Genomic DNA, 576716 nt, shown 5'->3' with positions numbered 1-576716 from the left:
TTACAACTTTTTCTAGCTCACTAAAGTAATTTTTTTGGAATTTTGATTGGTAGGGTGCTAAACAAGTAGTTTAGTTTTGTCCTTTTCATTATATTAGCCCAACCTATCCATGAACAGTTGATGTTTGCCCAGGTATTTAAATCTGATTTTATCTGTGTGAGAAGAGTTTTGTAATTGTTTTCAAAAAGTTTTTGAGTCTGCCTTGGCAGGTAGACTCCCAGGTATTTTATTTTGTCTGAGGTTACTTTAATGCCTATCTTTATTGACAATATTTGCCATAAATGAAATCAAAAGAAAAAAATGTAACTAGGTTGGATGGATGGATCAGAAAGGTTACTAAAGGATTTGCTTTTATTTCATAGCCAGCAGAAACAAGAAACCTCACTTGCTGAGAGCCTTACTTATCTTGCATTGTGACACTCATAATGCATACAATCAAACAAACTACAATGAAGATTATTGCAGCTTATAAAGGAATTTATGTTACAGAGAACAAAGTTAAGAAATTCTATGAATAATTTAAAAGGTTAATCTATGCTTTCATATTCAGTGATTTCAATGTATGGGTAGACACAGGGAAAATGGCAAAAAATATATTGGAAAATATGGATTTAGATGAACAAATTAAGTTAAAAGTTTGTAAGCCACAAATGAGCCTCATGTCCATTTATCATATAATACTTTCCTAAAGAATGGAGTTGGAAGATCTTTGAAAGACATTGAATAATGTATGAAAATGAAATTTGACTGCTCTTTGGACAGAATACTATTGGCTAGTAATTTTGGAGTCATTTCTGAATCCATTCGTGAATGGCATGGAATCATTGTCATTAAATAAATAGAGCAAAGATAAAAATCATTGCCAAATTAGAAATATAAAAATGAGAAGGTATTCTTTGTAATCCTAGCTGTTTTAATTTGATTTATTATTCATTCAACATTTATTGATTGAGAGAAAACTGAACAAACTAAAGACATTGATTTGAGTTATCACTATTTTTAAGATGTATAATTGATATTAGCAAAACTGATTAGGTTAAATGATCCTGTTATCTGCATCAACCTGCATATAATATCTCTGTAACAAAGAGAGACATGGCAATGAAGGGCAGCATTGTTTCGAGTCTAAACTCAAAATATTATAAAAGCATATGATGAAAAGTTAAGTGAAAGATTAGAAAGCAGTGAAATTCACTTGACAAGAAATCTGACTAAAATAGATCATTTTAAGACAATTTATAAGATAGCTTATCATGTACAAGAAGGTAAAACATATTTTTTGGACTTTGTTTTTGACTGAGGGTAAAGCAGTTTAAGAAATTCAATAAATTTATGAAGTCATTTTTGAGTTCTGTCTAGAAAGATGAGTTTTAGACACATAAAATGTTATACCTATATCAAATGTCTTTGATTCTCAGCAACTTGGAAATCTGCTTATAGAATACGAGCTTTCAGATGAGGAAACAAAGCAATAATGAATTTGCTGACATTTGAATTTGTCCTTCTGGGCTCTTTGTGAGAGTAGGGAGGGCTTGGAAAGCATTCACTTTCCCAAAGGCAGAATTTTCTTCAAACAATCTGCTCCTTCAGGAGCATAAAAAAACAGTCATATAAACCTAGTTGCATGCCAACTAATGTTGTTGGCCTTGTCAAGGTACTGGGTTCTCTTGGTCAGTGATTCTTAATTATTTTTGTGTGTCCTGGAACCCTTTGACAGTCTGGTGAATGAAGCCTTTGGATCTCTTTTCAGAATAATATCATTAACTAATTGAAGCAAATGCTACATTTCAGTTAGTAATTAGTGAAAACAAAGATATCATTTTTTTTCTCCTCCAAATTCAACCATGCTTCCAAATTCATGTTATGGATTTCAAATCCATCACTCCAGAGAGAAGGAGTCCTGGGGATTTATACAGGTAAAGTGAAGTGTTTGATCCAGGAGATTTGGGCTAGGAGAGGCAGTCATGTTCTGAGTTGGCCTCTAAGGGAGAGATTCCATCTGTTTCTCTTCTTCCATCCCTTGACCAAAAATATCATTGTTGTAGTGCCAAGGCCTAGAATGGTACATTTGAACATAGTAGCTATTTCATAAATATTTGTTAAATTTAACTGAATTGAAGTTTTCACTGACTCATAGAGACCTTGCTAGGAGTCACTTTGGGTCTGCTCTGTTTTTTGAAATAGGTAGTTTTCTGGATAACAGAAACTGTTGTCCTCATACTCAGTTTTGCCTGACATCAACTTCTTAGTTTCACCGTTCAATGACCAAGGGGAAAAAACCAACGGAGCATATGAGATCACAGGTGTGAAGTGCTCTGAATTCACCTCTTTCATTGAGAGGTTTTGTGCCTGTGATCTTATTTATTTTTACAACACCCCAAAGAGGTAAGGGTTCAGGTAGATGATGTATACATTTCCCTTCTTTGACAGATGGAAAAACTGAAGTACACGAAGATCAAATGTCTTGAATAAATCCATAAATCTATAGAAATGGAGAAAAAAATATGTCTCCTGTTTCCTAGGCTTTTGTTCACTGAACTCAGAGATTTGGAACTGGATGATACCTTAGTTCAAAGTCTTCATTTTATGTGTAAAGAAAAGGAAGCCCAGAGAAGTAGTGGCTTGCCCAAAGTCACACAAGAGTAAAAAACGGAGTGGGTATGCCAGCTCAAGTCTTCTGCTTCTAAATCCAGCATTTTCTCTCTGGGGGAGTCACACTGCTCCCCAATTAAATTGAGTTATACTCATGAGACTTACTCTGGATCTTTTTAATTGAATATAAATTTTCTGTATTTTCCATCATGTTCTTTTTCAAATATCACTAAAAAGGATCATTCTTCACATTCCGGGATAGCATAGGTTACCCCCAAAATCATGTGAAATCCTTTCCCTGGAGATCTTTTGAAATTGGGTTATTTTTAGCCCAAATCCTCAATGGTTTCTTTATTGACCTCTACATGCATAAAGCTCAATACCACCTTCATGATTTTGCTATGGTTGACTCTCACACATAGAATGTCTTTTTCCTTCATTTCTGCTTATCTTCATTTTCCCCCATCCTCCCAAGCCCAGCTCTTTTTAAAAAAATCATCCCTGGGAATACCAGCACACATAGTTCTCTTCTTAGGTAGAATATCATTGTTTATCGTATTCCTTGCACCCAGCTCATATTTGTTTTTCAGTTTATGTGGATCTTGTCAACCTAATAAGATTATAAAATCATTGAGGACAGAGATTAGTCTTGTACTTCTTGAATAATATCTAAATTGTTCTAATCATATTGTTGTTCAGTCATTCAGTCATGTCCAACTCTTCAAGACCCTATGGGTAATCCATTTTGCTTTCTTGACATACATATTTAAATTGATTTATTATTTCTTTCTTCAGTGGATGAAGGTAAACAGAAGTTAAGTGACCTGCCCTGGATCACACTGCTACAGTGTATCTGAGGCCAAATTTGAACTCAGATCTTATTGATGTCCAGCCCAGTGCTCTATCCACTTGGTCTCTTATAAATCTCACTCAGTGAATACTTTTCTTGTAAGTTTCTCTATTTTCTACTTTCTAGTGATGATTTATGTTAGACTGCCAACAGATAGGGGATGGGGTTATAATTTCTCAGATTTCCCTGAATTTCCTTCATTTGCTGTGCTTACGAGTGAGCTATTTATAGACATTTCCAATTCGTTGAACGTGCCTAATCCATTCATATTTAGGTGTATTTCAGTCACTAAGTGACATTTAGTTTCAAGAAGAGACCAGCCTACCTTTGTGCCCCCCATGGCACTTAAGAGAAAACATCTCAGGAAAAGGATAAGTAGTCTGAATGATAGCGTGGGGAACAATGCTGGGTTGGAGGAGGGAATGAGAAAGAAGAAAGTGGAGGGGGTAGCAGACCCATCTGACTGAAAAAAATAATTTATTTACACATCTAAATGAAAACAAAGGAGACTTCTATAATGGACTATACCTGGAAAAATTAGCTTATGAGAATGTACCTGATTTGCTTCATAGAGTAATTCAATTCTTCGCTGTTAGATTATGGAACTGAAATAGTGTTACTTATAGTAGCCTCAACAAGGGAAAGTGAAAAAGTGGTTACCTAGCATAATCACTTGGTGAAAATTACCTGATATTATCTGGTTAAAATCATCTCTGGCTGAGAAGATAAAAACTAGGATTAGCTCATTATTATTATTTGATAGGAATGGGACAAAGAATGGGAGAAATTGCTGTCATCTTTTTTTTTTTTAAATTGAAGGTGTGTGGGGTGGATAGATGGCACAGTGGATGGAGCACTGGTCCTGGAGTCAGGAGTACCTGGGTTCAAATCCAGTCTCAGACTGGATAATAATTACCTAACTGTGTGGCCTTGGGCAAGCCACTTAACCCCATTTGCCTCACAAAAACCTAAAAAAAAATGAATAGAGGAGGATTACTCTGAGAGTAATCTATTAAAAATTCAATTCAAAAGAGCCTACTGTGACATATAAAAAATTCAAGAGACATCACCACTAAGTAATTAATTATTTTATTGAGATCATTGACAATTAATAAAAGGGGTTAGTGGCACTCTTAAATGTCAAAGATAGGACCATAGTGATGTCTTAACACTTATGTGCCTTTGGAAGAGTGGGTGCAATCAATTCTGGTAAAAAATCATTGGAAAGGATGAATATTATAATGAGAAGTAGACCTCTAATAGTGGGCTAGGGCTTATGACTTTGATTATGTCACAAAGAAAGGCTATGTCAAATCAGATCACCCCCAGCCCTGGGGAAATCTGGACAAAGGATCTATCCCTCAACTTTGATCATTAATATCTGATGAATTATATAACAAGGAAACACACTTGTCAAAATATGTTTGCCACTGTCATGGAGAAGATTCAGGGAGAAGTCCAAGTTAAAAAGGAATTCACTTTTGATGGTGAGGTTCTTATGCTCTTGTTTTCCCATTACATTGTGCTGGTTGTCTCAAGCCTCAGAACACTTCAGAGTCCCCTGGATAAGATTCAAAATCAATCAAGAAGTTTTGGCTCAACCATACAAATAAGAAAAAGCATGTGGATGAAGAATGTTTTTTCCCAAGCTATAAATATGCAGTTGAACTAGACAGTTTATCAGTCCATGTGTGTTTATGCTACATGTACACATATGCCTGTGTTTGTATTTGTGATCTATAGTTCTATTTCTCTATCATCTAAATCTTTTTCCTCTATTATCCCTGTCACTATCATCTCTGCTTCTACTTTAATCTCATGTTTCATAAATTTCAATGAGGTTTTAAACTATTAAAGCTTTAACACTGCAGAGCAGCAGCCCTGGAGTCAGGAGGACCTGAATTCAAATATGACCTCAGATAATTAATAATTGCCTAGCTCTGTGACCTTGGGCAAGTCACTCTTAACCCCATTGACTTATATTAATTTTTTAAAGAATTTTAAAAACTTAAAAAGGAAGAGGTGTGTGTAGGGATGGGGAAGTTATCACAGATATGGAATGTTGCATATATTTTCAGAAGAGAACACTGTATTTTTAGTTTTGATTAACTGTTTTCTTTGTTCCAAGAGACCTCTCACAAAGTGGAGGTAATTTGTAAATATTTGTAATGTAAAAACAAAACACATCAATACAACTTCAAAAAAAAACAAGGAGTAGGGGAAGTGGGTGAGTGAGTGACAGGGGTTCTAGATAGAGGGAGTCAAGTGACTTTAGTAGATTAAAACTAGTTTAATAATAAAAATTATACTTAGCCTTTTGGAACACTGTATATTTATATATTTGCACACATATGTGCAAATTCATACATATCTATAGCTATTATCCATCTAACACCCGACTATGAACCTATCATCTATCTGTCTCATCTCTCATCTATCATCTCTCGCAATCTCTCAATCGTCTCTCAATCATCTATCGATCTCTTATCCGTCTATCAACTACATACCTATCATCCATCTGTCTAGTAGACTTCTAGCCATCTAGTTCAGAAAGTATGACTAGACAATAAATTAGACAGAATTAAATAGGAGGAAGGAAGAGCAGGCTGATTGACTTTTGAGACATTATAAAGTTCCTTTAATGACCTCAAACTTCTTCCTGAAAAGTGACCCATTTTTTTGAATACTTATAGGTTATCATTGTTGTTTTATGACTGAACCATAGGACACATCTAAAGCCTGAAAAATTAGTATAATTTAGAGGGCAATTCAAAGGCACAATAGGTGTGAGCAGGTCACAACAGAACAAATATGAAAGTAAAAGATATATTACATAAAGTTAATTATAATTTGGGGGTGAGTTTGGCAAGAACACTAACAAGGGTAGAGAGTGGTCACAGCAATGCCACACATGGAGAGGCCAAGTGGTATAGTGGCTAGAGGAATGGACCTGGAAACTTCCATATGAGTCTAGCTTTCCCAGGAAATTTACTTCATGTCTCTGAAAATCAGGTTTCTCATTAGTAAAATAGTGATTATAAAATTAATAACTAGCATTTACATCACACTTTAAGGTTTGCAAAGCCCTTTATAAATGTTAATTCATTTGATGCTCATATGAAGTAAATATAATTATCATCCCCGTTTTACAGATGAGGAGACAGAGAAAAGTCAAGTATTAAATCAAGGGAGAGAAGTTAAGTGACTTTCTCAGAGACATATAGGTAAGAGTCTGAGATAGGATTTGGACTCTTTCCAAGTCCTGGTTTTCCTCTCTGTACATCCAACTCTATTCATTTCCTCACTTACCTCATAGGACTGATCTATGGATTAAATGATATAATAGATATCAAATGTTTTGCAAACTTTAAGATGCTATTACTAGGGGCGGCTAGGTGGCAAAGTGGATAAAGCACCAGCCCTGGAGTCAGGAGTACCTGGGTTCAAATCCGGTCTCAGACACTGAATAATTACCTAGTTGTGTGGCCTTGGGCAAGCCATTTAACCCCATTTGCCTTGCAAAAAATAACTAAAAAAAAGATGCTATTACTTTACTATAAAATTACATTATTATAAGGATGAATTAATGAAATTCTGAATTTCTTTGGTCCAGAAAAACACTTTAGAGAAGAGTACCCCAAACCCTCCTCATCAGTTATACTTATATAAGCATTATATCAATCTTCTACTTCTTTTGCCCACAAGTGACTGGTTTTCTTTTAGTTAAAACATGGAAAGGGATTTATGGGGGGGAAAACATATTAGAAGGCTTGTGAACTCTGGAAAAATCAAGCAAGCAAGTAAGAACTCCATTTAGAGTTGCACTCAGCAATGTAAAACCTCCCACTTTCCAATATATCACTGACCTTAGCTTCAGAATGCTCAGAATAAGCATCTTATTTCTGTCTCTCTCAGTAGGCACTATATAGAGCTGGGGGTTTGAGTACAAGACCAACTTAACACTATGTAGTAGGTATGGTACTTCCTTATTATTGTGGTGGTTGTTGCCTTTTCCTTATTGGGACCACTTTGAATGAAAGGTTGCACTTTTAGTAGGGCAGGACTGCTGCTGTGTATCCTCTCCAGATTTCATTCTCTTGTCTGAATGGTCAATCCATATAGACAGCTTTGACCCAGGGAAGCACCTGGAAACTAGGATAGACAATTAGCAGCATCTTCTGCTGTAGATCATATCACATATGATTATTAACACAGTGAAGATTGTAGTCAAGGAAAGAAAAAACACCCTTCAGTTCATTCATTCCTTTCTTTACAAAAAAATAAATTATTAATAGTTTTCATTTTGTAGTGGGGGCCAAGAACCTGGAGAGAATATTGCCTTGGGATTGTGATTGAATTGGAGTACCATAGCTTGGCTTGGGTTTAGTCTAATTTGGCACATGCATACTCTTTCTTGCCTCCCTACCTTCTTCTAAGAAGAATGATGACAGTAATGTGGCACCTAGGGGTGGGGGGAATTAATCATATCCCAGATCAAAGCTCTGCTGATGGAAGGAGGCCCTTGGAAACCTGCTCTGATACATGAGAATTAGACTTCAGGGATAGGAACTAAAGGAGACTTACTCCAAGCATATTAGAAATAAATGGTAGATTATTGTCATTGCTGTAATTAGAACCCATAAATGGATTTTTTTCAGTCCTGGAAACAAATTAGCCTGAGGTCTCGAGAAAAGAAAAAACAACAACTCCAATTTATAAACAGAGAACAATTGAATTAGTAAAAACAGGGTAGAGCTCCAGCATAAATCTAAGCATGAATTTTGCAGGCATGAGAACAGACAGAATATTGGCTTCTTCTTCTTCTTTTTTTTAAAACCATCTCCCACACAACTCTGAACTCTTTAGTCTTTGAAATGCAGCTGAAGAACAGGGAAAATCACAACTGAAGGAATCATTGAAGGAAGAGAAATACAGCATTCAGATTTTAGTAGATGGAATTCTCCTCCTGTGGCTAAGGAAATGAGAATAGGTTCAGTGAGCTGACACTGTAGTGGACAGAAGAAATTAGGACCTTACCCTTCTTGCCTCCAGGAAAACCTTTTAGGGTTTACTCATGAGGAGCAATCAGTCTTTGTGATCATCCTTCTAGTGACAAAGATATTTCCCTTCCTACTCCTTCAGATTCTGTCCCTGAAGGAGGTGGGGGAGAACAAAAGAGAACATGGAGCATGAGAGAGAGGGGAAAGATTTCAAACAGACCACAAAGCACCCAGAAAGATTAATGTCCTCCAAGAAGTTTTGACACTTCCAAATAAGTCCCAGAAGCTGAAGTGAAATTTATGATTTTAAGTAGGAAAGGAGATGATGCTAAAAGCCTTATTTTAAAGTACTTTCAGGGGGTAGAAAGATTCTGATATCTATTTATGAAATATGTTGGACACCTATGGCTGGGTTTTGATGGATATTTTATGAGATAAGTTGCATACTTGTGAATGGGCTCTGATAGATATTTATGAAATAAGGTGGATACCTTTGGACTGATTCTGATGGATAGTTATGAGATAAGGTGGATACTTCTGAATAGGTTCTGATGGCTATCCATAAGATAATGTGTATACCTATGGATGGGTACTAATGGACATTTATGAGATAAGGTAGATGCTAATGAATTGATTACAAAGGATACTTATGAGATATGGTAAATATATTTACTAGATACTTATGAGGTAAATTGGATACTTATGAATACTTTTAAGATAATAAAAAATACCTCACACTTAAAAGGAATTATTAAAGGTTTATGTTGCACTCTCCCCTACAACACCCCTAGGAGTCATATAACGAAAAGTATTTTTATGCAGGCCATTTTGCAGTTTCAGAAACTAATGCTCAAAAACATTCTGTGATTTGGCCATAGTCAGATGCTGAGTCAACATAATGCTATGGAAAGAATGCTTAAGGAGGAGTCAAAGCACCTGGTTTTAGACTGGACTCTGTTACCACTTTTGTGGACTTAAGTTGGTTAACTTCCCTGAGCCTCAGTTTCTTTCTTTGCAAAATTAAACATGATGGTCTAACTCCAAATCTATAGTCCTTTGATCAGTGTCAAAGCTAGGACACAAAGCCAGGACTCCTGACTCCAAGTCTGGTGACATTTCTGCTGAATCTCTCAAAGATAATAAGGAACTTTCCAGTTCCTTAGGAGGATGTGGCAAACTGTTTCTGTGCGCAGAGATGGAGTAGCTAGAGTTAGAGTGGAAAGAGAACCCTGAATCTCAGTTCAAAAGCTGGCTCTGACATGTACTGACTTAGTGATCATAGGCAAACTGCTTAACCTCTCTGAGATCCAATTTATTCACTTGGAAAATGGGAATAATTATATTTACAAGTAACACTTGCACCTTGCTTAGGGAAATCGTAAGCCTACTGTTTCACAGATTTCATGAGAGAATAGAATAGGAAGAGATCTTAGAAGTTATTTTATGGGATTACATTCTGCCATAGATAAGGAAACTGAGTCCCTAGAAGGTGGGATAACTTCACAGTGTGACTCAAAGTCACACAGATGGGACTGTGGTCTCCTGACTCTTAGGCTAATGTTCTCTCTATTATTACAAACTGATGATTTTTCATTGTTTAGATCATGCAGCATGGATCTTCTCTCCAATTCACATAATATCCTACAGGAGTGGAGTGTATTCATTGTCCTACTCTCCATTCTCCTAAAGAGTCTACATGTGCTCCTAGAGGATTCATGATGGATATTTCTGGACCTTTTTGTCTAGAGTCTATGTGGTATGGCCACGAAGTAAGGAGTCTGATTTTTATGTGTGACTGAGGAAACATTGACAAACTGGAAAACATACAGAAAAGGGTGACTAAGGTGGTGAAGGGCCTCAAGATCAAGCCATATGTGAATCAGTTGAAGAATCTGGGAATGTTTAGCCCAGAGAATAGATGACACTGGGTGGGAGCTCAAAGAAAGAGACATAGTAGCTGTCTTCAAATGTTTTAAGGACTATCTTGTGAGAAAGGGACTTAATCCTCTTGGCCCCAGAGAGGAATGAATTTAATTTCTCCCCTCCTCTCCCTTCCCTTTCCCTCTGGCTCCATTTCCATCCTTGTACAGTACACAGCTCTCCCTCATTCCCTAGATCTCACCATATTGGTGTTGAACTTAATAGTAAAACTGCGGTCTGGAAAATACCTACCTTTAAAAGGCCAAGGTCACCCACTATATTCAGGGCCATCTCCAGTTGTCCTGATCCATATCTGGCCACTGGACTTGGATGGCTCCGGAGGAGAAAGTGAGGTTGGTGACTTTGCACAGTTCCCCCTTATGGCATCACTTCCCTGATTCTATGGTCTTCTTTCAGAATGGAAAGACAAGCAACACAATGTAGATGACTTATTGACTTTACCTCTGCTACCATTCAGAAATTCCTGAGCTCAAGTAACCCACCAGCCTCAGTTTCCCTAAATATGGAGGATGATATACATGAGCTACCAGGACTGGCAAATTTAGGAAAAATCTACATTGTTGAGTCATTTTTTAATCATGTCTGACTCTTCATGATACCATTTGGAGTTTTCTTGACAAAGATACTAAAGTAATTTGGCATTTCCTTCTCCAAAGAAAAATCTTACCAGCAATTAAAATTGGAATATGTTGCTTTGTTAATAATAGAACACCACTTTGCCTCATTAGAAGTCTTCAAGCAAAGACTAGGTGACCAATTTGAGATTATGTTATTGAAGAGACTTTTTTTACACTGGCATAGATTAGATTAGGTCACTGATGAGGTTCTTTCACACCATGAAATTGGTTTTTTAATGTCCTATATCTAGACATAGATGGAATCTCAAGGCCAATCAACTTCTTTATTTTTATCAATTAGGAAACTGAGGTGGTCTTTTATTCTATCTCATCATATATAGGATCATTTGGGGGTATTAGTGTTGGTATTTTGCAGAACTGGCTCAATCCAGTTCAAATTTGTCTTCTCTGCCCAATTACCACTCCCCATTGGCCAGACCCCACCCCTACCCCCAGCTATGCCCCTGGCCACACCCTGAGCCACTTATTTTAAAAGTTTTTATTCCTATGTAAGATGGCTCCATGTGTGGTCTTATTTTCAACTTTTAAATTTACTAGAAGCATATGGGGCAACACTGTCTGAAATTCATTGCTCTCTCCACAAGCCTCCCTCCTCTCTTGACTCTGTTCTCATGTGTCTGCTCCCTTTTTTCTCTTTTTTTCCCCCTGTGTTGTTGTTCCCTCTTTCCTCAGCTTCTTGGAATGGGCATAATGATCACTTCATCTAGGCTACAGAAGTGTGGTTGACCTTAAAACCCCTTTTACATAGAGACCAGGGTTGTCAATTCTTACACAGGCATTTAGTATCACTTTAGTATATTGAGTATGGGACAATTTTACTTTGCTTCACAAGAACAAAAACAAAAACAAAAGATGTTAAGAACCCAGAGGAGCTCATGAATCAGTTCCTGAAACAAAACACTCAACCTATCAACTTACTCCTGACTAGTCAAATCTCAGGGAGTTTCCCTTATGCTTTTTTTTAAATTGAGAGGGAGAGGAGAGAGCTGATTTGATCTAAATTTTACCACAATAAGCAGTTAGGTGGTGAAGTGTATAGAGTGCTGCCTTGGAGTCAGCAGGATAGGAGTTTGAATCCTGCATCAGATGCTTGGCACTTACTAGCTTTAAGTCCTTGGGCAAGTCACTTCCATCCTGATTGCCTCACATCCAGGACCATCTCCAATTGTCCTGATTCTGGCCACTGGACCCAGATGACTATGGAGGAGAATGTGAGGCCAGTGACTTAGCATAGCACCCCCTCACTCAAATCTAATTCATATGATTGTCCTGGCATCACTTACCTGATGTTATGATTTCTTCAAAAAATGAAGGATAGACATCTAGTACAATTTCCTTATTTTGTGGATGAGGAAATCAAGAGCCAGAAATGTTAAAGGTCTTGTTCAGTCACATTGGAAGTAAATGGCAGGGTCAGGTCTTCTGACTCCAATTCAGCATTCATTCCTTGAACCACTGAACCTCTCAAACTATATAATCCCAGAATACTTTCACAAGGTACCTGACAAGTGATCACCTAGCCTCCATTTGAAGTTATTCAATGAGTCATTAACTTTTGAGGTAGTCCCATTCCATTTTGGACAGAAAGGAATCTTTCCTTATAAAACCTCAAAATCATACCTGTTGTTCCCAAATTGGCCTTTTAGAACCAAAACAAGTTAATTTCTTTTCCACATGACAGTTCTTTAAATACTTAAAGATAACTACCATGATTTCCTTAAGTCTTCTCTTCTCTAGGTTTCTAAGTCTTTTCTTCACATCTTGAACTAGAAAGAAAGGAGTAGAGTTGCTCAGAGTTAGGTGATACAGGTTTGGAATTCTAAGAAAAGAAAGTAGAGACGTAGAGTTCAAAGTCACAGGCATAAATGTGATAATGATAACAAGCTAGAGAAGTAGAACAGAAGAGCAAAGGAGAGATTATAAAAAAGGAAGGAAATGTGTGTCTGGCATAATGCTAAATGTTTTACATATAATATCTTATTTGATCCTAACAACAATCCTTAGAGGGAGGTACTATTATTACCCTCATTCTACAGTTGAGGAAACTGAGTCAAACAACGATTAAGCGATTAGTCCAGAGTCAACTAGCTAGTGAGTATCTAAGCCAGTATTTGTATTCAGGTCTTGACTCTAGATCCTATTCTCTATCTAGTGTGTCACAAAAGAAAGGAAGTAAAAAGGCTTCAAGAACAAAATCACCATGGGCACTCATACCTATAAGATAGGAGAGGGAATATGAAACAATAAAGGAAAGCAAAAAGGAACAGAGAGAGATAGGAGGAGGACCCAAAGAAAACAGCATTATGAAATCTAAGCTATCAAGAAATTGGATGGGAGCAGTAGAGTCAAATGCTGCAGAGAATTTAATTTTAATTTAATATTTATTCTCATTTTGTACAAATAATGTTTTTATACATGAATAAAATATTCTTGTTTAAGAGTAAACAAAATACCCCCTCCCCCCAAAAATATAGACTCGCTTGAGAGATAAAGTAAAAGGGAGAGAAAAAAAGTAAAATTAAAATTAAAAAAATAATAGTAATAATTGTAGGCATGGCCAGGTGGTGCAGTGGATGGAGCACCAGCCCTGGAGCCAGGAGCACCTGAGCCCACATCTGGCCCCGTACACCCAATAATCTCTCAGCAGTGTGACATGTAAGCCACCCAAATCCCACTGCCCTGCAAAAACCAAAATAAGGGGAAAAAAAGACCCAAAATAAAATAAAATAAAATAAAATAGTAATAATAGTAGAGGCAGCTAGGTGGTGGACAGAGCACTGGCCCTTGAGCCAGGATCACCCCGAGCCCCCATACCACTCCTTAGGCCCCCCATCCACCTGGCCCTATGGTTCCAGACAGGCCATCCAATCCTAGCCCCTTGCAAGAAGTAAAAAAGAAAATGTGTTATATCTAACCACTCTCCCCCCCATGGTCCATCCTCTCCTCCATCACTCACATCCCCCACCTTCTCCCTGTCCCCCTTCTCTCCTTCTTACTCCAGATGTCTATACCCCATTGAGTATATATGTTGTTTCCTCTCCTAGCCACCTCTGATGAGAGCAAAGATTCCCTCATTCCCCCCTCGCCTTCCCCCCTTCCATATCATTGCAATAGGTCATTGTAATAAAGAAAAATCTTATTATATGAAATATCTTGGCCTATTCCTCCTCTCCTTTTTCTTTCTCCCATTATATTTCCCTTTTTTTCTATTGACTTCATTTTTACACCATATTTTATCTTCAAATTCAGCTTTCTCCTGTGCTTCAACTATAAAAGCTCCTTCTACCTGCTCTATTAACTGAGAAGGTTCATATGAGTATTATCAGTGTCATTTTTCTATACAGGAATACATATAGTTCATCATCATTAAGTCCTTCATATTTTCCCCTTCCCCTCCAATCTCTATGCTTCATCTGAGTCCTGTATTTGAAGATCAAACCTTCTGTTCATCTCTGGCCATTCCAACAGGATCATTTGAAATTTCCCTGATTCATTGAAAGTCCATCTTTTTCCCTGGAAGAGGATGTTCAGTTTTGCTGGGTAGTTGATTCTAGGTTGCATTCTAAGCTCTTTTTGCCTTCTGGTATATATTATATTCCAAGCCCTACAAGCTTTTAATGTAGTTGCTGCTAAGTCCTGTGGGATCCTGATTGCAGCTCCAAGGTATTTGAATTGTGTCCTTCTGGCTGCTTGCAATATTTTCTCTTTAACTTGGGAGTTCTGGAACTTAGCTATAATATTCCTGGGGGTTGTTATTTTTGGATCTCTTTCTTGGGGAGACCGGTGGATTCTCTCTATTTCTATTTTCCCCTCTGCTTCTAGGATATCAGGGCAATTTGCCTGTAGTAATTCTTTGAAAATGATGTCAAGGCTCTTTTCCTGATCATGACTTTCAGGTATTCCAATAATTTTTAAATTATGTCTCCTAAATCTGTTTTCCATATCAGTTGTTTTTTCAGTGAGATGTTTCACATTTTCTTCTAATTTTTCATTCTTTTGGTTTTGAAGTATTGAGTCCTGATTTCTTGTAAATTCAGCAATTTCCCTGAGTTCTATTCTTTATCTGAAGGATTTGTTTTCCTCAGAGAGATTTCTTATCTCTTTTTCCATCTGGCCAATTCTGCTTTTTAAAGCATTCTTCTCCTCAATAACTTTTTGAACTGTTTTATCCATTTGATCTAAGCTGGTGTTTAGCATGTTATTTTCTTCAGCATTTTTTTTTGCATTTCCTTGACTAAGCTGCTGACTTCATTTTCATGTTTTTCCTGCATCTCTCTCATTTCTTTTCCCAGTTTTTCTTCTATCTCCCTCATTTGATTTTCAAAGTCTTTTTTGAGCTCTGTCATAGCCTGAGACCAATTTCTGTTTTTATTGGAGTCTTTATATGCAGGATCTTGTGCTTCCTCATCTTCAGACTGTTTTGATCCTTCTTGGGCTCATATGTGAAGTATTTCTCAGTGGTGTTCCTCTTGTTTCTCTGCTTGCTCATTTTCCCAGCCTAAGCCTGTTTTGGGGGTGCTTCCTGAGCTTTTGGGACACCCCCACAAGGATCTCAGTGTGTGAGGCTCTGTCCTCCCTCCTGGTCTGTGAATGACTATAAACACCCCCCCTCTGCCACAGGGCTGAGGTGGGGGGGAGCCTGCTGTTCTATGCGGGGGGACTATACTGAGATCAGGATCTGAATGTGGTCAGAACCCCAGAGTCCTGTTCCAGGGACAGAGGACAGAGCTTGGCAGTCTCTCTTCACTCCCCTCCCTGGGCTCAGCTCATGCCCTGGGTGCTCCTGCTTACCAGCTCTGCCTGCTTCTGTTTCCTGGATCTGGACTGCCTTGGCCATGCTAATTGCTGTGTGCCCTGGGGGCTGGGCTTCACGTTCTCCCTCTGGCAGAGGTCCCCTGCTGTTCTCCCCAGTTGTGCCCAGTGCTCCTTGGGGTATAGGTCAGGAAACTCGCCCACTGCTGTGAGCCGGGCTCCCAGTGCCCCTGGGGCTGCCTCTGGGAGGCCGAAGCTCTTTCGCTCTGGTGGGCCACCCCTCTGGTGGGCTGTCCCTCCAACCACAGGGGAGTAGAGCCTTTCTGCTCTTTTCCAGGTTACCTTGAGTAGGAGAACTGCCTCATTGGGTCCCTCTGTTGGTTCTGTCTCTCAAAAATTTAGAGTTCTTAGTTTATTAGTTTTATGACAGCGCCTAAGAGAAGATCCTCTTTTGTCCCCATCTTGGCTCCACCCCTCCCGCAGAGAATTTAAGCTGGATAGAAACTTAAAAAGGAAAAAAAGTATTAGATTTGATCATAAGGAAGTTCTTAGTGATCTCAGAGAGAGAATATATTAAAAGAGTAATGGAGACTGAAGATAAGTTACAAGGATTTTCTGAAGAATAAATAGGTAATCAGAAAGTGGAAGAAAAATTATAGTGTAGATCATTCTGTCTAAATGTTTGCATTTGGCAACTGGTTGGCACTTGGAAAAAGTGATTTATCAGTTGTTTCTTCAGGAGGAGGGAACTCCCTATAGCCAGAGAGAATAATAATGTTTGTACTTCATTTTGAAGAAGACCACAGCATTAAGGAGGTAATACCATAACAAGCACATGAATTAGATTTGAGTGAGGGAGTGCTGTGCTAAGTCACTAGCCTGTCTCCTCCAGAGTCATCTGGGTCCAGTGGCCAGATATGAATCAGGACAATTGGAGATGGTTTTGGCTGCAAGGCAATCAGGCTTAAGTGACTTGCCCAAAGTCACACAGCTAGTACATGTCAAGTGTGTGCTGTCATATTTGAACTCAAGTCCTCATGTCTCCAAGGTCAGTATTCTATCCACTGTGCCAGCAAAAGAATACAAAATTTAGAAGGAATGTCCTAGAACATTTCCTGAGTCATATAAAATCTTTTAATTTCCAAATCCATTAACTTTTCCTCAATTTTCCTTCTTGATCTCTCTATCAATTATCCTTTTCTCCTTGATACTCTTTTCTCTCTATTTTCAGGATATCACCTTTTATTGATTCTCTTGCTACCCTTTAGATCACTCCTTCTCTGTCTCCTAGGCTGAATCCAGGTTATGATCTCTAATTATAGATGTCTCACAGCATTCTGTCTTGGAGTGCTTTTCTTCTCTTCTCCCTCTATACTCCTTGGTGATTTCATCAATTTCTATGAATTTAATTATCATTTCTCTGCTAATTATTCTCAAATTTACCTATCCTTGGTATTATTTATTTGCTTGTCTTCTACATTAGAATGTGAACTCCTTGAGATCTTTTTGGTTTGTTTGTTTTTGGTATTCCCAGAATTTAGCATAGTGCATACTGTAGATGCTTAATAAATGTTTATTGACTACCTAACATAGAAGTTAAGTGCCTTTACATGCCAGAGGCAGGGTTTGAGCTCCAGTCTTCCCAACTCCAAGCCTATCATTCTAATCATTATTCTGGTCTATTTCTCTTTATGTGTTTATTATTGCACATCATTTTTATACATTACTTGTTTATATATGTCATCCTAATAGACTGTAGGACTCAAGAGGGCAGAGACTATATTAATGTTTTTAACTAAGCATCAACCTCAATCGCCCAGATCTTCTATTTCCAAAATGACTGCTCTTTCTACCATACTGCATATTGCATATACTAGACTTTCTACTATACTCTTCTGTATAAAATATGGCCTAAATAGACATTTAATGAAGTTTGATTCCCAAGTCTCTCTTTAAATTTTGTATTTTCTTTTTATAGTTTGTGCTAAGCCTAGTTAGTGTTTATGTTTCTGTGTTCCAATAAGAATGATTTCTTTTTCCAATAGAAAAGGTGCTCTTCAGTAGAAAAATCATATTCTTTTTCTCAGCTAATGTTTGTCCTTCATTCTTTTTTTTAGGTTTTTTTGCAAGGCAAATGGGGTTAAGTGGCTTGCCCAAGGCCACACAGCTTGGTAATTATTAAGTGTCTGAGACCAGATTTGAACCCAGGTACTCCTGACTCCAAGGCCGGTGCTTTATCCACTATGCCACCTAGCCACCCCATCCTTCATTCTTGAAGAAGAGCATGACATCAGGGAGATGATGCCATGACAAGCATATGAATTAACCACACCTAAGAACAATGTTAGGACCACTCAGAGCACAAGGAAGATGTCACCAAGATCCTTGTCCCCAGAGCCTAAGGAAGCTCTCAAAGGCCACTGGAAAATGCCAGTATCAGGTTCAGAACAAGAAAAGGTCATTCACAGAGATGTGTGAAGGAGATTAACCAAAGTGGCAACAAAGTCCAAAGGGAAAGGAAGGATCAAAGGGTAATGGATGCTCTAAAGTCTTTGACACTAATATGTGAAGTAGAGCCAGCAGGTCAGGGTCAAGAAAACATCTGATTAAGGTACAAGCAAACAGAATCCAGGCCAGAACACAATGAACTTACACTCTGGGTTTGGTGTTTTTTTTTAATCAAGATGCTCCCATCCCTTTGGAATATGGGCTTGACCTATCTCCCAACCCAAAACACGAGGAATCACTATTCACCTAATGGTAGTCTGCCTCCACTGCAGACAAAGAAGCCTTGAAGAAATTACACCTCTAGAGGGCTAGTTTTATGAACTGAAGGAAGGGGAAAGGGAGGTAGGAAGGAAGGAAGGAAGGAAGGAAGGAAGGAAGGAAGGAAGGAAGGAAGGAAGGAAGGAAGGAAGGGAGGGAGGGAGGAAGGAAGGAAGGAAGGAGGAAGGGAAGAAGAAAGGGAGAGAAGGGAAGAAGAGAGGGAAGGAAACAGGGAGGGAGGAATGAGAGAAGAAAGGAAGACAAGTAATGGGGGAAGGGAGGAAACAAAGAAATAAAATTTTATATCAGCAAAATATTCTGAAAAGTCACCTAAACAATAATAAGAAAATCAGTTTTCCTCCATGATAGAGCTAGTTGATCTCACAAGTCTATACTGTAGGCTTAATTCATTTCACATAGTAGCACCTGAAGGATATTTAGAGAGCTACAAATTAGAAAACATTCAATTTTCTATGCATTAACATATTAATAAGCAATTATTAAACACTGGACTTGGAATCAGGAAGACAAGTTAAAATTCAGCCTTAGTTGGACATTTATTATCTGTGTGACCTTAGTTGGGCTTTTCCTATCCCCATTTACTTTATCTGTATAAATGGTAGATATTATTGCTGCTATGTCCTCAGAGAGGGAGGAGAAAGGAACAAGCATTTATTTAGTGCCTACTATTTGTGAAGTATGGTGCTGAGCATTTTACAAATATCTCATTTGATTCTCACAACAATCCTGTGAGGTAGGTAATATAATTATGCCCACTTCACAACTGAGGAAACTAAAATAACTAGAAGTTAAATGATTTGCCCAAGGTCACACACACACACACCTAAGAGGCTAAGATGTGGTCTCTGGTTCTCTTAACTCCAGGCTCTACCCTCTATCTAGGGTACTCTCTCTAAGGCATGGCTCTAGCATTTCAAGAGACTAAATCCAGTTCCTGAAAAAGAAATTAGAATGGAGAACTGAGATACAAAAGTCATCAAAAAATCAATTGTTTGCCTGTGCTCAATCAGACATTTTCCTTAACATATAGCTTAGGTCAAATATTCTCCTTATTTGTGTGTGGGGGTTGTTCATTCCTTTACCAAGTTTTTATAGAGATTTGGGGATTTGGATTAGGCAATTTTTTTTCTCTTCAACCTCCTTAAACATCATCAGATTTCTATTGGCCAGATTGTTTTCATGATCCAATTCAAAATTCTTCTATTATGATTCCAACTGATTTATTGAATTATTAGAGACTACTGACAAAAGTCATATTGATAAAGTGTAGGATGGATGCTGCCAAATTCACCAAACCAATATCAAATACCTTTCATTTTCCCTAAACCCTCAAAGCTCTTAGTTTTGATGGATCAAGACATTTACCATTTTAAGAGTAATTTGGAATAACCCATGAGAATTGGAATCCCAGACAGACCTAGAATGCTGCCAGAAGGTTATTTCTGATAGGCGGTGTCCAGTCAAAGGATTGCATTGGGAGACCACATGCTCCCCACTAAAAGGCTCATAAAATGCAGAAGAGAAAACTTTATAATAAAATTTATAAAGAACTTGTTACACAGCCTCTTTTCATGTTAACCTTGGCAGTAAATCCAAGGCTATTGGCACATTTGTGCATAGCAGGTTATTGAAAAGGATGTGTATATTTGCATGGATTCTGTGGAATAATGTTCACTGCTTCTCTGGGGAGATTTAGTCTTCTGAAAGAATTCAGTCTTACTGGTCCAATAAATGCCTCGCATTGGGAAACTAGTAGGAGAAGGCAAAAAAGGACTAAGGAAGTATTAGATGAATACTAAAGGGTTTTAGAGAAAGTGAAGAGGTTTTCATTTTTCATCAAGCATTTGCTGTCTATTACGCATTATAATATTGTATTAGGTCTCAAGTGACAGAGGAATTTGAGGAATGGGGATAAATAAAAGAAACTTTTCATCTCCTGGTACTCACACTTGGAAACTCCTCAAGATGGTTACTTGTTACAGATGTATTTCCTGATTCCCAAAAGTCTTTGATTTATAACTCTATGAAGCACTCATCCTATAATATTATGTAGTATTGGAACCTTGTTCAAGAATGGATGGCTCAAATGAGAAATGATAAGGCAAATTTCAGAAAACTCTAGAAAGACTTGCATGAACTGACAGAAAGTGAAATGAGCAGAACCAGGAAAACATATGCAATAACAACAGCATTTTGTGACAATCAGCTACAATGACTAATCTCTTCTCAGCAATACAATGATCCAAAGCAATGCAAAGGCTTCATGATGGAAAAATATCATCCACATCTAGATAAAGTACTCATAGATTCTGAATGCATATTAAAGCATAGTATTTTCATTTTATTTCCTCTTTTCACAATTCTAATATGGAAATATGTTTTGCATGTTTGCACATAAATTACCTATTTTGCTTAGAAAAGAGGGAAGGGGAAGGAGGGAGAAAAATTTGAAACTCTAATCTTGTAAAAATGAATGATAAAAATATCTATATATAATATTATATAATAAAAAGACATACTATAAAAAAAGAATTGATAACTTAGAGGACTAAAGGTTCAGACTATGTGTTCACATCACCATCACTTTATCACTGCCAGCAAGGAAAGTGGGAAGTTGGAGAGAGAAAGAAAGGATACTAATATAATTCCATGTATTTACCCCCCTTAAATTTTGATAGTTTAGGGGAAAGAATTTTAGGTTCAAACTGAGATCTTCTTTTCTATATATTTTTTATTTTTTAAATTTTATTTTATTTTTTGTAATTTTCAACAATCATGTTTTGCAGTGATTTTCAGTTTTATATTTTTCTCCCTCCTTCCTTTTCCTCCTCCCTCCCCCTGACAGAAAGTGTTTACTATATCTTAATGGGGAAGGATTGCCCCAAGCAATCTCTCTCTCTCTCTCTCTCTCTCTCTCTCTCTCCATATATATTTGCGTGTGTGTGTATGTATATATACATCTAGATATAGCTATCTATATGTCTATATATCTCCAAAGAATTTTCTTTGAAAGCCAGTTCCACATGGAACACATATAGAAAATAGCAAATTAAACCATTTATCCAAATTAATAGCAAATCAGAAATCAGAGAAGGAATATATATGAGAATATACCAGCTAAAATAGAATATAAAGAACTCTCCAACTGGGAGCAAGATAGTTCAACCTAGAGAGAAAATCCAAGATCTCAACCAAGAGGAAATTCTCCAAACTATAAAGTAATAAGCTGTGGATAGGGATATGATTGAAGCACCAATTTCTCTACATGTTGGCTTCCTCTGAGAGCCTTTTTCTCTCATCAGGGACTTGAAAAGAATTGTAATCCTGCATCTACTCCCTCAAAGCAAGAAGCCACAAGAACTAGGATCTCCCTTTTTCCCAAACTTTGCCTACTTCACTCTTCAGAAAAATGTGCAGCAGTGAGTATTCAATTTCTACCAGTGAAGGGAGTCTTTATGCAAATAGACTTTGAGTCACAGATTGTACTTTATTGGTGGGAAACATGTATACTGCTAAACAAATATACATATATATATATGTATAAAATAAATAATTTTGGAGTACAGAAGACATTAGCAAAACAAGGGACCATATCCCAAAGACTGAGCCTCCAAGGAACCTAGGCTACCTAAGAGAAGATGAAGAATAAATACATAAGTGGAATCCAATAAAATGGATATCTTAGCTCCAGTTCTAGTGCCCTTATTAATATGCCAATCTGATCATAGATTTAGAACTGAAACAGACTCTAGAGGTTGTCCAGGCAATGAGACTGATCCCCAAAAGGCAAAAGAACTTTGCTAAAACCACAGAGTCAGGATCCAAATCACATTCTAATACTCAGCCACTACTTCAGTAAAAAGTGTCAGTAGCCACAGTTTCCTCATCTGTAAAAATTTCAGGGATTGGACTAGGTGACCTCTATAATTCCTTCCTATTCCAAATCTATAATCCAAGGAAAAGGACAATAAAAGTTTTGAATTCAGTTATCATTAGGTAAAAACCATCACATCAAATCTCTAATTATCTTCATTGTTAGTTATGTCTCTTTCCCTGATATTTTCCTTCTTAACTCTTCCAATATTGCTGGATAAGCCTTATTAAGCATTCAGCAAAGCTAGTGCTATGACTTGCTTCCATTTTCAAGTCAATCATCTTTTAAAATTTTCTGTCCCAAAGAGCAATCACTTCAGGAATTCCAGACTGTATACTTTTAGCTTCCATTCTGAGACAGTATGTCATAGAATGGCCTATTTTTTTTCACCAGTCAGTCCAAGTATGGCATAAAGCTGGAGCCAGGGTGGTTGTTACATTAAGACACACCTCATTACCATGCCATTGCCTCCTCTGTCTGGTTTTGGTTCAGAAATAAGGTAATATATAATACTAAGCCAGGACCGGATTTTCAAATGACTAAGGAAGAAAATAATTTAAAAACTCATTTCCAATATTTTCAGTTTAGTAGTGGGGATGCCAACTAAGGATTTTCTAAAGCATCTAATATCTATGAGGTCAGGGAGCACATTATAGCTAAATTGGGTATCTCCTCAAGTGTTAGCTTGATGTGAGCCAGACTAGACATGCTCAAAAGACCCACCCTGTTACACAGGCAAAAGATGGGAAGTGTGGTTGAAGTGATGAGAGAGAAGGTAATCATGTGGAGTAACATGACCATTTCTTCCTCTAACCCTAGTCATGTCTGGACCATGATGACTCTAAAGTCAAGTTGAGGACTTTCAACTACTCTCTTGTCTCCTACAAAGTTATAGGAATGACAACATAAACACTGTTCCCTTCTACTAATCTAAAAAGTCCAAAGGATTGAAGGGAAATTTGATTATAAATCAAAATTATACCTCTGTGTAGGGTGCAGTGGATATTTTATTACTTAATTCTCTTTCTTCTTCCTTTATACTGTTTCATCTTTTAATTAAATGTTTTTACTACTAGATTTATGTATTTCAGGTGTGGCCTGGAAAGAGTAATATACCAGTGTTTAAACATTTACCAGCAAACCTCTCTTTGTAGAATTATCTAGAGTTGAGTAACTACAGTGGCGAGGAAGCTCTCAACCATGTTAGAATTGTTTGAAAGACATGGGAATATTTATACATTGACAACTATCTTCAAGTCTTTGATGAGTTGGCAAATGGGAAATCAACCAATCAATAACCATTTATTAAGTGCCCTCTCTGTGTTTTAAGGGGCAGCTAGATGACACAGTGGATAGAGTGCTGGCCCTGTAGTCCGAAGAACCTGTGGAACCCTGTGGGACCCTGTTTGCCTCAGTTTCTCATCTATGAAATGAACTGGAGAAGGAAATGGCAAACCACTTCAGTACCTTTACCAAGAAAACCTGAAATGGAATCATGAAGAGTCAAACATGAAGTCAAACATAATTGACTAAACAACCACAAAAATATCTTTAATATGTACCAGGCATTTTGCAATATCATGGTAATACAAAGTCAAATTTGAAACAGTCCCATTTACTCAAATCCTTTTCTCTGTTCTTTAAGTTGTTCCTAATACCTGCTTATGTTCTACCAAAGGAGATGTATGTGTGTGTGTATATATATATATATATATATATATATATATGTATGTATGTATGTATATGAATATCATCTTAATTCATGCATTTTATCCCTGAATTCTACCCATCATTATTGCTTGCTTGTTTGACTGGGGGCCCTCTCCAGTCATTCTGATTCGTATCTGAGCACTGAACCCAGAAGGATCCAAAGGAGAAAGTGAGGCTAATGACTTTGACCATCTTACCTCACTTAAATACAATTCACTTGCATGTCATGGCTTCACCTTCAAGAACAGAGGACAAACAGTCTCTCTGGCTGCTTGGAGATCTTCAGTGTTTGTTTTAACTTGTATATGACAACCAGGAACTAGCTTCATTTCATTGCTTGTCTTTGTGTAAAAGTTTAAGCTTTATTGAGCATATAGTGTCAATCAGTCTCCCAAAATACTTATTCATTTTACTGTCAGGAAAATGTTTTTCTTCCTTCTATTGTTGGTAAGTACAGTGGAAAGAGATCTGGATTCTGGTCCTGGGTTCAAATCCTCTTTCTGATACTTACTACTTATGTGACCCAACCATAATCTTCCTGCTCCTCTCCATTCCAATGTAGGAGGAAGGATTGGCCTTGAGATCAATGACAAGCTCTTGGAAATCCTTTATCTCCTTTCTCCTCTGCTTGCAGTAAGTAAGGAGGCATTTACTCAAATCCGGTTCTTTGTTCTTTCAGCTATTCCTAATACCTGCTTACTGATGTTTAGAAAAGTCCCACCCTTGATATAAAACCATGACTGGCCATAATTTCTTTGTGACTTGTGTTTGTTCTTAATTTTAAACAGTGAGGCTACAATAGAACCAGCCAGTGAATGGTTTGTGGCACCAAGATTAAACAGGACAGACTTTTGACTCTCAGTCCAAAACACTTGGGTTTGCTTTTCCCTAGCTTGGAGGCAAAGCTAATGATTAAGAGAGAAACTTATGGCTTTGATTTCATTAATAACTCCTATAAGTTTTTCAATAGCAGAGGAGATTAACCACAGAACTATGAACCATTTACCCCTGACTTTTTCTGAAAGCTTGAATGAACAACCTTTGGGACCATTAGCAGGTATGGTAAAAGTTGAATTTTTCTCTGTGTCTAGTAACAGTTTATTCCCATCGTTCCTTTTTCTTGAGAAGCTGGTCAGTGCTTGATGAGGAATAGGCGATCGGAGAGCATCCTTTCCCATTGTTTTCTCTCTAGGAGGGGAGGTTGACTAGGAAATAGATAGGAGGAAAAAGGTGTGATTTGAGGAATGGCCACCCACCACTACATTCCAAAGGTGGGAGCTAGAGGAGAAAATGAGAGGCTGGCTCTCTTTCACTTTCATTTCCTAACTTAAACCTCAAAATGTGCCACCATACTGGTTATATGGATAGGAAACTTGGACACCAAAGAAATCCAGTAAACTGTGGGTGGCTCCTTTAGGTTGTTAATTATCTTAATATTTCTAGCACCAATAGTGGATTTTAAGAGCTGAGGACTGGGAGAGCAAGGATTCCAAGGCTTCATAGCCTTGCTTATCTTTTAGCTTTTTTGAGCATCAGTTACCAATTCATCTCTCAAGAATCTTATTCCTCTCTTGAGAATGCTTTTCTTCCTTCTGTTGTTAGCAGGTACTATGGAAAGGGCTCTGTATTCTAGTCCTGGGAACTGAGAAATAAGATGAAGCAATGAGAGCAGATTCAGTTTTCAGTCAACATTTTTGAAGTACTCAGTGAACAACATTCTAAGAAAAGGAAAGATATAAATTCAATTTACATTCAAAATATAATGTCTAAACATACTTCATTTTCTATACCTATGATCTTGGGAAACAAGCCTAGAAATATAACCTTGTTCTTTAAGTTGTTCCTAATATCCGCTTACTGATGTTTGGAAAAAAAGTCTAACCCTTGATAATAAAGCCATGCTTGCTGATGTTTGGAAAAAGGAATGTTGAGGGAATCATCTGCATTTTTCTTTCTCTTTTTCATCAACTATCTTAATCATTGTTCTATATTCAGGGATGGACTGTAATCATTAGAGAGAAGCTCTAAATTTCTTGTTTTTAACTAGAGCAGAAAGATGAATTTAACTGTGTCTATATAGGCACATCTCAATTATTTGTGTGTCTTAATTACTTTGCAGATGAGCTGTGGCAATTTATCATCCCATTCTGAATTTCCTTTCATATCCAGTATATTTTTTGACTTCCTGCCTTCCATTAGTTTTATGGGCTTTTGAGAAATAAAAGTAATTTTAATATCTGTCTGAGTAAAACATAATTAGGAAACTCTATCTTCTATCTCATATTGTAATGAACACATAATTGAATTTTCATTACTTGTGACTTTAATTGCTTGTGCCATTAATATAGGTTCTTAGCACTGGTCTTAGATCCTGCTGAATCAGGATCAAGGAAAGGCAAAAAGTATAGAGGAAGGTCCCTAGGGCCCTGGATGGATATCCTATGGAGCATTTGCGGGGGGGGGGGGGGAATTACACATCCTGAGAATGCACAGATAGGTTCCAAGCTGATTCTTTGGAGGAAATACTCATACCATAAAGACTGTCAACTATGAAAGAGAAATGCATAGGTGTTGATGTTCTGATAGAAAGGCATATTATGGGATGTTCCTTACCATGTAGAGTTTATTTGTATTTATCTATAAAAGCTTTATGAGTGTTATACTGAAACATGTGACCACCTCTTATGACAATATGTATTTCCTACATAGAGTTTCCAATTTTATCTGGTGGTTTTGTAAATATTTACTCAATGTATTTATATAACATATGTTTTCCATTTGTTTGAAGGATATGACCTCCTATGCTTATGGTGACAAGGCATTCCATTTTGATATCATCATCAGATTATTTTATTCTTTTTGCATTTCTTCCTGGTCTCCCAAGGAGATGCAGGAAACACTCCCAAGGAGATACTCCCAAGGTAGAGTGAACAGAGGATTTGAACCTATATTCAAATCCTGCCTCTTATACTAGCTATTGTGGTCATAGGTAGCTAGATGTGAGCATAGATAATATCATTTAACAAATAATAAATAAATAAGTCATTTAATAAGTCACTTAACCTCCCCTGGCCCAAGTTAGGATATTCAAAACAGTGAAGTGACCCAAGAATGAGCTGACAAAATGTCAAATGCAAAGCAATCAGTACTCATCTAATGGATTTCAAGTAGATACTAAATAATTTGTATATGTTATTCACACACATCCACCACACATTTGCACATAGAGAATGAAAAAGAAAGTCAAATTTGAACTCATATACTCTGAAGACAATTTACTTTATATAACATGCTGACTAAAGAGAGAATAAATGCCTTTTGAACACTTCCACTCATGTGTCAGTCACAAATTGAAGACATCCACCTCTTCACCTCTGACTTTATTCCAGGGTTTTCTCTAGTACTCTGAGCACCATTTCAAGACTAGACTCACCAGGATTTTTTTGAATGTTTTATTTTATTTTTTCAATTACAAGAAAAGCTAGTTTTCAACATTAATTTTTATAGGATTTTGAATTCCACATTTTTCTGCCTCCCTTTCTTGCCTCCTCTTTCTCATGACAATGGATAATCTGATACAAGTTATATATTTTGAATCATGTTCAACATTTTTCCATTTTATAGACTCACCTTGAATTGCCAGCTTCTTTTTCCTCACACCCTGTACCACCCTTTCAAGCTATATTTTCTTTTGTTTCTCCTTGCAATGTGATGGATCTCCTGAATCTTGCAAGGTACCATATCACCACCTTCCACTTCTAGGTGGAATTAATCACCTGCTTCCCTCAATGGACCTTTCTCCAATCACCAATTTGCTATCTGTACTCTTTCTACAATCATTAGGATACTTGGACCCCCTTATGCTTCCCTATTCTAGTGATTCTGAACCATTGATTGTCTGTACACAAGGATTCTCTTACTCCATCTCTTCAATCCTAACCCTTCTCCAGGCAGTTTAGATCTACTCACCCTTTCCTTTGTTCTCTATAGAATGGCAGTTCTATAAATAGCAAACTTATTTTCATTGTAAGTTTTTCTTTATCAGTCCTTCCATCTTCTAGCTTTGTTGATTTTATGCTCTTTCTTAATAATTTTTCATTCTGGGAGCAGCTAGGTGGCGTAGTGGATAAAGCACTGGCCCTGGAGTCAGCAGTACCTGGGTTCAAATCCGGTCTTAGACACTTAATAATTACCTAGTGGTGTGGCCTTGGGCAAGCCACTTAACCCTGTTTGCCTTACAAAAACCTAAAAAAAATTTTTTTTCATTCCTGGTCATACTTCCCAGTGCTAGTTGTATGATTCCACGTCACTGGGCATAATGAGGAAGTCAAAATACTCCTTTTTCACCACTGTCATTCTCAAATGATCCTTTCCCCCCAGGAACTCCTTTTCCTCTGAGATTCATTAAATCCAAATTCATCCTCCATTCAAGATCAACTTTATCTACTAATCCCCTTCTTCAATAAGTTTAGTACTTGACTCACAGACTTTTTTTTCCCATCCCAACTCCTGCCCGTGTACTAGGTATAGTTCTTATGACCTTATTCTTCTGTCTATTTTAATGAAACACAGAGATGTTCATATTTTTAATTTTGCCATTACACTGAAGAGTTCCACTTCCATGACTATAAACTCTGAAATTCCTTTGTCTGATTATGATCTTTTCTCCTTCCATCTTTCATTCTGCCTTATAACCCACACTCCTGTTCTTTATCTTCATTGTGCCCTCAAATCTTTACAGATCTCCATTCTTATACAAGTCATCACTCCTGTGCTGGCTACTCTCTTCTCTTCCCTATTTCAACCTCTTGGTGAACCAGTTCACCTTTATCTTAGCCTTTATACTTGGACTTCATCCCCTTGACTTATCACCAAATGTGTTTAGTTCAACCCTAATTTTGATCTACTTCTAGTAGCTGCCACCTTTGCTCCTATTTATATTTTACTAAAAGGAGCTAAAAGGAGAGAAAATGACAAGATCGAATCTGATATAAATGTATATGATCTCAACTGGGCCCCTCGCTGTGGTAAAGTCATCCTTTTCCACTCCTCCCTTTTCCATGGTGACCATGGCAACTCTTCCAAATCTCCAATCCTCCTCAAACCTCCCATGGCAACCCTCTCCCTACCTTTTTCACTAAGAACTCTTTCGCTGAAAATAATGAGCCCATTTGTTAACAGCTCCCTTTTTTGCATCCTCCTCACCTCATATTACTCAAATGTCTTTTCCCACTCTCATTCTCTCACACCAAGAGGTGACCCTTCCACAGGAATCTTCAGTCTCATTCCATCCCATCTTCTCTGATATATTCCCCCTTATATTATCCCCATCCTCCCAGTAGTCTTTTGACTACTTCCTATCTGTTAACAAGCTCACTCATATCTCTCCCATCCTTAAAAACTTTTACTTGATCTGACCCTCCTTGGTGGTTATCCTATTACTTTACTCTCATTGGGGCTAAAGTCCTTGGGAAAACCATCTACAAATGATACCTTCACTTCCTCTCCTCTCTTTCAATGGTAAACCCTTTGCAATAGGCTTCTGACCTTTCCATTTATCTGATATGGCTCTTTCCAAAGTTACCAAGATCTCTTAACTACTAAATCTATTAGCTTTTTCTCAGTCCTCATCCTCATTAATCCCTCTGCAGCCTTCAATATTGTTAACCAGTCTCCTCTCCTTCATAATTTCTTTATATTATTTTTCTTTCATTACCTGCTTTCTCTTGTTTTTTTTTTCCCTACGTCTGACAACTCCATAGTACTCTTTGCTGCTTCTTTTTCTATGTCATATCTTTCATTGTGGGTACATTCTCTCTTGTCCTTCTATCCTGTCTCTCTTGGGGATCTTATCCTTTGCACAATGAGCCTCTGATCTAGTTTTATTATTGTTCAGTTATTTAAATTGTGTCTAACTCTTTGTGACCTATTAGGGGTTTTCTTGACAACGATTTAAGAAGAAATTCATTTTGAAGACTTTCTCTTAATCTTTGGTCTTCACATACTCCTTTGTTAATCTTAAAAATTATTCACCATTTTTCTTAGGCAGAAGTACTTTTGAAAAGTAAAAAAAAAAAGAAGGGAGACCTTAAAGGATTCTTTCTTTAATCATGGCCATATAGCATCCAAATATTTCCAGTGGCTTCCCTGATAGGGTGTTCCACTTATGGGCAGAACCTTCTTGCTTACAAAGATACTGGAATGGTTTGCTGTTTCTTGATCTATTTATTCCTCTCTCCTAAACCAAACTTTCACTTCACCAACTACCTCTCTTGGACATTTAGAATGGGATCCTGTAAATATTTCCATTTCAATCTAATTTATCTTTTCTTCAAATCATCCCTGCTTTCCAACCTTTCTTACTGTTGAAGGCACCATCATCTTTCCAGTCACCTACGCTTCCAACCTGGTTCACTGTCTGTTCCCAATTCTCAGTCACTATCCATGTTCCAACATATTGCTTGATCTTACCATTTTTATCTTCAGAACATCTCTCCCACATGTTCCCTTCTCCTCATTTACAAAATTGACCACACTATTGCAGACCCCTCCCTCCCCCTCACATCCCTCCGGGAATACAATAGCTTTCTGATTGTTCTCCCTGACTTCAACCCTTCTTACTATTGAAGGCACACCCTACTGAAAACACCCCAGCAGAAGAAGTCTAGGAGATGCAAGTCAGCCAAATGGCCTGACGTAGAGAGGGAACTGAAAAGATGGATTGAAGAGCAAAGGGAAGTTGGTATACCTATGTCCACAAAGAAAGTTCAGCATGAGGCAAGAAGAATTGCTGATGAAAAAGAAGTTACTGATTTCGAAGGACATGATTGGTGCTTCAGGTTCATGAAAAGGAATGGACTAAGCATGCATCCACCCACCAGACTTGCCAAAAAAATTCCTTAAAGCTGAGCAGGTCTTTGAATTTCATGATGAATAAAACTTGAGTTCAATAATTTTATGTAATACATTTTTTTAAAATTTCAGGCCCTCAGATTAAGACACATATTATAATGGGGTAATACAGTAACTGAGTGCTTCTAGAAGTTAGGAAATGAAGGAAATCATTATTAGGTGGCATACTACTGGACATCATGCTCCAACCACTGCCCTACCAGTTACCTTACTTGATGTATTCTGGAATAATAGTATAAACAGGGGTCTCTTTTAGAGCCATAATTAGGGTGGGGTGACAGCAGGTTGCAACTACTATGCTTAGCACCTAGTTAAGAATAGTTAAAGTCAGAATCCCCACCAGATGGCACATTCCTACCCTGACAGCTGCACCCCAGGCAAACACTATGCCTAGACCTGTCTCATCTCCTATAGTGATCTCTACCTATACAGACCAATATCCCTCATTCTTTGTCTTCCCCTATGAGGGTGCTGTAAGTAAATAAATAAGTTGTCCTTTGATTTCAAAGAAGACTGTGACAAGAAAGTGATGTCATGATAAACATGTAATTTGGATTAAAGTGAAGGGGGTATTGTGCAAAGACGTCATTCTCGTTATAATGAATCCGATTCCCCAAATGAATTTGTTTTTAAAGTCTGATTTTAGGAAATATTTCATGGTTCTTACCCCACAGGGACCAAAATCCCCAATTACAGATCTCCTATAGGATCCTATATAAAAGGGATGGCTTAGAATATCATTATAATACTCATCACTTTATAATACAGTTTAAGGACAGTATTAGGTGAGGTTCCATGGATTTGTACCCTTGAAGAATTTGCCATAACATTTTAAGCTAGAGGTTTAACTAATCAGTGTATCTATGCAATGGCTTTCAAATCCTGTTGCCATGAGTCTTGAGACAGATAAAGGGAAATCAGCAGCTGAGATTTATTTATTTATTATGATAATCTTTTTATTATAATTATATTATTTATTTGTTATAATATATTATATATTTTATTATATTATAATAAATGTCCACTATTGCTTACACCCAATTCTTTTAAAATTATTTTTATTGTTATCTTTTATTTCTGAATATATTCATCTCCACTCATTTCTTCAGCAAATTATCCCCTGAAACAATTTTTTAAAAGGAAAAAAAAAAGCAATTCCTTAAAATACACCCATCAGAACAAATGCTGCTCCTGAAAGTGTGCTTTGTTCAGGGGTGAGCTGAAGCCAGTTTAGATCAGCTTGTGGGGGGTCAGTTTTTAAATTCCCAGTGTCAATGTTTATTATACCTGGGAAATGGTCACATGCTACAAGTCATAGGTTGATTTATAGTTTTTATTGTTTGTCTAGACTTAAGAAAATGATAAGGAAGCATAAATAATTCAGATTAATTTGAAGTGTCTTGTGAGTACATTCCCTCCCCCTTCCCCCCACCCAGATCTGATTGTTAACTATTTTCCAGAACACTATTGGCTATATTCCACATCCTCAGTGTCCAACTTCTATAAGAAAAGAGAGCAGCTGTACTCTTAAGTTTTAGCCATGAGACTGATTACACCATATAAAGACCACATCATTCAACCTTTGAGAAAATTAAAGCCTCACCTTTATTTTATACAGTCAGTATACAGTTTATTACACAAGAGTTTGTGCTTTGTTTACAATATATTATATTGCTCCAAGCCAATGCAAAAAGTTCATACATTATATTTCTACTTTACTGTATACAATATATTATATTGTATAAATGCTACTTAGCAGAGTGTTTTTATAATACTAAGATTCAGGAAAAACAGGAAAATCAAAACATTGTGCTGAGAGTAAAAAAATTAGGATGCATTCATTTTTCTTCAAATGTCTAATGTTTCCATCTAAATACCTCATATTTAGACTTAAATAATTGATATTTAGATCTAGATTTAAATAATAAAGGGATTTTTAAAAGGGCAAATCATAGGAGGCAATCATAGCAATCATTGCCTTTCTCTGTGATTTTTTCTTTTTTGTCAAGGTTGCTCCCCATATAATGTATCACAATCTCCTACCTTATCATTGCATTTTCAGTTTTGGAAAATTATCTGCAGCAAAGTTTAACTTGATCAATGGACTTTCTAACAGAAATGTCATTAAAAAGAACCAAAATGAGACCTATGCCACCATGCTATAGAAGCTTGTAGAAGACTTAAAAGGAAAATCAGCTCAGTGATTTATAATGAAGCTAATAAAATTCAGGCCAGTATTCTTCCCTGTAATGAACAGCATTTTAACATTCAACACATGAAAGGTTAACAAAGGCTATGAACTTGGTGTAACTTAAAACGTTTCAGATGCTGGGGGTTCACCAGATGTAATTGGATTCAGGTGGAACATGCCTCTCTTCGGCCTTTTTAAGTAAAGGCGTGTGCTGTCTGTGTTTGGTAACTGGTGGCTTTAGGGCATGCATAAGGCTGGCTCCATACCCTGAAAAATTAACCACAGTTTAAGAGAAAAGAAACTACAAAAACAGACGCTTCAGGTTCATGGTTAACCATTTCTATAGAATCCATTTTCCCTTTCTGGCCCAACAGACCTGGCCACAGAAACCACAGATTGTAACTACCTGAATGAGGATTGTGGGAAGACAGATTCTGACTTAGAAAATGTCAGAGGTCATCTGGTAAATGGGTTCTTAGCCTGGGGTCCATGTACTTAAAAAATATACAGATAGATAGATAACTGTATTTCAATAATTAGTTTCATTTGTAAACTTACTATTTTCTTTTAGGCATTTAAAAACATTCATCTGAGGATAGATGGCATCAGAGTTCCAAAGGGTTCCAGGAGAAAAGATTAAGAATTTATGATCTAGGGGCAGCTAGGTGGTGCAGTGGATAAAGCACCGGCCTTGGAGTCAGGAGTACCTGGGTTCAAATCCAGTCTCAGACACTTAATAATGACCTAGCTGTGTGGCCTTGGGCAATCCACTTAACCCCATTTGCCTTACAAAAAAAAAACCTAAAAAAAAAAGAATTTATGATCTAGTCTAACTCCTTCATCATACAGAAACTGAGACTGCAGAAGTGACCTGCCCAAGGTGACATAGGTAGGAAATACTAAAGGTATAAGTTCACAGAAGTTCTGTGATTTGATTTGAGATATGATTTGATCACATCATCAAATCAGGCATCTTTATACAAAGTCCCTGTCATAGTAACACAGTCATAACTGAGGTGGTGACCTGGATCTTCTAGAAACTTTTGTCAATGTCAAGGGCCATTATGAGATTAAAAAAAATAAGGCATAAGGCATGTTCTTTAGTCAATGGCTATTAAATCTATAATGTTGATTCATGAATGATAACCTCTGCATAGAACCTGATCATAGTTCTTTCTTTTGCTACCTTTCAAAATCAACTGGAGCTACAGTGTTAGGAATTAATTTCATACTCCTTCCTCCCCTCCCCGCCCCCTGCTCCCAAATGATCAGATCTGTATTGCTGTTCACTTGTGTCTGACTCCTCATGACTTCATTTGGGGGTTTTCTTGGCAAAGATACTGAGTGGTTTGCCATTTCCTTCTCTATTGCAGATGAGGAAACTGAGGCAAATAGAATATAGTGACTTCCCATGGTTCCACAGTTAGTAATTGTCTGAGGTCACATTTGAATTCAAGTCTTCCTGATAGTTGCCCCTAGATCTATCTACCAGAGCTTTATCAATAACCAAACTCTGAATGGATCTATTTCCCATTCACCATTAGAGTTAAAGAGATCATTTTAAAGAGTTCATTCTCAATGATAACTTGTAAGCTCATGAAAATGGATATGGGGATGGGGCAGGGACTGTATCCATTTGGGGACTCACTTCCCATAAGCCCAGGCCAGGAGTGCACTGATAACAATATAGTAAGAGACAAGATGGTTTCATGGAAAATTTGCTAGATGAGGAATAATTGCCTCCTATCTCTGACATTCACTACTTGTATTACTATAGGCCCACTTACTCTCTCTAAGTCTCAATTTCTCTATTTTTAATATGGAGATGATAATGTCATCTACTTCACAGTGTTCTTGTGAAGCTCAACCAAGTTCATCTATCAGAAGTGCTTTGCAAACCTCATTCTCTTATTGTCAATGATTATTTCAAATAGATTGACTTGCTTTAATTCTGTCTGTGAGCTCTCATGGGGGGGTTCTCTCAGTATGGGGAGGGGCAAGGTGTTTCAATTGAGAGATTGCCCTGGTATTGTGTGACCTTGGACAAGTCATGACTTCTCTGGGTTTCAGTTTTATCATATGTAAAATAAGACATTGAACTAGATGTCTTATGAGGTCTCTTTCAACTGTAAATCTATGATCTTATGGCTTTTGCTTTGTTCTCTACTAGTTCTTGATCTTAATTCAAGTGATCAAATACATTTCTCCCAAATCTGGAAAATGGGGTCATACTGACAACACCTTCCTGCATAGTTGCCATTTTTGTTTTGTTTTAATGAAGTTTCTTTTGCAAGCAGTGAAATAGGATTTTTAAAAGTTTATAAATATTTTTGTTTAAAAATAGACAAGAGTAAGCCTATACCACTGATCAAATAAGAAAATAAGAAATGGCAATTTATTTTGCAATAATCTAGAGCTGAAAACAATATTACATAGGTCTTTGTACATATTTAATTGTTAGGGTATATCCCCATGATGACTAAAACATAAGCTAATAATGCACCAGCAAAATAAAATGTCTGACACCTGTGTTCCCAGCACTTCCCTTTGAGACAAGGATGGTTCTGGGGAAAATGATGAAGTAGGTAGATATCTTCTGCAGTCTTCACCCAATGGTGCTCCCTATGCCCACTCAGGGGCCCAGGGTTCCCATGATGCTAGTCAGGACCTTTTAGGGTTTTGCTTTACTAAAGTCTTTCCCAGATAGTACTGCACACTCCAGAACTTTTCTGTCACTTCTGTCCCCAAATCCAAATTTGCCTATGTCCTGTTTCCTCAGGGTCTGAGGGAGTATTGATGGACTGATGTGGTAACATAGTTGATTTAAGCAGTACTCTGGCAAGACAATGGCTCATCGCCAAAGAATGATTCTAATGATGGGAACTTCAGGCACTTTGTCACAACAGTGAGTAGAGGGGTGAGATGGGCCTATTTGGAAGTAGACTTTTCAACCCTAATAAAATCAAACTGTATAGATGATGGCCTCTTGTATTTCTTTTTTTCCCTTCTAGTTGGACTAGGCAAACTATCCTCTGACATGGGAATTAAGTTGTGAAAGTACTAATGACATCACAACATTTCTTGTTGTCCCCTTCATTGATCATAGAGTCATGTTTTCTTAAACATAAGTGGAATATGGGTCCAGAGCACTGGGACCAGCGGATCAGAGAGGCTGGATGACACAGAACAGATAGTGTTGGAGGAAGATGTATGTTAAATCTATGTCTTACTCTGTCACTCTAGAGGAGTCAGGCTCTGTTAGTTTTTAAATCTATAAAATATGGATAATAATAGCAGCTACTTCACAGTCATGAGGATAAAATTAACAAGAGCATGTCAAGTGCTTTGCAAACCATAAAGTAGACTAGACTGTGAGCTCCTCCACGGCAGGGATTATTTTTGCCTTTCTTTGTATTTCCAGCATTTTAGAACAGTGGTTGATATACAGTCAGTGCTTAATTAATGCCAGTGGATAGAGTGCCAGGCCTGTAGTCAGAAAGATCTGAGTTCAAATCTAAGCTCAGACACTTACTAATTGTGTGATTTTTGGGCAAGTCACTCAACCCTGTCTGCTTCAGTTTCCTCATCTGCTAAATAAACTGGAAAAAGAAAGTGGAAAACCACTCCTGTATCTTTGCTAAGAAAACCCATTTGAGGTCATGGAGAGTCAGACATGAACAAACAAAAGCTATAGGAATATGAATTCTAGTTAGAAGAAGTGTGATGGAATGGGAAAAAACCACAGAACTGAGAGACAGAGGATCTCAGTTAAAAACCCAAGTCAATAGACGTGGTTTAAATTTATTTAAAGTCTACCAATTATTTGTTGAATAAATTGCTATAATTGGCACAATTCTTTTAGGTTTTATCTTGATCTAAAAGGGATTCAGCTGGTGTGGTGGCTCACATCTGCAACTGCTAAGTCTAGGAGGCAATCTCTTGAGGTTGAGATTTCAAAGATACATCAGGTAAACTGATTGGGTGTGGGAAGAATATGCCTAATTGGATATGAAGCAACTCAAAGCTCCTATGAAGATAGAACTGGCCAGTGAGTGGTCACTGTGCTTCCAGTATAATTGAGGTAGGGACTTTCAATATGTATGGGTGTGAATCATTTTTTGAAATTTTATTTTTATTTTCTATTTGTCCAGTTTATTCTTTTTAATAATATTTTCCTCAAGTTACATGTAAAAACAATTTTGAACATTTTTTTGAAGTTCTGGAGTTCCAAATTCTATCATTTCCTCTCTCTCCCACTCTCCTCTCTGAGGTGGTAAGTGATTTGAAATAGGTTATTATATATGTTTTAAAAGGGGATAAGGGATTTGAGGGAAAGTATTTGAGTTGCAGGATCTGAGTTAGAATTCAAGTTTTGCCACTTACTGCTACCTGTGTGAGTTTGGGCAAATCATTTAACTTTTCTGGGTCTTACTATCTTCAACTGTAAAGCAGACAGAATTGTCAGACATGGACCCCAAAACACTTCTGATTGCAGATTAAAATGTAATTGGGAAATATTGAACAAAATAAATAAAAGTACAACGTAAAAAGCAAAGATAATATCACATTTTAAACTATCAATATGGGATCCACAGGGATTCTTGTGTACAGACAGGTGGCCTCTATTTGCACTTGATGATCTCTAAAATACCTTCCAACACACCCTTAGATCCACAGTCTTAAGAGTTAATGACTTCTGAGGTTACCTTCTAATCTAAATCTATGATTATCCCAGACTGAATCTAAGATGTCCAGGCTTGCTAGCCCTTGGTAATCCCTTGCCCAAACGATGCCTGGGAGATCCTTTTGATTTTGAGACTACTTAAATTACCTGTATAGACTTTCCCACTCTTTATATTTCCCTCAATAGGTTTACCCAAGCACCACCACAGTTACCCCTTATACACCTTGGTGCATAGGGGTGTGGTGCCCTCCCCTTGCCCCCACCCCCACCCTAGTCTCATATCTTGAAAATTGGCATAAAAATTTTGACCTCCCTTTGTACCAGAGAAGAAACTTGTATTTTTTCTTTTTCTTTTATGGGGTGTTTATAATGCATAATTGTAAATTTGGGTTTGATATCCTATAATACTATGCAGGTTTTTATGCATTTCTGAGTTTCTAAACTTTTTCTGTGTCTTCTACTGGCCTTTGCATATCATCTGTGGCTTCTTCAAAACTCTCCCCAAATTCCCATTTTTATTTCTTATGCCAACCCACCATATATTGAAACCAAGATGGAGAAAGTTGAGATGGGGAAGGAATAATTGTATATATGGTCCTAACTACAGTTTTTACCAAATCCTTTGTTAAAGTTGCTAATTCCATTGTACATTATCTCAATGTTCCTTGGGCACAGTGCCATTTTAAAATTCCTTAATGCTAAAAAGAATCAAGGCCAATAAAATAAATTTCAAATCTGATATAAATAGATCCAAATTCTCATTCAGGTACATCATCAATTTGCAATCTGCTGCATCAATGAGTTAAAAGTTACTATTCACAGAAGACAGCTTTTAGTTATAAGATGTCCTTACTTCTGAAATCAGTGGGATGTGACTGACAGAAAATTAGGGACAATTCTGGGGCTAAGATATCAGTTCCCACTTACTTTTATTGCAATGTCGTCCATGCCAGCCTTCCCTGCACTGGCATTTATTGGGTTCCTGGCAGGTCCCATGGACTCCACAACCAGGCTCGCAGACAGCTAGAATCAGAGGATATCACAAAGAAAGTTTTCTGAATTTTTGTTTTCAGACCAAATTACATAGTTACTTTTTCTTTTGCTCTGTAGAATGTGTTTGGCCTCATCCTTTTCACTTGTGTGGGGAAAGGTGTTTTTTGTTTTTTTGATTTTTTAAGCCATTTTCCAGTAGGAAGTTGATTTTGCACCCAGTTTTCTCAGTTACCTAAGAGATTAAACTATGCATGATGCCTTATGTCCACAAAAGGTGGATCAGCCAGCCATCTGTAGGGCTTTGGTAGTGCAGTATAATGACCTTTGATTATCTTTTAGGAGGTTTATAATATTTAGAGAGCTCAATTTATCTCTTTTCTACCTCTCTTTTTCTCTTCTTTCCCTTCCCTCCCTTTCTCCTTTTCCTATTTTCAGCCCCTCTCTTCTTTCTCTCCCATTCCTTTCCCTCCATCTCTCCCTTCTTTACCTTTCTTCTTCCCTACTCTCTCTCCTTTCCCTCCTTCTCTTCTCTCTTTCCTTCTCTACCTCTCTTTTTCTCTTCTTTCCCTTCCCTCCCTCCCTCTCTTCTTTCACTCTCTCTCTCTCCTCCATGTCTTCCTTTCCTCCCTTTCCCTCTTTCTTCTGTCCTATCCTCTCTCCTTTCTCTCCCTCTCTTATTTTCTTCCCTCTCTCCTTTTTATCTCCCTCTCAGTTGCCCTTTCCCCCTTATCGCCTTTCCTGCTGCTTCCTTAGTCCCCTTTCCTTTCCTCTCTCCCATTCTTCTTTCATCTCTTTTCTTCTTTATAAACTTGGAATTTATCTATCTCTCAGAACCCACATAAATAAAACCTACAATTAGCAAAATCAAGCTAAAATGTTGTCAGTATAGTAATAATGTATAGTAGATAAAGAAGTGATGTCCTAGGATGCATGCTTTATCTAACCCATAATCAAGTAAATTAGGTATACTAGGAACTTACGCTTGGAACAGAGATCTCCTTGGTAGCCTTTGGAACATTTGCATTTATTCTTACCAATACATTTACCACCATTTCTGCAGGCTTGGTGACATTTGCCTAAAAGAGAAAATCATGTACATTAAAGGGTATTTAGGGGCAGCTAGTTGGTGTAGTGAATAGAGCAGTGGCCCTGGAGTCAAGAGGCCCTGAGTTCAAATCCTCATACACTTACTAATTACTTAGCTGTGTGACCTTGGGCAAGTCACGTAACCCCATTGCCTAACCCCACCCCCCAAAAAAAATCCTAAAAAGTATTTAGTACAGTTAGGTGCCAAGACCTGAGATCAAATCCTGCCCAGGTACTAACTTGCTGTATGACTCTAGACAAATTACTTAATCTTTCTTAATCTCAGTTTCCCCATCTAGAAAACAGAGATAATAATAGCATCCAACTTATGATGAGAACCTAAGGAGTTAACATATATAAAGTACTCAGCAAAGTTTAACATGCTATATAAATACTTTTTATCATTCCAGTGATTTAGAAATAATTACATATTTTTAGTTGAAACATGGAACATAGAAAAGAAATGTTTCAAAATAGGGATTTTTTGCTGTTCATTTTGAGATGTTTGATTTGATATCATAAAGATGAAGGATGTTTCGGTTGTCATCTAACCCGACTCCATATATTAGTTATGGGAAAGTGAGAAATCAAGTGATTTGCCCTAAATCACATAGGAAACAAACAACAGAGCCAGGATTTGAACTCAGGATCTTCTGTCCATATCTAGCTCTCTTTCCACTGAATTATGATCTTTAGTATGACTTTCTTTTCAGGAACATACTAGTTATTTCCTTTTCCCATGGATATAGTTAGGTGTGGCCACTAGGTGGTGCCATAGTTCAGTGCCTAGAGTACTGGACCTGGAGTCATGGAGACATCTGAGTTCAAATCCAGTTTCAGTTACTAGTTGTGTGATCCTGGATAAGTCACTTTACCCTGTTTACTTCAGTTTCCTCATCTGTAAAATGAACTGGAGAAGGAAGTGGCAAACCATCCCAGAATCTCTGTCAAGAAAACCCCAAATGGGATCACAAAGAGTTGGACACAACTGAGCAACATCATAGTTAGGTATTCCTTTTATTTTACAAAAGGAGTTTTCCAAAAAATAATTTGTCTATCAAAGTTTTGCAAATTGAATCAAAGAAGTTCAGAGTTGGAAGGGACCTCAATGACTCAACAATCCAATCCATACATAAAAAAGAATCTTTTCTTTATTATACTAACCAATAGTTCTCCAACCTTTGCTTTAAGTTATGTGACATCTCTTGAGTCAACTCATGATCATTAGGAAATCTGTTTCTGACATAACATTGAAATTTGCTCCTTTGCAATATCCAGTCACCATTCCTAGCTTCACCTCAGGATTAAACAGAACAAATTTGATCTCAATTCCGTCAAAAAGTTTTTCCTGTATATAAGACAGCTCTTACATCCCCTTGAGCTTTCTCTTCTCTAGATTAAATATCCATAGTTCTTTTTGTTGTTATAGGCTCTACTCAGTGGGCATATCTCCACCCTAGTTGCTCTCTAGCCTATAAATGTCTTTTATAAACTGTGGTACCCAGTACAGAAGACAATACGCCAGATATAGACTGACCAAGACTTAATATAATCACCTCCTTACTCCTGAAAGCTAAATTCTCTTTGTGCAGTGCATCATTTTTTGTCTGTTTTATCACTCTGCTAATTCATATTAAACCTGCAATCCACCAAAACCACTACATCTTTTTCATTCAGGCTGATTTAAAATATCTTCACTTTTTTTTACTTTTGAAGTTGATCTTTCTTTTTTTGAGGAGAAAACTCTTAAAATAGATTTCTTGAACATAAACATAAAAACATAAGCATTTGTCCCTAATAAATTTCATTTTAGTAGATTTTGGTCAATCTTCTTACCTGTCAAAATGTTGTTGGATCCTGATTCTGTCAATCTAAGCATTAATTTTCCCTAGAGTAGTGTGTGCTTGTATGGGGGGGGGGGATGGGGGATGGTAGAACTGACTTTAATTTTCTCTAGACACTCATTTCCTGGACTGAGGCTGGCTCAGTTATCCTACCTGAACTGATGGCTATGCCACTAAATTTCACTCTCAGGGTTAACTCTGATGTACAATTCCTGAACCCCCTTCTCAATTAAACAAATCAGTCAAGATGATTAGCTCTTAATCATGAAACATTTACTACTACTACCACTACTACTACTAATACTAGTACTACTACTACTACCACTACTACTACTACTACTACCACTACTACTACTACCACTACTACTACTATTACTACTACTACCACTACCACTACTACTACTACTACTACTACTACTACTACTACTACCACTACCACTATTGCTGACCATCAGGGATAGTGAGCACAAAATTATAGAAATCCAAAAGTGAGGCACATGAGTAGGGAAATACAGATGCCTGAAGCAACTCAAAACTCAGGAATACGATGTAAATGACCTTGGTCTCTTTGGAGAACAGGGGACACCAAAAATGACCTCTGGGTGGGACAGCTCCCCTTTTGGACCTCTCCTTTTTCCTGCTGGATGATGATGATGATGCTTTCCTGCTGTTCTCTGACTGCTTAATCAGTGTCACCTTCTTTTCTCAGCTGGCATACTTAGCCTGGGAACTATTTAGATTTCCATGTCCACTTTCTTGTTTGAACATTTAGTCATCTTTTGACTCTTTCAGTGAAAATAATCTCTTAAGTGTTAATCTGAAAAATTATACTGGACAACTCTATGACCAATGAGATCTCTTCCACCTTTAGACAGTTTTGATTTCTTGAGTTTTCTCCTCTTAAACCAAACAAAGAGTACAATGGTCAATATAGGAAAGTATTTCCCCTATCAAGTTGGTGCTCCTCAGCAGGAGATTCTGCTTTCTCCAATCAGCTCTCAGCATAAGAGCTTTTCTCCAATCAAATTAGCTCCCCAGAATGAATTTCTTTATTGATTTGTTGCAGCTGAGTTTAGATCAAAGCAGCTGCTGTTGTCTTTGCTACTATCATTTCCTCTGACTTCTCTCACCATCCTGGTGACTTTCCACCTATTAGAATATATATTTCCTGAGAACAGAATTTGCCTTACTTTCTTAGTTACCCAGATAATCTCGTACTTGATCTCCTTGTTGATCTCTGCATTTGATTATGATTGCTAATATTATATGACTTGTTGCTGTTCTTCCTTCATTATCAATGACATCATGAGGATATAAGTGAGGTAAAATTGTACAAAGTCATCAGCTGCAAGACAGAAATCAAAATGATTGGAAATGGCCCAGGATACCTGGGAGAACCTTAGTGGCGTCTTCTATATCTGACCAAGCTCTAAGTTCTTCTTAGTATCTGTTTCAGCCGCCTTCACCGTAACTGGAACAAAATTGTTCTCATCTGCCCATTCCACTGGTGGTAGTGTTCACATGCTTAGAGTAGACATAGCTCTAACTCAGTGATGGATCTGAGAGCTGCATATTATCTTTGATTATTATTTCAACTATGACTCCTTCTTCTCCCACCTCCCCACCCCTGGACAAATTCTTTGTCACAAATTGACTTTAAAAATTATTTTGAGCCCTAGCACAATTTTTATCGCACAGTAAAAGGTTAGCAAATATCTTCATTTATTCAGTCATTCATTCCACTGAAGGCTTAATTCCAATTAGCATCAAATAATGATAATTTTTTTTATTTGGCCACTACATTTTTTTTACACCAGGGAACTTCTTTTCTGCCAAGGTCGATTTGAATATTTAAAGCATCATTATATCTGGTTAAACATTTAATTAATTTACCCCTAAAAACCTGCTAGATATTATTGAATTTCAAATCCCTGCCTCTAGTTGCCTTGGCAGCAGCTCAGCAATATAGTCCTCAATTCAGAGGATCCTTGCCCCTGATTTACAGGATCCATGTAGCCAACCTTTTTTTTAAGCTGAAGGGTTACTTTTTAGAAAATAAATAATTTAAAATTTCTAAATTTCAATGGGTTTATATCAAATTTTCTTAAAGTAGGACACATGTATTTGAAGAGATCTCTATAATTTAATGATCCAGGCTTCTCATCACACTCCTATATCAACAAATGCGTTTTTCTGTAGTCCTTGTAAACTGTTGCCTCATAGAATTTTGAATTGAGAAGTCATCTTTACAAGTCATAACTATGCACTATTTTTTCTCTCTCTGGAGTATACCTTTAAACAACCTATGGCAGAGATATTTTTAAGAGCAAAGAGAGCAGTATTATCTATGCAGATTGGAAACCACATCAAGGAACTTGCAGGAAAAAAATTTCAGAAAAACTTGCCTATTATTAGCTTTTGAAGCTCAGGGCTTCAAATATGTTATTCTTCCCCACCCCTTTTTTGTTTAATATTCATTACAAAAGTCTTTGATATACACACAGAGAAGGCATGAAATGCTCCTTCCAAACAATTCCCCTCCTTTATATACTTTGATTGTCTACTCCTCCATTCCATTCTTCCTAGCTAGCTATTACCTTAGGAAGGTAGAGTCACCTGGAACATTTTGTCCTGGGGACATGTAGAAAGGAAGCACACTACAGCATCTAGAACTGTGAACTCCTCCCTACTCTCACTATTCAATAATTAGTCAGATTTCTGGAACAACAGCAACACCAAAAATATCTAAATGATACCAGGGGCCTAGTTCACTTTCACAAGTCCTGTTAAATAAAGTGACTATGGCTATTGTAACTTTTGCCCTCAATTAACCTGAGAAATTTCTTGAAAGGGATTTGCAACTACCTACCTTCTAAACCTCCCTCATATAACCACTAAGTATGAAAGAGAGATTTTGCTAGTTTTGCTAGATCCATTCTCCATGTACTTCTGGTTTAATTGAAGCCTTCCAACTTGTATCCAAAGCACTAATAGCCCTGGTGATGCATTAGAAAACCCCCTAAACCAAGGGTTGTAAGTTAAAATTCTATCTGGACCAGGTAATCTTATGTCTTATTTCCCCTCCTACACCCCCCCACACACATTCTCAATCCTTACTCCTCAGAAAATAAAAACAAAAACAAAAACATACTGAAGCAAAAACCTACCCCATCACCAATCGATATCATTATGAAAAAATATATGATTTTCAGAAACTGATTCTGGAGTCAAATACCTAGATTCAAATCCTAGCTCTTATTCCCATGTGGTCTTAGGCAAATCATTTAATCTCTCAGTTTTCTCTTCTATAAAATCAAGAGTTTAGTCTAAAAGTCCTTTCCAGCCTTAAATCCTTTGAATATCTGAGAATTTCTCTTTAATTCTTAATAAATACTAGGTGACACATTAGATAGAGCACCAGGCCTGGAGTCAGGAAGATTCATCATCCTGAGTTCAAATCTAAGTTCGTACACTTGCTAGTTGTGTGATCCTGGGCCCATCACTTTATTCCATTTCCCTCAGTTCCCTCATCAGTAAAATGAGCTGGAAAAAGCAAAGCCATTTCTTTTGGTATCTCTGCCAAGAAAACCCCAAATGAGGTCACAAAGGCTACTACCAAATGACGTCATGAGACTCTACTGAACAGCGATAAAGACTTGATCCTTCCAGCACAAAAAACTGAATCACTTCACATGTGGTGGCAAAGATATTTATTCTGTAATCTATTATTTACTACAAGTAAGCCATGAGCTGATTATTACAGTTTTGAGCAGACGAGTATTTTAAAAGTTCCATTTGCTTCTCCCTCACATTCTGTGAGGTGAGAAAGAAGGAGCATAAAGTTCAATGGGGTTGAAAGAATTCTTTTTGTGATGATTCTTTGGGAGCAAATTTGTGTCTCTAGCTCGTCTAAGAGCAATAATAATGAAAGAGGCTTCCCAGTTTTGATTATTGCACAGAACAGGACTAGATATGGTGGCATATTCCTATAATTTGTAATACTAGGTAGGCTGAAGATGGTGGATCACTTGAGCTCAGGAATTTGAAGACGCATTGGCTAAGTCAATTAGGTATCTGTAATGAGTCTGATACCGATATGGTGCCACCTTCAGGAAGGGGAGTGGGTGGTATGGGAGCAGACTGTGCCTAAGGAAAGACACACAGATTCAGGTCAGAAACAAGAAGTCAGTAGCAGGTCAAAACTCCCATGACAATCAGTAGTGGGATTTGGCCCCTAAGTGGTAGTGGCTGCACTTTCAGCCAAGACAAGATAGGGAGACAGTTTCAAAAATACACACACAAAACCACAAGTAAAACATACATATGTATATATGTATGTATATGTTACACAGGAAGAATTTACATAATAGAACTTCTATCTTTTGAACATAATTTCAGTTGGGTTAGAAAAATGGTTCAAGGAGAGCTCCCTTTCTTGGTATCCCAGGGAAAATTTGAGACAATGTTCAAAGTTATAGTTAATACTGACTTTGCCTTTGTGAAAGAAATTTCTGACCCACAAAAGTATCCCCTATACTTGGGAAATGACTTTCAAAAAAAGAGAGCCTGATAATTAAGGGAATAGTTTATTATCATCTTATTCTTCAAAAAGAACATGCTGATACTCCCTGAAGGTTGGATGAAAAATTTATTCCTTAGGAAAAAATTATTTTAAAATTCATGAATAGTTATTAGGAAGAAAATGTGGCACCTCTTATTTTCCCACCTTCTTAGCTGGTGAGTGTTGGCTCTAACTGAAGTCAGTCTAACTTCTAAAGGTCTTTATTTTCAGAAATTCAGCAAAGTTAAAATAGTCAATGTTTTACTGAGTGTCAGAACAAGACTTCAAACACAGCTTTCTCTTGACTCTGGTCCCAGCAGTCTATTTACTGTACCATATAAGGGTAATTTTCTTACCTTCACACCTCACTCCTTCTAATTGGCATTCCATGATCTAACCTCTTTAGATTAGAGTGAGCAAAATGTAAGGCAGAGATGAAGGACATTCAACTAGCATATTAATATATTGCTAGCCTTCACAATTCTTGACTCCTTTTCACCCATGTTACATTGTTGTTCAGTCATTTTGTGACCCCATTTGGAATTTTCTTGGCAAAGACAATGGAGCTGTTAGATATTTCCTTCTCTAGTTTTATAGATGAAGAAATTGAAGCAAAGATCTGCCCAGAGTCACCCAACTACTAAATATCAGAAGTCATATTTTAATTCAGGAAGATGAGTCTTCCTGACTTCAGACAGCACATTTAATCCATTGTACCATCTTGCTGCCTGTTTCAAAGTTCTTACCAGAAGAAATGGTCCCCTTTTTCCCAAAAAGCTATTTTGTGATGATAGGATAAATGCAAATTAGTATTACAGGATCATAAATGTGGAGCTAGAAAAGATCCCAGAGGAATCTAGGATGTCTTTTCTTCATTTTACAGATGAGAAAACTGAGATCTAGGAAAGTTAAATGGTTTGTACAAGGTAAATACCAAAGATGGAATTTGAACTGCAGTCTTCTAACGCTGTTCTGGAGGGTAAGACTATTAATGCTATTCTATCAGCCTAGCTTGGTGAGAAGAGCATTAGATTTGAAGTCATACCTCCCCTGGGTTAGAATTCTGTTTCTGCTATATAATCTCAAGCATCTGGAATTCAATTTCCTCATTTGTCAAATGAGGGAGTTGGAAAAATAATGTCTAGATATTTTGATTCTCTATTTGAGCAGAGAAGAAAGGGAATAAGCATTATGTGCCAGGCCCTCCAATAAGTGTTTTTAAAATATTATTTCATATGAGACTTTATAACAAACCCTATCAAAAAAGGTTCCTGGGGCAGCTAGGTGGTGTAGTGAATAGAATACTGGTCCTGGAATCAGGAGGACTTGAGTTCAAATCCAACTTCAAACATTTAATAATTGCCTAGCTGTGTGACCTTGGGCAAGTCACTTAATCCCATTGCCTTAAATTTTAAAAAAAATTAAGTTAAAAAATAAAGGGTTCCCCTTTTTTAGAGTTAAGAAAACAGAGGTAAATAGAAGTGCCCAAATTCAATCTATGAGTGTCTAAGGTCAGATTTTAACTTTGTTTTTCCCTGATTCAGGTATATTATTCTATTCAATGCTGTTTCTGCTTCAGAGGGAAAGAATTGGGGAGATTTCTGATGTACAAAAACATTACTTGATAAGGCAGTTTAAAAAATCTTTGAATTTAAATTGAGTTTAAATAATTTGAGTGGTTTTGCCACCGAAGAGTCATTAAAGGTTTCTTGAGAAGTTTGCTAACTTCAATTCTAATCCCAGTGCCCACCTCACCCAGCTATATCTTTGTTCTTGGTCACAGGATATTTCTAACTAGTATCTTAGTTGTTAATAGCTATAAGATTAATGGCAGAATCCGGTCAGATTTAAATTTGGGGAGTCATTCTGCTTTAATGGACTCCAGATGAAAAGAGATAAAATACAAATTAGGAGTGCAAACTTTCCTATCTTTATATTTCCTCCCCTCTTGGGGAAAGAAAGTGATGATGCCAGTGAATAGTACTTCCTAAACCAGACTATTTCTACAATCTTTCTCTGTGTTGTAAGGCCTATTAAATTGTGACTGCCCTGTTCCATCTAATAAGGTGTAGTTGAAGTTTCTTTGGATGTTCTTGCTATGTGTAGACATATCTGTTTACTTCTTAGGACTTTGTAATTTCAAGTCCTAGCCTTCCTCTTGGGCATGTGACAGAACTGATATTGCAACTAGATGGTTCAGTGGATAGAAAATTATACCTGGAGCCAGAAAGTTCAAATTCGGTTTTAGACACTTCCTAACCATAGATTTCTCTGCCTCAGTTTCCTCAATTGTAAAACAAAGATAATAATAGGACCTACTTCATGGGTCATTGTAAGATTCAATGTTCCTGACATATAAGTAAGTGATTAATAAATGTTTGTTCCCTTCTTCTTCCATAGAGAAAAAATATACAAAGAGGTTTTATATTGGTACACTGAGGGTTTTTTTAACATTCAAATCTTTGTAAAAGTTTCCTCCTTTCCCAATAGAATGTGAATTAGCATTTCTTATGCAAAATCTTGAAGGAAGAGCCATAAACTCCTACCCTCCCTCCAAAAGTTTACTCTGAGAGAACAATATAATACCATTTTTGTTGCCAGATAGGCAATTTGTGTCAATATACCCTGTAAAGACTCATGAACATTGAATGGTATATAGTGTTAATTATTTCTTGCTGCCTTTTGGTTTCATTTCTAGAACCAGTCAAGAAGGTCTTCCCAATAAAAATTCTATAGGTAACTTGTATAACTAGGCTCAAATAGCATTCTAGCATCAAGCATCATAGATAAGACCCTCCAATAAGACCCCTGGGCAGCTAACATTGAAGAGATCAAGAAACTTCCCACTCTCATCCTCTCATTCACTTCAATTAGTTACCAAGATCAAAGATCTCAGAGTATATCTAATGAAGCAAAGGTAGCAACTAATCCCTTGCTCCTCATCAAACACCAAACTGGAATTCCTGAAAATCATTTCCCCAGCTACATGTCAGAGATAGGATTTTTTTCTATTAAAAAAAAAAGAAAATTGGGAAGTCATCTCTGGAGATACTATACCATCACTCCAATCTAGGGAAATGCCAAGCTATTACCCAAATCTGGACCCAGATCTAAAGGCTTGCAGCATCCAACTCCCATCTCCAGTCAGCTGTAAATAATATTCTTTAATAAATCTGTTTTGGACACACAAGTCTTATGTATGACCTTCCTTTTTCCCTTCTCTAGTGTTGATGCTAAGCTAGCACATAATCATTCATTTGGAGAGGCACTTGCAGCCAAAATGAAGGATTTGAAATAGGGTCAGAAAAATTGATGAGGACCCCACTCTCATTTTAAACTCTCAAACCCAGAGAGTTTTTATTTTAATTGATGCAGCGAGTGACCTTAATTTATCCTGTCATGTGTTCCCAGTGGTAGAAACCAGAATTTCTCTACAAGATCCTAGAAGTGGTCAATTAGCAATACCAGGACCCCATCTGATGCAAAATGTCCATGTGGGGACACATAAAATAAAAACTCCATCCCTACCCACAGAAAGTTGGAAGTTGAAATGGGGAGAGAAAACAAAGAGATACCAGAAAGAACCCCAGAACTAAGTGCCAACTCTGTGTGTGAGTTCTATAAGGGACCAAAAGTGATGAGAGTTAAGTGGGATTAACTAATAGGGAAGCTTCATCAAAGAAGAGTAATTAATAATATAAAACCACATCCTGACAATTAAAGATCCATGTCCTGTGCAAACCATTGGTGTAGCACGTTAACGCTATTAAAGAAAAAAAAGATCTCTTTCAAATCATCTCATCTTCCACTGCAAGTACAAAACAAATAAATTAGGGGTTGAAAGTTGAAGAAAAAAAAGGAAGTCAATGCTTTGGGGCTTTGAACTTTATGAAGTCCCTGGAACTGTGACTGTACCAAGACACAGTGGTGTTTGCAATAGCTATAACACAGCTGGGACAAATAAGGACCTGCAAGTTTCCATTAACACATGTACCAAAAAGGAGGGGAGGAAGACAACTTCCTAGGCAGACATAAGACCAGGGGAGGAGGAGACAAGCAATAAGTTCTCTCTGCTCACTAGGCTGTAGTTGTGGTCCAATTGTTGGACTCTGACTGTTCTGTGAATATAAAAATAACATAAATATCATACACAGTGAACTGGATTAGATACTTCTGTCTACAAAACTTAGAGAGGAAAAAAAGATTGAAATGATTCTTTCTACACTGAGACCAGAGGAATGGATCTTTTACCTAAGCAATGTAGAATGTTGATCTCTCTTAAATGAATTACAAACAAAAATTCAAAGAATAGTTAGCAAACTAATCCAATTTGTCGTTGGTTGATAAATCCAGTTAAACTTCTACGATAATGAGACTGTGGAGTCAAGGGTTCCAGATCTTTATGAGAGATAGGATTCTCTGTATTAATAAGGATCACAAGCTACCCATTGAATTTGCGCCATTTATCTAAGAAATGCCTACATAAGGGACACTTGGTAAGAGAATGGGAAGGGATCTGGGCAACAGTGTTATTTCACTTCATATATAAAGGTCAATAGGGGCAACTAGGTGGCACAGTGGATAGAGCATGGGTCCTGGAATCAGGAGGATATGAGTTCAAATCCAACCTCAGACACTTTAATCTTGTGCAAGTCACTTAACCCCATTGCCTTGCAAAAACAAACAAATAAATAAAGGTTATAACAATTCAATTTAAAAAGCATTTGTGAATTCCATAGTTGAGGGAGCAGGGAGCAAATCTCACATATTTCTCAATGTCCCTAAGCTATTAACTTCACCATGATGAATGTAGGGTAAGAGAAAAATAAGCATTCCTAAAGAAGGACACTGTCCCACAGGGACAATAGTTATGGGAAGAAGACAGATGCCAATGAAGAACAACATGGGTGGCCAGGCTCCCCTCCCATTATTCCCAAGACCACAGGCAGGCTAGGGGTTTTGCATTTAGCAGAATAAATGCTATGACTACAGGCCTCAAAGTTACTCAGGCTTGAACTATATAGAGAATATCCTAAAAGTCTTACTGAAGTTTAAAACTTTTAATAGTTTAAAACTACACAAAGTGTTTTGGGACCAAATAGGAGGCTGCCTCTCACCTGTGCGGCAAGGCAGTAGAATAGTCTGGACCTTGAAATCAAAGTACCTAATGAATTACTTAAGAAGGAAAAAGGAATGAGGGGCAGAAACCCAGGAAACTGAAATCTAACTGTGCCATTGCATTGCAAGCAAGTGGTTGGGGAGGGGGACAATATCCAATCTCTGGTCAGTATAGCCTTAGTATTCAAGCATCCTGGGGAATGAGGACACATCAGTTTAATTGGTTTTCATTAGATGACAAAGAGTTGCTGATCAGCTCTGGTGAAAGGAGTTTACATCCCAAAGAGGATATTATATCAATAAATGTCTAAACTAGAAAATAAACATATTTACTAAGTTCATACTATGTGTAATATACTGTACTAGGGTACTGGAATACCAAATAAAAATATAATCATTTCTTGTCTCCAGGAAATGATATTCTACCTGTTATAGGTACAGAAACAAATATAATACAATGTTGGGGATGATGAGGCAAAGCAAAGATTGCTGGGGTGGAGGGTGATAAAAGCTAGAGGGATTCAAAGAAGGACTTCACAAAGAAGGTGGAAGCTAAGATTAAGAAAGAAAAGTTTTTCTAAAGAAAATAATAATTCCAGTGGACAAGTGATCCATTAAGCTGGTCTAGAATTTGAGTAATAAATATACATGCACTACAGTTTTTCTGTTATCAAGTCATACAAGAGATCCTTTACCTAGATACCAATATAGGAGAGCAAGATGACTCCTGATCTTGTACATGGCCTTAATTTATGTGTAAGGATTTTTCTGATTTAAGAGAGTTTAATGACTGTTCCTCTATGGATTGCCTTTTTAATTTGTCGTTAGGTTGATATTGATAAATTCTTTTTTCTTTGAACCCAAATCAAGCTTTCTTGGAAAGTGATCCACTTCTCAGAGTTTTTATAATTACTTGCAACCTGAGATTTCCCAGGCAAGCCCATTTCTAACTTGGAAACACCTATGAGAGGCCATTTGAGCATGTCCAATTTACTCTGGTAAAACATAGAGTTATTCTTTCCCTATTCCATAGGTGGTGGTGGCCCCCCTTTAATTAACTGCTATCTTTAAAACTAGAAGTTATGATCCTTTGCTCCTTGTGGTCATTGTTTGACCCTATTTGACTCAGAGTAAAGGATAAATTTTGGTAATAGTCACTAATGATGGGTATCTACAAGTCCCATGACATAGAAGAGTGATTTAGCTATGTGAACACTAACAGGAATGGAGTGGCAAAGGTCCCAAGGGCATGGAAGAGGGCAGAGAGAAGTCTAGTTCAGTAGTAACATAAAGTATATGAGGGGACAATCATGTGAGAAGGTTAGAAAGGTAAATTGAAATCAGGATGTTTGGGACCTCAAGTGCCATGCTAAGGCATTTCTACTTTATTTTCTAGGTTAGTGTTCTCCAAAGTGGGGACTGTGAACCCCTAGAGGATGCTGGCAAGATCCTAAGGGATATGTGCTTAATCAATTACTAAGTTGCAAAGAAGGGCTTGCATCTCTATGATAGCCAATTGTACATTTGTGTCCAAAACAACCACACCATCTTCTTCACCCATGATTATCCATTACTTTTGAACTTTGTCCCTTCCACTGCCAGTATGCTGAGGCCTTGAAGGACAGTGACCCCTTAGGAACATTATAGCATGACTATGACCCAGACACCTGAGATAGCCTGGAAGGCTGAATTTTGATTCCTCATGGTTGTACCAGGTATCCCTCAGTAGATGGCTCAGGGCTTCTGGGCAATGGACAATGATTCATAGCTCTTTGAGTTAGTGGCCATCTTATTTCATTGTTGCACCCCCTGAGTCTAGCACAATGCCCTGGCCTACATAACTCAATGCTTCTAGTTTTTATGATTTCATCTACATGGGTACATTTTTTACCATCACAGACTGTAATCTCTGGCTACTTTAGTAGGAAGTCTTTGTGAGTTATCATAGCCTATATCATATCATATCCATCAACTTAGGATCAACCTCCTTATGATAACCCTTTGATTCTTGATTGAGACACATACTATCTATCACAATAGATTTTTAAATGATATCTTTCTCTCTTGGTAGGTATGACCAGAGTTTGGGTTCATTGACAGAGCATTCAAGAACCCAGGGTCATCTCCATGCTACTATGGTCAGTGAATTTTGAGTCATGTCCACTTTTTTTGCGACTACATTTGGGGTTTTCTTGGCAAAGACGGTGGAATGATTTGCCATTTTCTTCTCCAGATCATTTTACATATGAGGAAACTAAGGCAAGCAGGATTAAGTGACTTGACTAAGGTCACCCACCTTATTTGAATTTAGCCAGATGAGTCTTCCTGATTCCAGACCTGGCACTCTACCCACTACATCACCTAGCAGCCCAAGCCACTATGAGGCAAGGTCAATTTGAGATGCAGTGTGGCACGTTGTACACAGCAGACAATAAATATTTTTAGAATGAAATGCAATGTCATCCCCATGGATCCTCCCAATGCTGAAATTCTATGGTTGTATGAAATAATGGAACCAAGAAGGTCAAGTACTCACTTATCTCACATTGGTCTCCTTCAAGTCCTGGAGGGCAAATACACTTTCCTAAGTAAAAGCAAGTTCCTCCATTGAAGCAGGTTGTTGAACAGTTAGCTGAAAAATAACAAGAGGGTGCTGCATTATCCAGTGACCTTAAATCAGAGGCTTCAGACTCAATTAGAAACTGATCCCTACTGGCCACATGTTGACTTAGAAAACAACTAATTAGCATTAACTATGTTGAATTGTATTTTTGTTTATTTTCTTCACCATTTCCTAATTACATTTTTTTTATCTGATTCAGTTGCACAATTGAGTGCCTCTAGCCGCTCAAATTTAGGAGAAACAGGATTTTGGAAGGTATTGTTCATTCTTGAGATGTCTTTTCTGAACAGCTGAAACTTACTATTTTCAGATGGAAAAATCTTTTTTTGGAGGGTCAGTATTGATGTTAGCAGCTGCATCCATTAAAACATTTATTCATTTTTGTTGATTAGCTGTAACCAATGGAATATTTGTTGGCCAGAGAGTGATACAGGAGAATGTGAGCAAAAGATTTGGAATTGGGAATCTGAGTTTAAATCATTGATGGTCTACTAAACTATGAGCAAGGTCCTTGGCATGTCATTCACCTACTCTAAGCTTCTGCTTTATCATCTGTGAAATGAATCACAGAGTGAAGCCATAGGAGTCAGAGGACCTGGATTCAAATTCTGGTACCTATCTTATGGCGTATATACACACGTTACACAATACATATACTATCTGTGTGACCCTGAATCAGGAATTTGGCCTCAATTACTCATCTATAAAATGAGGGAACTGGATGTTAAAATTGGAGCCAGAGGTTCCAGTTTAAAGTGGCTCCTCTATTAGTTATTTCCTTTATGAACTGAGGTTGTTGATTAACTTCTGAACTTCAGTTCATCATCACCTGGAAAATATAGATGTTAGAGTAAATGGGTTTTAAGGTACCTTGTGGCTCTTAATCTAAGATCCTAGACCAAATGATTGATCTCTGAAACCCCAGGACCTATTCATAGAAAGTATGAAGTCATTTACTAGTTGTTAAACTAACTGAAAAAAAAACTGTGGCCCTGCATCGGGGATCTCTTTATGACATGTGAACAAATCCCTAGAGTGAATTAGAAAGAGAACAATGATATTGGTCAAAGAAAGTCTAGCCTTGGCCCCAAGCCACCTTAAAAGCAGCGGAACAATTTGTGATGAAGGCAGTTGTAGAAAATTCAGGAGAATACAGTTTCTTTTGAGTTTCATAGATTCATGGAGCATGCATGGACCTGAATGGGGCTGAGAGGATACGTGGAGTTGGGATGACAAAAATGTGCAAAGAGGTAGAAAAAGGCTGGCTGGGCCTCGGAGAATGGAGGCTGTATGGATATTGGGTACAAGGATGTTGGAACAGTTGCTGTGTCACTGTAACCACCACAGACCCCGAAGTAGTAATTCTGTATTTCCTTTCTAGCTCTGAAGGATTTACTTTTCGGAAATGGAGAAAATCTGTTTACTTTTCTTTGTTTTAAATGTTTACTTTGTTTCACAAACTGTGTGAACTAGAGACATTTGTTAGCTTTTATGCTTATTGGGAATTTGATTGGAAGGCAACAGTTAAGGGGGAGCATTCTCAGGGAAAGGGGAGATAGAGATGTTTTGCTATCATGTCCCCTTTGACTGGGGGGGTGGGGCTCAGAGCTAAAAACAAAAACCAACATTTTCTCCTTCTGGATTTTAGATTATTTTCAACATTCAGGTGAATGTAATTAATCAACATCTTTTCATTGCATGAATTGAGAACCCCAAAATCCACTCACCTTCTCCCAATACTGGTTAATTTTTAAAAAATAATTAATTGGACTTTGGGAATTTATTTTATTTTGAGGGAGGGTATAAACAGATTTTACTTTCTGTAATCCATCCCCAGAGAAAGAACTGATGGTTTCTTAATACATATTAAAATATACTTTTATTTTTTATTTTTAATCCAAAGACCCTGAATAGAGAAGGTAAAATATGTATATATACCCTCCCCCAAAATCAAAATGAGTCTTGGTATGAGGAAAAATAGAAATATATCATTTAATTTAAAAAAAATTCTAATTATTTATTTGACTATTATGACAATTCTAAATTATTTCTACAAAGAAGGGAAGAAGATATAGTCATAAGTTTCCCTTTTAGAGTAAGCTTAATTGTTTTAATTTTACTGCATTCTTATGAAGTTCTTTTCATTTACATAGTATCCATTATGTATATTTTTTAGTTCTTCTTAAGAAGTTTCACTTTCCTTTGAGTCATGTAAGTTTTTCCATATTTCTCTGTTTTCATTTTTTTAAAAAATGATTTTTCAGTTGATGATTTATTTATTTTTAACATTCTTTTCTTTTTAAATTTTGAGTTCCAGGTTCTTTCCCTCCCTTCTATTTCTTCTCCTTACCATTGAAAAGCCAAGCAATATGATAGCTATTTCTGATGACTCAAAAGTTAAAGAGTTATTTATTAACATTTCTTCAAATATGTAGAAGGCACTAAATTCATGCCAAGTTCAAAATGAAATAACTTTTCAGGAGCTGTTCCCCCCCCTTTTGAATAACAAAAGTCCCTTTTGTTTGAGGAGATGAAGAACACCATTTTTAACATTCCCAGCCTCTCTAGAGGGGCCAAGTGGAATTTCACAAGATTTTCCAAAGAATAGTCTAAAATGAGCTTTTCTAAAAGCAAAGTAGAAAAAATTTTCTATCCAAGAGGTGAGATATTCCGAAAAATTAAATGTACTGGGTTTCTATGGTAGATATTCTTTCAACAATGCATGAGCATCATGGATGACTGAAAAATAGCAGAAGGAAAACCACATATACAAAATATTCAGTTGATTGTCTTTTGGGCTAATCAAATCAATAAAATCACATTTATGAAAACAAGTTACCAAGGAGTATGGTTTTTAATAATGTAGATTAGGAAAATAGATGAACTAACCTTTGAAAGCATTAGTCCTAATTTTAATATACCACTGAAAAACATAATACTGAAAAGATCTTTTTTCTCTTACACAAGACTGCAAAAACATTAATGGCAGAATTCCCTATTTAAGAAATACCAAGCTGCAATTATCCAGGTGTGAGATGATGTGGGACCCTGACAAGGTGACACATCTGTGTGAATGGAAAGAAAGGAACATATGCAAGAAAAGTTATGAAGATAAAAATGACAAGATTTGGTTTAAAAAAATTGTCTATTTGAAGTGAATGAGAGAAAAGAGTCCAGGAAAATGAATCGTTAAGATTTTGAATGACTGGAAAGATTACTTTCCACAATAATAGGAAAATTTAGAAGAAGGATAGGTTGGAGGTCAGGAGAGGAAAGGAGAATGAATTCTATTTTGGACATGTTGATTTTGAGATGCATATGAGTCACTCAATTTGAGATGTCTAAATGGCATTTGGTGTTATAGAATCAGAGCTCATGATAAAGGGCTCGATAATTAGATATGAGAAATTCATAAAGTGAATTTATTATGATAATGAATCCCATGGGAACTGATGAGATCAGTATAGGATAAAGGGAGAAAAGAAAAAGGATACCCTTATTTTTGGGGGGGAGGGACACTTTTATTTAGTAAAAATGACATAGATGGGAAAAAAGGAACCCAAGAAGGAGACAAGTTTCTCCTTGTGCCCAAGATGTAAATATCTTCCAAGATAAAAATCTGATCCAAAATCTACCTCTCAATGTGAGGATCAAAAGAAAGATGTCTTTCAAATATGCTAAATTTTAATAATCACTAAATATATACTACCATAAATAATACCAAATAAATACTATAATAAATAAGAGCTCCTATTCTAAAACAATAATTTGTGTTACCTTTTTCACAATTTACACCATAGAATCCAGGTGGACAGATACACAAGCCAGGAGTCACACAGAGCCCACCATTCATGCATCGTGGAGTGCAGAGTGCTGATTGAAAGAAAGGATCATGATTAAAGACGATTTTCAATATCATTTTATAGCATTAGTAGCATAGCCCTATTCATTTTTATGGCCCTACAAGTTTAGGTGTCAAGTAGGTTGCAATCAAATGGAGTTTTTTGGGGAGGAAAATTACATTATCAATACTTTCTCCCTCAGTTTCAAGGAACCTAACATATGCTAGGAACTTAATCAATTCTTACTGTCATAAGTTGGATGCATATCTTTTTGCCCGTATTATTTCTATAATCTTTACAGTAAATATCCAGGTTATTCTTCCCAAATAAAAATATCAGGAAAAAGAATAAAAAAATTTTCTTAATGTTTTAATGATGAAAAAATTTCTTTTGATCAAATGAGTTCTTAATGGTTAAACATTTGTAAGGATTAGTTATTTTCTTGTTTGTGTTTTTCTTTTTTTTTGGACCATACTTGCGATTTCATTAGCTTTTCTGGAAAGTCAAATGTGAGAGCATTACCTCTATCAAAAAAAATGGGATAGGTAGAGATAGAACACAAGCCCTGGAGTTAGGTAGCCCTAAGTTCAAATCCAGTCTCAGATACTTCCTAGCCATGTCACCATGGGTAAGTCACAACCTCAATTGCCTGCATCAAAGAAAATAAAAGACAAAAAAGACTCTTTCTCTGCAACTGAAAGTCTTAGAAAATTTTCTGAGGTGCTAGGAAGTTAAATGACTTGCCCAAAGTCATACAGTGTCAGAGGTAGGATTTATAAAGACATCTTTTTGATTCTGAAGAGGGTTTTCTATTCTCTATAGCATGTTACCTCTATGTGTGTGGTTTTTTTCCCTTAGAAGAACCTTTAACAGATCATTTTTTCCTCAAAGGTGGAATTCTCATTAAACAATGAATGATTTTTATCAGCTAGCAAACTCATAATCTTTCTAAGATTTATGGTTAGATTTGGTTGCTAGAGCTGCATGTGAAAAATCTGGAAATGAGCATTTTCAAATACTTTTAACTTGAAGCTAAATAGGTTTTTTTTCACTTCACAGGATGGAGACATATTATGTGGCCGTATCAGCTTATCCTGAAGTAGTTAGATGTTTTAATGTTGGCATGTAGGACCAAGAAGGGTTAGGATTATCCAGTTTCACCTCTACATAAATGATGAAAGAAATCAGCAGTCATAACTTTGTGAGTGAAGAATTTCTCTTTTGTGAATTGTCTTTTTGAAATTTTCTAAGATTTCAATAATGCACATTGATCTGATTACATTCCATGTCCTTGTCACAGACTCACCTCCCTTAATATTTGTCCTTAATTCTTTTCTTGTGAATTGTGTAAGGCAATGGTGTTGTGACTTGCCTGAGGTCATATAGCTAGGTATTATGTGTCTGAGGTTATATTTGCACTCCTGACTCCAGGGTTGATGCTCTGTCCACTGCTCCACCTAGCTGCCCCATCCTTAATTCTTGCTGAAGATCATGACATCAATGCATGACAAGCACATGAACAGGATGTAAGTGAGAGGGATGCTATGCTACATCACCAGCTTCACTTTTTTCTCCAGAGTCATCTGTGTTCAGTGGCCAGCTATGAATCAGGATAACTGGAGATGGCACTGGATGCAAGGCAATCAGGATTAAGTGACTTGCTCAAGGTCACACAGCTTATACATGTCAAGTGTCTGAGGGCAGATTTGAAGTTCAGTCTTCCTGACTCTAAGATCAGTGCCACCTTGCTCCTCTGGTTAAAATAAAGTGAGTATTTCTGGGTTTCTGTTTACATATAACTAAGTCATGGGCAAGTTACATGAAGGAAAGAAAATAAGTAAGATCAATCCATAAAACTTCATTAAGTGCCTACTCAGGGCTAGGAATTGTACTGGTATTCCAGGAGTACCAAGGCAAGAACAAAATAGGGGAGATGTTAATCTTTCCTACCTTTCTCACAATGAGGCCCGTAGAATCCATCGGTACATTTGCAAACACGTCTCTCATTACAGAATCCTCCATTTCTGCATCCTCCTGGACATTCAGCTTAAGCAAACAGAAATTATTCTATTATTAAGGTTCTGGATACATTAAAAAGTTTGGTGAGTCATACTCAAATGAAAACAATCTGAGACTATGATTTTTTTATTGGTATCAATAGTTGTAATTCATTTGACAATGATGTATCTTTGTTTCCCTGAATCTTTGCTTGGATCTTCCCACCCACTTTCCTTTTCCATCTCACACAGGCTTCTCTTTCAATATATGAAATTTTCCCCATTCTATTCTATGAAAGAGAACAGGAAAAAGGAAGGAAGGAATAGGATGAGCCTTTTAGCATCCAAAACAGTGCTCCCTTTAAAAAGGCTGGACTGAATTATATACTTTCAAAATATAAATATTCACATTTGGAGGCTGAAATGACATTTCAATTTCAAATTCCATTCATTACTTTGTACAAATATTAACAGAAATATGCATTCACTTTCCCCTTTATTTAACCAAAATTTTTTATATTTTCATAACACAGTTGACATTTTATTTTTTTCCATTATGCAGTCTATTTGATAGCAAGGAGGAAACCAAATGATATGAGAAGAATTCATGTCAACTTTCCGTCTCTCCCATGCAATATAATCAATTAATCAGCATTTATTAAATCACCTCGAATATTCCAGCCATTTTCCTAAGAATTAGGAATACAAATATACACAAGAGAAAAATGAGATATTCTCTGTCTTCAGGGAATTTACTTTACTAGTGGACTATGAGAAGCATAGCACTAAAGCTCCTCTCATAGAGATTCTCGTCACTTTTACTGTAAGTTGAAGAAAGAATAGAATTGAGACAGGTGTTGCTGTGACCTTGGAGTCTGGAGGACCTGAGTTCAAATTCAGCTTCATATAATTGACACTAGCTGTGTGACCCTGGACAAGTCACTTAACCCCATTGCCTTACCCCCCAAAAAATGATGTATTGAATTATTTTTTAACTATCTTCTGTGAGGACTGAGTTCACTGTGATTCATAGTCTGTTTCAGTTATAGTGACTGGAGAGAGACAAGTGAGAGGCACAGACATAAAGAACCAAGAGAACTTCTTTCCTGGGAGACTTATCTTATGAAGATACCTTATAAAGAGAATTTTTAAATCATTTTGGCTGCTATCCTGAGATAAATGAATGGGAAAACTGTGTTTTCATAATTAAAAAGTTGGCAGAAGTAATAAAGGTTAGAGTTGACTCTATGATTTTACTCATAAATGCTATATTGTAAACAAATATTTCTGTTTGATATATCTTTGTGTAATTACTAACTTTAACATTTGTTTAAAATATAGAAATGGGAGGGTTGCTATATATACATACATGAATATATACATATATACATACATAAACACATACACTTGTATATATGTAAATGGATAGATACAGAGATGGATAAAAGCTTATGGGAAAAGTTTCTTCAATTTATTTAAAAAGTCATTTAATATACTGGCTTAAGCAACTTAGATAATTGATCAATTAATGATGGATATTTTGTCATTTTAGTAATTCATGAAGACATATCTGAATATGCTCCTAGATTTTCTTAGAACCTGCATTAAAATGAATAAAAAGAATAAGTCAAATAGTAGATAGAGAGGGTAATTGTCCTATAGGCTATATATGTATTATCAGTTTAAAAAACCTACTGCACTTGGTTTTCTAGCCTCTGTTTCATTTATAATTTGTAAAAATAATGACCATTACAATATCATTAAAGTGGGGTTTTTTCAAAATGTGGTATCATAGTGATACACTTATTCATTCTTTTTCAACCATTAATCAATCAACATTTTTATAATTACTACACAACACTCTATTTCACATAAATAAGTTATAAACAGTAGCTACGGGTGAACAATTTTGTTTGATAAAACAAAGAGCTCTTCAATCATCTATAGTTAAAATATCCAAAGATTTTCTGTTTCTCATATTTGTTTCAAGGAACCATCCCAAAACAAGGCTACAGACTACTTTTCTTTTAGATAAATGTAGATTAGTTGAAGGAAATGGGAATGTTTATGTTCAGAAGATTAGGAGAGACATAGCTACCTTCTTGTTTGAAGGAATAATCCTTCACATGCAGTGCAGGAAGGATCAGATGTTTTATTTGCTCCTAAAGAGCAGAAATAGTCTAATTTAATTTAAGCTTAATGTCAGAGAAAGTTGCCTGATAATTAAAGTTGTTCCAATGAGGATTGGACTACTGTAAGGGATGACAGCTGATTGATGATTCATTGATGTTTGTCCTTCCTTCTTGAAGAAGATCATGATATCAGGGAAGTGATGCCATAACATGTACGTTTGTTGGCAAAGTCACCAACCTCACTTTCTCCTCTAGAGCATCTGCATCCAGGGGTTAGATGTGACTGGAGATGGCCCTGGAAGGTAGGCCTTGGTCTTTTAAAACCAGGTCTTTCCCGGGCTAGTAAGACTTGAAGCAGAGACCAGATCACTACTTTTCAGGTAGAGTGGAGGAACATTCTTTTTTTTTTCCTTATTTTTTTTTTAGGGTTTTGCAAGGCAAACGGGGTTAAGTGTCTTGCCCAGGGCCACAGAGCTAGGTAATTATTAAGTGTCTGAGACCGGATTTGAACCCAGGTACTCCTGACTCCAGGGCCCGTGTTTTATCCACTACGCCACCTAGCCTCCCCAAGGAGCATTCTTTATATTAGACTTGAGATCCCTTGTAACTCTCAAATTTTGTGTGATTCTGTTTGTTTCTGTCAATGTTTCATTATTTTACATGGAAAATATAATCCATTATCCATTCATATTTAGAAATATTAGACAAAAATAAAAGTATAAAATTACTTCTGAAGTGATTGATAAACCTTTATTTTCTTCTATTTCATTTTCTACCTATTTAAAAATTAAAAAAAACATAGGAAAATATTATTTTGCAAAATTATTAGCCACAGCTCTAATTTGTTCCATAAAGACTGTTGTTTTATCTTTCTGGAATAGAGTATCAGTTTGAGGAAGTTATTGATTTATTTATATCACTCAGCTTGGAAAAGAAAAAGGTTCAACAAATCTACAACTTTGAGAATGAAATTTCTGATATAGAAGGAATATAATTCATTATCACAAATACCTCTAAGAACCTTCAAAATCTTTTGGCTCAAGTTAGCCAGCATGTTTGGTAATTAAATAGAAATGTGTTGTCCCCTAGCTAGCTCTATATTGTCGCACAATTTTGTAAAGTCTTTTTTTTTTAAGGGTTTTGCAAGCCAAATGGCGTTAAGTGACTTGCCCAAGGCCACACACAGCTAGGTAATTATTAAGTGTCTGAGGCCAGTTTTGAACTCAGGTACTCCTGACTTCAGGGCTGGTGCTCCATCCACTGTGCCACCTAGCTGCCCCAAGAGTCTTCTTTTTAATAGTCTCTTTGTAAAAAAAAAAGTTGATTATCCTTATAACACCTTGAAAACTGTATGGCTTTTGGACTGTACTTATCAATATAAATGTAAAGGACACATGTCCCAACTGCATAAAGGACCAAATTTTAACCAGTGTTTATAAAGCTGCATTTTACTTTGACATTAATCAAACTCCATCAGTGAAAAGTCCTGTTACAAGTTTTCCACAAAATATAATTTTCATTTAAAAAATTGATCAATTACATTGAAAATGTATCTTTATTTGCCATCAGTTTCAATAATATATCATACCTAAATAACCAAATAAGCATCTCCTAATTACATCTGCAAAATGTAAAATAAGAATATTTTAGTTTCTCAATTAATTGATCCGAAATGTCTTCAGGTCTATAGGCAATTCTCCTTCCCACCATATACATAGAGTCATTCAAAGCTGCTTTGCACTTGTTTTGAGAAATGTTTTAATTATATCAATAAATGCAGATAGTACTACTATGTTTCTCCTATTAAAAATGAGGGTTTTTATACTTAATGATGCTATAAACAACTTTTATCTTGAAAGCAATCCTTTGGAGATTACAGACATAGATTTTGTAAAGGTTTGCTTTTACAAATGAAGAAGTGTTTTTTCTAGGAAGATTATAGTTTCTTGTTAACATATTCTTTGTACATACTTTCAAAACATCATTTGATTTTATTCTGTGCTATCTGTATCAAAAGAATTCATACAAAGAAAAAATAGTTTTTCTTCTCCAATTTAACAGTATTTTCAAATTCCATTAATAAATGTAATAATTCACAATTTTTTTGGATTTTGGGTTTTTTACTTCAAGTTTATTTTTGTTACTTAAGCTAACTTTCTTAGCTTTTTATTAGTTGCAAAAACTTTAGTGAAGTTTTCCTTCAAAAAAGGGTATTTATTCATGATGAAGATATTTTATTTCACTTTTTGAAAACTGAGAGATCATGCAGTATTTGACAATTGAATTTAAATTTGATTGGTAAGAATTTCAAACAATTATAAGTACTCATTTTCCAGTCATCTCATTTTTTAAAATTTATTGATATTTTTAAAAAGGTTGTCATATTGTACTCAAAAACATAAATGATCTTAAGAAAAAGCAAATATTGTATTATTTTTTACTTACACAGAAAGATTGTTTAATACTGAAATTTTACATCTACTGCCAAAATACAACAAGGAATTCAATACCACAAATTCATTTGGATCATGAGCTCCCTAGACTCTCAAGGACACTTGAAACTTGTCGTATTATGACTCAAATTTAATTTCATTTCCACCTACCAAATTTAAGACGAGTCACAATCAGCTGGAGCAAATTTGCCATATTAATCTTACTAATGTTGATTTTGGATTAAACTTTGCTTTTATTTTTTTTAAATGGCTGTTATTTATTATTATTATTACTATTATTATTATTATTATTTTAGTTCTAGCACCATACTGTCTAAAGTAAACACATATAATATGATTTGAGTATTCTTTTGTATTTCAAGAGACTTTATTCATGATAAAAAAAAATGGAAGAAGGCAAGCTTCTCTATAACTAGACTGCTATCCTTTAATAGGGGAAAACTAGATTTCTCTGTATTTTCTGTGCTATAGATATTTTAAAGGTTGTCAGAAAACAATTGGAAAAGAAGAAAGTGGAAGAAGAACACATAAAACATCATGTTTAAAACTATTTAAAATATCTTTTTTGGAATTTTCCACTAAAAAAATCCGTTCAGTCTTATTAAGTTGTTTTTAATCCTGACACCCCTTTCCAAGTAAGAATTCAGATTCTTAAATGCAGAAAAATAAGCTCTCAATTCAAAATTGAAAAAAGCTAAACTAAAGTTAAAAACATCATAAAAATTGCTAGAATAATAAACACTGATTCAGTGGGAAAAGTACTGAATTGGAGGACAGGGAACCTCATTTGAAATCCTGATTCTGCCACTCAAATACGTTTGTAACTTGGGCAAGTCATTTGTCCACCAAGGACCTCAGATTTTCCATCTGTGAAATGAAAGGTTTGAGATAAATGATGTCTTAGATTCCTTCAAATTTGGCCGATGAACTTCATGGAGTACCCATTTTCTGGGCATTTCCCCCCTTAACCTTTGATTTCTACAATGAAAATAATGGAGTAGGAAAACTGAAGGACTCTAAGGTGGAATAATGTTATGGACCACTTCAGTCACTGTCTGGTGAAGTCTGTAAACCTCTTCTCAAAAATGTTTTTAAATTCATAAAATAAAATATTTAGTATTATAAAGAAAACTAGTTATGGTAAAAGGAAGTTATCTATATATCTACATATACATCTCTATATATTTTTGTTGTTGTTCAGTTGATCACATGCACACACACACACACACACACACACACACACATACACACATATCTAGGATATCTACCTATCTTTCTATCTAGCTAGCTAGCTAGCTATCCATATCTATCTCAATATCTATCTATCTAAATAGATAGATCCCTGCAGCAGGGGATATGTAGAGTGTTCCTGAACCATATACATCTCCATGCTTCTCTACCCATTCTCATGGCTCCAGACCTGTATTCCTACACTGCCTTTGGGCATCTACTACTTCCATTTCCTTTTCTTCATTTCTTAAGATCTGAGATATGCAAAATGCTGGTTACTCTCATAAGACAATGTTCTTCTAACTTTTCTCTTTTATTTGGTCAGCCCCTTCCTACCACACACACACACACAGACACACACACACAGACACACACACGAAATATTTTCCTCCTTTAGGATATTGCTTGAGAGAGGTGTGGGGAGTGAATTTTTATTTATAATCTTATAGCTTCCATCATGGGAAGACGGAAGTGAGATAGAGAGAAAAAGCTGCCGGATTTGGAGTCAGAGAACCTGACTCTAGGTCTTCCTCTTCTCATCTGCTAAATGGGGGCATTGGATTAGATGACATCTCAAATTTCTTTTGTGTACAGATCTTTAGGAAAGGAATTTCTCTTTTGGTTTCTCTACCTGAAGACAGAACTCTGATCTTTTAGCATTATAGGAAAAGTTTCTGTTCATTGGTCAGTACTGAAAGCAAGTAGGATCTCAATGCTATTTTTTAAAAAAATGACAACTAAAACAAAAATCTTGCTTGGTAAGATGAACTGGAATTAGTCCAGGGTTACATAAGTGTCACATATGTAATCAGAGCAAAAATTTGAACTTAGGTTTTCCTGATTCTAGGTCTACAACTGGAAGGGCTCTACAACATGTTGCTTCTAATATCCTTGCACTTTTTAGCTAGTATATTGTAGAACTTCATGACAACTTTTAAAAAAAGAACTTTTTTAAGGAAAAAAAAAGGACCCAATAGATACCATTATAGTAGTTAGCTAGATTATCCTCTAAATTAAAGCAAAATGTCTTAGATTCAGTGTAAATTCCCCTTAACTCAGATTATATTCTTGAACCCAGTAGTATTTTCTCAATCCATAAGTGATTACCTTGTTGGCATGTTTTAAAGAAGATGGCATTCTGGGGAGTTTGGAGGATGATATTGCCTGCAGAGTTCATTATGATCACATTCACTTCAAATGCTGCCACTCCATCTTGTTTTCCAAGGCATGGGAATCCTACTTGAACAACTGAAAGAAAAACCAAGAAAAATTATGATCATACTAAAAAAGCATCAGTCTTATTCTAGTTCTCTTGAAATTTTGGGATGGGAAATGCAGGCTAAAACAAGAAAATACTCACATTACATTGAAATCCCATTCATTTGAGTGCCGCTTATTTGAAATCTGTGATAATCTTGTGATAGGTAGAAGAGAGGGAAGATTGAGAGATGTGGCACTTAGAAGCAAAATATTGGTGAGGAGGGATAAGGGAAAGGCGAGAGAAAAGTACAAAGAGGGGAAAGACAGGATAGAGGGAAATTACAGAATCAGTGATCTTAACTGTGAATGTGAAGGGGATGAACTCTCCCAGAAGATAGAAGTGGAAAGAGTAGATTTGAAACCAAAATCCTACTATATGTTGTTTGCAAGAAACACATTTGAAACAAAGAGATACAGAGAGTAAAGGTAAAAATCTAGAGCAGAATATATTAAGCTTCAGTTGAAGTTAAAAAAAAACAAAACAAAACAGAGGTGGCAATCCTGATGTCAGCAAAACAAAAGCAAAAAGACACCTAATTAAAAGGGATAAGGAAGGAGAAAGACATTGTAAAGCTAAGCCTAACTAATAGAAGTATTGTGAAATTTTGTGAAATACTCATAATGCTCATCAATTGAGGAATGACTGAACAAGCTAAGGTATATGAATGTTATGGAGTACTATTGTTTGTAAGAAATCATGAGCTGCCTGACTTCAGAAAAGCCTGGAAAGACTTGTATGAACTGAGGCTAAATGAAATGAGCAGAACCAGGAGAACACTGTACACATTAACAACAACATTGTGAGATGATAGGCTATGATGGAAACAACTTCTCTCAGCACTTCAGGGATCAAGAACAAACCTGAGAGACTTGTTAAGGAAAATGCCATTCAGAGCAAAGCATACTAAGTTCATTTTTTTTTTTTGCAAGGCAATGGGGTTAAGTGGCTTGCCCAAGGTCACACAGCTAGGTAATTATTAAGTGTCTGAGGCAGGATTTGAACTCAGGTACTCCTGACTGCAGGGCCAGTGCTCTATCCACTGCGCCACCTAGCCACCCCTAAGTTCACTTTTTAAAACTTCTTTTAAGGTTTTTCTAGGATTTTTCCCCTTAGCTCTAATTCTTCTTTTATAGCATGACTAATATGGAAATATGTTTTAAAAAAACCTGTTGTACATGAACAACCTAAAAATAATAATGTAGTGATAGGTTGAGTTGGTTTTGCTCAGAAAATCAATAGTGGTTGCAGAGTGAATGATTCTTTGCAATTTCATACTTTGCTTTGAGTTCTCTATCACTAAACCAATGGGATCAAACTCAAATAAAAATTGTACAATAAATTGTACATAATGATTTTTATAAGACATATATGAATTAGAAAATTACATAATAATGTTATCTATGGTCTAGCATATTTTTAGGAGGATAGATAAAACCTCATCATAACTGTGAGTTTGATGGAATAGAAAAAATGATTAATATTGGAAAGCTTGATAAGAGGTGTTTTGTGTCATTCTGAGATGGCCAACTTTTAGTGAGCACCAAGAGATGGAGTGATGTGCGAGGTAGAGCGACTGATAATAGAACTGGCTTCCCAGAAGACACATGAAAAGGAGCAGTCAGGGGAAAACCAGAGACAGCTATAGATATCCAGTCTTCTATTAGATCATACTGTCTTCCAAATGCAGTGAAAACATTAATGAGGTTTAAAATTCAGAACTTGTTAAATTGTTTCTCCATCTTGAATTCTTTGTGACCTGATTTGGGGTTTTCTTTGTGAAAACACTGAAATGGCTTCCCATTTTCTTCTCCAACTCATTTTACAGATGAAGAAATGGAGGCAAACAGGGTTAAGTGACTTAAGAGGGTCACATAGTCTAAGGACAGATTTGAACTCCAGGTCTGATGCTCTATTCACTGTGACACTTGGTGAGCTCTTTGGGACTACATGATACACATGGAAAAGAGTGTGAATGATACAAAGAAAATAAATAAGTCATTGCATAATAATTGTATATAAATCAACAAGTATTTATTAAGCACCTACCATGTGACTGGAACTATACTAAATGCTAGGAACACAAGTATAAAGAAAAAAACAACCTTAACTGACCAGTTTACATTTTTTTAAGGTTTTTGCAAGGCATATGGGGTTAAGTGGCTTGCCCAAGGCCACACAACTAAGCAATTATTAAGTGTTTGAGACCAGATTTGAACTCAGGTACTCCTGACTCCAGGGCTGGTGCTCTATCCACTGAGCTACCTAGCTGCACCCAATTTACTTTTTAATGGGAGAAACTAATATGTGTGTATACAAACATATGTGTGTGTGTGTATTGCTTATACAGAACATAAATAGAAATGTCAATCTATCAATAAACATTTATTAAGTGCCTATTGATGTGTTAGTCACTGTCATGAGTGTTAACTACAGGGCAGGGGGATCAAGTAGTGAGAATTTCAAACTTAACTGTTCTCAAGTTTCTAATTAAGCTAATTGTTAATGAAGGTCCATTTGTCAATGGTACATTGGCAGGTCTTCCTGATCATTGCTACTTCCAGAATGATAGAATTGGAAAGGACCTTTGTTTCACATCTAGTCCTAGCTCCTGAAAATTTCAACCATCATACAAAGTCATACAATAAAGAGACAGGATGTTCTGGGCCCAGAATTGAGAAGACTCATTTTCCTGAGTTCAAATCTGACCTCAGACATTTACTAGCTGTAGGACCCTAGGCAAGTCACTTAACTTGGTTTGCCTCAGATCCTCATCTGTAAAATGAACAAAATACCCCAGTATCTTTGCCAAGAAAACTCCAAAATGGTATCATGAAGAGTTGGATATATCTGAAAGACCACTGAATAAAGTGGCAAAATGGATGGAAGGCTAGACCTAGAATCAGGAAGAACCAAATTCAAATCCAGCTTCAGACACTTACTATCTGACCATGGGCAAACCATGCAACTTTTGCTTGCCTCAGCTTCCTCATCTGAACAATAGCAAAAGACATAGCACCTACCTTGCAAGGCAACAGATTTAGATGGGACCTTTGACATCACTTAGTCCTAACAATTAATTTTTCAGATAAGGAAACTGAAGTTTTGTGACTGGCCTAATGCGATGAAAATCCTAAGTTCCAGAGCCATTTTTGAACCGTCTTCTAACTCTGAAATCCATATCTTTTTCATTTTTAACTCCTAGGTCAGATTTTTCATTCAGTCAGTTTGACTTTCTTAATGTTCATTTATGAAATTTCACTGAATTCATTGGCAAAAGATACGTATGACACTGTTCTAGCCTGGTTTACCTCTCTATGTGATAGTTCCATTTAAGACTCCTTTGCTGATTCTTCATTCACTGTACATTTACTAATTGGCAATATCCCCCAGTGCTCTGTTCTGGGTAATCATCTCTTTTTTTTCGGTATTATTTCACCTGGTGATCTTATCAGCTACCATGAATTCAATGATCATCACTGTAGATAGATCCTGATATCCATTCCCTAGCCTTTCTCTTGAGCTACATATAATCCTATATCATCATCATCTTTAGTTGGGTGTTTCATAGGTATTTCAACCTCAACATGTCCAAAAGAGAACTCATCATCTTTCCCCCCAAATCTCCCCCCCCCTTCCAAAATTCCCTATTACGATGGAGGTCAGCCAGTTACCCAAGTTCAACATCATTCTTGACCCCTCACTTTCATTCACCTTCCTTTATCCCATGGTTTCCAAATCACATCATTTCATTCTTCACAATATCTTTCATATATGTCTTCTGCTCTTTATTCAAAAGATGAAATTCTGGTTCAGGTCCTCATTACCTTTGACCTAGACTATTATAATATGGCATTCTAATTGGCTTCCCTGCCTCAAGTATACCTACACTCTAATCCATGTTTCAAACTCAAATGTCAAAGTGATTTTAAACTTAACTCTATCCACCTCACCTCTCTCCCAAAAAACTCCAGTGGCTCTCTGCTACAGTTAATATTAATATAAAGTCTTCAGTTTGATATCTAAAGCAGAGCATTGCAGACATGCAGGGATGGCCCATGCAAAAGAACAGAAATAGGAAATGGAGTATGTGGAACTGCACGTACAGCGTTTATCAATGAGTGAATAGATGGAAGTCAAAAAATACTTTTTTGAACTCTGGCACTTACTAACTTATGTCACTTTGGATTAGTCACTTAACAACTCCCCCCTTTCTCTTATTTTCCACATAGCTTGGAATTGATTATCTTTAAGAGTTCTTTCCAGTTCTGAAACTATAAAATAAATCAGCTGAAAGAAACCCATTCCCTTTACAAAAATGTGATCTTTGGAGATATTTCCCAGAAAATAACATACTATAGGATCATAGATCTTGATCAGAAAGATACCTTATTTGTCTCCTATGCCACTTTCCAGATGAAGAAACTGACACCAGAGAAGTCAAATGACTTTCCTAATTCATTTGGTCCTGGAGTCAGGAGAACCTGTTCAAATCTGACCTCAGATACTTACTAGTGATCATGGGCAAGTCACCTGATTGCCTCTAAATGGAAAAAAAGAATGATAATATAATTCAAGAAGAGAACACCAGTGATTAGGGGAATCAACAAGAGCTATAGGAGGTGGTGGTTTTATTTGAAGTCAGATCTTTTGACTCCAAGTTCAGCCCTTTGAGAATTTCTCTTTGTTTTAGTTTCTATCTACCTGACTTGTCACTGCCAAGTCCAGGGAAATTATGTCAGAGAAGGTAAGTCCTTTCCCTTTAGGGTTTTCATAAAACTCTTTCTTTCATTTATAAAAAGAATTGTGTTGGAAAGTAGGCTGTGCTTTTCTGCAAAGGACTGCCTGCAAGGCAGTGCCAAGGCTTTCCCAATGCATTTAGCAACCCAAAGAACAACTTGGGTCTTTGGTATTTTCAGCATTCATTAGAATTTAGTTCTCAGAATACCAGGGAATTTTAGTTTCCTTGAGTCTTTCAGACTGATTAAATAACTGATTAAATGAAAGACAAAAATAAAGAAACAGCAACAATTTAAAAAGAAAATATAAAACCAAAACTGGTCTTAGGGATTCAAGGATGGAATTTATCCCAATAGAACTATGCTTTGTTTTTTTTAAAAAATGATATATGAAAACCTCTACTTATAAAGTAGTAAAACAAATAGGAGGAGGCAGGGAATTATTTGAATTACTGAAGCATTTTTTGCATTTTACCAATAGACTTAACCACTATGCATTCCCTTGTAGTTAACATCCTTCCTTTCTTCCCCAATCCCAATCAATTGACATGCCTTTCAAATTTATTTCCATAATTTCTTTCCCATTCATCCCCTTCTCTTCTCTCACAAGACCATTCATTTGTGTGATCATAGATCTAACTACTGTCATCCCTAGCTTCCTTTAAGACCCAACTATAATCCCACCTTCTACAGAAGCCTTCACCAATCCCTCTTAATTTCAATGCTTTCCTTCTATTAATTATTTCCTGTTTATCCTATATATAGCTTACCTTGCATACATTTGCTTGAATATTGTGTCCCCCCCATTAGACTGTAGGCTCCTTGAGGGCAGAGACTGTTTTTTGCTTCTTTTTAGATCTAGTTCAGTCCTTCATTGTCTTTAATTTAAATCAGTGTAATAGTCTGATTGGCCTTCTTGTTTCCAGTTTCTCCCCTTCAGTAGCTACATGGCTGTTAAATTAACCTTCTTAGGTGCTGTGAATAGAGCACAGATCCTGAAGTCTGGAGGACCTAAGTTCCAATCCAGCCTCAGATATTTATTAGCTATGTGACTCTGGGAAAGACACTTAATCTTGCTTGTCAACAAAACAATTCAATAACTAAAATAACCTTCCTAAAACATGTTAATGATCATCCCCTCTTCAAGAAGTTTCAATGGCTCTTAGGATAAAATGAAATGCCCTAGCCTTACTTCTAATCCTCCTTGCAGTCTGGGTCTAGCCTACATTTCCATATTTAATTTGTCTTTTTGCTCCCATTAACACACTTTTCTTTATAGCCAGTCAAAAACTTGCCATTCTCCAAGTTGGTATTCCCACTCTTGCCATCCCCCATCCCTGGGAGGTGCTTCCTCCTCTCCTCTGCCTCTTAGGATCCAGAACTTCCTTCAAGGCTCAACACAAAACCACCACCTCCTAAAGCTCTTTTTGATTCCCCTAATTACTGGTGTTCTCTTGAATTAGATTCTCATTCTTTTTTTTTCACTTAGAGGCAATCAGGTGACTTGCTCTTGATTACTAATAAGTGTCTAAGATCAGATTTGAACAGGTTCTCCTGACTCCAGGATTGGTGCTCTGTCCATTATGCCACCTATTTAACCCTATATTCTTATTCTTTAAATATTCTCTCCCCAAAGAAAACATTAGGGCAGCCCTTGAGGGCAGTGGACAGTCCTCTTTGAATGTAGCATAGTACCTTATTAAATCATTGAAGCACCCAATCTCAGAGCAGGAAGGATCATCAGAAAGCATCTAATTCACTTCATCCTTTGAGAAAAATCCTTTGCCCCATCTGACTGACTGATGTGATCATCTGGTCCTTTTCTGAAAACATTCAGTGAGGGGGAGCAAGTGCCCTCTCTAGGCAGCCCTTCTTCCTTTTAGATAAATCTAAGGCTTAGTTATTTTTTCCTACCACCATGCCTAAAGTTGTCTCTTCTCTCTATCTGTTGGCCCTTCAAATGCTTTTAAATTGCCATCATATTAATCATATTAATGTTGAGTAGTTTTTTTCAGTTGTGTCTAACTTTTCTGACCCCATTTGGGGTTTTCCATGGCAAAGATACTGGAATTTTCACTAAATTTTCACTAAAATTTTTTACTGCATGGACATTCATTGACAAAAGTTATTACCTTAGCAAAAGTTGCTCCTGAATACAATGTCTGGAATGCTAACATCTTCATTGTGATGTCTCTGGGAATCTCTTACCTCCTTCAAAAATTCTTCAAGGTAACCCAAGATCTGGGAACCATCTCTCAGTGCTTTAGTCATTATCGTATTGCTCCTCCTCGAGTTATACTTTACAGGTCCTATACTTCTATTCCTATTCCATTTACATATTGTATTTTCCAACAGAATGTCCCTTGGATGAGGAGTTTTTCATCTTAGTTATTGCAGTTCCAGCAACCAGCACTGTGCCTTGCTATATCAAAAGAACCACCCATTATCTCTTGCAACTCTGCAGCTTTTGTCACCATTCTTTCTCTAATGTGATCCCCAAAATGGAACAGAACATCACTAAAGCAGTGATCGGGAGGTATACTATAGAATCAATGACTCTAGACATAGAAACTCTGGCTCTCTCAGTGTAGCCTAAGATTTCTGGACAGTCTCAGAATACTCTGAGCATTGCCAAATTGAATTAGGTTGAGTTGTGCTAAGTTGAACTGAAATTTCCCCTAATGTTTGTGTGTAGGGAGATGTAACAAAGAATCCATTAAAGGAGAATGCAATTATTGTCAAACAGGATTAAGGACTCTGCTGGGTTTTGAAGCATGGATTTCATTATTTTGTTTTTCAGAAAATTATTGTTCTTATTGTTGATGTTGAGTGGTTTTTCAGTTGTGTCTAACACTTTGGGACCCCATTTGGGGTTTTTCATGACAAAGCTACTGGATTGGTTTGCCATTTCCTTCTCGAGCTCATTAGACAGTTGAGGAAACTGAGACAAGCAGTTAATAAATATCTGAGGTGAGATTTGAATTCCTGACTCCAGGCCTGGAATTCTATCCACTGTACCATCCAGCTTCTGTACTTTTCCATATGTCAACATAAAGTCGTGTCTAGTTTTGTAATTTTTTCAACATTTTTATCAATGACTTGAATAAAAATTTGTGTTAATCAAATGTGTGGATAACAAAATCCTTGGTAGGAGATGTGTTGATGGTAGCAGTGATAATTATTAAAGTTAAAGGAGAGAATGAGGGTTTCAAGAATCTCAGGAGACTAGAATAATGGACTGACAGGAAGATTTTGTTTACTAGGAATAAAGTGACTTAAAATGTAATTCATTTTTTGAAAATTTCTTTCAGTTTTTCATGAACACATCAGCTGGATAAGGTAGTATTGAAACATTAGAAGGTAGGCTGTATCTTATAGGATTCTTTAAAATAGAAATTTTAGAATCTTTCCCTACTTCATCTCATTGCTGAAATTACATCACTTTCTTTCTAAGTAATCTTTTTTCCCCTTTGGACTTTATTTGACTCCCCCTTTCCAGCTCATCTGGCACAATTAAAATGTTGTAGCATCAGTTTCTTGGAGTTTTTAGATCCTCCCTTAGTGAAGGGACACAAGATCCAAGAAAACTCTTCATCTCATTTCTCTATTTACCAACTTGTCAAATTCCAAGAATAGCCTGGCTGCTTTTGAGCAAAAAGATCTGGTAAGACATGAGGACAAATCTGTTTGTAATATCAATTAATTCACTCATCTTTAGAGATGTGTTCAAAAGCAGATGAGGTAAACAGACAGTTGAATGATTACTAGGGAAGGAACATGTTCCAGGACTCACTCTCCTATCCATCTTCCAGGGGTTGTAAGTGAATTGCATATGCTTGCAGAACAGTGTGCTGCTGTGATTTGCATGTCCTTTAAGCCACTAAAATTAAGCCATGCTCTCTTTTTCTGAACTCATGGAATTTCCACTAAATCTCTTCTCTGTTAACCCCCTTCATGGACATTCATTAACAAAAGTTACTACCTTTGCAAGAGTTGCTCTTGAACAATATCTGGAAGGCTAACATCTTTACTGTGGTGTCACTGGGAATCTCTTACCTCCTTCAAAAATTCTTCAAGGTAACCCAAGACCTGGGAACTGTCTATTAGTGCCTTAGTCATTACAGTAATTCTCCTCCTCAAGTTACATTTTCCAGGTCCCCTTCTCTTATCCCTATCCCATTTACATACATATATTTTCCAACAGAATGTCCCTTGAATGAGGGAGTTTTTCATCTTAGTTATTGCAGATCCAGCAACCAGCACCGTGCCTTGCACATTATAATCCCTTAATAAATATTTGTTGAATAGAATGAAGGTGATCGAGGTTCTTGAAAACTCTGCTAGCATAGCAAAATTCTTGACCCTACCAAACAGAAAAGGCTTGAAGGATTAGCCTAGTATTGAATTATGTATCTTTTCTCCAGGTATGAGCTTTAGGATAAGTGTAGAGTTTATTGGGGGTAATATTTATTCAGTCACTTCATGAGGTAAGGGATAGAGTGGGGAGGTAGATTGTTACCACTCCCTTCATCTGAGGGAGTACTGATCACAAAATTGTAAAGTATTAAAGTAGGCTGAAGCAATATTTGTCATCACCTGGCTGATGTTATTATGGCCTTTGCTATGAGTATAATTAATGTCTATTGTGCATTATTCTGGTAAGCATTTTCACATTGATTTATCTTCTATGAGGTAAAATTATAAGCAGGGTATGGGCATGGAATCAGAAAGCTGTTGTTGGTTAGTTTTTTCATTGCATCTTGATTCTTTGTGAACTCCATTTGGGTTCCTCTTGGCAAAGATACTAAAGTTATTTGCCATTTCCTTTCTCCAGCTCATTTTATAGATGAAGAAACTGAGGCAAACAGGGTTAAATAACTTGCCCAGGGTCACATAGCTAGTAAGCATTTGAAACTACATTTGAACTCAAGGAGATGAGTCTTCCTGATTCCAATTCCAGTACCCTATCCACTGCACCTAACCACCCTATCTAATCTAAACCTCTTGGCTTATCTACAACCAGGCTCTGATTTTGCTACTTCAACCTATGTGTCATTTTTTACCTTTTGCAGAGTCCTTCATTTGTCTTGCAGTTTCACAGAGAGGTTTTATATATATTTCTTTCAACTGTGGGGTCATCAAAAGCTTCTACTCTCTATTTGTTTTATTAAGGACTTAGTATGTAAAAGTGACTATCATTCTAAGTATCATTGAAAAGGTTCTCATGAGCCTTGTACTCTGTTGCTTTCCCAGGATGACAGGGATGGTGTCCAAAGAGGGACTGCCACATTTTTGCATAAATCTTTTTTTTTCTTTATACAATGGAATGATTTTACTGAAACTGCACTTCAGGTTGTAATTCCTGTTTTTGTTCTTTTCAGATGCCAGAATGCAGACCCTTCAGGAACTGTTAAAGATCAAGAGATTCTGTCATGCAGGGTTTTAGGCTTTTGGGGGTCTGTGGGACTTTTTTTTAAGGACTGAGGCCCTTTGAGGGTATAAAAGTACACACATGCTTTGTTCTGAGCAGAATAATGAAAGCTACCTGGCTGTTTAAGAGTGCAGACACACTTACTTGGTTACTTTTTAATAATTCAGTATACCTACATATGCTTCCACTGTGGAGTCTGTGCAAATTAGACTAATGAATAACTGCCCTGCAACAATTATGGTCTCTGGGGAATGGAATTAGGTCCCAATAAAACCCTTGCACCTGCATTTCTATGAAGGACTCCTAAAATCTGACCAAGAAACTCTCCAAACCTGTTCCTAGACATCACTTCAAAGGGAACTAGAATGAGTTTCTCAATCAATCATTCTGTCCCCCTTCCCCCTCTGATATGCTTGGGTGTCTACCTTCATCTCATTCAAAAAAGAATACATTCTTTTCATTATAAAGACCCTGGAATTTATGTCCGATTCAAATGTATCTTATTCAAAGAGTCTCAACTATTCTACAAATTTTTATCCCTAGTAGGCAGAGGACTATCTTTGGAGTTCAGAATATTTGGGTTCCAGACCACCTCTTGATACAGTGATAGGACTGTATAGGACTGTATGGATAGATCACTTAATAGCTCTGTACCTCAGTCAACTCTAGAACTATAAGTGATATAATTCATAACTCTGGGACTTCAAGTGACATAAGACATAACTCTTAGACTGCAAGTGATATAATTCATTCATAACTCAGACTGCAAGTGATATAATTCATAACTCTAAGACTTCAAGTGACATAAGACATAACTGTAAGACTGCAAGTGATATAATTCATAACTCTAAGACTTAAAGGGACATAAGACATAACTCTTCGACTGCAAGTGATATAATTCATTTATAACTCAGACTGCAAGTATATAATTCATAACTCTAAGACTACAAGTGACATAAGACATAACTCTAAGACTGCAAGTGATATAATTCATAACTAAGAGTGCAAGTGATATAGTTCACAGCTCTAAGATTTCAAGTGACATAAGACATAACTGTAAAAACTCTAAGTGATATAATTCATAACTCTAAGACTGCAAATGACATAGTTCATAACTCTGTGACTGGGCCATAATTCATAACTCTAAGACAGTAAGTGACTATAAGTTGTTGATATGTTCTGGAGGAAGAAGGATATGCTTACTTACTTAGAATTTTCCCACTCTGATTAAAATGACAGAATCCTCTTCCACAGCCCCCCCCCCCCAAAATCCCAAACAACTGTGGATACAAAATTAAAAATAAAGCCATTCCCTTACCCAAACTTAAATTCCACTGCCTCTTTTGCTTTTTGATCTTGGGAAATTTATTTAACATTTTTGCCTCAGTTTCCCAATATAGGGGGATAATTAAATGACTAGTTCTAAATCTATGATCCTGTAACTGCTCAAAAGCTGAGAGTAGTAATATTCTTCTTCCTTAAAAAATCCAGCATGTATAAGGAGTCATGTATCATAACTGCCTGCGAATTTACAGTCTCTCTCTGGAAATCTCTGGATAACTGGCAGTGGAAAAAAGTTTACCATGTTATTTCACAGAGGTTCCAGTATTACAAATTATCCCACTTTGGGATGCTTGTTATCTTGTATGTGTTGCATTGGGACATCTAGAAATTAGAGAAATCAGATTATTGTTTTGTTCTGATGATGATGAATGCTTAAAGCAGCCACTTGTAAAATCTGGAAATATAAAAGCTGTGCTTGGACTTAGACAGAAAAGGCTAGTCTGTAGCAATGGGACCCTTCATGATCATCAAGTAGACTTCATGACCTTTTCAGGATCTGGAAGAAGTAAAGAAAAACAGACCTTGATGTCTCCAGAAGAAACCATCCTAGCTTTTGCTGAGGTTCAAGGAATGCAAAATGCTTTGCTTGGCAGAACTCTGATTAGCAATATTGTTATCTGGAATTTAAAAACTGGTCAGCTTCTGAGAAAGATGCAAATTGGTAATTCCTATCAAGCTTCCATCTGTTACAAAGCCTATTCTGATAAGGGGCTCCTGTTTGTTGTTTTAAGTCATCCTCATGGCAAAGAAATGGAATCCATGGGAAGTCCTGTTTTTTCGGTTGATTGTAATTAATCCCAAAAGGGACCTAAGTGTCGATGTAAACCCTTATTCCCTTCCCCAAGGCCATACTGGAAGGTTTCTGGATGGCAAGGTGAAGGATAATTTAGCAGCTGTTGTACCAACTTCTGGAACAGTAGCTGTTTGGGACTTGTTTCTAGGACATTGTACGACTCTGCTTCTCCATAATTCTGATGGAAATTGGTCTTTTGTTAAATGGTTGGGTACAGATTCTTGTCTACTAGCTGGACAGAAAAATGGAAGTGTGTTTGTTTATAGCTACATATGACTTAGGTCAAGAGGAAAGCAAATGGAGTCATAAACATAATATGCATGCCTTCAATATCTCTGGGATTGTAATTCAAAAAGAAAGTTACTCTCATCATTTTGAAGCAAATCAAATATTTCTCTATCTGATAAATTTTCCCACTCAAAAATCTGAGGCAGTTTCATTTTAATCTTGTTTATTCAGAAGTTTATTTTTGGTTCTGGGGAGTATGCTGACTTTGAATGTTTCATTAATACTTGATTTTTTTTTTATGGTATAGTTTGGTTGATCTTTTTTTCTTGGTTCCACATTTGTACTGAAATGAACAATATAATTGATACTTAAACTTGAAGTACTAATAAATTTTAGTTTTAAAAAATAAAAAGAAATTAAAAAAAGGAATTCAGCATGTGTAATTTAGCTACCTTAACTGTAAAACTGATGGATATACAGAGAAATAGAAGAAATTTGAACCTAGGACACTTGAGTATAAGTTTTTTCCACAATCTACAGCACTGCCTCAATTTTCTTTGAAAATTGTCCCAGTAAGTAAAGAATGAGTTCCATATAAATGAGGGGTTTTAGGAGAAGATTGAATGACTGCTGGTCAGGGACAATCAAAAGGGACTCCTCCTCAAGTATAGATTCCCTGAAGCTCTTTAAAATTCCTTTTAACATGAATATTCTATGTTCCTCATTTTGTCTTGCTTGAGTCATATTCTTATAATACAAAAGAGTTATAAAGTATATATCACTTGCAGTCTTAGAGTTAAATCTATGTCATTTGAAGTCTTAGAGTTAAACTGGTCAGTAATAATTATACTGACAATAACAGCTAGAGTTAATATAGCACTTTAGGTCTGGAAAAGCAATATTACAATATTATCTCACACAATCCTCACAATAATCCAGGAAATATTATTCCTGGAAATATAAATGAGGAAATTAATATTTAATGAATTGTTAAGTCATTTCAGTCATGACTTCATGACCCAATATTGGATTTTCTTGGCAAAGACACTAGATTTGCCATTTCTTTCTCCAGTTCATTTTACGTGTGAGGAAACTAAAGCAAACAGGGTTAGGTGTCTTGCCCAGGGTCACATTACTAGTAAATTTCTCCGGCTGGATTTGAACACAGGTCTGCCTGACTCCAAGTCTCATGTTTTGTCCACTTTACTACTTAGCCACAATACTGCACCTGAAAGCATAAAATCTGAATCTGGAGGGGACATAGACTCCCCGAGACCACTTCTGAGGTGTAGCTCCTGTTGGATTAGTTGGATTAGGAAGAAACTCCCCAGGTGTATTCTTGCCAACTAGCTACTAACCCCAGTCAACTCTATAGCCAAAAGTACAAGTGCTATTTCAATTTTCTTCATGGGTCAGAAAATGACTAGTAAGACAGCCAAGGAACTCAGCATGGGTTCATGGAACCATGCTTCCCAGGAAATGATTCTCAGTCAACTTGATCTACTTTTTCCTATCTCTAAAAAACTGGGTGGAATAAAAAAAAAGACAGTTTCATAGTATTTTCAAGATGTGGCCAGGAAAAAGTATGTTTCTGCTTAAGATCCTCTTGAAACTTAAATAGTTTAGCCTGGAATTAACTAGGATAGAAAATGTTGGTCCTTTAGAAAGCATGGGAAGTTCATTATATGAAGAATGTAGCCCTCTCTTTTTCACTATTCTATATGTCTGTCTTCTTTCAAAGGCTTATTTAAAACTCTCCTCAGGAAATACTTTGATGATCCCAAGAGCTCCTTTATTTCATATCTCTCTTATGAAGTTACCTCCCAGCATATTAATCTGCATCCAACAGTTGTGTGTGTGTATACATATGTATATACACACAGTATTCCAAAAGCCTTCTTACCATTTTAATAACTTAGCTTAAGACTGCATAAAGACTTTTGGGACACTTTGGGTAATAACTTAATGGCCAAAGAGAGCCAAAAACTTTAAGAAGCTCAAAATCATTTACTTTATACATGTGCTTAGTCATCTTAAATTTCTAAGATGCTATAAGACTTTAGCTTCTTCACTTCTTTCATGCTCTTTTTGCCTAACGGGCTTGAGATAAAATGAGAAGCAAGATGTATACATTTCCACTCAGCAGTTCTGAGATAAAAGATAACCCTGAGAGACCTGCTATGGACAATGCCATCCACATCTAGAGGAAAAAAAAAACAAGAAATCTGAAAACACACTATGTTCACTTTGTTAGAACTTTTCTCATGTTTTTTCTTCCTTTCTCATGGTTTTAAATGACTAATATGTAAATATGCTAAACACAAATGTACATGTGCATCTTTTACCAGACTGTTAGCCACCATTATGGTAGGGAGGGAAGGGATGATGGTAGAGGAATGTAATAAATTTGCAAATGTATGACTGTTGAAAAACTACCATAGCATGTAATTGGGAAAATTAAATTAAATTTCAATTTTAAAAAAAGATGGCATAGTTGATAAAATGCTAGTCCTTGAATTAGGAAAAGTTGGCTTCAAATTCTCTCTGCCCTCCTCCTACTATTTAGCTGTGTGCCTGACAGCAAATCATTTTCTCTGGAACTTAGTTTCCGCATCTGTAAAACAAAAACTTTGTACTGATGGCATGAAAATTTTCTCCAGTTCTATATCTCTGATCCATTTTACCTAGGCCAAGTAGCCCACAACTCTTAGATCCTAAATCTTCCAGCCATTACAAAGCAATTACATTTAAAATAAATTTTAACACATGAAACCACACTTCATTATTTTCCCAATTGCTTTTCCTAAGTTGAAAACTACCAACCTGATGCCTTGTGGGGAACTGTCCCAAGCAATGGGATGTTGATGGTGGGATCATCCATGATGCCTTTATCCAGAGACCGTAAGGATAAAAATTCATAGAAATATTCAGCCTGCAATAGAATGCATTAAAAATCAGTATTTTTTTTAAAATCAGCATCCAATGAAATAACTACTCAATATCTATTCATCAGAAACTTATCATATTTCATTAAATGGTCACTGCACTAAGCAAAGACTGTTGTATTATATACCTCTCCAAGATGAGGATTCTTATTGAAATTCTTCATTTTGAGATGAGTTCTGAAATACCAGAAGCAGACTGTGTGTTCCAAAGGAAGTACCTTATTCAGGTATACTTTGACTTGTGTGGTCCAGAAGAATCTCTTTAAAAAAGATAGATTTGGGGATATGGGCCAAGATGGCAACAAGAGAGGTTTGTCTCTTAGGTGCTCTTGATCAAAACTTATAAACTAAGGACCATAACTAAATTTTCGAGAGACAGAATTCATAGAGGGATGCAGTAAGGCAGTTCTCCAACCCAAGGTAACCTGGAAAAGAATGGAAAGGCTCAGCTCCACAGGGTTAGAGGGGTGGCCTACCAGAGGGGTGACTTGTCAGAGCAAAGGAACTTCAGCCTTCTGGAGGCAGCCCCAGGGTGCTGGGAGCCATGGCTCAATGAAGCAGGGGCAGTTTCCTGACCTACAACCCGGGGAGCCCCAGACACAACTTGGGGGATCAGCAGGAAGACCTCTGCCAGAGCAAGCATGTGAAACCCAGCCGAGCAGTGTGACCACAGCAGCCCAGATCCAGAAACTGGAAGCAGAAGCAGAAGCCGGTAAGCAGGAGCCCCTAGGCATGAGTGCTGAGCCTAGTGAGGGGGAGTGAAGAGAGACTTCTGAGCTCTGTCTTCTGTCCCTGAACAGGACTCTGGGGTTCTGACCACATTCAGATCCTGATCACAGTCTAGGCCCCGCCATAGAACTGCAGCCCCCCCCACCTCATCGCCATGACAGAGGGGTGCACTTGTGATCATACACAGACCAGGAAGGAAGACAGAGCCTCACACACTCAAAAGCTCAGGAAGCACCCCATAACCAGGAACAATCTAGAGAAATGAGTAATCAGAGAAAAAAGAGGAATACCATTGAGAAATACTTTGGCTGTGATCCCAAGAAGGATCAAAATACTCAATCTGAAGATAAGGAAGTCCAAGTTCCTGCATCTAAAGACTCCAAGAAAAACAGAAATTGTGCTTGACAAAGCTCAAAAAAGACTTTGAAAATCAGGTGAAGGAGATAGAAGAAAAATTGGGAAAAGAAAGGAGAGAGATGCAGGAAAAACATGAAAATGAAGTCAGCAGCTTAGTCAAGGAAATCCAAAAAAATGCTGAAGAAAATAGCATGCTAAAAACCAGCTTAGGTCAAATGGATAAAACAGTTCAAAAAGTTATTGAGGAGAAGAATGCTTTAAAAAGCAAAATTGGCCAGATGGAAAAAGAGATAAGCAAACTCTCTTAGGAAAACAAATCCTTCAGACAAAGAATAGAACTGAGGGAGGTTGCTGATTTTATGAGAAATCAGGACACAATACTTCAAAACCAAAAGAATGAAAAATTAGAAGAAAAATGTGAAACATCTCATTGAAAAAACAACTGATGTGGAAAACAGATTTAGAAAAGATAACTTAAACATTATTGGAATACCTGAAAGTCATGACCAGGAAAAGAGCATAGACATCATTTTCAAAGAATTACTACTACAGGAAAATTGCCCTGAGGCAGAGGGCAAAATAGTTATGGAGAGAATCCACCTATCTCCCTGAGAAAGAGATCCAAAAATAACAACCCCCAGTAATATTATAGCCAAGTTGAAGAACTCCCAAGTCAAAGAGAAAATATTACAAGCAGCCAGAAAGACACAATTCATATATTGTGGAGCTGCAGTCAGGATCACACAAGACTTAGCAGCAACTACATTAAAAGCTCATAGGGCTTGGAATATAATATTCCAGAAGGCAAAAAGGTTCATAATGCAACTGAGAATCAACTACCCAGCAAAACTAAATGTCCTCTTCCAGGGAAAACATGGACTTTCAATGAATCAGGGGAATTTAAAATGTTCTTATTGGAATGGCCAGAGCTGAACAGAAGGTTTGATCTTCAGATACAGGACTCAGGTGAAGCATAGAGAGTGAAGGAGAAGGGGTAAATATGAGGGACTCAATGATCATGAACTACATGTGTTCCTGTATAGAAAAATGATACTGATAATACTCATATGTACCTTCTCATTTAATAGATCAGGTAGAAGGAGCTTTTATAGATGAAGCACAGTAGAAAGGTGAATTTGAAGATATATTGTGGTGTAAAAATGGAGTCAGTAGATAAAAAGGAAATGTAATGGGAGAAAGAAAAAGAAAAGGAAGACTAGGATAAGATATTTCATATAATAAGATTTTCCTTTATTACAATGAGCTATTGCAATAATACAGAAGGGGGAAGGCAAGGGGGAATGAGGGAATCTTTGCTCTCATCAGAGGTGGCTAGGAGAGGAAACAGCATATATACTCAATGGGGTATAGACATCTGGAGTAAGAAGGAGAGAAGGAGGACAGGGGGAAGGGAGTATGTGGGTGATGGAAGGGAGGGTGGATCATGGTGAAGAGTAGCCAGATATAACACATTTTCTTTATTACTTCTTGCAAGGGGCTAGGATTGGATGGCCTGTCTGGGACCATAGGGCCAGGTGGATAGTGGGCCTAAGGAGTGGTATGGGGGCTCGGGGCCTTTTGGCCCCAGGGCCAGGGATCTGTCTGCTGCACCACTCAACTACCCTACAGCAGAGATAGAGTGAAAGGAGAGAGGATATATAATACATGGTAGTGGAGAAGTACAAATGGAGGGAGTTGCGATCAGCAATGGCAACGGTGGAAAAATATGGAAGTAACTTTTGTGATGGACTTATCATAAAGAATGTGATCTACCTGCAACAGAGCTGGTGGAGTCAGAACACAGACTGAAGCACATTTTTTATTATTATTATTTTGGAGTGGGGGTTGCAAGGCAAATGGGGCTGGGTGGCCTGCCAGGGGTCGCCCAGCTGGGTGATTGTTGGGTATCTGAGGCCAGATTTGGACCTGGGTGCTCCTGGCCCAAGGGCCAGTGCTCTGTCCACCACCCAGCTGCCCTCTATTGTTATTATTATTATTATTGTTATTATTATTATTATTATTGCTATTTTATTTTATTTTGGGATTTTTTTTGTTTTTTTTTGCAGGGCAATGGGTTTGGAGTGGCTTGCATGGGGTCACACAGCTGGGTGATTGTTGCGTGTGTGGGGCCAGATCTGGGTGCAGGTTCTCCTGGTTCCAGGACCAGTGCTCTGTCCACTGTGCCACCTGGCCATTCCTACAATTATTATTATTTTTTGTTTTATTTTAATTTTTTTCTCTCCCCTTTACTTTATCACCTATGCAGGTCTATATTTTGGGGGGGGTTATGTTTACTCTTAAACAAGAACATTTTAGTAATGTATAAAAACATTATTTGTACAAAATAAGAATAAATAAATAAATGAGGAGTCAAAAAATAAAAAATAGAAAAAATAGAAAAAATAGATTTGGATCTGGAAGGAACCTTCAGAATCATCTTGTACAGATCCTCTCATTTTTATAGTTAAAGCTATTGAAAGTGAGAAAAGTTAAGTAATTTGCCCAAGGTTACATAGCTGACAGCAGGAGTAACTAAAACCCAGCTTTTCTAATTTTAAATTCCCTAGTCTTTCTATCTCTCTATGGTCATTCTCATAGATAAATGACTTTAAAGTTCTATGACTAACTGTTAGAAGGGCTTTTGCAAGGGAATAAGTCTAAGGACTCTCTCAGTCATCCTTGAATCCCTTCAAACCTTAAGTGAATGAATTTGTCCCACAGTGGAAAGCCATAATCAACAACTGTAATGAATAGAAATAGTGAACTATTAGAAATATTTTGGTAACACATATGTAAATAAAACCAGAATGTCGGAGATTTTTCTATTGCAAATTTTTTCTTGTCTCTTTGCCTTTGGTGATAATATATTTAATGCCAAATTTCAAACAAAGGGAGGAAAAATAACAAATCAATAATCAGTAAAAATGTGAAAATAAAGGCCACTCTCCCTTCTTGAGCGGTTTAGAGTAGTAAGCCAAATAAAAATATGATGAGGCAAGTCTCTGCTAGAACAGCCTTCAAATTTAGGATTCTAAGTGACTCTGGGGATTCATATGCATCTTTTGGACTAATGGTTTCTCATTCAAGAGTCTGTAATGCCTACCTCAAACAGTTAAAATTGTGGGACCTTGGGCAAGTCATTTAAGCTTTCTGGATCCCACATTCTTCTCTTGGAAAATTAAATGGTTGGATTCAGTGACTTCTAAGTTGCTTTCAAGTTCAATATCTATGTTTCTTTGTACATACTTTTCTTTATTGCTTCTTTCAATAAACTTTTATATATTGGTGATATTGTGCACAGCTTGCTTGATATGTAGTCAGTCTTGGTATATTTGATAGCAGGAGGATGTCAGGGGCCTGTGTGAGTTTAAGAAACCATTTCTTCATTTTTCCTGAGTGTGGGGAAGGTGAGGCTTTCTCAAGATATAACTAGATCAAGGGAGGCCAGGTGGGGCAGTGGATAGAGCACTGGCCCTGGAGTCAGTAGTACTTGAGTTCAAATCTGACCTCAGACACTTAATAATTATCTAGCTGTGTGGCCTTGGGCAAGCCACTTAACCCCATTGCCTTGCAAAAACCTAAAAAATATATATATTTATAGCAGTCCTGCTTGTGGTGGCAAAAAAAATGGAAATCAAGTTAATGTCCTTCAATTGGAAATGACTTAACAAACTGTGGTATATGTGTTTCATGGAACACTATTGTTCTATTTAGAAACCAGGAGGGATGGGAATTCAGGGAAGCCTGGAGATATTTGCATGGATGCTGAGTGAGATGAGCAGAACCAGGAAAACATTGTATACCCTAACAGCAACACTGATCTACCACTACAGCATCAATAAACTCCTAGTGTGAACAGTTTTATGTGTATGTACAAACTAAAATTAGAGTAAAAAAAATTCCTTGCTTGCTAGATATCTGAACATCTGATCTCTCTTCTCTGTGTTCTTATTTTAGAATGCTCTGTTTTCTTTTGTTCCCTTTTTTGGGCATAATTATTACTACAAACCAATTCCCCTTCTATGGCCCCATCCCTCTATTAGAAGCTTTCCCTTGGTACCAATGAATATCATCCAATAAAACAAATTCATACATTGGCCATATCTGGAAATCCATGTGCTATTTTGCACTCCTAATCTATCACTTTCCTGATGGGAGTGAAAACAAGTTTCATTGTCTGACACATCTGGATATTACAGTGTTTTGAGTTGACTTTCAAAATTGTTTTCCTTTAAGCAATGTTAATCGTGTTATACATTATTTTCATGGTTTTGTTCAATTATCTTCTGTAATTTCATACAAGTCTTTAGAGGATCCTCTGAATATTTTTTTCATGATTTCTCACAGTAGGGTAATATTCAATTTCATTCTTTTACCATGATGTATCTAACCATTCCCCATGTATGAGTGTTCATTTAGTTTCATATCTTTATCATAGCAAATGATAATAAAAATATTTTATGCATATGGGTCCTTTTACTCTGTCTTTGAACTCTTGAAAGTTTGTACCTAACACATAGGGATGATGATCAACATAGGGATGATGATCAACCTTAATGGACTTGCTCATTCTATCAATGCAATAATCAAGGACAATTTTAGAGTACCTGACATCTGTATCCAGAAAAAGAACTGTGGAGTTTAAACAAAGACCAAAGTCTATTATCTTCATTTTTTAAGTATCTTACATACTACATAATTTTGCTATCTCTAATATTTTATTTTCTCCTCAAGGATATGATTTCTCTCTCAACACATTGAATTTCAATCAATGTATAGCACGGAAACAATATATAGATCATCATACTACCTTCTGTGGGGGGTGGGGAAGGGAAGGAGGCTAGGGCAAAATTGTAAAATTAAAAACCTCACATAAAATTATATGTAGAAACCACTATTGTATATAATTGTAAAACAAATAAAAAATTTTAAAAAAGAAGGTTTGTACCTAAAAGGGTATCTCTAAGTTGAAGTCTGGCATCATTTTAAGTACAATTCAAAAGACCTTTCAAAAATGTCAACAGTACATCAGTGGGCTCTTTCTCATTGTACTTCCAAAAAAATATTTTTCTCTTTTTCTTTTGGGACAAACTAATGAGGGAGGGCTGCATTTCAGAGTTTTAATTTGTATTTTACTTACTAGTTATTTAGAGAACTTTATATCATTTTATTGTTATTACATAAGTCATATGTAATTTATATAATAGCTTACAATTCTGAATTTGGAAACTTCTGTTAATATTCTTCAATCATTTGTCTATTGGGGAATGGCTCTTTTTCCCTATCTAAATTTATATCAATCTATTCTATATATTAAAAAATCAAAGCTTACCAATTATTTGTTTCCTTATAATCTAAATATTCTACTCCTAATATGTTTTTCAGAAACTTTCCAATTTTATATAATTAAAATTATCCTTTTTAATAATTATCTTTATCCTTTGTTTAAGAATTTTCCCTTATAAAAGTTGTCAAAGGTATCTCCTTCCCTTGCCCTTTAATTGTCTAGGATATGACCCTTTCATTTAGTTCATTTGGAGAAAATTATGGTATATGATGAGAGATTTTGATCCAAGTCTAATTTTTGCCAGTTTTCCCAGCATTTTTTTTGTGAGTCCTTAAAGCAGTAGCTGGACACCTTGAGTTTATTTAGTATTATGCTAATATGTTTAATGGATCCAGATCCCATCAGCTTCCTTGGCTAAATTAACCTTCACATGAGCACTGGCAAGATTGCTTCTAAGAGAGTCATGATGGAGTAGAAGGGAAGAGAATGTGAAACATGTGTGGACATGCTGAAATTTGGTTCCAGTTAGCTAACCACGTGATTGGGAAGAATGTTCTACAATTGACTGAGAAGGTAATATTGTCAGTATCTTCAAAAAAAAGCTTCTAATGGGGGTGGAGTCTTAGAAGGGGAATTGGTTTGTAGTGATAATGAGGCCCAAAGAGGGAAGAGATCAGATGTTCAGATGTATGTCACTAACTAAGTGACATAGCTTCAGTCACCTCTTTTATTCATTCTCATATGAGGAAGGTTGGTGGCTTCCAAGGAATGATTCTTCTGTAAGGAGAAAGATCTCAGGACTTTCTTCCCTTTTGAGTCTACACAGACTCCCGAAATAGGCTTAGGTCCTTGACCTTTATGTTCAGTCATTCTTTCCTGTTTTAGGTACAAAGAGTGAAGTCCTTGATTTTGCTTGGGAAATGAGCCACAGAAATCCAGGAATCAGACATCAGATGGGCTGTTGGAGGGACATCACAGCAATAATGTTTGAGGCAAAGGGAACAATCTTCAGAGATAACATTTGGGATGGCAGTGGAAAGATTCTTCCAGCAGTCATGCCACATTTGGAAATGAATTTGGTAGAACCAAGGTTATATAAGAACTGAAATAAGTTTTTCTTTTACTGCCTTAGAGTCTGAGGTGGTACAGAAGAGAGTATGTCCTGGAGGAATTGGTGAGTAATGGTTATAATTTGTTCTTGCTGTAACTTTGGATAGTGCTATACAAGTAGTTTTGTTGAGCAAAAAAAAAAAAGGAACTGGAAGGGGGTACAAGTCACAGGTCTTTAACAGAATGGGTGAGGGAGAAACACAGTCAGTGGGGGATCAGATCAATGGCGGGGGGGAAGACAATGCATAAAACTCTTGGGGTATCCTGGAATAACTTTGATAATTAGTGTTTATAATATAATTTAATTTCTAAAACTGGTAGACCTCGCCCTTCTTTCTTATATTTTCTCATAATTTCCAATAAGATTCTTGATTTTTTCCCTCCAGATGAATTTTATTATTATTTTACAAGTACAAGTTGATGTAGTCTCAGTACTCATTGCTTTGCCTTGTATCTGCTTGTTTGGACTCACCCGAGGCACAATAAATACTGCCCTAGACCCTCATTTTATCTCTGTGAATCTTTACATTTCAAGTATGTTTTTAGTCCACAGCATATAGTTGGATTCTGTTTTCAAATCCATCTGTTACTTTTCTCCATTTCATAAGTGAATTTATTCTATTCCTATCCATTAATATGATTGTTAACTGTCTTTCTTCCTCCAATGTATCTCTTTATAATTTTTCCTTTCTCTTCCTGTCATCCCCTTCTTTACTAAGAAAAAGATAGCATGTGTGTGGGGATGGAGGTGGAGAATGGGATCAACATTCAAAAATTATAGAGTTCTGATCTTACTTCTCTATCCTTTTTTCATTCAACCCTGACACAAATCACTATTTCTTATACTTTCTTTTTATCATTTTAATTCCATCTCTTCCCCACCCTCATGTCAATTCTGAATCAGTAAAGATCCCTGAGGGAGTTGGTCAAAAAAAGCAGTATTTAGCAAGCAAGTTGAAACACTTGCTTGTTCTTGACCACCATATTCCCTTGTGCTTTGATGGAGGCAACTCAGGACCCTTGTTCTAAGAGCCTTGGAATGTGGGTGTTTCCAGTCCAGTTCCCTCAGCCATTATCCTGGGAAGTAGTCTCTGTGGAGATGCATCCTGGCAACTGCTCCTGCAAGTGTTATAGCCATAGCTACTGAAGACTCAGAAGAGAAAGTTTAAGTCACCATCCTTGGGATTATCAAATGATTTAACATCAGAAAATAATATTAATTGAGAGAAATGACATTAAAGAAGAGGCACTACCATCTGTTAAGGGCCATAGGGGCTTTTCATCTGATTTGCAATCAAAACCTTTCATATGTACTGTCTCCCTTATCAGAGTATGAGTTCCTTGAAAGCAAAGAATATCTTATTTTTCTTCAAAAATATCTATATGCATATATCTTTGTATATATATTATGCTTAGCATAGTGCTTTATGCATAGTAAACTCTTAATAAATGTTTTAATCATTTATTCATTCATTTATAATAAGACTTTTGTGAAAGAAAGATGATTCTGTCAGTGATATATAAAAGATAGTTTAGAGTAGAGAGAGAGAGAATGGAGAGGAGAGAACACATCAATAGTCCAAGAGGGTAAAAATGAGACCTTGTTAATAGTGATACAGAAAAAAATCGGGAATGGATATGATAATCACTGTTGAGTCAGACTCATCAAACCTCAGTAATTGATTGGAAATGAAAAGTGAGGGGCAAGAATCAGAGATAACCCCCAAGATTAAGAATATTGGCAAAAGGACAAATGATGATTAATAGTTTCCCTGTCCCCTACCAAAAGACAAGTTGAAAAGAAGAGCAAATTGGAAAGTGAGATAATAAACAAAGGTTGTGATCTGTTAAGTTGGGATATTCAGATGAAGAGTTCTTAGATTTATGTAAATGTGGATCTGGAACTCAGAAAAGAAGTCAGGAGTAGAGATAATTAGAAATGATCAGCATAGGTAAAGGAAGTTCTTGAAGATGAAATTGATACGTCTTCACAATTGCATAGCACTTCCTTGGAATTCCATTCCAAAAATTCTATGTGGATATTCACACAATCCTATTTACATGCACTTAAAAAATGCATGGCACATTGTCCCCTCAGTCTAAGAGATTTCCTATTCTTTATAGTCCAAGTACTTACATTGACTTCCTTAATAGTTGACCATAGTTTTCATAAAAAAAAAAATTTTAAAGATTAAAAATAACATATCATATTGGAGTCTTCCTGGTTTTTAGCTTAGTGTCTGGCACACAGAAGAGACTTAATAATAATATTCATTGATAAATTGATTGATGTGATCCATGACTTGAATTACAGGAAGGAAATACCTAAATAAATATTACAATATGCCTGAAGAAGGAAGCAACTATTAGCCTTATTTTACTGTAAAAGCATAAATCCTTCTCCCAGGGTCACAGGAAATAGGTGATGAAACCAGGAACATTAATAGTTTAGTCCCTAGACAGGGCTTCCTGTTCTTATCTTACTTAAAATGTCATAAATACTCAACTCAAAATCTCTGCATCAGAAAAACTTGCTTTGAGATAGGTAAGATCAATGCCAAAAAGAGAGCTAACTTTGGGATTTAAAAACACAGCTTTACAAAGTGAGTATTTTTTTTAGATTAAAAGGAAGGCAAAAAATAAAATCTGTAAATCGGTGTTTTAGAAAGGATCAAAAAACCTTTTGAGAAAAATAGCATTTTTCCTTGTAAGAGATATGACTGGAAACTTGTAAAAGAGCAGGTAAGATGCCTAAACTGGAAAAATATTTTTAAAAAAATCATTGCCATATAGTTGAAAAAGAATGGAACTAGGCTCATATAAGAGTCTAAAATAATTTCTCTTGTCTGTTTTTATGCAAAGTGATTTTTCTTCCAATTAGTGTAAAGGGTTACCCATCTAAGGAGTGTTGAGAAAGTAGACTCCAAGAGATTTCAGTTAGTATCAGGATGGTTCCCTCTAGCGGAGTTCTGAACAGGACTTTTATCATAATGGGACAACTTACTGAATCTTAGCATTGGCACTCTTTTTGGATAGTGTGGGGAAAAGAAATGGAAGACAGAACTTTAACAATTAAAGCTTTGAACCCTAATATAGTCTCAATATTTATGTATTTATGTTCAACAGCTGCAGACAGATTTGATGTTTTAGAATTAGAGCAAGAAACCTTTAAGAAGAGACCACCTCAGGTGGCTAGGTGGTATAGTGGATAAAGCACCGGCCTTGGAGTCAGGAGTACCTGGGTTCAAATCCGGTCTCAGACACTTAATAATTACCTAGCTGTGTGGCCTTGGACAAGCCACTTAACCCCATTTGCCTTGCAAAAAAACCTAATTAAAAAAAAAGAAGAGACCACCTCCAAATTCCCAATTTTTTTTCTGATGTATTATCATGACAGACAAGTCACTTACCTCATATATTAATCTTCAGGAAGGAGACTGTTCTTTATTCTAGGTATTACAGAAAAAAATTCTTGTTCAGGTATAAGTTGACTAGCTAACTTCCAAAGTATCTTCCAATTTCTATGATTCTCTTTAACTTCCAAAATGCTTAGCATAAGTGGACACTTATGCACCTTATGCACTTATTCAATAAATATTTCTTGACTGAATGATAGCTAAAGAACATATCAATGCCTAGATCTGATATTTTCCAGAATCCTAACTGGAACACTGAAATAGTTTCAGTCTCTGATTTTTCAGAGGCAGATTTTTTCCCGCAAAGCACAATGGTCAAATTACCTTCAGGGTCAGACAATTCTCTCTTACCTTGATGTATAGCCAGACACCCAAACAACCAGTCAGTCAAACCAAAAGGACAAGTATGTGCAGTGGTTAAAACTTTTTTAAGGTAATCAACAAAAGAAATGAGCACGGTCATTTGATATCCTGCCAACCAGCTCATAGTTTGTGATGATTACTTGTTCTTTCCAGGACAAACGCTTGGCAACAAGGTTCTCAGAAAGAATGTGAGAAGATAATGTGAATGAAGTCCAGATCTGAAACAAGATTTTCTATAAATCTATCCCATTTCCTATAAGACTCTCTAGGCATCTTGTCTTGTGTAACCATAAACAATTGAGACTTTACTGAGCAGCTATGTATAGAGACTGCTTGTTTTTTCTATCTCTGTATATCCAATGTCTAAAGGGCCAGCACTCTATGGAATCTAGGTGATTCAATAATTTTTGAGCATCTGGTCTGGAGTCAGGAAGACCTAAGTTCAAATCTGACTTCAGACACAACAGTTTTGTGACCCTAAGCAAGTCACTTAACCCAGTTGCCTTAGTTTCATCATCTGAAAATGAGCAGGAGAAGGAATTGGAAAGCCACTCCAGTGTCTTTGCCAAAAAAAACCCAAAAGAGGTCAGAAAAAGTTGGATAGAACTGAAAATGACTAAAAGACAATAAAAAATGTTAACTATTCTTTAATCAGTGAGGAAATGCTCTCTACCAACGTAGATTGGCACTTGTTCTACAATTTAACGTTTTAGAAAGTTGTCTAGGGCATTGGGAGGTTAAATGCCTTTCCAAGGGTCATATAGTCAATATCTATAATAAGTAGAAGTCAAACTCAGATCTTCACTGAATGGCTCTCTATCATGTCATCTTCCTGACAAACTTCTTACTTAGTTAAAAACTGACTCTACTAAATGAGGTCTTCATTTTTTTGTTTAAAGAAACTGAGGCTCAATAACAGCAACATGGGAGTGATGATCAATCTTGATGGACTTGCTCATTTGGTCAGTGCAACAACCAGGGACAGTTTTGGGCTATCTGCAATGGAGAATGCCATCTGTATCCAAAGAAAGAACTGTGGAGTTTACCTTTAATTTAGAAAAAGCTGATATCTTATTGTCTGATCTTGCTATCTCTTTTATGTTTCTTCTTAAGGATATGATTTTTCTCTCTCATCACATTCAATTTGGATCAATGTATACCATGGAAACAATGTAAAAGACTGGCAAATTGCCTTCTGTGGGGGGTGGGTGGGGGGGAGGGAAGTAAGATTAGGGGAAAAATTGTAAAACTCACAATAATAAAATATTTAAGGTGAAAAAAAGAAAAAAGAAACTGAGGCTCAGAGAGAAAGTGATTTGTCTAACAAGAAGTAGCTGATGAGAAATCCAAACCCAGGTCTTCTGCCTCCAAACCCAAGGCTCTTTCCACTGTACTAGGCAACTTCTTCTTTGAACATTTCATTTTAAAAATTTGGTCTAAATGCACACTGAAATGTTGGCTGTAAGAGAGAGTAGACTGCGATCAGTCAGCCCTTCCTTTCTCTGCATTAATCCTGTGTCTACACAAAGAGTCATTGTGTCAAATAGAGAGATTATAACTACTGCTGTGTAAATATAATATTAAAGCTTAAGGGTCACGTAAATGCCATTAAATCTATAAGGATTTTGTAAACCAAGGCTGGCAGGGGTTCACAGGGCTCATTTTCACATGAATCTGAAATGGTCAAGGCTTTCATTCCCCCTTTTCCCTTTTAGGATTCAGGATTGTCTTTGCCCTGTACAAACCAAAACCAGACCTGGGTATCTGAGGAGAATTGGCTTTCCACATTCCCTCAAGTATTCCTGAGCAGCTGAAGACAGTTTCTTAAGTTTTAGATTATTTGCTTTTCTCATACTAAGCTGAAAGAAAAGCTAAGATATTTTGGAACAAAACAAGGAATAGGGAGGCAAGGTTTGGGGGTGACTAAAGGAATTTTCTTTGACTTACACAAACAAATTGACAGCGTGATATGGACATGTAAGACAGTGAATCCAAAAGTCCATGTTGTAAAAATCATCACCATGTAATCAATCAACCAACCAAGCTATCCACAAGCATTAATTAAGTTGGAAATAAAAAAGACAAAAGAGAGCTAGACTCTATTCACTGAGAACTTACATATGGAAAGGAGAGAGGAGTTAACACATATTTATAGTAACCAAGTTATCTAGAAACCTAACCTGGGTAATCTCCAAGCTAGTTGCTGCTCCCATGCCTCAATTTCCTTAAAAACTTTTCTGAGGGGGCAGCTAGGTGATGCAGTGGATAGAGCCCTGGCCCTGGAGTCAGGAGTACCTAGGTTCAAATCTGGCCTCAGACACTTAAGAATTACCTAGCTGTGTGGCCTTGGGCAAGCCACTTAACCCCAATGAGCATTTATTAACCTCCTAGTATATGTCATACCTTGTGGTAAGCTCAAAGAGTATATATATATATATATATATATATATATATATATATATATATATGCAAACATTAAATAGCACCTTATATTTTACTAGAGAAATATAAGATTTAAATGAATAAGTAAATATAAGACATAGACCTCTAATTCATTGTTGAGGACTCCCTAAGTCCTTTGGGTTCACACAAAAAATAAGTTCTCTCTTTGGTTCTTTGCCACCATCTGAGGTTAAAAATAGGAAAATCTCCCCAAAATCTTAGGCTTTGCTTGTGTCTAGTTTTCCCCAAATGTGAATAATAGGGTCCCCTATTCCGGCACAGGGAGTCAACATAAAATATGAATATAAGTATTGGGTTTGGAACAGCCTTTTTTTTTAATCTCAAAGAGAAATGGGCAAAACTCTAAGGATCCATAGGAGTCTGTAAGCAAATAAAGAAATATAAAACTCCTTCTCTAAGGGAAGGAAATTTGGGATTTCCATCAAAGCAATCTACTTTTATTTTAGTTACTCCCTCTTTCCCACAGGGTCTTACACAGTCTTCCAAAGGCTCATAATACCACCCAATGGTTTAAACTCCCCCAGAAGATCAATATCCTTGGAGTTTGCTGGATAATCTAACTTAGCTCTACTCATTAGACCCATACTTTATGATAACTCCCTGGTTTTGCTTTTCAAGTAAGATTCCATGAAGGAATCGTGTGAACTACTTTTTCTTCTCTGCAAAAAGCTTTCTTCATTGAGAAATCTCTCTTTAGAAAATCTGGTATCTGTACACAAGCATTTAAAGAACTCTTGAACAGGGATTATTTATGAGACAATTTCCAAAGCTGAGGTTGCCCAGAAAATCTTGCTTCTTTGGCTAGGGGACAAGATTGTGGGATCACACTGCCTATGGAATTCAAAATTACCCTTCCTCTTCAGGAAATTACAGTTTAGTAACAGTGAACTTCGCTTTCACATTTGACTTCAAAGAATTAAAACAAAAAAAAAACAAAAAAAGCATTTCAGCAAAGTCAATAAACCACATAAACGAAGTTTAACAATATATTCAGTGTCCCATACCCTTAGTCCTCCCACCACTACAAAGAAAGGAGGGAAGTTTCTTTCTAGGTAAATAGTATTGTTTTTGTAGGATCACAAGATCATAGGTTTTAGAGTTGAAAGGGGGCAAAGATCCTCAAGCCCAACTCTTTCTTTTTATAGTTGAGAAAGTCAGATAGCTATTCAGTTCTTAGGAACCAGAAAAAATTAGACTTTTGCTATTTATTTAAATGACTCAAAGAAGTCATATACTTCCCTTTTAGTAAAAATTATTGGTTACTTTTTGGTTTGATTTCTTGTTCATGTAATTTGCCCAGGGTTATCAGAGTTCTTTGGGGAAAAAAGGAAAAAAAAGGAGGGAGGAAGGAAGGAAGGAAGGAAACATGAAAGGATGAAGAGGGAAAAAAAGAAAAGAGAGGAGGGAGGAATCTGCAAGCAGAGTCACATAGCTATTATTTGCTTCCCAAACTTATTTGCCCAGCGTACAGTTAGATTTTTTTTTTTTTATTTGTGACTGCTTCTCTCTGCCTTGGATCTATAGCCTAGACCTGGATAGTAGATAATAAAGCCACCAGATGGCACCCATTTGTAAGTACTATGATTGTGTCCATTTTACAGATGAAGAGGTTTAGGCAAAGAGAGGTTAAGTAACTTTCCTAGAGTTACACAGTTAAGAAGCATCTGAAGGTAAATTTGAATAAAAGTCTTGATTCTTATTATCCACTGCACCACCTGGCTGGATAGTCTAATCTGTTCTTACATATTAGTCAAACAGCAAGATGGCTATAATGAGAGAGATTGAAGTTGCATTATATCACGACTCTTCAAAGTTTAAAATCTGGGTCTCAAAAGAGAATGTGTGAAGAGAAGGAATAGGATATTAGATTGGAGAGATCAATGATAGTTAGATGGAAATTTTGCATTCTGAAGATTTTGTACTTTATTCTGAAGCTGATAGGGAGACACAGAAGATTTTTAAGCAGAGAGAAATGCTACTGTGCTTAAGTCTGTATTTTTGGAATGTCAATTTGGAAGCACTGAGAAGGATGAATTGGAAAGGGGAATAGGAAGACCAGTGAAGAGATTATTCCAAAAACTGAAGCAAAAGGAAATGAGAGCATGATCCAAGGTAATTTTGGAGAAAGCAATTTTAGTTTAGTGATAATGTCAAAAGTCTGATGGAAAAGGGTTTGAGAATTGGGAAAAGATGAAACAAAAAGAGTAGAAAGTTTTTTCTAAGAATTTGTATATTGTCTAAGAGATAAAGGATGATACTATGAGGGGTTGATAAGGACAAGAAAAGGGTTGTTTTATTTTTATGAATGGGGAAGATCTGGTTATACTTATAGGAAGCAGAGGGAAATTTGTAGAAGAGATTAAAGACAAAAGAGGTAAGAAAGATGATTATAAGAGTGATTTCCTGGAGGAGATGGGGGGGGTATCATCAAGAGTATAAGTAAAAGAATTGGCCTTGGTAAGAAAAGGGCCACATTATCATCAGAGACTGGAATAAAGGAGGAGGGAATGGAAGATGTGTAAACAGGTTGTGAGATACAGAAAGGAGAAGAGGGAGTTTACCTTGAATAATCTATTTTCTCATAGTCCTCTGCGGAGAGGAGAATTGGGACAAGGGGATGTTGACAGAGGCTGGAGGAGAGAAGAAAGGTTTACAGTGGGTACAAAATCAAGGACAAAGGAGTGAAAGGACTTTTCTAGCTGTGGAGAAGGCCCAACTGAGATCAGATAGCATGAATATCATTGTATCACAGATTTTAAACTATAAGGGATCTTGTACGTATTGTCAGATTTTTCTTTTAATGCATTGATCAATTTTGCTGCCCTTTCCCCTCTTTTCTTCTCTTTCTCTTCATTTAATTAAAAAAGGATGCTTCTCTGGAAAGAGGAGGAGAGATCCAGGGTAAAATTTTGGTGATAAGAAAACATGATAGTAATAAAAATGTGTTGAAATTTTAAAAATCCTGTTCCACAGGATGCATTATTCAGTGCACTCTTCAGATAAAGATAGTGATGTGGAGCAGTATTGCACCTGAAATTAGGAAGATCTGAGTTCAAATCCAGTCTCAGATCTTTCTTAGTTTAATTACCTTGTAACACTTAACAGCTGTCTGCTTTACCTTTTTATCACAAGAAATTGGACCTATAACTCAGGATTGCTGTGATAATGCATGTTGGAAACCTCAAAGTGATGCATAAATGTGAGTTATCTTTATTATGTAGCATATCATGTACAGCAATAGCACAAGAGTGAGAGCTAGTCCACTAAAAGTTATAGAACTTTCAAATATAAACAATATTCCATATATCTCTGCTAATATATATTTATGTATATATATGTGTGTATATATATATATATATATATATATATATATGTATGTATGTATGTATGTATACAGAAAACCTGAAGGGTTAGAAAAGGATCGTATGAGTCAGGCACATAAAGGAATAATCCTGCACTAATTGCAATACTGAGATACCAAGAATAGTATTTGAAATATGAAGACATTTTCCTACTAGCTTAGCTTTTCAGTGACTCAACTAAAGTCCCCCTCCTTCAGTAGTCCATTGTATTATGGAAGTGATATGAGGTTCTTAAAAGTTAAGCCAATGAAGAACATGCTCTGACAAGTCTTACCCAGCTCACAAGACTTGGAGAGTGTCTCAATGATCGACTATGCTTATTACTCCAAAAGCCAAGTTGGCCATGTTATGAAATACTCATCACCACAACTGCCAAACAATGATGAATTTTTCACACACTTCTTCTTGTTCATTCATATTCAGTTGTGTCTGACTCTTCATGATTCATTTAGGGTTTTCTTGGCAAAGGTACTGGAGTGTTCCCCATTCCCTTCTCTGGCTCATTGTATAGATGAGGAGGCAAATGGGGTTAAGTGACTTGCCTAGAAGAGTTACAAAGTCAGTAACTGTCTGAGACCAGACTTGAACTCATGAAAAAGACTTTTCCTTATTCCAGGAACCACTAGATTTTTCAGTCACAATGGTTGTCAAAGATCTATTTATATCATAGAAAAAATGGCGACCTGTGCTTTGACTCATCTCAATGAAATCCCAGGTTATGGAAGTGTTTGGAATAATATAGGAAATGGACCCATGATTTCACTGATGCAAGGAACTTCCAGACATGGAAACTCTGCTACAGCATCTTACAAAGACACAATGCTGTGTGGGGAAAAAAAATGAAAAGAAAAGAAAAGAAAAGAAAAGAAAAGAAAAGAAAAGAAAAGAAAAGAAAAGAAAAGAAAAGAAAAGAAAAGAAAAGAAAGGAAAGGAAAAGAAAAGAAAAGAAAAGAAAAGAAAAGAAAAGAAAAGAAAAGAAAAGAAAAGAAAAGAAAAGAAAAGAAAAGAAAGGAAAAGAAAAGAAAGGAAAAGAAAAGAAAAGAAAAGAAAAGAAAAGAAAAGAAAAGAAAAGAAAAGAAAAGAAAAGAAAAGAAAAGAAAAGAAAAGAAAAGAAAGACTAGAGAATAGTAAGGAAGACCTGGGTTCAAGTACTGGCCCTGACACTTTTCAATTGAATGACATTCAGCAAGTCTCTTAGTGCCCAAGTCCTTGATCTATCCTGGTGGAAGGAATTTCCATATCAGAAGCACCATTGCTTTTCTAGATTGCTCCCTTCAACCCCACCTAAATATCTGATTCAACCTGAATACTTGTATTAATAAGAGAAACATGCTGGATAAGTGCCAGCCATGAATTAGAAAGATTTGGATTCAAGTCTCACCTCTAACATGTACCAGCTCTTTGACTCTGGGCAAGTCACATGCTCCTCATTAGACCCAAAGAACTGTCTAAGACTAAAAGTTTCAGATGAATTGCTAATATGCATCACTGAATGGATTTTCCATGCAAGGATTTCCCCAAAACAATAATATTTTCTCCCAATTCCTCCAAACTATTACATATTAATTAGTATAACAAAAGCCATACCAATCTTCCCGTTTTAAATATTTCTTTGTTTATATTCTACAGTGTTGACTTTCTACTTATATCTAATTAATCACAATTAGGTAGTTAATTATCTGAAGTAGCTAGGTGGCTCACTGAGTAAGAGTACTGGAGTTAGGAAGACCTGAATTCAAATATGGCCTCAGACACTTAATTCATTGTGTAATCTGGCAAGTCATTTACCTCTGCTTCCTATCCACTAAAGAAGGAAATGGCAAACAGCTTCAGTATCTTTGCCAAGAAAACCCCATGGATAGTGTTGGTGCACTAGAGTTCATTAGGTCACAAAGTGTTGGATAGACTAAACAACAGCAATTACAATTACTTAGTTTAGAGATCACAATGAAATGTAATAATTTTAGAGTAAAATGCCCTTTAAAAACAATTAGGAAACTGATACTGACACTGGAGTTAGTTAAGTCAGTTCAGATAAAACAACTGACAAATTAAAGTTTTCTTATCTGCCATCTTTTAGCTCTAATGGTTGATCTGATGTGATGAGAGAATGATCCCAGGAGGCAAATAGGTGGCTTCAGTTACTGCATAGTAAATTAGGCCATAGTTAAGTCATATAGACTGGCTTTGGCCATGTTTCAAAATCCTGATCCTTTGTTCTTGAGGCTCAGGGATTAGCTTTGAAGTTTAGGATAAAACACTTCTGACACACCATTACTAACGAATAACCTTCTGATTGTGCTCTCAAGAAAGTATAATCAATAATGTATAGTATGTAAGTTAAAATTGGGGTAAACGGTGATGGGCTGGTAATTGGACCTTTATAGACTCCATATGTTCTGATGTCTGCATTAAGCAAGAAATCCTGTGTAATAAATATCTATTCCCCAAACATGGCAATTGTACTTTCTCAAAAGGTTGCAAACTTGTCTTAGTTATAGTGAATCTTAGAGTTTTTCAGTTTCCCATGATGAAATCTGAACCTAAAATGATAAGAAGAAAGCTCTTTTAAAAAATGGAATCATAACATCTCAGTCAATTCGAAGGTCATGGCACTTAAACCCCCAAATAGATAGAAATCTCCAGCAGTGGGCAAGTAATCAAAGAATCCTTGTTAGCATCTCATTCTATCTTCTTTATATTTGTTTCTCTTCAAAGAGCAAAAGTCTCATTCAAAATAAGTCCCTAATAAATGTTTGTTAGATGAATAAATTACAGACCTATCAATTTAAAAGTCAATAATGGTGCAAATAATGAACTCATCCAACCTTATCATTACCACTTTTTTTACATCTCGAATATCTTAATTGTTTATTTTAAACATTTATTTATTTATTATTTTTCTATTTTAGTTATTTTTGTTGTATTATATGCTCCTTACTATTAGACAGTAATCTTCTTAGTTATGTAACCTACCTAATTTATTCTTCACAAAATAGCATTGAAATGTGCATAAAATGGAATATAATTCCAGAGGAGACAAAAACTCAGAGATTCATCTCTGAGAGTCAAATAGAAAAAGATGATTACCTTGCCAGCTTAGTTTGATCAGCTTAACCCACCCTGAAAAAGAGTGAAGGGATGTTCAGGGTCAGTATAAGTTGTTCTGACATAAGATTCTTCTTCTGTAGGCAGTGGATAAAAGAAGAAAATCAAAAACTAAGGGAAAAAAACTTTTGGAAATAAGCCATTATGGAGAGAGGCCAGCTTTCAGAAATGAACTCTTCAGGCAAAAAAAATGCATGCCATTTGACATCTATTAAATATTTGCTAGTTTGAATAATTGAGTTAAATAATCCATATCTTCATGCTTTTTGATGTCATCTTCAGCCAAATTCCTACCATTGTGGACCTCAATGAACTTTACAAAGCATATAAGTTCTCACAATGATCCTTAAGGGTAAAATAATAGAATATAGAATTTCAGAGCTGGACGTTACCTTAGAGAATAGCCAATCTAACTGCATCATTTTATAAACAGTAAAACTATGCCCAGAGACACTAAAAGATTTTCCCACTACCATACAACTGGCTAGTGGAAGAGTGGGGAACAGGTCCCATATCTCCAGGATTCTATTTTCATTATATCATGCTCCTAACCCATATACTATTTCCATTCTACAGATGTTTAAATTAAAGTCATGTAAATATGAATGCTGTAGCTATTTGATCAGAATTGCTAAGTTATAAGTCCAAGGCTATACTGTTTATTGCCGGCAATAGAAAAGACAGAGAGGTGTTATGGAATGCGTCTTGGGTTTGCAGCAGGAGACCTGAGTGTGAGTCTTGATTCCACCAGCCAATATTGGGGAGACAGTCACTGAGCTTCATTTCTCTTATCTTTCAAATGGGATTACTGACCCTGCCATCAGAAAGGGCTGTTGTGAGAACTAGGGGAAAATAATGTGTGCAAAGTGTTTTATAATGGCAAATTACATAAATGTGAACATGTTATTAATCAGAAAAAACTAATTATAACAATAATAATATATATCACAAAGTTCTGGATGTTTCTTCCAATTGGGCAATACAACACAGCTAGACATCAAGAAAAATAAGAAAATATCATACCATTAAAATTTAGAAGATATCTTTCATAAGCTTGACTGGGGGGAGAATTCTTAAAGTAGAATTGAATAAATTCAATTGAATTTCAAATTCAAAATATGCAACCTTAATTTTGTAAAATGTAAAATCCATTGCATGAATAAAATTAATAAATGCAGAATAAAAAGATATTTTAGAGAAGGGAAAATATTTACATCAAATATCACCAGTAAAAGTCTGATAACCAAGACATGGAGGGGAAAGGACATAAATATATAACACCAAGAGCTACTACGGTTATCCCTTTCACATTGTGATTTTCCCCATCCAGATTTCCATATATCATGGGTCCCCATAAGAAATTAAATGGAAATTTGGAGGGAATTTTGTGAAAGCCAGACTACATGCAAAGACCAACAGACAATACAGAGCTTATGAATAAACACTTAATTCAAATTTTATAATAAAGTACTGTGAACACCCCTTAAAAGAAAAATATTTTAAGTGAATTTTCCAGGTTGGGGAGCATAAGGGGGAGGGAGGACACTGCACCCCTGACTCCTGCAATGTAAAAGGGATAAATGTACTTAGTTCTATCTCTAAAGGGTGTAAAAGGTTTTTTAAATGAAAAATGGCAAACTACAAATAAACTATTTGAAAACATGCTTCAAACCACTAATATTAAAAGAAATGGGAGTATTCCTTAGGATAATGACATGGAGGATCATCAGCTCTACCTCAAAACCACATGGTCCTCGGAGATTAATGATAAAGTAAAACATGGGGTGTGGTGGGAATATGTGTCTCTATGTAGTCCAGAACTTCACAAAAATTGGTAGAGGTGAGAAGATGGAGAGAATAACATCACCAAGAAAGTCAGTTTAAGTCCAGCTGGATGCAGAAGCAGGTAGAGATGAGAAGGGGAATCTGTGTGTTGGAATCCAGTAGTTGGCTCTTAAAAATGAATTTTATAGTCAGTTGGTGCTCTGAACAGAGTTGCAAGAAAGTTCGAATTTCAAGAATATGATACCTAAAGTTATTCTCAGCCTTGGACTATCAGAACAGAATCAGGAAACAGAGTCAGTCTCAAAAGGTTACTGTCCAGTGAGTGATATGGAATCTAATTGGACACTCCCTAAAGCATAATAAGCCGAAGCAATTTGGAAACCGAACCCCGGTACTGACAATAGGAGGGTTTTATAAGAGATTTGAGAACAGTATCATCTCCAGAATCCTAGTGAGGTCTGTCAATGACACAGCAGAAGCCAGAATCAACTCTCCATCATTGATGTACAAGAAGAAAATAATAACTGGATACAGTCAGAATCCATAGTGAATCAATTATCTGGACACTAAGATGAAAGTCAGAGATTTTGGCAAAGTAAGACCTATTGCCAATCATCATCCAGGTTGGCCAAGGCAACAACATTCCTACTGGAGCTCAAGTTACCCACCTCCGAGTAGCTGCTTTGTCCACTTCTGGTTCGATCTACCCTGTCTACTCGCTGAATGGTGAGTCCCTACTGAGGGTTGCCATTTCTTGAGGAACCCCATTCATGCTTCTCACATCATTTCTGGATCAACTCTGATCTGTTCCCATCTTGCCCCATGTTCATGTACTTTTCTCACTACTGACCCTCCTTCCAGCTTCCTTTTCTGTTTTTAATCTTGCTCTTTAAGAATGAAAGCTTTTTCCCTCCAACAGGTAAAAAGAGTGCTTTATTCCATAAAGCAAACTCACTTTTTTTAAGTTAATGAACTGGGGCGGCTAGGTGGTGCAGTGGATAGAGCAACAGCCCTGGAGTCAGGAGTACCTGAGTTCAAATCCAGCCTGAGACACTTAATAATTGCCTAGTTGTGTGGCCTTGGGCAAGCCACTTAACTCCATTGCAAAAACCTAAAAAATAAGTTAATGAACTAGAACTAGGCTCTAAATTTTATGTAGTAAAACAAAATATTCTTTTTTGTTAGGCTTTATCTGCATGTCAGTAGAAACATATGTATTTCCATTTTATCTCAAAATGAACAATCTATGAAAAATTCAAATTTATTTTCTTGCCATAGAACATCACCTGGAAAGAATTGTCTGACTTATAATATAGTTATACTTAAATTCAAGTTTTCTTACCATTAAAGTTATCTTATAAAAAGTTAGTCTATTTAAACTTATTTAGCTTCTTTTAACCCTGAATTTTCTATGTTATTTTATTTTTTCCTTTTAAAGATTTTATTTATTTTGAGTTCCCCCTAATCTTGCTTCCCTCCCCCCACCCCCACCCCCACCGAAGGCAATTTGACAATCTTTACATTGTTTCCATGGTATACACATTGATCCAAATTGAATGTGATGAGAGAGAAATCATATCCTTAAGGAAGAAATATAAAGTATAAGAGATAGCAAGATCAGACAATTAAGATATCAGTTTTTTTCCTAAATTAAAGGTAATAGTCCTTGGTCTTTGTCCAAACTGCACAATTCTTTCTCTGGATACAGATGGTATTCTCCATCACAGACAGTCCCAAATTGTCCTGGGTTGTTGCACTGTTGGAATGAGCAAGTCCATCAAGGTTGATCATTACCCCCATGTTGCTGTTACTGTGTAGAATGTTTTTCTAGTTCTGCTCATCTCACTCAGCATCAGTTCATGCAAATCTCTCCAGGCTTCCCTGAATTCCCATTCCTCCTGGTTTCTAATAGAACAATAGTGTTCCATGACATACATATACCACAATTTATTAAGCCATTCTCCAATTGGAGGACATTTACTTGATTTCCAATTCTTTGCCACCACAAACAGGGCTACTATGAATATTTTTGTACAAGTGATGTTTTTACCCTTTTTCATCATCTCTTCATCCTCTTCATCGTATAGACCCAGTAGTGGTATTGCTGGATCAAAGGGTATGCACATTTTTGTTGCCCTTTGGTCATAATTCCAAATTGCTCTCCAGAAAGGTTGGATGAGTTCACAGCTCCACCAACAATGTATTAGTGTCCCAGATTCCCCACATCCTTTCCAACATTGATCATTGTCCTTTATGGTCATATTGGCTAGTCTGAGAGGTGTGAGGTAGTACCTCAGAGATAATTTGCATTTGTCTAAGAAGTAAAGATTTAGAGCAATTTATCATATGACTATGGATTGCTTTGATTTCATCATCTATAAATTGCCTTTGCATATCCTTTGACCATTTGACAATTGGGGAATGATTTGGTTCTTTTAAGAATTTGACTCAGTTCTCTGTATATTTTAGAAATGAGTCCTTTGTCAGAAATACTAGTTGTAAAGATTTTTTCCCAGTTTACTACATTTCTTTTGATCTTGGTTACAGTGGTTTTGTCTGTGCAAAAGCTTTTTAGTTTAATGTAATCAAAATTATCTAGTTTATTTTTAAAGGTGTTCTCCATCTCTTCCTTGGTCATAAATTACTTCCCTCTCCATAGATCTGACAGGCAATCTATTCCTTGATCATTTAGCTTGCTTATGATATTGTTTTTTATGTCTAGATCCTGTATCCATTTTGATCTTATCTTGGTAAAGAGTATGAGGTGTTGGTCTAATCTAAGTTTCTTCAATACTAACTTCCAATTTTCCCAGCAGTTTTTATCAAAGAAAGAGTTTTTATACCAATACCTGGACTCCTTGGGTTTATCAAACAGCAAATTACTATAATCATATCCTGCTATTGCACCTAAGTCAATTCCACTGGTCCACCACTCTATTTTTTAGCCAATACCAGAAAGTTTTTGATGACTGATGCTTTATAATATAATTTTAGATCTGGCAGGGCTAAGCCACCTTCTTTTGCACTTTTTTTCATTGAATCCCTGGAAATTCTTGATTTTTTATTTCTCCATATGAATTACTTAAAACTTTTTCTAACTCATTAAGGTAATTTTTTTGGAATTTTGATTGGCAGAGCACTAAATAGGTAGTTTAATTTTGATGGAATTGCCATTTTTATTATATTAGCAAGAATAAAAGATTTTTGAGAGCAGAGATCATCTTCTAACTTCCAAAATACAGAATTGGTAAGTCAAGTTAAAAAAATCATAGGCAATAAAACTCAAAGACTATGTAGTTAAAGTCATGTAAGACTCAAAAGCAATCACAATAAAGGAAAGAAAAATGGAATGTGATATTCCAAAAGAAAAGAGTCTTGCAACTAGGGATAAAATCCTACAAAACTTAATACAATCCTACAAGGGGAAAAAATAGATTAGCTTTCAAGCATTCTTGATGAAAATATAGAGCCAAGTAGAAAAAAAATGAAATGCAAACTCAGGCATCAAGAGAAACCTAGAAAGATAAGTATATTTGAGCAACTGGAAAAAACTAAATGATGATAAAGGGCTTAAACTCTAATGACTGATGACAATTAATTTTAATGTTTTCAAAAGATACAAGGGGGCCATGGAGTATGGCTTTGTGGATTATAATAGAGAAAAGAACAGGAGGGAAAAAAACCACTAGGGAACAAATGAGGAAGGGATGGAATTAATCATTTTGCATAAATAGAGTCTTTGAAAAGAAGAGTATACAAACATGGAGAAATGGAAAGAAGAAAAGGTATCTAATGACCTCACTTCTATGTAAAATAAATAAAGGATGATTGAATATACAGAGTCATATGCAATTGCACATGTACAAACACATACACAAACAGAATTTAGTATAGAAATATATTCAACTGAGGGAAAGAAAAAAGACAAAGAGAGTAGATCAGAGAAAGAATAAGCACGAAGTAAACAAATTTTAGCTTCAGAGAACAAATCATAAAAAAGAAAATTTTAAATGGAGAAGAAAAGTGCAAGAACTGTAACAAAGGTCTGGGCTTAGTGAGGAAAGGAAAGGAAAGAAAGAGAAATATGAACAGAAAACTTTAATCATTATTTAATGTTGAGAAGCTTCTTTCTCTTTCTTCATCTGACAGTCTTTTATAAAAGCCTCAAACTTAAATGGAAACTAAACAATTCAATTTTAAAGAATCCCTAAGTCAAGGAACAAATTATAGGAACAATAAATAACTTCATTAAAGAAAATGACAGCAATGTGACAACATGCCAGAATTTGGGAACTCTGCCAAAGCAGTTCATAGGGAAATTTTATATTCTTAAGCACTTTCATCATCAAAAGAGAGAAAGAACAAATAAATTAATTGTATGCCCAACTGAAAAGTTAGAAAAGTAAACTTTTTAAAAATTAAATTAAAAACCCTCAAAATAGGAATTCTGAAAATTGAGAAATAAGTAATTGTGAAAACAAAATTTGAATTAATTAAACTAGGGGCTGGTTTTAATAGAACAAAAACAAAGGAGATAATTTAAACAACCAGTTTATCAAAAAGAAATGAAACAATCAATAAAAGGTAGGATGAAAGAAGAAAATAGGACCAGTTGGATTTCCAAGTGAAATCTATTAAAAAATTAATTAATTCCAATATTATATAAATTATCTGCAAAGACAGGGAAAGAACCACCCAAACTCCTTAAATAAGACAATAAATAGAACAAAGATAGAAATCTAAAGTCTAAAATCTCAAATGAGTATAAATGCAAAAAAGTAAAATAAAATATTAACAAAGAAGCTATGGCAACATAATGAAGTTATTTGCACCATGACCAGGTTGGATTTATACCAGATAAGGAGTTTAGAGTTGGTTCAATGTTAAGAAAATTTTGTGTCATTTTTGTTTTTGTTCCATTATTTCAGTCATATCTGACTTTCCATGATCCAATTTTGGATTTTCTTGACCAAGATACTGGTGTGGTTTGTCATGTCCTTCTCCAGCTCATTTTACAAATGAGAAAATTGAGACAGATGAGGTTAAGTGACTTGCACAGAGTCACATAGATAGTAAGTGTCTGAGGTTAGATTTGAACAGGTCTTTCTGACTCCAGATCTAGTGTTCTGTTCACTCTACCACTTTGCTGTCCAATAATTATAATAATTCACATTAATAACATATACATAAATTATATAATTATGCCAAAATTTCCAGAAGGCATTTTAACAAAAATCTTTCAAAAGAGTTCAGTTGAAGATTGAGGTCTAGGGAGGTTTTTATTTTTCAGAAATTACAGCTATAAAAAGCAAGTAGCAAATATGTATATATATATACATATATATAAATGTAGATATAGGTATATCTTAGATAGATTGATAATAGCTAAAGATATATTTTTAAAGAAAGGACCATATTGGCTGATGGGGTTACATGTTACAGTTAGAGATGAAATGATTTGCCTAAGAATGTGATTGATTGTCTTTGTGATTGAATGAATAGAAGATTGATAGTAGAAAAAAACTGGATTGGCCCTATTTTAATATAGTTATAATTTTAACCTTGATATCTTAACTAGGTAAGAAACAGTCTCAATAAAACAATCACCTCTTAGCTACCTTCAAATAAGGAATGATGTTGCACAAGAAGCATTATCAAGCAAATTGTGAAAGGATTATAAAAACTGGAGCAAGCATAGAGTTCTGTTTCAATTGCTCTGAGAAGGCAATGCTTTGAGAAGAGTGCTTCAGTCTTGGTGATCTCCTATTCCCTACCCTCTTGACCAGATGTGGATTTGCTGAACTTAATAGTGTCCGGAAGATTTGGGACTTCCTATCTTCCCATCAGTATCATAGTAATGTCCCCAGATCACTAGCAACAGTAGCTGCAGTAGGAACCAAGGACAAATTGAGAACTTTTTGAGCACCCTACAGATGAGTAACCAGGAACCAGGAACTGGGAAATATCCCTTTGTTATCTAATCCTGAACCTACTTTCCCCTATCAGTACCTGTGGGAGAGTGTCACAGATTTTGGGGAGAAGGTTTTACAGCAATTGTTCTTACTGCAGTACCTAAGTAAATACTCCTTTCTAAAACCTACTTATGGTTAGTTGAGTCTCAATTGATAACCTTGAAGGGTGTGGGCTCAAGACAACAAGCAGTAGAGCTTTATCCTTCATCTCTTGGAGGCACCCTAGAAGAGTGAAGAGAAAATTTAGTTCTGGGAACCCTACTCCCCAGTGAGGGTGGGAATTGGTCTTTTTGAATTGTATCTCTTTACCATAATAAGGTGTTTCTAGCAAAATAGCTCACTGGTGCCTAATCAGAAAAATTAAATTATATACCTAAAAGGCATAAAAGATATCTAATCTATTCCACTTAATTTTAAAGATACAGGTAAAAGTCATACAGGTAGGAAGCTTCAAAGACATAATTTGAACTCAGGTCATCTCTAGAGGAAGGAAGGAAGAAAGGAAAGAAATAGCTGTTTATAAATATTGTCTCATTTGATCCTCACAACATTATTTATGTGAAGGAAGTAATTTAATTATCTCTATTTTTCAGTTAGGGAAACTTAAGACAGTCAGAAGTTAAGTAACTTGTCCTGAGGGACGGCTAGGTGGTGCAGTGGATAGAGCACCAGCCCTGGAGTCAGGAGGACCTGAGTTCAAATTTGATCTCAGATATTTAATAATTACCTAGCCCTGTGACCTTGAGCATGTCACTTAGCTCCATTGCCTTGCAAAAAACCCAAACAAAACAACAACAACAAAAAGAGTTGGTAAACAATTTAAACATATCACCATTTTATCTATTTTGTACATATTCTATTTAAGGCAACTAGGTGATGCAATGTGTAGAAAGGGCTGGGTCTGGAGTCAGAAAGGCTTATTTTTGTGAGTTCAAATCTGGCCTCAGATATTTATTAGCTATGGGATCTTGGGCTAATCACTTAATTCTATTTGCTTCATTTTCCTCCTCTGTAAAATAAGCTAGGAAAAAGAAATGGCAAACCACTTACTTCAGTATCTTTGTCAAGAAAATCTCCCAAAATGGGATCACAAAGAATCAGACACAACTGAAAATTCTGAAAATCCCTTAACAAAAAAAAATTATATGTATTCTTCTATCTGTACATGTTATCTCCCTGATAGAATAAAAACTATTTATGAACAGGAAATTTTGTCAATTGTTTAATAAGTCATAAGGAAAAGAACTACCAGTAATTATGAATAAAGTGACATGAATTAAATACTGTTTGGAGAATGACATACTCTTAATTTTCTGTTAGTATCTATTTTTCTGGCAAGTTAACCTCAAAGTTTGATGACATTATTCTTGCAAATGCTAAAGTAAAATAGTGAGTTGGTACAATTCAGTCTTAACCTCTCTTGCCATTAACTTTGCTAAGGAAGATCCTATAACACCTTATGTTATCTTTACTGAGTTTCCTTAAAATCATGCTACATCTTTTCCACTCTCTGAACTTGAGATTCAGATTTAATTAGTGTTGTAGGCTAGACCTGAGTCAAGTTGTTCCACAGGAAGTTTAAGCTCAATGTGGGAATGAAATGAGGTTCTCATAGGCCATTCAACAGTTGAAAAAAAGTTTGCTTAACCATTGCAAAGAAAGGATATGCAACAAGGGACAATACTCAGGTCTTATTATGCTCTTAAGTGGCCAGGTAATCATGCTAAAGGGACCAAAAGGCACTGGGAATCTGTATCAAGAGTCACTTGGCTTGATCTGCTTGCTTTCTTTATGTTTTAGGGAAGAAGAAAAGAAGGAAGGAAAGGAGGAAAGAAGGGAGGAAGGAAGGAAGGAAGGAAGGAAGGAAGGAAGGGAGGGAGGAGGAAGAATAAAGGGTGAGAGAGGGAGAAAGGAAAGAAAGAAGTAGAAGAAGAAAGGTAGGGAAGAAGGGAGGAGAGAAAAAAGGAAAAGAGGAAAGAAGAGGAAAAGGAAGGAAAGAAAGAAGATGGAGTAGAAGAGAGGAAGGAAGGAAGGAAGGAAGGAAGGAAGGAAGGAAGGAAGGAAGGAAGGAAGGAAGGAAGGAAGGAAGGAAGGAAGGAAGGAAAAAAGAAAGGATGGAGGACAAGAGGGAAGAAGGGAGTAAGAATGAAGGAAGACAAGAGGGGGAAGAGAGGAGGAAGGAGTAAATATGAGAGCTCTTTAATGAGTACCTCCAATGAGATCATTAAAAGTTCTACGATGCTCTAAAAACTGCTGTTTTCCCTTCTGTTTCCCATGGGTACCCAGCAGGAGAGGTCATGGAGAAGCCCCCATCTTTGGCTGAAGTAGCCACAAAAGATGCTCCTCAGTAAATTGGAACCAGCACTTTATCCACACTGGTGTTTGCGTCTACCTGCCAGACTGTTTCTTTTCCACTGTTTCACTCCACAAAGATCAGTTTCAGCCACGACCAAAGGATACTTCAAAGGCTGAAAGGCAAGGGATTTACTCAGCTCTGAGAACTATTACTTCAAGGAAAACTGAGTGATTTGAATGCCAAAGAAGTTCTGCTTAGTAGTTTATCTCTGTTCTTTTTTTCTCATCTCAACTCCTTTCCTTTGAATACTTAGCTTTAGAAGTTCTCATAAGCAAATAAATTGCTTCATCTCAGCACCAATGAAAATATTTGTAGGTCACTGAGAGTTCTCTTCCCTTTAGATAAAATTTAGCAAGCCAAGCCATTTCAGCTTTTAGGAAGAGATAGGATCTGGTGTTCTGTCTTAAGTCCCCAGGAACAACTTAGACCCTGAAACTGATTCCTTTGATGCTCCTGACCAAGACTCTAAATTATGGCTCTGGCTTCTTTCTATGGAAACAAATGAGAAGAAATAATGTGACACTGGGGAAGTAAAATTACTTAATATCTTGAAAACATCATGAGTTGTAGGTGCAGAGAAACATTTAAAATATTTAGGAAAAAATACTGACCTATATTCGTATGAAATTGGCAGAGTAACAGAAAAATAACATTCTGCTTCTCTCTCTCTCTCTCTCTCACACACACACACACACACACACACACACACACACACACACACACACACACACACACACACACACAAAGACTCATTCTCTATCTGTCTCTATCTCTCTGTCTGTCTCTTTGTTTCTCTTTCTAGCTCTGTCTCTGTATCTATCTGTCTCTCTCTCTCTGTCTCTTTCTCTCTTTCTCTGTCTCTCCCTCCAGGATACTCCTAGAAAGGAAATTTCTTCAATTAAAACAGATCAGCAATGATGTAACTGATAGTCTTAGTTGAAGTACATAGAACCTGGAGCACAAAAGTCTTGTCCACAGACACTCAAGTTTATAGCATGTTGAGAAACAGTACTTGAACTCAGATCTTTCTGATTCTGAACTGACCCTCTGCCTACTACAGTCTTTGCTTCTTAGTAACATGCATGTAAAATTTAATGTAGTTCAGTAGGATAATTAACAGAAAATTATTTGTTTCTTTCACAATATATACATATATAAGCATACAAAAATTCACTACTCTTTTCTTTTTTACTCTATTTTAACAAACTTTTACTCTCTTTCTCCCTCTCACTCCTCCACCCTTTCTGAATTTAATGGAAGAGTCAGACAGAGACAGAGACAGAGACAGAGAGACAGAGAGAACAGCTGAAACAAATATGCATTCAAGCAAAACAGATTTCCTCATTGGCCTAATCTCAAAATGTATATATCATTCTGCATCTTAAGTCCAATGCCACCATCCAGGTGGCATTGAGTCCTCTAGAATCATGGTTTGGCATCTCTTGAATCAAAATTCTAAAGTATTTTAAAGTTATTTTTCTTTATAATAAATATTATTGTATAAATTGTTCTACTGGGAATTTATTTGAAATGATCTGATTCACTATTTCTTATGGAATCATAATATTCCATTATATGTGTAAGTCATATTTGGTCTAGGCATTTCCCAATAAGTTGTCACCCCTTTAATTTCTAGGGGTTTGCTCCTACAAAAATAGTTTCCATAAATATTTTTGTATATTTGGGTCCTTTTCTACTTTCTTTAATTTCTTTGGGGGGATGTGTGTATGACAAGAAGAAATGTCTCTGGATCAATGTTAGACACATTTTAATACTATTGGAAGGTTAGTTGCAAACTGCCTTCCAGAATGGTTGAACCAATGCATTGCTCCACAGGTAATATGAATATACTTACTTTTCCCCAGGCTATGCAATATTTGTTATTCTTCCTTTTTGGAGGAGATCAACTGTGCCAATCTGATGAGCATGAGAAGGAGTCTTGGGGTACTTTTAATATGCATCTTTCAAATTATTAATGATTTAGGTAATTCTTTCATATAGTTATATCTTGTGATTCTTTTTTTAAATGACTTTTTCCTCTTCTTTTGACTTTTTGGAAAATGGCATTTATTCCATACAAATTTTAATTAGTCCCTTTTTTTACTTTGGATATTAGAGTTTTGTTAGAGAAACTCGCCAAAAAGGTTTTCCACCTAGCTACTTTTTTCCTCTTCTAATTTTAAAAACATTGATTGCATTTATGTAAACACTTTTAAATCCTTATATGATTTAATATAATACATAATTTTAAAAAATTATATAATTTAATGTCCATTTTCCCCTCTCTTTTCCTTGTTTGGTTATGAACTTTTGCCCTGTCCCTAGATTAAAAAGATAATTTCTTGCTCCTCTAATTTGCTTATGATATCACCTTTAATGTGCAGCTATACCTTTTATGCATCCATTTAGAATTTATTTTGGTATATAAGATGTCCATCTATACCTAATTCCTGTAAGACTACTTTCCAGTTTTCCCAGAAGTTTGTTCAAACGATAAATCATTATTCCACATAAATTCCACCATATTAATTTTGTTATTATTTTCTTAGTCTAAAAATAATTCTTTTGTAGTTTGGGGTACTAAATAAGTCAATTAATTGAGGTAGTGGTGCCATCTTTATTACATTGACTCAACCTATTCATGAGTATTTAATATTTTACCAATTATAAATGTCTATTTTTCTATAAAAAAGTGTTTTACAGTTGCAGTCATAAAATCTTTGGGTGTGTCTTGGTCGATCAATTCCTATTTAATAGATTCTCTAGTTATTTTAGATGAATTTATCTTTCTAAATTTTTTTACTGAGTTTTTTGTCTGAGGTAATATATGGGAATATTGATGGTTTGTATAGATTTATTCTATATTCATTCAGCTCCTTGACTGAATTCTTTGTTTCATTTCCTTCTTTTAGTGGATTCTTTAGGGCTCTCTAGCTTGACCATCATTATCATCTGTGTTAAGTGATAGCTTTAGTTCCTTATTTGCCTGTGTTTATTCTTCTATGATTTTCTTTTTTTTTCCTTTTGTCTTATTGCTCAAATCCACATTTCTAGCATTTTTTAATAATAAATGGAGATAATGGACATCTGTGATTTTCATTTATATAACTCATATCACATATTTTTAAAAAATTATATGATTTATCCTTTAATTTTTCAACTGCATTATGCTAATTGTAACTATCCAAAAATATTGTTTATTTTTTGATATATTTTTAGATATGTTAACAATTAATAATCATAATTATGTACATCTTTTATACAGATGGTCTTTTGTAAACTTATGCAGTATATATCACTCACTTACCAATAACTGATCATCCACTTCCACTTGATGGAGTTCAGTTTCGAAAAAGATGGACTTTCAAAAAACTTCCAGAACAGATACAATTGCAAATCAGTAATAATAACTGACACTTAAATAGAGATTTAAGACTTGCAAAACACTTTGCATAAATCACCTCATTTGGCCCTCCTGACAATAGGTGTGATTAATAGGTGCCATTAACCCCATTGATTGATGAGGAAACATAAACACAGAAATGACTCTATCACTTGACAGAGACAAGATTCAAACCCATGTCTATCTGACTCCAAACCCACAAGCCATACTGTCTTTTATAATAAATATTAAGGCAATGTGCCTAATAAGTCCTCACATTCAAAATCCTTTTCCATGGTAATAAAAAAGCTAACCTCAAATAATTAAAAATTTTTGCAAATAAGTAAAAGACTTTGTGAATCTGTAAAGAGTACATGAATCGTTGGATTTCAATTTGTAGCAGAAAATGAACTGAGTTTTTTCCCTCCTCCATTAATTTTAATAACAAGTTGAGGTATGTGAACAAATATGGTATAGGAATGGAATATTACTATGCTATAAGAAATGGTGAGCAGAAAGAACTCATGCAAAGTGAAGTGAGCAGAACCAGAAAAACTTTGTATGGATCTGATCAGTTGGGAATAACTTAGCTATTCTTAGTAATACAATGATCTTAAATAATTCCAAAAGATTCATGTTGAAAAAATGCTAACCACCTCCAGAAAAAAGAACTGATGGAATCTGAATGCAGATCAAATACTTTTTGCATTTTTCTCATGGCTTTTTTAAGGGGGGGGGTGCTATATCTTCTTTCACAACTTGACTAATATGTTTTGTATGAATGGACATATGTAACATGACAAATTGCTTAGTCTCATGAAGTGAAAAGGTGCAGCGGGGAGAGAGAAAGTTTGGAACTCAAAATTTTTTTAAAATGAATGCTAAAATTGTTTTTATATGAAACTTAAGGTAATAAAGTATCATTTTAAAAAGAAAATAAAAAATAGAGCTGATCAGCATTATGTAGATAATCATTCAAATTTGCTCAACATTTTACTTAGTTTTTGCCCTGATATATGATTTCTTATTTTCTTTAATAATCTTATTTCAAGCACAAAATTTTTAATAGTGCACAAGTGCCACTGGATATTTAAATAGACTCCCAGAGCTCCAACATTGTAAAGGGATTTTGAGAACATATGCAACATACAGTAGATCAAAAAAATGATGCTCCAGAGAAATTAATCAGTGGTAAAATCCAGACAACATAGTCCAGATCTCTTTTTTCCTGTGCCATGCAGCTTGAAAAGCATAAAATTGTCTTTTGATTTCCAATTGCTTTTGTATAAACAACCTATTATAAGCATGTGGGTTTCAATCATGGAAAACTTAAAAGGCATTCTCTTGCACAATGTACATCCCGATTTCTTGAAAATGAAACTAAAATCTTATGAATGGAAGATTGATTTTTTTTTTACTTTTTTCATCTCATTTTAAAGACACCTATCATATTGAGTAGAGTTGGAAAATAAAGTTTTAATAAATGTGAAATATTAATATGTTGGGTGTAATAAGTAGATATGCCAGAATGTTAACTTTTCCAAAGAAAATGTTTCAATACCATTCAACAAGTAATTGTTGAATGCCTATTATAAAATTCCTAATAATGCACAAGCCCAGTTCCAATAAAGAACAGGTGCATGGCTTTTGTAAGGATTCAGGTCAGAATTTTATTGCTTTTGGTCAAAGGTTGTTTTGAGTAGTTGTATGCAATCTTATATTCATTGCTACCTTATTAAAGGTGTTAACGTAGAAAAGATGTTAAGCTATGAAGCTCAGAACATACAGTATTTACTTTAAAAAAAAACTAGCCAAGAAGCTGAAGTTTCATATCACAAATTTTGGGCTCAAAAGGCTATTAATACAAACTTCTCACTCTGGATCCAAGTGACTTTGCCTTAACTGTTAAGTACTGTCTAAGTGTCAAAGAACTTGATTTTCTGACCAGGAAACAAAGTGATAAAACTATTTATGAGCATAGTAAAGTTTTAAACTTTTGCCTTACATTGCTTTTGTTTGTTTTTCAGTTGTCGGACTTTTTGTGACCCCATTTGTGATTTTTCTAGGCAAAATCCTGGAGTGTTTCGTCATTTCTTTCTCTAGCTTATTTAAAGTTTGAGGGAAATGAGGCAAACAGGGTTAAATGATCTACCAGGAGGTCAGATTTGAACTTAGAAAGATGAGTCTTACTGACTCCAGGTCCAGCATCCATCCAACTACACCACCGAACTACCTTTTGTCTCGCAATGCACTTTCTAATGAAACTTGTCAGTTAAAAATTGAGTTGCATTTATTAGCTAGTTGACTTAGCCTAAAAACTAGTGATGTTTTATTGTGACTCTGCTGTGACCAAATGATTACTTTCTCCTCTTAGACTGAAAGCTTCTGGGGGTCAGGAAGCTCATCATATACAATACCTAATATAGTAGTACCATGTGCTTTTGGTGAATCAACAAATATTTATCTATACCTAAGACTCACTTTCAAATATCACTTTAAAGTTTGCAACAATCTTTTTATAAAAATGTTTTGATTTATGGCAACATGGTTAAGTGATTTGCCAAAGGTCAAGCAGCTAGGTAATTATTAAGTGTGCAGCTAGGTAATTATTAAGTGTCTGAGGCTGGATTTGAACTCAGGTCCTCCTAACTCCAGGGGTGGTGCTCTATCCACTGTGCCACCTAATATCCTCTTGCAACAATCTTTACATACTTGGTCTTATTTGATAATCAGAACAACCCTATGAGATAAGTGTAATCTCTTTTCCAAAGGCAGTGATGCTGGAAGATTATAGGTAAGAATGAATTCAATCATATAGGAGAGCCTACATTGCTGTTGTTTTCCAGGATTTCTGTCATTGAAGGAACTGGCTTCTAAGGAGAAACTTTGAAGAGAATGTATAGTCACACTTAGGTACATATTTCTATCATGTTGGCAGAGAGTTTGGGAAAGCAAGGAACAATAGAATCAAGCCTGAAAGCAAAAACAAGGTTCTGACCAGACCATAGGGAAATCAGGAATGGAAATGATGTATTGACCAGATGAAAGGAAGAGAAACCAGGAACCAGGAATTATGACATGGGAAGAGAGCGAAGTCTAGCCCACAGCTCATTTCTCCTTCCCTCTTCAACCCTACCCCTACTTTTTTCAATGACTTCCTAGGGAAATTCCAGTCTAGACACATTTTCCCCTCCATCTGATGGGGGAGGATCAGGGAGAAAAGATTAGTCCTGGTAGTCACCAACCACAAGTCATGTTGTAGCCTGCTATAAACCATCTTTAATGACTATGGGTATTTGTGATGTTTGAATAGTGCTATTAAAATACATGGAGGCAGCTAGTTGGCACAACTGGTTTGAGATCCAGGTCTGTAGTCAGAAAACCTGAGTTTAAATCTGACCTCAGATACTTACTAGTTGTGTGACCGTGTTTGCCTCGTTTCCTTGCCTGGAGAAGGAAATGGCAAACAGCAATAGTATTTTTGCTAAATGGGGTCCCAAAGGTTCAAACAGTATGGAACAACAGCAATGATGCACAAAGTACATGGCTATTAACTTTGATTTGTATTATAAATAAATGCAGGTGAGAGAGAGGAAGATCTCCCAAGAGAAGAGGAGATTCTCCCTAATTCAGGCTGGATGAACTCAGTGAAGAAAAGTGATTAGAGATAAGGTGTCTGAGTCCTTGGGATGAATTTGAGAATATTCCTTCTGCTTAAGAATCTGAAGAAAAATCAAGGAAATGAGCCTGTAAACAGAGAGTTGTGGGATGTTGGTGAAGTTGCATCCAAGGGTAACCAAATAAAGGGTGCTTGTAGCTTACCTTTCTCAGCATAAGAGACTACTTAATGCTACAACTTATGACCCTGCAATAGATGGGAATCCAATATTAACATAAGTATTATAACAATCCCCATTTTACAGAAGAGGAAACTAAAGCTCCTGATTATGTCAGGGATATTAAATATTTGAAGTGGAATTTGAATGTCAGTCTTCTTGACTCCAAATCCAACATTGTGTCTGTTATAGCATGTCACCTCTCCACAACAAAATACTTTGATGATTAGGTATTCAGGATAAACTGAAATTTCTCTAAAAATTTATCTTCATGTAAATATTATTTTGTATTCTAGGTAATATTATTTATAAATTCAGGGAAGATAATTCACATTTCTATAGCATATTAAGAAACAATAATTTTCTCACAATATCCCCATCACAGAAGTAGCATAAATATTACTACCTCCCATCTCACAGATTAAAATAATTGCAATCTGTTAGCATAATTTCAGTGATCTAAATGTTACCTATAAATTATGAGAATACTACCAAACAAGATTTTAGAGGATTGGATGTAGAAATCAGACAAGAAGCAACTTTCATATTGCCATCTGCTGGATACTGAGATAAATGACTTAAACTCAGCTAAAGTAAATATTCCCAACAATCACAAAAAATTTCTGAAACACATGAAAGGATGAGGAGAAAATTGGTTGGATTTTCAAATAAATAAAACAGCATTGCTTTGTAAAGTGCTTAAATGAAACTTTCAAAAGCATATCTGTAGAGTCCCTGAGTCATATAGGAGAGAATTAATCACAAAAGGACAACCTTTCAAGTACAACCTCAACATAGACTGTGTGACTCTGGGGAAGTCACATCTCTTGATGCCCAAGGCAGAGCTCTTAGATCAAGAGACAGAAAATTATGACCTGTCTGCCAAATTTAGCCTGCTTGTTTTTTCCTTCTAGTCAGCCAAGAGTGGTAAATGGAATAAAAATGAGCAGAAGACTGAATTTGATCATAGTTTATAATTGCTGTTCCTTTGTTGTTGCTGTTCAGTCGCTCAGTAATGTCCGACTCTTTGTGACCCTTAGACCTTCTATTCTCCACAATCCTTAGAAGTCTGTCCAAGCTCTTGTTTATTGTTTCCACGACATTTTCTATCCATGACATCCTCTGCCATCTCCTTTTCTTTTGCCTTCAATCTTTCCCAACATCAGAGTCCTTTCCAATAAGTCCCACCTTCTCATTAATTAACCAGTATTTGACTGTCCATTGAATCACCTGAATTAATTCCTTTAGGTATTAACTGATTTGATCTTCTTGTTGTTCAAGAGACTCTCAAACGTCTTCTCCAGGACCACATCTCAAAAGTGTTTACTCTGTGGCTCTTGGGTTTCCTTATATCCCAACTCTCATGGTCATTGATAAGGGAAAAACCATAGCTTTGACTAAATGGGACTTTTATTGGCAAGGTCTGCTTTTTTAGTATACTGTCCAGATTTGTCATAGTTTTCCTTCTGTGGAGCAAGTATCTTTTACTTGCATGGCTGCAGTTATTGCCTATATCGATCTTTGAACCCCAGAACATAAAATCTGGCACTGCTTTAATTACTTCTCCCTCTGTTTGCTAGGAAGTGATAGGACTAGTTGCCAAGATCTTAGTTTTCTTTTTGTTTTTGACTCAGAATATTAACTATGAACAGTCCATCTCCACTGGTAGAAGTAGTTCCTCACCCCCTCCACCAAAAAAAAATCCCTACTCTTGCAAAAATTAAAGGTTTGATTTAAAAAACAAATCCTTTTTGGAAATATATTTGCCACTGCCTAATGAAGACATTTCCTATCTACTAAGTCAATAAAAATTACTGAAAGTAAAACTAGAACTCATAAATAAATCCTCTTGATATTTGCTGTTGTTGATTAGTTGATTCGGTCATGTCCAACTTTTCATGACCCCATGGACTATACTATTCATGGAATTTTCTTGAAAAAATACAGAAGCAGTTTGTCATTTCCTTCTCCAATGGTTTGAGGCAAACAGAGGTTAAATGTTTTGCCCAGGGAAGTCTGAGGTGGGAATTGAACTCAGGTATTCCTGATCCTAGGCTCACCATTCTATCCACCAACCATCCAGCTGTCCATAAAGCCTTGATGATAAACTTTCTCACTGAGGCAGCAAGGTAGCACAGGATATAGAGCTCCAACCCTAGAGTCAGGAAGACCTAAGTTCAAATTCAGCCCCAAACACTTAATACTTACTAGTTGTGTGACCTTGGGCAAGACACAACTCCATTGCCCCATCAAAAAAAAAAAGAAAGATGTACATTCTCATTATTGCTATTGGCATGGTTCTTTGAAACAAAATGGTCTAGAATTTCTGAGAAACTAAATTCATTCAGGTTGACCCTCATCATCCATAAACTTATTTCCAATGGTTCCAAACCTACCTATACTTTACAACTACATTCTAGACCCTTCTGACATCTAACTTAACCCAGATCAAGACCAAGAAGAACTTGGTATCTCAAACAAAATCCTTACAAAATGCTCCTCAGGGCTGTTATTTATTACCTATTCAACTTTGAGCAGGTCTCCTCATTTGGAAAATGAATGGTCTGGATGAAAAACTTTTAAGATCCCTTCTAATTCTATGATTGTGCTTTCAAACCCAAGGTCATATTGCCACTTGACCTATTCTAGAAGAAGACCAAGGTTCTTCTGAAAATGTATAGAGAGATGCATGAAACATCCACTAACCCTCCCATCACTAAACAAAGAGGAACATATATAAAAGTGTCAAGGAATGACCAATGGATTGCTCACTGAGCTCTATAAGGGACAAGATTATTTTCTTTTTCATTTACATGGGGAGAGCACAACTTGCTTTTTATTCCTTCAGATGATGGAAGACCTACTTGGCAAATCTCATCAGTTTCTGATCTATGGATGATAATAATAATAATAATAATAATAATAATCAACTGATATCTACATAGTTCTTTGGATGGACAGCTATATGGTGCAGTGGAGAGAGTGCTGAGTCTGGAAAACTCATCTTCCTAGTTCAAATCTGGGATCCTAGGCAAGTCACTTTACCTTGTTTGCCTCAGTTTCCTCATTTACAAAATGAGTTGGAGAAAGAAATGGCAAACCACTCCAGCATGTGTACCAAGAAAACCCCAAATTGGTTCATGTAGAGTTGGACACAACTGAAACAACCAAACAAAAGCCCTTCACACATCTAAGATTCTATTCAAGGTTTTACTCAACAGGATATACCATTTCCCATTTCCATGTCTTTCAGAGGCTACCCTGTGTGCCAGAAATGCTCTCTCTCCTCCCTTCTAAGGTCCCTTTAAGCAGTAAGTTCATACTCTCCAAATGTCTACTCAAGTGCCCCCAAATATTTGTTATTGTTATACCCCTCATTGGTAAATCTTATCATCCTTAGTACTCATAACTCATTAGTATCATCTCCCTATAATTGGAGAGTAGAGTCAAGAACTCCAGAATCTCCATTAAAAGTGCATCAACCTTGGTACCTATAACTCAAGAGTATCCTCTCCCTCTAATTGAAGAGTGGAGCCAAGAACTCCAGAATCTCCATTAAAAGTAGATGAAGCTGGGAGGCAGATCCAAGATGGCGACAAGAGAGGACCGTCTCTAAGGTGCTCTCACTCAAAACTTGTAAGCTAAGGTCTCTAACTAAATTTTTGAGAGATAGAACCAACAGAGGGATCCAGTGAGGCAGTTTTCCAACCCAAGGTAACCTGGAAAAGAGCAGAAAGGCTCTGTTCCAAGGGGTTGGAGGGGTGGCCCACCAGAACAAAGGAACTTCAGCCACCGGGAGGCAGCCCCAAAGAGCTGGCAGCCACGGCTCACAGCAGCAAGGGCAGTTTTCGGATCTACACCCCGGGGAGCACCAGGCACAACTTGGGGGATCAGCAGGGCACCTCTGCCAGAGTGAGCGCGTGAAGCCCAGCCCTCAGGGTACACAGCAAGCAGCATGGTGTGGCAGGCCAGATCCAGGAACCGGAAGCAGGCAGAGCTTGTAAGCAGGAGCCCCCAGGGCATTAGTGCTGAGCCTAGGGAGGGGAGTGAAGAGAGATTACCAAGCTCTGTCCTCTGTCTCTGGAACAGGACTCTGGGGTAATGACCACATTCAGATCCTGATCTCAGTCTAGGCCCCCCCCCCCATAGAACAGCAGGTTCCCCCCCATCTCAGCCCCATGGCAGAGGGGTGCACTCATGGTCATTCACAGACCAGGAGGGAAGACAGAGCCTCACACATGGAGATCCTTGTGGGGGTGTCCCACTAATACTTAAAAGCACAGAAAGCACACCAATACCAGGCACAGGCTGGAGAAATGAGTAAGCAGAGAAAAAAGAGGAACACCATTGAGAAATACTTTGCCTGTAATCCCAAGAAGGCTCAAAACACTCAATCTGAAGATGAGGAAGTATACAAGCTCCTTCATCTAAAGACTCCAAGAAAATCAGAAATTGGGCTCAGGCTATGAAAGAGCTCAAAAAAGACTTTGAAAATCAAGTGAGGGAGACAGAAGAAAAATTGGGAAAAGAAATGAGAGAGATGCAGAAAAAACATGAAAAAGAAGTCAACAGCTTAGTCAAGGAGATCCAAAAAATTGCTGAAGAAAATAACATGTTAAAAATTAGCATAGGTCAAATGGATAAAACAGTTCAAAAAGTTAATGAGGAGAAGAATGCTTTAAAAAGCAGAATTGGATAGATGGAAAAAGAGTTAAGAAAGTTCTCTGAGGAAAACAAATCCTTCAGACAAAGAATGGAACTGAAGGAGGTTGCTGATTTTATGAGAAATCAGGACACAATACTTCAAAACCAAAAGAATGAAAAATTAGAAGAAAATGTGAAATATCTCATTGAAAAAACAACTGATATGGAAAACAGATTTAAGAAAAATAACTTAAAAATTATTGGAATACCTGAATGTCATGACCAGGAAAAGAGCCTAGACATCATTTTCAAAGAATTATTACTACAGGAAAATTGCCCTGAAGCAGAGGGCAAAATAGAAATTGGGAGAATCTACCAATCTCCCCGAGAAAAGATCCAAAAATAACAACCCCCAGGAATATTATAGCCAAGTTCCAGAACTCCCAAGTCAAAGAGAAAATATTACAAGCAGCCAGAAGGACACAATTCATATATTGTGGAGCTGCAGTCAGGATCACACAGGACTTAGCAGCAACTACATTAAAAGATCACAGGGCTTGGAATATAATATTTCAGAAGGCAAAAGAGCTCATAATGCAACCGAGAATCAACTACCCAGTAAAGCTGAACATCTTCTTCCAGGGAAAAAGATGGACTTTCAGTGAACCAGGGGAATTTCAAATGTTCCTTTTGGAATGGCCAGAGCTGAACAGAAGGTTTGATCTTCAAATACAGGACTCAGGTGAAGCATAGGCAGTGGAGGAGAAGGGGAAGATATGAGGGACTTAATGATGATGAACTACATGTATTCCTGTATAGAAAAACAATACTGAGAATAGTTATATGAACCTTCTCATTTAATAGATCAGGTAGAAGGAGCTTTTATAAATGAAGCACAGGAGAAAGATGAATTTGACGTTATATTGTGGTATAAAAATGGAGTCAATAGATAAAAGGGAAATGTTATAGGAGAAAGAAAAAGGAGAGGAGGAATAGGCTAAGATATTTCATATAATAAGATTTTTCTTTATTACAATGAGCTATTGCAATGATATGGAAGGGGGGAGGCAAGGGGGGAATGAGGCAATTTTCACTCTCATCAGAGGTCGCTAGGAGAAGAAACAGAATATATACATATATATATATATATATATATATATATATATATATACTCAATGGGGTATAGACATCTGGAGTTAGAAGGAGAGAAGGGGGATGGGAGAAGGGGGGGGATGTGAGTGATGGAGGAGAGGATGGACCATGGGGGGAGAGTGGTCAGATATAACACATTTTCTTTTCTACTTCTTGCAAGGGGCTGGGATTGTATGGCCATTCCAGGACCACAGGGCCAGGTGGATGCTGGGCCTAAGGGGTGGTATGTGGGCTTGGGGCCTCTTGGCCCCAGGGCTGGGGATCTGTCTGCTACACCACTAAGCTACCCTACAGCAGAGACAGAGTGAGAGAGAAAAGATAGTACATGGTAGTGGAGAAGTAGGAATGGAAGGAGTTGCGATCAGCAATGGCAACGGTGGAAAAATATGGAAGTAACTTTTGTGATGGACTTATCATAAAGAATGTGATCCACCCACGGCAGAGCTGTTGGTGTTGGAACACAGACTGAAGCACATTTTTATTATTATTATTGAGGGGGGGGGTTGGGTGGCTCACCTGGGGCCACACAGCTGGTTGATTGTTGGGTGTCTGAGGCCAAGTTTGGACCCGGGTGCTCCTGGCTCAAAGGCCAGTGCCCTGTCTGCCACCCGCCACCCCTACTATTGTTATTTATTACTATTTTATTTTATTTTGGGTCTTTTATTATTTTTGCAGGGCAATGGGGTTGGGGTGGCTTGTGCGGGGTCACACAGCTGGGTGATTGTTGGGTTTCTGGGGCCGGATGTGGGCTCAGGTGCTCCTGGCTCCAGGGCCAGTGCTCTGTCCACTGTGCCACCTGGCCATACTTATTATTATTATTATTATTATTATTTCATTTTAATTTTTTCTCTCCCCTTTATCGATCATGTGGGTCTATTATTTTTTGGGGGAGGGGTATTATGTTTACTCTTAAACAAGAATATTTTAGTAATGTATAAAAACATTTGTACAAAATAAGAATAAATAAATAAATAAATGATAAAAGTAGATCAATCTTAGCACTCAAAACTCATAAGTATTCTCTCCCTCTAATTGGAGAATGGAGTCAAAAACTCCAGGACCTCCATTAAAAGTGGATCAACCTTAGTACTCATAACTTATCAGTCTCCTCTGCCTCTGATTGGAAAGTGGAGCCAAGAACTCCAGAACCTCCATTAAAAGAGAGGTCAGTCTCCTCATTTGCCACTAATTGAACTCTTTTAGGAGTTCTTCATCACTGAAATCCAAGTATACAGAATATTCTCCAACCTATTCTCTTTAGATAGAGCTAAAACAATCATCATCTCTCTATACTTCCTTCCCACTGATATTCATTGGCTTGTTTTTCTTTTTAAAAATTGTCTATGATCATGTAACCAGAATTTTAGAGGTAATCCTGAAGGGTATCTTATGTTTCCCAGAGAATTTAAGATCCAATTATGCATGGAAGTTAAAGCTACATGATTTCCCCTCTTATCTCTCTCCAACTCCCCATCCCTGAGAGGAGTTAATGAACTGTGGTTTAATTTTATGAATGATTTTACAGCTCTCCCAATAATCAGAACTCAAACTTGGGGTTGGTTAACTTGCCCCTTAGAAGAATGAACTGGTTGTGATTGGAGGTATGTCTTACCTGAAGAGTATGGCATTGAGGGCTGTTGAGAGGTAAATGTTCCTTTGTCTCCCCAGGAGGAAAGCACCAGCATAGGAGTTTTGAATATGAAGGGGAAAGGGACAATGATATATGAGGGAAAGGGTATAGTAATATATGAATAAACAATATTTACATATAAATATGAGGGAAAATGGAGATAGTAATATAGGAATATGTATTCCCAAACTTCTATGTTAGTAGGGTAGTTAAGTAGTTGAGCCCAATGAAGACAAGTAAAAAACTCAAATAAGATATGAATAGAAGCAGCATAATTTTGTCAAAGGGAAAACATAGATAGGAAAGGATAAATAATTATGCAATTACAAATTGGATGGATTTTTTAAAAGTTCCGGAGAATTGTGGCAAGTTCTGAGGAAAACGCTGAGTTTAGCTAATCCATGATTCTGATCTCAAAGATCTTATAGGAAGATAAGGTACCAACACAGATATCTATAAACAATATTATGTGACAGGTGAAAGTACAGAATTTCAAACCAAGGTACTATCTAAGGTCTGAAATTATGGAAGATTTTCTGGAAGAACTGATATTTGAGTTGGGTTTTAAAGAAAAGGAGGAATTTAGGGAGTGAAAAGGAGAGAAAGCATTCAACAACATGGAGGCAAGTGAGTATAGTCCATACTGAGGGAGATTAAGTTATTTGCTCTTAATATTAACAGTGGATAGGTGTTAGACTTGGAGCTTTAGGTTCAAATCCTTACTCTGACCCTAACTACTTGTGTTATCAATAGGCAAATCATTACCTGTCTGGATCTCAGTTTTCTCATTAATAAAATTCATTGGATTGTACTAGATGATCATTAAGGTTCCTCCCAGCTCCAAATCTATGGTCTGATGAGGCTTATTAGAACTAGATAATATTAGACTCTCATCACAAGTCACTAGGGAAAGTCTTGTTTTGTTCTAGGGAGACAAGAAGACCACCAGAGTTAACTAGTCAGTGCAGTGGTTAGAGAATTGGACCTGGAGTCAGGAAGATCTGAGTTCACATCCAAACTCAGACACTTAAAAGCTATGTGACCTCCAAGAAAGTCAAGGAATATATCTAACTCAATTTCTTCAACTTTAAAGTGGTAATTATAATTTTAAAAAATCCTATCTGCCAGAGTTGTTGTAAGGATCAAATAAGAGAAGTATTTGTAAAGTGCTTAAATGGTTCCTGGCTCATAGTGTTAAATACATATTTCCTTCCAACCAACCAAACCTATGTCTACTCATATTGTCAACCCATAATAATAAAGGTGGTTAAAATCAAGACATGACAAAGAACAAATAGCCTTCATTCTTAGATTAACAGTAATATCCTGTTTGTGTTGTTATGTGTACTTACCCATTTGAACTTGGCCCTGTTGGTCCAGGTCCAGACTCTTTCTTCATACTCAACTTCAACTCCTGGATGCTGATTCCTTACCCTGATGCTTGGACTGTGCTTCTGACCTTATCTTTTTGTTGTTTTTGGATATTCAGACAAAAGCCCTACCTTCTGAATAAACTGCATGTTACCTGATCCTTTCATAATGTACCTTGGACATAATTTCTAATCTTTCTACCTTTATTTTGTGTCTTGTCTGTTCTTTGACTTTATTGTGAAATGCTAAACTCTGACTTAGTCCTTGTCCTCTGTATTCTTAGAACTCACAAGTCCTCTCTTTAACCAATGACCATGATCTCTTGCCTGTACGCCTCCTTAATGTACCAAGAACAATGCCCAGTCTTGCATTAGATCCTAATCTCTCTTAGATTTGGATTATTCTACTGTCTGACTCTCAGGAATTAAGGTAGATAATTCTTCCAAAGTTGAGTATTTCTTCCAGTCATGCTTGTCCCCTCCAAGCTATAAGCTAGCATTGATAGATAGATAGATAGATAGATAGATAGATAGATAGATAGATAGATAGACAGACAGACAGATAGATATTTGTCCTTGGTTCTTTTTTTGTTTGTTCATTTGTTTTTTTAGGTTTTGCAAGGCAATAGGGTTAAGTGACTTGCCCAAGGCCACACAGCTAGGTAATTATTAGGTGTCTGAGGCCGGATTTGAACTCAGGTACTCCTGACTCCAGGGCTGGTGCTCTATCCACTGTGCCACCTAGCCACCCCTTGTCCTTGGTTCTTGAAGAGGACCATGACATCTGGGAGGTAATGCTAATCAATTGAATTTGAGTGAAGAGGTGCTGAGCTAAGTCACCAGCCTCACTTTCTCCTCCAAAGTCATCTGAATCCAATGACCAGATATGGACCAGAACAACTGAAGATAACCTTGATAATCAGAGTTAAATGATTAACCCGAGAATACATACCTGAGGCTAGATTGAATTCAGGTCCTCCTGACTTTAGGACTGGTGCTCTACCCACTGTACCATCTAGTTCAGTGGTGGAATTTAGCTGGTTGGCACTGGTTCAGCAGAACCCACACCTAATCTAATGTTGAATTTGGTGAACCAGTTGTTAAAATGGCACTTGTAATTAGGGTTCTCTCTAAGGTGGGTGCCTGGGCAGCCGCCCAATATGAAAATCACAAATTTGCAATCCTTACTCTTTATTAACATTTATCTGCACAAAACCATTTTCTAAGCTCCCATTGTAATGTTCATTCTAACTTTGGGTGAAAAAAATTGACTGTAATATAGACTTATAATATTTATTAATTCATTTCTTAAAATTCATTATATCTTTGATGAAATACTACATTTTAATTCCCTCATTTTGTTACTTCAGTAAACAAACATATAATGTAAAGAGAAAAATGCCAAACAACCAGGAGATGAAAAGCTGTCATTTGTTTCCACTTTGTTTTTGTGCTCAAAATTCCCCCAAATATAATATGAGTATGCTGGAGTTCCCTGAACAGTGAAATCAACAGGAAGCTGGGACACAATGAACCAACAGAAATATAGATTTCAAAAGCCATGGAAGTAGAAGAAAAAGAAGAGAATAGATAAAAATGAGTTTTGGTTCCACATAACATAATCTAGTTTTGTGTACCTCTTTTATTGTTCTTATTAGACTATTAAATGCATGAAATATTAAACTACCTTTCAGTATTTCTTTTAGTTTACTTAAATCAGTCATTAGGGCAGAGAACCAGTTATTAATTGATTTGAATCCCACCCCTGATCTAGCTGTCCCTGGAAAGATAGATTGATTGATATATGGATTGACATACATACATACATATACACATATATCAGTTCTCAAATTTTTTAGACTCCAAATCCCTTTGTACACTTGAAAAGAGGACCCCTTCAAAATGCTGCTGAAATAAAGGAAAAGGGGATTGGGAAAGAGGACCGCTATTGTGATCAGCTTTTCTGTCTAATGATAACATCCTATCATAGAATAGACTATGGCACATAAATTCTGTTATCAGTTACGTCCATAGATAAATGGATATTAGCTCTTATACTCTCAAGCAACTGGTGGAAGCATGTGGTCTACAAAATGTTATAGTTAGGGATTAATAGAAGTTATTAAATGTTCATTTTACTTCCTTTTCTCTTATTTGTTGTGATTCAGAGAACTTCAACTCTCATCTTCCTTCCCTAAGTCTATAAAAATTTTTCCAAAGGATATTATGTTGTGTAGACTTTGTTTCTTTAAGATGCATTATTTCAGTGAGTCTAGGCAAAACTGCTCTACAATGCAATATAACAATTCTGCTAACAAACTTTGAAATGCTTCTTTCTTAAAGTATGAGAAAATATCTAAATTACAATGTATAAATTAAGTTAGACAAACCATTCCTAAACTTAAGCCTGTAATCTGGAAATGTGATGGATGGATTTATCTAAAATATACTTTCAAGATAAAAATCAACTCTTCAAGCTTTTTCTTAATGAAAATACTTTGTAGTCATCTCTTTCCCCCTCTTTCTTCTGTTTTTCATGGGCCATGGGCATCTGACTGAGCTGTAAATTTCATTCTCTCCTCTTGGACTCATTAAAATCCTCAGATTTCCTTTTAGATTCATTTCTTGATCTCTATGAGGGGTCCTTCAGTAATCATTGGGCAAATTTCTCAGGGCATCTTTAGTTGTGGATCTGGAGAAGGGATTGGAGAATGGGATTCAAACATGTTCACCCTACTGCCTTTAAGGTCAAAGAGATTAAGTACTTAATTTGGCAGCATTTCTCAGTTTCACTAAATTCATCATATCCATTCTCAGCATGTCAGGGAATATGCTTTCTCTGGTCATGCAGGAAAGTATATCTCCTCTTTGCCCTGCAACGTAATTAGAAATTCTTGCATCTTGGACAGATTTAGTTGAATTTGGTAGGGGAGGTAATGGTGGAAAAGACAATCTGTACCTGGTGGTATAGTTATTCTGAGAGGGTAAATGGCCTGCTCTGAGAGACACAGGTCTATACCCCCTTGATTTGGTGGAAGATTATAGACTTCAGCAAATGAGACCTGGGGTTGATGGTTTTTTGGGGTGATCATGCCAGGAGACCAGAACCATGTGACAAGGAGAGGATACAGCAGTGCCTGTGAGAAGGAAACACATCACCTTCCCATTTTTGGTATGTCAAAAATTTATGGTCCTTTTCCCTAAACCTTCATATTTTAGATTTGTACTGTAAATATTCAAACTTCTTGACCTCAAGGAGTCTGATAAAATACATTCTTAATTACAATGATAGAAGGGAGAGCAAAAGAGAGGCTGAGAGTATAATAAGAAAAGTGATTAGGGGGAAGGATAGGGAAGAAAAGAGAATAAGTTTTTACATATGGATAGCAACCAACCCTGTTAGGTAGGTTCTAGTATTATTCCTATTTTACTGTTGTGAAAACTGAGGCAGACAGGGACTAAATAATCTGCTCAAGGTCACAGAGCTATTAAGTGTCTGAGGCAGAATTACAACTCACGTCTTCTTGATTCCAGGGCCAAAGTTCTATCCAACCTAACTGTCTTTTCACCCAAGAGAATTGGGAAAGATTAAGTTGTGGCAAGTGCATCAGGACTTCAAGAAAGGGAAATTACAATGAAATCAGATTGAAATTGTAGATTAGTATAGAGTTTGTGGTTTTTTCTATGAGCTACAGGTAGTTTCTTATGATTTTATGCATAAAGGAACAATGTAGCCACCTTTCCTGTGCATTAGGTTATTACAGTTATAAATACTAGGAAGTGATCAATAGTGTCACATACCACAGAAAAAATAGGAGAAAACATAGAGAGAAATGCTGTTGTATAAAGAGATAAGGACCCAAATTGGATTGAAGTGCCTGAATGGATGGTGAACAGCAATGATTACAATGAAAAAAAAGACTATTCTTTCTAGAAGGGTCATTTGTCAGGAAGAAGAATTTGAAAGGGTAGCAGGGTCAACAGAAGGTTTGCTTTTAGGATACAAGAGATCTGAGCATGTTTGCAGGTGGACAAGAAAGAGATAGAATAATGAGAGGTTAAATTTGGACAAGAAAAGAAAGGATGAGAGATTGTTGAATGATGTATTAAGGCTCAGAGACAAGGTAAAGGAGTGGGATCAAGGACAGAAATGGAAGGAAAAACTCCACAACAGCATTCAGGGGAAGTTGTCATTTAACAACAGTCTATTCCTTCTCATAGGTTAGGAAGATTAAATTTTACTAATTGTTAAACCACCTAAGAGATTCAATTATAGAACATATTTCTTTATTTCCTCCCTCTATATTTTCAGAAGGATCCCTTAATCCCAGATGTTTTCAAATCTCCACACCTCTCCTTTTTAATGTGGATACTAATGTATCAAACACAAATTCTCCTGTAAGATATTATCAGTATAATACACAACAGTTCTCTGTTTCAATTCTGCAAGCAACAGGAAAAAAAATACAAGAACAAACACCCGTAGATGCCAATGAAGGATTTATTTACCATAACTTTACACCACTAGTTAAAAAAGCAATAATGTAGTTTACATTTATCCCATGTAAATTACTGTGGAACCAGATGTAGCTCACAAGGTGCCTTGTAACTCATCTCCTCTAAGCAATAAAGTCTTTTCTTTTTTTTCCTCTGGCAAAGGTTCTAGAAACTGTTTTCTATCAGCAGATACAAACAGATGGCTGGCACATGCCTGCTTTCCTCAATGAAGTGGGATCTCCACAGCAATACTCTTTGATCCCTAGTGGCATGTCTACAACACCATGATGCAAAATACCACAGCAGAACAGAATCTAAATATTAAGGGTTTTAGGCTGTGCTTTTGATATGAGAACCTCCTTTAAAAAAATCATGCCCACAGTATGTAAACATATTCGCATTCCCCCTTTGAAACTGTGGTACAGAGGTCAGAAAATGAGGTATTTCCTCTGTTTGGTGACAGAAAACTACAGTAAAGATACTACTGTAAATCCCAGGGGTACAAAGGTATGCAGTTTGGTCTGGAACTTCCAAAACAATCATAACTCCATTAGGAAAATATGGAGCAGTCCCCATTATGTGACTTAAAAAATCATAAGTGTTACCATAACTTCAGAGATGGAATGAGGTGTTTAATAGTGGCAGGCATTTCCTTTGAAGATTAAGGGGAAGTAAACTTAAATTAAAATTCATTCTCAGTGCCTTTGATTTGATTTTGTCAAAGGCATGGGGGGCAAGGAAGAAGAAAATATTTCAATATAAATCTCACCAGCTCAGCCAGATCAATAAGGACCTCTTGGTGTGACTGAAGGTAGCAAATCTGAGTGAGCTGAAGTGGTGTTATACAATCCAGAGCAGTTGCTTGGCGGGGGGGGGGGGGGGGGGGGTAAAAAGGTGCTTATGTTTAGAAGGCTACTTTAATGAATGAATGTTGGTGGTAAATGATTATATAGTTATCATTTAGAAGAGTTTTAGATCAAAATAAAATGAGCCTAGATTTTAGTGAGGGTGTGATTCAAACTTTTTTGTTGTTTGTTTATTTTACTTTGTAATGAAGTTTAATTTGAAAGTTAAGGAGTAGATTTATTCTGTAAGATTATTATTAACTACTCCTTTTTTTCTTCTCATACTGGACATTACCTTATTTCTGATAATAATGAAAAAAGTTCAAAAAGTCTTACAGTTATATTTATTTAGAAGTGGAAAGGATCTTAAAGTTCAACATCCTTATTTTACAGATGAGTAAACTGAGTTTCAGTGGGACTAAATGGCTTTTCCAAAATCACACAAAACTAGCAAATAAGTGGCAGAGCCAAGATTTAGAATCTTATCCTTTGACTCTAGCAAGAGCCCATTTTCCACCACCCAACACTTTGAAATTGTCAATCAAATTTATTTTATTTACTAGAAGCAGATGTGAAAAGCTGATGGGTGAATCACTAGAAATGTTAGAGAAGAACTGCCCAACTAACAAATTGGTTCCACAGGAAAACAAACAATTGAACTGTAAAAGAAACCAAAAATGTCATGGAGTCAGCCTCGTATTAGCTATTTGAACAAAAAAAATGGAAAGAGTAGTTACAAGATCAATTCTGGGGTCAGTGGCTCCAATCTTCCCTATTGGTAAGTGATCAGAATATGATTGAAGATTTTCTCATTTTGTTGGGAACATAAAATATATTCACAACCCTTCCAATATTGCTACGTTGATATTAATAATGCCGAAGAGCTGTAGGTGAGAAACAGTTTGGTTCATGAAGAGAGAGCTGGCTTTGGAATCAGTAAGACTTGGGTTCAAGTTTTACCTTTTACATATACTAGTTAATATGACATTGGGTAGTTAAGTGGTACAGTGAATAGAACCTCACACAGTTATTAGCTGTGTGATTCTGGGTCATTTAGTTAACCCTATTTGCCTCAGTTTCCTCATCTATAAAATAAGTTGAAGAAAGAAATGGCACACCATTCCAATACCTCTGCCAAGAAAACTCCAAATGGGGTCACAAAGAATCAAACGTAACAGAAACAAATGAACAACACCACCAAATCACTTAACCCCACCCCCAAGTACTCCAGACAACTGAACAAGAATGTAAGTTGCAAAGCAGGTGCCCATCTCACACCAATGAAAGCAGGTGTCAGTTTTTTAAAAAGGATTCTAGGATGGATTAATGTACAGATGTGCTGGAGCCAGCTTGGGCCATTTCTGGAGAACCAATGATTAAATATTTGGTGTAAGCACTTAAATCTCAGAAAAAAAGGCAAACACTGCAAATCAGGGCTTGGTTTATTGTTTTGTTAGTTGTTTAGATTTGAGAAAACAATGGAGAAAATAATAATATAGATTAAATTAAAAAATGTGTCCTGTATTTCTAGAGGGCTGGTTGTTAAACATTTAACAGCACAAGCTTGGACTTAATGAGCACATGTTTATGTGTCTGTTCTACACTCAGAATACAAGGTCCTACTCATAAAGTTCCTTAGGCAGAAACAAAGTTATCTTTCTCAGAGGAGAATCCCATATCCCTTGCAAAATTTACCAATTTTGACTTTGGAACATTTAACAGTTTAGTAGATAAAACCCCAATGATTAAACCACTTCTGGTGGCTGTCAAGATTTATGAACAATACATAAATGTCACAAAGACTTATACTAAGCTCTAGATGATTTATTTTAGTTGTCCAAAGAGAGGACAGGGCAAAACACAGATTATAGGTTTGATCCCAACATGAGCTAATTAATATCCATACTGAAGGGAAAAAATCACAAATACAAATTCATTCTTAAGTATTGTCTATTACCTCAATAATAAAAGTTTGCTCTTATTTTGAAAGGGGATTATTTTAAATTCTATATGAACTATAGTCAGTGGAGTATTTTTTAGTTATTTTTAAAAAACTGACCATAGTCATATTTTTTTAGGTTTTGTTTTTTTTTTGGTAAGGCAAACAGGGCTAAGTGGCTTACCCAAGGCCACACAGCTAGGTAATTATTAAGTGTCTGAGCATAGCAACCCAGAATGGGGTATAGAAGCTAGAGAACTGACTCCAAAGTGGTCTCCATACCTTTGAAGTATGCTGAATATATACTTATTATGTGTCAGTCACTACATGTGTGCTGTGAAAGCTGTTTAGTCATTGCAGTCATGTCCAATTTTTCGTGATTCCATTTGGAGTTTTTTGGGTTTGCCATTTCCTTTACCATCTCATTTTTTGGCAAGGCAATGGGGTTAAGTGACTTGCCCAAGGTCACACAGCTAGGTGTGTCTGAGGCCAGATTTGAGCTCAGGTATTCCTGGCTCCAGGGCCGGTGCTCTATCCACTGGACCACCTAGCCACCCCGTTCTTCATTCTTGAAGAAGACCATGACATCAGAGAGATGATATCATGACAAGCATTTAAATTGGATTTGATTGAGGGGTGCTGTGCTAAGTCACCAACCTCATTTTCTCCTCCAGAGCTACCTGGATCCAGTGGCCAGATATAAATCAGGATGACTGGAAATGACCCTGAATTTCAGGCAATCAAGTTTAAGTGGCTTACCCAAAGTCAATCAGTTAGTAAGTATCAAGTGTTTGAGGCTAGATTTGAATTCCTGTCCTCCTGGCTCCAAGGTCAGTGCACTATTCACTGTACCACCTAGCTACCCTCACTTTACATATGAGGAAATTGAGGTCAACCAAGTTAAGTGACTTGCCCAGGGTCACTCAGCTCTAACTAGTATATCTGAGGTTAAATTTGAACTCACGAAGATGTGTCTTCCTGACTCCAGAACCAGAGCCATCTAGTTGCTCAAGGTGCTGTGGATACAAATTAAATAAATGAAACAACCTGTATTAGCAAAAAGTTCACCTTCTCAGTGACCCAATTAATTCAAGTCTAAGACTATTAGTTCTAGGGGATGTACTGATAAAAAAGAATTACCTCACTGGGAATTCCTTATATTAATGAAACAACAGACCTAGTTCAAAATAAAGACGATATCTACATCATGGTAAATTAATATTTTATCATGTAATAAATAAATGTAGAAACAGGCAGCAATGTCCCCATGTTGATATTAGGGCAATCTGTCTTACAAAAGCTTTCACAAAAACCTTTCTTGGAAGTTAGTATGCACATAGTAGGTTTTTTCAAGTTAATATGGTTCGCTACTTTTAGTGAAGGCATCCAAGAGAGATGACCTGATAAAGTGGATAGAAGACTGACCTTGTAGTCAGGGAAGGTCTGATTCAATTCCTATGTACAAGTTGTGTGACCTTGTTCATTCACTACCCTTAAACTACTCTGAGACTCTTAAATTGCAAATGAGCCTGTATTGGTGAAGAAAGTTTCCATACTGATGGAAGTTCCCCTTTACTGATGAAATCATAAGTTCATCAGAGGTCTAGAGAAAGGGGAAAAAAAATAACAAATGAGGGCCTAGTAGGCATCCAAATGGGTCTCCTAGCTTAAGATACAACCCTGCCTTGGTGCATGTCTAAGAATTAGTAGAGGCAAAGCAAGTTGAAGTAGCAATGAATAGAGTGTTGAACTGAGTCAGGAAGACCTGAGTTCGATTCCTGCCTTATCTATTTGCTAACTGGGAGATCCTAGCGAAGTCATTAAAACTCTCTGTGCTTTAGTTTTTTCATCTATAAAATAAAGGGATTAGATTAGTGTCTTCTGACTTTATATCTATGGTCCTAAATTATTTCTTTTTTTTATTTTTAAAAATTTTATTTATTGAGGCGGCTAGGTGGCACAGTGGATAGAACATCGGCCCTGGAGTCAGGAGTACCTGAGTTCAAATCCGGCCTCAGACACTTAATAATTACCTAGCTGTGTGGCCTTGGCCAAGCCACTTAACCTCATTTGCCTTTCAAAAAAAAACCTTAAAATATTTTATTTATTTAAGGCAATGGGGTTAAGTAACTTGCCCAAGGTCACACAGCCAGACAATTATTAAGTGTCTAAGGTGGGGTTTGAATTTAGGGACTCTTGAGTCCAAGGCAGGTGCTCTATCCACTGCACCACCTAGCTGCCTATCCTAAGTTGTTTCTGATAAACACTTACAAGCTGCTAAAGGCATTGTTTCTTTTTTTATAAAGACGAGACCTGTGATTTCATTGGTTTACATAGAAACTAGCAAAGAATCTCCCTCTACCAATTCGGATACACTTTTATTTTGAAAGGTCTAGCTTTGGGGCAGCTAGGTGCTGCAGTAGATAGAGCACCGACCTTGGATTTAAACTCAGATCCTTCTGATTCAAGAGCCAGAACCCAATCCATGGCTCCACTTAGTTACCCAGGGTTACATAACTAGTTTTTGTCAGAAGCAGGTTTTGAATCCAGGTCTCTGACTCAGCAGTCCTTTATGCACCACTCCATGAAGTCTCTCATTAAAGGGCTAGAGATAAACCATCTGTAAAAAATGCTCCTCCAAATAAAAATCTTTTGGGAGAGGGAATTACAGTGAAGAGAGAAGAGTTCTTAAGTTTTCAGAGATAAAGGTGGGAGGTTTTCTGGTAGAGAAGGTATTTAAGAGTTTTCAGGAGGCCTAGAGAGAATTAGCAAGCCATAGGCACATATTTATTAGTGAACGCTTTGCAGACTATTTAAACTCACCCACAAAAGTTATTTACTTGCTTATTTTCTTTAGTTTGTTAATTGGATTATAGCATCACATGTAATGAAAAGGAAATTTTTGTTGTTGCTGTTCAGAAGTGACTAACTCTTCATGACCTCATAGACCATAATATACCAAACCCTTCTATCCTAAACTCTCTCCTGAAGTTTGGTCAAAGTCATTCAAATTTACTTATCCCTTAATCCAACCCCTTCATTTTACAGATAAAGCATCTGAGGCTCAGAAGAGCTAAGTTACTTGTCCAAAGTCAAACGGATAGAAAGTGGGAGAATTGGCATTCAAAACCAGGTGCTCTGATTCCATATATAGATAAGTAATGTGCAGTGAGGAAAAATAAATTAATACCAAAATATTTATTCAAATACAAATTTGCAACGTACTTAATACCCTTTGAAAATCAATCAATGAAGAGAGGATATTACAGAACCATTAACTCTAAAATCTGTATTTTTTCCTCCAAATATAGTTTAAAAATTACTTGAGTAAACTTGAATAAAAAAAAGAAAATGATAACTTTCTCCATTAGATGTTCTTAAAGTTTCCTGTGATTTTGTCCATGTGATACCAAAACATCTGGAAAAAAATTAACAAATCATCCAATCTCCCAGTCTTTTTGTTGATACACTAGAAATATCTTAAAATTCAGTATCATTTGAACAAAGCACCTGCATAATTTTGGATATTTTTTTAGTTTTTTGCAAGGCAATGGGGTTAAGTGGCTTGCCCAAGGCCACACAGCTAGGTAATTATTAAGTGTCTGAGGCCAGATTTGAACTCAGGTACTCCTGACTCCAGGTCCAGTGCTCTATCCACTGCGCCACCTAGATGCCCCAATTTTGGATTTTTTAAAAAACTTTTAGCTTATCTCAATGAAAATTAATACTATGTCATACTTCTATTCACTTGTCCTGCTACACTGAGCATAATTCTTTGTTCATGTCATATCTAATAAATTGTTGTTTACTAAATGGGTGATTTGATATCATAAAAGTTCACTCACAGATGATTTGTGAATATCCAATCAATATTCAATATGCTATTTTCTTTCATTAAAGTGTTATTCCTCTATGATTTGCATCACATTATGATCAATTCAAGATTGCTTGCCTTCACAAGTAATTAGGAAATATCAAAATGAATAAAAATGTATTGAAAAAATGAGTAATTCCAGTGGATCTTTTGAAGAAAAAGACATTATTCTTTCCTGATACTGAAATTATGTGATTTCATTGAAATTTAATTGGTACAATTTCATATTTGAGATATTTAAAAATGTTTAAAAATATTTGGTCATTTGACATCTAGATGATAGATGAAGCATTTGTTCTGTGGTAGGCAAAGTTGGATTTTTTTTAAAGATAGTCTTAGGTTTGAATCCTACCTTTACTACTTAATAGTTGTGTGATTTGGGGCAAGTTCCTTAAACTTTTGGGGGCCTTAGTTTCCTCATCTGTAAAATGCTAGACTAACCTTCTGGTTCTAATTCATATTATCCTGTTAATCTGTTCTTATCAGATTGCTGTGACATGATATAGAAAGAAAACTTCAATCCACCCATCCATAGAAGCAATGATAGTGAGGTGATTTAATATCAGAGCAAAAAAATCCCTGAAGATTGAAATGAAAACCCATCTAAACATTTTAGACAAGTAAACAAAAGGATGAAGAAAAAACAAAATTCTGATTCAAATGCTACTCTGAACTTTTCTATTTCATTCTAGCTTCAAGGATTAACAAAAAGTACCAGTTCTGAAATCAAATGATATCTTAACTTATTTATTTTCAGCTACTTCCCTAAAGTCTGCAAACCCTTGCAATGCCTAAAACACAAGAAGGAGAGAAAAGGTAGCAGTTCAGTTTTTTGTACTGAAATTCCATACTTAGAAGGTTGGATCTCAAACAAAAATGTGATTGGTTATTTTTGCCTGCTTCTTCAAAATTCTCATCCATTCCTAAACAGAGGTGTTATTTAAGTTAACTTTTAATGCAAATGTGAAACAATAGCATGATAGATCAAATTTATTTTTAAAGTAAACTATATTATTAACATTAGGGATTTAACCAGTTCTCTAAAAGGTTTCAGGAAGAAGAATTAGAACAAAAAGGAGGGGAAATTGGCTATTGTGTTTCCATGACTCAGATTTCCATCGGTAGACAGTTCCCATGCTTATATTTCTCCTACCTCAATGAAATAGCAAGTCTTTACTTTTTTCCCCAATAATCCAATAAAATAATTTTTCCCTTAAAAATGATGAAGAAGTAACCAAAATACTAGGGAGAAAAGGGTCCAATAGATCAAAAGGAAAAACAATTACATTGCAATGAAAATGTGTTATTTGTAGATTGAATACAATAGAAAATGAATGGTAATATAATTTAAGTAGTTTTTTAAAAGGACAAAGTTGAAGAGGACAAAACCAAAATAATTGTGTCTGTGCTCACATAAAGCAATTAAATTGGAAATGTTTCTCATTATATAAGAGGTGTCATGTTAGGAAATACTAGACAACACAAAAATGATCATTTTTTTTTACTTTAGAATTTAAGCTGAAAAGTGTTAATCATTACTGTGAATAATAAACTAAATTTTATGAATACATGGATGAAGCATTATTTATTCCACATTTCTGTCAATTTCTTGATTACATAAAGATTTCTCACCCCTGGCTCCTTTCCTAACATTAGAAGTCATTCATGAAGCAGATAGAGATGGATAAACACAATGCTGAAAATAAAATACTATGCATCCTCATGAGAATAATCCATACTTTATTTTCCATTATGATTTAAAATCATTTTAAGTGATAACTTTTAAAACTAATTGCCCCTCTTCCAATATTCATACTTTTCAGTATGGATTCCCATCTTATATTTTTGGCAAGTTTGCTTTCTGGTGCATTGTAGTCTGTTAAAATGTAATAGGATGTCATGTCCATGTGAACTTCCATTCATGTAGTTTAAATTATATATGTTAGAATTGGCTTAAAGTTTAAATAATGCAGCATTATTTAGTTCACATTAAAAGCGAGTGGCTTTTTAACTGTTCTGTTAATATTAAGAAATCTGCAACAATACCAAGGTCATATTAGCAACCAAATGGTAATGCAGCTTACTTAGACAATATAGGATGTTCTTGGGCATAGTTTCCATTATTTTTGGTAGAATTCTGACTTTATCTGGTTAATAATTCTAAAAACAAAGAGCCTTGTCTTCTAAACCTTTACAGGAAAATCATATGAGAAATAATTTCCTAATTACAGTATTCTAAAATGAACTTACTATGTACTTTACAGTTTTATTCCTACTTCATTGCAGGCAATGGGACTACTAAGCGACAGCATTCCCCGCCCTTTAGAAATGATCAGAACTTACTTTCCCTGTGGCTTGCCAGGTAAAATTCATGGAATGAATATTAACAGGAATAGCTGGCATTCTTTGTTGAGCTTTTCTGAAATCATGAGTGAATGGGGCCATTTTCCCCTCTGAAACAATCAGAATATCCTCTTCAAAACCTGTTTTAGAAAACAAATCAAAATGTATGAAGGTGATAAGTTTCTAGAAACACCTGCCTTTCTTATCCAACTTTTATGAATCAGTCAGACTACAGAGATGACCATTCAACTATATAAGACAAGAATGATGCTTGGGACTGAGGTTTGCTAAGGGAAAAAAATGTACAAAAAAGTGATGAATGAAAATAAAGCCTATATGTGCAACCACATTTAAGGGTACCTAGAAAAAGGAGCTGGGAGAAATCAATGTGTTCAATGGAGTTCCTTGGGGTTAAAAAAAAAAAACTGAAATTTAGAGAGTTTGTCAAAGAGAAAAATATGGCATGATTTTGAAAGTCTTTGTTTCAAGCCATCGTTGCTATAAAGGTATGTCAATTGTCCAAGCCCCTCCCTGCTTAAGTGCGAAAGGGAAAGGTGATCTTACCTATGAGGACTCGTGCTTGGTGAGCATCAATCCACATGTACAAGCTGTCTTCTTGCTGGGGCCCGGCTTCAGTTTGCAGGACAAAAAGCCACGGGAGGATGCTGCAGAGCCGCACTAGAAGAGAAGAGGGGAAGCTTTGCCTGGCCATGCTGGGCAGCGCAATTTATTTTGGGTACTTCACTGAAACTCTGGCCTCGCGGAAACTCTCGCTTCTGCCCCACCCGCTCCAACGGGTTGTTGCCGCTCTCTCCTCCCTCCACCCTGGCTGTTCCTCCTTGCACCGCTGGGTCTGTCTTTTGGTCTCTCCTGGTCGCTGCAAAAGCAAGGCTATGAGCTAGCGGGAGAGGGAGGGGGATGAGGGAAGAGGAGGGGGCGAGAGGAAGAAAGGGGGAAAGAGAGGAGGAGGGACTGGAAAAAGGCGAGGGGGGAAAAAACAAAAACAAAACAAAACTGGACAGAAAATCCAAAAGCAAGACAGTAAGGGGAGGGGAAAGGAGAGAGGGAGGGGATAAGAAGGAGAGAGAAGAAAATGGGAGCAGAGAGGGAAGGGAGAAAGAGACAGAGACAGAAAGAGGGAGAAAGTTAAAAAAGAGAGAGAACTAGATTAAAACGAGAAGACAGAGATAGAAAAAAGACTAAAAATGACATAGAGATCAAATCAGAGTCAGAGAGATACAGAGCCAGAAAAGAGATACAGACAGAAACAAAGAGAGAACAGGGATAGAAAAAGACAGAAACAAACAAAACAAGAAGAGAAAGAGAGACAAAAGTCAGAAGGAAAGGAACAGAGCTCGACAGACACACACTGGCAAGTGAGCATGATGCTGGGAAACTAGAGCTAGGGATGAACTAGAAGGAGAGGGCAGGGCTCCGACTGCCTTTCAGCACCTTATCAAGTGGTTCACGAGAGCCCTAAAGCTTGGCACAAACCAAGTCTGGCAGAGTACCTAGTGCCAACTTGGCTCCCTAAAACCTTAGCTGATGGAGAGAAAGAAGAGTCTTCAGTCCCCCTAAGAAGTCAGAATTGTGATGGTGGAAACTGGGGGCACTAATGCTAAGAAACAAGTGTCCTTGATGGTCCCCCTCTCATTGAGTAAGATGGTCCCACCCCCTTATCCTAGAGTGCTCGGATCTAGGGACTTGTTCCATTCCTAGAGAAAGGGGAGAAGCAAATGAAGAAAGTGAATTAATGAGGCCCAAAGCTTGTGGGATGCAAAAATTGACAAGAAACAAAAATGACTGATCTCTTCCATTCACACTCAAAGCCACATTCATTATCCCCACACCTTCTCCCTGCTCATCTTTCTTCCTATACAACTATTTTTCCTCTAAAACAGCAGCAAAAGGCTTTAACCTCTTTGCAATGATTCCAAGCACAACTACTCCTCATCCCCACCCCAGTCTGATTTCTTTTGCTCTACTGGAGGCAGGTCCCTCTCAACTCTAGCTAGGAGGAATATTCCAGGGCTAAATGGGTTTCCTCCTCTGTGAGGAAATTGCTTGTAAAGACCCTTTCCAGAGAAAACTCTAGGAATCATGGTTAAAAGTTGGGACTCTGCACCATAGGACAAGCAGTCCTCCCTGTATGGAGTGAACCAGAGCTTTATTCTAACTCCATAGAGATAGATCCAGGGCTGGAAGGTATCTCAAAGACCAGAAAGCTCAGGATTTCTTAACCTTTATGTGTGTCCTGGATCTCTTTGGAAGTCTGGAAGGCCCCTTTTCACAACAATGTTTTTAAATGCAGAAAAATAAATACAATCATCAAAATATTTTAAACCAAGTTTTAAGGGAATCAAGGGAAGAAAACGTGATCTAGTCCAAATGTTTTATTTTACAGTTGAGAAAAGATGAGACTGACTTGCCCAATGTCATACAACTCTTAAATAAGGCAGTTTGAGTTTGACTCCAAAGCCAATACTCTATCAGTAAGCTAGACAACAAGCATTTAAGTGTCCATTAAACACAAAACTCTGATCTAAGCAATGTAGTTCCTTGGTTATTGATCATTTTTTCTGTAAATGTTTCATACGTAGTGGAATTGCCTGAAAATATTTCTCTGAACTCAGAACAGTATCTCTGAGCCCTATTATGAAGTATGGTCTTCAGCAATCCTGAGAAGCTTTCAATTTGCTTGTACTTTAATAGACTTGGTGAGACAGACAGACAGACAGATAGACAGACAGAAACAGACACAGAGATAGACACACCCAGAGAGACAGAGACAGAAACAGAGACAGAGATAGAGACAAAGACACAGAAACAGAAACAGAGAGAAACAGACAGAGATGCAGACAGAGACAGAGAAACAGAGAGCCACACACAAACACACACACACACACACACAGAGAGAGAGAGAGAGAGAGAGAGAGAGAGAGAGAGAGAGAGAGAGAATAATTCAACACCATTGACGCCTTAATGTTTAGGACAAAAACTACATCCAAACCACAGGTGTTTTCAGGCCTGTGGGGTATGCAGGGCCCCAGGAGAAGTAACCTCCTTCTTGATTCCCTCCTACTTCCCTGGACCTCCTCCTTTCCCCATAGCAAAAGGAGGCTAAAGAGTTTTTTTTTTAAATGTCAGAAAGTTATAGTACTGAGAAAAACCTTGTTTACTTCTCTTTGTTCTTTAGCACCCTAACTCCCCCTGGGGACAAATGCCACAGATTGAGTGTCTGGGGTAGGGGTTTTTGTTTCACTTAGTTCTTTGTGGGAGAGTGGATCCCTAAAGAAGAAAAAACAAACAAATCCTAAAAACACAGAAACAGGAAGCATACATTAAATAAAATAAAGGACACTGGGCCCTTGGATCCCAGAAGTCATTAAACACCCCCCAAAACGGGAGGTTTTCCAATTAAGAAAAACTATTGGTCCAGGGGGAAGTTGACTTAAAGCATGTCCTTGAAACATTTCCCATTTGACTACACATGCACAAATGTTGTCATAGGGTATTTTTAGAAGGAATAAAATACCATACAACCTCTATTTAAGTTAACCATGAACAAACGCAAGTTTTTTGAAAATAAAGAAAATTTGTATATTTACAATGTTTTGCAACTATTCTTCCTATAAAACAACAAAACAGTTTTAAACTATCTTCAAATATTTTCCTTTATAAGGTGTAATGCTTTTTTAAAAAAAACTTCAAAGAACATATTTTCACTTACATGATGGATTAAAAACATGTTCGTATTTTTTAAAGGATTTTTTAAAAGTATATTTGCTGTCAGAGCAAGCACTTTGAAAGGATTTTTAATGACAAGGCTCAGTTGCATTTGGTTATATATCTTAATATCACAAAATAACAGATTCCCCATTCAACCCTTACAGGTGCGATTTTAACTGAAAATTTTTCAGTTAGCTGTGATGCTGCCTAAGGCTCTATGGCTCTCAATGCAAGGAGGCCCTCTACAGGTTGTTTTCATCAACTACAAGTTGATAAATTAGCAAAAAATGCCTCTTCTTTTTTTATAGAAAATGGGGCTAAATTCTCTCCCCCCAAAAAGCCTCCTTTGGGCATGATTCTTTTCCAGCTCTAGAATTTAATGTTACTGATTATTCACCTTAATTCAGTATAGCGGAAAGAATGTTTTATTTGAACCTAGGTTCAAATTCCAACTCTGTCCTTTATTGCCTATGGCCTTGAACAATTCACAAATTTCTACCTGTTTAAGTTCTGCCCTTTGGAACCAAGCAGAACAAGATTTCTTCCTCTTCCTTTCAAATATGTAAAAGATTGTCTATGATCCTAGATTTGATATTAGCTGGAATGAATCTCAGAGAATACCTAGTACAAAAGTGAGGGGTCACTTTTCATGTGAGGAAACCCCATAGGGATTGTGATTTGCATGAGATAAGTAACAGTTTGGATTCAATCAAGGTCCTATGATGCCAAATATCATACCATTTCTATTACATGTCATCTTCCATGAAAATAAATATCATGGGCATCTCCAAGGCCTCTCTTTCCCAGGCTAAATATTTCCAATTTCTTCAATTGAGTCTCAAGTGATATGAACTCAAGGTCCTTCACTATCCTCAGAGCACCTCTGGATTCTCTTCAAATTGTCATTGTCTTTTCTAAAATGTGGCACTTGCAACTGAATATCCCACTCCATGGTTAGGTGATGCCATATTATACCTGGAATGAGGAAGTTTTTCAGTCATTTTCCAGTTATGTCTTACTTTTTGTGACCCCCATTTATGTTTTGTTTTGTTTTGTTTTTTTGTAAAGATACTGGAGTGGTTTTCTATTTCCTTCTCTAGTTCATTTAATAGATGAGAAAACTGAAGGAAATAAGGTTAAGTGACTTGCAAGGTTAAGTGACTTACTTGCCTAGTGTCACATAGGTATTGCAGGAGGTCAAATTTTAAGTCAGGTTTTCCCAGCTCTAGACACTAGAAGACTTTAACTCAATTCCAGTCTGACAGTTACTAGTTTTTACTAGTTGTGTGACTTTAGGTAAGTCATTTTTGCCTTAGTTTCCTTTACTGCAAAAATGGAATAATAGCAGCACTTACCTTACAGTATTTTAGTGAGAAACCAATGAAATATTTGTGAAATGCTTTGCACAGTTCTGGGCATATGGTAGGTGCTATTTAAATTCTTATTCCTCTCTTCTTGTCATCTAAGAAGCATAGAATATGGTAAAACTCTTACCTCCCTAATCCTAGTGACCATCTCTTACTGTGACTTGAGTGCATTGCTTTGATTTGTTTTTTTGAGCCAGTTAAGTCAGAGTGAGATTGTTGCCCACTAAAACCATTGGATTTTTTTTCAGATTAATTATTATCTAGTCATGCCTCCCCTTCTTGTGTATAAAAAGCTCATTTTCAGAACTTCCCATTTAGTCTTATTCAAGTTTACTCAGGCTTATCAAGACAACCAATATTTGGGGGCAGTTAGCTGGCCCAGTGGATAAAGCACTGGCCCTGGACCAGTGCTCAGAAGGACCTGAGTTCAAATCTGACTTTACTTTTACTTTTACTTAATAATTACCTAGTTGTAGGTGTAAAAGCAGGAGATGATTATAGTAATCTGCTGTTTGATAAACCCAAAGAGTCCAGCCATTGGGATAAAAACTCCCTCTTTGATAAAAACTGGTGGGATAGTTGGAAGTTAGTATGGAAAAAACTTAGATTAGATCAACACCTCACACCCTTTACCAAGATAAGATTCAAATGGTTACAGGACTTAGACACAAAAAACAATACTATAAGCAAATTAGAAGATCAAGGACTAGTTTACCTGTCAGATCTATGGAAAGGGGAGCAGTTTATGACTAAGGAAGAGTTGGAGAACATCACTCACCAAAAACCAATTAGATGTTTCAATTACATTAAATTAAAAAGCTTTTGCACAGATAAAACCACTGTGACCAAGATCAAAAGAAATGTAGTAAATTGGGAAACAATCTTTACAACTAATGATTCTGACAAAGTACTCATTTCTAAAATATACAGAGAACTGAGTCATATTTTTAAAACAAAAAGCCATTCCCCAAATGACAAATGGTCAAAGGATATGCAAAGGCAATTCACAGATGAGGAGATCAAAGCAATCAATTGCCATATGAAAAAATGCTCTAAATCATTAATTAGAGAAATGCAAATTAAAGCTTCTCTGAGGTACCACCTCACACCTCTCAGATTGGCCAATATGACCAGAAAGGATAACGATCATTGTTGGAAGGGATGTGGGAAATCTGGGACACTATTACGCTGTTGGTGGAGCTGTGAGCTCATCCAACCCTTCTGGAGAGCTATTTGGAACTATGCCCAAAGGGCAACAAAAATGTGCATACCCTTTGACCCAGCAATACCACTACTGGGTCTATCTATATCCTGAAGAGAAGAAGAAAAAGGGTAAAAACATTACTTGTACAAAATATTCATAGCAGCCCTGTTTGTGGTGGCAAAGAATTGGAAATCAAGTAAATGTCCTTCAATTGGGGAATGGCTTAGCAAACTGTGGTATATGTATGTCATGGAATACTATTGTTCTATTAGAAACCAGGAGGGATGGGATTTCAGGGAAGCCTGGAAGGATTTGCATGAACTGATGCTGAGTGAGATGAGCAGAACCAGAAAAACACTGCATACCCTAACAGCAACATGGGAGTGATGATCAACCTTGAAGGACTTACTCATGCCATCAGTGCAACAATCGGGAGCAATTTTGGGCTATCTGCAAAAGAGAGTGCCATCTGTATCCAGTTAAGGAGCTGTGGAGTTTGAACAAAGTTCAAGGACTATTTCCTTTAATTTAGAAAAAAACAGATATTTTATTGTCTGATTTTGTTACCTCTTAGAATTCTTGTCTCTTCTCTAAGGATATGATTTATCTCTCATCACACCCAATTTGGATCAAGGTACAACATGGAAACAAAGTAAAGACTGACAGATTGCTTTCTGTGGAGGGGTGGGGGAGGGAAGTAAGATTGGGGGGAAAATTATAAAACTCAAATAATATTTTTAATAAAAATTAATTTAAAATTAAAAAAATAAAGTGGATTTCCTGATGAGAAGCCTGGTACAAAGGGACCCATCAGGAAGGAGGGTGTGTTTTGTGAGAACTTTGATGGTTTCTGCTAAGGTTGTAGATATTTGCACTGGGATATCATCATCTGAATAGGTATCGGCTTTAGCAAGGATGAACCTTTTGTCCTGAGATAACTAGTATAATTATTATGGCAGTCAAAAGTAGGATAGAAATCAAAGGGAATTGTATCATAATAGTTTTTAAGAGATGGGTACTCTTGTAGGGGTCCAGCCTCCTCGGGGTCCTTGGAACCTGACAGGAGGGATAGAGTTAATGAAATGAGTTGAGTCAACAAGTGGGTAAAGGCAGGAGCAGGTTGACTGACTGTCAGCTGCTTAGATTTATTTTTATAGTCTCAGAATCATATGAAACAAGCAAATTAAAATCATTTCCTTGGTTACAAAAGTGTACAATTTTCATCATTAATCATATAGTTCATATGGTTACAAGTTTGATCATGTAGTGGTTACAAGTGTGATTATCAATCATGTAGTTAATTTTCTTGTCCCTGCTCAGACTGTGATGACCTCAACCTGCCTGTTGCCTAGTTTGTTGCTGCATAGTAAAGTTATTAATTAAACAGAACTTTCCTTAAAAAAAATAATTACACAGTTGTGTGACCTTGGGCAAGCCACTCAAATCCCATTGCCTTAAATAAATAAAAAAAATTTTAAAGACAACCAATATTCTAACTTATCAAGATGGACTCTGACTCCATTATCTAATACATTAATTACTTCTTCCAACTAAGCATGTGCCATATGACATGTGACAAGCATTCTCATTAAATCTTTACCCAAGTCAGTGATAAAAATGTGAAGCAGCTGAAGATCCTTGAGGTGTTCTACTTGAGGCTTACTTCCAGGGTAACATCAAATAAGCAGATATCACTTGGGTAAATATTTCTATGTCTTTGGACTAAAAACAATAACAATAATAACAGCTAAAATTTATATAATGCTTTAACTTTTGCAAAGCTCTTTGCATGCATCATCTCATTTGATTAAACACACAAACATACATACATACATGCATATATGAGCAACCAGGTAATATAGTGGAGAGAGCTTGGAGACTGGAAGACTCATCAATCTCAGAGACTTACCAGCTATAGGACCCTGGGCAAGTCAGTTAACTGTTTGCCTCAGATTTGTCATTTGTAAGATGAACTGGAAAAGAAAACAACTCCAGCATTTTTGCAAAGAATACTCCAAATGGGGACACAAAGAATTGAATGTGACTTAAATATGACTGAACAACATATGTATATATCTACCCATATATATGTATATATATATATATATATACATATATATATATATATATAAAATGTGTGCTTTTTTCAATTTACTTGCTTTTCCAACTACATGCAATGGTAGTTTTTACCAATCTTTTGTTGTAAGGTTTTGAGTTTCATATCTTTTCCCTCCCTCCTTCCCTTTCTTCCTCCCTCCTCCCCCTGACTGAAAGCAATCTGATATAGGCTCTACATTTATAACCATGCCAAACATATTGATCATATTATGAGAGAAGAATTGATCTAAATGAAAGAAACTGAGAAAAAAGACATAATAAATAAGACAACTTTTAAAAATTGAAGATAATAAGCTTTGATTTTCATTTAAACTCCACAGTTCCTTCTCTGGATATGGATGGTATTTTTTTTATCATAATTTTAAAAATTGTCTTTGATTATTGTACTATTGACATGAACAAGTCTATCATAGCTGATCATTACCCCTTGTTGTTGGTGGTGTGTATAATGTTCTTCTGATTCTCTTCATCTCACTCCACATCAATTCATGTAAATCTTTCTAGGTTTTTCTGAAATCCCATCTCTCATTATTTCTTATAGAACAATAGTACTCTATCACATACATATAACACAATTTGTTCAGCCATTCCTCATTTGATGGACATCCCCTCAATTTTCAATTCTTTGCCAACACAAAAGGAGCTGCTATAAATATTTTTCTACATGTGAAATTTTTATTCTTTTTTCAATATATATGTTTTCAAACAGATTTTATTGAACCAGTCTTGACCTGGACAAAACAAATCAGATTACAGATTATCAGTAATCAAGTAGTCGTTTAATTATTTAGTTTCTGGATGAGAAATGCAAGAATTCTTTCTGATTAGCACTCCTGAGAATTCACTGATATGCTGTAGTGAAGAAAGAGATTATATACATAAATCACAAGTGGGAAAGGAGGGGGAACATGGATTACAGCACAATTGTTTCTAAGACTTGAGCCATTTCTCATGCAAGCCCAGGAGTTCAGGACAATCAAGAAGCAACAGTTCCTGGGGAACAATTCTCAAATCTTCAGAGTCATTATTTTTCTTGGGTACACAATAGGTTATACAGTTCTTGATTCATTTCACCTAACACAATCAGGAGGCATTGTATAGGCTGATTAATTACCTCAAATTGCTTTCTAAGACTGACTGGGAAAGTAGAGTGTGCTGGGAAAATGCATCTCTAGAAACTAAATTATTAGTAAATTCATTATATACATATCATTTTGATCAATAGGAAGATCATACTATCCTGTGACAATTATATATAATATATATGGATGGATATGTTACATAATTTATAATATGCATATACAGCTATATGATGTAGGAAGTGTTCAAGGAAGACAAGTACCTCTGGTGTAAGGGCTGCTGAGCCCTTTTCAGGACTACTCATTAACCTTTGGTGTTCATTTGTCTGTCAACTCTTATCTATGGCTCCAAAAAGCTGTAGTATTTTCCATAACCTGGTAAAAGTGTCTAGGCAAAGAGGTTACAATAAATGAGCCTCAAATACATCAGTGAGTTAGGAAAATATCTATGCCAAACACATGAAGATTTCTCCTAATTGAGTGGACAAATGAGAATAATTTGTCCCACAGTCCAAGAAGGTGGTTGAAGCAATTGCTGTGGAATGCTTAGAGCTTGGTCAGACATCAAAGTCATGAAGGTCATCCAATGCATCTTTGGTCATCACCAGATTTTTGTCCTGCCACGGGTCTTTGATGACTTTGGAGAAGAAAGTGAGGCTGATGACTGTAGCTCTGCATCATTTAAATCCAATTCACAAGCAAAGGTCAGACATCACCTCCATGATATCATTTGTCCTCTTCAAAAATAAAACGTGAACAACATATGCATGTATAAGTAATACACAAATGTTTATATAACATGTGTATGTATGTGTAACACAACATGTGTGTATATGTGGGTAATATACATAATTTCATAAGCTCATCCCTATGCATTTAATGCTCTCCTTTACTGTGTCCTACTCTCATATTTCTTATCTGTAGTTAACACTGCTTCTAAGTAGCCCTCCTTGATTTTCCAAGTCATTAATAGTCTCTTCTTCTTCAATTACCTTTTTGAGAAGGGAAATGGAATAAGCATTTATAATACTGACAATTTGTCAGCAAGTCTGTGAAGTGTTTTTGTAAATACTGTCTCATTTATTTACAAGAATCATTTAACAGATGAAAAAAACTGGGGCACACCAAAGTTAAGCGATTTACCCAGGGTCACACAGCTAGTATGATTCTAAGGCCAAATTTTAAAACTGGTCTTCCTGATGCAAGGGTCAGTGCTTTCTTTATCCACTGTGTCACCAGCTGCCAGGTATTAACTTATATATGTACACATGCTGCCTACCAGGACTTTGACAACTAAAATGACTTTCTTTTTGTTTTGTCTTTGTCTTTCCAGTGCCAAGCATATAGTGGACATTCAATAAATGGTCTTTAATTCTTGAATGGTTTACTCCCTTGATGTAAATGCAGAAACCTCATTTCCCCCCTACAATGGACAATCACTTGTAAGGACTTGATAAAATGCCCAAAGATTGGAGAATGACTTTTAAAATTGTAATATATAAATGTACTGAAATATTATCATGTATCTCCAGCTTCCTCAGGTGAGAAAAGGAACTGAAAGTTCCTCTGATTATGTGTCTTTTGCTTTTTAATATCCTACTGAACACAACATGTCCCCTGAGGAATGGTAGTGAAGGGCTGAGTTGGGTATCTTCCCTCTACCACCAAGAAATGACTTGTTTATTACTCCAAATTTACCTGGAGAACCTCGTGTGCAAAAAAGGAAACAACCTTCCCTTTGACATCAGGTCTCCCATCTCTTATGATGGAAGAGGAAGAGGAATTTGATTCTATTTCTACCATCTGCTCTGCTCTTTCATGCCTACTCTCCATTCTTTGGAGGAAAAGGGAGTTGCGACATGAGACCTCCTCTCTGAACATCTAAAAACTACATTTGTCTCCAGTCCAATCCTCAGTCTCCTTTGAGAAGAGAAATAATACCCTCAACTCACTGGTGAGCATCTGACCAAATACTATCCAACCCTTCCATTGTACTCTCTGGAATACCTATTTCATAGGCAACACACTTTCCTTTAACTTAAAACTTTTCCTCTCTCACTCCTTCCATTTACTAGCTTTCACTGAAACTTGAATCTTCCTTGATGACATAGCCTTCCTGACCACCCTTTCCAATATTGGCCACAATTTCATTCATTTCCCTCTGCTTACTGGTTGAAGTTGGAGAATTGCCACTTTTAGGTTCTCCCTTTGTCTCCATCACTCAGTAAATTCTCTTCCTTTGAGCTTCATGTTACAAATATCTACCAACCAATCAAAATTCTGATAGTTCTAATCTATAGACCTCCAGTTCACTCCCTTTTTTCCTCAATGACTTTTATAAGTGGTTCATAATTTTTTCTCCTTCCCAACTCATGCCCTCATACAGGGGAACTTCAACATACATACTGACTCTCACTCAAACACCCCAGCTACCTAGTTCTTCAACTTACTCCCTTCATATTATCTACTGTTTCAAGTCCCTCAGCCTCACATAAAGATGGTAAAACCCTATGTCTTGCTGTCATCCACAAATGTATTACCTTCACATTCAGGAAGTCTGAAATTTTTTCGTATTCAATTACAATCTCTTGACTCCCCCCCCCCCTTTACAAAACCCTATTCTTTTTCTAATTTCTTGTTTCCTCAGATTTAATCCCAGTTCCATTTTCCCTACACTAGTCACTCTTTCATCTTTTCCTCTTATTGATCCCTTGGTGAACCAATTCACCTTTGCACTGTCCCCCTCTCTTGATTCCCTGGCTTTTCTATCATTTCAACAATTCTGCTTTGCCTAGACTCAGTCTTAGATCAATCTCCCCATTTCCCATTTTCATTCCTACATGAATGCTGCTGAACAGAGTTAGAAAAGGTCACATAACTGTTCTCAGTAAGTCCATTATAAATGTATGTTACACAATCTCATCTAGATCCTCACCACTGCTACATCTATATCTACCCTATCAACTCACTTTTCACTCTTCACACCAACTCTTCCAAATCTTTTTATCTCTCTTCAAACCTCCCATGCTCTACCTCCCACCACTCTCTCAACTGAAAATCTTGTCTCATATTTTATAGGGAAAAAAAATACCCTTTCAGTAAGCTCCTCCTTCTTCCGTCTTCCTCCTTTCCTGTTATTCAGATGTCTTCTGCCACTATATGTCTTCCTTTATCTCTGTCTCGCATGATGGGGGTAGTCTTACTCATTACTGATTCTTCCACCTGCTCAACTGAGCCCATTGCTTTTCATCTCCTCTGACAGAGGATTCCTATTGCAGAATCTTATATACACAATCAAAAGCAGTCATGATAATGGGGGGTTTCTGTTAACTTCTCTTCATTACAAAGAACTCTAATGTTTTAAAATTCAAAAAGCATATTTTTTATTAAATTATATAAATGAAACATTTGGATTGAAAAGAGTTTCATGATGTTTTCAGAGACTGGAAAAAATATATTTGACTATACCATTTAGTCATTTTCTTTTTCAAAATATAAATTTTATTACACTTGCATGAAATAATGAAGAGTGAAATGAGTAGAACAAAGAAAATGTATACAATAATAGCAAAATTATTTTAAGAACAACTTTGAGTGAATAAGTCATTTTGACTGTTATAATCACCTAAATTTACTACAAAGGACAAAGGAAGACATCTGCATCCAGAGGAAAAAATACCTATAATAGTATTAGAATAATAAATTTAAAGTTGGAAAGAAACATAGTGGCCTGCAGGTATGGGGTGGAAAAGAAATGGAATCTGCTACCCAAGGCATGTTACCCCTCTGGGCCTCAGTTTCCTTACTTGTGAAAATGAAAGGGGTTGAATTTGATGCCTTTAAATCTTATTCAATTTTAAATCCACAATCCTGTGATCCCAGTCCAATTTCCTTATTTTACACTTGAGGAAACTGAAACCCAGGGAGGTTGTGACTTTCCTAAAAATCATAGTTAATATAAGAATCTGAATTTGAAATGAGAGCCTGTGATTACAAAGTGTATCTCCTTTTCAGTATGGCACACTGTCTCTCATTTATATGATAGGAAAATGCAAAAGAGAATTAAACTTTGGAGTTATGTAGCTACAAAGTCCAGAATTAAAAAGGATGCATAGAAATTGCAAGGAAGGACTTTGACACAGTGTTTAAAAAACCCCAACACAACTCTGTAGTGATTAGAGTGATAAAAAATAATTATAATAAGAACCTATCTGCATATAAATATTTATCATAACATTATTTACATATGGAATCTGCAATATATTTTTACCCTTGTGGGATATATGATGTTCTGATGAATCTGTCTAGATGTGATTTTCACAGAATCATAAATAGATATCTTTAGAATGTTCCATCTTTCTCCGAGGCAGACTTCAATTCCTGGCAGGAGGGGGGAAATATTTGTGCCAGAGATTGGCTACTCTTGCTTGTTCAGAGAAAATTTGTTTATCCAGTCCCAAATTTCTGTTAGTTTAGGGAAATTAATTTTTAGATTCAAGTTGAGATCATATTTACTATCCTTTAATGGTGAAGGAGTGTCCTAGTCTATATATCCAAGGCTTGACTCTTTGCCCATCATATGCCACATGCATAATAAATATTTGTAGCAAATAGAAAATAAACCCAATGATGTGAGTCTATAACAAAAAGAAATAAAAAAGTCTACAGATGAGAATGCATACCAGACAATACATAGAGTGAGTGAGCCCTCCCATTGGACATAATCATTGGAATGCAACTTGTTCTGCCATTCTCCAATTCATGGGCATCCTTCAATTTTCAGTTCTTTGCCATCACAAAAAGAGTTGGGATAAATATTTTTGTACAAATTGGTTCTTTTACCTTTTGTCATAGACTCTTTTTTTAGGTTTTGTCCAAGGTAATGGGGTTAAGTGGCTTGCCCAAGGCCACACAGCTAGGTAATTATTAAGTGTCTGAGACCGGATTTGCACCCAGGTACTCCTGACTCCAGGGCCGGTGCTTTATCCACTATGCCACCTAGCCACCCCATGTCATAGACTCTTAAAGGAGAATCTTAGCTCAATCAAGAGCTAAGTGCCCATATCTCACCCAAGGGGAAACTCCCCTATGTCTAATTTAACAAATTAGAATAAGGAAATGATCAAGGTATTGGTTTCTCTTTATGTCCTCTTCCCAGAATCTTTCTCTTCAGTTATCCAAAGACAGTCTGGAACCATGTGTGTGTCTTTTCTGTCTCAAAACTGGTAACTAGAAGACCACACTATATCCTCTCTCTCAAAGCTCTTTCCAACTCTGCCTCTCACTCAGGCCTAGAACATTTAAATAATCAATCCTCACCAATAAGGAGATATCTATGCAAATTGGCTTTGAGCTGCAGTTTATTCTTGTAATAGCAAAGAGCTATAGATAGCCCAATATGGTCCAATATCTGGGATCTGGTATGTCATATGAATATCATAAAATATTATTGGGCCATAAAAAGACTAAATATGAAGAAGTAAAAGAAATAAAGGAAAAATATGAAGTATTGTAGAAGAATCGGGTCAACAGATGTATAATAATAATAATAATAATAATAATAATAATAATAGCAACAAGTTTTCACAAATATACACAAAAATAGGATTAAGAATAGAAAATGGGAACAAATAATGTTGTTTATTACCCTTGATAAATTTAATATGTATATCTTGTAACAAACAATAGTATAGATTACAGTTTAATATACCATCTTTATTCATTTGAAAATTGTTTTATTTACCATAAATTAAAATATTAAAAATGAATATTTTAAAAATAAAATATATTGTTTATAAGGTAGGAGTCTCATTTCTAGACTTCAATACATGCTAACAGTCTGCCACGTACAAAGCAGTTGTAAGAAAACCGAGCCCAGTCTGCCAGAGAAGCACAAAGAAATGATTGGGACCCATTCCTATAGTTTGTTTATTCTAGAGTTAAGATGCTGGGTGTTATAAAAAACTCATCCATCAGATATATCTGAGATAATTTCTTTGTAACAAATACTCTAAGGTTGGACTCCATGTACACTTGTAGGAAAGTATATGATACATTTGTAGAATGCCTACACTTGTTCTTGCCTAGCTTCTTACTAAATATTACTTTGTAACATTTAACTTATGTTAAGTGGTTAAAATCAAACTATGGTGCTAATCACTAGTGATTGCTATTGGAGAGAACACATCAGAACAAGAGCTCAAGCTTATAGCATTAGAAAAATAACCCCCAAAACACAGGCAATCACTAGAACCCTGAGGGGAAGATATGGTCTAGCTTTGGAGTACCCAATTCTTCTTCGGTGTGAGTGTGAATTGGGAGAGTCCTCCCTTCTCAGAGAATGTGCTATATTTTTATTTTAAAATCATTATTTTGTTAATAGACAACTTTCCAGTTTCTTCTTCAGATGAGATATCTTGCATCTATACTTTTTGAACTGATCATTAAGTCCCTCCATTATTGCCTAAATACCACAATTCTTCAGTAAAAAATTGGTCACTTTTCTTAAATTCTTGATAACAAACAGGTTTCATGACATCACTTCTTTCTCAATATTGATTCATTAGATTAATTTCTCTTAAATAAATGGCAATTATCCTCTTGAATATATTTGGCATATCTGTTGCCACTGAATCTACATTTATAATCAAGGATTACTTAATCCTCTGTTGTATTTTGACAATACTATTCTTTTATTAAATTATTATGATCTAACAGTTATGAGTTCTTTCTTCTAACTGATAGGAGGACTTTCTCATGTTTTCAGTAACATACATTTGTACCTCTGACCTATATCTCTGGAATAACCTGTATCTCTAACCCATATGTGTTTCTTAATGCTTAATTCTTTGGAAATCAGCCATTTGAAAATATTTCACATTCTTCTTTTGAATATATTTAATCCCTCCTTGTGTCTATCTAGGTTTCAGTTTTAACAGAAGATGAACAAGCTCCTCTACATATAAATACTGTGCTGCTGATAATTTTGCAAAATACTGTTGTAACTTTTGTTCCCTTTGTCTTTCATTTTCATAAATAAAATGATTAGTGTCTATAATTTCAACAGATTCCTTATTAACATTTGTCTTCAAATCTAAAGCATCAACGTGACTCTCTTTGCTGGACTTTTTGAGTCCATATATGAGAAAATGCTTGAGAGTGAGGGAACATTGACCTGCCAAGGAACTCCGAACAGTTTTGTACTCATACCACCATCCTTTATATTATAAATATCAGTTCTCAAAATTTGATGGAAGCAGGTACAGACCAATATCAAGTAGGAACTATCTTATTCCTGGTTCATGTCAGTCAGCTTTCATTCATTCCAGCCTAACTTTACTGTCTTCCTCAGAATTTATTACTCCCTTCTATCTTGTTAACTGATCATCTTTACCTCTCTTCCATAATATACCTAGTTCCAGCATTGCCCATAGGAATTATGTGTCTGTTCAATTTAGGGGATGTAGTCTATGCCTTAACAACAAGTAATCTCTTTCTGTCATTGGACACCTAAACTACACCTTTTATTTATGTTGTCTCACCCATAGAATGCAAATTTCTTGAGAATAAGAATTCTTTTTTTGGCTGTGTAGCCTCAGTGCTCAATTCACTGCTTCACACATAGTAGGCTTTTTAATACTTATTGATTCAGTCTCAATCACCTTTCTCTCCACCATACTCATCATAGACCATAGTGATAAGAATTTGGGGCTTCAGGCCCAATGTGGAAAATGTTTGGAGGCAGACTGACTTTTTCATTTTCCTAAAATTAAATTCCGGTAGGCATTCTAAAACTCCAGAAAGTATAAAAGTGAATTCAATTATGTCCTACCTTTAAGATATGAAATATCTTGTTAGAAATTGATTGATGGAAATATGGCAATGGGGATTTTATTAAGCAGCTAAGTTGGACTTTTAAGAATTTATTTTCATTCTAAATAATATGTACCAGAGAAATACTAATGGCCATATCTTTGCTAAAGAATTTCTCCCAAATGTTTTCCACTTAACCAGATTTCTTTTCCTATCTTATTAAATCACATGACTTGGGCAGGATGGCAACTTGTTATTTCTGTACCTCTTCCTCACAGTATCTTTCTGGTACTCAGATCCTGACACTGCCTATCCAACTGATGAGCCTGAAAATATTTCATAACTCATTACTTTCTAATCTTGGAGTATTTCACATGCACTGAAGTTTTCTTTGGATTATTAAGCATAGTTTAACCTTAGACTGACTAGTGCATATTCTATTTATTTAACCTCTCATTCTTGGAATTAAATAATTTCAAAGCTGGAAAAAAGCATCAAAAAATCTTCTGTTCCAAACCATACCTGAAGCAGATCACTCTTCTTGATGTTTAACAAATTCAATAAATTTGGACCTACTAGGTGCAATTCACAGCTCTTGAATGACAAAGGGCAATTTAGCTTCTGTATATTTCTGGGGAACCCATTACCTCAACTTTAATTTTGAGCTCTAATTTTTCCAAAGTTTTTCCCTAAATTGAACCAAAGGCTTTCTCAGTTTTTTCCCATTATTTCTAGTTCTGCCCTTAGAAACCAAGGAAAATATATATTCAATGTCTCTTTGGTTTGTTACTGTTTAGTCCTTGTTCAGTCATGTTTGATTCTTCTTGACCCTATTTGGGGTAATTTCTTGCCAAAGATACTGGAGTGGTTTGCCATTTTCTTCTCTAAGTTCATTTTATAGCTGAGGAACCTGAGGCAAATAAAAAGCTTCAGATTCTTGAAGACTGATATGATGTCCCTTCTAAATTTTCTTTAATGACAATATCTTCAATACATTTCCTATTCTAATTGTTCTCCTCTAAAAATAATCCAGTTTGTTAATGTCCTAAAGAACTGCTCAGAACTAAATGTTGTCAGACTTGGGAAGGATATAGAACCTCCTTCCTCCAGGACACTAGATGGTATAGCAGATAGAACTATAGCCCCAGAATTTGGAGGACCCAAGTTCAAAGTTGGCCTCATATATTTGACACTTACTGGCTCTGTGATCTTGGGTTTTCCTTATTATATATTAAGAGACCATTAGCCTTTTTGAGCTGCCACATCAACACATATCATCAACTCAAAGTGAACCTGACAACCACTAACATTTTTCAATCCTTTTATCTACAACTGCTATCTAGTCATGGCTTCTCTCTATGAACTTGTAAAGTTTTTTTAATTGAAATATATGAATTTACATTTATCTCTATGTGACCCTGGGCAAATGACTTAATTCTCTTTACCTAAGTTCCTCATCTGTAAAATGAACTGGAGAAGAAAATGGCAACATCTCCAGTTTCTGATAACTCATATGAACCTTCTCATTCATTAGGGCAGTTAGAAAGAGCATATATAGACAAGGCACAGGAGGGAGCTGAATATGAAGGTATATTATATTATAAAGATGAAGTTAATGGGCAAGAAAGGAATGTACTGGGAGAAAAGGGAAAGGAGAGGCAAGAAAAGGCAAGAAAAGAGGCAAGAAAAAGCTTTTGCAACAGAGTAGAAGGGGGGGAAAGGTGGTGGTGGGGAAAAGGTAGCTTTCACTCTCATTGGAAATGACTCAGAGATATAAACTCAATTTACTATAGAAATCTCTCTTACCCTAGAGGAAAATAGGAAAGGAAAGGGTAAGGGGGGATATAGGTGATAGAAGAGAAGGAAGACCATGGGAGAGGTTGTCAAATACAACATACTTTTGAGCAGGGACAGGATGAAAGGAGAGAGAGAGAGTAGAATAAATGGTGGTGGGAAGGAATTGGATGGAAGGAAATACAGCTAGTAAAGGCAACTCTGGGGGCAAAATGTTGAAGCAATCTCTCTAATGGACTTAGGATAAAGAATACTAAAGACAGAGCTGATGGTGTCTGAATACAGACTGAGGCATGCTTTTTTTTTCTCTCTCACAATTTTTCTTGAGGTTTCTCTTTCTTTGTGGGGTAGAGGTGGAATTATATTTACTTTTACAATTATATTTACTTTTTTAAATTAAAAAAGACTCCCCAGTATCTTTTTTAAGAAAACCCCAAATGGGGTCTCAGAGTTGGACTTGATTGAAATGACTAAATAACATTTATCCCTATCAGGAATCATAATAGATTCAATTCTATTAAGCAGGTTATTTATTAGGTGCTTGCTATGGGCTAGATATGGTTAGGTTCTAGAAGTACAAATACAAAAATGAAATAGTTCTTCCCTCAAGAAACTTATATTTTACAAGATTCAGCCTATTGCTCTAACTCCTTTGTTTCTTAATATTATTATTCAGCATAGTAGATCCTTTCCTCAAATTTGACCGTATTTGTTTTGTCCTAGGTCTTCCTTCAAGTGACTAAAAATTGCTAAGGAGATCAGGGCCAAGAATATATCATCTTTCTAGGGTAATATATATATATATATATATGTATGTATATATATTCTTTTTTAAATTTAACATTTTATTTTTCCCAATTACATGTAAGATAATTTTAACATTATTTTTTCAAATTTTGAGTTCCAAATTCTCTCCCTTTCTCTTCTCTATTGAGAAGGCAAGAAATGTGATATAGGTTAAACATCTGTAGTCATACAAAACACATTTCCTGCTGAGAAAGAGAACACAGACAAAAAAATCCAATAAAAATAAAGAAATTAAAATAAAAAGGATCTTTGAACTATATTCAGATTATACCAATTCTTCCTCTGGAATTGGATGGTACTTTTCATCATACATCCTATAGAATTGTCTTGGATTATTGCATAACAAAGTTATGCACATTAGTTCATCATACAATATTGCTGTTACTGTGTACAATTTTCTCCTCTCCTGCTCAATGCACTTTGCAGCAGTTCAAGTAAATCTCTTCAGGTTTTTCTGACAGCATCCTGCTCATCATTTCTTATAGCACAATAGTATGCTATTACAATCATATGCATCTTGTTCAGCCATTCCCCAATTGATGGACATCCCCTTAATTTTCAATTCTTTGCCACCTCTAAAAGAGCTGCTATAAATATTTTTGCACGTATAAATCTTTGCCCTTTTTGTTTTTGATCTCTTTGGCATACAGACCTACCAGTGGCATTGCTTAGTCAAAGGGTATGCATGGTTTAGAGACCGTTGGGCAGACTTCCATATTGCTCACCAGAATGATTGAATCAGTATACAACTTCACAAACAGTGCATTAGTATTTTAATTTTCCCATGTCCCTCCCAACATTTGTCATTTTCCTTTTCTGTCATACTAGCCAATTTGATGTGTCTGGTGGTAGTTTAGAATTATTTTAATTTGCATTGCTCTAGTCAATAATTATTTACATTTTTATATGACTATAAACAGTTTTAATTACTTTGAAATGGTAACATTATTTTGACTATTTATCAGTTGAGGAATGGCTAATATTTCTATGAATTTGACTTCATATATTTTTTGAGAAATGAGGTTTTAATCAGAGAAACTTCCTGTAAAATTCTTTTCCCAGCAATGATTACCAACTATGTATTTCCCTCTATCCTATTGCCCCCAGTTTATACCATTCTCTTTCTCCTTTCACCCTATCCATTCTCAAAAATGTTTTGCTTCTGCTGTCTACAATGGAGATACCATCATGGGGGAAAAAACATTCTCAAAATCTTGAGAATTGTAACTCTAACAGAGAGAATATACCTAGCCAGAAATGATGGACATTCATGACCTATTCATGAGACTGCTATCTAATGGGACGTAACTGGCATTAACCCCACTTGGGAGAAAGACTCTAATACCTCTCAGGAATTTTTACTCTATTTGATAGAATATATACTGAAATAGAAGGGATAGACACTCAGAATTTTCTATGACTTAGATAGAATGATCTAAAAAACACTACCTCCTTAAAAAGGGGGACAAGAAAGAGAAAGGAGGAGGGAGGGGATTGAATAGGGTAAATGTCATTACACTAAGAGGTACAAAAAACCTATGGTAATAGAGGGGAAGAAGGGAGCAGATGAGAAACACCTGAATCTTCTCATCAGACTTGGCTAAAAGTCAACCTACACATACTCAGTTAACGTATAAAACATCCAAACTTTCAAGTATTAAAAGGGGAAAGGGGGACAGGGGATGGAGAAAGGGAAGGGGAGGGGGGGGAAAGGGGAAATAACAAAAGGAAGGGAAGGGAAAAGGGAAAAAGGGAAAGGGGAAAGAAAGGGGAGGGTATGACATAGGAGGGCAAACACACTGAAGGGGTGGTATTGAGAAACAAAATACTGGGGAATATGGATAAAGGGGGAGGAAAGGGGGAAAAATACAAACAGAGGGAAGATAGCATGGAAGGGAATAAAAAATTAGTAATCATAACCTTGAATGTGAATGGGATGAACTCTCCCTTAAAACATAAGGAAATAGCAGAGTGGGTTAAAAACAAGAATCCTACAATATGCTGCTTACAAGAATCTCATATGAAGCAGAGAGATACATATAAAGGTAAAAGGTTGGAGCAAAATATATTTTGCTTCAGCTGAAGTAAAAAAAGCAGGGGTAGCAATCCTTATCTCAGACAAAGCAGCAGCAAAAATAGATAGCATTAAAAGAGATAAGGAAGGAAATTTTATCCTCCTAAAAGGTACCATAGACAATAAAATCATTTCAATACTGAATATGTATGCACCCAGTGGGACAGCACCCAAATTCTTAGAGGAGAAGATGAAAGAACTACAGGAAGACATAGACAGCAAAACTCTACTATTGGGAGACCTCAACCTTCCACTCTCAGATCTAGATAAATCTAATCATAAAATAAATAAGAAATAAGTTAAGGAGGTAAATAGATTGTTAGAAAAATTAGATATGGTGGACTTATGGAGGAAACTGAATGGGGATAGAAAGGAATATACCTTTTTCCTCTGCAGTACATGGAACTAATACAAAAATTGACTATGTACTAGGACATGAAAACCTAATGATCAACTGCAGAAAGGCAGAAATAGTGAATACATCTTTCTCAGATCACAATGCAATAAAAGTCATATGCAATAGTGAGTCAAGGAGATATAGACCCAGAACAAATTGGAAACTGAATAACCTCATTTTAAAAAATGAGTGGACCAAAAAACAAATTATAGAAAGAATTAACCATTTTATCCTAGATAATGATAATAATGAAACAACATACCAAAACCTATGGGACTGACTCAAAGCAACTCTCAGGGGATATATTATAGCTCTAAATGCTTACATGAATAAGTTGGAGAAAGAGGAAATCAATGAACTAAACATGCAACTAAAAAAATTAGAGAAAGAACAAATCAAAAATCCCCAATTAAATACCAAATTAGAAATTCTAAAAATTAAAGGAGAAATTAATAAAATTGAAAGTAAAAAAATTATTGAATTAAAAAATAAAACCAAAAGTTGGTATTATGAAAAAAAATAAAATCGATAAACCTTTGGTCAATTTGATTAAAAAAAAAGAAAGAAGAAAACCAAATTGCTAGTATCATAAATGAAAAAGATGAACTCACCACCAATGAGGAGGAAATTAAAGTAAGAATTCAACATTATTTTGCCCAACTCTATGCCAATAAATTTGATAATCTAAGTGAAATGGATGAATATTTACAAAAATATAAGTTGCCCAGGTTAAATGAAGAAGAGATTAAATACCTAAACAACCCTATCTCAGAAAAAGAAATTCAACAAGCCATCAATGAACTCCCTAAAAATAAATCTCCAGGGCCTGATGGATTCACAAGTGAATTCTACCAAACATTTAAGAAACAATTGGTTCCAATTCTATATAAACTCTTTGGAAAAATAGGGAAAGATGGAACTCTACCTAACTCTTTCTACGAAACCAATATTGTGTTGTTACCTAAACCAGGAAGAGTTGAAACAGAGAAAGCAAATTATAGACCTATTTCTCTGATGAATATAGATGCAAAAATCTTAAATAAAATATTAGCAAAATGATTACAACAAGTTATCACCAGGATAATACATTATGATCAAGTAGGATTTATTGCAGGAATGCAGGGTTGGTTCAATATTAGGAAAACTGATAGTATACTCAATTATATCAACAACAAATCTATCACAAATGATAGGATCATATCAATAGATGCTGAAAAAGCTTTTGACAAAATACAGCATCCATTCCTATTAAAAACACAAGAGAGTGTAGGAATAAATGGACTGTTCCTTAAAATAATTAGCAGTATCTATCTGAAACCATCAACAAGCATCATACTCAATGGGGAGAGGCTAGAGGCATTCCCAATAAGATCAGGGGTGAAACAAGGGTGCCCATTATCACCACTACTATTCAATATTGTATTAGAAATGTTAGCATCAGCAATTAGAGAAGAAAAAGAAACTGAATGAATTAGAATTGGGAAGGAAGAGAAAAAACTCTCACTCTTTGAAGATGACATGATAGTCTACCTAGAGAATCCCAAGAAATCATCCAAAAAACTACTGGAAACAATTAGCAATTTTAGCAAAGTTGCAGGTTATAAAATAAACCCTCATAAATCCTCAACTTTTCTATATATGTCTAGCAAGATACAGCAGGAAGAGCTAGAAAGAGAAATCCCATTCAAAGTAACCTCAGACAATATAAAACACTTGGGAGTCTATTTGCCAAGACAGACTCAGAATCTTTTTGAAAACAATTATAAAACACTTCTCACACAAATTAAATCAGATTTAAATAACTGGGCAAATATCAACTGCTCATGGATAGGTAGAGCTAATATAATAAAAATGACAATTCTACCAAAACTAAACTATCTGTTTAGTGCCCTACCAATCAAAATTCAAAAAAAATTACTTTAACTAGCTAGAAAAAATTGTAAGTAAATTCATATGGGGAAATGAAAAGTCAAGAATTGCCAGGAGCTTAATGGAAAAAAAAGGACAAAAAAGAAGGTGGCTTAGCCCTACCTGATCTAAAATTATATTATAAAGCATCAGTCATCAAAACTGTTTGGTATTGGCTATGAAATAGAGTGGTGGACCAGTGGAATAGACTAGGTGTAAAAGCAGGAGAGGATTATAGTAATCTGCTGTTTGATAAACCTAAAGAGTCCGACCACTGGGATAAAAACTCCCTCTTTGATAAAAACTGCTGGGATAATTGGAAGGTAGTATGGAAGAAACTTAGATTAGACCAACACCTAACACCCTTTACCAAGATAAGATCCATGCTTACAGGACTTAGAAATGGAAAACAATACTATAAGCAAATTAGATGATCAAGGACTAGTTTACCTGTCAGATCTATGGAAAGGGGAGCAGTTTATGACTAAGGAAGAGTTGAAGAACATCACTAAAAACCAATTAGATATTTCAATTACATTAAATTAAAAAGCTTTTGCACAGATAAAACCACTGTAACCAAGATCAAAAGAAATGTAGTAAATTGGGAAACAATCTTTAAAACTAATGATTCTGACAAAGGACTCATTTCTAAAATATAAAGAGAACTGAGTCATACTTTTTAAAACAAAAAGCCATTCCCCAAATGACAAATGGTCAAAGGATATGCAAAGGCAATTCACAGATGAGGAGATCAAAGCAATTCATAGCCATATGAAAAAATGCTCTAAATCATTAATTGAGAAATGCAAATTAAAGCTTCTCTGAGGTACCACCTCCCACCTCTCAGATTGGCCAATATGACCAGAAAGGATAATGATCATTGTTGGAAGGGATGTGGGAAATCTGGGACACTATTACACTGTTGGTGGAGCTGTGAACTCATCCAACCTTTCTGGAGAGCTATTTGGAACTATGCCCAAAGGGCATCAAAAATGTGCATACCCTTTGACCCAGCAATACCACTACTGGGTCTATATCCTGAAGAGATGAAGAAAAAGGGTAAAAACATTACTTGTACAAAATATTTATAGCAGCCCTGTTTGTGGTGGCAAAGAATTGGAAATCAAGTAAATGTCCTTCAATTGGGGAATAGTTTAGCAAACTGTGGTATATGTGTGTCATGGAATACTATTGTTATATTAGAAACCAGGAGGGACAGGATTTCAGGGAAGCCTGGAGGGATTTGCATGAACTGATGCTGAGTGAGATGAGCAGAACCAGAAAAACACTGTATACCCCAACAGCAACATGGGAGTGATGATCAACCTTGAAGGACTTGCTCATTCCTTCAGGGCAACAATTGGGAGCAATCTGGGGCTGTCTGCAAAGGAGAGTGCCATCTGTATCCAGTTAAGGAGCTGTGGAGTTTGAACAAAGTTCAAGGACTATTTCCCTTTAATTTAGAAAAAACAGTATCTTATTGTCTGATCTTGTTACCTCTTAGACTTCTCTTCTCTTCTTTAAGGATATGATTTCTCTCTCATCTTACCCAATTTGGATCAAGGTACAACATGGAAACAAAGTAAAGACTGACAGATTGCTTTCTGTGGGGGGTGGGGGGAGGGAAGTAAGATGGGGGGAATTGTAAAACTCAATATCTTTAATAAAAATTAATTTAAAAAAGAATTATTGGACTATCTGATAGTCATGATTAAAATAAAGGGGTCCTAAACAACATCTTTCTAGGAATCATCAAGGAAAACTTCCCTGATATCCTAGAACCAGAGGGTAAAATAGTCATTGAAAGAATTCCCCAATCACTACCTAACAGAGATCCCAAAATGAAAATGTCAAGGAATACTGCACAAGGTAAAAAATACTACAGGCAGCCAGAAAGAAACAATTCAAATACCAAAGAGCCATAGTCAAGGTAACACAGAACTTGGAAGTTTCAACATTAAAGGATCATGGGGCCTGAAATATTATGTTCTGGAAGGTAACTTGGATTAAAACCAATAATCAACTTCCCTGCAAAACTAAGCATATTCTTTCAGAAAAAAAGTTAAACATTCAACGAAATGGGGCACTTTCAAATTCTCCTGATGAAAAGACCAGAGCTGAACAGAAAATTCAATCTTCAATTGAAAGACTCAAGAGATGCATAAACAGGTAAATAGAAAACGAAAAAAAGTTATCCAATAAGACAACTGTTTATATCCCTACACAAGAAGATGATACTCAAAACTCTTGTGAACTACATCTCTATTAAAATGAGTATAATTAATTAGATGATGTGAATATAAGTTGATTTTGATATGATAACATAAAAAAATTAATTAAGGTATGTAAAATCCTGCACTGGGAAAAGAGAAAAGGGGGAGACAGAATAGGGTAAATTCCAGCACATGAAGAGGCATAAAGGACCTATTACAATAGAGTGAAAGAAGGGAGGGAGGGAGAATTACTTGAATCTTATTCTCATGAGATTTGGCTCAAAGAGGGAATAATATATAGATTTAGTTAGATTTAGAAATTTATCTTACCCTATAGGTGATTAGGAGGGGAAAATGGGGAAAAGGGAATCAGGGACTGACAGAAGGGAAGAGTTGAAGGAAAGGAAAAAAATAGAAAGGGGAAAAGAGAAAGAAAAGGAAAAGGGGTGGAGAACAGATTGAGGGAGGTAGAAGTCAGAAGCAAAACATTGGTAAAGAAGGAAATAGAGCAAAAGGATAGAGAAAAGTAGAAACAGGGAGAAAACAGGATGGAGGGTAATACAGAGTTAATTAGTATGAACTCTTCCATCAAACAGAAGTGGATAGCAAAGTGGATTAAAAATCAGACCTTAAAATATGTTTTACAAGAAAATTATTTGAAGCAAAGAGATATCCACAAAATAAAGGTAAAAGGCGGGGGCAGAATATGCTTCAGCTGAAGTAAAGGAAAAAACAGAGGTAGCAATTCTGATTTCAGGCAAAGCAAAAACAAAAATAGTACTAATTAAAAGAGATAAGAGGGAGCCAAGATGGCGACAAGAAGGGATCCAGTCTTAGGTGCTCTCTGATAAAACTTGAAACTAAGGACTCTAACTAAACTTTCCAGAGACAGAACCCACAAAGGGACCCAGTGAGGCAGTTCTCCTACTCAAGGTAACCTGGAAAAGAGCAGAAAGGCTCTGTTCCCCAGGGTCGGAGGGGCAGCCCGCCAGAGGGGTGGCCCACCAAAGCGAAAGAACTTTAGCCTCCCGGAGGCAGCCCAGGGTGCTGGGAGCCGCGGCTCCTGGGGATTCTCCAAAGCTGCACCCCGGGGAGCACCGGGCACAAAGTGGGGGAACAGCGGGGACCTCTGCCAGAGCAAGCACTTGGAGCCCAGCCCTCAGGGCACACAGCTAGCAGCTTGGTCTTTCAGCATCCTATATCCAGAAAAAGAATCAGGCGGAACTGGTAAGCAGGAGCCTCCAGGGCATGAGCCCATTGAGCTGAGGGAGGGGAGTGAAGAGAGACTGCAGAGCTCTGTCCTCTGCCTCTGGAACAGGACTGTGGGGCTCTGAACACATTCAGATCCTGATTGCAGTCTAGGCCCCCCATAGAACAGCAGGGCGCCCCCACCTCAGCCCCATGGCAGAGGGGTCGCATATGTTCATTCACAGACCAGGAGGGAGAACAGAACCTCACATACTGAGACCCTTCTGGGAGTGTCCCAAAAGCTCAGGAAGCACCCCAAAACCAGGCTCAGGCTGGGAAAATGAGCAAGCAGAGAAATAAGAGGAAGACCATTGAGAAATATTTTGCATATGAGCCCAAGAAGGATCAAAATACTCAGTATGAAGATGAGGAAGCACAAGCTCCTGCATCTAAAGACTCCAAGAAAAACAGATATTGGGCTCAGGCTATGACAGAGCTCAAAAAAGACTTTGAAAATCAAATGAGGGTGTTGGAAGAAAAACTGCGAAAAGAAAGGAGAGAGATGCAGGAAAAACATGAAAATGAAGTCAGCAGCTTAGTCAAGGAAATCCAAAAAATGCTGAAGAAAATAGCATGCTAAAAACCAGCTTAGATCAAATGGATAAAACAGTTCAAAAAGTTATTGAGGAGAAGAATGCCTTAAAAAGCAAAATTGGCCAGATGGAAAAAGAGATAAGAAAACTCTCTGAGGAGAACAAATCCTTCAGACAAAGAATAGAATTCAGGGAGATTGATGAATTTACCAGAAATCAGGAATCAATTCTTCAAAACCAAAAAAAATGAAAAATTAGAAGAAAATGTGAACTATCTCATTGAAAAACAACTGATATGGAAAACAGACTTAGGAAAGATAATTTAAAAATTATTGGAATACCTGAAAGTCATGATCAGGAAAAGAGTCTTGACATCATTTTCAAAGAACTACTGCAGGAAAATTGCCCTGATATTCTAGAAGCAGAGGGCAAAATAGAAATGGAGAGAATCCAAAGATCCCCCCCGAGGAAGAGATCCCAAAAAACCAACCCCTAGGAATATTATAGCCAAGTTCCAGAACCCCCAAGTCAAAGAGAAAATATTGCAAGCAGCCAGAAGGACACAGTTCAAATATCATGGAGCTGCAGTCAGGATCACACAGGACTTAGCAGCAACTACATTGGAAGCTCATAGGGCTTGGAATATAATATACCTGAAGGCAAAAGAGCTTAGAATGCAGCTAAGAATGAACTACCCAGCAAGGCTGAATGTCCTCTTCCAGGGAAAAAGATGGACTTTCAATGAACCAGGGGAATTTCAAATGTTCCTGTAACAAAAGGTTTGATCTTCAGATACAGGACTCAGGTGAAGCATAGAGATTGGAGGAGAGGGGGGGAAATATGAGGGACTTAATGATGATGAACTGCATGTATTCCTGCATAGAAAAATGACACTGATAATACTCATATGAACCTTCTCAGTAAATAGAGCAGGTAGAGGGAGCTTTTATAGTTGAAGCACAGGAGAAAGCTGAATTTGAAGATAAAATATGGTGTAAAAATGGAGTCAATAGAAAAACAAGGGAAATGTAATAGGAGAAAGAAAAAGGAGAGGGGGAATAGGCCAAGATATTTCATATAATAAGATTTTTTTGTATTACAATGAGCTATTGCAATGATATGGAAGGGTGGAGGCAAAGGGGAATGAGGGAACCTTTGCTCTCATCAGAGGTGACTAGGACAGGAAACAGCTTATATATTCAATGGGGTATAGGCATCTAGAGTAAGAAGGAGGGGGGGAGCAGGGGGAAGGGGTAGGGATGTGAATAAAGGAGGAGAGGATGGACCATGGGAGGAGAGTGGTCAGATATAACACATTTTCTTTTTTACTTCTTGCAAGGGGCTGGGATTGGAAGGCCTGTCCAGGACCATAGGGCCAGGTGGATTCTGGGCCTAAGGGGTGGTATGGGGGCTCAGGGCTTCTTGGCCCCAGGACCAGGGATCTGTCTGCTGCACCACTCACCGACCCTACAGCAGTCAGAGTGAAAGGAGAGAGAAAATATAGTACAGGGTAGTGGAGAAATAAGAAAGGAGGGAGTTGAGATCAGCAATGGCAATGTTGGAATCGACTTATGATAAAGAATGCAATCCACCCATGACAGAGTTGTTGGTGTTGGAACAAAGACTGAAGCACATTTTTTATTATTATTATTTGGGGGAGGGTGCAGGTCAAATGGGGCTGGGTGGCCTGCCTGGGGCCACATATCAGGGTGATCTTTGGGTGTCTGAGGCTGGATTTGGACCCAGGTGCTCCTGGCTCAAGGGCCAATGCTCTGTCTGCCACCCAGCCATCCCTACTATGACTACTATTTTACTTTATTTTGGGTCTTTTTTTTCTACTTTTTGGTTTTTGCAGGGCAGTGGGGATCGGGTGGCTTGCATGTCCCACAGCTGGGTGATTGTTGGGTGTACGGGGCTGGATGTGGGCTTGGGTGCTCATGGCTCCAGGGCTGGTGCTTCGTCCATTGCTCCACCTGGCCATACCTACAATTATTACTATTATTTTTTTTAATTTTAATTCTTTTTCTCTCCCCTTTACTTTATCGCCCAAACAAGTCTATATTCATGGGGGGGAGGGGTATTTTGTTTACTCTTAAACAAGAATATTTTATTAATGTAAAAAAAAACCATTTGTACAAAATGAGAATAAAAAAAATCAAGTAAAGATAAAAAAGAGATAAGATACAATTTTCTAGAAGGAGCCATAGATAATGAAGTAATATCTGTATTAAACACATATGCAGCAAGTGGTATAGCATCCAAATTCTTAGAGAAGTTAAATGGAAGACATAGAGAGCAAAACTATACTGGTAGGAGGACTTCAACGTCCCTCTCCCAGAATGTTAGAAAGATAGAAAAATTAGATATGATAAATCACTGGGGACAAAAATTGATCATGTATGAGGGCATAAAAACCTTACAGTTGAATGCAGAAAGGTAGAAATATTAAATGCATCCTTTTTGATCATGATACAATAAAAATTACATGTTATAAAGGGAAATGGTAAGATAGATTTAAAATTAATCAGATACTAAACAACCTAATTTTAAAGAATGGATGGATTCTTTATTTAAAGATTTAAAGAATAAGTAGAAAGAATCAGTAATTTCATCCAAGACAATGACAATGATGAGACATACCAAAACTTGTGGGATGCAGCCAAAGTATTTCTTTTTTTTTTTTGAAGTGGAATCTTACTGCATTGTTAATAGTAAGAATGAAGATTTCAGAGCAACATCTGAAGATCTATATGTGGCAATAGAGAATATACAAAGTAGAACCAAAAGAAAAACATTTACAGTGATTTTGGGGTTTTGTCCAGACTTGTAGCTACCTGGAGGTACTGACAGGTGGGATGTGTCAGAGGCCGGACCTCAATCCAGGTTTTCCTGTTCACTTGACTGTGGCCTCTCACACACAATGACCACGACAATGTCACTGACAACCAAATTTGGATCAGATTCAAAGGACAATGTTGGTTTTATGCTGTTTCAGTAGAAGCACAAGTTCTTTATTTTTGTTCTTTTGGTTATTGGTGTGCTTCCCCCATGGGCTTCATCTGGAATATTGTATTTGGTTCAGAACTGTCTCTTTTATTTTTTTTATTGCTTTTTGAATTTTATAGTTCCCCCCTATCTTGCTTCCCTCCCCCCACCACCCCCCCAGAAAGCAGTCTGATAGTCTTTACATTGTTTCCATGCTATACATTGATCTAAATTGAATGTGATGAGAGAAAAATTATATCTTTAAGAAAAAAATATAAGAGATAGCAAAATTACACAATAAGATACCCTTTTTTGAGCAGAAGATCAGTTTATTTTTTCTTTTTTTAATAGTATATACTTTAATTCTATTTTTTAATTCTTATTTTGTACAAAGGTTTTTTTTTTACGTTAATAAAATATTCTTGTTTAAGAGTAAACAAAATACCCCTCCGCCCATGCATATCGACTTGCTTGGGTGATAAAGTAAAGGGGAGAGAAAAAAATTAAAATAAAAAAAAATAATAGTAATAATTGTAGGTATGGCCAGGTGGAGCAATGGACGAAGCACCAGCCCTGGAGCCATGAGCATTCGAGCCCACATCCAGCCCCGTAGACCCAACAATCACCCAGCTGTGTGACATGCAAGCCACCCAATACCCACTGCCCTGCAAAAACCTAAAAGAAGAAAAAAAAAAGACCCAAAATAAAATAAAATAGTAGTCATAGTAGGGATGGCTGGGTGGCAGACAGAGCATTGGCCCTTGAGCCAGGAGCACCTGGGTCCAAATCCGGCCTCAGACACCCAAAAATCACCCTGCTATGTGGCCCCAGGCAGGCCACCCAGCCCCATTTGCCCTGCACCCTCCCCCAGATAATAAAAATAAAAAATGTGCTTCAGTCTTTGTTCCCGCACCAACTCTGTCATGGGTGGATCGCATTCTTTATGGTAAGTCCATCGCAAAAGTTACTTCCATATTTTTCCAACATTGCCATTGCTGATCGCAACTCCCTCCTTTCTTATTTCTCCACTACCCTGTACTATATTTTCTCTCTCCTTTCACTCTGACTCTGCTGTAGGGTAGCTGAGTGGCACAGCAGACAGATGCCTGGTCCTGGGGCCAAGAAGCCCTGAGCCCCCCCTACCACCCCTTAGGCCCAGAATCCACCTGGCCCCATGGTGCTGGACAGGCCTTCCAATCCCAGCCTCTTGCAAGAAGTAAAAAAAAAATGTGTTATATATCTGATCACTCTCCCCCCATGGTCCATCCTCTCCTCCTTTATTCACATCCCCACCCCTTCCCCCTGCTCCCCCCCCTTCTTACTCCAGATGCCTATAACCCATTGAGTATATATGCTGTTTCCTCTCCTAGCCACCTCTGATGAGAGCAAAGGTTCCCTCATTCCCCCTTGCCTCCCCCCTTCCATATCATTGCAATAGCTCATTATAATAAAAAAAATCTTATTATATGAAATATCTTGGCCTATTCCCCCTCTCCTTTTTCTTTCTCCCATTCCATTTCCCTTGTTTTTCTATTGACTCCATTTTTACACCATATTTTGTCTTCGAATTCAGCTTTCTCCTGTGTTTCAACTATAAAAGCTCCCTCTACCTGCTCTATTAACTCCCACAAGGGTCTCAGTGTGTGAGGCTCTGTCCTCCCTCCAGGTCTGTGAATGACCATAAGCGCCCCCCTCTGCCACGGGGCTGAGGTGGGGGGGGGGCTGCTATTCTATGGGGAGCTTAGACTGCTATCAGGATCTGAATGTGGTCAGAGCCCCAGAGTCCTGTTCCAGAGGCAGAGGACAGTGCTGGGCAGTCTCTCTCCTCACTCCCCTCCCTCAGCTCAATGGGCTCATGCCCTGGAGGCTCCTGCTTACCGGCTCCGCCTGCTTCTGTTTCCTGATCTGGGCTGTGGAAAGAACAAGCTGCTCCCTGTGTGCCTTGAGGACTGGGCTCCATGTGCTTGCTCTGGCAGAGGTCCCCCGCTGTTCCCCCACTTTGGGCCCGGTGCTCCCTGGGGTGCAGCTCAGGAGACTCCCCCACTGCTGTGAGCCGTGGCTCCCAGCACCCTGGGGCTGCCTCCGGGAGGCTGAAGTTCTTTCACTCTGGCAAGCCACCCCTCTGGCGGCTGCCTCTCCAAACCCAGGGAGCAGAGCCTTTCTGCTCTTTTCCAGGTTACCTTGAGTAGGGGAACTGCCTCACTGGGTCCCTTTGTGGGTTCTGTCTCTTGAAAGTTTAGTTAGAGTCCTTAGTTTCACATTTTATCAGAGAGCACCTAAGACTTGATCCCTTCTTGTTGCTATCTTGGCTCCGCCTCCCAAAGTAGTTCTTAGGGGAAATTTTATATGTCTAATTTCTTAGATGAATAAAATAGAGAAAGAGAAGTTCAATGATTGGGCAAACAGTTAAAAAGTTAGAAAAAGAGCAAATTAAAAAATCTCCAATTAAATTCCAAATTAGAAATTCTGAAAAATCAAAGAAGACATTGATAAAACTGAAAGTAGGAAACCATTGAACTAATAAATAAAACTAAAAGTTGATTTTATGAAAAACCAATAAAATAAGTAAGCCTTTAGATAAATAAAAAGAAAGGGAAAACCTAATTACCACTATTGAAATTGAAAAGGGTGAATTTACCACCAATGAGGAGGAAATTAAGGTAATAATTTGTGACTATTTTGCTCAACTGTATACCAGTAAATCTGGCAATCTAAGTAATATGGATAAATAGCTACAAAAAATATAAATTGCCCAGATTAACAAAAGAGAAAATAAAATACTTACATTTCAGAAAAAGAAATTGAACGAGCCAGCAATGAACTCCATAAGAAAAAAATCTCCAGGGGCAGAGCCAGGATGATGACAAGAACTGATCATGTCTTAGGTGCTCTCTCATAAAACTCATAAGCTAAGGACTAAATAAATTTTCGAGAGACAGAGCACACAGAGGGACCCAATGAGGCAGTTCTCCTAATCAAGGTAACCAGGAAAAGAGCAGAAAGGCTCTGCTCCCCGGGGTTGGAGGGGTGGCCCGCCAGAGGGGTGGCCCACTAGAGCAAAAGAACTTCAGCCTCCAGGAGGCAGCCCCAGGGCACTGGGAGCCCTGGCTCACAGCAACGGGGCAGTTTCTTGAGCGCCCGGGGAGTACTAGGCACAAATTGGGGAACAGTTGGGGGACCTCTGCCAGAGTGAGCAAGTGAAGCCCAGCCCCCAGGGCACACAGAGAGCAGCTCAGCCTAGTTCCAGGAAACAGAAGCAGGCAAAACCAATAAACAGGAGCCCCCAGGGCATGAGCCCATTGAACCCAGGGAGGGGAGTGAAGAGAGAGACTACCCAGCTCTGCCCCTGGAACAGGATCCTGGGGCTTTGACCACATTCAGATCCTGATCTCAGTCTAGGCCCCCCATAGAACAGCAGGGGCCCCCTCCACTTCAACCCTGTGGCAGAGGGGGGGTGCATATGGTCATTCACAGACCAGGAGGGAGGACAGAGCCTCATTCACTGAGACCATTGTGGGAGTGTCCCAAAAGCTCAGGAAGCACTCCAAAACCAGGCTCAGGCTGGGAAAATGAGCAAACAGAGAAATAAGAGGAACACCATTGAGAAATATTTTGCATGTGAGCCCAAGAAGGATCAAAATACTCAGTCTGAAGAAGAGGAAGCACAAGATCCGGCATCTAAAGACTCCAAGAAAAACAGATATTGGGCTCAGGCTATGACAGAGCTCAAAAAAGACTTTGAAAATCAAATGAGGGAGTTAGAAGAAAAACTGGGAAAAGAAATGAGAGAAATACGGGAAAAACATGAAAATGAAGTCAGCAGCCTAGTCAAGGAAATCCAAAAAAATGCTGAAGAAAATAGCATGCTAAAAACCAGCTTAGGTCAAATGGATAAAACAGTTCAAAAAGTTATTGAGGAGAAGAATGCTTTAAAAAAGCAAAATTGGACAGATGGAAAAGAGATAAGAAAACTCTCTGAGGAGAACAAATCCTTCAGACAAAGAATAGAATTCAGGGAGATTGATGAATTTACCAGAAATCAGGAATCAATACTTCAAAACCAAAAAAATGAAAAATTAGAAGAAAATGTGAAACATCTCATTGAAAAACAACTGATATGGAAAACAGACTTAGGAAAGATAATTTAAAAATTATTGGAATACCTGAAAGTCATGATCAGGAAAAGAGCCTTGACATCATTTTCAAATAATTACTGCAGGAAAATTGCCCTGATATTCTAGAAGCAGAGGGCAAAATAGAAATGGAGAGAATCCAAAGATTCCCCCCGAGGAAGAGATCCCCAAAAAACAACCCCTAGGAATATTATAGTCAAATTCCAGAACTCCCAAGTCAAAGAGAAAATATTACAAGCAGCCAGAAGGACACAGTTCAAATATCATGGAGCTCCAGTCAGGATCACACAGGACCTAGCAGCAGCTACATTGGAAGCTCGTAGGGCTTGGAATACAATATACCAGAAGGCAAAAGAGCTTAGAATGCTGCCAAGAATGAACTATCTACCCAGCAAGGCTGAATGTCCTCTTCCAGGGAAAAAGATGGACTTTGAATGAACCAGGGGAATTTCAAATGTTCCTGTTGGAATGGCCAGAGCTAAACAGAAGGTTTGATCTTCAGGTACAGGACTCAGGTGAAGCATGGAGATTGAAGGAGGGGGGAAAATATGAGGGACTTAATGATGATGAACTGAATGTATTCCTGCATAGAAAAATGACACTGATAATACTCATGTGAACCTTCTCAGTTAATAGAACAGGTAGAGGGAGCTTTTATAGTTGAAGCACAGGAGAAAGCTGAATTTGAAGATAAAATATGGTGTAAAAATGGAGTCAGTAGGAAAAAAAGGGAAATGTAATGGGAGAAAGAAAAAGGAGAGGGGGAATAGGCCAAGATATCTCATATAATAAGTTTTTTCTTTATTACAATGAGCTATTGCAATGATATGGAAGGGGGGAAGGCAAGGGGGAATGAAGGAATCTTTGCTCTCATCAGAGGTAGCTAGGAGAGGAAACAGCATATATACTCAATGGGGTATAGGCATCTGGAGTAAGAAGGGGGGGCAGGGGGAAGGGGGGGTGATGTGAGTGATGGCAGAGAGGATGGACCATGGGGGAAGAGTGGTCAGATATAACACATTTTCTTTTTTTACTTATTGCAAGGGGCTGGGATTGGAAGGCCTGTCCGGGACCATAGGGCCAGGTGTATGCTGGGCCTAAGGGGTGGTATGGGGGCTTGGGGCCTCTTGGCCCCAGGACCAGACAGCAGAGTCAGAGTGAAAGGAGAGAGAAAATATACGAAAGGAGGGAGTTGAGATCAGCAATGGCAATGGCAGAAAAAAAATATGGAAGTAACTTTTGCGATGGACTTATCATAAAGAATGTGATCCACCCACGACAGAGTTGTTGGTGTTGGAACAAAGACTCAAGCACATTTTTTTATTATTATTATTGGGGAGGGGTTGTGCAAGGCAAATGGGGCTGGGTGGCCTGCCCGGGGCTGCATAGCAGGGTGATCGTTGGGTTTCTGAGCCCGGATTTGGACCCGGGTGCTCCTGGCTCAAGGGCCAATGCCCTGTCTGCCACCCAGCCACCCCTACTATTATTACTATTTTATTTTATTTTGGGTCTTTTTTTTTCTTTTTTTGGTTTTTGCAGGGCAGTGGGGTTGGGATGGCTTGCATGTCACATGACTGGGTGATTGTTGGATGTACAGGGCCGGATGTGGGCTTGGGTGCTCATGGCTCCAGGGCTGGTACTCCATCCATTGTGCCACCTGGGCATACCTACATTTATTACTATTATTTTTTTAATTTAATTTTTTTTCTCTCTCCCCTTTATCACTCAAGCGAGTCTATATTTATGGAGGGGGGGAAGAGGTATTTCATTTACTCTTAAACAAGAATATTTTATTAATGTATAAAAACATTTGTACAAAATGAGAATAAATATTAAATAAAAAAAATTTTGATAAAATCTCCAGATTCAGATGGATTCACAAGTGAACTCTACTAAACATTTAAAGAACTAATTCCAATCCTATATAAACTATTTGAAAAAATAAGTGAAGAAGGAATTTTACCAAATTACTTCTTTGACAACAATATAGTGCTGATACCTAAAATGGGAACAGCCAAAGAGACAAAGAAAATTATAGACCAATTTTCGTAATGAATATTGATGCAAAAACAAATAAAATATTAACAAAGAGATTACAGCAAGTGATCACAAGGATAATACACAATGATCAGGTAGTATTTCTAGCAGGAATGCAAGGATGGTTCAATATTAAGAAAATAATCAGTATAATTGACCATATCATCATCAAAACTAATGGAAATCATATGATTATATCAATAAAGGTGAAAAAACTTTTGACAAAAAACCAAACCCATTCCTATTACAAACACTAGAGAGCATAAGAATAAACACTTTTCCTTAAAATGTATCTATCAGGGCGGCTAGGTCATACAGTGGATAGAGCACCAATGCTGGAGTCAGGAGTATCTGAGTTCAAATCCGACCTCAGACACTTAATAATTAACTAGCTGTGTGGCCTTGGCCAAGCCACTTAACCTAATTTGCCTTGCAAAAAACAAACAAACAAACAAATGAATGAATGAATAAATAAATAAATAAAATATATCCATCTAAAAACCATTAGCCAGATCTATATATAATGGGGAGATAAGCTAAAAGCATTCCCAATAAGATTGGGGTGAAAAAACAATGACACTATAATTCAATATTGTATTGGAAATGTTTTAGCTTTAGCAATGAGAAAAGAAAAAGAAATTGAAGAAATAGAATAGTTGATGAGGAAACAAAACACTCTTTGCAGATGATAAAAAGGTATGCTTAGAGAATTCTAGAAAATCAATTGCAAACTACTTGAAACAATTAACAACTTTAGCAAAGTTTGCAGTATATAAAATAAATCTACATAAATCATCAATATTTCTATATATTACCAACAAATTCCAGCAACAAGAGATAGAAAGAGAAATTCCATTCAAAGTAAAATACTTGGGAATCTATCTCCCAAGACAAACCTAGAAATTAAATGAACACAATTACAAAACATTTTTCACATAAATAGAAACTGGAAAAAAATCTCAATTGCTCATGGGTAGAGCAAGCTAATATGATAAAAATGGTAATATACCCAAATTAATCAGCTCATTCAGTGCCTTATCAATCAAATTAACAAAAAATATTTTATAGAGCTAGAAAAAATAGTGACAAAAATTCATCTGGATGTATAAAAGGTCAAGAAAATCAAGGGATTTAATGGAAAAAAATGCAGAGGAAGGTGTTCTAGCCATACTAATCTAAACCATATTATCTAGAGGCAGGCATCAAAAATTCTGGTTAAGAAATAGAGTGGTTCATCAGTGAAATAAAATAAACAGTAGTAAATGATAATAGTAATCTGTTTTATTAAAACCAAAGACTTCAGATTCTTAGATAAGAACATACTCTTTGGGAAAAACTGGAAAATAATATGGCAGAAACTAGGCACAGATGCATATCTCACATTCTAAACCAGGATAAAGTCAAAATGGGTAGAGGACTTAGAAATAAAGGGTGATACCGCATGTCAATTAGGACAATAAGGAATAGTTTATCAGATCTATGGAGAGAGGGCAGTTTATGACAAACAAGACATAGAATTATAAGATGAAAAATGGATAATTTTGATTATATTAAATTAAAAAGGTTTTGCACATATAATCCCAGTGCAACCAAGATTAGAAGAAATGCAGAAAGCTGAGAAACAGTTCTCACAGCTATGTTTCTGATCAGAGTCAAACTTACAAGCATGCAATTCATTACCCAATCGAAACAGGCAGTTTTAGATGAAGAAATTAAAGATATCTGGAGTCAAATAAAAAAATGTTCTAAATTATTGTTAGAGAAATGAAAATTAAAACCAATCAGAGGTAGTACCTCACTCCTATTAGAGTGACTAAAATGACAAAAAAGGAAAATGATTGGAGTGGATGTGGGAAAACTGGGACAGTAATGCTCTGTTGGTGGAGTTAGGAACTGATCCAACCATTCTGGAGAACAATGTCCTATTATGCCCAAAGGTCAATAAAACTGTGTATACCCTTTGAACCAGCAATACCACTATTAGGTTTGTATACCAAAGAGATCACAAAAAGGGGGGGGGGAGACCTACATATACAAAAATATTAATAGCAGCTCATTGTAGTAGAAAAGAATTAGAAATTGAAGGGATATTCATCAATTGGGGAGTAGCTGAACAAATTATGCTATATGAAGAAATCATGAGTGGGGTAGACTTCACTGATGCTGAGAGCATCAGAACAATGTTCTTTTAAAAACTTATTTTATGGATTTTTTTCTTTCTCATGTTTTTTTCCCTTTTAGTTCTGATTCACATCATGACTATATGGAAATATGTTTAACGTAGTTGTATCATCTATATCAGATTACTCACTGTCAAAGAGAGGTGATGGACGGAAGCAAAAAATGTGGAACTTATAAGCTTACAAAAAGATGAATGTTGAAAACCATTTTTACATGTAACTGGAAAAATAAAATAACATTTAAAAAGAAAAAAACATTCTGTAGGGTTAAGCAGATAAATAAAGATTTGATTTAGAACATTGGTGTGACATAGTTAGCTTATCTTTGATCTACCATTCCACAGATAAAACTCTCCTCTTGATCTTTGGGTGGCCTTTCTGCAGTGGAGTTAGCAGAGCTAGCAGGAAGAAGGGGAGGGAATTAGAACTTAGGAAGCATCTACTATTTGCCAGACATTGTTGTTAAGCACTTCACATATATCTTATTTGAAATAATAAAATAATAATAAAAAAGAACCTAGAGGTAGGTGCTATTGTTATGCTTATTTTATGGACAAGGAAACTGAGGCAGACAAAAATTAAATGACTTGACAAATCTAAAACTGAATTTGAACTCACATCTTCCTAAACCCAGGCCCAGTGCTCTATCCACTGTGTGTTACCTACCTGTCCTTTAGGGGAAAGAGGGTATCTTCCACAGACTCTTCTCTCAGATTGTTTTATAACTTTTTTCTTTTTAATGTTATTTTTTCAAGTGTATTGCTGAGTGTTAAAAGATCTAGTGCTTTAGAATGACAAAGCAAAACCCTCATTGATCTCTTGACCCTCCTAGAATTGGTTGCCCTGAGAGAAGGGCCAGTCTTGGAAAGTATTAAGTTAAGATGGATGAACTCAAATCCAGGAGAGAGTATATGCATAGCTGAGCAGTTATAGAACTCTGAGTGACAGGTTGGCTTTGTCCTACTGCCAAAAGCTTGTTGCCAAATTGTAACATACTTATGAGTAGTCCATCAAGAGACAGAGGGAGTTTTACAATATTGTCAAAAGTTTGTTGCCAAAAAATAACCATACTGTTGTTATGCCCAGTGTTGTCTTTCTCAGTAACATGGGAAAGACTTCCTCCAAAAGGCCAAGGTCTCCCACTGTATTCAAACCATCACCAGAAGTCCTGCTTCCTATTAGATCAGTCCACTGGCATAGGGTGAAGATGGTTTTGGAAGAAGCAGTGAAAAGGATACCTTTGCACAACATTCACCTCACTATAATCAACATAATGTGCAAGTCATGCCATCATTCATATAATGTCATGGTCTTTTTCCATTATGAAGGACAACAATTAATCAATAAACCCTCAACCCCTCCCATAGCTGAAGGAGATGAAAGATTGCTTCATCCGAGATTTGGCCAGGAAGAGTAGCTTATTTAATGGACCTAAAAGAGTTTTCTGGTTCTTTCTCTTTCCATCTTTGAATTATGTCAAGTCTTTTAGACTCACCTATAGGATCAGGGAGGAGGAATATTTGCATCATCTTGAGAATAAGCAATTAATAGATGATTTGATTGGCTCTGGCTATTATGATACTATCATCATAGAGCACTCTGTAGTATGAGAATTAGAGATATCCAGAGATAGTATAAGGATGAACCAAGTGGTAGCATTAATATCCTTCCCCCATGCATGTGATGTTAGTTTTTCCTTAATGGCACTGAAACCATCTTGATTAAAATCTGAATGGTTCAAGGGGGCTAAAAACTGGCTGTTGGACATTGTTTCTTGGTTAATTAAGTAAAAAAATAGCCAGAACTTCAATCCCTTTCTGATATTTGGCTGGCAGACAAATTACAACAGACAAGTCAAAAAAGGCGGTTTTGCAACAACAGATAGCCCATGTTACTGAGGATGACTTTTTTTTAGTACAAATCTTTGTTGAATAGCTTTCTGCCTTGGCTAAGTAAATCTTTTGTTAAAGGTTCAATGTTCTAACAGTGTTTCATTTTACTGCATTATTGAATCTTTGCTATCTTTATTGGCTGAAGTACAACAGAGTCAAAAGTGATTCCTTGGCCTGGGTGTAATTGGACATTTTCATAACCTTCTCTAGGATATAATAGAAACCTTGGCGAGATGGAGATGAAGGAATGTTGCTTTTGCCTATGGTCTAACATCCCAAATTGGTTAAAATGGTGTGGAAAGTCATTGGTATAACCTCTCAACCTCATGGAGACAACAGAACTGCCCAATTCAGCCTCCTGCAGAGGGGAGGATGGATTTCTGGAACAACAGAGCTCCTGGACATGGAGGGGTAATGGAGGAAACATTCTAGTGATGCCAACAGGGGTAAAGTGGGAGCTCCTCTATTCCATCCTTCTGGAGGAGAACCAAAAGTTCCTGAGACTGACTTTTGGAAGGAGTGCTGAGAGTTTCTGGAACCCTAACCTTCTAGATAAGTTCCAAAAGTGCCTAGTCCAGAGTTAAAAGAGCAATAACTGAGTCCCTTAAGGAAGACAAAATGTGAACTCTGCCCTACATTATTGGAATGAATTATTCAGATGATACTGGGTTATTGAAAAGGAGGTTGTCTCTTTAGCTACTGAAAAGTTGTTTTTGTTGGGGAGTTTTGGTGGGGGAGTAATAGGAAGGAGGCCAAGCTCTTACTGTACTGCTGGATCCTGGCATAGGTCTCTGGAACTTAAGTTGAACTTACCAGAAAATCCAGGAGAGGTGAATTGACTGTTTATGTGCTACTGTGAGTCCTTTATGTTCCTTTACTTTTTATGGGGTTGTGTTAGAGCCTGTTCTCGCTCTGGGCAATTGCCTACTAACCCATCTCATAGATGCAAGTCATGCTAGTATGTAAAGGAACAAAGGTCCTAAGTGAATGTTAAATGATTTACTGCATGTTTTAGGGTCTAGGAACTGGCTCCAGAGATTAGAGTTAAATTGAGGCTATGAAAAAACTTTGGCACCTTTGTTCTTTGTACAAACTGAAGACAACCTTCACAAGGGAGAGTTTTTCAGAGTCCGAGGTTGTGGGAGACTTTATGAGAATATACCCACAGTCATCTAAGGTTGAGCCAGACTCTTTACCTACTTTCCTTTCTCCTTCCACCTGTCAACCAACTGTATTGCGCAAAGATCCCAAATCAGCTCTCTGGGAGAAGGAGTAACCAATAACATCTAATTTCCCCACAAGAAGCAAGAAGCTTCCTTGGAATATACAGGAAATCAAGATGGGATCTGAAAGATACCTGGAAAGCAATTTCTGAAACTACTTCCCTCACAACTCCCCTGCCTCTTTTGCCCATTCCCCATCTTCCTTCCTGACTATAGAATCAAACTTGGAGATTTACAGCACTTCTCTATCTCCATCCTGTCTAAGACCTAAATTGGTAGTAAAGAATATCCTTCAATAAAGCTAACTTGGAAATGCAAGTTTTTTTGGTTTTGATTTTGTAACTGTGGGGACACTCTTTTTTCTTCCTAGCATGGATAACAACAACAATAATAGCTGGCATTTACATAACAATTTAAGATTTTCAAAATACTTTAGAAATATTCTCTCATTTGATCCTCACAACAATTCTGGAAGGTAGAATTTTACAAGTGAGGAAACTAGGACAGACAGAAGTCAAGTGATTTGCTCAAAGTCATACACTAACTGTCTGAGACTGATTTAAATTCAAGTCTTCCTGAATCCAGGTCCAATGCTCTATCCACTGTGCCACAAGCTGTCTGCTTTATCTTAGAATCACTCATTTTGCAACAAATATAGGTATTAAAATGGGTAGAAAAACATCATTAATTCTTCTTGATTAATAATTTTAATTTTAAGAAAAAATATCTTTGGAACCTAGAGTAATAGCACCAATTCAAGACTGAAATAATGTTGAATGTTTGCACAAGAATTAGGGCCCTTTTACCCACCTCTGAGTAGACACAGATTTGTACTATGTTCTTTGATTCCCAGAGTAAACTCGGGGCGGGGGGAGGCCAAAGAGATGTGAATTTTTGAGAACTCCCTCCTATCCCCTCCCCTGATTAAACTTGCTTTATATAAACCCAAAGTTAGGGGATACTGAGCCACAGGTTAGTTACTAAGAGTTTGGAATTCAAAGGAAGGAAAGATTAATGTGGCCTAGAGAAATTTGTGAAAATAAGATTTTAAACTCTTCTGATCAAAAATCTCCAGGAAAAGGGTGGCTAGGTGGTGCAGTGGATAAAGCACCAGCCCTGGAGTCAGGAGTACCTGAGTTCAAATCCGGTCTCAGACACTTAATAATTACCTAGCTGTGTGGCCTTGGGCAAGCCACTTAACTCCATTTGCCTTGCAAAAACCTAAAAAAAAAAATCTCCAGGAATTCCCCCAATGCATTTGGGATAAACTACACAATTATTCACCTACCATGTATGGTCCTCCACAATCTGGTTCTTACTTCCCTTTCATTGTTTAACCTATATTGTAGTTATAGCTGATCTCTGAAGTTGATGCAGTCTTTGCCTATTATAGATCAGTCATCATCACAGGCCCATCCCAGGATCTTCAATCTTGCCTTTCCTCTACCTCAGGTGATTCTTAGCTTTAAGTGCTGGGTATTCTTGAAACTGTATGATTTTTACGTTCTTCAAGTGTCAAATATTCTTGAAACTGGAGTGGTTAGCAATTTTTTTCAAGATAATTTTACAATTGAAGAAACTAAGGCGAACAGGGTTGGGTTTGCTGTTTGGGTTTTTTTTTTTTTTGATGTAACTGGGAACAAATGACTTGCCAAGGGTCACACAGCTAGTAAGTGTCAGAGGCCAAATTCTAACTCAGATCTCCCTGACTCCAGGTCCATAGCTCTATCGACTGGGCCACCAAGCTGCCATTTCCTAATCAAAAACTCTCAATCTCTCCAATTACTAGTGCCTCAAATTACTGCTCTTTTTTTATGTTTGCCTGTATCTCCCTTAGTAAAATGTAAATTCCTTGAGAATCAGGACTGTCTTATTTTTGCCTTTTATTCTAGGTCATTTGATTCTTCTACATACAAAGTCCTTTAAAAGATCTTTGTTGAGGAGGCAGCTAAGTGCCACAGTGGATAGAACACCGGCCCTGGAGTCAGGAGTACCTGGGTTCAAATCTGACCTCAGACACTTAATAATTACTTACCTGTGTGGCCTTGGGCAAGCCGCTTTAACTCCACTGCCATGCAAAAAATAAAATCATTGTTGAATTAAATAGAGTTAGGCCTTCAAGGTTAAATAGAAAAGTAGAATAAGAACAGAGCACACATGCAGAAAAGTAAGAATTCAATTCTTGCATAGCCATACCATTTAGTGTTTTCAAACTATGTAATTTTTCTTTTCTTTTTAATTTTCTCACGTAATAGAATTTTATTTTTTTCCAATTACATGTAAAGATAGTTTTCAACATTCATTTCATAAGATTTAGAGTTCCAAATTTTTCTCTTTCCTACCCAAGACAGCAAGCAATCTGATAAAGGTTATACATTTCAAATAATATTTTTCAAATTATAAACTAAAGAAAATAATTGTTTATTAGTTTTATTTTATTGTCAAATAGAACACCTTCTATATTTCCTTTATTCTCTTTTTGAAACCTGAAACCAATATAATCAGATTTCTTTACAATAGTAACACTATCTGGCATTGTTGTTGTAGTTGTTTGTCCTTCATTCTCCAAAAGGACTACGACATCAGGGAGGTGAAGCCATGACATTCAAGTGAATTGGATTTAAGTGAGGTGGCTTGGCACTCTAAAAGAAGCATGGAATAATGGGGAATGATAGCAAGTCTGTTTTTCAAGCCCTGGATTCAAGACCTTGAATATACTGACTTTGTAATTCTGGGCAAATCACTTTACCTTTCAGGGTTCTGGACAACTGTAAGGTGGCAGAGAAGATGTCAGTCTACTCATCTGGGAGTTTCTTATAACAATGCAATAATATTTCCAGTCCCTATCTTCTCTAAGTTTATAGAATGCTTTCCTCACAATTTGTACAAGTAGCATTTCTTCATTTTACATATGAGTAAACTGAGGCTGAGTAGTTGATTAGATAATTCAAGATTACAAAACTAGTATTAGAGCTTAAACCTGAAATCCTAAACTCAAGAAGAGCTATCTTTCATTGGTACATAAAAGTACCAACCTATCTACTTTATATCTACCAATGTAAAATCATATATATATCTGTGTGTGTGTGTGTGTGTGTGTGTGTGCATGTGTGTGCATTACAAATATGTATATTATATGTATATATTTCTTAGTCATTGTAAATACATCTCTTCCAGGTGGTTTCTTAATTTTTGATTATTATATAGTCATTTTTCCTTTTATTCCTCTACAAGTCACATTAATAGCAAATATAGTGATACTGTAACATTGACATTTAATGGCAAATGTTCTAACAATTATAATATAACATTGAAACATTGACATACCAAGTTATTTAAACATTTCCCTACCATAGCACACATAGATTATCTCCAGCTTTTTCCATCACAAATAAAGAAATTATAATTCATTTTGTGAATGTAGGTCTTCTTTTCTTTCTAAATGCATTATTTTCATGCATTTGAGAATTAGAAGAGGCCCATAGATCATGAAGTTAAACTGGTTTTTGAAGAATTCCCTCTAAAACATATTTTAATAAGGGGTCATTCACCCTCAGTTTGAGAATTTCCAGTAAGGGATGACTCAATATTTCCCAAGACAGTCTATTCTTTGAATAGCTTGATAATTAACGTGAGTCCCCAAACCCATAGGCATGAGGTTTCTCCTCATTGGTTAAGATCAATGCCTCTAGCCTGAGTGAGGGCAGGCTGATTTGTTGAAAGACTAGAAGAATCAAGAACAAAAATAACAACTCTTTCTTAATATAGCCTTTCAATTATTTAAGGTAGTCAATATGCCTTCCACCCCACCCCCACCCTCACCCTCACTACTTTTCTTCTCCAGTCTAAACATTGCCAAATCATTCAGCTCCTCGCTGTCCTTATTGCCTCACTCCAGAAGATTGTTCAGGCAATTATATTTCACCAGCATTTATTATGCACCCATCCCCATATGTTCAAGGCACTATGCTAAGTGATCAAGGCAACATGCTGAGTGTTGAGAGAGAGACAAAAAAAATGTGACATTCAGAATCAAACAGGTAAACATGCACTCAAAAACCTTGCTGAGAGTTCATCAGAAATTACTTTGATTTGGTTTCCAGTGACTGGGAAAGCTTTCAAGATGATTGGTGACTGATACTGACTTGTTGAAAAAGGCAAGAGAGCTATGAAACAGTGACTTTATTAGAGGTATTCTCTTCCTTAAACTTCTAGATTAATTTAGGGGTGACCAGAAGGAAACTTTCTTCACTTACTATTTCTTTTTCCTAAGCACAGGAGTTAGAGTTCTTGAAAAATGAACTGTTTCAGCATTAGGAAAGTTAACTGTAATCTTGAGAGAATAAAAGTTTCTGAGTTTGATGATCTGGACAGCAGACTCCCGGATATCTTCTGGTGGATAGATTTTAGGGGGTCTGTGAATCTGGTGATGAGGAGGAAATTGTTTTTATTTTCACTCACTTCTAACTTAAATTTAGCATTTTCTTCAATTATTTAAAAAATATGATTCTGAAAGGAGGTCCATTGACTTCATCAGACTGACTGAGAAAGGGGTCCATGATAAAGAAATGATGAAGTATCCTTTTCCTAGAAGGAATTTTTCTTTAAAAGTATACTCCTTTTTGCAAATCACTTTAACTCTCTGGAGCTCAATTTTCTCATCTGTAGAAAGAGGGAGGGCTGAATTGATAACTTCTAAAGTCTCTTCTAGCTCAAAAAAAATCTATGATTCTAAAGAAAAGATTATTAATATATCCTCTTCAGCGGGAGGAAGTAATAGAGACGAGAATGTTGGACATTTAAGTTGCTTAGACAGTACAGGTGGAAGGGGAATGGGGCTGTTTGTTAGCCCCAAAGTGTCAAATAGTATAATAGGCTATTTCGGAAATTTCTGTTTATGTTTTTCCCCCATGGGCTTTTGTGAGTCCTTCATATTTTATGCATTTTCATTAATGTGTTAAATAAAAGTCACCCCACACCTAATTTCTATATTATATACTAATTTACAATTTCAATAGCAATGTAATGGTGCATCTGATTTCAAAAGTTGCTTTTAGATTATTTTTCCCAATTTGGTAATTGTTTTTTTTTAAATTTTCTTTTATTTGATTAGACAGACTGAACAATTTCCCATGGTTATTTAAGATTCATTTTTTTCTTCAACTGTAAATATTCAGAGTTTTTTGTTATTTATTTCCAAGTAGTAACATGACATATGGCTCTTATAAGCCTAGATCAGTTTTTTATATATTCTGGAAATCAGACTTATATCAAACCTATTCACAAAAAAAATAAAAATGTTCTCTACTTGATTACTTTTGGGGGGGATTACATTGTTTCTTTTACTATATGGGGGTTTCTAATATTTTTTATTATAATTTGGGGGGGTGACTTCTCCATTATGCCAGCAAGAACCTCATCAATGGGAAATCTCATCATCCTTCAAGATCTAGTCTTGGTACTTAAATATCATTTGTACACTCTGTCCCACTTTGATTGATTGGAGGTTGGAGTCATTGACTCCCAAACCTCAATTTAAAGTCTCCATTTCCTAATGGCTGTCCTCTTTTGGACTCTCCCATCATGCCCCTTTGCTGGGCATCGTCTTCTCTCTCTCTCCCCTTCTCCTTTTCCATTTTTTTTTGTATCATCTTTCTCCCATTAGATTATAAACCTCTTGAAGTCAGTCTCTATTTTGTGCTTAATACACTTAGTAGGCACTTAACATATATATATATATATATATATATATACACATATATATATATATTAACTGACTGAACTAACTTCAACCTCAGCATTTTCTACATTTGCTCAGTTAATAATATACATTTATTTGGTGTTGAAATAAATATCTTTTTTGTTTCTCTTTTGAATATCTTTTATATTTATTCATTGGTTCAATTGGAATGATAAAGTGTGAGGTATGGAATTTTTTTGCCATAGTGCTCTCTACTTTTTTCGAAAATATTATTAAATATCACTGAGTTTATAAAATATTACTCTTTTATATAAATTTAGCTCTTTTTCTGGAATCTCTATGTCATCCTATGGCTCTATTTTTCCAGTATTATTTTTTTGGCCACTACTAAATAGTTCTGGTAATTTCAGCTTTATAATATATTCTGATAATTGACAAAGCAAGTCCCCTTTCACTACTTTTTTATTCTAATATTTATTTACTCTCTTTTTGTACAAATGTTTTTTATACATTAATAAAATATTCTTGTTTAAGAGTAAACAGAATACCCCTCCCCTCACAAAATATAGACTTGCTTGAGTGATAAAGTAAAGGGGAGAGAAAAAAATTAAAATTAAAAAAAATAGTAATAATTGTAGGTATGGCCAGGTTGCACAATGGACGGAGCCCCAGCCCTGGAGCCAGGAGCACCCGAGCCCATATCTGGCCCCCATACACCCAACAATCAACCAGCCTTATGACATGCAAGCCACCCCAACCCCACTGCCTTGCAAAAACCAAAAAAAGAAAAAAAGGCCCCAAATAAAATAAAATAGTAATAATAGTAGGGGTGGCTGGGTGTTAGACAGAGCATTGGCCCTTGAGCCAGGAGCACCTGGGGCCAAATCCGGCCTCAGACACCCAACAATCACCCTGCTATGCGGTCCCAGGCAGGCCACCCAGCTCCATTTGCTCTGCACCCCCCCAAATAATAATAATAATAATAATAATAATAATAATAATAATAATAATAATAATAATAAATGTGCTTCAGTCTTTGTTCCAACACCAACAACTCTGTTGCAGGTGGATCACATTCTTTATGGTAAGTCCATCACAAAAGTTACTTCCATATTTTTCCAACGTTGCCATTGCTGATCGTAATTCCCTCCTTTCGTATTTCTCCACTACCATGTACTATATTTTCTCTCTCCTTTCACTCTGACTCTGCTGTAGGGTAGCTGAGTGGTGCAGCAGGCAGATCCCTGGTCCTGGTGCCAAGAGGCCCCGAGCCCCACTACCACCCCTTAGGGCCAGCATCCACCTGGCCCTATGGTCCCGGACAGGCCATCCAATCCCAGCCTCTTGCAAGAAATAAAAAAAGAAAATGTGTTATATGTGACCACTCTCCCCCCGGGGTCCATCCTCTCCTCCTTCATGCACATCCCCACCCCTTCCTCCTGTCCCCCACTTTTCTTCTTACTCCAGATGCCTATACCTCATTGAGTATATATGCTGTTTCCTCTCCTAGCCACCTCTGATGACAGCGAAAATTCCCTCATTCCCCCTTGCCTTACCCACCTTCCATATCATTGCAATAGCTCATTGTAATAAAGAAAAAACTTATTATATGAGATATCTTGGCCTATTCCCCCTCTCCTTTTTCTTTCTCCCATTACATTTCCCTTTTTTTCCTGACTCCATTTTTATACCATATTTTATCTTCAAATTCAGCTTTTTCCTGTGCTTCAACTATAAAAGCTCCCTCTACCTGCTCTATTAACCTGCTCTATTAACATATGAGTATTATCAGTGTCATTTTTCTATGCAGGAATACATGCAGTTCATCATCATTAAGTCCCTAATATTTTCCCCCTCTCCTCCAATCTCTATGCTTCACCTGAGTCCTGTATTTGAAGATCAAACCTGTTCAGCTCTGGCCATTCCAACAGGAACATTTGAAATTCCCCTGGTTCACTGAAAGTCCATCTTTTTCCCTGGAAGAGGACATTCATTTTTGCTGGGTAGTTGATTCTTGGTTGCATTCTAAGCTCTTTTGCCTTCCAGTATATTATATTCCAAGCCCTATGAACTTCCAGTGTAGTTGCTGCTAAGTCCTGTGTGATCCTGATTGCAGCTCCATGATATTTGAACTGTGTCCTTCTGGCTGCTTGTAATATTTTCTCTTTGACTTAGGAGTTCTGGAATTTTGGCTATAATATTCCTAGGGGTTGGTTCTTTGGGATCTCTTTCTTCGGGAGATTGGTGGATTTTCTACATTTCTATTTTGCCCTCTGCTTCTAGAATATCAGGGTAATTTTCCTGTAGTAATTATTTGAAAATGATGTCAAGGCTCTTTTCCTGATCATGACTTTCAGGTATTCCAATAATTTTTAAATTATCTTTCCTAAGTCTGTTTTCCATATCAGTTGTTTTTTCAATGTGATGTTTCACATTTTCTTCTAATTTTTCATTTTTTTTGGTTTTGAAGTAATGAATCCTGGTTTCTCATAAATTCATCAATCTCCCTGAGTTCTATTCTTTGTCTGAAGGATTTGTTTTCCTCAGTGAGTTTTCTTTTCTCTTTTTCCATCTGGCCAATTTTGCTTTTTAAAGCATTCTTCTCCTCAATAACTTTTTGAACTGTTTTATCCATTTGACCTAAGCTGGTTTTTAGCATGCTATTTTCTTCAGCATTTTTTTGAATTTCCTTGACTAGGCTGCTGACTTCATTTTTATGTTTTTCCTGCATCTCTCTCACTTCTTTTCCCAGTTTTCCTTCTAACTCCCTCATTTGATTTTCAAAGTCTTTTTTTGAGCTCTGTCGTAGCCTGAGTCCAATTTCTGTTTTTCTTGGACTCTTTAGATGCAGGAGCCTGTGCTTCCCCATCTTCAGTCTGAGTGTTTTGATCCTTCTTGGGCTCATATGCAAAATATTTCTCAATGCTGTTCCTGTTATTTCTCTGCTTGCTCATTTTCCCAGCCTGAGCCTGATTTTGGGGTGCTTCTTGAGCTTTTGTGACATTCCCACAAGGGTCTCAGTGTGTGAGGCTCTGTCCTTCCTCCTGGTCTGTGAATGACCATATGCACCCCCCTCTGCCATGGGGCTGAGGTGGAAGGGGCCCTGCTGTTCTATGGGGGGCCTAGACTGCGATCAGGAACTGAATGTGGTCAGAGCCCCAGAGTCCTGTTCCAGGGGCAGAGGACAGAGCTAGGCCGTCTCTTTCTTCACTCCCCCTGCCTAGGTTCAATGGGCTCATGCCCTGGGGGCTCCTGCTTACTGGCTCCCCCTGCTTCTGGTTCCTGGATTTGGGCTGCTGAAAGACCATGTTTCTTTTAGCTGTGTGCCCTGAGGGCTGGGTTTCAGTGCTTGTTCTGGAAGAGGTCCCCTGCTGTTCCCCTACTTTGTGCCCAGTGTTCCCCAGGGTGTAGCTCAGGAGACTCTCCCGCTGCTGTGAGCTGGGGCTCCCAGTACCCTCCCAGCCTCTGGGAGGCTGAAGTTCTTTCACTCTGGGGACAATCCCTCTGGCCGGCAGCCCCTCCAACCCCGGGGAGCAGAGCCTTTCTGCTCTTTTCCAGGTTACCTTGAGTAGGAGAACTGCCTCATTGGGTCCCTCTGTGGATTCTATCTCTTGAAAGTTTAGTTACAGTCCTTAGATTATAAGTTTTATGAGAGAGAGCCTAAGACATGATCAGTTCTTGTCACCATCTTGGCTCCGCCCCCTCACTATTTTTTTTTTCAAATAATTTCAGTGCCATTTTATCTAATCCTATAAAATAGTCTATTGGTAGGTTTATCAGCATTTTATTAAATCTATAAATAAATATGAAAAACATTGGTTTTTTTTTTTTTTATATTGGTAGAGAGTAGAGAAAGGAGCCAAGATGGTTTATAATCAGGTTTTGGGTATGGTAAACACAGACTTGTTCAACAATTGAAAACTATTATAATAGAACTCAGTGTGTTAGTTTTAAAAGGTTTTCATCTATCTAATCTTTCCCTCCTCCAATTTAACCTCAATAAAGCTACCAGATTGATCTTCCTTTTTGCATATATCTGGTCACATATCTCATTCCTCTGCTGAAAATTTTTTGGTGGTTTCATATTGCCTAACAAAATTTTCAACTCCTTTGCTTGTAAAGTATTCCATAAACAGCAGTTACTACCTTTCTAGATTTATCTAATACTATCCCCTCCCCTCTCATGCACTCTTATTACTGCCAACATTTTTGTTTGAATAGTAATACTATTCCTGATTTTTTAAAAATTCTTTTGACATTAACGCTTTCTGACATATTTTGCCAAATTCTCAGCCAATATTTTAAAGATAATGTTGCCTCCAGTATTTAGAATTTCCTCAGTATTTAGAATTAATCTTGACAAGGCAGCTATATGACACAGTGGATAGAGCACTGGCCTTGGAGTCAGGAGGATGAGAGTTCGAATTCAGCCTCAGACACATGATACTTACTAGTGTATGTGACCTTGGAGAAGTCACTTCACCCTGATTGCCCCAGATCCAGAGTTATCTTCAGTTGTCCTGATTTCTATCTGGCCACTGGACCCAAATGGCTCCAGAGGAGAAAGTGAGGCTGGTGACCTAGGCACAGCAAGCATTCCCCTACTCAAAGCCAATTCATGTGCTTGTCTTGCTATCATCACTTCCCTCATATCGCGGTCTTCTTTGAAAATGAAGGACAAAAAAACATCACTTGTACAAAAATATTCATAGCAGCCCTGTTTGTGCTGGCAAAGAATTGGAAATCAAGTAAATGTCCTTCAGTTGGGGAATGGATTAGCAAACTGTGGTATATGTATGTCATGGAACACTATTGTTCTATTAGAAACCAGGAGGGATGGGAATTCAGGGAAGCCTGGAGGGATTTGCATGAACTGATGCTGAGTGAGATGAGCAGAACTAGAAAAACACTGTACACCCTAACAGCAACATGGGGGTGATGTTCAACTTTGATGCACTTGCTCATTCCATCAGTGCAACAATCAGAGATAATTTTGGGCTGTCTGCAATGGAGAATACCATCTCTATCAGATAAAGAGCCATAGAGTTTGAACAAAGTTCAAGGACTATTCCCCGTAATTTAGAAAAAAAAAAACCAGATATCTTATTGTCTGATATTGTTATCTCATAGATTTTTTGTTTCTTCCCTAAGGATATGATTTCTCTCTTATCACACTCAATTTGGATCAATGTACAACATGGAAACAAAGTAAAGACTGAAAGATTGCTTTCCATGGGGGCTTGGGGGGTGGGAAGTAAGCTTGGGGGAAAAATTGTAAAACTCAAAAATCTTTAATAAAAAAAAAAAAGAAAATGAAGGACAGACATTATTATCATCATCTTGGTAATTTTGTCTTATCAAGTGTAATTTTGATTTCCTAATGCAGAACACTGGGGACTGAGGTATCAAAAGTCATAGATCCATTGTTATTGATAACAAATCTCTTTTCCACATATTTGTTGTCTTCCAGCTAATTTCATCTTTGAAGTCCTTAATAGTGGTATTCCTAGTTTTCTGCAAAATTGTTTTTTCTATCACTTTTCACCATTTTGAGAGGTTATTACTATTTCTATCACTCATATGCAAATGAGTTTGCTTTTTAAACTGGTTTCGATCCCTGTGTGATGCTAGAAGAGTTTTTAGTAACTACTTCATAATGAAGCTCATTCCATTTTCAGGTCACTCTACTTATTTAAATAGTTCTTTATCACGAGCCCAAATCTTCTTTCTAACTTCTATTCATGGGTCCAAGATCTATTCTTTGGAGTAATTTAGAATAAATGTAATTTGTCTTCTGCATCTTAATCCTTTTTAATATTTGAAAAGATCGATAGTGCTCCTTTCTACACTAAATTATACTTCATTCTTCCAACCTATTCTTAACTGATTTTTTTTTCAGATTCCAAATAAAATTCTTTCTTCCACAGAAACCTTTCCAATATTCTTTCAATTGTAATGCTTTCCCTCTTTTAATTATTGCTTATTTATCCTGAAATAGCATTTTGGTAAATATTTGTTTGTTTTTCTCTCCCATTGGGTTGTGAGCTCAAGGTTTAGGGATTGTCTTTTACCTCTTTTAGGCAAAGACTTAGTAGGTGCTTAATAAATGTTTATTGATTGACTTGGTCACTTTTTTTAAAATTTTTATTAAAGATATTGAGTTTTACAGTTTTCCCCCAATCTTGCTTCCCTACCCCACCCCCACCCCACAGATAGCACTCCGTCAGTCTTTACTTTGTTTCCATGTTGTACCTCGATCCAAATTGGGTGTGATGAGAGAGAAATCATATCCTTAAAGAGAACAGAATTCTCAGAGGTAACCAGATCAAACCATAAGACATCTGGGTTTTTTTTTCCGAATTAAAGGGAATAGTCCTTGTACTTTGTTCAAACTCCACAGCTCCTTATCTGGATACAGATGGTACTCTCCTTTGCAGACAGCCAAAAATTGTTCCCAATTGTTGCGCTGATGGAATGAGCAAGTCCTTCAAGGTTGAACATCACTCCCATGTTGCTGTTAGGGTGTACAGTGTTTTTCTGGTTCTGCTCATCTCACTCAGCATCAGTTCATGCAAATCCCTCCAGGTTTCCCTGAAATCCTGTCCCTCCTGGTTTCTAATAGAACAATAGTATTCCATGACATACATATACCAGTTTGCTAAACCATTCCCCAATTGAAGGACATTTACTAGATTTCCAATTCTTTGCCACCACAAACAGGGCTGCTATAAATATTTTTGTACAAGTAATGTTTTTACCCTTTTTCCTCATCTCTTCAGGGTATAGACCCAGTAGTGGTATTGCTGGGTCAAAGGGTATGCACATTTTTGTTGTCCTTTGGGCATAGTTCCAAATAGCTCTCCAGAAGGGTTGGATGAGTTCACAGCTCCACCAACAGTTTAATAGTGTCCCAGATTTCCCACATCTCTTCCAACAATGATCATTATCCTTCCTGGTCATACTGGCCAATCTGAGAGGTGTGAGGTGGTACCTCAGAGAAGCTTTAATTTGCATTTCTCTAATAATTAATGATTTAGAGCATTTTTTCATATGGCTATGGATTGCTTTGATCTCCTCATCTGTAAATTGCCTTTGCATATCCTTTGACCATTTGTCAATTGGGGAATGGCTTTTTGTTTTAAAAATATGACTCAGTTCTCTGTATATTTTAGAAATGAGTCCTTTGTCAGAATCATTAGTTGTAAAGATTGTTTCCCAATTTAGTACTTTTCTTTTGATTTTGATTACATTGGTTTTACCTGTGCAAAAACTTTTTAATTTAATGTAATCGAAATCATCTAATTGGTTTTTTGTGATGTTCTCCAACTCTTCCTTAGTCATAAACTGTTCCCCTTTCCATAGATCTGACAGGTAGACTAGTCCTTGATCTTCTAATTTGCTTATAGTATTGTTTTTTATGTCTATGTCCTGTAACCATTTGGATCTTATCTTGGTAAAGGGTGTGAGGTGTTGGTCTAATCTAAGTTTCTTCCATATTAACTTCCAATTATCCCAGCAGTTTTTATCAAAGAGGGAGTTTTTATCCTGGTGGCCTGACTCTTTGGGTTTATCAAACAGCAGATTACTATAATCCTCTCCTGCTTTTACACCTAGTCTATTCCACTGGTCCACCACTCTATTTCTTAGCCAATACCAAACAGTTTTGATGACTGATGCTTTATAATATAATTTTAGATCTGGTAGTGCTAAGCCACCTTCGTTTGCATTTTTTTTCATTAAGCTCCTGGCAATTCTTGACTTTTTATTTCTCCATATGAATTTAGTTACAATTTTTTCTAGCTCATTAAAGTAATTTTTTGGAATTTTGATTGGTAGGGCACTAAACAGATAGTTTAGTTTTGGTAGAATTGTCATTTTTATTATATTAGCTCTACCTATCCATGAGCAGTTGATATTTGCCCAGTTATTTAAATCTGATTTAATTTGTGTGAGAAGTGTTTTATAATTGTTTTCAAAAAGATTCTGAGTCTGTCTTGACAAATAGACTCCCAAGTATTTTATACTGTCTGAGGTTACTTTGAATGGAATTTCTCTTTCTAGCTCTTCCTGCTGTTTCTTGCTAGTCATATATAGGAAAGTTGAGGATTTATGGGGGTTTATTTTATAACCTGCAACTTTGCTAAAATTGCTAATTGTTTCCAGTAGTTTTTTAGATGATTTCTTGGGATTCTCTAGGTAGACCATCATGTCATCTGCGAATAGTGAGAGTTTTGTCTCTTCCTTCCCAATTCTAATTCCTTTAATTTCTTTTTCTTCGACTTGGTCACTTTCTTCTGGGAATGCTCCAGATTTAGTATTCTTAAAATGTTATCCTAGAAATGAAAACAATACTTGAGAAGTAGTTGGACCATTTAATATAACCTAGGCTTGTATTAGCTTTGGGGACAGGCAACTCTTTTGAATGACAATGACAGCAGAGAGCTGGAGAAGTAGATTTCCCCCATCCTAGTGCTGTTGATTTAAAAAATAAACAAACAAATATATATATATATATATATATATATAATTTCATTAAATATTTCCCAAGTACATGTAAAACAAGCTAACACTCATTTAAAAAATTTTGAGTTCTAAATTCTTCCTTTTCCTCCATCCCTCCACACCCATTGAAAAGACAGGCAATAAATCAATTATACAAGTGAAGTCATTCACAAGACATTACCATATAGCCACACTGCAAAAAGAAAATGTACACACAGATAAGATAAACACAGAAAGTTTTAGAAAGCATACTTCAATTGTGCAGTTATTGTAAAAATCTAATTGAAAGTTTCAATTTTCATTCATTCTACAAACACTCATTAAATTGAATACTGCCTGGTCCTGGGCAAAGATGAGTTAGATGTGAACGCAAAGTGGCTACATATGTCCTGCAGTTGTGGACAGTAGCCTTCACTGTGCTTTTCTGAAAATCAAATCCTACAAAGTAGCCAGTCCTTCCCCTGTCCCATAGGTTTCCTAGTCTTAGTCCATATATAGAATTAGCTGAAGAGAGATAATAGTTGAAGTCAGTATGGATAATGTCACTTAGGAGGTTTAGGCATGAAGACAGAATCTTGATGATAACAATAAGGGTATGGGATGAGGAGTCAATAGAGAAGTAGAGAAAGGTCAAAAAGGTAGAACTGGAAAGGCAGTCACAAAAAACAAGGTAAAAAAAGAACCTTAACTGTTTCAAAAATAGCATTCAGTATGAGGACTGATAAAAAAAGAGTCAGTGCTTGGTAATTAATTGGTAATTACTGATCTTTGAGAGCATAATTTCATTAGGGCAGTAGGAAGCAAGGCCAAATTACATTAAGTTGAAGAGTGAATGATAAAATCACTAAGGAGGGTTGGACATGAAGATATAGTTTTGATGATGACATTAAGGGTATAGGAAGCAGAGTCAATAGAGAAGTAGAGAAAGGTAGGTCAAAAAGGTAGAACTAGAGAGGGCAGTCCCATAAGACAAAGTATAAAAGAACTTTAAATGTTTCAAAATAGTTATCCATTGCTTGGCAGTTGATTGGTAATTAGTGACCTTTTGAGAGGGTAATTTCAATAGGATGAGAGGAACCAAGGCCAAATTACATTAAGTTGAAGAGGGAGTAGGTTAGGAGGTATGGTGGCAGGGAAGGTGGACTATTCTTTTCAAAGGTCTGGAACAGAGGGAGAAATGTCTTCTCCGAGTGGATGAAAGCAAAATACAGGTTAATCAAATTTGTCTTAGTATTAATATTATACTATGGGGATGATAACAAGGTATTAAATTAACTGTTCAGGTCATGCCAGTGGTTCATTTATGAGGTACAAATAAATACCTGAGTGAATCAGAAAGGAGCAACTATACGGGAGAATTATGAACTACACCCCAGGGTGACTCTTAAAAGACACAGTTCAGTTAGTTTGAGGCACTCCAGGCATCCTATTGGCTGCAGTAGATAGAACATGGCTTGGAGTCACAAAGATTTGAGTTCAAATGTGACCTCAGATATTTATTAGCTGTGTGACCCTTGGCTGTCCGCCTCAATATTCTCAACTGTAAAATTAGGATAATAGTATTTACCTCATAAGATTGTTCCTGAGGAGTAAGTGAGATGCTATTTGTAAAGTACCCAGCAAGGAGCCTTAGTCATTCTTTTTTTTTTGCAAGTCAAATGGGGCTAAGTGGCTTGCCCAAGGCCACACAGCTAAGTAATTATTAAGTGTCTGAGGATGGATTTGAACTCAGGTACTCCTGACTCCAGGGCAGGAGCTCCATCCACTGGGCCACCTAGCTGCCCCACCTTACTCATTCTTAATAAAGACTTGTTCCCTTCTCATTTTCCTTCCTGATAGCAAGACTGCTTGGGCAGATCACATAAGGAGTATAAGGACAGAAGCCATGCTACTGATCCATAAGGAACACATAGTTAGGGACACTCACTCATCCAACCCAGGGTAAACTGAGTGCTCAGTCTTTTACTTCCTGAAGATCAGGTTCACTCTTAGTAGGATTAAAATTTCCTTGAGTCCCTGCAGTACAGAGGCCATCTTACACTTCTCCAAAGAATTTCTGAGCCAGGCCAATGTCTGTATTCACCCTCTCTCTAGGCCAAGCGGGTCAACTCTAACTATGTCCTTCCCAAAGCCTTCAACACAGATTGTAATTCTGTACCTCCTTTTCCCCTTGGGCTCCCTAATAGAAGTCCAAAGCCTTTCCACAGGAAAGTCTGCTTATCTTTCTAGATTTTAAATATTAAAAAAAAAAAAAAGGAAAAGAGAGATCTAACATTGAGATGAGTACAGTCTCCTCAGGCTGGTGACAAAAAATGTCAGGGAGTTAGATCCTTACATACAATTTCCCAGAACAGATAAGTAATGTTTGTATTAGGAAATCCGTCCACACAAGGTGAAGAGTAGGATAAAGGAGGCAAATAGGAGTGGTTGAACAATCTTAACTCATCACTGCCACAGTGATTTCTACGCTTTCTTTGTTCTTGTAGTTCTGAATAAATCTTAAGTTTTAAAATTTGTTTTTCTTAAGTATATATTTTTTATAAACCTCAGCTCACTTGAGGTTTTTAGCCTTCTAGATGCTAATCTTAAACTGCTGCTACTTTCTAGTAGATCTTTTGTTATGTATGTGTCCCCATCTAGCTAATTTCTGAGGAAACAAAAGCAACAGGATCTCCTGAGAAAGGAATGGTGGGATTAATTTCCACAACTTCAACACAGTGAAAACTGTCTATCACTCATATGCTTTTTCTTTGAACTTAAGAGTTGGGAGCTTCTGGGCCAAATAGTTATCAGAAACTACCCCCTTGTATAACACAGAGAATCCTAGTCTTTTAGTTCAAAAGCAGTTTATCTTACAACTTCAGGTTCAGTTTACCTTTTATAATGGTGGAAGGTTTGACTTAGTTCTTCCTGACCAAGGTCAGCTTTCTATACATTAATATCATTACACTGAATCACATCTTTGTAAAGAAGAAATGGTCTTACCCATTAATCAATACTTGCTCCACCCTCACACACTATCAGGAAAAAGAAGCAGGCAACAATTAAAGAGATAGGAAATGAGTAGTAAGTAGTGACTAAAGTCCCCATCTCCTCTGCTTTTGGATTGATGAAGAAATTTCTGGATACTAATAACATCTAGATCTAGTCCTATGGCTTCTAAGGTTTACAAAACACTTTTCCTCACAACTATCCTATGAAATAGATTTGTGCAAGTATTAAAACAACCCGTTTTGTTGTGGTTCAATTGTGTCTGACTCTTTGTTACCTCATTTGATGTATTCTTAGCTGTAATACTGGAGTGGTTTCTCATTTCCTTCTCCAGTTCATTTTACAGATGAGTATACAGAGGCAAAGAGGTTAAGTGACTTGTCCAGGGTCATACAGCTAGTAAATATTTGAGGTCAGATTTGAAAACCCCATTTGACACATGAGGAAATTGAAGTTAAGTGACTAAATGATAAACTTATTATTAGAGCTTAAATCTGAATCCAGGTGTTTTAATTTCAAGAACAGTTATCCTTTTCATTACTATTAATAATACCAACTTACCCACTATACATCTATTAATTCTTTCAGTTGATTTCTTAATTTTTTATTATTGTGACTTACTTATATTTCTTTGTATTCCTCTTATTTATCATTTTAATGCCAAATTTATTTTGTTCCATTGATATACAATTATTTGGTCATTTCCCTACCATAGTACATAAAAATTATTTCAGATTTTTCATCATTGCAAAGCTATAAATATGTTATACATATTTATCAATTTGTGTTATATAAATTTATAAATACAGGTGCTAATACTGAGTGTCTCAAATGCCTTAGTGCAGCTATAAGTTTTAGAAACAACTTTAAAAAAAACAATTTTTGAGTATTGGAGAGTTAGAAGGAACTCAGAGGTCAACAAGAATTTCAGATAGGACAAACACAAATTGGTCATTCATCCTCTTCTTGAGGATCTCCAAGGAGGGGAAACTTCCCAAGACAATCATTTTACTGTTGGCAATTCTAATAGTTAAGAAGTTTTACCTTAAATCGAGACAAACATTTTTAAAATGAAGTACATGCCAAAGATGATTTTCTGAGAAGAATGAGGAGCAAATAAATCCAGGAAACATTCCGGTAGTCCTCACTAGCCCTTGCAGTAAGCATCTAAGAAAAGGGAATAGTAATCATAATAATAATATTGCTTACTATTTGCCAGGCCCTGTGCTAAGTGCTTTACAATTGATGCTTAGAGAATGCATTTTGCTGCCTCCAACAACCTTTTTATTTATCTATGTTAGATAGACTCCTAGTGCCCTTTTTGCATTCATCTTCATCTACCTATTGGATGACTACTAGAATGCTGGAATAAGGTATCAGCTGAATAAAATAGCTAACTGGATCTTTTCTAACTTTGAAATTCAGTGATTTCATTTGAAGATACACAATTTGCACAGTCATGGAGTCATGATGAGGCACTAAAGCATTTTGTTGCTGATGTTCCAGACATGGAATTGACAGTACATGGGTAAGGTAAGTTTGTAACCATTTCTCCCTCTATATGTAAAACAATATGTTTCTAGTCCCAAAGTTTCAGGTTTAAATCCTCAGGGACAGGATGAAATTTAAAGTTTTTGTGTGACTAAATATTCTTTGGCAGAATATTCAGGAGATTGAAAAAGCAAGTCATCTGTGGTTTTCAGGGCAAACTTGCCACCATCAGAAAAAGCCATAAATGTCAGAACTTTTGAGGGGGAAAACAGTATGATCTTCATTATCAAGGCTCCTCTCTTCCTGTAAATTCTTTACTCATAATGACCTCCCAAAAGAGGTTTTGTAATCTCCTCTGGATTATCCTCAATGATCTCAAAATAGTCAAAAATCCTTTAAGAGGTCCTCCAAACCAGACTCACTTAATTCACCTGCCTTTCAAAAACAAAATAAGGCTGGACTTTATTTAATAATTATAATATACAATTAATATTTTATATATATATATAATACTGAATAATAATTTATATAATAGGGTCCAGAATGATGGGGGAGGGGGGAAGATTAGGGGCCTGGCAGCTGCCCTAGAAAAGGTTAGCTTTGGACCACTCCAGTTGGCCCCCAACCCACCAGTCCTCCTCCTCCTCCCGTTTCTTCTTTCCTTTTCTTCCTCCTCCTCCCTCTTCTTCCTCTATCGTTTTGTCCTCCTCCCTCTTCTTCATCCTTCCTCTATCCTTTTTTCCTCCTCCTCCTCTTCTTCTTTTATCCTTTCTCCTCTTCCTCTATCCTTTTTTCCTCCTCCCTCTTCTTCCTCTATCCTTTTTTCCTCCTCCTCCTTTCCTTCTTCCTTTATCCTTTTTCCTCCTCCTCTCCTTCCTTTATCCTCTTTCCTTCCTCCTCTCTCCTTCCTTTATCCTCTTTTCTTCCTCCTCTCTCCTTCCTTTATCCTCTTTTCTCCCTCCTCTCTCTCCTTCCTTTATCCTCTTTTCTCCCTCCTCTCTCTCTCCTTCCTTTATCCTCTTTTCTTCCTCCTCTCTCTCCTTCCTTTATCCTCTTTTCTTCCTCCTCTCTCTCCTTCCTTTATCCTCTTTTCTCCCTCCTCTCTCTCCTTCCTTTATCCTCTTTCCTCCCTCCTCTTTCCTTCCTTTATCCTCTTTCCTCCCTCCTCTTTCCTTCCTTTATCCTCTTTCCTCCCTCCTCTCTCTCCTTCCTTTATCCTCTTTCCTCCCTCCTCTCTCTCCTTCCTTTATCCTCTTTCCTTCCTCCTCTCTTTCCTTCCTTTATCCTCTTTCCTTCCTCCTCTCTTTCCTTCCTTTATCCTCTTTTCTCCCTCCTCTCTCCTTCCTTTATCCTCTTTTCTCCCTCCTCTCTCCTTCCTTTATCCTCTTTCCTCCCTCCTCTCTCTCCTTCCTTTATCCTCTTTCCTCCCTCCTCTCTCTCTCCTTCCTTTATCCTCTTTCCTCCCTCCTCTCTCTCCTTCCTTTATCCTCTTTCCTCCCTCCTCTCTCTCCTTCCTTTATCCTCTTTCCTTCCTCCTCTCTTTCCTTCCTTTATCCTCTTTCCTTCCTCCTCTCTCCTTCCTTTATCCTCTTTTCTTCCTCCTCTCTCCTTCCTTTATCCTCTTTTCTTCCTCCTCTCTCCTTCCTTTATCCTCTTTTCTTCCTCCTCTCTCTCCTTCCTTTATCCTCTTTCCTCCCTCCTCTCTCCTTCCTTTATCCTCTTTCCTCCCTCCTCTTTCCTTCCTTTATCCTCTTTCCTCCCTCCTCTTTCCTTCCTTTATCCTCTTTCCTCCCTCCTCTCTCTCCTTCCTTTATCCTCTTTCCTCCCTCCTCTCTCTCCTTCCTTTATCCTCTTTCCTTCCTCCTCTCTTTCCTTCCTTTATCCTCTTTCCTTCCTCCTCTCTCCTTCCTTTATCCTCTTTTCTTCCTCCTCTCTCCTTCCTTTATCCTCTTCCTCTCTCCTTCCTTTATCCTCTTTTCTCCCTCCTCTCTCTCCTTCCTTTATCCTCTTTCCTTCCTCCTCTCTCCTTCCTTTATCCTCTTTTCTTCCTCCTCTCTCTCCTTCCTTTATCCTCTTTTCTCCCTCCTCTCTCTCTCCTTCCTTTATCCTCTTTTCTCCCTCCTCTCTCCTTCCTTTATCCTCTTTTCTCCCTCCTCTCCTTCCTTTATCCTCTTTTCTCCCTCCTCTCTCTCCTTCCTTTATCCTCTTTTCTCCCTCCTCTCTCTCCTTCATCCTCTTTTCTCCCTCCTCTCTCTCCTTCCTTTATCCTCTTTTCTCCCTCCTCTCTCTCCTTCCTTTATCCTCTTTTCTCCCTCCTCTCTCTCTCCTTCCTTTATCCTCTTTTCTCCCTCCTCTCTCCTTCCTTTATCCTCTTTCCTTCCTCCTCTCTCCTTCCTTTATCCTCTTTCCTCCCTCCTCTTTCCTTCCTTTATCCTCTTTCCTCCCTCCTCTCTCTCCTTCCTTTATCCTCTTTCCTCCCTCCTCTCTCTCCTTCCTTTATCCTCTTTCCTTCCTCCTCTCTTTCCTTCCTTTATCCTCTTTCCTTCCTCCTCTCTCCTTCCTTTATCCTCTTTTCTTCCTCCTCTCTCCTTCCTTTATCCTCTTTTCTTCCTCCTCTCTCCTTCCTTTATCCTCTTTTCTCCCTCCTCTCTCTCTCCTTCCTTTATCCTCTTTTCTCCCTCCTCTCTCTCCTTCCTTTATCCTCTTTTCTCCCTCCTCTCTCTCTCCTTCCTTTATCCTCTTTTCTCCCTCCTCTCTCCTTCCTTTATCCTCTTTTCTCTCCTCCTCTCCTTCCTTTATCCTCTTTTCTCCCTCCTCTCTCTCCTTCCTTTATCCTCTTTTCTCCCTCCTCTCTCTCCTTCATCCTCTTTTCTCCCTCCTCTCTCTCCTTCCTTTATCCTCTTTTCTCCCTCCTCTCTCTCCTTCCTTTATCCTCTTTTCTCCCTCCTCTCTCTCTCCTTCCTTTATCCTCTTTTCTCCCTCCTCTCTCTCTCCTTCCTTTATCCTTCTTTCCCTCCTCTCTCCTTCCTTTATCCTCTTTTCTCCCTCCTCTCTCTCCTTCCTTTATCCTCTTTTCTCCCTCCTCTCTCTCCTTCCTTTATCCTCTTTTCTCCCTCCTCTCTCTCTCCTTCCTTTATCCTCTTTTCTCCCTCCTCTCTCTCCTTCCTTTATCCTCTTTTCTCCCTCCTCTCTCTCCTTCCTTTATCCTCTTTTCTCCCTCCTCTCTCTCTCCTTCCTTTATCCTCTTTTCTCCCTCCTCTCTCTCTCCTTCCTTTATCCTCTTTTCTCCCTCCTCTCTCTCCTTCCTTTATCCTCTTTTCTCCCTCCTCTCTCTCCTTCCTTTATCCTCTTTTCTCCCTCCTCTCTCTCCTTCCTTTATCCTCTTTTCTCCCTCCTCTCTCTCCTTCCTTTATCCTCTTTTCTCCCTCCTCTCTCTCCTTCCTTTATCCTCTTTTCTCCCTCCTCTCTCTCCCTTCCTTTATCCTCTTTTCTCCCTCCTCTCTCTCCTTCCTTTATCCTCTTTTCTTCCTCCTCTCTCTCCTTCCTTTATCCTCTTTTCTCCCTCCTCTCTCTCTCCTTCCTTTATCCTCTTTCCTCCCTCCTCTCTCTCCTTCCTTTATCCTCTTTCCTCCCTCCTCTCTCTCCTTCCTTTATCCTCTTTTCTCCCTCCTCTCTTTCCTTCCTTTATCCTCTTTTCTCCCTCCTCTCTTTCCTTCCTTTATCCTCTTTTCTTCCTCCTCTCCTTCCTTCTTCCTTTATCCTCTTTTCCTCCTCCTCCTCCTGCAAAAGGCCAGAGCTGGCGAAGTAACGTTTTTCTGGCCTTAAGACAGAAAGAAACCCATTCCTGGCAGGGGAGAGTGGGACGCGGCGCGGGCGGGGGGTGGGGGCCCGGGGCCGCCCCGGATCGCCCACGCCCGAGGCGGCGGCGGAGGCGCGGGCGGGTCAAGGTGCTTCCCGAAGGCGCGGCCCGAGCCGGGCGCGCGGAGCCCAGGCCGGGCGGGCCGGCGGGCGGGGAAGCCCCCTCCCCGGGGACGCGCGCGCCGAGCGTCCGCGCGCCCCCAGCCCTGCCCTGCCCGCCCCGCCGCCGCCGCACCTTACGTGGACCCTTCCCGCTCAGGTGAGTCCTTCTCGCGCCTCCCATTGGCCCAGGCGCCGCCGGCTCGGGAAGGCCAACGCCGACGGGTCTAGTTCAGGGTCTAGGGTGGGCGCGTCACTTCCGGTAGCGCGGAGCTTGTAAAACACCCAGGAGGGAAGATGGCGGCTGCAGCGGCGGCCTCGGCGCCCCCGCCGCTCTCGGACGAGGAGCTTTTCTCCCAGCTGCGCCGCTACGGCCTGTCTCCCGGGCCGGTGACGGAGAGCACCCGGCCCGTCTACCTCAAGAAGCTCAAGAAGCTCCGCGAGGAGGAGCCGCCGCCGCCGCCGCAGGAGCCGCCGCCGCCGCAGGAGCCGCCGGCGCCGCCGCCGCCGCCGCCGCCGCAGCCGCCGCAGCAGCAGCAGCACCGGCCCTGGGGCCGCGGCGCCAAGACGCGGAACAGCAACAACAACAACACGGCGGCCGCGGCGGCGCCGGGGCCCGAGGCGGGCGAGCTCTCGTACCTGCGGACCTCGTGGGCGCTCGGCCGCGGCTCGGCCCCGGCGCCCGATCACCCGGCCGGGGCCGCGGCGGCCGCCCCGGGCCCGGGCCCCCGCCGCCAGCAAGGTGCTGCTGGGCTTCAGCTCGGACGAGTCGGACGCCGAGGCCAGCCCCAGGGAGCAGGCCAGCGGCGGCAGGAAGGAGCGGGCGGCCCCGCAGCCCCGCGCCGGCCCCAGGCCCGCGCCCCCGGCCGACGGCGAGGCGGGCCCCGGGCAGCCCGCCGAGCGCAGGAAGCCGCACGCCTGGTGGGGGGCCCGGAGGCCCGCGGCCGCGCCGGAGCCCCCGGGGCCGGCGGCCAGAGAGGCGGCGCCGGAGGACGCGGACGAGGGCGGGGAGGGCGGCGGGGACCCCCGGGAGCCGGAGGCGGAGGAGCCGCGCTGGGCCGGGCGGCCCGTCAACGGCGGCCGCCTCCCGCCCTTCAGCTGCCGGGAGAACTACTCGGACTCGGAGGAGGAGGAGGAGCAGGACGGCGCGGCCGCGGCCCGGCCGCTCTTCAGGGACGACTCGCTGCTCCGGGCCCGGCCCCGGCGCGGCCCCGGCAAAGCCCCGGCGGCGGGCGGCGGCCCGGAGCGCCGGCGGGGGCCGGAGGACGGGGCGGGCTGCGACCCGCTGGACTGCGGCCCCGGCCGATACCGCCTGGCCTCCAAGAAGCCGCCGGACGGGGCCCCGGGCCCGGACCGCCCCACCGACAACCACCTCGGCGGGGGCGGCTTCCCCCCGGAGCCCCCTCGGCTCTACGCCAACAGCCTGCCGCAGAGCCCCCTGCTCGCCGCCGCCCCCTCCTCCGCGCCGCTCAGGATCAATCACTCCAACCACGCCGGCTCCAATCACACCTACCTGAAAAGCCCCTACCACAAGCAGAAGCTCTCGGAGCCCGAGGAGGAGCTTCTCCAGCAGTTTAAACGGGAGGAGGTGTCCACCACTGGGGGCTTCAGCGCCCACTATTTATCCATGTCTCTCTTGACTGCCGCCTGCTTGTTCTTCCTGATACTCGGACTCACCTACCTCGGCATGAGAGGTAAAGGAGTGTCCGAGGACGGGGCACTCAACCGTAAGTATCGGGCAGCGGGTCCGGAAAGGCTCCCCCTCTTTTCCCTCGCCCGCGGGCGATTTCCCGCGGGGTAGTGGAGAGGGAGAGCGTCAGCCTGGGTGCCTTAACCTCGGGGTATTCTCTCCAGCCACACCTCTCAGAGGAGGATGCTGATCTGCCTGGATTGAGGGACTTAAATCACCTTCACCGGGAGTTCCTGGTCCAGGCCCCAGTCTCCAACCCCTTATCCTTAATCGCACTTGTCATTTTACTTCAGTTGACCCTTTTGCTTCAGAAACCAGGTTTGAAGTTGCAAACCGAGTTATTTCTCAAACTGGTATGTATAGGCTAGCTTACCATCACAACATGGGTTTGGAAATCCATTACCCACAAATTATGCAAGAAGCCCCCCCCCCCCAAAAAAAAAGCATGTTATAAGTAGTATATATTCCGTGGTGTAGTGAAAAGAACAATGGATTTGTAGTCGAGTTTAAATTTGGTTTTGCTTTTTGCTGCCTATATGTTCCCTTGGATAAGAGAGATAATTTGAGTTTCAGTTTTCTTGTCTCTAAGATGAGGGGTTGGACTAACTTTTAAGGACTCTTCAGCTCTAAATCTGCCTTCCACCTTAAAATTGAATACTTTTGAGAGCTAGAATTTTAAAAATTATTGGCAAGCGTTTCTTACCTTGTGGAACATCTTATTTAGCAGAAAGCTTCCTCTCAGCTTGAGTCATCAGGACTCTTAAACAGCAAAACCTGAATTTTATAGTATTCACTAATGCAAAAAAGAATAATTTCATGGAAAATAGAAATAGCACACCCAGACGTGTAATTTTGCTGGAGTTAAAATGCACCCCCTCCTCACCTGAGAGAAGTACTGTTGATAAATACAGTCAGATTCATTTTCTTTTAATAGCAAGATCCTTGGCTCTTGGTGACACCAGTTACACTAGTATGAATTATCCTCATTCTAAGAAGGTGGATAATTTCTGGCTCTTAAGAAGGGCATTTTTGAGACTTTTGGGGAATATGGCAAATTGTTTCCTCTCTGTGTTGCCCAGAAAAATGACTAGCACATTCCATATTGGGTTGTAGGATCATCACTTTAGAGCTGTTAGGGATCTTGGGGGGGGGGGGCACTAGTCAACTCCTTCATTCTTCCAATTAAGAGCTAAGGCCCAAAAGGCTCTGGGTTTTGCTGGCTCTGATTTCTAATACAGTACTCTACCTGCCTAGGAAGAGGAGAATCCAAGTTGTGTTTGACTTAGATGCATTTAAATGTTGGTCCTCAAACTGCCACCAGTAATTGACTGCTGCTGGGTTCTTTAAAGTCAGTGACTGATAACATTGTTTCTTACTCTTTGCAAAGCTCACTTTCCAGGCTCTAGAAAATGTCAAACTAAAAAATAAACTCAGATACTGGGTTGATCTAACATGTACATAGATAGGTTAATGCATGGACAATTAAATATAAGATAATTTAAAAGGGAGAAAGCATAGGAATGGAGGGGGGCCAGTGGATCAAGGAAAAAGTCTCATGTAGGAGGTGGCACTTGAAGGACTCTGGAGTATAGGTGAGCAGAGAATCCATTCCATTCCATAGGTGAAGAAGGCATGGAAAGGAAATGTTGTATTTGGGGGAAAGTTGGCCAATTTGCCTAGTGTGGTGCTTAAATGGGAGTATGAAATATCTGGAAATGTGGATGGAAGCACAGTGTGGAGGTGCCAAATGTGACATGCTAAGAATTTTATTTTAGGGGCAAGAGGGAGAGGACCTGAGAATTTTTGAGCAAAAGGAATTACTTGGGATATACTTGTCTTTTAGGAATTATAATTTGGCATTTGTTTGAAAATAGATAAGAGAAGCTAAAGACTGGAAGCAAGAAGATGAAGACCATTTAGGCTTTTGCAGTGGTCCAGGCAAAAGGAGATAAAGAACTGAACTAGGGTGCTGGTATATTAGTGAAGAGAAGGAAATTGAAACAAGAGATATGAAATATAGTAGAAAAGATGTAGCAATTGTTTGGATTGTATATGGGGAAGGAATAAGAGGAGACTTCAAAATTGTAAACCTGGGAGACTTAAAAGGATTTTGTTATACCAGAAGAAACGGGGTAGTTAGAAGGCAGAGTATATTTAAGGGAAACAAAATGAAATTTACTTTGAACACGCTAAATTTGAACACTTTGGTAGAAATTGCTAGCAGCATTTGGTGATATAGAAGAGAAATTAGGGCTAGATATGACCCTCAGATTTTTTATCTCTTAAGATCTTAATAATAATAATAATAATAATAATAATAATAATAGATCTTAATAATAATAATGATTATCATCTTCATGTCATTTTCAGGTTTGCAAAATGCTTTACAAGTATTATTTGATCCAAAACAACCCTTGTAAGTAGGTACTATTATTACACGCATTTCATAAATGAGAAAACTGAGGTGCACATGGGATTGTGACTTTCCCGGAATCACACAATAAGTATCTGATGCTGGATTGGAACTTGAATCTTTCTGACTGCAATTCCAGAACTCTTATCAGTTTGGTAGTCATCTACATTATAATAATTGAACCTTGATGCTGACAAAATCAAAGAGAGAGGGTATAAAGAGAGAAGAGGGACACCTACATTTTAAAGTGGATGGGAGAAATGTAGCTATCCCATTAAGGAATGGATATAGGAGAAGCAGGAAAGAGCTCTGTTACAGAAGAAGGAAGAATAGAATAGCCAGGAGGGTGGTGAGTGGTCATTAGTATTAGAAGGTTAGAGATCAAATAGAATCAGAATTGAGAAAAGACTGTTGAATTTAGCTATTGAGATTGTTCGTAATCTTGAAGAGAGCAGTTTCCATGGAGGGGAAATAAAATGCCCCTTATTTTTGAAGTGTATGTGGGGTTGAGGGAGCTACACTATTGCAAATAGTGATAGATAAGACTACCTAGAAAACAGGTAAGGAGAGATTGGAAGACAATAGTAAGGAGAATTTGAAGATGAAAAGTGTGGAAGTCAGTAGAGACATGCCTACTGGGTAAAGGCTATGTATGTAGCAGTGTGAGTCTAATCCAGTTTAGAGAACATAAATGTGTAATGGATCCAGGAGTGTGTTGGTAAATGTTTAATAATGGACTATCTAGAAAACTGTAAACAACACACTCTGGTTTAATTCTTATTATTAACATTTTCTCTCACACTTTTTAAAGTCTAGAGGAGACAATCAATGCAGCTAGGTGCCACAGTAGATGGAGTGCTGACCCTAGAGTCAGGAGGACCTGAGTTCAAATCCAACCTCAGACACTTAATAATTACCTAGCTGTGTGACCTTGGGCAAATCACTTAACCCCATTGCTTTAATGAATAAAAATTTTAAAAAACAATAAATTAAACCCTGATTGGTATCACAATCAGCAATTTGGTGCAAACCACCTTCAACTCAACACTGAATGAATTCATTGAGTACTAGCAGGAGTAAAGAAGTAGATCATAGGACCAACTCAGGGTTGGTGTTACAAGTTAAACCTTTGTCCTAGGATCACAAGGGAAACTTTGTACATATTTTCTTAATTCAGCATTATCTGGTTACTAGAATCACAAATTTAGAAGAGACCTTAAGGGCACTTAGTCGAATTCATAACTGACCCAAAGTCCCATCACCTCAAATTCAACAGATCCAAAACTAAGCTCATTAACTTTCTTTTTTTTTATTTATTTTTTTAGGTTTTTTTTTTTTTTTTTGGCAAGGCAAATGGGGTTAAGTAGCTTGCCCAAGGCCACACAGCTAGGTAATTATTAAGTGTCTGAGCTCGGATTTGAACCCAGGTACTCCTGACTCCAAGGCCAGTGCTTTATCCACTAAGCCACTTAGCCGCCCCGCTCATTAACTTTCTAGGAAAATTAGCTTTCACTTCTAACTTCCTATTTCTACTACGTTTTTTTCATTCACCTCATTCTGTAGTATTGAACTTGTTGATGTCCCTTCTTTGTGTCCTCTTATCTAATCATTTACCAAGTCCTTTCTGTTCTTTCAAAATGTATCCCTCATTTGGTTCTTCCTTTCTATTCTTTGCTTTTACCATGTTTTAATTCAGACCCTTGTCACTGTGCTCACTTATGAACAGTCCGAGAGTTTCCTAACTAGTTTTCTCCCTCTCCTATTTAGAGTTCTCCAGGAGCTCTTTGATTGCTCATAGGACATTCAGAGTCATTCAGTGTTCTATAACTTCAACTGGTGGGGGTGCTAATTGGGGTAGCTGGAGACTACAAAGGTGGCAGATAGGTTGAGTTCAGCTCAAGGAAAGCTTTGGCCTTGAAGGAAGAACTGGAGGGATTTCAGCAGGTAAAGTTGATGAGGAAATCCTTTCCAAACCTGAGGGATGTTGTAAGAAAAGCCTTAGAGGTAGAAAGCAGGGCTAGATGAGGGGAGTAGTCATTTTGTGAAGGGTAGAGAGCTCATTTGAAATCTAGCTGAGAAGCTGAGTCAGAGCCAGATGAATAACTTTCCCTGTTTTCTCTCTAATGAGATGAATGGCAGAATTGTGGCAACTGTGCAGATTGTTAGATATACGCTTCTCAAAAATTGAGGAAAAAAGAAGTGTGTTTTAGCAAATGATGACTATGAAGCACCATGTTATAGTGTTGAGACTTTTATCCTCATCCTGGTTCTACTATTTAATACTGGAGATTACCTTGGAAAATCTGAATTTAGATTTATTCATCTTGTAAAATAATGAAGATAATGCCTACCCTTCCATATTATACATTGTCACCAGATTATATAAGTAAAAAGATAAAAGTCATATATCATTTAATTGTTCTATTCCTTTTAAAATTATCACAAATGTTGTAAAGAGAAATGTAAATCTTAAGTATGGTCTTTTTTTATAACTATTTTGAGTACTTAGCATTTTTATTTTTTAAGGAACTTGATGCTATATCTCATCAAGTTAGGCTTCTGGTTTTTTTTTTTTTTTACATTATATTTTGTTTATTCATTGATATCCAGTGTGGAAAAAGTGATCACTAGTTCTTTAACCCTTCAAGTTGTTTAATAGACCTCTAGCTTTCCCACAGGAGTAATTTCATTGTCTTTTGAAGAAGGATTTGACTTTTGACAAATTCATTGTCTTTTTTTTTTTTAGGTTTTTGCAAGGCAAATGGGGTTAAGTGGCTTGCCCAAGGCCACACAGCTAGGTAATTATTAAGTGTCTGAGATAGGATTTGAACCCAGGTACTCCTGACTCCAAGGCTGGTGCTTTATCCACTAGGCCACCTAGCCGCCCCTATTCATTTTGTTTTGAAGACAGATTTGGAACACCTTTGAAAGCATTTGACTATAGTCTTCATTTATTGGTTGTCATCTGGTCCACCATTTTCATTTTATTTTTTTTAATTACATTTTTTTACTGTCATTTCTTAACCTCTCCTTTGTTAGGAAAAAAAATGACTCAAAAGCACCAAATAACATACTACTAGAAAATAGTAACTCCTTAGCTTTCTATTAAGAGGGAGAAAGTTTGTTTTGTTGTCTCCTGGATTTTTGTTAAGGTTTTCTTCCCCCCCTTATTACTCAAGAATTCACCTTCATAGTCATTTTTTATAAACTTGATCTTGTTTATTTTCCTGTTCATCAGTTCTTGCAAAATTTCTCAGGTTTCTCAGAACTCTTCTTATCATTTCTTACTGTGCAATTACATTCTATTACATTTAGAGACCCATTTGTTTCCAATTTTTTGGACATGCTGCTGAGACTATTTTGTTATTTATTGGTTTATTATCTCACAAAGTTGAGTTCCAGAGAAGGGAAATAACTTGCTCACAGTTGCAATGTAGGAAGTGACAAAAGTGCAGATTCTATAAAAGTGAGCTTTTATTTTTTGTTGTCTTAGGTTTTGCCTAGCAAAAACTAGATAATTCTTGCAAATGCCAAAAAAAATAGTCAGAAAATTTCCACTGGCTCCATAATAATTAATTGACCCCTTCCATTTGCTCTTCTGTATATCTCTATTCATAAAGACATTTGGTATCAGCGAGTAATCAGCACATTCAAAGAACCTTGAAAATAAAAATAAAAGACACTAGGAAGAGAAGCAAAGTAGAGACATTTTCATTAGACATATTATGAAAATTTTCTTTTTTCAAGTCATTCAATCATTACTGAGCACCTGCCCTTGAAGCTTTCATTCATCAGGGAAAATGACAACGCATTTTACATAAAAATGCAGGCAATATAAATACAAGGTCATTTGGGGGATGGGGAATACTAGGAAGACAGACATATTTGAGGTACATAAGCAGAACTGTGAAGATAGGGAACTGAAAAGTATAGAAGAAAGGAGAGGAGTTTATGTTTGATCCTAAAGGCAATAGGGAAGTAGTGGAGTGCTTGGTCAGACCTATATTTAAGAATATTCCTTTGACACCTTTTTAGAGAATCTTTTAGAGAAGGAAGAGACTTGAGACATTTTGGCAAGCTGTTGAAAGTTTTTTCAAGAACTGGTGAGCAGGTCCTCTAGTAGGGTGATCTCTTTATGGTTAAAAAACAAATGACTATTATGAATTAGAGGTAGAGATAGAATTGAAAAAAATTGGGCAGCTGATAGGAGTAAGAAAGATAGAAGAATTGAAGCCGATTGAATTTTTAAATCTGGATGACAGGGATAATGGTTGTGCCCTTGAGAAGTAAAATAGTAAGAAAGTTAAGCTTAGGGGGAAAGATAATAAGGAATATTAGTTCCTTGAAAGAAGGGACTATTTCAGTTTTGTCATTGTATCTCCTATGTTTGGCACATAGCATGCATGAGATAAATTCTGGTTAATTGATTAGTGAGTTCTGTTTTGGATATGTTGAATGAAATGCCCAAGGCAAATCCAAAATGTCTTATAAAGTAGTTCAGGGATTGGAGGTCAGGAAAGAGCATAGGGCTAGCTATGAAGATCTAGGAGATGAGAACTAAAACCATGGGAATTAATGAAGTTATCAAGAAAGTGTAGAAGAGAGCCTTTAGCAAGTCCCAGTGGAAGGAAGCACTTGGGTGGGATATAGATGATAGTCAGACGCAAAGGAGACAGGAAAAATCAGACAAGTAGAAGGAGAACCAAAAGGGAGTGATATCGCTATAATACAAAGGGAAGATGAGGTAGAGCTACCATTGTCAGATGCTACAGGAAGGACAGTTGCTACAGGGAGTTAAGGAGAGCAATTTTACTTGAGTAATGAGATCTAAATACAGATTAAGGGGTTTGGTTTAGGGGCAGGGGAAAAATAGAGGACATGGAAGCAACTAGTTTAAATAACTTTTTTTCCCAAGAGTTTGCTTTGAAATTTTGTAGAAACGGGTGGCAAGGTGGCGCAGTGAATAGAGCACCGGCCTTGGAGTCAGGAGTACCTGGGTTCAAATCTGACCTCAGACACTTGGTAATTACCTAGCTGTGTGGCCTTGGGAAAGCCACTTTAACCCCATTGCCTTGAAAAATCTAAAAAAAAAATTTCGTAGAAACAGCTATGTGTTGAGGGGGATGATGGAGTTAAGTGAGAGATTTTGTTGTTTTTTTTTTAAAGGATGGAGAAGACCTTGGCTTATGTGTAGGCAGCTAGTAGATAAGGAGAGACAGAAGAGTAGAGAAAGAAAAGAGGATCATGAGAACAATCTGGAAAGGAAAGGGATTAGATTGCAAAAAGTTCAGAAAAAGGGATTAAATTTTTTTTGAGAACTGTCTCTTGATTAAGCTGTCATGTGATTTGAGATGTATAGCAGAGAAGAAATGGTTGTTGTTGTTCTTGTTTGCCTTTTGTCATTTGTTCTTTCTCAAAGAAGAGCATAACATCAAAGAGGTCATACAAGTGAATTGGATTTAAATGAGGGGATGCTGTGCAAAGTCATCGCCTCATTTTCTCCTCTGGAGCCGTCTGGATCCAGTTGCCAGACAATGGATCAGGATGACTGAAGATGGCCCCTGGATGCAGAGGAAACTTTCTGAGAATGACCTCATTTGTAAAGTACTGTAGTGCATTTTTTGTTGGAGAGAAGATATTAATATAGATTTGGAAAGATGAGAAGTTTGCAGAAGCTGCTGTGGGAATTAAGAGAATCAACTTGTATGATATAGAAGAATCATTTGCAGAAAGAGAGGGCCCAGTTGAGATAATATAAATTTGTAGTGGACCCAGTCAGGATAATTTCCTGACATCCTCCAGAATTGAGATAGTGGTAGAAGTAATGAGAATAACTAGTATTTGGGGTTTGGCAAAGAACAAGTGGTAATAAGAAAAGGGGCAAGAGACTTGAGAATGGGAAACAGAGTTGAACTGATTATAGGATTGAATTTCAAAAGGGAATTAGGGAAGTCAGAGAGAGAGAGAGAGAGAGAGAGAGAGAGAGAGAGAGAGAGAGAGAGAGAGAGAGAGATGACCTTAGAGAGTACCTAAGGGATGGATGGCAGAATTAGTAGTTATGGTGAGATCAAAGAATAGTTTAGAGTCAAGCTTGGAGAAAACTTATTCTTTGGTAAAGGAATATCAGAATTTTTGGTCACGTAAGTAGAAGATGGGTGGATGATGGTGAGGTCAAGAGTCTCTTTGTTTCTTTGTATGGCTAAGGTGAAGTGAAGAAATTAGTCCTGGGAGATGAGGACACAGAATTAGGAAGCCAAAGCATTTTAGGGAAGGTCAACTCATATATTGAGAGCTCCCATTTAAAGGTCAGAGATTGGGGTAAAGAGGAAGTTGGTGAACCAGGCACTAAATTTCCCAAGAACAGGTAAATGACCCTGGTTCTGGTTGTTAATTTTCACTAGCCTTTGGATTGGGTGATTTATCCAGTTAGAGTGAATTTTAGGGGAAGGGAGATCACTGAGGGTTGATGGTAGAGGAAAGCCCTGCAAAGAAGAAACCCAGGTACCCCCTCTCTCTATCCCAGTGATCCTGGAGAATGTTACATCCAGTGTTGGACAGAATGATGGAGACATATAAATCCCAGAAGATAAAAAGATAAAAAGCTTCAAAGGAAGAGATATAAGATCCGTGATAGTCTGCTAAGGATTGAAAGAGTTGCAGAAGTTGTATGTTGGAAAAAGCACTGACTATCAAATCAGAAGACCTGGAGCCAAATCCCACTTGGACACTTATTATATGTGTGAACCTTCTTAGGTCTCCCCTTCCTTTACTGTAAAATGAGAGTATTGGACTTGGATGGCCTTTAGCTCTTCCACCTCTGGATTTGTGATCCAAAAAACCCATGAGCCCTTGGGGCTTCAGTAACTTGGTAATGTAAGGACACATGAGATAAGTTTATCATCGGGTCAATTGGTTTTGTATATGTATATAAGGACCAGATGATCTGAGTGTCACATACAGAAGTGTCCTAAGTTCAGAGAAGAGGGAGATCAACATGGACTTCTCATGGATGTGGTGAAATTACGAACTGGACCTTGAAGGATGGAATAAATTTGGATAGATTGAAATGCAGAGGGGAATGAGCTTGGTAGCCTGAATTGTTAGGAAGAGACTAACAAAGTGGGTGGAGACTATAGAAAGAGAAAATGTTGGATAGGTAAAATGGGACTAGATTATGTGGAACTTTGAATGTCAGCTTGATGAACTTGCATATTTATCCTCTAAATTCAATGAAGAAGGCATTGAATAACTTTTGAACCAAAGTTGATGGAATATCCTTTGTAAGATAGTTGGATCCAATACTCCAAAACCTAAGATGACCAGAACTGAGAAAGTTTTCTTATTTTTTTTCAATGAGTAGAGAAGAAGAGGGGAATATGAAAGGTGATTTAAAGAAAGACTTGGCAAGATCCAGCGACTATATTTGACTCTGGAAGACTTAACACTGATATTTTTTAATCTAAGTATTGTTTAACTTTTGACATGTTGAGATATAACACTAGAGCCTTGACGACTGATGAGGGCTAGAAATAATAGTCAAATTTTTTTGAGTAAAGAAATAGGAAATTATAATATATTGTGCTTTTGCTTAAGTTTGAAAATCCCAAATTTATGTAGTACAGTGGTTCACAACAGGTGTGCTGGGGTATATTGATGTGCTTTGAATTTTGCAAGGTGTGCCTTAAACCTCCTGACTTCTGCAGTCCTGTTCCCTGCCAGTTTGCTGCCTGCTCTTCCTTAGTTGACAATGAAAAAGTCACAAAAAGAGCTCCTTTTGAGGAGACACAAAAGAGCATGCTCTGCTGCATATCCTATGAAATTCAAGAGGATGAGGAGATGGGGAGAACTGAAGGAATTCTAAGACCTAGGTAATTTTTGGAGACCCAACTCTTTGGGAACCCTTTGTTGCCAATGTGCATGTGTGCAAAATATTTTGAGAACCTCTGTTAAATGTCCAAGGACCACAGCCTGCTTTTATTACTTAGATATATTTATACTTAGAGTACCAAGTGGAATTCTAGTTACCTTGCCTCAAGAAAGATGAAACACAGTTACATAAGGTCCAGAGAAGGTTAACTAAATGATCAAGGAGATGAAATGGCTTATTTGGAGTAATGGATTATTAAGAAGATTATTTCTTTAATTTCCAAAGATTGGTGGAAATGGGCATGCTGATATTTGTGCTTCATTCAGCAAACACTTGTGCAAACACTTACAAGTATATGAAATGCACCCTTCACTTCTGTGGATGCTAGGTAAGACAAATTCTGGTGTGCTAGAATTCTTCTAGAATTCTAGTGGTCCTTGTAGCCTTTCTTCTATATAGATGAAAGAAAGTATCATGTTTTTCTGCTTGTCTTGTGTGAGGCAGGTTACATGTGAAATAACTCCATAGAGACTGTAAAGGTTTAAGTGTCTAGTCTATGTCAGATACTGTTCCAGATGATATGGGTGCAAAGACAAAATGAAACAGTCCCAGTTGTTAGAGGACTTAGTATGCACTGTACATTTACTCATGGTTATGGGGGAATGTTGCAGACAAGACATCAGGTTGGTTTAGTGCTTTTTTTGGTTAAGAATTGAAATCAAATGAGATATTCGTAGACTTTCTATTAGGTAACAAAAGAAGGTTTGTTTAGTCATAACCTGAAAGAGTTACTCAGAAAGGAAACAGCTCTGATGCAGTTCAGTCTAGGGTCCCTTGGTTTGTATTGACCATGCTGGTCACAGGTCAGAGAGAATCTTTTGTGTGCTTACTTTTTTGAACTTAGATCAGTAGATTCTGTTAAGATTCACAGCTAGGTAAAATTTGGGGACTAGTTTCTCTGCCTTTTCAGGAAAATCTTCTAGCCTAACCTTTTTAGAGTAGGGCACTAGAAAAAGATAACCAGAGTCATGTGCAGGGCTTTTGGGCTGCTCATACTACAGGGAGGCAAAAGTAGCTCGTTTTTGAATGAATCTCTTGTGGTCCTTGGCCTGAGTTTTTAAGGAAACTAGGAGTTCTAAGGGTGGGGGGGAGGAAGTACCTTCCAGACATGGAGATAGAAGGTGGAGTGTCACCAATGAGGAATGTAAGAAAGCTCATTGGACCAAAGAGGGGCTAACAGGGAATGAAATTTAAGACTGTAGGCAGGTAGTGAAGGATTTTAAATGTCATACGAAGAAATTTGTGCCCAGTTCTAGAGGTGATGGGGAGTTTATAAATCTAGATTTATTTATGTGTGTGTGTGTGTGTGTGTGTGTGTGTACACACACATACATACATATAGGCTCTAGAGTTTATAGAACAGAGAAGTAACATAGTCAGGCCTGTGTTTTAGGAATAGCTCTTTGTAGCAGTTGGGAGGATATATTGGATTAGAGAAAGGAAAAAATTTGAGACAGGGAGAGCAGTTAATTAGTAAACCACTTCAAATAGTCCTGATGACAGGTAATGAGGTTTTGTATTAGCTTAGTGATTAGGAAAGCAAGGAGATAATTAATGAAGGAGAAAGAGAGTAGATTTGACAAGATTTGGCAACAGACTGGTTCTTTGGGGTAAAGGAGATTAAGGAGTTAAGATTGACCAAAATTGTAGCTATCTAAAATTAGGTGAATGGAAGCATAAATTCATTGTTATACGTAGGCTATTAATATGAATATGTAGATTAAAGGTTGAGGTTGACCATGTGGACATCAGTAGTGAAAATTACCTTGTTTTCAAAAATGATGCTTTGATGAAGTATCAACCCCCAAATGGCTAAATTCTTAAGCAACTTGGTACTTTGTGTACTTCATTATCAAAAAATGTACTTCCTGCTTCAGAGAGAAATAAAGAAACATAATATCACTGTTTAGGAGGTACAAATCTCACATTCTTAAAAGCAAGGGAACATACACACTTTATTGATTTGTAGTCTTAAGAACTAGAAGGGCCTTTTAATATATCCTCTTTTTTTTAGGAAAGGTTGCCTTATTATTACCAGGCTTTTTCTTTCTTACTATAGTTCTGAATCAGTATTCTAGGGTAACAGCTATTCCCCTGGTACATATGCTGAAGAAGTAACTGCCAAGCCCTTATGTCTCCATATATTCTTTATTCTTCTCCTACCTACCAAAGAGTAAACTTAGACATTTTACATTTCTCTAGTGTCAGAATGTTAGATGTTTTTGGTTACTTTAGAAGACTTGTTATACATAACTTTTTTTTTTAATGTTCAATTGCTTTAATAGCAAATGGACATTCTGCAAATTCCTTGAACCATTTATATGATTTTTTTTCAGGCTTTGTAAAGTTTTTATTGATGCCTTTTGGTTTTACATCAGATTCATTTTCTAAATATCCATCTTTTCTGCCCAGTGAACCTTTCCTCATAACACAGATGGTTTTTTGGGAGGGAGGGGTTAAATTTCAGCAAAAACCAACTGGTGCATACTGTCTCCAGTATGGACAGCACACCACTATTGTACTATCTCGCTTCCTTAGTGAAAGGAAAGAGAAGTATTTTCTGGGACCAAACTTAGTCATTATAATTACCTAAACTCCAGTTTCAAAAAGGATAATTTCTATAAAGAAATTAACAGCACCTTGCACATAGTAGCCACTGAATTAGGGCTTGTTTCTTACACTTTCCTCTCCTTATTTTATTCTTTTAAGTTACTTTTTTTTTAAGGTTTTTGCAAGGCAAATGGGGTAAAGTGGCTTGCCCAAGGTCACACAGCTAGGTGATTAAGTGTAGGGCCTGTGCTCTATCCATTGTGCCACTTAGCCATCCCTTAAGTTACTTTTTAAAATTTCTATTTTCATTTTATTTTTTTTGCACTTTCATTGTTCATTTGTATTTTGTTTTACAGATGCTTCAATAATTAATATAAATCTTCCCATTTTTTTGATTCATCATATTTATCATTTTTATGGTGTAGTATGTTTAACTATAAATTGGCTGCTCCCTGCCTAATGGGGATCAAACTTGTTTCAGTTCATTACTACCATAGAAAGTATTTCCATGTATATTTTGTTAATTTGTACAACTCATCTTTATGCCTTTTTCCTTTTGGGGGCATATTTGTTCAACAGCAAGATCTTTGGGTCAAATGCTTTGGACATACTAGTCACTTTTTTATCTTAATTCCAAATTATTTTGCAGAATGACTAGACTAATAGCTTCACCAATAGTTTGCCCATCTTCATGCAGTTCTAACACTGACTGCTTTTTAAGGGCTTTTAAATTGATATCCTCTTGCTTTTTTAGTTTATGTATTAATCTTTATTTTAAAATATTTTCATTGAATTATATTTTCAAATAAAGACTAATTGAAATAGTTTTTATGCTTTTATATTGACATTCCAATTTAATTTCAGTACGATCTTTTTTTAAACCTCACTGGTCTTTAGTTTCCATATATGTAAAAGAAATTATTAAGTTAGTTTCTTAAGGTTTTTCCCAACTTTTAATATTCATGTCACATATGCCACCCATCTATAAAAAAATTAAGTTGAAAATTTTTTAAGGTCATCTATTTCATACCCCCATTCCTTACCCAGGAAGTCATTTCTTATAGCAAAAGAAAAAGGAAGAAAAACATTTAGCAAAAAGAAATATTTGAGAATCTAGGTTCCTATTTTGCCTTGGGAACAGAAATGAGACTCTTAACCTTGGGAAAGTAATTACCTGGATCTCAGTTTCTTTATCCGCAAAATGAAGAAATTCTATTAAGTGACTTTTTGAGGTCTCTTCCAGCTCTACAGTTTATGCAATGTTTCTGTACACATAATCCCCACCTCTGCAAGGAGAATAATGAGATATAATGAGAATAACACCCAGGTTTTGAGCCTGAGGGTCCTGGGAGGATGGTGTTAACCTGAACAGTTTTGAACATACTGGGTTTAAGATGTCTATGTGATGTCCTTTTCGAGATGTCTAATAGACATCTGATTTTAGGGGAGGGGGCAGGGCTGTGCTGGCTTGGCCTGCATTGAACTATACTCATTTCTCATCTTGGTGCAGCAGACTTTTTCTGCCAACTTTCCAGGTTGTCTTGAGCTGTAAAATTATTCCACCTCCATCTTTTTATAGGTTCTGTCACTCTTGAATTTGTTTAGTCATAATTTTTAAGGTATTAGGAAGTAGAGATAGGAACAAAAGATTGCTGGCATGGGAGAGACCCAAGGCAAAAACATGAAGCTGACAAGTGGATTATCAAAGTCAGAGGAGTCCTGTGTAGAATACTTAGAGAAAATATAAAAAATTTCGAAAGGAAAGAAGAGCTTTAAAAGCTAAACAGAAGTTTAAATGAGCCCTTTTTTTCATGAATTCCTTGGGAATATTTGCTTAGTAGTAGAATTTTCTGGGTAATCTGGTAGAGAGCATTTAGACACTTTCTTAGTATATTTCCAACTTACTTTCCAGAATAGTACCAATTCACAGCTTTACCAACAGGTCATTAATATATCCATCTTTCTGGTTTAGAGGACTGTTGTAAGGAAATAATTTTCCAAATATTAAAGCAAAAAATATTTCTATACTACATTCTCCTTTTTTTTCTTTTAAAGATCTTGCTCCAAAACCCCAGCCCTGGATTACTGCCTCCATCCACCATCTTCATCATGCTTTCTGCTGTCAAAGGAGCCTAGAGAAATTCACAAAGCCCTGCTGACAAGTTTGTTAAATAATCTAACTGATCCCTTAATGTGGAAGGGCAACGATTAGTCCTTTTATACCTCTTTAATGGCTTCATTGTCCCACATACCACAGAATCATTTCCAAATTATTTCTCTCTCCTTAAATCTCCCACAGGACCCTTTTCTCCTACCCTGTCAGCTGATAACCTTGTTTCATATTTCACTGAAAAAATTTGGGTTTTTTTGCAAAAAATTCCTTCCTCCCTGTTCCTCAACTAACAGAAACATGCTGCCACTGTCTGGAACAATTGGGAGTCCTCATTCATTAAAGGTTCATTTTTCCCCTTATACAATTTTACCCATTTTTTTCTGGGTATTGTAGGTACTTTGATTCTTTTTTCTGGACTATTTGCAAATGTTTTTCTTTGACCTAGAAGCTCTGAAATTTGGATATGATATTCCAGAGCCATTTTAAGGTTTTTTTTTTTGTTTTTGTTTTTCCCCTGGAGGTGACTATTAGATTCTTTATATTTCTCCTTTATTCTCTTTTTCTGAGAGATATAAACATTTCGAGCTCTTTTGAAATGTCTGGTTGGCAGTGGAATAGACTAGGTGCATTAGCAGGGAATGATTATAGTAATCTGCTGTTTGGTAAACCCAAAGAATCCAGCTATTGGGATAAAAACTCTCTGATAAAAACTGGGAAAATTGGAAGTTAGCATGGAAGAAACTTACCTCACACCCTTTACCAAGATAAGATCCAAATGGTTACAGGATTTAGACATAAAAAACAATACTATAAGCAAATTAGGAGATCAAGGACTAGTTTATCTGTCAGATCTATGGAAAGGAGAGCAGTTTATGACTAAGGAAGAGGTGGAGAACATCACCAAAAACAAACTAGATGATTTCGATTAAATTAAAAAGCTTTTGCACAGATAAAACCACTGTAACCAAGATCAAAAGAAATGTAGTAAATTGGGAAACAATCTTTACAACTAATGGCAAAGGACTAATTTCTAAAATATACAGAGAACTGAGTCATATTTTTAAAACAAAAAGCCATTCCCCAATTGACAAATAGTCAAAGCATATGCAAAAGCAATTTATAGATGGAGGAGATCAAAGCAATCCATAGCCATATAGAAAATTGCTCTAAATCATTAATTACTAGAGAAATGCAAATTAAAGCTTCTTTGAGGTATCACCTCACACCTCTCAGACTGTCCAATATGACCAGAAAGGATAATGATCATTGTTGGAAGGGATGTGGGAAATCTGGGCCACTATTACACTGTTGGTGGAGCTGTGAACTCATCCAACCCTTCTGGAGAGAAATTTGGAACTATGCCCAAAGGGCAACAAAACCCAGCAATACCACTACTGGGTCTATACCCTGAAGAGATAATGAAAAAGGGTAAAAACATCACTTGTACAAAAATATTCATAGCAGCCCTGTTTGTGGTGGCAAAGAATTGGAAATCAAGTAAATGTCCTTTAGTTGGGGAACGGCTTAGCAAACTGTAGTATATGTAAGTCATGGAATACTATTGTTCTATTAGAAACCAGGAGGGATGGGAATTCAGGGAAGCCTGGAGGGATTTGCATGAACTGATGCTGAATGAGACGAGAAGAACACCTAACAGCAACATGGGGGCGATGATCAACCTTGATGGACTTGCTCATTCCATCAGTGCAACAATCAGGGACAATTTTGGGCTGTCCACAATGGAAAATACCATCTGTATCCAGATAAAGAGCCATGGAGCTTGAACAAAGTGTAAGGACTATTCCCGTTAATTTAGGGGAAAAAAAGATATCTTATTGTCTGATCTTGTTGTCTCTTAGACTTTTTGTTTCTTCCTTAAGGATATGATTTCTCTCTTATTACACTCAATTTGGATCAATGTATACCATGGAAACAAAGTAAAGACTGACATTGCTTTCCGTGGGGGTGGGGTGGGGGGGAGGGAATTAAGATGGGGGGGAATTGTAAAACTCAAATAAAATCTTTAATAAAAAAGATGATGAAGAAAAAAAGAAATATGTCTAGTTGGGGTGGCTAGGTGGCCCAGTGGATAGAACACATGTTCTGGAGTCAGGAGCATCTGAGTTCAAATCTGGCCTCAGACACTTATTAATTATCTAGCCCTGTGGCCTTGGGCAAGCCACTTAACCCCATTGCCTTGCAAACAAGATGAAATATGTCTAATCTGTTTGGTCATAGGGATGGAAAAGTATATGTAAGTGCCACTATATGCCAGACTCTCTGCTAATCACTCAACAGATATTATCTCATTTTATCCTCATAACAGCCTTTTGAGAGAGATGCTACTTGTGATTCTTATTTTTACCTGAGACTAGATTTGAACTCAAGTCATCCTGACCTAATGCACAATACTGCCCCTTGTGCCATCTATAGCCCCATTAAGGTAGACTGATGATTATTAATTTTTTTCTCCTTGATTTGTTTTCCATGTCAGTTTTTGTTAAGAAATGTAAACATTTTCTTTAGCTTTTTTTCAGTCTTTTGACTTTAATATTTCTTGTTTTATGGAGAAATTGACTTCTATCTAAACTATCTAAAATAATCTAAAATAACTATACCTTTTGTGTAAGCTGTAATTCCCTTTCTAGTTCTTTTTTCTGTCATTCTTATTTCTTTTTTGCCATTTACCTCTATCATTTTCATTTCATTGATAAAGAAAATTAAGTTAATTAAATTATTTAATTTAATAAATTAAAATTAATCAATTAAAAATTGATCAGAGTTAACGCTTGATTTAACTCTTGATTCATCTCTTCCAGGATGTTCTTTTTTTCCCCATTTCTTTTCTTTAAGACTTTTAAGTTGTGTTTTTTTTTGAAAGCTTCATTTGCAGATGTTTCAGAGTCTTTCTCTTCTTTGGGATTTGTTTTCAACACCTGGCACCATATTTAGTGCTTTTTCTTTTTGTTGTTCATTCTTCTAGCCTATTTCCTGACTTTGAACTTCATTTTAGGGTTGGGCTCTGTACACTTTGGGAAGATCTGGACTGGTCCAACTGCTTCTTTCTTGTGTAATTGAGTATGCATTATTCCAGGCTCTCAGAGGTGACTCATTGCAGACCTGCAGGTCTGAGCAGTGGCATACTGCCCCTAGATTCTGCCACTCAATGTTCAGTCAGCCAGCTGGGAAGTTCTGCTGGATGAGTGTGACAGGACTTTAGGCTTCCCTTGGTCTAGGATTCCTGTCCTGGTTTCTCCTCTGCAGGCTTCACTGAGCAAGAAGCAAAAACTGATGTCCCACTCTACTCTTAGGACTCTGAGCTACACTACTGCTGCTTGCTTCTGAACTTATTTTTCTTGATACGTTCTCTGGAGTTTCTACTCTCCATCCCCCAAAATGCCTCCCTGACTCAGATCTTCTTGGTCTGCCTTGGATCTGTGACCATGGAACTGGAGAATGGGTAACAAACCTGCCAGTTGGTATCTCTTCCTGTAATGGTGCTTAGTATAAGTCTGGGACCTCCTTTTCCCCCTGGTTCACTGCAGCTTTCTATGCTCGGGGTTAGTCCTTTGGTAGTGTACTCCTCCTCTCCAGACCCTATGCCCAGGATCCAGAGATGTCTCTGCCTGTCTCCTTGTAATGACTGGAGCTTGAAAGAAAATTTATTACGAGAGTTTTTCTGAGATTCTGCATCTAGATTCTTCTGTCTGGCACATTTTCTCGGTCTTTTGTGGGGAAGGTTGGAGGAGCTCACTCCTGCTGTTCTGCTATCTTGGCTCTACCTCCATCTGATGTAATTTTAATCATTTATTTTATTGTTTGTGCCATGTTGACGATTACACTGGCAAGGGACAGGTTAGCTATAATGTGTTGCAAAGTTTTCACTAAAAATCATTATGTTGGTGTTAGTCTGGTTTTGCTGGAGAGGCATGGTCCTCGCCCATATGAGAAGGAAACCACATCCAAGAACTCCCAAGTCCTTGGGATGTCACTACAAGTCCTGTTTCCTATCAAATTAGACCAAGGGTGAAATATTTCTGGAAAAGGGAGTAAGAAGGATGTCTTTGCACAATATTCCCCTCATTAAAATAACCATAGTGTGCAACTAGCTTCTATCTGGTTTGGCTAGGAATTCATCCCCTAGCCATAGTCTTTTAAGAGCTTTGATTTAGATTTCTTCTTTTTTTTCAGATATGGTCATTAATAGATATTTACAAGCATTTTGAGAATTATGGGACATGATGTAAGATGTTGGCTTAAACACTAATAATTTGCCAAACTATTTTACAGTTTTCCTTCTTGTCAGAGTGAAATAGGTAAATTATATTTTTGGATTTATTGAATGTAGAGTTACCAAACTGGTGATTCTTCCTTGGTTACTATATTTCTTTTTTTTTTTTTTTTGCAAGGCAATGGGGTTAAGTGGCTTACCCAAGGTCACATGTGTCTGAGGCAAGATTTAAACTCAGGTACTCCTGACACCAGAGCTGGTGCTCTATCCACTGCACCACCTAGCCGCCCCCGTTACTATATTTCAATACTGTATTAAAACCAATACCTAACAGTTGTGATGATTATTGTTTTATAATGTAATTTAAGATATGAAGTGCAGTGCCTTCAAGTTTACTTTTTCATTTTTTCATTGTTTTCTTTTTTCCCTCATATTTTGAAAAAAAAGAATTCTCTTGCTCATTTGCTATAACACTAAGTATATAAATTAATTTAGATAGTGTCAGCATTTTTAATTTTGGTATGACCCAGTCATGAACACTCCAGTTATTTAAGTTGTTCATCTTTTTAAGAAGCTTTTTGTAATATTATCTCTACAATTCTCTAGAGTTCCTTGGTAAGTTAACTGCTAGGTTTTTTAAACTATCTTTTGTAATACCCTTCAATAGACTGCTTTGTAATTGAGATTTAAAATACAGCTACCCAGGGTAGGTTTCTAAACTATAGTTTATGGCACTGCTCAACTCTTCTTACTTCAGTGGAGCAGAATCTTATTAACTAGTCCTACTTACCATTAGTTTTTATTTTAAGCCACATAACTCTAGCAGAACGGCAAAGAGCTTTGTGGTTTAAAATAGTGTTGTTATTTCTTGCTCCATCACTTACTTCTTCCCTCTTGTCAGCATCCTCCCTCTCACTATCTCTCCCTCCTTCCCTCTTTGTTCTTTTTTTCCTTCCTTCCTTCCTTCCTTCCTTCCTTCCTTCCTTCCTCCTTCCCTCTCTCCTCCAAAATTTGTATTGTATAAGAACTGGGATTGGTTAGAGGTGTAGGATTAAGCAGTTATATTGATTGACTAGGCAGAAAACATTTATAGTATATAAAGTATGTAACACTGAGAGTGTGTGTGTGTGTGTGTGTGTGTGTGTGTGCGCGGGGGGTGTCTTAAGTGTATTGATGGATGAGAAGAAAAGTGTGGTTTTTTAAAAAATTATTCTCTCCTGGAATAGATGAACTACTACTTTTGGTAGGTTTAGGAGAGAAAAAAAATCTATCCATATAGGGCAACCTTAATGTTCCAAAATGTAAATGAAATTTTGTTTGATGGCAGTATCATTAGACCTCATTTATAATGCTATAAATATTCTAAAAGTTTTTTTTTTTCTTTTCAGTTGAATAATACCTTAACCTGCTAGTGAATTTGAATAATTTCTGCCCATTGTCAGCCCAAAGTGTGTGGTGGAAAGAACTATGAGTTCTGAGTCATCAGATCTTTTAGAATTTTCCCTGTCACTTGTTTGCATGCCCTTAAGCAAGTCACTCTGTCTTCATTCCTTTCTTTCTAAAATGAGCAGATAATTGTACTAGCTGTCTCATGAAATGTAAAGCTCTTTTTAAACCTTAAAACATTTGATCATTTAATTCTCCACTTCATCCTCTCAACCCATGTGTTTGTGTTTGTTTCTTGTTCTCATCTTTTTTGAATAAAGTAATCCTGGGACAAGTTACTTAGCCTGCTATTTTAAAAATTTTTTAATGTTCATTCGATGGTCATGCAATTGGTTAAATAAGTATGCGTGTGTGTGTGTGTGTGTGTGTGTGTGTGTGAGTGTGAGAGAGAGAGAGAGAGAGAGAGAGAGAGAGAGAGAGAGAGAGAGAGAGAGAGAGAGAGGAGAGATTGAGATTGGATAAGATTATTGGAATGTGAGGTTGCTGAAAGCATCCTCAGTACAGCTTGAGTAGAAACAGGACAAGAACGATGTTATGTCTTATCCTATTCCCACGTGGTTATTTTTTTCCCCACTAGATCTGTTTTGAAAGCTTTCTATTTCATGTTTCTTAGAGATTACGTGTATTTAGTATAACAATATATATTCAAAATGTTCTCAAATATTTGTGGTTTAGTTTTATGTCCAGGTGATCGTGGTCAACAGTTTTGTCAATGATCATTTTTCCAGTTTCAGTACAATTTGTTGAATTCTAAGGGATATTTTGAGATTTTGAGTCTGTTTTTGTAATTTATTTGTAGCCCATTCTTAGCTTATAAAAGATAAGTTGGTGTATATATTCTTTATGTATAATTCTAACTACTGTATCATATCTTGCCTCAGTATTCAGCAGGTGCTAAATATTTAACATCTTGTAGTGACTTCTAATAAGATCTGTTCTGAAATAATAGTTTTTAAATGGAATCTGGATTTCTACTGTTCATCAGTTTCAAATACTTATCCACCATAGAGACTAGATACAATAGTGTGAATACAAGCAGACATCCCAAAGGCAGTAAGCTTAGCAGCAAGAAGAATTTATGCTAATGTAAAGTAATTTATCTGACTCACTGACTGCTAAAAATACTGAAAGTTTTTTTTTTAAACAGCAGTTTCACACTGGAGGCTTTCTATCAACATAGAAGTGTGACTTATAACAAGGTCTGTTCTGAAAAAATTTAAAATGAAATTTGGATTCCTAGTGTACATCAGTTACAAGTACCTATCAGTGAAAACGCTTATTCTTTTTTCATAAAGTAGGTTTAGTTATCAGCATATTTCTTCTGTTATTAAAAACTGCCAACATGTTTATGCTTTTACTAACAATCCAGAAAAAAAAACCAAAAGCCCCTCACACTCCAAAGTTCTTTATATAAGACTATTTGGATTAGAGTGTCACTTAGAATGTTTTTTTGAAGTGAAGCATCTTAAGGACAATATAGAATTAAGCAACAGTTACACATTAGGGAAGAAAAAGAACACAAATGTAAAAGTGGAAGGAAGGTCTAAATAGAGATGATGCAGCAACTCATATAAAAAAAAATGACTTAAGATGATTGAAGATATTGAGGTGAGGAAGAAGACTAAATTTGGAAAGAATAAAGAGAGTGAAATTATTTGTTTGGCAGAAATTAATCCAGACCAAGGGAGCAGTTTGGAACTGGAATTCCAAGCTAAATGGGTATAAGGGGTGTGGTGTTTTTTTTCTTCACATCTTATTTAATTCTCAAAAAGTTTCATTCATAAAAATGTTACACATACTCATTTTATCTTCACCGGTTATTTCTTTATATGGTGAGTTCTCCATAAAAATTTCTCTTACCTATGTAGCCTCACTGTTCTGCAGTTTTTTAGTCTCTGAAGGTGACCTTAGAGAAATTAAAGTGACTAGACCCAGATCTTTCTGAGTCTCAGACTAGCCCCTATTACAATACTGTCTCTCCCATAGTTAAAAAAAAAAGTTTAGTTAACATAAAAGAGGGGGGCGGCTAGGTGGCGTAGTGGATAAAGCATCGGCCTTGGAGTCAGGAGTACCTGGGTTCAAATTCAGTCTCAGACACTTAATAATTATTACCTAGCTATGTGGCCTCGGGCAAGCCACTTAACCCCATTTGCCTTGCAAAAACCTAAAAAAAAATCCAAAAACATAAAAGGGAAAATGTATCACTATGTCTCTGCATACTAGTCTACTTTATAAAAATTCCTTAGCATGTTCAACTAGTCTTTTTTTCTTTTCAGAGGTAGATTTTATTTTATTCTATTTATGTTTTCTTTTTTAATTGATATTTTATTTTTCCAGTTACATGTTATTAAAGGTTTTCAATATTCATCCACACATGTATATTTAAAGTTTTTTTTTTAAGTTGTATAATTTTCTTCCACTCTCCCTTCCCACCCCCTCCCCTCAGCAGTGAGCAGTCTGGTGAATATTGTACATATGCATTTATGCTTAACATGTTTACAGATTAGTCATTTTCTTTATGAGGAATTAGGATTAAGGGAAAAGAAAGAAAACCATGAGATAGGAAAGAAAAACACAAAATAAAATTTTTAAAAAGCGAATGAATGGTTCTGTAGGGGTTTTTTTGGTTTAGTTTGGTTTGGTTTTCCTTCCTTTGGATGTGGATAGCATTGTCCACAGCAGGTCTCCTAGGGTTGTTTTAGCTCTATGAGCTGCATCCAACTCACAATGTTGTTAATTCAATTAATATTTTTAAAATATAATTATAGTACTAAAGTTAAGGGCTAATAATACAAATAGTAAAGGTTTGTAAAAAGGGAAGAAATATTTACATTCCAGAGAAAATTTAATGATATATTTTCTTTATTCTTGAAATGTAAGTTTTTTCTATCAGTTTGCTTTATTATATTCTATTCCTTTAGTAGGCCATCCCAGTTTCCCACTATTGTTGATTTTTCTTTTCAAATTCTTTTTGCAACACAAGGTTAACTTTTTTTATTTTGAAACATATTTAATGTCATTTATTGTGTTCTAGACAGTCAATAGGTACAAAGTACCTTCTATATTTTAGTCATTGTGCTGGAAACTAGAGATAGTGGAACAAAGAATGAAAGTCACAAATTGCTTATTCCTAATGAAGGAGACAATAAATACATTTAAAAATACGATATCTAGAAGCTAGTGTAGGAAGGAGATCCCTAGCATTTGGAAGCACCAGGAAGAGTTTTATTAAAGCTTTATGGTATCTTCTGCAGAATTACCAGTTAAGTTGAAAATTACTAATTGAAGAACTACTTCAGTACATAAAGATAGATAAATGGTAGGAGAAACAAGGCCATATATAGAATCTAGATACAATAGAGTACATGTAGGGCTGTACTAAGACTTTTGGGACACTCTGTTTATGCAGGTATCTTGGGTAGTAGTAGAATCATACACTGGTCTCCTGATACAGTCGTACAGATCATCTTGAACTTCTCATTTTTCTCTCCTTTTCCTTCCCTTTCCTCATCTTGCCCCCCCCCCCCCGCCTTCATTCCCAATCCAGATCTTTGCTTGTTTGCTTCATTTGTAAGCGTATTAGCTTTGCGGAGACTTCAACTATGTAGATGAACAGAAATGACATGATTGCCGCAGTCTTCAGTAGTGAATCTTGCAGTTATCTCATTTTTTTTGGAAAGTCTATAAATGTGACTAAATCTCAGTTTATTGTTGCAAATAAGAGAATGTTTAAAAGAGCAAGTGGGGAGAAAGGGTTTTGCAAAGAGTCTATGAATGTATTACCTTGCTCACTCTTAAGTATTTTTAGTTCAGACCTTTTATTGGTGATGTACAGAAGTGTTTTGTCAAATGGGTATATGTTTATGCAGCCGTTAGAAATAGGAATTGTATCTTTCTTTCAAATATCAGGTTAATACCTCACCCAATTGATGCACACATGAGTCAAATTTCTAGGAATTTTTTAGTCATGAAACTGTGGTGGTTTTTTCCCACCTTTTCCTACCCAGTGGGGGGGGGGATCAAATTTTCCCCTTTCCTAGAAACTGGGAATATGAATGCAAAAAGTAGCTTTTACCTCATTGTTAGAAACCTCACTGCACAGCTGCTACCTGCCACACAGGAATGGCTCAGGGAGGTCTAGGGGAGAGTAGTGCATCCTTAAATTTAAAGTACAAAAGGCAGGTACTCTGCCTTACAGGAAAGCTCCCTTGGTGAACACTCTGCCATAAGGAGGAGGCATGAGCTTTTCATTTTTGTCTTTGTTTCCTCAGTTCCAGGAGCACAGAAGAGCTTACATTCTTGTTTGAGTGAAGCTCCTTGGAGCATAGAGACTCCTCCAGAGGGAGGAGATAGAATAGGAAGATGGCGAAACATTCTGCTGTCCTTGTTTCTCCTTGTATTTAGGGACTAACTGTCAAAGGATCTCAGAGGGGAGAAATTGGTAGAAGAATGAGAGATCCTCAGGTGGTACTATATTCAAATACAGCCTCAGCCACTTAATAATTACCTGTGTGACCTTGGGCAAGTCATTTAACCCTGTTGCCTTGCAAATTAAAAAAAAAGTGCTGCAGATAACCACATTCAACCCATTTTATTGGATAGGGAATTAGCATTCATTTGTCATTAATGCCAAGAGTAAATAATTTTTAAAACTAGAGGTTATACAAATATAATGTTGAGGTGCTGATTTAGAGGTGGATGCAGTCTGAAAAGGCATCTGTAAATTGAAGGGCTCCTGCCTAAGAGGATGTTGCTGCTTTTAATTTCCATTCTCAGGCCTGATGCCAGTTTTTAGGAAAAGGATCAGGTGCAATATGTCATTTAATTCAGTATATGACAATTGTCCAATTGTATTGGGGTGTGTGGAAGGAAAATTTTAAATAAAAGAATGTTCTGTGGGTAAAACAAACTATACATATATATTCGGAAAGATTCTGAGCCAGCTTTTGAGATAGACAATTTCAGTGGGTCAGTAAAAATATATGCAAATAAGAATAGATGCTGTAAGTTTTCTTCTCTTGCTTTCTTTCATTGGACAAGCAACTTGAAAGGGACAGAAGCAGCCCAATGTTCTTAGTACCATCAGATATGATATAGAACTATTGTTTGCCCCCCCCTTTTTTTCCTACTCTTCTTAAAAAAATTATTTAAGGCAATGAGGTTAAGAGTGACTTGCCCACGGTCACACAGCTGGGCAATTATTAAGTGTCTGAGGCCACATTTGAACTCAGGTCCTCCTGACTCCAGGACTGGTGCTCTGTCCACTGTGCCAGGTAGTTGCCCTTTTTTCTACTCTTCTTGTTATACTCTGCTAAATATTGCTCTTTGACTTCTTTCCTTAAGCATTTCAATTTGCACATTGATTTCCTAAGCATCTTGTTTGGACCCTTAGTTATATATTTGACAGCTGAATATAAACATGTATGGTAGCACAAAATTCTTGAGGGTTCTTAACCTTTTAAATAATGAGTTCCTTTTGAAGTCTGAAGTCTTTGGTTCCCTTTGCAGAATAATTTTTAAATGTAAAAAACCATAACACAAAGAAAACACTGATTTTCAGAATATGAAATAGAAATGAGTTAACAGAATCCACTTTAGAATCCTTGTTTTTCACATTTAAATCAGAAAAGCAATGCTAATAGAACTTAAAATCTTACTAGATAGAACTGAATGATTTAGCAGTCTAATTCTGTTCAGCAAAAACTTAATTACATAATATATTGTGCTGGGTCTTAGAATACAGTGACAAAAAAAAAAGAAGAGGATCCTTGCTTTTAAGAAGGTAAGTTTACTGGGGCAGCACTTCCTGTCCAAAGATGGTTGTTTCTCAGTCTTTTCTGACTCTTTGAACCCTTGGAGTTTTCTTGGCAAAGAAATGATTTGCCATTCCTTTTGCCAGTGGATTAAGGCAGGGAAAAGAAGGTAAAGTGTCTTGCCCAGGGTCACATAGCTAGTAAGTATCTGTGATCAGATTGGCACTCTGGTCTTCCTGACTCCAGAACCAGTGGATATCTTGAGTTCTCAAACTGCCTTCTATAAAAAATAAGCAAATACAGGGGTGGCTAGGTGGTGCAGTGGATAGAGTGGATAAAAAACTGGCCTTGGAGTCAGGAGGACCTGAGTTCAAACCTGGCCTCAGACACTTAATAATTACCTAGCTATATGGCCTTGGGCAAGCCACTTAATCCCATTACCTTGCAAAAAAAAAAAAAAACCAAACCTAAAAAAAAGTAAATAAGTAAGAGAGAGAGAGAGATTTTTTTAAGGAATCATTGGACTACCTGAAATCCATGACCAACCAAAAAAACTGGATGCTGGGTTTCAAGAAGTTATAATAATAAGAAAAGGGCTTGTTCTCTTAAAGACCAGATAGCCAGTCTTCTTACTTCCAAAAAGAAAATCTCTAAATGGAAAACACCTAGGAGTATCATAAGCTAAACTTAGCATTTCCAAAATCAAAGGAAAAACTGTGAGCCACAAGAAAGACAATAATTTACATTGCAAAAATGAGCACAATCCTACAGGGGAGAAAATTGACATGATGAAAAGCCTAGAGCTAGATAGAAACTTTGAGGTGCAAACAGAAATTTAGAGGAGGGACTGAGCAATGATGAAGTCTTTATATTATGAGAGAAGTAACCTAATGTCCCTTGAGAATTTTACTGCCTTAAAGGGTCATAGAGGGAGTTGACAGAAAAGGCCCAGTTGTAGTTTTGGTTTTTTTGTTGATTTTAAATGAGGAAAGAAATGAAAAGGGAAGAGGACTATATTTAAAAAGAAATGAATAAGGGACAAAAACATTTTGCAAAATTGGGATTTATAAGAAGAGTATGCAAACATTGAAGAAGGGTATGGGTCGATCTGCTGTCTCATGCACAATCTTATCTGAATCTTGCAGAAGAGGGTTGAATGCACATAAACACATATTTTAGTGTAGATATATATTAAACTGAGCCAAAAGAGCATGAAAAAGAGTTGAGACTGGGAAGAGTCATCAGCATAGTAGAGTTAAACTTCAGAGAGTTGATCCTAAAGGGAGCTTTAAATATAAGAAGCAAAGCAAAGAGTTTGAATACAGCACTGTAATTGTAGATTATTAATATTGTTCAGGTAATTTCTTTATCTCTTCTTTGCAAAGGTATGAAAAAGATGGGAAGAAAATAAGAATATGATGTGGTAAAGTAAAGCCATTCACAGCAGCACTTGCAATGAAGACTTCTTGGATTTAAAGAACTAAAAAAATAGAGACTTGATCAATTTCTCTTGCCTGAGACAAATATTTTTCCAAATGTGTAATTACATGCTAACCCAATATGCAAAGGAGATGCATTAAAAGTTTATTTATAGCCTGATGGAAATAGAAATGGAGTGTAATAGCCTCCAAATGTGTATCTAAACTGGGGCAGTGGTGTGGCAGTTTGGGTGATTGTGATAATATGTTGAACTCCAAAATGGCATTCCCTTTTTGTATAGAAGAGATTTCTCCCTTCTTTTCAGAGTTGCCAAGATGAGGGAAAAATATTGGCTGCTATTTCTGTTTTCAGAAGTATACTTTGGAAATTTTGAGTGTAGTAACTGATTGAGAAGAATGAAATTAGAATTTTGCCTAATTCAAAGTTGGCTTACAAGAGGAAAATGCAAGGGCTTATCTGTAATGCCAGGTGCCATGAGACTATCTGGGTTCTGATAGATGCTTAGCTATAAAGTTGCTTTGGACAAAGGGAGAGGCAGCCCTCTTGGTTAGTTTTAGGGATCAAAGCAAATTTTATCTAAGAAAAATTAGGTAAAGAATTCATGTGATATGAGGAAGGAAGCTCTGATTCCTATGTCTCCTACTTAGTAGCCATAGAAGCGCGCGCGCGTGTGTGTGTGTGTGTGTGTGTGTGTGTGTGTGTGTGTGTGTACTTGACAAAATTTCTTGGAATTTTGAAGTCATATAAATGTGGATTTTTTTCCCACCTTCTCTACTCAACCCAGAGGAAAAAATAGCATTTCCTTACTTCTTAGAAATGAAATTTTGAGGAAACATTTGCTGAACAAAAGTATCTTGCGTGTGGTGGTATGTAGTTTTGAGTTTTTAATAAATTGTACTGTGACTTTTACTTTTTGTTTAGGTTTTCAAAATTTAGTTTCTAAAACTAATTGCTTTCATGTATGCAAGTATCTTTATGCTTTTCTATTTTGTGAGCATTTTCTTTCAAATTCTTTATTCTATTGAAAAGTAAAAAATTAGCACACCCCCCCCCCAAGCCCCTTATTTGCTTCAGAATGAATGGTTAATTACATTTTTTTCCTGGACAAATTGGATATTGTAGACAGCAAATAATTTTATCTCCCAGTCATCAAAAGTTTCTCTGGTTTAGAGAAATAATTTTTAATAGAGTCATTAAATTTATAATCCTGGTTGCTGTATTGAAATGACTTTAAGTTGAAAAGGGATACTTCTTTTCCATCCACCCTCTTAAACCACTCTTCTGTGTACTGTCTTAGAAGCAACCAGTTCTTAATTCCTATGGCAGTTCCAGTTTTAATTTAAAATAGATATTTAACATAGAAAGAAAGTATTTTATGGGCTCATTCAGTTATTTGAGCAGAAAATTGATGAGATGCAGTTGTTGAAAATTTGAGTATTTTCACATAAGGTAAAAATAGGAAAATTATAGAATGTTATTTGGTTCATATTTCTTAGATTTCTTTTTTGAAGTATACTATTACTAAATATCCTGAGCTGTTAGAATTTTCAGTTGCCATGTGATACATGTTTTCTAATTTTTCAGAATTTCTGAGAAAATATTGTGATGATTAAGAAACCTTTTAATTCTCAAAAGCCAAAATTTGAAACACTTATTTTATCTTTTTATATATCTTGTAGATTTTGTAAGAAAGGATATATTCTGAATCTAAACATAGATGTAAAATATTTAGACTAGAAAATTTTCCTCAAAAGCAAGTTTTTCCTAGAAGGCTTAAAAAAGCAGATGTTTTGTACATTTGTATGTCAACTTTTAATAAAGCAAAAGAAACACCATCTTCCAAACTACTACAATTAGTTGTCTCAAAAATCAGATGGAGAGGAGGGGGGAGCAGGATTAAGAGGGAGAAAGTGATTTTAATCACATGCTTACAGGTTTGTAAATCACTCATGGATATCATAGCATGAAGGGAAACTTAGTGTCAAAATATTTACTTCCCTTGGTGTGTTTGGTCTGCAAGAATCAATTTGTGCCTTTTTGGAATAGATCTAAGACAGAATTTTAGTGTCTGTAATGATGCATTTTGCCTGGGGGAAATAAAATATTTTTTAGAATCACTGTTTTTTTCCCCCAGTTGGAACAACACCTGTCAGAAAATTTTGTGACTGCTTAACTTCACCTCCAGGGTCATTGATTGCCCGGGGACAAATCAAAGGAGACAATGTTTTCTATCCCAATTAGAAAACATGTCAGGAATAGTGAACAGTTTTCAAGGAACTTGGAAGCAATTTTTCACTGATGAAAACTGACCTAGGAAAATAAAATAAGAAGAAGAAAGACATTTGGTGGGGTTTGGTGCAAAGATTAAGCCATATACTAGCTTAGAAGTTATTGTATGTAATATAATATCTAGTTTATATATGTGTATATACTATACAAAAGATATTTCTTAGATTCCATTTATGGAATTTTAGAATCTAAATTTTGTGGGAGAGGGGAAAGTTATGGTTTAGAGAAGTTGTACTAATCAAAATTAAATATGGTAAGTGTAAAAAGTTGCCTCTTAAATAATTTGCCACACCATTTATATTTTTTGCATATTTTTATATGTTCAGTTTTTAAATTATTAACATGTGAACTATTTTCTAATGCCTTGTTGTAGAACATTTAATTGTTCCTAGATGTGAACTAATAATTGTTTTCTTTTTTTTCTTCAATAGTAAAAAACCCCTTTGATGAAACATTCAAAAAGATACAAGTAAGTAAAACTCTCCAGTAACAACTATATGTTTTAGAATAACTATTACAAAAATCACAGAATTTGGGAATTAAAAGATCTTTAGCAACCATCTAGTCTAGCCCTTACCATTATTCTTAGATTGCCATCAGTCCAAGAAGTATTTTTATAACATTTATATGGGATGTTTTTATGAGAACTTCAATTTCTTTTGGTCCATGAGTACTTTAAGTTCAATTAAATTACATACAATTACTACCAAGAATTGGAATAATTCTTATCCTAGGATAACTCACTTTCAAATAGAAATGATAATTTAATTTCAGACAATTAAAGTTTTCATAATAATGTGCTATATTCCTTACCAGATGTTGATAAGAAAGATTTGCTATTTTACATGTATATGAACATTGGTGCATAGGTGCATAATTTAACATTTTGAATCTAAGAAGATTAGATATTGACTAATGTCTACTCCCAACATTTACAAACATGTAAGAATTTACCAGATTTATTAGCATCTGTATAATATCCTAAATTTTTAGTGTTTGGCTTTGTAGTGAGTTATCATTTTTGATTCTGCATTTTTCTTTATTATAGTATGAATAAAACTGATATGGACAATACAAAAATAACTTTTAGCAGTAATTAAATAAAACTTAGATCTTTCTGTGTAATAGCGGACCCAATTTGTTGAAAGCATGTTACCTCACTCATTGTGGCACAAATTATATTCATACTGCAGTCATATATAATGAGTATCCTGTTATCCCTCCTAGGTATCTTTGAAATTACAGGATCATAGGCCAATAAAATAAGGATATATATATATATATATATATATATATATATATATATATATATACACACACACATATATACTTTTGAGACAAGCTGTAGCCAACTTTTACTTATTATTGCCTATTGTCAAGTTAGTGCATCACTATATACTACAATTATGTCTCCCTGTTCTGCTAGTTGTCATATATATTAAGTAATGTATTTTTATAGAATTTGTATTGGGATCTCTGAGGTTGTCTAGTCCTTCTTTAGTACCTTTAGGTACCTAAGTAGAAATCCTTTTTAATATTGTCTCTGTCCTACATTTGTGAGCTCTTCTAGTGATGCAGCTTGGAAAACTTTGATCATTAGATTTGTTGTATGGCAAGCACAATCTGCCTCTGCTAATTCTACCCATCACTATTGGTTTTTCCTTATGGAGAGAAGTAGAACCAGCCCAGTCCTCTTCTCCATAAGGGATACTAGAAGATGATCATCATGTCTTTTTTGATAAGTTTTTGATTTAGATTTAGATTTGGATTCCCTCTGTTCCTTATCTCCAGAAGTTAAATCTACTCTAGTACTATGGTATTTACAGACCAAGTGAGATACTGAATAGTAACTCTTATGAGCTCTCTACTTTCCTTTTTGGCTGCTTGAAGCTAACATTCTCCAATATGTTAATGATCTTAGAATATAGTGTGCTACCTGAATGATGCCCAGGACAGGGAATAGTTTTTTCACCATCTCCTTTTTTCTAGACATTTTATTTTTCTCCTTTAATTCAGCCTAAGATTACGTTTTTTGCTTGCTATATATATTATACTTTTAAGGAATATTAAACTTTGATTAAATCCAGAGATCTTTTTCAAAGAAACTTTCCTATCATATCTCAGTCCCTTCTAGGACTTGTGAAGTTGATCAGTTAAATACATGTAGAACTTGACATTTCTCCATATTACATTTTCTTCTGATTAAATTCAGCTCATCATTGTAATTTGCAAGATCTTTTTAAGTCTTTCCCATGACCTGAAGTTATAGCTGTTCCTCTCAGCATTATAATTTCTATTAAGTTTAATAATCTAACTAAATATATATTTTATCAAAGTTCTTTAAAAGAGCATTAAAAGAACAGAAAAATCAAGAATGAATTTCTAGGGTATTCCAGTCAGTAGATATCTTCCAACTTTACATTAATATCTGTTTGTATCTGATTTTTCAATCAATTCAAAATCTGCCTGTTATCCAATCCATATGTCTATTTTATTCAGAGGGATAGCATGACATAATTTGTTAAATGCTTTGCCAAAATCTAGATAGGTTCTATAGCATTCACCTCATCTTTTAATTCTCTCACAAAAGGAATTAGGTTAGTCCTGCGTGACCATGGCCTTCTTAAAGATCATCTTTATGATATGCTCCTCATACAGACATTTAGTCTGGACTTTGATTTCATTATCAGGGACTCTAAGAGCAGAAATTCACTTCCCATGCCGATCTGTAACTTGTCTAAGTTACATATACTATTAAAAAATTGCTGAAAGATTAAGTGAGTTGCCTGGATCACACAACTTGTATGTGTCCTAGATCTTCTAACACTTAACCTCTACATACCATACCTTTCTGTCTCTCCTGGCCTTTATGTGTATGCTAAGATTTTTCTAGGAGTTTTAAGACAAGCTCACCCTAAGCATTCCCTCCAGCCTCTTGCTTTTTTGAAAATCTTGGGGACATTTGTCCTTCAGTTCTTTAACAACTCTCCCATTCTTCATGATTTTTTGAATATGGGACTAGTAAAGTAAACTCAAAGTTTAGAATGCTAATACTGAATCTCAGGGGTCCCTAGGTTTAAACCCTACCTCAGAAACTAACTAGCTGTTTGATCTTGGACAGACTGCTCAGTTTCTCAGCCTTGATTTGTCCTCTCTCTAAAATGAGGATAGGACCTGCCTTTTACTGTGAGGATCAGGTGAGCTAATATATAAAGTGTTTTCGAACCTTAAAATGCTATTAGTTTTTTGTTTGCCATTATTATTCATGTTGACTACCCTTGCAGCAGCCTGGCTCCACAGTTCATTGATGTATTCAATTCAAATGTCCTCCATCACCATTCCACTTTATCCATAAGCCTGGCATCATCATTACTGAGAATTGTACTGTCTCCAAGACCTTGAACTCTTTCCCTTCTTTGACCACAACCTGCTGTCATTTAGCTTTTGCAGTCCTTTATCTCTTATTGAACTTGCTTTTTGCCTTCTCGAGCTCTCCAGGGCTTCAATTCCTTTTGTGCTGTCAATTTTGAAGCAGATGTTGAAATGGACTCAATATTTCTATAGTAGAGGGAATTCTACCACTAGCATGCCTACACTGTCTTGTTTTCCTCCTTGACAGAATTCAGGGGGGGACTGTCATTTCCCTATTCCTAAAAGCTTGTCCCAATCACCTTAGTTTAATGGCTACTATACTATGGCTACTGTATCACATTGCTGACTTAATTGAATTTGTCTCCTAAAACCCCCAGAACAACTGCCAATGATGTCTCCATGATATCTTGTGACATTGATTATTTTGTATCCCAATTGCAAGGCTTTACAAATTTCACTGACAGTGGCTCAGCAGTCAGATTTGCCAGTATTTTCAGGACCCATATATGTGTAGTTCTGAATTTATCAAAGATATCTCAGTGCTCTCTTGGATTATTTATATTGGGTTTTAACTCTGTTAATCATTTTTCTGCTCTCATTCCACTGCAAAGACATTCTTCTTTGCAGAAAAAAGCAGAAGCAAATTAAGAATGGAGGATCTCAATCATCTTTTACCAGGAGAGAGACTATCTTTGTTGATATTTTATGCAATAAAAGCTACTTTCCCAAAATGTAGGGTGCTTGTCAAGCCCTTGTTACCTCTCTTGCTCTGAGATAGAACTGTCACTTCCCCCCACTAAGGTTCTCCAATTACCCTCAGTTAATGAGAATTGTATCCATAGAAGAATTTCCCCTTAATTTCTCTACCTTTTCAAGAATGAAATTATTACTTAGACAGATCACCTTGAAAATACACTTAGTGTCACTAAGAGGCAAATCACTAAGACAATTATTAGAAATTCTGCCTATGCAGAGAGAGAGCTCCAGTACATGTAGAGATAATTGAATCTTTCCCTCATAGCTTTACCACACCTTACCCTTGTGCCAGTCTTGTGGTCTGTTTCCCAAACTCCCTAGAAATAGACAAATCATTGTTTCTACCTCCATTGAGCATCACCCAAATACTTTCCATATGCCCCTCTGGTTCCTGAATTTTTTTCATATGAATATACCTGTTTTTAAAATCATTATTTTTAATAAACAGACATTTTTCTCTCCCTGTCACCCTAGTGAAGGGGAAGGGTGGGAGTCTATGAAATATGTCTTCTCAAGCAAAAAGCACATTCCCTCAATTGATTGTATGCAAAATAGCTCACCTCATTTTGTACCCTGCACAAATCTTCTTCTCTGTCAGGAGGTGGATCCCATACTTCTATATTTACATTCTTCTGTATATCATACAAGTATATGTATAAATAAAATAATATCTAATGCTATTTCTCTCCTCCTTTGAAATCTACCATGTACCTTTTTGAGTGAAATATTTATTAAATATTTGCTATGTTCAAAACATTGGAAAACAGGTTTTAAAAAGCAAAAATATTTCTGTTTTTCAAAAAAAATTGTATTTTAAAGGGAGGGAGAATAATTGTAAAATTTCAACTGCAAGTCAGCTGGAAAGATCCCATGGTTTTTGGTACTAGTGAAAAAAAAATAGCAGTGCCTTTTTGTTCATGTAGTTTTCACAGGTAAACTCATATTAGTTTCTGATGATGAACCATTGGAAAGTGTCAAGGACTTTAAATGACCAAAACTTTCTTTTCTGGGTATTGAATAAAGTATACTCATCCAGATCCATAGGTTTTGTCCTACAAGTCTTAGTGATACATATGATATCAAATTTGTCACTTCATCTTGCCTAATCCTGGAACATTTGTGTATAGAAAATAAGTGTGGATCTTGTCTTGTGTTTTTCTGGTTGTTCCAAAAGTTTGTTCTTGTAGGTGCAGTTCAGAGAGTGTGCTTGGGTAATCTCTTTTGTTCTTTTTATATTATTATTATTAAATTTTTCCTTTCCTTATTTAGTTTGAAGCCTTTTTAAATTACCATCCTTTATCAATTTTACCAAACTTTGTTAGGTATACTTCATCTCTGGTCAGGAATTTGTTATCCTTATGTTGTAAACCATGGTAAAAAGTGGTTAGCTTTGCTGGTTTTGATGGAGAACACAAAACACTCTTTACTTACTTTATGATCTGTTTCCTGAACTTGTTTATTAATTTCTTTTTGTAGGTCATCTGTAATATTATATATCGTGTTTCTGTTTCTCTACTCATTTGAAGTGAAACCCAGGAGTTCATTTTCTTTCATTTTTTTTCCTTTAATGAGCTTTTGGGCTTCTTTACTGCTATTTTTTCCCTTTCTTGTAGTAGTAACTAGTTAAGTGAATAGTCATAAAGTGTCCTCTTTCCCATCCTTCTTAGTTTAAAACCCTTTTGTTTTCTAAGATATCAGACAAATATGTCTTTGATAAACATACTCCTTTCCTAAGTAGCCATCTGTCATTTCCATATTTTTGACTATGGTACTGAAATCACAATGACATTCTCCAGCTGCTAGCTTCTCAAATCAATTTTTATCTTGCTGCATCTCATTCTTTTAAATAAGCAACAGTGTGGAAAAAAATATATGCCTCTCCAATTTTCAGTTTCTTACCCAAGATTTAGTAATCTCTGGCAATTTTTAGGTTCCTTTGGAAGGTGTCATTTATGCTCATTTGAATCACTTTAAGTGGGTTTTCATCCATTTTACTTGGAGATAGTCTAATATCTGATACAAAGTCCTGGAAAACTCAATCTCTCTTGTAACTTATCCTTGATCTTGGTAGGGAGTGAGGAGTCATCAGCCTTCTTTATACCTTTCTTGGATGCTGAAAACCTAATGCTCTACCTAATTGAGCCTTCTAGGACAAGATCCTCACAGCTTCTTCTTCAGAAAGTGTCCTAGATTGGATTTGTTTTTTTTCTTAATTCCTTTTTATTTATTTCCTTTGTATTTTTATGGCAAGTAATTTTTCTTTGTTTGAGAATACTTAAACTGGAAGGTCTCTCATCTAGCAATGAAGTGTTCTAGTTCCTTCATTTTCCCTTCTGTGAATGGGGCCAGCCTACACTTCAAACATTCACTTGACTTAAAGCAGAAATGTAGACATTTCAAGCTCAATGCAAGCTCTTTAACTCCTCTGCCAGTGGGCATTCTCCTTAGTACCTGTGAGGATATTTGCAACCTTTTTTTGCCTCTTAATAACTTGACAATCAATAACAATCTCAATAATTTTATTGATAGATTTGTTTTCTTAGTAACTACTTACTTGTTTCAAATTTGTTCTAAATTTTTTAAATAACAATTTGCTTTTACTCAGTCTTTTCTTTGTAACCCTGCCTTGCCCACTACTATCTTCTCTTTGTATGTTTTCTTAGTCTTCTTCAGGTCCTTACTTTTTAATCCTCATGAATCCCTTTCTTCTTTCTCTTGCTGATATTGTATGTTCTCATCCCTCATAGTATGTGTAGAATTTTTTTCATTTCTTGTAGCATGAGTATCATTTCCTCAGGGCTGTGGTTTTCTTCTCTATGGTAAGAACATTTTTCATAAGTCCAAAGGATCAGTCTTCCTTGTCCTTCTCTGTCACATTCTATTCTTTAATCTCCTTACTGGTTGGATACTTCTTTGTTTTTCCCTTGAAACATTTCTTCCATTGTGAAAAAGAAACAGTTCCTAGTAAACTGTTAGAGAGGCAATCCTCTAAGCCTTTTTTTCCTATCAGGGAGATAAATCTGTATTTTATATATCATTAACTTGGCAGTGGCAGAATATTGCATATTTCAATCTTCATTGTTTACCTGAAATTACACTTTCCGAAATTTAATTCCTTTAATTTCTGTTGTTCTTGCTGCTAATTGCCACAGCAATTATACCTGTCTAGAATTCCTACTGTTATACTCTTCTGACTCTTGAGGTGAATGAAGATGATGATGATGATGATGATGATGATGATGATGATAATTGACATTTTTAAAGCATTCTAATATATAGCCAAGAATTTTATGTACATTGTTGAAAGATCTTTAAGATAAGCTTGATAGGTTTTATTTTCTCCTTTTGTAATTGAGGAAACTGAGGCTTAGAGATGTCTAGTCAATTGTCCATAATCATATAACTATAAAATGTCCATGGTGATGGATAAGATAAAGTCCTTCATTTTCAGACTCCAAGTCTGGTTTCTTGACTTTATGTCTGCTTAGCAATGTAAGGGACTATTATTTATGAGTCATAGGTTAGGCTAATATTGCTGTTTGCATATATCCTTTATTCCCCCTTGGTATTTCTACATAGATAAAATTTGGTTTAATTGAATATCCAGGACAGACCTTAAAAGGAAAAGTCACTGAAGGAAAACATTAGCTTGATGACCAAATCAAATCAAGAAGAATGTTTTTAAGCATCTACTAAGTGCCAGGCATATCTTGTGCCTTAGGTTTACAAGAAAAGGCAGAAGATAGCCCCTAGCATTCAAGGAGCTCATCAACTCCTGGGGGATACAGTCTGCCAGCACCTATGTATACAGTACACTTTGAGATTATCTCAGAAGGCACTAGTATCAAACTGAACAGCCTTCTTGTAGAAGGCTTGTATTTAACTGAGACTTGAAAGAAGCCAGGAGGCAAAGGTGAGGAGGGAGAGAATTTCAGGCTTGGAAAATAACCAGTAGAATTGAATGGAGTACAGGAATGGAATGTTGTGTGTATGTGAGGGACAACAGAGGTTAGTGTCACATATGATAGGTAGGACTTGAAAAAACAAACATGATTTTATCCTTGGTCCTGTAGGTAATAGTGAACCTTTTGAGGTTATTTTATGGGACAGGAGTTGGGGGGGGCAGGGTGAAGTGGTCTAATCTTTAGGAAACTCACCTTGATAGCTGAATGGAAAATAGACTGGAGTGAAAAACTTGAAACAGGAACAAATCAGCAGGCTGTTGAAAGTCCAGACTTGAAGTGATTCAGCCCTGCAACCAGGCCTTTACTAGAACGTTAGAATCAATAGGACTTGGAAAGTGATTGGTTTGGACCAATGGAGGATGACACCAAGATTGTGACCTAGGTGCCTGGGAAGGTGTTGGTATCCTTGACAGTAATAGAAAAGTTGTGAAGAGGGGAGCATTTAAGGGCAAAGAAAGAGTTCAGTTTTTGAACATGTTGAATTTCAGATATCTTATCCAGGGTATCCATTTTGGAATGTCTAGTAGGCAGCTGGGGATACAAGACTCCAGGTCAGGAAAGAGTCTGTGAAGTAAGACAATAGCTTTTTTTTTTTTTTTTGATCTGGGAAGTCTTTTAGCATCACTGGGCCTCAATTACTTCACCTATAAAATGAAAATCGTGGGCTAGATGACCTCCGAATTCCCTTCAAATTATAGATCTTGACTTATCTGTTAAGATACAGACTAATCATATGAGCTTCAGATCTTTTTTTTTTTAAATTCTAGTTGGAGAGCCTACATCTTTCTCTACTGCTAGCTAGCTTCCTGAGTCAGTTTAGCCACTTTCAGCTGGGTGTTCAAAAGCAGTGGAGTTCAAATTCAGAGTGATATGCACTGAAACATTCATCTATATGTATGTGTGTGTGTACATGCATAAGACATATACATACATACATATATATGATTGTTTAACTATATGTCTTGTCGAGCTTTTCATATTTCTAATCTTTTCCTTATTTTCTGCCTAATGGTTATTTGAATCTTTTTCATGAAATTTGATATTTCTCTAATAGACTTTCTTAATTCTAGGCAAATGAAAAAAATCTCATGATGAATTCATTATACAAACTTCACGATCGATTGGCACAAGTAGCAGGTAATTGCTTCAAAATTCACATTGACATTGAAAGCTTTAAAATTAATGTCATGTTGCATAGTAGAAACACTTTGAAGTTTTGTATTTAAATTTTGTTGCATTTACCATTTTTGGATTGTTTTTTATTTGTGGAATGGTTTCATATGTTCCAACAGACTTAATGTTCTGCCTGAAGTTTAATTTAGCTAAGTATGAAAAGGGATTTCACCTATAGTGTGACCCTAGGTGATGAATTCTTTGGCCATGACAACCTGTGAAACAAAGAAAATTTTTGAAATGTTTCTTAGTTCCATTCTACTTTTAGAAATGGTGGCAAAGCAGACTGAATGCAGGGTGCCAAGATGTTTTTAAAAACATCTATAAATTTTCATTAACTTTATACTCACTGCAAGATTTTTTTCTTGGTGATCAGCATATCTACATTATCAGAAGAGTGAGCCACAATCAACATCAATATTATTGCAGCAAATAAAGATAAAAGGAGGCTAACCAGGAGCTAAGAGGAAGTTACAGTGTAACAGATTAATAGCTCTTTGGTTTTTTTTTCTTTTTTGCTTAAGGCAAGCAAAAGACTTGGTGGAGTTTCTAAGTGTCCCCAAAGACAGCAAGAAAATATACTTTTAGGAACTATTTCATGGTTTTGGCATGTTATGGTACAATCAGTACAAATAGCAACGTGCATTGAAAATTGCAATTAACACCATTTGTTTCAGAGAATGAAGAAGTAGAGAAAATATACATAGAACTTGGCAAGATCTTCCAAAGTCAGTGTAAACAACCTTTCTCATGAAGGTTGATGCTGGAGAGGATACCAGAAGATATTATAAAAATGGGAACCAAGTTTCATGAAAGAAAGGGCTAATATTTTCCTCAAGAGTCATTCACATCACCAAAAAATGAAATTGATTATAATGTAATACACTAGAAACAACCGATGGACGGGATCCTATCTAAGTCAACTTTTGATATAAAATGAGAAAGGATAAAAATGAGAATGAGATGATACAAATTTGAGAATTTGGATTTTTTCTACCAATTGCCTATACCAAAAAGATATTGCTATCGACTTGAACTTGATGATAACCGTTTTCTGCAAAAGAGTTGAAATTGTTTCTAGAATAGTGGAGGACAAGAGACTCTAGAAGTTACTTTAGTAAATATTTGATCTTCTTGCCTTTAAAAAGAAATGATAGCCAAAGCTAATTCCACTTGAGAACACAAACTAAATTGTAAAATACTTCAGAAGAAGATGGGAGATTGTGAATAGTATTATCTTGTGCAACATTTAAAAAGCAGAAGTGAAAAGTCAACAACCAGCCTGATATGGAGGTGAAATGGAGCATTGTGAATGAGAATGGAAGGACTACAACAAATAGCCATAGGCAATGAGATAGTGTGGTCATTTCTGGAGCATTCTGCTTTTCTTATTAGTAGCAGTGGATTGACCACATTTGATCCTGATCTGCTGTGAAAGGAAATTGAAATGACTCCTAAAGTAGTACAGAATGACTAGACTACACTCAGTGCTAGAGGCAATAAATAAAAAAAGTGTGTTGTGTTACAAGGTAATAAGAAAAGAATGGGGAAAATTATGAATAGCATTCTTCCAAAAAGGTCATTGAGAAATCGTAATTCATGATCTTTATGCCTCTTTTCTTATCTTTGACAATACTTTGAATATTTACTGAGGAAACTCTGGATAGCATTTGAGGAAGGAGCTGGCAGGCTTTCCTAGTACTGTAGACCACATCTTTACCGGTTCATAATTAATACAAAGGTACATAAAATGCCAGCTCCTGGTGTAATTATTGTTTGTTCATTACTAAAGAACATTTGACTTAAACAAATTACAATCTGAGATGCTTTTCTTTGAGTCCTTCTTACATGTATTGAGATCATTTAAGATTCCTTGATAAATGCAACCACAAAGATAAGTCAGTTTAATGATCCTGTTTATTAACATTAAATGAGGAAATGTAAAATTGAAAAGGCAAGGAGACACACACACACACACACACACACACACACACACACACACACACACAGTGGGGGAGCGGGCAGTGATAGATAATTCAAGTGCTGCACCAACAATTGAAAAAGAATGACCTGAAAAAAGGCCTGCAGAACACTGAATTTAGAGAGATTTTTTTGTGGAAAATCTAACTGGGATGGAAATTGCTTAAGATGAGAAAGCCTAAATTGTGACCTGTATCAGTAAAAATCAATCTCTACATTAATGAGATCAAAAATCCAGTAAATTTTTGAAGTACTCATGTTTGTAGTTAGAAAAATCATTGAGAGACATTGTAGTATAGTAGATAGAGAACTTTCTTTGGAATCAGGAAGACCCATGAACAACTCCAGCAGCTAATTATCACTGTAGTCTGGGTAAATTATTTACCTGAGCTACCTAACAATTCTCATTGCACAGCAGGTTGCTTTCATTTGCCTTGACAGAGGGAGTCTTTTCATAGGAGCTCCCTACGCTGGTGAAATCAAAGTTCTCATTCTCCCTTCTTTCAGAAAAGAGGCCATTAAAATATCTTCTTATAAAATAAATTCATATTCCCAGTAATAACTGAATGTGAAAATAAAATTTTTTCCAATAGAGTAAACAAAGGATTACTTATATGTTTGATGAAGTATGCTGAATATGTCCAAGTTGTAAATTCTTACTTCACTGTCTATAGGTCTTCTTTTTTTAATTCTTCCTTTTCATAAGTGTGAGCATATTCATCCCCCCCCATCTCAGTGCATTCCAATGCCTCATGTCCAAAGAACCTCCCTTAAATCCCATTCAATAGTTTAGCCTTTCAAACTCTTTTTTTTTTTTTTTCTGTCCTTCTGATCTTCTCACATAACCATTCTTTTCATACACTCTGGGGGTATAGCCTTGTTGCCCTGCCACTGCTCTAACATCTCCTCTCTCTGTGCCTCACCTATTCTCTCTTACCCCTCCCTCCTAACATCCTTAGCTTCCTTCATGTGACTCCACTGAAGTGCTCTCTACTTCAGGAAGGGCAGCTGGGTACAGTGGATAGAGAAATGACCTTGGAGTCAGGAACACAGGAGTTTGAATCTGGCTTCAGACACTTGACTCTTACTAGCTGTGTGACCTTGGGCAAGTCACTTAAATCATTGCCTCATATCCAGGGCCATCCCTAGTTATCCTGATTCATATCTGGCCACTGGACCCAGATGGCTCTGGAAGAGAAAATGAGACTGTTGACTTAGCACAGCACCCCCTCACTCAAATCCAGTTCACTTGCTTGTCCTGGCATCATCTCCTTGATGTCATGGTCTTCGAACATTATCAATTTCAGGATGTTTGTTGAAGGATCAAAATCAAAATGTGTAGGACTCAAATAAAATAGGAACTTTAATTGCATTTTTCTTCAGTTCTCTTTAGTTTGGGAAGTCCCAAAGATTTTTGATAGGCTTATACAGTCATCACTGATTTCTTTCTACTTCATATCTACCACAGCAATTTATCTTACCAACACTTAACTTTTATCTCTCAATAGATGTCTCTTGCCTCTTTTCCTTTTTGAATCTAAGAGTCATGAGTAAGGACCTGGTTTGACAAAGTGAGCCAGAGGAAAGAGCTACTGTTTAAGACAGAAATTTGTACAACTTTGGCTTCTTTTACTATATGACCTTACTTCATTTCCCTACCCTTTTTTTTCCCCTTTCTGATCTATCTGAAACAAATGCTATTGGTTGGGCTTTCATTGACTGACCTTGATATAGTGATAGGATTTCCTTTTCTACTTTTACCCTAACTTGATTCTGTCTCCCTCTTTTTCTTCCCCCACTTCTCTGAGTCTCTCTTACAGTTTCTTTTCCCAAACTATAATCTTCTTTCTTTTAAAGTTCTGCCACCTAGTGGGCCCGTTATAATCCTTTATTTTGCCATGTTTATCTGTGAAATGGATATTACTGTAGCTGTGTAATAATTAGAATCTAGCATGAATTCATTAACAAATAATACCTTTTTCAATCGAATTATTAGATTGATAGGTTAGGAAAAGTGTTGTGGACATAGTCTTTCTTGATTCCAAGAAAGAGCAGTTTAATGCATTGACATCAGTGTTGAGGGTGATCTTTCACAGTTGTTGGTGGAGCCTGAACTCTTAAATATTTATCAGTTATTTGAATGATGACATGTTTTACTTATTTTAAGATGTCACAAAGCTGGAAGAGAGATGTAATAGATATGTTAAGAAAATCTAGGTTCACAAAACTTGCTATTTAACACTCCAGTTGGATTCATAATCCTATTTGATGTCATTCTTTCTTCATTAGAGAAGACCTTAGTATAACCACCTCTTTTTATACCATGCAGTTCTTGTTCATGTTTTTCTACATATCCATCACAGAGGGCTTTCTTGGAATTCTTGGATTATTTTTTTATTTTGTGAAGATTTGCTACTTTAATTGTTCATCTAGTATCACAGTCTAACTTTGTTTCTAGTTATAATACCTTTTACTATGTTTTAGACTATCCCCCTGTAAAACATTGTTGATAATAGCTCTAGTCTACTTATAAGCACTGCTCATCTTTGAATCACATTTTGAGTCTATTGAGCTTGTTACATGCTCCACAGTTGTAAAGCATCATATAAGAGAATATGAATAGTTTTCAAAAAAATAAATATAGGCTTATGAACCATGTGAACTGTATGAACCAAATGAAAAAAATTCTCCAAATCACTAATAGAAGAATAAGAATAAAAATAAGTTTTTATTTCATAGCCAGCAAATTGGCAAAAATATGACTTGTAAATATCCAATGTTGTGGAAACTATGGGATAATAGATACAGTAATAGAGCACTGGTGAAATTGTGAAAAGATCCTATGATCTGAGGAAAGCATCTTGAACCTATGTTTTAAGTGTTCATTCTCTTTGATGTAGCCATCCTACTAGGATAACACATATCCCACCAAAGAGACCAGGAACAGATAGGGCAAGGTCCCAAAGATCTCAGAATATTCACAGCAGCACTTTTTAGAAAAAACTGAAAACAAATATATTCTTATCATTTGGGAAATGGTTAAACACATGGGTTTTTTTTTTATTGTTTAGTTGTTTCTGGCTCTTCATGATTCCATTTGGATTTTTTGGGCAGAGATACTGAGCAATTTGCCATTTTCTTCTCCAGCTATCCAAAAAAAAAAAAAGATGAGAGAACTAAAGCAAACTGAATTAAATGACTGAACTAGGGTCTTACAGCTAAGTGTCTGAAATTGAATTTAAACTCAGGTCTTCCTGACTTCAGGCTTAGCAATATCCACTGAACCATCTTGCTGCCCCAAAACACACTATAGTGTATTAGTATAATAGAATATTAAGTGCTTCACGAAAAAGTGAACTCAGAGACACTTGCAGAGCTTTGTTTGAAATCACACAAAGCACAATAAGCCAATTCAAAAGAACAGTGTCCACAAACATCACCACAATAAAAGCTCTGAGACATTAGAATTCAACTCAGTGCATTTACCAGAGTATAACCAGAGATGGTTCTTGAAGAAGGTTCAATGGGAAGCAGAAGACGGTTTTGACAATAACATGGCAGATTTATTTTTAATGCAAGTTATATTTATAAGATAATCGTGGTTTGATATTCTAGAAACATGCTCATTTTTGATTTTGTCAAATACAGAATACCAAAAAAATTTTTTAATTGTTTATTTTTTTAAGGGAAAAGGATTATTAGTAACTGTCATCAGCAATGTTTTAAAAAAGCTTCAGTAAAATTAAAATTAAAAATAGTTAGATTTTTGTGACTGGGTGATTATTGGAAAGCACTTCTCAGTTTTCAGTTATTTAGACCATACTGATTATGGATCTTAGATATTTTCTATGTGTGGTGTCTGGAATACTAGTTGATCATCAACCTCTTCAATTATCTGAATATTTTATATGAGGATTGCTTAAAATCTTGATTAATTGATATCATTTGACTCCTCAGGTCTCACAGAGTAGATTCTGAAGAATTCCTAATGCATTTGGTAATGCTCACAAATGAAAGTCAGGAAAACTCAATGTGTTTAGGAATGTCTTTTTCAGATACTGCAAGGGCCTCTTCAACCACATTTTCTCTTTTGGTTAATACTACTGCTATTGAAAGGGCTATCAAAAACTATTTTTCTCCATGGTTGCATTTATCATATTGTCTTGTATGATTTGAACAAAAATGGAAGTTGCTTGGGTGAAAGAATTTTTAAGGCTACATTTTATTATGGTTGAAGTTAAATGCTTTTGGGAGATAATTGACATAGTATGTTCTCTGTACCTCTTTCATTGTTGTGCCTGAAGATGTGGTTTTCAGTAGAAAAGCTTACCTTTGACTTCATGTTTTCTTCAAGGATGCTTTTGATATGTTCACAGACTAGTTGCTTAGAGATTTTAATTCCTTAGTATTATCACCCATGCTCTTCTTCTCTGTCAGAGGTAGGCATGGAGATATGGGAGCAGGGGGATCTTTTGCTCTTTGATTTCTAAATACCATTTATTGATTCATTGACTTAAACTACTATATGCCTACTATGTTTTATTTTCACCTCTAATAAAATATATTGTTGCATGATGAAGTTGTTAGAAGAGCATTTAAGAATTTCATAGATGAACCATTATTATAAAGTGTGCATTGGGTTTTAATATTTATCTTATAAGCATATAAAGTGATTGTTTATTAAATGAAAGACATGTAATATCTGATTGACTTTGGAACATATTTCCATGGAAAATCGCAGTTTCAAGTGTTTTTAAGCTTTTAAGTATTTTTCATAAAAAGTATAAAGAATTTTTTGGTCTTTCATATTATTGATGTTTTAAAAGATTAAAACACGTATCTAGATTTTGTATGTAAATGCTTTTTTGAATTATCTGATTTTTTTAATGAAATAATGATTCAGATTAAATATTAATGTTTCCAGGAGATCATGAATGTGGCAGTTCTATCCAGAGGAAGCTTTCTGTCCAAGAGGCAGCTGCATATTTAAAAGTAAGTAGTAAAATTTTACAATTAAATAGTCATGTTGTTTATGTCTAAATTGTTGTGAACTGGATTACTCTGTTGCTGAAAATTTAAATGATATATAATGATATATGCTCACATTCAGGCAATGGTGTGAATAGTTTAGGAACTGCCTGTTCAGAGGAGATGCTGATAAATTTAAGCAGTGATAATTAAAGCAGAATGAAGAATATGGAGGAACCTGCCATCTGAAGCCTTTCAAAGTCATAAAATCTTAATAGGGGTTGAAGATTAGGTTATCTAACACTGATGCCTAAATACCTCCCCCCTCCCAATTTCTTTTTACCGGTGGAGTTTTTGAATGATGCTAACAGAAAATGTTTCTACTATAACTTATAGTTTGATTATAAGAGAGCATGAACTTTAACATAAAAAAACTTTATACAGACATGTTGGTTCATTATTTTTCACTGTTGGCTTCTGAATATGTTTAATTAAAACCACAATTAAAAAAATTTTCCTCTTAAACTTAGAAAACTGTGATTTCTATTTTTAGGAAAATTCAGATTTTCTCCCTCACTCCTTCCCCCCCTTTTAATTTATTCTGCTTAGCTAAAATATTACATAACAACTGTATTTTTTAAATCTTCATAATTTTTAATTATCAACATTGGGAATTTGATTAATTTGGTCACTAGAATCAAGACTCTGCATACTAAAAAGTTATTTTTAAAAATACATGTATGACTGGAGAATCAGCAAATGTAATCTATATGCATGTACCTGAAAGAGAATATGAGACTTCTGTTCTTTCTCCCGGTGATTTTCTTTATAAAGAAGCTTTTTCGTATCTACTGATTAACTGAGGCATTACTATAAACTAATCATAATATTGATTGTATTATTAATTTACCCTTTTTAGGAACCTATTTCTTTGGAAAAAGAAATCAGAACTTTGATTTTGATTTTTTAATGGCAGAAGTTAGAATAAGAGTAGGTAGCATATGACATTGATCAAACCTGAAGTCACTTTGGTTTCACTTGCTCCATTCCAAATGTACTTTTTATTCATTCTTTTCCTTTTTCATTCCACCTGCTTTTCTTCTAGTTTCTCTCCCTTTCCCCTCTTCCCTTTATGTAGCAAGAACCAGGTTGGCAAAGTTAATAGAGAACTAGCCTCAGAACCAGGAAGATCAGGGTTCAAGTATACTACTTGTGGGCCCTGGGTAATTGACTATCTTTGAAGACTCTTGGCTACCATAAGATTATAAATTGTCCAGATACAGATCTGTAATGGTAGAGGGAGTTTCCTTCCCAGGGAGCTCTCTATTGACAGTGAAATCATAAGATTAATTTCTATTCCAACCCTCTATATAGATAAGGCCTCTCAGTCACTACTGCTCAAAATACTAGGGACTCCTAAGTACCAACCCTGAAACCAGTTTTGTAAAATGAAGTGATCTCTAGCTCTTCCAACTCAAGTCTTTGATTTCATGTTTTTGTGTATTGTGATATATACTGAAGATAAGCAGATGAATCCTGTTACTTCTTAAGAAATTGCTTCCATTATTGACCTTAGATTCACTTTAATTGCAGATTTTAATTTGATTCTATAGAAGCAAGGTGTTTTGGGCATTTTTTGGGGGGGGGGAAGTTTGAATCTTCACTGACAATCTGATTTTTGCATTTCAGACATTTGGTTTGACATTACAATAGGCATTCATGACATAATGTGAGATGGTTTGAACCTAATTCTTTCTATTAAACCATGATATCAGAATTGTCAGATTTCTCCCTTTTTAATATTTTACTCTTGTAGGAATTTCTAGCATTACATTCTGACTACCTTCAATGTTGGTACTTTTAAAAGACTTTTGAACTGAATGGAAGCATAATGAATCAATAAAGCCTCTTATTTACAGATAGTTTGAAAATAGAATTAACCTCCATTTTCAAATTATTTTCATGGCTTTCATTCTTTAATTCAGCTAAACCTATGTGTTAGGTACTATGTAGCTGTGGAGAAAATAAAAACACAAATGTTCCTGCTATCATAGACTATATATGCAAAAATACAAATATTCACTTGTATTTTGAAAAATTTATTTTAGCTCATAGTCTTGATATATATAATTTTTATAAAAGGTGGACATGCCGGAGTCATTGAATAAAATGCATTCAGGGACAGCTAGGAGGCACAGTGGATAGAGCACCAGTCTGGGAGTAAGGAAAACCTGAGTTCAAATGCGCCCTCAGACACTTTTGATAATTGCCTAGCTGTGTGACCTTGGGCAAGTCACTCTTAACCCCATTACCTTAAATAAATAAAACAAATTTTTCTTAGGTTTTTCCAAGGCAATTAATAATTGCCTAGCTGTGTGACCTTGGGCAAGTCATTTAGTCCCATTGCCTTAAATAAAATAAAAAAAAAAGAATAAATACATTCAAGTGTTCATATTATCCCAACTTATTCATGAATTTTTTGTCTGGATTTGAAGACCTAAATTCAAGTCCCAGCTCTACTCTTTACTGCTCACATTTACTTTGAGAAAGTCATTGAATGTTGTAATCCCTTAATTTCTTCAACTATGAAAATAAGGACTTGAAAGCTTAAAAAATTTTCCCATCTTACAGTAATATAAAATATTAAATGTTTTTTGAAACTTGTTGTAAGTAGTTGAAATAGTAGTTACCATCATATTTAAAATCCTATTAGAGCATATTTAAACCTTTTAAGTTTGGAACATCTTAAGTTCTCTGAGCCCTGGTAGGCTGCTTTTATATTCACTGGAAGAACTGCCTTTCCACAAACACAGAAGAGGTTAGACCTTAAGAAAAGAATAAGTTGAGAATCTTTGCATGTACAAAATTTCAAACTTTCCTCACCATATTAGAATTTTTAATACAAGTGCAATAAAGCCTTAATATAGTTAGCTTAAGTTGGGAAATAAAACCAAATCAGCACTAGGGCTAGAAGAAATTTTAAGAGATCTTCCACACTAGCCCCCCCAAATTACAGGTGAGGAAACTGAGGTTCCGAGTGGCAATGGGCTTGTCTAAGGTTTGCACAGGCAGTAAGTAGCAGAGGTGGGAGCGTGACCCTGAATCCTGTGATTCCAAGTCTCAATTTCCACAATAGACACAGTGCTAGTGCTGTCTATGAGAGAAGCTGTTTTGTAATAGTTGCATTGCATGTATTGTGTAGACTGGTGATGTGCTCTTAGTTTTAGCCTAATCCTACCCATGAAATGAGTCATTTGTTTCCTGGGGTGTTGGGATGGGGTGGGGGAGGTTGTATATGTGTGTGTGTGCGCGTACACAGGTGTGTGCAGACACACACGAGTGCATTGTGTGCTCTTCATTTTTATTCTTCTCCCTATATCTTTCTCACTACTTTAGAAGGCATTCACATTTTTTCAGGATCTTTATACTATACTTTCTTATAAAATATTGTTACTTAGTTTTTCTATATTCCCCCAAACAGAAAGTAAATTCATTTTTGTGTGTGGAGTTGCGGTCCCTCTAGTGGACCATTTTAGTGTTACATATTATTTTTTTTGAAATATAGACATCTCTAACATAAAAACAAATGTTCCAAACATTGATTTTACAATTTAATCAGGCTGAAATATTCATTTTTCCATAGCAAATGATTTGTGGTTAAGGACACAGGCAGGCCTTCAGTTGTTTTTATCCCCATAGCATAAATTCAATATATTACATTTGTCATGAAAAATAGTAGACAATGGCATATGTGCTTTATTAGCTGAATAGAGTAAATAGACTTTGTTTAGCCTGGAAATGTTATCATCCTTATAAAATGTTTTTTTAATGGGAGAGTGTATTCTGTAGTGAGGAGGAAAGGGAAGTGGTAAAATTGTATTCCCCTGTCACAGCTGCTGCTGGAGAAAGACTGAGGATAATTCTTGGTAAGTGGTATAGCTGAGGAAACCTTGGGAAAGTGGGAGAGCAAGTACTTAGACTCTGGTATCTCTATCTCATACACAGACAGATGGGTGTGTGCAAATACACTTACGCCCCCCTCCCCCACTACACACCCTCAGATGATTTACCATCCTTAACCATCTTCTTCAATAGTTGTAGTGACAAGGAAATATAATGACATTGGAAATATACCCTTTAAAATTAAGCATGAGACAAATGGAACATGAATTTATTAATCTTTGAAAATTGCCTCCAACAAAGAACTAAATATGTCAGGTGGGGGAGGGGGCTTTATCTTTGACTCTTCAGGGTCTCCTGTATAACCTGGGTCCTGTGTTTCTGGAAATACTCGCAATTCAAGAAGACAGGTTAAGTTGGCTTCAGGGTAGCACTAGTTAGGTGACTTTGAGAAAGTCACTTAACTCTGTTTACCTCAGTTCCTTGGATCTGTAAAATGAGTTGGAAAAGGAAATGGTAAATCTCTTCAGTATCTCTGCCAAGAAAACCCCAAGAGTCAGACATGACTGAAAGAACTGAACAACCACAAATTTAATTTTATTTCAAGTCTTTGAAAATTAGTATTTTTTATGTATTATGTATTTTATGCAAAGGCAGAGCTAGGGGATTGAGTGAAGTTTGTGAGAAGGAAAAAACAAAACTATTTCACTAGATTATTGAAAGTGGGACAGGGAGAAATGTCTAATAAGGCCAGAAAGTTTGGGGACAGGTTGTAAAGGACTTTAAGGCTAAATAAAGGAAGTCATTAATGTAATATGGTCAGATATGCATATGTGAAAATCATCTCGGTATCAGTGTGGAGGCTGGACAAAATTGCGAGGATTTGAGACTGGGAAACCAATTAAGAAGTTGTTTTAGTAATCTAGGTAAGAAAGAGCCTGAACTAAGGTGGTAGCTCTGTGATAAGGGAGATTGTATTGGATGCCAAAGATATAGAAGTAAAAGCAGCAAGATTTAGCAATTTAATGAATATGTGGGTTGAGAGAGAGTAGAAAAGTCTGGGATAATGCTTAGGTTATTCTTTTATTCATTCATTCATTTATTTTCATTCACTTGCACATGTATATTTTTAAGTTAGAAAATTTCCTTCCTCCCTCCTTTCCTACACCCTCCCCTCCCCTCAGTGGTGAACAGTCAGATTAGCATTGTATATACATATTTTTGATGAACATATTTACAGATTAATCATTTTCAGTATGAGGAATTGGGATTAAGGGAAGGAGATATATAAGAGATAATTTTTATGTAAAGTGTTCATCAGATTTTGAAGGGTTTTTTGTTTTTGTTTGTTTTTCTTCCCTTGGATGGGGATAAAACATTGTCTGTAGCCGGTCTTATATGGTTGTCCTGACTGAGGAATGCTGAGATGAGCTACTTTCATCAAGGTTGATCATCTCACGATGTTGTTAATGGGTACATTGTTCTCTTGGTTCTGCTCCTTTCGTTCAGCATCAGATCCCGTAACTTATTCCAAGCTTCTCTAGAGTAGGACCATTTATGGTTTCTTATAGAACAATAATATTCTTCTTTTTTTTTTTTTTTTTTGCAAGGCAATGGGGTTAAGTGGCTTGCCCAAGGTCACACAGCTAGGTAATTATTAAGTGTCTGAGACCGGATTTGAACCCAGGTACTCCTGACTCCAGAGCCGGTACTTTATCCACTGCGCCACCTAGCCGCCCAAACAATAATATTGTATAGAATTCTTGTACTATAATTTGTTTAGCCATTTCCCAATTGATGGGCATCCCTTCAATTTCCAATTCTTTGCAATTACAAAAAGAGCTGCTATGAATATTTTGGAACATGTGGAACTTTTCCTATTTTTTATGATTTCTTCTGAATATAGATCTAGAATTGGAATTGCTGGATCAAAGGGAATGAACAGTTTTAGTGCTCTTTGGGCATAGTTCCATATTGATTGCTCTCCAGAAAGGTTGGATCTATCCACAACTCCACAATCCTCCCACAAGCTCTCTGACACTGATCATTTTCCTTTTTTCTCATTTTCTCAATCTGATAGGTGTGAGGTGATACCTCTTGGTTGTTTTAATTTGCATTTCTCTAATCAATAGTGATTTGGAGCATTTTTTCATATGATACTATATAGCTTTAATTTCTTTATTTGCAAACTATTCATATCCTTTGACCATTTATCAATTGGGAAATGACTTGTAGCCCTATAAATATGATGCAATTCTCTATATATTTTATATAGACCTTTATCAGAACTCCTAGTTGTGAAGATTGTTTCCCAGTTTTCTGTTTTCCTTCTAATTTTGGCAGTATTGATCTTATTAGTGCAAAATCTTTTTAATTTAAAGTAATCAACATCATTCATTAATGCATTAAAATGCACTCTAATTATTGTTTAGTCATAAATGTGTCCCCTTTCCATAGATCTGATAGGTAATTTCTGGGTCTATTAATTTATCTGTTATCTCCCTTTATGACTAAATCCTTTACCCATATCTCCCTTTATGACTAAATCCTTTACCCATTTTGACCTTATTTTGATATAAGTTGTGAAATATATGGGTCTTTGCCTGGTTTTTGCCATACCATTTTCCAGTTTTCTCAACAATTTTCGTCAAGTAGTGAGTTCTTATCCCAGAGGCTGATGTCTGGGTTTGTCAAACAGTAGATTGCTGAAGGCATTTACTGTGGGTTTCTTTTGAACCTATCCTAATCCATTTATCCATTACTCCATTTCCTAACCATTTATCCATTACTCCATTTCCTAACCAGTGATGACTGCCCCTTTATAGCATAGCTTTAGATCTGGTAGAGCTAAGCACCTTCTTTTACATTTTTTTTTATCAGTTCCTTCTTATTTTGTTGCTCCAGATAAATTTTGTTAATATTTTTTCTAGCTTGGTAAAATAGTTATTTGATAGTTTGATTGGTATGGCACTAAATAGTTTAGTTTGGGTAGAATTGTCATTGTTATTATGTTAGCTTGTCCTAACCATGAGGAACTGACATTTTTCCAATTATTTAGATCTGACTTTATTTGGGTGAGAAGTGCTTTATAATTATGTTCATACAGTTTCTGGGTTTATCTTGGGTTTATCCAAGCATTTAATGTTGTCAGTAGTTACTTTAAATGTAATTTCTCTTTCTATCACTTGCTCTTGGACTTTGTTGTTCATATATAGAAATGCTGATGATTTATGCGGATTTATTTTACATCCTATTCCTTTGCTGAATTTGTTGTTTCAAGGAGTTTTTTTCAGATGATTTTCTTGGGTTCTCTAAGTATACCATAATATCGTTTGCAGAGAGTGAAAGCTTTGGGGTGGCTAGGTGGCGCAGTGGATAGAGCACCGGCCCTGGAGTCAGGAGCACCTGGGTTCAAATCCGGTCTCAGACACTTAATAATTACCTAGCTGTGTGGCCTTGGGCAAGCCACTTAACCCCATTTGCCTTGCAAAAAAAAAAACCTAAAGAAAAGAGTGAAAGCTTTGCTTCCTCATTGCCAATTCTGATTCCTTCAATTTCTCTTTTTTTCTCTCATTGCTATAGCTAGCATTTGTAGTAGTAGTAGTAGTAGTAGTAGTAGTAGTAGTAGTAGTAGTAGTAGTAGTAATAATAATAATAATAATAATGGTGATAATGGGCATCCTTGCTTCACCCCTGATTTTAATACTTAGGTTACATTCTTGGGAAACTGAAAGGAAGACCATGTCTGTAAAAGAAATAGGGAATTTTGGAAGGAAGGGTTTTGAGGAAGGATTGTGAATTGTTTGGGATATGTTACGTTTCACATCTTTTGTGGACATAATGGACTGAAGCTCAGTAGCAATTGGGGCAAGACATATAGATCAGTGAAGTCATCCAAATAGGGTTGCTAATTAAAGCCCCTGAGAGAGGGCCTAAGTTAGAATCTTGGTAGCCTAGAGTTCTTGGTACACACATGTCCAGGGCATGAACATGAACCAGTTAAGAAGAGGGAAGATGAGTGGTCAAAGATGGACAATGAGAATGAGTAGAGAGTGTTTTAATGGGGATAGTGCTGGAGTAGGTTAGCTCAAGGACAAGGATTGAGAAAAGACTCTCAGATATGAAGATTAAGAGCTTCTTGATTTCTTTGAAGAAAACCATTTCAGTTTAGTGATGAGATCAGAAGCCAGGCTACAAAGGGCTGAGGATGAAGAGAGGAAGAGAATGAGGCAACCATTGTGAAATAAAATACTTATTGTGTTTATTGAGCTTTTGTAAAATACCAAGCCATTAGCAGTTCATGGATTAGCCACTCTGTGAAATGCAATAATAGGTTCCTCTCTTTCTTCTCCTCACCCTTCATTTGTCTTTGAACCTTTTTCTTTTCTCATAAGACACTTTTTTTTTTTTAGGTTTTTGCAAGGCAAATGGGGTTAAGTGGCTTGCTAAAGGCCACACAGCTAGGTCATGGAGTGTCTGAGGTCAAATTTGAACTCAGGTACTCCTGACTCCAGGGCCAGTGCTCTATCCACTGCGCCACCTAGCTGCCCCAAAATAAGACTCTCTTTTTTTTTTTTTGGTCCAAATAAGACAGTGGAGTTGCTTCTACCTAATCAAAGCAAAGTTTATGAAATAGATATGGGACTATGAAATCAAAATTTGAGTTTATAATAAAATCTCCTAATTCAGTTTTTCCTAACATCCTAAAAATAGAATTCATTTATTTTGCCAATCCATTTTGTTTTTACATTAACTCCTTTCACCTGCCCAGTGAGCCATTCCTTGTAACAGTGAAAAAAAGAAGAAAAAAGTTAAACAAAACCAAAAACACATTAATCCTATCCATGGTATATATAGTATTTTGTACCTAGAGGGACTGCGTGTGTGTCATCCCTCTAGAAGAGAGGAAACTTCCATTTTCTTAAATTTGCTCTGGAGTTAAATTTGATCATTGTAGTTATAAATAAAAAGTATTCAAAGAATATTTTTTTAAATTGTGTGTAGTTTTTGTTACTCTAATAAGTTTCTCTGCTTGTATCACCCATCCTTGGCTTTTTGTCCTTTGTAAAGAGTTTATCCAAACACACTGGATACCTAACTCTGAACACTTTGGTATTTCAGGAACACCAGATATAACAGTGTGCCCATTTGTTAGCCTTAGATTCAGTCGGCATACTGTATATACCTATTTCCTGGAGTCAGAAAGCCAGTAAGAAAGCATGTTATTTACTTTGCAGGCCAGGACTCTACATCCTATTTTACTTGTTCTTATTCCTCACAAGGGGAGGGTGACCCTCTGTGATAGTAACAGAACAACAGATATAGCAATGATGTGCATTTCTTTAAAGGTTAAAAATCAATGCAAGCCTTTATTCTTACCAATTCTTGCCTTTTAATCCTGCACCCTGCTGCTATAGTGGTTTTCCTTGTGTACAAATAACGATGATAATAATGATAGCTTGCAATTATGTAGTGGTTTAATGTCTGCTTTAAAGCCTCACAAGAACTCTGGAAAATATGTGCTATTATTGTCCTTGTTTTACAGAAAAGGAAATTGAGGCAGCCAGGTTAAAGGGCTTGTCCAGAATTCAAATCTTCATTAATTTCAGACCTGGAACTTTATCTTCTGTGCCATAGAGCAGCCTCTGACTGACCCTATCATTCACTTTCTCAAATGCTAATAGTTTTCTGTTTATTACCTCTAGGATAAAATGCAATCTCTGTATAAACTTTAAAAACCCTATACCAGCTCATCTTTTCCAACTTGTTGGACATCCCTTCTGCTTGCATACTCTGTGATCTAGCCAAACTGACCTCTGCTTCTTCCATACTCTACTTCATTTCCTATCTGTACCTTGCTCTCACCTTCCCTCATGACTGGCAGTCATTCCTTCTTAAACTTTGACTCCTGGTGGCTTCCTTGCTTTAGGGCACAATTTAAGTAGAGGAAGCCTTTCCTGATCCCTGAAAACTGCTTAGTGGCCTGTCTCTATCAATGAAGTGAAAATACTGAGGTTCTACAGTACTTCTGAAAATGAGTAAACAGCAGCAGATGTTGATAGAGGAAGTAGAAAATGAGAAAATTATTTTCCTTTCTCCCTAATTATTTCTTCCTTTTACTGCTTTACAGCCACATAGTTTTCCCTCTTTTCTTTGATTTTCATATCATGAAACTGATCACCTCTACATAATATATCATTTAGATAATTTAAAAAACAAAATTTAAGGTTAATATTAAATCTCTTCATTTGATTAATTACATTATTATACATTATTTCTTGTAAAAAGTAAATTCAGTATACAAAATTTCAAATTTGCGGAAGAGTCTATAATTAAGTGATCAAATGTCTTCAAAGTTTATTTATCTTCATGTAAAAGATGAAATGATGGTTCATTTGAAATTTACCTTGAATGTATAGTTTATTATGTGAGGTTTGCAAAAAGAAAAATAAATTTTAATGCAAATTTAGATTATAAGCCTATTATTTTGGGGGAAAGTGTTCATCTTAACATTTAATAGCAAAGTTATTATATTTTTGTGACTAGTCCCTACTAATCTGTTCTGTTGATCTGATTTCAGAAAATGGCAAAAACAAAACTTCTTGTACTTGTTCCTATGCTTGTATTCTAAGAAGAAAGCCATTATACTATTTGCTCTCCTCCTCTCCCCCCCCCCCCCCCCCCCCCCAAAGCCTTTATTGTGGGTAAGGAACATTCTCTTTCAGTATTGAAATGCAAATACCCACAAAGAATTTCAAGCAGCAGGAGAAGCTGTTGAGTGACACTAAGTAGATCATGTCTGTATTTCTGTCTGTCAGAAGATGTTTAGTAAGTGCCAGGAAATACAAATACAAACAGACAAACAAACAAAAGGATGGTGTCTTCCTTCTTGGAACTTATAATGGGAAAGGAAGCTGAAAAGGGTGTAGAGATTCCAAAGGAACACAACCTGAAGGGTGAGGGGCAGATATAATGACCTCCTTCAGGGCAGGGTCTGTGAGGGATCCTCCCCTTTCTCATCTGAGGGAGGGGCCCAGGAAACTTCCAAGGTTTTGAGTTTCAGGGTTAAAGTAATCTTTAGGGAATAAAGAGGAGTGTGATGGCCAAGTCTAGATTTCTGTCACAGAACTAAATCTGTGCTTCAAGGATAGGCTGATGCATCTCTTTCCTGGAAGAAATGGTGAAAGGAATTCAACTCTCCACACTCTAGATTACAAAGGAGAATGAAAACAGAAGAGGGACCTTGAGAAAGGAGGATCTTAAGTAGAAAAGTGGACACATAACCGTTCTTAGGTGGAGAATGAAATGTGTGTAACAACAGGAGAAAGGGAAGGAAAAGGTCACCTGTACAATTAGTTTAAAAACAAATTTAAGAGTCTTCCTGAAGAGAATAATGCTAGATGCTTTCAGGAAGAAGTTACTCATCTGTCAAAAAATGAGATAGCAGAGCTAGAAAAACTATCAGGTAGTAGATCATCCAGGAAGGGTCAGAGGAAGAAGAAAAGAAATGTTTTGTACAGTAATGGTGGTGGTGGTAGGGGAAATGACTGTTGAGGCAAAAAATTATTTATGGACCTGATTATAATACAAAGATCTGTTATCTTGTTGGAAGGATGCATCCAAGAATAGAACAGAACCTCCCAAGATATAATAAGCTAACCACTTGTCCCGATTTATCTGGGTATGTGCTATAAACTTTCAGTAATTTAAAAAATATTGCCAATAATTATGAAATCTTGGGCAAAAAATTGAGGACAATGATGGGCATAAGCTGGGTTTTCTTCACTATAACCTATTAAAGGAAAGAAGTGCAGAAGAGAAGAATTAATTTGGGAAATGATAGTCAAGAAGGTAGTGTCAGAAAATGGTAGGGCTTAACTTACAATATTGGGATGAAAGACTCTTGACCAGAGATGGAGTATACCTGCCATTGGTAAGAATTTTTTCAAATCTATTCAAAAGAACTTTAACCAGAAAGAAAGATATAGAAGACTGTTACCTCCAAGTTACTTTAGAGTAGTTACAAGAAAGGAAAAAATAGCACTGAGACAAAATCCAAGAAAAGAGACAGTAGTAAAATCTGTGGCACCAACTGTCTATATATACAAATGCCCAAAGTGTAGACAGTAAACAAAAGAAGTATAGATCTAGTGCAGTTTTCTAGTAGATAGGCACAGCTGACGTCAGAGTTACCACCAAGACTTAGTGGGATGAAATATGTGACTGATCCTGGATACATAGACATCCAAAGAAGCAGTGTTGGTAGAAGTCAGAGGTATAGCATTGTATATTAAATATTCATGTGTAGAAGTCAAGGAATTCAGTAGGAAGTACGAAAACTGGATGATACTCAGTGTGAGAGAAACAAAAGAGATTTTTGTTTTTGCTGAATTCTTATAGACACTCCCCTTTGCCTCCTACAGAAAGTACAAATGGAAGAGGAGTTTGGGAAAGAGATCACAAGCCTGGCACAAGGACTTGATAATACTGATGAGAGACTTACATTATCCAGACATATGCTAGAGTGATGCCAAAAGCACAGTAGTTAATTAATAACCATTAGCCAAAGTGATGATTTCATGCTGCAAGTGGTAGAAGAATCTACAAGGGGAAATTCCATTTTGGATCTAATCTCCACTGTCAGAAAGGAATTTTTTTTGTGTGTGTGGTGAAAATATAGGAAATCTAGAAGGAAGTGATCACTGTTTCCTAGATTTTGTGATATAGGAAGTCCAGCCATAATCTGACCTATAGCTTAGTAGAAAAGCAGATTTGAATGGGTCAGAGTAAAGATGGGTAAGTTACCATTGAATAAAATAGTTCAAAGAAAGTTAACCCAGAAGAAATGGGTGGTGTATGAAAGTATAAAGGAAACAATAATGAAGAATTAAAGTCGTATTTGTTTGAAGAGACAGTTTGGATGCATAGAGATTTCACCAACCAACTTAGATTTTAAAAAGAACTGACAGAAGCTAGAATCAAGGCCAGGCATCAGAGAAAGAGTATATAACATGTTTTTATTGTTGTTTGTTGTCATGTCTGACTTGGACCTCCATTTGTGGTTTTCTTGGCAAAAGATGCTAGAGTTGATTGCCATTTTCTTGTTCTGTTCATTTTCTAGATGAGAAAATTGAGGCAAACAGGATTATTTTAAGTAACTTGCCCAGGATCACATGACTAGTGTCAGGGACCAAATTTGAACTCGTCTCCTACCAGATGCCCCTAAAAACCTGTCAAAGTCTTGTTAAATCTAGTATCAGCAATGTTCACTCAGGATGGACTGAGTCTGGCAAGAAAAGACAAGGACAACAAAATGTATGTGTGAGAGAAAAGGGACCAAAGAAAGAATGTGGAACCTTTAAAACAAATGGGCAGAGAATAATGGACAATGTAGAGAACACATGACTGCTCAGTTCTCTTGTCACTTCTGATTGTCTGCAAAGGAGAGGAATCAGAAGTGACAGAACATCACCTAGTCGACTGATCACCTGATCCAGAAGTATCTCTTCTTGAAGTCCTGAAAGATGTGGCAAGAGATAGGAGAGTTGCTATAAGATTAGAAAAGGGCAAATGTTCTGATTTGACTTTGATTCCTAGAAATCTACCAACATCATTGATGAGATATGTCTAGAAGAAGAAGCAGTTTCTTTAAGAACAAATCATTCCAGACTTAAACCTAATTTCCTTTTTTACGTAGGAGGTAACTGTAATTGCGCTAGATTTTGTAAAGCTTTTAAATCTCTTGTTCTAACTATATGTAGAAGGTGAAGAGATTAGGATTGGATAGTCAGCTGTTTTATTGGGTTCATTGTTACTATGTAGGAGGTCCAGTGGTAACTTCAGATATCTATCTGTGCTTATAGGGCACTGGAGTGATCAGCATTTTTATCATTTATACAAATAAGGACAAAGGGTCATGCTTATTATCTTTGTAGATGACATAAAGCTGGAAGGAATAGTTGGCAGGATTAAAAAGGATTTGGACTGAGCATGTGTTGGAATCTAATAAGATGAAATTCAGTAATGACAAATGAGAAGATTTGTACTCAGTTACAGATAATCAACTTAACAATCATAAAGTGAAAGATGGAAGGGCAGCATTTATTTAAAAAGATCTGGACCTTTTAGTGGACTAGTCTCTCAGCAGTAATGAACAGTGTGATGTTGCAGACAAAAATGCTGATGTAGGTTTCAGGAATGGAGCAGGGAAACTCCCTTCTTAATCTCAGACCCTATTTGCATTATTGTGTTTAATTCTGACTAACAGTTTATAAGGAGGAATTGATCAGCTAGAGAATGTTAAGAGGACTACATTATATATTATCAGTTGAAGGAACTGGATACATTTAGCTTTTAGAAGACTCCAGAAGCATGATAGTCTTTAAGTAGTTAGGGGCCATTATGTGGGATAGTAAATTGCAGAAGAACCAATTTCAGACTAATGTCAGGAAAAATCTCCTAATAATCTGAGCTGTCCAAAAGTGAAATAGCTGCCTCTAGAGATAAAATTCCCCTTCCCTGACAAGACATTCTTCAGTGTCTTGACAACCTTTTTTTTTTTTTTTTTTTTTTTTTTTGGTGTATTATAGTGGCGATTCCCTTTGTGTATGGGTTGGAGTAGATAATCACTGAGGTGATCTTGCAACTCTGAAATTATGCTACCAGTGTTATTCTTAATGCAGTACTATAATTTTTATGACAGGTTTAATTTGTTTTACTAAGGAATCTGTTTTTTCTTTTATTTTTTTTTCCTGGTAGGATTTAGGTCCTGAATATGCAGATGTCTTTAACACGTCTTTGCAATGGATTTTAGAAAATGGAAAGGATGTTGGCATAAGGTAAATAATTTTCTTATAACTTTGTTGTATTTATAACTTATAAAAAATGACTTAGGTTTTAAACTTCCCTTTCTTTATTTTTAAATAGGTGTATTGGTAATGGCTCTAATGAAGATTTGACAAACATAACTGATGTACAATTCTTGCAGTCTACCAGACCCCAGATGTCTTTCTGGTGCCGTTTTCGGCGTGCATTTATTACTGTGACTCATAGATTGTTGTTGTTTTGCTTTGGTAAGTTGCTGTACTTTTATAGACATAGTTTGTTCTATATAAGAGGATGAAGAAGAGAAGATAGTCTGTAGAATATGTATATTAATTCAATATGCAATTCACGATGCAATTTAAGGACTTTTGCCATTGCTCAGTAGCTAATACACATTTGTATCACTGTAGTTTGTGGAGTGTTTTCTCTATATTATTTTACTTCTCAATAATCCTGTGTGATTAAATGTATTTCAGTTTTACAAACCAGGAAACAGACTGAAAGATCTTAAATGACTTTCCCAGTGTCTTCCTTATTCTAAATCTACATTCTTTTCCAGTATACAACATTAATTATATACTAAGAAATTCTCATGAAAAATATTGAATTTGATTTCAAGAGAACACCAGAGACTGGGGAGGAAGGGTGGAGAAGAGATTTGAATCTTTATAGCCTTTGTCTTTTTTTTCATTGAAGATTTTCCTGGGAAAAATGCTATTAGGGAAAGGATGAAAAATGTGATTTTTAAATTGTCTTTTTAGTTTGAAATGTTTTGTATGTATATTCATTAAGAACAATGAAGTTTGTAAAATGTAGACATACGTAATGGTGAAGCTATTATTAAAAGGCAATTTCTCACCATTTCTTTTTTTGTTCCAACTCTTCTAAAAGTTGCATTTTCCTAAAATTGTGTGTTTTAATTATTTGAGAAGATTATTTAGATAGGTTTAGATTCACCTTTTTTTGCTTTTGTAAGTGATTCATTATTTTGAATTCATAGAGGAAAATCTTTGTAAAGCATGTTATTTTAGATTTTGAAATCAGGTTAAATACAAATGTATAAATATTACAGCTTAAGAGGCATTTAAGAAGTCTGAAAATTTCTTTAAAGAAGGTTTTTTTATGCTATTTCATTTAATGTTAAAATAATACTTTGTCTTTGAATCCTCATTCATTGTTGACTATAAATAAATACTAAGCTTGGAAAACTAGCTTTATCATAATATTAAGATTGAAATGTTTTTGACATACAGCCAAGTATAATTTTAAAAGCATATTTCAAAATATTTCAGGTATAGTGGTGGTTTGTATAGTTCTGCATTACATGATATTTCATGTAATATCATTGGGCAAATATCACTGGACAAAAGAAGAGGAAGAAACAAGGCAGATGTATGATATGGTGATAAAGATTATAGGTATGTAATTTTAAAACTTCTAATTTTTTGATAAATATTTTGATTAGTGTATTTAAAAAGAAAAAATTTAAGATTTAATAAGTAACTAATGCAGTCATAAATTATTATAGCATCTTATTATATTTTCAGATGTGTTGCGAAGTCATAATGATGCTTGCCAAGAAAATAAAGATTTACAGCCATACATGCCTATTCCACATGTTCGAGATTCTTTAATACAACCTCCAGACAGGTGTGTTCAAAGGAGAGCTGAAGAAAATTAAAATATGAGTGTTTTGAAGTAGGGTAGAGTGTTATGACCAGAGTCATGAAGACTTGACTGTGTTTTTGGTATAGACCTCCTTTTGGGACTAAGAATCTGTTGTTCACTATTCTACCTCCCTGCTTTTTAGCAGCCACATAGGTTAATTCTAGAGAGAGATTGTTTTGTGGTCTTCATTCCGTTGCATGTTATTTCTATCATTGCCCTCATCTGTGTTTTCATCTGAGTTTCATTTTGTTTTGTGTTGGAGCCTGAGAACCCTTGACATATGGAAAGAAAAGTCCTAGGGCCCAAAGTTGTATGGCAGAAGACTAGTATATTAAGATAAATTTCTTTTAGGGGTGACAAACATAAATGGGCAATTAACTAATGAAAATTCCCAAGCAAAACCATAAATCTTTTTGTTGTATTTTTAAAAAGAAACATTTAAGTAGACACGCTACCCTGATCTCTTATTGGGAATAAAAAATAGTTGCACAATGATTCAAGCTATGGGAGGTTAACTTTATTTGGTCTCTATTATAGGAAAAAAATGAAGAAAGTCTGGGATAGAGCTGTCGATTTCCTGGAAGCAAATGAATCTAGAGTTCGTACAGAGACACGAAGAATAGGTGGAGTAGATTATCTGGTTTGGAGATGGATACAGCCATCAGCATCCCGTGACAAAATTCTAGTGGTACCTTCTAAAGTTTGGCAGGGACAAGGTATGCAGCCCTTTCAGTCAGCTTGTATTTTTAGTTTTGCTAAAGATTCGGGTCACAGGGCACGACTGAAGGAGGCAGATTCGTACAGCAGAGAGACTGCTGGTTTGCAGTTGGAGTGTCTTTGTTTGAAGTCACTTTTACCCTTTCTGTTTCTTTATATGTAAAATAAGGGATTCAAGATCATTGATAGACAACCTTCCTACTAGAGATGAAAAAATGAAGTGTTATTCAATAGAAGAGACATGTATCTTGGGGTCAGGACCTTTGAATTTATATCCTAATTCTTCTTGCTAGTTTTCTAACTGAAGAAGCTGTATGAGCTCTATAAAATGGGGGTAATAGTACTTGTGCTGTCCACCACCTTGTCTGGTAGCCCTTTATAAATGTCAGCTAGAATTATATCATTTTCTTTGAATCTGCATGTATATTTCTTGTACCTAGGATCATGTCCTTTTACCATCATACCCAGGCTGTCCTTTAAAAAATAATTATACACTCCTTATTCTCCTTTTTTAGTTAAGCTTCCACTCAATTCTTTAAAAGTCATTTTTTCCCTCATCTCCTCCTCCTTGGGGTGGGGCAGGGGAACTAAACACATCTATAGCAAAACCATATGAACCCTTGGGGTTTTATTAACTTTTTTCTTCTTCATCCCACTATTTTTTGATCATTGAATTTTGCTTAGTTTGCGTTTGAGTTAAAATGCTTAAAGGATTTAAAGAATATATTAGGATCCTATAATGAATGACAGAAGCATTGAATAATTTTACACTGGACAATGTTGACTTGGACAGTTTGGTCTGGAAGCATGTTGTAAAACTTAATTTATTCTTCAGGGTCATTAGCTGTTATCTTTGACATAATAATTATTGAGGTTGAAAGAATATTATAGTGGAAAAGTTAGTTGAACCAGCTCATTAGTCATTGATGTGTTTTAGTCTGACTACCACCATCTAGCGGTATGACTTTGCACAAGCCATTAAACTTTAACTATGTTATATAGTATTTTACATAATATTCTAAAGCTATATTATAATAATATATTCTACTATTTATCTACCATAATCAATATATTAATGAATTATTGATAATCAATGGTGCTGCTTTTGTACAATTAACAAATATTATGATATAATATTTATATATATTACAATGTATTTATTGATTTTTGATGCCTGTTTTTTTAGATAGGTCACTTTTATCTTTATAATATTGAGCCTAATTGGTATTATTTATGGGAAACCTATGGCTTAGAGATTGTCAAAATTATAAAATGAAGTCATTGTAGAATTAGATTGAAAGGTTAGAGTACCTGTATTCTCTCCATTATACCAATTTCCTTTCCAAGAGATATGTGCCCTTTCTTATCATGCTTATTTTACTATTATAGTGCCCATTGTGTTTAACTGTTTTGTTGGGCATCATTGAAATTAAAATTATTACGTCAAAAAAAAGCTGACATCTTTTTAGTTGATGATGGAATAAGAGTCTTTCTAAATTGCGAAATTTAGATTTGATGCTAATTTCCAAATGTATGGCTTACTTTTTAGTTTGGTAGTTAAAGTTTATGGGTGTTATGGGTCTTGCAGGGAGATGAGTCATGTTATCACTTTACTAGTCAGATTTTTGCTTAAACTTTTCATCAATATTTCCTAAGACTAATGTTATATTTTCCCTACAAAATATAGTCTCAATCCTTCAAGGAATTTAGGTTATTCTTTTCTGTTTGAATTCTGTTTCCAAATCTTAAATAAGACAACTTATTACCCATTTAATACCAACACATTAATTTCCAAGTAAGATACTATTCTTTGACTTAGTGGATCTTGTGTTGTCATATTTTTGTTAGTTTGAGTATAAGAACATTTGCAAATCCCTAACTTTGAATAGAAAATTATTGCAAGCTCAGATTTTCTTTTGAAACTGAGTTTGTTCCTTCAATACAGCGGGAAAAATGGACCACTTAAAACTGAATAATTTGTTGGAAATGTTGGGCATTTTGTTGCATTTCCTTTTGCCCTTTCATTTTCCTTCCCACTAAGAAATCTTCTTGATTCCCACAAAATATTGAAAACCCAAGTCTTTCATAGACTCACACTACCCCTCAGGCTCAACTGAAAATTTACCATTTGTTTTTCCTTTTAAGTTCATGATGTCCAGACCCACCACAGATGGCTAGCTCCAGCTTGCTGTGATGCCCCTTTTGTGCAGTTTTGCTGGTAACATCACACTCACCTTTGTTCTTTGATGAAGCCGACCTCTAGAGGTCAGGTAAGTTCCATTTCTTACGATATTGCGCAGTTCTGTGAAGTTTTTATTTGATACCCATTGTGGTATAACATTTAAAAATAAAACTTTACAAAACCATGTGCTATTTAAACCCCCAAAAAGGACTTGCCATAGTCCTTTGTAGTAGGATTCAAAGGTTATTATGATGTCACCAGCAAACTAAGCAAAGGGGGTGGGATTGGGAGGGAGGGGGAAGGGGGTCTCACAAACATGGAGCTCTTGATTTACAGTGGAGCTGGAAGTCCTACATCAGAAAATGGTGAGTGTGGAAGTTGTTTTTTGTTCTACAAAAGCATACTCACCATTAATTATTGAAAACAACATTCATCTAAAAGGTAATAAAGCGATATTGGGAACACAAATTCAGAACACTAAAAACTAGTCACAATTGTTTTCCAACTGATTATTCCTACAGTTAAAGTAAAAAATCCCACATCATGAACTAAAGGTAGGATGAGTTTGTCAGAGATTAACAATTAGAATAGCAATTCTTTTAAATACAAATGTGAGTGTAATAAGGTTACATTAAAATTAGAGCTGAAAAGTTATCAGACTTGATGTAAACTCGTGTCTGATTTTAATCTATAATCCTGGTACAGGATTATAATTCATTTTTGCAGTAAGGGAAATTATGAGATTTTTTTGAGGAATGACTACGGATTGCTTCTACCAAGCTTCCAAGGTACTTTTTAAAGATTGATTCTTGCACAAGCTTTTCCAAAAGAAAACTGTATTTCATATTATTTGGAAGTTCTGATATCTCTAAAATGCCTAGAACATTGTTAAAGTTCTGACCTAAACCTTAATTAAAGTATAATGATTATAATTTTTTAAATTTTGGAGGGAAAAGAGAAATTCTGTGTGTGTGGTAGAAGATAGTCTTGAGTTTAGTTACAGTGGAATCCAAGCAAAAGTCAATATGATGCTGCTTTTCATAAAGTTTGGTGAACTAGATTCTCACTATATAACACAAACTTCAAGGGAAGTGTTAAGTTTCTACTTCTGATACTTCTACTTGAATATGATTTTTTTTTAAAAAATTTCCGTAGGTTTTTTTAAGTTTACAAATTATCTTTCTTGCAATAACCCTGTGATTCATTTAGTTTTAAGTATTATCTTACATTTGAAGGGAAACTGACACCCAGAAGTTGCTTTGCCTATAGATCAGCACTAGGAATCACAATCAGGTCTGTAGACTTGAAACCCTTTATTTTTCTTCAGTAGAGTCCATTATGGGCCTTAAACCCTGCTATTTATCGTAGACCCCCAAGGCTTGTTGGGATTTACCAAATATAGAACATAAAGGAATTTTTAATTCTCTTTATACCTGGTGGAATTTGTCCCAAAGGGATTCTTATTCATTAATATAGGACTTCATAACCATAATTAATATAGGACTTTATAACCATAAAAATTGTTTCAAAGTAAAATAATGAAATGTTAAGCTTACCTTCACAGATACCTGAATTATTTAAAGTCACTGTATGCTATTAGAATGTTTCATTGACAGCTGGCATGCATATACACATATATGTACGTGTGACATTTTACAGTTTACAAAGATCTTTATCTACATTTTGCAGGAGTAAATAGAGGAATAGCCAAGTCAAATGACTTTTTTTCAGATCATTCAAGAATCCTGACTCTAAAATCTTTGCTCTTTTCCTGTTTTTGTTGCCTCAAAAAGTAGACTATCAATGTTCTTCATTAAATTGTAGCTATATTACTCTTCCATGATACAATTATTGTTAATACCTAAAATGAATTTTCTTTTTGTAACATCATACTACTTAATGGAGTGTAAAATTTTTTTCTTTCTGTGACAAAACAGGCAATTGCAATTTTTGGTTAGGTACTTGAAAAATGAAATCTGTCCCAAGCTTTCAAGTTATAAAGAAATAATAAAAACACCTGCTATAATGATAATGAATAAAGCTAGAAATGAAGATTGATTATACATCAAAAAAATATTTAACAAGCAATACAATTTTTACCTCAAAAGATAGCTCTAAAAATTTTGAAATTGACTGATTCTTCCTGTGAAGGGAAAAGTCTATCTACAAAGTCTTTGCCATCTAATTGAGAAGAAAAGACATATGTCAAGTAGGTCTATAAAAACTTTTCATTCTGAAGATGACTTGGCTAAAAAAAAAAAAGCTCATTCTAGGCCAGCCTTTAGTCCATAGAACTTAAGAGTAGGATTTTGGGGTTAGGTGATATTGAAGAGTTATGCCATTCTTTATGGGACATCTTTCTTCTTGACCAAAGCATCAGAAATTGAGGAAGTAGGAAAGCCTAGAAATTGACCCATCTAAGAGCCAAGCAGAAAAATCTTTTATTGGTCTAGAAGCCTGGAGATGGCCATGTAGGTGGAAGTTGAAGGAGGCAAAAATTCATTGCAAAGAGAGAGAAAAAGCCCACAGAATTTTCTTAATTTTTAGCCCCATGATAAATAATGAGTTACTTAAATTGCTGCTCTAGGCTGTTAAGTTATCTATCAGATTTGGTATGTAACATCCCTTCTCTACAACTCTTATTTCCTTTTAAATGATGGAAGCAGAGGAACTTAAATTTTTTTAAATGAAATACATGTCTATAACATAACCATAGCATAACCACAAAATACTAGTAAAATATTGATTTGTTTGTTTTCTAGCATTTCATTTAGATCGAAGAAATTCGCCGCCAAATAGTCTGACGCCATGCCTAAAGATTCGAAATATGTTTGATCCTGTTATGTAAGTATGATAGTTATGGATACCCAGTGATCTTGATATTCAGGGATTCTTTTTAAGGTTGAGATTTAGTCAGAAATATGAAAATATATTTCACACACCCTTATAAAGCCAAAGCACTGGAATCCTAATCAGATACCTCACCTTAGTGTGGAGGTGACCCTCAGAGGGTGAGTATATGTCCAAGCCCAGAGAATGCCTGTGTGTTTGTCTTCAAGGACTGGTCCACTTAAGGGGAGGCTTCAGTCCTAGCGGAGTTGTGTAATGACTGAATGGTAAAAAAGAGGTGCAATTCAAGAAGGAACATAAAACTAATGAGCAAGCACACACTTCAATATTTACTCCTTTCTGACATCAACAAAGAAGTAAATATAGATGGTGATAAAATAATACACTTTTGTAATTGTGTCAGCATTGTCTAAGAGAGGTATAGTGGATAAGGAGGCAGCTTTGAAATTAAGACAACATGGTTGGGGCAGCTAGGTGGTGCAGTGGATGGAGCACCAGCCCTGGAGTCAGGAGTACTTCAGACACTTAATAATTAACTGTGTGGCCTTGGGCCAGCCCCTTAACCCAACTGCCATGCAAAAGAAAAAAAAGGCAACATGGTTGGACTTCTGCTTTAGTCACACTGTCGGATTGCTGACAAATCTTTAACCAAGACTTTAACTTAGAGATGTGTTTCTAATTTGCATTGGTAGAAGTTTTCACACTAAATCTTCCTACACCAATTAAGTCAGGGGTACTACATCTCTATAAATTATAAAAATGTGATCATTATATTTTTCCATTCATAATAATTTGCAGGCATACCTTACTTTGGTTGTTTTGTTTTGTTTGCAATGATTATTCATATATTACAACCAGATTCCATGTATAAAAATCAGTAGCCTTATTTTCTCATGTAAAAGACATTCATTGAATTATGCCCCAATAAAAGCATTTCACTTAATATCATGGGACCTTTTGATGATGAGCCTGATAATGAGCTTTCTCATTTGACATCCAAATTTTTAAAAAAAAAATCCTGTTTCTATATGCCACTGTATATTATTTCAAGAACATTTCTAGTCATGCCATGATAACAATGAATGTATCGAAGATAGTTATTTGAAACACTTTTTCCCCCTTCCAAAGCATAACAGAAATATGAATAGTCAGAAATATGGCATTTCTTTATATCCAAGTAACTAATAAAAGATCGAAAGTTCCTGTTATTGCATCTTTGAGCTTTGGCTGTAGATGATACCTTTTTTTAACAATCTGAAACTTTTTTCAGTTCCACTGCTTTTCTAAGTAGCATACTAGCTGGCTAAAATTCATTGCAGCATAATAGATTACTGGGAAGTTCTGTGATTACTAAAATACCGTAGTAGAATGTCTATTTCACTATATTACTGTGTCTGTTTTAATAAGTTTTTAAAGTCAAATATCAGTGTTCATGAATGATTATTCCATTATATTAATTCTTAGAAGTTATTTAATTAGTTTGACAATATTAAAATAACTTATAGAGATAATATTTGTCAGTAAATTTTTAGTTTTATTTTAGGAAGTAAAATTCCAAAGTAGAAAAACTCCTCAACTTTTACTGAAGCTTAAATTTTTTTAAAATTTTAGTTCAAAGAAAAACAAAATTTAACTTAAGACTGAACTACAAGGAAAATTTTATTTTACCAAAAATAAATAAAAATGTAACAAATGTAAAGTTATTTAGTGCTGTTAGGAAAATCAGTATTTTAAGAAAAATAAGATGCAATTTGGTTATCAGAAATGCTATCATTTTGTTTCTTGTAAAGTGATATCATTTGAAGCTTGTTACAGTATGTCAGATGTTAGGATGAGTTTAAATGTTAATAAATCAGTACTTACTAAGCATTTAAGTATAGCAACAACAAAAATTGTATATACTAAAATAATTCAGTTTCTTTGGGAGGGAAAATTGACAGCTGTTGTGGGCAGGAAAGTTGTTGTTTTGAAGGAAGCTGGTGATGCTCTGAAATGATTGTAAATAAAGACCATGCCCAATGCAAGCACACTGAGGTGGGAGATCTGAGGGAGCCCCCTAGAATTAGTCTAAGAATGTGACAAATAAAAATCTGAAACTGTGTTTGAATTCCATACAAATAAGTTTGTATTTTATCATAGAGGCAAAAGGGTACCAGTGCCTAGAGCTTTTCAAGCAAGAGATTGAGAAATATTTTTAGGACCTATGCTTTAGGAATATCATTTTGTAAGAATAGAATAGCAAGAAGAGGCACTTGAGTCAGGGTAATGATTTCAAAGGCAATCCCAGTAGTCAAGAGATCACTGCCCAAAGGTCTGACATTTCAGGGCAAAAATTTTTATTTTATTTTATTTTTATCATTATAACAAATGTTGATGTCAGGGCCAGCTTGGAGTCAGAAAGATTTGAGTTCAAGTGCACCCTCAGATACTTGACATTTATTGACTATGTGATCCTGAGTATGTCACTGAACTTCAATTGCCTCACCTAATCTGTCTTTCTGTCTATCTCTACACACACACACACACACACACACACACACACACACACACACACACTCTTTTTGAGATAATGAATTCTGATAAATTATAGCAGGATGATGTTTTTCATTGAATAATATTATGTTGAAATTTTTGTTGATTTTTAGGGAAATAGGGGATCATTGGCACCTGGCAATTCAAGAAGCAATTTTAGAAAAATGCAATGATAATGATGGCATCGTTCACATTGCAGTGGACAGAAATTCATGTGAGGTAAATTAGGTGGCATATATTAATTTCATTGATTTGGCATAATGAAATTAAACTGACTGTAACTATTATTTCATCACAGGGTTGTGTTTATGTTAAATGTCTATCTCCAGAATATGCTGGAAAGGCTTTTAAGGCATTACATGGCTCATGGTTTGATGGTAAGAAATTATGTTTTATAAAAATTTTGAAAAAAATGTGATTTTATGAATCAATCACTCAACATTTCAAATAAAAAAGCATCATTCATTTACGTTTCAAAGTTGTACGTCTTTCAGTAGCTTTCTTATGAAAGCTAAATGTATTTCTTCTTAGAAGCTTAAACATTCTTTGTATTTTACAACAGGAAAATTGGTAACAGTAAAATACCTACGACTAGATAGATACCATCATCGCTTTCCCCAAGCTCTCACTTGCAACGTTCCCTTGAAGCCATCAAACAAACATATGAACTCTATGTCTCATCTCCGTCTTCGAACAGGCACAGCTAATTCTCAGGGTATTTCCTGAGAGAGTGTTTCTACCACTGCTAAGACTATTATTCACAGCAGGAAAATCCCTGTTTGGCTGCCGGTCTTCCCTTTGTTTTTTGTTTTTGTTTTTTAAGGGTTTTTTTTGTAATATTTTTACTGATGAATACAGGTCTGCTTGAATGTTCCAGAAATCTTCAGTTTTTGAAAGGGACTTAGAGTAACATTGAACAAATAGAAAAATTGCTTCCTGTCCTTTGGGAGCTCAGATGAACCAATGCATTGAAAGTTTTGCATGAGGAGCATTGAATTTATTAAACAGTTTTCATTATGGTGGTTGTGCATTTGCCCCAAGAAGTGTTTGAAAAACCACATAAAAGCATGGTGAATTCCTGTGAACTCATGTTGTGAGTTTTTGTTACCAACCACCTCCATGGTTCCTGATGACTGATAGGTGAAATTATTAATTTCAAAATTTAATCTTAGGTTTCTGTTGCTATAAGAGATTCATTTGCTGCCGCTGGAATATGGGGAAATCTATTTGGCTTTAGTGGTTGCATTAGTGTGAAGGGATACGGATATATTTAAACTGGTTTTTGTATATATATATGTAAATGCTGGTGGTGGCAAAGGTAGTCCTGTTCTGTGAGGATGTCTGCATTAATGCAGTGAATAAGCTTCCTATTTTATTCATAACCTAATGTTTTATATTATATATAAATATATATATATATATATATATAAATATATAGGCTGTACCATCACTTAGGTCAATCAGCCAAACACCTTAAAGTATTAGATACCAGTTTAAAATATCTTTTATAGGTTTTATATAAAATGTCTGGCTATGATTTTGTGTGAAAGTTCTGATACCAATTGTAATGAATTCAAATTTATGTAAGCAATAAAGAAGCAATTGGCAGAGACTGGAAAAATATTTTGTGAAAAGCTGTATTTATTATAACAGGACTGTGACAAAGAACCATTGGGATTGAGTCATTCTCCCAATCTATTTATAATTTAATAAAGTCTTAACCACCCAGTTATCTGTAAAGTTGGAAGCAGTGTACCATTTTGCAATAAAATGTACATTTGTTTGACAATAATATTTGCAATTTTGGGTTTGAGAGCTGGAATTATAGTAAATGTACAAGTGACAATTACTTTGTGCCTCAGTATTAAAATTCAACTATCGATAAGTTATTTTATTACTGTTGATAATTTCTGAGTAAAAATGATTGCTGAGCAAAATTTATTTGTATTCTTCTGATTGGCTCTCCTAATATCCTGTTGATACAGCATATCTATCAATTCTTCAAAAGGAATTCTGCATATATAGCAAGCCTTGGAAATACATGAGTTCTAATAATTTTGTTTAAAGCTCATTTTTTTTCTTGTTCTTGTAAATGTGTTGGGTTTGCAGCATGAACTTGCACAGATAAATGCACGTTTTCTGGTTAAGTAAACATGATGCACACTTCTGCAACACAAAACCCTCTTGTGCCTTACCTTCGTGCTTTTGTGGGCACCATGTTTATGAAGAATAAAGATGGATTTGTTAATGGAAGAGAATACATTTAAAATTCTCAGTTTACGTCTCAGATGCTAAAGTGTGAAAATATAAATATATAATATATAAATTAACTGATCTTGCTGTATTTTATGTGTATCATAGTGATTTGTTGACTTGAGCTTAGTGACCCCACCTTGTGACCTGTTGCAAGAATGAATGTAAAAATAGCTGTGGCATTTTAAAAGGTCGCCTTTTGATGCAAATGCATCTTTCCCTTGCTTCTAAAATATATTTCATGTAAACATTGTACATTTATTATTGTAATATGTACTATTATTCTGCATATTTTACCTACAACTGTTTAAGCTGACCAATATCCCTTCCTGCAAGACAGATGGGGAATGTGTATAATAACCTAGACATTTGAGACGTTCAGATGTTTGATGTAATTTGTCACTTGTCCTGTTTAAAAAAAACACAAAACACAAAAAGAAAAAAACTCTAATTAAAAGTTTATTAGGGGTTTTTACATATGTCTGGTCTTTAAGATTTTTTTTTTTTTTACAGTGCCTTGTACCTGTCTCTTTTTCTTTGGCAAAAATGACAGCCTTTGTTAAATTTTTCTAGAGGTGTTGTTGAATGACTTTTTTTTTTGTTTCCAAGCAGTTCTTATGGTGCTTATGATTAGCACAAATATTTCTCCTTTCTTTAGACAAGGATTTTAAAAGACTTAAGGTCTAGATTTCATTCTTTAATTGACAAAATATGAGTATGGACTAAAAGATGGATGGTAATTATGTTCTGAGAACTCTTGTATTTTGGGAGGAAAGGAGAAATCCCAAGTAAACAATGAGAAAGTTGAAAATAATTCCCTTGTTCTTTGTACTTTTGCATGCTTCCCTTGGGACATATATCTATCATATGCCACGTACTAGAGATGCAAAGACCAGAAAGAACCAGTCTGTCTTCAAGAAGTTTATTTTCTGTTGGGTGAAATAAACATACAAAATATACCCAAAGTCAATACAAAGTAACTTCAGGAGTTGAGGGCAGGAGAGAATCAGATTTCTAGACCTTCTGCAGAGGTTGCTCAAGCTGATCTCAGAAGGAACCTTGCACAGAAGACTGTTGATGTTGGATTATTATGAAGAGAAATGTGTTATGGGGATATATTCAAAAGAATGGGATGCAAAGGATGTGCCTTGCCATAGTGACAGGAAATTGTGTCTAAAAGCATATAGCAAAAAAAGATTTCTTACTGTAAAAACAGTTTCTTGTAGCTTTCCCAGAATGGTGCTCCCTCTACCTCCCCCCAAAGCTCCCTTTCTGCATAAATAAATAATTGCTCTTCCTTGTCCTGAAATGAAGACAGTGATTTTTCCAGGGATACACACCCCATCAGGCAATTCAGACCTAAACTTTTTAATTCCTAAAGCCAGTATTAGCTATTTCTGCCTTTAATTAAATCAGGATTGAATCCATTTCCCATTTTCATACATTTGTTTAGACTGCTCTTTATTGGAATGTGGTCCCTCATTGTGTTCTCTGCTTTACAAACCATGAAAGTTCAGTTCAGGTCACCTCATTATCAGATGAGCACAGAGGAAAGAATAAGGCTAATTTCTTTCTTTTTTTTCTTTCTTTTTTTTTTTAGGGTTTTGTTTTTGTTTTTTGCAAGGCAATGGAGTTGACTTGCCCAGGCTACACAGCTAGGTAATTATTAAGTGTCTGAGGCTGGATTTGAACTCAGGTACTCCTGACTCCAAGGCCGGTGCTCTCTCTATCCACTGTACCACCTAGCTGCCCCTATAGTAAAGCTAATTTCTCAAGAGATTTTGAGTTAAAAAAAAGTGAGAGTTAAAAATGAGTGAGAAGAGGAAACCTCAAAGTCATTTGTCTCTACTAAATCAAAGAGGTGATGAGGGAGGAAAGAAAGTTTGGAACAGTCTGGGGAATAAGTAAAAAAATTGATATAAAAGTGATGTTTTACAGCAGTTGGGGTTAGAGGAAAGCAAACCCAATCATTTTAATCTTGTGATTCCTTCTTCCTGTTCCACCTTCAACACCTTGAAAAATAGGAGGAAGATGGTGGAAGTAAAGTATCCAGGATTGTGGTTTAACAAAGGTAGATGGGACCAGAACCAAAGGATTCAAGAGCAAAGAATAGTGTACAACTGGGATTGGGAGGGATGGTGAAGTTAGAGCTGGATTGATGATCTGGGAGAGTTTTGAGAAGTAGAGGGAGTAGAAATGGCAAGAATGAAGCACAGGTTTTAGAAGGGCAAGGCAAGGAGAGATGGACTCCTGGAAGGTTAGTTCCCAAGGGCTTTTTAAAAGGAGGTTATGGTTGTTGAGTGATTATCAGATCAAAGGAGTGACCATTCCTGCTTCAGAAAAGCATTTATCGGGGCAGCTAGGTGGTGCAGTGGATAAAGCACAGGCCCTGGAGTCAGGAGTATCTGGGTTCAAATCCAGTCTTAGACACTTGATAATTACCTAGCTGTGTGGCCTTGGGCAAGCCACTTAACCCCATTTGCCTTGCAAAAAAAACCCCTAAAAAAAAGAATTTATCAGAGCAGTTCATTTATTATGGTTGTATTCAAGATAACAAGAATTAAAAAAAAAAAAGAATGCTTCATTTTCAAGTATACTGTGGTTTTAACAAAGAGCAGCTAACCAAGGCATTATCTTCTGCAACTTCTTCAGCTATTTCAGCTCACTCACTCACTCACTTAGGACTATCTTTCTAGTCCTATTGAGACAGCTTAGATGCATGCAGTAGATAGAGAACACTTGACCTGGAAGACCTAGGCTCAAATCTCTCAGATGTGATCTAGTGTGACTCTGGGCTAGTCACAACCTCAGTACCCTCAACTTTAAAATGATCATATAGCATCCACTTTCTAAGCTTACTGTAAAGAACAAACAAGTCCGTTGGTTGGGTCTTAAGACCAAAATGTCATCGCTGTGTTATTATAGATGAAAAGTGTGTCTGATCAGACAAACTATCCCAAAGGTCAGGCACTGCTGGATCATGTGAACACCTGGAATGGTTATTCTAAACTTAGGTATCTCACATTTCCTTTGAGTCGCTTCCATTCTGCTTTGCTTATAGAATGTAACACCCTCTTTAATTGAAGGCGCATCATGTTGGGGGGGTCCTGTGCCAATGTTGCCCAGGCTACACAGTAAATTTTAAAATTCTTAAAAAGAGACCTTGAATGTGTCTTTGAATCTGTTTTTCTGACACCCCCCCCCTCCCCATTTAATCATTTGTCCTGTGTAAGATCTCCATCAAGTCTTTTTTGCTAAGTGTATGCTTGACATTCTAACAATATGACCAGCCCATCAGACTTGTGTTCTCTGTAGTAAATTTGAATGCTTGGCAGTTTGCTTTGAGAAAGGACTTTCTCCCAAATGATCTTCAGAATCTTCTAAGACAATTGAAATGGAAGCAATTCAGTTTCCTGTCATGACACTAGTACACTGTCCAGGTTTCACAAGCATACAACAATGAAGTCAGCCAGTGACTGTAGACCTTTAATCTGGTAGTCAGTCTAATACCTCTTCTCTCCCACTTTCTTTTGGAGCCTCCCTGATACTGAGCTAGCTCTGACCATGCGTGTGTCAACCTCATTATCATCCTCCCTGGTAAGAACACTGCTAAGAGAAGCGAACTTATCCACAGTATTCAAAACTTTTCCATTTGCTGTAACCAATAGATCCACACATGGATGTTGTGCTGGCTGATGGAGTCCCTATGTTTTCTTAGTATTAATTGTTAGGCCAAAATAAACAAGCAGCATAAAATTGATCCATACTTTGCACCTCAGCTTCAGAGTCGGCATAGAGAGCACAACCTTGTGCAAACAGAAAATCATGCATCAATACTCCATTTTGGTCTTGGCTTGTAGACTTTTTCTTTTTTTTTTAAGGTTAAAAGCACCTTTATCAGTAGTTTGCTGAGTTGGGACCTTCAGCTAACCTACATGGAGAAGCCTGGCCCCAGAGGGCCAATCTTCTCACTTGATAACTGTTTACTCTGGATTTTGTAGCCTTTTCAAGTTGAAAAATTTATCAGTGCAATCACTGACCCTAATTCCACATTCATCCTCAGGAAAGACATTTGATAACATGACTGAAAACATTGTGCTAAAAAAGCATAGGATCAAGAACACAGTCTTGTTTCACTCCATTGATAATCAGGAAATTGTGAGAGCATCATCCAGTATCCAGAATCCAGGCATCCTGTGATTGATCAATAGAGATGAACTTGGGGCAGCCAAATTTTGGCCTAATTTTCCATAAGCCCTCACAACTGACAATTTCTTGTTAAATGTGAATATTTAGCTTGGAGAGGATGAGGCTGCATTCCATCCTGCATTCTACATCGCACATTGCCTTCTTCACTCTTCACATCTTGTCTGCCTCTTCTTACAATCACGTAATCTATTAATGCCAATTTTTGCTGTGAGGGTGTATCCAGGAAGCTTTATTGTATTTAGATAAACAGAAGACAGTGTTTGTGATGGGAAGCTCATGAGAAGCGCAAGTCTTAAGTAGTTGGTGACTGTTGCTGCTGTCCAATTCTTTTCTTCCTGATGTATCCCTGCCATGTCTGGTAAGCTGAGCCTACTCTAGCATTAAAGTCATCCAGAATTATAAACCTGTCCTCTGTTGGTACATTGGTGATAAGAGTCTACAGGTCTTCATAAAATTTTTCTTTGTCCTCATCAGGGTTAGTCATGGTGGGAGGTTAGGCATTGATGATGGTAGTGTTGCCATTCTACAAGTGGCAATGGCATTATCATGATGAGCCTGTTGTTCACTCCTTTTGGTAGACATTCAAGCTTGTTGACTTTAATTAGTTTGATTGCAAAAGCTCCTCCAGTTTTATGGCACTCCCCTTCAGTGAGGTCACTCCAGAAAAGTGTGTCTAGCTCTTGACTTCTTTTATTAGTCTTGTTTCACTCAGGTCTACTGTTTGGATGTGATATACTTGAATTATCAAACAGCTAGAGCTGTTTGTCTTTCAGGTCTATTGGATCTCGGTTGTCTGAGAGCACACATTCCATGAATAGATGATGGGGGGAATCTTTGAAGTGGAATCCCCACCTACTGTAGTATTCAGGTCAGGGTTGGGTAAATAAGACAGCTTTTTGTAAGAGTACCTTTTTAGGGGCGGCTAGGTGGCGCAGTGGATAAAGCACCGGCCCTGGAGTCAGGAGTACCTGGGTTCAAATCCGGTCTCAGACACTTAATAATTACCTAGCTGTGTGGCCTTGGGCAAGCCACTTAACCGCATTTGCCTTGCAAAAACTAAAAAAAAAAAGTACCTTTTTTATCCCCTTCCTCACAGTAGGAGGGGAGTAGTGTGACCCTTAAAAGGCTGCTCTGACATCCAGGGGGCTGCCAAATCATACTGCTACTTTTAGTGAGGAGATGACCATATGACCTGGACCACCTGTTTGCAGTGGTCCAGGGTATCCTTTCCTGCTGCTTCATAACATATCTATCACCACAGGACTTTGAGAGAGGAATGGTAAAGTAGTATGAGTGATGTCTTTTGATTCATATGTGTAAATTATCCAAAGTCAATCTCTTCCAAAGTCATCACAGTCTACTGGCAAAACAGTCAAGACAATTGGTGATGGCTCTAGATGCAATGGATGACCTTGGTGTCATCCACGTCTAAACAAGCCCCAAGTGCTCCACAGCATCTACTTCAATGCCTTCATGACCTTTGAAAGGAATTGTTCTTATCAAAATCAAACAAGTTGATACTTGTATTTGTATGACACTTAGGTAACCAGAGCCCAGTAGGTCCTGTCGAAATGCTAACTTGTTATTTATCCAAGTCATTGCTTCAACATTATGTATAGTCCTTGGTGTAACTGAGGGAGAGTGGATGATATCATGGGAGTTGTAATTTGAAGAACAGAGTTTGGGGTGTTTAGCCATAAAAGGGGTTTTGCATGACTTCAAGTTGGGGGAGGGAGAGAATTAGGAGCTCAAACTTTTTAAAAATTAAAAATTTTACATGTAATTAGAAAATATTAACTAAATAAAAATATACAGTATAAGAAAAAAAGAAAAACATGTATGTTGAAATCCTCTCCTAAAGACTGGAGGAGTTGGCATAGAAAGGATGAATGTGATCCCTGATTGAATTTGAGCAAGGAGAATGTTCTTAAATTTGACTGGGACTTTGAGTGACAAATTAGAATGGAGAGAACCTCAAAGGAAGAGACATTGCTGAATGATAGTGGCAAAGAGAATTTGGAAGTGACAGGTCTGGGAGCAAAGCCAGGGGAGCAAAGCCAGAGGCTCTAGGATGCCTCGAAATTCCCTCTTCTCCCCATCCTTAACAAGGAGGAGGCAGAGTAGTGCTGGTGTGGAGAGGTACTCCCTCCCTCTTAAGACTTTGGGATCCCCCTCCTCCCCCAACCCTGACAATTTGTGGTGCTATCTTCTATACCACCAGAGGATGGTGTGATAGTGACCAAAGGAAGACCCAAAGACAGTACTCTCCTGGAATGAATCTACCATGTGGATAATTGGATGTTGTGTCTCCCATTGTACATCGAAACAACAACATAGGTGATGATCAACTGTTATGGACCTGGTCATTTCATCAATACGATAAGCAGACAATTCTAAAAGACTTGTGATGGGAAATAACATACATATTCAGAGAAGGAATGTGGAGTTTAAATGCAGACCAAAGCTTACTTCTTCAATTTTTAAAATTTGTCCTAAGTATCATTTTTTTCTCTAATGATTTTTCCCATTTTGTTTTGATTCTTTTTTCATAACATTATTGATATGGATATATGTTTAACATGGTTATATGTAGAATCTATATTAGACTGATTTGTCAGAGGGAAGGAAGGGAAAGGAGAGAGGAGAAAAATGTGAAACTCAAAACCATGCAAGAAAAAAATGTTGAAAATTCCCTTTGCATGTAGTTGGGGAAGAAATAAAATATTTTTTTAAAAAAAGAATGTGAGTTTCTTGAGGATAGGGATTGATTTTGTTTTGTTTGTTTACCTTTGTTATCCCTGTAAATGCTTCTTCACTGATCCTAGAATGTAAGAATTTAAATTGTATTTAATTCATTATTTATTAAGTACCTGTTATATGTAGAAAACTGAGGCTAAGGGGAAGTTACAAAAATGATTCTGAAATGAAAAGCCTGCATATCCGGGAAGATGATTATTAGAACACAGAGTGGCAACATGATATATTAAAAATAAATGTTGGACTAAAGACTAAGAAACTTGAGTTCTAGGCATCATTCTGTCAGTGGTTGTGATCTTAGATAAATCATTGCCATAATAAATGGGTGTTTGACTCCTCCTCTACCATTCTCTATACTCTACTTGTCATCATGTTTTCACCACTCTTTATCCCTTGATATATCTTCTATTCTTATGTTATTTCTGTTTGTCTTTATTGAAGAAAAAAATTTATAGAATACCAGTGTGCCAGACACTACATACTTTACAAATATTTCACTTGATCCTCACAGCATATTTGCTAGCTAGTTGGTATTATCTTCCTTTTTACAATTGAGGAAATTGAGGCAAACTGGTTAAATGTCTTATAGTGCAATGATGTGTGTGTGTGTGTGTGTGTGTGTGTGTGTGTGTGTGTAGGTATGGCAGTGGGGTTAAGTGACTTGTCCAAGGTCACACAGTTTGATAATTATTAAGTGTCTGAGGCCAGGTTTGATGATATACATACATACATACATACATACATACATATATATATATATATATGTATTAGCCATTTATGTATTTTCCCAACAGTCAATCAACCTCTTTTAGAGAAGATATTCCTTGAAAACAGTTAAAATTATCCTTACCTGTGAAAAGGAGAGAGAACACGTTTATTAAGGGCAATGGGCTAAGCACTTTACAAATATCTTCACAACTCTGATAATGGAGGGTTTAGATTGCTGATGTATCAATTTGTAAGTTGAAGCTATAAAGACAGGTTTGTGGAGAAAAGACCGCAAACCAAGGAATGAACTTGAAAAAGGAGAAAGAATATTCCGAGGTCTAATAATTGCTTCTCTAGCCCTGTGTGATAAATTTGAATGGAGTGGACCTTAAAAGGAGAGGTAGTTGCTAATATCCTCATTTTGCAGTTGAAGAAACTGAGGCAGGTAATTGTTGAGTTACTTGTCCAAGGCCACTCACAAGAAGTGAGTGGTTGAAGCTATATTTGACTCTGAGCTTCCTGATTCCAGACCCATTTCTCTCCTCTCTGTACTGCCTCTAGGGTCCTTTTCAGCTCTAAACCTGGGAGTGTGTCCTTTGGCAATAGGATCCTAAAGGATTGGTCACCATTTGTATTTCTCTATAACTTTGAACATGCTTCTCCATGTTGGCTTCATTTACTTTTGCCTCCTTAATATTTTGTCCTTCATTTTTGAATAAGACCGTATCATGGAGGTAATGTCATGACAAGCACATGATTTGGATTTGAATGGACACTGTGCTAAATCACCAGCCTCACTTTATCTTCCAGTATCTGGGTCCAATGGCCAGATATGATTCAAGATGACAGGAGATGGCTCTGGTTGTGAGGCAGTCAGGGTTAAGTGAGTTGCCCAAGGTCACACAGCTAGAAAGTGGCAAGTGTCTGAGGCTGGAATCCAACTCCTGTCCTGACTCCAAGGCCAATGCTCTATCCACTGCACCACTAACTGCCCCTTTTTATTTTTTATTTGCCTCATTGTGTATGATCTTTGACTCTTGGTTCTTTATAAATCATTGGTCTTCCCATGAATTCTTCATTTTTTGTCATTTTGATGCTATAGACTATATTTCATTTAACTGTATCCCAAACTTGATCATTATTCCATTTTGAATTTATTTTTTAGGTTTCTAAATTATCTGTTGCCTCCAGCACTGAAAATAGCACTCTTAACTTCAGAAGGTATTTAATCAATTCTTGCTGAATTGTTTTGAGTATTATATATTGAAGAGATTTGAGTAGCAAAGCAACAAAGTCAAGCAAAAAGCAGCTGAGTAGAGTTTGGAGGTAATCACTCAATTATTTTTGAGAAATCTAGTAGCATAATTATCCTGCTTCATGCTTCTCAATTTAATGTTCAAATTTACATTCTGGCTCCTAAGAAAAAATTCAGAATAAATTCCCTTACACTTTAATTTTAAAAGTAGAACAAGGGGTGGCTAGGTGGCATAGTGGATAAAGCACCAGCCCTGGAGTCTGGAGTACCTGAGTTCAAATCTGGCCTCAGACACTTAATAATTACCTAGCAGTGTGGCCTTGGGCAAGCCACTTAACCCCATTGTCTTGCAAAAACTAAAAAAAAAAAAAACAAAAAAACAAAAACAAAACCTAAAACTTTAGATAGAGGAAAAACTCCCTTGGTGGAGAGCTTCCTAATCCATCAGAGATGTTGGGTTAAATATAAAAAACCATAAAAGGGCGGCTAGGTGACCCAGTGGATAAAGCACTGGCCCTGGAGTTAGGAGTACCTGAGTTTCAAATCCAGCCTCAGACACTTAATAATTACCTAGCAGTGTGGCCTTGGGCAAGCCACTTAACCCCATTGCCTTGCAAAAAATAAAAAATAAAAAATAAATAAAAACCATAAAAAAGGACAGTTAGGTGGTACCATAGTAAACAGAGTGCTGAGCCTGGAATGAGGAAGATTCATCTTCATGAGTTTAAATATGGCCTCAGACACTTCTTAACTGTGTGACCCTGGATAAGTCACTTCATCCTGTTTCCCTGTTCCCTCATCTGTCAAATGAGCTGAAGAAGAAATGGCAAACCACTTCTGTATCTTTTCCAAGAAAATCCCAAATGGGTCAAGAGTTGGACATTATTGAAAATGATTAAAACAATTGGTTTAAAAAAGAATAAGAAATGTCTATTCAACTTTTACTTGACTATCATTCTAAGTATATCATCTCTCAGTCAAACTACTTGGGGTGGGGGTGGGGAATAAACCATCTATCTCAGTTACCATCGTTTTCTTGCCTCTCACCGATTAACCCTTCAAAATCTGCCCTCTGAGTTCATAACTCAAAGGAATGACTTATCTCTGCAATGTTGACATCATTGATTACCCCCTCCTTTTGGATAGTCTGGGTTTTATGACATTGCTTCCTTAGTCCTCCTCCCACCTGGCCTATCTAAAGAATCTGGGGCCTCCCAAGATTTGTTTTATCATCATCCATGATTCTACTCCTACCAGTGGGTGTAACCTGGATCTCTGTTCTATAGGCTTTTTTCTTTCTACATCTAAGAAAGCTACATTTTTCTCAGTGAGATCATCAGCTTCCATTGTTCTCTCACTCACCTTTTCATTCCTATGTGAATGATCTCCTGACACATAGATTTTGCTCTAGTCTCTCTCTTGAGTTCCAGTCCTAAGTCACCAAATGTCTCCTAACATTTCCACCTGGTTGTCCTGTAGTCATATCAAACTCAAAATGCCTAAAACAGTTGTGTTTATCTCTTCCCCCTGGGCCCTCATCTCTTAATTTCTCTTATGTCAAGAGCATCCCCATCCTTCTAGACTTCACAGTCACAACTTTGGAGTTATCCTTTCATTCGCTTCCCCCTTTCATATCCAATCTTTCCATTTCTTCCTCCCAATTCCTCGAATGCTCTCTCCCTGTCCCTCTTAAAAACTCTAGCTTCTTTATTCAGCTCAACTTGACCTCCAGGAGGTCTTTTCTGATCCCCACAAGCTTTTATTACCCTTCCGCCTTGAAAATTTCATATATATATATATATATATATATATATATATATTTTAGGTTTTTGCAAGGCAAATGGGGTTAAGTGGCTTGCCCAAGGCCACACAGCTAGGTAATTATTAAGTGTCTGAGACCAGATTTGAACTCGGGTACTCCTGACTCCAGCACCGGGGCTTTATCCACTGCGCCACCTAGCTGCCCCATACATATACATACATACATACATATATATACATATATATATATATATATATATATATATATATACTTAAGTCCACATATTATTTCCTCTGTTAGAATGTAGAATCCTTAAGGGCAGAGACTAGTTTTCCATCTTTGTGTCCATAGCATTTAGCACATAGTAGGTTTAATATAAATGTTTGCTTATTGATACAAATCAGGTTTGGAGTTGGGTGAAAATTAGTTTCCTGGCTCATTCATAAACAGATACTGAAAGCCCTGAAGCTCTTGTGATCTGATCCTAAATTCCCTGTGAAAGAGTGTTACTTTCTCTTCTTTTTCTTTCTTTTGCCATCCTCTGGAGACTGACCGTGGGGTACTCAGATTTCCAACTCCCTTTGTTTCCCCCAAAACAAAAAGCAAACCAGAAATTTCTGGTCTGAGCACAAATAATGTTCTTCCCTTAATTTGTGATTAGAGTCAAAAAGATTTCCAGGTAAATTGGGGGGGGGGAATCAAACAAAACATCATGGAATTCAAGGCTGTCACATTTAGAATGATGCACAGGATTTTCAGTTAACTGTCTGACCCTGTCTGTGAAATTCTATTCTAGATCTGTGACCTATTTCAAGAATCAGACTGATGGTATCCTAGCAACCTCATCAGCCCAGACAAGGCTGATTCTTTCCTTAGGTGAAACTCATCTTCACTTATCAATCTCACTGGCATCTCAGCCTTTTTGTACAGGGTCCTTAAAGGGTGTCTTATATGTGGAGGCCTCTAGCTGCTTGTGGTTTCTGATCCAGCATTCAGGACTTAAATCCTCTACCTTATTTGCTTCAAAGATAAGAGCTTGGTAAGTTCTGGCTTTCATTGAAGCCTGTGGCGATTTAAAAGGGTCTTTAGGTTTCAGCCTTCTTCTTAGAACTAGGATGACTGACTGACAAATACTCTCTTGGGTCCAATGAGTGATTCACATATCTCTTAAGTTAATTAGAGGCTGTGCCAGTTTCCTTTGATTTATAGGAAGCTGATTCAGTTTGTCTATACTCCCTAAATGGTAATCCAAGGTTCTATTTTATAATACCAATTTACATACCACATATTTTAAACACTTGGTAATAAAATAGTCAGCCAATTTCCACCCACAATAAGATAATTCAGTTCAACAATAAACTTTGATTATTGTGCTAGACAGTAGAGATAAAAAGGTAAAATAATAGACTCCTTGGCATCAAAGGACTTCCAATCTAGCAGGTGAGAAAATCTAGGTGAGAAAAAAAGTATACAAATAACTATTATAGGAATTAGATTGTAAACATATAGAAGAGGGCCAAATAAAGCATAAAGGGACCATCTATTCAAATGCATGGAGATGGAATGTCATGAAAAAATCTAGCAGGTCATTTGATTAGAAGATAGACAATGATGTATAATGTAATAATAATAACAATGCATGAAAGAGTAATATATAATGTAATAACATAACAATGTATGTATAATAAGTTAATAATGTAATGTATAATAAGTTAAGAAAGCTAGACTGGGGACAGATTGTGAAGGACTGGTGTTTTATCCTGGAGGCAAGAGGTAATCATTTCAGTTGATTGAGATGGGGTTAGGCCCATACTTTTGGAATAACTGATTGGCAACTGTGTAGATGTATTAGAGAGGAGAGAAACTAGAGACTGGGAGGCCAATTAGGGAACAGCTGCTCCCAGACAAGAGATGTTTGGACTTTGTCTCTGAAGCAATTAGGGTTAAATGACTTAGCCAGGGTCACACAGCTAATATTTGGGTTTGAGGTCTTCCTGACTCCAGGGTCAGTGATCTCTCCACTACACCACTTTGCTGCCCTGGACTTCTCTTTAACTAGGGTAGTGTTCACATGAGTGAACGGAGGGATGAATAGGAGATATATTGTATAGGCTAGAGAAAGAGGGGCAGCAATGGGGGAAGTATATGAATTACAGTACAGTGTTGGGTGAAATCTAAATGCTGAGAGAGAGAGAGAGAGAGAAAAAGAAGTGAAGGCAAATTAAAGAATGGAAGGAAAGAATATGCACTTCCTATCCTTCATTGGAGATGGGGTACCATGGTTTTAATGTTGAACTTCATTTAAGTGTTAGTTTTGCTTAACTATTTTTCCTTTGGTTTTTGGATAAACTGGACAAATATTTCCCATCTATCTCTTCAAACCACTCTTTTTTTTGTTTGTTTTTGCCAGGCATGCCATGGGGTTAAGTGACTTGCAGGGCAGGTACTCTATCCACATGGACCACCTAGCTGCCCCCACTCATACAGCATAATATTCAGTTGGGGATATACAATTGTCCCCAAAGGCTAAAATACACTCCCCCTCACCCCCACCTCTTAGATTCCACTCCTTAAAAGCTCAGCACAAGTACCACCTCCTCTAGGAAATCATATACTTCTACATGTGTCTAGTCCAAAACCACACCAAGATTTGAACCTGGACCTGACTCCAAATCCTGGACTATTTCCACTTTAACCTCATAGTGTCCAGAATAAAGAAAACCTGATTAGGGTGGGAGGGAGCAATGTTGGGAATCTCACCTTGTGAGACCAGTCTTGGACAATAGAATGAGACAACATATAGAGCACTGAAGTTAGAATCTTAAGACAAATTAAATCCAGCTCTGCCACATACAACTTTTGTGACCTTTTTCAGCTGGGGAAAGGACCTCAGATGCCATCTGGTCTAGGAGGAGGTCAAGTAGTCCCCAGGGGTGATAAGCATCAGCCTCTGCTTCCGAAGTCAGAGCTCTTTCCACAGTATCTTAATTCCACCCCATACTTTTTTACAAATGAGGAAACTGAGGTATAAAAAGGCATTTAGTCACACGGGCATATGTGGTTGGTATCGTCTCAGACACAATCTGAAGAAGCTTTGAAGTCTAGTGATTTTACCTTACTCGGTACTACCTCTATTAAGTCTCTACTGTGTGCTAAGCCCTGAAAGTACAGAGTCAAAAATGCTCTCAGTAACCTCTCAGAATTTCAGTTTCCTCATTTGCAAAAGGAGGGAGTTGAGCAAGATGTTGTGCAGTAATGATTGCCTCTTCATGACCACATTTGGAGTTTTCTTGGCAAGAGATACTGCAGTGGTTTGCAATTTCCTTCTCCAGCTCATTTTACAGATGAGGAAACTGAGGCAAACTCGGTGAAATGACTTGCCCAAAGCAGAACAACTTGGAAGCATCTGAGGCAGGGTTTGAAGTCAGGAAGATGAGTCTTTCTGAATCCAGGATGGAGCTCTATCCCATGTATCACCTTGCTTGCCCTCAAGATGACTTGAGTCCAAATCCTGCTTCAGAGTTTCTGTCAAATAAGAGACTCTAAAGCCTCTTCCAGATAAAAAACACTATATTTCTATGAAACCTCTAAAATCCTTCCCTGTCTTGTTGAAAGTAGGCCTTGGAGCTCTTTCTTCTCTTGTGTCCCCTTGGTTTTCATTCCTCTAAGTCTAACTCATGCTTCATGGAGTTTCTGCTGCCCTGCTCTCCCTGAGTTGGGTTGGTTGAGGCATTCCTCTCCCTCATCTCTTTAACCTTCAGCTCTTGTGACTTAGACTGAATCTGGCAGTGGGATGACTTGGCTCTATTCATAGGACCTCCCCAAAAGACTAGGCCCTTCCTGACTCCATGCCATCCCTGGCTCAGTCCAGACTCTGAAGTTTTGTAGTGGGAGAGGAGGACAACAGAGCAGAGGAAAGGGAGATCTGGCTAGGCACTCTGCTAAGCACCCCCTCCCTCTTTTAACAACAAATATCTCATTAGATCCTCACAATGTTATTATGTTGTTATTATTATCCCCATTTTACAACTGAAGAAACTGAGGCAAACAGGTTAAATGACTCGCTTAGTGGCACAGCTAGTCATTATCTGAGACTGAATTTGAACTCCGGCCTTCCAAAGTCCAGGTGCAGCTACCCTGTATTCACAGCTGTAAAGGAGGAGGGAAAAGTATAGTTCACCGAGTTAGGCTAGATTTGGCATCTGGAAGACCTGAGTTCAAATTCGATGTCAGATAATGACTGGCTGTGTGACTAAGGGAGCCGCTTAACCTCTAGTTGCCTGGATTTCTTCAGTAGTTTACTGGGTTATGCTAGATTTGGAATCAAAGGACCTGGGTTCACATCCTGATTGAAGGAGAAAGGAGAGAAGGAGAAGGAAGAGAAGAGATGAAAGGAGGAGGAGAAAGAGCAGGGGAGAAGAATGAAGAAAGGGAGAGCTGGAGAGGCAGCGCGGCTCGGGGCAGAGGGCCCGGGTTCCAATCCCGCTTGAGAGGAGGTGGAGGAAGAGGAGAAGGCGGTGGTGCGGGACGGGAGCCCTCAGCCCTGCCCGGCCGCCTTTGTCCTCCCTCACTCTCGCCGTCTATGCTCATATTTGGAGTTGGCTGCTCTTGCCCAGGAATTTCCCGTCATGCCTCCCGACGCCCTGTCGCCCGCAGCCGGGGAGGGACAGACAGCGGGGAGCCCGGCCAAGGCCACGGCGGCGGCCTCCCTCTGCCCGTCCGTCAGTCCGTCCGCCGGCCGTCCATGCGCCCGCCGCCGCGCGCCCTCCGGCTCTGCCTGCACTTCTGCCTCTGCCTGACCGCGGCGGCCGCCCAGCAGCGGGGTAAGTGCCTGCCCCCTCCCCAGCCCCCCAGCCCCCTGTGAAGTTGGGGTCCGGGAGGGCGCGGCCCAACGGGAAAGATGGAGAGGACAGAGGCAGGGCGGCCCGGCGCGGGGGCCCTCCTGCCGCTGTGACGCAGGGTCTGCGAGTGGGGCGGGGGTGGAGAGGGGCTTTCCCCCTTCTCCCCTCCCTCCGTCCCGGGATGGGAAGCCGGGCTGGGGGCGGGGCAGGGGGCCACTCCGCCTTGGACCGAACAGCCCAGAAGTAACGGGCCAGCCGAGCCAGGTGGAAAGGACTGCTCCGCCTCCCCTTCCGAGGGATGCGCCAGGACCCCGGCTGCAGGCTGCAGACCCCTGTGGGTCCCTTCTGCCCTAGGTGAGGCACCTTGGCCTCTGCGCTACAGTGCAACACAACTCCGAAGTTGCCTGGCCTCCTGCTTATGTGTCTAGCTTTGTTTTTCCAGAAGGAAAAAGTCACCTGAATATATTTTCAGAGACTACTCCTACTGTCTGAACTGGGACTTAGCGAATGAAAGGTGCTATTCATGCTTTTGGCTGGGAGATCACAGGCTACTGGGCTCGCTGGTTCTCACACCCCAAATGGTGGTCGTACCAAAAAAAGGAGAGCTTTCTTCAAAAGGCTGAAATGTTGAGGATTTGAATCCCATCTCTGCAACTTACCACGTACATGACCCCGGGCTAGTCATTAATTCTCCTGAGGCCTCAGTTTTCTCAACAAGAATAGTATGACTCTCAGGCTCGAGGTCCCTTCCAGTTCTTGATCTCTGTTGCTATCTCATTACTGCTTTTAAGAGTTCTTCCGCTTTTGTGTGTACGTTTGCCATGGCCCCTTTTGGCGGCCTGATGAAGCCTCCGGCCCCCCTTCTCAGAATAATGTTTTAAAATGCATAAAATAAAATGCAGTCATAAAGAAATAATACAACTATACCCATTAAAGTACATTTTAAAAAATAATCTCATACAATATGAGTTCAAGACCCCTCCCCCCCCCTTTAAAGGATCAGTGACTTAGTTTATCAGGTGCAAACACATTATGGAAGCATTTGTACTGTTTCCATGTACTTGCATATTTGTTACAGGCAAACTATTAGTCATCAAAATAACTTGGCACTTAAATGCCGTACATTGAGGAAAGGAAACTTTTATTCATAGCAAAGTTTAGTTAATGACATTGTTATTTTTCCTTTTCTTGTTTTTAACTAGAGTATCAAGATGAAGGACTACTTCCACCTTCATTCACTTGTTTTCCCTTTTAGACCCTTGTGAGGGCTAGGATAAAGTATTAAAAAGTATCTTGTTTAAAAAAAATAGAATGCGTTTTTGACCACACCAGAAAGAATTCCTTTGAAAAAGGTGTTTTAAATTCATGCAGATTTTTACCATATCTGAATTTAACAAACTATCTGGAAACAGGCACAGAATTTTTATGTCAGAATGAAAAACTGTTAATTTTACAAATGTTGGCATAAGCAATGACCTCTCCAAATTTGGACTTTTTTTGTCTTCCGAAGGGTTATCATTCTTTAGTTTTAAGTACAAACAAGATCCAAGAACTTTTCACCTTTTATTGAAAGGGTTTCTCAGGTCCTGCTTCAAGTAACATGTATTGCCAGAGATTATTGTGGGTTCAGTAATATGATAACCAACTTAATACTTTTAGTCCAACAATAACAGAAGAAAGTACACTATTGACTGTAATTTTGAATACAATAGTAGACTTACTGTTTGAATTCCATTAGCATTTATTCATATGATTTTAGTCCCAGTTGACAGTTTAATTTTTGATGACTTTTATTAGCATCCTTACAGACACGTTTTTTTTAACTGAGCCACAGCCTGCCCTTTAAAGTCTTGTCACCATGCCTAGACTATTTGCCTGCCAAGGTTACAAGTGCCTGGCGTCATAGAAGGCTTGAATCAACACACACACACACACACACACACACACACACACAATTTTTATAATTTTTTTTAAAAGTTGAGGGTGTTTGTACTAACATTCTAAAATACTAACCCATACTTGAATATGGAATCATTAATATTATCCACAGACCCAGAATTCTGCTAAAATTTAGTAACTGGGGAAAAAACCCTAAAGTTGTTGCATTCTGTTCCTAATGCCTTAATGATGAGGCTTACAGAAAAGCTATTAAATATACCATTTATTAATATAAAAGATTGAAAGTAAATTAAAGAAAATATAAATATTACTTGTAGGTCTGTGTTTTACTTTGGTCCCTACCTTCAAAACTCATCAGCTAAAGGAAGTTATCTTGTTATTTCTCCCTGTCCTTCTACCCTCCCTGTTTCCCTTCAATTTTATGGATCTAGATTCTTATCGACAGTACATAATGTATTCCTAACTAGTACAGACCCAATCCAACTTGAAGAGTTTGGTTTTAGCTTTAGGGGGCTTAGATTATCTTTAGCTACTAAGGCCCTTTGAGGGCCTGCCCTTATGGACTGCCATGAAGTCAGGTAGGCTTTTTACTTCCTTCTCTTCAGTTAATAGTATGTGCTGGATTGTAGAGTTCCTGAAAGGGTAGTTTAATGTAAAGAGACTGGAAAGATAGGAAGGGTCCCTTTTGGGAAAAGCTTTACATCTCAGTTAAAGACTTTATATTTGATCTTGTAGGTAACAGATTGCAGCTGCAATTTATCTATTATTTATTGTTTTTTAATTGTTTTTTTTTGAAAGGTAATGAGGCCAAGTGACTTACCCAAGGTCACACAACTAGGTAATTATTGTCTGAGACTAGATTTGAACTTGGGTCCTCCTGACTCCAGGACTGGTACTCTATTCACTGCACCACCTAACTGCCCCCGCCACTGGAATTTATTGAGTTAGAAAGGTATAATGGAGTTGGACCTATGCTTTAGGAAAATCACCTTGGTAGCTATATAGAGGACTGATTCTCCAGTGAAGACCATCCAGTATAAGGACATTGCAATGGATGTAATGACTGTCCGAGTAAAGGTTATGGTTATATGAAAGGAAAGATACAGGGATCTTATATGAGGGATTTTGTGAGGGTAAAAAAAGGAAAAAATATTGTGATGTCATTGGATATTTGGGGGTCAGGGACACCCCGCATGAGTGAGGCATTAAGGACAATATAAAGTTGTGTAAGTTGTAACTCAAAGAGTACTGGGGCCTTGGATAGCAATAGGGAAGTTTGGTAGAGAGGGATTTGAGAAAAATATTGGGAATTCTTTTTTCAACATATTGGACTCAACATAATGAGACTGAAATGTCTATGAGATATGTAGTTCAAAATGTCTAATAGGTAATTGGTGATATGAGGCTAGAGTTCAGGTGAGACATTTGGACTGGATATAAATACATCTTGAAATTATTTGCATAAAGGTGATAATTGAACCCCTGAGAACTGAAGAGCTCATCAAGAGAGAATCTAGAGAAAAGAGATGCCCTTAGGGAAAAACCCATGATTAGTGGGTGTAACATGAATAAAGCTCCAGTAAAAGAGGCCAACTCAGGCTAGATCAGCTTCAAAGATGTCACCAAAGGGGGGGGAACCTCTACCACCCTATTCATTGATCCGTTTATAACTAGCTCATTCTTATCAACAGGGTTCATTAAGTTCAAAAGGAACTAAGTTTAGGGTATAAATAGTCTTTAATATATGGTACTTCCCCTTGAGGGTTGGGGAGGAAAAGGCTAGTTGCCCCATCTCCAAGGTTTTAGGTTTGCTGTGGAGTCTCCACTCCTAAAACTATACCACAGGAAGAGCTCCTTCTGATGCATTCATCATTAGTATTCAGCCAATTTAAATAATCAGAAAAGGAACATCACTATCTTGCCTCCCAACACCTGAGCACATTCTCACAAATATAGTATCTGTAGGAAGACAGGGCACCCACAAAGAGTTTCCAACTAGGGAAGACACTCATGGTCAAAAGCAACTCGTACCTCTGGGGAAAAGATTATGTTTTTACTCTAATAGTGTTCCTATGTTGCTTTGCCTGGATGCAGCAGACTAGGCAAGTTGCCCCATTATGTTCCCTGAACCCACTTATTTAACTTCTTTTTGCCTCAGTTCCCTTAGCTATTAAATGGAGAGAATAGTACCTAACTTCCTAATTTGTTGTTCAGTCAATTCAGTCATGTCCAGCTCTTCATAACTCCATTTAAGGTTTTCTTGGCAGAGATACTGCAGTGGATGACCTTTTCCTTCTCCAACTCATTTTACAGATGAGGAAGCTGAGATAAATAGGGTTTAGTGATTTGCCCAGGATCACATATCTGGGAAGTGTCTGAGGCTATAGTTGAAGTCAGGAGATGAATCTTCCTGACTGCTGAACAGAGCTCTATCCACTGTGCCACCTAGTAGGTCCTATATAATTAACTGCCTTCATATTAATGATTCACTTTTGTACATTAGCAATTTCTTAAATCACCTGCTTATCTCCCCCCCTTGACTTTATCCATATGTTAAGGCTTAGAGGAAAGAACAAATTAAAAGAGATCTTCCTAGTTGTAAAAGGTTGAATAATGGGATTTTAGCTTTTCAAACTGGATATAAATGGACACTGACCTTTTGAAGGGAGGAATAAAGTAGGGTCAGAATAAGGAGTTATTCTTCCTCTGTCCAGTTTGCAAGATAAAGTCTATGGGACATTGAGCTTCAGAAATGAAATTATTTCTATATTCCAAAGTCAGCTTAAGCTGTAGACTCAAGGTAAAGCACTACAGTTTAACCTGACTAGATTCAACATTCATTTAATGTTAGCTACTTCCCTGGTCCAGTGGCAAAGTTCAAAATCTTAACAGTTCCCGAGCAGTCAAAACATTAATAAGAGAGTGGGAATTTTCTGACCAAGCCAGATGTAAGCTATTATTGCTACTGTTTGTTTATATAACTCAACTTGATTCAATAGTGACATTCTCTGGGCTTGCTCACTGCTAGTCATGGCATCTCCTACTTTGGGAGTTTCTCCACTCAAAAATTGCCATTTTGCCTATGGTGGTGATGAGAAAGAAGTGTCCTTCCTCTTCCTCTTGTGAAAAAATGTGAGAAAAAGAGAAGAGCAGTTCATCTTCTGTAACTAGCTCACATCTTTCCTGCTAGAGTTAACTCATCTCAGTTTTCTGGTCAGAATTTGCTCTGGCTTCCTTCGATAAGCAAATAGCTAGAAGCTTTTACTTTCATCCAGCTGATTGAAAGCTTCTCCTCTGAAAGAGGAGAAATGTAGTCATTTCTTTAACTCTACTCTGGTCCATCAAATTCTAAGAATAGAAGCTTTTACTAGGTGCAAACTTCCAGTTTATCATCCTTTATACTCCATAAAGAGGTTAAAGGTGTTAGCCCCTCAAAGGTTTCAAACACTTTACAAGCTGGGGGGGTTCAACCCTTAAAAGTCAGAATGAGGCAAAACTTAAAAAAAAACCCCTCGTTTTCCAGTTAAGTTTCTTTTAGATTCTGTAATTTCAATAAGTGCATTAGGGGACTCAGTTGATCTGGAGTCCTCTGATAAACACTTATACAGATTTATTACTAACATTTCAGAAACCCTTAATTGGCTCTTTTTTTTCCCATCCTCAGGCTGTTCTGGAACAACACCACCAAAAATCCCTTTCCTCAGTTTAAGAATTTCTCTTCTCTCAGTCCCTAGTAGTACACTAACAGACTAGACACTTTCAAGAATGTCTAAATAGTTTTAGTAGTAATCAATCAATAAATATTTATTAAGCACTTAAGAGTTCCAGATATTGTGTTGTTGTCCAGTCATGCCTCACTGTTTGTGATATCATTTCAGAGTTTTCTTGACAAAGAAACTGGTGGAGTTTGTCATTTTTTTCCTCCAGTTTATTTTTCAGATGAGGAAACTGAGGCAGCTAGTAAGTGAGGCCAGTCTTCCTGATTTGTGCACTATGGCACCTGCTTTGTGCACTATGGCAGCACCTAACTGCTAAGCACTGTAGTAATTACAAATAGCATAGTAACATGAATGAACAATATTGTCAGAGGAGATAAGTGACTATTTCTCTCCTCCTCCCTTTCCCCTTGAGTTCAGAAGCTTGCACCATTATCTGAATGCCTCCATCACTGATCTCTTCTGACATAACTATTGTGTGATCTTAGCAAGTCAGCTAAGTGGGTAGAGTCCTAATCAATCTTCACTGATTCTAAGACTCAAAGACGATACTGACCTTTCTTGGAAGGGGAAGTTTCCTTAAATAAAATCACAGATCCAGTGCCTTTTTCCCTTATATTCTAGGAAGGAGCAGTATTACTTCCCCCATTTTTTGGAGAGGAAATGGAAGAGAATATAAGGTCTGTAAGTGACTTGCCTAAAGTGATCCGCTGCATATCTCTTGAATTGTTTCTCTCTTCACCACCATAGTAGTTTAACTTGTTATCATTGTATTATATTGTAATAACCCTTAATTAGTTTTCCTCTTTTATCCTTGTTATTGTTGTGCAGATAATATTCAATTACATCACATCTCTTTTCAAATTTTTTCAATAGCTCCCTGTTTTCTGATCAGATAAAATAGAATCCTTATCCTAGCATTCAAGGCCCTCCACAGTTTAGCTTTGCCTTACCTTTTTTTTTAAAGGTTTTTGCAAGGCAAATGGGGTTAAGTGGCTTGCCCAGGGCCACACAGCTAGGTAATTATTAAGTGTCTGAGGTCCGATTTGAACTCCTGACTCCAGGGCCAGTGCTTTATCCACTGCACCACCTAGCCACCCCTCTGCCTTACCTTTCTAACCTTATCTTCTGCTACTTCCCCTTCCTGTATTTCTTTGTTCTAGCCAAACTGGACCCTACTCATATGTCTCAATCTGTCTCTTTCTTTTTTCTGTTATTACTGTGCTTTTGTTCACAGTGTCCCACATGCTTGGAATGAATAACCTTTCCCCTCCTATCTCTGACTTCTGAAACCTTTGCCTTCAAAGCCCAACTCAGGTACAGGCTCTTCCATGAAGTCCTTTTCTGTTCTCTATCTGGTTCCATGAAATTTTCATGTGGACTATTTGTGCCAGATCTGGGAGAGTCTTCTGAGCTCATAATGGTCTGATCAGCCACAGTCAGACACCCTATACGCTGTACCTTGGCAATGTAGTGATGCCATTTTTGACCTCTTTGAGAACAAAGGTTGACAACCAACCAGCCAACCAATCAACCATGAAAGTGATCTCTACCATGACACTTTGACCATATCTTGTTTTTGAACATATTCCATTCCCTCTTATAACACTGTTATATGAGTAAATATCTCTTTCTCCTAATTAGATGACAAGCTCAGGTAAACTGGAGTAGAGGGAGCAGAACTCTTAGTCCTTTCTCCTAGTCTTAGGATGTGATGTAATGTGCCTCTTTTTCTATCCTGAGCTAGGACTGTGTCTTGCTTCCATTTCTTTAGAAAATGCTTCAAAGAGGAGCAACTCTAACTAAGGAATTGTCCTTAGGATGGGCAACTGATGTTCTTTTCAGGAAAAAGGTCTTTTGGGAAAGGATAGAAGGAGGATATTGCCCTGCTTTTTTTCATTCTTGTTCTTATCTCTCCCTTCCCAATTGCTGTTCTAAGAAATATTGGGTTAAGTCCAGGTTTGATTTCAAAATAATTTGCATTTTTCTATAATTCCTAATATAGTTATAAAGTTTAGAGTGCTTTTCTTTTGAAATACAGTCAAGCTATGTATTTTAATTACTACTTTGAATCATATGACTGTAGGTTATTGGATGCTAAATATTTCATGGACATGGGATTTTCTTTTTTTTTAAATGTTTGCAAGGCAAATGGCAATGAGTGGCTTGCCCAAGGCCACAAAGCTAGGTAATTACTAAGTGTATAAGGCTGAATTTGAACTCAGGCACTCCTGACTCCAGGGCCAGTGCTCTATCCACTGTGCCACCTAGCCACCCCTAGACATGGGACTTTAGTTTATAATAAGGTATTACAAAAAAAAACTAAACCAGATTTGACACATATATGTGTATATTCAAATACTATGCTGGTCCTGGAAGCAATAGAATTCCAATGTGATTATATCTTGTGTTTGGGGTTCTTAACAGAAAATCTCAAAAGTTCTACCTGTATCTCCATTTTGTCTGGCAGGCAACTAAGTTCACCATTTAGGATGTATCTAGAAAGTTTTGTCCTATTTTGGTATGTGTCTGTTTTGTGATGACATATTTTTTCTTGTCCTTTTCACATATAACCATTTTATTGGATGTTTATTGAACTCTTGTTCAGTCTTCAATTCTTTTGGCAACTCATTCACCCACTTATGTGCTTTTAATGTCTCATATTTAACACATCATTGCTTTCAGTTTCTGGAAATGACAGTAGGGAGCAAGGAATATTCCAGTTCACCCTCCAGAAGCAGTTTGTCAGAGTGGGAGAAAAGGTACAATTAGTGCTGGAGAGAAATAGTGAGGGATGCAGACCTAATAGATGGAAGAGATGAGAGTACTCTGTTTCCTCCTTTCCTCAGCCAAAGCCCTTGAATAATGAATGACCTACATTCTACTGCTTCTAGTTCTTGATACTTCAACTTTTGGTTGTATATTGTGGTTTTTTGTTTGTTTTTGCAAGGCAATGGGGTTAAGTGACTTGCCCAAGGTCATACAGCTAGGCAATTATTAAGGGTCTGAGGCTGTATTTGAGCTCAGGTCCTCCTGACTCCAGGGCCGGTGCTCCATCCACATGCCACCCAGCTGCCCTGATCCTTCAACCTTTAGCAATCCAGCCTCTGACTTCAGAGACAGTTAGGTGGCCATAATAGATAGAACTCTGGGCTTGCTGTCAGGAAGTCCTGTGTTCGAATGCACTATCTGAGTGTAACCCTGAGTAAGCCACTGGACTTTTTGTCTGCCTCAGTTTCCTTAACTGTAAAATGGAAATATTAATAGCCTCTAATAGGGTTGATTGGAGAATCAAATGAGATAATATTTGTAAAGCAATGAGTAAATTACTGGCAAATAATAGCTGTTTTTCCTTTTCCTTATTTTCCCTTCCCTTCCCTTTTCTGTTTTATCAAATGCCATAACTTTAAGTATCAAGCTTTTCTATTTGGATGACTTCAAGATCCATATTACCAGCTCTCTTGACTTTCAGGACTTCATTGCCAAGTGTATAAGGTACCACTATCCTTCCAGTCTCCCAGCACTGTCACTTCAGCATTATCTTAGACATTATCTTCCCTTTCCTGCACCCTACATTCCCAACCAGGTGTTAAGTTTTTGTGTTTCTACTTTCACAACCTCTCTTTGCACTTCGACTTTCACAACATCTCTTGTATTCAACCTTTTCTCTCCATTGACACAGTTTTGACCTCAGGGAAGGCCCTCACCTGCCCTTATCTAGATTATTGCAACATTCTTGACTCCCTAGTCCAGTCACAGTCCTTTACACAGCTATCAAACTAATTTTCCCTAAGTGCAGATCTGACCACATGACTCCCCTACTCAATCACCTGTAGTAGTTTCTTCATATCTCTAAGATCAAGTATAAGCTCTGTTTTTCTTTTAAGCCCTACACAACCTGTCTTCAATTCATCTTTTTAGCCCTTTTGGACATTGATCCTCCCCTTACCTCCCCATACACTTCAATTCAGCTAAATTGACTTTCTGGATCTGTTTCTCATCTCCTATCTATGTGTCTCTGCACTGGCAGTCTCCATGTCTAGAAGTTTTTTCCTTTCTTCCCTTTCCCTCAGAAAACATCTCTCTTCTTTAGCTTCCAGCTCAAGAACCACCTTCTACATGAATCCTTTCGTGATTCCTCCCACCTGTTAATACCCACTCTGACTTGTCATTTTTGATTTAACTATTTTGTAGATATTTACTTTAAAAAACCCCCAACTATTTTTTTATTTTATTCTTATTTACTTTCTATTTATGCTGCTGATGCTCTTATTTGCATTTGTTTTCTCCCCTATTATCTCCTTGCAACTACAGGTTGTTTTGTTTTTTATACTTGCAGGTGCTTAATAATACTGATTGATTGATTTTTCTTTATATACATTTATTTTTCTAATTTATTTCTTCTTGACTTTCTTTAAAGTATCCTCAAACTAATTGTATGCTTACTTTTGCACATTCTGAGCTATACCAAACAATACATCAAAAGATCTTTATTTAACAAAATTATCCTCTTTTAATTCTGAGTTTTTCTTTTGCATTATGGAAAACATAATCATCTCATATCTATTTTTCATTCTTTCCCCCAACATAACTTCTCCATCCTCTTCAAGCTCACTTCTGTCCATTTAACAGGTTACCTTCTTCCCTATTTTAGTAATAATAATAATGGTAATTACTAGCATTTATATATCCTTTGAAGATTTGCAAAGCATCTACCAAATATTAGAAATGTTTGTAGGTATGTTGAACAATTTGTAATCAGAATACATTGAAGAACAATGATAATAGTAAGAAGTAACATTTTTATAGAACTTTTAAGTTTTGCAAAGCAAAGTATATGCACTCACATATATGTGTATACACATATTTTATCATCAAAACATCTCTGGGAGGCAAATACTATTATTAGACTCTTTCATAGATGAGAAAACTGAAGCACAGAAAGACCAAATGACTTTCCAAGGGTCACATAGTTATGAAGCGATTGTCTAAAGTTGAATTTGACTTCAGATCTTCCCTATTCCAGTTCTAGCATTCTTTCCACTACATAGCATCCATCTTGTGTTCGCTCAACTTTTATTATCCCAATCCCTCAAATTCTCTCTGTCCCTTTAGTATCAGAGAATAAAAAGTCTTTTCTTTCTTTCTTTCTTTCTTTCTTTCTTTCTTTCTTTCTTTCTTTCTTTCTTTCTTTCTTTCTTTCTTTCTTTCTTTCTTTCTTTCTTTTTCTCCCTCTCTTTCCTTCCATCTCTCTTTCTCTTTCATTCTCTCTTTTTCTTACTTTCCCTTTTATTCTCTCTTTCTTTCTCCCCTTTTCCCTTTCTTTTTCCCTTTCCCCCTTCCTTTCCCCTTTAGTTCCTCCATCTCAAAAGTTCCTCAGTTGTCTAGTGAATGAAATATAAACTTCATTATCTTGCATTTAAACCACAATCTGGCTTCAATTTCTCTTTCCAGCCCTATTTCACGCCATTCTCTTTCACAATATGTCTCCCTTTCATGCACTTTTTTTTTTTACTTCTAGTCAAACTAGAATTTACTCGTGTTATCGATTGGGTGACTTCCTCTCACTTCAGTTCTGCTCATTTAAATCAACAGTGAGTGGTAGTGGTACACATTAAATGCTTAGTAAATCTTGCCAACTGAATGACTGAATGACTCCTGTCCCTCAAAGACCAGTTTTAGAGCTTTATCCTTTATGATCTATAATCTCCCCCTTCAAAGAAATGGTCTCTTCACAGAATCTTTTAAAATACTTTTCTTTGAACCTCTTTTTTTTCCCCTTAGGTTTTTGCAAGGCAGTGGGGTTAAATGGCTTGCCCAAGGCCACACAGCTAGGTCATTATTAAGTGTCTGAGGTCGGATTTGAACTCAAGTACTCCTGACTCCAGGGCCAATGTTCTATCCACTGCACCACCTAGCCGCCCCTTGAACCTCTTCTTGACATTAAAATATCATATTCTATTCAAATTTATGGTTATTTATATAGATATTTCATCTGTCAGATTTTTAAATTTGAATCTATTTTAATATATAAATAGTATTTTATTTTTCTTCAAATTATGTGTTGATAATTCATTTTACAAGATTTTGAATTCCATATTTTCCTCCTTGACTCACTCTCCTCTCCCCTCCCATCTGCCAGATTCTGAATTCTTCAAATTTAGGCACTCTGTCTTATTTTTATCTTTAAGTACCTAGCATAGTATACTGTTCCTTCATCTTACTGACATTTAATACAGATTTGTTTAAATGAGTCTCTAAATTTTTCTATTTCAGTACTTTTCCATATCTAATTTTAAATTATAAAAAATTAATATCAATCTTAAAGAAATAGACCTTGACAAAGAGTCAGAAGAATTGAATATATCTTCATCTTTTTTATTTAACTAGTTTTTTGACCTTGGGCAAGGAACAGTCTTTCTGAGGTCTCAGTTACCTTGTCTTTATAAGGAGGAGTTTGGGCTATATGATTCCTAAAGTCCCTAGCAACCCTAAAATTATTAGTTTTTTGAAATATAGGTTGACAACTATCCAGAAAAATGAAACTAGAATTTTTGGCTGAAAGGTTATCTTTTTTCCTTTAAAGCTATAATTTTCTCTTGATTGTAATAATAGAAGTATGGTTAATTCAGCGAAATCCTAAGGAATTTATGTTGTTCATCCTTATCCAAGAGAGTCATATGACAACTTATGGAGATTACCCATAGGCAGGGGAATGCTTTGGGGAACAGTTTTGGATCTGAGATTCAGTCCCAGGATCTACTTTAGTGTGTATATAAATTACAGGGAATTAGGAAATGACTATGGAAATGCTAAGCTGTTTTATTTTAGTATGAGAAATATATATATCCACATTATGTATTATTAAATATTATGTAATATATAATTATATATTATTAATTAATTATGTATTAATATATTAATTAGACCTATGTTACAGTAATTATAAATACTAATTAGAATAATTGAGAAGACAGCATGATATAGTCTATAGAAGAGTGGCTTTGGAGTAAGGAAGACCACCATTCAGTTCTTGCTTCTGATATATATATATATATATATATTAGTTTTATGACCATGGACAAATCACTTAACCTCTCTGTAGTACTCTAAGTAATCTTTTGAGACTATAAATTGCAGATGAGTTGTCATTCTATATTAGTGGGAGTTCCTACATTAATGAATTCACAAGGGTGGACCAAAAGATTAGAACTACAGATATTACAGAAATGAATAGTTTTAGAGGTCAGAAGTTTATCTAAAATACAGTTAGAACTTATAAAGTCAGCATTGTTTTTCTGCTAAATTCTGAGGGATCTCTAGCAGCTCAAGTTGTGGTTCTTACATTGAATCCATTAAATCGAGATTTCTTAAACTCTTATTTGTCTTGGATTATTTGAGTAGTTTACTTCTTGGGATAGACTGCTGTATTAATTTTTATGTTTTTATGTCTCTTCTAGCAAAGCTCCAATTCTTAAACTATTTCTTTCTCCTCAGTCTCTCCCAAATACCTCAACTATAACTCTTTTTCTAATCCAATTGTATTAATCAAGTGGGAGCATTTTGAAACTTGTCAATCAATCCACAAGTATTTATTAGGCACTTAATATGTATCAAGGACTGTGCTAGGTGTGTAAATCCAGAGAAAAACAACAAAAAAACCCAATTCCTTCTCTCATGAAACTCACTCTGAAGGGGAGATAACATACAAGCAACTATATACAAACAAGATATTTATCTATATGTGTCTCCAACTTTGTATCTATCATCTATGTATGTATGTATCTATCTATGTTTCTGTCTAACTAGGTATCCATCTAACTAGTTTTCTACCTATGTATCTGACTATGTGATTATTTCTGTATGTATCTATCTATTTATGTATTTACTTATGTATCTACCTATATGTCTATATGTGTGTCTATCTGTCTGTGTATGTAGGTATCTAGGTACGTAAATATCTCTCTCTATATATCTATCTATCTATATCTATATCTATAGATATAGATAGATATATAGATATATATGTGTATGTGTGTATATGTGTGTGTATGTATGTATGTATATGTCCAGCTAAGTGTTGCAGTGAATAGAGCACTGGACTTGGAATCAGGAAGATTTATTTTCCTAAATTCAAATCTGGTGTCAGACACTCAGCAAGTTGCTTAATCCTTTTTTGCCTGGAGAAGGAAATGGCCAATCACTCCAGTATCTCTGGCAAGAAAACTCTGAACAGCTCACAAAGAGTTCGGACATAACTGAAATGACTTAACAACAATGATCTCTATCTCACTCATCTATTTATTTGATAAATTGGTGATAGGCTCAGAAGAAAGACACTAAGATTAAGGGGGACTGTGAAGGACTTCTTCCAGAAGTTGTGATCTTACTCAAAATGGAGATATAAGGAGAATGAATATGAAAAATGTTATAGGCATCGGGGGATATCCAGTGAAAATTTTCAGTCCAGTGTCATGTGAGAAATAGCAAGGAAACCAGTTGCCACTGGTTGACATTCATGTAGAAGAGAAGAAGGCCTAAGTAGACAAAAAGGGGCAGGTTATGGATGGTTTTAAAAGTCAACAGAAGAATTTGTATGTGATATTGGAGGACATGGGGAGTCACTAGAATTTATTGACTAGGAAAGTAATATGATCAGATCTGTGTGTGAAGATGATCAATATGATAGCTAATGTTTTTCCTTCATTCTCAGAGAAGACCATAGCATCAGGAGATGTGAAGATCCATGATAAGCACATGAATTGAATTTGAGTGAGGGGAGTGCTGTGCTTAGTCACTATCCTCACTTTGTCCTCTGGAGCCATCTGGGTCCAATGGCCAGATATGAATCAGGATGACTAGATATGGCCCTGGATGTGAGGCAGTCAAGGTTCAGTGACTTGCTCAGGGTCACATAGTAAGTGGTAAGTATCTGAGGCTAGATTTGAACTCCCATCCTCCTGACTCCAAGGCCAGTACTTTATCCACTGTACTACCTAGCTGGAGCCCTTTCCCCCCCCAAAAATTCTAATATGATAATGGAGGATGGGCTAGAGTGAGAAGCTCATCATAGCTAAATCCTTCCCTTTCTTACTATTCTCATAGTGGAGAATACTGCATATGGAGGAAGACATCTTTGAATAAAGCTATTTCTATGATTGAATCTATCTTGGAATCTCATATATTTCCATCACATGCATGGAACAACCTTGTCTGAGAATCAACAAGTCGTTTTCTAGAAAGGAAATGATCATGAAGGGTTTAAAGTGAAAGTGGAGGAAAGAAGTTCATATACAATTCACAATAGTAAATTGATAAGAAGACAAAAAGAAGATCAAGAATTCACAGTAGGCAATATCTAAGCACAGAAACTAGAGATAAGATCAGCAATCTCAGATTAGATTATAATCAAATGAACTAGAAATTCTTAACACAAGGATTCTTATCTAACCTTGTATCAGTCATAGAATTCCACAATTAGAACTTGGTGGCAATCTAGCTCAAACCTCACAAAGAATTTCTTCTACACCATATTTGATGGGTGTTCATGTAAGTATATGAAGACTGCTAGAGTGTGGGAAGGCCACTGCTTCCTAAAGTTGACTTCTATATTTTTCAAAGATTAGAAAGGTTTTCTTCATATCAATCATAAATTTACTTCATTGCAACTTTGACCCATAGCTCCTCCTAGTAATGCGGCCTGGGACAAAGCAGAATAAACCTCTTCTAATCTATAGTTTTTCAGTGCTTGCAGCCAACTACTTTGTCCCCTCAAGTCTGGTTTCCACAGTTCCAGGCACACTCACTCAGGGACCTTAGGTTTCTGACTGATGAATCTTCCCCCCAGATATCCTGACCCAGACATATCATGCTACTACTGCTCCCTGGCCATCCTCATACCCCAATACTCCTATCCACAACAGATCTGTTGTTCAGCACCATGAATCTCCAATCTTTATCATTACTGTTGCATTGGAAGTCTATGATACAGATGAAAAAGACCAAGGAAAAGTTGGTGGGGAAGGTATTATTTCTTATAAATTGGTGGGAAAAGGGAGTCCTTTCCTAATCTCACATCTATTTCCTTAGCTTCTGGAAAAACAATGCCCAATTCTTATCTTGGATGTACCGAGAGTCCATGTATTTATAGTACCCACAATTGTAGGACAATGCCATTTGGTCTCTGTTAACTACAGCTTAAGAGCTGTTCCTGAAATTGTAGGACTTGATCCATGCACTTGAACTTCCTTGTTTCCCTGGCATGAATGACTCTAAACAGTGTTCTGGAACCTGGAGTCCTAGCTTGAGCTTATTCATTCCAACCTGTCTGAACTGGATTGGCTTTTTTTTTTATTTGAATAGTCAAACACATGATGGGATCATCTCTGTCTATGGAAGGGGAAAGGATGTGGTTTTCAAGTACTCTCTTTGACTTTGGCATATTCTCTGCCTCCACCTCTCTGGTTGACTTTGGTAGGAGAACAGGAGCAGCTGTGCAAGACTGTGGACTGTTCTATGTATCTTTGGTAGGTTGTCATATAGGCACAGAATTAGATTCACAGTGGAGAAGAGGACCTCATAGTTAATCAATCAACAAATCAACCAAATATTTATCAAGAACCTATTCTGTGCACGGATACAAGTATAAAAATGAAGTAACCTCTATTTTCAGTAAGCTTACATGTTAAGAAGGGAGAATGCCCTCTATTATAATCCACACCTGAATAAGAATCTTCTTTATGACATACACAATAAAGCATATACTTGGAGATCTTCTGTGAAAGGAAACCAACCCTTTTCCAAGACAGCTACTTCTATTTTTTTGAATATTTCTAATTGATATGTTTCTCCTCTCTAGCATCAAGTATTTAGTCTTCCTTGAAAAATTCTACTTATTCCTAGTTCTGCTTTAAAAGCTTAAGTGCACCAAATCTGATATCCCATTCATATAAAAGTCCTTTAAATATTTGAAGATAGTCTTTATGGTTCTCTTCTCCTGGTTAAACATGCCCAATTCCTTCTATAGATTTTCACATGGCATAGATTTGAGACCCTTTGTTATTTTGGTTGCCCTTCCCTCAATATTCTTAAGCTTATAAGTGACCTTCTTAAAATATGACACCTACATGTGCAGATATGGTCTGACTATATCTGAGACTACCTCCAATTTGTTCTGCATGTTTAACTTGTTTGTATATATAATTGTTGACCTTTTGTCTCCTTCATGAGTTCCTTGAGAGCCAGGGCTGTTTTTTTTTGTCTTTCTTGTATTCTTGTATGTAAACATAGTTTCTGGCTCTTAATAAATACTAGATTACTAGATTGACCAGATTAGATTACAAATGGAAAATACCCCTTTCTTGTTCCTGGATCCCATGCCTCTGTTAATACAACCTAAGTTTGCCTTAGCCTGCCTGCCTTCCTTCCTTCCTTCCTTCCTTCCTTCCTTCCTTCCTTCCTTCCTTCCTTCCTTCCTTCCTTCCTTCCTTCCTTCCTTCCTTCTCTCCTTCCTTCCCTCCCTCCCTTCCTTTCTTCCTCTCTTTTATCACTTTTGCTATTTTTTCTCTTTTTTCTTCACGTGACATACAAATTTGTTTGTTTGCCTTAAGACCTATTCATATGGCTCTGAGATCCTTAGATGATGATCTGTAGTAGCTTGGGGAACATTCCTGATCCCTAAAGATCCTGACTTTACATACATGCAATTTTATATGTATGTATATATATATATATATATATGTATGTATATACATTTACATATTTTAACTTAAAAAATTAACTTTTGATTTCTTTCCCTCTCATCCCACTCCCCCATTCAAAAAGGAAGAAAATCAAAACCCTTATAAAAATTATGTACACACAGTGAGCAAAACAAATCCCTTCATTGGTCTTGTCCAAAAATATATGCTTCCTTCTGCATCTTGAGTAACACAGATTGCATTAATTTTCTTGAAAGTTATATTACCCTGCTGACTCATATTTTCAGATTAATTTGCATACCTCTACCATATTATACTTCCGAAGCTGATGTTTGAATCCAATTATAACATTTTATATTTATCCATTTTTAGATTTGGCCCAATTTTCTAACCTATCAAGATTGTTTTGAATTCTGGTTGCTTCATTCAGTATGTTAATTATTCTTACAAGAGACATCTGTTCTTTGGAGTTATTTGCCAATTTGATAATTACGATATCTATGTCAATTGAAAAAAAGTTAAATATTACTAAAACAATTACAGATCCTTGGGGATTCTACTTGGAATCTCCTTCCAAACTGATAACTCAAATTTTAATGACTACACGTAGGCTCCCATCATTGACCTATTTCCAAATCCATTGAATATCCATTCCATAAAAAAATAAGTCATGAGAAACTTAGATAAGTACTTAACTAAAATATAGTTAGACCATTTCACCTATTAGATAACCCACCTCTTCTGTATCTATTTTATCTCTCTCATTAGAATATAAGCTCCTCAAGAGCAGGAACTATTTTTTGCCTTTCTTTGTATTGGTAGAACTTAAATCTAGTGCTTGGTATATAATAATATACCAATTAATAATGCTTATTGACTGCTCTATTAACTAAGGCTTACCTCAGAGTTCATTCCAGACCACTGCAATAAAGTAAACATTGCAATAAAGTGAGCCACATGATTTTTTTGTTTCCAAGTACATATTAAAGTTATATTTACACTATACTTTAGTCTATTAAATGTGCAATAGTATGATATACTTAAAATTGTGCATACTTTAATTTAAAAATATTTTACTGCTAAAAATGCTAACCCTTATCTGTCAATGTCACAAGACTATGTGAAAACCAGGTTTATTACAAGAGAAATGAACATGCATATGGAACTCAAAGAATTCACAATCCTCACAGAAGTTTGTATATTTATGATAGGATAACAAAAGGAGGAGAAAATAGAAGGGTAACATGCAAAAAGGACAAAACCCTTTTGAAGGGGAGCAGTGTGATGATGGTGAAAGCCACATTTTTTTCCTTTGGGAATCACTAGACTATGAAGATTGGAGGGTCTGCTGATCTGCAAAGGACCCCAGCTGCACAAGCAGCTTCCCAGTCTGACATAGACTGGATTGCTTCCTAAGGCCACAGAAGGAATCCAGCTTAGGGTTCAAAGAACAAATTATGTCAGTGGGGGAGGGGTAGAGTGGGGGGGGTTGGTCTTCACACATTTAGGGCTGCTTACGTGTTTTCAGGCATATTTCTTGAAAATAGAGCAACTCAAAAAGGAAAGTTTAGAGGATCTTTTAACAGTCCTTAACACAGCTGAGCCTTCAGAAAGTCATAATCCTTTTGCTGATGGAGGGTCTTGGTCCATGTTGATGACTACTGACTGATCAGGATGGTGGTTGCTGAAGGCTGGGGGTGGCTGTGGAAATTTCTTAAAATAAGACAATAGTGAAGTTAGTGCATTAATAGACTTACTTTCATTTGAGTACTTAGAGGCCATTATAAAGTCATTCAATGGTCTAATTTAAATATTGTATCTATGGGGATAGAGAGACCCAAGGAATAAGAGTGTGAGATGGGAAATTATCAGAACACTACCGTTTGTCAGTTAAGTTCATCTTTTTAGATGGACACAGTATATAATGCTCCCAAAGTAATTAAAATAGTAATATCAAAGATCACTGATCACAGATCACCATAAAAGATAAAATAATAATGAAAAAGGTTGAATTTTCAAATTGTAACAGAGACACAGAGTGAGTAAATGTAGGAAAAATAGTATTGATAGACTTGCCACAAACTTTTAATTTGTAAAAAAATTTGTGAACCTAATTTGTAAAACTAATTTTGTAAAAATTTGTAAATTTGTAAATTTGTACAATTTGTAAAATTGTAAAATTTGTAAAACTAAGGCAAAAAACAATAAAATGAAGTCTGTATTTGTACTCCTTCCCCCCCCATCTGTCAAAAAAAAGGTAATGAGGTTAGTCTGGCATGTTCTATTTTTTTCCCAAAGCAATGTGGTTAAGTGACTTGGCCAAGGTCACTGGTTAATTATCAACTATCTGAGGCTGGATTTAAACTCAGGTTCTCCTGACAAAGCTCTATTCACTGTGACACTCAACTGTTCTGACTTAAATTTTTTTTAACATTTTAATTGATATCTTTTGTTTTAACCTAACTCTTTATTTCCAGGTAGATTCCCTTCCTCATATCATACCTAGTGAGTTTTCCCTTGTAAAAATTTAAAAAAGAAGTGGGGTGGGTAGCAACCTAGGAAAACTAACCATCAAATCAACTGAGTATGACAATATATTTTGTGTTTTATACTAGTGCCCCCCCCAACTTTTCATTTCCAGGTTTGGTCATTTTAATTATACAACATTCAATTTAGATTTTTTGTTGTTGTTTCCAAATACATTGTTGTTATCATTGTTTATGTTGTTTTCTTGGTTTTGCTAAATTCACTATGAATTGGTTCATTTAAATGAGTTTTTGGATGAATCTCTAGATTTTCACATTCATTGCTTTTTTGCTGCACAGTGACATTAAATTGCTTTAATATGTTAATTTGTTTAATCATTCCCTGATCGATGGGCATTTATTTTGTTTCCTTTTTTTGGCTAACATAAATAAATGATTCTGGAAATATTTTAGGATATATAGAATCTTTCTGTCTGTGACTTCCTTGTTCAACATATGTGTAGCATCCTGATTTCTGGGAATGGACATTTCTCACTTTTTAAAAAAATTCTGTTGATCTTTTCTTATTCTTAATTCTTATCTCTGTCGCTTTTGATATTGTTGACAATGTTTTCTCTAGGGTATTCTCTGCTCTCTGGATTTTTCATATCTATGCTGTCTTTTAGTTTTTTCTTTTAATTGACTTTTCCTGCTCAAAGTCTCTTTTGTTGCATTTTCATCCACATCCTTCCAACTAGTTGTGGGTATTTCCCAAAACTCTGCCCTGGACCCTCTTCTCTTTTCTCCCTGTACTTACTTGGTGATCTCACCAGCATCTTGAATTTCATTATCACTTCTGTGCATATGATCCCTAGATCTGCTTTCCTCAAATCTAGTAGGCTTGCTATAAGACTTCTCTTTTCTTTGCTATATGAGACATTCTAGGATAATGGCAGTCCTTTCCCTATGAAGTTCCCATCATTTCTTCCCAGTGCCTGTTCCTTCTGTTGCTGAAAATCAGATCCAAAATAGAATTTACTTTTTTTGATTCCTTTACCCTTTGAAGGACAAGCAGTGTGGCATCACTAGCAAACTTTGAGTCAAGAAGACTAGATTTCAAGTCCTACCTTTAATATCTAACTAACTTTGTGACTAGATAAGTCACTTAACAGGCAACTTTCTTAAGACTAAATTGCAGAATAGTTTCAGATCTACATTGGTGGAAGTTTTCTCACTAGTACTTCAGTTTGCCAATGAAATCACAGATCCTGATCACAGGAAATTATTATCTGTTTTTTGATAGATGTAGAAAGTGCAAGTAGATGTCTGAATAATTTCTTCCTCATTTCTAACCTCCTGTCTTCCCCTGCTTCTCTCAAGTATCACCTAAAGTTCCATCTTCTGTAAGAAGTCATTAATCTTCATGCTTTTCCCTCCATTGATTGACTCCGATTTGCCCTGTTTATAGCTTACCATAAATACTACATATTATATTATTCTATACTGTAAATTACTATAAATAGTAATGTTTGCATGTTGTCTTCCTCTTTAGATTGTAAACTTCTTTAGGGTGGGTACTGTTTTGACTTTTTTTGTATCTGCAGTTCTGAGGGCAGTGTCTGGCCCAAAGAATGTCCTTAAAGTTGAATTTGCTTTCTTGTTTTGTTCCTTTTTCTTTTAAAACAATTTCTTCTGAGATGCTATGTTTTCCTCCTGTCTTTTTCTGCACTTTAAAAAATGAATAAAAAGGCAAAAGAAAAACTATCTCATTTTTACAGACTTTTCCTATAAATGAAATTTGTACCATATTGCATTGATCCTTGAAATTAAAACCAAATTGCTGTGAATTGTAGTTGGAGGAAGAAAACAAGTTTTTATGGGGGGGGGAAATAGAATTTTTAGTGGAAGATACCTATTATAGAAATCAAAACCATTGAGACCTATAATATAAAAATTATAGTAAGTTAATGTTTTAATTAATATTGCAATTTTTATTGATATATACATTGAATAAATATTCTTATTTCCATTCTGAAATTTTCATAAAGTGGTTGTAAACTGTGTTTGTGCAATTTAAAAGTTTTGAAAGGTCTCAATATTTTTAATCTGTTTTCTGTCAGATTTACTAGTTTTTTATTCTCAAATATATAATCTAGTTTTTTTAAAAAAAATTACTTGTTGACTTGACTTCCCTCATCACTTCTATATTATTCCAACATCCTATCTTACTTGCTATGGGCTGTCTCCTATGCCTTCCTCCTTCCCTCAACTTCTTAGAATCCCTTGTTTTCTTAAAAATTTAGCTCAGTTGCCACTTCCTACATGAGGTTCTACTGATGTTTTAGCTACCTTGACTGTTCTCCCTTTCTGAATTGCCTTGTATTTATTTTTGATAGATTTATGTAACAGTTATAACTATTAGTGAACCCAAAGAATTGAGGAGCTGTATCCTGTCATTCTTCATAAAGGAACTCTCTGCTCTTAATTCACACATTTTGACTGCATTAGTCCTTGTAGAGTCTGATCATTTTGAAGAAGGGTCAGACAATTTCTTGGACTATTTTGCCAATTATATCTGCCCGCTAAGTTGGTTCATGTTGAATTTCTAGAAATGGATTTTTACCAGTGTTGCCATTAGGTAGTGTGTGGGACAAAGACCACTTAAATAAATTTCGGAGATCTCTCAAGGTATGAAGAGGAGGTGTTATTCCTTTCTCGAGAAACGGGTCACAATCAATTGGAGAGATTCAGGCAAAAGTGAAAGGCCCAAGAATCACATTTATCCTAACTGGAGTCCCCACCCCACAACCGACCCACCCTCCTTAACAAGGAATGTGGTCTTACTATCTAAACGCGAGAACTACCCTAGAGAAAGGGGCATAGAATTCAAAGAAAGCAAACTAATCTAGGGAAAAGAGCATAAAATTTAAACCTAAATCAGATTATCTCTTTAGTCCCAAGAATTGAATGATTCTCCAGACATCAACAAATAAGATGAAGTCAGTTGACTCTTCAACAATATCCCAGAAGTTTGCTTTGTCAAGGGAGGAGGGGCACATAGTTAACCAGTTTCAATCTATAATATTTTACTGAAGAAATCTCAAAACTTTATCCCACACAATCCCTCCTCTTTTATTTTGTTGCGATTTCTTCACATTTCTGAGTTGGCCCTTAAGTCTAAATAACAACTCCCTGATCACTTCCTTACTTCCTAGGGACCCTTTTAGATAAGCCCTATAATCACCATGATAATAGGTACATTTCCAAGGTTGCTGTACCTCCTTCCACTTTAAGTTTTATACAAAAGTCTTTAGAAAGGTCTTTCTGGCTCCAAAATTGATCAAATTAAATTCCTGATTTTGTGTCATTGGATTAACCCCAAGAATAGCTAATGTTCCTTAAATTATTTTTCTTGCAAATAGCCATTTCTGCACTTTCTTTGCAAGTCCATACTAACTCACAGTTTCCCTTTATAAATGCCCCAGTTTGCACATCTTTACAAAGGATCCAGGTACCATCATTAATCTCACATGAGTCTGAGGCCACCTATCTCTAAGTTGTACAATCCAGAGTATATGCACTCTGCTTCTGGACATATTCAGATATATTCTACTCCCCAGGTAAATATCCTGGCCAGTCAGTTATAAACAATAGTCACCCTGAACTGACTCAGTCATATGCCACTGGTGTTTCTCTTCTCTGGATCAGAATACTGTGACACAGTGCACCTCTGATAAGGGACTGAGAATCTAGGTCAGACCCAGGGGTACTGCCACCCACTAATCTCTCTTTCTCTCTCAAAGGAGAACATTTTCACCCTGCCTCCCCTCTTCCTTTCCATAAGGAGAAGGGCATAAGTAGGGGTGTCATCCTTAAAGAGTCAAAGGGAAGTAGAGATGGAACTGATTCAGTGTCTCTCCTCTCCTCTTTTCTCCTCTTTTCTCCTCTCCCTCTCCTCTTCTCCTCTCCCTCTCCTCTCCCTCTCCTCTCCCTCTCCTCTCCTCTCCTCTCCCTCTCCTCTCCCTCTCCTCTCCCTCTCCTCTCCTCTCCTCTCCTCTCCTCTCCCTCTCCTCTCCCTCTCCTCTCCTCTCCTCTCCTCTTCTCCCTTGGAGGCATTCAATGTCCTTCAGCATCCTCTGAATCTGTTCCAAAAAAGTCCTCTCCAGTTCTGGTGACTACTTGTCTTATGGTAAAGAAACTGCTTAACATCTTAATTCAGTTCAAAATGCATTTCTTCCATCACAAAACAATGAGATTCTGGAGCTTATTACAATTTACATTTTGCCTTACTTCCATATTGACACACATAACTTCACTTTGAACACTTTTAACTTCCATTAGTATTTTACTACATGAGCAAACTCCCAAGCTTGTAGCATATACATTCAACAGTCATCTTTGTTCTAAGAACCCAACATCTGGTTTAAAATAAAACAATTTTAGCCTTTGTTCCCATTACAATGACTCTAACATCATTAACCAAAATGATTTTTTTCCCCAAATGTTCCCATATTTTCCTTTTCCTGGTGTATTTATCTAACTCACATTCCTTTCCTTAAACTAGAATTTGAAATCGTAATTATCCTAAGAATTTCCCATTCTTCTCTTTACCTAAATATCCCCTCCAAAACAAAAACAAAAGAAACTTAATTCCTACCTTAGCATGTAGCTGATAGCAGGTGTCAGAGCCAGACACCTAACCTATCTCTGGCTATTAGATCCAATTCACCTAAAACTTTTTTAGTTTGCTTAGTAGCTAACTATAAAGATCCAGGACATTAAAGGAAAATTCCTTTACAGATATAAGTATTGAATGTCAGTGTCCAGGCAGGTCATGTGGGTAAGTCAAATATCTTAGGCCAGATTTATTCTTCCAGGTGAGATATTATCCAAATGTCACTTTGGGGGAATCAAGTCAAAGGGGTCCAACCTCAGTCATACTGAGAAGTCGCCCCTTCGGCTGCCCATCCCTGTCACCTGACATCCTTGGCTCCAAGAACATAACATTTACCCAGTAGCATTTCTTTTTGTTGACCATCCTGGTATCTGACATAAGAGAAAATCAATTAAAAGTCCCCTGATCTAAAATGGTTGTTTTACCTAGTTAGAACTTCCAGTGAATACAATTCACTAAATTCCAATTATAATCTTAATGGAGTCCCAATTAATGAAACCCCTACCTAAAGCTCTGAGTATCCTTCTGGGTCTTTCTAACTATGACCGGCCCTACAGGCCTGTCTCCTACCTCTTACTAGAGACATCCTTTTGTCTGAAATCATATCTATTCTATCTATATATAAAGATGGTATATCAGATTCCCCTAGGCTAGAGAAACCTCCTTCTTGTCTGTTGTATCTTACAACAAATAAATGCCTCCTTTGTCCAGGAGATCGCACAGAGAAATATCAAATTATCTTGTGTTTATCTTTCCTATATTATATAGTGCTTTTACTCCAAAGCAAGTAACCACTGCTTTGGAATATACATGTATAAACTTCTATACATAAACTTGTTTACTTATTAGCCATCCTCAGCATACAAATGGTTATTTTTGTTTTGGCAAGGTTGGGGTTAAGTGACTTGCCCAAGGTCACACAGCTAGACAATCACTAAGTATCTGAGGCCTGACCTGAACCCAGGTCTCCTGACTCCAGGTCCAACGCTCTAATCACTGCACCACCCAGCTGCCCCCTAACATACAAATTGCTTTTCAGAATTCTTTAAAACCATTAAAACATCTTAGGTAGCTTTAAATTTCCAACATTCATTATTAATTTCATTATAACAGAACAGCAATAAGAGTAACAGAGTAACACACAAATTACTAGATTTTTTTAAAAGCAATCCTTCCATTATTACATTATTCATGAACCCACAGATCTATCCCAGAGAGGGTCATACTTTTTCATATTTTCCTTATTGCCCTTCAAAGCAATCACATTAATCCCAGGCCTTAACAATACAGTATTTAAATAATATATTCACAATAGATTGCTAAATATTGCAAATATAATCTCCTTGAGATTACAAAAGAATCACATAACTGATAAAAACATCTTATTCATCAATAAGTTACCTTATAATAAGGCCCACCATTGCAATTTGTTCAGAGCCCCCATCAGCTCTCTGCAGTTACCAAGAGAGAAGTCCACATTCTTGACTTTTTAAAAACTAAACATACATTGTTAATATACATTAAACATTAAGATTCTTATTTAAACATCTCATTTCCCTTAGAACAAGAGCAAAATGAATATCCCATGTTCTTTACACTTTTGTCTTTTTACCCAAATTCTCAGAATCCAATCTCATACATGCTACATTTAAAAACCCCAATGTAATTACAACTCAACTAACTTCCCAACAGTTAAGTTTGATAAAAACTTTAGAGTACCTTATACAGAAAATCCAGCACTCACATTCCAAAAGCTCTATCCAAAATATAATACAATTGTTAGCATTATTCAACATTAAAACCAATTAGAGTTTTTTCCCCAAAAGAAATCAGTAAACATCCCTTATAACCTAGGTATTTCTCTTCTTAGTTAACCCAGTACCACTTTTCTTAGCCCAAAGGTATTACAATAGAGTTTTAAAATCCCAAACTCCTTGCAAAAGTTACAATAGTGTTAAAACAGTTTAATTCCAAACTATTTTAACATCTAGGTTATTGAATTCCTCCCATTCGTACAAATTTTGTCAGAATATTGCAACACTTGTATCCCTCTTTTAAAACCCTCAGTGTGCTTTCCAAAACTCTAGTTCAGAAACTTTAAAAAAACAATTTGAGTTATCACTCAGGCCACATGGCCAGCAGATATTCATTAAATGTGTTTTCCTTTCAATAAAGGAGTCTCTTAACCCCTGGATCTTAGATATTTTTTTCCTAATCACATATCCCATGCATGGAGGGATCTCTTTCCCTTTAAAGTTTCTCTCCTGTCTATTCCCTCTCCCTCCATGGGCGGGGGCTCTCAGGTGAACTTGGTTCAGGGTTCAAGCCTTAACAAGATGGTGGATGGGATTGAGACCACCACGTGTCCAACCCACCACCCCTTCCCCAACCCAGGGAAAAAGCATGGTATCTTTCCCAGACACTGGTAAGGATAAAAAATTCTTTCCTCCTGAAACTTCTCAGTTTTCCCCTTAAAAGTTCTGTCTTCTCTTAAACTCTTCTAAACTCTCCCCAAACCACAGCTTTTCTCTTTAAGAAACCCACTCCCTTCCCTTAACTCTGCCCAGCTACCACCGACTCAGTGAGAGAGGGGCTGATTTTCACATGGTGGGGGGCACTGCACAACCACTTTCTTCTCCTCTTACAATGATTTGTAAGCCACTTTATAAAGTTCCCAAAATCCATCTGTGGTGTACAAAGTCAAACCTGCTCAAACCTTCTGTCTACATGCTTCAATCCATTTCCATACTTTCTTCCTTTTCATTGGCTCCTCTTGCCTTTAATTCATGCTATTATGAACTAGAATCACATAGCTTATCCAGCTATAGAAACCACAGATAGGATTCCATCCCCAGCTTTTAATAGCATTTCTTGATTATAACTGCTAAAATCCTGGAAAAGGCAGTCATCCCAAAATCCCTTAGCCTAATCAGAATATTCCCTGTCCCCCCCCCCTTCTTCAAATAGAGTAAAGCTGAATAACTTTTATAGAGGGACAGTCCTTTGGGGGGGCAGTTGATCTTCTATTCTTAAATCCTTACATGTCCCATAATTTTCTGTAATAACCAACATTACCAGAATCTAAACTGATAAACTCCTGAAGCTTTGTTACCATATCATTCTGGGAAAAAATTAACTATTTAGTTTCCCCATACTGGCATATCTTGGTAACCACATTATATACTTTAGGATTAACCTTTTCTTAAATCCTTACATGTCCCATAATTTTCTGTAATAACCAACATTACCAGAATCTAAACTGATAAACTCCTGAAACTTTGTTACCATATCATTCTGGGAAAAAATTAACTATTTAGTTTCCCCTATACTGGCATATCTTGGTAACCACATTATATACTTTAGGATTAACCTGACTCTCTGACAACCTCTTTTTTATTTCAAATTAAAATAGCATTTCTTTCTATGATAATATTCACTATCTCTTTCATATTTCTTTTTATTTCAAAATAAGGTCCCTTTGAACATTTATTTTACTAATTCTTCCTGAAGTAAATTTCTCTCTCTCTCTTAGTCCTTTTCTAAAAGAGAGTGGGGGAAAAACATTCTAGCACCACAGAATCATGGAGAACTGGGAAGAGAAGGGAACATAAACAGGGAAGGGGGGCCCTTCTCAACAGGGTGAGTAGTTTGGCCTCCATAATCCATTCCTTTTTAATCAAAATCAAGATCCCTATTTAAGTGCTCAAGAGACAACCTAGGAGTGAGGAGGGAGGTATCATTATCTATTGTAACACAGGCAGAAAGCAGGCTCAAGGTAAGAGCCAGAGAGTTAGATAAATATTGCCTAAAAGTCCAAAACAAAATGAGGCTACCCAAGGAACTCTTTAGGGGAACTTGCCAACTCCTCTTTTCCCTGTTTAACAAATCATACAAGTAAATAGACATTCTAAACACATAAAGACAGACAAGGTACAACACAGATCACACAAAATGCAACAGAATTTTTCAAACTGAATTTCAAAACACAGGGCAATGGCAAATTCCTGACATCTCAGGAATGCAGAGAGGGCTCTTTCTCCCAAAGGCAGACCAAATTCATTACAATACTCAATCATTTTCTTCTTACTTTTCCTTTATATTTTAGTCTTATTTACCTGATTTGCCACGGGGGAAGGCTTAGGACAGAGTCCTTCCCATTTTAAATATTGACAGAGACCTCTCAGGATCAAGTGCCCTTAGATCCAAGTCCCTTACGCCCAAACTGAAAGGGGTCACCCCCAACCCTCAGTCACCCAAATGGACCCTCCAGGAATCTAGTGCCCTCATATTCCAAGGTCTAGGCTTACCCAAATGGATCTTCCAGGAATCTAGTGCCCTCAGATTCCAAGGTCTAGGCGTACCATTTTTTTGGGTCTCTATGCATAGAGGTTTAAAGACTGTTATTTGTCCTCACTGCCATGGATTTGCTGTTCTTTTCCTACTGTGTCTCTCTGCTTCAGGTCATTTGCACAGAGGGGAAACCAAGGTTTCCCAGAAAGTGACAAACTGCCAGAATTTGTGGCAGCAGTGCTGTTTTGCCAAATATCTGAGAAGCTGAAGTCCCCAATGGGCATGCTATCCCTGCGACGAGCTGCCAAACTGTGTGGGACAAAGACCACTTAAATAAATTTCAGGGCTCTCTCCAGGTATGAAGAGAAGGCTTTATTCGTTTCTTGAGAAACGGGCCACAATCAATTGGAGAGATTGAGGCAAAAGTGAAAGGCCCAAGAATCACATTTATGCCAACTGGATTCCCACCCCCCCCCCCCAACCGACCCACCCTCCTTAAGGAGGAATGTGGTCTTACAATCTAAACATGAGAACTACCCTAGAGAAAGGGGCATAGAATTCAAAGAAAGCAAACTAACCTAGGGAAAAGAGCATAAAATTCAAACCTAAACCAGATTATCTCTTTAGTCCCAGGAATTGAATGATTCTCCAGACATCAACAGATAAGATGAAGTCAGTTGACTCTTCAACAATATCCCAGCAATTTGCTTTGTCAAGGGAGGAGGGGCACATAGTTAACCACTTTCAATCTATAATATTTTACTGAAGAAATCTCAAAACTTGATCCCACACAGTAGCATGACAAAATGAGTTGTTATTGTTTGATACATATGAATGTGAAGTATGCAAATGTATGTTAAATCATCTTTGTTTGGAAGTTAAAAGTGCCCTAATTTCTATTATATTTCAATGTCATTCATTTTGAAATTACAATATAACAAGATGGTTTTTAAAAATTCCTGTAACTTAAAAAAAAGGAAAAATAAAAAAGGTATAATTAGCTTGAATTTCTAGTAATTAAAGTTAATTACATTGTTTTTATTGTTTCTAATTGTTTAAAAAGTGAAGTTAGTTTCCCTGATAGACAAATAATCAGTTCGAACAAAAAATGCAATAGGACATGTTAAAAAAAAAGAATTCAAGCAAAGAAAATATAGGCACTTTAGTGGAAATACAGAAACACAAAATAAATGTGTAAAATACAGTCCATTATATTTATCATTTGGGTTGATGTGCTTTCTATGAATACTTTAGCTACTAACAACATGAAATCTAATTAGCTGAAATAACTTCTAAAAGTATATATGCAGAATATGCTATCAAGAACAGATTTTTTTCATGGAGAAAATTTAATGTTTTGAATAAGCAAAACCAAACTTTTACAAAAACCACATCTGTGACATCAAAAGAATTTCTTGTGTAAGGTTGTAATTTATTGATTTATTCAGCCTTCACTTAAAACGACTCATAAGACAGATAGTCAATCAACCAATTCAATCTTAGTTTTTAAACTAAGTGGAAAAGTTCTTTGAACTATAATAGTTACACAAAAACACAAAAATCATGTTCAGATATGTAGAACACTTCCATGCACCCCACAAGTTATCTATAAATTACCAAGTGAGTTGAGAAGAGATTTATTCCAGAAACTAGAACAAGTTTCTAGACAAGACCTAACAAACCTCCTGAGAATTAAAAAGCCTTCAAAGTATCTGGAGAAGTTTATACTTTCTGTCTTCCCATTGTCCCTCCATTCTCATTGTCTTTTCCTTCCTATGTCCCAATGTCTATAGTAGTTGGTAGTGTTATCTACATTGAATGGATTCATGGCTCTATAAGGAGCTCAGCAATGGAACTATATCATGATTGATGAGACTTTCCTGAGCATCCACCAACAGGTCAAAAGCTGCTAGGAGCTGTGAATTACCTCTTTATCTTTATCTTTTTTTTAGGTTTTTGCAAGGCAAATGGGGTTAAGTGGCTTTCCCAAGGCCACACAGCTAGGTAATTATTAAGTGTCTGAGACCAGATTTGAACCCAGGTACTCCTGACTCCAGGGCCAGTGCTTTATCCACTGTGCCACCTACGCGCCCCCTCTTTATCTTTTGAAATCCCTAAACTTGAACCCACTTTCCACTGAATTGTGTAAATAATTGTGTGAGAGCATGTTGCAATTCTTGAGGGACTTTTGTTTCTGCTGTTCCTATTGTACGCATGGGGGCTCAAGCTATTGGTAGAAATTTTTCTCAGTCCTCAGGAATTCCCTGTTATGACTGAGAAAGAGATACAATTAATCTTTGGGGTTCTAGCTTGTGTGTGGTAGCTGGGATAAAGACCTGAAAAAGTTTTGTGGGCTACACTTATATAGGATTGCTTACAGAATCACAGTATCACATTCAATGTGAGAGAAATGGAACTTAACAAATCATATTCAAAACAAAATCAAATGTTTCCAATTGCACATACTAGTGGCAAAGACATATTTTGATGATGATTGTCCTTTGTTCTCAAAGAAGACTTATGACATCAGGGAAATTATACCATGACAAACAAGTGCATTGGATTTGAGTGAAGGGGTACTGTGCTAAGTCACCAGCTTCACTCTCTTCTCTGGAAACATCTGGGTTAAGTGGACAGATATGAATCAAAATGATTAGAGATAGCTTTAGATGTAAGGCAATCAGGGTTAAGTGACTTGCCCAAGATCACCCAGTTAGTGTCTAAGGCCAGATTTGAATGAGGGTTCTCTTGATTTTGGGGCTGACACTCTACTCACTATAGCATCTAGCTGCCACTAAAAGACCTCTGAAACAAATTTGAAAAAACCCCAAGATCTTTCTGTCTTAAATTTCAAGTGGATGAAACTATAGAGGTAGTTAAAGAAGTCCATTTGATTAAAGATGTATGATGTGCTGTTAAAACTATATCTGATATCTATTGATATATCTATTATCTATTGATATCAGATATCAAAAGAAGAAATAGTCATTTTAAGTGATACAAAATAGATGAAGCAAAAATTTCCTCCTGAAGCTTAAACATTTGGTGTATGTTTTTAGTATTCCAAGCTGAGTGCTGAAAATTAACCACTGTATTGTCCCAATTTCATATTCTGAGTTGAAAAGATAAAGAAATTGAATCTTCAAAAAGTTAGATCTATGCATAATAAATTTACAAAATCATATTTTTCATGTGTTTCTCAATTAAAAAATATCTACCATACACACAGAGTTGACTAAAACTTCAGAAGGAATTATCATTTTATTTTCAATATTTTCTGTTTCTAAATATGAATTAATGAGGAACTCATTTGAAAGAGGCAGATATAAATAAGTTGATGTAAACCTTCCCTAAACTACAAGATATAGTTTAGATAGAGTTTTGCTTAGATTAGAATGCTAAGCTAATAGACTTGTCTTAGTAAAACACTGAGACAAGATTTTGAAATTGAAAAAAATTAAGATGTATCTGTGGATGAACGGAGTTCTATAGCTTATCAAAGACATAAAAAATCTGATACCATATTTGACAACTTGAATAAAACAGGTTACTCTCTTTCCCCATCCCCTGGTAGCTGTTATGAGAAAAGATAATGAAAACACTTAATATAATTCTGTAACATGCAAAAAGCTTTACACTTGATCATTTAAACAAATCCTGTAAAGTAGGTACTATTATTATTATTATTACCATTTAATAGATGAAGAAACTGGGTTTGAGAGAGATTATAAGTGACTTGTCCTGGATCACACAGCAAATGCATGGGCAGCACAAGCTCAGGTCTTTCTGTCTTAAAAAGTATAGCATTTTATTTAATACTCCAATATTAATTAGTGATTGAAAAATAATTAGAAATTGAAATAGCATCAAAAAGCATGTTTTGAGAAACAAGTCCATCTATCATTATTATACTATTATTTTTATTCCATGATTATGAAAAATGTTTAAGATATTTGAGTACATTATATTCTACTGTTACATGCTCCTATCTATTCATTATATAATTATAATAAATTCTTAGCTTAATAAACTAAGAGTTATGAAATAATTTACATAATTTTTTGGGAAAATATGGTTATGTGTGTGCAGGACAACTTCTAATGTAGGAAAAGGTGTCTTCACTACATAAAATTTCTCTAGTATATCTAACTTGATGAAAACAGATGTTCTGCTATGTATGACTGAAATCCTAACCCCTAAGCAAAGTAGTCCTTGCATAATTCAGCACCTGTCTCCATAAATGTGTGATGCATGATGGGTGAAAGGTGAGCCCTTTAACTATGACATTCAAGACAGTACATGAGACATTCTCAAAGTATGCATATTACTGGAAGGGAAAAAAAGAATACAAAATTTGTCAAACAAGGGTGGGTATAAAGAAATCAAATGAAGGAATATAAGTAGATGAAGCATAGAATCAAGAGACTTAGAAGTAATCATATTTTTTTATTGTGTTCTGGCTATCATGAATGGTTATGATAAAAAATTCACATCCTTGGTCTTAGTTTTTCACTCATATAAAAACAAATTTAGTTGGAATTGATAATGTCCTCTCCATGTGTGATTCTTCTAGTAGTAAGGAACATAGTGGTTGAAAATAATGGCTTGTGACTAGTCTCTTGGAATTCCCTTTCTTACTGTGAGGTGCATAAATGATGAATAGATTACACCTATACTTTATAGTTTATAGGGTATTTCCCTTACAACATGGGGTGTGTGTATAGTAACAACAATATCATCAATCCTATTTTAAAGATGGAGAAAAATACAATTGAGTTGAGAATTGAATGGAGAAAGTAAACTAAGACCTGGTTTTTGGATCTAGGTCTACCCCATCAGATGATCTCAGGCAGGTTGGTCCCTTTCTTTCTTGAGTTTGAATGTTCTTAACTGTACTGAACTGAATGTCCTTTAGGATAATTTCTGGTTCTCTTCTATCAACCAAATTCTTTGAAAATCTGCTGTATTCATTGCCTCAGCTTTCCTCCTCTCTCACTCTTCAACCCTTTGCAATCTGGTCTCCCATTCATATTGAATGCCTTTTCACATAGTTATCATTGATCTCTTAATTATCAAATTTACTGATTTATTATTAATATTCATCTTGACCTTACTATTTTATTGAAAACCTGTTCCTCTTAGATACACCCTACTCTGAAATTTTATGACATAACTCTCTCTTAATTCTTTCATATATTTGAGTCTTCCTTCTGTATCTGCTTTGTAAGTTCATCTTCCATATCAAATCCCTTAACTTTGCTTGGTCCTCTACTGTTCTTGCTCCATACACTCTTGGTAACCTCATCAGCTCCCATGTCTTTAAATATCACAAGTTCCTAGATCTCCTCCCTCTCCCTCTCCCTCTCCCTCTCCCTCTCCCTCTCCCTCTCCCTCTCCCTCTCCCTCTCCCTCTCCCTCTCCCTCTCCCTCTCCCTCTCCCTCTCCCTCTCCCTCTCCCTCTCCCTCTCCCTCTCCCTCTCCCTCTCCCTCTCCCTCTCCCATACACACACACACACACAAATATATATATATATACATACATGTATACAAATGTACATATACAACTATATGTGTGTATATGTAGCATTATCCATCTATCTATCATTATTATCTATCTCTAGGTTTACTCCTGACCTTCCCTTATGTTAACACCATTTCCTATTGGGCATTTCAAACTTAATTTACCAGAAATATATTAAATTGACTATATTTCAAACTGAACTCATTTTCTCCTCTTCCCCTCTCTTTCCCTACTTTCCAAATTTCCTTGTATCTGTTGAAAGCACCAATTTATTCTTCTATTCTCCCATGGAAGAGAGATTCCTCCCTCTCCCTCCCTCTGTGTGTGTGCCTATATATATTCATATTTGTATATATATATAATATATATATATATATATATAATATATATATATACAAGATTATATGTTTATAAAATAGTTTAATGTTAGTTAATTGGATTTCTTGATCATTATCTAGTTTGGTGTGAACTTCCTGATTTTGATGGAGTGAGACTCTGGGCACTGGGAAATCTATATTTCTAGGTATCTGAATAAAATATAGGATTTCCCCCCCCACACACACATACACACATATATATAAATTCTCCTTTTAAAAAGTTATTAATTCTTTGTAAAAATTATATATTTTTTCTTTTCTATTCTTTTGAGATCCTAGTTAATGATTGGACTCAATTTCCTGAATCTGATTAATCTTCAACTTTAGAAGACAATTAACTGTACATCATTGTGAAAACAGAAAGTTGAGTAGATTCTTCCTTTCCCTCTGCAAGACATTCAATACCCACTTATATCTCTTGACAATTGAGGATACTCTGCATTTCAGGCAAAATGATGTCCATGATGTTTCCCCAAATAGAAATTATATCTCCTATCTCCATGCCTTTGTCCAGCTCTTGTAATTCACTCCCTTCTTGCCTTTGACCCTTAGATTTCTTGGCTTTCTATATAGCCCAATTCCTGTGGGATTGGAGAAGACTCCCAGGAAGTCTTTCCCATTCATTTAGTTCTTAGGGTTCTTTCTCTTCCTTTTCAAAGAAAAAAATAGTTATCACTTCCACATTGTGAGGGTTACATCTCCATGATCAGAAAGTAATCATAAAATTTTTTGAACTTCCATTCACACCAGACAAGAAATTTGAATTATTATGCTATTAAAACATAAAACATGCTGATATTATACAATATACATCAATTTTATGAATTTTTGATTTTCTAAACTTTTTTTTGTGTGTGTCATCTACTGACTTTCACAGGTCATTTGTGGATTCTGCAAAATTTTCCAAAGATTCCCATTTAATTTCTTATGCTAATCCACAATATATCAAATCTGCTATGGGGAAAGTCATAATGTGGAAGGGATGACTGTATGTCCTTTTTGTTAATCTGTTGTATCGGTTTCTGCCCCTCCCCCTTCTCCTCAGTAACATAGATTTCTTCAGGGCAGAGATTGGTTTTAGTTTTAGTTTTGTCTTCTGGTATTTAGTACAATGCCCAGAAATTTAGTAAGTGATAAATATGTTCCCATATAAGAATGTGTTTTCCCTCCAACTGTCATACTCTACATGTCTAGAAGCAGTTGATCCCTGGAAGTGGTTTTCAGACTAGGTGTATGATAACTATATAAGTAATGAGGTAATGAATATCAACATGTGATATCAGATATAGACTGATCTTTATAGGGAATAAATTGAGTCTACAACTGTTAAAAATAGAAAGTATAATTCCTAGTGACTGCCAAGTAATAATAAAATAATACCTTGCTTTTGTTAAATTCTAACAATCCAGTTCGCTACTTATGAAACTCTTAGGATCTCTGGGAAAAAAATTAGATTTAGTGATGATTTTTGTTCTAGGCAGGCGAGTCAGAAAAAGTAAATAAATGCTTAGTTCATTTTACATTTTCATTTTAATTTTTAAAAATGAAATTGTATTTGTTGAATGATGCAACATTCAGTGTTCAGTTGTTTCAATTGTGTCTGACTCTTTTTGGACCTGTTTTGTATTTTTTTTAGGTTTTTGCAAGGCAAACAGGGTTAAGTAGCTTGCCCAAGGCCACACAGCTAGGTAATTATTAAGTGTCTGAGACTGGACTTGAACCCAGGTACTCCTGACTCCAGGGCCCGTGCTTTCTCCACTATGCCACCTAGCCGCCCCTATTTTGTATTTTCTTGACAAAGAGCCAGAGTAGTTTGCCATCTCCTTCTCCAATTCATTTCACAGATGAGTAAACTGAGGCAAATAGGGTTAAATGCCTTGCTCAGGGTCACACAAGTATCTCAGGTGATATTTGAACTAAGGAAAATGAGTCTTCCTGATCCTAGGTCAAGTGTTCTATCCATCCCAGATTGTTGCAATAGAGAAAAGAATTTACAAAGTGAAATGTAGATTAAGTCTAATAATTTTTTTGGTCTTGGAAAGATATATTTTATGATTATAACTGGCATAATAAATGTATTTTTAAAAATTGAATTTGTACTCCAAAAGAATGAAAATTCCTGAAACTCCTATCAATGATAACTCGTTTAATCACTCTGCTTAGAGTACCTTGACTGCCCTGGATAATAAAAATTTATCTGTTCTCTATAAATTGATTTGTTTGTGATATTATTCTTGGGAGTATGTGTTAGACAAAAATGCCTTTGAATAAACTGATATATATATATATATATGCATATATATATATATATATATATATATATATATATATATATATATATAGTTTGTCCTTAGAGAATTAGAATTAAGGCAACTCTGTAAAAACAGTGGACCAGTTTCAGTGAACTTGGAAGCAATTATACAAATATTGTCTAGTTCCCTGCATTATCCAGTTTTTAATCCTTTAGTTACAATGTCAGGAAGATCAGAAAAGGAATGCCTTCATTATGCATATAAAGGACCTGTATATGATGTGGAATGACATTCAAAAGGAATGGGAGGAGGACTGACCTTGCCTTCAACACCTCCATTAAGTTAAAGCAAGAACATGGATGGGCAACAGTGTCAGCACCTGCAACAGGCCAATTCCCTCTAGCTGGTGGAGGGATTTATTTTGTTATTACTTGCTTCTTCTTCACTGTCCCATGTTCTGCAAAGAATCCATCCCTCTGTTTGCTTCCCTGATGTTTTGTTCTGATATCTAGGAATTCATCCTAGAACCAGAGAATCCAAAATGGTTTGCTTATGTTGTGTTTAGGAAAACAGGTAGTAGATCCTCTTAAAAGTTTCCTTGGTTTTACATAGAAGCACAAATTCCAACTTGGCAGGATAAAATGTAAAGGGTGACCAATCATTAAGAGTTTAGGGGATTTTTTTTTGTATTTTTCTAACAATATTAGCATATTAATAATTATATACATTAATACATATGTTCATTTATCATTTACATTCTAAAGTATGTAGAACAATATTTGTTGTTCTTGGCTCCATGTGAGAAGGTGGCTAAAAAGCAAACTTAGAATTTCTTTAACATAAAGAATTTTTAAGCTCCTACTATGTTAGGCTTTGGGTTTGCACAAGGGGAAAAAAAATTAGTTCCAATTCTCATGGAAGAAAGGAAGAGAAATGTGAACAGATAGCCAAATATAAGATATCTACCAAATTAAAATAAATTGGGGTGAAGTAGTAACAACAGGAGTGATAACAGAAAACTTCATGCCTGATGTATGTACCACTTGAATTGAGTATTGAAGGGTGCAGGCAGGGTTTTTCAAGAGATGGAGCCTTTTGGAAATGGTGGACAGCATCTATAAAGACCCTGAGGTGAAAGATGTGATAACATGTATGAGGAATGTCTAGTAGGCCACTTTGCTGGAATGTAAGGGTGGTAGAAGAAATAATGCCTCATTAGACAGGAGAAATAAATGGTAGCCTGGTTGTAAAGGATTTTTAAAAGTTGCACAGAGGAATTTGCATTTATTTTTAGAGGTAATAGGGAGCCAATGAAGATTCCTGAGCAAGGAAGGATCTCAGTAAGATGCAAAGGAATTTTCTAATTTTTTAATGATAGAAGGAAATCTTTAATGAATGTAGATTGAGCCTAATGATTTATCTGACCTTGGAAATCCTATGTTTTAGAGATATGTCTGGCATAATAAATACATTTTTAAAAATTGAATTTGTATTCTAATAAATGAAAATTCTCAGTGGAAGTCTTTAAATGAAAGTTGGATAATGATGCTGTAGAGGAGATTCCTGAAAAAGTATGTTTTGACTTGGATAGACTTGGGCCTCTCTCAACTTTGAAATTATGTGATTGTTATAAATGATGGAATGAAAGGAAATTATTTGGAAAACAAGTGCCTTTGTTGAAAAATGCTGAGAATTTTCAAAAATAGCATCATTCTGTATGTTTGGGTTCTTTCCACAGAGTTACCTAATTTTGGAATTCTCTTGTCATTTGAAAACAAAAGATATTTAACTTAAGCTTTGCAGTGTTATATTGATTCTTTAGAAAAACTCGAGATCTCTCTCTTAATACTCAGTTCATTATGTGAAAAAAATTGAAAAGAATTATTCTGCATGCATCTCCTGGGTTTTCTACTTCTTTTTGAAAATTTTAAATAAGGAGTATAAATCTTCCTCTGAAAAATGGAAATACCAATAGCACCTACCTTCTCAGGTTGTTGTGAGGATAAAAATAAGGTAATAATATAAAATTCTTTGGAAACCTTAAAATGCTATATAAACATTAGTCATTATTGTTATCTTCATCATCATTATTATACTTTATTGACTAACAAGATTGTGAAATAGTCACTATCTGAAAATTATCATTTATCACTATTAGACAATGGTTTTTGTGAGAATAAATTAGGATGTTTGTAAAGCAATTTGCAAACTTTTAAATATATAAATTCTAGTATTAATATTATTACTATAATACTATATTGACTAAAAGGATTATGAATTCATCACCATTTGAGAATTATTGCTATTATTTGTCACTGTTAGACAAGGGTTTTGTGAGGACAAAACGAGATATTTGGAAAGCAAGTGGCAAACCTTAAAGTGCAAGATAAATTTTATCTATTATTATTACTACAATACTGTATTGACTAACAGGATTATGAAGTGATCATTATTTGAGAATTATTATTGTTATTAGATGAAGGTTTTTTGAGGATAAAATAAGATAATGTATGTAGAGTGCTCTGCAAACTTCAAAATATTATATAAAATTTAATATATATTATTAAATAATTATGACTCTTAGGATCATGAAATGATGACAATTTATTTGAAAAAAATATTAGGGCAGCAATAGGTGGTGCAGTGGATAGAGCACTGGCCCTGGAGTCAGGAGGGTCTGATTTCACATCCAGCCTCAGACACTTAACTAGTTGTATGACCTAGGGCAAGTCACTAAACCCTGATTGCCCTGCATCCAGGGCCATCTCAAGTTGTTCTGATTTATATCTGCCCACTAGACCCAGATGGCTCCAGAGGAGTGAGTCTGGTAACTTAACACAGCCCCCCCCCCCCATCAACTCCATGATTCTGTAAGGGTGTACAACGTTCCTCTGGTTCTGCTCATCTTGCTCAGCATCAGTTCATGCTCACCTTTCCAGGCTTCTCTGAATTCCCAGACCACCTGGTTTCTAATAGAACAATAATGAAAAACATCATATTTGAAAATTATTATTATTATTATTATACTAGGATTGGGTGTGAAGATAAAATGAGATATTTGCAAAGCATTTTGCAAACCTTAAAATGTTATATATATGTTAGTTACTGCTACAATTAGACTAAAGAATTATTCAGTTTATTTGAGATTGGAGACATACTGCTAAATCATGTTTTTTCATACCTCATTGAGGTGAGGTGTAACTGCTTATAAATCCAAGATCCTGGGGTCTCTATTTCTATTGCTGCAAAAGGCAAGACCCCTTTACTCATTCAAATCACTTGATTTGAATTTATTACACACACACACACACACACACACACACACACACACACACACACACACACACGTATATTTAAACTGGGCAAAACGATTTTGCCACTAGATGGAGCCCTGGCTATTTGGGTAAAATAACAGTTGGTGACCCCCGGCTGGAGGCTCCTCTGTGGAAGGGACAAGGATTTTTTTCTAATTGCAGTCTCTGTTTCTGTTCCTGGCTTGACCTGCAGAGGGGAGTGACATCACTGCTTTTCTTCCCATGGCATTGTAGCTCACTTGGCTTGCGGGGCTTTGACATAAGCCAGATGGCTTCTGTGATTGGAAGGTAGTCAGGCTGCCTGGGACTGCAGTTGATGAAATAGAATAGGAAGAGGGTTTTTATGATCAGCTGCAGAAGTACAATAAGGCTGCAGCTTTGTTGGGTAAAATTACATTTTCACTGCACACTTTATCCCCTCATAGAGAAGGTTACTTGCATGCCCCCTCCCCTCGCAAAAAATACATTAATTTTTTTTTTAATTTGTGGTATTGTTAGGTATTGACTTTTGATCTTTTATTGGCCAGTAGTCTGCTTCAGAGGAATGTTCTTTTACTGGTCCTGCAGTCACTCGTGAAAATGACATGTTTATTTCTGTTTAATGGATCTTCCAGGCAGGGCATGGTGAAACTTAACTTCCCCTCTTTGCTCCCTTTTGTCTCCGGTTAGTAATACAAAAATGTGGTGGTTTTGACATGGGTTTCGTTTGGAAAAGTCAGAGTTCAGGCATGGTAATACAAGCAGATTTTTGTCAGATAGTCTCCAAAGTAATTTGGTAAAATATATTACTGTATATTATGTGTTTGTTCTTAAAGGAGGTCAAAAGAGACCAGGCAAGGGCAGATTCTTTTTTGGTTCAGGAAATGAGCAAAACTCACCCATTTTAAGGAGATCGAGGAATTTCTAGAGGTTTAATATCTCGAACCATTTTGGATTCTGGTTCACCTCCTACTTTGGAGGATAGGACTTATGAATGCAACATTTTACTTTGATATGTGTAGCTAGTGATAGGCAGTAAGCTTTTGAAAAATTTTGCATTAGAATGGTAAGAAGAAACCATTTTTTTCCTCCCTTCTCTATAGGTTATTGATGTCCAGGTCCTTATGCTTGGTTACTTAGTTCATTTTCAGACTAAAAAAATCTTCCTAACATAAAGGTTTGATAATTTTTGATCATCATCCTATTTCCAAGTCCACTGAATTTCTCTATCTGGCCATTAAGAATATCCTGAGAAATTTGGTTATATGCTTTACCAAAATATAGTTTGGCCATTTCATCTATTAGGTAAGCTTCCATTTACTCTATATATCTTAGAAGTATCTGGTTAGTTACTAGATACATTATTTATTTTGTCTCTCTCATTAGAATATAAAATCCTTAAAGGAAGGACTGGTTTTTGCCTTTCTCCATATCTTCAGAACTTTCCTGGCTTTGAAAGCCTTGCATGATTTTGTGCTAACAATCTTTTATTCAGTCAGTCAATTAGTCAATGAGCATTAATAAATTTTTTCATTAAACTTAAAAGTTTAATTAAGCTTATTTACTATGCTTCTTATTATAATATTTTAATTATAATATTGTAATAGCTTATTACTATAATATAAAGAAAGTCAAAATCATTGTTCTCAAAAAAAATCATTGTTCTCAAAGAGCTTACAATTGTCTAATGGAAAAGACAATACGTAAATGTTTTTAGCAGTTGTGTTGGATTCTTTGTGATCCATTTGAGGTTTTCTTGGCAAAGACATTAGAGTGATTTGCCATTTCCTTCTGTAGATCATTTTACAGATAAGGAAGCTGAGACAGACAAGGCTTAAGTGACCAACCTAGGATCACACAGTGTCTGAGACTGGTCTTCCTGTCTATAGACTCATCACTCTATCCATTGTACTATCTAATGTGAAATATATAACTAGCTATTAAAACTTAAAACTTCCACGAGACTTTTGGGACACCTTATATATTGAATAGATGAGAGTTATTATCAGGAGGGAAGGACTAGCACTGATATTTGGAGGGAGGGGAGGTGAGGAATGGAGGAAGGACCTAGCAGTTGTTGAAGAGAGCCAGGGAGGGATAGAGGGCAGAGGTAAGGAGTGAGTGCACTGTAAAGGAGACACCCTTTGCAGAAGTTGCAAGGCTAGTGCAATTGCACTTGGAGTCTAATTTCATCCTACCCCTTTTCTGCACTCCGCATTCCAGTCAAACTATATTACCTGTTCACCAGGACCTCATTCTTTTTTTCCTGCTTTTATGCATTTACATGATTGTGCTACATGTTTGGAAAGCAAACCCCTCTAAATTCCTCTACCTATGAAAAATGGCCATTTTTCTTTTCAAAGCTCGGTATAGGTAACACCTCCTTCAGGAAGCTTTCTGGGATCTTCTAAACTACATGTAATCTCTGCTTACTCAAATTTTCTTGGATTGCTTTGTCTGAATCTCTTCCTTACCATATTCACCACTTATCATTTTTTTAGTTTATGCTGTTGTTTCCCCTAATTAGATCGCAAGTTTCCTGTAGTTGAGGTCTTTGCCTCTTTTAATTTATTTCTCCTAAACTTCTAGCACATTTATTAAATACAAGAGAGGCTGCATGTAGTAAATGTTTGAGTTCAACTTGCCATTCTACCCCTCCATAGTTCTTTTAAAAAAATTTCAAAGGATCATTATGCCCAATTTACACAGTACAGTTTTCTTATTCATAAGGCAAATAAAATAGATGAAAATTTCTATTTCAGAGTAAAAATTATATGTGTATGTGTGTGTGTGTGTACATATACATATTATTGTCATTCCTGGTACTTCTAGTATGTAAGTGATGGCTTAAGTATAGGTCATCAATCCTTAAAATTTTGGTCAGACCTTTCACCTTTTCAGTTTTAAAAGAGCTTTTGTTCTTTGTGTTTTTAATTGATATTTACCATGTTAGAAATGAGAGTGGTTTAATATTATCATGAGGATTGTTTTGACCACATGGATCCCTTGATAGGATCCATGGGGGGCTGCCCATGGATCACACTTTTGAATATTGCTTATCTAGATTCTATACTCTAAAATATTTCCTCTAGTCAAAGGAATCACTTATCTTTTTTTTAAAGTTCTACCCAGATAAAGTAAAAGGGTTTTCAATAAATATGTGCTCCCTACTCCCACACCCCCAAGATTTTATTTCTATACTAGATTTATTTTTAAGTGTTTTTTATTGTCCTCCTCTTATATTCCTAACCAAAATTCGTGCAAATGGTAGTTGCTATGATGGCATGATTTAATTCTATTTTTAACATATCAGATTTATTTCTAAAGAAAGCACCTAAAATGCAAAGCAAAAACCATCATAGTGAAAAGTGAAGGACAAGTTCAACCAATCTAAAAACTTGGGATTTGAATTCCTTAGAACTATGTATTCAGTTTCCAATAAAGCCCCCGTGTTCTCATCCATTGCATTAATAGTATGTCTAACATATGTGATACTTCAATTTGTTTTCATCTTTTTTTTTTCTTACTCAGCTCTTGCCCCTGTTCTTTGCCTCTCGTTTTGTTGATGAAGATAGCACAGTGATGTCTGCATTCAACCTGCTGCATCTGGTGACAAAGAGCCAGCCAGTGGCCCAGCGAGCCTGTGGGCTTCCCTCAGGTTGAATGTGTGCTGTTTGTTGTGTCCTGCTTATTGAGGGCCCTGGTAGGAGTGGGTGTTTCTGCTGCAGGAAATGATACTTTACTATGTTTTGCTCAATTTAAGTTTTCCTTTAGTCACCTGCTCCTTTTGAAGACAGAAATGGGTTTTCAATCACTGCTGTTCTTCCAGCAATATCCTCACCTTTCAGTTTTTACAAAGCCCCAGTTTCCTTGCCCAGAATGTATTGTTAATATATCATAGTAGCCTCTTGTTCTTTAATATGCAGAAAATTAGTACTATTAAATTTCTGATCGTCTTGATTTTAAAAACTTCCTGCTTTCCAAATGATAGCCAGTGGAAATGCTTTCCATTTCCCTACAAAGCTATCCAACTGTTTTGTTTTTGCTGTTTATTTCTAATAAAATAATTTTAAAATATCAAGTCATTATAAAGAAGTTCATGATTTATAAAAGTAAAATATGCTCATTAATAATAATAATAATAATAAAATCTAGAGATTAAATATTGCTTAGGACCTACGCCAGGGTCATCAAATTTTATTTAACTCATGAGATGCTGAGATCAGGGGCTCTAGGTTTTAGAGATATGAAAGACCATAGAGATCATCTAGTCTAGTTCCCTAATGAGAAAACAGGTTTAGAGAGGAAAAGAGTTAGGCTTCCCAACCTCAGTTCTAGTTGTCTTTCAAAATCATAAAACAAGGAAAAGGTAAAAATTTTATTATGGGCATATCTATAGTAACAAATCAAAAGACCATTTTAATTTTGTTTTAGAAGTAATTTTAAATGACTGCATTATTTTCATAGAAAATGTTGTCATCATTAGCATTTATATATCCTTCATCTGCTTGCCAGTATGTTCTATTACTTTAAAGGCAATCTCAAAATATAGACAATTTCTCTTGTATTGGTAGCCTCTAACCTGTTTATACACAGCAGTAATTTTTGACCTGTAGCAATCTTGGTTTATATCCTCTTGTAAAATTGACCCTATTTAGATGCTGCCATGTGATCCCTTTGCCTCTTCTGCCTCCATGTGAGCACTTCCCTCCTCCCACCCCAGTTCCCAACTGGCATAAGTAATTCCATGGTTATGGAGAATGCAAGTACTCAGGAAAGTATGAATTCTACCAATAAATTAATCAGAATTGTTGACTAGAATATGACTGCTAGAGAGTGAAAAATTTTCACATTTACATGACTAAAACAGGTCAAAAACAACATATAGAAGTTTTAAATTGACAAGAAAATAATTCAGGAATTGGGACTTTTTCAACTTTTATTTTTGTAATTAATTTAGTATATTTTTATTATGATTAAGTTGGACATTTTGCATTATTGCTATGTTTTTGGCCCAAGCTGTTATTATTTTGTACTTTTTGGCCCCTATGTTTAGGCATGAGACTGCTATTTGAAAGCAGAATTGATTGCCTAGGAAGCAAAGCAAGTTCCATCTCTGGATGTCTTCATAAAAATTTTAATGAACATTATCAGGAATGGGAATTCCTGTTTGGACATGGATTGGACTAGGTGTTCTCTAACTATGCACCTCTTAGCCATGAGGAAGAATGTGAAAACTCTCTAGAAATGCTATATTTTATTTGCAGTGTCACAGCCAATATTTTGGAATTTGTTTTTTTAACAATTAGATGCATTGACTTCAATTTTGTATATATGACACTCAGAAACAGAAATATATTATATTGCAGAGACAATCATTGCTATGATGTAGGTCTAAACTTTTGTTTTTCCATTCATTCATGTTTTAAACCCATAAAAATAGAGCAATTTAGTTCATTTCAATTCAACAATTATTTCTTATGTAGCTATTTATGTCTGTAATGGAATTGTTACTGTTGATGGTTACTGAGTATCTTATATATGTTATATAATGATAAGAATAATAATGATTAGGATTAACAAATTTATGTGTTTGTATATGTATACATATATCCAGATAACTAAACATTTAATATATGCACATAACTAATATATATATATACCTGTTCAATAAATATACGTAATTATATGTTGAATATACACATGTGTACATATCCATATGCACATAATGAGGTGAAGACCCAAACCAGACATTTTGGAATGTATGTAGCACAATTTTATTAATATATAAATATACATGCATGTGTATGTATGTTTATATAATATGTATGGACACAGACAGGCAGCTGGGTGGCACGGGAGAATGAAAAGGAATCAGGAAGACTTCTTAGACACTTACTAGTTGTGTGACCCTGGGCAAGTCACTTAACCCCATTTACCTCAATTTTTTCATCTGTAAAATGAACTAGAGAAGGAAATGATGAACCACTCTAGTATTTTTACCAAGGAAATTGCAACGGGAGTCACAGAGAGCTAAAACAATTGAATAACCTACACACACACACACACACACACACACACACACACACAAGCATACATTATATATATATACACACACATATATATATATATATATATATATATAGATGCATATATATATAGATGCATACACACACACACACACACACACACATATATACACACACACCCCTATACTCACATACCTGTATATACATATATATCTGTGTGTGCCTATATGTATGAGTTGTATGTAGATGCACACACCCACATATATAAGCCAGCATGGTGTAGTAAACAAAGAGCTGGCCTTGAAGTCAGTAAGATCTGGTTTCAAGTTCCTCCTCAGGTATTGTGACACTGGCTAAATTATTCAGCCTCTTAATTGTCTAAACAACTCTTATGACTATAAATTGCAAAAAGGATGTTGATCTGCACTGTCAGAGAAGCTTCCTCACTGAGATCTCCCTAAACCTATGAATGTCATAGCTTTAGTCAAAATTAACAAACAGAAACTCCCAAACCATTCTCTATACAGCTACGTTTACAACTAGAGACACCAAGAAAATCTTATGAATATTATTATGCTAGGTTCTGGGCATACAAAAACCAAAGACAGACAATTTCTGCTCTTAAAAAGCCTATGCTCTTCCTATGTGACCCATATTTCTATTCTAATTTTTGTTTAGTTAATTTGGTTGTGTCTTGACTCTTTGTGACTCCTCTTGGGGCTTTCTTAGCAAAGATACTGGAGTGGCTTGCTCCATTTCCTCCTCTAAATCATTATACAAATGGGGAAGCTGAGGCAAACAAGGTTATGTGACTTGTCCAGGGTCACACAGATAACAAGTGTCTGAGGTCAGATATGAAATCATGAAGGTGAGTCTTACTGATTCTAGGGCTGGTGCTCCATCCACTGCATCACCTAGCTGCCGTTTTCATTTCAAAATGGCACCTAATTTTTACTCTAATTAGCAAATTCTGGTGAGTGTCCGAAATAGTTGGCTACATATTTTTTATTCATAGCTTTTCAGACAAGTAGCCACTATTAAGTGCTTAACATGACCCAGATATCATAGTAGAGGTACCACTACATATGCAAAGACAGTCCTTGCCCACAAGAACTTCAATTCTAATAGTAAAAAGCACATATAAAAATAAGCTGAAAAAGGGGTTGTGGGAGAGTATGTTCACAGATCAGTCAAGAAGGAATGAAAAATTTCTGTCTTGAGTCCACCTTCCAAACTGAGGGCCATGGAAGATATTCACCAATGGGAAAAGGGTACAGGTATGGAAGGAGGGATGTTCTTAGATTAGAAGGCAGTTCAGTCATGGTGGTAAAGCTCAGAGAGCACAATTATCCTCTCCTTGGATTTTTTTTTTTGATATGCAACAAAATAAAGCCACCATAAAATTATTCCACGTTGAATTCCTTAATAAAACACTCTCTTTTCATCAACTAGCATAAATTTTTTCTTTATTATTTATTCTAGTATATACACATAATATTTTGGCAAAACATTGTGCTAGTTTTTCTAATGTTTAACTTGTCATGATATGTAGAAATAATTTCATATGAAAAGTAAAAAAAGTAAAGCATTGAGAAAAGAGAGTTACTGATTATTGACAGGGTTATAGATTTAGAGCCGAAGGGGAAATTTGGGGTCAACCAGACTAGTCCTTTCATTTTGCAGATGAGAAACTAAGTCTTAGTAATTTTTCCATAATTTCAAAGGCAATGGAGTTAAGATTTTAATTTATGCCCTTTTAAATTTTTTCTTTTTCTTTTTTAAATTCATGTCCTTTAATTCAAGTCCAATTACTTCCCCCCCCCACTGTGCCACACTGCTTCTTGCTTCTATATAAGATGAAGGCATCTTATTAATTGGTTACCAGGCGACTTACTTCTGAACAAAATTCATTGCAGCTAAAATCTCTGTATTTAAAAAAAAACCTTCCAAGTCAAACTCAATGTCCTATGTTAGGCAAAGGAGGAACAGATCTTTATGCCTGCAGTTCAATTTTTTTGTTATAAAATGATTTTGGAGTTTCTCCTGTCATTATATGCAATTAGGGTCAAGACATAATATCAACTTGAGAAAAGAAAAAGCATACACCACAAACATTTCTTTGTAGTCTCATAGATAGACTCTCTGGCACACATTTCTCTACAGCTCTCCTCCTGTTAGACAACAGAATCTTTCTACCAATAGGGAGGTAGAACTCTTTTTGTGAAACCATCTCCATGTTATACTAATGCATGTAGAAATACCAGGTGACTCCACTTAAGGAGTTGTAGTGGCCAGAGAAGAATTATTGCTTCCTTCACTTTGTGGACTTGGTGCGTCCTCAGGAGGTATAGACAAAAAATCAACACCAGATGGCTCTAAAGGAGATGCTTCTAATATTTCTCTGGTCATTGACTGGAAGGGAGAGGTTTATTTTTTATTTTTAATTTTTTTTGTCATGGATCAGCATGGGAATTCTACAAGCCAAAATGTAGATGTGCTATTCCATGTCACAGATCCACTCTAAAGTGACAGGACTCCATAAAGGTCCAGCCCCATAATTCCTGAGAAGGGTTAATCTTTTCCCAAAAATAAATGAATTGTAGATGCAGGCAATTGGTATCCCAGACAGGTTCTTGTTGACTCTGCATATTCTTAGACAATTCTGCATGGAGATGGTTGAAGCAGATCTTACTTCATCATTGGAGGATGAACTACACTGGGAGATTTATAGGTTTAAAATAAGTTTATATAGATTTTATAGATATAGGAAAAAAATTTTAAAGTTCATCCTACTTTACAGATAAATACTCTGAGAAGTTAGATGCCTTGCCCTGGGGCTCTCCTCTATCTTTATCCATATCACTTAGTTCATGCTTTGCTAATAAATTATTCATTTAAGAGCTGGAGCTGGGATTAGAACCTACACATCTTTCAGTTCTCAATTCTGGTGCCCTTTCAACTTCACCATGCTGCCTTATATTGTCCCTTAATAATTCTGCATCACCTACATAACTGTGGAACCTGACACAGTGTATTAGGCAATTGCAAGCCCAATAAGTTTAACCAGTTACTGTTAACTAGCTGTCCACAGTATCCTTTCTGGAATTTTAGGATTAGAAGTGCATGGTAATAGATTTAGCATCGATATACTACTTTTACAAAGTACTTTGTTATTTTCATCTCATTTGATCCTCACAACAACCCTAGGAGGTAGATGCTGCTATTGACCTATTTCAATAAGGAAACGGAGGCAAACAGAACCTGACTGACTTGCCCAAGGTCACATAGCTAGGAAGTGGTTGAGGTCAAATTTGAACTCAGGTCTTCCTGACTCCAGAGTTGGTGATCTATCCACTGAGTCATCTAGTTGTCCAATTGTATTAGACTTCTTTTTTTTCTCATACTCATGGTGGTGTGTGTGAATAATTGTGAACCTAAAATAATATACAGATTCAGTGAAGAGGTTTCATTGGAGGTCTAGAATGCTGAAACACATCAGTTCAGGAATTTCCAAGTACTGTATTAAGACTTGTTCTTCCCAGCCTATTGTTTCTTTTTTTTTTTTTTTTTGTAAAATTTTAAAACCTGAGAAATCTGAGGCAAACAGGGAAACATGACTTGCCCAGGGTGGCACAGTTAGTAAATGTCGGAGGCCAGATTTGAACTCACAGAGATGAGTCTTCCTGACATAAGACCCACTAACCCCTTGAATATGACAATAGGGATGTTTTACAATATGAAAAATGTCAGATTAAAAGCAACTTAATTTAAAGGGGCAGCTCGGTGCGTTGGATAGAGCACTGGCCCTGGAGTCAGGAGGACCTGAGTTCAAATCTGATCTCAGACATTTAATAATTACTTAGCTGCGTGACCCCATTACCTTGCAAAAACCAACAAAAAAAAGCAATTTAATTCTTTAAAGTTTGTAAGGCGTTTTACATATATTCTAATCCTCACAACTGGTGAGATAGAGGATATTATTATTAGTCTAATTTTACAAATATTGAAACTGATACTGAGTGTAATGAGTTATTTCTTGCCTAGGATGACACAGCCAATAAATAGCTGAAGCAGGATATGAACTCAGCTCTTCCTGACTCCAAATCTGGTGCTATAAACCACTACATCAAATACTTTGGGCTCTCTCCTTCTCATGATTAGAGTGATAGTTACAGTTGCTGCATTTTTCTAATAAATATAAGCAGCCTGCATTTATTTTTTTTAGGTTTTTTTGCAAGGCAAATGGGGTTAAGTGGCTTGCCCAAGGCCACACAGCTAGATAATTATTAAGTGTCTGAGGTCAGATTTGAACCCAGGTACTCCTGACTCCAAGGCCGGTACTTTATCCACTACGCCACCTAGCTGCCCCTAGCAGCCTGCATTTATAAAGTGGACCCAAATTATTGGGAAATTATCAACTTTGTTTACATAAAACTGTAAACAGACCATCAGTACCATCTTCAACATCCTATGCAGGCCTAATCCCAAATGGACTATGAGTATGAGCCTGTTGTTTTCTGTGTTCTGCTGATTTGGCAAGAGCTCTGCCATGATTTGGTTATCATTTATATTAACTTCATTTAATTTATGTGAACTATAATACCTTATCACAAGTCTAGCATTCTATCTTGGATCACTATAAACTCAGATTTGATTCAGTGAAGAGGCTTTAAATGAAGAACTTAATTGTGAACTCTACTCAGATTATAATGTTGAAGCATAATCAATTCAGAAATTTCCAATTATGTTATTGAGGTTCAGTCTTCCCAGTCTATTGATTCATTTTTTTTGGTAAATTTTTAAAACCTGAGCAATAATGAGAAGAATAATGAGAAAGGTGCATTCAATAGCCCCACAAGTTTAGTCAATATGTAATTGTTGGTGAAATAGGACTATTGATTGTCCCATAACCAACACTTCAATATGTCTTTTTTTTCTTGTTTTTGGTTGTCATAAGGCAATGAGATTAAGTGGTTTACCAAAGGTTACATAGGTAATTTTTTTTAAGTATCTGAGGTCGGATTTGAACTCTATTCACTGTGCCACCTAGCTGTCCCTTCAGTATGTCTTAAAAAAAGTTATTTTAAGTTCATCTCTGACATAGCCTTCGTGTATAGCACAGTGAATTGAATGGAATCTCAGTTTTGGTTTCAGAGCAGAGGTTATATTCAATTGATTATTGGAACTTTGATAATCTAGTTTTTTTCTTTCGAAGCAATCAGGGTTAAATAACATACTCACCGTCACCCAGCAAGTAAGTGTGATATGTCTGAGGTTTAATTTGAACTCAGCACCTCCTTACTCTAGGACCAGTGTTTTATCCACTGTACTACCTAACTGCCTCTGATATTTTTAGTTTTTTTTTATTTTCTAATTTTAAGAACAACCCAACCCAGCCTCTCCTTCCAGGAAGCAGAAGTGTTTTATATATATATGTATATATATACATATATATATATATACATCAGATAAGAAAATTATCAATGGTACATGATATGATTGTCATATTATTTCCACAAAACTATTCTGGGCAAACTCAACTTAGGAATTACTGTAGCTAGAGGAAACAAAGGGGAATCTACCAGAAAGAGGACTCATAGGAATTAAAACCACCTGCACTAGAACCCCCTAGGAGAAATAGATTCACAGAATGCATATTTCAGGTATGATCAACTCTTAAATCAGTGCTGGTAGTAGAAATTTTTGTTGTTGAGTAATTTCCAATTTTGTTTGACTCTTCATGACCCTACTGGGGTGTTCTTGGCAAAGATACAGAACTGGTTTCCTATTTCCTTCTCCAGCTCATTTTACAGATGAGGAAACTTGAGGCAAGTCAGGCAAATTAAGTGACTTGTCCAGGGTCACATGACTGGTAGGAGATTGAGGCCCATATTGGAAGCAGATCCCGAGAATATATAATAATGGAATTTGTCCTATAGATAGGCCAACCTATCAAATCAATTTTCAGTTGATGACCCTTATTTCCTGTGGGTTTGGTTCTTTTTAAACCCACTTAACTTAAATCAGCACTTAACTAGTTTTTATTTTTTTAGTTTTTTTTTTGCAAGGCAAACAAGGTTAAGTCCCTTGCCCAAGGCCACACAGCTAGGTAATTATTAAGTGTCTGAGACCAGATTTGAACTCAGGTACTCCTGACTCCAGGGCCGGTGTTCTATCCACTGCACCACCTAGCTGCCCCTTAACTAGTTCTTTTGCTTTATGATTAGCCAGTTGTTTAATTCACTCCATCATTGTTCCCTACAACATTCACAGTGATATTACAACTGAGCTGTAGTTGACTAGTTTAAATTGTATAGATTACTGGTCAAAAAGCCTACATGTAAATCTCATGGTGGAGGAGATCTTTTTTATTTTTGATGTTTAAGTCATGCAAAATCTTTCTTTGAAATAAAAACTGAAATGCAGTTTGAGGATGCATTATTTTATAAATGCAAAATTTTAAATCATCACTCAATATGACTAAGAAATGATCTCATGGTCGTTTTCTTCCAATTGAGAGTGCTAGTCAAAATAAATTCAGAGTAGGACTCCTACCTATCTTTCTAGACTTATTACACATTACTTCCAATCTTCACTAAGGTTTAACTAATTTGATAAAACCTCATACATGACACATCTGTCTTGTACTGCCTTGTGGGTCTTGAGTTGGAGGTTTTCAAGATCTCTTTTTATTAACAATCTAGCATCACTATTATTAAATTACTAATACTAAGTTTCACATTTAAAAAGGATGTGGGAGATGAATTAAATATCATTTTTATTAATTACATAAAGTGATTTAGTAATACCTTATGAGGAAAAAACATTTAAATATGTATTCTGAATATTGGTATTCTACTTGGTATCATGTCAGAATGTTTTTATTTAATATTAGTAGAGAATTTTTAAGTATAAAGTTATCATAGAATAATGATACATCACCAGTCTCCACATTTTACTTTAGTAAGGACCATCGATTGGTTACACCAACTTAGTATGAAGAACCATGTTATTCAGAGTCATTTTACTGAAGCTTCTATTCCCATTGAATTCCTTTTTTAAGGTTTGGAATGTAACAGTATGCACTTACCTAAAGAGCCATGGAACCCTTGAATCGTAATTCTGGCTTTGCCTGTGGTATGCTTTTTGCCCATAAAAAAATCTTTATGCCTCATTTTCCCCATTTATAACAAAAGGAATCAAAGGCACATAGTTGAAAAAATAGAAAATATAATTTATGATTGTATGAGGATGCTAAAATTGCAGTCCTTCATTAATAAATCATTACATGATTCTTCAATTTAATAATATTTACTATTGACTACTTCTAAGGAGAAATGGAATAAAGGAAAATTGACTACTTTTCATAGAGGGTATTTGCCAAATTTATGACAAAAACTAAGATAAGAAATAATCTGGTTGCCTATGTCATTTTAGGACCATCACAGTTTGAGCCAGAAGGAACTTTAGAGATCATCAATTTAAATTAATTGTATCATTTCATACCTGAGTCAACTGTGAGCTAGAAAGAAAAACTGGTTTTCCATATTCACTTAGGTTCTCTGACTTCAAATCTGATATAAATTCCTTGTACAGTGCTGCTTCCCCACAGCTCTATTAAAAATTCTTTAATTTTATTGATTTGAAGTAAACTTTCAGGGGTGGTTCTGTTGGCAAATTTTATTTTTTGAATAGACACAAACATCTCACCTTTTAACAGATCTTTCAACAGATCAACCAGTTTAGCCTTTTGAAAGTACCTACAATTTCCAGCAGATGGCAATAGTTTTACATTCTTTTCTTATTAGCTATGTAATATTGTAATCCCAATAACAGAATACAGTTAACACATAGATATATTGTTGTGAGGACTTAATCAGAAGTATGTTAAAAATATCCCAGAGGGGCGGGATATATCTGTATTATCCCCATTTGACAGATGAGATAACTGAGTCACAAAGAGTCTGCCAGTTACCCAAGAGGATGAGGCAGATTCTATGCAGATTGTCTATTTTTCAAACCTAGTGTTGTTTTTACTGTATAGTTTTTCTTCTCTTACTTTTTATACTTTTAAAATATAAATATAGAGACAACCTCAGATTCATGAAGAACTAGACTAAAGCTTAAAACCTCTCAGTGCTTGCAAGGAACAAACCCACTAACACTACAAGGGTTGGGGACATTACTGATGACTTTCAGTGCCTTGGAAACCAAAGTTCTGAATAAACAAAAAACAAAAAAAAATCAAAATAAGTGAATTAGTCATAATATATACAAGTTTCTATGGAAGATTTATTTTCTGTGGCAGCCTATCCATGATTTAAAGGAAGATTCACATTTTGGTTTTTTTTGTGTGTGTGTTTTTAGTTACTATGGACTCTTGAAAAGCTATTAATCTAACACTTTAAATATTGACAGTACTGCTTACATTTTGCATGATAAAGAAATGTTTTAGAAAACCAACTACTTGTAAAATGTGGGTTAATGAGAGTCACTATGCTGAGGTCTTATAGGAGTCAAGTCTTAAGTTCTTGTTGAATAAAATATTCTAATGGATGAATACTATAATAAAGTTTAAGTTAATGTTGAAAAATTGCTGTTCAGTATATAATTACTATGATGGCTTTAAAATGTTATTTGTGGATAATTTTTTAAGGCTAAATTGGCACTCTACATCTGTATGAGCAGGGTGTTGCTCATATGGCATACATTTTATAGTAAATAGCATAAATTCTTTATAATGCATAATACACATTAATAGTTCTAAATTATATAGTAACATCTGTAACAGTATAAATGAAATATGCATGAGTGGAAAACAAATTATAATTTTTATGAAAGAAAATTCAGCATTCATTTAGAAAAGAATATGAACAGTAACACTCAAGATATGGATTTGAAAATACTGAGATATTTGTACAATGTTAGATGATCCTGATGGCAAGATTTTATTTCTGCTGTATTGTATGTCTGAAGCATATATCAATTACTATGAATTTGTCTTTGACTGGACAAAGTATGCATTACATTTTTCAGAACAGAATGCCAGAAACATCTTGCTAATAATATATGTAACCTAATAGATGCTTCTTGGCAATATTCATTAATGAAAAGTGAAAAAGGGATACTCAGTAATGTTGTTACAGTTTCATACCTATTGGATTTTCAATTATAAATCAGACTTTTTCCAGTCTTTATATTTCTTTCATACAGACAACCCTTACATATTTTATGACAGCCTCTCCCTAATGCATTTTAATTAGTAAAAATTAAAACCCAAATTTTTATTATTTCCCTAAGGTTTGTTGTTTAATTCAGAGATTTCAATCATGTCTGACTCTTTGTGACCCCATCTGGGGTTTTCTTGGCAAAGATACAGGAGTGATTTTCCATTGCATTCTCCAGCTTATTTTATAGATGAAGAAACTAAGGCAAATAAGACTAAGAGACTTACCCAGATTCATATAGACATTAAATGTGTTAGGCCATATTTGAATTTAGATCTTCCTGACGCTAAGCTCAGTGCTCTATCCACTGCGTAACCTATACATCTGTGTAGCATTTACAGTTTACAAATGTACTTTACATACACTTTCTTATTTAATCTCCAGAAAAAATCTTGTGAAATCTGTATTATCCCCTTTGACAGATGAGATAACTGAGTCACAAAGAGGCTGCCATTTACCCAAGAGGATGAGGCAGATTCTATGCAGATCTTCTATTTTTCAAATCTAGTGTTTTTTTAACTATATAGTTTTTCTTCTCTTAATTTTTATACTTTTAAATACCAATAGACCTTTTCTTTAAGATCAAAATCTTCTGTATCTTTAGTTTAAGTGAAATATTAATAGATTTCATAACTTACTTTTGTAGTTTTCATTGTATAAACATCTTTTTCTTTTGACTATGGTTGACCATGAAATCATGAGGCTACAATAAAAATATTACATTTTTTTAAATTGCTTTACAAGAAGTTTTTAATTATGAAGATTCAAATTCACACAAAAAGCTACTGATTTATCCTCTTTTCAGACATTCTTCCAAACACTGAATACTGGCTTACTTGAGTTGTAAAAGGACAAAAACACATACTTCAGAATCCTATTAATTACTATCCATGACTTTTAAAATAAATAAAATTAATAGTAATAATATCTTCTTAAAAGGTACAGAGGGTATTCTTATGGTCCTCATAAATTCTATGCAAGAGAGATGTTATATTTCTTATTGTCTCAGAGAATTTCAACTTTACCTGATAGTATAGTACAGATTTGTCAGTTGTCTGATCCATTTAGAGAGCTAAGTACAGCAAAGGAAAAAAAATGGATTTATCTTATCAGAATTGTATTGTAATTTCTATTTGTCAGCCCAAACACTCCATCATGGATTTACAGATTATTAGAAATAAAAGGAATTCCTTGAGATAAATCATTGATTCACAGAATCACAGAATTTAAGAGTTGAAAAATACCTTAGGGGTTATCTAGACCAACTCATAATTGAAAAGAAATCTTTAGGGGCAGCTAGATGGCACAGTGGATAGGGCACCAGCCCAAGAGTCAGGAGTACTTGGGTTCAAATCTGGTCTCAGACACTTAATAATTACCTAGCTGTGTGGCCTTGGGCAAGCCACTTAACCCCATTGCCTTGCAAAAAAAAACTAAAAAAAAGAAAAGAAACCTTCAGCAGCATATTGGACAAGTAGTTACTAGACTGATTGATTGAGGTGGTGCAATGGATGGAGTACCTGGCCTGGAGTCAGGAACATCTGAGTTCAAGTCCAGCCTGAGAAATTTACTAGCTAGTTATGTGAACCTTTTGCTTCAGTTTCCTCATCTGTAAAATGAGTTGGAGAAATGGAAATCTGATCCAGAACCAATGGAGTCACAAAGATGTGGCGAAAAATGATAGTGATGATGACAAAACTCTTTGCTTCAATGAGGATAACCCACTACTTCCCAAGGTAGCCCCCAACTTCCTCATTTTACAGATGGAAATCAGATCCATGGAGAATTAATTTGTGGAATGTCTGAAAGCTAGTAGTAGCAGATTTTGGACTTAGCCCAGGTAAGTCAGTCAGTCAATAAATACATTCCAGGTAATATATACTAAGTGGTGGAGATAAAAATAAAGGCAAAAAACATGATTCTTGACCTCTAGGAGGTCATATTCTAAGCATGAAAAGAATGTGCATATACAAAAGATATATAGAATAGATAGGTGATTTCAGAAGCAAGACTCTAAGAGTGGGAAGAGGACTTAATGAAGCATGTATTTTTTTTTTTCCTTTTGCAACTCAAGTAAGCCAGTATTCAGTGTTTGGGAGAATGTCTGAAAAGGGAAAATACCTCTTGAAGAAGGCATTATTTGTGCTAAGTCTTGAAAGAAGAAAAAAAGCCAGAGATGGAGAGGGCATTGCCTTTATGGAAAGCAAGGAAAGGCAATGGAACCAAGAGACAGAGTGTTGTATCTGAGGAGGGTCCATGTCAAAAGGTCAATGTCAATGGATCCTGGGGTTCACAGAGGGGAATCAAGTATAAAGTAGGTTCAGAAGAAAGGAGGGGCAAGGTTATGAAAGACTTTGAAAGCCAAACAGATTTTGTGTTTTATTCTGGCAAATTAACAGGTAAACTTACTGAGTTCAGTGAGGAAGGGTGGATATTGTGGAATACAGTTAGACTTGTGTTTTAGGAAAATCATAATGGTGGCTGAGTGGAGGCTAAGTTGGAGCAGAGGAATCTTGAGGCAGGCAGGCAAACCAAAAGACAGTTGTTTAGGTGTGGAAGGATTATGCTTGCATCAGGGGGGTAGGCTGTGCCATAGGCTGGAAGGGGGTGTATGCAAGGAAGGTTGTGAAAGTCAAAAAGACAATTTTTGGCAACAGATTAAATATCGAGGATGGTAGGGGGTGGTGGACTTGAGAGATAAGTTGAGAATGACAACCAGTTAACAAGATTCTGCTGTCATGCTGCTATTAGGTGAATTTACTTATGCAGCTCATTCAGTTAACTAGCCAATCTGCCAGTATTTACTAAGTTCCTTACTAAATATATGTTAGTATCTAAAGTATTGCATACAAAGACAAAAATGAAATAGCTCAAGCCCTCAAGGAAGTTACATGTTATTGGAGGAAATTCCCTATACACATATAAGTACAGAAAAAAAGTATAAATGTGTGTGTACATATAGGAAGATTTGTGTGGGTGCTTATATACATTTGCATGAAATATTATTGTTGTTTGGTTGTTTTTCAGTTGTGTCAGATTTTTTTGTGCCACTGAACTTTTATGACTCTGGAAGAGAAAGTGAGGTTGATGACTTTTTTACAACTCTGCATCACCTAAAGTCTTGATATCACATGTCCTCTTTGAGGACAAAGGATGAACAACAGCATGTATCATACAAATGAAATACAAGTTCTTTTGACTGGGAAGTCTAAATTAGCTTAGAGGAATCAGCAAAGATTTCATGTCGGTAGATGATGCTTGAGTTATGAATTCTAAGAAGTAGATGTAAGGCCTTCCAAAACTGAGAGATGACTTGAGCAAAGTCAGGAGATGGAATATTAGAAATTTTGAAGAGGTTTAAACTTGGCAAGGTAGGTTAGAGCCAGATTGTGAAGGACATTTAGTGTCTCCAAAAGGAGATTGAATCCTAAAGTTAATAAAATACTACTGTAGTTTATTATAGAGGAGGTAGAGGAGTACCAAGGTCAGATAGACTAATAGTTTTACTTTGGCAGTTGTGTGGTGAATGGGATAGAGTAGGAAGCTGGAAGACCAATTAAGAATCTATTACAGGGGTGGCTAGGTGGCACAGTGGGCAGAGCACCGGGCCCTGGAGTCAGGAGTACCTGAGTTCAAATCCAGTCTCAGACACTTAATAATTACCTAGCTGTGTGGCCTTGGGCAAGCCACTTAACCCCATTGCCTTACAAAAAAAACTTTAAAAACTTAAAAAAAAAGAATCTATTATGGTAGTTCAGACTAGAGGTGGTCAAGGTCTTCATTGGGGAGATGATCACATGAGTAGAGAGAAGAGGAACTCTGTGAGAGTTGCATAATAGAATCAATAGTACTTGACCACTGATTAAATATATTTAGTATTAAATGCTTATATTTCTTTAAAATTATTCTATTGGTAACATAATTTATATTGATTAAATATATATTAGGTATTGGAAAGATATAGTCAATGGTCATTTCATTGGATTTGTTAGAGTACCAGTGTTTTTTTTTTTTTTAGGTTTTTGCAAGGCAAATGGGGTTAAGTGGCTTGCCCAAGGCCACACAGCTAGGTACTTATTAAGTGTCTGAGACTGGATTTGAACCCAGGTACTCCTGACTCCAGGGCCGGTGCTTTATCCACTGCACTACCTAGCTGCCCCTAGAGTACCAGTGTTAACTCAATCCTAGTATTAATTTCAGTGTGCTATAGGGCCTCCAACCAGTTCTCTAGAAGGCTATTCCTTCAGTCATAAGGAAGACTGAGAAATCGAGTATGACTAGATCAATGAAAATTCTTCACCGCTACTAGAAAAAGATCAGTTCATCAAAAACATAAAAAACTCTTTATTTGCATATAAAGCACAATATATTTTAATATCTCTGTTCATAAGGAAGTTGCATTTCTTTAATAAAAACCATTTACATATAAGTACCTGCATCTTCACTTCAGTTTATGGTGAAAAAAGGGGATGTCAATCCTTCAAGAGTGTTTAGACCTCAATCATTGAGGGACAAAATAAAATAGCTGAGAATTGGAATAGAAACAGAGAAGTGAATGAAAGTAAAGATTAAAAAAAATTGAAGGAAGAGGAGATGACATCAGTGGGGTAAAATCCTTCAACTCACTGTCTGATGGTTCTAGTTTCCACAATTTTTTAATAAAATGGAGTATTGGAAAAGGTGATCTCTAAAGACCTTTTTGTTTTAGAATTATGTTATTCAATGGAATATTGATTGGGTGATTTTGGAAGTCAAAAGAGCTGGTAAAATGGAATATAAAAATGGAGAATTTTCATAATGCTATCAAGGAGATTTACTTTAATTGCAGGTTTTTCAGTTTAGGTTTTCCATTGAATGCCCAAAGAATTATATTTAAGTTAAGAATTAGGCCAGATCAACACTGCACTGGGAGAAATGAAAAGTTTTTTAAATTTACTAAAAAAAAATAACAACTAGTAATTCAGACAATTGTGCTTCATTCATCCTTGACTATGTAGGTAATTGAGAAAAAAGTTTTTATATGTACCCCAAATTTCATTTGTCTGAATTTTAGTTAGCATTGCTGAAATGTGAGATGTACAAATTTAGAGCCATTTCCACTGCTAATATTAATATGTGTTATTTGTGCCTGATCTGTGGTAAATGCATCTAAGCTTGTATTAGTCTGATAAGCCACAATCGGACTTACTGAACCTTGACATCTTCCCCCACTCCGCATAGTGGTGTTATTTTGATCCTTTTAGAAAAGGAAGAACAACAACTTATTCTCTGATTTTAGTATTTTGTCAGTTTAGATCTAAATCTGATTTATATCATGATATAATTTTTTTTTAGATTTTTTTTCTCAAGGCAATGGGGTTAAGTGGCTTGCCCAAGGCCACACGGCTAGGTAATAAGTGTCTGAGGTCTATATCATGATATAATTTTGGAAGAATTTGAATCTGAATTTCCAGATAATACAAATCTCTTTTTCATTTCCAATACACTATATTTGTTTTAAATTTTAAATAAAACTCTGCATTTTAGGCTGTGGGATGGCTCCTTTACTTCCTTTTTGTGGGTGGTTACATGTCAACTCTCCTTTTGCAGTCCATGACTCCCCAGGGCCAAGAGGTATGGAAGAGAGTCCTATTGTTTGCAAGTCTTTTTGATTGTATATGAAATGTAGAATGGAAATGAGGTTGTCTGTTTTTAATTTTTTTCCCTTCTGTACATTCTATGATGTTCTACTGAAGACCCATACTAAAAAAAAATTAAAAACAGGCAACTCTAGCTTGTTCAAAAGTTTCATAAGCAATCACACAGATAAAATAACTTTCTCTTTCATTGTTACCTCTTGTTCACTGTAGTCCCTTACCAAAAGAAAAGAAAAAAGTACTTCTCATTATCTTGCTTTGCAAATTAGAAAGTCTTATTGTAATCAAAACTTCTTTGAATGTTATCCTAAATTTCACGTTTTGGAGGCTTAACAACACACATTAACTCAGAAATCATTTCTACCATAGTGCCTGAAATCAGATCTCAAAGAACAAGGTAGCCTTTATATTTTTGAGAATAAGAATAATAACAGATAACATTTATATATAGTAAAAGATTTGCTTTGATATATAAGGCTTGCAAAATATTTTCAAATATTTTCTTCTATCCTCCCAACACCCTTAGGAAGCATAGGTGGTGGTATTATCCCCATTTTACAGATGAGGAAACTGAGGCACACAGCAGTTAAATAACTTGCCTAAGCTAACTAGTACCTAAGGTTAGACTTGAAATCAGGTCTTTTGGACTCCCAGGTTCAACAACCTAGCCACTGTGGTACCTTGCTTTGTATGATTAAAGTTGCTACTGCAACTTTAATTAGTTTATCAAAGAATAAGATGTATTTGCTTACCTCCAAATAAAACTCAAATAATATGGTGGAGATTTTTAAGATTTAATTTTCCTTCTCTTTTATTTAGATGAATGATGACTGGTCAATGTGTTTCACATCATAGTGAACGTTACCAGTCTCTTAAGAAAACCATGAAGAAATGGGACATAGTGTAGCATCCTTACTTTGTAGAGAAGCACATTGAGTTACAGACAGGTGAACAAATTAGTGTGAGAGTTGGTACTAGAACCCACATAAACTGATTCCTAGTCCAAAGCTTCTTCATACAATCTCACAGTTGAGATTTTACCATTTAGATTCTTAGCCTGTGGTATTTGTATGCAGTAGGCTGTTAAAAGTATTTATTAAATGAATGAATGAACCTTATACATATACAAATTGGTTGTGGGAATAAATATATGCTTGGGTTAATAAAAGTGAACAGTCAAATATTTTGCCTCATCTTTCAATTTTTCCATTCACCCTTTACAAAATCAAATCTTATTTTTTATTGGATGATTTTTCAGATTTAACTCAAGGCAACCTATTCCCTCACCTCCTTGAATTTTGGTTACCTGGGAGTGGTAAACATGCCACAGAGACAGTTTTGGAGAAGGGTACTTTCTATTATGAGGGATTTATTTCAAACTCTCTTCCAACAAAGTGGAAGTGTCACTTCAGATCACCTGGATCTTCTTCAAATTCCCAATTGTTGTTGGTTTTAATCAATTGAGTCCAATATTTGAGGGTGTATACTAAATCCACACATTCTTCCTTTTACTTCTGCTCTTTAGAGAACTGTTCAAAGTACTATTCAATAATTCACATGAAATGATGCTTACCCTCAGTGGGAATTTGCAATTTATTTCCCCATTAGATTGTAAGTTCCCTGGGAGTGCAGACCCTTTTTGTCTCTTTTTCTCCCCAGAGTTTGGCACAGAACCAGATATATAGTACTTGTTAACTATTTAAAGGAAAAAATATATAAATGAGTCAGCTTGAAAATGGTTATTAAGCAGCATATAAATAAATGTAAAACAATACAGCACTCACTAAAGTGAATAACAGAGATCCCAAAATAAAAGAATGATTCAAGTAGAAGTGATTTTAATCAGGTAAGACTTCCTAATTTCAGGAAGGAGTTTAAAAAAAGAGGACTTTTTCAGCTGGAGAACTACTTTCCAATTTATTGATACAAAACATTAATTACAAAAATCAGAAGACCATTTTTGTTATGCAACTGTTGAGTATTAAAATATTTGATCTTTTTAAATTCAATATATTTAATATGGTCCATTCCCTTGATGTTAATTGGAACTTTTATACAAATCTTAATAGAATTGTCTTCTATAAAATCATAAAAGCTGTAAGAAGATTGGGAATGTCATGATTTTTAAAAATCAAGATTTAATTTTCTTAAGAATGAGAAAGAAAAAAATCACTACTTTGTATATATATATATATTGATATATGTATTTATTTTACAAATATACATATACATATATAGAGAGATAAAGAGATAGATAGATAAATAGATAGATATAATTAACACTTTTATTTTTGATTCCTGAGAATTTGGAACATATTTCCTTTGTAGTTTGTATAAGAGTACCACCCCCAAATTACACAAGTTTAAATGAAATTATATTTTTGGAAAATAATGGAAACCACAACCTTAGTATATCTTTTGTTACTGACTTTGAAGTCACTGCCATTGGCTATACATCATTACTTCAAGTATAATAAATAAGGCAAGGACTAATGAAAATGTTTAAGTTGAGTAAAAGCGTTGATAAGCTGAAGATTTATAAACCCACATTTAAGGGTACTGTAAAATAGTCATAAAAAAACTTTCATTGACTATTCACCTATATGGGCCTCCAAATTAATCTTTGAGGCCCACCAGTGATGGATTGAAACCTTGAGCTGGACAGAGCATTTGCCTTTTATGCCCGCCTCTATTTTTAGACTAAGAAAGTTCAGGTGTGATAAGATGTAGTTTGGGAACAGATATTCATTTTAGAGTGCTATCTTGATAATTAATAAACTTATTGATATTGGGAATTATAGTGGAAGTCATATCTTGTGCTTCTTAGCATTATAAAATCATTTATTATGCCATTAGTAAACTTAATTTAATTATCTTAAGGAAATGCTTAAATATTGGAATTATATATATTTCAAATTGAAAAGTTATTGCTAGCAAACTTTGGAGAAGATCTAGTCTTTTTCCCTGTCCTATTTCCTTGTTCAAAGCTCAGCCTTTGAAGGATATTACTGACCTTAATCAAAAATTTACCCCACCTATAGCCAAGGTAAATTCCTACTCATTGTGTTCCACTCAAGCAAGTATGGGTAGAAGTAAAATCCTTTGTCTATATAGCCAAGGCTAGAGGTGATCTGGGCATAGAGATAATCTCTTAGTCCAAGAGTGGCATGATGTCACTCTTTCAGCTCCTCTTTGGAGTGAGCCCAGTTTTCACTATAATATTCATTCTCTCATTAATTGTTAACAAATCAGAGTTAATCTCCACCCACAGAAACACTCATTCTTCCAAGGGCATATAAACTGTTAGCTTACCACCATCAAAAATTTGGCATTTGAGAGTGTCACTGACAGTTTTATTTAAAAAAATGCTAGCATGATTAATAAAATGATTAATTATATAGAAGCTCTCTAACTTTTAAAAAGTCACAATATGGAAGTAGAAGAAATAATACTGAGACTGAGAAGCATAGGTAATAGCTCTCAATTACTGATAAATGTGAAGGTGCTGTCTTTACCCCAAAAAGTCATTCATTTGGTGATTATTCATTTATTTCAGTGGTATTTATTGAGTTAATATTTAGTATTTACTTGGTGTTAGAAAAGAGCATTGGATTTGGAGGCAGAGATACCTATGCAAGCTTGGGTAGGCTTCCATACTTCTCTTCACCTCTCTTTCCTCAAGTTCCTTCTGGCTCTGGATCTATTTAGGATGTGCTAGACACTGAGAAATTGAATTGATATGATTTCTTTGGCAGGTAAAAGTTCCAGAAACAGAAATACTGAATTATCCAATTTAATGTGAATTTCCTTGTTCTCGTAGATCTGAACTGCTGTTTTTTTTCTTAAGCATTTAAAAAAAATCATGTTGTGTTCAAAGTTCTCAGTAAGAAGTATTGGAGCCTTAAATTTCATGGAAGCCAGAATATTGAAGTAAAAATATCTTGACATTTGAGGTCACATGACCATCTTAGGAATGTTTTTCCTGTATATATCTACCTCTGAGAGCAAACTGAGACTTGGGCATGCTTGTGCAAGCATTGAACTCTTCTCTGAGCCCCCCCCCCCAATCCCTCTCCCATTCTTGGAATTTTTGTAGTCTTTCTTGAATTACTGGAATGTTAAAAAAAACATCCTAGGTCACAGTATATATTTTACATTCCTTCATTCTAAAAATGGACTGGATTTGACTTTTACTTTCTCCTCTTTATTTAGATAGCACTAAGAAAGTTCAGGTATGACAAGATGCAGCTTGGAACAGATACTTTTTTCATTTTAATGTAATCAATGTGATCAATTAATAAACTAAAAATTGGAAATTACAATGGAAATCACATCTTAAACTTCTTAGACATAACATTAGAAAAATTTAATTTATTTTTCCATTAGCAAACAAAGATTACAGCAAAATAAAGAGGAGTCTGTTGTGTACATATATTATCTTAAGGAAATACTTAATTATTGGAATTATATATTTCATTGAAATAGAAGAAATAAGACTGAGAAGCACATTCAAAGTTAGACAATAGCTCTGTTTTACTTATGGATACAAAGATAAGAAGCTTTCAAAGATTTTCTGGACTATATGAAAATCTTATTTGAATCTCATTGCTGATTCAAAGCCTTAACCTTTGAAGGGGCTAATTCAGAGAAAATAATTGACAAGCTATTCTACTTTGGAAAAACTGATCATTCAGTGGGATGCTTGAGACCACCACTGATTTTCATTCCCGTTTTGATCTTAGTATTTTCATAACATTATTTAATATTGAAAACTGCTATGCATTTATGTTGGATAAGCAAGTTATTTATAGTGTATTTGTTCTCTACTCTGTCTTGCTTTAACAAGATGTGTAATTTTTAAAGATTAATTTTGAGAGTTTTGAGTAAGATTTATTAAAAGAAGTCTTTTACCACATTAAAATATGATTTAGCAAATATTTTAATGTAATCTGGCCAAGACTGTACTCTTCATAATTGTTTGGATTAAAAAGATAACTTTTTGCTGTAAAAATTGTGTATATTGACTTCTAATTAGACACACTGGGGCTTTGGGTTAATGTCAAATTCAGGTCCATGACATAGGGTCATCATAAAGGAGAAACTTCCTTATAAGAAGATCATTTTAGTTGGTGGTTTTTAAACTCTCTAGGAGACTCTCAATCAGATGCACTCTATGCCAAATTCATTGCAAAAGATATATATTATAGAACAAATTTTATATACATGTGCATAGCCACTTGTGGACTTCAAAGTACACAATTAATAAGAGAAAAACATTTTGGTATACTTGCAGGCTGATTTTTAAGGTCATAAATTAGATGCTGCTTCATTCCTTAATTCACTGCAAATGTTAAACTTTCCTGAATAATTGTAGATTTAGAGTGTCAAAGTTAAGATACTAAAAACAATGAGAGGAAGGGAACATACCCCATGAATGAATTGCTATGGGATTTTTAAAAGGAGATAACTTTTCCAGAATTAGTGAAGACTCTATGTAGTTTTTGACAAAATAGTAAGAAGTAATTCTAGCAAAAAACAACAATCAAAAACCCAACAACTCAGCAATAAACTGATCAAGTCAATGTTTGTGATGAATTTTTGTTAGTGAAAGTAGAAGTTTAACTTATTGAAGTTTGGTACTGCCCAGGAAGTTATTAATAATAAGATTTGCTTTAGAGAATTGATTAATATACAGTCACCTCGTTGAGTTGTCTGGTATAACAACAGGAAAATTATTTCTAATGTACACATACTTCTTTTCACTGCTAAATACACCTTAAAAGGTTTGTTACATTAGGAAACAGCATTACCAGAGAATAAAAACCTACAAAAAGTTGACAACTTTAAATAAGCAATAGAACTTCTTGGAGAACAGATCTTACTTACAGTTAGGAAACAATATTTATATTTAAGGTTGAAAAGCCAGGATGTAGGAAAATTTCACTAATTTGGAAGGTGACCTTTAAGTGCACCAAAACCAAATAATTTGTAGGCTATGACACAGGGCGCATTCCTACAAAATTTGTGTGAATGCTGCTTTAGTGGTTCTTGTAAGACAAACAAAGAAACCTGGAATGTAATCTTTATCCGCTCCCCAAAAAGATCGAGGCTAACAAAGGAGTACAGCAGTACATTCAAGAGCTTGCCATTAAAATGAGGGCTCTGTGGCACAGTTAATGAGATGGTTCATAGTGGAAAACAATCTGTTTTTAAGAATGTTTAGATCAAAAGTAATTTCTAATCTATGAAACAAAGTCGCTTCAATACCCTTCATTCGCTAGTAAAGCTTTTTATGTTTGCATTATTTACTTCAATCAGATGTTTTCAATTTTACCTTTTTTCTCTTAGAAATACTTGACATGGTTAGTCAATAGTGACCAACAGTATTATTCTTTTTCTAAAAAAAAGAAACATCTTTGCCTAAATGATTTGCAAGCATCTGTGCTTTAAGCTACTTTTTATGAACACTCCTTAGTAATGACTCAAGGTAAAAAAGCAGAAAAGCATCCAATGTTAGGAAATTGCAATCCAATACCATGTAATTTAAACCTGCAGTTGCTTCTCGTGTACTAAATGACATACAGATGGGTAGCTTGGTTCCCTCAACTTTGGGAACACAATTGGTCTTTTTATATGAATGAACATATATTAACAACAAAAATATTTTGGACAGAATCGTTTAATTGAATTGTACAAATTTTAATTACCTGAGCCATTAGAAAGGAGTAATTTTAAACAAGGCATTTTGTCATTTTAAATTTGAAAAATGAATTTCTTTGACAAAATGAACAAAGACAGAAAACATTTGATTAAAAAATATTAACGACCCTTTAGCTTATAGTAGTGAGTAGAGACTCACCTTTTCTTTAACAGTGTTCAGTAGGCTACAGAAAGTAATAATAGGCATTAAATTCAACTTGATGGATAGATTAATTCTGAGGTAGGGGAGGGAGGGAAAGAATATAGCCCTCTGTATTTGAGATAATTGAAACAGTTTGGAATACTGATAAAGACTTAAATATTTTGAGATTTAGTGATGTGAAGGACTCAACCAAAATGGCAGTAAAGATGGGCTTACTAAATTTGTCTATGGTTACTTACATTGGGTCCAATGGTGAGGCATGCTTAGGGAGGGTGCTGGATTCTTTTGGGATGTCAATGGAGGTCCAAATTTGTGAGCCTGCAGGGTACGTTCCAAAGTATGTATATCTAGTTTTTACTTAGTATTTTCTCCATTCATAAATGTGTATGTATGTGTATATATGTATATATATAACCCCTATATTAAGTATTTATACATTGAAGTAGTCCCTGTATTTTATTGCCTTGGATGTGGATGCTGTTGCTCTATTTATGCCATCATTGGGGTGGGAGTAGCTAATTTTTCACGAATTTTTTTCATTTGGCCCACATGCTATGAAATGGGATGCTTTGCAAAGCAAGAAACTAAACATTTTATGTTTTCTTTTTTTTCTTACTCATAGTCCTTTATATCACAAAAGAAATTGAGTGACATAATGATCAGGACACTTAAGCTAACTTTCAGTAACTTAAAAACAAAAATATACATTTTATTTTTACATTTTGGATCATCTGCAAGTCTCCGTTGTGATGGATGGCAAAGAAAAGCAATTTCATTGTCATGAGTAATCATTGTGCTGTATTGGAGTTATATTTCTTTTCAATCATATGTTTAGGTAAAATAAAATAAGATACAAAGAGATGATATAAAGAAGTATTGTTTGAAAATTTTATCACAGACTATATGAGTTGAAATAAAAGCTGCCATTTCAATTATGTCTGAATAAAATTACTTCAGTTTTCAAATGCACTTTAATCAAGGCAGTGTCTCTAGGTCAGGAGTTCTTAACTTTTTGTTGTGCCATCAATCTCTTCCCAGGATGATATTTTAAAATGTATAACATAAAAAAGGATTGCAAAGGAAACCAATTTTATTGAAATACAGTTATTAAATATTCTCAGTGAACTAAGAACCCTCTGTAGTCGCAAAAGGAAATAGTGGACTTCTGAAGAAATAGTGCCCTTCATCCTTCTTACTACTTGTTTCTCTCTTTTCCCCCCAACATTTTCTTTGGTTTCTTGAGATGCTGGATAATTAATTTTTAGTAGTAAGCAATTATTTAACACCTACTATGCATCAGTCACTATGCTAAGTGTTTTACAAATAGCTCTTTTTATCCTCACAACAACCATTTGAGATAGGTACTTAGAGGATCTTAGAAAATGACTTCTTGCATAGACTTTTGACAATTTTTCCTTGCTCTGTCCATTCAAGGAAAAATCTTACACATTTGTTTTTAAAGTCTGCATAACCTGGTAGTAAATGGAAAATGTATCTGTAGGCATAAAGAAAAATAAAACAATATGGGGTAGTTAAATTGCACATAGAAGAAATTTAATAATTTTTGATTTTAAGCCATACTGCAAGGTTGTAAAATTGCCGGTAAGCAGGTGGGAGGTTTAATTCACCAGGCAGCCATTGTACAATGGAAAGAATCCTGGCTGTCAAATCAGAGGACCTGGGTTTAAATCCTCTCTCCAATAGCTGTATATGACAGAGACATATCAGGCAAATCATAATTTCCCAATGTCCGATCAATAATCATGTGCCCAATCATTATCCTGTATATATATATATATATATATATATATATATATAGTATGTTAAAACATATTATATATATATATATATATATGTATATATGTAGATGTATGTGTGTGTGTGTGTGTGTGTGTATTAATGGGGTGGTCGTGGTGGGAGATGGAGAGGGGTGGTTGCTACCATCAAATGAATAGTTATCTCAGAAAGGGATGGTATCCCATCCAGTAGGCTTTGGTTGAAGCACTTTGTCCCTGCTCCGAAGGAATCACCTGGCTCCTTAGCAGCACTTTTTGAAAACTTGGACTTGCTGAAATAATCAAGTGCAGTTCAGTTCAGCCATTCTTGTGCATTAGGGACCAGTCTGGTCATTGACAAGTAAATGCAGAAGCTTTGCAGTGGCCGCCGGCCAAAGCAATTATTCAGGATTTAACCTAAAAAGGCTCCTTCTCCCATATCCTCTCTTTTTTCTAGGGTCATGTAGGGATAGAAAGAACTGTAAGGTGGTCTTTTCCCAGCAGGAACTGAGGAAGCGACTGACACCCCTGGAGTACCATGTCACTCAGGAGAAAGGAACTGAGAGGTGAGATGGCTGAACCTCCCCCACTGCCCCCCCCAACTCATTTCCTTGTCTTCCTTACCATTTTCAAGAATTTTACACATTTCTTAGCCTTTACACATTCATATCACTGAAAAGACAGAAATTATTCTGAAAAAGTCTGTGGGATGCTTTATTTATCCCCCCCCCCCTTCACCTTGGCTAATAAAGACTATAGCTTAATCCTACCCCCTCCCCCCGAAAGTTGCAGCATTTTTGTTAAAGGACTTGCCTTTCATTTACTATGAAATGTGTGTAAGTCAGAGTGATTTAGGTAGATGGGGGGGGGTGTTGGGGGATGGAGAGGGAAGAAAGCATCACATTAAGCCAAAGCATGAGGAACAACAGTCCTGCACCAGGATGATGAAATTTTGAAGGTGGCCATTGTAAGTATAGACATTTTGGCTGCAAAAAGAAAGTAGCATAATTTAGTTCCTTTCCACCCCGCTCCAATTTCTTTTTGAAGCACATGTGGAGAAAGTATTTATTGGCTCATTTGTGGTTGGAATGTCAAAAATTTTCAATAACTGCCCTCACATGGCTTTAGTCCTTGGAAATTCGCCCTACATCCTGAAAAAAAAAGAGTGTGCTCACTTTCAAGACTGTTTTTAGTGAATAAGGTCTCTCTCAGCTGATTCCAGCTCAAAGGTAAACTTGCCAAGGACTAACCATTTTGTTGTCTAATTTATACCATGGAGCTTGGCATGAGGCCCCAACTTACTTCTGATCCAGATTTATTAATGATGTAACTGCTTGTTTCCATTCAAGACCTGAAAGGGCTCTTTACCACACATGGGGTACTCGTTAATAGGCAACAACTCTCTTCCTGTCACAGCATATACTATTTACTGAATTGACCAAGTACTGACTCTCTGGCAAAGTCCATTCTACCACCCAAATTAGCTGGCAATGGACCTTGGTCTCAGTTTAGGCATTCTACCCAGATCATGGCTGTTGTGTACATGGCTCACAAATGATTTAATGCCCACAAACAACCAGAGATTAGGTCATTCTTAAAAATTCTGTTTATAAAAAAATTGGACCTCATAAAGAGGGTGAAAGTATAATAAAAACAAGCTGTAGCACACATAGACTTTTTGTTGGGCTAGCACAGCTGATTTGTATTAACTGAATGACCTCCTAGCCTTTAAGATTGTTAACTTAGAAAAATATTCCCTTAAAGCTGCAATATTCCTCCTCAGACCAAAAACTAAGAATAAGACTCCTCCAACTTGGAGTCTTGGCCTCAGCTTCATTTTCTGAGAGTTACTCCTGGAAGGGACACTTCAGAGTCTCCAAAAACTTACCTTTGGTTGAGTAAGACAATGTTCAATCTAGAGTATAGTCATAAAAATGACCATATTTTTTAAAAAGGAAAAGACTCTTTCTGTGAAATATTTAAGTAGAGAATTTGACTACAAACCTGATCCTAGTCCCTTCTGCAGAAATATTAAAATAAATTTGTGATATTCCAGTTTTTGTTATTGCTTACTTTCAATGAGTTGATCTTATGGATTTTGAAAATTTCACTAGGGAAAGTTGCTCCAAGATTCATAACATTATGAGAAAGATGTTAGCTAATTTGTCCTTCAAATGTTTTGTTTGTTTTTTTTGCTTCTCAGTGCCTTTGAAGGAAAATACACAAGTCATAAAGATCGTGGAATGTACAAATGTGTTGTTTGTGGGACTCCTTTATTCAAGTAAGTAAAAGTGTATCACTACAACTTTGAATAATGGGGATCTGCATGTGATTGTGCTAAATCCAATGACCTATAATCAGAGTGTGCAGTAACCTTGCATTATCTTAAGTGTAAACATTTTCCTTTTTAGAAAATAGAAATAAAAAAGAAAAATAATTTGGAATTTTGTGATCATAATAAAATTACTGTTTTCAATCAGCTGATTTTCAAAAGTTCATCACAGTACTAAACTATGGACTTCAAAGTAAGAATACAGGTTGGTATTTGCCCAAATTATGTAGAACCAGCTGTCTCCTCACCAAAGCTGAATGCTAAATTTTCAGTCTGAATGTTTATATCGTGGAAACTGGCAAGTGCTTTAAATTAGGGTTTGATTTATTTTTTCTTAATTGTCTAGACTTAAGAACGTGATGGTGGAAATAATAATACAGGTTAAACTGAAAAGTTATTGTGTATACTTCTCTTTGAGAAATGGATGTTTGTTACCAGCAAACCTCTAGATATGTGTACTAAATATATCTATTTTTCAAATCACAATAGCACAGTTAGGTGGATTTGTAGATTATTGAACAACTAAACCTAAGAATGTTGATTTATGAATTAATCAACCTAGTGGAAATGCTTTGGGCCATGACTTAGTCTCTCTTCTCATCTCTCCCCTGTTAAAGATTTGTATCACCTTAACAGATGAAGACATGGATAGCATACTGATCAAATTTGCAGATGACACGTAGTAAGGAGGGTTTTATTGGATAAATGAAACTTATATCTGAGAGAATTTTGACAGTTTGAAAATATAAACTGAATATAGCAAGATTAAACTTAAGAGGGACAGATGTAATATCTTGTTTTTAGATTAAGGGGAAAAATACAGAGAAGGGCAGAACAAGGAAGATAAGGTAGGTGGTTGAGTTGACTTCAAGTTTAGTATGAAGCAATGGTGTGATGTTACTTTAAATCCCATTAATAGAAGTTGCAGATCCAAAACATGAGAGAAGATAGTTCCACTGATCACTCTGGTTGTACCATATTGTTGAATTCAGTTTTGATGATCACATTTTAAGAAGCATATTGAAGAGACCCAATGACATTTAATAAGAGAGAGGGAGAACGGAATAGTGAGAGACTCAAAACTATTATTATATAATGACTAGATAAGGGAACTGGGGATGTTTAGTTTGAAAAGGACAGAATTGTGGAGAGATTTGAAAACTATCTTCAAATGTTTAGAGAACTAGAGGGATTAGATTTGTTTTTGTGGAGCTCCAAAATATAAGTTGCATAAATGGATAGAATTTACAGAAAGGGAAGTTTAAGTTTTATTATATAAAGAAGAATTTTATAATAATTAGGGATGTATTAAAGAAAAATGATATACCTAGGGTTCTGTATTTAGAGCTAGAAGGGACCTTGAAGGCCATCTGATTCAGCTCATTCATTTTACAGAAGATGAAACTGTAATCTATGGAAGATAAATGTTTTGTCTAAGGTCATACAGATGGAAAACATCACTATTCGGGACACGAATAGTGTCTAAATGAGAAAGTTAGCTCCTTACCTAATGAAACATTAATTATCCATCTCTTAAATTATTCATGAAGAGACTCTGTAACTGTTAAATAATATTGTGGATCAAATGCTTTTGAAGAGAAGATGACTTTGGGCAGCTAGGTGGCGCAGTGGATAGAGCACCAACCCTGGAGTCAGGAGTACTTGAGTTCAAATCCAGCCTCAGATACTTAATAATTACCTAGCTTTGTGGTCTTGGGCAAGCCACTTAACCCCATTGCCTTGCAAAAAAATTATCAAAGTTGAAGAAATATACTTCAAATCTCAAAAATCAATTCAGGAAGCACTTTTTTTTCTGCTGAGCAGGTTTTAAGAAAGATAAAAATATTGCTCTAAATTATTTTCACTTAGAGATTTTTGAAGTACTTTGGTACTCAAGTAATGCTATGATCTTAATATGGCTATTCCTTTTCATGATGCCAATTTCAATTCATATATATATAATATATATATATATAATATATATGTATTTATTTATGTTGTGTGACTTTTTTATTTTAATGACCAGATATGATGGTCTTTTCTCAAACCTTATTTTTCTTGACTTTTCTGTTGCATTTGACAACTGTTAACAGCTCTTTCCTCATGGATACCCTCTTGTCTTGTTCTTCTCCCAAGTGTTTGCTTCCTCTCAATTTCCTTTGCTGGTTCATCATCAGTGTCAGGGTCTATAACTGTGGATGTTTCACAAGGTTCTGACCTTACCCCTCTTGTTTTCTACCTCAAAAATGCTTTCTTGATCATTTCAGTAGTTATATATTTAGATCACTCCCAGTTCTATATATATATCCAGGCCCAATCTCTCCCTTAAGCTTCAATGCCTTATTACTAACTACCTGTCACACATTTAAAATTGAATGACCTACAGACTCTTAAACTCAACATATCTAAAACTAAATTTGTTTTCTTCTCCTAAAACTTTCACTTTTTCTGAATTTCCCTATTTCTGCTATATTTTTAGTCTCTCACAATGTAACTTTGACATCATCCTGGACTCCTCGTTCTCATTACATATCTATTCAATTAGTGACCAAATCTTGTCATTTCTACCTTCCTAGTATCTCTCAGATCTGATTCTTTCTCTTTACTCACACAGCTACCACCTTAGTCCAGGCTTTCATCACTTCTCATCTAGGTTATTAAAATAGCTTTCTAATTAATGTTCCTGACTTTTCCCATCACTCCAGGCCATCCTACACCTTGCTTCCAAGAAGTTCTCCTTAAGTACATATCTGACCATGTGACTCCAATACTCAACCAATTCAAGTGACTTCCTGTTATTTCTACAAATTAGAAACTATTCTGTTTAGTTCTTTTAAAATTTTTTTTTATTTATTTAAGGTAATGGGGGTTTTGACTTGCTCGGGGTCACAGAGCTAGGCAATTATTAAGGGTCTGAGATTAGATTTGAACTCGGGTCCTTCTGACTCCAGGGCTTGTGTTCTATCTACTGAGCCACCTAGGTGCCCCCATTCTGTTTAGTTCTTAAAGCTCTATGTAACTGGTTGTAGTCCATCTTGCCAGATTTATCAACCATTGCTCTCCATCCTGTTTTTATAATCCAGCAAAGATTTCCTCTCTTCCTCATAAGTACTGCGTCTTTCATTTTTTTGTTCCTTTTTCATTGACAATTTTCCATGTATCCTTGCCTCCGCATCTTAGAGTCTCCTTTTTCCTTTAGATAACAGTTCAGGCATCATCATTTTTTTTGCTTTTGTTTTTTTTTTTATTTTGCAAGGTAATGGGGTTAAGTGATTTGCCCAAGGTCACACAGCTAAGTAATTATTAAGTGTCTGAGGCCGATTTGAACTCAGGTACTCCTGACTCCAAGGCCAGTACTCTATCCACTGTACCACCTAGCTGCCCTGTGCACCATCATTTTCAAGAAATCTTTCCCTGATTCCTCTAATTAGACTGCCCTTGTATTTAATTGCTTTGTATATAGCTGTATTATTCATTTTATATTTGTTTTATGTTCATATATATTTAAATATCTAGTTGCTATCTTCTCCCTTACAAGGTAAGCACTTTTTGAATAGGACTTTGTGTTCTTTGTATTTGCATTTCAAATCCCTGGTGAACTTAGGTACTTAATAAATCCTCCCTTGGTCTTCTTTGTCTTCCTAGAAATCCTCCATAAGAGTTCATCAAATCTTCTGGGATTTTTCTTCAGTATCTCTTGAGATTTCAGGGCTATATAATACATACTGGCCCAGAAGTGTCAAACATAGTTTGTGGGCAACAGTAAGACTTTCTAAGTCATTATATGACTCACTGAGACCCCTATATGTGGTTAGTCCCTTCCATCATTCCACTCCAACCCATCCAGTTTGCACTGTGGTAGAGCACTAACCATGGATTCAGGAAGATAGGAGTCCCAATCTAGTCTCAGACACTTGACACTTAGTAACTGTGCGACTTTGGGCAAGTCATTTAACCCTAATTGTCTCAAATCCAGGGCCATCCCCAGTTGTCCTGATTAATATCTGGTCACTGGACCCAGATGGTCTGGGAAGCAAAAGTGAGGTAGCACCTCTCCCCACTCAAATTCAATTCATGTATTTGTCATGGTATCACCTCCCTGAAATCATGGTCTTCTTAGAGAATGAAGGACAATCATCATCAATCCAGTTTTGACACTATTCTGAACAATAGGAGTTCTTCATCCTTTTAACTTTTCTTGTGTGGATAGTTAGATTGAACTCTTGAATGATTGTGAATCTCATTTAGGAGGTTATACGGATTTCTGGATCTTGATGAAATCAATTCAAACAGGAATATTTGGAGGATCTAATTACATAAAGGAAATCTCTTCCCTTTGAAATTTGTGTTGGATATCCTCTATCACAATGGCAAATCTCCTTGATGAACATTGTTTAAGTGTTCCCCAGATTCAAAACTCATGATTTTATAATCAAAGGGTTATCTCTGATGAATGAGAAAATGATATTTTTTCCATGTAAAATATTATTAAAATATCCCTATATTTGTTTTTTTCTTTCATATTATGGACATTTCCCCTATTTTTCAAAAAATTAATCCAAATTAGTTCCCTGAAAGAGAATTATAAAACTACAAAGACTCTTTTAGCCATGAAATTTATTAAATATAAATGTTGGTTGAGAATCTGTTCTGAATTTTTGTATATTTATTCTTCATGTTAAAAAATCAACCCTTCAAATTGTCACCCTTTTTCTCTCAGAAAACACACATCTTTACATTTCAACACCTTTGGTTTGTGTCATAATAGTTGATGTAACACTTAGGATAGTTGCTGAGCCATGTTAAACTTGTTAATATCCCAAATGGTAAAAATTGGCAACATCCCCGTTGCTTTTAGGTTACGATTCTCCATCTCTTTCCCTATCATGTGACTTTGCTGACTTGTGGAGCTAAGGAAGACTTACTGTTTTAAATAAAAAACAGAGCCACTATAAGTGAAGGATTTATCCCATGTGAGATTTTTGAGTCAGAAATCCTCAAAGTGAGACCCTTATTCAAACATAGGTAATGATGGGAATCAGATTTCACATGCGTTGTTGATATGGAGTCTCTTTTAGCATTGTTCTGGAAAAAATTTTTTTCCCTATTTTCTCTGAGATTTCAAGAGGCAGTTTTTTTCTTTGTTCTGGGTTTTTATTCCTATTGCTTACTTCTCTTCACTTGTTTTCTTGATTATTTGGGGAACAGCAGACGGATAAAGAGGAAAGAAATCCTTTGCTTTATCTTGCTTTGTAGAGAACAACAAAGCTCATTGGTTGGGTGGGTGGATTAGTAGAATCACCATTAGTGGCCCTCTCCAGGGAGGTAGCTTCATGTTTTGAACACAATGTATTCCTAACAACTGAAGCTGTGTGTGTGTGTGTGTGTGTGTAGGGGAAAAAAGACAGGAATGAGGAAAGAAGGTGAAGGAAGAAAGGGCTGGCTTTTGAGAAGAATTGTATCAGATCTTGAGGAAGAAGACAGAAAAATAGAGTAATAAGGAAGTTTGGATGAACCAAACCATTATAGATATTAGAAATATTTTATATAGGCCATGGTTTTGTTCTCTCATTCATGCTCCTGGTTTTGGAAAGGAAGGTACCAAAACTAAAAATTTCTTCTATTCGCTTTTTTTTTTTTAACACAAATGTAACATAACACAGAAAGGACCATTCAGTTGCTCTTGAGTCACTCTCAAAATTAGTACTCTATCTTAAATACATTTCCCCCATGAACAATTGTCACTTTTTTGCTGCTTTCCAGGCACAAGAACCTTATTCAGAGACTTCTTATAAACTAAATGTGTAATTTATTTCATGGTTCATATTTTTTATGTGCAAGAATTTTACTAAGCTAGTTTAGAAATAATGAGAATTATATATATATATATATATAATATATACATGTGCGTGCATATATAGCTATGTATATATGTGTATATATATATATATATAAATTTATTCTAGTATTTTAATTTTGTTAACCTGTTAGTAAAGAAGCACTTTCTATTACTTTTAAATCTTAAAATTTCAAGAAATTTATTGCTGATGAAAACAGATAGATTGAGGGCACTTCACCAGAATTCAATTAAATTTAATTAGATTCTGTTGATCATAGCACTATGGATCATCTCCTATATGTGTATACTTGACACTGTATTGAAGCTATGGGAGCTTAAATGTTATGTATCTGTGGCCTCAAAGATTTGATCTCATTGGACAAATAAACTAGGTACAATAATATAATCACAAAGAATAAAAATAAGTGCATATTTGTGTGACAATGTGTGTCTTCTAAACTTTTGCTTTCCTCCCCATCTCCCTCTCCAGTTCTATTTAGAAAGCTGTCAGAAGGTTATCTGAAATAGGATTTGGCATAGGATAGCATACTTGAGGCAGATTTCCCAGAAGAGATTGAACTGAATTTTGAATAATGGAACAGTTAGGACAAATGAAAGGATGGGACCAGGGAGAAGTACAGATAACAATATGATCTAATGGAAAGGATACTGGATTCAGACTCAGAAAGCCTAGCTTCAAATCCTGGCTCTTAATTAACACACATTACTTGCGTGGTTTTGGGAAAGAATCTTAATCTTTCTTGGTTCCAGTTTCCTCATGTATAAAATGAAGGTGTTGGGATGAATGATGTCAAAGGTCTTTTCCACCCCTAAATCTTACAGTGCTATGGATAAGCATCATTTGGATAAAGACAAGAATTCAAACAATCCACTTCCTCATCTCTGACAAAGATCTTCCATTGTAATGGGGGTATCATCATGCACACAAGAGTGTATATAGAAGAGCACATCAACAAGCATTTCTGAAGTCCTTACTATGTGTTGGGTGCTCTGTAAATACAAGCAGAAAGACAATTCCTGACCTCTAGGAACATACATATATATATATATATATATAATTAGGTTTTTGCAAGGCAAATAGGATTAAGTGGCTTGCCCAAGGCCACACAGCCAGGTAATGATTAAGTATCTGAGGCTGGATTTGAACTCAGGTACTCCTGACTCCAGGGCTGGTGCTCTATCCACTGTGCCACCTCGCCATCCCGGAACTTGTATTCTAATGTTTAAGGGGATATAGGAAAAAAGGGAGGGTAGCAAAGATACTTGGGATAAGAGTGCTGGAGGGAAAGTCTGGTGAATCAACAATGCAACCTGGGAAGGAAAGAAAGTATGGTTGACTTGGACCTCCTTAAAGTGAATGGTTCTGGGAGAAATCAAACAATGAGGGGAGGAAAGAAATTTCTAATGTGAGTAGTCCAGGAGTGGAATCAGTTTCTAGTGGGATTCAAAATGAATACAGGTAGTTTGGGGTTTTTTTAAGGATTGAGAATACTAGTGGCTCCATTTTAAAAGGTGGTTCATGAGCTGAGTTTTGAAGGAAACCAAATGTTCTGAGATATGGAAGAAGAGAGAGGGAACATGGAAAAGTTTGGAAAGGGAAGGTGGGATGTATGTAGAAGTGCCAGGTCATTAGGGATGGATATCAGAGTCATGTATAGGGAAGATCAGAAAGGTAGGAATTTCTTCTTCTTCTATATTATGTTTTTTCCTTCATTCACTTTGTTCTAACTGTGCATGGGGACCTGAGGAATTAGGACCTGCAGTGGGAAATGGGTTTAAGTGCTTTAGTTTCCTTAAATAGGATGGAAGCTATAATCTCTTGGTCTGACTAGCAAAGTTAGTCAGATAGAAGAGAGCAGTAACAACATAGAGGCAGCCCTGGATTTAGACTAAAATTTCAAACCCTGTCTCTGCCACTGTGTCATGTTGGAAAATTACTTAACAAACCTCCTTTGCTGTAACTTTGCTCATCTCTAAAATGAAGGGAAAAGATCTCAAGGTCGAGTAGCATAGACAATATATACATATACATACATATATATATATATACATATATATATATATATATATATGGTACAAACAAGAGATATAGAGGATAAAACAGTTAGTAACAAAGGGAAGGCAATTAGCATTAAGGAGGATTGGGAGAGGCTTTTTGTAGAAGAGATTTAGCTGGGACTTAAAGCCAAAGAATCCAGGATGTGAAAATAAAGAAGGAAAGAATTCTAGCCCTGAGAGACCATCAGGCTAGAGATGAGGATTGTCTTGTGCAAGGAATGGCAAGAAGAGCAGTGTCTTTGGACCACAGAGTATGTAGAAGAGAGTAAAACCTGGAAAGGCATATTATGAAGGGCTTTAAAAGCCATACACAGCATTTGACAAAATTCGTCCTGGAACAACTGAAGTTTATTGGACAGAGGAGAAGGTCAGCTTGACAGCTGAGTAGAATGTGGACTGGAGTGGGGAGGGGAGAGTGGAGTCAGGGATGCCAATTAGCAGTAGTTCAATAGCTCAGCTATGAAGTGAAGAGGACCTGAACCAGAGTAGTGACAACATCAGAGTACATATGGCCATATACCAGAGATGTTATGAAGATAGAATAGAGAGAACTAAGCAACTGATTGAATGAGAGTGAGGAGTCAATTATGATCCTGGGTGATTGAGAGGATGGTGATTTAGGATTAGAGTTTATAACATTCCAGCTAATTTCTCTAGAAATTTTCTTTTTTTACTACATAAAGATTTCTCCTGCTAGTTTCTATTGTCCTTTAAATTTATCAAATGCAAATCTGTTTTTTACATTTGGTTATATTTTTTGAAACATGAAGAGAGAGACATGTACATACACACAGACAATCAGACAGAAAGACAGAGACAGAGAGGAAGCAACAAATGTCAGACAAGTTAAACCATCATTACCCTCTTACCCACCATCTCCCCTCAGATCCTGGAAGACATTTAAGTGTTCTAGAACCAAGAACCTTTGGAATAGAAATACTTCCAGCCCAGTGCTTATAGACAAACCTGGAAGTAACCCCAGTGAAGATATAGCCTGTGGGTACTACAGTTAGTTATTGAACATCCAGAGAAGAAAATTCTTGCTAAAACCACCATCTTGTCATTTTATCAAGGGAAAAATGTCAAAAGAGGAATTAGCATCTACTTTAGAGTTACAACATAAGGCTCTGACTTTGGCTGAGATCTTCCATTTGTTGTCTCCACACACTGATTGGAATGTGAACTCCTTGAGGGCAGAGACAATGGTCTTGACTCTTCTATTTATATCCCTAGCATTAGAACAGTATTTTGCACATAGTAAACACTTAGTAAATATTTCATTCATTCATCTCTCTTACCTTGTTCCATTGAGCTGTTCTTCTAAATTTTTCTACTGTCATATGCTTTTGATAACTACTTTATAGAATATTTTGAAGTTTGACTTGACAACATTTATTATAAATCCTCTTAATACTTTTACTTGTTTACTCCTTATATATATTATATACACATACATACATACACACATACATACATATACATCTTTTGTCAAGTTGCATAAAATAACTTGATATCTGAATTGATTTTTGCAACAAATCTATAAGCATTTTGAATATTTCCACTTTAGGTAAGTCATTGTTTAGCTGTATGTAAAAGATATACCTTCAGTTATTTAATTCTTCCTTTATTTTTCATAAAACCATTTAAAATTTATCTCATAAAAGTCCAGCAGTAAATCAACACTTTTTTATTGCTGTAAATGGCATTTATTGGTAATTCGTAGCATAAATATTCTTGGCATTTATTATATAGCAGTGTTTAAAAGATCATTATTTTCATTGGTGTGGGAATTCTCTCTGCTGATGCAGATCTCAACCCTTCTGAAACTTAGCCTACTCTTTTTTCTCTTTATACTCTTCTCTTGTCAGTCATAAGGCAACTAGGTGGTACAGAAGTGGATAGAGTGCTGGGCCTGGAGTCATCTTCCTTAGTTCAAATCTGGGCTCAGACACTTACTAGCTGTGTGACCCTAGGTAAGTCACTTAATGCTGTTTGCCTCAGTTTCCTTATCTGCAAAATGAGATGGAGAAGAATATGGCAAACCATTCCAGTTTCTCTACCAAGAAAATTCCCAAAAGGACCAGGAAAAGTAGAACATGACTAAAAACAACAAAACCTAGCACAATTCCAATGTTATTAGTTCCACTGGGTTCCATTGTTATCATTCCCTATTGATTCTTAAATCTGTACATGGCTTCTTCAATTCCCCATGAGTAGTTCTAGATATTGGATCATCATTTCAATCTCTACATATATCAAAGAGAATCTATTACCTTTCCATCCAAGACTAAATCTCCCTCCAATTATCCTGTTTCTGAAGAGGCCACCATCTTTCCAGTCACTGAAGTTCACAGTCCTGGAACTTGACCCTTCTCCATCCCTGACTTCACCCTCTCCACCAATTGTGGAGAGGTTGTTTAGTGCTTTCAATTCTATCTCCAAAACATCTCTTGCAATTGTTTTTTTCCCCACTCGTATGACAACCACATTTATTCATGTCTTTATCACCTCAGTATTGGACTGCTGAAACAACTTCATAATTGGTCTCTCTGCTTCTAGTTTCCACTTCTTTCACTTCTTCCCCTGCATAGCAGCCAAATTGATATTTCTTGTAGATTTGACCATGCCATTCTCTTGTTTGAAAAAAAAAAAACCCTTTAGCAATACCCAATTACCTCGAGGATGAAATTTAACCAAAATAAAATATCATCTCAGAATCTAAAACCTAGTGAGAGTTATTAAAAAAAACCCCAACAGAGGCATGATAGTTATCTGTAGCATTTAAAAGGCTGTTGTGAAGAACAAGGATTAGATTTGTTTTGTGTAACACCAGAGGGCAATTCTAGGAGGAATGGATGGAAGCAGAAAGATCTTGGCATAAATAAAATGATCTCTCTGTACAGGGAGATTTTAAAGCAAAGTCTTGATTTGGATGACTAATGTTGGATATGTATTAGAGAAAATTCTTACTAAATGCTACTTCACAAGATCATAGCTTTAGGATTTAGAGACGGACCTTAGAGGACATTTAATGCAATCCCCTCATTTTATAAATGAGGAAACTAAGGCACAAAGAGATATGTCACTTGTCTGGGTCACAAAGTCAGTCACTATCACAGGATGCAAAATAGTTCTTTTGGGCTCCAACTCCAGATTCTAATCACAGTACTACCTATCTGGAAATTGAGATATGGAGAGGGTAAAGGACTTACCTAGGGTCACAATTAAAATTGTTTTTGGCATAATTTGAATAAAGGATCATTCTGACTCCAAGTCTAGCACTATCTAACCACTGAACAATTTAGTTTCCTCAATCATTTGGAGTAGATGGCCTCTGAGGTTCCCTGTATATCTGAAGATGGTTTGTTTTTTAAAATTCTAACATAGTGCTATTCATGTAGTGGACATTCTATGTATTTTTGAGTTGAGGAGAAAAATGTTCCTTTATGTACTATTATAACTATTATACTAAATAACAGAATATGATCAGTATCATATGAAAAGTATAAGAAGAATGTTCTAGAAGTTCTTCAAATTAAATTAATTTTGGAAATTAATTCATTGATTAACTTGCATTGCACAAATATTAAGTTTAGAGGGTAGCAGATCCTATCTAATCAATAAATATTTATTAAGCACCAATTATATGACAATAGACAAGGAGCTGGGTTTGGAATAAGAAAAACCCCAATACAAATCAGGCCTCAGATACTTACTATCTGTGTGACCCTAGGCAAGTTATTTAACCTCTCTTTGTCTTTAATCTATTGCAGAAGGATATGACAAATTACTCCAGTATCATTGCAAAGGTCCTCGAAATCATGAAAAGTTATAACTAACTAAATGGCTGAGCAACAACGTGTTTTGTGAAGCTCTATACTAAGTGCTGTGAACACAATTAAAAAAAATGAATGAAAGATAGTCCATGCCCTCAAGAAGCTTTCAGTCTAATGGGGAGGGAGAAAAATACAACACATTAAAGCAGATAGGAAATGGGGTGAGAGGATTGCTATCATGTTCACAGGGGTTAAAATGACACAAAACAGCAGATACAAAGTGGAGTCTATAAAGGAAGGCATTGGGAGGACTTTGGTCCTCTCCTATCCAATTCTCCAATTAGGAGTCAAGACTGAGGGAGGTAGCATGATTAGAAGTGTTAAGCTTTTTCTGGAAGAGCATCTTGTTCTGTGGAGTTAAAAATAGGCATAGAAGCAGATGCAGAGTGGGGAGTAAGGTACCAGAAGGAATCTTAATAGTCATTTAATCCAACTCCCTCATTTGACTGTTGAAGTCCTAAGGAGTGAAGAGATTTGCTTAAATCCTCCTGGGTAGTAACTTGAAGAGTTAGGGTTTGAACGAAGGCTTTAAAGCCATTCCTATGTTCATTAGAGGGTATCAGGTGTATTGTGAGGATGATTTTAATTTATTCCTTGCTGTCTAATTTTTCCCCAGTATATAATCTAAAGCCTAACCCTCTATCTCCCAACACCATTTCTTACTCTAAGAAAGTTTTGCTATGCATTCACAAGTGCATGATCTCTTTTTGTAGCTCTTTATTTTGTGAAACTGTATCTCTCTACCATTTATTATAGCCTGCTTTTTTAAAAAAAAAGTATATAACAAATTTAATGTTTCTTTCAAAGCTAGTCTTTTGTTTTCCTTTGAAATTTCTTCTGTTTTTTGCACTTAAAATGCTTTCATTAGCTTCTTTTCTTGTCTTCTTTCATTCTTTGTTTCTCTTTCTTTAATACCTCCCTCCCTCCCTCCCTCCCTCCCTTCCTTCCTTCCTTCCTTCCTTCCTTCCTTCCTTCCTTCCTTCCTTCCTTCCTTCCTTCCCCCCGTCAATTAACCAAATCCTTATAACAAACATAATCAAAAAAATACAAAACTAGACATTTGCCAAGACCAAAATTATATGTTTCATTCTGCCCCTTGAATTCATCCTGCTTCTGTCAAAAATCAAGCTTTACTTTATCATCAGTCCTCTGGGGCTATGGGCATTGACCAGCATTCTAAAGTTTTTAAAGTTGTTTTTCTTGATAACAGTTTTATTACTGTTTAAATTATTCTCTTCATCCTTTTCACTTCACGCCACATCAGTTCATACAAGTCCCCTTGTTTTTTTCTGAAATCACATCCCTTTAATCATTTCTAAATCATCATCATATTCATAGTGATGAATTTATTTAGCTAGTCCTTATTTGATGGCCATTCATTTTGTTTCTAGGTCTAGTAGAAACATTGCTATAAATCTTTTCATGTATTCATATATATGCATTCATATCTATATATCTATATCCCTCCCCACCATATGTCCCTTGAGAGTCTCCACCCTGTTTCTCAGAATGAGTTTTTTTTCTGTCTCTCTAAAATATATTTTGGTCATTTGATATGGTACTTAAATAAATTAATTTCTTATATTGTCTTTATAATATTGGCATGGCCTGACCATGAGCAATTAATATATTCCACTGTCTTGTTTCTTTAAGAGTGAGTTTTGAGGTTACATATTCATATGATTTTTCTGTCTTGGTGGGTGGATTCCTAAATGCTTTACAGTTTTTGTTATTATTTTGAATGAATTTTCTCTTTCTATCTGTTGCTGGGTTTTGTTGGCAATTTATAGGTTGTCAGGTCTTGTATGATTTTGTATTATATAGTTCCTTGGCACTATACTTGAATTCATTCTTTCTGGATAATTTTCATATTTTTGCTTTGATCTGGAATATCTGGATTTTTTCTATGACATTGCTGGAAATTTTTATTTTGGGATTTCAAGAGACAAGAGATAGTGGTGCCAGGTAAATGGTGATGTGGATAGAGCACCTGAGGTCAAATCTGATCCCACACACTTGATAATTATGTGACCCTAGGTAAGTTGCTTAACTCTGATTGCCTCCCCCCTCCATAAAAAGTAGAGAAAAAGTTAGCTGATAGATTATTTCCAGTAACACTTTAACCTGCTAATTCAAATAAATTTTGGCAGTTTTCATTCATGATTTCTTGAAATATGGCATCTAAGTTATTTTATGGTCTAATTTTTCTGATAATTTTTGTTTTTCAGATAATCTGTTCTTTACTTATTTTCCAGGTGATATATTTTGATAAGCAATATCTTAATTTAATTTGATAAGCAATATCTTAACTTTTCCTATTTTGTTTCAATATTTCTTGTTGATTCAGGGAGTCATTGGTATGTGTCTCTTCCAATATTATTTTTAGAGGGTCCATTATTTTATTAAGGTTTGGATCTCCCGTCTAAATTATTTATTCTAACTTCCAGTTCTTTCCTTTAAAATTTTAGCTTAATTTATATAATCATTAAATTTTATTATCATTTAAAAATTCTTATTTCATTTCTCCCAGCAATTCCAGTAGAGCTTATGACATAGCAATGTTTTTCTTTGATGTTTTTCTAATTTGTGTTGTGGGGATTTGTGTCTTGAGAATATTTGGTTCCATGATATTTCTTTATCATGAATATTTTCTTCTCTTTGCTTAATTAGTTTTACTGAATTTGGACTCTATTTCAAGGCCAGGGTCTGGTGAATTTTGGTTGGAATAATGGGGCCTCATTTTGTGCTATTCTATATTATCTGGTATCTATGGTAATGGACACTATGTTTTTCATGTTTTTCAGCAAAGGCCTGGAGAGCATGCTATGCCAAAGTGATATATAAGGGGTGATCTATATTAGAACTGTCTGATTACCTGATCATTGTCCCCCGCCCTTTCTAAACCTCACAAACTGCTGAGCCTTAGTCCAGCTTAGGTAGCTTTGAATAGATATTAGTCTCAGTTTTCCTCTTCCTGGTCTAGCATACAAGTTTAGATTTTAGTCTTCCCTGGTTCATTGGCATTTGAACTGAAAATCTGCCTTAAATTCTGTTCCTAAGTAGACTTGTCTGTCTGGACTCTTTCCCTAGTACCTACAGGCTTCTAAGGTTATCTCTTGATTTGGGTTGAAAAATGTACATATGATAGTTTCTCCTTGAATTTTTGATTGTTTCTCAGTTCAGTCCTTGGTGGAATATTTGTAAAACTGAGTTATTCTGCCTCTACTCACTCTGAAATGTTGAGGAAAATAAAGCCTTTTCCTTTTTAAGTAATGCAATATTTTATAGCATCCATGTAACTTACCCTGAGCTTTGAAGGAATTTCCTTTGTGAAATTTTTATATAAATAATTTCTATGTATGTGGGTATACACATATGCATGTATGTGCTGGGTATAGAATCAGATGAGGGACATGTAGAAGGAATGAAGAAAAATCATCTTTCTTTCAAAATGATAAATATCCAAATGGAATATATACTGAAATAGAACAACAAATATATGCTGTCATTTCTAAACATAATTCACTCAGATTTTATTTCTAAGAAGCTTCTTTGATTGGAAGACTAGCTTCATCACATGATTTAGACTATGGGTTGAGGAAAAACCCAAATCTTTCTCAGATTTTAAATGAAACATTTCTTAACAGAAAGAAAGGTTTCTTGACATCTTGAGAAATTTATAATGAGATCACCATGAATAATAATAATAATAATAACAATAAATAATAATGGTAATAAGTAGCATTTATATAGAGCTATGTCTATGTCAGCTCATTTGAGCCTCACGTCAATCTTGGATTGTAGGAGCAATTATTTTCTCCATTTTACAAATGAGGAAACTAAGGCAACCGATGTTAAGTGATTATAAGCAAACTTCAAGTTGGGTTTATATTGTCTTTCCCATTAAGATTTCACAGCAATTGAAAGAAGAGGTATTAGTGAAAATTGAATGTGAGGGAAATGGAACTGTGAGAGAATATGGGGGTAGAGACTCTGACCCTAGGAAGAATATTGGAATAGGCATTTAAATGTTCTCATCTGAAAAATCTCTGTCAATAATAGATATTTGTTAGGATGTGTAGGGTAGCATTCAATTAAATAGTTTTATCTCCTAATGCTGAAATTTTTCATTTCTAGTAGCTTGATCCCTAGATTACCAATGTCTATGATGCAAGTAGCTAGATGTTGATGTTCATGCTCCCCAGTTCTACTGATTATTGAATGGATCAAACAGATATTCATTATCTGTCAAATGAAGGGCTTATATTAGAAAACCCCTGGAGACCATTCTAGATCTTTGAACTTACTGATTATTTTAACTGATTCAGTTCTTTTTTTTTCCTAGTCATGATTTCTTTAATTTTACCCCAATTTAGGGGAATGTGAGGACACAAATTATGGGGAGAAACTCAAATGAGTTTTCTGCTTGCCACATCATTATGTCATAATTAGTCACTCTGGGGGTATCTGAAAATTTCAGACTTATCTTTTTACAAATAAGCACTTAGTTATCAAACTTTGATAATATTTTTATGAATTATTAATGAGGACATAAAAATCATTTAAGGAAATGGTCACAAAAACCATGAATTCAAGATCTCAGCAAATTGACTTAGGAGTGTGCTATTTCCCCTCAAAGGGATTGCTTGCTGCTTTTTGTTGTTGTTAATCTATTTGGGATACCTGATATTGTTCATTTCTGCTTGGTATCACTGAGGAATTTTCACATAGAAAGAGTGATGATACTTTCTGGACAACACTTGCTTAATGCATATATTCTAGGGCTAGTGGGAAGATCAATGAATTTATATAAATATATATACACACAGGTATATATACATATATATTTTAATATGAAAAAGCTATGATATTAAGTGCTTTTAAATATGATAGATTTTTCTTTATATAATGCAAATTTTTTGCATCATATTCATAGAAACATAGATAGGATCAATGCAGGAATTTATTTTGTCTGCCTAATCATATTTGTTAACAAGAATTTTCTTTTCCCTTTTTCCACTGGAAGTAATGCAGAAATGAAGAAAAACAGATTGTTTTGTTAGTTTTAAAAATTAAATTGAAAAAGTTTTTCTAATTTACAGTGATGTTTATGTATAAATTGTTTTCTGGGTCTTATTTCTCTTGGCATCTGTTAATTCTGTCTAAGATTCTCTGAAATAATTTCCTTCATCCTTTCGTATGATACAATAATATCATTTACATGCATTACATTTATTTACAATATTTTACAAATTTATATTTTACATTATTTATGTAGCCATTCTTAATTGTCCAAGAGTCAATCTGTGATGCCTATATAGCAGGTATCCCTTGTGGCTTTCAAAGCCCTTTGACTTGGCCTGTATGCTTTAACTGAAACATGAAGATGGTGCTTGTGCCACTGTTGCAACATCACAAACCAGCTTAACTCTTAACTGACACAATTCAATTTTTTCACGTAACTAACCTCGTGTAATCTCACAGACTGCCAGATTCTTTTGAAGCATACAGAAAGTAAAAATTAAGATAAAAATTTTAGACAAGCATATTGAAAATATTCTTGCTTCACTATGACCTCTATCAAACAAGTTATAGATGCACTGGAATTGAAAAAGCAGATTTATTGTTCACATTAAAAATGGCATGTTCTTAATTTTTGTTTAAAAGGTAAATGTTTTATTATTATACTCATTATTTTTTATTATTATACTTTATGACATTTTATTATACTTTAATACATTATTACATTTTATTATTATACTCATTGGTAATATGGCTTACATTTTAATCATATAAATAAATATTAAATTCTATACACAGTCCTTGACAAGTTTTTGTTGGGCAATGCAGCCCAGAACAGCAAAAAGATTGGATACCCGTGCCCTATAGATTCTAGGTCTTTTCTCTTTTCCCTTGTTCTGCCCAGTTTGGGTTCGGGAAGTTTGTTTTGCTACAAGCATATTCCCAGTTACTACATCCTACCCTTTCTCTAAATGTTTCTCTCTTGGGTTTGAGGTATTTCTACACCATATTGAATGTGTGTGCGTGTGCGTGTGCATGTGCATGTGCGTGTGTGTGTGTGTGTATGTGTGTGTGTGTGAGAGAGAGAGAGAGAGTGAGCCCATTTCAGATAAGTAAGTACATGTAATGCCCATTCCTGTCATCCTTAATTCTGTATTTGAATACTCTCCTCAAACACCTAATTTTAAGAAATGGCAAATTCTCTCCCTTCTTCCTTCTACACATACACATTTCTTCTCTTATTCTTCTTTCTCCTTCTTTTCTTCAAATACTCAGAACAGAACCAATCTACCCTCTAGACATTTCTCTTTCTTATTTCTTCCTTTAAGACATTTGTAATACATGAAAATTCTGAAGAGACACTTATTTCTTAATGTCTATTAGAATGTTTGCACTACACCATCATATAATTCCTTTCATTTATTCACTTAAATTTACCTTCCTAGATTTATCTTGGTTTTTATGTTTATATGTCAAAATTCCTACTCTGCTCCAAACTTTTTTTTTTTTTTATCAGAAATGTTTGAAAGCCTTCTATTACATAAAAAGTCTGTTACCGGGGTTGGCTAGGTGCCACAGTGGATAGAGCACCGGCTCTGGAGTCAGGAGTATGTGAATTCAAATCTGGCCTCAGACACTTAATAATTACCTAGCTGTGGCCTTGGGCAAGCCACTTAACTCCATTGTCTTGCAAAACAACTAAAAAAAAAAAAAGAAAAGTCTGTTACTAACAGCCCCCCCCCCCCCCATCCAAGCCCATAGAATTATATTTAACTTTACAAGATAAATTATTCTTGGTGTTAAGCCTATCTTTTTTGCTAGAATATTTTATTCCAGATCTTCTCTACTTTGTTGTAGTCACTGTCAGGTGATACTCAGTGTAGCTTCTTGGTATGCTTTCTGAATGCTTGCCATGTTATTTATTATTATTATTATTATTATTATTATTATTATCATCATTATTATTATTATTATTATGGGATTGGGGGCTCTGAATTTTCTTTTATTTCTGGGATTTTTTTCTCTTAAGATTTCTTTTAGGAGGTGATTAGTGCATTTGTTCTAAGTTTTTATTTTGTGTCTTGAAATACAGTGCTTGTGCTTTTAAAAAATCATGCTTTCCTAAGGATCCAGTTATTCTTAAATTATCTCTTCTTAGAATATTTTTCAAGGCAGTATTTTTATATCATTATCATATTTTTACATTTAATTTGTCAGCCTTTCTTTTTACCTTTAGAAATATTGCTGTCTCATGAAGTCATTGATTTTTGTTTGGTTTATTCTAGTTTTCAGGAAGAACATTTCTTTTTTAAAGTTTACCAATTTTTCTTCCAAACCATTTATTTTAACCTCTAAATTCTTTCCTTTAAAACTTTTATTTCATTTTTTTTAGTTTTTTGCAAGGCAATGGGGTCAAATGACTTGTCCAAGGCCACATAGATAGGTAATTATAACATATCTGAGGTTAGGTTTGAACTCAGGTCCTCCTGACTCCAGGGCTGGTGCTCTATTCACTGTGTCACCTTTCATTTCATTTTTAAAAAAACTCTTATTTCACTTTTTTGCTAGATACTAATGTAGTCCTTTTGAAAAATTCTTCCCCCCCCTCTAATTTGCTGCTTGTAGTTGTTACAGAGTTGCTCTTATGTTTTCTAGATTTGTAATAAATTTTCAACTGATTAGTGCTTTCTTTGATTTATCCACCTCTCCAACTTTAGTTACTAAATTGGGATTTTCTGTTTAGGCTTCTCTCTACCCCCTATTATCCTTTTGGTTATACTTTTGGTTCTGCTTGGTCTTGTCCTGGGTCCCTGAGATGACAAACCTCTAGGAGGGATGCCTAGAGATTTAACATGAATATTTGAGGTTAAGAGTGTTGGATTTCTCTTGTGTTTAAGGAATGTTAGAGACTTCATAGCCCCTGGTCTTGTTCTACTCTTATACAAATACTGCAGGACCACACTAGTTGATTCCTGCCTGTTCCTGGCAATTCTCATATGCCTCTAATGTTCTCACCTGGGGTTTTTAAACAACCCTGTGGCTTTCTCTTTTTCTAGATTTTTCTAGTTATGTGCCCAATTCATTGATCTCTTTTTTATTTTATTCATGTAAGCATTTAGATATATAAAAATTTCCCCAATAACTGCTCTGGTTGTATCCCATAAGTTTTAGTATGTTGTCTAATTGTTGTCATTGTATTGGAGAAAATTATTATTTCATTGATTTGTTATTTGATCTACTGATTCTTTAAAATTAGTTTACTTAGTTTTCAATTAATTCTTAATCTAGCTTTCCGTGGCCTTTTGTTACACATGATTTTTATTAAATTATGATCTGAAAATGATGCATTTGGTATTTTTGCTTTCTGCATTTCATTGTGATGTTTTCATGTTATAATACAGTCGATTTTTGTTAGGTGCCAGGTAACACTGAGAAAAAGGTATATTCCTTTCTTTCTCCTTTCAGTTTTTTTCAGAGATCTATCATATCTAACTTTTCTAAAATTCCATTCAACTCCTTAATTTCTTTCTTGTTTATTTTGTGGTTAGATTTATCTAATTCTGAGAGAAGGAGGTTGATGTCCCCCACCAGTATAGTTTTACTGTATAAGTCTTCCTGTAACTTATTTAATTTCTCCTCTAAGAAATGGATGCTCTTCCACTCAGTGTATATATGTGTCATATTAAATTGCTTCATTGTCTCTGATACCTTGTAGGAGTATTTAGTGTCCATCCTTATTCCTTTTAATGAGATCTATTTTTCATTTTGTTTTGTCTGAGACTGGGATTGCTTCCCCTGGTTTTTTTTAACTTTAGCTAAAACCTATTTCAGCCTTTTACATTTGCTTTGTGTGTAACTCTTTGCTTCAAATGTTTCCTCTGTAAACAATATATTGTAGGATATTGATTTTTTTATTTTTATTTTTTAATTTTAAAGATTTTATTTTGAGTTTTACAATTTTCCCCCAATCTTGCTCCCCCCTCCCCCAGAAGAGAAGGTAGTCTGTTAGTTTTCACATTGTTTAGGATATTGATTTTTAATCCACTCTGCTATCTGCTTCTGTTTTATGGAAGAATTCATTCTATTTACATTCACAGTCATGAGTACTAACTCTTTTTTTCATCATTCAATTTTTTTAATTTATCTGATTACATGTTCTGAAAATTTTTCAATATTATTCTACTTGCATATTTATGTTACACATTTTTCCACCACCCTCTCTACCCCTCAACAGTGAACAGCCTGATAAAAGTTGCGCATGTACGTTTATGCTTAACGTGTTTATATATAATTCATTTTATGTATGAGGAATTAGGGATTAAGGAAAAAGAAAGAAAACTATGGGATAGGAAAGGAGAAACATAAGCACAGTTTTTTAAAAAAATGAAAATGGTATCCTTTCAGATTCTGTGGAGTTTTGGGGGGTGGGTTCTTTTGTTTTTGGTTTTTTCTTCTGAATGTGGATGACCTTATATCCATACCAAGTCTCTCAGGGTCATCTTAGTTCTCTGAACTGCTGAGAGGAGCTGCATCCATCATAGTTGATCAATTCATAATGTTGTTAATAGGAATGATCTCTTGGCTCTGCTCAACATCAGTTCCTGTAATTCTTTCCATACCTCTCTGGAGTCTAGACCATTCATGGTTTCTTCTGGAACAATAGTACTCCATAACATTCATATACTGTAACTTGTTCAGCCATTCCCAATTGATAGATACCCCCTCAATTTACAATTCTTTGCCCCATAAAAGAGCTACAAATCTTTTCTATAGTCCAGCCACTCATGATTTCTTTCTTTCTTTCTTTCTTTCTTTCTTTCTTTCTTTCTTTCTTTCTTTCTTTCTTTCTTTCTTTCTTTCTTTCTTTCTTTCTTTCTTCCTTCCTTCCTTCCTTCCTTCCTTCCTTCCTTCCTTCCTTCCTTCCTTCCTTCCTTTCTTTCTTTCTTTCTTTCTTTCTTTCTTTCTTTCTTTCTTTCTTTCTTTCTTTCTTTCTTTTTAGGTTTTTGCATTTCAAATGGGGTTAAGTGGCTTGCCCAAGGCCACACAGCTAGGTAATTATTAAGTATCTGAGGCTGAATTTGAACTCAGGTCCTTCTGACTCCAGGGCCGGTGCTCTATCCACTGCGCCACCTAGCTTCCCCTGTTCACTTCACTCTGTACTAGTTTATATAAGTGTATTAAAGTTTCACTGAATTCATCCCTTTAATCATATCTTAAAGCACAATTTTGGTCCTATGCCATAATTTGTACATTCATTCCCCAATAGATTGACACTCCTTTCTAGGTCTTTTCCATCACAAAAAGAGTTGTCATAAATATATTTGTACATATAAGTTTTTCCTTTCTATTTGGTATTTGATAATCCAATAGTGGTATGTAGCTAGATGGCAAAGTGGATAGAGCACCGGCCCTGGAGTCAGGAGGACCTGAGTTCAAATCCGACATCAGACACATACTAATTACCTAGCTATGTGACCTTGGGCAAGCCACTTGACCCCATTGCCTTGCAAAGAAAAAAGATAAATTTTGGTCGAAATAAATTTTGTAGATGCCATAGGGAAACAGGTATATCAATAATTGTTGGTGAAAGTTCTGAATTGGTTCAGTCATTCTAGAAGTTACTTTGGAACTGTGTCCTAAAGGTTACTAACTCTTTATCTATCCTATCTCCCCTCCATTTGTACTTTTCTTTCTTTTTTTACCCTATCCCTCTTCACCAATGTTTTGCTTCTGAATACCACCTCCTTCAATATGTTCCCATTCTATCAACCCCCTCCCTTTTCTTTCCCATTTCTCCTTTTATTTTCCCCTCTGTCATTCTCTCCCTTCTATCAGTCCCTCCTTTCCTTCCCCCCCCCCCATTTTCCATTCCTAAATCCTGAAGGGTAAAATAAATTTCTAAATCCAACTGACTTTATGTGTTATTCCATCTTTGAGTCAAATCTGATGAAAGCAAATTCTCTCACCCACCTTTTTTCCCCCTCTACTGAAATAGATTCTTTGAATCTCTTTATGTGATGTAATATACCTCATTCTGCCTCCCCCTTCCTCCCTTCCCAAAACAATTCCTTTTTTAATGTCTTAATTTTTAAAAATCATTCCATCATAATCAACTTATGCCCATACATTCAGCCTGAATATATTCGCTCTAATAGAGATACAATTCTCAAGAGTTATGAGTAACTTCCTCTCATGAAGGGATGTAATGAGTTTAATTTTATTAAATAAAAATCTTTTCCTTTTGTCCATTAACCTTTTTATGTATCTCTTGAGTCTCCTGTTTGAAGATCAAATTTTCTGTTCAGCTCTGTTTTTTTTTCATTAGGAAAATTTGAAAGTGCTCTATTTTGTTAAATTTTTTCCCACCGAAAGAGTATGCTCAGTTTTGCTGGGTAGTTGATTCTTGGCTGTAATCTAAGTTCCTCCAGGCCCTTCAATTTTTTTTTAATGTTGTTACTGCCAAGTTCTGTGTAGTTCTGATTGTGACTCCTTGGCTTTTGAAATGCTTCTTTCTGGTTTCTTCTAGGACTTTGTCCTTGATCTGATAAATTCTGAAATCTGGCTACATTATTCCTTATCATTTTCATTTTAGGATCCTTTTCAGGAGGTGATTGATGGATTCTTTCACTTGCTACTTTACCTTATGGTTCTAGGATATCAGGACAGTTTTCCTTGATGATTTCTTAAAAGATACTGACCAGGCTCTTTTTTCTGATCATGGCTTTCAGGTAGACCTATAATTCTTAAATTATTTCTTCTGGATCTATTTTCCAAGCCAGTTATTTTTCCAATGTGATACTTTACATTTTCTTCAATTTTCTCATTTTTTTTTGATTTTGCTTGACTGTTTTCTTTATGTCTCATAGAGTCATTAGCCTCCTCTAGCCCTGTCTATTCGTAAAAGAATTATTTTCTTCAGTTAATGTTTTCATCTCCTTTTCCATTTGTTCAATTCTAGTTTTAAAGGACATGCTATCTTTTTCCATTTATTTTTGCACTTGTCCAATTGTTTATAAAGAATTTGCTTTCTTCCAACAATTTTTGTGCTTCCTTTTGCAAGATATTGAATTTCACTTGCATTTCCTTTCCCATTTTCTCTACTTGATTTTTAGAATACTTTTTGAGTTCTTCCAAGAAGTCTTTTTGGACTGGAGAACAACTAATATTCTCCTCTGCAGTTTCACATGTAATACTTTTTCTGCCCTCCTCTTTTGAGATTTGCCCATCCTTGACTACAAAGTAACTTTCTATAGTCTTAACTTTTTTTTTGCTCTTTCTTTCTTATTTTGAGTTGTGTTATTGGGCACTGTCTCAAGCTTCTTGTGTTGGGAGAGGGACCTGCTTGCACACTTTCCATATTGGGAACAGCAGCAACTTGCTCACAGGATTTGAATGTCCTACTCAGACCCATGGTCTGAATAGGGGATCAGGGGTACCTGTGTGGGAATTCTCCCAGCTGATCTGTAAACCCATTGACCTACTGAGCTTGGACCCAGGATCTCTCCTATAGCTAAAAACCTCCAGCTGGTCTATGGCTAGTCTCTGCCATGCCCCACAGCCTGCATGTGCTGGATTTCAGTTCCCTGCCCTGGCATTCTCTTGTTCCACTCAAGACAGACCTTGCTTGAAAATGCTCTACTCTGTTCTTTTGTGGGTTTTGTTGTCCAGAATCCATTTAGAGGCTTGACTAATGTTTCTCAGGGGAAACCCAGGAGAACTTAAGGAAATTCCTGACTTCTCTCCATTCACTCTCCACCCTGTGACTTTCTCAAGGAAGCCCCCTCACCTCCACACATACGTACACACACACACACATTCTCTATGTGTCTTAGGACATAAGATTTTGCAGGTTATATTTGTCTTTGGTCATCTTGTCTTGTGCTGGCAGACTACAATAGACTAGTACTGACTTTACTGCATTTTCTGTTTTTTCCCTAGCCCTTCTTTTTGACTTCTTTTGCATTTCTGGAGTGAAAAAAGTCATCTACTTGATCATTATTTCATCTGGTATGAAATTCAGAGTATTTTTGGAGTAGATATTTTGAACCTGAACATTCTTTTTATTGCTCAGGTAGACATATTTACAGGAAGATCCAAATAATTATTTTTTTATACTTTATAGTATATTTTCTCTTCAAATATTAACTGATTGGTACCTATATTCAATATGTTAGGGCTGTCCTAGACATATCTTGTGGAGTCTATAGCTTCTCCAGTATCATAGAACAAGAACTAGAAAGGACTTCAAAAGTCAGAGAGTCTTAATAGATGAGGAAAATGAGGTCTAGGGAGTCAGGGTGATGTGACTTGCCCATTGTCACTTGTAAGGTCTAGAGGTAGAATTTTCAAGTCATAGTTTTTGATTGCAGAACTAGTATTCTTTCTACTGTGGGGAGTTCTTTCTCTCAGGGAGCTTATGGACTTTGGGGTAAAGACAAGTCTTGCTCACATAAAATGATTAAATGACATTTCAAGGCAGAATATGGTTGTAGGAATTGAAAAGAGTAATCCTTTGGTATATGGGGTGTTCAGGGAGGACTAGCACCTCTGGTGTCAGGGATTGCTGAGCCCTTTTCAGGGTTGTTTATTTACCTTTGGTTTCCAGCCATTTACCCAGCTTTCACTGGCCACTCCAAAAACATGTGCAGCAGCCATAACACTATCCTGATAGGTTAAACCAGACTGAGAATAAACAACAGATCTCAATCCTATGGGAAAAATTAGGAGGATGTCTACTCCAAACATGTGAAGATTTCCCGTATTAGAATAGGTGGATGAGAACAATTTATTTCAATGACCATGAAGATAAATGAAGCAGGCACTCTATAGTGTTTAGAACTTGATCAGACACCACAGATACCAAAACCATCCTCTAATCCTATGCAGGTTATTTTGACTTTTGTCTTGCCACTGGACTTCAACAACTCTGGAAGAGAGAATGGAGTTTACAGCTTCACCTCTAACTCCCTTAAATCCAATTCAATAAAAGTCAAGTACCCTGTGATGTCTTATTCCTTTTTGATGAATAACAACAACTCCTTTAGAATTTTGTTTTAGCTATCATCTACTCTCTTCATTTTATACATATGGAAACAGACTCAGAATGACTGTTTTTTTTGCCCAAGACATCTAGTGGCAGAGCTGAAATTTGAACCCAAATTTTTGATTCTTATTCCAATATACTTTAATATCATTCTAAGGTGGAGAAGGACATAGGATAAGAGTTTGAAGGACAAGTAGAATTTTCCTTTTATTTCTTTTTTTTTAGGTTGTTTTTTTTGCATGGCAATGGGGTTAAGTGGCTTACCCAAGGCCACACAGCTAGGTAATTATTAAGTGTCTGAGGCCATATTTGAACTCAGGTACTCCTGACTCCAGGGCCAGTGTTCTATCTACTGCACCACCACCTAGCCGCCCCCTTATATTTCTTGTAATCAATTTATTTCTTTCATAGTCCAGTTCCTCAATTTTTCAATCAAATTTGATCAATTCTTTTAACCTTCTTAAAATATTAAGTTCCTGCTGTATGAATCACACAAAAATCTTACTGTAGATAAAATTAAATTTATGAATTCACCCTTCAGTGTTCTGTTGTTTTCTCATATCTCTACTTGCACCAATATGATAACTTTGTTAAAAAGAAAATCATAGTTGGTCTTTTGTCCTGGTTAACAAGGCAGAACTGCAGAAAAAAGAGAACTAAAAGCAGTTCATTAAAAAATATGTCAAGGTAGTATGTTGACAGGCTAATCACTAGAGATCAGCAAAGGATTCAAGATGAAGTCAGCTTTTATTGAGAACTTTCAGAATGAAATGAAGACAATTTGTCTCAACTCCTCCCCAGTTGTTGGGGTAACCTGCTATTTTCTGGATAGCAAATATTACAAAAGCTTCAGACTAGGTGACCTTCCCCAACATAATCTCACTCAACACCAACTGATAAGCAGAACTGGGAACAATGAGGTCTCTGAGTTAGCAAAACTTTCAATAACTTAATCTTGTATTTTGGTAAAGTCTTTTCAGGATTATCCTTCAGTTTTCTCTAGCTAATCATATAGTTCAGGAGTTCTATATTCCCAAGGGTTTGTAAACTTGGATGGGGAAAAATACATTTGTATGCCAATGTAATTTGTTTTCTTTGTAAACTTCTGTATTTTATTATGAATTTTAAAAAAGCATAAGATATTCATAAACTTTACTATACTGCAAAAGGAGTCTATCATGCAAAAATGGATTAAGAAACCTTGTTTCAGGCCTATTTCTTTAATGTAGTAAAAGTCTTCATTAAATTAGACTTTTTCATTTAAGCCAACATTAAATTTTTTTCCTTTGGTCAATTTTTTGTTTATTGGGCAGGTTTTAATATAAATATGTATGGCATATGCTATAAAAATTTAATCACTATGTAATGTTGAACAAATTTTAACAAAATCCTTGGGTTTCAGAAAAAAAAAGCTTTCTTGAGGGTATCCCTTTTTTGTAGCTTCATTTTTACATTTGCTAACAAAAGTTCTGCCTAAAGCCAACTAGGCTATAATGGGAATGCACTCTCAATGTTCCATTCCATTTATGGAGAGTTCCAAGATCAGGCTTTAACCCCCTTCTCTTAAATACACACTCTAAATTTTTTTTCCTCTGGAGCTTTAGAACTTTCAGATAACAGTTAAAAAATAAGAAACCTTGGCACATTTTGAACTAATAATTGATTGTTTTGAATAACTAGCAGACTGGATTTCACACTTACTTAGTTTTTTGCCTCAGGTGTTTTCTACCATTTGATGCAACTACCCTAAACAAAAGAGGTGTGAACCCAGATTGAGACAAGGTGTGAAAATAGGCACCCTCAGGATACTTACAGGTCTCAAAAATAAAAAACAGAGAAAGTTCCAAGCAAAAGTATTTTTGACTTCTGTGTAAATGAAACTTTTAGATGGAACTGACCTTCTTTATAACTAAAAGAAAACACACACATTATATTTATATAAGTTTGGGATTACAGATTTCCAACTAAATGACTGACAGTACCATTCCTGGAAAAACTGAAATCCTCTATTGAAAAACTAGTTTAACTAAAAAAATACTTTATAAAATTTTATAAAATTATAAATAAAATTTTATTTTTCTAAAATTTACAAAAATGCTTTATAAAATTACAACCAACAGGTTGATTATTACAAAGGAGTTACAAGTTCAAAGGGATATAGTATATTGGGAAATATAGACCGTTTTGAACTTCACATGTTAAACGTTTATTTCTGGATTTTGGAGTTCAAAAAGACTATGCTACATTTTTAATCTTCTTTCAAGGATTAATATTTTTTTGTATTTGATGTTTATTCTTCAAGAGAATACACCATAGCAGTTAGCACAGTTTAATGAAATGCAAAGGGAATATGGGATATTACTCTGTTGATTTAAAAAATATTTGATTTGGTAAAAAAAAAATCCATTCTAAAAGGCCTTCTCTAACAGAATGTCTGCTCTGTCTATATCAGAGTCCTATGTTACTAATGGGGGTCCCAATAAATGTGCACCCTCCCCAACATTTAGATATACTCTGAGTATCCTTCCTGGGTCCTTGCTAAAATTGAGAATCTTAATACCTTAATTACTTGTTCTGTTTTCTCTGCTTTTGTCTAAGGACTTTTTGTCTTCTGGTTTCCCACTGCTCCAGATTTGCTTAAGGCCATCCTTGTCCTTTTACTTTATCAGAGTCTACCTATTTGCATCTGGGGTCTTTGATATCCAACCCCCCCCTAAAAGACAAGCATGTTTATAACTTAATTTTAAGTTCTAACTGCCTTGGTGGCACCAACTTTTGACTTCCAGAGTTCACTGTGGCAGATTTAATGACCTAGTGAGAATATTTTTCTCTCTTTTTCCTTCTTTTCTCCTTATATGAGAATATGCAGATCTTTGTTTGCTAGAGAGAGCCCCTGTTTAGTGAATTCTTTCTCAGATATGCTATGCTGAACCCCCAAATTTCTGCATATAAACCCCAACATTTCCACTCTATTAATATCAGGTGAGGCATGGTGGCAGCTAAAAGTATTTGTCACTATAGAGGATCTTTATATGAAATCCAAATGAAAGAAGGATTCCCTACTGGTGATGAGATCCTTCAAATGCTCCTGTTTATAAAAACCATTGTGCTGATTGCATTCAACTCCAGAACATCACAGAACCTCCCCATGAACTCCACAATTTTGCCTAGCACTCCACAAAGGGTATACTAAGTGGATGGAGTGCCTGTTGCTTAGACAATGAGATGCATTCAGACAGATGTATTGACATATATCTTTTAGAAAAACATTATAAATAAGAATGAACTAGGAAATTTCAAAGTTAATGACACACCTCCCACCATAGAAGTTCCCCTGAAATATGGTTCCTTTCATTAAACAATAGCATTTTTCTAGAGATGTAGTTTGCCTGATAATCAAGAAATGCCACCGACTGGAGATTTTAAGTTGGAATAGCAAGCAGTAAGCATTTATTTAGCACCTCTTGTGTACCAAGCATAAGCACATACAGAATAGCTATAAAGAGAAATAAATACAATATCATTAATATGCAAAGTGGATTGGGAAGAATGGTACTGGCAGTTGGGGAGATGAGGAAGGGCTTCATGAGTCCATCTTCTCCAACAAACTTCAAGAGAACTCTCATTCTCAGTGCTCCTTGGATGGTTAACTTTTAAAGGTTGGCCCTACCTGTCATTGAAGAGCTTGATGAAAGGAATAGGAGAAGGTTCTTTTGTAGAGAAAAGCACCTAAAGGGAAAACTCCGAGAATGGAGATTTTTTTTCCCTAATTAAATGCTTCGGATCTAAAGTTTCTCTTAGAGCTGATGGAGTCTAAGTTAAAAGAGTAATAATACTGCCCTCTGTAAGGGAAAGAGGTAGTTCCTATACTTCTCACTGGTCTTGAGTCAGGAACACCTGATTTAAATCCTTCCCCAGAAACTTACTAGCTATGTGACCCTGGGACAGTCATTTAACCTCTGACTACCTCAGTTTCCTCCTCTGTAAAATGAGGCTAATTATAATACATACTAATAATAGTACCCACTTTCTAAAGTTGTGTGGATTGAATGAGTTAAATCTTGAAAAGTGCTCTATATTATATGATGATTTTTAAAATAATGTAAAGAATATGATAGAAATAAGTAATATAATGTGACTACTATTAATTATTAATAAAGTGCCTAGCCTTGCCTAGCAGAAGCCATAAGACAAGTGGAGCATCATCCACCAGATATTAAATGCTTATTAAATTCCAGTTGTGCTCTAGCACTGTGCTAAGTGCTGGAGCTACAAAGAAAAAAGCAAAAACTATGCCTTCAAAGTACTTTTATTCTAATGGGGGGGGGGGGCAACATGAATGTAAAAAGGTACCTATGAGATGCATGCCAGTTTGATTGAAAGCAACCTTGCAGTAGAAAGCCCTAACCTTGGAGGACAGGGAATAATCTGGTGATGACAATGTGAGTTGAAGGAAGGAGATGTATTTGAGATATGATGTGGAGTGAATGGAGGGATGAGAGAGGATTTGAATGTCAAAGATGATACCAGTATTGCATACTTTGGTGGATTACCAAAAAAAGATAAAAAAGCAACTGAGGGATACAGTTAAGTACAGGTCACACCTTCAACAAAAATAGACACATCTGGAAGAGAGCTGAGTTTTGTGGGGGAAAATGAGTTCTCTTTGACCCATGTCAAACTTGAGATGCCAACAGACCATTCAGTTAAAAACTTCCAAGAAGTAGCTTATGATATGGGACCAGAACTCAGAAGAAAGACTAAGATGTATTAGAGACTAGGGTGTCATCTGGATACAAATGATAATTTAATTGATGAAAACCTGATGAGATCCAAGTGGGAAAACATAGAAGAGATGGGGGCTCTGGATGAAATTTTGTGTTATTCTAACTGTGAGTGGACATATCATGTATAAAGATCCAGCAAAGGTAAATTGAGAAGTGATCAACTAGGTAGGAGGAGTACCAAGAGAGAACTGTGGCACAGAAATCTAGAGATTAAAGAATATTTAGGAGGAGACTTTGGTTAAAGTTGTCAAATGCAGAGAAGTCAAAATGGATATGAATTGAGAAGAAACTATTAGCCCTGAAATTGAGAACATTGACAATTTGGATAAAAATGGTTTCAGTTGAATGATGAAAATGGTGTCCAAATTATTAAGGTTTTAGAGGAGAATTAAAACAGAGGTAGCAGATTGATACTCCTAGATGACTTTTTCTGGAGTTTTATTTGAGGAAAGGGAAGAGAGAGAGATAGTAGTCCAGCAAGAGCTGTGAAATGACATTACCAAAATATTTTAGCATCCTATTAGTGTTGTAGGCATAAGTTGCCTTTCTACTCCTGTGTTATGGATGTGTGCTTACATATACATATATATATATATATATATATGTATATATATATACCTATTCACATGTTCATGGTATCTTCATGTGTTGACTGGGAACATCCACTTTTCCTACTAATGATGTGTGCATTTTGGGAAGAATGTGCCTGAGTTTTTGGGGAGGCCTTTCCCCCCCCTTTCTTTCCATTCCTTTGAAATTGTCCTGTACTGATAATATAGGTGCAGTTGTAGGGGCTTGTGAACTGTCAAAGTAGAATAACTAACCAAGAAGTTCACATATAAGAGTGGGGTATCCCAGAACTTCCATGAATATGTACATTTTTTTCCTTTGAAGAAGATCACATTTTAGGTTCCCAGCCTAAATTTTAGAAGTAACCTATATTCAAATTTATTCTAATTTATGGAATTACATATGGACAGTCTAGGCTTTTAATAATACAACAGTTCTTATTTTGGATTAACATCTCCTCCTCCCTTAGAAATAAAAACCTTTTGCTTTCTGACTCCCTTAGTTTTGATTAAAATGGCTTAGAAAGATGCATAGATATTTTTTTAAAATGCTGCACATATCATTTCTTATGGTGGTGTTCCTCAGCTAGAACATTGTCTTGAGGTATATAAGTGTTTATTTTATATTGTTCCCCTAATAAGCTAACATTTAGCATTTACATACTAAATAATGTCTGAGAAAATTTTGAGAGGAAAACCAGTTTTGTGTTTGGTGTTATCTTCCTGATCTGGAAATACATATGTTGGCTATTTGATACATTAACACTTTAAAGAAAGTCTGGGAAAAGAATTATTGGTTTTGTTGTTTCTATGATATTTATTCAGAAGAATATAGTGACTTTGGCATCTGGCAATGGCCACTGTGAAAATAATGATCTTTCCAAAGTTTGCCTTTGTTCAAATAAAATCTTTTGGGAAATGCTTGAGAAGATGAATTCTGATGTAATGTATTTATTCAGGTTAGTAATTTAAAATCATGATCTGTAGAAACCATAAGGACCATGACATCTTTCTATGTCCCCCCCGCCCCATTTCCCATTTTGATGACTTAGTGAAGGGAACCTGAATAGAGAAAGCCATGACTTTCAAAAGTACATTGATATCCTGGCCTAGTTTTTTTTGGGAAAAATATTTTCCTTGTTAGTTAACTGCTTTTCCCCAGAAAATCTTCTGTGTCAATGTAGCTTCCTTGAGCAGGACTCCTGCTGGTCAGTACTTGCGTCTTGTAGTGGCAGCTGTGAACATATGTACTACTGATTGTTACGCGATATAAATCGGACTGGAGCATGCCTGCTAATTGGTTTGTGTGCTCGATATAGACAATGCTGTTTTATAGTAGCCTGTACAGATAGGTCTAGTCACAAGGTTAATTCTGCTTGACAGCACATCAGCTACATCTCGAGAGTAATTACCCAACCGAAGTTTTCCCACAGCTGAATTGAGAGCTTCAAAGGCTTCTAAATTTACAGCCCGTATTAACCTATATCTGAAACGTAATGTTCCCACCAGGGTTCATTTTTCCCCCCTCCATCTTATTAAATGTATGGGGTCCTGGGTTCATGTGCTTGTGTACTAAGTGCTTGGGAAGAAAAAATGCTTCATGTTGAAAAGTGGAAATCTATAATAATAAATGTGATTGTTCATTTTTTGGGGGTATTCCATTTCTATTTATTTATTACATCACTGGAAACCCATGAAACTTTCTGGTGTTTTTGTATCATCCCTTCAGTACCCTTCCCATACAAAACAAACTAAAAGTTAATATCTTTTCCATATTGTGCTATCTGTATGATTATATACTTCTATCAGGTCCTAGGATAAAGAGTATATTTCAGATAAAGTAAATATGTGTTTGCTTCTCAGTTTTCTGGGTTCTTCTTGATTCTCAAAGAGATGAGAATTTATAACCATTCCATCTTGTTCTCATAAAATAACTTAGTTATCCTACCATTTTTCTAATGTAAGAAATTTCTTTTTCTTTACAGTTCAGAAACCAAATATGACTCTGGTTCAGGTATGTTTACATTTACAATGTTATTCTAAGTATATTTTATTTATGTTGTTCTCTAAAGAGTAGTTTCATCAGATCAAGTACAGTTTTGATTTTAAGCAGTTTGGGCAGGAGATTTTAAAACTATAGTGTTATTGACTGTTTGAACTCATTTTGGGATGTTCACTTGAGATCACTGAGAGTTCGACCAAGGACATTATATGTCCTGGATATCTGTAGAAGGTCCATCTAAAAAGCTGGGTGGGGGGTTGGGAGTGATCATTGTTTAAAGTAGTATGTTATTCTTTCTGGTATACCTACAAAAAAACATTTTGGAGAACTTAAATCTGTGCAACTTACATGTCAGGAGGCAAGTGGTTTGTCTTTAACAGATCCCTCCCTGTACACTGACCCAGGATTGTCCTGAACTGATTCGTTCGATGGAGAAATTTCTATGATATGTCTAGTTTTTTTTTTTTAATCAGGTTTTGAGAAAACATATAAAATGATTTGTAAACATCAATATTAATTAAATGCTAGCTATTTTCTCAAATATTATATTAGAATGTGATATTATAGGGGATGGCTAGGTGGCACAGTGGATAAAGCACCCACCCTGGAGTCAGGAGTACCTGGGTTCAAATCTGGTCTCAGACACTTAATAATTACCTAGCTGTTCAGCCTTGGGCAAGCCACTTAACCCCATTTGCCTTGCAAAAACCTAAAAAAAAATGTGATATTATTGTGTGATTATTGATAAAGCTTTATTATTATTATCAATGCAAATGTTTTTGAGAAGCTAAAGAGATAAAGATCTTCATAAGCATTTATTCTCTACCCAAAACAAAATATACACTCAGGTCAATAGTGAAACTAGAGAGCCATTAAATTTTCTTTTTTCTTTTTTTCCAAATGAGTAATATTAGTCATTTAGATACTTAGTTTTAAATCTACTTGTGTCTTACTGGTTAATATTTTATTGAAGGAATTCTGGAGTCATTTTAGAGGAATTGCCTCTCTTTCTATCAAATGGTTTATAGAAAAATGCATTTTTTCAATCCAAGAACTAAATATTTTTAGGAAAAATACAACTAGAGCAGTTTCCTTACTTTTTTTTGTGTTATGTTTATTTTTAAAATTTGAAAATGTCTATTCATTAACATATGGTTGTTTGGGAATGACAAGTCAGGATTTTTTCCTAGGCATTAAGGTGCGAGCACAATCTTTTGTTGTTGCTGTTGTTGTATGACTTTATGAATCTTGTTTAAGTTGATGTGACTCTATAAATCTGGAATTGTAGGTTATAGCCTGTTACTTCACTAATAGGTATAATCTATTATTATTGAAGACTTTTCAGCCTGTGTTTTGGGGGCTAATAATTTCAAGATGTCAATTACTTGAGATAAAAATATCTGATTTATTTGGGAGGCTTATATAGATTTAGAGAAAGTCAGTTAAAAGTTAAAGGCAAAATAGTATTTTCCAAACTGAACTACCTTTCTACCAATAAACAAAAAGTGACTCAGAGTGGTATATAAGATGTCTACTTTGCTAACTGATTTCTATTCTTAAGCATAAATAATCCAGAATTGATAAATATGGTATAAAATTATTTTAAGTATCAAAGAAAATGTACTATTATTATTATTATTATTATTATGTATATCACAAAATTCATTGAGATTTAATTTAATCTGGTTAGTTATTAACTGCTATTGAAAGTTCACTCTGTGGAAAGTATTCTATTGGAATTTGATGTAGATAAAATTCTCTGAATCAGAAGGAAGGAGGGAAGGAGGGAGAGAAAAAGAAAGGAAGGGAGAAAGAAAGAGTGAGAGAGAGAGAGAAAGAAAGGAACCCAGCAAGTTCATTGGAAAGTAAAACTTGGAAACATGGTACAAAATGGAAATATTAGACTGCTATTTTCAAAGTAAAATAATTTATTTTAAATTTTAAATAGAAATTAGAAGTATACTATTAAGTTCTTGCTTTGAAGGTAAGTATTTATCATGTGAATTGTTCTAACATCTGTACAGGCACACATCCTTTACTTTTATGACCAAAGGTTTTGTCCACAAGTACTTTTTTCCATATGCTAATTTTTATGCCTATCATTGACAACATCTGTAGGTCTTGAAAATCACAGAGGTCTGTACTTTGACAATTCTTATGGGAAATAATGATTAAAAGTATATTTATTCTTTTAATATCAATTTAAATAATTTGAGGAAAGAATTCAACTGGTTTCAGATTAAGAGATGGCTAATTATTTCTTTACTATGCCTTCTTGGCAGGGAGGGCACCATGAAAAAGAAAACTTTTTTTTGACATTCTATATCATGCAAATGTTACTCTTCCATGTATATTATGTGGTTAGGAATAAGGTAGCATATTGGAATAATTAAATGTATGACTTTGACAGGTTCAAATCCTCTATTGTTCATCAAACACTGAAAGCAAATTAGCTTTGTTTAATGTAGTGAGCAGCTGTAGGATTGTTCCTGACAAAGAAAGATTTTTAAATGAAGGAAGATGCCAATCTTACTTTTAAAAAAATTAGAAAAATAAGCATTCTAGTTGTGGTTACAAAGTCAAATTTTATATATTTAGGCACTGTTTTAGCAAAACCTAGTTTAGGCAGATCTTATTGTCCAAATTAGTCATTTTTAAAAATGAGTTTTGGACTCTGGAATACAATTCAGGATAAAGGAAGAAAAGTCTTTATTATTAGTATTTGAGGAGATGCTCCAAAACATATGATGACATAGAAAATACAATGAGATAGAAAACCTTGAAATAGTAAAACAAACAAACTTCTTTTTGCCAAAACTGTTTGCAAATCTCCTTTAAAGTGAGATAATCTTAACTTGGGGTCTGTGAATTTTTTTAAAAAATATATATATTTGGTAATACTTCAGCTGTATTCAGTTTCTATTGCAGTGCTATGTATTTTATTTTATGAATTTAAAAATATTATTTTGAGAAATATGAGACTTTCAGAAGCTTTCATAGTACACAAGTAGGTTCAGAATTCCTGATCCAAAGCATGGTCAGGTAATTTTTGTTATTGAAAATATTTAATTTTGTATAGTTAACTAGCTTAGAGGATTAACTAGATTTTTATTTTCTTAAGGTTTTCATCTATCTTAGAAATATGGAGGAAATAACTATGAAATTCTTGTATCCATATATAGTTGACAAGTATTTGAAAGCCCCCCCCCCCCCCCCCCCCCCGCCATGTAGTAATTTGTATGGTCAAGAAAACCCACAACTGAAAATGAAGGGAACTGAATTTGGACCTGTTTCAAGAACTCTAGAATTGTTATCCCATCTAAGTTTATGTGTCTTCATACATAGCCTCAGTCTAGCTGTGTGTTTTATAAGCCAGAGCAACTACTATTTGCACTATTTACAATCCTCTTCTGTTAGATTTTAAGTCGGTGACCTGAAGGGTTTGACTTTGCCAATTGAGAACAGAAAACCCAGTTTCTTTCTACAAGAGAGAATATATTTCATTTTGAATAGCGTTTTCTAACATGGCTTGCCTGGAAACAGGGTAGAGTTGATCATTTTCCTAGTACTGTTAAAAAAAAACACCTTTGATGTTCAGAAATAGCAAAAAGCTATGCATTACTCCCCACCCCCCAAGAAGGGAAGTTAGTTGAAGTTGGAGGAAACAGAGCATTGAGTTTAATATGGTAATTAAACATGAAAGTCATATATCAAATCTCAGGAGAAATATGCTTTGGAAAGACATAGGATTGTGGAGGCACATTGTATGATAGGCTATGTAAACAAAACCTATGAGGGCAGTATGTGGATGCAAACCAATTAAAAAGAGGACTTATAGAAATTACTTTCTATTTGCTGATTGGAAAGGATCACAAGCTGAAATGAACTCTTTGAAGTATACTGGCTACCTTTGCAAGCTGCATTAACTCTCTGGAACCATCACTATGTTTTCTGCCAGTCACTTGTAAGAAGAACGTGATCAGTATAAGTTTTGTTTCAACAGGTAACCATTATCAGAGCTGCTATTGATGAGTAAAATGCAAAAGAACATGCTTCTGGGGGGGAAAAAAACAAATATCTCTCAGTAGTCCTTCCAAAATATAATCTGTTGTAAGGTTTCTACTTTACCAGACATATAATAAACAATCACAATTTTAAAAAGAAGGAAATTTTCAACATTTTCAATAAAGGGGTGGGGCTAATGGGAGTAAGATTTTTTTTTTCAGGGATTAAGACAGATTTGCCACCCATCCATATAACATAAATATATTGTTATTCTTGGCATAGGAATTGGAATCAGGAAGAACTGGGTTCAAATTCTGCTACTTAGTAGCAGAACTACTTAGGAACTGTGCTTCATTGGGCAAAGCTTTTAATATCTCCCTTTAATATCATCCTCTTTAAAATTACAAAGCTCAAATGAGATAGTGTATCATAAAGTGCTTTGCAAACATTAGAGCACTACTATAAAAGCTAGTTATTATTTCTAGAGATATATGCTTATAGAAATAAATTAGAAAAGAAAAAAACTTTTGTATCTGTTAGAGTGAGCATCACTTTTTAAATTTATGTACAATAGGGATTTAAAAAATGAAAGGAAGCGGGGAGGCTAGATGGCACAGTGGATAGAGCATGGGCCCTGGAGTCAGGAGTACCTGAGTTAAAATCCCACCTCAGACACTTAATAATTACCTAGCTGTGTAACCTTGGGCAAGCCACTTACCTCCATTGCCTTGCAAAAAAAAAAAAAAAGAAAGAAAGAAAAGAAAAGAAGAAAGAAATGAAAGGAAAAAGGAGGTATTGGGGACAAAGCATACCTGCTGCAAAATCCCAGAATTAGATTGGGAACAATTGTTTGCTGATCCAGGGAAGTTTGTTTGCCCTTTTTGTTGTGAAATGTTTCCCTAAATTTCCCTCATCAAATATACATATGAAAAATTAAACTCCAAAAGCCTCAAGGTGGTACAGAGGTTGGATTCTCAGAGGCTGATCCAGTGAGTTTTAAACTAAGTTAGAAAGACTGAGCACTGGACCAATGAGGGACAGTAGTCTTTATGTTCTTTCTGAAAGACAGCCTAGCTAAGAGGGAATACCAATATTGATGAAATCACATAAGTTTTTCTATAGCAAATAGCACTAGAGGGAAAAGTTGTCAACTTTCCTGACACATTTGGGTTGGGATCAATGTTCTTAGAATTGAATAAATTATATATATATATATATAAAATGTATAAATATATATGTGTGTATATATATATATATATATATATATACATATATATGGTCATGTACCTCTATTTCTCATCCATAAATTTAGAGATAATAGTGTGTCTTTAATTGTGAGGGCTCTAAGAATGAAATGCTATAAGTTGAGCATTCCCTGTGTTTCTAGAGGCCTGACCTGAGCTGGCAGATTTTTTTTAGGTATAAGTAAGGGCATTGATTCTCAAAAAAAAGTCCACCTTGAATGCATTTATTTATTTATTTTTTAAGCCTCTCAGTGGAGTTGATTGAGCAAATGAATATAATGGGGGGAAACCTTGAGAAAGTGACTATAATGTGGAAACCTACTACCTAATGATGCTTGGGTTGCCTGGTTTGGCTATAGCTAGGAAGTGGATTCATAGAACAGGCCAGCTTAAAAGTGTAAGATTTCAGGAAAGCAAATTGGGAGTGGAATTAATGGAACTAATGAGCTTGAAAGCACAAGAGTGTGGATGAAAGTTAAGAAATTCTAAGACATAAGAAGAAAAGGGACAACAGAGTATAATGACTCCCAAGGACAAATAGAAAAAAACAACACAAAAGAACTCGAGAAACAAAAAGCATCCAGTGTGCCTTCAAAGATCTGAAGTTAAAAAGGAATCAGCAACAGAAATTGCAAAGAATAAGGAAACTAAAGAAGACCATGCAGTCAGTTAAGGCTTGAGGCAAAAAAAAAGCAGTGAAAATAGAATTAGTTAATGCTGGGCACTAGAATGGAAGGAAATGAGTTTTACAAGTGTCAAAAAGAATGAGAGTTTCTCAAGCTCATTCATAAATGAAAAAAGATAAATGGAAATTTCTGAATTTCCCAAGTTAGTTTTACTCAAAAAACTTTAATAAGGAAAACATTTGCAGATTTTGTTGAGACATTACTCAATGTTTTTGCTCAAAATGTTTTGTAAATCTTCTAGAATATTTCATTTTCTTAAAGATGAATCAGAAGTTTCTTTAAAATATTTTAATTTAAATTTTTTTATTATGAGCTTAAATATTTGCATGAATATTTAAATACATAAAAAAGAAAAAAGGATTGTATGTGACACTGAATATCTCTGTTTTTAAGGGTATAAGAAATTTAACGAAATTGTTTTTTCATTTAAAGTATTTAATGAATGTTTTCTTTTTTCTTCTTCCTTCCTTCCTTTCTCTCTTTTCCTTCCTTCATTCTTTCCCTCCTTCTTCCTTCCCTCCTTCCTTTCTCACTTCTTTCTCTCTCCTTCCATCCCTCCCTCCCTCCTTCCCCTTCCTTCTTGCCTTTGTCTTTTTCTCTCTCTCTTTCCTTCCCTGTTTCTTTTCTCTCTCTTTTTCTCTCTCTCATCATCACTACTTATAAACTTCTTTCTTCCCAGAATTCACTCTATACCAAAAAAGCCCCAAACAAAACCTTTCTTGGAATAAATAAGTATAATCAAACAAAACAAAGTCACATGTTGGCCATATCTGAAAATGTATGTTTCATTCATGTCTGTAGTCTGTCACCTCTCTGCCAAGAAGTGGGAAATACACTTCATCCCTGGTCTTTGGAATTCACAATTGCTCATTACATTGATCAGAGTGCTTTATCTTTTTTCAAAGTTGTTTTCCATTATATGTTTGTTGTCACCATATCAGTTAGTAGAAATTTTCCTAGGTTTTAAGAATTTTGTCTTTGTTTTGTCATATCTTATGGTACAATAATATAAATTACATTTTTGTAAAGTAATTTATTAACCATTCCCCAGTTTATGGACATCCACTTTGTTTCTAGTTCTTTGATGCAACAAAAAGTATTGCTATAAATGTTTTTGCAATTATGAATATTTCCTTTCTTTGGTCTCTTTGGGAAATATTCCTAGGAATAGTTTTAGTGGCCAAAAGGTATGCAAAGTTAAGTGGTTTATTTCCAAAACGTCAAAGCCTTTCCTATTCTCCTTTCCTCTCTACCTTTCTAGTCTTCTGGCACTTTATACCTTCCATCCCCCATGTGCTCTATAATCCTTTGATACTGGTTTTCTTGCTGTTTCTCAAACAAAATCCTCCTTCCATTTCCCAAATCCAGTCATTTTTATTCATCATACCTGGAATGCCTTCCCTTCTCTTCTGTCTCCTGTCTTCTCTAGCTTTCAAGTCATAGGTAAAATCTCACATTCAACAGAAAGATTTTCCCAATCCCAATTCTCAATTCTAGAATCTTCCCTATGGTAAATATCAATTTATCCCTTATAAAGTTTGCTTTTCTATAGTTTCATATTGTCTCCACCATTAGATTGTGAACTTTAGATTAAGGACTGCCTTTTATAACTTCATATTGTGACCTCTTAGCATAATTTTTGGAACTTCATAGGTACTTACTAAAGTTTATTGACTGACTGACTGAAATGTGGCAAGGTAGTAACTCACAGATCTTAATTGTTGGAATGTATTTTTGTACAATTTGTATTTGTATTTGTATATGTGTTCTCTTCTTCTTTGTTTCAGAAATCATGAGGTTTATAGAGGTAAAGGAAGAGGAGAGTAGATTTTTTTTCCCAAAGATTCATCTTCTAAAGCTATCCATCCATTATCTTTTGCTTTTGCCATATGATTAGTCCATCATATTTTTCTAAACCTATGTCCTCTTGTACAACAGATTTTTAGTCTTTTGTACCCTGATTTGGTAAGACTACATCCAGAACATTGCATTTAATTCTATGTACCAATAGAGATTCAGACTGAGAAAAAACACATACAGAGAAGATGAGTAGATTGGAAAGCTTGGTATTTAAAGGGTAGTTGACAGAATTGAACATGTTTAATCTGGAGAAGAGAAATGATTATGTGGAACATGATTGATTACTGCCTGAAAGTGTTGGAAAGGTTATTGTATAGAAGAATGAGATTTGTTATGCTTGGTCTCAAAGGGCAGAACCAAGATAAATTAATTGAAGTGACAGAGGAGTAGATTTTGGCTTTTGACTTAGAAAGAATTTTCTAATGGTTACCACTGTCAGAAACAGGAATTGGTTTCCTAAGTAGGTGGCAGAGAGTTTTCTTTCACTGGAGGTCTCTAAGCACAAGACAGATATTTTCAAGGATGTCATTTGTGGTGGATTATTGTTGAGGTTTAAGTTGAACCAGATGACCTTACAGGATCCTTCCAAGTCTTGATTCAATCTTCTACCATTAAGGCAGTTCTCTCTCAAATTCAGGAAAACCTCTGAATATCACATAGTATAGACAATACTAATGGCATTATTGGAGAGGGTTAGACACAGTGTGACATTTCTGGTGTAGTGGATTAAGTGTTGAACACTAGCTTTGTGATACTAGGAAGGAAAGCCTCTCTGACTTTTAGTTTCTTCATTAGTAAAGAAAACTATCTCTGAGGGTTTTTGAGATGATCCAATAGACATCAGTAATATTTGTAAAGCACTCTGCAAACCTGAAAATGCCATATATGCATTAACTATTAATAGTTGTATAGTTATTATAATAAATATGAATATCAGAGTAAAGGAATTACATTGGCTACTTCTGAAAATGTATGCTTCATTTTGCCCTTCTAGTTCATCATCTCTGCTTAATCATTGGTTTTTGAGAGTTGTGGTCAGCCATTGAATAAATTAGGATTCTTATATCTTTTGAAGTTGGTTTTCTCTACATTATAGTAAGTCCTTTTAGAAATTACTCTCATTAGTTTATACCTATTAGTTTATTAGTCTTCCCAAATTTCCCTGAATCTGTCCCTTTCTTAATTTCTTACAGCTTGATCATATTTTATTATATTCAGTACAATGATTTGTTAATTAATTAGATAGTTAATTAATTAATATCACTTTCCATTTCTTTCTAAAACCTAAATTTTCTTCTATAAATATTTTTGAATGTATAGGTAGGCTCTCTCTCTCTCTCTCTCTCTCTCTCTCTCTCTCTCTCTCTCTCTTTCTCCCTTCCCTCCCTCTCTCTTGTCTCTAAAATATATGTATAATAGTGGTTTCATTGGATGAAGGATATGAATATTTTAGTATCATCTTGGATATAGTTCCAAATTTATTTCCAGAATGACTAGATAAATTCACCACCACCAAAAGTGCATTAGTGTATATGCCTATACAAAAAGTTTCTTATTTTAATTTTTGGTCATTTTTCCATTCTCATGAGTATGAGGTGAAATTTCAGAGTTTTAATTTGAACTTCTCTTCTAATTATTGGTTTGGAATATTTTTATGTGATTACTTTATTTTTTTATATTTATAACTAGGGGCAGCTGGGGCAGTGGATAGAATGCTGGTCTTGGAGTCAGGAGGACATGAGTTCAAATGTGACCTCAGATACTTGACTCTTACTGTGTGACCTTGGGCAAGTCCCTTAACCCTGAATGCCTCACATCCAGGGCCATCTCCAGTTATCCTGATTCATATCTGACCATTGGAGCCAGATGAGACTTTGGAGGAGAAAGTGAAGCTGTTGATTTAGCACAGCACAGCACAGCACAGCACAGCACAGCACAGCACAGCACAGCGCTTGTCTTGTACTTGTCATGGTATCATCTCCCTGATGTGGTCTTCTTCAAAAATGAAAGACAAACATATTTATAGCTTATATCTAGCTTATATTTCTTCTTTTGGTAGCTGTCTGCACATAGTCTTTGACCATTTGTCTGCTGAAGAATAACCTTTGGTCTTATGTGTATGCTATTAGTTATATTTCCTTGAATTTTAGACCTTTATTAGAGAAGTTTGCTGCAGAATCCCCCCCATTTTTTTTTTAGGTTTTTGAAAGGCAAATGGGGTTAAGTGGCTTGCCCAAGGCCACACAGCTACGTCATTATTAAGTGTCTGAGACCAGATTTGAACCCAGGTACTCCTGGCTCCAGGGCCGGTGCTTTATCCACTGTGCCACCTAGCTGCCCGCCCCCCCACCATTTAACCTATTTTCTTCTAATTTTAACTGATCTGGTTTTGTATCTACAAAAAGATTTCATATTATTAATAGGGAAAGACATTTTGACCAAACAAAGAATAGGATTACAAGAAATAAATTGAACGTTTTTGATTACATTAAATAGAAACAGGTATTGATGTTATTTATCATCTTTTCAATTTTTTTCTTCCAGAGCTCTTTTTGCATTTTAGATCCTTGTAGTTCTTGGGGCCAATTTACTTTTTTCCCTTTCCCTTTCTGTTTTATAGCTGATTTATAGTTATTCTTTTCTTGTGGGTTTATTTCTTGGACATCTTTTATTCCATCATATTTTTTCAGGGTTTACTGTTTTATTCTGTTACTCATATCACTAATCTTAATTTTTGGTTAGCAATTCATGGAAGGATAGCATCCTTCAACTTTCATACTCTTGGCCCTATTTAGTCCTTTTCCTAATGTCCAGTGTTACTGCTCTTGGCTGACTTGACTGAATGGCTTTGGATTCCATTAGAATGGATGAGAAACATATATATGTATATAAATGTAGTGGGCTTCAGATCTCCCATAGAATGACCTAAATGACATGAAAAACCCTGAGGGCTGGTGTCCTTAGTCACTATACTAGAAAGTTTTAAGTCACATTTATTTCTTTTGTCAGTGCTTGAAGATTTCTGTAAGTCTCTTTAGACTGGGTGGAGGACCTTATTGTAATATGCCTTTGAATTTCTTGGTTTTATTGGTTCTCTTGCCCCTTTTTAGATATTTGATGGATCATTTGTGAGAAGGAGCTGGGATCCTCTGTCATTTTTCCTGTAACCAATCTTTGAGAGAAATCACAGGTGTTTTACTTTCTTCAGATAATAGAAACAATCCTCACTTTCCCGAGTTCAAGGGACAGATGCGCTATAATTTTTTTCTGTATGCTCCTATAATGGAAATTTTCAAGAGCTTTGATTTTTCCAGTTTAATATCATTAATGTAAACAGATCTGTTAGAGCTTTATCTTGAAGACAAACTTACACTGTTCTGTAAAACTGTGGAAGCATCCCTTTTGCTTTGATTTGGTTTTCCTTGTTATAAATGGGTCCTCTGGTTGCCACTAAAATAAATTGGCAAGTAAAAGTAGATTTTAGAACATATAAACTAACTCCATAAAGCATGAGAGTTTTATGGTGCTTAGATTTTTATCTTAGGATGCATAGTTACATTAGATTTGAAAATCATTGTATAAACCATTGAATGGCTCTATTGAGGTTTTTAGAATTATAACACATATAATTGAATTCAGATAGGATTGGTCTAAAATTTTTTTTTATTAGATGACTGTAATTATGTAAGCAAAAGTAATAAAAGCAACCAGACTCAGATTAATTGCAATGACCAATCTTGGTCCTGAACAACAGATAATGAAACAGGAATGTTACCTATATAGTCAGACATGCTCATTCTGTCAGCTGGCTTTGCTTAACTGATTTTCATTGTTACTAGAAAGGGTTCAGTGGGGGGATGAGGATACTATATCAGAAAATGATTGGTTTGAAAACCAAAAAACATCAAGACAACTTAAAAAAGACAAAAATTCATTTTGATAGTAATTTTTTTCACACATGTTGATTTAAAACATCAGTCTGTTAACAGATTAGCAAATGATTGCCAAAGAACATTTTTTGACTGTTTGATGTACAATAAAGAGATAAGATTGATTAAATTTTTTATAGGTTTTTTAAAAAGTCATGATAGTTTCATTTTTTCACATAATTGTTCTTTTGACTTTAATGTTCACTAAGAAAATGATTTACAGACCAAAAATCTCCACACGGAAGTCAAGGAGGAAGGAAATATTTTACAGACAGATTGCAAAGGAATCATTTGATGGCAAATCCTATGTCTTTTCATTCTTGTGATTCTAATAAAAGATCACAATATAAAGATAGAAGATCTGTTTCATTTTCCATCTATTGTTTGCCTTTCCTTCTTATCTACAAGTTTTCTTGGAGTGTATTTATATGATTGTGGAAGAGTTTTAAGCTACTCTAGTTTCTTGATAGATGTTTTGTCATACATCATATTCCTTGGTATATATTAAGTATTATTTATTTACCAACTCATTCTTTAACAAGGGTAATAAACACTACATACATGATTTCTTAGTATAGGTTTGCTCCTAGAGAGAAATGAGTCTATTAATGCCACTGTCACATAATTACCACCATTTAAATAAAAGATTTTCAAAAGGTTAGTCAATAGGTGGAGGTAACAAATCCATAACACTGCACAATTCTTGACAAGGCTACCCCATAGACAAGGTTGGAGCAAAGGAGAGATGCACTTTGATTCTGGTAACCACAAAGAGATCAGAAATGACAAAACCCTGATATAGCAGTTCAGACCCAGTACCTACACAAAAAACCCTAAGTGAGCATGTAATTTCTCAGTGAGTAAACATTAAAACTTTATTCTAACACATGGCAGGTGTTTAATAACCATTTATTGGATTGAATTCATTAGTTAAAAAGAGAAAGCTAAATATTAATATTTTTATTACTGAGACATAATGTTTACCTAATCAGGATAACATGTAACTTTATTACTGAGTAATTATTTTGTAGACAGATTAAAAAATGCTTTAAAATTTAAAAAAACTAGTCTAGTTGTGGGCATTGTTAATTTTGAACTGTTATATGAAAAATTCACATTAAAATTAATTTATCAAATTTGAAATGAACTTTAAAAGAACCCCAAATTATAGAAAGATTTCATTGCATTTTTAAAGAATTGATTTTTTGGTTCTATAAGTTATCAGAGTAATTCAGGAATTAATTTTTTCCCATTTGCCTCTTTTCACTTCACTTTTAACGATTTTCTCATTTGTACAAATTATTTTTCCAAAAAAACTTCCAATTAAGCTTAATTTTAATTTATTTGCTAAATCTAAGAGATCATAAATCTCCTGATGAATGATATGAAAACTTATGTATTTGTCATCTATGTTTACATTAAAGCAAAATAAATCCTAAAGAATCATTGCATAGGATAAATAGTAATAAGAATGTAATAATGAGAACATGTAATCAGTTTCATACAGCTAAGCCAGGCATGCTGATAAAAGTGGCAAGATTAATGACCAAGGAAGATGAAAATATTTTCATTTTTTGCTTTTAATGACTACTATCTTATGTTTATGTTGCAAATTTATGACTAGTAAAATATTACAAGAAAAATCCATCTTCTATAATCTATTTCAAGTGGTCCTACTCATTATCAAATTCAGTCTGCTTGAGTCAAAGTACATAAGGAAAAATGTTTTAATTAAACTATACTATAGTAGTTCATCAGTTTAAGCTTTAATATTTAGCTTTAAAGCTAAGTAGATTTTTATTATTTGGAAACTGGTCCCTTTGAAGTGGTTTATATTAAAAGGGATTTTTGGATTGATAAAAACTGATGTGTAAATGTTTGTTTTGGTGGTTTGGCCTTTTGATTTTAGTTATTTTCTCTCTCCTCTGTATTAATATATTCAAATGATTCTGTAAGCTCATCAATTCAGAAAGTTCTTTAAAAGGTGCAAATAACAACCTACTGTGGACTTTTCACAAGCCTATGTGTTCTATACATGTAGTTCCATAAATAACCCAATACGTTAGACATCTTCCTTGACTTCTAAAGATATTGCGTGGGAATCAGTGGCATCAAAGTAATGTGGTTCCATTGTAAGTGATGAAGAAAATAGTTTGTTATGAGGACTTTTTACAAATCTTTCCTATTTTTTCTTCTGTTTGTTTCCTTCCTTCCATTTTCTTCCTTAAATTCCCTTTGTTTACCTAGGCATGTTGCTAAGTTTTCTTTGAACCAGTTTCATCTTCCACGTCTCTCTCTCTTCTATAATATGATACTACTCACAAGCATCCATCATTCTTCTATGGAAGATTTTACAAAGAAGCTTATATTTTACCTTATTGTTAAATGATAATATATATGGAACATATAATAATATCAAATGAGTCAATGTGTGTATTTAGCACAGTGCCTGCCTGGCATTTGGCACTTAATTAATGCTTATTTCTTCCCTCCCTAAATTAAATTGCATGTTTGCTGTAAAGTGTTTTCTGGGCTCTTTTGGTCTTCTTGCTGTGGTATTGAATTGCTTTGATTAAGCTTTTGGATAAAATTATTTGTTAACATAATGTAATTTATCTATTTCTCTTTTTTATTATCAACTACTTGTTTAATAGTTTTGTATTATATTATTTCAATTGTAAATCTTTTTTTACATTTTCTCCTTCTAATTGTCCTATTACCATTGTCAAATATTTTGTCTAATTATATATACATAGCTGACTCAGAGAAGTCTCATGAAAAATAAATATTTTCCTATCTATTAAAATATAATATATTTCTTTATGGTGTTATTTGGCAAAGTAATTTTTATCATGGTAGTTGAATATTTTAGGAAAGCAATTTATATAATTTTCTTGTTAGTACATGATAAAATATCAGTTGTTTTGTTGAACCATCCAATGATTTTTAGCATTTTCTAAGTCTACAGAGTATAGTATTTGTTTACTCTCTTATGAATTCACCGGGGAAGTGATTTTATTCCCTTCTTTGTCTACTTGAGTGATATGTGTATTATTTAAGATAACAAATTTAGGGGTGGCTAGGTGGCGCAGTGGTTAAAGCACTGGCCCTGGAGTCAGGAGTACCTGGGTTCAAATCTGGTCTCAGACACTTAATAATTACCTAGCTATGTGGCCTTGGGCAAGCTACTTAACCCTATTTGTCTTGCAAAAATCTAAAAACAAAAACAAAAACAAAAGATAACAAATTTAAAAGTTTGCTTTGTCCAAAGATATCATTCATTTTAAGAAAACATCTCTGACTTCGGTGAGCAATCTTTTTTTCAAAGGATAATTGTATTGAATACTTTTGATAAGAGCAGGATCATGACTAAGTGAAGTAAAAAATATTGCAAATTGTATGGAACACCATTAATTAATTCTTTACAGAATCAAACCTATTATCAGTTTTTCTGTTCAGCAAAAAAAATTCTCCAGAATTTATACTGCTTTCCCAATAGAACTTGATATAAGAGAAATTTTTTTAACTTTTTCAATGATTTCTAGCTAATAGAAATCTGTAGAAACTTTTAAGTAGAAAGAACTTAAAAATCAAAAGTAAATAATAAAAATTATAAAGAAAAATTATAACAAAACTAGAAGATTTATGAGAAGATACTCCCATCTTACTCCTTGGAAGGTTCCTTCTTGGAAAGTCCACAAGGGTTGTACATTGAACATATTTTTCAACTTTTTCACCTCATTGATCAGCTGTGCTTTATTTTCTCACTTCTTTATCTTTTTTTTTAGTAAGTACTCTTTGTTCTGTGGAATGAATCTCTGAGAGGGGAAGAGGGAAAGATACTGGGAGAAAATATGGTAATTTTAGAGAAAACTCACATTCAGTACAATTTATGCTTAGAGCATTTGAATAAAGGATCTGATTTTCTTCAAGTTATTATAAAATTAGCATTGACAAGTTAAGTGAAATAACTTTTCTGAATGAGTGCTAAATGAATAATTATTCATTCTTAAAATAATATAAAGGGGAAAAAAGATTATCTCTTAGTATTCAGTTCTATATATTTGCTTTTAATCTGTTGTTGTACATCACAGAATCAGAATATGTATTCTCTTTAACACCCTGACCTCATTGTCCCACAGTGTAACAGTACCAAATGGCAATATCTACTCCCTTTCAGCTTCTCTGAAGTGCAGATTCATCCTAGACCTACCTATACTGAAGAGTAAGGAAGGCAGAGTTGTAAATCATCTTTTAACTTGAGTTCTGATGCTGGTGAGTTCTATAACCATCAATACAGAACTCTCTTCCTCCTTCCCTACTGGAGGTATTACTTCTGTCTCAACAACTCATTCATTTTCCCATGTGGTAGATAGAATTTCTCTGAACTCACTCCCCTCCAGAGTCTTGGCTTTCCTTTCAAAGCCAGGACATCAAAATCTTCCCTCACTGTGCTAACTCCACTCAGTGACTTATAATGGAACAATTTTTACTAGAAATATTTTCATGGACACTTTAATAAACTCCATTATGTTTCAAGTGTGTGGTATCTAGTTGCACTGATACAATCCATATTGAAAGATTCAGCAGTTGAGGTCTCATCTCTTCTCATGTTTCCTTTATCTTCTCCCATTACTACATGCATTCAAATAAATCCATCTGACACAGACTTGATAGCTATCCAGTTTAATGCTATTTTAAAAATACCAAAAGAAACTCAAAATTCTGAAACTGAAAGAGATAAAAGTTCCAAAGAGATTGTTTGCTCCAAGTATGCCTCATAAGGAAGAAGCAGCAGCATGGTTTGCCTCCCCTTCTGTTGTTTTTAATTTGGAGTGAAAGCAAAGATTAAATGAAGGTAGGATTTTACAAAATGGAGTGAGTCCCTGATGTTAGAAAAGCATGAGGAAAATTGCCACATCAGTCCCATTTGCAAATAACTGGTGTTTTTTGGCAGATTGAATTTAGCGATCTCTGGATTGTGTCTTCTCCATATTACAGGGTGCTCAGTAAGGTCTTTGCTTCAAAATAGGTAAGGAAAGCCTGGTTTCTTTGTCTCTTTTTCTTTTTTCTTCTTTCTCTTTTTTTCTCAACTTCTTCCTCCTTTTCTTCTTCCTCTTTTCTTTTTTCTTCCTCCTTCTCTCCCTCCCTCCCTCCCTTCCTTCCTTCCTTCCTTCCTTCCTTCCTTCCTTCCTTCCTTCCTGCCTGCCTGCCTGCCTGCCTGTCTGTTTACCTGCCTGCCTTCCTTTCTCCTTGCCTCCCTTCCTTTCTTCCTGCCTCCCTCCCTTCCTCCCTCCCTCCCTCTCTTCCTTCCTTCCTGCCTGCCTGTTTACCTGCTTGTTTACCTGCCTGCCTTCCTTTCTCCCTGCTTCCCTTCCTTTCTTACTGCCTCCCTTCCTCCCTCCCTCCCTCCCTTCCTTCCTTCCTTCCTTCCTTCCTTCCTTCCTTCCTTCCTTCCTTCCTTCCTTCCTTCTTGCCTTCCAAGTCATGTGTAATTCTGACCATGGTATTTGAATTGTTTATTTTTTATTTAATTCAGTATTTTCTCCTTTAGCTTATACTTCTGAATTTTCACTACAATATTCCTTAGAGTGTTTATTTCAGGATCTCTTTCAGGAGGTGATCATTGGTTTCTTTTAAGAATAATTATACCCTCTCATTCTAGGACATTAGGGCACTTTTCCTTGATAATTTCCTGAAAGATATTGCCCAGGCTCTTTTTTGATTATGGCTTTCAGATAGTCTAATAATTTGTAAAATATTTTTCCAGGATCTATTTTCCATGTCAGTCAGTTTTCCTCTGAGGTACTATATATTTTCTTCTATTTTTTCCAGTCCTTTGATTTTATTTCATGGAATCCTGATGAATTATAGTCATTAGTTTCCACTCTCAGAATTTTAATTTTTAAGATTTTATTTTCTTCAGTTAGGTTTTTTAAATCTCTTTTTCTATTTGGTCAATTTTACTTTTAAAGGTATGTTTTTCTTCAGTCAATTTTTGTGCTTTTCTAATTTTTCATAATTCTCTTTTATTTCTTCCAGTGTTAATTTCGAGTTTCTTTTGGAGGTTTTGAAATAGTGCTAAACTGCATAGCTATCATGTTTCAGATGGATTTATTTGAATGCATATAGGAATGGGAGAAGATAAAGGAAACATAGGAAGATATGAGATCTAAATTGCTGAATCTTTCACATACTCAAAGTGGATTGTACTAGTACATCTAGATGCCCCACACTTAAAACATACTAAAATTCACTAAAATGAAATGAAAATATTCCCAGTAAAAATTGACCCATTGGAAGCTAGCACAGAGAGTGAAGACATTTTGATGTTTTTCATTTCTTTTCTCAATTTTTCTTCTATTTCTCTCACTTGGTTTTAAAAATTCTTTTTGAGCTCTTCCAAGAGGACTTTTTTGACTTGAGCCCAATCTATAATCCTCTTTAAGGCTTCACATGTAGGTATTTTGTCATTGTTTTTGTTAACATGACATTTTGATCTTCCCTGGCATTTTGATCTTCTCTGGTGCCACTGTTGCTTTCTATAGTTAGGGTTCTTTCTGGTTTCTTTCTCATTTCACAAGTTGAACTCTGCTCTTGGGCACAGGGGACAGAGGCTGAAGCATTTTGTGCACAGAGTCAGAGGGCTAGTCCCTGTCTTTCTGCACTGGGGCCTCAGATTCTGGTGGTTTGCTCCCTGGTTTAGTGTAGCCTGATCCGTTCCTGCCTGTAGCACCAGCATTCTGGGGCTTGCTGACTGCCTTCTCTGCTGGGGCTGGGGGTTCTCACCTCTGACCTGCTGAACCGGGACCTAGGGCTCTCTATTACTGATGTATGCTGTGACTAAGAGCCTCCTTCTGGCTTCCCTATTCCCTGTCTGCACTAGGCTCCACTCCTCTTTTACCAAGTGAGATAGACCTTTTTCTGAAGTCCATCCAAGATATCTTGAGCTGAAAAATTTTCACTCTCTTTTTTTTTGTGGGTTCTGTAACTACAGAATCTGAATAGAGGCTTCATTTAAAGTTGTTTCAGAGGGAAACTGGAAAAAGCTAGGAAGATTCCTATTATTTTCTCTCCATCATCTTGGACTCTGCCCAGGAAGTCCCACCTAAAAAATAGTTTTAACAGAATTCATAGCAAAAGAAACTGGGGCAAAGCAAGAGGAAATCTGCTTGTATTAGGCAATTGGTTTAACCAAGGGGACAGATGATGCTTTAAGATGGTTTGGCTTTTTCTTTTACATCTGATCCCAGTAGCTAAATTGTCTGTGATCCCCAACTAAGCAAGTACATCCAAGTTGTGGCTCCTGGGGCAAGACCTTAATGCCCTTTCCTAGTTTTGGCTAAGTTCCTCAACATGATTCTTCCATTTAAACTTATCTCCTTAGTGACTCTCACACATACCATTTTCATTCTCATTTTCATTGCTTTACTCATTTCATGAGAAATGAGATTGTGTTTGTAAAAATATTCTGTAAACTATAAAACTTTGGACAAATGTAAGATGGTCTTGTATTCTCATTCATCCCTCAACTTTTTGTACTTTATGACCTTGAAAGAAATGATTTGGGGAGATCTAGATTTCCTTCCTTTTTCTAAAGTCCTGATTTCAAAAGTTCAGTTTCTTGAAGGACATTCTTGATAATAAGATTGGACTAATTATCTTTATAATCTTGTTTAGATCCCACCCAGGTGGGGTAGCCATTGTGCTTTACATAATTTAGATCTGAATAAAGTCTTTTAATAGATTGCCCAAGTTTGGGAGTAATTTAGAAGTAAATGACATAATCAAAGTTCATGTAAATAGATTCATCTCATTGTAATATTCATTTTCTACTTAACATATTAAGAATTGAATGCCACCATCCAATGAACAGAGAAATTGTGAACCCTCTGCTATGATGGTCTTTGGTCTAAGAAAGAGATAGTCAAATGATATCCTTATTAAAGTGCTGGCATCAGCAACAAAATGATTAAATTACTCAAAAATTGCAGTTTTTAACTTTTTAAATGCCAAAGCCTCATCACCCAGTTCTAATGTTACAGGCCATCTTTTAGCTATCCAGTCTGATAGCTATCTCAGTCCTCTCCTATCTTGGCCTCTTTGCTGCATTTGACATTGTTGATTACTCTGTCATGTATACTTTCTCCTCTCTAGGATTTTGTATCACTCTTCTCTCTTCCTACCTTTCTGTCTGATTTTCCCAATCTCCTCTGTGGGCTCATTCTCCATGTCCAGCCCTCTAGCTATGGGTATTCTCCAAGGCTATCTTGGGACCTTTTCTCTTCTTTTTCTATCCTTTCTTGCTGACCTCAAAGTTTTAATTATCAAATCTAGGTAGATTATTGACAGACAAACTTAATTAGCCTAGTATTTCCCCTAAACATCAGTCCCACCAGCATCAATATTTGAGGTGGCATTTCAAACCCAGAGATATGTAAAACTAAATATCTACAAAAGACAGCTTGCATCTTTCTCACTTAACCCACTTTGAAACTTTCCTTTTCCTAACAAAAGCACAACCATTCTCCAGTCTTTCAGATTCATAATATCACTATTATCCTCACCATCTAGTTCTTCCTTTGCTAGCATAGTCAGTTACCAAATTTTGCAATTCTATTTCCACACATTTAGAGACAGCCAGGTGGTACAGTAGATAGAATGCTGGATTTGGACTTAGGGTCAGCTAAATCCAAATCTAGCTGGAGATAAGTTTCTAGCAGTGTGACCCTAGGAAAATCACTTAACTCTGTTTGCCTCAGTTTACTCGACTGTAAAAAAACAAGGGTGGTTGTGAGATTGAAATGAAGTTATATTTTATAAGTGTTTATTAACAGTATCTGTACAGTATAAATTATAGCTTATTGCCTTCCCCCATATTATCTCTCAAATCTGTCTCTTAGCAATCCCCTTAGTTCAGGAGGCACCTCTACAGGACTGTTAATATCTAGTTCTACCTGCTGCTGACCTGCACTTGGAGAAGGAAATAGAAAGGCAGAAGAAGGAAGTCAGGGACTCAAGATCCAATCTCAGATGCACCCAGAAAAAGCTCATGTTTGACTGTTATTTGCTTAGAGTCAGAATTGAAATCCCTTGACCTGTTTGATAGGATTCCAAGGAAGAGAGTGTACTGGAAAAGAATACCCCAAGAGAAAGATAGAATTGTTTTTATAGACCAGCTCCTCTAATGCAAGAGGTTCCATAAACAAGAAGCCTACCCCCTTGAGGCTCAGTTACCTCCTATGAGATGTCCCATTCATTGGGAAACCAGCAGAAGTTCCTTTTGTCATTTTCATAAGAAAAATATTGAATTCAAGGATGCCAGCATGCTCCGTGTTTGCATCTTTTAAAGACAAATAAAATTAAAAACTGCAAGAAGAATTAAGTGGCTTAGAAATATCAATGTACTAAAAACCCTCATTCTTATCATACTTAGCTTTCCTGGTTCATTTTCTCAATTTGGTTTACTTTTATTTCTTTCTATCATAGAATCTCTAAGATTTTTAGGTATATGCATCTTTAAGTATACTCCTCCATGCAATTGATGATCATGCATTCCTCTGTGAAAATTGTTTGAGAGCTGGGTTCTCAAAATTTGGGGGAAGAAAAGGAATCGAACCCCTCCCCAAAAGATTTTATGAAGTCCTTTGTCTCTCCCCCACCCTGAGAAATATATAATTTTTTATTTAATGGAGGGTGGAGTATCAGGGTCAGGCAAAACGTTTTTGGGGAGAGCATGAGCAATGAATGAGATGGGAGGTATAACTTCAATTTCAGGATAGATTGGGAGTGCTTGATTTTGGAGAATTAAGGGTAATATGAAAGAAGGGGTAATTGAGGAAGCAAGATATAAAAAGTCAAGACAAAATTTAGTCCCATGTAAATTGATATCAAAGAGAGAAAAAGGGAGTTTAAATGACTTAGAAATATCAATGCAGTAAAAACCCTCATTCTTATCATACTTATTTCTCAATTTGGCTTACTTTTAATGCTGTATGGAACCAAATTGAGACAAGAAAGATAACTGATTGATCCACAAAGTTGCTTTGATCAAAGATTTGCTCTTAGAATTTCTTGTGTGTTATACTCTTTCCCTTTTGTGGTTCCTAAGGTTGTTCAGGAAAAGTTAGACAATGAATTTCCTAAGTCCATTGTTTCTGTTCAGTTGTGTCCAATTTTTTGACCCCATTTGGGGTTTTTGTGGCAATGATACTGGAGTTATTTGCTTCTCTATTCCTTCTCCTGTTCATTTTACAGATGAAGAAACTGAAGGTTAAGTGACTCATTCAGGGAAGTGTCTGAGACTGGATTTGAATTCAGGAAAAGGAACAGTCTATCTACTATGCTACCCAACCACCCTCTTAATTACAGTAGCAATAATCATTACACATAGACTACTATTGAATTAATTATAAATAACTCATCCCTTCAAGTAGTTCCAATAGGTGTCTTTGAACTTAGTTCATATTGCCTCAAAAGTAATAAAATAGCCTTTGGTTTTAAATTAATTGCTCTCACTTAAGAATGCCCTTTTCCCCAAATTAATAAGGTCTTTTGGTTTGTTTGTCCTTTACTATGATTGCCATTTTTAAAAGTCTGTTTCTTATTGATCCCTTCAAAATACTCAAGCCAATGTTTCTTAACTCACATGGTGGATACCAAATAAAATATTGATGATCTTGCTGTTTATTTTAACAGTTAATGCAAATTGTCTTGCATTAATAGTGTTGTTTGACAAGTTAAACTGGTTGAAAGTTACTGGAATATTCAGCTATGAGATAGATCCTTTCATTTATCTAGTGAGGCAGGGCATACCATTCAAAGACATGTCTAGCTTCTCACTGACCTTTCTGACTAGGTAAAACATACTGGGATCTCATCCCTATGTCTTAACTCAGACTACATCTGTCAGAAATGTTGCCAGAAACCCACCTTTTATGAGGGAGCATAACTATCACACAGTCCCGTTTTGTTTCAGTAACTTGGGAACCACTTCACAAAAAGCTTTGGGCACAATTTATGCAGGTTTTCAACTGAGTTTACTTTTCATATAAATAAAGGTCTGCAAAGTAGAGGACTGTCCTCCAAGACAGTGAACAATTTTACACTCCATTAAGTGTATTTTTCCAACTTGTAGACAAATGGCAATTGTACAAGTCAGAGACAGAACGAGTGAACAAACTGTTGTTCCTAGACTGAATGTCCCAGGGAGGTTTTATTCACTTTTTTTTTTAGTAAAGTGACATTTTTCCAAGGAAAACTTAGAGATCTAAGTGAAGCTTTCCAGAGGGAGAAATCTCATTCTTGTTTTGACTTTTTATGCAAGTTTTAATGCTTCTGTTTATTCTTCAGCTCAGTAAAAGAGATCCTTCCCATGATCGTCAAAGCAACCTCTGGTACATATGCTACCTATTATATTTAGATATTTAGATCACCTTCTTAGAGTACCATACATACAAATGAAGGCAAATGTTTGTACTTTTATAGATCTGAAAATGCTTTGTAATGACCACCATGGCTTTTTGATTATTAGTTTAACAAATGTTTGAATTCTCATAAAATCCCCTTCCTTTGGAAAGAAGCCTTTATTTTTCAAGCATTTTAAAAATTCATCCACACTTTGTGGGAAAACTCCTCCCTTCCCCCCCCAAAAAGTACTGGCACCCCTGAAAATGGGAGGGATTGTATAGTTATTGTTTCTGTGAAACTTTATATAGTAGATGATTTATAAAGAGGGACAGGATGTGGTTTGAAATTTTCTGATTTCTATAATATGCAGCCCCATTTTAGTCAATTCTATAATCTTTTTGTTTCATTTTGACTTTTTCATTTTCCCTTTAATAGAAACATCACAGGCCTATTCAGTGCTATTTTCTTGTGTGTTAGGAACTCATTTTATTTCAGTGTAGTTATTTGACATATTCTTTTGCTGTTTTTTAAATAAAAAATCATTTTGACAGGTATTGTTAGAAGACATTACTACAAGTTAGTGAAAAATGTACTAGAGTGTTTATCTATGGAGTCCTTTAAAACAACCAACTAGTAAAGATGGTAGAGATGAAGACCTCTGATATGTCCCTTCACTCTCTTCCTCTTGTGTCCTTTAGCATGATACCTTTAGCAGCTACCATTTTACATTAGTAGGGTTTTTGAAAGCATGTGTATGATATTATCATCTTTAGAGAATTCTGAATGATCATTTTTATTGAATAAGGCCAGCCAAGGCTAAGTTCCGTAATTCATTGACTGTGCTCATCCACTTAAAAATTCATGGAAAATAAGGGGCAGCTAGGTGGGCCAGAGGGGTGGCTAGGTGGTTCAGTGGATAAAGCACTGGCCCTGGAGTCAGGAGTACCTGGGTTCAAATCCAGTCTCAGACACTTAATAATTACCTAGTGGTGTGGCCTTAGGCAGGCCACTTAACCCTGTTTGCCTTGCAAAAACCTAAAAAAAAATTCATGCAAAATAACAGAAATGTCAGTTACCAATTGCATTGAATATTACTCAGGTTATCAAATCCATTGGATTTTTAGTCTTGATTTAGCCAAGACTGTGACTTCTGACAAACTGCTTTTCCTTGGGCATTAGTTTTCTCCTCTGTAAAATGAGGGGTTTAGATATGAATATATGATAGAAGATTCCTTCTGTGATAATCTATGAATACATTTCAGGGGTCTCTAAGATATAGGGAGTTCTTAACCTGGATTTGTGAACTTAAGAAAATGATAATTATGTTTAATACAGTTTCTTTTTCATTCCCACATAATTTATTTTAATCATTTAAAAACATTATTGATTAGTTCATCAGATTATTAAAAATTACATGACACAAAAGGTTAAGTACTCATGATCTATTACTACAATTTCCAAAGTGTATATTTCCCACACCCTATTAACTTACTGAGTAATTGAGTCTTCTTCTTTTCCTTCCTGCCTCTCCTTCTTTTCCCCTTCCTCTTCCTCCTTTTCCTGCTTTTCTTTTTCCTCTTCTCCTTTCTTCTCTCTTTCTCTGTCTCTTTCTGTCACCCTCTTTCTCTCTGTCTTTGTGTCATCTCTGCCTCTCTGTCTTACTGTCTGTCTCTTCTCTCTCTCTCTCTCTCTCTGTTCTCCTCTTCTTGGTTGGACTCACCATTTTCATAACATCACAGATAATATCTGGAAGAATATATGTGAAATAATAGGACTATCCCTTTCTTGATGGTGTCATTCCTGCTTAACCTTGGATAAACCTCAATGCTGAATTACTCTTTCCCTCTGATTCTTTATTTCCTACTCATATGCTGCTAAACTAAGTCATACAAAATTGATGACTGTGTTCATGTTATAAATTCATTTTATCTTAGTTCAGTTGAGCTTCTTCTGCAGTTAGGTAATCCTTTTATTTCTTTTTGATTCTTGAAATATAGAAGCTTAATTTAAAAACCTTCAATAAGGAATACAAATTCTTCAATCAGGACTTCCTTCATATTCTATCTCCTAATTTTACAATTTGTGGTTAAATTATTTATTAGTTTGTATCATTAAGTCACTTCCTGCCAGAGAAGTGGCAGAATGGATAGAGCACTGGATCTGAATTTGAATCTGGTCAAACCAGTTAAGTCAAATCCACTTAATAGCTACATGACCTTGGAAAATTCATTTAACTTTAATTTACCTCAGTTTTTCATCTATAAAATGGGAATAATAATAGCACAATTGTTGTGAAGACACAAACATCATTTTATATTGACTCATATTCAAAAAGGTATGGTAATTGACTAGTAACTTTTTCTTAAAAAGGATAGGCTTGCAGTTACTTCTGTTTAGTGTAAGATCTTCTAATCCCTTTTTTTAGTTTTTTATTATTTATTGCAGTTCTTGCGATCTGCCAATCCTTCATAAATATCCCAATTTTCAGATCCTAGGTTAACAATTCGGATGCTTCAGGTAGTTTTGGGAAATCCCAAAGAGTCAATTACCCTAATTTCAATAAGCAAAAGAGCAGTGTAAACATTTTTCTTTGTCTGCTATTAAAAAGTTTTTTACTATTTTTGTTAATCTGATCTTGAAAAAGATCCACAAATAGGACATTTCCATATACAAAGAATAGAAAGAAGATTGAATGTGAAATCACATCTCTATAACCTACTGCTTCTTTTTAAGAGTACACACAGAAGAATATTAACACGTTTCCTCTCATAAAACCTATCCCTGATTACTGTAGTTTGATTGTTACAGCTCCAAAGTTGTTAATTTACATTGTTAAATTTATTATGTTGGTATATCCCAACCATGAGTCAGTAATCTTTCCACTTAATTGGGATCGTCTTTTTTTTTTAAATTAGTGTTTTGTAGTTTTATGTATATAGTTCTTATGCTTATCTTCATGAGTAGTCTTATCAGTATTTGTCATATTCTATAGTTACTTATCTCTTCCTACTGGGTTTTGTGGGTAATAAGTAGAAAAACTATAATTATCTATATGAGTTCATTTAAAGTCTATTATTTTCTTGAATTTATTATTTTTAATGCATTTTGTTTGGATCTCTAAAGTCCTATAAACAGACCATCATTTATATGCAAAAGCGATTATGTTTTTCTTCTTTGCCTATGCTTATTCCCTCACTTACTTTTCTTAAGGTTAGCATGTCTAGCATTTTATAAAATAATTGTAGTCTCTTGCATATCTTTCTTCTATAGCTGATCTTATGAGAAAGGCCTAAAGCATTTTTTTCAATTATGGATAGTGATGACTCTTGGCTTTAGATAGATACTATTTACTCTAGAAAGGAAAGAATCATTTGTTCCCAATTTTCAGTGTATTTTTAAAAAATAGAAATGGGTGTTGTATTTTCTCAAAAGCTTTTTCTGCATTTATTTATATAATTGTAATTATTATTTTTTTATTTTATGGGTTTTTTCATTATTGAATAAACTCTGCCTTCTTGCATTATATCCAAAATGTTCACTATGTTGCTAGAGGTTTTGTGATGATTTTATTCAATATTTTTGAATTGACATACCTTAGAATATTAGTCTATTGTTTTCCTTTTTTCTCTGAGTAGTAAGATTAGCATAGATTTGTTTCATACAAGGAATTTGGTAGGATCCTTTCTTTTTCTATATATTGCCAAATTTATTCAATATTAGAATTGATTGTTCTTGGAGCATTTGATAGAATTAAATTGTAAATTCATCTTATTAAGGATTTTTTCTTTTAAGACTTCATTTATTCCATATTCAATCTTTTCCTGAGATTTAATTCTTTATTTTTGTTCAATTATTCTGGGCATTTTATATTTTTGTAGATATTCATCTCTTTCATTTAAATTGTCAATTTGTTGTCAACTAATTGAGTAAGATAGTTTCTTTTAGTTTCTTCTTTATTTGTTGTGAATTTGCCTTTTTTATTTTTTGGTAATTGTCAAGTTGATTTTTCTAAATAAGATTATCTAATTTTATTAATTTAAAAAAATTTAAATTTATAATTTTAATTAAAATTAATTTGATTTATATAATTTTTATTTTTATGATTGGCTTAGCTTATATATATATGATAATTTTTTAAAACTACCTTTTTGATGGGGATCTGGTTTTTTTTGTTTCTCTTTTTCTTAATAAAAATATTTATAGATTTGAATTTTCTCTGAAGTGCTGGATAAACTACGTTAAAAGAGTTTTCTGTGTCATGCCATTGTTTCCATTTTCTTTGATGAAATAAATGATCTGTTTCAATGATTTGTATTCAACCAATCAGTCCTTTAGGATTAAATTTTTTTCTTCATATGAATTTGAACACTTTCTTAAAAGACCTTTGAAGCACAATTTTATTACTTTCTGTTAAGTAAAAGATGTATTTAATATTTTTGCTTTTATGCATTTGTTTAATGAGGTTAAGTCCATTTATTTTTGCCAGGCAATGGGGTTAAGTGACTTGCCCAGAGTTACACAGCTAAGTAAATTTTAAGTGTCTGAAGCCAGATTTGAACTTAGGTCCTCCTGACTCTAGGACCTGTCCTCTATCCACTGTGCCCTTCCAGTCCAATTTTTATGAAGGTTCCATGCTTCCCCTTAAGTCCAATTTTTATAAAGTTTCCATGCAATACAAATACAACATGAAATTGAAAGAAATTTGTGTTCCTTATTATTCTTATTTAGCAATCTCCAGAGATCTATCATAAATAACTTTTCTTAAATTCTATTCAAATACTTAATTTCTTTATTTTTGATCTTTGTTTCCCTTAAATTTGTCTGAATCTGAACAAAAAATGTCAAATCCCCTAACTATTATAATTTGGCTATTTAGTTCTCACTACAATTCAGTTAATTTTCATTTTGCGTTCTTAGGTTCTGTGCCGTTTGGTATATACATATATATTAAGTAGTGCTATTATTTCATTATGAAAGTGAAACTTTTAAGCATATAGTGTAGTTTTCATATTCATCTCATTTAACAGTGTCTTTTTCCATAATTATATTATAATTGTAATTCCCAATTCTTTTTGTATGACTCATATTTTTTTACTATTCTCTTATTCTAAGTTTGTGTGCATCTTTATATTTCAAATGTTTCCTTTAAATAAAATATAGTTGAATTTTGCTTTCCAATCCATATTGCTATTCTTTTTTATGTTGTGAGTGAATCAATCCCATTATCATGATTAATTACTTTCTCCTCTATCATCCAAATTTCTTATCCTCTCTTCTTTCAAAGACCCCCCCTTTTTTAAACAAAGAAGTTAATGAAAGAATAGGAGTGATCAACATTAGTGATCTGTAATTAAAATAATTTGCTTCTACTCCATTGGTCCTTTCCCCTTCACTTTGACCCTGATCATTTTTTCTTAATCTTTATTTCTTTCCTTTTTACCCTCCCTTTATGGTCCATCCTATGTGGTTGAAATTTATTTTGATTTTTGATTATTCTGTTCTTGACTCTACCCTCTCCTGTAAGTTGTTCTTCCTTCACTTGTCCCTTTTGTATTTAAGGACTTTCATCACCAACTATATGTGTAAGTATATGTGTATGTATGTTTAAACTACCTTCATACAAGAGTGAGGTTCATGTGATGCTTCTCCCCTACCAATTTCTCTATGTTTGTATAGCCTACCTCTTGAACACCCTGATTATGAGAAATAGTAAATTCTACACCCTTCTTCCTTCTTTCTCCCTTAGTGCTTTTACTTATACTCTCTATTCCTGTCTTAAAGACAAATTTTAAGACCATAAAAACAGAACAAAACCATTCCCAGACTGTTTCTCTTAATTTCTGCTGTGACCCTTGAACACATTAAGGTTCCATTTACTTCTCCCTCTATTAGAACATAAGCACTTCATCATCTTATAGCCCTCTTCCAATTGCTTACATGTATTTACCTTTCTATATTTCTCTTGATTCATGATTGCAAGTTTCTACTTAGATTTGGTTTTACATTTAGGAATCTCTTCCTTCCCAAGTAGGATCATATTTAGTTTTTCAGGGTAAATTATTTCTAATCGTTGCCTTTGCCTTTTGTCTTTTGAAATAGCAAATGCCATTGTTTTATCTCTTTTATAGTAGTAGTTGCTTTTTTTTTTTCTTTTGGGGGAAAAGGTGATTCCGATTGTCATTCCTTGGTACTTAATTTGTTTTCTGATTGCAGTGTTATCGCTGACATGAAACCTCTAGATTTTGACTCTGATAATCCTGAGAATTTCATTTTAATGTTTCTTTGAAGAGGTAATGGAGAGAGATTAAAAATTTTTGCTTTTCCCTCTGTTTCTAATAGTATGGGTGGTTTTGATTCATGATTTTTTGCTGGTATTCATATTTTTTTAAAAACTATTTATTTGGGCAGCTGACTTAAAAATTATCTGTCCTCAACTTATTTTGTAGTTCATTTGTTTTATCAACAATACATTTTCTTCTATTTTTCCAGTTTCTTGATTTTGTGCTAATATTGATGTCTCATGGAATCATAGATTTCTATTTCATCCATTTTAATTTTCAGCAAATCTGCACCTTTGCTAAGGTTTCTTACCATCTATACCAAGCTATTTATTGTCTTTCAAATTGGACTCAACAAAGCATTGGTGTTACTTTTTATCTTTTGATTCATTTCTTTCAGGTTCTCTTGTTTTTCTTGTAACAGCTAAGCTATTTTTTTTTCTTCTGATACTCTACTCATGATTATGAGATTTCCTCTTCTTTGGATTTGTTTTGTGAACATCATTGGATCTAAAAATTTTTTTAATAATGGTTAGAGTTAGGGGTTTTTTTGGTGGGTTTTTTTTTTGACAATTTATTCCAATTTTAGTTCTTGATTTGGAACTTTGTACCAGGGCCAGGAGCAGCTTGGTGGATAGAACGCTAAGCTGGGAATTTAGATCTGGCCTAAGACCTTATTAACTTTGAAATACTGGGCAATTCACTTAACCTCTCTTTGCCTTAATCCACCCTTAGGACTTGATTCAGATATTTTAAGGGTTCAGAAATTAAAAATCATTTCATTCTGGACTGTCTTTGAGAAATAAGCTAATGGCCTAACAGTAGGGGGAATTATAGTGAAGTATTTAGTCAACAAGTAAAAAGGACTAGCATTAAGGGCAAAAATAAAAATAAATGGGAAGCCATTCCAATATCTTTGGCAAAAAAGTCCAGAGATTATATGGTTCATGGGGTGACAAAGAGTCAGACATACCTGAACAAATGAACAACAACCAGGGACAACTCCTAGTCTTGGATTTTTTTGTCTTGAGCTTAATTACCTAATTCCACTTTCCTAAACACTGCCACATTTCAGGGTCTTCTGGATCATCTGGGTTCAGAGTATTTTAGTTTTTAGGTTTTTCTGGAGCATTTCACACCAGGATGATGCAAGTTTCCAATATCCATTGGAGCATCTAGGTCTAACCATTACACGTTTTAGCCTCATGCCTACAATCTGAGCACTCAGAATGATATCCATTTCTGATCACCTTTGAGCCTGAAAATTCCAGATTTTTGTAGGTTTCAGGTATCCTTTCAACATCTCTGGTCTCGACTGACAGGCTTCAGACTTCTTGTCTTAGAGAGATCTTGTATCCACAGATTGTTGGTTGGGTTTTTTGGTGCATGCTACACTGAATAAAGGCATTCACTATAGTTTTTTCTTTGTTATTATTCAGTTTGGTGCTCGTTTCTAGATTTTTGCTAGAGTATGTTTGTGAGAATTGACTTCTCTTTAAACACCAACTGTCCTAACTGAAAGGTCCTAAACTAATGAAGGAAACCCTTTTTGCCCTTAATGTTAGCCCTATTTGCTTAGAAAGATTGTTGCCTAAATACCTCATTATAACTGCCTCTACTGTTTAGACTGTTAACTTGTTTCTCAAAGGCAGTCCCGAATGGAATGATTTTTAATTTTTGAACCTCTTAAAATATCTGAATCAAGTCCTAAGGGTGAAAAGTTCTATTGTCCAGTTCAGCTTCTTGGTCACTGCAGATTTTGTTTAAGTGAAAATAAAAAGTTACAATTATGGTTAATTCTTGGTACTTGAGTGCAACCCCCCCCCCCCCACAGATGAATAGGGGATGATGGCAATGATCACATTGGTTCTACATCATGTTTATTAGGCTTTCCTACTCTATCAGAAAAAAACCACTTTTTGCCTATGAGATGAATGTAGCTGCTAATTTGAAGAATCTAAAAGACTTCATGTTAACAATGAAGTGGTCTACACATTCTTCTTCCAGCTGCTGCTGTTCACAACACTTTTGACAGCTAAAATATATCACACATTCTCTTGTCCATTTAATGTAAACATTTACTATTTTAAGTGGACTCCAGAATCAAACCTAAATAGGAGGATGCAGACTGATAGCTCAGGGATGAAGCCCAGCAGTAGGGGAAACAAGATCAAACAGAAGGCTTTTCGTGGTAGGCGGCATTTTTTTTTTACAACCAATTACCAGAAGATAATTTCTTATACTGTAGGTATTATTTTGAATAAAGGACTGCATTAAGAAAACTTTTAAAATTACATAAGTTCCTCTGTTAGTATGTATTTTCTATATTTATATTTCTGGCACCCCCACAATGCCTGGCAAATAGTGCTTTGATTCTTCTTTTTTATTCACATTGAAGCATCATCTAAATAAACTCAAGAAAGTCAAATGAAAGGGTTTTTTTGAGATGTCACAATTGTTACCTCATTTCCCCTTTTCAGTAAAATCTGAACAGGTCTAATTGCTTTTTATTTTTTCAATCTCTCTTAATAGTGAAATTTTAAAAATGGACCCCTATCATGACCCAAGTTCCTGAGATGATTCATGTTGTTTCTGAATCTAAGTGAAGCTTTCCTCAGAATCTCGGTAATAAAAAAAGTAAAAGGTGATTAGCATATCACATATAACAACACAGAAAAGTCTGAGCCATTTAAAGGCAGTTTGTACTCAGAAAAAAAAGGTAACAAATGAAAATAGGGTTCAAGTTTATCCTATTTCCTGTTTTGCTTAAGTTTTTGCTGCTTTACACATAAATTCATCAAACTCTTTTCCCAGTGACAATACTTCATTAGATTAGTTTGGTGAGTTTTCATGGAGATTTTCATCTTCTGAGTCATAAAATTCTTTTATTCCCTAAAGGATTTCCTGTGTCTGACTGGAATTTCATGTCTTTGTAGTTTTAGCTGGACTCCTTGAAACAGTTACTTTCTAAATGGCTGTGTTCTTGAAGGCTGCTTGTAATACCTGGGGAGCTGGGTCAGAGATTGACTCCTGTTTTCTAAGAAAATTGATCCCTTTTACTGCCTTAGTCATAGTAATTTTATTCAGAATTTTTCTTAAACTTTTTGACCTCTTCCTTTCAAAATTATGATATTTTCCCTCATCCCTATAAAGGTTCCTCAAATATTAATTTTCTATTGCATCCTTGGTTATGTTTTTGTCTATTTCTGTGAATTCATCTCAGTGACTTGGTATTATTGTATACTGCTAGCAGGCTTGTCCCATCAGGTTTTCATCACTTACTTGGTGTAAAGGAAAGGGAGATAGAGTTACGAATATATTGGACCATTTAGCAATTGATGAGAAATGCCTTTGGATATCCTTTTTCCTTCTTTACTTAGTTCTTTTTGAAGGGGGTGAAAGTCAGGTTAGAGTAGAATACCACAACCCTTGTGTGTTCTTGTTTGAAAGCTTCAGTAAATTGAAGATGATAATTTTTGACATGTGAGTTTGAGGGTTTTTTTTCCTTTTGTGATTATGGTGAATGTGAGCTCTGAGTATTTGAAGAACTTAATTTATTTATGTGTATATTTGAGAGACAAGGCATTCTAGTAATAAAAGACAATTAAGCATATGTAAAGGAGTATTAAATTTAATGATGGATATCCTTTGGTTCATCTGCTTTTGGACAACTAAAAAGTGCTAATCTAGTGGTTATATTGATATGAGGAATAGATCACTCATGACATCATTATTAGAAATTAAAAAAAAAGTCTTCCTGGATTCTACTGGTTCTCAGTTGAAAATTTTGCCCTATCATGAGATAATATTTGTAAAATGCTTAGCATAGTACATACTATGTACTTAGTATAGTACTTGTTCCCTTCACTTCCTTACTGTCTGTTCCCATTATGTCATAATACATGGATCATATAATAGTCACTTTCTGACTACTTTTCATGTTAACACATTTTAATAGTTTTCAGTTATAAAAGAAACAATGGGGGCTGCTAGGTGGTGCAGTGGATAAAGCACTGGCCCTGGAGTCAGGAGTACCTGGGTTCAAATCCAGCTTCAGACACTTAATAATTACCTAGCTGTGTGGCCTTGGGCAAGCCACTTAACCACATTTGCCTTGAAAAAAACCTAAAAAAATAAAAGAAACAATGAATGATGCTTAAAAAATACAGATGGAGGAGATCTATAACAAAAATACTATATTGGCACTTGGTATATTTCTATGTTATTTATTTTGAGGGAAGAGAAAAAAACGATGAATTAATTACATGCTATACAAATGTATACAGGCAATATAAATTCTTAGAATGTAGCACACATTATCATTGCATAATCTATATCCATATGCTGTTTACAACAAACTGAAATGTTAGACCCATGAGAAAGGAACCAGATTCCAGTGCAGAGCATTTGTTGTAGTAAAGATGAATGTATTTAATAATTTTTAGAAAAAAAATATTAAGAGCTTGATGGTAATGTAAAAAGAAATAGTGCTAGTACAATATGAAATTTAACACAGTTTTCCCTTCTGAAAGCATCCCCCTCCAGATCTTCTCATCCAGGTCCCAAATAAATGAATTTACTTTCCCTCTTAATGAAGTGAAGAAGTCTTACACTGCAACCCTTGAACACCATAATGTGATACCTTAAGGGACTTTAATCTCCAGTTGTTTCATGTCACCAGCACATGGTAGCAATTCTGTGAGTTAGTGACTCTATTGTTTGAATTGGTCTCCCTAGTTAGCCTGAATGTGGTGCTGATGAGGCCAAGAAACATATCTTTGATTCACCATTTAGTCAGTGTCTTCATAATGAGAAACTCTATTCCTTGACAAAGCTTTGTCTGGGTGGGCTTGGATACAACTGGGACCGAAGTTCAACAGAAATCTGTTCCCACTCTTAAGACAATACATCTTCTACTTTGTTGGTTTAACAACTTCATATTCATATTCTAAGGACAGCACATTCTGGCATATCAAAGAAGAATCAAGTGGGTTTCTTTACTGATGACAACTGGCAAATAGTGATCTGGAAAGACCCTTCTGAGTAGAAGAGTCATTATTCTCAAAGAAGACTATGACATCAAGTAAATGATATTAAGACATGCACATAATTTAGATTAGTGAGATGGTTTTGTGCAAAGACAGCATTCTCACTCTCTCTTCCAAAACCTCTTGAACCCAGTGACCTGATACAGTAAGAACAGGATGATTGGTTCATATTGTCAGACTTAATGTGTTTTGACTTAGTCAAAATTCCAAAATTAGTACCTGTAGTCCTTAGCAGATACTTCCAATGTATGGAATTACAGTTTCACTCATACTAGGTGAAAAATCTTCATTAGTAGGGTTTAATAGATTAACTTGTCTCATGATGGACTATTCTATTCAGTTCTGCAACCATCCTCTGGAACCTGAAGACTTTGATTTTCAAGAAACTGCCCTGGTGAGTCATATGAATAATGCAACTGGAGGGCTAGTTGACATCATTTATGATCAGAACTATCATCTTTGAACTTCTAACTTTCATTCTTGATTAATCAAAACATTCTTGGAAAATGCTTTCATTATGATCTGTCTTGCACCAATCCAAGAATTTCACCTCTAGAGGCACAATATCAGTACTCCCAGCTGTCCCTCTTAATCAAAGCACTAGTTGCAAAAACCAAGCCAACAGAACCAGGGTCCATTATTCCTAGCTGGGGTACCCAGGTGACTTAGACCTGCTTTGAACAATCTAAGTTTTTTGGATCTGACCTCAGAGGATGCTTACTGTAAATTGAAACAAGAATTCCTTCTACAACATTTTAGTTTTTTCTTGAAGGTCTCCAATGAGAAATGACACTCAGAGCGTAGCACTCTTTTGAGTGCTACATGATTGTGGAGAAAGTAGGGTGGAGAATGATGGAAGTAATTTAGATATCCCCTTCTTATTTTTGGCAGGGCTAATGTGACTTGAGAGTGACCATGAAGCCAGAACTTTGCAGATATACTTAGAAAGGCTATCTTTACTCCCTCAGAGTAATTTTTCCTGCTAATTTCAAGAGGAATAGATGAATTTCCGAGTGTTAAAGAATTAATGGGAGGATGCCCTTTCCTGCCACCAGGCTGTGTCATGAACTCATGGCCTCCTTGGAAGCTTGTGCCTAGGATGGAATTCTTTCCCGTATTAATCTTTCCCTCTTGGGACAGGATGAAATCTTGAAATCTTATAGTTAGTGTCTTCTGCATTCTCTGGGTACCCAAGCAAGTGCTGCAACAATTTTGGTAGAACAGTGGAAAGGAAAAATGGTGGCCACATAGAGAGAATCCACCAAGAGAAAAGAGTCTGTTTGACCTTGATCAAGCTGTATTTGTAAGATATGGGATATAAAAGAGTGAGCAGCTCTGAAAAATATTTTCCAATATCTCAAGAAAGCTTGAATTTTTAGTCTCTCTAATACATTCCATAATTTTATGTAATTTTTATTCCTTTTTTGGGGGGAGGGATAAAATAATCTGCTCCATACTATGATTCATGTTTCTGCTGTAGGTACCTTTTTTAAAGTTCCTCTCCCATTATTTAAAAATTCTTAAAACCCTTTAGACAATTTTCCCTCAGTAGTTTTAGAGTGAGGGGGGTTATCATGAAAGTCCCAGGTGTCTGATTCCCTTTTTGAGGAGACAGTGACCCCAGAGTAACAAATTTGGGTAAAGTGTGAGGTTAGGTTAAGAAGAAGGAGTAATGAAGTTCTCTAAGTGCCTGTGATCTTGGCCTAGTAGGGCCTAAGTAGCCACTGAGCTTGACCTCCTTGAAAAGCTGTATTGGGAACTTTTCCCTTTTATTGGACTAAAATTTGACTTTTCAATAATTGCCACCTAATTTTGCCTTCTGGGTTGAAGCAGAAAAAAGATGAATTTCTTATGTGATGGCTTTTCAACTAAGGGAGAGAATATATATTGGAGCATAAAGAGGAAACTCAGCTTTAAATCCCACCTTGCAAGCAGCTAGGTGGTTTATTGAACCTCAGACCAGGAGTCAAGAAGACCTGAATTCAAATTCTGCCTCATCGATTGATTGATTATTATCCTTCATAATTGAAGAATACCATGACATCATATGAATGATCATGACATGCACATAATTTAGATTAAAGTGAGGGAAGTGTTGTGCAGAGACATTCTTCTCACTTCCTCTTCAAGAACTGTCTTCACCTCATAACCTGATCTAATAAGCAACAGTACACTTACTAGCTGTGTTATTCTGAACAAGTTGCTTATCCTTCATTTGCCTCAGTTTCCCAGAGTATTAAAAGAGGCTGATAATGGCTCAAATAAGATAATATTTTTAATAGCTTTAGCACAGTTTGTGGGATATAGAACTACTTATTAAGTAGTTATTCCTCCTACCTATCCCCTGTAATTGGTCCCCTCCTCTCTTCATAAATCACTTAGTATTTTTATAATACTTTTTGAATAATTCAATGGATAGAGTACATGACCTGTAGTCAGGAAGAATCACCTTCCTGAGTTCAATTCTGGCTTCATATACTTAATAACTGTGTGACCCAGAACAAGTCACTTGCCCTCTGTTTGCCTCAGTTTCCTTATCTGTAATGTAAACTGGAGAAGGAAATCACTCCAGTATCTCTGCTAAGAAAACCCCAAATGGGGTCACAAAGAGTCAGACATGACTGAACAACAACAAATTCCATATGCGTAAAATGAAGGAATGGAATTCAGTGACCTTTGGATTCCTTCCATATCTAAATCTGTGAACTAATTGAACACCATCATTCTTCTTCTTAACTTCCTTTTTTTTCTGCAAAGGGGTACCACAGTCCTTCATGCCACAATTTCAGAGACCCCTCCTCTCTCAGCACCAGGTGGTTGCCAGGTCTTAGCAATTCTATTCCCATAGAATCCCACACACATTTTGTACCCTTCTTTCCATCACTGTAGGTGCCCTAGAATTTCTCTAGTTTAGACCCTAAGCTGTTCTTACCTGGGTAATTGTATTAATTTCCTGTCTCCTTGACTGGATTTTTCCTTTACAATACATCATTCACATAAAGCTCAAGCTTGACCCCTTACAAAGAAACCTCACCTTTTCTGAGCTCCCTCAGTTGTTAGTATTTTCTGCCTCTAATTACTTTGTATTTCATTTATTTGTAGCTTCTATTTACTTGTCTTTTCATTTCTCACCATCCCTGCAAAAGAATTAAGTTCACTGAAGGCTTGACAATAGCACAACAAAATGCCCCTTCATTTTTGTCTGTCTCCAGCTCTATCCCAATGGTTGTCCTAAAACTGGTGGGTCATAAATTCTTGTTGAACTAAGTTGAGTTGGATTCTTTTCTTCATTTTTTAGTTTGTCTTTATATGAATGAATGAATGAATGAAAAACTATTAACTTAGTATCTACATTGTGTCATAGTAATATTGTGAGAATATAAATACAAAAAAAAAGGAAGAGGGAAGTACCTGCCCTCAAGGAGGTTACATTCACCAAAAGGAGGCAACATTATAATATAGAGGACTGGTGGCCAGGGATTCTAGGATAAATGGTTGGATAGGAGGATCATATGAGAAGTATAGTCTGGTATTGGGGAGATGCAGTAGATTCATTGAATTTTTACATACTCACTAGTTAGGACAATTTAGCTCCAGAGCTGAGTAGATCAACTACTACCTGTATTAATGATGACTAGTATTTATATAGATTTGCAAAGTACTTTACATATCATATGGGAAGTAGGTACTATCCTTATTTTACAGATGAGGAAACAGCTTAAAAGAAATTAAGTCAGTGATTTGCTCAGGGTTACACAGCAAGTGCATGACTGAGGCTGGTATTGAACTCAAGTTTTCCAGACCCAGAACTCTTTATCTGTTGCACCACCTAGTTCGCCCTGAGCCTGCTTTCTACGTATTCAGTCTAGAGAATGCTATTTCAGGTGAAGAAAAAGGTGACAAGCAAGCAAGGAAAATAACAAGAGGGCTATGGAGGTCACCTTTGTTTAGATGAATTCCATGTTGTTAATATTTAAAAAAATATTTTTTAGGTTTTTGCAAGGCAAATGGGGTTAAGTAGCTTGCCCAAGGCCACACAGCTAGGTAATTATTAAGTGTTTGAGACCGGATTTGAACCCAGGTACTCCTGACTCCAGGGCCTGTGCTTTATCCACTGCACCACGTAGCCGCCCCATGTTGTTAATATTTTTCAAAATTCTTGTGAAAAATGTGTCCAAAGAACTTATCACATAATATGCAAGAAAGAACTTATCCCTCTTTTACAAATGAAGAAACTGAGACAGACAGAGGTACTTGCTTAGGGCTTCACACAACTAGCATATCTGGGACTGGATTTGAATTCAATCCTTCCTAACAATAGGTCCAGTTGCTAATGACTTCTTTAATGGGAGTGGGGTCAGGATGGGAGATTTCTTTGGTGTAACAGACTCCTAGCGAGGAAATTCCTTTTGATCAATGTATATCAGCAAGTGTCTTGCAACTTAGTCCATGAGAAAATTGTGTAAGGTGGGTGGAGGATAGCTAGGTGGTTCAGTGGATAGAGCACCAGCCCTGGAGTCAGGAGGATCTGAGTTCAAAAACTGTTCTGAGACAGTTGACACTTACTGGCTATGTGACCCTAGGCAAGTCACTTAACATTTAAGTGACTTGGCCTAAATCAAACAGGGTGCCACATACTCTGTCTCTTTGTCTTTCACTCTGTCACACACACACACACACACACACACACACACACACAGAGTTAGATCTTTAACTCAGGTTTTCCTAACCCTGAGTCAGACTCTATTTTTCATGCCACATTCCTCCCTATCATGCTAATAACTTTTTCCAGAAAAGGATATGAGCCTGATTTGTCTTGACCTATTTTAACAATTATTTTTAATATTAATTTAACAAAAAAAATCATTTTCAATTTCCCTTCCTCTAGCTTCTCTTGCATCTATTGAAAATACATGCAATATGATAAAAATTACTCATATGAAGTCACATAAAACATATTTTCATATTACCCATGTTGTAAAAAATAAAAGCAAGAAAAATAAAGTAAAAAATTATGTTTCAATTTGTACTCAGATTTCATTTTTTTTTCTGGAAGTGGATAGCATTTTTCATCATGAGTCCTTTGGAATTTTTCATGACCTATTTTTAATGAATCCATTCAAAGTCCTGGTTATCTTCCTATTTTTACTTACTGACTACCTTTATTAATACATCTTAAATTAGAAGCTTATCTCTCTCTCTGTACTGAAGTTTTGTCTACTTCCTTCAAAGGAACTATGGCCTGGTTCTCTGGATCTTAACATTTGTGTTTGTGGGGGTATTTTTGTGTGTCTGTGTACCCTGAGAGAAGTAGTAATGTGACCTTCTATAAGTCATTTAATCTTAGTCTGCCTGTTTTCTCCAGCATTGTTAAAAGGATAAAATGAGAAAATATTTGTAGTGCCACTTGGCAAAAATCTTAAAGGGCCATACAAATATTAGTTGTCACCTTATCATCCTCATCACCATCACTGTCATCATTATCATTTCCTTGTAAATGATGTTGATGAGGGAGACACTGGCACAGATTGTGACTTCAAGAACATTCACTAATCCTTTCCATGAATTATAGTCATCTAAGGTCTGAGTTGAAGTTCATATTCACCCTATTCATTTGCCTCAGTTTCCTCAACTATATAGTAGGAATAATAGTAACACACTTCTGAAAGATGTTGTGAGGATCAAATACATTAACATTTGTAAAAGTGCTTGGCACAGTGACTGACAAATAGCAAGCATTATATAAATGCTTATTCCCTTTCTTTCCCCTGGTGCATATGAAGTCCACTGAGGGTACAGAACCCTTAAGATCTTGATGACGCTACACAGGGGATACACTAAGGAATGAATTGAGCAAGGTAATCTTGAATTATGTCTAAAAACATCTGTTCTTATCAGGTAAGAAGACTTCCTGGAATCTAGATCCAAGAAATTGCACCAGAGAACCTTCCTGCTTCCTGGGGTGGTACCATTTCATATCAGATATGAGTTTTGGGAAATTAGGAACTCAATCTTGGTATCCAGGGGCTTGGTGATGAAACTACTATTTTCTTTTCTTTTGTTTTCTTTTCTTTCTTTGATTTTTGCAAGGCAATGGGGTTAAGTGGCCCAAGGTCACACAGCTAAGTATTAAGTGTCTGAGATCACATTTGAACTCGGGTCCTCCTAATTCCAGAATCAGTACTCTATCCGTTGCATCACCTACCTGCCCCTGAAACTACTATTTTCAAGAGTCTATTCCGTTGTTTTAACAAAGTCAACAATATAGCTATATTCTATACTCTAATAGAAAGAGGCAAACATATAGGTGACTCAATAAATGGGGGTCATCTGGATGTACAAGACTTCTGAGTGGAAGAATGGAATGTAGATGTTGTTCTCATTCCCATTTAACAGCTGAGGAAACTGAGACAAATGGAGGTTAAGCATCTTGTCCAGTGTCACACAGTAAGTATCTGAGGTCAAATTTGAATTCAGAGTCTCTTGATTTAAGGACTAGGGCCCTATTTATTGTACCACCTAGCTGCCTCTCACAATTTTTTAAAACTTTTGATTCATGTTTGTAGCTTTGTGCTCTGAATCTTTAAATTGTGCCCATTTTCCTCTTGGGTCTTGAGTTCACACTTTGTACTAATGTTCCCAAATTTTCTTGTGTAATTTTAATTTTATTTAACGCTTAAAAATGGTTTCTTAATTTCTCTCTTTCCCCATCAAAAATAAAAGACAATCAAAACATTTGCAGTGAAAAATATCTCTTTTACATCTAGAGTTCATTCTTTCTCTGACAGAAGGTGGATGGAATATTATATCATTAGTCTTCTGTAATTGTGTTGGTCATTGCACTGATCAGAGTTCTGCAGAATTTCAGTTATTTGTCTTTATAATCTTGCCATATTTTATGAATGAATAATTAATAATGTATAATGAACTTGCATTTGCAAACTCCTTCACTATACTTGAATTCATATTGATGTTATCTGTTTCTTGTGAAAGTGCCTAAAAATAATTTATGTAGTAGTAGCCACTTCTCTTATGATCAACAGTTATTTCTGAGAAGGGAATTTTGTGAAGATGGTGGTTATGCTACAGCAGGTGGTTAATTATTTTTAACATCATTTTTATTCCCCCCCAAATTCTTTCCTTACAAATAACCCTTCCTTACAAAAGCATAATTCAGCAAAACAAAACTATGCTTTATTCATGTCTATCAATATATACTTCATTCTACCTTGGTAGTTTGCCACCTTCCTGTTGAGAGGAGGGAGGACTATTTCAGTCTTCTGGGATCAATATTGTTTACTGCATGCATCTAGGTTTTTTAAGTCTTTCAGTGCTATTTTTCTTTACATTATTATTGTCATTGTGGAAACCATTCTCTTGATTCCTAGAAACTGACAATCCACAATTTCAGTCCTTGACAGAACAGTAAAATAAGAGCCTTAATTTAATCTAATTTTAAAATTCTGATCTTGGGGGGTGGCTAGGTGGCACAGTGGATAGAGCACCGACCCTGGAGTCAGTAGTACCTAAGTTCAAATCCGACCTGTGTGGCCTTGGGCAAGCCACTTAACCCCATTGCCTTGCAAAAACCTAAAAAAAAATTCTGATCTTGACATCAAAAAGAGGTATTCTTAAATATAAAGTAAAACACAAAAAGAGGATTGAATATGAAACCCTGAATCTTTTTTCAGAATTATTGCTTTGAAAAAAATGTTTACAATCCATTTCACATGTTATTTTCAAAACTGTTGTATTTGGCTGTGCTTCCTTATATTCTCTTCTGTGCACTTTTAAAAAATGTTTCAATGGTTCCCTTGTTTTCTTTTCTTTTGGAGTGGGGGAAGGGTGGTAGAGTGGGTGAGATCACCATTGCTACCCATCCTGACCCTTTCTATCATAAATAGTTCTCTCTCTCTCTTTCTCTGTCTGTCTTTGTCTCTTCCTCTCTGTTTCTTGCCTCCTTCCCAACCAAAAACTTGCAACATAGGCATAGTCAAACACAACAAAGTCACATTTTAGCCATGCCCCAAAATGTCTATCTCCTACCCTGTGTTGCACTAATCTACATCAGGAGACCTTTGGCAACACAGTTGGTCATTGCTTTGATGATTGGAGCTCCTAAAACCTTCAAATTTGTTTTACTTTATAACTATCCTTAGGGGTTTTCTCAGAAGAGTGTCTCGTTGCAGTCTCTGAATCACCAGTTTGTCTGTGGACAGTTTCTGGCTTTTCTGGAGGACCCCCTTTCCTATTGACTGACTTGTGACTGACTGGTTGTGTAGTTCTCAGGTAGACAAAGTCATTTATTCTTGTTGCTCATTGACTTTCTTGATCATTATTGATCTGGTGCTATTTTTAGGTTTTTGTTGGATTGGGATATGAGAGCTGGACTCCATTTTGAATGGAAATCCAAAATATGTTTTAAAAAGACTTATTTAAATTGTATGACCAATTTGACATTATTTTCCTTTGCAGACTGTGGGCATCTCCATGATTGATGGTATATCCAGCGACTTGGATAAGCATTCCATCATTAGTCTACTTTTGTTAAAGTATTAAAACAGGGATGGGGAACCTTTTAATACTAAGGGTCATTTGTATATTTTAACATCATTTGTGAGCTACATTTTATCAAACATTTAATTAATTAACTCCTAAACTGTTCCTAGATTTATTGAATTTCTGGTCCCACCTGCAGTTGCCTTGGCAACACTATACCATTATGTCCTGTGGGCCAGAGGTTTCCCCCCCTCCCCCAGTATAAAGGGAATGGGAGAGAAGATTCATTTTTGTTAGTTGAAAAAATTTAATTTAAAACAGCATAGGATAAGGGCAGCTAGGTGGTGTAGTTGATAGAGCACCAGTCCTGGAGTCAGGAGCACCTGAGTTCAAATTTGACCTCAGACACTTAATAATTGCCTAGCTGTGTGGCCTTGGGCAAGCCACTTAACCCCATTGCCTTGCAAAAAAGTAATAAAAAAAGAAATGGGGAAGGTTTAGAGGGAAAGATAATGAAGAAATAAAGTTTTAAAAAAGGGGGGACTAGGTGGCACAGTGGATAGAGCACCGGCCCTGGAGTCAGGAGTACCTGAGTTCAAATCTGACCTCAGACACTTAATAATTGCCTAGTTGTGTGGCTTTGGGCAAGCCACTTAATCCCACTGCCTTGCCAAAGAAACCTAAAAACAACCTAGCATAGGATAAAGCAATTGTTCTATCTTTGAGACCACTTCTGTGTGGAAAATATGAATATGCCATTCAAGGATAATTTGATTGAATCATGGCATTGCCATTAGCTGATTGGTTCAGAACTTTGTTCACTCTAAGGTACAGTCTTGGTTTTTGGTCTGTTAAGCTATGCAAGGATGAGAGAATCAGAGGAAAGTTGAGCTAAGCACACAAATACAGTTCAGATTCAGGTCATTGTAAAATACTTCATGTCTTTATGGGAGTGCCCAGGGAACCTTCCAGCACCAGAGATAGTAATAGTGGTACTCTAGGGATAGAACCCTTTGACAGAGCCTCTGAACCTGAGAGATTTTGACTACTTAGGATATCAGAAAGATAGACAAATAAACAGAGCATTGATTAAACACTAATTTTCAGATACTATACTAAATTCTAAAGGTATAAATTCATGCAAGTAAGATAGTTCCTGATGTCAAGGTTCTTTCATTTTAATTTGGTAAAAGGAAAGCTATGTCTGTGGACTGTAGTCCAGCAGGCATAGTATGCTATGAGTTTGGGAAATACAGAGATTTGGTAAGATAAGGCAGAATTGAGTGATCAGATTTGAGAAACCAAGAAGTAGCACAGGTTATGAGTGAAGAGGACAGAGTGCGCCATGGGATGGTCCCAGAGGTGAAGACAGAACTCCTAAACTTAGCTGCTCAAATTCCCTTAGCCAGCTTTCTGGAGATGAAGAGTGACATTTGGCTCCAGAGCTATAGGAGCAGCAAGAAACTGAGCCACAATGTGACACTACAGTCCTGGACCTTGACTTCCATTACTACCGTGAGTTATACATATTCTGCAAATCCAATGGGAAGGGAGGCTGAAGAGCAAAAGTATGGACATTTGTATTGATCCCTAGGAGAAATGTTTATCAATCAACAAACATTTTCAGCTTCTATACTGAATGTTGGGGATACAAAAACAAAATTGAAACAATTCTTGTCCACAAGGAAATTCTATTCTATGTGATAGGCATATACAAAATAAATATTTTGTGGTTACAGTGAATAGAATAATAGACTCTGAATCTGAAAGATAAGTTTAAATCCTGGTTCAGATATTTACTAGCTGTGTGATTCTAGGACCTTCAGTGGAGCCAGTTTCTTCGTCTGTAAAATGAAGATAATAGCAACTACCAGGCAGAATTGTTTTGAGGACCAAATGAGAAAAGCTGTAAAATGTATACATATCAAACCTCACATAAGTGCTTACAAAGCAAGCTTTAAAGTGTCATGTAAATGTTAATATTATTATTACTGTTGTTATTTTTCACACATGCACACACATATCCTTAGGAAGTTTGCTATATGGCAAGGCAGAGCAGCTGGCCACTAGCAACCCAAATGAAAAAATTCCTCTTTGAATGAACCCCAAATCCTGAGGTAGAGAGAGAGGAGTGGAATTTTGAACAGGATAATAAAGCACGTCACTCTTAGCAACCCCAAAAAGTATTTTTTCCAAAGAGTCTTACCACAGGGTGGCGCTGTGAGTCTATAGGACTGTAACAGTCTCTGGGTGGTGGTGATCACAGCAGGCCTCATTGGAGAGGGAAGGAAAGTTGTCCTGACTGTTTATGGCTTCTGTGGGTCTTATATGTGTTTTGTATTTTCTATGGGGTAAAATAAAGGCTGTCTTCTATCCAATATATAGGTAGCTTGGGGGCTTTCACAGAAGCCAAGGGACTTTTTTGCCCACATCTGTAGAGACCCAGACACATGCTATATTCTGATATTCCCAGGAGAAACTCTGGGTTGGGGGCATGATTGAAAGAGTGTTTTATGGGAAACAACCTCCCACCTCCCAACCCCCCCCACCCCCCAAGATTGAGCCTGTTCTATGTAAACCCAGAGCTTAGAGTTCTTGGCCAAGAGTTAACACTAACAGCATGTGACATCAAAGTCAGCATCATGGTGAAAGCCATGCCTGCTTGAGAAGTTCCCAGGTCCTAAGCAATAGTTTGAACTATTTAAGCATATTATTTCAAGGGAGTTCTTCAACTCATGGAACTCTAGAGAAATACCTTAAGTTTTCAGAGCCCATAATATCATTTAGTTTCCTAGGAGGGCCAATAGACTGCATTGTTGCGGTTAACTGGATTTGGGATTAGAGGAGGATTAGAGTTTGAATCCTGACTAGCTGCTGATTATTAAAGTTCTTTGGTCAATTTAGTTTATCTGGATCATGGTTTCCTTTTTTATAAAATGAGAGAATTGAAGAAGACTTGTAGAAATTTTTTTCATTGTAAAATGCTGATGTAGACAAACATCATGTACCTTTTGAGAACTCAATAAATGCTTACAGTATCTTACTTGGGGCCTCAGTTTACTCACCTGTAAAATGAAGTCAAACCCCTTGGTTCCTAAGGTCTCTTACAACTATGAGATCAAGTCATCGTTATCTAGTTACACCCTAGGAACCAATTTGAATCCTTGAGTCAGATGGAGGGTAGGAAGTTATTACAGACCCTCAGAAGTAGGGACAGTCATTTTACAAGGGTCAGCCACATATGTACTTGGTATGGAAATGATTAATATAGAAAAATCATGTTGTTTTTAGTTTTTCTGCATATATCTTTCAATATAACAGAAAACAATGAAATAACTCTAAAGTAATAAAATGAACTCACATTTCCATAGCTCCTTAAGTAATTACTATTTTCTAATTTTGTAAAGATCTTATTTCTTCAAGAGTCATGTGAGAAAAGGAATGTCTTCTTTTTATAAATCAAACACAAATATTAGTCATGTATTAACAAATAGCAGGCTGGTCATTAATATCAGCATTTACAAAAGATTTAGAAAGTCAAAAAGAAAAACATTAAAACAACCTCAAAGCAAGACCCTCATTTATCATTGACTTTCTGAGCAAACAAGAGAAAAAAAAATTAAGGTATCTTTGTCCATTTTCTTTGCAAGTTGTCTTTCCTTCTTCTCTCTTCCCAGTTCCCCCACACTATTTATTAACCCCTTTTCCCTTTTCTTCTGAATGGTTAAGTAAAAGACAATCAGTTAATGAACTTTTATTACATGTCTCCTTTGTGGTAGGCAGATGCCAAGCTCAAAGAAAGGTCAAAGAAAGTCTTTGCCCTCAAAGGACTCACAATCAAATGAGGGAAATAACATTCAAACAGCCGTTATGCAAGCAAGAATGTTTTGTAGTCAATTACTACTTTTTGCTACCCAACATTTTGGTGCTGGTAAAAGAATTTAGATCTTTTAGAATCTTTTGAAATCTATTCCTCTCTACAATATGTCATGGACTGTTCCAGTGCTTAGCACAGTATCTGGCACCTAATAGGTGCTTTAAAAATAGTTATGGACTTGTACACATGATCCAAAGATTATTTTGTTCAGTAATATGATTATCTTGTCAATAGCTTCTCTTCTATCAGTTCCTTTCTCTCCCTTCACATAAGACACCACTCTACATCTCATACTAATATGTACATCTCATACAGCTCACCTAAACTATTGTACCAGCCTCCTAAGTGTTTATTTTACCTCTAGTTTCTCATCTCCAATTCATTCTCCACAAAATCAGCAAATTCATATTTCTAAAGTGTAATTTTGACCATGTCACCACTCTGCTCAGGAGGTTTAACTGGCTTCCTTTTCCCCATAGGCTAAAATACACATGTCTCTGTTTGGTATTTAAGACCCTTCACAATATGATTTTAATGGGGTAGCAAAGTGGCACAGCAGATAGAACACTGGTCCCGGAGTTAGGAGGATTTGAGTTTAAATATGGCCTCAGACACTTTCCTTATATGACCTGGGAAAGTCCCTTAACCCTAATTGTCTTGTAAATTCCCTACCAAAAAGATCAAATCCCAATATGATTTTAACCTAACCGTTTTTCTGACTGACTTCACATTATTCTCCCTCATGTGCTTTCTTGTTCAAGGCAAACTGGGTCCCTATAGCCAACATTTTCTCTCCTTGTTCTGTTCCTTATGCTAAAAATCCTTCTCCCTCAATTTTTAATCTCTGTATCCCTAGCCCCCTTGAAGATGTAGAGCTATTCCTTAAACAGTTTCTTGATCCCCATAATTTTAGTGTTTTCCTTTAGCTTCTCCCAATTTCTTTGATTTTACTATGTCCACATCTGTTTATGTGTGACCATGTGCTTTCCCCTCAGTAGTATTTAAGCTTCTTGAAGTCAGGGATTGTTCTATTTTTATCTTTGTACAACAAGCAGTTAATATGGTGCCTTGTATGTAGTAAGTATTAATACTTTGCAAATGGAATCGATTCAGCTTCAAGGTATCATAAACTTTGAATTTCATATTCTCATTTTTCTCACTATAATCAACCAAAACACACCTGGATTTTATGATTTAGTTGCTTATACATTTTTTATATGAACAGTTTTTTTTATGACTTTCAAAAATATTTTGCAGTGTTTAAAAAGACAAGCAAGTAGTCATTGTCCCAAATGCCAGAATGATAAGATAAAATTTTGTGTATGGTAGTGGTGAAAATTTTCCATAATGAATTTTTCAAAGGAGGATAGTCATCTAAGTATGGCTATGAATTGTTCCTAGTGCATTTTGTTTGATGTGAATTGATTTGTGGGTTTTTAATGTAACATTGAAAAATTTTAATATAATAGAGAGTGAACAATGTTTGATAAATTACTTCAACCTTGCCATGTGTCTGCTGCAAATGCAAAACATCTTTTGTCATGTAAACAATTCCAAGCAATGTTTTTCCTCCAAAAGATTTGTTTTTAATAGCTTTTCCCAGCAATCTGTTCTCTTTCTAAATGTCCATCTGAGACAGATTTCTAAAGCATGTATTTAAAATTGTGATTGGGGAGGTAAAGTTTTAATACATCTTAAAGAGTTGATTTAGACCAACCTTCAGATATAGATATTTGTATGTGTGTATTATGCATATACATACATATGCATATGTATATGTAGGTATGTCTATACACACATATGTATATACACACACAGACACACTCTAGGAGACTTTTTTTTTTTAGGTTTTTGCAAGGCAAACAGGGTTAAGTGGCTTGCCCAAGGCCACACAGCTAGGTAATTATTAAGTGTCTCAGATGGGATTTGAACCCAGGTACTCCTGACTCCAGGGCCAGTGCTTTATCCACTACGCCACCTAGCCACCCCTACTAGGAGACTTTTGAGAGGAAATACTTTATTTGAGGTTGTCATAAAAGAAAGCTCATTATTTCACTGGATCAGCAATTTTCTCCAGATTAAGAGAAATTTCATTTTGAGAAAATTACTTCAATTCAGTAGAACAATTTTGAGAATAAATAAGCTTCCATTCTCATCAGGGATATATTTAGAAGACATTCTGAAGTTCTCTAATGCTTACTTAAAGAAAGGATTTTGAAGGTGATTGGACAAAGGACCCCAAATAAAGTTCTGTCATAAGTAGATGTGATTCAAGCACTACAAGTTATATTGGTCATTGTTTCAATTATATTTTGTATTTCGTGAGACAGAGAAGATAATGTTTCTTTGAGTCTTCTCATCCTATTTTCCTCCTGGTATTCTCAGGGTCAGTTAAACAGTAAATAATCTTCACTCAGTAACCAACCCAAATCACCTTTTTCCTGTCTAATGTAGCTAATAAATTCTATATAAACAGTAAACCTCTTGTGGAATATCCTAACCAATTCTTCACTGAACTGGAGAGGTTTGGGAAGTAAAATAAAACAATCAGCTCAAGTTGAATGCTTTTGGATTGAGGTTACTAGGTCAACACTAAATTTAAAACCCATTTGAGAGACATTTTTTAATGGCACTTAAAAATGATGGCTAAAGGTTATGGTTTTCCACTGATGTTACTCAGATCCTTTGATGCTGAAGGTCTACAATTGACTTATGTGGAAGATATATTTTAAAAACACTAACTATGATTTAAACTAAGAAAAGACACTGTTCAGGTTGGGGGAAATAAAGGCCCACTCCCCCCTTTTGGTTGAAATAAGTTGAGCCTCAGTAGTTTTATTGAACCTGAACCAAAAAAAGAATAATTAATAGCTCCATCCACAAAGGGAAACAAGGAAGTGGGCTCCTTTAGATTTGGAGTCTGAGAAATGTTTGAAATCTTGAATCTGTCATAGAGAAAATCCATCCCCAATTACTGATCTTATGTATTTGGAACCATTTAAAAATCCTGTACAGTACTCAAAGAAATTAGTAAAGCATGCTACAATATAGTTACATTATTAATCTCCAAAGAGTATCAGTACCAGATGTTCACATTGCTCAAGGGACACCTCTGTTGCTCTTGACAGTCTTTAGTCATATTGTCCTTAATGAGACCAAATGCCTGAAATGATTATGGATGATAAGGATTTGTGGATTCTACATTTGAAATTCTTAATGAACATTTTAAAGAATGCATCATCATTTGATAAGCAGACAAAATAAATGAGGTATATTTTAATTTGTGTTTGGAAAAAATGGTTAATATTCATAAAACAAACATTCTGGGTAGGAAAATAATCCATTGTTTCTGTTGCTTTATCTCCCCCCCCCCCAATTCTCCATAGTAGCCAGGCTCAAATTAAATGACTGATTGTTAATTAAGTCAAATTTTGAAATTAGTTGGTAAAATATTTTGTGATATTATTATTAGCAATATTACTATGAATTATTAGAGTGAAAGAAAGCATTTAATGAATAAAATCATCTTGACTTGCAGTGGACACATTTTTTCCATTCTTCTTATCTGACATATGAGGTAACAAAGTCTAAAGATAGATGTGAATGATCTCAAACTTATTTTCTGATGGGAGAAAAGATCAATAATATAAATAACTAAGATATATGAAAAGTAGAGATCTGAATAATGAGATGTGAGAAATTATAGAATAGAGGTCATTTTTACCTGGAAGGTTAAAAGAGAAGGCTTTATAGAGAAGTTAACATCCAAGTTAGACTTTGAAAGAAAGCAAGAGACATTCCATATATGGGGACCTGCATGAGAAGAGGCATGGCAATGAGGGGGCAGAATGAAGATGGAGAATGGGTTTAATCTGGTTTGGTTGAGACATGGAAAGGTATAAGGTAGTGGTACCAGACAAGTAGACTGGGGTATTATTGTAATGAGCTTTGAATACCTACATCTGAATTTTTCTTCTATTTGGTAGCTAGCATGTTAAGACTGAACAATTCTGAGTAGAGTAGTGATTTTATTAATTAAGTGTGCAGAGAAAATTTTGCTTGGAACCTCTGATTTTATATTTCACTTATTTCATTCAGTGCCTATTTTTAGTTTTTTTTTCTCTTCCAAATTCCTTGTTCAGATGCCATAATAATGTGATAGATACTTGTGCAATATTTCAGATTTCTTAGTTTGTCTCTTTTAAGTTTCTGTTGTGGGCTACAGTTATTTCTAAGCCAGGTTCCCCCTTCCCCCGAACAAACTTGTAGTAGTAAAAGGATTATGTAGTCTTTAAAAGCCTGCTTATCCCCTCTGTGTTTAACTGATAAATGTCACCACACATTTTCTGGTGATGATAATAGAATGCTACTAAATTAGACAATTTACAGCATTATAACTGTACTCTTAAATACTTCTATTAATAATTCAGTTCCACTACCTTTCTGAAACCTAAGCAGTTTTGTGGGATTAAAATAACTGCTTTGGAAAATGGAAAAAAAGTTTGTTGTTAGTAGGTCTCCATGATTATGGCATGATTCTATAAAAATAAATTGCTTCAATCCAAAAGCAAATGAAATTGAAGGTCATGTTCTTAGTAATCCCACAGTATCCAAACATGTGGCGTAGTAAGACTCTCATCATCTCTCTCTCTTTCATCTAAAACCATGTAAAGACATTTGATGATTTTGGGGGGGCTTACTGACTGTGTATCAGCTTCATTGATCATTACTCAGAGATTTCAGTATAAAACTTATCAGCTTGGAGCAGATGCTACCCTCTTTCCTTTTCTGAAAACTGAAGTGGTCTTCATCTTCTTGACTTCTTAATTGATGTACCTTTTCTGTTCATGTTCAGAAACCACTGACTAGTACAGCAGTCACATCCAGCTTCCCCATCTTGCTCCCACCTCCAGTATCCTGGAATGCAGTTATCTGGATCTGGTTATTTGAACTCACTGAGGACATCTAGATTCTCTCTTACCATTTCATCACTTATCTTGAGTTTCACCTCTCTATTAATCAATTTGCTTCTGTCTTCTAGTATGAAAATCCTAGTCCTTATTAGAGAAAAAGGAAATAACATGAGTTTTGGTCCCCCCTGACTGAATCTTCCATTTCAAGTGGTCATTTGCTTCTGAGATTCCCATTATTTTCACTTATTATTTATCTTTATTTATCAGCATCAGAATCAGAAGGACTGTTCTCATTGCTTCATTTGGAAGAATTACTCATTAATATTCTTTGCTGAGCTTGTCTTCTCAAGTTTGTGGACCTAATCACCTGAATATATTGTGTTAATTTACAATACCATACCATTATTCTTTTAATCTTCCCCTTTTTGTGGGAAAGGAGGGTATGAATATGAGTCCAGGGTTTCATCAGTATAGGGAACTCTAATAACTTACATCAACAACTTTTCTGCAATTTCTTTCAAAGAGTTTACAAAGGTACAGAAAGAAATAATTTGCCTAGGGTCACAAATCCAGGTCAGAAGTAGAACTAGAACTTTGGTCTTCCAGACTCTGAGGAAACCCTATGACACACAACCTCCCTTTGAATAAGGTTTACTCTTCTTTTGTCATATTTCAATCATAAGTCTCATACCACCAAATCTCAATGATGATACCTTTAAGGTCAAATTTATATCATTTTGTATAGATCTGTCATTTACTTTCCCCATTTATATATATATATATGTATATATATATATATATTCAAAGCAGTGAATATTTACACTTGTTACTTTTTTGATAATAAATTCTCCTGAACTGACTTCACTGCAGCAAAACAGTCTTCTTATTTCTCCTTGATTTCTTGTCTCACTTCCCACAAAATCTGTTCCAAACATTTTCCTTTCTCCTTAAGCCTCCCATATCTCCCATTATCCTATCTCTCTCTGTCTCAGTTTCTCTCTTTTTCTGTCTGTCTTTGACTCTGACTCTAGCTCTGGCTCTGGCTCTGTCTCTGACTCTACTTCTCTGTCTATCTGTCTGTCTCTGTCTCTCTCTCTGACTTATAATTTTCTAAGAAAATTGAAGCCACTCAATGTCAAGCCTCATTCTCTTCATCTCAAAACCCCCTTAAGATTGTGGCCCTTTTGCCTCTTTTCCCTCAGTTTCTGACAAAGAGGTGACTTTTCATCTTGCCAAAGCCAGCCCTTCAATATGTGCACCTAATCCCATCCTGTCATCATCTCCAACAGATTTGGATCTCATTGATCAACCTTCCCCCAAGTCCTCAACTATTTTTTTCTTCCTTATTGATTTCATACGTGCTCAAGTTCCCCTCCCATCTTAAAAATAAGGATGATAAAAAAAGATGGACTTAAAAGAAGTCACTAGATTCTAGCACCACTTGAAACTACCATCATTTAGCTCCCTTCCCTTTCTCATCCATACTCTTTGGAACTCTTTGAACTCTAACTCATTGCCTCCATTTCCTCTTTTATTCACTCCTTACCATCTGCAGTTTGATTTCCACCCTCTTTATTAAGCTGAAAATGTCCTCAATGAAACGATTCAAGGTTACTGACAACCCTTAATTACCAAATCTAATCATCTTTTCTCAGTCCTCATCCTTCTCAGCTTACCTGCTTCATGACACTTTTGATAGGATACTCTTCTGGTTATTCTCTCCACTCTAAGTTTTTGATAAACTACTCTCCTCTAGTTATTCTCTAGTTTTTCTCTCCAACCACATTTCATTTTCTAACAAGAACAATAATAAGCCCCCTATATTTTGGTATTCTGCAAGATTCTGCCCCAGGCTAATCTCTTTTCTCCCTCAGCATCCTCTTTTGATAATTTAATGCCAGGTGTATGCATATCTTTATTTAGATGATTCACATGAAGACATAGGTAAATAGAGATAAATCTATATGTACAGATAACTCCAGTTTCACCCTTGGATGTCAGATCCATTATCACTGACTGCCTATTGAACATTTTAAACTTTTTATCCCAGAGACATCTCAAACTCAACATGTCTAAAGCTAAACTCACTAGCAAACCCTCTTATCTTCTAAACTTACCTATTTCTATCAAAAACACCATTCATCCAGTCTCTCAGGCTAATAATATCCTTGTAAATTCCTTTCTTTCCCTACCTCAACATACCCAGTCAGTTGCAAAATTTTGCCATTTCTAACTTCTAACTCTCTTCCTCACATCAGACCTCTTATCCATACACACTTACACATAGCCACTTCTTTCAGTTAGAGCATCATATAGCTTGGCTAGATTATTAGAATAACTTCCTCCCTAATTGATCTTCCTGCATTAATTCTCTTGCTACTTTAGTCCCTTCTATACATGGCAAACTTAAATAATTTTCATTAAACCCAGATCTGACCATGTGACTTCCTTACTCATTTTGCTTTCTATTCCATCTTTTCCTTCTTACATAGGATGCAGTTCAAACTCCATATTCTACAGGAAACCTTTTTCAATCCCTGCCCCACCCCATTTCTCTCCTTTCCAAATGAGTTTATATGTTTTATGTTTTATATGTTTATATGTTTATATACTTGTGTATATTTAACTACTTTGTATCTATTCGATTAATGCTTGCATATGTGTTAGTATATACTTAACACATAAGTTCTCTCTCCAATTAGAATGCAATCTCCTTGCAAGGCAGAATTGTTTCAATCTCTGTATTTTGCATTTATCCCTGTGTCTTTAGTGCCTGACACATTTAAAAAATTCTTGTTGATCAGTTGATATATTATCTCTTGTTCTCCAAGCCGAGCTCAATTTTCTACTTCCAAAATCTATCCAAGGTATAGGTTTTGATAAACAAACTAATTGATCTGAACAATATGAGCAGAATGAATGAAGAACAAAAGGTTCAATTTACCATTATACTGTGGATGACTAAACCGATTTCTTTTGAGTTGTCTATTCCATGTCAACTGCCAAGATATTTTTGATTTGTTCACTTGGCTCTCAGTCAATTCTGCTGTAGAAAATGATGTGTGAAAGCCTACTGCATCTTTTCTCCTTATATTTTAATAAGAGTACTCTATATTTTCAAAGAAAATTCTCATAAAGACTTTACGAAGATAAGAAAATTGCAAATATTTTTATTTTACCTTTATTTGTGAAGAGGACTATTTTGATCTTTTTCATTACTTTAGAATATTCTCCTTTATATCTTGAAAAATCGACTCCAAAGCACCTTTTAAATTGTGCCACCTATGGATTTCTAATGTATGTGGATTTAGTCCAGCTGTTTTTCTTTTTAAGTGTTGTTGCCACTTCTCAACATTGGATACTGAGGTATAGAGTCTAATCTGGCAGTTCCACTGTTGTTATTAATGAGGGTAGATCAATGTAGAGACATTAGAAATTCTGTTCCATTTTTCCTCTATTTGTTGACTTGTTTTCAAAGGAAATAATTTTTGCATGATCTTGCTTTTTTCCAGTCTGTAGGCTATTCTCTCCTCAACTATTTTTATCTTTTAGGTAATGCTATTCACAATTTTTCATCATCTTACTCCAAAATTATTCACCAATAACTATATAGATCATTTCTATACCATGAAGCAGGAGAGTAAAAGATCTTTTCAGTAATACAGAATGACATGAATAAAATGTATAGAGATGGAGGGAAGGGTAGAGGGTTCATTCAAGAATAGATACTAAAGCACTTTTGCTGAAGGGGAGCATATCAAATTTATATAATTATAATATTAATATTATATAAAAATACACTATGTGGTATACTGGTTCTGGAACCTGGAAGACTTGTCTTCAGTACCTATATGATCCTGGACAAGTCGTTTAACTCTGCTTCTTTTTCTTTATTTGTACAATTGTCTGGAGAAGAAAATAGAAAAAAAAACTTAGTATCTTTGCCAAGAAAATCTCAAATGGGGCCAAAGAGTTGGATATGATTGAAACATCAAAGATTTTTGAACAGAGGATTTTTCTGGCTATGGTATTAAAAAAAAACCCTTTAGAATAAAGAGAGAAAGAGGGAAAAGACCTGTTGAGGATATGGAAATGGCCCAGACACATAGCATTGAGATAATTTACTAAGGAAGTAGTGGATTGGAGAGGAATGAACAGATGGGAGAGATTTTGTGGAACTAGATTTGATAGGATCTGATACCTGACTGAATGTCAGTGGTGAGAATAAGAAAAGAGTTGTAGAAAACCACAAATTTATGAGCAAAGGTGACAGCATGAATGGTATGACTAAAGACCAAAAGAAGAAATCAAGAGGAATTGGTTTCAAACAGATGATCATAGACTTGAGTTTGGCCATGATGAGTTTGAAGGGTCAGTGATACATCCAGATGGATTTGTTCTCAAGGTAACCAGTAATGCAGGCCTGGAATGCAGGACTAGGATCAACTACATAGAAGTGGTAACTGAAACTTTGGGAGTAAATGAGATTTCCAGAAAAAAATGTGAAGAGGGAGGAATGGAAACATTATTAGACACTCAAGAACAATCCCTATAAGAGGTTAGAAAATGGATGAGGAGTCAGAGACAGAGTGATAAAAGAGGTAAGAGGAGAGATAAGAGGAGAATTGTGATGTCTTCAAAGTCAAGGAATGAGAAAATATCCAGTAGATGAATGTGGTTAGCAATGTCAGAAGCAGTAGAGAAATCAAGGAGATGAGGATTAAAATATTTGATCTAACTTAGTGATTAGGTCCTTGATGACTTGGTAGAAAATAGTTTTAATAGAGTGAGAGCGGCAAAAGTCAGATAGTGAGAAATTAAGGGGTTTGTGAAGTAGAAGTCTCAAATACAAATTTTTTTCATGGAGTTTGGAACAGGAGAAGAGAGATGGACTAGGATCTAAACGGATTATAGATGCCAAAGGGAAGTTTTGTTAAGATTAGGATACTAAACCTATAGTTGAAAAATAGGTCTTTGTATATACTCTAGAGAGAATTCCCTCATTAGGAGTTGTCTATATTGATAAAATCACAAGTTCAGAGTTTAAAAGCAGCAAGATCAAATAATCACTGAATAACTGTTCAGTGACAATAGGTAACCAATCATTTTCTGTCTGAAAGATTGTCACATCTGCCTTTGTAGTTGCTTGAGAAAGAAGAAAGTGGTCAGAATATGCAGGAAAGAATAGTCTATAAGCCCTGGACTTTCTGATTTCTTTAATATAAATGATATTTCCTGATTTTCTAAACTCTTGAATCAGTTGAAGTCTATAATTATCAAGGTATATATTAACTTAGCTTGAGAATCTTATCAAGTAGTCCATGGTTTCTTTTTCTTCAGTCTTTGCAACAGATTTTTGCATATAAGCTTATAGATACTTATTGTGAGTGCCACAAGTTGAAATGAAAGCAAAACTCATAAAATAGTGTTTCTTATACTTTGGCACAATATTCCATTGACACCTTTATTTGCCTATATGACGAGTTTCAATAAACCAAATTTCCATTTGGCTGTACTGTCTTTGTGTCATTTAGTTTCATTTATAGTAAGCATCTTGATATGAATATATTTTAGTTCTTCGGTAGAATGTCATCTCATTAATCAAATGCTACATGAATAACAAAAATTAAATCTATTTTTGCAGTTAGTCTGAGTTTTTAATAACTTCACTCTGCCTCCTTTTCTGCTGCTCAGCTATCTATGCTTTATAGTTTTCTATGACTAAAAAAGTTTATTATCAATCTCACATATTCTAATAAGAAACTTTTCCAGAGAAGCTTTCTTGGCCTTCAGACCAGATTAGAGGGCCATAGGAGATCTGATAAACCTATAAGGCCTTTTCAATTTATTCTCTACTTTTGTAACTTTTAAGTCTACCTCCAGGTCATGAACAGACATCAAAACAGTACTTTTGTGGATAACAATTGTTGCTTATTTGTTGTATTGAAGGCAGGAAATCTTTCTGCAACTCTATGTGGAAAGCACAGTTAGTCTACATATCTTAGGTCTCCAATCAATAGTTGTTGATTGATTAGAATAGGGAACATTGTTCAGATCTTTATCTGGATTTTGAATTTCTTGAATCAATACAATAGGATATGAGTTTGAAAAGAATAATCAATGGAACAAGTACAAGATAGGGCAGACCTGGTTGGAAAGAAGTACATCTGAAAAAAAATCCCTAGGCATTTTAATTAAAAAAAAAAAGATAAAGGTGACTTGCTTAACAGCAGTGCATATAAAAAAATTTAAAAACAATAAATTTTAAAATTTTGATTGTCCATATTTTCAATACAATAATATGTGTATTATGTATATGTATGTATGTATGTATGTGCATAAAATAATGCTATCTTATACTTTTTATATAGGCATAGGGTCCAGATCATTGTGCTCTGGACTGATAAAATAACTTTCAGAGTATTACATTTAATTCTAGACACTACATTCTTTTAAAAAATTTTTTAGGTTTTTTTTTTTTTGCAAGGCAAATGGGGTTAAGTGACTAGTCCAAGGCCACACAACTAGGTAATTATTAAGTGTCTGAGACCGGATTTGAACCCAGGTACTCCTGACTCCAGGGCTGGTGCTTTATCCACTGCGCTACCTAGCCACCCCCAGACACTACATTCTTAAAAAGGACATTATTAAATTAGAAGTTATAAAGAGAAAGGGGACCAGAATGAGAGAGGAGAAGATGGAATATATATGGATGCTATGAGTAATATTATAAAGGTCTGGTGATGTTTAGCCTGAAAAAGGAGCAAAAAAAAAAAACCCACTGAGAGAGTAGGAGTTGGGACTTGATAAAAGATTTTCATATTTAGAAGCTGACATGTGAAAAGGGAATAAGCTTATGTTATTCCAGATCCCAGAAATATGATCAATATATGAAAGTATAGATTGTAGTTCAATATAGAGGTGAACTTCTAACTCTCAAAGTAATATAATAATACAAAAAAGCAGGCCTGCAAAATAATGTCCCCATTGCCGGAAATATTTAGGCAAGTACTAGATACTCATCTTTGGAAGATATTATAAAAGGAATTCCATCATTGGGTGGGACTTCTAAACTTCCTTCCTATTCCAAGATGTATTGAACCCCGAGGTGTGTTCTTTCTGTTTTTATCTACCTATTAATACGTAACTTGTGAAATAATGTTAAAGTGTCAAAGAAGGGTACAAAGTATTTGTGATGACTAAAAAAGATAATTAATATCACATATTGCATATGTGCAGCTTCTTAATTAGAGAGGGAGCACCCTGAGATCAGGGACAGTGTGACTTTTTTTCCCGTATTTATCTTCATTGTTTAGCACACTGCTTAGCACAATGTTATTCCTCAATAAGCATTCATCTGCATGAGTTGCAATTAAACAGAACATAGAGAAGTCATTTTCTTCTATGAAGATAGTGAATGCTAGCCAAAATTATAAAGATCTAGTTTATTCTAGTATCATCATACTTTCTTAGTGCCCTTTTAACTATTTTCTTCCTCCCTTTTACCACCTCCTCTCTACTCCCCTGTGTTCCCAGTTGATTTGACATTTTTGGCATAAATCTCTGTATACCACTACTATTAAGACTCCAGAATTCATTTCTTTTCCCATCATGGTTCTGATAGATCTCAGACTGGTATAAGAAATTAAAAAGGAATTTTTTTTTGGAGTTTTACAGAAGCAACAGATGGCACATGAAAATCAGCAAAAGTCACAGGTCCTTTGATCAAATTTAGTTCTATTGTAATTCCCTTTTCTTAGAACCATACTTTCTATTTCTTCCAAGATAATAAGTGGCTGTTTTGGGAAATTAATCCATTGTAATGCAATAGCAGGAAAAGTCTAAGGGCACTCATTACTCCCAGTTAAAATACACTTGTAGTTTAATAGGAAGAAGGAAGAAAACAAGGATTTATTGTCTACTATGTGCTAAGTAAGCATTTTACAAATATCTCATTTTATTGTCATAGTAATACTGGGAGGCAGGTGGTATTATTATTCCCATTTTAGAGTTGAGGAAACTGAGGCACATGGAAGTTAAGTCATTTGTCCATGGTCACCTAGCTAAGTAAGTGTCTGAGACCAGATTTGAACTCCATCTTTCTGACTTGAGAACTGGTATACTCCACCTAGGTGCCTCATTTTGGGAAAAGAATCGCTTTTCCTTTTCTTGTTGTGTTCTAACTTGACTCAGGAACAAAAGGGATAAACACAGGCTTATTGAGTTGAAGTAAATCAACAAATAGTGTTGTGTTTGAAGGGTCAATGTGATGTCCTCATGGATGTTTGTTGATGCCAGGGGGGATAAGCAAATTCTAGATAGACTCCATTTGAGGATTTTGAACTAGAGATACAGATTTGGAAGTCAACTGAATTTAGTCCTTTATTCCAGTCTTTAATAAACAGGTAAACCTTCTGCTTGCCACACTTCCTTACATTTATGGGGTCAGTGTTCTTTTCTCTTATTTCCCTCCATGCACTCTATGATCCAACTTTTCTGATCTGTTTTCTGTATTGCATATACCACAATTTGATTCTTTGCTGTTTTGAATCATTTTTAAATTATGTCTGACTCTTTGTGACCTCTGGTTTGAGATTTTCTTGGTAGAGATCTATGAGCCACTTCCTTTTCCAGTTCATTTACAAATAAGGAAACTGAGACAACCAAGGCCATACAACTAATAAGAATCTGAGGCCATATTTGAACTCAGGAGATGAGTCTTCCTGACTCTGTGCTTAATATTCTGTAGTTCTGAGTTGACTCTTTTCCCACACCTTTGCATTCCTTTTCTTTTTTTGCAAGGCAATGGGGTTAAGTGACTTGCCCAAGGTCACACAGCTACTATTATTAAGTATCTGAGGTCAAATTTGAACTCAGGTCCTCTAGACTCCAGGGCCTGGGCTCTATCCACTGTACCACCTAGCTACCCGCTTTGCTTTCCTTATGTCCCATTCCAACACTCACTCCTTCCTTACTTCTATCTCTTAAAATATTTGATTTCCTTTAATACTCTGCTCAAATAGCAACTTCTACTTGAATTTTTTCTTGCACACCTCTCTTCCTCCTGCCTGTCAGCTGCTATTTACTCTCTTTTCTAATATATTTATATATGTCCATGTTCTCTCCTCTGTTAAAGTGTGAAGTTCTTGAGGGCAGGGAGTATTTCATTTTTTTCTTTTTTAATCTTAGCACAATGTCTTACCTATAGTTGGTACTTCACAAATACTTGCTATGATATAATTAAATACTTAAAGAAATTCATTCCTGTTCATTAGAAGGACAAATATTGAAGCTGAAACTGAAATACATAGCTACATTATGATAAGATGGGATTCATTGAAAAATACCCTGATGCCTGGGAAGATGGAAGACTAAAGGACAAGGGGATAGCAGAGGCTGAAATGGATAGTGTCCTGAAAACAACAAACATGAGCTTGGACAGACTTTGGAAGATAGTGAACATCAAAAGAGACTACAATGCTATGGTCCATGGGATCTTGAAGAGCTGGAGAGAACTGAACCACAGCAACAAATACTTGCTACTTAATCATTTCCTATGTACAGTACAATTTGATCAGTGCCAGGGAATTCTAAAATGAATAAATGAGAGGCCCCGATTTTCATTATTTCTCACTTATATTTTTTTTAGGTTTTTTTTTTGCAAGGCAAATGGGGTTAAGTGACTTGCCCAAGGCCACGCAGCTAGGTAATTATTAAGCATCTGAGACCGGATTTGAACCCAGGTACTCCTGACTCCAGGGCTGGTGCTTTATCCACTGTGCCACCTAGCCTTCCTCTCACATTTGACCTTTAGGACTCAAAACCTTAAAAACAATTAATGATGAGTGCCAATGAAAAATGAATGGTGCAGGAAGCAACATGGCATAGGAGAAAAAAAAAGTTATAGCATTCATATCGCAACTTTTCTCATCATGATTTTGATAGATCACAGATTAGCATAAGAAACTAAATAGGATTTTTGGGGAGTTTTGCAGAAGCGGCAGATGACCCATGAAGGTCAGGAGAAGTCACAGAGTCCATGACCAAATATTTAAATCAAATTTTACAATAATATACTATAAATACTCCATTAAAGAAAAAAAAAAATCCAGACCTCTTCTCTTGTACACAAGGAAAGCCAAACAATTTTACTGAATTTTGCATGTCACTGTGTCCCTCATCCTTTGGATGTGAAAGGGATAACTATACTGCATTTGGGAAAAAAAGAAGACTTGAATGCAAACCTTAACTTTACAATTTTCTAAACCTGTGACTTTGGGCAAATGATTGATAAAATTAGACTAGGTAACCCACACAGTCCCTCCCAATTCTGGGTCTACCTTGTGTGTGTGCACTAGAAGTCTAGAGGAGAAATTGTTTCTGAGGGGAAGCAGAGGCTTCCTGAAAGAAGTCAGACTCTCTAAATGGACCCTAAAGAAAAAAATAGAATTCGGACAAAGAAGAGAGAGACAACTGCTATGCATTTGTTATTTAACCTGAAGGTACTACTCTACTGGTGAATTAGAACATGTCAATGTGGAAAGCTGCATCTGGGCAGGATAGTGAAGGAGACATTTTTAGCTAGATGTTACCTTGATGCTCAAATTAGGTAACTGAGTGTTGGCCTTGTAATCAGGGAGACCCGAGTTCAAATTCTGCCTCAGAGACTTACTAGTTGACCTTAGGCAAGTCACTTAGTCTCAATTTTATCATCTGTAAAATGGAAATAATAGCTACTACAGGGTTATTGTTTGGAGGATTCCCAATGTAAGCATTTGTAAAATACTCTGTAAATCTGAAAATAGTATTTAAATCTTAATAAGTTGTGCCAGACTCTTTGTGACTGTTCATGGAGATTTCTTGGCAAAGATAATGGATTGGCTTGCTATTTCCTTATGCAGTGGATTAAGGAAAATAGAGGTTAAATGACTTACCAGGGTGACACAGCTAGAAAGAGTCTGAGACTGAATTTGAACTCAGATCTTTCTAACTTTGGACCCGTCTATTTATCCACTGAGTCACCTACCTGCCTTCCTTTAAATGTTTAAATAGCTATTATCTATAATAATAGCATATAGATTTCAACCTATTATACAGCTACACAGAAATGGTCCTGAATTGTTACCAGATGTAGGAAGGAAACCCTCAGAGGTAGCTAGGTGGTATAGTAGATAAAGTACCGAACTAGAGTTCAAATCTGGTCTCAGATGCTATGTGATACAGATACTGTGACAAATCATTCCATTGGTGCCTGCCTCATTTTTCTCATCTATAAAACAGGAATAGTAATAATACCTACTTTCCAAAATTGCTATTTTAATAAAATAAAATTTGTAAACCATAAATTATAAATTTAAAGCAAACTCTTTAAATTGCAAAGCTCTATAACTCTTAGAAGTACTATATTAATTTGTATTATTATTTTTATTATTAATGATGATCCTGATTTCTCAAGTGAAACTTTTAATCATCTCCCTGAAAGTTGGTCAAACAGGAACCAAAGCCAAGAAGTAGAAATGGGCAAAGCCATGATTTGCAAAAACATACTTTGTCCTTACCCTTTATTAATCTTGTTCTTATATATGCAAATATATGTGAAGACAGTTGATACTCCAGAAACTTGGAGTTCTTTTTCTTTGTAATGGGACATTCATTCCAAAGCATCTGGAGGGATATATCTATATCTATATCTATATCTATATCTATATCTATATATATATGTATATATATATATATATGTATATATATATATACATATATATACATATATATATATATATATATGAAAGGAAGGTAAAAGTCCATCAGAATAGGAAGAGAAATTGTTATGATTATTCATGTATTGGCTACAAGTAATTTGAGTCAGTTGAATAAAATAAAGCTTGTCTTGTTTATTGTATTGTTAGGCAGAGTACTTGCATGGGATTGAAGGGTCCCTTTACTTTTACTGTAAAAAAAACATGTGCTACATCTATAGGTTAGCAGAATAAAACACTTGACCAGAATAAAATAAGCCATATTCTGTTATTGCTAGACTGTAACTCTGGAAGAGAGCATGTCTCCAAGGAAAGAAGGGATGTGAGAATTCAGTCTGTGCCTACACCGTTAATTCTGTTGTGCACAGCTAATTGCACAGATCATGCTTAATTCAATTTCATGTAGAACAAATGGATAAATAGAAACCAAACCATAATTTTCATTATTCAATAAATATTTGCTAAGTGTGTATTTTATATTAGACATTGGAGGAGGTGCTGAGGAAATATAGACAAAAATAACTCTGATGCAAGGAGTTTGAAGTCTCTTGGGAAAACAACATGGATATGACTTAATGCAAATTATAAGCAAAGTAAAAAGAAGAGAATTTGGGAGGACATAAATAAGAGATTTAAGAAAAGTATTTGCCTATAAGTCGATCCTTTGAAGGGCTTGGAGGGAAGCTAGGAAGGTAAGAGGGTTGTCAAGGTACCCAAGGCTGTGGGTAACCACATGGGGATTGTAGAGAATGTCCTTTACAGGGAGTAGCAAGTAACTTAGTTTGCTTGAACTAGAGAATTATGCACAATTAGAAAGGTATATGGCAGTCTTCCCTATTTAAAAAAAATAAATATGTACATTCATCAAGGAGAAGAATTCATTTAATCTACATTTTAAGTGGCATCAGGATGTGTGAGAATAATGGGTGACTTCTTGAAAATATGATAGACTAGGCCCAAATCTAGTCCCAACAACTAGAAACAAAAGGGTATATTGGGGGAAGGGCAGGCCAACCCTGTTTATGCAGGTTTTCACATGACTTTCCTTTCAAGAAGAATGTGGACCGCATCCAAAACAAATAATATTTTGTTAGATGGGAAGACCAAAAGTAAAAGCAAAAAGCAAAAAGGAGGATAGATGATCTTTCTTTAATGTCAAAACTGACATAAACACATCCCCCCCCCAATCCTTTTGCTCAAGATAATTTTCTCAACAAGACACAGATTGCTCCAGTCTCTGCATATCAGCCTTTGAAGCAATTTCCTTATTATTAGGAGTGGGGGCAGGGTTTCCTTTGAGGATTTTTACAGCAGTGAAGAGTTCCTCCTTTAAATACTTTCACATGATGAGGGGAATTCCTTGTTCAAAGTGCTGTCATCACTGGGGATTTTCAGTCATTTATTGTAGAATGAAGGCTTTCCTTAGTTTGATTGTTGTTAGTGATGCACCTTTGCCTTACACAAAGTAGGACCTTAATAAAAATTTCATTAAAGGAAAGAAAGAAAATGAATTAAGCTGTATTGTCCATGGAAGTTTGTAATGATATTCCCCTTTTCAAAAGGTCTGCTGGAAGGAAGCAATGCCCCCTCCTCCCTCTATTGCCTTTTGTTTATCTTACTGAGAGGTTAAATATGCTTCACTTTTTTTAAAATTACATTTTCACATTTATTATGAGTTTAACCAATATCAACAAACATGAACATTTCAATATAAGGAACAGAAAAAGAGAATTGTATATGAAACAACAAGTGACTATGAGTAACAGTTTATGTGTGTATAAAATTTAATACAATAGCAACAAAAATGCCTTTTTATCTATTGTGAGACATGGAAGAAACTGGCACAAGACCACCTAGCATGGCATGCCCACACCAAAGAAGGAGCTGTTCTCTTTAGCAAAGCAGAATTGCAGTAGCTGAAAAGGAACACGGGACATACAAATTTAGCAATGTCTCCACTACAGATTTTCATGTGGACTATTTGTATCTTACCTGAGGTAGAGCATTCTGAGTTTGTATTGGTCTGATTAGTCCCAGTTGGACGCGTTATACTCTGACCCCAACATGGTGATGCCATTTTGGCCCTCTTTGAGAATGAAGGACAAAAACTAATGAAACATAATTTTTTTTTCATTCCCTGATTTAATGGGCACCCATTTTGTTTACTGTAATTTGCTTTAAAAAAAGGTGCTGTTATAAATCTTTTTTCATCCATATGTATACATTCTGTCTTTGATCTTGTTGGGTATATGTGTTAGTAGGACATTGCTGGGTCAGAGGGTTTGCACAGTTTTACCTTTTGGGCACAATTCAAAAGTGTTTTCTAGAATGTGTTCAGGGCATGCTTAATTGTCTTTCAATTGGGGATTTTCTTGGCAAAGATACTAGGGTGGTTTGCCATTTCCTTCTTGAGTTCATTTTACAGATGAGGAAACTGAGGCAAACAGGGTGAAGTGACTTGACCTAGAATCACACAGCTAGCAAATGTCTGAGGCCAGTTTTGAACTCAGGAAGATGAGTCTTGCGGACTTCAACCCCAGCACTCTATCCTGAGCCTCCTCACTATCACTTTCTAGGATGGTTTACAATTTACAATTCCATTGTCTTTTTTTTATATAACAAATACCTTACTTGTTCTATTTTTTTTCAGGCTTTTGACTTGTTTTGTCATTGAATCACCAAGTTACTACTCTCATTTTGTTTTTTTTTTTTTAGAGTACTCTACCTGGGTCATATTATCTATCTTTTGTTCATAGCTATACACACACACACATACATACATGCACATATATATGTAAACATACACATGCATATATATATCATACATGCACACATATACATTCCCATTGCAAGTTTTCTCTTCAGATCTTTAATTTTTTTAAAAAAATCCCTTAGATCATGTATTCTACCTTTGCTTGGAATCTTATGACTAAGTCACATTTTATTTTATTTCCTGAGTCTTAATTATTTTTAAGTTGCTCTTTCCTTCTGAGTTTATCTCTTGTTTTTTTTTTCTTCATCCAAAGTATTTCTTTTTAATATTTGGCATTTTCTTTGGTTTACTCATATCTCCAACCCTGGTTCCTAGATTAGAGTTTTGTCCTGGCCCCATATTCCTTCCCATCCTGCAATCTTGAATACAGTGGGTAGACTCAGATTATTCCTGTTTATTTTAAATTTGAGTGTTATTGCTGATCCTCTGTCATCCTTAGGGGAGAAGTGTCTCTTAGTAGACCAGCCCTCTGCTTTCCATTTCTGATTACTTTCTACCTTCATAGCCAGTTGATTCAATGCTAGTTTAGGCTTTGAACTTTTCTCCATCTCTCTTTCCTCACACAACCATGAAAAAACAATTGGCCTTGCCATCTGCTGTAGTCCTGAAAGGCCTTTACACAATATCATGGATCACTGTCTTTGGTCAAGTTCTCTGATACAGGCTGTCTGGGCAGGCAATTCACTTCTCCATTCCCTTGAGCAGTCTTCTATTGGCAGCTGGCTTTGTCTTCTCCAATGAATCTGGCAGGGTTTTGGAGCCTAAGAGACTTTGAATCTTTTGGAGGGCCCCATTATAAATGCAAACTATCTGGTGGCAGACCTGTCAGTGTCCTAGAGTAATAATCTATCAGAAACTCATTTTGACCCTTGCCAAATTTTGCTTAAGATTCTGTTGACTTTAGACCCTTTTTAAAACTAATATTTTCAATGGCTTTAGCTCATACCTAAGGCATATCACTGCTTCAAAACCCAACAGTTTCTGGGCATCCTCTTGGTTAATCCTAGATCTTGCAAAGTGTTTCTCTTTGGCTTCCTTGGTCACTATTTCATCTAACATCCTTTTAAATCTTAGCAGCGATATTTGTCAGCTAAGATATCACCAACTTAACCATTCTTTTAGACCTTTTCATCCATAAAACTTAGACAGCACATTGAATGTTTACTTATGAATTTCCTCCCTAACTCAAAAGGTATACTTTCCATTTTATATTGGTTTTGAAATGTTAATCCCCACAATGCTCCTTTTTCTCTGAGTTTCTCCCAATATTTAGATGGTGCCAAGGTAAACAAATTGCACTTTTCAAGCATCAATGCTTAAGTAGCACACATTGAAACCATTTGAGGACTTCCATCTCATCCCACTTGACCTAATCCTTTATGACACTCTGGAGACATCACAAATTCAACATGTGCAAAGTGAACGAATTATCTTTCCCCTAAAACCAATTTCTCTTCCAAACTTCCCTGTTTTTGTCAGAGGTATCTCCACTCCTCCAGTCTCTTAAGTTTGTAATATTGGCATTATCCTTACTTCCTTACCTTCTCCCTTACTTCCCTCACCCCACAAAGTTAGTCAGTTGCAAATTATTGCTGTTTCAGTCAGTTGCAAATTATTGCTGTTTCTATCTCCCTAGACTCTTTTGCATTTGACTCTTTTTTTCTCTAATTTCAGACCTTCACCATTTCTTAGCTAGACCATTTAAAAGAACTCCAAAATTGTCCTCCCTTTTCAAGTTTTACCCCATCCAACCCATCCTTAATGCAGCAACCACTTTGATTTTCCTTAAGAATAGTTCCTATTAAGTCACAACTCAATAATTCCAGTGGCTCCCTATTACCTCTAGGATAAAATATAAATTTCTTTGTTTAGTTTTTAAATCCCTTCACAGCTTAGTCCCATACTATTTTTTCAATCTCAATATAGATTAATACTTGGTGTGGAATAGGTCTAATTTAGGTCAGTGTGGTGGTTCAGGCTTGGGATCAGAACAAAATGAAACACTAGCAGACCATCTTCTTTTGAAAAATCTTCCTATCCTTTGACCACACTTCTCTATTTAGAAAATGGCTGTCAGTGTCACACATTTGTGTCAATTCCCTATATATTTAAAATATCAGAATTTTGTTAATGGTTTTGATACAAAGTTTTTTAAAAAAAATTTATTATTCTCTATTTTTATCTTCATTTTTTATATTTGTGTAGAAACTTTCAAATTTTATATTTTCAATTTTTTGTGATCTTTTCCATCATATGTTTAGTTAAGAATTCTATCCCTAGTCATAGTTAGTTATGAAAGATACCTAATATTGTTCTCTTCTAAATTATTTTAAACCTTCAGATTTTTAAAATTTCAGATTATATCTGATTTAGGTTCATTTTGAGCACATGATTGTATATTGCATAAGATATTAGTCCAAACTTATTTTTTGCCAAACTTCTTTATAGTTTTCTAAGCAGGTCTTGTAAAAAAAATGGAGTCTTTTACCTAACAATTTATTTTCTTGGCTTTATAAAGCATTGAGCTAATGCTTTCAATTCCTTATTTCTTGCTTATATAGTCTGTTTCATTTATCCACTTTTCTCTTAACCAGGAGCAGATAGTTTTGATGACTACTTTATTATAATATAGACTAAGATCTAGGAATTCTAACCTTCCTCCATATTTCTCAATATTTTCTTGAGATTCTAGACTTTTCATTCATTGAAATCAATTTAGTTACTATTTTTTCCTAGTTCTATGAAACTATTCCATTGGCACTAAATCTATAAATTACTTTAGGTAGTAATATCTCTTTTACTATAGTGACTCAGTCTAAGCATAAGCTGAGCTGTGAATATTTCTTTATTTCTATCTCTATTTCTGTAAAAAAGTGTATAAATCTTGCATATGTCTTGGTAGGTTAAAGAAAGACTCTTCTATGCCTATGTTTTTAGATGTTTTAAAATAAATGAGTTTCACATTTTGTTAAGAGCAAAATTTTGCTAAATGTTCTATACCTTTTGAAATAACTATATGGTTGTTCTAATCTTTGTCATTTATATGATTATAATATTGACTCATCTCAGGGAAGTTTCCAACTCAATGATAGTAAATTATTTTCAGTGTACATCATTTTAGTTCCCTCCACGTCTTTAGTTATGTATATAAAATAATTTGTGCAAACTTTTAATGAAAGAACATACAAATAATATAATAACATTAATTACTCATTGGGTAGACCACACAAAATGGGACTATAGCTCCAGAATCTTTCGTGCAGATCATTGGCAAACTCCTTCCTTAAGGGTGAGGTGTGTTCAAGGTTAGAGTTGATCAGAGTCTTTTTGACAACTCTATTTCCTTCTTTTTCATATTTCAACATGTTTGAAATTATACTCATCACTTGGGAATTGATACGGTGGAACAAAATAACACAATGATATCAATAAATAACTGGAAATGGTGAGAGATTTATAAGAAGGAATCTTTATTTCAATACTTTGAGAAGATTTGATTTTATTGATGAAAGTTCAGTATTTACCAGTTCTGTTCATCATCATTCAACAAGTTACTAAATGGTCTTTGAAAATGAAAATAGCCACAAAATGTATCGCTTTGCAGCCTATATATCTATCCATCCATCCATCCATCCATCCATTCAGTCATCCATCCACCCACTCAACCATTCATCCATCCATCCATAATCATTTATCTATCAACTATTATCTTCTTTCATTTATCATCTTTTGTTAACTGTAGTATGCTTTTCCCCTTCAAGTTGTGTGAATCATAAAGAATTCTATACTATGTTTTTGATATTGTTTAGTCATTTTTCATTAGTATCTGACTCTTCATGACCCTTAATTGAGGTTTTCTTGGTAAATGGTGGTTTGCCATTTCCTTTCATTTTGCAGATTGAGAAAACTGAGGCAAATAGGGTTAACTGATTTGCCCAAGGTCTCACAGCTAGCAAACGTATGAAATCAGATTTGAACTCATGAAAATGAGACAGTGCTGTACGTATTGTATAATCTAGCTGCCTATACTATGTTTAGTAAATCTTTAAAATTACATTTCTAGATTTCTATGAATTGATGTTGAGTGAAGTGAGCAGAAACCAGAACATTCTACACAGTAACAGCAATGTTGTGTGATGATCATGTATGATAGATTTGGCTTTTCTTAGCAACACAGTGATCAAAGACAATTCTAAAACACTTCTGATGGAAAATGCCATCCACATCTAGAGGAAGAACTAAGTAGTCTTAATACAGATTGAAGCATACAATTTTCATTTAAATTTTTTTGTTTTTTTGTGATTTTCCCCTTTCTGATTTTTCTTTCACATCATGACAAGTATGGAGAGATGTTTGTTAAGACTGTACATGTATAACCATATCAGATTGTATTGCCTACTGCCTTGAGTAAAGGGGAAAGAAGGGAAGGAGGGAGAAAATTTTGAAACTCAAAATTTTAGAAAAATGAATGTTGAAAACTTTTTTTACAGGTAATTTGAAAATATCATTAAAACAAAATAAAAATTAAAGAAATAAAGTTACATTTCTAACTGAAAGTTGTTTATTTCATTCTCTCTCTTTTTGTTCTTATATCTTTCTCCCCAGGTTGGCCCTCATTTCATGATGTGATAAGTTCAGATGCAATTACATTCACTGATGACTTTTCCCATGGAATGCATAGGGTTGAAACAAGCTGCTCTCAGGTCAGTTAACAAGACATAGATTCATTGACTACAAAATATACCTTTTACCTATGTATTATGAAACACCCAAGACTTGTGATTGTTTCAGATAAAATTACCAAGATCAAGTGATCACTTACAATGGTAACAGATGAACAACTTAAGAGTTAGGGTGGTGGTAGCATGGAGCAAGAAGGAAAGGGAGAAGGAAGATCAACTTCACTTGCCTCAGATCTCATATAGTGAACTGTTCTTAAACTATATGAGAATTCCTAATATATCCATACTTGTCCTACTGTGGGCAGATTTGTTCCCTCTTAACCTTTTTCACTTTCTAATATCTGGTCATAATATCTCTTTTAGAAATGTTCCATCCAGGGGTGGCTAGGTGGCCCAGTGAATAGAGTACCAGCCTTGGAGTCAGGAGTACCTGGGTTCAAATCCAACCTCAGACACTTAATAATTACCTAGCCATGTGGCCTTGGGCAATCCACTTAACCCCACTGCCTCGAAATATCTTAAAAAAAGAAAAAAGGAAATGTTCCATCCACTGCATATCAGTCTCTTAAGTTCTCAAAATAGGCTTAATCTAAGTATGTGTGTTTGGTTTTGCCCATCCTCTCCTTTTGTGCCTCCTTTCTTGGTCCATTTGATTATTCTTTCTGGTGTAAAACTGTCACTCCTCACCCCTTTCAGGAAGAATAATTATTGAGATAAAAAAACACTGGCCATAGTAATGTATATTTGTGTAGAGTTTTATGATTAGGAAAAAATTATTTAATGTCCTCATTTGATGTTTGCAGCAACCTTATATTAGTAAGCATATCATTTGAAAATTCACATTACATAGCTGATAAAGCTGCTGTGGGGAAGAACTTTGTAAACCTTAAAGGGGCATATTCAGAAATGTCATATCATGTCATCATTGTTATTATTATTATTATTATTAGCTTAATCTCATTCTTCTCATCTTTATTGGTAGATTTCAAATAGAAATGGTCTAAAGACAAGTTGCTCTCCTGTTATTATGTGCTTTCTGTATTTTTTTTTAAAAAGTGTTAGGATATAAGCTTATAATCTATAGGCTTCTGTAAAGCATCCTTTTGTACAATTCCAGTAGTAGCTAAGATCAAAGGGATGATATATCTCTCATCCCATTCCACATGGTTTCCATTTCCTCTGGTAGGTCTCTATATTTTGAAGACTTTTCACTTTGTGTTTCTTAGAAAATAGGAATATTTGTTACGGAGATATCTCCTGAAACACTTTTTTTTGCTTGTTTTTGAGTTTAATGAATCAGGTAGTAAACTCCAGCTGGTAAAACTCCTGAGTGGGACCCAAACCAGGTTAAAATGTAAACATACAATAAACTATAGATACTGTTAATTTGTAGTTTTCTAAGTCAACATGTGGCCAACAGGAATTCTGAGTCTGATAACACTGGTTTTTATGACTATAGACAATGCTTCACTTTATGATAATGATTCGGTTCCAGTGCAATTAATTTGTTGAATTTTCGAGTATATTTTGAGGTCAATATAAGATGTTTCTTCTCAGTCCACAAAGGGACCTGAAAGCTTTTGATCTAGATTTTAGCAAGTGTTGTTTCATAGCTTCTTACTTTTCCTTTTGTAATCATCATTATATCAGGATCCTAAAGGAAAATAAAAAAAACTCTTGCATAATCTTTGTTGGCAATGACCGACTTGTGATCATAAACCCTTGTTTCTAAAAGCAAATTTACATGACCTTTGCTATTTGTTATTGCTGTTCTTGATTCTTGTTATCATCATCATCATCATCATCATCATTATTATTAATAGTAACATTGCATAATTAATCAAGTAACTGGTCAACAAACATTTATTAATTATGTCCTGGGTATCATACTAGGTTTCAGCCAAATAAAAGAATGAAAGAATGCCTATTCACCAAGAATAGTTTACATTCTATCGGATAAGCAGGATTTAAATTCTACCTCTGACACATACACATATTTGTGTAACCACGGGGAAGTTATTTAACCACCTGGTATCCTAAGCAACTTCACAAGAATGGTTATAGATAATGTATAGATCTATTTTGAAGGAGGGAATTTTTATACTAATGAAATTCTAGTTTTGAAAAACAATGAAAATAAAAGGACTTAACCCCCCCCCCCAAAAAAAATCCTGCAAAATAACTGTCTCAACCATAACTCCTCTTCTCCAAAAGAATTTTACTGGGAGGGATTTTAGATGAGCAGGAAAGAAGAACTTTTCTAAGTTATAACAAACTAAAGTAAGTTCCTGGGGAAAATGTGAGAACAACTTTCTAGTGAAAGTGTGTCTTAGGGTGTGATATTTTAACTGGAAATTTTCATGTAGAAGGAAAAATAGAACTTATAACCTTTTGAGTTTGCATTTCATTCAATGATCCTTCTGATATCTTTACTCAGAGCATACTCATGAAACCAGTCAAATAAATCCGAGTCATGTATTGTGCTTTTCAAATTCTTAATAATTTTAGTTTTCAAGGTTATGAACAAGAACAGTGTCAACCATTTCCAATTACCAGGTATATATTTGTCTTTATACACACACACACACACACACACACACACACACACACACATTTACAATGACATTTGGCTAAATGTCATACTGACCCATCTTTCCACATACTAGTTTATGAATAAGTAAATTTTCTAAATAAGCTCTTTATTTTTCAGTATTTGATTTAAAAACCATCAAAATATGAATTTTACTTAGCAACAAGAGCATTATGTTTGAAATGCCAAGTAGAATTCTTGTCAGTTTTAGTATATGAGCAGAAAAATAATAATTATTTTAAGAAATTTATTTTAAAAGAGTATTGCCTTTTGAGATTCATTATTATTCCAATGTAAACCATAGTTAATGAAATTAGTTTTTTTTTGATTCTGGATAAAAGCTGTAATTGCTGAAAGGGTCAGCTAAATTGTTCATGTCTATCCTATACCTTCAAGTTTAAAAAGTAATTTACATTTGTTATTTCATTTGATGCTCATAATAATCATATGAAGTAGGTACTATGGATATAACACTATTGCTAGTGTTAATATTCTTGTTAGGAAACTAGGTTGTAAATGGATAGCATCAAGAAGACTTGGGTTCAAATGCAGCCTTAGACAATAACTGTGTGATCCTGGGCAGTTAAATTCTGTCTGCCTCAGTCTCTGCTTCTGTAAAATTGAGGCAAAGCTAGTATCCACTTCCTAGAGTTGGTTGAGGATAAAATGAGATAATATTTGTAAAGCTCTCTGAAAACTTAGAAAGACTATATTTATGCAGCTGTTGTTATTATCTTTATTAGGCAGTTAGGACCTGGAGTCAGGATAAGACCTGAATTCAAATCTGTCTTTAGACACTTACTGTGTCTTAAGTAAGTAGCTTAACCTCTGTCTGTCTCTGCCTGGGATATTCCCAGGGTAACTGCGAGGATAAAATGAGATGAATATATAACTTACTTTGTAAATCTTTAAATGCCATATAAACACTATCATCATCATGATCACAGAGGAGGAAGCTGACACTCAGCTCAGTTAAGCTAATGGATGTAGGTACTTTCTTTCCCCTGATTTTTGCTCCGCTTTGTTTTCATAAACAGCTTAAAGATTTTTTAGATTGGGAGCCAGAAAGATTGTACAGTATAGAAAGAGCAAAGGAGTTTGCTGTTCTGTTTATTCCCTGAAGATTTCTTCCATTTATCACATTATACACGAACAAAGCATAGTCACTCTTAGATGTCAGATAGAGATGAATGGCAAATGTTCTCAGTGCCCAACTCACTCCATCATAAACTTCCTATTATTGTACTTGTAGAAGAAATTTTCCAAAGTCTCACTGGCTTACTCACTGGTTTCTGAACTTTTGCTTTGGTTTCACAATATGCATTTTCCCTGTAGGCAAGTTGTGAGTTAGGCATATCCATGAGAATGGTCACAATTTGAATCTGGTTTACTTTAACTGAAATTGAACAGAGAATTTGTGAGCTGTCTGAGGGCTGGGCTGTGTTTGCCTTTCCTTGTATCACTTCACATTCAGCACAATGGATGCCAAATAAATGGTGGCTAATTAGTAAAAGTGTGGGATAAGTCAGAAGTAGAATGGGGAGAGAGCTGGGAGGTAGGGGTAGGGGGCAGAAAGACCTGAGTTCTGGCTATAGCACATACTGTGACAGATGCTATGTCACCTAAACAGCTTTAAAAACAACAATAGGGGTGGCTAGGTGGCACAGTGGATAGAGCACCAGCCCTGGAGTCAGGAGGACCTGAGTTCAAATCCAGCCTCAGACACTTAATAATTCCCTAGCTGTGTGACCTTGGGCAAGCCACTTAACCCCATTGCCTTGCAAAAAATACTAAAAAAAAACAAACCCAAAACAACAACAATAATGACTGTGATGACAACATTGCAGAACAGTCATTTATACTGAGATAATAAATTACCAATTCACTTTGCAGAAATAGCAAAGGATAAAGAGCTCAAATCATATATGGTGCCCAAATTCTTTAAACATTTAGATTTCTGTAATTTGTCTAAAGATTTGCATTATCAAATGTTTGTTAGGCAGGGTATACATGAAAATAAAAACATTTGTGCATGCTTTCTTGAATCAAAATTATACAACATTGTTTCAGGAATCGTCTTTTCATGCTAATGGATCACATGTTTAGGATAATTTCTTATCTCTATCCGTTTTCCTTGTACCACGTCTTTTCTTCTCAACTGCAGTCCTTGTCCTACCTTTTCAATCTTATGCCAAAGCCCAGATAGAGTTCGAGTGTTCTACTAAAATGTTCTATGTAGCCTTCCTAGAGAAAAGGAGGGTCCTACAAAAACTGACGTTGGAATAAATTCAGTGCTCACCCAGATTTATGAAACTGTTTGATACTTAAACTTGTTGAAGAATGAAGATTATTTGTTTCTTTTTAATCAAATAGGAGACATGTCAATAAATCATGAAACCTGGCATATAAGTTATATCAATGACACTTTATCTATTGTTGGTTCCTTTAACCTGATGAAGAGTTGCTCGTTATTTCTTTACCTGTAACCTAAATAAGTGATCACTCCATTCAGTGAACTAAAAGATTTGAGCACACTTGTACATAAGAAGTCATATATTTGTGCTTCAGATGTAAAGCTCACTTTGGTATTGTTATTAAATTGTTAACATTTTTGAAGGATACTGTTGGTTCCTTCCTTCCGTCCCTCCCTCTCTCCCTCCCTTCCTTCCTTCCTTCCTTCCTTCCTTCCTTCCTTCCTTCCTTCCTTCCTTCCTCCAAGTTACTTAAGACTCCCTCAGCTACATCAAAGAACAATTAATACATAAATGGAAAAAGAGGAGGTAAAGTGTTAAGTTTCATTTAAGTACCACTTTTTATTTGAAGTACCACTTTTTATGTTTCTTGTGTCTCAGTTACATGGGTATAAGAATTCTCTTTCCCAGAGTAGCCTGCAACAAAGATGACATCAATAACTCAGTAGCAGTCAAGGAAAAATGATGTATTAGTAATATCTTTCAGTGGTTAAAGAAAAATTAAGCATAAATCCCTTGTGAAGAGGAGATAACATCCATGAAAGATATCAGCTCAAATTCAGTATAATTCTTCGTCCTGTCATTAATGGAATTAGAGGTCAATGTTTACTTAGATTTCTTTTCTTAACAATTGATTGGAGGAATGGCCCTGACAACACTCCCTTTCAGACCTCTAAATTTCTATATTCTTTTTATGTCATTCTCTTTTTCTTCAAGCTTCATGTTAGCTACAAATCAGATCAGTTTCCTTTAATCAAAATGGATATAAAATTCTTGAATAGTTCCTAAGGACAGATCCTTAGGGTGCTCTTTGGTACTGATATATTAATGGTGAATTGAGTCTGGACATTCAATCAGATATAAATTCACTTGATTATGATATCACAGGAGACACTGTCAGTTATCTTCTGGCATCTAGGTGTTCTTTGTTGTTCAATCATTTCAATCACATTTGACTCTTCATGACCCCATTTGTTGTTTTCTTGCAAAGATGCTGGAGAGGTTCGCCATTTCCTTCTTCAGCTCATTTTACAGATGAGGAAACTGAGGCAGGGTGAGGTGATTTGCCCAGGGTGATAGAACTACTAAGGATCTGAGACAAGATTTTAATTCAGGAAGATGAGTCTTTCTATTTACAAGCCCAGAACTCTATATATTGCACCATCTGACTGCCCCTAGGTACTAGATATCTCCATAATTCTAGTTTGCTAATCCAATAACTGTCAAAAAAAAGAGTGAAGTTCACCTGGTTAGATTTATTGAATGAGCTGTTCTGGAAGAACCCACCTTGGCTCTTTCTGACATTCTGACCATTCTGACTTTTCCTATCTTAGTGCTGAGAAGCCATCTCTTTATTATTTTTTATTTTTATCTTTGCTTTTATTTATTTATTTTTGCAAGGCAATTAGGGTTAAGTGACTTGCCCAGAATCCCATAGGCCTTCTCTTTAATAATATGTTGTAGAATAAAACTAGGGAATTTGTTGAGCTATTTTAAAGACTTTTTTCCCCTTCCTTCTTTTGGGCATCTTTTTCTCCATCATGAAGTTACCCGTCATTGGGAAGTTCTTTACTTGTGAATGATGGGAAGTCTTCACTTGTGAAAAGGATTGAATTCAAATATTGAAAATCAGATATGACTCTCAGATCAAAGTTGCAGGACATGTTATTACTGTCTCTTCTTCAGGTGCCTCTGTGTTGTGCCTCATTAATTATAGTAAATGTAACTCTGGGCCACACAAGCAAAGCAAAGCAAAGCAGGAGAATGCAGACATACCACAGTTGCCACAGTTTGGTTTTCTACAAGTTGCTACAGCAATGCACTATAACACAGAGGAAACCAAGAATAGGTAACCCCTGCCTGCACAGACAAGTTGTGTGGCAAGGTTAGCTAATGATGACAAAAATTGTTAGTTATTATAATTATGTATTATAATATATAACTATATATTATGTTATATTTAAAAGAAGCAGATGAGAATAGAAATAAGTGGTAGTGTTGTATAGCAAGATGATTCATACACAAAGAAATCAATAAACCATTGAAGGAAGATATGTCAGGAGCCTCACAGGTTCTGTGACCCTGAGTAAATTATCTAACCTCTCAACTTCAGAAATGGGAAGAATATTGATCACAGGGTTGTTGTAAGCAGAAAATTAAATAATATATATAAGGCACTTTCCAAGCATTAAAAGTGTCATATAAATGCTATTGTTGTTATTAAGTCCTGGTCCAGAAAACAAAATCCTATTCCCTGACATCATCATAGACATTTTTGCAGATGCTAGACATCCTGTCTTCATAGACATCTTCATAGATGACTTTGACTTGTTCCCTCCTTTTCTAACTCCAAAGCTTGGGGTAACAGGAATTGTACTTTCCTTTGAGTTTCTTCTCTGAGGTTCTCCTTCATTATTCACTGACAAATTTGTAGAAGTATTTTTTTCATACTTTCAGATTCTATTTTTTCACTTTTATAATTATTGTTCAGTTGTTTCAGTTATGTTTGACTTTGTGACTCCATTTGGAATTTCCTAGGCAAAAATACTGGAGAGATGTGCTATTTCATTCTTCAGCTTATTTAATAAATGAGGAAACTGAGGCAATGATGTTAATTGACTTGTTCAGGGTCATACAGCTAGTATGGCTCTGAAATCAGATTTGAATGCAGGCACATGGATATATACATCCTCCTCATTCCAGGTGCAGGGCTCATGCACTATCCTGACTACTGTCTCCTCCTCATATAACCAACTCACTTGTCAAATCATTTCATTCTGACTTTTGTGCCCATTCCTAATAAAACTGTTGTTTTCAAAGTCTCTTTCTGCAACATTTTCCCTTATTGACCACCCCCTCCTCAGTACAATCTTCTCACTTCTGTATGTGATCCCATTTTCTTTTGTGCTTTTCTTACTTATAAGATTATTTCTTCTAACTGTTTTTTGTAATCCATCTTCTTTCCCCTGAACTCTGAGAGTTGGTATGCCCCCACATTTTATCCACAGCCTTCAAACTTTCTCCCTTAACACTACTCCTAAATCTCTCTATATATAGCATCTCAAAGTCATAAATTTATAGCTTAAAGTCTTTTATTCATTTATCCCAAGGCCTTCATTTTATGTATGAAGAAAGGAACTCCCAAGAAAGTAGTAACTTGCTCACAGCTAATAAGTGGCATAACTGAGATTTCATACCAGACTCTGACTTTAATTCTATCTTGTCTCTGGACCATCATACTGCCTGCTAATACATTTCTGATCTTCTCTTTGAACTCCTAGTTCTACATTTTTGGTACTTCTGCCTGAATGGTCCCACTGACACCCCAAATTTGCTTCATCCAAAATGGAACTCATCATCTGCCCCTAAATTTTCCCTTCCTTCTAATTTCCCTATTTGTGTGGATGATTCCATCATTCTTCCATTTAATCAAGGCTCAATCTCAGAATCACTTTGGACTCTTCATTTTTCCTTACCCTTAATATACAATGAGTTATCAATATTTATTCCTACTCCATCATGTCTGTAATCACCACCCCATTTGAGGAGAAGTAATACAAGGACACTCTTATGGTCTTTCCAAAAAACTTTTGGAACTGATTATATAATATGGGAGATACTGGCAATGGACTGCCCAGCAAGGCATATCCACATTAAAGAAGGCACTGTGCTCCATGAGCAAAACAGAATTAAAATGACTCAAAAGAAATTTGAGATGCACAAATTTAGAGAATCTACACCAAATATTCATATGGACTATTTGACCTGTAATAAAGCATTCTGAGCCATAGTTGGCCACACTGTAACTTGAATCTAACACAGTGATGTCCGTTTGGTGGTCTTCAAAAATGGAGGACAACAACCAACCAGTCATCTATACCCCACTCATACTTGCTTCAACCCTTGCTCTTTTTTATATTTAGTATTTTTATTAGGGATTTGGATAAAAGCAACTTACAAAACTTGCAGATGACATAAAGGTAGGAGATGGAGCTAATACCTTGGATATAGATTTTTTAAAAAGTCTGAACAGGCTAGAATGTTATTTCAAACAATAACAACAGCAATAATAGCTGATGATTTTATAAGGGTTGTAAAACATGCATTGTGTCATATTACCCTCATAATAACCCTATGAGATGAATGCTATTATCATTCTCATTTGACATAAGGAAAATTTAACTTGTTTTTTTCAGGTTTACACAACTAGTAAGCATTAAAGGGAGGGACTAAGGAAAGGGAATAAGCTGTTATTAAGCATCATGTATCAGATATTAGTGTTGATGTCGATGCTTAATAATGGCTTATTTACAAATATTATTTACAAATTATTTACAAATTTTTTCTTTCACTAATCCTTGGTAGGTATTATTATTATTATCATCCCTATTTTACAATGGTAGAAACTAAGGCAAACAGTACTTAAGTGACATAACTAGTAAAGTCATAACTAGTAAATGTCTGAGGCTTGATTTGAACTCAGGTCTTCCAGACTCCAGGTCCAGCTATCTTGTTTCCTGCCTAAGGAAATGGGGTTTCTCCTCACTCCCAGTCCAGAAATCTTTCATAACACCATTTTACCTCTCAAACTCAACAAGATGTTATTTAATGGGAATAAATATCAAGTCTTAGACTCAAACTAAAAATAACTTCACAAGTATAAGATGGTGTGGATTTTAGCAAAACAATAATTTATCTGAAGCAAATAAAGGTTTTAATGTACTATGGACTCAATATAATTCATTAATATAGCAGGGAAGGAAAGCCAATGTGAGTTTAGAAGGATGCTCTTAGAAAAGTATTGAACCCAGATCCAAGCAAGGGATAATTCTGCTTTGCTCTGCCAAGGTCAGATCTCAAATTAGGTTCAACTTGGGGCATCACATTTTAAACTGGACACTGATAAATCAGAGAATGCTCAAGAGAGCAGGACAGCGGAGGTCTTTGAGGTGATGCTTCATTAGGACTGGTCACAGGAATTGAAACTAATTAAGATGGAGTAAAGAAATTCCATTTCTGCTTCTATATCTCTCGCATCTGGTCACCACTTTGCCATTCACATTGCCTATGCTAAAGGTCAGTACTTCATCTCCTCCCTATTCTACTTAATATTCTTATCAACGACTTGGACAAAAGTATAGATGGCCTTCTTAACCCAGTGGCAGGTGACCTAAAGGTAGGAAGAGTAACTAAATATTGGATGATAATATTGAGGTGGTGATGGTGGTGGTAGGGCTGTCCATAAATATTTGAAGGATTTAATTGTATTAAAGGAAATATATGTTATCCTTAGCCCCAAAGAAAAGAAATAAGAGCAAGGGGTGGAGGTTCCCCAGAGGTAAATGAACAAATTTCATAACAGAGCTACACAAAAGTCTACTTGCTTGAGGAGGGAATTTCCCTTCACTAAAGGTCTTTAATCAATGACTGCATGACCACTTGTGGAATTTGGTGTAGTGTAAGGTTTTATTCATTTGTGGATTAAATTGCATAACCCCCTAAGGTCTTTTCCAATTCTATTATTCTTAGCTTTTTTTAAAGGACTGGCATAGGAGAAATGTGATATACTGCTATCTAAAAATAGTTGGCTTTAGGAAGGATCATAAGGAAAAGACTGTGATGCCATTATTTTGATGACTGCTAGTTGGAAGAGATGGGTCTCTCTTTTAAATACAAATTTATGTTGACATCCATCCCTTCAATATCTGAACTGCAATAGTTTTCTCCTTATTCTTCTAATCTATGAATTCACTGGATTATTCCCAAGTTATTCCTTCTAGAATGGAGTTTATCTTGGTCTTAAATTTTTGAAATGATGGTGGGCCCACACACCTTTTCCTGGTTTGGACAATTCCCAAATTCCTTCTTGTTATTGGAGACTTTTCCTTGATAGGATTTAATTCGAATTTTCCAGTTATTGATAAAACACATTACTGCTTATTTTCCTTTAAGTACTGTGAATAATTAGATGTCATTTTCTCCCCTCTCCTTCCCTCCCCAGTCTGTTAAACAAAGCCTTTGTCAGAAGTTTAAATTCAGAGCCAAGGAGGTAAAATTTGCCCGGTTAAGCTAAAGTTCAATGAATGAGTCCCTCCTGGAAGTACTTGAGGAATTCTTTCTTTAGATCAAAATTCTACATCTGGACCAAATGGGAGACCAATAAATCACTTAACTTTTTATAATAATCTTTAAGGAACCCCGTCAGATCCCAGGGTTTACCCAAGTTGGAGGCTATTTATGGTTGCTGTTATTACTACTTGTGTCTCCTATAGAATCCCCTAAGTTCTTTTAGATCATTGTTAATTTGTCCTAAGTCAGCTAAATCAACTGAAAGGTAAATAGGCACCAATATGGAGTTTAAAAAAAAATTAAAAAGTTTTTGGTAAAACTGAAAGCCTTATTAATCTTTTGCAGATGACAACTCATATATTGCTGATGATTAAAGATACCCATGTGTTACATGAGGGTTTCGGCTTCACAGCCCATCTCTCTTTTTCTTGATCTTTCAGTAAAATTATAAGCTAAACTGGTGACTTCATAATCATTTCCTGGGCAACAGATTGATATCACAATCATAGAGGAAAATCGCTCTTATTTAAACACAAGTGTCTTCAATAACAGTGGGAGAAAACAGAAAACTACTGGCAAAGTAAATTGCTTTTCTTCAAACTCTTTTCCTCCTCCCACCCCTTCTCCATGTGCCTGAGTGTAAAAGCCTACCTTTAAAAGTGCCTCATCTCCTAGATCAAACACTTAAGAGAAAATGACAATTACAAAGCTTAAAACATCCTAGGCAAAGCTAGGAGAAAAACCTCTACAGGACAGTTGGAAATACATCAGTGAAGAAATATGCAGGAGTGCTGAATACATTGTTTGTGTTTCTTCCTCACATAATTGAGAATTGCAGTCAGATTTGGGGGAATTATGTTAAATTTGATGCCTAATGGCTCTCTTTTTTCAGGGGGGTCCTTCCCCCTTGATCTCTGCAGCTCTTTGGGTTGCCAGGTTTTTTGGGCAGGAGGTTTAGAAAAGGAAAAAAAAAGTCCTGAGGGAAATGTGTGTATGTGTGTGTGTGTGTGTGTGTGTGTGTGTGTGTGTGTGTGTGTGTGATGGTGATTTAATATTTCTTCAGGATAAAGACCAGTCAGCTCTGCCATCCACCACATCCCATAGTTACTGATTACCTGCAAAACCAATAAATACAATTTTTTTTAAAAAAGAGAGAAAGAACCCTTCAGCAGTAAGCACACTGCAGACTATACCCTGAAATAAATCATTAGCAGCAGGTTTCAGAGATTTCTTCATCTTGTGGCAACCAGTTTGTTTCAGTTACAACCAGGTGTGCTGTGCGATCCCCACATATTGCCAGTTGGCTTGGACCCTTGCAGCAAAAACTCGAAGGCAGCTAAAGAAACAATGCATCACTGACAACTTCCATCCATCATCCCACTATTCTGCCCAGCATATAAGAAGCAAAGAATGGGCTCCATGTGTGGAAGTTCCCCTCGGGGAGGAACCTTCAGGGCTTATATGCTTTTAAAAGAAATCTGCTAATCGTCTTCTATGGGAGACATACCATAACATAAGCTGCCTTTTGGGGTTAGTCTGCTTTGCCGACAACTGGTCTTGGGGGCTTGTAGAAGGAATAAGCTTATTATGTGATACAAATATAAATTAACACCATTCTTGAGTATGAAATAATGGATCCTCCAGCCATCCCAACCTAGTGAGAATCTTCCCAGTCCCCATTTGTGATTTTCCACTAAAGGCAGACACCAGAAATCCTAACTCTATATGTATTATGGCTTCCCAAATTTGGGTGGGTATGTTCCATTGTGATTAGTTTGCTTGGATAGTTCATAAATTTGGGTGCAAATGATTTCACCTGCCATAATTTCTCTTTGCCTTTTTTTTTGTCTAGGTTTTAGAGCAGGGGTGGGAATGTCAGGCCTGCTGACCCTTGAAGACCTGTGATATGGGGCTGCCACAGCAACTGCAGGCAGGGAATTGAAATTCCCTGGACCAAATCTAGTAGTTTTATAGGGATGAATTAATTAAATGGTTTGGCCAAATATAGAGGCAAGTGATGTTATAAATATCCAAATGACCCTTGGCAGAAAAAAAATATTCCCCATCACCGCTTTAGAAGAAAAGCATACAAATAAATTTTTTTTGCCTCCATATTAAACAAGAAGTCTGTTTTCAGATTGGCATCAATTTAATGGACCAGATTCAATTATTATGATTTCTGTTTACCAGATTAAAACATATTCATGCATCCTCCTGGTTCCTGCTCCAAATCTGGATCCTGACTAATACTTATTGTTTTTTAAGGCTTACCTGCATTGGAGCTTTATTCTTAAAGAAATGCAAATAAGAGACTGTTTTCTAAATAGGTTCTATATCATCATCATCATCATCATCATCATCATCATCATCATCATCATCATCATTTTTCCCAGGAGAACTAAATTCTATGGTTAAAACCAACTTCTTTGAGACTTTCATGTGAAAGTTTTACCTCTCAGATGTTGAATGATCAAAATGTTGGAGTTGTGTGTGAGGTCAGTAATTGCACACATACTGGGTCCCTGTGAGCACCACCAGTTCCTGTTGGCCTATGCACTGACTTGCTCTTTGGCAGGCAGAGATGGGTATTTTCCTGTGTGCAATGGGTAAACACATGGATTTTGCCGGGTGCGTCTCAGCTGCTGATGCTTGAAAATTTGGCTCCGATTGTTTATAGAAATGAAAAGCAATCAGAGCTGTCAACCCTGATATTACTTCAACCTATATAGAATGTGGTAAAAATAATGCAAGATTTGTTTTTTTTTTCAGCCTGTTTCATATTTTCCAGGCAATAGATTGCATCAACCCAAGGTTCATTTTTAGTTATTTGATGAACTGACACAGTACACTGGAGGGAAAGTAAGAATACACTTTTAACATAGAAGACCACATGGTCAAAGTTGCTATTGGTGCCATTTAATAATGATCAGGGAATTTTTCAGCAATGAATTCAAGGAGTTAGGGGACAATGGAACAATTGAGGGAGAGACCCCTTATATAGGCTTTCCCAACTTCTCTCTCCAGATTTGTAAAATCCTTCTACTTTTCCTTCTTAAAATCTCATTCTACTATTTATTGATCCCTAAAAACCCCATAATGATTAGCAGTAGTAGTAATGCACTTTCATATTCTTAACAAAGTCTTGACAAGGCAAATTTCTTAAAAAATGTTTGTTCCAAGGTCTGTATTTCAGTTCAATATATTCACAAAAATGGGTTCCAGTGTTTACCTGTGGTACACTAATGTTCACAATTCATTCATATCCAAGCTGAGAAAGGGTCAAGGATGGAGAGTGGAGAGGAGTTACATGCAAAAGCAAGTTTCAACATTTACTTCCAAAATCTGGAGTTCCAAATTCTCTACCTCCCACCCCACTCCCCATATTGAGAAAGTAAGTTATTTGGTGTAGGTTAAAAATGTGTAGCCATGAAAAACATTACTACAATTATCCTCCCTTCACAAAGAAAGGGAAGAACTTCAAGAAAAATAAAGTGGGGGGGGGGAGAAGTATGCTTTAGTCTGTATTCAGACCCCATCAGCTCTGTCTTTGGGATGGATAACATTCTTTATCATGAGTCCATTCGAGAAATTGCTTCAACATTTTTTTTCCACAGTTGCTTTTGCTAGTTGTATTATTGTAGTTCCCTCAATCCTATTCTCTCCCAGCCCCATCTCTTTCCTTTAACCCTCTCCCAAGGAGTTGTAAATATGATCTACACTGTCTTCTTTTGTGAATCATCCACTATTGGTGATTGTTATGAGACTTTTTTCTGGTAGAGGAACATCTTCATAACCTTGGTCTTTGGGGGTAATCCCTATAAAATATGCTTCTCAGCAAAATCTTTTTCAGAGTTGGATTTACTTTAACAAATATCATAATCATTTGCATCCCTATTTTGTCCTTGTACTCTGGGCTTGTTTCCTCTTGCCTAGATTCTTTGGTTACTGGTAGCATGGCCTTTGGAGCATCTAGGTGACAAATTGTATTAAATGCAGGACCTGGAGTCAGGAAGATGTATCTTCCTGAGTACAAATCTGTCCTCAGACACTTAACTAGCTGTTTAAGCCTGAGTGAGGCACTTCTCCCTGTTTGTCTCAGTTTCCTTTTTCTGTAAAATGAGCTGGAGAAGGAAATGGAAAACTATTATTTGTCAAGAAAACCCCAAATGAGGTCATAAAGAGTCAGACATGACTAAAATGACTGAACAACACCAAGCATAACCTTTAACTGGAAAGCTCACTTCCTCTCTGGAATCTCACTCCTATCCTCTGTGAGCCTTTCATTCCCCTCCCCCTCCCCCTAACCCCCCACCAGAACATGTAGGTAAAAAAGTTCAGATACCCCTTTTTCAGCTAGGAAAAGGATCATACAAACCTGAGACTTTTCCACTGGCTACCCTTAGAGTTCCAATGACCATAACACATAAATCCACCAAACCTCACCATGACTTTCCTGGGTACTGAGAACTTCCAATGCTTGTCTGATGTTAAGTTTTACTGCCCATGAAAGTAAACATTACCTCCGTCATGGCCAGTTAAACAGTATCTTTTACAGTGGACTTTTGCATATCTGAAACCCACCCATCCAAAGCCAAAAGTAATGGGGGGAAGGGAAAGAGATTTTTATTCTGCTATGTTTCTTACAAGGGGGAGATCAAGGGTCAAACTCAATTCATAAAATTACTGCAGTCATTTTCAGCTGGCTGAGAGAATTCACAGATCAAAAAAAATACAGTGGCTCATAAATGATTTCTGATATGCACAATTCCAGTGTTTTTTTTGCTCTCGGCATGTGGTATAACGCCTGCCAGAAACCATCCTCTCAGCTATTGACAGGTAGATTAGAAATGGTCCAAGATGGTTTCCATCATTCCACTCTAGGTTAGTCATCCATTTAAGCCATTTAATAGAAGTACAAACTCAAAGCCTGCTTTGTACAGATTTTTTCCCTCACATTTTGATCTTCTCTTTCAGTGTGGTGCTCACCTTGGGCATGTTTTTGATGACGGACCTCGACCAACTGGCAAAAGATACTGCATCAATTCTGCTTCCTTGTCTTTCACGCCTGCAGAGAATGGAAACTCTGAAGACAACTGTCTCAGCACCCCTGCCCAAACTGGCAAAATGGAGTTGTAGAATCAAATTTGATATGAAATAACGATCTTACCAGATAGTAGGGGAAAAAAAGTCAAAATTGTCTGCTATTATCTTATTCCACAAATGCATATATATTTTTCAAATGTAGAAGAGTAGTTTGTGCTATTGATTTTTTCTTCCTCTTTTTGCTTAAATAGAGGGGTCTTTGCCATGAGTATATTTTACTATTAATTATATTCTTAACTATTTGTATGTAGATTTGAAGAAAAGAAATAGTTTTGAGAATGCCTTATCACTAGACTTTTGAGTACCAACCAAGCTGCAATTTTTTCTTAAAAGTAAATTTAAAGAATCTCTCCTCTATAGCCAGACTCCAAATTCAAGCACTCCAGTGTCAATGCAATTTGAAGAGAACTGAGCCTGGGGAGGGAGTTCAGACCAGTCAACCAGATGTCCTGAGGGCATTTGTATGGATCTATTGAAGATAAGGATGGAGTGAAGCCTTTCCATACTTGTAGGCTTTGTGGAAAGTTTGAGTTAAGGCAGTTTTTTCTCCACTAAAAGGGTGTGAAGGTCTAAAGTTTTTCCTTATGTTAAATTGCTGCCAGATCTGAAGGGGGTACAGGGAGTATTGTGGAAGGGGGAAGTAAACATTACCTCACTTTCATGCTTTATTTTATTTTATTTTATTTTCCATTAAAAACATTGGAATGCAAGACAAATGTAAAACTTTGGACTCCATTTTGCTCAAGGTTCATGCTGAAGAACACCTGTCATAGCCTTTTCCTAAGTCCTCCCTCCCACACCCAACACCAGCTGCAAATGAAGCAACAGTTTGGGAAAATTGAACTGCTTCAATTAAAATATTAGGAATGGAAAGCTTCAAACTAAAACAGAGGATGTGGTGGAAAACCTAAGGGATACACTTAAGACTGGAACCTTAATATGGTATATCATGCTTGGAAAAACTCAACTGTCCCCCTGAAGGTGTGTTACCAAACAAGAGAGTATAAGGCCAATCTAGAAAGTATAAGTGGGATTTGTGGGATGAAATCAGGCAATCAGGAATGATATGTCTTGTTTTCCAATCCCATTCATGCTTTTGGCCTGCTATGGTAAACATTACTCTGTTAGTGCCTGCTTCCCCATATGTGAAATGGGAATTAAAGCCTTTGTAAAATACATTGAAATCCTCAGGGCAAAAACTATATATATTATATATAAATTAATATGAATAATGACAAAACTAGCAAGCATTTGTAATAGTGCTTTAAGGTCTGCAAAGTGCTTTACCTTATGTTAACTCATTTGACTGTCACAACAACCGTGGGAGGTAAGAGGTGCTATATTATTTCACTTTACAGATGAGGAAATTTGAGGCAAAGAAGGGTTGAGTGACTTGTCAGGGTCACACAGCTAATAAATATCTGAGGCAAGATTCAAACTCAGGTCTTCTGTAACCCCAAATCCATTGCTTGATATTCTATGCCACCTAGCTGACTCTAAAGATTAGCATTATTGCATTTTCCATTTTCAAACCAAATTTGTTTTTCTGGTACTAAAATCCTCAAAGACTTGGCTATTGAAATGGAAAGGAGTAGACTATAGGTTCACCATGAAAAGAGTGGGGGCTAAGAGCCAGAAATATTTTCTTTGTAGCAATAGGGACTGATTTTATTCTTGCATATTTGCATTTTAATATTTAGTCAGATTGGGGACAGACGTTGTTGTGCACAATAAAATTGAAGCAGGAATGAAAGATAAGAGTAATGTTACCTAATGGCACAGTAGTCTAGAATGCTTGCCTACTAATGCCAGATTTAATTTGTACCCATTAGTAAGTAATTGAGAACTGAAATTCTAGCTTGGGGCCTGAATCATAAAATGCTAATTTTTTAGAAGTAATTAAAAAGGAGGGAATGGAGAAAATCTCATGGAAAGTACCATATTGCCTCTTGAGAATTAAATCAGAGATAAGGAAATAATTCTTCGGGGATGCTGGAAAAAGAAAAGAAGTGAGTAAATTCAAAGAAGATTTGAGTACCAATGTTGACTATATTTGTGCTCTGAGTCCCTAAGTTATATTCTAGATCCCTAGACTTCTGCTACCTTTTTATTATAAAATGGGTTGCATGTAGATAGGTTCAAGTTTCTCCCCATCAACCCTGTGACTGGCCTTCTCCTTGTGCTTTAAAAGACCCAAGGATTCCCCTTTCCTCCCTGAAGGATAAATTAGAACTAAGATAGACCTCTCTATAGCTGCCTTACCCCAATCCTCATTTCAGGGATCTGTTACATTTAGGCCTCCTCCTCTGAGATCTATTTTCTGAGGCTGCCCAAAACCCAGGAAGGCAATGGAAGGATGCCATGTATTCATGAATTCTTCTCTCTTTATTTCTAGTCAGGGTGGAATACAGCCTCCCCCAGCCACTCCCTTCATGACCTATATAGTTCTGAGAAGATTTAAGGTAATAAAAGGTACCAAGTGTTTTGATTTTAGCTACATAGTTCTTTGTTGGCCTATAGAAAAACCTGCCTAGACTTAATTGGATATTAAACCATGGCACATTAGTGGAAGAGGGGGAATCTCCCCTTCCTCCTTTGTCTTTGATGAGGCTTAGCATTTCCTGGGAAAAGATTATTCTCTTCCTTTATTTTTTTTTCTTCCAGGAAAGCCCATTTTTTTTTCTCATTGCATTTTCCAACATCAATTTAAAATAAAAAATACCACACCAATGTCCATTAAAAAAGTGGGGTGCACATACATGTTTTAATTCCATGTTGCTTTTGAATTTGTATTATGAAATTTCAGTACATTTCTGTCTTATGTTAAAAATATATTACTAAAACTTCAATGAGCAATAATGTCAGTTGTCATGCACTAGATTTATTTTTGCAGGATATGGAGTGCAGTGAACTGAATCAATATGGTGAGGTGCATGTTCTGTGGGAGTTATACCATTTAAAAAAAGGAAATTCATTGTGCTCTCCTTCCGTGCATTAAAACATGGTGCAGAGCAAGATAGATTTCCTTGTCATACTTTTAGAAGATTCCGGACCTTGCTCATATTAATGAGTACAAACATTGGTCTACTTATGATCACTAGAAAAGGACCTTGAGAGAGCAATTATATTAATACTGCCTTATGAGAGTATTTCTATATATTTAACTTTGCACTTCTTTTATGCTTTTAAATTCTGAATCTAATGTAGCAATTTGAGAATGTATTTTACAATAGTCTTCCATATTGTTACTTAATTTGAAATGCATTTCTTTAAATATGAATAATGGGGGGTGGGGGGTGGAAGGGATATAAACTAGGGAAGGAATTGTATCTTCATCTTTGTATCTTCCAGCACCTAGGACAGTGCCTTACCCATAGAAGGCACTCAATAGTTACTTGTTGAATTGAACTTAATGGATTGTTGAATCAAATATTTTTGCCTTAAATAGATTTGTAATAATGTTTCCCCCCCTCTAAACACTACAGACTTTTCAAAAGTGTTATAAAATGTTCAGCGGACAAAGCTTTTCTTATGTCGATTGTATTATGAAGAGTTATGCAATAAAACTCCTTTATAAAGAAATCTTTTCTGCTTTACTTTCTTAAGACCTCTTCCTTTAATTTGGCTTTAAATATGGATAGTCAGTTGTCATTTGACATGGCCTTCATGTGTTGAGATGTAGTGGAGGCTGAAGCTAATGGATCTCTTAAGTTTTGAGATTTCTGACTTGGAGTTGGGCAAAATTCTGTGGGGCATCCCTAAGTCTGGCACAATTTGGATGATCCTTATGGAATAGGAGGCCAAAAAGCTTCCTAAATAAAGATGAAAAGGTCCAGTTCAGAAATGGAACAGATCAAAGGTTACCATGTCAATTTGAAATGAAGTCAAGCCATGAGTGGTTACTGCATTTCTATCCTGGGTAAGACAAGGAGAATCCATCTCAAAACAAGCAAGCAAATATACTTCATAGATCTCAGAAAACAAGACTTGGTGGACATCTCCATACTCACTCAACTTTCACCTTTGTAAAATCCTCACTATCTTTATGGTTCTTATGTTTAGCAAAGGACTTTGGGGAATTCCTTCCAGAAAATACTTTCTAGGACAGAAAACCAATGCTTAAACTACTGGGGAAGAATTTGACAGAAAACTAGGCTATTGAGAATTAGTCTCCAGAGTAACAGGTTTAAAATGTGCCATAGTTCACCAGATTAACTCAGTTTGAGAAATCAGCTCTACAGAAAGAATGTATTTTCTTCTGGACTTTTGTGATTAAGAATCCTAAGGGATATGGATATGATGCTTCAGTTTCCAAGTCATTGCTATTACTAAAGAAGGCAACACCATTCTTCCAATCACTCATACCTGTAATCTCAGTATCACCCTCCCTCCATGTTTTTTTAACTGGTTGTTCTCCCATTCCTGGAAAGATCTGTCTCTTCACTTCCTCTTCTTAATTTCCTTCAGGGTTTAGCTCAAAACCTATCTTCTTTGATCTTTCTAGCCTTTATAGCCCACAAGAAAATTTCTTGCCTCTGAGATTATCTCTTATTTATAATGCCTATATTTTGCATATACCAGTTTGCATATTGTCTCTACCATTAAAATGGGAACTCTTTGATATCAGGGATCATGTTTTTGCATTTCTTTGTATCCCTACCCCTTAGAATATAGTGTCTAGTACAAAATAAAGACTTGCTCATGCTTGAAGACTGACTGACCCACACCTATGAGCATTTTTATTGGCATTCAAAAAAGAACAATAATAAAGTTTCTAAAGCTATTTCTTGGAGGTTTAGAAAGTGCTTTTTTTGCAAATATGTCATTTAATCTTTACAACAAATTTGTGAAATAGATGCTATTACTATACTCATTTTATAGAAGAAGAACCTGAGACTGAAAGAAAGATTTTTACTATTCTTCCATGGCCATATCCACACAGCAAACTCTGAGGCAGGAGTCAAACTCAACTCTTCCTAAATCCAAATGCAACACTTCATCCTGGTCTATAAATAACCTCTAGCCACTCCAAGTCATAAGATGACAGAGGTGTTCTTTTTAGAAGTAGCTGAGCTTTTTTCTTCTGTAGTTTTCATACTTATCTTTTAAAGGAGAGAGAGCTCAGGATATTTAGACACCACAGTCATGGCTTTCAATTATGCTCTTTTTCTAGCTACCTATAAATTTTGTAGGTCTCTCCAAATGGTATTTAATACTTCTCAATTGAGCTCAGATCTGTTCATTGAAAAGAAGGATAGTTGTTATATGGAGAGAAGGTTAATACCATTAGGCCATTCTGGAAATTTCTCCTTTTCTGAAAGCCTAGGATGTCCATAGCATCATTCTTCTTAGAAACTCCAAGAATCATGAGAGACCAAATGGTATGTATGTATGTGTATGTGTATGAATGTATATGTAGAGATATGGTTATATGTATATGTATATATATATATATATATATACACACACACAGAAATCTTAAGACATTGTTCTATTTAAAATTTTTCATTACAATATTGCCAGTTATAAGATGCTTAGTTAAGTTTCATAAGCAAAGAAGCTTAAATAAGCTCAATTTTAAAGATAAAAACCTGAACAGAAGATGACTCTGGGACCTAATCTAACTTATGTCATACCTGGTGCAAAGGACACATGGGAGTGTCATGGAGCCACCAGGGGACTTAAGACAAGGGGACAGACTCTTAGGACTCCCTAAACTATCCAATCCCCAAACAAATATCATATCCAAACTGATTTCTTAGGAATATATATGTATATATGCGAGACTATTACTAATATGCTTACAGCTCTCAGGCTGTCTTGGTCTCTCTGTGTCTTTTTCTCCTGTCTCCATGTCTCTCTTCTCTCTCTCTCTCTCTCTCTCTCTCTCTCTCTCTCTCTCTCTCTCTCTCTCTCTCTCTCTCTCTCTCTCTTCCCCTCTGTGTCTGTCTCCCTCTCCTTCTCACTCTGTCTGTCTGCCTCTTTCTTTGCCTCTGTCCATCTGTCTTTCTGTCTCTCTGATACTCTTTTCTTCTCCCCCTCTCTCATTTCAGTCCTTCTGTCTTTTCTTCTTTTCCCTCTTGTCTCTTATCTCCCTCTGTCCATCTGTCTGTTTCTTTTGTCTTTGTCAGTTTCTGTCTCTTATCTCTCCTTTTCTGTCTCTCCTCTTTCTCTTTCTCTGTCTTTGTCTCTGTTTCTTTCTCTGTTTTTCTTATCTGTCTCTCTCTTTCCCTGTCTGAGATTAGATTAAAAAGATTTCCCTCCTCTCCTTTCCTGCCTTCCCTTTCTTCCTCCCTCCTCTCTTTCCTTCCTTTCTTCCCCATCTCTTCCTCTTCATTCCCTCCTTTCTTCCTTTCCTTTCCTCTTTGTTTCCTCCATTCCTTTCTTCTTTCTTTCCTGTTCTTACCTTCTCCCTCCCTTCTTTCCTTCCTTTCCTCATTCCCTGCCTCTTTTTTCTTCCTCCCTCCCTCTCCTTTTTCCTTCCTTCCTTCTTTATTTCCTTTTCTCTCTTCTTCCTTTTCTCCTTCACTACTTCTTTTACTTTTTCCTCCCTCCCTCCTTTTTTCCCTTTCCTCTCCACTTTTCATTTTCCTTCCTTCCCTTTCCTTTTTTGCTTCCTTCCTTCCTTTTGGTCATTTTGTTTCTTTCATTCTTTTTCACCTGCTAGAAATGCTACTCATAGCCCTGAAGTCATGACTTATCAACATGAAAGCTTTAATTTACTCCATTATTCCAAACTGGACTGCTTCATTTGGTCTTGGACATTTTGGTGGCTAACAATTCCTAGGGCTCATGTCATTGTTGCTGGACTCAATGTGTTCATCTGAAGGATTTTAGTTATATATCATCAGTGGTACAGTTGATAGAGCACTGACCTTGGAGTCAGGAGAACAGCAGTTCCAATCCAACCTCAGACACTTTCCACTTACTAGCTGTGTGACCTTGGGTAAGTCACTTAACCCTGGTTGCCTTGCATCTAGGGCCATCTCCAGTCATACTGTTTCATTTCTTGCCACTATACTCAGATGGGTCTGGAGGAGAAAGTGAGACTGATGACTTGGTCCAGCACCCCCTCACTCAAAATCCAGTTCATGTACTTGTCATGGCATTGTCTCTCTGGTGTCATGGTCTTCTTCAAGAACATAATATTGTATCTCAAAATTCCCAAACTTAAATGATCCCACCATCCCAACTTCGTTGGTATCAGGAATTATAGGAGTATCGGTTGGTCTGTCTGTCTATCTATCTACCCATCTACCTATCTCTATATATCAAATACTAGAAAGGATTAGCTTTATTTTATAGGGATTTGTAACACATTATGAACATTACTTTGAAGGAATTTGAGCTTTTGGTTTTAGTAGAGCTAAATCTAGTTTTGTAGTTCTTTATAAATAACATGGAAAGAAACAATTCTGACATAGAAGAAGTTGAATTGATTGGTAGAGGTCATTTTAGGAAATTTGTGCCTAGCTGTCCCCTGGAAACTCCAGAGACAGTGGGACAAAAAAATTGGTTTGTAGAAAATGATTACTTACAACCATGACATGACCCACAGTTGAAAGAACCTTGCATTTGACATTTAATGATGAACTCTGGATGGTCCCTTGGTCTTGTCCACACCTTTTGTTCCCACAAAACATAGAGACATCCAACTGACTTCTAATGAAGGGTGGGGAAAAGATGGTCATTCTCTACCTTGATATCACAGCAATCTCCCCAACATGTTAGGTAATGCAGGTGAACTCGACTAGGCAAGTTTACACTTGGGCCTTTGACTGGCTGTCTTTTCTACTTTAGTGTTTATTCATCTAATCTCAGGTGAATGAATAACTTTCATAGGATATATGGGTCTAGGCTTAGAGGACATCTTGTGAATTCAAGAGATCTAAAGGTTTCTTAAAGAGTGAAGCTGACATATGTCAAGGGGAGTTTCTTCATCAAAGATGATGGCTCAAAAGAAGAGAATTAGTACAAGCCTGCACCATTTTATTAGCAAACAAATAACAAGAGTTGTTGGACAGTGTGGGGCTGAAGTGAATGTGTAATGTCTGATCATATAAACTTTTTTATGTTTTAATGAAGTTTAATTATCAGTATTGATAGGTTGTTATTGAATATTGCTTTTGTCAGATACAGGCTGTGTTCTGTGCTTATTATTGCTTTTGTGTAAAGGAAATAAATACCTGTCCTATAGTTGATTTGTATAGGACAGTAAGTACCTTTAAATTACTCCTTTTTTCTTTTTTTTTGAAAGATTTTATTTATTTTGAATTTTACAATTTTTCCTCCAATCTTGCTTTCCTCCCCCCACCCCCCACAGAAGGTAATCTGTATTCTTTACATTGTTTCCATGGCATACATTTATCTAAGTTGAACTTTTTTTTAGGTATTTTTAAAAATTTTATTTATTTAAAGCATTGGAATTAAGTGAAGTATTGGTAAATTTTAATTTGCCTAAAGGATGCTGAGAAGGGGATTTCAGAAGCCAAAGAGTGAGATAAAAACCAATGAACCCAGATATTCCCTTAGGGTTGAATGTTGTTCAGAATCATGACTGACTGGGACAAGAATAGAAGGGTCCTTTTAGTGGAGAAAATAGTAGGTACAGTACCCCAACCTTTGCTCCCCAGCAGCAGTTTCTTATCGTTACACTTAGTTTATATTAGAAAGAGGAAGAAAGGGTACAAGGCACAAAATGTATATTTACCCAAAATGTTCAGTTTCTGTCACACCTGATCCAGTTCACCTTTCCTTGCCCTCCTACCCCCAAGAGGCAGAAAACTTAGAACACATGTTTGACCATTGTATCAGCCTTAGCAGAGTCATTCTATTAATGAGACACTGAGATAAATGTGGGGTGTGAGTCTTAAGAGTCTCGGCCATTCACACAGCAGATCTGCACTGCATATGATCCACCTATCCCAAGACCTGATAGAATAAAGAGGTGTATTTTGTTTTGATTACAATTCATGACAGATTGATAACTGCAAAGGCAGTCCAACTTCAGGTCCCCCCACCCCCATTTCTTTTAACACTATAGTTTGTAAGGCTAGGCCAGCATCTGGTGTTCGTTAGATGGCTGGGTTGCATCATCCTTATGATTGCTGCGAGAACATCTCCTCCTAGCATTCAGGCTATTGGAGAGAAGTGTATGGGGGCACAAAATGGCCTCATCCGGTTTACATCTTCATTATTGCGCTTCTCACATACCTGCTTACATCTGGAAAAAATCTCCAGGTGAACCTCTTGGGCTCTTTCTCTAAAGAGTAACTATAATTATTAGGGTTATACCCAAACTCAGCTTAGAATAGGTATGTGGTTGAATTTCAGCCAAAACTCTGCGCCTGTCTAAAAGAGATTTTTTTTTCCCTCCTCCTTATACCCATTGGAAACCAATTACTCAAGAGGGGCCTTCTTTCCCTCTTTGCACACAATTTCTGATTCTCTACTCACAAGGCTGGTGTTTGTGCTCTTTGGGGGAAGGTCAATGACATTTGAGAAGAGACCCTCCAAACCTCTCATCAATTCCTCTAGTGCCAAGTCCAAAGAACCCAAAGTGGATTATAATATTAGTTCATTTTACTTAAACTTTTATACTACAAAATTTTAGTTTATAAACTCCTTTTCTCATAGAAAACTTTGGGAAAGAGTATAAGACTCATCATCTTGGTTTTTTTAGATGAACAAACTGAGACTCAGAAAGGCTATGGCTTTCCCATGGTTACATAAGAAAGGGTAGAGGTGAGCCTTGAAACCCAGTAGCAGTAAGAATGAGTCAGGAAAAAGGACAGATGGTGGCAAGTGAATAATAGATGATACATGGAAGATGAGAGAGGAAGGGGAAAATAATAAAAATAGACTGTACCATGAATTGGCATCTGGAAAGCAGGGCAGAGAATGCTAAGAATCATCCATGCTTAGTTATTAGTCAATGGTATCCTGATTATGAGATCCTTGTCCACTGACCATTATGTTGGCATGTAACTAGAAAAGTACATTCATCAGTGTTGACAATCTTGCTGTGGTCAAAGTCATGGAACAAAATATAAAGATGGTTCACATATTCATCTTAGAGAGGTAAATAAAGGAATTGGTCTTTACCTATGTCCAAATTTGATAGGAAACATAATTTTATTGCGTTCTTGATCCTCTTATATTGCAATAATTGAAGATAAACATTTTTAAAAATACAACTTTGAAAATAATTGTAGTTTATATGCTAATACCTAATTCAGAAGAGGAAGTGAGAGAGAAATTCTAAGAATTTGATAAGTCATCCTCTGAATTAAATCAACTTGTACTTTAATACTTCAAGACTTCAATGCAAGGGGAAGCATTTGAAAATGTGGTTCAGCAAAAACAAATGAAAAAATCCAAAGATTTATAGACCTTGTCCTCTGAGATTACCTTGAATCTGATATATATATATATATATATATATATATATATATATATATACAATTTTAAGTATTTTAAGATGTAAACTTAAAACTGTTTTAAATTTAAGTTCAATAATTAAACTTTAAAATATAAACTTGGAAGATAAGTACTGTCCTTTTCTGTTTCTTTGAATTTCCAAGGCTTAGCACTGTGCCTGAAGGATATATAATATAATTCTCATGCCTATATACTTTGAAGATTTTCTTTAAGGGAGCCTAAGGGTTGGACTTAGTAAACCACAAATAGTGTCATAAAAATTAAATTGATAATACTTTAATGGAGACAAAACAACTAACTTCTAATGTGAAAGTTATTTCCAAATCCATCATTAGTGTACAATCAGATCCCCAGTTTATTAGAGTAATTATCAAAATTAACACCAAGTAAAAAGAATTCAAATATTATAGTGGGCAATTGATCCAAACTGATCTGTTTAAACAAATAACTGGTGCTGAAAATTAGATATAAGAATAGGCATCAACACAAACTGTCAATAACATTTATAAAGAACCTCCTATATGCTAAGTCCTGGGTAAAGTTCTAGGATATTAAAAAAAAGGCAAATGAAAGTCCCTGCCCTCAAGGAGTTTATGATATAATGGAGGAGACAATGTGCTAACAAATATATACAAGGTAAGTTATATATAGTACAAGAAATTTAAAAATTTTTCCAATCATATGTAAAGATAATTTTCAATATAATTTTTATAAGATTTTGAGTTGCACATTTTTCTTCCTCCCTTCCCTCCCCTCATCCCTCCTCTTTACAGTGAGTAATTTAAGTTAAATATGTTCAACTATGTTAAGCATATTTCCATTTTAGTCATGTTGTGAAAGAAGAATCAGAAAAAAGGGGAGGGGGAACCATGAGAAGGAAAAAAATCATAATTTTTTTAAAAAGTGAAAATAGTATGCTTTGGTCTTCAATCAAACCCATAGTTCTTTCTCTGGATGTAGATGATTTTCTCCATCGCAAGTCTTTTAGTATTGACTTTGATCATTTTATTGCTGAGAAGAGTTAAATCTATCATCGTTGATCCTCACACAACATGATGTGAACAATATTCTGGTTCTGTTCGAATCTCTCAGCATCAGTTAGTGTTAAATTTTTCCAGGTTTTTCTGAAATCCACCTACTCATGATTTCTTATAGAACAGTATTCCATTGCATTTTAAAGAACAAATTATTAAAAGAGGGAAGGTAAAAGAATTGAGAAAGGCTTAGAAAAGATTCTCAGTAAGATTGGAACTTAAAGAAATCCAGAGATGTCAGTTGAGGAAAGAACATTCCAAGTACGGATGCAGTTAGAGATCAAGTTGCTTGCTTGTGGAAGAGTGAATAGGCTAGCATCACTGGATCATAGTATTGGTGAGCAGTAAAGTCTAAGAACATCAGAAAGGTAGGGGAGGGGCTAGGTTATAAAGGGGAATTAGAGTGGGGAAAGAGTTGAGGCTGGTAGACTCATCAGTAGACTATTACAATAGTGAAGGACATGGTGAACACCTGCACTAATGTTGGCAGCGTCAGAGAAGAAAAGAAGGTGAACATAAGAGATATATTTTCTATTGAATATATCTCTATTGAATTTTTGATTCTTCAACAACAATTATATCATTCATCTCCCCATCATTTGGCATGAATGATAAAATGTTTATATCATAAAGAAAGACTTTGTTTCTGAGAGATGCTTGGTGTCATATAGTTTCACATTTTCCCAAATGCAATCTAGTCCATTTCTAAATTTGTTTAACTCTGTACTCAAGTTGCTGTCAATTTGCTTTGTCTATCCAAAATAAATATATCTATGTACAAGCTCTATAGTTAGTCCAAATTCAAGTTACAATCTGGTCAACAGACTTTCTTCATTCTCTTGGTTTTTCCCAATGTGAATTGACAGTCCAAACTTTTTAGCAATTATATATCTTTTCTTTTTGAAAAAAAAAAACAATTTTTGCCTTTTACCTTACCTTTCCCCTACTGAGAATGGAAGAAAAACAAAACCTATTACAAATATATATGAACATTCAAAACACATTTCCATATTAGTCATATTAAAAGAAAAAAGGTAAGAAAAAATAGAAGATAATGGTTCAATCTGTGCCTTGAGTCCAACATTTCTCTTTCTGGAAGTGAATAGCATGTTTCATCGTGAGGTCTTTGGAATTAAGGTTGATCATCATGTTGATTAGTCTTTCAAAGTTTAATTTTCAGGGGATGGAGCCAAGATGACTATATGAACTAATTCTGCAAAAAACTCCAAAAGCAAACAAATTATGACTCTAGACAAAATTTAGAGGGGCAGAACTCACAGAAAGACTGAGTGATACAATTTCCCAGTCCAAGACAATTTAGAAGTTGTGGGAAAGGTGTGTTTCACTGGGACTTGGGGTTGGAAAAAAGTCACAGCTGCAGCATGATGCCAACTGAAGAAAATACTGAGGAAAATATGTTAAAAACCAGATTAGGCCAAATGGAAAAAGCAAAACAAAAAGCAAACAAGGAAAAGAATGCCTTCAAAAGAAGAACTGGCCAACTAGAAAAGGAGATAAAAAAACTCTCTGAAGAAAATAACTCCTTCAAATGTAGAATGGAACTAAAGGAGGCTGATGACTTTGAGAGAAATCAGGAAGAAATAAAACTTCCAAAAAAGTCAAAAATTAAAAGAGAATGTGAAATATCTCTTGCCCTGAAAGAGATCCTAAAAAAGAAACTTCCAGGAATATTATATTCCTGGAATACAATTAGATATAATTCCTGGAATTAAATTCCAAAACTCACAAGTCAAAGAGAAAATACTAAAGGCTGCCAGAAACACACAATTCAAGTACTGTGGCTCTATAGTTGGGATTACACAGGATCTGGCAGCATCTACATTAAGGGCACATAGGGCTTGGAATATGATATTCTGGAAGGCAAAAGATCTTGGTTTACAACTGAGAATCAACTACCCAGCAAAACTGAACATCCTCTTTCAGGGGAAGAGATGGACTTTCAATGAAACGGGACTTTCAAACTTTGCTATTGAAACAACCAGAGCTGTACAGAAAGTTTGATCTTCAAATACAGGACTCTGGTGAATCATAGAGGGGATGAACGAGAAGGACTAACTATGAGGAACTTAATAATATTGAACTGTTTGTATTCCTGCATGTGAAGAAGATATTGATAACTCATATGAACCCTCTCATTTATAAGAGCTGTTCAAAGGAGCATATATAGACAGGGCACCAGAAGGAATGGAATAGTATGATATAATATAGTAAAAAGATGGAGTCAATGGGTGACAAAGGAAAGTGCTGGGAGGAAGAGAAAGGAGAGGAACAAGGGACTAAGATATTTCACATAAGAGTCAAGAAAAAGTTTTTTCTTTTTTTCTTTTTTTAATTAATTTTTATTAAAGATATTATTTGAGTTTTACAATTTCCCCCCTATCTTGCTTCCCTCCCCCCCCACAGAAAGTACTCTGTCAGTCTTTACTTTGTTTCCATGTTGTACCTTGATCCAAATTGGGTGTGATGAGAGAGAAATCATATCCTTAAAGAAGAGAAGTCTAAGAGGTGACAAGATCAGACAATAAGATATCTGTTTTTTCCTAAATTAAAAGGAATAGTCCTTGAACTTTGTTCAAACTCCACAGCTCCTTATCTGGATACAGCTGGCACTCTCCTTTGCAGACAGCCCAAAATTGTTCCTGATTGTTGCACTGATAGAATGAGCGAGTCCTTCAAGGTTGAACATCACTCCCATGTTTCTGTTTGTACAGTGTTTTTCTGGTTCTGCTCATCTCACTCAGCATCAGTTCATGCAAATCCCTCCAGGCTTCCCTGAAATCCCATCCCTCCTGGTTTCTAATAGAACAGTAGTGTTCCATGACATACACATACCACAGTTTGCTAAGCCATTCCCCAACTGAAGGACATTTACTTGATTTCCAATTCTTTGTCATCACAAACAGGGCTGCTATAAATATTTTTGTACAAGTAATGTTTTTACCCTTTTTTCTTCATCTCTTCAGGGTATAGACCCAGTAGTGGTATTGCTGGGTCAAAGGGTATGCACATTTTTGTTGCCCTTTGGGCATAATTCCAAATAGCTCTCCAGAAGGGTTGGATGAGTTCACAGCTCCACCAACAGTGTAATAGTGTCCAAGATTTCCCACAACCCTTCCAACAATGATCATTATCCTTCCTGGTCATATTGGCCAATCTGAGTAGTGTGAGGTGGTACCTCAGAGAAGCTTAAATTCGCATTTCTCTAATAATTAATGATTTAGAGCATTTTTTCATATGGCTGTGGATTGCTTTGATCTCCTCATCTGTAAATTGCCTTTGCATATCCTTTGACCATTTGACAATTGGGGAATGGCTTTTTGTTTTAAAAATATGACTCAGTTCTCCGTACATTTTAGAAATGAGTCAAGAAAAAGTTTTTTCAATGGAGTGGAACAGGGTTAAGGCAAGGGGGAATGAGTAGAACCTTCATTCTTATTAGAAATGGCTCAGAGAGGAAATAAACACTTAATATGGTATAAAAATCTATTTTACCCTAGAAAAAAATGAGAAGAAATGGATGGGATAAGGGGAAATGGGGGAGGGAAGGGGGGAAATAGGTGATAGAAGAGAGGGAAAATTGTGGGAGAGGGTACTCAGATACAACACACTTTTGGACAGGGCCAGAATGAAAGGAGAGAGAGAATAGAATAAATGAGAGTGGAGAGAAATAGAGTAGAGGTAAATACAGCTTCTAATAGCAACTGTGAGAGAAATATTGAATTGGTGGACTTATGATGAAGAAGGAAACTCACTCCAGAGACAGAGCCATTGGAATCTGAACACAGTCTGATGTACATTTTTTCTCTCTCTCACTATTCTTTAGGTTTCTTATCTTCTTGCGGGGGGGCTTATGTTTACTCTTATAACAAGATTATTGTAATAATATAAAATAAAAATTTTTTAAATTTAATTTTCTTTATAATATTGCTGTTGTATGAATTCTTCTGGTTCTCCTTACTTCAGTTTGTATTAGCCTAAGTGGTTCAGTGGATAGAGTTCTGGACTTGGAGTCAAGAAGATCTGAGTTTAGCTGTGTGATCCTGGGCAAATCACTTAATCCCTATTTACCTCAGGTCCTACTTTATAAAATGGAGACATACTTCTGCATATTATAAAATTAATCTGTTCCACTCATCAATCTTACTATTTCTAAAGGGTTATTTTTTCTGTGAGATATTTCATATTTTCTTTTTTTCAGTTTGAGGATTTTGTTTTATTTCTTCTTGATGTCTCAAGGAGTCATTAACTTCCATCTGACTAGTTATAATTTTTAAGATGTTATTTTCTTCAATAAGGTTACCTCTTTACCAAGTTATTAAATCTATTTTTATAAGTTTTCTCTAATACTTTTCCTATGTTTCTTCAACTTTTCTCTATTAAATGTTTTGGGTTTTAATATCATATTTTGCTCTTTTAAATATCTCTTTAAGTCCTCTTTTTAAAAAAAAAACAACTTCCAGGAATTCTTGTTTGACTTGTATTCAATTTGCATTTTCTTTCCCTTTGGAGGCTTTGCTTATAGATGTTTTTAAGTCATTATCTTTTCTCTTGTTTGTGGCATGAGCCTTTCTGTCACCATATCAGCTCTCTATGATTAGGTTATTTATTTATTTATTTGCTCATTCTTCCAATCTAATTCTTGACTTTGAACTTCTCACTTCTGGGGATAGGGAAGGGTGTCTGATCTAGGTTTCTGCTGCTTTCACAGCTCTGTTTGGGGACCTGAAAGTTTTCAGTAATTTCAAAATGATTTAATGCTAGGAAAGGTCTACTTCTTCACTTATCTCCTTGACCTCTAAAGTTCCTGTTCCATATTTGGGCCTTTTGGAATGTGTCTGGCTGAGTTTTGGTAGACTCTTGCTGGAGTCAGTCACTGCTAGTATGCTAGGTTCTGTAGATTCAGAATGAATGAACTGTAGGATCCCCTTTGGTTTTTATCTCTTGCTCTGTTTTTTTCTACTGCAGGATTATGTGTTTGGCTAGAAGTTGGAACTGAATCATCTCTCTTCTCCTATGTTCAGAGACCCACAAATAAGTTTCTGAAATTTGTTTAGAGCCCAGTGAGGACTCTAAAACTCTTTCATGGTCACTCCTCTCTGGATCTATGACCTTGAAATGGGAAATGGGTGCCAGAGTTGCCAGCTCCCTTCTTATTTCCAGCCCTAGTTTAGAGGTTCCTAGGATTTTAGTTCCTTCCTTCCCTGGGGTTCTTTCTAGGTTCTGGGGTGCTGAAATGCTCCCAGTTCTGCCACTGCTATTATTATCATCACCATGTTTTGCTCCAGCCACCAGTCATTCCCCTACCCCAGTATCCACAGACCCCTCTGTCTGTCTTTTTAAACTATACTAGACTGGGAAATTGACTCATATGCCTTTTTATTTCCCAATCAGAATTTAGTCTTGTTCATTTCCTAGGTTGTTGTTGAAAAGGTTTTCTGGGATAGCTAGGTAAAAATGTTTCTTTTACAGTGCCATCTTTTCCAGGAGCCTGGAGCCTACTATTTTTGTTCTCTCATTTTCACTGTTGAAATCATTCTCTATGGCAGAAAAAAGCAAAGAAAACTAAAAATTGAATGACTCAACTTTCTTTCTATATTCAGTTGTCATTATTGTTCTGCTATAAGTGTTGGTGTAATTTCTCCTTTTTTTTTCTTTTCCTCATTAAAGGTTAAAAGTCAGATATATACACCACATGTTTGTATTGTTCTTGATTTTCCTTGCCAGTCTCAATTCATTGTGATCTTTCACACATCTGAAATTTTTCCAACTATCCCACATTATTTTCTTCCTCTATTGCCTTTTCTTTCTTCCATCTTCCATACATTTAAAAATTAACATGCTTTTATGAGTTTTCTGTATAATCATATAATCTTTTCAGACAATTCCCATTTTTCTCATTAATGCAAAGATAATAATGATTTGAATTAAATTCATCTTTCCTCCATAACTGTCTCTTTCTCTTAATATCCCAATGGCTATTAATGACATCTGGCAGTTAGATGGCACATTGGATAGAATATTAGACTTGGAGTCAGAAAGACTCATCTTTCTAAGTTCAAATCTGGCCTCAGAAACTTATCTTGGACAAGTCACCTAACCCTATTTACCTCAGTAACCTCTTCTATAGAATGAGAGGAGAAAATGGGAAACCACTCAAGTTTCTTTGCCAAGAAAATACTAAATGTGGTCATGAAAAGAACTGAATAAAAATATTAATATCATCATCATCATTCTTTACATTATCTCTACTTGAAAACTTTAAATTATCTTTCCTGAATCTGTTTTCCAGATCAGTTGTTTTTTCAATAAGATGTTTCACAGTTTCTTCTAATTTTCCATTGTTTTGGTGTTGAAGTATTGTGTCTTGACTTCTCGTAAACTCAGCAGCTTCCTTTAGTTCCATTCTACATCTGAAGGATTTGTTTTCCTCAGAGAACTTTCTTATCTCTTTTTCCATCTGGAAAATTCTGCTTTTTAAAGCATTCTTTTCCTCAATAAATTTTTGAACTGTTTTATCCATTTGATCTTAGCTGGTTTTTAACATGTTATTTTCTTCAGCATTTTCTTGGATCTCCTTGACTAAGCTGCTGACTTCTTTTTCATGTTTTTCCTGTATCTCTCTCACATTTGTTTCCCCAAGTTTCTTCTATCTCCCTTACTTGATTTTCAAAATCTTTTTTGAGCTCTGTTATAGCCTCATCCCAATTTCTGTTTTACTTGGAGTCTTTAGATGCAGGAGCTTGGACTTCCTCATCTTCAGATTGAATATTTTGATCCTTCTTGGGATCATAGACAATGTATTTCTCAATGGTGTTCCTCTTTTTTCTCTGTTTACTCATTTCCCCAGCCTGTGCCTGGTTTTGGGGGTGCTTTCTGAGTTTTTGAGTATTATTGGAACACCCACCCCCAACACAGATCTCAGTGTGTGAAGCTCTATCTTCCCTCTTGGTCTGTGAATGACCACAAGTGCAGCCCTCTGCCACGGGGCTGAGGTGGGGGGACCCTGTTGTTCTATGAGGGGGCCTAGGCTGTGGTCAGGATCTTAATGTGGTCAGAGCCCCAGAATCCTGTTCCAGGTATAGAGGACAGACCTCAGAAGCCTCTCTCCACTCCTCTACCTTTGGTAGGCTGAGCACTCAAGGCTCAGTTGCCTGGGGGTTCCTGCTTACCCACTCCACCTGCTTCCTTTTCCTGGATCTGGGCTGCTGTGGCCACCACTGCTCGCTGGGTGCCCTGAGGACTGGGCTTCATGTGCTAGCTCTGACAGAGGTCCCCCTGCTGATCTTCCAAGTTGTGCTCGGTGCTCCCTGGGGTGTAGATCAAAAAACTGCCCCCGCTGCCATGAGCTGCAGTTCCCAGGCACCTTGGAGCTGATTCTAGGAGGCTGAAGTTCCTTTACTCTGGTGGACCACCCTTCTAATCCTGTGGAGCATAGCCTTTCCACTATTTTCTAGGTTACCTTGGTCTGGAGAACTGCCTCACTGGATCCCTCTGTGGGTTCTATCTCTCAAAAATTTAGTTAGAGTCTTAATTTTGTGATTTTTGAAATATTATGGTGAGAGCACCTAAGAGAGGCTCTTCTGTTGCTATCTTGGCTCCCAGTTCTAGACTTGAAAACTTAAAGGTAATTTTGGAGTCTTTCCTCACATTCAGCCAATTGCAAAAGCCTGTTGATTTTCCCTCAGTAATAGCTCCTGAATATATTTTCTCTTTTTAAATTAATGTTGCTACCCTTATTTAGTCCTTTACTAGCTCCTTACTGAACTAATAACATTCATTCTTCCCACTGATTTCTCCCATTTTCAGTCCATCAATCCATCCTACATGTCATTGGCAATTAAACTTCCTAATACATATGTATGTGACTTTAAAATTTTTTTCTATGACTTTTTATTTCCTGATGAGTTAAATCATTCATTTTTTAGGCTCATCCTGCATACAGAACAATTATCATGTCCCTTTTTCATGACATTCAAAGTCATTTAGGATCTGACAACAAACTATCTTTCTTTATTTAGCATTACTCAGCCTTCATGTACGCTTAAGATCTCACTTATCTCCTAAATATTTCCCTAAGTGTACCATCTCATGCCTATTATTTACTCCCTTTTATGTCCTTTTGATGAAACCCTACCCATCGTTTTTGGACCAGTTTCAAATGTCCCCTTCTGGAAAACTTCTGAGTTCTGCTAGTCTGAAATGATCCTTTCTTCCTATACACCATCAAGTGTTTTGAATATACCTCCCTTCTGCTATTTTTGCTGTATTCAATTGCATATACAAAAATCAGCAATGTAGTTAAAAAGAGAGAAGAGACAATGTCCTTCTCCCCAAGTTTCCCTTGTCTCTTGTTTTCTCAATTCAATTTTCTATGTGAGAGAATATTAAAGAGTTAAGATTTAAAAACTAGGAAGCCCAGGATGCCAACTATTTGTAATTATTGGGCAAATGCATATTACCTAGCGTATATAGCCTAGACTTTAGAGAATGAAAATTGAAAGATACATTAATTCTCTTCTTTAATGTGAAAATGTTTATATTTTTTCCTAAATTAGATGTAAAACTATTTAATCCTTGGAGAGGTCTTTTTCTTCACTTATCTCCTGGTCTGACCTCTATAAGTTCCTGACCCAGATTTGGGTCTTTTGGAATGTGTGTGACTGAGTTTCAGTAGCTTGAGCTTTTCTACAAATGTAGACTTTTGTCCCTTTAAAATTTGAGTTTCAAATTTTCTTCCTTTCTCTTCCCTCCCTTCTTCCATTTTGGCTGTGAAAAAAAATATCTAAATCAAACAAGTAAAACGTCAGTCATAAAGATGTGCAATATTTTTCAGGAAACCTTGTCTAGCCTATATAAAAGTTTTCATTTGCAAATTCATAATCACAGTTACTGAGAATATATCAAGCAATTAATATAGATTATATAACACATGAAATTAATATAAGAAGGTGGGAATATACATATCTGACCCCTTATTTAGTTTGCAGTAGCTTTTCCTTTGCTTTGGGGGCTTCAGACTGAGAATCTCCTTCCTAGGACATAAGCATCAGGGTCAAGGCTCCAAAGGAACCAGAGAAAAGAATCTCAAAAAGAAGAAAATCTGAGATTTCCCCCCACCCTCCATCCCAGTTTCCAGGCAAGTCATTCTACTTTATAAAAAAAGACTTTCCTTAAGTAATATAAAAGCAGTCACTAGGTCTTAGTTACTTTTCTTTCTCATTCAGCATTTGTCATATTGCCTTGTACATAATAAGTGTTTGAATGTTTTGTGAATGAACACAAGAATGAATGAATGAATTGTGCTCTAGCCATAAATTGAAATAAACATATTGAAGGGTATAGAGTGTGCCTAGTGTTAACTCCATGAATCACCAGTCAAAGAAATAAGATGTTATCTGAGCATATTTATATTTCTTGGCATTATGGAATAATGAGACATTCTAATATACAACAGTATTCTTATGCATGAGATTTTATTACAGTTGAGAAACTTCTGAGGTAGAACCACCAGTTTTGTTTGAAGTAGGGGTAAAAAGAGGTATATAGTGAAATATTTCATTTTGGCTGTGAAAAAAAAATCTAAATCAAACAAGTAAAATGTCAGCCATAAAGATGTACAACATTTTTCAGGAAGCCTTGTCCATCCTGTACAAATGTTTTCATACCAAATAGGCTACCCTTCATAATTGCAGTTATTGAGAAGACATCTCAAGGTTACCGGTTGGAAATATGTTAAATATGTCCTGAAATTCAATCCAATAGAATTCCAACATTAGAGCTCATTCATAGGACGGCACTCAAAGGCTATGTAATTTTCATGAAATATGTCCCTCTATGTAATCGTGAAGGCTGAATATTGTCATGGTTTCACAGGAATTCTCAACCTCTTGGAAAATCCTCCCAACTGGATTTTTAACCACTGAGAAGAAATAGCAATAACAATGTGAAATTTAAAATAAACAGTCCTGGAAAAATACTATTCCTCCCCCCCCCCCAAAGAGTCAGCAGTAGGAATTTAGTGCCACTTGTAATATGACACAGGGGTTTGAATGTGAACATAAATATGAGTTCAGAGCATGACTTCTGGGGATTGAAGACAAGCAAAGTCTATTAGGGAAAAAAAAAAGATCTACTCATAGAAACTGAGCTTTCAAAAGCCATTCAGGTAATCCTGAATCTTGACAGCTATCCAGTTCCCCCTGCTTTGTGTATCTTGAACTTATAAATGGGAACAGTTGTTGTTCTATAAAGACATTATTACAATCTATGCTATTGTTTATAATTTGGTCTAATGGTGGATTTTTGGGTTTGCTGTTATCTGAATAGGGGAACAATGATATTGTCTGGGTAGAGGACCAGAGAGATGAACTTGGGGTCTGAAAGACCTGATATTCAAGTCTTCCTTACCTTGTATTAGCTTTATGATCATCATCATCATCATAATAGTAACATTTAGAGAACCCGATGTTCTCTGAGTTGACTGTCTTAACCCTTGTTGGATCCCATTCCCAGAGTATTGCTATTATTTCTCTTCCAGGTTCCAGAGATCTTCCTGAGGGATGGAAACTATCTTTCCAGTGATATTATTCATGAGCCCCTCTTGGTTGGCTTCCCACTAAGACTGTTAGTTTATTGTACCTAAGGAAGCTAATAGTTGTCCTTCAATTTGAAGACCATGCCAACCACATTAGTGGTGGCATGACTTGTACATTATGTTTATTATAGAGAGGGATATGCAAAAGCATCCTTCTCACTTGTCTTTTCCAGAAACATTTCACCCTAGAGTCAAATTTAATAGGAAATAGGACTTCTGGTATGGTTTGGATGCTGTGGGAGTTCTAGGTTCTTCAGTACAATTTTTTCCCTTCCCATTTCAATGAAGCACCTTGATGCTCCAGAAAAGCTTAGCAAAAGGCCAGTAAATGATCTCTGGTGACAAAGTGGTGACAACTTGGTTAATTCAAACCTAACTCTCTCAATGGACTAATTATCCGTACAAACTTTTCTTCCCAAAATATTGAAGTATTACAATCTTTCAACAACATTCAGGGTGTGACACCACAGTACATCCTTACCTGTCAATCCTTTCCATAACTGAATCAGGTAAGGTTTCCTGTGTTAAGTCAAATTAGGTCACAGGTTCCACTCCTGATGATGCCCTTCAGTCAATTCCTTTAGGTTTCAGTTTTGCAATCATATTCCCCCCTGGAACTCAAAGACTTTGACTTCTTGGAAACTGCACAGTGGGTCATGGGAATAATCCTTCCAGGTCACTAGTCACACTGTTTATAGTCCAAACTGCAATGGTATCTGATTACCTTCAAATCTCTGACTTTTAATCTTGATTACAGAAAACATTCTTGGAAAATGCTCTGACTCTAGTCCCTCTTGCACCTATCTAAGAATTTCACTTTTTGCCACTCAAGAAGAATGTTCCTCGTCATCACCCTTAATCATGGCCCCAATGATGCAGGAAAATCATGAAAACCAAGTCAGCAGCTTGGTGAAGGAATTAAAAAAACAATACTGAAGACAATAACATCTTAAAAAACAGTTTTGGTGAAATGGAAAAAGCAGCCCAAAAGGCCAATGAGGAGAATGTGTTAGAAAGCAGAAGTGTCCAGATGAAAAAGAAGATACAAAAGCTCTCTGAGGAAAAATAATTCCTTTAAATGTAGAATGGAACTAAGGGAAACTGATGACTTTATGAGAAATCAAGAATCAATAAAACAAAATCAAAAATGAAAAACTAGAAGAAAATGTGAACTATCTCATTGGAAAAACAACTAATTTGGAAAATAGATCCAGAAGAGATAATTTAAAAATTATTAGACCACCTAAAAGTCATGACCAAAAAGAAACCAAAACCCTAGGCTTCATTTTTCAAGAAATTCTCCAGGAAAAATTGCTTTGATATCCTAGAAGCAAAGGGTAAAATAGAAATTGAAAGAACTCATTGATTACTTCCTGAAAGAGATTCCAAAATAAAAACCACCAGGAATATTTTAACTAAATTTCTAAACTACCGAGTGAAGGAGAAAATATTTCAAGCAACCAGAAGAAAAATCATGGAGTTACAGTCACAATAACATAAAATTTAGCAGCTTCTACATAAAGGGTTAGGAGACTTAGAATTTGATATTCCAGAAAGCAAAAGACCTTGGATTATGACCAAGAATCAACTACCCAGCGAAATTAAACAGTGTTTTAGGTGAAAAGATGGTTATTCATTGAAAGAGGGGACTTTCAAACTTTCCTGGTGAAATGTCCTGAGTTGAACAGAAAGTTTGATCTTCAAGTACAAGACTCAAGTAAGGCATAGGGAGGGCAGACAGGAAGAGCAAATTATGATGTTGAACTGCTTGTATTCCTGCATGGGAAGATGATATCCATATGATACTCATATGAACTTTCCTATTTCTTAGGGCAGTTAGAAGGAGCATATATAGTCAAGGGTCAGGAAGAAGTTGAATTTGAAAGTATAATATATTAAAGATGGAGTTAATGGGTGAGAAAGAAATGTATTGTGAGATGGGAAAACAAGAGGTAGAATGGGGTAAGTTATTTCACATAAAAGAGGCAAGGAAAACTTTCTGTGATGGAATGGAAGGGGGTAGGTGAGGGGGAATGCGTAAGCCTTTATTCTCATCAGAAGTATGTGAGAGGAAATAACATATACACTTAATTGGGTATAGAAATCTATCTTACCCTAGAAGAAAATAGGAGAGAAATGGAATGGGATAAAGGGGACAGGAGAGAGGAGGCGGGTGTAGGTGATAGAAGGGGGGAAGATTTTGAGAGAGGAGGAACAGGGTGAAAGGAGAGAGAGAATAGAATAAATGGAGGTGAGGGGAATAGGATGGAGGGAAATGCAACTAGCAATAGCAACTGTGGGAAAAAAATATTGAGACAATTTTTCTAATGGACTTATGATAAAGAATGTGATTCTTCCCAAAGAAAGAGATGATGGTGTCTGAATTCAGACTGAAGCACACTTTTTTTTCTCACTTTATTTTTCTTAAGGTTTCTCTTTGTGCATGTGTGTGGGGGTTATATTTACTTTTATAACATGTCTATTGTAGTAATATCTTTCATGGCTACACACACTTAGCTTATGCCTAGTAACTTGCTTTCTCAATGGGGAAAGTGGGGTGGAAGGGAGAGAATTTGAAATTCAAGGTTTTGGAAGTTAATGTTGAAACTTGCTTTTGCATATTTGGGGTAAAAAATTTATATAAAATAAAATAGAGGGGAAGCTAGGTGGCGCAGTGGATAAAGCACCAGCCCTGGAGTCAGGAGTACCTGAGTTCAAATCTGGCCTCAGACACTTAATAATTGCCTAGTTGTGTGACCTTGGGCAATTCACTTAATGCCATTGCCTTAAAAAATAAGGAATAACATAAAATTTAAAAAAGAATGTAAACTCCTTAAGGGCAGGAATTCTTTTATTTTATTTGTACCCCTAGAGCATAGCACAATGCTTTCCTTCCTTCATTATGCAATAGTGTACAGCAACCCCCCCTCTTTTTAGTCCCATTCCCTCCCCCCACAAAAATATAAAAGAATATGATGTTCTCTTCCATCCAGGGGAAAGTGTATCCAAGTCTAGAGTCTCTATGGCAAAGCTCTTAGTTCTTGGAAGTCCTTTGCTTTTCTCCATAAGTGCTCATTAAGTCCTATTTAGGTAGAGTATCTTTTCTTTCTGAGCTTTCCTAAATCATATCTGCTAGTCTGTTAACAAGGATTTATTAAATGCTTATTGTATGTGTGCCCTGTACATACTTAAACAACTCTGTCCTCAAGGAACTTGCATCCTAGGAAAAAGCAACATGTAAACAGCTAAGTACTATATAAGAAACATAAAAATATAAAAAAGCTATTTCCACATATATACTATTGATCTCTATTACAAATATGAATCCAAATAGTTTCTAGGGTCACTGGATTTTGGAGGGATGAAGATTCATATGCTTTATGTAGGTCTTAGCATAAGGGATAAAGGTCCTGATTTGGGGAGGGATTAACCTTAATGGAATTTTTGATAAGGAAACTCAGTCATATGTAATTCCCTATAATTGTTGGTGGGGAAAATGTCTTAGGGTGGTCTAATCTAGACTTTGAGAATATGAATGAAAAAACCCCAAAGTATTTAGAGACAAAGAAAGTTTATACTATTAAGGTAACAAAGTAAAGGAATTAAACAGTATTGAGAATTTAGCAAATAAAGAAGGAAAGTAAGGATAGTTACAAGAATGTTGTATTTAGACTAATCAGCATCAGGCAAGGGGGGGTAAGTAACAAAGTGGGAGCAGCATAGAAAGAGAAAATTAAGGATAGTTATAAGAGTATTGCAGTTGGGCTAGATTTCTTTGAAAAACTGCTGGAGTTCTTTAAGAAAGTAGCAAAGCTAAGAGAGAAAGTTAGGATAGTTGAAAAGGCATTGTAACTGGATTGATAAGCATCAGAAGTTTAGAAAAATGGAGAAAGTAATTAGGAACAGTTGCTAGGTGATTTGTAATAGGGCTGAATCAGCAGTCAGCAGAGGGGTAAAGCCAGGGTTTATAAAAGGTACATGCTGGGGAAAGGGGTAAGGAGCAGTTAGGGCAATACTAGGGAGGGTTTAAGGAATGGGTAACATAGACTCTATATCCTGAGTGGTCACTTTAGAGTCTTCAAGTAGTTTTTGTAAAGCAGACAATAGGTTATGAGTATGGGTTGACTTCCAGTAGCTTTCATAGCCCTGAAAAAAGAATGTGAGTAAGGGCATATGAGTGGATTTAGCAATGGGATGGGAGTAAGTTGAGTAGTTCAAAGACTTAATCCTCTCAGACCAGGTCAGGTTTTTTGTTTCTTTGTTTTTACCTTGATACAGGCTTGTCTTTTGCCAGGGGCAAGGTCTTTCCCTGAGGTACAATGATCTCATCATAACTACAAAGAGTTTTGATTTAATGTATTTGCTCCTCCTGATTCCAGGGTTGGTGCTCTATCCACTACCCCTAGATTTAATGTATCTGTATCGAGGGGAAAAAAACTAAATTAAGCATGAACATTTAATAATTGCTTATTATGTACCAGGCATTATACTAGGTGAAAGGCATACACAGGTCTTAAAAATTATAATTAAATTGAAATTTGTTAACCTTTAAGGTTTGTGTGCAAAGGGACAAACAATAAGCTTGAGAGTTTGACCTCAAGAAAGAAAGAGTAAAACAGAATTAGGCTAGCATATACATTCAATAATATTTCCTCTAAGTTCACTGATTATGCAGGCATGCATGGGAGGGTGGGCTAGAAAATCAGACCCCCAAAAATGGAATTTTAAGGAGGGATTTTTATACTCTTCCACTGTCAGAAGGCCTGATCTGAAAAGTTATTCTCTGACTTTGTCTGTCAAGGGAGTGGGCTTTTAACTCAGGGTGGGGAGAGGGCAGTTCAGGATGGGGTAGGGGAGAGGGATAACAGTTAAACTAATGATCTCCACAAAGCCAAGTGAATCTTCCTCCTCCAGGATCTTGGTACCACCTCATGATCCTTGAAGGTCAAAAATGTAAACACAAACAACAATATAAATGCACATAAATGATATAGTCCTTCTATGAGCTTATATTATGTTGGTAAAGATAGGGAAAAGATGGGGTTTGGATGCAACTTATTCATTGAGAAATAAAGATATAATGCCAATTGAAAATAGTTATTTGGGGTGGTGAGGGACACAATTCATTGACCCTGCAGAAATCATTTCACCCTGTTTGCCTCAGTTTCTGTACGTGTAAAAGAAAGAAATGCCAAACCACTCCAGCATCTTTGTGAGGAAAATTCCAAATGGAAAAGTCATAGGATTGAAAATGATTAGACAACAATTTGATAGATAAATGAAGACTATCTCTTATCAGTTTAATGAGGGAACTTCTTAGAAAGTATTTCAGGAAAAAAGTTAAAGAATTAGATTTATGCCAGAATTGCTCTAGGCAACTCTCTCTCTCAATCTGTCAAAGATAAATATGTTAAAATATGACACTCTGTGTATGTGGGTGGTGGTGGTGGTGGTGGTGGTGGTAGATGGATTTTTCTGACTTTTTTCCCATTGGTGTTTGATATGTTCATCCTTAAGTCATTTGATCCTGCCACAAACAATGACTTTTTATCCACAACCTTTTGGGAAATTCCAGCCTTGTAGTTTAGATTTCCCTCTTTATTCCCCAGACTGTGTTGTTTCCATCGTTTTAGCTCTGTCTTTTTCCATCCTTTTGGACTCCATCTTTGCCACATTGTTGAAATCTACTGGTGATGTCAGTGACTGAAAAACTTACAAGCATGTCTGAGGGATGACAAAAACCCTGACATTTTGGTTTAAGAAATGTATTGCATTTCAAGAATGTTCTTTGGTTACTTTAGAACACTCGGAATTTGATGAAAGGCATTTTGTGAGGGAAATTTGCTGAAAGTTAAATGAATCGTTCTTTGTGGAAAAGTGCTCCTGAAAAATAATGACTCCCTTCTTACCAGACTGTGCCTTTTTATGATCAACTTCATTTGGAGGCATTTGACTGGATCCATAGCAAGACTATCAGTGGAATGAGCTCTCACCAGGTACTTCTCTTTGCCTTGGAAATTGACTGGAGCTGTTTGAGTTAAAAAGGCTTGCATCAATCCAAGAAAAATTTATTTAGCACCTAATATGCATAATACATTTATTTGTTTTTCTGGGTGTTATTTTATTTCATTTTTTCAATTACACTCAAAGATATTTTCAACATACTTTCTTTTTACGTTTTTTTTTTTTTGCAAGGCAAATGGGGTTAAGTGGCTTGCCCAAGACCACACAGCTAGGTAGTTATTAAGTGTCTGAGACCTGATTTGAACCCAGGTACTCCTAACTCCAGGGCCGGTGCTTTATCCAATGCACCACCTAGCCGCCCCAACATACTTCTTTTTATAAACTTTTGAGTTCTGTGTTTTTCTACCTCCCTCCCCTCTCTCTATGGCAGTGATATAGGTAATATTAGTCAGGTTTTGAAAGAAGAATTAGAACTAAAGGAAAAAAAGAAAGAAAAAAGAGAAAAAAAAAGAAAAAAGAAAAAAGAGAAAGAAACAACTTGTAAGTTTTAAAAGTGAATGCTCTGCATTCAGACTCCATAGTTTTTTTTTTTCTGTATGTTGTTGGCATTTTCCATCACAAGTCTTTTAGAATTGTCCTTTATCATTGAACTGTTGAGAGGAGCTGAGTCTATCATAGTTGATCATGGCACAGTGTTGCTGTTAATATGCACAATGTTGTCACTTCATTCATTATCAGTTCATGCTAGTCTTTCCAGGCTTTTTTTGAAGTCTGCCTGTTCATGATTTCTTACAGAACGATAATATTCCAGATTAGTATATCATAATTTGTTCAATCATTCCTCAATTGATGGACATTCTCTCAATTTCCAATTCTTTGCCACTACAAGAAGAGTTGCTATAAATATTTTTGTACATATGGTACTTTATCTATCTTTATGATCTCTTAGTTGTGGTAGTGGTATTGCTGGTTCAAGGATTTTGCAGTTTATTGTTCTTTTATCATAATTCCAAATGGTCCTCCAGAATGGTTGAATCAGTTCACAACTCCACCAACAATGAATTAATGTTCCAGTTTTCCTTTCCAACTTTGAGCATTTTCCTTTTTGAAAAATCATTTTAATCTATCTGATAGGTGACAGGGCTCCTCTTTTAATTTGCATTTCTCGAATCAACAATGATTTGGAGCATTTTTATATGACTGTAAGCAGGTCTATTGTCTTCATTTGAAAACTGCCTATTCATATCCTTCGACCATTTATCAACTGAAGAATACTTGTATTCTTATAAGTTTGATTCAGTTCTCTATAAATTTTAGAATTGAGTCCTTTATCAGAAACACTAGTCGGGAAAATTATTTCGCAGCTTTCTGCATTTTTTATTCTCTTGGTTGCACTGGTTTTATTTGTGCAAAACCTTTTTTAATGTAATATAATCAAAATTACACATTTTGCAATTTATAATGTTCTCTATCTCTTGTTTGGTCATAAACTCCTTCCCTCCCCATAGATCTGACAGGTAAACTATTCCTTGTTCTCTTAATTGACTTTTTTTTATTTATGTCTAAATCCTGTACTCATTTCAACCATATGTTTGTAGAGGGTTTGAGATGTTGGTTTATGCTTAGTTTTCCGATTTTCTCAGCAGTTTTTGTCAAATAGCATCACAAATCTTTAAGTATTGTCCTTGATCACTGAATTGCCAAGAGGAGCTAAGTCCATCATAGTTGATTATATGTGTGAGCCATTTATGCTAGACTCTGGGAATATAGGTCTAATAATATTTCATATATTCGCAGAGCTCCTCTGATAGTATCTTCCCAAATGGAGATGCTGGGAAACCTGGTCCTAGGACAGTTATGATGATATGCATAGAATTTTTTAAGAAACTGTGGAGCTTGTAGTGATGTTCTGTAACTGTTTTTGATTAACTACATGGCAAAAGAATGCTTTGAGAGTATTAGCAAGCCCATCTGCCCCATTTCTATCTCTATCCTTGCCCCAGGTGAAAAATTCATGGGTATGAATATTGTGGCTCTGATATGATAACACTTATACCCAGAAAGATTATTTTGACAGCTGTAAGGGTGAACTAGAGAAGGGAGAGATCAGGGGTAGGGATTTAAATTAGGGTGATAGCCATGAGTGGTCATAAGAAAACAGATATAAGAGGAATTAGACAGGTAGAATTACTCAGGACAAGATACATTCTACCTATTCAAAAAAGGAAAAATTGATAATTAGAAGGGGGATTAATCATAATTCTCTCTCTAAAACCAATACTATTGAAATCAAATTACCATAGCGTTTTAACATTTTATATATATATATGTACATATATATATATATATATATATATATATATGTATATACTTTTACCTACGTTGAATTCTGTAGTGTAATTGCTTGTGATGCCTTTTGTAAAAAGATCAGTCTAAGCCAGTTTCTTATTTGCCAAGAATCCCTCTTTCTTTATTCTCCCTTTCCTCATTATTTCCACCCAACTTCTTTCTCCATGCACACACACTGCTGCTATATGAAATGTAAAACTCTTGGAGACATGGTAAAGAGTTAGGTTCATGCAAAATCCAGTCCTGATAATAAAGAGGGGAAATAACATTGTTAAGCAAGGATATGTCAGTTATTTCAAGTTATTACCACAATCGGGGAGGAAGAGCAGTTGAGGGAGCAGGGAGATAGGAGGTGGTTGCCTCAATGGGGATATTTGTCTTCCATACCTAGGCTATATATGAGCAATATAAAAACAAGGAAAGTCAGTCTTGTGGGTTGGTGTTCATTACTGGATATTATACTTTGGTCACAGAGAAAACTACACCTGTAGAAGAGGAAAATAAGAATGTGAAACTACTTTATGATAATAGGAGGGCAATATGGGTATTGGGGAGTCTTTTTCAGTTGTCTGAATTTGTGACCTACTATGTTATATTTTTCTCAGAGACAGTCTTTTGCATTGAACTTTTCTACAAAACTTGGGGTCTTAAGAGCTAGGTGTTTATAATCCAATGTCACAAATTAGCAACAGTTTTGTCCTTGACAATACCTTTCACTTTTCTCTCAAGTGCAGCCATATAAAGGTCATTAAGTCTTTGACAATAGCTCCATCTTGGATGATAATTGGCTGCTCTAGGTGATTAGTCTTTTTCTCCCTGATAATCAAAAGTATCAAGTATTATTCTGATTTAGAATTCTGTACCAGGCAGCAGTGGGTTCAGCAGGTTCCCAACTATGTAAGATAAGGAAACCTAGACCTAAGGGGGGGAAAAAAGAAAAAAGGAAAGAAAGTCAAGACATTTTCTTGATTCTAAACCTTTGGTACATCAATTTAAATCAGCATAATAAACATGTGTTGCTATTAATAAACCTTATAAAATTCTTAAAAACATTTTATACACCTGGTCTCATTTAATCTTTAAAATAATGCTGTGTTAAGTACTTATTATCCTCATCTTATAAATAAGGAAATTGAGACTCAGAAAGGTTCAGTGACTTGGCCAGAGTCACACAATTAGAACTTAAGTGTCTGTTGCAGGATTCAAACTCAAATCTTCACCATGCTAAGTCCAAGGAGTCCTTTCTCTTCTAAAACAGTCTATCAATCAAGCACCTTTGTGTAAGGCACTGTGTAAGTTCTTAAGATACAAAAACAAAAATGTAAAATAATCTCTGTACCAAACGAGTCTCTATTTTGTCCCTCCCATTATATAAAAAGTTTCAAAGTTCTTTCAGTATACTGAATTTGTGGATGTGCCAAAGCTGTGCTGTGATGGACATTGGTTCCCTATTATCTCCAAGACCTGCCCTGTTGATAAATGATGATAGAAATCTACCATTTTAAAATTCTTGCACCAAGTCTCACCCTTGATGATCTTGGCTCTTGATAGCATTGCGGATCTTCCAGTGTTGATTTTCAGTTTGGAAAATTTACCAAATTGGAGTTATGCATGGCACTCAACCCAGGTGGTCTTCCCATTCTTAAATGCAGTGAGTCTTCTGGTACTGATTTCAGAAAGAGGAGAAATATTTTCCTCCTGTCCTTTTACAGTCTTTTAAAGTAGGGAAACAAATCTATGCATGACAAATTTTACTTGGCAGAGAGAAAGGCAAGCAGTATATTCTCTGAAGGTCACTGGAAATTTCCCTTTGTATTTTGTATTTGATGAATCTTAGATCCTCAGTTTTCTGTGGCTCTGTTGGCTAACTTTCATGGCTAATTGATACAGCCAACTCCTTGTTTGCTGCAGTGTTTACCAAGCTAGAGCCTTCTAAGCAAGACTTTATTTAGAGTGGGATTTCCTATCTCATTCTGTGATTCCTGTGCTTCCATTAGAGGTGAAGTCTCACTTTCTCAATTGTCTTTGATTCTTATTGAACAGTAAGGTCCAAAGACCCAATGCAAACAAAAGTGCCCAATTCTCCTAAGGTCTTATGCAGAAATCTTTAGCTTCTTGTAGTTACTGTTGAGTCATTTCAGTCATATCAGACTCTTTGAAATCCATTAGAGGTTTTCTTGGCAAAAGATACTAGAGTTATTTACCATTTCATTCTCCAGCTCATTTTACAGATGAGGAAACTGTGGTCTCAAGAGGGTTAGAGGTCACAGAGCTAGTAAGTGTCTGAATTCACATTTGAACTCAGGTCTTCCTGACTTCAAGCCCTGCACAGTATTTATTGCACCACTAACTGCCCAGTGTCTTCCTGACTCTTCCTTTTGAAGGGGCCTCTATTTCCCATTCTATCTCCACTTCTTCTATCTCTTCTGTGATGTCTTTTTCCTAGTGCCATCTTATCTTAAGATTTTCTGAACCTGAATTTCTTAAAGGGAAATCTCTCTCCACTGTGGACATTTTAAAACATAATCAGACAAAATAGATCTTTTTTGAACAGAATTTTAATCGTTTTCCCCATATATGACACATAGTAGCAGTTATTTAAAGGAATCCAGAAAAGATACTTGGTCTTTTGAGTGTGGAGAGAATCTGAAAGCATTAACAATCATTGCCATCTCCACTGAATTCTTAAACAGACTTATCCATGACATTGCTCCTCATTAAATTTCTTCCCACATAGCTTATCTAGAAAGCTGTGCTGAGAAGTAGTTCCTATGACCACTGGTTTCCCCCACCCCCAACCCATTGTTACCATCTAACTGTCCATTAGCCTTCATAAATTACAGTACCTTGAGTGGGATGGTAGCCAAGACAGGAGGTCTAGACTGTAATTAAAACCAATATTTTTTTTACTCCATAAATTTAACAATTTATTTCAAGAAACCATTCTATTTTCCCTTAATTTGACTGTAGGAAAAGAAACTACAAATGACTTGCTTTTTTTTAATTGTGGTTTCCTCAGGCCTTAAGGTAGTTCTGAATTTGATTGTTATGATTCACAAAAGTTCCAGACCAGGAGGTTGGAGAAGCAAGATGGATGTAACTCCATTTACTTAAATTTATTTGACAACTAGTCAGCAGGCAGTTAACTGTCTTGAAATTTTTTGTTCTATCAGCTAATGCCTTATTGATTCCTCCAGTAAGGTCCAAACTGCTAAGAACACCAATACCCATTGATTTTCTATCTCAAAAGTCCCTTCCTGGTTTCTTCCTGATCAGATTAATTTCCTATCAGTAGATGGCAGTAGCTGTTATTTGGAGGCAGGGAAGATGGACTCTAGAAAATTGATTTTGAATTCCATGTGGAAGAATCATGCAACTACCAGAAAGCTTGCTCCTAACTCAGCTTTAAATAAATCTGCCATAGAACTCTGGATCATTATGGGGTTTATACTTTGGTGAGGGGGAGATTCATTTCCTGAAGCCTTATTCAGATGCAAAGGAAGCTGCACACCAAAACATATATGGACTACTCTGTATAGACAAGATATGGAGAGTGTTAATGGGAGATATTTTCATAGTGAAGACCTGGGGTCTGGGAAAGTCCTCTTGCAGAATAGGGGATCTGAGTGAGTCTTGAAAGAAGCCAGGGAAGCCTAGAATTCTATGCATATTGTCTGATTTTTTTGTGCCCCCAAATTTAGTAAAGTACCCAACATAAATTTTGCTTATTGGTGGCAACATAGGAGATGACTGAGTCCAATTCTCTCATTTTACATATGATGAAACTAAGGTACCAAGCTGTTAAATAATATACAAAGTTTTCCACCTATTAAGAGTTAAAAGAAGGTTTTGAACTCAGGGATCTGTTGACTTTAAAGTAGTATGCCAACTGTAATAACAATATTGTGTTAAGAATAACTTTGACTGACTAATTCATTTTGACTTATAAATACATAAATTAAAAATAAAGAACATAGGAAGAAAGAGGCTATCTCTTTCTAAAGAAAGAACTGATAGAAACATGTATGAATAATTTTATACACACACACACACACATACACATATATCTTTTGTGTCTAACAGTAGCTACCTCTAGAGGGAAGAAAGAAATTTACATAAAATTTACATAATAACAATATTTTTGGAGGGAATAGCAAGTAGTACACGGTAGATTTTCAGTTTCATGTGCAAAATAAATAAATGAATAAATAAACCAAAAAAGATGCTTCCTTTAGAAATAGATGACCTCCCCACCATGTACATTATCATCTGATTGTATTCCCAGCTTTTTCTTTGGTGTATTAGCCAATGAGGTGGAGGAAAGTCAGTCCATCAATCAGGAAGTCATTAATTGACTACTCAGTGGGTATAAGGATCCTCTGAAGAGAGCAGTGTGTTTGGAAAAGCAGAGAATGACAACAGTGGAGGTTGTTGTTGTTCTCATAGAGGGTCAGAGGAAACCTGTCCTGGAAGGCCGGGGCCAACCTAGGCAGCTTTTTACAGCTCCCAGGAGTATTGGTGACCAACATGTTAGGAGGAGTCAGCCTGTTATTTCAATGGGAATGCTGGTCGAGCTCTGTGGGTGGCTTACATTTCTAAAAGCTTCCTGGGGCTATCAGGTGTCACTCAGGCTGGGGAGGTGGGGGCATTACCTCCTTGTTAACCCAGAATTCCCAAACAAGTTTCCATGGAGAACAGGAGAAAGGCAGGGATTAATAGAGAGCTTATAGAGAGAGCCTGGTGCTCAGCCATCCCAGGGAACACTGAAAAATGGATGGGGGTGGGAGGGAGAGAAGAAAAGGAGGTTTGCATACAGGGTTGGACTTCAGTTCTCTCACTTGCCCCCCCTCTTTCCAATTTCCCATATGCTGTGTGAAATCTCCTGCAAGTTGGTGTAATAATCAAGGGAGTCAGTTACTCTTCATTCTGCTCACCCCCAACATAGATAAACATATACACACTTACACTCTGCCATACACACACTCACACAAACTCACATACTTACATATACTCCTATACACTCATACTCACACATTCATACTTATACACACATACTCACATACTCACACTATATATACACACACACACATATATTTACACACACTCACACTTATACACATACACACTCACAACCACACACTCACATGATCACACACACTTGCACACTCACACACATAGCATTCTTCTCACTGTTTTCTCAGTGTTTTCATCACCCTAATGTGGAAATGTGTCACTTATAAAGTCTAAAATATTGAGGGGGGGGGTGGAAGCAGGAAAAGTAATAATACTGGCAGCACATCATAAATCCTCCAAGACAGGGATACTGAAAGTGCCAGAGTGAAGGACTTCGGGAAGCAATAGTTAACTTTAAAGAGGACACAGTTTTAAAAAAATAATAATTGCTATTTTTTTCCTTTCAAATGTTGGTGTTCAGTGTGGGACAGAAAGCAGACAGGAGAGCCATTAGAAGCATTCTTTCACAGGAGTTTAGGATTTCATGTTAATAAGGTTGATATTTCCAAACATGGCTAATATTGGTCCTTATTCTACAACTACTTCCTTTTTTGAAAGGAAAAGCCATTGAAGGTCCCTCACTTGTTGACTTGGGATTCTTACCCTCTGTTGGTTTTAAGTGAAATGGTCATTGAGGGTATTGCCCCTGTGGCTGCAGTTTCCATCATTTACCTGTTTAATTGGAGGAAGGGGGGATGGGAATATATGAAGGGAGAAAGGGGTATAAGGTACAGTCATTAATATTGATTATTTACTTTCCTTTCTTTGTGAGTTTATAATCATATATATAATAATTTCAGTCACAGCAGTTGAGTGGTACTTAAGTCAGTGGTTGTACAACTATTTGGCTCATGGGCCATATCCAATCTACCATCTGTTTTTGTAGAGCCTATGAGCTAAGATGACTTTTTTGGTTATTTTTATTTTACATTTTTAGTATGGTTTCATTGTCTCCTAAAATGCAAAAAAACGTTTTTAGCTTGCAAGTCATACAAAAAAAAGGCTGACACCTGACTTAAATGATCAGATGTTTAAAACTGAAGTTATTCTTTGAACAGAGGAACAATTGTAGCCAGAAAGGTAACAACAACAACAATAATAACTGGCTTTTATGTGTAGGAAAGGGTTTTAATCTGGGATTCATGAACTTGATTTAAAAATAAAAAAGATAATTATATCTTAGTATAATTGGTTTCTTTTGTCAATCAATACACATTTATTTAGTGCCTACTCTGCACCAGGTAGACAAAAATTTCCCCTCTACTTTAGTCTTGGCTTGAAGCTTTTTCAAGTTAAATAATTTATCCATCAATGATGGCTGACCTTAATACCTTTCCATTCTCATTGGAGGCATCTGACAGCATTGATGAAAACATCATGCTAAAAAGCATGGGACCAAGCACACAACCATTGTACTCAGATACTTATTAACTTCATAGTCCCATCTGTACTACTGTCTGCCTCAGCTTTCTCATCTAAAATGGGCATAATAGCACCTATTTTGTTGTGGAGATCAAATGAAATAATATTTGTAAAACACTCAGCAATCCTTAAAGTATTTTAGAAACGCTAGCATTATTATTATTATTTATTATTTTTACTTAGCCATAACATGAAAAGGGAAGAGGTCCTAGGACAGACTCTGGAGAGAATAGTTTCAATTGAACGATTTAGTCAGAAATCAGGTTTCAGAGGCTAAGAAAAGTGAGAGGAGAAGAAGTAGAAACAACAAATATAGAAGGCCTTTTTCAAGTTTAACTAAGAAGAGAAAGAAAAGTATAGGATGATAGTTGGCGGACATAGTAGATCTAGTGAGAGGATGTAGTTTCATTTTGTTTTGTTCTTAGGAGGGGTTGACTTAGACATGATTTTACATAGCAGAAGAGACACCAGTAGATAGAGTCTGAAGATTGGAATGATTTGGGGGATGATGGCCAAGGCAATCAGATGGAGAAAATGAAATCAAGGGAACATGTAAAAGGTTTGGCCTTGGCAAGCAAAAGGGGCTACCTCATCATCAGAGACTGGAATGAAGGATGAGAACACTGGAGGATTATTTCAGAGGTGTGTGAGAGGAAGAAGAATGTAGAAAAGAGAGCTCACATCGAATGTTGAAATATGAGGTGAGATCTTCAGCCAAGAGGATTGGGGAGAGAAAATGACTTTTGAGGGCTTGAGGAAAGAAGAAAAGACTTGAAACAGCTGTTGTGGTGAATGGGATTGGAAATCTATTATGGAGTAGCAGGATTGCTTGGCTCCACAATTTCCCCTGTTCCCCATATAGATTAACATTTCCACCTTTGATTTCTTGAATTACTTGTGGGTCTTTACATATCAATCCTAAGCACCTAGTTAAAACTTTTAGAGTTAATTATTACCTCTTAATAGTCTGACAAGTAGTTTCCTTAGTCTCAACAATTTTAGTCACATTCATCTTCCTCCTAGATTTACACCCAATTCCAATAATCTTTAGCCAATTTTCTCTACCCATCAATTCACTTTATTGTGATTACTATTATAATCTATTGAATTTGCTTTACTTTCTAATTGTTCCACTAACCTTTTCTAATTTTCTTTGTTTCAGTAGTTTACTTCTTCAGGGTCTATTCTTTAATTCTCTTTTTGATCTTCATTTAATCCTTAAATTTCTCCTTGTTCTTGATTCTATTCTTCTTTCAACATAGAAATAGAAGCTGAATCAGTATTTGGACCTGGAGATTTTTCTTTCAAATTAAATCACCTCAAATCCAACCTCCTACCTACTTCATTAATCTAGCCCCCTTTAAATCACTTAATTGAATAATACTGCAGAACTTCACTTACAAAATTTCTTAAGTCCCAAAGAACAATTTTGCCAAAATGACTTCATTTTGCCTTAAAGTTCAATAGAATGAAAAGAGATTGAGATATAGAAAGGTAGAAAAGAAAAGATCATTCCTCTCACCAAATGCATAGGAAGTATTAGGAAGTCTGATGAAATTTAATATCTTTTTGGACAATCAGAAAGGTGAAAGAGGCAAAATTCCTAGAATTCTGGTGAAAGCTGCTGTCCATTGGAGATAGGAAATAATAAGGGCCCTAGGGAAATACATAGGAAGCACTATAGAACTGAGGGCAGTATAGAAGAAAATAAGATCACTCAGATAATAATTCATTAGACAATGCCTGGAGTACTGGACTTGGGAGTTCATGTCTTGCCTCTTTGTTGTCCTGGGCCAGTCATTTAGACTGTTTCCTCAAATAAAATGAGTATTATAGTAATATCTACATCCATATTTACCTTTGAGATGAGAATAAAATGAAACCAAATGTAAAGAAAACACTTTTTTGTTTTTAGGTTTTTGCAAGGCAAATGGGGTTAAGTGGCTTGCCCAAGACCACATGGCTAGGTAATTATTAAGTGTCTGAGACCAAATTTGAACCCAGATACTCCACTGCACCACCTAGCCACCCCTAAAAACACTTTTCCAAATCTTAAAACACACTCTAAATGCTAGTTATTATCTAGAGAAGAGAAAAGGAGTTCTAAAGCAATCCAGTGTTATTAAGTGCATTAATTCTAATAGAAAAATAGTCAATATATCCATGGGACTGTTTCCCTGGCTGTCTGACTCATGTACTTTTTGAGGACAGAGCATTCAAAGGGTTGTCCAGGATGACGGTATTTGAGAATCGGTTTATCAGAATGCACATCAGTCCTATTTCTTACTCCTTTCCTTCTTTAGCCCTTAGTACAAAGCAGTCCCCAGATTCCACCTTGAATCTCATATTTGTTGGGTTCCAAGTTAGTGGGAGGGGGACCAGCAATGGTCAACATTTCCTTCATCTCTGAGCACCCCAGTAGGGATAAGCAAGATTTTACAGTTTCCATAGTTAACAAGGCCTACATTATTGACAAGAAGTAGGAGTAAAAAGAGAGATCCTAAATGGAATCCATGGGATTAGAGCAGAAGAGGAAGAAAGGAAAAGGAGAAAAAGAAGAAAAAAAGCAACATTTGGTAGGTTTATGTGTTTCAGATGACACTGAGAATCATCAAATGCCATAGGTTGCCCAATCTTAATTGGGCAAAGCATTCTCAACCTTTTTTTTTGTGTCATAGTGCCCTTCGGCAACTATAGACCCCCTTTTTGAATGAGGCTTTTAAAATGCATAAAGGAGTATAGCTGTTTTTTAAAATGACTTCATAGATCCCATGATATCAACAAAAACTATTCCATTTAAAACTAAAATCAAAAATCAAAAGGAAGAATAGACTGAATTGTTTGTTAGGAAAAAAATAAAGCACTGAAAATCTATAGCTTCACTGAGCCACTGATTGTACATTTGAGTGGTGAGACAGAACTATATACTAAAAAGAGGAGAGTGTCTTTACCCATTCCCTTCCCAATATTTCCTAGATTTCCATGTAGATTTCTCCTTTGCACTTAACACATCTTGCCTTTTGTCATAATTAGGTATACATGCTCCATATTCCCTATTAGATTAATAACTCCCCTAAGGGCCAAGGCTGCATTTAATTTTATCTTTTGTTTTCTCAGGGATTAACACAGTGTTTTGAATAAAGTAGGTTGCTATTTGTTTCCCAGAGAGGTCCACTCATACATAGAATGATAAACTCCCCAAGGGAGGTGATGGTAGCTTTATCACTATGGACTACTATGGACTATTAAAACTTGGTCAGATCTTAAAGTTGTTTCATAGGGTCTGGTGTTGCCAGGCTTACCTATATCAGAAATTTTAAAGGACTGCATAGTCAGCTATTCTGCTATGGTAGTTCTGTGGCAAAGGAGTAAAGAAAATCTATCCAGGTACCTTCCAGATGAATGATTCTACTTTCTCCTTGCATGGGTGTAACAGTAAGTGTTCAGCAACTGGATCTGCAAAAAATTTAGCAGGAACCACTTTTTAAAAAATTTATTTAAGGCAATGGGGTTAAGTGACTTGCCCAAGGTCACACAGCTAGGCAATTATTAAGTGTCTGAGGGTGGATTTGAACTCAGATCTTCCTGACTCCAGGGCCATTGCTCTATCCACTGCACCACCTAGCTGCCCCACAGGACACACTTTTAAGTTGTGTTCTGCATCATTAATATGGTCTCCATCATTTTCTCAAGTGTACACAATCAAACAAACAAACAAACAATAAAAATCAAGCCTTGATTTGATGTTTGCCAATTTCTTAGATTTAAATGCTCATATGGAAAATTTAACAACTATCTTCTAAAAGCTAGTTTAAGTTGACTCTAGCATACTTCTACTAGAGGAGTACAGTATATCATAGTTTTTGACTTTAAGGTATCTTTTTCATATTTCCCTAATTCTTACTTCTTCATATTCACTGTCATATGGAAATGAAAAAAATAAACAGATTCACACTCTTAATGCTATTCTTTTAGGAGTCACATTCATTCCTGGGTTTGTAATTTGCTTTTGCAGCAGGGGGTTATCGAGTGCATATTGCTGTATACAATTGGAAAGGCTCTGTACTGAAGTGTGAGAATGTGTGATTAATTTCTTTTGGACATATGAGTTAAAATAGACATTCCTACATTTTGTCTTTTACTGGACCTGACCTCTCCCATATCTTCTATTCCTGAGTCTTTTCTCCTAAAAAAAATCTGGATTTCTATATGTTTTGGCTATTGCTTTAGGATTCCAAAGTATTTGGCAAGTGGTCCCAGGATGACCCTTTGTTCCTCATATGTAGCCTTCTTCATAGGATTCTGTTATGAGGCATGCCTTAATTGTGAATGTTGGCTGCAACTCAGTATTTCAGGGTTTGTAGATTTTTCCTTTATGTACCTCCAGAATCAATGGGTTATACTGATGCAGTTAACCCATGACCCTCATCAGCCTGTGGAACCTTAAAGTCACAAGGTCACTAATTGTTTGATAGATTTTGTTTGCTTCAGAACTTGTCACCAAACTCTGTCTTTTGGCCTTTCCCTAGAGTATGCTGGACTTTTAAATTTGTCCTCTCCTTTCTGGTTGATCAATGAGCCATTAGATAATGTGATAATACCCCGATTAAATAATAATATTCAATTAGATAATACTCCATGAGGTGATACCTTAAAATTTTAGCTTATCAACTTTTTGATGCCAATGGAAATCTAAACTTCTCTGATGCAGGCTAAATCCTCAAAGGAAAAATATCTTCCACTTTCTTTGCAGTCTTCTATACCATCTAATTGACCTTTGTATGATTCATATTCAAAAATTATTGGCCAACCAAGGGAGAAATCTAAAAATTTTTATGCCAAGTCACTATCTTCAGAAGAACTCTTTTTATTCCTTTATTTATTTTTATTCCTTCTGCTCTTCATCTGACCAGTTCTCAAGTTCAAGTGCCATTTTCTCTAAGAAACAAGCCTTGCTTCATTCCTACAGCCGAAAATGATCCTCTCCCCACAACTGTTCTCTGAATCACAATAATACTTTATAACTCTCTTACAAGCAATCTTATTTTACCATAAACTTTAGGATCTTATCTCTCTTATCACAGTAGAAACTTCAGAAGTCTTCCTTATATCATTGAGCACTTTTGTATCATTGTATCATTTGAATCAGTATATTCTGATACAACTTGTGTTCACTTGAGAAAACAATGGAGAAAATGTTAATAATGAAGATAGAGCTTAAAAGTGTGTCCTGCTATATTTTTTGGAGAACCAGTTGTTGTGCTCAGAATTCCTGCACATAGCAGGAAATCAATGATTTTGCTTGAAGGAATGAAGATTAAGCACTTTATCTCCTCCATGACTATTCCTCTCACCCTTTAACTGCTCTCTGAGACTCCGCCCATATAACAAATGGCCACCCTTTATTAAACCAAGATTGAGACCAACAATAGGAATTCTGTCAAATCCTCTCCTCCATTTCTCAGAATTCAACATTAACATTCTATTCTCCTTTTCTTTGGTTAACAGATAAATGAAATGGGACTATTGGGGAAAGGGTCAGTGAAAAATGAAAAACCACCTAAGAAGCAAAAATTATCAAAAGCCTGGTAGAATAGCATCCTTATAAGGTGTCCCATACTATTTGCTAGATACTTGTATAGTCATTCTGTTGTGTCTGATACTTTTTATAATACCTGTTAGATAATAATACCCAATTAGATAATACCTCATAAGATGATACCTAAAAATTTTAGCTTATCAACTTTTTGATGTCGATGAAAATCTAAACTTCTCTGATGCAGACTAAGCCCATACCATACATGACATTTTTTTTAGGGTTTTGCAAGGCAAATGGGGTTAAAGTGACTTGCCCAAGGTCACACGGCTAGCCCGAATTTGAACCCAGGTACTCCAGACTCCAGGGCCACTCTATCCACCTAGCCACCCCTCAACATTCATTTTTTAATAAGATTTTAAGTTCCAAATCCTCCCCCCTCTTTCCCCTCCCCAAAATATCAAGCAATTAAATATAGATTATGTATGTGCAATCATTTTAAACGTATTTCTACATTTGCCATGTTGTGAAACAAGAAATAGAAGAACAAAAGGGAAAAACAAGAGGTTTTCTTGCCAAGGATATTGAAGTGGTTTGGCATTTTCTGGCTCAGTGAATTATGGTAAACAGTTTAAATGTACTTGTCTGGGGTTGGTAAGTATATGAGTTCTAATTTGAATTTAGGTCTTTCTGACTTTAGACCCAGAGCTCTTTCCACTGAGTCATGTCATACAGAAAATTATAGGGAGGAATATGAAAAACTGCTAAAGGATTAGGACAGATATCACAGGCATACTGAAGAATTGCTAAAGGGGTACAAATAACTCTCTTCTTTTGGTAATATTAAAAGGGAACTGCTGACCCAAGAATTACAGTATTCAATTTGACTTTTTCCTTCCAATTCATTTCCCATAGCTAATTATTACTGTGTTCTTTTAATTCTACAACAGTAGCATTTCTTGCATGTATCTCCCTTCTTGATACTACTGGCACCTAGGATAGACTTTCATCACTGAACAATTGAAATAACTTTCCTGCTTTAACTCATCCTTCACACTACGATTGTTAGACTGATTTTCTTCATGTAGAGATCTGGTCATTTTCTGTTGAAAGTCTTTAATTGGGGCGGTTAGGTGGCGTAGTGGATAAAGCACCGATCTTGGAGTCAGGTTACCTGGGTTCAAATCCAGTCTCAGACACTTAATAATTACCTAGCCGTGTGGCCTTGGGCAAGCCACTTAACCCCATTTACCTTGCAAAAACCTAAAAAAAAGTCTTTAATGTCTCTGTTTTGTTTCCTAAATAAAATTTAATCTTTATCTGGAATTCAAGGTGTCATATAACCTAGCACTTTTAAAATTTCATTTCAATCAAATAAGCTAGAATTATAGACCAAATCTAAGAAGATGAAATAAGGATAAGTATAATTTAGGCTAAAAAAATTAATCACATAGGGTGGGCGGCTAGGTGGCATAGTGGATAAAGCACCGGCCCTGGAGTCGGGAGTACCTGGGTTCAAATCCAGTCTCAGACACTTGATAATTACCTAGCCGTGTGGCCTTGGGCAAGCCATTTAACCCTGTTTGCCTTGCAAAAAAACCTTTAAAAAATTAATCACTTAAGCATAACACAGAGGAAGCTGAGTTAGAAAATAATTTCTATGAAAAAAAAGAAAATTTTTATGAAAATGTCCTGGGAGTTTTAGATGACTGTAAGTTCTTCATGAAGCAATAGTGTATCTTGGCAATAATAACAAAAAATTGTGAATGAAATCATACTGAGCAGAACAAGGAACAGCTATGTAATGCAGTAGATAGAGCACCTCCCCCTCAGGTACTCTTGAACCAGAGTTCAAATCCAGCCTCAGACACTTACTAGTCATGTGACACTGGTAAGTCACTTAACCCTTTTTGCCTCAGTTCCTTATCTATAAGATGAGCAAGAAAACCACTCTGGGGGAGTTTAGAGTCAGACATAAGTACAACTGAAAAATGACAACAACCCAAAAGTGAAGAGTTCTTAAGTTGTAATACCAAAATTTAAGCCCATGTCATCTAAGACAGAGCTCTTCATTAGAACTCTGACTTTTGAGAGGGAATTGTTTTAAATACATAAAATAAAATACTCAGGATCATATATGCAAGCTGAAAAGAGGACATGCAAATAAAACCACTCATACCAAAGGAAAGGAGAATGATTTAGATAAATTATTTTTTTGTTTCTTGTTTTACAAGGCAATGGGGTTATGTGACTTGCCCAAGGTCACACGGCTAGGTAATTATTAAGTGTCTGACACCGGATTTGAACTCAGGTCCTCCTGACTCCAGGGCCGGTGCTCTATCCACTGTGCCACCTAGCTGCCCCTGTTCAAATCTTCTTGTACAAAATGTTAAAAATAAGGTGATGCTTTACATGATTGTACATATATCACCTATATGAGACTGCTTACCATCTCATGGAGGATGGAGGGGAGGAAGAAGAAAGGGAAGATAGAATTTGAAATTCAAAACTTTAAAAGAATCCAAATGTAAAAATTGTTTTAACATGTAATTGGGGGAAAACTAAATATTATTCAAAATATTTTTTAAGAAAATGAATTTAGTTTTAGAGTTGAATCAGGAGAGACTGTCTTAGATAATAAAAGTTCTTCAATTTCCTAAATGCAAAAGATAATAACCCTAAATGTCAGACATGCCAGACTAACAATGAGATGCTCTCCCTTCCCTGTGTCTCAGACTGGCATATACTTTTCTTAGTTTCGTTGATTTGGTTCTATGACTTTTCAAAAAGGAAGAGGTCCAAGGACTGCAGAGGATTGTCTACACATTTATTTAAAAAAAACAACAAAACCCAAAACCTAACAACAGAGAAAAGTGTGTGCTATTAATATTCTCCCACTACCATGACTTAGGTAATAAACTTCTCTGTCTCTCTGCCTTGAGAAGTAAATTCCTGTGAAAATGAACACTTAGACAAATGGGGCAAGTACATATTTGTGCCAGTAATGAGAATTGTTCTCCTGGGCTATAGAAATCATTTTTCAGTGAAAGTTTGCTCTCAGCACCCTCATTGGAAAGTAAACGTTGCAGAACATTACAAAAGTCACCTGAAGAATTTTTAACATTATGTACTCCTTCTGGGAGTATATGACTCTTTGGTTGAGGTTTCTCAATAACTACAGAAATACTTTTGAATGATTTCTGACCACACAGTTCCAAATAGCATCCAGTTTACAGAGCAAAGGGAGCTTAAATGACATGATGGCTATGTGTACTGAGATAATCAAGTTCAACTGAGTGAACTTCCTCCATTCCCTTCCTTTTTTTGTTCCATGTAGGTGTGTTTTTTCCCCCACCTTCAACAACTTACTCTCCCTTTACAATTATGTCAGAGAAAATATTATCCCTCCTTCTGACCAAGGTGAAACTTTGACTTGAGGTCTTGTTATATCCTTCCTAGAGCCTTCTGTTCATTTGTTTTTTTTCCCCTTTCTCTTCTCTTTATTATCTTTCTCTTTAACTACTCTCCTCTCCAACTGCCTCCTACTCTTATGTCTCTAAAAATACTTAGAGATCCCCTATTTTAAAAATAAACCCTACCACCCACTCAATCATCCTCCATCTTTTCTTTTCTCAATGGAATTTCTTAAACTACCAATAACAGCAGCAACAGAAGCAACCCTCCCCCAAAAGTTACAAATAAGAAAACTTGCTGTCTCCTCTTCGGTCCACTCATTCTTAAACTGTTGTGATCTCTCTTTTCTGTCTTTCCCCACTATTCAATCGAAATTTCTCTATCAAAGGTCACTTCTTAATCACTGCACCCAATGACTTTTTCTCACTGATCAACATTTCACTTGCATATAGCATTTGAGACATGGATCCTCTCTTCTTTGAAATGTTTTCCTTCCTTGTCTTCTATGACATTACACTATATCTTGGTGGTTCTCCTTCTACATCATTGCTACCACTTCTGCATCTTTTTTCCCATTTTTTTTCTTCCTCTTACCACTCCTCAGAATATAGGCATTTGGATTTATAGATATCAAAATACAATAACATTTATCATAGTAGCAAAACTCTAAAAAAATGAATGAATGCCAATCAATTGATAAGACCTATAAGAAAACTTCAACTTGAAAACTCTTTAGCAATCCCCCTACTCCTGGTATGTCTCCTTCTCTTTGACTGGAGAAGGTGAACAATGGAGAGCTTTACTCAGCTCCTGAATTTAAGGAGTACACCCAGGGTAACCATCTCATCATTTGCCATCTGGCTACACTTCCCTAGACTTTAATCAGTCTGCACCTCTGCTCTCCTCCAACCTTTTCAGTTTGCTTTTAAGTGTAGTCTTCTTCCATTAGATCATGAGCTTCTTGAAAGCAGAGACTGTCTTTTTTTTAAAAAAAATAATAAATGTATTTATTTATTTCTCCAACTATATGCAAAGGTAGTTTTCAACAATCACTTTTTTGTAAGGTTTTAAGTTTCACATTTTTCTCCCTTCCTTCCCCTCTCCCCTTGATAGCAAGTAATCTAATATAGAATATACATTTTAACCATGTTAAGCATATTTCCATCTTAATAATATTATGAAAGAAGAATCAGAGCAAAAAGGAAGAAAAACCATTAGAAAGAAAAAAAATTAAACATAAAAACAAATTTTAAAAGTTGAAATTAGTATGCTTTGGTCTGCATTCAGACTCCATAGTTCCTTCTCTAGATGTGGAATGTATTTTTCACAAGTCCCTTATAATTTTCCTTTGATCATTATACTGCTGAGAAGAACAAGTCCATCATAGTTGTTATTGTTATTGTCAATGTGTACAATGTTCTTCTAATTCTGCTTACTTCACCCAGCATCAGTTGTGCAAATCTTTCTAGGCTTTTCTGACGTTTGCTGCCAATGATTCCTTACAAACAATAATATTCCATAACATTCATATACCATAATTTTTTCAACTATTTCCCCAATTGATGGGCATCCCCTCCATTTCCTTTGCTACTATAAAAAAGAACTGCTATAGATATTTTTGTTCTTGTGGATATTCTACCCTTTCTTATGATCTCATTGGGATACAGCCTAGTAGTGGTATTGCTGGATCAAAGCATAGGCACAGTTTTAGTGCCCTTTGTTGTAATTCCAATTTACTCCCCAGAAAGGTTGAATCAGTTCACAACTCTACCAACTATGCATTAGTGTCCCAATTTTCCCACATCCTCTCCAACAGTAATCATTTTTCTTTTTTGTCATTTTTAGCCTATCTGATAGGTGTGAGGTGGTAACTGCATTGTTTTAATGTGTATTTCTTCAATCAATGATTTAGAGCATTTTGTCATATGACTATAGATAACTTTAATTTCTATATCTGAGAATTACCTGTTCATATCCTTTGGCCATTTATCAATTGAAGGACTTGTATTCTCATAAATTTGACTCAATTCTCTTTATTTTAGAAATGAATCCTTTATTAGAAGCACTAGCTATAAAAAGGATTTCCTAACTTACTGCATTCCTTTAAATTTTGGTTACATTGTTTTTTATTGTGCAAAACATTATTAATTTAATGTAATCAATATTATCCATTTTGCATTTTATAATGTTTTCTATTTCCTGTTTGATCATAAACTCCTCCCCTTTCCAAAGATCTGATAAACTATTCCTAGTTCTTTTGATTTATTGTGTCACCTTTCATGTCTAAATCTTGTACCCATTTTGATTTTATCTTAGTGTAGGATCTGAGATGTTGATCTTTGCCTAGTTTTTGCCATGATACATTTCAATTTTCCCAGTAGTTTTTGTTAAAGAATGAGTTTTTATCAGGAATGGGTAGGTGGTGCAGTGGATAGAGCACCAGCCCTGGAGTCAGGAGTACCTGAGTTCAAATCCGGCCTCAGACACTTAATAATTACCTAGCTGTGTGGCCTTGGGCAAGCCACTTAACCTCATTGCCTTGCAAAAACTAAAAAAAAAAAAAAAATGAGTTCTTATCCCAGAAGCTAATGTCTTTGGGTTTAGCAAACAGTAGATGACTATAGTCTTTTGTTATTTCTTTTGCACCTTATCTGTTCCACTGATCCACCACTCTATTGATGATTTATAATACAATTTTAGATATGTTATGATAGACCACTTTTCTTTTGCATTTTTTTCATTAATTTCATTGTTATACTTGACCTTTTGATCCTCCATACGAATTTTATTACTATCATTTTCTAGCACAGTAAAATAATTTTTCAGTAGTTTGATATGACACTCAAGGGATTTAATTTGGGTAGAATTTTGTCATTTTATTATATCATCTCAGCCTATCCAAGAGCAATTGATATTTCTCCAATTAGTTAGATCTGATTTTATTTGTATGAAAAGTGTTTAGTAATTGTTTTCATATAATTTCTGAGTTTATCTTGGCCAGTAACCTCCCAAGTATTTTATGTTGTCTACAGTTATTTTAAATGTAATTTCTCTTTCTAGCTCTTACTGCTGTGCTTTGTTGGCAATATATAGAAATGTTGATGAAAAATGTGAGTCAGAAACTATCTTCTGCTTTTCCTTGTCCACTGTCCTTAGAACAGTTCCTAGTACATAGCTCAGCATACTTAATGAATATTTATTGACTGTTTGAGGAATGGCCAAGCAAGCTGCATCACATACATAAAATTGAAAGTTACTTGTAATTAAAAGTGAGTACAATGAATACGGAAAAGCATGGGGAGACTTTTATGAACTGATCCAAAGTAGTAGTTAACCTGGGTCTAGATTTGTGATTTCTTTGATCTACAGAATTCCTAGGTGAGAAAATTCTTTCTACCAATGTTGGGTGGTATTCCCTTTGTAAAATATAGAGGAAGAGAATTACCTAAGGTCCAAAGAGGTCAAGCAACTTCCTCATGGTCAGACTAAGGATATATATGATCTGAGTCCAATTTTTCCTTGTTCTGAGTTCAGTTGTCTTTCTCTTCTCAGTCTCTTAAATTTTAGACATATCAAACTTATGCATAATAATTTGTAGTTTCACACATAATCCTTTGTTCTGTGTTCATATTTTTTCTCATGTTTATTGACTTTTTTAAGTTAATAATTTTTTAAAAATTATGTTAAAAAATAAGAAAGAGGGGCAGCTAGGTGGCACAGTGGATAGAGCACCAGCCCTGGAGTTAGGAGGACCTGAGTTCAAAGCCAGCCTCAGACACTTAAAATATAAAAGGTAATGGGGTGGCTTATATGGAAGAAACTACTGACAATATTCAAGTGAAAATCACTGGGAGCTCTTTAGCAGTCTTTGCAGTTATCGATTTTCTGAACATTCCAGATAATTCCAGGAATCCAGGCTCTCAGGGGCATGTGCTGGAATTCTAGTTATGACATAATGAAAATTAAGGGTGAGCAGTCTTCAAAGCCTGATCAATGTTCTTCAAGAGATCATCTGTGTCCTCCAAGCAGACAGAGAGCTGAATCGGAGTATCATTTGTTCCCAGAATGTCTTCTTTTTTTTTTTTTGCAAGATAATGAAGTTAAGTAGCTTGCCCAAGATCACACAGTAAGGTAATTTTTAAGTGCCTGAGGATACATTTGAACTCAGGTCCTCCTGACTCCAGGACTTGTGCTCTATTCACTGCGCCACCTAGCTGCCCCTGCTTGTCTTCTTTAAGAACCTAGGTGTGAGACCTGATGGCAGAAGTTCAGAAAGACTTTTGTATATTCTCTGATTCTTCTCTCTCAACAAGCTCATTTTTGATCTACGTTTAGCATAGTTACAAATGGTAAAACCTATATCAGATTGCTTTCTATCGGGCCGGAAAGGGAGGGAGGGAGGGAGAAAAATTGTAAAACTCAAAACCTTGCAAAAGATGATTGGTTAAAAACTACCATTGTATATAATTAGAAAAACAAATAAAATAGCTACATAATTTAAAAAAAATAATTTTGTATCCTCCCAAGCTCTCAGCTAGTGTAAAAATCTTTACGTTCTTAAGGAAGGCTTTTGCATGTGCAAGCTCACCCTAGAAAGTAAAGATGATCATTCCTTGGCAACCTGTACACTGATACCAAATAAGTTCATATTGAAAATGAGATGGCAGACCTGGAGGATCCACCTCCAGGAACTTGGCCACTGCCAGTCCATTTGCAAAATGCTGCTCAAGAATATAAACTCTGACACTGCTTCCATTTCTTCCCCCTTTATTTATTTAACATTTCCAAAATTAGATTTTTCCAAAGTTAGATTTTTGATGTTAATCTACAAGCTGGCTTTTATATGCTCTTCTTTCACTCATCAAAAAGGCTTCTTAATTCTTCATTTTCTGCCATCTGAGTGGGATAGCTGAAATTATTGATATTTCTCTTAGCAACTTTAATACTTGTTTTTGATTCAACTAGTCTAGTATTTTATATGATGAATTCTGTATATAAAATAAATAAGTGACAATATCCAACCTTGTCAAAATCTTTTTAAAATCTAAAGCTAATCAGCAATTCCATATTTGGTTCTAACTCTTGTTTCTATTTAAGATGCTATTTAAGCATAAAAGTTTATCAAGAGACAAGTAAGATGTTCTGGTACTTCCATCTCTGAGGATTTGTCACAATTTGTTATGATCCACATAGTCAAAGGTTTTAGTGTGCTTAGTGCAGCAGAAGTATATGGTTTTTTTTTTCCCCTGGAATTTGCTTTCTCCATAATCCAGTGAATGTCAGCAATTTGGTCTCTAGTTCCCCTGCCTCCTTGAAAATAAGCCTGCTCTTCTGGTAATTCTCAATTCATATTTAGCTAAAGTATAGCTTGCAGAATATTAAGCATAACTTTGCTGATGTATGAAATGAAAACAAGTATTTGGTAATTTGAATATTCCTTAGCATTGCCCTTACTTAGAATTGGGATATAAATTGATCTTTTCCAATTCAGTGGCCATGACTTTTCCAAATTTGCTGACATCTTGAGTGCCATGCTTTAAACAGAATCACTTTTTAGGATTTTAAATAGCTCAGCTGGAATTCCAACATTTTTAATAGCCTTGTTGTTAGTAATGCATACCAAGACCCATAGACCTCATTCTGCAAATTGTCTGGTTCTAGAGCCCCATTGTGGTTATTATCAATGATGTCAAGATCTTTTTTATTTAGTTCTTTTGTGTATTCTTTCCACCTCATCTTAATCTCATCTGCTTCTGTTTCTACCATTTTTGCCTTTTATTATGACCATTTTTTTAAGAAATGTTCCCTTGACATCTTAATTTTCCTTGAAGAGAGCTCTTGTCTTTCTCATTCTATTGTATTCTCCCATTTCTTTATAGGGTTTATTGAAAAAAAAACCTTATCTTTCCTTTCTATTCTCTAGAATCCTGCATTCAGTTGGGTATATCTTTTCCTTTCTCCTTTCCCTTTGGTTTTCAGCTTTTTGTGATCTTTACAATCAGATAAATATCTTTCTCCTGTTGATACTTTATATTTGCAAACTTTGCATGTATGGGAGAGAGAAAGGTACGTGGGGAGAGAAAGAGAGAGAGAGAGAGAGAGAGAGAGAGAGAGAGAAGAAGAAGAAGAAGAAGAAGAAGAAGAAGAAGAAGAAGAAGAAGAAGAAGAAGAAGAATTGAGTTCTTTTTTTAACTGTAATATTCTCTGTTTCTCTTGTTCTCTTTCCTTCTTTCTCATCTAATGCTGGAAGGGGATTATGGGCATTTATGCTTTGTTTATGTACCTGCTTTGTCTTTTTAAAGAAGAAGAGGTAAGGGAAAGAAATAAAAACAGATCAATACTTAAAAAAGATCATGCATATCTGCTTCTGAAAAAATTGAAAGCCCTTAGACAACAGTGAAAAAAGAAGGAGATGGTACAACTGAATTGTGGTAGAGAAGGGAGATATTGAGGAGGACCATTTCAGAGAAGGAAGAGGTTGGTGACACCAGGATACCAATCCTCTCAAGAAGTTCCTAAGAGAAATTCCAAGAAAAAGGTCTGCTCCTTCTCAACTTCCCTTGTCAGTGCTGGTCTATCAATAGATGAAGTAAGATAATCTGCTACTTCATTACTCAAATGGTTCATCAAATATACCTCAACCACAAACAGGTCAAATCAGAGATCTCAAATGCTACCTGAAAGTTAGAAAAGCTCTTAAATGGGGGTTTAGATGATTGTAACAATGTTTATAATTTTCCTCCTAAAGTATATTTTCTAAACCACAGAGGAGGGAACCACATGGACCTTAAGGGCCATTATATTGTTCATAGTTTTAAAATGAGTTCATTATTATAATGGTTATTAATCCTCTGTCCTATATTCTTAAGCCTCCCCAGTCAGTGGCTTATATAACATGGGAAACCCTTCAATCCTGGGAATTCTTTGCTTCCCATGCATCATATTTTTTTGGTGTGTGTGCCTGTGTGTGTGTAAGTGGGGTGGGGAGGGGTTAGAATCCTAGAATGTTAGAGCTGAAAGGATTTATAATGATCTTTTGGTTCCATACTCTCATTTTGCATCTGGGGAAATGCAGGCTCAGAGAAAGTAAGTGGCATGTTGGAAACCATGAAACTAGAAAATTGTAGAGATGAGATTCAGACCTGGATCATTTGGATCATTCCTAGACTAGTATTTTTTACACTGCCTCACTGGGCAATAGGGTTAGAAATACAGGATCAAAACTTGTTGAGCTGAGGAAGATGACCCAAACTTACAAGGGTAGGTAGAGCAGTTGAGATTCAAATTCCCTCCTCCTCCCAAACCAAATGCAGTTCACTTTCCCATATAACACTGTCTTTCACAGCTTTCTATGAATTCATCAATTATACATTAAACATTTAATAACCATTTACTCTGTGCTATGTGATTGCTATGCTTGAGGGATAGAAGTCTAAAAAAAAAAGAAAGATAATTCCTACCCTCAAGGAGCTTACAGTTAAATGAGAAAAGGATAAAAGAAAGCTGAAGGTGGAGTTAGTTGCCAGAGGGTATCCATAATATTTGTGGAATAGGATTCAAGTAGAACTGATGAGAAATAGAGTTAGTTAGAAAATTCTGAGCCCTTAAAAGAAGGCATTGGGAGGAATCTATTACTCGGTCCTCCAATCCAATCAGAGGGGAGAAACCCCTGAGGAAACCGGCTGAATATCAAAGTTGAGTCAATCCTCAGAACAATGAGATGTCAGGTGGTGGGTGGAGCTTTGCCTGAGAGAAGTCTACTACTAATCATAATGCAAAACTTTTGTCAGAGGTTTTCAGGTTACACCGTGTTCTCTTCTCTCACCCCGAAATCTTGGAAGTTTGCTATATGACACCATCAATATATGATCACATCCCTTTTCAACTACATAATCCAAAAAACACAAATATGCTTTATGGACAGTTTAAATGGGGGGGGGGGGACTGTGTCATATAGCTCTACTGCAGTGCTGGTTGGGGTATCTCTGGATTTGGGTTCCCCCATTATGACGTATGTCCTCTCTCTGGCCTGCCTAGGAATAAGGAGCACATTTCCTTTTTCAAAGTACTAAAACAATTCTCAGATAGACTACCTCCAAAATCTCTCTCAGATATCTGGGCTTGGTCTTATTCTACCCAGAAGGAGATTATTCAAATTACCCTATACTGTTACCTATTACTAGAAATAGAGAACATGAGATGGGTGATTAGAACCTGAGCAATTTCACAGTAAAAAAACTCACAGAGATTCAAGGAATAGAAAAAAACAAACAAATAAAACAGATGGTCCCCATTATGGTAGTGTTCTAATTGGGTTTAAAGTCCTTCCCATTTCCATTTTTGGGAATCTCATACCCTTTGTTACTATTCTCATCCTCAAATTATTTATCTGAAATATTGTATCATTCCCTCTAACCCTGCTACCACTCCCACCTATAAAATACAAAATCTTTGAAGGAAGGGTCCATTTTTCATTTTGTCTTTCTATCCTAAGCACCTAGGTCAAGACTTTGCATATGGTAGACACAATAAATACTTTCAGAGTCTTGAGTTAATAATTATTTAGAAAAGTTTTGGTTGTTTATTTTTTTTTAGTTGAGCTACTAATATATATGTTCTAGCATGTGATTAGAATCCTTATGTAGAGCAATCCAGACACTTAATTGACAGCTTGTAAGGGTAGATAATATGTTTTTGAGGAAGGGTCAATTGGCAAAGGGTTAAAATAAGTAGCTATTGTCTTCTTTCCGAGGAACTGAAAAGTGTTCTAGCTGACTGGACATGTGTCTGGCCTTCATTAAAAATGTGCTTCCATGAAACTTCAAATAATTTGAGCCTGAGTTGGAAATTCTTCACTTGTCCTTCTTGCCGGTGCTGGTGGTCTGAACTGATATCCTGTCACTGTTTAACCTTTGATTCTCCTTCTTTGAATCCTAACTCAAAGCATTTCATCACCAAATTTTTCACTGTCAAACACTATCTCAATGACTGAGTCAGCAGTTTTGATACATGGAGTTTGCCCCTCCACCTTTCCTTCCTTTGCAAGCTTTCTGATGGGCTTCATGGAGCACAGGGGAATCAACATGATTCCAAGTCTCTGTCTGACACAGTCCTTAAAATCTGAGCCTGTCTCTTTATAAATAAATGACTCTCCATTGGCACTTTGTTCCCTCTCAGCAGAATTTTGCCTTGGAATGAGGTCATTGTATTCTTCCTGCTTTTTCAATATCTTTCCTAACTACCATTTTCATTATTTTTACTACTAAATTGGATGTTCCCACTCCACTAAGCTCCCATCTGGCATACCCACATCAAGTTTCATTGAATCATAAGGATTGGTTATTCTCTCTTGGCTTTGGGTTTTTAGGTTTGTTTTTGTTCGACTTTGGTTGTAGATGGTTTTTTACTTTAATCAGTTATATAATATCCTGGATTTGACTTTAGCTTTCAGCTTGACACATGACTAAATATATCCATGTAAACCATTTTGTTGAATCTCATAAATCAGAGGATGGAGAAGATGGGATCAACCTTAGATTGAGGAACTTGAGGAAAAATCTATAAACCAAAGGAATAGACATTGTAGTTAATCATAATTGAACTAATTTTTTTTCTTATGACTGGGGAATGCCAGTGGTACTTTGTAATACTTGAACTTAATAAAGTGAATAGAGCACTAGTCTTAGCATCTGAAGGCCTGAACTTAAATCTTGACATTTATGCTTACTAGCTATATAACTCTGAATAAGTAATAATCTCTCTCAATCTAGGTTTCCTCATCTTTATCAGAGGATTATGATATTCATATTAGATTTTCCATAGTCATTATGAGTAATCAGTGACTACCTCCACCCCAGTAAATTTCCACCTACTTTATCAGGGTTTTTCAGAATCTTTAGGGATCTGGAGCATATCTTTCTTCTCTTCTATTAGTTTAACTCCCAACAATTATGTTTTCCCAATTTTAAGTAGCTGAGCAACCCAATTCTATTTCATCACTTAATAGATTATCTTTTGGAAACAAATATTTACTTGAAAGTATAACAAGAACAAAAACATAATACATCCACACATTATATATATATATATATATTTGTGTGTGTGTATACATATATATATATATATATATATATATACTCTTCTACATTCATGCATCCATACATACATATATATCTTTATAAACATTCCCCCCCCCAAATCTCAGGAACATAATCCCTCTATACCCTCAGTGTTTGGGGAGGGGAGGGCTATTAGGATTATATTTAATATTTATTAATCCCACAAAATTCAAAATCCAATGCCCCTGGAATTGCCTTTTGGGACTAACTTCCCAGGGTTTCCCTGCTGCTCTGGTTACAAGATCCAACAAGGAATACTGGCTTCAAGGTCCCCATGGCTTCTACTCCTCATACCTAGAAATAAAAAAGGATAAATGAAACAAAAACAAAATCCCAAGTCCATTTTGGGAATGGTGATCTAAGGTCCCTCTCCAATTACTGCATGATGCCACTCAGTGAATAAACAAATCCTTCACTCCTTGACCTTGACCAACCACTTGAGGTGGGGGGGAAGAGAGAGAGAGAGAGAGAGAGAGAGAGAGAGAGAGAGAGAGAGAGAGAGAGAGAGAGAGAGAGAGAGAGAGAGGCAATCTTCATAGAAGCAGGTCCTGGCTCTCAAATGGGAACTTCCATCTTAGGTGACCTGGTTATATAAGGACCCCAAAACATGAGGGAAGTGCTGTGTTCTTTATTAAAGTGATATTATGATGTTATTATTATATATGGGTAAAGCAGAGAATGGCAAGTCATCTTGCACCCATCATGCGTTCTTCTTAGATAGAGGGAAAAATTTCTGGATTTCCTGAGGATTTTTTACTTCTGAGACTCTCTTACATGTTATCTTAATAAGAAGTATTCAAGGAGATAACATCTGGAGAGCATGTGAAACCTACATATTTGCCAAAGATGAGAGAATTTTTATTCTTCCCCATTCATTTTTAAACCCATAATATGTGTACTGCTTAATTTCCATTTCTTAAGATATGGACTCAAACTGTCATAGAAACAATGCTGATTCAATTAAACAATTCAACAATATTTATTCAAATGCTACAGTGTGCAAGTTTATAGGAATAGTAAAAGAAAGAAATGAGTCTCTTTAAGAAGATTTCATTCTATTACAATATGTCTGTGATTCTTTATCACTGAGAAGGTTTGGATTTCCAAGATAAGTCTTATAGAAGCTTTTTAATTTTAAAAATAATTTTTACTGCTATCTTTTACTTTCATATCACCTCCATTTACTATTTTATCCCTTCACCTCTTCTATCAGTCATTTCATAAATAATAAAAAGAGAAAAATGATTCTCCCAAATTAACTAATGTATCAAAAAAGTCTGTTTTTATGGTTTAGTGTTCCATATTCATAGTCTCTGCAAAGATATCAGAGAAAGTGACTTCTAATTACTCTAATTTATATTACTTCTAATACTTCTACAATACTTCTAATTTACATTATTTTCATTATTGAAATATCTTTTCCTGGCTTTGCTCACTTTGCTTCAGTTTATAAAATCTCCCATGTCTCTCTGTAATTTTCATATTCATTATTTCCCACTGTACTATGTCTTATATATTCCACAATTTGTTTAGCCATTACCAAATCAATGCACAAAAATACTGTTATAAATATTTTGCTATATATGTGGGATATTTTTCTTGTTTTTGTTATTTACTTCCTTAATGTAAATATCTTTTTTTGCAAGGCAATGGGGGTTAAGTGGCTTGCCCAAGGCCACACAGCTAGGTAATTATTCAGTGTCTGAGATCGGATTTGAACAGAGGTATTCCTGACTCCAGGGCCAGTGCTCTATCCACTGTGCCACCTAGCTGCCCCCTTAGTGTAAATATGTAACAGAACTTATCCAAGGGTCAAATGACTTGGGCAGTTTAGTCATTATTGCTGAAGTTTTTCAATACTTCTAAATTCCTTCTATTTTAACTACCAAAAGGCAAATAACTGTCTATTTTGAATAGCAACCTATTATTTAGGCTTACCCAGGTGTGAATTTCTGAGATATAAAAATATAGAGAACATGCTCACCCATTTATTTATTTTATATGTAAGCTATGTGTGTGTGTGCGTGCTCATTTGTCCTGTTTTGCCCATGGAGTTAATGTGTAGCCACATGGGTCTGTCTAGATATGGCCCAAAGGGAAATATAAATATATATACATATATATATATATATACTATATCTATATCTATATCTATATCTATATATATATATGTATATATATGGAGAGAGAGAGAGAGAGAGAGAGAGTCTCTTTCTTCTCAAAGGATGACTTTGATTCCTACCTATAAGGGCTATCTTATTCTGTGGAGTGGTTATTTGGCCTTCATTCTCAAGGAAGGTCATGAAATTAGGTAGATAGTGCCATGACAGACAAGTGAATTGGGCTGGGGGGTGGGGGGTGTTGTGCTAAGTCACCAGTTTCACTTATCTCCTCCAGAGTCTTTTGAATCTATTGACCAGATATGAATCAGGATGAGTGAAGATAGCCCTAAATGAGATCAGGATTAAGTGATTTGCCAGAGTCACCCAGTTAAGTGTCAGATTGTATGAGTCTGAATCTGAATGCAAGTCTTCCTGACTCTAGGGCTGGTACTCTCCCAGTGCACTACCTAGTGCACTCCACAGAGTTAAAAGGAGGCAAGATAGCAGTGGAGTGAGCTTCAAGTCCAGTTTTTGCCCTCTATAAAGGAAAGTACTGGGAGGAATTTGTACTTCACCCTCCAATTAGAGAAGACAGGAGGCAAGATAATAGCAAAATAGAGTAAATAAATTTATGAGAATATTTATCAGAGGAAAACACAAAGGGGAATGAACTCTTCAATTAGTAGTGAGATAATTCATCTCAACCAAGACAGAGTTTCAGAACTCATCCAAGGGAAAATTAAGCAAAGACTCTAGTGTAGAAACATGGAAATAGGTACATGATTGAAATGCCAGTTTCTTTACAAGTCAACTTATTCTTGGTCTTTCTCTCCCTTCAAGGACCTGAAGAGATTTGGAATGCTCTACCTTCTCTTTCTAGCTTGAAATTAGGAGATCAGTATTTCTCTTTTGTCCAAGTCTTACCAAAGTTGCCTCTCCACCAATGAGGAGAATTCTATGCAAATCATTTTTGAGGCTCTGGTTGCATATATAAAATACACTTTTTAAAATTAAAATAGTACATAATACTGTATTAAAATATGACATAGAATATTTGATTTCTAACTACAAATAATAATACAAATAACAATTAAGGGTTCCAATCAGAATAAAAAAGACTTCAGAAATCATGAAAGGTAAATGTAGTGGAATTCAAATGACTATGAAACCTAACTAAGAATAGACTTGTCACTAAAATCTTTACCAAGCAAAGTTGATTTAACATATTATCTTTTATGCCTTAAATATCCTTGAAGACAAAGACCTTTGTTTTATCTTTATATCCCCAGCCTGAGAGCCTTGAAAATTTTTAATGTTTATTGAATTGAATTAAATATATGATTAAGAATCTTTTTATCTCACCATTCCGAGTTTTTGTTTGCTCGTTAGTTTGTTTTTCCGATAGCTCCTAATCACTTTTTTCAGAAGTTTTACCAGTTAGAAAGTTAATTACTTCCCCTTTCTTTTTGTTTATTTTTTTATGAATGTAATAATCTTAATATACAGAGAACAGGGTTATGTATGAAAATATACTTATAGTTTATTTTTAAAGTATAAATGAGATTTAATGTCAATATCATACATTTATGATTTGTTACAATTATTTATTAAATACTTATTGATTTCACTTAATTTTAGTAGCACAATTATACCACTTTATTATGCTTTCCTTATGTGTTTAAAAAAGTTTCACAGACAATTTTTCTTTTTTTGCATGCCTATCACAACCCACCAACTTTGCTTCCCACAGTTCACTCCTTCCACTTCCAAATAGAAGCCTTTAACGTAGTTGTTGAAAGCTTGCATCCCTTCTTTTAAGTTGTCTGCTCTTATCCTTTAGAATATTTCTCCATTAAGAAATGGCTTACATATGTATAAATATCTCGAGACATCACATTGTCATTTAAAAAATCACTGCAAATATTTTCTCAATTAACTTTTTCTAATTCTTATTGAATAATTTTATTAGTGCAAAAGTTCTTTAATTTTATGTTATCAAGAGAATCTAATTTATATTTTATAATCATTTTTATCTTTTACTCTCTTCAGAGTTGTGAATGATATCTTTTCCCTTTCTCATTCAATCAATAAGTCAATTACCAAGCATTTATTATGTATTTACTAAGTGCCAGAAACTGGTTAAGCAGAGTAGATAATAACAGGTAGCCTTTTGAAAGATGGCATGAATTATGAAGAGCAAGCAGATAGTACAGTGGCTAGAGTTGACCTGAAGTCAGGAAGACTCATCTTTCTGAGTTGAAATCTGGCTAAGACATTGGCTGTGTGGCTCTGGGCAAGGCACTAAACTTTGCCTCAATTTCCTAAGCTATACAATGAACTAGAGAATAGTGGCCAACCACTCCCTTATCTTTGCCAACAAAACCCCAAAAGGGATTATGAAGAGTTGGCCATGACTGAAAACCAACTAAATCACAACATCAATTATAGCTAGGAGGTTTGGAAAAGGCTATTTACTTCTTAAAGCAAGTCAGAGATCCTAAGAGTTGTTTGTTAGAAAGGTAAATATTTCTGCTATGTGGGACAGAATATGCTGTCGGGGATGTTCTTCCCCATTTCTGTTTCCTGGCATAATCACTTAAGGGAAGGGAGCTTTGTCTCTTGATGTAACTTGGAGCTGAGGTAATACTCATTTGTTCTTCATCGTGAAAACTGAACATTTTCGCTTTTGCACAGACAAAACCACTATAACCAAGATCAAAAGAAATGTAGTAAACTGGGGAACAATCTTTACAACTAGTATTTCTGACAAAGGACTCATTTCTAAAATATACAGAGAACTTAGTCAAATTAAAAAAAAATATTCCCCAATTGACAAAAGGTCAGAGGATATGCAAAAGTAATTTACAGATGCGGAGATCAAAGCAATCTGTAGTCATATGAAAAATTGCTCTAAATCATTATTTATTAGAGAAATGCAAATTAAAGCATCTCTGAGGTATTACCTCACACCTCTCAGATTGGCCAATATGACCAGAAAGGAAAATGATCATTGTTGGAAGGGTTGTAGGAAATCTGGGACACTAATACTTTGTTGGTGGAGCTGTGAGCTCATCCAACATGTCTGAAGAGCAGTCTGGAACTATGCCCAAAGGGCAACAAAAATGTGCATACCCTTTGATCCAGCAATACCACTACTGGGCCTATGCCCTGAAGAGATGATGAAAAAGGGTAAAAAGATCACTTGTACAAAAATATTCATAGCAGCCCTGTTTGTGGTGGCAAAGAATTGGAAATCAAGTAAATGTCCTTCAATTGGGGAATGGCTTAGCAAACTGTGGTATATGTATGTCATGGAACACTATTGTTCTATTAGAAACCAGGAGGGATGGGAATTCAGGGAAGCCTGGAGGGATTTGCATGAACTGATGCTGAGTGAGATGAGCAGAACTAGAAGAACATTGTACACCCTAACAGCAGCATGGGGTTGATGTTCAACCTTGAAGGACTTGCTTATTCCATCAGTGCAACAATCAGGGACAATTTGGGGCTGTCTGCAATGGAGAATACCATCTGTATCCAGAGAAAGAGCTGTGGAGTTTGAACAAAGATCAAGGACTATTACCTTTAATTTAGAAAAAAAAACCCCTAATATCTTATTGTCTGATCTTGCTATCTCTTTTACTTTATGTTTCTTCCTTAAGGATATGATTTCTCTCTCATCACTCAATTTGGATCAATGTATACCATAGAAATAATATAAAGACTGGCAAATTGCCTTCTGTGGGGGGGGGGGGAGGGAAGTAAGATTAGGAGAAAAATTGTAAAACTCAAAATAAGAAAGAAAATTGAACATTTTCCTCAGTGTCTAAATGGTACAGTGGATAAAGTATCAGACCTGGAGTCAGAAGTACTTCTCTTTATGAGTTCAAATCTAGTCTCAGATGTTTACTAGCTATGTAACCTTGGGCAAGTGACTTAATCTTATTTACCTTGGTTTCCTCATCTGTCAAATGAGCTGAAGATAATTACTCCTAGTATTTGCCAAGAAAACCCTAAATGGGGTCACCAAGAGTTGGATATGATTGAAGCACAACTGAACTCTAACAGCAACAACAATTTGACTTCATTTCTTTCTTGGGGATTTGTAAACAGCCTCTCTAAGCTATATCAATAATTAATCTGACATCTTCTTCATTATTTTAGATCTTCTGAAACTCTAAAACACTACTGATCTAGGCTGGTGGGAACTGTTTTATTTCTACAGCTTAGCAGGAAAGTAGAATTTCCCCAAAGATTTTTAATGAGTCAGCCTAGAAAAGGAATTTGGCATACCATGGGTTGGAAAAGATTATGAAAATGTAGTATAGCCATTTGGGGCATATCACAGGAGCAGAGATTTTAAACTAACAGAGATATACATTAGAGATCATCTAGTCTTATAAATTCCTTTTATAGGTTCACCCAATATGTAAGTAGCAGTACTAGAATGTTGAGTCTGTCTTCTCATTCCACATCAAGTATTCTTGTCACTATGCCATGATATTTCTATATGGACAGAAAACTAAAATAAAAATTTAAGTTCTAATAAAAATAATAGCAAGTTTGTTTACATGGTGCTTTAATGTTTTCAAAGCACTATGTATATTGTATCATTTGTACTGTATTTTATATATTGTATCATATCCTTACAAAAACCTGAGGCTGCATTATCATCCCTATTTGTAAAATGGGGAAATTAAGGTGGCATAATGGAGAGCTTGCTGAGTCCAGAGGCAGGAAAACTTATCTTCCTGAATGCAAATCTTGCCTCAGACACCAGCTGTGTGACACTGGACAAATCACTTAACCCTGTTTACCTCAGTTTCCTCATCTATAAAATGAACTAGAGAAGGAAATGACAAACCATTTCAGTATCTTTAACAAGAAAACTGCTTCAGGATCTTTGCCAAGAAAATTCTAAAAGGGATTCATGAAGAGTCAGATTTGACCAAAAATGACTGAAAAATCATAACAAGTCTCCCAGATACTGCCTATCTCTGTGAATGAAAAGCAGAGTAGGGTTAGTTCAAGAGAGACCAATTTTTTTGATGCCTTCTGGTAGCAACACAAAAGTTTCACACTAGCTGAGGCTTCTCTTCTTCTTTCTTAGATAAAGAAAGAAGGGAAAGGGCTTTCTTCCTTCGGGGGCAGCCAAATTGACAAAAACTACAGAGTGCTCAGTGAATGGGCATAGTGAGCCTTCAGAAAACACTTGCTATTTGATTCCCCAACAGATAAATTCAGAGGTGATTATTTCCCCTACAAAAAGGTTCACCACAGGAATCCTTGAACTGGCCAGCTTCCCCAGTGTCTTAAAAATGAGAATTGATTTATAGGCGTTGGATTTGCACACTTGGATTTGCATACTTTACTAGTATCCCATCAAGAGGGATAAGGGACATGCAAGGGTATATAGATTTGTAATGACTGTCGTGTTAGACTTCTCCTTGGAATTCACCCAAAATCCAGCCCAGCTTCCTGCTCACACATTACATCCTTTTCTCAACCTGGCTCTTATCACAAAGGGACTCATTTTGTGAATGGGCGGGCTGGCTGCCAGCAACAAGATGGTCTTCACAGAAAGGCCTGTCTGAGTGCTGAATTCCTGCCCAGCAGGGAAACTAAGCCTTAGGAAAAGGTTAGTTCATTGATGGCCATAGCCTGCTGGGCCAAGGTCTGTTAAGCATGCCCAATAAGGGCATAGCATTTCCCTTTTCTTGAATTACCTCTGAGAAGTCATCAGCTCTGATTCACATTTTTGTTTTCCTTTTCTTTCTAGGTAAGTTTTGACTTCTGTTTCATAGGTCTGATTGATTCTGCTGTTGCTACTTTTTTTTCTTTCTTTTTTCTTTCCCTTTTTTTTATAAGTGGAAAGGATGATTTTTCCCATTGGGACTCTGTTGATCTCAGGGAAAGCAATGGCCCCACCATCCTCTTTAGCCTGACTTCCTCCTCTCCATCATAGCCTTTTAGCTTGATGTTTCTAAATATCAAAGGAAGGTCTCCAGAAGCTTTGCAACTAAAGTCTTTAATGAGGACCATGCCCCAGAAGTTCTGGCTGCCAAAGAGATGATGATGATATATGCTGCTCACTCCCTAATAGCAAGAAGACTATTTGTAAAGATTAAAAAAAAAAGCTTCTCTTACAGAATCAAACCAGACCCCAGCAGCTTCCTTCCAGACCCCAGGAGTTTAGGAAAGCGCATCCAACTAAGCTCAGTCTCTTGCAGCATGTGGCTTAGGAATAATATTAGTCTTTCTGTCACACAAAGAGAAATCCTGTCCAGGCATGGAGCAGCATTTCCATATTGGTGGCTCTTCAAAGGTACATGATAAGAAAGGAAGTGAATCTTTTAGAGGCACAAAGGTCTAGACATTCAGCATCTTGACCAGACTCTATAAAATGAACCATTAGAGACCTTTAGAAGCTTGATTGGAACACAAAGGAAGGAGCAAGAATATGTCTCTCAGGTCTGCTGCCTCTGGAGAAAATAAGTGAAGGAATTCAGGTTAACAAGACCTTGCCATTTATTCTTAGCATCAGAGCAGAGGTTTTGGCTAACTGGCAGTTAGGTCCTGGCTGTTTGGCTGGTAAAGCTTAAGAGAGACAGAGTTAATCCACTGTAGCTCTGGGGGAGGTGGAGGGAGATGATGGGTAAGAATGGCTAACTGGTATGGAGACAGGGTATAGAACAGGGGGATATTAATCAACTCAATTCAACAAGTATTATTCATATATATATACACATACATACATACATCTCTCTCTCTCTCTCTCTCTCTCTCTCTCTATATATATATATATATATATATATAACTTACAGTACTAAGTACTAGGAATACAAAGGCAAAGATCAAATAGTTTAGGTGCTTTATAATTTATCAAATGGAATTGGATTTGTAGAAAACAATAGACAAAGTAATACAAAATATTTTTAAGAGGGAAAGGACATTAAAAACTATGGGAAATTGGGCAGCTAGGTGGTACAGTGGATAGAATACCAGCACTGGAGTCAGAAGGATCTGTGTTCAAATCCAGCCTCACATACTTAGCTATGTGACCTTGGGCAAGTCACTTAACCCATTGCCTTGCAAAACCACAAACAAACAAACAAACAAACAAACAAATGAACAAAAGAGACTACAGCAAATCAGGAAAAGTCTTTCTAGGAGTTGCACCTGAGTTGTGCTAGTGATTCTAAGACATAAAGGTGAGGAAACTGGGCTTTCCAACCTCTCAGTGAAAAGTCACAGAACTTGGGCATGAAATATCATTACAAATAACAGCAAATGGAGTATTTTGATGGAATCATAGGGAGAAGCAGAGAAACAGGAAAGAGCAAAAAGAAAAAAGAAAGGAAAAAAAAAGGTGGGAGCTAGAGATACCTAAGCTTCAAAAGCTTTCAAAGCCAGACTGAGAATTGGCATTTTTTTTTTTTGAGAGGTAATATACTTTGTGTTTTACTAGGCCAGAAATCAAAGCTGACTCGTGTATCTGGGGTCAAATATGGCTTCAGACACACACTAACCGTGTGATCCTGGGCAAGTCACTTAATTCTGTTTGCTTCAGTTCACCATCTGTAAAGTGAACTAGAGAAGGAATAGCAAACTACTCCAGTATCTTTTCCACGAAAATGCCAAGTGGGACAGGCACAGTGGCTAGAATGCCAGGTCTGAGATCAATAAAACTCACCTTCCTGAGTTCAAATCCAGCCTCAGATACTAGTTCTGTCACCCTCAGAAAGTTACTTAACCTTGTGTAAGTTTTAAGTTTGTTTAAATTTAACCAGTTTCCTTATAGATAAAAAGAGCTGGAGAAGGAAATGATAAACCACTCTACTATCTTTTCCAAGAAAACTCCAAAAGAAGTCACAAAGTGTCAGGTACTGATTGATAAATGACTGAACAGCAACAAAAGCAAGAAACATACACACATACTCATAAAGAGGTTGTGTGTCAAAATATGTGTGGAAAAAATATGGCAGATAAAGTGGTCTTCTCTCCATCTACCCATGGGATTACCAGAGTTATTCCTTGCTCACCCAGGGAAAGAGCGAGATTAAAATTTTCAGTTGGAGTCTCTTGTGTGTGTATCCTCAATTCTGACTCAGAGGCCAAATAAATATCTTATATTCTGCACAGAATAAGCAGACCAGAAGGAATCAAAGAATATATCTACAACATACTATGAAGCAGGGGGCAGGGCTTCTCTATGACATGTCATCATCAAGCCCCCCCATTTAAGTTGGCAGCAGACTGAGCCCCCTACACATGTTTCGAGGACTAAGACCCCCTTTGGCCAGTCTCCTGTTACATAATGATGAACTTTTTTGTTATATTGAGCCAAACTCTGAGTCTCTGCAACTTTTGGCCACATATCTTCCACATATTGTCCTCTGTGGAAAGGAAAAAATAAGTCTAATTTCTCTTCCAAAGGATAGCCTTTCAAAATCATGAAAACAGCCATCATACCTTCCCTAAATCTTCTCTGCTCCAGGGTAAATATCTTCATTTCTCAACTCATCCACTATGTGTGGTGGTTTCCAGGCTTCAGTGCCCTTTTCAACTCTCCAGTTTGACAATCTCCTTCATAAAAAATGGAGTAAACAACTCAACATCTTATTCCAGATACAGGCTAAAGCACAAAAGAGAATAGCAGAATTATTATTCCTTCCCTCATTGTAGACTTTGTGTTTCTGGTAATAGAACTTCAAATGGTAGAAGGGTTTTACAATTGATGCAAAGAGAAGTTGGAGTGCGTTTAAAAGCACCAAGATCTTTCCCCACAATGTCTAATCATGCCTTCTCTATTAGGCATTTATATATGTTTAGCTATACATTTATCTAATACAAAGATCAAGCTTGCCCTCCTCTCCCTAAGCCTGAACTAGATTTAAATGTAATTGACAAATATTTAATAAAATAAATAAATAATGCAATACAGCATCATTATTGTTATTTTGTAGTTTTCTAAGGCAACATGTGGTGTACAGGGTCTTCTCTTTTAGTTTTTACACCATAGATCTAAGGCACTGATAAAAATGGTGAATGGATTAGATGCAGAGATAGATCCATGAGGAGTCCTCTAGAGATCTCTAGGCTGACATCCATAGATGAAGGAACAGTGTGTCTGGTCATTCAATCACATCTGAATTCATCTTGTTGAATAACCCACATTTCTTCATATTGTTAATAGGGTGTCCTGAACCTTTTTGTCAAATACTTGCTGAAATGTTGGTATGTGTATGTATGATATATATATATATATATATATATATATATATACACATAAACTATGGCATTTTCTTGATGTATTGACAAAATAAAACTATTAAAGGAATGAAATAAGGTTTGTCTGGCATGATATTCTTAATGTACTTGTATTGGCTCTTATTGATCATCATTTTCTTTTTAAAAGTAATTACAAATAATTCCCTTTAAAATCTGCTAAAATTTTGCCTGGAATTGAATCATGATCACTGAGTTCTTTTGACAGCCTTCTTCTTCTTTTTTTAAAAAAAAATCAAGATAGTACTTGTTCATCTCTAGTCTTGTAGCCTTCCTACATTGTACCTTATTTTAAAAATAAAATATCCCCAGAAGCTTAACAATCATATTCACAATTAATTTCAATAAATTGTATTGTAATTCATTGGCAATTTGAACACATTGAAAACAATTAAGTGGTCTTTGAGCATTCCATTCATCTTGCATCTCAATTCCCTTTTAACCATTTTTGTTCTGTCCTTTGTTGTCTACACAGTTCAAAACCAATAACTCATCATAGCTTGGGATAATTGTGGCACTGTGCCAGAAGAACCAAAGTTCTTGAAGGCTTTACTATTTTGGAAATATTTTGGATGTAGTCCTGTTGACAGGGACAAGTCTAACTAGTGATAGACTCATCATAGAAAACTGGTCACTCATGCATTAATTCTTTTGGCTTTGTCAATCCATGAAAAAAAAACCCAAAGCTACAACAATGCCCCTTCATGCTAAATACCTTCTACATTTTCAGTGAAGCCAAAAGGTCTGTAAAAGAGAAGGCTAAGGGCATAAAGAATCATATAGCTTTTAGATATTCTGTAAATATGAATTTAGCAGTTGGTTCTCTTGACCTGTGACCAATGTCTTCCTGAAAGAACCACTTCATATCAGTATAGACATTTTTGTTACAAATGAAACCTGCATAAAATAAGTCAGAACTAAATGAGAGAATGACTTATAAATCTCCTTGGAGAGGTTAAATAAAGGAACTGGAAATATTGCTTTTATTGTTCAAAGACAACAGGAATCATAATTTCATTGTATACCAGATCATCAATTCATCAAAAATACAAGGGCATCAAAGTATTTTCATTAATATTTGTAAAAAAAAGACCATCATAATTTCAGATTTTGTCAGCCTCTTTTGCAGTGGTTAAGGAGACAGAGAAATTCAATGAAGAATGCCCCAAATTAAATCAACATATCCTTTAATACTTGGAGACTTTAGCACAAAGATGGTAGGCATAGGGAAGAATGGTGAAGAATATATTAGAAAATAAAGTTCAGGAATATTAACAAAAAAAAGGCCAAAGGCTTATAGATTGTACAGAATTCTCTTACTTCTATAACATGACTAACTAAAATAACTTTTATTTTTCAAAAAAAATTATTTCTTTAAGGCAATGGGGTTAAATGACTTGCCCAAGGCCACACAGCTGAGTAATTATTAAGTGTCTGAGGCCAAATTTGAACTCAGGTCCTTCTGACTCCAGGGCTGATGCTCTATCCACTGTGTCTCCTAGCTGCCCATAATATACATTTTCAGGAAGAAAGTTGGGATGCTCTGGATATGACACAAACTGAAAAAAAATCCATGAGAATGAAACTGATCATATTTTATTAGTCAATGACTGATCTATCAATTGTCAGGCTATGATTTGTTAAAGCAAATATTGAAAATCAATGCCAAATTAGAAGGGATAAAAAATGAAACAAAAGCAATTTGCCTATTAAAAAAAAGAGAAGTGCTGGGATTTATTAAAAAGGTGATGAGAGGTTCAACCCAATCAGACTATCCTAAGAAAATTAAAAGATTAAACTGAAAGGACAATGAACAGATAAAAACAGAAAAAAACAACCAATAAAAATTTATGAAACAATGTTTTCTCCACTAAGGCCCAAGGAGCTATTATCATTATTGTGTTGTAAGAGGAAATAGGAGTAACACTAAAGAAATACAAGTCTAGGAAAAGCAATTAGACCAGACCAACTACAAATAATTGGTTTCCATACTTGAAGCAACATAATTTTGAGAACATTGAAACATAATTTTGAGGACATCTCTTCTCATGATTACTGAAAGAAGGGAGAACATACAATTCTTGGGGAAAACAATGGAGTTATCTGACCCCAGACTATTAGAAAATATCAATTAATAAAGCCACCTGGTATAGTGACACAGTGGATAGAATGCTCAGCTTGGACACTTTCTAGCTATGGGCAAATAACTTAACCCTATTTACATCAGTTTCCTCCTCTGTTAAATGAGCTGGAGAAGGAAATGGTAAATCACTTGAGTAACTTTGCTAAGAAAACCCCAAATGGAGTCACAAAGAATTGGACACACCTGAAAGACATTGAATATAATACTAGTTAAAAAGTTAGAAAAGTTAGAGCACTGACCCTGGAGTCAGGAGTACCTGAGTTCAAATCTGACCTCAGACATTTAATAATTACTCAGTTGTGTGGCCTTGGGCAAGCCACTTAACACCATTTGCCTTGCAAAAACCCCAAAAAAAAAAAGTAGACCCAGTAGAATAAACTAGAAAAGCAAGACCTAGCAACAAATGAGCATAGCAGTTTAGTGTTCTATAAACCTCCAAACAAAAACAACTGGTGAAGGAACTACTCCATGAAAACTGGGAGGGAAACTAGAAATCAGTTTGGTGGAGAAAAAAATATGGACATATCAGCAACCTAAATATTATACTATAATTAATATCTAATCAATCAATACACAAATTGCATACATTTTAGGACAATATTTAGGACAATATAGTATATTTTGCAAGCATGGATAGGGAAAAACTTCATTATCTTAAATGTCATATGAGAGTCAGTCAAAGAAATTGGGTATGTTTAGCTTGGAGAAGACATGACTTAGTTGGGTGGCGTTTGGGAGAGATATACATGCTTGCTTTGTAAGTAACTGAAATCCTATCTGGAAAAGGAATTAGATGTGTTTTATACCAGAGGGCAAAGCCTAAAGTAATTGGTATTTATAAATGAACTCATTCAGGATTAATTTCAGGAAAAACTTCCTAATAATTACAGCTGTCTATAGATGGAATGAGCTGCTTCTAGAGGTCCCGGGTTCTCCTTGATTGGAAGAATTCAAGCAGAGTCTTTTATAACTTATAAGATATATTGTAGATGGGATTCCTTTTTGGTGGGTTGAGTTATATGATGAATGAGAACCCTTTCAATTGCAAAATTGTGATTCTCTGAAAGGACAGAAAATATAAAACAAAATCAACATTCTTGAATTTTAAGAGATTAAAGCTTTTATATAAATAGAATAAATTGTGTAGGAAAGAGAAGAGACCTAAAAATATGTAAATACTTGCATGAAATAATGAAGAGTGAAATGAGCAAAACCAGGAGAATGTCTTCAATATTATTTTAAGAAAACTGTGAACTAAGTTATTGTAAGTATTATAAATACTCAGATCAACTGCAAAGGACCTAGGAAGGAACTGATAACTATATGTATAATATAGTTTTACATATATATGTTTGTGTGTGTGTGTGTATGAGAGAGAGAGAGAGAGAGAGAGAGAGAGAGAGAGAGAGAGAGAGAGAGAGAGAGAGAGAAGAGAGACAGAGGAGAGAGAGAAATGCTGATTTTCTCTAGGGAGGGAGGGAGATTGACAGCTCAGAACTTAAAATGTAACCAAAAAAATTAAATTTTAAAAAGTAAAGATCTGGATCAGGAAAAAACAAACTATTATTTGATAATAGTCTGTAATTGTTATGTTCTACCCCTCCCTCTATCAAGGCAACAGAAATAAAAAAAAATTTGGAAAATTCATTTTAAGAGTCTGTATGGATAAAGATATACTAATTCGTTATTGGTGAGAGAGTGGATTGGTTCAGTCCTTCTGAAATACAATTTAGAATTATGAAAAAAGTAGCTAAATTTTTCATATCCTTTGACTCAGAAATATACTACCAGAATCATATACTAAGAAGGATATTGACAGTCCAATATATCCAAAACTATATTGTTTATGGTCATTAATTAGTGGTTGTTGAATGAATTAATGGATCAATTATAGTAAAAATTATATACGAACATAAAGTCATGAGACTGATTCTTTTGAGTGACCTATAAACTGCTTCAAAAGATTATTCTAAGAGCAGAGTTCTGAAATTATTTTGAAGACCATTAGTATCTTTGGTGCAAACTTACAGGCTACAAAGGAGAGTGGTAGGAGATGAGGTTGGCCTGGCATGAATTTGTGGCTTCTCAAGGTGATTGTGAAAGGCAACACTCATTGGAATGTAGATTCTGGTATATTTACTAAAAGTAAAATCAACCTCACTGCTTTCCACACATGCTGCAGTGTTGATTGGGAATTTCTTCACTCCTCATGAGAGAATGCATCAACTGTCACATTTCAAAGGATAGGATGAAACTTTTATATTGATATTTTACTCAAGGATTAACATTAACAGCAAAAAATTATCTTGTGCTTTACAATTTCCAAAGATTATTCTCTTTTGTATTTTAGACATAAAAGGGACCTTAGTAATTAAACTGTTTGAATAGAGACTAGACTAGTTCTTAGATCTGACCTCCTCTCCAGTGTTCTTTCCACTCTAATTTTGTCTTTTGAAGTATGATTGTAGATAAAGCAAAGCATTAGGACTGATGAAATATTTGAGACTATATAAATGTGTACTGGAGATTTCCAATCCTGGTTTTGGTTTGAAAAACCCCAGGATTGTAAACTAAAAGTCATCCTATGTCCAAAGAAATGCATAGCCAGATAGAGACTAGGTGATAATTACTTTTGGCCACAATAGCTCTTGAATACTTTCTAGTAAGAAAATGATTTTTTTCTATCTGTATCCATGGAGATAAATCTCCAGACTTTGACCCAGATGAAAGGCAGAATGATGGAGATATTTGATAGAGAGTTGGCCTTGCAGGCAGGAAGACCTGGATTCAAATCTGTTTCTAACACATACTGACTATATGACCAAGTCTTGTTTTCAGTGCTTTATGTACTGCTAAGCCTGTAAAATATAAGAAAGGTGGTGACAAACATTGGTAGAAAGAGTTTCCTCATCTGAAATATGTATGTATGTATGTATGTTTGTACTAGGGTTCAAAGTACTATGTGACTCCCTAATCTTAAAGTTCTTAAACCCCCATCAGTATACTTATGTTTAATGGTCAGCTAATGGCTCAATTAGTTTAAAATGAAGGCATTTACCGAGATGGCATCATACAAATAATAGTAAAAAAACTTGTTCATCAACTTGGGGTTCACTCTCCCACAACCACAGGCAGTCCTGATTGTACAACTGAACATACATACAGAGCTCATTAGAAAAGAGGAACATCTGTAAGGAACACATATGGATCATGAAACTTATACTTCTAACATAATAGGACACCTCTGTCCTTTCCCTTTTCATGGGCTTCACATGTTGCTCCCCTAAGCAGAATGTCTCTGCTGAGCAGATTGCTCATCTGGGCTCCTTGGGTCAACTCTTCTCCACAGCCCAAGTTCCGACAGTCCCAGCTGGTCTTCATCTCAAATCACAGGACTCATAATTCTTAAAACTTCCCTGCTTCCATAGATTGAACCTGCTTCCTGCTTGCTATGTCTTGCCTACTATTGCTGAGATTAATAGAAAGAGGGAAGAAGAAAGAAATTTTCTCCCTAAGAATGATGAAAGATTTCCTCTTAAGAGATGTGTTCTTCTGCCATATCTCTCTCCTCTGCTGCCTGCAGTCCTGCTCTTAGAGAGCTTTCTTCAAACTTAATTGACTCCATAAATAATATTTTTAAAGAGCTACTAGAGGTGTGGTCTTTCTTTAAGTGGTCAGCTAATGGTTAGCTGCCTTTTAATTCCAAACTAACTTGAAGAACTTCCTTTCCTCTTAATTTAAGACCTTAACCCTTCATTGTCTCATTTATTTGCCATTTACATTTTGTAAATTATGTCAACTAGGTTGTTGGGAAGTCAATTGTCAGTACCTGATCAAGGCCAGGTACTACATATTCTATTATTATAGGATTGTAGATTTACAGCCAGAATAGATTTTAGAGGTCATCAGGTCCATCCTTTCTCCCCCTCCCACATTTCCAGTCATTTGCTATTGAGAAAGCCTTACCAGTACCCCATTTCCTGGTGGAATACTTGGTTGATGGGATCTTGTCTGATCTATTTCCTATTAGAAATGATGTAAAACAGGGGCCATAAAGTGGGATCTGGTTTTATTCAGTCTGCATTATGCAGTTGTATCTAACATATGTTCATCTTACAGAAAAGGAGATTGAGTCTTAGAGTATCTCTCTCTCATAAACATACAAACTATACAAATATGTATGCAGACATACACATATATGTCATCTAATTCAGGATGTTAGAAAAGGGGAAAAAAAGATGTTTCAATGGTAGTCTATTGTAACTGGTCAAAGAATAAACATTTCTCATTCAAAGTTTAGCCCATCTTTGAATTGTGATTGTATTCTTTTTTTTTTTAGGTTTTTTTTTTTTGCAAGGCAATGGGGTTAAGTGGCTTGTCCACAGCCATACAGCTAGGTAATTATTAAATGTATGAGGTCAGATTTGAACTCAGGTTCTCCTGACTCCAGGGCCAGTGCCCCATCCACTATGCCACCTAGCCACCCTGTGACTGTACGCTTGAGAAAATGATAGGAGCCCATAGAATAGGCAGCTACTAATCTTCAAAGAGTACTTGAGCAATAGTTGCTAACAGTAAACTAGAATACTTATTTCTTAAAAGGAAAAAAGAGAATATATAGATTTTTTTAATATAGGAAAATCATGGTGAACCCCTGGAATACCCACACAATCCTGCATTCATTAAATTGCTCAACCTAGCAAGATCCAAGTCTGAAATGGAAAAATTGGTGTGTAGGAAAGAGAAAGTGGAATTTCTCTTCTGAGGTTTGAAAGAACTCTCCTTAGCTCATGGTTCTGAGCTGCTTGAAAGACTTCAAGGGAATTTCCCCACTTATCACACTTCCCATTTCTCACTTCGGCCCTGCTCCAAAGCACATTTTGTGGTGTTGAAGTGGTTTCCCATTCCTTGGAGTTACAATAGTTGCTGTCAGGAGATTTGGACTCTAGCAATAGAGGGTTGCTTATCCAGAACCGCTCACCAGTGACCAATTTCCTGACAGAATGCTTGGTTGACGGGATCTTGTCTGATCCATTTCCTATTAGAAATGGTGTGAAACAGGGGCCATAAAGTGGATCTGGTTTTAGTCAACCTGTATTAAACAGTTGCTTCTGACAGGATGAAAAAAGGAATGACTCATTGGTATTAGGGTAATATTTCTGAATATATGCCTTCCTTTGCTCCTACCCAGTTAGCTTTGCTTTTTGTCTTTCGGGGATAGGGGGAACAGAAGGTGCTATAAAGTTGTTAATTTGCATCACAGATTTAGGACTCTAGAGGTCACTGGGTATAATTAGTTTTGAGACAGACCCAGAACTATAAATTCGGCTCCTGGCTCCTGTTGTGGTACTATTTCCAATACTATGCTGTTGATAGACACATGAATAACCCAATGAGGTATCATAGGACATAGTATTTTCATAGTTGTAAAATTTTAAATAATTTAGAAAAATGAGTGCAGATGGGAGTGGAATGAAGGGGGGAATGTGAAGTAAGGTCGAGGAAATCTTGAAAAATAGACAAGATATCATTGGATGGAGAAGGGCATCTTGGAGGGTGGGTGATAGACCAGGAAGAGAACTCAAGGAGCCGGGATGCAGATGTGGATAAACACAAGCCATATTTTTGGGAATGAGTTGACCAGTTTGGCTTGAAAATAAGGTTGTTTAGAGTAGCAGGGGAGGAAAAATCTGGAAAGATAAAGTAGTGTCACAAAGTGACCTTGAAGACCAGGCTGAAATTATACTTTATTTGCTAAACAAAAGGAAGAACACTGAGGATGGTAAGCAAAAGAGGATAATATGGCATCAGTGAAAAGCAGAGATTCTTAATATTTTTGCATTCTGGACCCTTTTGATAATCTGGCGAAGTCTATGGACCCCCTTCTCAGAGCAATGTAAATGCATAAAATAAAACACAAAGAATAGCAAAGGAAAACAAAAGTTAATAGAAAAAATACATAAAGATGTATTTTTATCCTATCCAAGTTCATGGACATCTTGAAACCTATCCAGGATTCCTTTGGAGTCCAGATAAAGAACCCCATGGTTAGAGAATAGGTTAAAGTGAGAGAAAACTGGAGGCAGGGAAATCTGTTAGGATACTGCAAGAGAAAAGGAAGAAGTGAACCCAACTCAGCTGGTGGCAAGGGGACAAATAGGCATGAATTATTCATTTAGTTTCCCCAGGGGACACATTGATCTTTCCATTTTTCTCTGTACCATGGGATTTGACATTAGATAGTGTTTAGAGACTTTTGAACATTTTCCCAATGATGGCTTCATGTTGGTTTTCTTGTACATTATTCTCCCAGCAAGTCCTGTACAAACTATTTGGAGTAATCAGTTTTAAAATGACTGCTGTAGGTTTTTCTTGTCTTGCATCTGGGGATTGGTAGACAGATGTTTGGTTTGTTTTAGAAATTGGAAAACTGGAATTCTGAGTCCTTTACTACCCCTCTACCTTAAATTGACAGTGGAGTTAAGAACTGAATCCTAATTTCTCATTCCTCTGCTTCATTATCTTCACCCCTTTGCTCTATTCTGTTTTCTCTTTCCTAGTCCACTGATGTAATTGTGATAAAATATCCTCTGCATTTGAAAATACAGAGATTTGGCAAAGACACCTACATTATATAGCTTTACCCTGTCATCTCATATTAAATATTCCTAGACTTGATAAATCACAGATTTAATTAAATTCAAAAGTCTTATCACATGCCCTGGAGGTCACCAAACTTGGGTTCTGGCATAAGGTCTCAGGGTGAGTTATAAAGGCAGACACCTTCCATTGGGAATATCCCATTACTAGACATGGAATTTTTTCCAGCATCCTTCAGAGAGAGTATTCATAGTACAGCCCTGAAAATACTTTCCCTTTCTTTTAATGTTTTTCTTTTTGATTATGAACTAAATAACCATCAACAATTCCAAACATTACAAAATTTCAGAGAATAAAGGACAATTATATTAAAAATTATGAAGAGTTGTGTTTTTATGGAATTATAAGTTTTACATGGTAGTGACAGAGTTGTTTTTTTAAATTAAAATGTAATTGGCATGTTTTTTACAACAAAATAAATTAAGAAGATAATGTTAATTTGTGGTTTTCTAAGACAATATGTGACCTTCAGGAATCTAGTTCTATTTAAGTTTGACTTACTATCAAAAACAATTTTCTTATTTTTAAAAATGCTTTATTTGTGTCTTTTTTCATGTCTATCACTGCCCATCAATCCATCTCCCTCTCACCCCTTACTCCCTATTACCTATAAGAAACCTTGTCTTGTAATAAATAGTCAAGCAAAATAAGCCAATACATTGGCCACGACTGAGAATAAATGTCTAATTTAAATGTCTAGTCAATCACATCTCTCTTGAGAGGTGGGAAGTATATTTCATCCTGAATTGAGATCATGATTGGTCAATGCTTTGGTCAGAATTCTGAGATTTTCAGGGTTGTTTCCACTTACAGTATTATTCTGATAATTGCTTAATTTGTTCCCTTATTACTCTTTCCCTCAAATTATATCAGTCCATGCAAAACTTTTGATAATTTGCTGAAACCTTTATATTCCTTATTTTTGTAGTGAAATAACATTCCATTACATTCACATAAAATAGATTGTTTAGTCATTCCCCCAACCTGATAGATTCTAAGTTTCCAGGTTTTTTTTTTCTGTGAGAAAAATCATTGTCATAAATATTTTTTTGTATACATAGGCATTTTACCTCTGATCTTATTGGAGCATATACCTTATAGTAGTATTGCAGGGCCAAAAAGTATATAGAGTTAACAGTGAACTAATGTGTTTATTCTCCCTCAGTGTCTCCAATCATTATTTTTTTCTTCTTTTCCATATTTGCTAAAATAATGACTAGAAAGTAGAACCTTAGAATTGTTCTAATTTTCATTTCTCTTGTTTTTAGTGCTTTGGACAATTTTCTTCCATAACATTTTTGATAGCTTGCATTTTCATTTAAGAACTTCCTGTTCCTATCCTTGGGCTACTTCTCTCTTGTAGAGAATGACTATTATATATATACATATAAATGCATCAATTCCTTATATGGAATGGATATTAAGGTACCTTTCCTTCCCCAATCTCTCTCTGATATCCAATCTCACAACTCCAATCGCCTTTTAGACATCTTGAAATGGATGTCCTTTAGACATCTTAGGTTTTTTTTTTTTTTTTTGGCAAGGCAAATGGGGTTAAGTGGCTTGCCCAAGGCCACACAGATAGGTAATTATTAAGTGTCTGAGACCAGATTTGAACCCAGGTACTCCTGAATCCAGGGCTGGTACTTTATGCACTGTGCCACCTAGCTGCCCTTCCTTTAGACATCTTGACCTCAATATGCTCAAAATGGAACTCATTATCTTTCCCCCCCAAGATTCCCCTCCCCCTCCACTAATGTAGAAGGCAGTGCCTTCCTTCCAGTTCCTCAGGTTCACAACCTAGGAGTCATTCTGGATTCATTATCTCCTCTACTCTGGTACACACCATGCCTTGATTACAATAATAGCCTGTTGGTGCTTCTGCCTTACTGAAGTCTCTTCCCCACTCCAATCTAACCCTCCATTCAGCCATTGAAAGTGATTTTCAAAAACATAGTTCTAATTATGCCATCTCCCTTCTCAAAAAATTTCAAAAAATTTATTGTTTCCAGGAGCAAAAAGTAAACCCTTCAAATGAGAAAAGGACTACCTTTGTTGCATCCTACAAGATTTGCTATGTTTTCTCATAGTTTCTGTAATAAAAATGATCTGTTGTTTCCATGATTATCAGTCCCCATTTAAGTCTGAATCCTTTCTTCAAATTATCCTGATTTCTTATAATTTCTTTTGGATTATGGTTAGTAAAGGTTTAATATATGATTTTCTTCAATAATGAATATGAGAAATATATACATACATTATGATTCCCATTCATTAACCACCACAGGTATACCATATCTAACTTTTCTAAATTCTATTTTTTTTCTTGTTTATCTTTTTGTTAGACTTATCTAAGTCTGCAATAGGTAATTAAGTTCTATGACAATTTTTGTTTTATAATTTCTTCTTGTAGTTCAATTAGCTTTATCTTCAGATATTTAGAAATTATGATGTTGGTACATATATATATATATATATATGTGTGTGTGTATGTGTGTGTACATGTACCTATATTATATATATATGCAATTGATGTTGTTTCATTATATATAATGCCTTTTTCATCATATAATTTTCTTGTTCATTTCTTTTAACCATCTACTTTTTTTTACTATTGTCTTGTTTGATAGCTTGTTACACTTACTCTTTCACTTGATGCATTATTCAGTTCATCTGAACTCATTTTTGTCCTAACCCAACTGTACTAGTTTCTATTTGTCTAGTAATTTATTTCTGACATTTGCAGCTTTCTTTCCCAGCCACTAGACTTTTTGTAACCAACAAAAGAACTTGGCCATTAAAGTCCCTTCTATCTCTAGAGCTCTGATAGCCTTTGCCTTCTTATTGTTAACTCTTCATCACTCAGGGCATTGACGATCCACTCCAAAGAAAGAGGAAATTAGATCTAGAGAGGAAAAGTGATTTATCCAAAATCACACAGAGGTCAGTGGCCAAACCAGAAATACAACTAGTTAGTTCCCCAGTTCTCAGACCACTATTCTCTCCACTATACCACTTTATTTCTAGATGCCATTTAGTACCAAGTGGAAGATGAATATGAATTTAAAATAAGGTAAGGGTATATTCCTCCATAAATATATTTCCTTAAAACCCTAGTGAGATTATCAACCTGGGACTCTAGGATTTTAGGAATCCATGCGCTATAGTGGTTTTTTTAAAAAATTCAAACCTAATGTCTATTTTTCTTTTCTTTTCCTTTTAGGTGTGGAAGTAGAGAAGGTGATCCAATTTCTTTTATAGAGAAGATCTTCATACATTTACATTTATTTTCACAGTTATATTTGTAACAATACTAGCACGCAGGAAAGGAAGATCATTTCTCAAATAAAATGGTCTTAAAACATAAAATCTTAGATGACAGCTATTTCATAGGATCACAGAATTATATATTTAGAACTAGAAGCTTCCAAATCCTTTATTTTATAAATGAAGAAACTGAGGCACAGAGAAGTTGTTAACTTTTCTAGGGTCACACAGCAAGAGTTTGAAATAAGGTTTGAACTCAGATCTCCCTGACCATAATCCTACTCTACCTCCAGCTGCAGTACATATCTGGGCATATATTTCTTTTTCCATCCCAAACAAATGGGCATATAATTCCTAATTGTAAACCCACTACTGAGAAGAAATCATTATCTCCTCAGACAATCCTAATCTAGTTAGGACAGCTCTAATGAAGAAAATTTTTCCTTATGTTGAGGAGAAATATCTCTAATACAGGTTCTTCACCTTTTTTGTGAGTCATGGATCACTTTAGAAGTCTAGTGAAACCTATGGACAGACACCTTTTCAGAATCATGACTTTAAATACATAAAATAAAATAAAATACACAGGACTACACAAGAAATCAATTATATTGAATAGATCTATTAAAATACTCTTAAAAATTAAGTTCACAGACTCCAAATTAATGAGTTCCTTCATTGCTTATAGTTCTGCTCACAAGACAGACCTTTAATTAATCAATCAAACAACACTTATTAAGCATTTTTCATATATAATACAGTGCCAAGATCTCTACTAAGCACTACTTGAAGACGGTGACCATGTGCATCCTCTCTACATCTTTTTTCCTCTAAGTTGATATGTTCATTTTTTTTAATTTTAATCACACTAATCACCTTCTGTGGATGTCCTCAAACTTATCAATGTATGGTGTCTTTTTTGTGTGGTGTCCAGAACCATAGAATATTCTACATGTGGTCTGACCACAGAAGGACTATTACCTACCTTATTTTTGATATTATGCTTCCTTTAATGAAGGCTAAGAATGAATTAGCTTTTTTTGATGATCATATCACATTTTTGACTTAGATTGACTTCTTATCTAAAACCTTCATATTTTAACCTACTTTTAAGTTATATCTTCTCATGAACCTGTATCATATCTAGTCATGTATTTGTACTTTTTAAACTTTTATTCATATTAAATCCATTTTATGAGATTCAACTCATCATTTTAGTCTGTCAATATTTTTTTTATATCCCAACTCTCACCTTCAACATATTAGCTATCCTTTACAGGTTTGTGACATCTGCAAATTTGATAAACATGGTATCTGTGGAATAATATCCTAATTTCCCCTATGCAAGTCAGGCTATCTTTTCCCCCTAAAAGGTACTGAGACATTCTCTAAGAATTTTTTGACTGGGCCAGCTACTATGATTTATGCCTAACTAAAAATTCTTTCAACATTATACTTAATGAATAAGCATTCAACCTATATGTGAAGAGAAATCTGCTACCTCACTTGACATTTTACTGTATTTTTTTTGATAGTTCTAATTGTTGGAATTTTTTCCCTTATATTAAGTTGAAATCTGCATCCCTGAAATTTCCACCCAATTCTCCTTCTGGAACAAAGCAAAAGTAATCTAATCCTCTTTTCACATGGTAGACATAAATAACTGAAGAAAGTAAGCATGTCCTTGCTAAGTCTTCTCTTCTTTTTTTTTTAAATTTTTTTAAGGTTTTTTTTTTTGCAAGGCAAATGGGGTTAAGTGGCTTGCCCAAGGCCACACAGCTAAGTAATTATTAAGTGTCTGAGGCCAGATTTGAGCCAGATACTCCTGACTCCAGGGTCAGTGCTCTATCCACTGCGGCACCTATCTGCCCCTAAGTCTTCTCTTCTTCAAGCTGAATACCCCTAACTCTCCTGGACATCTCATCTGATGACTGTACTTTCTATCATTGTAACAACCGGGACCAAAAGTCTTCTTGCTGTCTCTGTTCTCCCATATGAATTATATCACCTATCGTAGTCTAATCTTATTGAGGTCAAGGACTGTCTCACTTTTGTTTCATTCAGTACAGTACCAGGCAGACAGGTATTTAATAAATGCTTATTCATTCACTCGTCATCCAAACTGTAGAAGTTATATTGGTGACTTTCTACTGCCTTTCTCAACTCTAGAAAGACTTTATTGATAACCTTTTTCTAGTGTGCAAATCTTATACAAATAATTGATGCTAATTTTATATATTCTATTTTGATGAATCCATTTTGGCTTTTAATATTCTTTCACTGTACTTCTTGTATTCACATAACCACTCCTTGGTACTAGTCCTTATCACCTCTCATCCAAATTATAGCAATAACTTTCTAATTGTTCTCCCTGACTTGAATGTATCCCCCCTACTCAGCTATCAAAGTGATTTTCCTAAAAATACAGGCCTGCCCATGTCACCATACCTACTCAACAAACTCTGGTGACTCCCAGTTACCCTCAATATCAAATATAAAATACTCTAATTTGCATTCAAGGTCCTGCACAATCTGTCTTCTCCCTTCTGTTTTGGTATGTTTACAACCTTATTCCTGAACTTTTATACTAGGACTAAGGAACTCTAGTTTTCTCTTTGTTCCTCTCTCTTACCCAACACCATGTTTTTTATCCATTCCCTTTCATGCCTGAAAGGTTCTCTCTCTTTTCTGCCTAATGCTTTCAATTGTCCCAACTGTCTCAACTTAGATCCCACCTTCTGTAAGAGGCCAATCTCCAATGCTATGCTTCCTACCACAATTGTTTCAATGAGCTCTGGTGACCCAGATGGAAAGGGATTGGGTCCTCTCTATTCCTCTAAAGCACAGTTACAACTCTCTTCTTTCAGGTGAGATACTTGGCTGTAAGAATAAAAGCAAAGAAAATTCCTTGGGTTCAGGCATTTTAAAAAAAGTAGCAATGGATTCTGGTCTTTAGCATGTCTGAATTTGGAAACTCCTAATACTGGGCAACTGAAGGAATTTCACTTTCACTCAAAAGTCATCTTCTAAGGAGACTATGAGCTGAAAACAAATGCTACTTAATTTGCCTTTCATTAGGAGTGTATCTGGACTGATTTATTGAGCCTTTCTGACCTATAGTCTTTGGAGCGGCATTCCTATACAGTAACTAGGGAAAGGATTTGGACGGGTCTTCTAGAGGAAGTAGAACAGAATGATACCTCAAATTGCCCCATATCATGTAACGTCAAAGAAATACTCTAACCAATCCGGCTTGGGGTGCATTTGAGCCAGACAAGGGGTTTCTAAATTTTCTGATCCAGGTTTAAAGAGACTTTGCTGAGGGATGTGGTCAATATAGACGATTATTATCCAGATTATGGGCTTTTGAGTACTTCCACAGTCAGGACATTCTGAAAATACCTAACCACATACAATTGATCACAAAAATTGCAAACCCTTTTGATCCCAAGAAAGCCAACTTTTTCTGGTAACTACGCAGCAGGGGGAAAACAAAAGCAAACCAAAAAAAAAACTGTTTACCCTGGAGAATAAATTTCTCCTGCAGCTCAATAGACTGGGAAAAATCAGAAAATGGGAGAAATCTTGTAAAGTGGTTGGAAAAGTGGGGCAAAGGCAATGACACTTTTAGAAGAGAAGATCATCTCCTTTAGGAAAATCACTTTGGGTTATGCAACTACAACTACTGTATAGTGATTTTCAAAATCTAACAACCAAAATGATAAGGTATCTTTGTTCTCCATGTCTAAACAAATTTCTTAACATCTTGTAACTTAAAGAAAATGAATGCATAGTTTAATTTTAACTACTACAATGTGCCTAGCAGACGTAATTGGTTTGTAGGAAAATTTACAGAATGTATATTTGCCCTCCTCAGCCCTGTGGCTAAGTGCCCATCTTTGTTCTTTTTGTTGGTTGAAACAAGAAGTTTTTTATGAGATTTCTTTCCTTAGTTCATTGAAAAATATTCAAGCCAATTCAGCTCCCGCATCTCTTGAATCTGCTCTCTTCTCTTTGATCATAATCTACTACCTTAGCTCAGGCCCCCATTGCCTCTTACTTGACTTGGCAATAGTCTCCTAATTAATTTTCCTGCTTTCAGTATCTCCCACTCTAGTATTGAACTTTGGGTCTGCTAACCCCCTGCAGCTCAGATCTGACGCTGTCACTTCTTTTTCCCTATTGCCTTTGAGATAAAATACAAATCTGGGAACTTGGGAAATTTGGCAAAGTTGTACAATCTGTGTCCAACCTAATTTCACATCACTTCCCTTCATGAACTGTGTTCTAGATAAATTGGCTTACTTTCTATTCAGCTTCTTTCCATCTACTTTTTTCACCTTCAACTTCTCTCAAGATTCAGCTTGAGTTCTGCCTCCTACTTTTCCTGTTCTAGCTAATGCCAAGTAGTATGTTTATGCTCTTCTCCAATCAAAAACAAACAAAATACACCTTTTTATGTTTACTTTTATATATTTTGTTCTTATATATCTCTGTGTATGTTTTCCCAGTAGAATATCTTGAGGAGAGACACTGGGGATGAAATTCATCTATCTGCCATAAATTCTTATTGTTGCATTGTTCCCTGTGTTTCACCCCTCTTAAATCCATTTCCTGCCCTCAATGCAGACTCCAAGCATGATATACACCCCTGCTTTCCCAGGATAATTATTCTACCCAACCCTGGTTTCACTTTACTGTCTTCAAAATCTCTACCCTTCAATTAAATAATTTACACTTTCCTTGATACTTGAATTATTTCCTTTGTTATTCAAGCTCCTCATCTCATTCCATAACCCAACCTTGTATTATTTCCACTATCCCACTTTTTTACTTACATGCTAATGAAAGCGGTTGGAGAAAGTCCTGAGCTGGACTATTACAAACTGATATTATCTAATATCCAATGACCCCTCCTATGCTACACACCAAACCCTTCATTTCTTCAAAGCTGCCACTGTGGCTGTTCCAAATCTTTACTCCTAAAGTCACCCACACTATGTCCTCCCCCTCTGATATCTGGCAAATGATTTCACCTTATAGTTTGCTGAAATAAATGAGGCTATCTCTTAAGTAATCCCTTTCCTCCCTAAATATTGATGCCAAATCTCATCTCAGTATTTTTTTTCCTTCTATCATCCTCTTCTCCAGGTTTGGACAATGAAGCAGTCCTTCTCTTTGCCAATAATAAATCCCTCTACTTAAGCTTTTGATCCCAATCTCTTTCATTTCCTCTGGATGAGGCAGCCTGGTTCTTTCCAATGGAAAGGACATTAGATTTGGCATTAGATGATCAAGATTTAAGTCCTGATTCTGCCACTTATTGTTTGCATGACCTGAGAGAAATAATTTCATTTCCCTTAGAAAGTGGATTTAGGAGGGAAAATATTGAGTTCAATTTTGGAAAGGTTGCATTCAAAATTTCCATGGGACATCCAGATGGAGATAACTGTTGAGGAGTTGAAGATAGAGAGGGCTGCTTAGAAGAGAAATGAGGAATGGATGTGGAGATTTGGGAGAGCTAAACTCATGGTAGCTGTTGAGATCACTGGTCTGAAAAAAATCTATGAACCTTTTCTCAGAATCATATATAAAGGCAAAAGAAAAAATCTAAAATAGATAACAAAGAAAAACAATTATAACAAAATACAATTATATCAAAACATGATTCTGTGTGTGTGTACACATACACACACACACACAGAGAGAGAGAGAGAGAGAGAGAGAGAGAGAGAGAGAGAAATGTATCTAGCTAGCTATCAACTAATTCAGAATTAAAGTTCAAAGATGAAAAAGGACAAAACCCTGAAGGGTACCCAAACACATACACATACACAAGCACAAGCACAAGCACAAACACACAGAGTAGGGTATGAATGAGGATCCTGCTAACAATCAACTATTTTTTACACTTCTCTAACAGAGAAGTGCTATGAAACACTGGAAAGGAGTGACTAGAGTGAAAAGATGGTCAACGCTGTAGAGAGGTTAAGAAGAATAAAAACTGAGACTACTGCCATGTATTTAGCAACAAAGACATCATTAATGAATGAGGAAAGAGCAACTCTAGTCAAGATGGGGATGGGAGTCAGGTGACAAGAGTGTAAGAAGGGCGTGGGAGATGATAAAGTGGAAGCAACCAGTATGGACTTCTCTTTAAAGAGTTTCTGTATGAAGGAGAAAAAAGATATAGGGTGATAGCTTGAAGGAAATAATAGGGTCAAAGGTTTTTTCTTTTTCTTATTTTTTTAAAGGATGATAAGAAATGAAACAATAAAATTACTCAGGGAAGGAGCCTGGAGATAAGGAGCAGTTGAAAACTGGGGAGAGAATAAATGAATGAAGGGATAAGGTACCCTAGGACACAGTAGGACACAAGTAGAAATTAGAGACCCCATCACTTCACCTTCCATGACTAGAATAAGGGATAAAAGAATGTGGGAGAGTTCTTTTAAGGTGATGTGAATTATGGAACTAGGAGAAAGATAAAATGTGTAATAATGGTTTCATATTTTTTCAGTGAAGCAAGAGGCAAGAGCCCTAGTTGAGAAAAACTGAGGAGAAGGTTTTTGTGGACAACTGAAGTAGAGAAAGGAAAATTTAGAAATATCACTCTGAGAATTTCAAAAATGAATTTTTATTCTCCTTCATTTCTTTTCAAAGACTA

The 576716-nt window shown here is 36.0% G+C and overlaps 3 protein-coding genes and 1 long non-coding RNA gene across 5 annotated transcripts; 2 read left to right on the top strand and 2 right to left on the bottom strand.

The window, feature by feature from the left end:
- Window positions 1-32658: 32658 nt before the first annotated feature.
- Window positions 32659-143463, bottom strand: WIF1 (WNT inhibitory factor 1). The gene is made up of 10 exons (XM_074220784.1): window positions 142933-143463; window positions 142369-142508; window positions 82427-82535; window positions 66918-67058; window positions 59949-60044; window positions 57934-58029; window positions 54070-54165; window positions 39905-40000; window positions 38859-38954; window positions 32659-33514 (listed from the first exon to the last, which is right to left on the bottom strand). The coding sequence occupies exons 1-10, from the start codon at window positions 143078-143080 to the stop codon at window positions 33393-33395; spliced, it is 1140 nt and encodes a 379-aa protein (XP_074076885.1). The 5' UTR covers window positions 143081-143463; the 3' UTR covers window positions 32659-33392.
- Window positions 78731-79651, top strand: LOC141510885 (partner and localizer of BRCA2-like). The gene is given in 3 exon segments (XM_074220299.1): window positions 78731-78818; window positions 78821-79356; window positions 79358-79651. Coding segments are annotated over 3 exon segments (918 nt in total).
- Window positions 143464-197640: 54177 nt separating the features above from the next.
- On the bottom strand, window positions 197641-278223 carry LOC141514995 (uncharacterized). Of its 2 annotated transcripts, none has more exons than XR_012476187.1 (4): window positions 278086-278223; window positions 223498-223609; window positions 203340-203462; window positions 197641-199135 (listed from the first exon to the last, which is right to left on the bottom strand). It is a non-coding gene; the product is annotated as an uncharacterized LOC141514995 (long non-coding RNA). The 2 variants fall into 2 exon arrangements; XR_012476186.1 differs by lacking the exon at window positions 278086-278223 and adding an exon at window positions 247881-247982.
- On the top strand, window positions 208041-494279 carry LEMD3 (LEM domain containing 3). Its single transcript, XM_074226213.1, is given in 18 exon segments — window positions 208041-208478; window positions 208480-209470; window positions 240027-240064; window positions 248759-248825; window positions 255766-255833; window positions 270468-270547; window positions 270636-270781; window positions 271826-271951; window positions 272081-272183; window positions 272739-272917; window positions 277863-277944; window positions 280596-280701; window positions 341986-342112; window positions 368441-368549; window positions 370187-370264; window positions 403476-403504; window positions 474375-474472; window positions 490556-494279. Coding segments are annotated over 18 exon segments (3027 nt in total). The 3' UTR covers window positions 490718-494279.
- The last annotated feature ends 82437 nt before the right edge of the window (window positions 494280-576716 follow it).

This window comes from Macrotis lagotis, chromosome 2 (genome assembly GCF_037893015.1).
Source record: "Macrotis lagotis isolate mMagLag1 chromosome 2, bilby.v1.9.chrom.fasta, whole genome shotgun sequence".
In the NCBI taxonomy this organism is placed as follows: domain Eukaryota; kingdom Metazoa; phylum Chordata; class Mammalia; order Peramelemorphia; family Peramelidae; genus Macrotis; species Macrotis lagotis.
This window is presented reverse-complemented; position numbering and strand designations above follow the sequence as displayed.

Coding starts and splice junctions, on each gene's coding strand:
- WIF1 (XM_074220784.1), bottom strand. CDS start 143,080: ATGGCCAGGCAAAGCTTCCCCTCTTCTCTTCTAGTGCGGCTCTGCAGC. Junction 82,536..142,368: donor CCTGGCAAGCCACAGGGAAA/GTAAGTTCTGAT, acceptor ATTCTATTGCAG/GCTGAATATTTCTATGAATT. Junction 38,955..39,904: donor AGGAGATCTCTGTTCCAAGC/GTAAGTTCCTAG, acceptor CTCTGATTCTAG/CTGTCTGCGAGCCTGGTTGT.